Source organism: Castor canadensis, chromosome 2 (genome assembly GCF_047511655.1).
Source record: "Castor canadensis chromosome 2, mCasCan1.hap1v2, whole genome shotgun sequence".
In the NCBI taxonomy this organism is placed as follows: domain Eukaryota; kingdom Metazoa; phylum Chordata; class Mammalia; order Rodentia; family Castoridae; genus Castor; species Castor canadensis.
Window position 1 is genome coordinate 191,543,585 of NC_133387.1, and position 451,307 is coordinate 191,994,891.

At 37.8% G+C, this 451,307-nt stretch overlaps 1 protein-coding gene and 3 pseudogenes across 3 annotated transcripts; 1 reads left to right on the top strand and 3 right to left on the bottom strand.

Annotated features, from left to right (window-relative positions):
* Positions 1–61,889: 61,889 nt before the first annotated feature.
* Positions 61,890–403,212, bottom strand: Ddx10 (DEAD-box helicase 10). Of its 3 annotated transcripts, none has more exons than XM_074066768.1 (18): positions 402,904–403,212; positions 395,159–395,219; positions 393,828–393,958; positions 392,649–392,807; positions 391,411–391,531; positions 389,925–390,114; positions 383,277–383,403; positions 379,767–379,929; positions 374,268–374,352; positions 366,160–366,261; positions 357,590–357,677; positions 354,524–354,612; positions 351,225–351,693; positions 258,380–258,499; positions 255,981–256,142; positions 243,861–243,917; positions 170,101–170,243; positions 61,890–61,999 (listed from the first exon to the last, which is right to left on the bottom strand). In XM_074066768.1, exons 1-18 carry the CDS (start codon positions 403,087–403,089, stop codon positions 61,966–61,968), a joined length of 2,487 nt encoding a protein of 828 aa, XP_073922869.1. In that variant the 5' UTR covers positions 403,090–403,212; the 3' UTR covers positions 61,890–61,965. The 3 variants fall into 3 exon arrangements, with proteins under 3 accessions (XP_073922869.1, XP_073922868.1, XP_073922870.1); XM_074066767.1 differs by lacking the exon at positions 61,890–61,999 and adding an exon at positions 137,261–138,047; XM_074066769.1 differs by lacking the exons at positions 61,890–61,999; positions 383,277–383,403; positions 389,925–390,114; positions 391,411–391,531 and adding an exon at positions 137,261–138,047.
* Positions 403,213–403,496: 284 nt separating this feature from the next.
* LOC109690898 (glyceraldehyde-3-phosphate dehydrogenase-like) lies at positions 403,497–425,103 on the top strand (annotated as a pseudogene).
* Positions 425,104–427,921: 2,818 nt separating this feature from the next.
* LOC109690892 (NADH-ubiquinone oxidoreductase chain 4-like) lies at positions 427,922–430,710 on the bottom strand (annotated as a pseudogene).
* A 7,562-nt stretch (positions 430,711–438,272) lies between these two features.
* Positions 438,273–438,551, bottom strand: LOC109690929 (large ribosomal subunit protein eL43-like; annotated as a pseudogene).
* Between the last annotated feature and the right edge of the window lie 12,756 nt (positions 438,552–451,307).

Sequence of the window (451,307 nt, forward strand, 5' to 3'; positions counted from 1 at the left end):
TCAACAATAGACTCCTTAGGCCTGGAATTAATCATTCACAGCTGGAAACCTCACACACACATTAGTGAGCTCAGACTGGGACTTAGCTCTCTTGGTAGACTTGGATGAAAAGGACAGGACAGAAGAGTTAAAAAAAATTGTTATCGGGTCTCCACCTGTTTCAAGGTAAGCCTTCACTGAGACTCAAACACTCTTTTGAAGCTTTCAACCCTCTCTCAGCCTTCCCTGCAATACTACAACAAGCTGTGACCTTATTGTTCAAGGTCAACTTCAGGACCACTTATCTGGGGATCTGCTAAGCCTCAAGAAGCCCCTGCTCACCCACAGCTCCATCTGTATAGAAACCCTCACCTTCCTGTGTGAAAATATCCTCTGGTCTGCAGACAAAGCTGCCGTAATCTGCAGTGACCTGAGATCATTTTCCCATGTGTCTCACTCATTAAGCACATTAAAACCACCTAAAAGTTTAGGCCTATTAGAAGCCAGCTACACAGCTGCCAAAACTAGCCACACAGCAAAATACAGGTCACTGCAGAATGCCAAGGGAAAAAGTCCACATGGCCTCCGGTTGATAATCCTTAATCATGACAGCCATCAGCCCAGGCTTTGCCACTTATTTTGATCCCCAAATTCTATACTTTATCTTCTTTTCCAAGGTCCCCAGATCATGTACCAGTGTTGGTGTTTAGGGGAATCAATAAATTGTCTCTTGTTTTTTTTTTAATTAGTCAAATTCAGAATTGACAGACAGAGATTAATATATTATCTTTATCACTGATAAAGCTGTTTGCAGAAGGTGTCTCAGGTTACTGCCATGGGGGTGCCCTAATATTAATCTTGAATTAAGCTGAAATAATTTCAGAGGCTGGAGAGTTAAGCTTACGTGTGACTGAATGGCAGAGGAAGCATGGGGCTCCAGTCACTGTACCACTTCCCATTCCCTCAAAAGGAGTGAGTGAGAGACAGAAAGAGGCCAGGAGTCCTACTCTAGGTAATCTGTCCATGTGGAAATAGAGGGAATGTTCTGTCCCAGCACCCTCTGCCTTCATTCCTCAGGTATTGCAAACACTTACCAGTCCTAACTCCACATCACCACTTTGCAGTTTCTGCACCCACTAGGCAGAGAACCTCACTAACACAGCTCATCTCATTCATCTCTGCTTGGACAAATCCTCACTCCTTGTCAGACTATGGGCTCTCACCCTTGACTCAGGTGCTTACTCCTGGACTAATGAGCTGTGGCAAAGGGGAAGGGCAGCTGAGGGTCACTGGGACTGGGACTGGGACTATGGGAGGGGCACCAGCCAGACCTTTCCATCACAGGTTTCCAGGCAACCTAACTTCTGCAGGGTGAATGACTCTGCACCGCCTGCTCCTGCCTCTACTCTTGAAGTGCCTAAACATGTCCCTTGGGCCACATGAAGTCAGCTCCTCCCTGGTCTTATGGGCTTTATGATCTTTCTCCTAAATAAAGATTTCTAACTCCTTCTTCCTCAGTAGTCAGTTCTCCTATCTCGAGTGCTACTGTGGAGTTAGGTTTGGTCCCCATCCTCCACTGGAGACCATGGCAACCAACACAATCATTGCTCCTTGTCCCTGAAAACCCCTACTCTAGACCACATCTATGCCATCTTATTCAGAATTCATCAGAGAATTCACGAATCTTTCAGATTCCCAGCACAGGATCACTATCCACCTAAATTTACATAAAAATATGTTGACATAAACATTTAAATAAAAAAGTAATTTTTGTTCCCAAGCATTTGAAAACAAAAATCTTCAGGGGCAAGTAAAATCTAAAGACTGACCCTTCTAAATTGGTAAGCCCATGTCCTGGCTGCTGGAAGGCCAAGGAAGACAGGGAGCCCAAGGAAGACAGGGAGCCCAAAGGAGCCATCTGGACCACTTAAGAATAATATGGTTAAAGTCACATTTATACAGCAATTAACCTCCTCTCAGAGGCCTGCCCGACAGTTAGGTTCTACCAGGCAAACTTTTCCAGTCACAGCCAAGCAATAAACCTGGAAGAATAAATTACAAGGAAAAAACAAAAACCTAATGAAAACATGTTGCCTCTGCTGAAAACGGTCAAGTCGGTCAATACTGAGCTTGAATATCAAGAGGAGCATACTGATCATCTGCCTAGAGAGTCCACCTTTTTTCACTCCTGCCACATTTTGGAACCATCCTGTAGACACTGCCTCATGACCCTAGACGCAGAGGAATGCAGTTCTCTCATTAGAGAAAGCCAAGGCAGGGAGAGAAGTGAGGAGGTGAAGCATTTCTGTGAGAATGCTCGGTATGCAAAACCCTTAAAGCAATAAGAACGGCATCCTAGGCACCGTCAGCCCAATGAAGGGCAGAGAGACCTCTGGGCCTAGTTTAGTCACATGCCAGAACTCTGGGGCTGGGAAGTAGGGCAAATGGTTATTTTGTTCCTCGGTGTTGACAACTTTGGGTCACCCAGAGCCCATAGCAATGTAATAATAGGTCTCCTACACCTCAGAGCCAAACACAGAAATTAGTCTGCAGCCATCCCAGGGCTCTCATACCTCCACAGAGGCTCAGAGCCCAGGTCTTCAAGTGTGGTCCTCCCAGGAGCAGCACTGACACCACCCGGGATTCTGACATGCCATTCCAAGCCCGTTGAATCAGAATCCACACTCTAACAAGACCCCTGGACACTAGCTTTCACAGCAAAGCTTGAGGCTGACAGAGAGATGTGGGCGAAGGAGGGAAAAGGACAAAGAAAAAAGCAGACACTCCAAAGTATCTGTGAAAGATAAAATCACACAGCTTTTCAATAAGTTCAAACTTAGCCTGCAGAGGAGGCCTGGTGGGAACATAAAACTTGCTTTTGATCAGATACTGTATCTGAACAATCCATCTTTGATTCAAAGTATTCCCAAGGCTTTGTGTGAATTTGATAATCTGGGATTTCTAGGCAGAGACCAAAATACTCTGCTGCATTCTAGGAAACTGTCCCAAATAGGAGCAAGTGAAAAATTGGCAACTCTGAGAAAAGTGATGATCAGAACAAACTAGAATCATTTCTGTCCTAAGGATGCTGCTTGGGCCACCTTCATTTCACCACCTCAGGCTGTTCCCCCAGCTCCTCCACTGTCTCTGCGGACCCTGAGTGGGTGCCCAAGCCCTGATTCCTTCCTGGCAGCTGAGGCCCACACAAAGCACCTCCTCCAGTGATTGCGTCAATCAGTCCTAATCAAGAAGGCTTTCCCTTCCCTGTGGCTCCTCACAATTCAATTTCGTTATAAAGATGTTTCTCACAAAGAACGAGACAACTTTTAGAAGAACTTCCTGATCATTAGCTTGTTTAAGTTTTAGAGTCAGTGCACAGTTTTAAGAAGGCTGACCAAATCAAGAGTCTCCCAAAAAAGAAAAGTCCAGGACCCTCTGCTGAATTCTATCAGAGCTTTAAAGAGCTAACACCAACTGTCCTTAAACTTTTCCATGAAATAGGAAGGGAAGGAACACTGCCTAACTCATTCTATGAAGCCAATATTACACTCATCCCAAAACCAGACAAAGACACATCCAAAAAAGGAGAATTATAGGCCAATCTCCTTAATGAACATTGATTCAAAAATCTTTAATAAAATAATGGCAAACCAAATCCAACAACATATCAGAAAGATCATTCACCGTGACAAAGTCAGCTTCATCCCAGGGATGCAGGGGTGGTTCAACATATGCAAATCTATAAATGTAATACAGCACATCAATAGAAGCAAAGACAAAAACCACTTGATCATCTCAAGATATGCAGAAAAAGCCTTTGATAAGATTCAACAATAAAAGAATAGAAGGAATGTACCTCAACATTGTAAAGGCTATATATGACAGACCTATTGCCAACATCAGACTTAATGCAGAAAAACTGAAACCATTTCCCCTAAAATCAGGAACAAGACAAGGATGCCCACTCTCCCCACTCCTATTCAACGTAGTCCTTGAATTCCTATTCAGAGCAATTAGGCAAGAAGAAATACAAGGAATACAAATAGGTAAAGAAACTGTCCAAATATCCCTATTTGCAGACAACATGATCCTATACCTCAAAGACCCAAAAACTCCTAGATACCATAAACAGCTTCAGTAATGTGGCAGGATACAAAATCAACTTACAAAAATCAGTAGCCTTTCTATATACCAAGAATGAACAAATTGAGAAGGAATGTAGGAGAATAATTGCATTTACAATAGCCTCAAAAAAAACCCCCAAATTCCTAGGAGTAAACTTAACAAAGGATGTAAATGACCTCTACAAGGAGAACTACAAACCTCTGAAGAAAGAGATCAAGGAAGACTACAGAATGTAGAAAGATCTCCTATGCTTGTAGATTGGCAGAATCAACACAGTAAAAATGGCTATACTCCAAAAGCAATCAACATGTTCAACACAATTCCCATCAAAATCCCAATTTTACTTATCACAGAGATTGAAAAATCTACCGTAAAGTTTACTTGGAAACACAAGAGACCGCGAACAGCCAAGGCAATACTTAGCAAAAAGAGCAATGCTGGAGGTATCACAATATCTGACTTCAAACTATATTACAAAGCAATAGCAATAAAACAGCATGGTACTGTCACAAAAACAGACATGAAGACCAGTGGAACAGAATAGAGAACCTGAATATGAATCCACACAGCTATGCTCACCTTATTTTTGACAAAGATGCCAAAAACATACAATGGAGAAAAGACAGCCTCTTCAACACATGTTGCTGGGAAAAGTGGTTATCTGCTTGCAGATAACTGAAACAATATCCATGTTTATCACCCTGTACTAGTATCAACTCAAAGTGGATTAAGGACCTTAATATCAGACCCAAAACTCTGAAGTTAGTACAGGAAAGATCAGGGAATATTCTGGAAGCAATAGGTACAGGCAAGGAGTTCCTCAATAGAACCCCAGCAGCTCAGCAACTAAGAGAAAGGATGGACAAATGGAACTACATAAAATTAAAAAGCTTCTGCACAACAAAAGAAATGGTCTCTAAACTAAAGAGACCACCCGGGTCTTTAACTGAGGCTCGCCATCTGCGGCTATCTTGGAGTCCTCTCCAGGTGTGTCCTGGGTCCGGGATGCTCAGGCGGTTTTTCCACATCCGATTCCTCCCTGTGAATTGCGGGATGCAGGGGGAACCTTGGGGAGGACGCGAACACCCGAAAGGTTTGACAGAAACTGCCTCCACCAACTGGACTCATGGCAAAAGGTGTCCAGTGTCCTTCCTGTGGGTCTGCCTGGGTCCGGCAAATCGCGGGTGACAGAGACTGTGGCAAAACCGCCTGCACATACTGAAGGACAAGCATGGAGGGAATTCCAGGATGGCGGCAGATGGCTAGTTTCAGTTAAAGATGGGACCAAGATCAAAACCCGCCCCTTTCTCTCTGTATCTTTGCCTGATTGGGCACTCCTCATGCAGTGCCTCCAATTGGATATGTCTTGAGGCCCTGAGTGACGTTAGATCTCACCAATCCAGTTGCATAGCTGAGAGAGGTCACAATGACAAGTCCTAGGGGGCAGCTTCAGGAAGGAGGACGTAGCTTCATTATAGAACAGGTGTTAAGTAACCTCGTATTGAAGGTGATAGCGGGATATGAATTATGGGAGGCTATCATGTTATGAGCTGAAGTGTGTCCCCTCTGAAAATTTTATGTTGATTTTCCAACACATAGTGTTAATGGCTAAAATCTCAGGAGAAACCATTCCATCCAAAATCTTGATGTTCCAAATTATGAGGAAAATCAATTTATATTTTAATTGACAGCCCACAGAAGCTCATATGGTGATTTAGGAGACACATTGGATTTTCTCTGCCGCAATTATACGATATAGTTGAATGACATCAAATTTCTCTAGCATTGAAAGGCTGTTATCCTTTAAGAAACATTTCTTATTGGAATTTTCCTTCTCCCTTGGACTATGAACATGAATGAGGCCACAGCTGCTGATGGGGCTAGAGTAATGTGTTCTGTTCAATGACATGCTGTTAACAAATGAGTGTCATAGTTTGGTACCAGGCTTTTATGTAACCATTGCTCTTCCTTGTGGAAAAAAGAAACTCTCTGTGCTCAATTAGAGAGATTCCAAGATGGCGACTAGAGGGAGGAAGCAGAAAGCATGCTTCGTAAAGTAAAATCTTGGAGAGACACTGGAGACACACCTTACAGGAAAAACCACCGAGAAGAGGCAAAACTTTGACTCCTCCACACCCCCAGCCCACGTATAGCATCCCCACTCCATGTTAAATGGAGAAACCAGGAGGGCTCCCATGCCGCCAGATGCCAACGCCCAGACTGCTTGGGAGGACCCAAACCACCAGAACTACACCTGCATGCTGAAAAACTTACTGAAACTGTATTGCATTTGAACTTGGGACACTTTGTGGTGTTTTGATTTTTTTGGGTTTTTCCCCCTTTGATGAGACAATGACAGAACTACTTCTGAGACACCATCTCCAGGATTGGAGGCTGAGGGACCAACACCAAAATTATTAAGACTGAAACTTTATTGCATTTGAACTTGGAGATTTTTTTTCAATCCTCTCTGTCTCTCTAATGCCTGCTTAGCTCACTGTTAACCAGTGAGCTACAATATCTATCCCTGCTTATATCTTTAGAGCTTTTTGTTTGTTTTGGTTTTTTTTACTTGTTTGTTTTTCCCTTTTTCTTTACCTTCTTTGCTTTCCCTCTCCTCTCACCCTTCCATTCTAAATATCACCATTATTATTATTACAAGCTAGAAAATACTTAATTGCACACAGTACAGGACAATAACAATTCAAATGGCAATGATGGAAAAAACAGGGAAACCAGTTTCCCCACAGCAAAAAATTAGTACAGGAACCAGAGGGAAATGAAGAAAACAGATACTCAGATCCAGACCCCAACAAAATGAAGATAAACCATGCCAAAGAACCCAATGAAGTCCACAAGAATAATCTGAAAGAAATCCTACAAGTAATCAATGAGAATTTTATACAGATGATACTGGATATGGTCAACCAAAATGCAAAGGACTATTCCCATACAGATGCAAGAGGCCTCCAGAATACCAAATAGAGCAGACCAAAATAGAACTACCCCACAGTATATTATCATTAAAACAACAAATACAGAGATCTGAGAAAGAATATTGAAGGCTGTAAGAGAGAAAAAACAAATAACATACAAAGGTAAACCCGTCAAAATCACAGCAGATTCTCAACAGAAACAAAAGCAAGAAGAGCATGGGGTGAGATCTTCCAGGCACTGAGTGAAAATAACTTCAACCCTAGGATACTCTACCCAGCAAAACTATCATTCAAAATAGATGGAGCAATAAAAGTCTTCCATGATAAGCAGATACTAAAACATGTGACCACAAAGCCACCACTACAAAAGATTCTTCAAGGGATTCTGCATGCAGAAAGTGAAACCCAAAATAACCATGAAAGGGCAGGCAGCACCAAACTACAGGAAAAGAAAAAGCAAGAAAGTAGAGAGTAACCTCAACTTAGGTACACACAATCAAACCTTCAAACAACTAAGACAACTAAATGGCAGGAATCACCACATACCTATCAGTACTAATGCTTAACGTTAACGGACTTAATTCACCCATCAAAAGGCACCATTTGATGAAATGGATTAAAAAGGAAGACCAAACAATTTGTTGCTTACAGGAGACCCATCTCACCAACAGAAATAAGCATAGGCTTAGGATGAAAGGCTGGAAGAAGATATACCAAGCCAATGGCCTCCAAAAACAAGCAGGAGTAGCAATACTTATCTCTGACAAAGTAGACTTCAAACCTACATTGATCAAACAAGATAAAGGAGATTCCATACTAATAAAAGGGGAAATAGACCAAAGGAAATAACAATTATCAACCTATATGCACCCAATGTCAATGCACCCAACTTCATCAAACATACCCTGAAAGACCTAAAAGCATATATAAACACCAACACAGTGGTCGTTGGAGACTTTAACACCCCATTATCATCAATAGATAGGTCAACCAAACAAAAAAACCAATAAAGAAATCCTAAATCTAAAACATACCATAACTCTGGTTTCTCTTCAAATTACATAAATCTTTCACCTTTTAAAATATACGATAGATCAAATGGACCTACTTGATGTCTACAGAACATTTCATCCAACTTCTACACAATATACATTCTTCTCAGCAGCCCACAGAACCTTCTCCAAAACAGATCATATCCTAAGGCACAAAGCAAGCCTCAGCAAATCTAAGAAAAAAGAAATTATACCATGCATTCTATCTGATCACAATGCAATAAAACTAGAACTCAACAAAAATAAAGACAAAAAACATGCAAACAGCTGGAAACTGAATAACTTATTGCTTAATGAACAGTGGCAACTGATGAAATAAAAGAGGAAATTAAAACGTTCCTGGAAGTCAATGAAAATGAAAACACAACCTACCAAAACCTATAACACAGCAAAGGCAGTCCTGAGAGGAAAGTTTATAGCCATGAGTGCATATATTAAAAAGACTGAAAGATCCCAAATCAATGACCTAATGATACATCTCAAAGTTCTAGAAAAACAAGAACAAGCAAATCACAAAAAAAAAACAGAAGGAGAGAAATAATAAAAATAAGAGCAGAAATCAAAGAAATAGAAAGCAAAAAAAAACATACAAAGAATTAATGAAAGAAAAAGTTGGTTCTTTGAAAAAATAAACAAGATCGACAGACCCCTGGCAAACCTGACTAAAATGAGGAGAGAAAAAACCCAAATTAGTATAATCAGGAATGCAAAAGGGGAGATAACGACAAACAGCGTGGAAGTCCAGGAAATCAGAGACTAGTTCGAGAACCTATATTCAAATAAATTCAAAAATCTTAAAGAAATGGACAGGTTTCTATATACATATGATCATCCAAAACTGAACCAAGAGGATATTAATCACCTGAATAGATCTATAACACAAAATGAAATTGAAGCAGCAATCAAGAGTCTCCCCAAAAAGAAAAGTCCAGGACCTGATGGATTTCTCTGTTGAATTCTACCAGACTTTTAAAAAAGAACTGATACCAACCCTCCTTAAACTGTTCCACGAAATAGAAAGGGAAGGAAAACTCCCTAACACTTTTTATGAAGGCAGTATTACACTTATCCCAAAACCAGGCAAAGACACCTCCAAAAAGGAGAACTATAGGCCAATGAACATTGATGAACATTAATGAACATTGATGCAAAAATCCTCAATAAAATAATGGCAAACCGAATTCAACAACACATCGAAAAGATAATTCACACGACCAAGTAGGCTTCATTCCAGGAATGCAGGGGTGGTTCAACATACGCAAATCAATAAACATAATAAACCACATTAACAGAAGCAAAGACAAAAACCACTTGATCATCTCAATAAATGCAGAAAAAGTCTTTGATAAGATCCAACACCATTTCATGAAAAAAGCTCTAAGAAAACTAGGAATAGAAGGAAAGTACCTCAACATTATAAAAGCTATATATGACAAACCTACAGCCAGCATTATACTTAATGGAGAAAAACTGAAACCATTCCCTCTAAAATCAGGAACTAGACAAGGATGCCCACTATCTCCACTCCTATTCAACATAGTACTGGAATTCCTAGCCAGGGCAATTAGGCAAGAAGAAGGAATAAAAGGAATACAAATAGGTAAAAACACTGCCAAAATATCCCTATTTGCAGAAGATATGATCCTATACCTTAAAGACCCAAAAAAACTCTACTCAGAAGCTCCTAGACACCATCAATAGCTATAGCAAGGCAGCAGGATATAAAATCAACATAAAAAATCATTAGCATTTCTATACACTAATAATGAACAAACAGAGAAAGAATATAGGAAAACAATTCCATTTACAATACCCTCAAACAAAATCAAATACCTAGATGTAAACTTAACAAAGGATGTGAATGACCTCTACAAGGAAAACTATGAACTCCTGAAGAAAGAGATTGAGGAAGACTACAGAAAGTGGAGAGATCTCCCATGCTCACGGATTGGTAGAATCAACATAGTAAAAATGTCTATACTCTCAAAGTAATCTACATGTTTAATGCAATTGCCTTCAAAATCCCAATGACATTCATTAAAGAGATTGAAAAATCTACCGTTAAATTTATCTGGAAACGCAAGAGGCCACGCATAGCCAAGGCAATACTCAATCCAAAGAACAATGCTGCAGGTATCATGATACCTGACTTCAAACTATATTACAAAGCAATAACGATAAAAACAGCATGGTACTGGCACAAAAACAGACATGAAGACCAGTGGAACAGAATAAAGGAGCCAGATATGAAGCCACACAACTATAACCAACTTGTCTTTGACAAAGGCGCTAAAAATATACGATGGAGAAATAGCAGCCTCTTCAACAAAAACTGCTGGGAAAACTGGTTAGCAGTCTGCAAAAAACTGAAACTAGATCCATGTTTACCACCCTATACCAATATTAACTCCAAATGGATCAAGGATCCTAATATCAGATCCCAAACTTAAAGATGGTACAGGAAAGAGTAGGAAATACTCTGGAATTAATAGGTATAGGCAAGAACTTTCTCAGTGGAACCCCAGCAGCTCAGCAACTAAGAGATAGCATAGATAAATGGGACTTCATAAAACTAAAAAGCTTCTGTTCATCAAAAGAAATGGTCTCTAAACTTAAGAGAACACCCACAGAGTGGAATAAAATATTTACCAGCTGTGTAGCTGGTTTGTCTGATGTGACACAGACAAAGGACTAATAACCAGAATATATAGGGAACTCAAAAAGCTAAGTTCTCCCAAAATTAATGAACCAATAAAGAAATGGGCAAGTGAACTAAACAGAACTTTCTCAAAAGAAGAAATTCAAATGGCCAGAAAACACATGAAAAAATGCTCACCATCTCTAGCAATAAAGGAAATGCAAATTAAAACCACATTAAGATTGCACCTCACCCCTGTTATAATAGCCATCATCAGCAACACCATGAACAACAGGTGGCAAGGATGCGGGGAAAAAGGACCCTCTTACACTGCTGGTGGGAATGTAAACTAGTACAACCACTCTGGAAAAAAAATTTGGAGGCTACTTAAAAAGCTAAACATTGATCTACCATTTGATCCAGCAATACCACTCTTGGGGATATACCCAAAAGACTGTGACACAGGTTACTCCAGAGGCACCTGCACACCCATGTTTATTGCAGCTCTATTCACAATAGCCAAGTTATGGAAACAGCTAAGATGCCGCACCACTGCCCAATGGATTAGGAAAAATGTGGTATTTATACACAATGGAATTTTATGCAGCCATGAAGAACAAAATGTTATCATTGGCAGATAAAATTGGAGATCATCATCCGGAGCAAGGTTAGCCAGGCTAGAAGACCTAAAATCTTATGTTCTCTCTCATATGCGGACATTAGATCAAGGGCAAACACAACAAGGGGATTGGACTTTGATCACATGATAAAGCGAGAGCACACAAGGGAGGTATGAGGATAGGTAAGACACCCAAAAAACTAGATAGTATTTGTTGCCCTCAACACAGAGAAACTAAAGCAGATGCTTTAAAGCAACTGAGGCCAATAGGAGAAGAGGACCAGGAACTAGAGAAAAGGTTAGTTCGAGAAGAATTAATTTAGAATGTAACACACATGTACAGGAAAGTAATGGGAGTCAACTCCCTGTATAGCTATCCTTATCTCAACTAGCAAAAACCTTTGGTCCTTCCTATTATTGCTTATACTCTCTCTTCAAGAAAATTAGAGATAAGGGCAAAAGTTTTTTTTCTGCTGGGTAGGGAGGGGTAACAGGGGTAAGGGACAGAGCGGGGTTGGCGGGGGAAGGGAGAGTGCACGGGTAAGGGGGGAGAAATGACCCAAATATTGTATGCACATATGAATAAAATAAAATAATTTTTTTAAATAGTTAAAAAAAAAAAATAAATAAAGAGACCACCCACAGAGTGGGAGAAAATATTTGCCAGCTACACATCAGACATAGGACTGATAACCAGAATATAGGGAGCTCAAAAAACTAAATTCTCCCAACATTAATGAACCAATAAAGAAATGGGCAAGTGAACTAAACAGAACTTTCTCAAAAGAAGAAATTCAAATGGCCAAAAAAACACATGAAAAAATGCTCACCATCTCTGGCCATAAAGGAAATGCAAATCAAAACCACACTAAGATTCCACCTCACTCCTGTTAGAATAGCTATCATCAAAAACACCAACAACAACAAATGTTGGCGAGAATGCAGGGGAAAAAGGAACCCTCATACACTGCTGGTGGGAATGTAAGCTGGTACAATCACTTTGGAAAACAATATGGAGGCTTCTTTAAAAACTAAACACAGATCTGCCATATGATCCAGCAATCCCACTCCTAGCAATATGCCCAAAGGAATGTGACTCAGGTTACTCCAGAGGCACCTGCACACCCATGTTTACTGCAGCACTATTCACAATAGCCAAGTTATGGAAACAGCCAAGATGCCCCACCACTGACAAATAGATCAAGAAAATGTGGTATTTATACACAATGGAATTTTTCTCAGCCACAAAGAAGAATGAAATTTTGTCATTCGCAAGTAAATGGATGAAACTGGAGAACATCATCTTAAGCGAAGTTAGCCAGGCTCAGAAGGCCAAAAATCGCATGTTCTCCCTCATATGTGGACTGTAAACCTAAAACAAATGCAGTAATATTATTGGACATGGGTCACACGCTAAGGGGAGAACACATACAGGAGGAATAGGAAAAGGTAGGAAACCCAAAACTTGAAAGTATTTGATGTGCCCACTGCAGAGGAGCTAATATAGTAATTTTAAACTGACAGAGGTCACTATGGGAAAGTGACTGGGAAGTAGTGAAGAGGTCTGGTACAGATGAACGAGTTCAGGTTGTAATAAACAAGTGCATGGAAGCAATGCAGGAATCTCTCTGTACATCTATCTTTATCTTAAGCTAGCAAAATCGCTGTCTTTCTTATTATCTCATATGTTTTCTTTTCAACAAAATTGGAGAAGAGGGCAGTACAGGTTCTTCCTGGAAGCGAGGGGGGTCAAGGGGAGGAGGAGGCAGTGGGGAGAGATGGCCCAAACAATGTATGCACATATGAATAAATGAATAAACAATAAAGAAAGAAGGTTGACCAGTGTATTTCTTTGACCTCTTCTATCCAAGACAACTCCTGATACCCTCACGTTAACATGAACCAGGGAAGTCGTGGCTAACCACCATGCTGGGTAAGGATTCTGGGCAGCACTGCATAGAACCCGAGTCTCCAAAGGTAAGTGAGAAGGTTGAGGATGTCTGGATGCAGTTAAACCCATAAAGCCTGGGGTGGTCACATAGCACAAGGCAGCTCGCATTCAGATTCATGTTCGCCCCTCTTCACTTTGCCCAGCCAGATCATCATATGGCATAGTCCTGTCCCAAGGTGGAGAAGGGTCACCACTAGCCTGGAACTGGAAGATAGGCCTGTCCTGCGCAAAGACACTAGGAGGACACAGGTTCCTTGGAAGGCAGAGCTACACGTGGTTTTGTCTGTTTGTTTGTTTTTGGTTTTTCTCCCTGCAGGATTTTTGTATTTTATATGAGAAATACAAGTTATTTTTACATCAGATTTAAAACAGAGTGACTTAAAAATGCACAGGCATTTAATCTGTAACTAGAAGTGATCCTATTTTCCATCACTTCTCAGCTTTGTAACTTTAGGGAAATCATTTAACTTTTCAAAGCTTCAGCTTTCTCAATTTACAATTATTATTTTAGTAATTGCTGCCTTCTCAACTTCACAGATGTTTCATGAGGCTCAAATAAGATCATGAATACTTAGTCCTATTGCTCAAAATTTCTAAGGCCAAAAAAAAAAGAAAGAAAGAAAAAAAATTGGCATGGCTTTAGATAGCCTGCTGACAGTCTGGGTGTCTCTTCTGAGACCCAGCCTGGTTAACTGTAAAAGAGACAAGAACAGCATTGTGGGGCAGAAAAAGCAAACAGATCTAAGGAAACCTAATTCTAGCCATCACGAGTATGACTTTGGATAAATAACTTTACCTTTCTGACCCTCAGTGTCTTTGTCTATAACACAGGGACAATGTTTGTGTAGCATGGTTGCATGCATATTACTTGCCTGGCCATTTGGTGGCAGCTATCCCTCCTGCTGTTGGAAGTAGGAAGGTAATCATATATTCTTTTATGATTTTTAATTTTACGGATTAGTGGGTTTCACTACAACATCTTCCTGTTTGCCTATAATGCACTTCAATTCTATTCACCGCCCCCCATCATAATTTCTTGCCCCTCCTTCCTCTCACTGGTCCCCCTTCTCCCCAACTGATCCCTTTCTCCTTTCATGTCTTCTTTAAAATTTAGATTCTGCATATGAAGGAAAATGTGATATTTGTCTTTCTGACTCTGGCTCTAGTTTCAGTCATTTTCCGGCAAATAGTATAATTTCATTATTCTTTATGACTGAATAATCCTCCATTGTGTATGTGTGTCTGGTGATGGGCACATAGGCTGATTAATGGCTTGGCTATTGTGAATAGTGCTGCAGTAAACATGGGTGTGCAAGTTTCTCTATCGTATGCTGACTGAATCCTTTGGTTATATTCCCAGGAGCGGCATAACAGGATCATATGGCAGTTCTGTTTTTAGTGACCTGAGGAGCCGCCTTCCTGATTTCCACAGTGGCTGAACTAATTTATATTTCCATCAATAGTATATAAAGTTTCCTTTCTTCTTTCCCCCTTTCTCTCCCCTGCAACCTTCACCCCCACAACACATCCTCGCCAGAATTTGCTGGTGTTTGTTTTCTTGATAATAGCCACTCTGACTGAAGTGAGTTGGACCTTCACTGTTTTGATTTGCATTTCCCTGGTGGCTAAGGATTTTGAACTCTTTTTCATGTAGTTATTGGCCATTTATATTTCTTTTGGGAACATTCTTTCAATTCACTTGCCCATTTATTGGTTGAGTTACTTGTGCTTTGGGGCTTTAGTTTTTTGAGTTCTTTATATATTCTGGACATCAGTCCTTTGTGAGATGAATAACTAGCAAAGATTTTTTTTTCCCTCACTCTGTTGGCTGTCTCTTCATTCTGATGATTATGTCCTTTGCTGTGCAGAAGATTTTTAATTTGATGAAATCCCATTTGTCAATTCTTGCTCTTATTTCCTGAGCTATTCGTATCCTATTCAGAAAGTCATTGCTTATACCTGTATCTTCAAATATTTCCCCTATGTTTTTCTGTAGTAGTTTCAATATTTCAGGTCTTACATTAAGGACTTTGATCCATTTTGGATTGATATTTGTACAGAATAAGAGATAGGGATTTAATTTCAGTCTTCTACTTATGGATAGCCAGTTTTCCCAACACCTTGTTAAAGAGACTATTTTTTCTCCAACATAGGTTTTTAGCATCTTTGTCAAAATTCAGATAACTGTAGCTATGTGGGCTTATTTCTAGGTTTTCTCTTCTATTCCGTTGGTCAACATGTCTGTTTTTGGGCCAGTGCCATGCTGTTTTTGTTACTATAGCTCTGTAGCATAATTTAAAGTCAGGTATTTGAAAGACTGTATAACTCTAATTTGCCTTGGATTAAACTGAGTTTTCTCCATCAAGCATGCACTGGTTGAAGGAAAGGTGGAGTGCTGCTTACAACTCCTGCCTGGCTGGTTAACTGAGATCTATGACATGAGATCATTTTCTTGACCCTCAGAACTCAAATGAAGGGACTCCAAAAAATGCAAGTTGAATACAAGACTCCACTGCTCTCTAGATGCCTATCGACCATAGGTGGTAAAAGAGGCATAAGATGGTAGACATAGTTGTTGCAATTGACAGTAAATACAACAGAGCGACTAAAGAGGAATTATTGGCACCAAAATTATTGATGGCCATAGTGACAAAGGCTACAAAAAGTGGCAGAACACAGCCCCCATGAGTCACCTGCCCACCACTGCAATGCTCTGCACTTCAGCCTGCCATCTCGAGAGACTGAGCCACCAGGCCCAGATGCCACGGCTGAGAGAGTGACATGCCTGCCCAAGTGGAGTTGACTGAAGAAGAGCCTAGGGCTTTTCCAGAGAGGACTTGGGGTTCAGCACTCTCCTTTTGATGGCAGCTAGTACTTGGGATGGTGTAGAAAGCCAAGAAAATCCTGATCATGAAACCATACTGTGTGAGCTGCTGAATCAAACTCATGAGTCTGAATCAGACTCCAGAGACAAAGACTTAGCTTGTTGGTTGTTAGGCTTTCAATATGAGATGTCCCCCAAAAGCACATGTGCTGAAGACTTGGTCCCCAGCTGGTGGTGCTTTTGAGAGGTGACTGGGTTATAAAGATCTTAACCTCATCAACAGATTAACCCATTGATGAGTTCATGACTGAACAGTTTATTAGGAAGAGGGGCCTAGCTCAAGGAAGTAGGTTATAGGAGTGTCCTTTGAAGAGTACATCTTCAAGAGTACATCTTCTCTGGTCTGTCTGTCTGTCTGTCTCTCTCTCTCTCTCTCTCCTGTCTGCCATGAGGTAAGCAGCCTTCCTCTACCCTGTCCTTCTGTCATGATGTTTCTGCTTTTCCACCAGCCTACAAGCAATGGAGCCTAATGACTATGGACTGAAGTCTCTGCAACCAAGAGCCAAAATAAACCTTCCTTCTTTTAAGTTTATTTTCTCAGGTATTCTGTTCTCCTGACGAAAAGCAAGTACCATGATTATTAAAGATCATCAAAGACAGGAACAAAGTTTTTCCTTTGAAAAACTTTTTCTCCTATTCTCCCCACACACATAAGAAGAAGTGTTTCCATAATTTGAATTATAGACATAAAATCACATTGCAACTGCAAGGTACAATGCAAATCTGAGATGGTTTTATTGCTGTTGTGATAACAAATGGTACTCTAAAGACCTCTTCCCAGTATACAAAGGACAAAACATTTTTAGAGGCACAAAATACCTGGGTACACATCCTAATGAATAAAATGCCAGTTACTATCCTGGCTTTTTTCTGATCTTTAGGGATTTCATAATCTTTTCAGGCATTTCAGTAAAGCCAAGGAACCACACTCTTTTTTAAGCTAATTGCCTAGAAAAAGCATTCCTTCCTCTCTTCTTGTATCCAGAACAAAAGTGTCTGCCTGCCTAGATCAGGCAGTCCTAAATATGAACCACTACAGGCAAAATAAAGATTAATCTGACTCCATCATCCTTTCTACTCTGATTCCAGACCACAACCCCTGTGCTCAAGGTCTGGTATTTACTGGGCTCTCACCTTTCTGTGTATGTCATGAGTATCAGTGGTCATCTGATGTTAGCTACCTCAAATCCTACAGGCTCCTCTGACTGTGCAAATAACTTGAATTTTCACAATAATAGGGTGGCCACCATTGTTTTCAGCTCTTTGAGGAGACAGAATAATAAGAAACAACAAATAAGAGAGTTGTCAGTCAGTAAGCCACTCATTTGTTCATTCTCTGAGCACCTCCTTTGTATAAGGCCGTAAGAATAAAAAGACAGGGAAGACATAAACCCAGTCTCAAATTTCCTGTCAACCTGGATGGTGGGCACTGCCATCTTATTTCCAAGGAAATTTTTTTTTAAACTGGCTGCATAGCCAATAAAAATCACCACCAAAATCAAGGGTTGGCTAAAGATGACAAAATCATTTAAACAAGATGCTAACACCTTGTTCTTGCAATGAAATTCACAGAGTCAGGGCAGGCCAGAAATAGACGGTCAGTTAACACATACCTGGGAAAGGAAAACTCAAAAGTATAAACATGAGAGTCACGATCCATGAGCAAAACTTGAGAGTGCCATGCAAATGTGACATGGTTTTATTGCTGTTACTATGCCTAATGATGAGAGCCCCCAAGCCCCAGAGGCAACAGAACTCACAAAGAGGCTTTTTGCTCATGGCAGTCCTTTCTACCTAAGACATGCGACCTTTTCTACTAAGTCCACCAGGCTTACCCCTACTCATCCCCTTTTTTTTTTTTTTTTTTTGGTGGAACTAGGGTTTGAACTCATGGCTTTGTGCTTGCAAAGCAAGCACTCTACCACTTTAGCAACACTTCCAATCCATTTTGTTCTGGTTATTTTGGAGATGGGGTTCTGACGAACTATTTGCCCAGGCTGGCCTTGAACCACAATCCTCCCAATCTCAGCTTCCCAAGTAGCTAGGATTACAGGTGTGAGCCACCAGTACTGGCACCCCTTTTCATTCTTTAAAATCAATCTAGGTTTCACATTCACCAGGAAGCTAATCTTCACCATCACCACTCATTCCAGACAGAGTTTGGTGTCCCTTCACGTTGTAATTTGTAGTGCTTTTTTTGTATCACTAACTCCACAAATTGGTATATACTTATTGCTTGCTTCTCTTCCTCACCATACCATGAGCTGCTGGAGGGAAAGGAGTTTTGCCTTATTTATTATTTACCACAGTGCCTGTTACATTTAGCATGTACATGCAGAAGGAGTGAGGAAAGCAAAGGAGGGAGACAGCCTAGTACATTCTTCAGAAGCCTGGGAGCTCAACCCTTACACAAACCCTTTCACTGAACTTACACAGGGACTTTGTAAATAAAAACATGCAGTAAATATCCCTTGTCCTTTAGGTCAAGGGCAGAACAACAGTGCAGTGTCAGTCAAGTCTCTCCCTCAGCTAGGGAGACAAGCCGTGAACAGTTTGCAAGCTTTCCTTGCCTTCCGTGCTGTGGGGGATTTGGCTATGGGGCTCTTAATGACATCAAGCTGAATCACAGAGTTTCATCCTGTCAAAACGCATTGGAAATCTTTCCTGGGTGATTTATCATGGAAATGCACATGGCAGGAAAGGGGAAGGGGAATTAGAGGCAGCAAAGAAAGCCAGTCTCAGCTTGCAGCTCTGGGCTGGCAAGATGCCCACAGTGGCCGCAGCAGCTGGTGGACAAGGCTGGGCTGACACACGGATTGATGGGCTCCCATGAGAAGGCCATCTCCCCAAAATAAATAATCATCACCACCGGGACAGGCCACTCCAAGAAATGTGTTAACACAGAACAGCCACAGCCAGTAAATCCTGGACAAATATGGTAGGGTAAGAGAATTGGATTAATTTGCAGCTGCTGGTGGTGCCTGCCAAATGAGTTAAAATATGAAGTGGCTTCGATTTGCTCCCAAAAGTCAATATCAGCAACATCCCTAATTTAAAGCTAAGGTGTCCACAGTTAACTCAAACTTCTGCTACAGAGTGGCTTAGGTAGAAGAACATAAATAACCAGAAATTTGAGAATATTGCTCAGATCCTCAACATATCTGTAAATATTGTGCCTCCTTTCTCTTGTACTTCTCTCCCAGCTGGAGGGGTTAATCTCAGGATTTTGTGTAGATGTTTTGTGTAGATGACTTTGTTTATTTTTATGGTGGCATATGTGCCAGGATAGCATGGGCCTACTTCTTGTTAAAAGCAGCATTAACAAATGTGGGCTCAAACACAGAGATGTTGTCATTTGTCAATGTTGCTTGGAAAAGAGGTGCCAGCTTGTGCTATGGGGCCCTTGAGGGCAGAGACTCATTGTTCCAAGGCTGAGAGCCTGTTCTTTGCCAGGCAGGATGCTGAAAGCAAAGAATACAAATAGAGAAGGCAATGGCACCCTTCTCCCAGACCCCTAGAATCTAATAGGAGAGACAGAGCTAGAGAGAGAAAGCCAAAAGAAAAAGCCTTTGTGCTAGTGTGTGACGCCTTCAAACAGGTTAGCCCAGAGTGTTCTGAGGACAGAAAATGCCTGAGCAGCTTCTTGGAAGAGATGTTTTACCTCACAAGCTTTGCCTGGATTGCCCAAAAGAGCTCCCCTCAGAAACCCAACGGTGTGTGTCTGTTGCTTTGATATAACAACATTTGACACCCTGAAAGGCTTTCTTTTCCTATTTCTTGTTTTTCCACATTTTCCCCCTGAATATGTGGAATTTTTTGTACAGCCACTGTGTGGGGAGTTTGAAAGTTCACAATTAGGGAAGGGGCATCAGAAGGAACGAAGTGGGAGGGTTTGAATTTGCCAAGATTAGAATAATGGTGCCTATTTTTAAAGTTTATTTTTAATAACAATAACAAAAGAAAATGATCCAAATAGCCATGGTATAGCTGTTAGGCTTCTAAATTTTATAGCAAACAAACAAAGGAAATAATGTAAGAATTATGAAAAAAAAAAAAAACACCAGAACCTCATTGGTGAGTCATACTGTCCATTCTTTATGACTGCTGTAACAAAGAACCACAAACTGGATGACTTAGAACACAGATAGTTCTGGACTCTAGAAGTCAGAGATCAAGTCACAGGGTGGTGCCTATTTTGGAGGTTCTGAGGAAGAACCTGTTTCGTAACTGTCTCTAAGCTTCTGTGGTTGTGGACAACCACTGGCACTCCTTGGGTTGTAGCTGCTTTGCTCCTATCTCTGCCTCTGGCTTCACATAGCGTTCTCCCATGTGTGTCTCTGGGTTCAAATTTTCCTCATCTTATAAGGGCACCAATCAAAGAATTAGGGTCTATTCTATTCCATTTTTCCTTGTTACATATTCAAATAGCCCATGTCCAAATAAGGTCTCATTTATAGGTACTGAGGATTAGGACTTCAGTATATCTTTGGGGGGCATTGGACGTGGTGGTGCACATCTATAATCCCAGTTACTTGGGAGGTAGTGGAGGCAGAGAAGAATCAATAATTCAAGCCCAGCCCAGGCAAAGTTATTGTTTGCCCTATCTGTAAAACAAACTAAAAGCAAAAAAAAAAAAGGTTCAGGGTTTGGCTTAAATGGTAGAGAGTTTGCCTAGTAAGTGCAATGCCTTGAGTTCAAGCCCCAGGACCATAAAACAATAACAACAACAACAAAAACCCAAAATGTATCTTTTGCGGATACACAATCAACCCATACCAAATACCCACTAACCCCACTTACTTTTCAGCCAGTAATCATTTACCAAAGATTAGTTCCTCAAAACTCCTACCAGTGAAATGTGACAAAGGCAAAAGGTAACAAAACCAGGAAGTATTCTCACCAGCTACTCCCTTTATCTCACCTCCTATCCCAAATACTTTCTGAGGAGCTCTCACACCAGTGAAGAACCTATGTTTCTGGCTGCTAACACAGAGGAGACATTTCTTTACTGACCTTTTGGCTGAAGGAATGTGTTGAAATCCAATATTGTCCACTCTAAAATGGATGTACCTGTGTGTATTCGTGTGACTTAGGCTTGAACGTCATAAATCTGAACTGGCTCTGTTGTGGTTTCTTTATTTGCACTCCCATTTTTGTTTTTTCTATAGAAACTTGACATTCTAGAACACTGACTATTCTGAACAAAATGTCCCCTTCTTATTCAGTACCACATTTCGTTAGATACAAGGTGAATGAAGTGCTAAAGTAATATATAATTTGCTTTTAACAAATGGCAGAGGAGTAAAAGAGCAATGATGTTTTATAAAGGAAAGACTAATTACAGTGGGAACCAAACATAGCACAGATCCAATTTTAAACTTTCATAACAGAAAATGTCACTAACACATCTGGGTGGGTTTTTTTCCTTGTTCTTAATATTAGCTTGAAATAATGACAGTTGGGGAAACTTACATTTGTACTAAAGTTATCCCAAAGTTTGATTTATAGTCAGTCATCTTCTCTGTGGCAGCAGCTTGAGGAAGAGTCAGTAGTGAGAAGTTTGGCAGATTTTGCCCTTGAGGTTAAGATATTAAACAAAACTGAAAACTAATCTATCTCCAGATGGAAGTGTGTTACTTAAAGTTGAATGTTTGGGAGACAATCTTATAAAATGTTTCTCTTTAGAAATGATTTTATTAGAGTAATTTAAAATGTAGAAAATTGTATGGTGTTTTTATAGTTGCACAAGAGCTCTAGTCTAATTCTCCCCTGCTCTTTGGAGCTAACTTGGTATATACTTCACTTATTATCTCTATATGTAGATCTGTAGGTAGAATATTCACTGTGCACATAGGTCACAGTATATTCACGGGAGGATTGCCTCTTCAAACCTTGAAACTATAAAATTCTTTTAATAGTTCACAGAGCTGGCCTAGGAAGGAGGAGTCAGTTGTAATCTTTGGGTACTGCAGCTATCCATTCATTCCCTTAACCACCCAACAAATATTTATTGGATATCTGTGACACACAGACACTCGTGTCCATTGTTGTGAGTTTGACAGTAACAACCAAAAGAGGTCTCTATTCTCTGAGATCTTATTTTAAAAGGGGGAGGGGAGAGAAACACAAAATTCTACTTTGGGCAGCATGGTAGACTATACCAAACCTATAATTAAAAAGTAGCCTCCCACTTAAAAAGCTAGACATTGATCTACCATTTGATCCAGCAATACCACTCTTGGGGATATACCCAAAAGACTGTGACACAGGTTACTCCAGAGGCACCTGCACACCCATGTTTATTGTGGCACTATTCACAATATCCAAGTTATGGAAACAGCCAAGATGCCCCACTACTGACGAATGGATTAAGAAAATGTGGTATCTATACACAATGGAATTCTATGCAGCCATGAAGAAGAATGAAATGTTATCATTCGCTGGTAAATGGATGGAATTGGAGAACATCATTCTGAGTGAGGTTAGCCTGGCCCAAAAGACCAAAAATCGTATGTTCTCCCTCATATGTGGACATTAGATCAAGGGCAAACACAACAAGGGGATTGGACTTTGAGCACATGATAAAAGCGAGAGCACACAAGGGAGGGGTGAGGATAGGTAAGACACCTAAAAAATTAGTTAGCATTTGTTGCCCTTAACACAGAGAAACTAAAGCAGATACCTTAAAAGCAACTGAGGCCAATAGGAGAAGGGGACCAGGAACTAGAGAAAAGATTAGATCAAAAAGAATTAACCTAGAAGGTAACACCCACGCACAGGAAATCAATGTGAGTCAATGCCCTGTATAGCTATCCTTATCTCAACCAGCAAAAACACTTGTTCCTTCCTATTATGGCTTATGCTCTCTCTACAACAAAATTAGAAACAAGGGCAAAATAGTTTCTGCTGGGTATTGAGGGGGTAAGGGGGAGAGGGAGGGGGCGGAGTGGGTGGTAAGGGAGGGGGTGGGGGCAGGGAGGGAGAAATGACCCAAGCCTTGTATGCACATATGAATAAAAAAAAAAAGCAGCCTCCCAACACAATCTAAGTAGCCACGGTATAAACAACAAAAACAAGCTTTGACACATATTGTTGATCTCTAGGAAAGCAAGAGAATTCTTATGGCAGGAGGGAACATAGGATTAAGCCAGAGAGTGGACTGTAACAGACAGAAAATTGGTTCCTGGGAGGCAAGCACCCAAGACAAAGAGCCTGAGAGTTCTGAAATCATCAAAAAGGCAGTGGAAAGCTAGGCACCAATGGTCCGTGCCTGTGATCCTACTTACCTGGGAGGCTGATACTGGGAGGATTAAGTTTCCAGGCCAGCCTGGACAAATAGCTCATGAGACCCCACTTCAAACAACAGCTATGTGCCTGCCATCCTAGCAACAGGAAGATCTTGATTCAGGCTGGCCTGAGCAAAAGTAAGACCCTAGCTCCAAAATTACCAGAGCAAAAAGGGCTGCAGGCATGGTTCAAGCAATAAAGTACCCGCCTAGCAAGCGTGAAGACCTGAGTTCAAACCCCAGTACAGAAAAAAAAAAAAAAAGGTAACAAGATACTAATCCTTTTCAGAGATTCTAACTGGAATCTGTAAACTTTTAAGGTATTTGTGAGAGAATTCTATGGATGTGAATAGAAAAAAAAAATCACATCTTTATTTTCATATATCTCTAATTAAAAATTTCATTTAATTGAAAAATGTAAACATGTCACAGTAGTTCTTGTCTGTCTTTGCTTTCAGAAGAAATTGTAGCTACTTTGTATCCTGTTACAGTGTTGCAGATGCAGATATCTTGAAATGGTGTGTACACTTATTATTACTGTTTTTCAATTATGGTAGTCATTGCACAAATCAGTAACTTACTATTTAATGCATGGATAAGGAAGCATGTATGTTAGTATATTGCATATTTGGTTTTTAGTATTTTGATAACTATACTTCAATATGCAGTAATCATGACAATTTTTAATCCTGTGTGCTTTATTTTATGCATTCAAAAATAGTGAGAAGGGTGCCTTTGCTCCACTAGATTGCCAGAGAAATCCAGACTTCAGCATTACTGAAAGAGCTAGAAAAAAAATTGTCTTCCAATAAAGTAAGCTTGTAAGAATCTCTCTCTCACTCACTCTTTCTCTTTCTCTCTCTCTCGCTCTCTCTTTTTCTGCTATAGCTATGGCAGAAAAAAATAAAATAATATTACCATTGATGATAGCCGCCCCTTAAGAATTTATAATCTACAGTGATAGGTCTGTTCACTTATGGGTACAGTGAGAGAAACCCTATTCCAGAAAATAAATGAAAGTGTGTCCTCACTGGTTTCTCTCTGGTTGGATTCATCCAAAAGTAGTCCCTAAGGCTTCTCGCAGACTCTGTTTAAAAAATAATGAGTTCCAAAATATGAATTTTAAGCAAATGAAAAATTATATACCATGAGCAAGTCGGAGGGAAAAAAGTTTTAGCATTGCCACCCCCCAGGATTTCAGATTCTTCACAATACAAAGTAACTGTACAAAATGTTTAAAGAAATTAAAAATGGAACTGAAACATGAACAAGAAGGGCTGGGGATGTAGCTCAGGTGGGAGAGTGTTTGCCTAGCATGCATGAAGCCCAAGTTTGATCCCCAATACTGCAAAAAACAAAAAAAATGAACAAAAGAAACTACCAGAAATGATCACTTTGTAGGAGAAAAAATGGAATTTTTAGATATTAAAAATGTAACTTGAAATTTAAAACTTTATACACAGGTACAGAATGGACTTAAAGTCTAAAATCAGATTTTGAATCTAATTAAACACAGGTGTAAAGATAATTATTATATTGGAAAATATTTCTAAATTCATGAGTCAAAGAAAAAATTATTAAAATAAAATACACTTAAAATTAAACAATACATATGTGGAATGCTAAAGTGAAAATTTGAGGAAATCTATAATTTCACATGCTTAGAGGAGAAAAGATACACTAAACATTTTAAAGTTGAATATTTAACTTAGAAAAAATGTAAAACCAGACAATTTTTCTAGAAGAGACTTTCTAATAACTAATAAACATATGTCCTAGTTTTTTAGTACAGAATGTCAGAGAAACTCAGGTTCTTCAAAAAAGTATCTTTCTGATAAATAGCCATGTCCTAAAAGAAAGACAATGAGAAAAAGCCAAAGAAAGTAAAGAAAAATAAAGAATGAATGTAAGAACAGAAATGAACACTGTACAAAACAAACAGATATAAATTAAATATTGAGTACCAACAAATTAAAAAGACGTACTAGAGACTACTCTCAAAATGTCAGATCTCTAGTTAGACTAATCAAGTAAAAAAGGAATGAAAGCATAAATATGTTATTACATCAAAAATGAAAAGGACTGAATGGAATGGCTTTAAATGCCACTGACAGATTCCTGGGGAGAAAGCAATTTACCATAAGTGACTCATGAAGAAACAGAAAGCCTGGATAGTTCTAAAATCATTAAAGAAATTCAATTAGTAAAGATTTTCCCACAAAATAAGTATGAGGTGATAGGTACATTAATTACCTTGATTTAATCACTCCATAATGTATAAACAGATCAAAATATCACTGTGTATTTGATAAATATATATAATTATTTATCAATTAAAGATAAAAACATCTTCCACAAAGAAAGAAGAAATGGGTAATATCAATTTTTTTCTTGGCAGTACTGGGGTTTGAACTCTGAACTCAGGGCCTTGTGCTTGCTAGATAGGCACTCTACCACTTGAGACTTATTTTTGTGTTGTGCCAGTCTTATTTTTGTGTTGGGTATTTTCAAGATAGGGTCTCACAAACTATTTGCCTGGGCTGGCTTCAAACTGTGATCCTCCTGACTTCTGCCTCCTGAGTAGCTAGGATTACAGGCATGAGGCACTGATGCTTGGAGATATTATCAGTTTTTTAAAAAATCAATTTATCTTCTGAGAAATAAAATCAAGAAATATTCTCAACTCTTGTATAAGAATACATAATCTTGGTACCAAAATCAGAAGAAGAAAGTACAAGAAATGAAAAGGTAGATCAATCTCTGATCTAAAAATACAAAAACACTACAAACCAAATCCAACAATGTATATAAGATGACAGTCTGAGTACATTGCAGGAATGCAAGCTTGATCTAACATCTAACATCTAATTCCAATTCCCCCCATTAGCAAATTAGAAGAGAAAAAAATCCTCATCTCAATAGATGACAAAAAATCATTCAAAGAAATTTAATACAGAAATTTAATATAGAAAGTATGGCAGTTTTACTAATCTGCTAAAGAACACCTACCAAAAAATATAAAGAAAAGATTTTAAAGGAAGAAACACTAAGAAAACCACAGTTTCACCTCTTACTACAATAAGAAAATTAAGTCATTGAGATGGCATAGAGTGAAAGTTTGTCAAATAAAATTCACAAGAATCAGAGATCTTACATAGTATCAAACTTTATTTATAATTCAAAGGAGAAAAGTGACCACCCAAAACCAGGAAAATCATGGAGAAGCTATACTGCTGTCACACTTCCCCAGTCCTCCTGCTCTGCCCAACACCACTCCTGCTCTGACCGCTTGAAAGTAACAGCAACTGATCCTCTGTTGTGATGAACGGCGCCACTTCAAAATGAGTGTGGAAGAACACGGTCAGGTAGAAATTCTCACGTCGGCTCAGAGCATTCAGCAAACCCCTGAAACCATGAGTCCACACCAGGAAGCCCCATGTGGATGCCTGGGGGGCGAGCAGGGATGTCCCTTGAGCAAGGACACTCACCCGCATACCTAATTTAGCATATAGCTCAATAAACAAATGCTGTGCCTTCTATGCCCACTCAGCACATATTTACTGAACACTGGGAGTCAACAGAAGTTAGGTCTTCATGGAGCTGTGTAGCCGGTCTCATTAACCTGTGCTCGCCCATCCCAGTGGTAGTTTTCAGTGGTATTACCCAAGTGCTGTTAGACATGATCCAGGAGTGATTAGCTGCTTAGTTTCCTTTTTGCAGAACAGCCATTCAGTATTCACTCAAGCACTAATGCTTTTTAAAACCAAATGGGAACTGTATTGAGTAAAATAGTCTTAATGGTGTTAGGAATAGTTTGCTGTTCAAAGCAATGTTTGAGATGCATTCAAAACAAATCATTGACAGAATACCACTTGTACTTATTTTTTAAAAAATGACTTTCTTTTATCCTTTCCCTTCAAAGTAATGGTAATACGTTTGAAAATAAAACCAGAGATAAGAAATGATGAGGTGACTAATATGACTCAAAAGAGGACGTCTACTTGCTACCAGAAGACTGATGGGAAAAGAAGCTTTTTATCAGTCCTTGGATTTACTGCAAATTGAACTCGTGTGAACATGAAGCCTCCTACAGAGGATGCCTTTGTAAGAAAGATGATGTTATTGACCACTGATCAAAAGTTGTGATAGTGAATTTTAAACTTTAAGAAGCTTTCTCTCATTACTAAAGGTATGTGTACCATGTCTTCACTCAAGCAAGACCCCATTTGATTTGGGGCCCAGAAATGGAGAAGAGAACTAAGAACCTAGCCAGTAAGTGGAAGATAGGGTAGAAGATATTGTCAATAAATTACAACCACAGTTAGACAGAGCTGGTTGAGAGCCATCATCAAAGGTCAAGCTCAGAGCTCAGAACACAAATATAGCCAGAAAGGGAAACAAATTGAAGGTGGGATATGCCAGAAACAAAACTGGAGCTCAAAGCACAGATAATTTTCATCAGTTCAGAGATTTGTGAAGAACAGTTACTTTGTGGCTTGAAGGTTTAGAATTCTAATCCTGAAATAAACCTCCATTCCTTTTAAAGAGATGGGCTCAAAGCTGAAATTTGCCAGAAAAACGAAACTGACAGTGTATAAAACAATGACGTGAGACACGGTGGAACCAGCCAATGTGGCACGGAATAGTGTCAAGGTGTCCTATTGTATGTGCAACCCTTGGCTTCATCTACATGATGAGAGAAACACCTGAACAAACAAGCCTTCTCTGGAGCCCAGTTCATCCACCATTATTAGAGTTATTCAGAAAATAAAGTAAAAATAAAGCAAGTGAGGGCTATTCTGGTTATAGGCAACAAAGACTCAATTCAAAATACTTTTGGCCAAAAAAAAAGAAGAAGGAGGAGGGAGAAGCAAAAAAAAGAAAGTAACTGGGACGTGTGTTCTCATGGAACCTAGACCAGGACTATTTGGAACTTAATAATCACTCAATGTGAGGCCACATGACCATCAGGATTCCTTCCACTCATGCTCTTCTTCCTTCTCTCTCAGTGTGGAGAAAAGCACGGTCAACTCCAGCTCCCCCGCCACGCACACACTTGTAGATCTTATAGCTGCAGTCCTCAGAGACTGACTTGTTACCTTCCCTTATCCTAGCCAAACTGTATCGCCCAGGTTCAGTCAGACTCTCAATCTTGGGCCAGTCAACTGTAGCCATGGTGGCAGGCTCCTTTGATGGAGAATAAATCAGGTGTTCAACTTTGTACTAATCAACTCCTGGCAAAGGGGTGAGATCATGAAAGAAAATAGCCATGGAATCACAGAAAGAAAGAGCTGGGAGTTGCCATTCCCAGAAGAAGCAGATATTGAACAAAAATAGTAAGTATCCACCACTGAAGGAAATTAGTTACACATTGCACATATTACAATACTGGACTAGTAGTTCAATATTTGATTGCTGTTGTAGGAAGCAGTGAGGGAAACAAAGTCACCAAGACCACTTTGCAGGAAACAGGGATTTTATGATGCTAGCAGACTCAGGGGAGATAGTTTCTCAAACCCCTGAGCCCCGATCAGTGTCAGGAGATGGGTTATACACTCTCTGGGAGGGTTATGAAACCAGGGGGGTTTTACAGTATACAGGAAAACAAGTTGATCACAGAATTTGTCCCCCACCCCCCTACAGAATGTGGTTACAGTTACAGAAAACATTATAGGGCTAGCTGGAGGCGTGCAATATTGCAGAGCTAGCAGAAAGCTGCTTGCAGACTCAAAGTGGGGAAACCAAGGTAAATTCCAGACATACAGTAAATCCCAGAAAAATAGCCAAGTTGGCTCCAACATTATGGCCAGAACAAACAATCAGCTCCTAGACAAATATCTCAAATCTGAATTTCTCTAGCTCTGGTTCTCATCTCTACAGCTTAACAAATCAAGTTTGTTCAAGCTCACTCACTTACAAACTTTGGCTAAAATCCAGTGTCACCAATCTGAGACCATACGTCCCGTGAATCTCATTTTGTCTGTGGTCTGTGGTCTTCCATGCTAACAATTAGCTCCCAGATGCAATTCAAAGGGCCATTTCCACTCTGGTCATGTTACCATGGGGACTGCCTTATGGTTCTTTGTAGGAACTAACTGTAATGCTTTTACTAATGGCCCATGGCCTTGACTCTTGGGATACTAGAAGCATTAGGCAATGAAGGCAGTTTTTACTTGAAATTCCTCTTCTGCCTCAGGAGCTTAAATATAAGTGAAGAAGGGGAAGGGAGGCACACAGGAGAAGAGAGTGTACTCATTCCACTAGAAAAGAGCTTTCTACTGGCCCTGATATTCTATCGGTGTAGCTTAGATGTTTCCATAAATTTGAGAAAAGTAGGAGACACCATAAGGTCATAGTGGGAAAGAAAAGAAAACAGTAAGAGGTATTGGTTGGAGAACCCAAAATTTCAGTTAGATAAGAAGAATGCATTCAAGAGGTTAATTTACAACTTGGTAACTATAGCTAACAGCAATGTAATGTGTTCTTAAAAATCACTCAGGATCCTTACCACAAAAAATAAGTATACAATGCATTAATTAGCCCAATCTTGCAATTCCACAATGTATAACAATTCAAAACATCCATGTTGTACATAATAAATATACAATTTTATTTGTCAATTAAAATTTAACTTTAAAAAAGCTAAAGAAAGTCCACTAGGCTGTGAGTCAGGACACTAGGATCTGTGAGTGCTTTCTCTGAATTCATACAATGTATTAAACCACCCTGGGGCCTGTTTCCTCATCAATAAATTGAAGGGCTTGACTCAAAATGGGGTTTTTTTCCAAATCTCCCTCAGTATTTTAATTATTCTTTCTGCCCTCTTGCAAAATAACTTCTTCCCTACATGGACCATGGTCAGTAAGACTTGTCAGACAAAAGACTGAAAAATATAGCAAGACTGAAAATAAAACACAGCCACAAGACCAGAGGCAAGAGGGGCCCAGAAGCCAAATCTATAGATAAAGTAATGAGTCTGAAGCCGGACAAGCAGTCAGCCCCCAGAGCCCTGAGGTTCAACGAGCAGTGCAGATACTCAATGAGAGGACATCATGACCCGGGTATGAAGGAAGACATCAAGGAATTACAAAGCAAGAAACTATATCTGAGCCATACAGCACATGAGGATATATTTATTCCAAGTCAGAAAATAATGAGTCAAAAGCCAATGAGGTTAGAAAGTTGAGAGACATGAAAAAGAAAATCAAATCCCCAAAACTTCTCTAAAATACTTCAGCTACATGTCTCAGGCCAGGCCTGTCACAGGTCACAGTAGAAGCTGTAGCAAATGTCTGATGGAAATAGCAGTTTGGGACTGGGAATGTAGCTGAGTAGAGGAGCGCTTGCCTCGCATGTTCAAAGCCCTGTGTTCAATGCCAAGTACTGTGAGAAAAAGGAAATATCAGTTTCCTTTCCTTATAGGGATTTCTAGAATCTAAATGAACAATGAAAGAAAAAAAAGGCCCTATAAGGTCAATTCAGAACCCAAGAATTTAAAGGAACAGGAAATCTCTGGGTGAGATATAGATCCTGGGGCTCATCTTGCATCTTTTGTTGTCCTTGGGGTCCCCACTTTGAGTCTGCAAGCAGGCAGAGCTCTGTTTTCTCAGAGTTTGGGGTTTGGAGATGAGAGTCTACTCATTACTTCAGCAGGCATTTACTGAGTACCCATGGTAGGCCAAATGTCATTCTAGGAATTTAACATAAAGTCATACTGATTGCTCCTTAAAAATTCAGGGCCAGGCATGATGGCGATGCCTACAATCTCAGCTACTTGGGAGGTGGAGATAAGAGGATTGAGGTTCAAGGATGGTCCTTGCAAAAGCATGAAGTCCTATCAGAAAAACAAAACTAAAAGCAAAATGACTGGGGACATCGCTCAAGTAGTAAAAAATGTGAGGCCCTGAGTTCAATTCCCAGTACTGCACTGCCAAAACCCCAGATGTTTTGAGGTTAATTTTTTGGTTCTATCCAAGTTCCTGATGCTAAATAAACCAAAGAGATTTTTGTACAGTTCTAGGGACTATAACCTGCTAACCTGCTTTGGGCCAAGTCTAAGTCACAAAAACATTCAAGCTCTCAGCTTCTTTTCCTCTTTTGTCAAGTGAACTTAATCTTTCTCCCCTTGCATCTCTCAAAGGATACTGGAAGGAGTCAGTGAACTAATACCTGTGAAATCACTTTGAAATATGGTCTCACTGGTGACAAGCCAGCATATAGCAAGATGGAGATTTCATTGAAATCAGGGCTTCTGATTCAGCCTGGCTTCCCTCAGCCATTTCTGTGTCAATCAGCTGTCACTGTGCCTTCTCCTCAAACTATGTGAATTTTAAAAGCCAGCACAAAGCTCATCTGGAATTCACATACCCAAGCTTCAACAGACAAGGACATTCTGAAATTGGAAATACAGGAAGATGGCAGGTGGTACTGCTCTCTGTGAAAAATGAGCATTATAGAAACAGCCTCGCTTCTCCCAAAGATGCCTGAGGTTTGTGGGTGATTTGTAATGCTTTCACTGAAAAGCCCTCATCCTCATGAACACATTTTGAAGATAGAAATCAATCTTACAATATAACAGGGCGAAAAAAATCTGTTAGGAAAAATGAAGAGGAGAAAAACCACCTAATTCTAGAATCCTTTCTGCTAAATAAATGGGTTTCAGAGGGGAGAGGCTGTATCCATATTTTTCCCTCACGCTTGCCATTTACTGAGAAGCTGCAAGAGAGAGGTAAGATTGAAGAGAGAAACAGTCAGCCAGCCTCGCCAGCCTTTCCATCTCAATAATTTAGGCTGAATGCTGGCAGAGAAAAAAAATCTTTGTCAGCTCACTTCAGTGACCTGTTCACGCCCTCCTTGGCATTTTGCAGCAGGTTAGTGTTTGCCTCCACTGGACAAATAAGTAAAACCCTCACAGAATGATGCACAGCTACGCACACGAGGCACTAATACAGCAAGAATGGCTGCCACTGTTCTCTTGGGGTACTCACGACCTTTCAATGAAGCTAGCAACACACAGAGGTTTAATTTAATCCCCAAACCCAGCTGAATTCTGCATCTCACACCCTCAGACCCTGGAGAGTACTGTCACTACGAGGTTCTCCAAAGCCCACAGCTGAAAACCATCATAGAACATATTGCAGGAAGAATCCAGCTACCTTCAGGTTGAGGTAAGAATTCAGGAAGGGGTTCTAGATAATGCCAGCAAGGCGGAGGCAAGGAGACACACGGTGTATTCGGGAGAGGGATGAGGCATTTCCATGAAGAAAAGCCCAAAGAGGATGTCCACCAGTGTGTTTATACACTGGGAAGTCATCTTACTCTTCTTTCTAGAATGGCCATAGCCTCTTTCTGAAACTCTCCAGACTTTCAGAAAAGTTGCTAAAACTATCTGAAGAACAGTTCTTATTCTGAAAGAGAAGTGTTGATGGCCACAGCAGGGCCACCTTCCTCCCTATCTCCTCCCACCCAAACACACAGCTCATCTCCCATCCCACTCCAGAGGCATCTGTGGGCAGGGGACGTGACTCAGTGGTACAGCACTTGCCTAGCACGTCTGAGGCCCTGGGTTCAATCTGCAGCACTGCAACAACAGCTAGGACTCGTGTGGCCAAACATCGTGCATTCTTTTGTATCCTTCCACCCCTTTCTAGATCTTAGGAACTTCTCTTCTGAAAAAAAGACTCAATCTTTTCTCAGAAAAAGATTCTGAAAAGATCTTTCTGGAAGAAAGAAATCCTGAGAGCCACAGTGGGTCAGTAATTCTTTAGATCGGAGAGCAGGTGGCTGGGAATGCCAGAGACATCTGGCCTGGAAGAAGCTTACTTGGCTGTCTTCCCATGATACACCTGCAGGACTTAAAAGCTCAAGATGGAGCCTTGCTGGGGAGTTGCCTGGCATTTTACAATTATTTATCCCATAGTTAGCAAATATTTTTGAACAAGTCCAAAAGCCAAGAAAAAAAAAATGGGAGAATCAAGATGACTGAATGAGGAAAAAATAAATATAAATACTCTCCAGGAGCTAGTGAGGGAAGATGTTGCATTCAATCAGGATTGTGGTAAAGGGATTAAGTGGAGAGAATCAGTCCAAAGGCTTAATGTAGAAGATAATAAAAGTAGAGTAAGATCCAGGTTTGAATTTCTGCTATCATTGATGGCAAAAGGTAGTAACTCTTAACCCTAGTCCAAAGTCTTTATGTTCTTAGGCTCAAATGCAGCAGGTTGAAGCCAACTTGCCCAGAAAAAAGAACACAGGCCTTGAACCTTGTTCCAAACCCCATCTTCATGCACAGTAATTTGCTCTGTCTCCAAGTCTGTTCATTTTCTTTGCTGTCGATGTCATTGGCCCTATTTGAAGGACCAGGATGCTGAATCATTGAGGCAAATTTGTATAAATCTCCTAGCACAATGCGTAGCACACATTAATTCTCTTCCACATTTATGACACTAATTTGGGGGACTACATGTAGGGAAGGCAGATAAAGCTGCTGATGGTTAATAAAAGGTGTACTGAACTAAAAATTATCCTTGCTGTCATACCAACTAGCTCTGTATCTTAGCAAGTTACCTCTTTTCCCATTATAAGTAAATGGATTAGGTAGCCTCTGAGCTGTCATCTTGCAAAAGGGGAATTTAGATCCAAGGATGGGAATAGATGAAGGTGCTAGAACAAAAGTGCTGCCAGGCACTGGTAGCTCACACCTATAATCCTAGCTACATGGGAGGCTGAGATCAAGAGGCTCACAGTTCCAGACCAGCCCAGGCAAATAGTTTGTGAGACCCCCATCTCCAAAATAACCGAAGCAAAATGGACTGGAGGTATGGCTCAAGAGGTGTGTGCCTGCTTTGCAAGCACAAAATCCTGACTTCAAACTCCACTCCTACCTCCATGTCTCCCCCGCCAAAAGAAGAAAGTGCTGTATCTAGGGTAAAGAGAGACCTCAGCTTTGGATCCAAAATGACTGAATGGGGTTGAAAAGGCTGACCATCTTAGGTCCTAAAGATTCTGAGATCAAACAGAACAACCTTGTATTATACCCAAAGTCTGTTGGAGGATGCAGAGGGAGAGTAGGAGAAAAGAGACAGGCCCCCTCCTCTGAGATCATGGCTACACATTTCAGATTGAAGAGCCTCCTCCCATCCAAGATGGACTTAAAAGCACTGAGCCACTCTGATGCTAAATGGCTAGTCCAGACCACATTCTATATTGGGGTACCTTAATGTTCCCCACGTGTAGTAGATAGGCCGGTTAGGAGCACTAGAGAAGAAAAGTAAAAAGTAGCAGCCAGTTCTGGAGGTATAGGCCTCCCACCCACCTTCAACATACACACAAAACCATTTCTACTCCCCCCCATGTCTAGACAGGAATCCAGGGCCCCATTTAAAATGTTAGGTGTCCTCTCTTCTCCATCAACTAGCCTAAACCTCATAGAAAACAGCAGAATCTCTTTTAGGGTCAATGGAGGAGACTAGAGCAACAAACAGAGGTATGGAAAGATGGGCCTATATGGCTGAAGATGTCACAGCCTTTTTTCCCCAAGTGCCTGAACCTCAAGAACAGACATCCTACAAAGAAAACACATTTAACACCATGCCATAAAACTTGAGAGGGAAGTGACTTTCCATACACTTTGCACCTCTCCACATATAAATGCACAAAACACCTACCCATTAACCAACAGAAATATCACACTGGGACTACTTCAAAATAGTATCTGAAAAGTCATAAAGTGTTTTAAAAAATAGTCCACAAGAGACTAATTCTTACAAGTAAGTCATCCTTAGTAATGATCTACCTCTCTAAAATACCTGCAGGCCCAGCAACCTCTCCAGAGCCTCTACATAAAGTGCACCAACATTGCTTCAATCTCTCCCAAGCCCCAGCCCGTTCCATTCTGTACAGATACGCTCTGTCTTCATTTCCACTGCATCCATGTGCATCCGACTGCTTTTCCAGTTGTTACTCAATCTCAGATGAGTCAATATAATTGTACCTTCCACCCAGAATCTCTTGAGGACCTGTATCTTTGCCTATCTTAGCATTAGCTGATTCTATTTCCATTGTGTGTTGACTCATCTGTCTTCTCCATGAACTATGAGCTCCTTCAGAACAGAGGTTATTTCTCTAGCTCTTAGAACAATGTTGGCATGTAGAAGTTCTCAATAAATCTTTGTTGAAGGAATGAATAAATGAGTGAGTGAGTGACTATAGACCAGATCAATCATTAGGACATAAAGAACTACTCAGTTCTATGGAGGAAAAAAAAAAAAACCTGGTGAGAGAGAAGAGGAAATACCCAAACTTGAAAAATTATCCATAGTGTACATAACAACCCAGCTAGGCAACTGTAGGGCCAGAGATTGCTGTTGTTGAATCAACAATGTCAGAGGACAAAGGAAAAACTAACAAGGCCAAATCAGCTATTCTTTGAAACCACCATTTACAGAGCAAGTATAGATATACCTATATTAAGTCAGGAAAAAAAAAAAGGTTGCAAGGTGTTTCTTACAGCCACTTTCTTACAGCTGAAGAAACTAAGAGGCTTACATGTCAAGTGAATAGTAAGGTTGGTATTGGAAGTTGGTCCTGTTTATGTCAGAATCCACACTTTTTTTTTTTCACTCTGCCTCATTGCTTCTCAAATGTTCATAGAGTTTGGTATCTGTTTCCACATTCTGGGGAACAAGATGTTGGCTAGGAAGCTAGGCACCCCTGAAGTCATGACATTTGACATGGAGTTGTAGCCCTGACACAATAAGCAGATGCACAGGCATTCAGACCCATTATCTGAAAAGGGCTCACCTTGCCAAAGGTCATTTTGCCTTTGAAAACAGCTTCAAAGAAAAGAACAAGGCTCAGAAAAGGGAATGTGAGGGAGAAAGAAAAGAGCAGAGGTGTCAAGAAAAGCTCCTCCAGAAAGATGATTGATGAAACAAAGGTGAGATATGAACACATCACAGAGTATACCCAGTCACTCACTGAAAATGGGTCTCCAAAAGCAGGGCATTCTTTAACTGTCATTATTCATAGGGACATAAATCAGCAACAGGCCCCGCTCATTCGTCAGCACATTATCTGCTGCCTTCAAAGACAAAGGTAGTGAGAGTCAAGAGAAAGGCACAGAGAAAATTAAAATGTATCCAATTCCCAGTCAAATGCAAATGCAATGGGCCAAGGCCAAAGAATATTCTTGGACTGGATAGCATTCACTACCCTAAATTTAGCCAACTAGTGAGCTTTTTTTAAGGAGCATCTTATTCAACCTTTTGCAAGCCAGAGATATACCTCCTAATGCACAGCTTGCTTCCCCTCTGCAACTGAACACTCTGTCTTTGGCTTTGTCATCGTGGATAAAGCAATGCCAACAAAAGCTCTGCTGTTATCACCTAGCTCTGCGTGTCCAAGCAGTGCTTGGATGAGATTCTTAAAGGGCACTGCCAAAAGGCCTCCTGTTCCCAGTAGGCCAGCCCATTCCCTTCATCCTTCCCATAACTGCAACCTTATCCTAGTCCTTCTTGTCTCAGGTATATGTTTGCAATAATCTCTCTAGCTCCAGAAATTGCATTTAAGATGAGAAAACTTTAGGGAGCATTTGCATACTATTAACAAAAATTATCTATGCAGATTCTAACATTACTTGCTTCATTTGATCCTTATGACGAGTGTAGAGACTGAGAATCAGCAAGGAAGGTTGGAAAGCATGAGGCTTTGGAGTCAGAACTGGATGGAAAGTCTCACTCTCACCCAGACACATGTCATTTGCTTCATATGAAAAATCAGGAGTAAGAGATCTCTCTTTGCTCAATAAATGGAAACAAACATTATTCTTGGGTGGGCATTGATTCTTGGAATTTTTAGAATTAGAAGAACCAAGAGATATCTTTGGAACCAGAGAAAACAGATACTCTTGGAGACCAAAATGATCAAATGAAACTTCTGTCACACCTGGAGAAGGCAGAGTGAGGAGCCCACAGAGGCCAACAAAGGGAATGAGGAGAGGAGAGCAGGAGGACATACAGTGCCATCCAAATGACTGAGGGCAGTGACACAGCATAATGGGTCACCTTGTGGTCACTTCTGAGCTCCTCCGCACTACATTCCAGAACTTCCAACCCTGACTCATGTTTTAGCACAATAATTTTCCCTGATGTATGGAGAAAAGCAACAGAGTAAAAGCAGTAACCACATATTTGAAAATACCTATCATCATCATTATATATGCAAAGCCTTTAACACAGCCTGATGCACAGCAGTGCTCACAAATGTTAGTTTCCTCTCTCAGGGACTGAGGTCCTCTGCAAGATGAATTATGCACTAGTGAGAGCCCCCCTCACCATCCCCTAAAAATCTGGTCTTTCTTGTTAACTTCCCTTTCAACCAAGGTTTCCTAAACCCAGGATAGCCAATCTGCTAGCCTGCCTTCCTCAAACTAGCCTTCTCCTCCTAACAATCTCTCTAACTTCCTAATCAGGTCCTAATCCAGATTCCCACCTTCCTTTCCACTCCACACTTGCTTTCTTTGCTTCAGACTTCTCAGTCTCAACCATTATCCCGCTAGCCAAAGAAAGCCCCTGCCAGTCCCAACTTAGGTTTTCCTGACTCCACATCTGCAACCTCTTCCTATATTCATTGCTGCTTCTTGTAAGTCTTATCTCACTTACTCTGACCACCTGAGCCCACCCCACAGAGCCATCTCAGTCCAGCTACCTCTTGGCCTTTCATTGGCTTTACTCTTCTCTTTCAGGCTCTGCTCTGCCTCTGCTTTCCCGAGACATCTGAGATTGCTCTATGCCCTGGGGTTTTCTCACACCCACTGCTGACACACATACCTTACGTCTTTCCTCCAGCCTCCTTACTTAGTTCTGGCTCAGAGACTTCTTAAAAGGCCGTCAGTGTCAAGCCTGCCTCCCACAACCAATCTAAATGTCTCACCCGGTCCCAGTTACCACCCCAAATCTAATACTATCCTGTTCTTCTGTGCCTTTATTCTGGCCTCTCTTCCTGCTCACCCTACATCTGATCTCTTTGTCCCAGATGCTTGTTCTGATGCTGTATTCTGAGGATAAAAATTTTGCTATATCTCAGTTCTCCCTGGTATTATCTGACCTGTACTTTATACATTATACCTAGCATTAAATACAGAATACAAAATAACTCCAAACAGAGATCCCTGTTAGACCAAAATGGATTTAAAGTAAATAAAGTATAGAATCAACTTACAGTAAATAAATTTGTTATCTAAAAGAGTACAAACTCTATGAGATTAAGAGGCTTGTTTTATTTATCACTATATCCTCAGCTCTTAAATCAAGTTTGGACATGTTTAAAAAGTTCCAAATAAGCGTTTGTAAAATGAGTGAATGAATGAATACTAGGTTCAGGAGAATTAAGCTAAAAGCAATGATTAGAAACAAATCATTTTTACAATTTATACCCCAATTAAAGAGGTAAGACTCCTCAATATACTTGTTACAGTCATATGTCATAGATTATTTCAAAGACATTTCTGTGATTTTAGCACCTTGGGACAATGCATTTATTCTTCAGTGTCTGCTCTTATCACAAACTTTAAGATTTTTTTTGCTTGATGAAAATGTCACTTGAATTGTGAAATTTTGTTCAACATGACAGATAGAACAAGTCCAACCCTGATCTTAACTTCCCCACTAAGAACATCATGACTTGGCCTGTGAACTTAAGGGCAAAATAGGATGGACTTGGAGTAAGACCATATTTCTTTGAAAATGATGCTCTAAGAAAGAGGGTTTGGGTGCTGGTCAGACCTGAGTTTTCATATAAAACATGGCTGCCTCTACTTGTTAGAGCCAATGGGCACAGCTGCTACTTCTGTTACATACCTTCCCCTAAAGCCTTCTTCCTCACAACGTGGGGCAGAAATCTCGGTGCTGCTATTGATTGACTTTCATTTAAGTTCAGAGCTCGGATAATGAGATGAACAGGCCTAAACAATGACAAAGATGACCCAGTCTGCATAAACACTGTTAGAGACAAGAGTAGTACACTGTGGACTGTTCCACTTCTTTTTAGTTTCTATTACTACTTCCATTTTCTCCCCAAAAGATTAACAAAAATAGATTTATTTTAGCCTGGTCTAGTGGGAGACCTGAGTGCATTTCTTTAATAGGTCATATTATCATAATTTAAATTAATGTTCTTTCTTGGGTTTTAATATGACCATTTTTATCCCTGATGATCTTTGCAGTAACTTTTAAAAGGCTGAAATTTAGGGTTTAGAAATCCTGGAGGAAAAGAGGTGCTAAGTTTGATTAATTTTATATCACGCTTGTAGGTGTATGACATTCTTCACTTTTATTTCAGCCAAGAAAGGCACCAAAATTACAGCTGTTACCACCACTCATTAGACACGCTTGGTCTTGGAATCCCTTCAGGGCTTAGAAGGAACTTTCCTTTATAAAAGTATCTAAACAATAATTATACAAAGCAGTTTCCACCAACAGAACTTTTCATCAGTATAGCATATAAAAATAGCTAGCATATCATAATAATATAAGTCACTCCAGGCACAAAAGCTTGGTGAGCAAGGGACCTGGGAGCACATCTCTCCTCTATTTCTCCTTATCTGTCCCAGTCTATTTGCATCCATATCATAAGCTGTGACCAGACTTAATTTGAGGTTTGAGTCTGCCTTAACTTGCTGCCTATGAATTGAAGAGTACCAAATAGTGGCCTTCCCACTTGGCTCAAAATGTATGAATAAAAGAATTGTAATTTAGGAAGCCACCTAGTGTAATAACCTTCTAGAGACTCAAATCCACTTTACAATTCCCTCCACATTAAGGAGGCTTGTATACAAAACTCCAGTCAAAGATACCTAATTCCTTAGAAACGATAATTAATTTAACAACCAGTTAAATGAAGCCAAATCCAAATGGCTTCCCCAAGGTCACAGTTTAAAGATATGGAACTCATAAACACCAGGATACCCTGAGTTAGGAACAGCTGAGTCTTCACTGAAGCCCAAAAGTGTTATCCTTCATGATTAAGGAAATGATCCCTGACTTAAGTCCAGCCCCCAGACAGGAAGCAGAAATGAATCAGGAATCCCAGCAGTATGGGAGGTTTATAGAAGAGAGGGGAAAGTGCTAAAGCCAGGACGTGAATACGTGGTTAGGCAGATTGCTCCTGAGTGGCAGGAAACAAGATGGTGTCTAAGTTGGGAGAACAAAGATAGGAAGAACAGGAAGCAGGCCAGATGGCAGAGATCTGTGCCAACCATTCTGCAGCTCCAGGATGGATATCTGAGGTGAAATGGATTTCATCCCGAATCAAATTCTCAACTAATTTATTGAACCCGCCTTGTGAAATGCTTCCTTCATTTTGTATTTCCTTCCTTTCTTTTTTCTTTTGTTTTTTTTTTACATCTGTCAATCCTGTCTGTATCCTAAATATCCTTTAACATTGGATGCTAGCTTTCACCCAATATATTGCTGTACCCTAAATCTAATCTCCGAGAAAAGAGACAGACAAGCTTAAAGGGAGTATTCTATTATGCCTGCCCACTCTATTTCATGTTTTTCAAAGACAGCTAAATAAACTTGTACAGCCTTTTATTTCCTAAACAAGAGCCACCAATGATGCAAGCAGAATGTGCTCATTCTATACGTCAGTCAACTGCTCCTTCAGTGTTGTGGAAATGAGCCTCAAGACTCAGAAGAAATAGGAAAGAAAAGATTCTTGACAGAGAGAACTTCCCTTAAATATCAGTATTGGGCAATGCAGTACTTTCAAATATCTTCCAACTATTGATGCAAGAAAAGAATTTCTGCATAATCCTAAATTATAAAAGAGGTAAGTGTATGGGTGCTTTGGTTGAAGTGGCGCTCAGAAACCTATAACTTTACAGAGCTTGTCTCCCCCTCACCACCTTCACTCCGTTTCTTCCCTAGTGGCTGCTTCGGAGGCAGATCTGTAGAATTCCTGGGCTACATAAAATATGAATTGAAAACTGCTGGATAGTAACTAAATGTACAGGATTCAGAATCAAGAAATCCTAATTCCAAATCCCAGTCCATCCATTTAGCCCCTGTGAGAACTTGCATCACATAGCCTAGCCTTCTATCCCTCATGTACAAAATGCAGATGATAACAGCATCCTGAGTGGCTGATGAAGTTTACATAGGTAATACTTGCAGAATGCTTTGCATTGCCTGGTCTATACTAAGAATTCAATAAACTCCGGATATTATTATTTTTAAATGACATATTCTAAAGAATCATATTAGGGCTTTTATTTTTCTAATTTTTATTTTATTTTTAATTAGCATATATTAATCATACAAGGGATCTCATTGTGATAATTGCATACATGCATTGAACACTCTCACCCCCTCAGTTTTATTCTTGTTCCGTCTCCTTCTCCCCCTTTTCCAAACAGTGTTTGGTGGATTTCATTATGCTGTCTTCACCAAGTTTTTAAATAGTAGAGGCAAGAATTTTTAACTGTTACCCTGAAAATCTTTTAGAATATTGTTTGCTAAATTCTGTTCAGTAGAACGTTACTGCCATGAAACACTTCATGAAGATCAAGTTTTGTGGTCAAATCTCTTCAGAAAATGTCGTGTCTAATACAACCTCCCAGAGATTCACAACGCATAATGAAGACCAAGTGTCTCAGAGCCAAGCTCATTCTCCACGTGATGAAACCTCACCTCAGAAAGATCACTCTTGCTTGGAGTGGAGAATGGAACAGAGCAGGCAGGACTTATGGCAGAGACACTACTTCAGAGGACAGTTATCCAGGGGAGAGATGATAGTGGCCTGAATGAGATGGAGTAAAGAAAAATGACTAGATTTCAGAGAGAGCAGGACAGAGTCAGCAATGGAACCCAGGCACCAATGACACCATCTAAGAGGCAGTTGAATGCATGAGTTAATATATAAATATAATGTCTGAAGCATGCTTATTCAAAACACTATTATTGAAAACTCTTTGGCATGGTTCTATATTACTTTATTATAATAATTTTATGATTAATGCAAAGCACTCTCTTCCTCTTTCTCTTTCACTCTCCCTCCCTCTCTCTCTCCCTCTTTTTCTCTCCCTCTCTCTCTCTCTCTTTCTCTGTTTCTGTCTCTCACCCCATCATATCATGCATGAAAGGAAATACAACCAACTCTAATTTATAGTTGAGGATAAGCCAGAGAGAGAGAGGTTAAATCACTTTGAAATCAATACTCAAGTGCAGGTATTTTAATATTAAATTCCACATGTGGTATGATTATAAATTTAATACACACTAAAGCTCTCAGGTACAGATCTAATCTTTCTAATACCTACCCACTTTCTAGGGAGAGGAAATAAAAAAGGAGAGACATTAACTATTGGTTCTATTTGGTTAAGACTTAGCCCATCTAGATAATTCAGATAGTTCTTTAAAGAAAGCTCTGTCTATGGGGAAAAGAAGATCTCATTAGCCATACCACTCCTCCAACATCATACCTCATTGCACGGAATGGAGCAAGCTGTTCACAGGAATTTTTGATTCGGAGGAGGTTAGCATGCTCTGACTCTACTGGACCCTGGAGTGATGTCTCTTGTCCACCTTCAGATGGGTGTCATTTTCTTTCTGCTTGGCAAGAACCCTGTACCGACCTGGCTAAGTGGGGAATCATCTCAGCACTCTCTGATATTAGAGAACCACATGGATCTGACCATACCTCCTGCTGACCTTGGCCTGGGAAATACACTATGCAACCTTTGCTCAAAGCCACACAACCCCCTAAGTGAGCCACTACGTGGATAAATGCCCTATCTGGATTCTCAGCAAAGTCTGAGACTTGTCTTTAACAACGGGGACTTTAGGAGGACTTAGGGAAACAAAAACTTCAGACCTTCTCAACCTGACCATACAGCCACAGCAAGTCTTCTTCGGTTTGGCAACACCCTCAGTTATTGTAAACCAACCTCATGAAGGAGTTCCAAAAAGAAGCCCGAGAACCTTCTCCCTCTGTGTTGCTTTTGCTTCTCTATAACTTCCCCCTTTCTGGGCTGAAGCTTGGAAAAGAGAGAAATGGGAACATACAGTTCTTAATCCTCTTTCCTCTTCTACCTCTTCCCTCTATCCTCTAATATGCCTGGAATGGAAGATGTGCTTTCACATCTTCAGTATGCACACTTTCAGTATGCATCAGAGCCACCCAGAAAGCCTGTTTAAAAGAATAGATGACTGTGTCTTACCCTTGAACTAAGTTTGGGGTGGAACTAAGGATTTGCATTTCAAGTTTCCAAGTGATATTGATCCTGCTCATCTGGGGAAGCAATGCTGTAAGTCATTCTTCTTCCCAACCTTGTCCCATTGCAAGCAAATGGACTTTTTTTTCTACATGTTGAAAGCACATATATTATGATATTAATTCTCTCTTGAACAAGGGTGGTTTTTCCACATATTAGAACTATAGGATATGAATCCTACAATCTCATCCCTTGATTTGTTGACTAGAAAATCCCTTATCATACTAAAATACCTGGTGGCCAAGACAATTATCTTACCACCTTCTATTTTGTGTGTCCAAAACTGTACATTTTCCTTGTATTCTTTGCATTTTCTTTGTATTTCTTCTGTAGAATTACAAACATATTTGCAGGCAGATCAATATGCTTAGCTGAGTAAGGAGAAAGCCACAAACTCAGAAAGGGGAAAAAACACATGAAAATGATCTCAAAAACATATCCCATTCAATGTATTTTTTTGCCAGACTATGGAAAGATTTTTCTTTCCAAACAAATAGATTTTTCTCCCTTCAGTTAGCAACATACGCAAGGTGCCTCCTCTCTTGAAATAGAACCCAGTATTTAATTGCAGGCTCCTTTTTGATTATTTGTTTTAGCTGCTTTTTCCAGATAATTGTCCCTCTTAATCAACCCTTTTAATCAAGTCATTCTTGATTTCTTGTTCCTTTTCCTGTTTATTAGAAGACAAACATTTTTTTCAGATGCAGAATCTAGATCTTACAAAAAAAGGTTCTGAAAATAAAAGAGAAAAGGGGGACTAACTGAAGGAGAATCAGGAAGTTGGAAGAGGGAGAAGAAAAAGTGGTGGGGAGAATATGATCCAAGTACATTACACGCATTATGAAAATGTCATAATAAAACCCACCAAAAATTACAAGGTGCCTGTGCTTCTCATAAACATATAGAAAAATTTTAAACTCACCTCCTCTCAGACATCCTGAAGGGAAGAAAGGGGAGGGGCTGTGTGCGAGTTCAGTTTCATGAGAAAGTAGTAGGGCCCTACCTAGAATTAGGGGTTATCAAGGATAAAGGAGACACCTTGTTCTGAAGTGGAAGGATGCAGAAACAGAAGAGGGTGCTTGAGGACCAGCTGTGTCTCCATGGTTAAAGCATGGCAACAGGGAGAGTGCGCAACCACAAAACTGGGATGGTTTGAGGGCTTCTTCATTCCCAATATGTGTTCCCACTCCCAACATCATAGAAAATGCTGCTCTCAAGTTAGCCTTTTGTCTCCAGATGTGCCTTGTAGATCTTCCTTTTGTCAACCATCCTTTTATGCCACCTATAGAACAAGAACATTTTCATAGGACAAAGACGGAAAGAAAAATGCAGCTCATGAGTGCTACCCATAATGAGTGAGGCAGGTTTGGGGTCCTCCAAAGCCCAAAGACAGTCTTATCCTGTGACAATAGGGAATAGCTAGAACTAAAACCCCCAAAAGAGCTGAAACAGGTAAGGTGGCCTTGCCATTGGTGAAGCTCAGAGCCTTCTAAAACTGTAGCATCTCAGGGCCGCAGCGCTGCACCCAATGCCATCTGTGGCTCTTGACCCTGCAGATGTGCAGTGCAAAGCCTGGAGCCATGTGCAACAGTCCACACCCTGTGGAGGTCAAAGTAAGTCAGTTCAAGGAGCAGAAATAGAGTGCTCCCAGCTGCAACCTCTCTTGTTCTGTATTGAATGAACCCCCCCCCCACCCCAGGAAAATACTGAATCCTAAGAATTGCCAAGTTGGACAAAGACAGACATGTTTTTCTTTAAAGGCCTTAATTTATGACATTAACTGCCAGAACTGTACACAGCCTTCAGGCTTTACAAGGAGAAAAATATCCAGCCTTCAACTGCACCCTTGTTTACCTTAAGGTTTTAAAGAGAAGCAAAGGAAGGACCAAATACCAGCACACACACCAAATTTTTCCTTTGAATCCTAGAAAGGAACTCCATCAGAGGTAACCAATCTATCCCAATATGTGCCGAGTCAGTGTCCTCCTTGGAAGGGTCTTGCAGCTTCCCCCTCTCCCCCCAGAGGGCACTGCACTCCTATCCAGCACCTGGGTGTCATGCTGTGCTCTGCCTTGGCTATTTACTCTCCACGGATGACTACCTGTGATCTTTTTGTTCAAAACCAGTGCAGCAAAATGTCATTAGAAGTTATAGGATGCCAGCTGTGTCAACAGGTAAATTTTAAACTAGCATAAAGGAGCCAGGTGACCTCAGACAAGTCACTACTCTGGGCTTCAGGTTGTTCACCTGAAGAGTTAGGGATCAGGTTAGATTCTTGGTGCTCGCTGAGAAGCCTTCCTGCTCTGACAGACACGCTAAGCAAGGTTCTCTGTAGTTCTTTCAGCACCTTTCCCATGATAAGCTATACAAAATCTACCATTGCTCTTATTTGATAGAGACAAGAGGCTTTGTAGAGAGAGGCAATCCTGGGCAGATCAGACACCAGCTTCTCACACAGTCTCCTTTACAGTTCCTTTAGAAAAACCATATTCAGCATTCTTTACTAAACAGCAAGCTTCAAACTACCTGTGAAGAGTTAAACAAATTTACTGTCCCTCAGTCAGTGAGGATCTTTGGAGCTGAAGCAATTTTCTCTTCCCCTTTTTTATGCTCAGTGAGATGTCACTCTGTCTTTTCCCCAAAGGACAGGCAAGCAAAAGGCAGAAGCCTCTTCTCCCTTCACTTAAGTCCACACAGCATTGTGGCAACCCCTCCACCCTTCATGTTCAAACAAGAGTTAACAAGGCTCTAGGCTCCTTAACCAGCTACCCGTAGCTTGCCAAATAGAAAATGGACAAAGGCACAGAAGAAATTGTGCTTTCGGACTGTGAGAGGCCAGGATGGACAATGGGAAGCCCTTAAAGGTGTCTCAGACTCTACCTTTCAAATTTTCCATTCCTTTTGGGAAGAACTGGAGCTGGTCCAGGGAGACATCTGCTCTTCTCATCCTCCTTCTTAGGCTCCTGTTTTCCCAGAAGTTGCTGAGGATGCTGTAGGAGGTGCATCCCTGTGCCTTCTTTTCTTCTGACAGTATCATCCCAAATTATTGTTCTAGTCTCTACATATAGGAATGTTCACAGCAGCTCTGTGAAGGAGGTGCCACTGTTAACCCCACTTACAGGTGATGAAACTTGAAGTCAGAGTGATCAACTTACCTGATGTCACACAGTCAGTAAACATATGTGGAATTTGTCTTAGTCTATTTGTGCTGCTTTAACAAAATACCTGATACTCTGTAACTTATAAAGAAGAGAAATCTATTTCTTACAGTTTTGAAGACTGGGAAGTCAAAGATCAAGACACCTGCAGGTTTGGTTTTCTGATGGGGGGGGGGTGTTTCTGCTTCCAACCTGGCACCTTGGGCTCCTTAAGAAAAACAGAAAGCACTCAGGAAATTTCCATTTCTACCTCTGTGTCAGGAACTGGGGGGCAAAGACTCCCAGTTTTACCATAACCCCCAGGAAACACAGTCAGGCATTGAAACCCTGTTACCTGCCATCAGATATCCCTGACAGGAACTACCTGCCTGGATTTCTATGAAGGTTTCCTGGCTCCTCATCACTGTATTCTGCATACTTGTCTGGGCAGCCTGTCTGCCTACCTGGAAACTTTCTTCCTGCTAGGTTGTGTCTGCTGGACTAGTGTTTCCCCAGATCCTACAGCCAGCTGTGCCCCTGTCCCTATCCCATCCCAAGCTTGCCTCACTCCCGGGAACTAGTCTTATCCCAGGACTCTGTTAACGGTGTCCTGTGCTACCAGATCCCCAATGGGACTTACTCAAAGACATCTGACTAACAATCATGGGCATAGCAAGCCACAGGCTTCTGTATTGAAGAGGTTAGAGAAAGAATCAGGTCAACATGAATCATAGGGAAAAAAGCTATAGAGTATTAGATTTGGGAATATTACTATCCAGTATTATTAGAACACCTATCTGGCCGTGCTAGCTAGGGCTGTATCAGCAGTTCCATTATAAATCTTATTTTCAAGGGTTTATGACTTACTATAAAAATTCAATCGAAGCTGAAAAGCAACATACTAAGTTTGCAGGGCAGAAAGCAGTTTGATTCAAAGAAAAGATGAAAAGTCAAGAAGGAACAAATAGGAAAGAGAAAAAAGAGGACAGCTAGAAAGTGTCCCTGCTTTTATGCCCTTATGTGTTACATATGATTTTGTGCTTAAGTTTGTGTCCCATGTGGAAAAAGGCCCTTAGGGATACAGAGGCCAGATGCATTTGGCTCCTTAATGTGTTTTCCAGTTGGGAAAGCTGTGGTAGCAGCACATGTGCAGCCTTTTTCTATGAGGTCCTATAGGGAGCAATGCCCTCTTTCCCCCACAGACTGTATATTCATGGAAATTCTCAAGAGACACACATTGAATCTTTGCTGGTTTGGCAAAAGGCAGGTGTATGTGTCTAGTTAACTGGGCTAAAGAATGGCCAAATAGTTGGTAAAGCATGATTTGTAGGTGTGTCTGTGAGGGTGCTTCTGGAAGAGGTTAGTATCTGAATAAGGAGACCAAGTAAAGAAGTTCCAAACTCACCCACGTGGGCAGGCAACCTGCCAGTGAGTTCACTCTCTCTTCTTAGCTGGAAATTCCATCTTCTCTTGTTCTTGGACATCAGAGCTCCAGGATGCCATTCGCCCTACCCTCTACCATTCTCAGCCTTTACCTCAGATTGAGAGCTGTACTGTCAGCTCCCGTGTTCTCAGGCTTTCAGACACAGACTGAATTATTCCTCTGGACTTCATGGTTCTCTACTTTACACTGATGGCATATCTTGGGATTTCTCAGACTTCACAGTGGTATAAGCCAATTCTCATAATAATTCCATTCATAGGTAGATTAGATAGATAGATATAATGTAGATACAATAAATAGATATATCTCATTACATATATGCAGTGGGAATAAGTACATATATAGGACTAGTTATGATATGGGATATTTATCATGATGTGGAATATGTATCTCCATTCTTTGGTCTATTTCTCTGGAGAAGCCTAACTAATAAACAGGTAGAAGATAATTCAGTTATTTTATACTTTCTGACAAAAAAAAAGGTAAATTATGACCCAATTACTCCTCTCTCTCTCTATCTCAACTTGGAGTTACATCACTAACCATTTATCCAATATAATTTCATTATAAAGTGACCCAACAGATTTTTGCCTCTTTTGCTAGCGTTGTCCCTAACCCATACATTTCAAGGAGCAGATGTTTCTTTTAGTTCAGAACTATCATCTTCCAAATGTTGGAAGTACATGTTCGGGACACACAATTCATCGAAGCCCACTATGCACTGCTTGAGGATGGATTTTTGCCCCCAGTTTTCAATAATAAGTCTTAGGGAAGTAAGGAGAAGATAACTTCCCAGACTTACTCCTTGGGAAGGAGCCCCAGGATGGCAATGCAGTTGGAAGGAGGACACGGAGCTTGTCTGAAGCTAGGATCACATAGTAAGCCATCATCCTGCTGCTGAGATCACCTGGTTACTTGTGCTCCCTTAAGGAAACCACGTGGGGGACAATAATGCCTCTCCCATCCTTGTTGCTATCACAAAGGGAGGGTGTGTATTTGGGAGGGTGATCCATCTGAAATTCATGGCTTGATTTGAAGACAAAAGGTTGAATGGAAGGGATATGGAGTTTAATTTAGTTGTGTAAGAATCAATGCTGTGCCTGCCAATTGTTTTTAGACATACTTTCTCATAAACCTTAAAAAGACTCATGATATAGGTACACATATCCATGTCCATTGAAACAATGAAGAAATTAAGACCAATTAAGTCACCCAAAATTAAACCACAATGTGACAGAAGCAAGATTGGATCCACACCTAATAAGCTTCTCTGGTTGTCTTTAAAAAAAAAAAAGAGAAAATTTCACCATGTCTGTGATTGTGTATATCAGTGGTCATATTGTGAACCCTGAAGGGTAAGTGCTCCCCCTTTTAAAGGAAGTTTAGATGATTAAGTATTGTCTCTCAGTTCCAACCCTCTCTGCTGTACTCTGCTGTGTGATGCTGGACCTGGGACCTCACAAACTACACTTCTGTTTTGCTGGCCCCTGTCCTGTTTGACTCTGCCAACAGGAGGTGCTAGAGGAGACTGGAAGGCTGAAGGAGGAGCCTTCTGCCTCTTTCCTGTTTACTCCCTGTTCCTGCAACAGTTGTTTCTTTCCAGGTTCAAATGTTTCCCATGCTCCCAGAACTAGCATTTTTGGTCAATGCATTCCCTCTGGGACAGGAGCACCAGTCAGCTATCTGGAGCCTCTTCTCCTAAATCCTAGATTGTAATAAGTCTACCTTCTTACCTTTGTGCCTCAGTTGTACAGGTACAGGTTGACTATCCCATATCCGAAATGCTTGAGACCAGAGTGTTTCAGAGTTCATATTTTTTGCAATTTTGGAATTTTTGCACATACATGAAAAACCTTGGAGCCAGGGCAGGGGAGGGGCACCCAAATCTAACCAAAAAATTCATTGTGTTTCATGTATACTTGCTATACATAGCCTGAAGGTAATTTTACCAACTATCATTAGAGTGCCTGCATTTTACTACTTATCACATAAATTCAGGTGTGGAATTTACCACTGGAGGAGTCATGCTGGTGCTCAAAAAGTTTCTGATTTTAAGCTGGGCATAGTGATAACACACCTGTAATCCTAGCACTGAGGACCACAAGTTCAAGGCCAGCCTAGAACTACCTCGCCCCTCTCAAAAACGAAAATAGTTTCAGATTTTAAAGCATTTCAGAATTCAGATTAGAGATGCTCAACCCATAGTAGCTTCTTCCCAGAGCTGCTCTTCTCTCATCACTTCAGTGCCCCTTTCACCTTTAAATATCTAAGTACCCACTAAACAGATTCCTCTGGTTCAATTCTCTCTCAGAATAACTGGTGTGGTTTATTTTCCTGAAGACACCCTGACTGACACAAAGTCCTTTGAAGGAAGCATCTTTAACCTCTTTGTGAAGTTTGATTTTCCTTACTGTCTGAAAATTATTTTCCATACTGTGTCATATTACAAATTAACCTATTTTGTCTCTAGAACTTACTTATTGTGTGACTTGGTGCCTGGTAACTTAATTTTCTTTTAAAGTTCAACTTGTCATCTCTAATACTGGTGTATTAATATCTTCCCTGTCATGTGACTGTAGGACTGGATGAAATAATCTATGTAGAAACATCGAGCACCATTGCTGGTGCACAGAGATGCTTGCAGTAAACATTTTTGTCTGCTCAGAGTCCTTGTATTTGAGGAATCTCCTCCCCGATTCCATAGCAATCCTACTCTAGCCCTATTTTTTGAAAAGTTGGACCTTTAGCTCCAGGTAGGCACATGGCTTGAACATGTCTAGTCAGAGTAGTTCATCAGCCTGGCCACAGAGGTTTGTGCAGTGATAGACCTGTGCTCCAAGTCGGCCCAGTCAGAATGGCATAACAGATGCCATGACAGTTCCTAGGATTATGGAAAATTATGCTATTTCCTTCTCTGATCGTTAAAGTGTAAAGTCATACAAGCCCATGAGTTCAGGGACCATCCTTCCCACTATAAAGGTGACCAACTAGTCCCAGTTTGCTTAGGACTTTCCAGGTTTAAATATAAAAGTCCTGCATTCTGAGAAGCCAAACAGTCCTCGGTAAACTCAGATGGGTGGTCACCCTTCAGTCATGTGACAGCTTATGAGAAAATGTAGCCCCTACCAAAGAAAGCAGGCATTTCTTCAAAGAAGATAGACAAATAGCCAAGAAACACATGAAAAGATGGAGCATCATTTATTATTAGGTAAATGCAAATCAAAACCACAGAAAGCAACCACTTCCCACCAAATAGTAAGGCAATAATTAAAAGGAAAAGATAGATAATATGTGTTGATTAAGAATGTGAAGAAATTTGGACCCTCATATCCCATTGCTGGGAGGATTGGAAATGGCACAGCCACTGTGAAAAACATGTCAGCAGTTTCTGAAAAGCTAAACAGAATTACCATATGGTCTTCCAATTCCATTTCTAGATATGCCCAAAAGAATAAACAAATTGTATTCCATACACACAACGAAATATTATTCAGCCCTAAAAAAGAACAAGGCACAGATATACATGTTACAATGTGGAGGAACATCCAAAACTTTATGCCAAGTGAAAAAAGCCGTACACAAAGATCACCTAATGTATGATTCAACTTACATGAAATATCCAGAGAAGATACATCTATAGTGACAGACTGGTGGTTTCCAGGGGCCGGGGGAAGGGAAGAATATGAAGAAACTGCTTAAGAAATGAAGGGGATTGGGGGGGGGAGGAATCCGAGATGGTGGCTAGCGGGAGGAAGCAGAAAGCGACCCTCCTATAGTGAAACCTTGGATAGACGCTGAAGACACACTTTGCAGGCAAAATCACTGAGAAGAGGCAAAACTTTGACCCCTCCACACCTCCAGCCAGCACAGAGCATCTCCACTTCACGATAAACGGAGAAACAAGGAGGCCCCCGGGCCACCAGTCGCACGCGCCCAGACGGCTTGGGAAGACGCGGACCAGGTGAGCTTTGCGGTACTGCGGTTCCCCCACAGACAAGCCTGGGCCAGAGCAGCATAGCCCCCTGGACAGACTGACCTCCACCCGGGGAAAAAGAGAAACTGAGTAATAAGAAGACACGCGGGAAAGAGGGTGGGGCGCACTGAGCACCGAAGATTGGGGGAAGGGAATCCTTCCCGGGACTGTAAATAAACAAGCCGGGCGGCCGGAGAGGCTCTGGCGGGAGCGGGGCGCACACCCAGCAACCAGGAGCAGGAAAGCTTGTGAGAGTGGAGGAGGGAGGAAAACTCCACAGGAGAGGGGGGAAGACCAACCTCCCACATGAACTGTAAATAAGCACGCAGGCCTGACAACATGGGTGCAGTGTCACCTTCCCCAGTGCTTGGAAAGGGGAAAGCTTGTAGCAGAGGCTCCTGCACAGGAGAACTCTGAGCAAACAAAGCCTTTGGGGCCAGGTGAGTGCTAAGCTCACCCCAGAGATCTGCATAAATAACACCTCCAGCAACAGCAGGCTGACAGCAGCAGGCAGGCAAGCCACAGCTGCAGATTCCATTCTCAGAATTGTCTCCAGATTCTTTTTTTTTTCTCTTTTTCTCCCTACCTAAGATGAGAGAACAACCGAATTACACCTGCATGCTGAAAAACTTACTGAAACTGTACTGCATTTGAACTTGGGACACTTGGTGGGTTTTTTGTGCGTGTGTGTGGGTAGTTTTGTTCTACTTTATGCGTCCCCTTTCATGAGAAAACTACAGAACAACATCTGAGGCACCATCTCCAGGATTGGAGACTGAGATGGACACCCAAATTATTAAGACTGAAACTTCATTGTATTTGAACTTGGAGGTTTTTTGGGTTTTTTTTTTTAATTTTCTATTTTTCATTTTATTTTATTTTATTTACATATATATTTTTTCATTTACTTATTTTTAATTTTTATTCTTATCTTTATTTTTTTATTTTTTATTTCCAATCCTCTCTCTGTCTCTCTAATACCTGTTCAGCTTACTGTTGATTAGTACACTAATGCTCCCTGTTTATACCTTTGAAACTTTCTTCTCTGATTCCTTGTTCTGTTTTCTCCTTCTTGTCTGTTTATTTGTTTTTCCATTTTCTTTAACTTCTTGCTTTCCATCTTTGCTCACCCTTCCATTCTAAATATCACCATTGTTATTATTACAAGCTAGAAAATACTTGATTGCACAGAGTACAGGGACAGTAACAACACCAAAGACAATGACGAGAAGACAGAAAAAACAGGGAAACCAGTTTCCGCACAGCAAAAAATTAGTACAGGAACCAGAGGGAAATGAAGAAAACAGATACTCAGATCCAGACTCCAACAAAATGAAGATAAACTATGCCAAAGGACCCAATGAAGCCCACAAGAATAATCTAAAAGAAGAAATACTACAGGTAATCAATGAGAATTTTATAGAGATGGTACTGGAAAGGGTCAACCAAAAAGTACAGGAGACACTCAAGAAATTCCAAGACAACAAAAATAGAGATTTTGAAAAAGCAAAAGAAGAAATAAAGGAAACCATAGAAGCACTGTATAAACACCAAAGTGAAACAAAGAACATGATGAATAAACAGATAAATGAACTCAGGACAAAAATAGACAACATAGAAGAGGAAATTAATTACCCAGGATATGGAAAACCTCAGAAAAAAGAATGAAACAGAACTGCAAAACAAAATGGAAGGCCAATCCAGCAGAATAGAACAAACAGAAGACAGAAAATCAGAACTTGAAGATGAAATGGTAATTAAAGGAAAAACTGAAGAACTATTATTTAAACAACTCAAGACCTGTGCAAAGAAAATGCAAGAACCCACCAACTCCATCAAAAGACCAAAGTTGAGAATCATGGGCATCGAAGAAGGAGAAGAGGTGCAAGTGAAGGGAATGTGTAATATATTCAACAAAATACTAATTGAAAAGTTCCCAAATCTAGAGAAAGATATTCCCATACAGATAGATGCAAGAGGCCTCCAGGACACCAAACAGACCACATCAAAATAGAACTACCCCATGACATATCATCATTAAAACAACAAGTTCAGAAACTAGGGAAAGAATATTGAAGGCTGTAAGAGAGAAAAAACAAGTAACATACAAAGGTAAACCCATCAAAATCACAGCAGACTTCTCAACAGAAACATTAAAAGCAAGAAGAGCGTGGGGTGAGATCTTCCGGGCACTGAATGAAAATAACTTCAACCCCAGGATACTCTACCCAGCAAAACTATCATTCAAAATAGATGGAGCAATAAAAGTCTTCCATGATAAGCAGAAACGAAAACAATATGTGACCACAAAGACACCACTACAAAGGATTCCTCAACGGATTCTGCACACAGAAAGTGAAACCCAACTTAACCATGAAAAGACAGGCAGCACCAAACCGCAGGAAAAAAAAAAGCAAGACAGTAGAGAGTAACCTCAACTTAGGTACACACAATCACACCTTCAAACAAGTAAGATAATTAAATGACAGGAATCACCACATACCTATCAGTACTAACGCTTAATGTTAATGGACTCAATTCACCCATCAAAAGGCACCGGTTGATGAAATGGATTAAAAAAGAAGATCCAACAATTTGTTGCTTACAGGAGACTCATCTCACAGACAGAAATAAGCATAGGCTTAGGATGAAAGGCTGGAAGAAGATTTACCAAGCCAATGGCCCCCGAAAACAGGCAGGAGCAGCAATACTTATCTCTGACAAAGTAGACTTCAAACCTACATTGATCAAATGAGATAAAGAAGGACATTCCATACTAATAAAAGGGGAAATAGACCAAAAGGAAATAATAATCATCAATCTGTACGCACCCAATGTCAACGCACCCAATTTCATCAAACATACCCTGAAAGACCTAAAAGCATATATAAACGCCAACACAGTGGTTGTGGGAGACTTTAACACACCATTATCATCAATAGATAGGTCATCGAAACAAAAACTCAATAAAGAAATCCAAGATCTAAAATATGCAATAGATCAAATGGACCTAGTTGATGTCTACAGAACATTTCATCCAACCTCTACACAATATACATTCTTCTCAGCGGCCCATGGAACCTTCTCCAAAATAGATCATATCCTAGGGCACAAAGCAAGCCTCAGCAAATATAAGAAAATAGAAATAATACCGTGCATACTATCTGACCACAATGCAGTAAAAGTAGAACTCAACAACAAAAGTAAAGACAAAAAACATGCAAACAGCTGGAAACTAAATGACTCATTACTTAATGAAGAATGGATCATCGATGCAATAAAAGAGGAAATTAAAAAGTTCCTGGAAGTCAATGAAAATGAAAACACAACCTACCAGAACCTATGGGACACAGCTAAGGCAGTCTTGAGAGGAAAGTTTATAGCCATGAGTGCATATATTAAAAACATTGAAAGATCCCAAATCAATGACCTAATGATACATCTCAAACTCCTAGAAAAACAAGAACAAGCAAATCCCAAAACAAATAGAAGGAGAGAAATAATAAAAATAAGAGCTGAAATCAACGAAATAGAAACCAAAAAAACCATACAAAGAATTAATGAAACAAAAAGTTGGTTCTTTGAAAAAATAAACAAGATCGATAGACCCCTGGCAAACCTGACTAAAATGAGGAGAGAAAAAACCCAAATGAGTAGAATCAGGAATGCAAAAGGGGAGATAACAACAAACACCATGGAAGTCCAGGAAATCATCAGAGACTACTTTGAGAACCTACATTCAAATAAATTTGAAAATCTAAAAGAAATGGACAGATTTCTAGATACATATTATCGTCCAAAACTGAACCAAGAGGAAATTAATCACCTGAATAGACCTATAACACAAAATGAAATTGAAGCAGCAATCAAGAGTCTCCCCAAAAAGAAAAGTCCAGGACCTGATGGATTCTCTGCTGAATTCTATCAGACCTTTAAAGAAGAACTGATACCAACCCTCCTTAAACTGTTCCATGAAATAGAAAGGGAAGGAAAACTGCCAAACACATTTTATGAAGCCAGTATTACACTTATCCAAAAACCAGGCAAAGACACCTCCAAAAAGGAGGACTATAGGCCAATCTCCTTAATGAACATTGATGCAGAAATCCTCAACAAAATAATGGCAAATCGAATTCAGCAACACATCAAAAAGATTATTCACCATGACCAAGTAGGCTTCATCCCAGGGATGCAGGGGTGGTTCAACATACGAAAATCAATAAACATAATAAACCACATTAACAGAAGCAAAGACAAAGACCACTTGATCATCTCAATAGATGCAGAAAAAGCCTTTGATAAGATCCAACATCATTTCATGATAAAAGCTCTAAGAAAACTAGGAATAGAAGGAAAGTTCCTCAACATTATAAAAGCTATATATGACAAACCTACAGCCAGCATTATACTTAACAGAGAAAAATTAAAACCATTCCCTCTAAAATCAGGAACGAGACAAGGATGCCCACTATCTCCACTCCTATTCAACATAGTACTGGAATTCCTAGCCAGAGCAATTAGGCAAGAAGAAGGAATAAAAGGAATACAAATAGGTAAAGAAACTGTCAAAATATCCCTATTTGCAGACGACATGATCCTATACCTTAAAGACCCAAAAAACTCTACTCAGAAGCTTCTAGACATCATCAATAGCTATAGCAAGGTAGCAGGATATAAAATCAACATAGAAAAATCATTAGCATTTCTATACACTAACAGTGATCAAATGGAAAAAGAATGTATGAAAACAATTCCATTTACAATAGCCTCAAAAAAAATCAAATACCTAGGTGTAAATCTAACAAAAGATGTGAAAGACCTCTACAAGGAAAACTATACACTTCTGAAGAAAGAGATTGAGGAAGACTACAGAAAGTGGAGAGATCTCCCATGCTCATGGATTGGTAGAATCAACATAGTAAAAATGTTGAGACTCCCCAAAGTAATCTACATGTTTAATGCAATTCCCATCAAAATTCCAATGACATTCATTAAAGAGATTGAAAAATCTACTGTGAAATTTATATGGAAACACAAGAGGCCACGAATAGCCAAGGCAATACTCAGTCAAAAGAACAATGCAGGAGGTATCACAATACCTGACTTCAAACTATATTACAAAGCAATAACAATAAAAGCAGCATGGTACTGGCACAAAAACAGACATGAAGACCAGTGGAACAGAACAGAGGATCCAGATATGAAGCCACACAACTATAAGCAACTTATCTTTGACAAAGGAGCTAAAAATATACGATGGAGAAATAGCAGCCTCTTCAACAAAAACTGCTGGGAAAACTGGTTAGCAATCTGCAAAAAGCTGAAACTAGATCCATGTATATCACCCTATACCAAGGTTAACTCAAAATGGATCAAGGATCTTAATATCAGACCCCAAACTCTTAAGTTGATACAAGAAAGAGTAGGAAATACTCTGGAGTTAGTAGGTATAGGTAAGAATTTTCTCAATGGAACCCCAACAGCACAGCAACTAAGAGATAGCATAGATAAATGGGACCTCATAAAACTAAAAAGCTTCTGTTCATCAAAAGAAATGGTCTCTAAACTGAAGAGAACACCCACAGAATGGGAGAAAATATTTGCCAACTATACATCAGACAAAGGACTGATAACCAGAATATACAGGGAACTTAAAAAACTAAATTCTCCCAAAACTAATGAACCAATAAAGAAATGGGCATGTGAACTAAACAGAACTTTCTCAAAAGAAGAAATTCAAATGGCCAGAAAACACATGAAAAAATGCTCACCATCTCTAGCAATAAAGGAAATGCAAATTAAAACCACGCTAAGATTCCACCTCACCCGTTAGAATAGCCATCATCAGCAACACCACCACCAACAGGTGTTGGCGAGGATGTGGGGAAAAAGGAACCCTCCTACACTGTTGGTGGGAATGTAAACTAGTACAACCACTCTGGAAAAAAATTTGGAGGCTACTTAAAAAGCTGGACATCGATCTATCATTTGATCCAGCAATACCACTCTTGGGGATATACCCAAAAGACTGTTACTTCAGAGACACCTGCACACCCATGTTTATTGCAGCGCTATTCACAATAGCCAAGTTATGGAAACAGCCAAGATGCCCCACCACTGAGGAATGGATTAAGAAAATGTGGTATCTATACACAATGGAATTTTATGCAGCCATGAAGAAGAACGAAATGTTATCATTCGCTGGTAAATGGATGGAATTGGAGAACATCATCCTGAGTGAGGTTAGCCTGGCCCAAAAGACCAAAAATCGTATGTTCTCCCTCATATGTGGACATTAGATCAAGGACAAACACAACAAGGGGATTGAACTTTGATCATAAGATAAAAGCGTGTGCACTCAAGGGAGATACGAGGATACGTAAGACACCTAAAAAATTAGCTAGCATTTGTTGCTCTTAACGCAGAGAAACTAAAGGGGACCAGGAACTAGAGAAAAGGTGAGATCAAGAAGAATTAACCTAGAAGGTAACACACACGCACAGGAAATCAATGAGAGTCAATGCCCTGTATAGCTATCCTTATCTCAACCAGCAAAAACCCTGTTCCTTCCTATTATTGCTTATACTCTCTCTTCAACAAAATTAGAGATAAGGGCAAAATAGTTTCTGCTGTGTATCGAGGGGGTCGGGGGTAGAGGGAGTGGGTGGATTGGATGGTAAGGGAGGGGTTGGGGGCAGGGGGGAGAAATGACCCAAGTATTGTATGCACATATGAATAATAAAAAAATTAAAATTTTAAAAATAAATAAATAAATAATAAAAAAGAGAGAAAATACAAAAGAGACAATAAAACTCATAGCAATGTCACTACCAGTTAACAGCAGAAATGTCTCTTTCCAATGTACTTGTGCACTTTTTAAGCATTTTTTCTTACACTGGGAGTAAATGTTTTATAATCTTTAAAAAAAAAGAAATGAAGGGGTTTGCTTTGAAGTGATGAAAATGTTTTGGAACTTGGTAAGAAATAGTGGTTGCACACATTATAACTATATTAAGTGCCACTGACTAGTTCACTAAAAATGATTAATTATATATTATATGAGTTTTATGTCAATAAATTACAGAAGGAAGGAAGGCAGGAAGGAAGGAAGGAAGGCAGGAAGGAAGGGAGGAAGGAAAGAAGGGAAGGGGGAGAATGAAGAAAAGAAGGTAGGAAGGAAGGGGGGTGCAAGAGACAGAGAGAGAAGAATCTGATCTTAACAACATGACTAACCACTTGAGGACCTGGATCAAGCCATACCTAAAGTTGTTGGCCAATTATCTTTTCAGGTGAATGAATGAATGAATGAATGATGAATAAATAAATAAATAAATTCTTTTTCCTTTTTTTTTTTTTAACTTGAGTAAGTTTGGGTTGGGTTTCTTTCCTTTTCAACCAAGAACTCTAGACAATATCACCTTCAATTATTGATAAATAAATTTGAAGCCAGGAGCCATAGAAACTTTACTTTCAATCTGTTCTGGCTTCAGTAGAAATAGACCTTCGCTTACCACTGGCCTACCACTAGAACAATGTGCATGGAGTAGAAAATCCCTAGGCATCCTTCAGCTGTCTTATTCAAGCATTGCTCCAAAAGTCCTTTTTGACTGGTACTGTTAGGTTGCAGCTAGCCATGAGTGATGGATGAGACAGGGTAGCTAGATGAGGAGATAGGAAATTATATTGTCTTAATAAAAAGAGCCAGACTCAGACATCGACACCAGACAGTAGAAACTAGAAAGCCAGAGCAGCTAGTACCCACTCTCACCTCCTTTTAGATGTAAGTTACAAGAACAAGGAGACTTGAGGCTGCATCTGTCTCCTCCGTGAGATGCTAACAAGCTGCAATGCTCCATGGACAGGTAGAGGGGCAAAAAGAATGAAAGGTGTGTCTAGAAAAGAGGTGAAGTCCTAAAGCACACCTAGTCCCTGTGATTTAAATGGGCCTGACTGACATCTCCCTATTTTAGCCTTCATCTTAACCACCCAGATCCAATATCCCTCAGCTCAGAAAAATATAAGACCAGAGACGAGGACCAAGGACTGCCGTTTCCTCCAGGAAAGGGGCAGGAAATGTTGCTCCCTTTTCCCCCCGTTTCTCCCCATTTTTATCCTGTTATACTAAATTCCTTTCCTAATAAACTTTACTATTAGTTTTACTATATTTTCATGTCATGCCTGAATTCTCTCATAGGGCACAAGGACAGAGGTATACAAAAGCACTAAACCTTCTGGTAACCTTTTCTGCATATGACGAGCACGTAATATTTCGTAAAATTTCTTGAGATGTCAAAGATGTGAGATATGGCATTCTCCCCTCTTATCAACAAAAGAAATGGCCCATGTGTGTCCCCAAAAGACGCTCTGCCGTCACATCTGATAGTGAGGAGATTCGGAATGAATCCTCCTGCACGTCAGATGTCCCACTCCTCCTTCATAACCACCTTGGTGTGTCTTATGTGTTAATAGCGTTGGTTAATCACATTTTAATGTTGTAGGCTGAGGTTCATTGTTAGTATGTAATTGAATGGCTCTAAGTGGAAGGAGCTAATTGCCTCTATGAAAATTTGATGTGATTTTGTCAGATGTCCATTTGGATATCAGGAGACCCCTACAGCTGATGGGTTTCATGTGTTTGCTAATTTTCTACAAGAGATTGGATTTTATTAATTTTCCTTGGCCTCAATGTCTAGTTTCACTACACAGAGAAATGCCCGGGTAACAGAAACCCCTCCAAATGGGTGGAGTCCTCGGATATGCTACAATGAAAGGAACTGGTAAAACGCTGAGAACAGCAATAGTAACAGCAACAATCACCAGGACAGGTCAAATAAGAACCTCTTACTTTTTTTACTATAAAAATGTTTATTAGGAGATATTCCTTACATGGAGGGCAGGGGGTCATAGTGACAATTCCAATTAGGCTTCTATTGTTCATTGGTTAGGTCATCCCCATCCCATCCTGTCTCCCCCTCAGTCTCCTTCCCACCCCACTTAAAGAATTGCAAGAGAACCTCTTATTTTAACATTTGGTCTCAGGTTTTGCATCTCTAAAAGGAATTTGAGGGGGTTTAATTTCTATAGTCCTTCTCAGGACCAAAATTTTATGTTCTACAAACCATAATGAGTTTGGTTGCTTTTAAATGCTGTCGCCCTTTACTTAAAAGAAAAATCATTATACCCATTTCCCAGTTGTATACATTGGAGTATCAGCTCAAGGTGTGAGAGCCCACAATAAAAGCAAGATTTTTCACAAGCCAAATAGCACTCTATTCATGCATTTATTCAGTCATTCAGACCATATATACCAGGGTTACTTTTGTGGGGAATACTCCAGAATGTTTTTCCAGAGCCTCCATATTGGAGATATAAAAATCTGGAAGAGCATTCCAGAACCTCAAAGGTACCAGAAATAAATTTTTGGAATAATAAAACAAATATTATATACAAAAACCTATACTGATCAAAATTAATAATAAATCATTGTGACTGGGTGTGGTGGTACACACCTATAATCTCAGTTACTTGGAAGGTGGGGATAAAAGAATCATGGTTTCGGGCCAAACCAGGCAAAATGTTAAGTGAGTTCCTACCTCAGAAACAATCCAGGTGTGAAGGCCACACCTGCGGTCCCAGGTTCTCAGGTGGTGGAGGTAGGAGGATCACAGTCTAAGCACAGTAGGGGTAAGTCGCCAGATCATACCTGAAAAAGAAACTAAAGATAGAGTGACTGGGGCATGGCTCCAGTGTCAGAGCATCGCAGAACAAGGCACTAGGTTCGACCTCCAGTACCAAAAAACAAATAAACAAACTAATGATTAATTTCAAAAACCATACGAAGATTCACAGTGTATCTTCTTAGATAATAAGTAGAATCACACATTTACAAGACACTTTTCTCGGGCCAGAGTTTAATGACCTCCGAAGCTCAAAGACCTGAGAGGAGACCTGTTCATTTCACAGTCAGCACCCTGTGGAAATAACAGGAGGATAGAAAGGCAGAAGTAGTGAATTTTGTATTTCTTAGTTGGTGACATAGTGGAGCTGAATGTAGAACAATATTAAGGGGACACCGATCAATAGTGGATGCTAAGCCATCACTGGAAATTTAATGAGATGGGGAAAAATGTATTTCTAAGAACTATTTTCAGGGTGCTTGCCTATGTGGCTGAAAGAAATATTTTGAAAAGCCATTTGTAATTGGAATGGCCCCTCACCTCTTCAAGTAACACAGATGGGCACAAGAAAGGCAACTAGGTTTGTACAGTGATTTCTCTCTCCTAAATTGAGCACACTTTGGAGCTGATAGGAATTATCAGAGCAGTAAGGAGAAGCTGAGCTCTTCAAGCTACATCCTTTCCTCATGAGCGAGACCCTTGGCCTCTGAGAAGCAAATGTTGAAAGCGTATCACATTGATAGGGCAACAAATTCTTGCACATTCCTGGGATGCACCCATGGTTCAGCCCAGCCCTCCCCCGCACTCCTCCTGGCTCTGAGGAAACAGAGCATAACAGAGAAGGAATCAAATCCTACAAAATTTTATCCCAGGCAGGCAAAGAAACCTCTTCTGCCTCCCATTCCCAGCTAGTTCTGTGACTGCTCACACACCAGAAAGAGAACTAAAGGTGTATGAACTCCATGAGAACAAAACGTTTTTATCATAAACCCTGGATTATGATAAACAGGTCCTAGAGTTAGAACCTTCCTCATTAACGTGAAAAGTTATGTATTAAAACACAATTTACTAAGTTTTAACATCCAGCTTAAGTTTAAACATCAAACTGCTAAAAAGCAAAATGAAAGTGAGAAATCTGAACAATGGGGCATCTCCTCTCTTCCCACCACTGTACTGGGAATTCAGAAATGAAAGAGCACAGCCTTCCCTACACGTCCCTGGAAAGTGCTTTCAGTGGATTTGCTGCTCCTTGGTAATTAAAAAAGTGAACGCAACTGGCTTGCTGTGACAGCTCTGGACCTCCCCAGGTCTATCTTTTTCTCTATATGTAGTGCTTTTCTAGAATGTACCAGAAACTCCCCAGGTCAGAGATTCATTTGTTCAATAAACATGTAACATGATGTAACTGGATAGTACAGCAGGTGCTGGAGATACAAGGATGGATAAGATGAAGCACTTGCCCTTGGGGAGCTCCATCCAAGGCAAGAACAACCTATGTGTTGTGATGAAGGTAGCCAGCAAGGTCGGCAGGGAGAGGAGACAAAACTTGAATAGCTTGATCCCATTCAATGGTGATATTGAACTACATTATACTAAATCCGCTGTGTTCCTTATTTCCTTCATCATCTCAGCCACCCTATTAAGTATTAATAACTCCATTTTATGAGTAATGATATGGAGAAATGTTTAACTTTTTGTTAATAGCAGCTGGTCAGAGAATTCTTCTGTAAGGAGAAAGCAAACTTTGATGAAAAGCATTTGGATAAGCCCATTCATCCAAGTCAAGAAACTCTGCCTCTAAGGCAAATGTACTGCACTGGGCACTAGACTTCCTTCAGAGGGGCACAGAGAGCTGGTTTGCATAACAGAGAGGCAAAATGCTAGATGTCAAGAAAATGGGGAAGAACAGGGTGAAGGCAGCATAGCTCTTCAGGGGGAAAGTGTCCATAGAAGAGCAGAATTCCTGGTGAAGGAGTCAAGTAAGGAAGGAGCACAGAAGAAAAAGCCAGACTGATGGAGATTTTCCTAGAAAAATGCTGCTGGCTGTGAGAGCACCTCTTCCTGTGACCCCACAGATGCTCCATAAACCTGACGTGAAATCAGTGAAGAGCCTGAGATGACCAAGTACTGGAAAAGATTCTGAACACACTGAGGGCAAGGGATGGAGTCTGTTTTGGAATTTAAAGGGGGAGGATGGGATGAACACAGATTAAGCTAAAAGCCAAGGCTCTGCTCCCTTCCGAGGTACAAAAATGTCAAGAGGCCAGAGAACTGTTTCTGCTTCTCCAGGATATGGTGTGAAGGGACACGGTCTCCAGTCTCATGGTTAAGGGCCACTCTTGCTGGGAGAATATGGAGGAGATCCAAATGTCCAACTTCCTGTAAATGAAAGATTTGGGAATTCGAAGGCTGAGATTATAGGAACAGGTGATACGAGCAAAGGATCCTTAGAAAGGCAATATTTCTGGGACCTTGTAAAAAGAAATAAGAAAAAATGAAGGTTCATGATCCCAGCACACTGCATCTTTGTGCAGCAGAAATGCAGAAGTAAATCTCATGGAAAAGTAGAAAAATGGGCTGAGAACCTGAGAGGAGATGGAAACTGGAATTTGGGGTGGGGAGTGAGAAGTTATTTAGCAGTAGAGAAAGAATTACAAGAACCTGTTCTGCACAATATCTTGAATGATATATTTTATAAAATCGGTAGGGACAAGTTTTACTTCCAGGAAAAGATGTGAATTTGTGGTTAAAAGAAGAGGAAACTTTAAGATTGGTTGTACATTTTGATGGGATTCAGTGTGCTATTCCATCCATGCACAGAGCCTTCATGATAACATCCAACCACCCTTCATCCACTCTCATGTCCCTCTTCTGCCTGGCACACTTCCCAGTCCCTGGTGATCACTATTCTACTTTTAGGCCAACCATTTTTTTTGTTTGTTTCCACATATGAGAGACAACATATTTGTGGTACTATTCACAATAGCTAAAATATGGAATCAGCCTAGGTGCCCATCAACAGATGACTCTATAAAAAAATGTGGCATGAGATCAACAGGGAACTCAATTCTTCCCTAGAAAGAGGTTACATGTGACTTTCATACTGAGAAATGGGCTTAGAGAAATTTACACAGTTACCCTGAAAGAAGCTCTCCTGTCTGTTACATTGAGGCATGAAGAAAAGAAATGTGCCATTACCACTGAACTCGTCCCACCTCTGGCCTCTGCTGTGGTGAACCTTACCCTGGGTGCTCAGACCACTCTTGTGTTCATTCCTCTGTAATTATCAGGGCTGCACCAGGGTAAATTTTTTCTCATGCAGATGAAGATGCCTTCCCAGGTTTTTGTAACATAAATCCTGCAGTCTCTTTGAATGTGACCTTTCCACTCCAGAAGGATTTTTATTAATTTGCAACTCAAGCAATGGTCTCTAGGCCCTATATTGCAATTAAGAGCATCAACTGTGTAATTTCAGAACTGCTCTTTAGTGTTCCTGAAACTTCAATATTGAAATGATAGTTCATTTAACTCAAAGAGAACAAAAGCTGCTTCAGCCACACCATACTGAGTGATGGTCCAGCTCACCAGAGAACTAAAACTCCAAGTGTGAGTTCTTAAAGCAGTAACTGACAGTCATGAAATACTTGAATTACTTTATACTCTGTGGTGAAGAAACTCTCCTAGTGAATCTGAAGGGAGGAGGGGGAAGCAGAGATTATAAGTAATGCATTATGCAGGTTCATTCTAGAATATGAATAGCTTTAGAAATCATTACTATGACATATGCTCCAAACCAAGACTTTGCCATTGAATAACGTAATTATCATTCATTAATCTCTTCGAGAATTATGAAAATGTGTTTATGATCAGGATCCCAAGTATGTGCAGCCATAATTATAAGGATAAATTTGTCATTGCAAATAAGCAGATAATCTTCCTGTGTAATGAGCCTCTCTTTTCAAAATGCATTGTGGGAATCTCAAGCAAATGATGCTCCAAACACCATTTGTTACTTCTAAGCTTATTCAATGTGATTAAGCTTAAAAAAAAATAAAATACCTCTTTCACCTCATGCTTTTCCTCTCTTCCTTTGAACTTTTTACTCATGAATTTATTTCAAGCAATTCTGATAATACTGAGTAGAGATCTCAGAGTTTATTTCCCCCCGTCTTCCTTGATACAATTAATGATGACATACAGTCTTCCTGTGGCACACCATAAAAGCAGACAGTATATCCAGGCAGCAGAAAGAAACAAGGACTTTGCACCAAACAATGGTTTGAATTCCTATTTTATCATTTCCTGCAGAAACATTATTTAATCTTTCACAGTCACAGGCTCCTCATCTGTAAAATAGGACTAGAGCAGTTTGAATGATACCATGTTGCTCAACAATAGGAAAACCACCCATTCCAGGTCTTTACACCACTATGTCTCCTGAAGGGTGACAAGGATCAGCAAACATAGAATGCACCTGCCTCCAGCCCCACCTTCACCACCTTGGCTTCTGGCATGGCAAGGACCATAGAAAGGATGGAGGAAGTCTTTAGTTCATACCTAATTCATTTAAATTCTTAGAGCACTCAGAGTCTGGATACTCAGTTTTTACATCATGGGTTAATTGCTTTGTATTTTTCCACTGGGATTAAAGCTGAATTGTGTCTTATGCTGTTTAATAAAAAAAAAATACCTAACATCCCATCAGCAAATTCAACCTATAAACATTTTTGTATATACAGTGTTTCCTTCAGTTTAAATTGTAAATTAGTTGTATTCTTAGGGACATTGGTCTTTCTGTTTTATTGGAAGCCAAAAGTACTGACTTGAATGGAGCAGACATTTTCACCTTTTCCAGCAAAGATCTGGACTGGTAGACTTTCCAGAAGTATAGGCAACTCTGTTTCTATCTTCTTGTCCTAGCAGTCCTGAAAGTAATGGGTTTAACCATGTGGTTGAAACAAGCTCACCACCAATAATAAAAGGTAGAAAAAAGAAATGAAATCCAAGGAGCTTACTTTTAAGAACACAACAGTAAACTACATACAGCACTCATCTTCACAGATCATTGAGCCAACACTTAGTCAATGGCCACATGTAGCTGCAAGGGAATCTCGAAAAGGGAATATCTAGCTATGGTAGGTAGAGAGAAAAGGGAGACCGAGTGTTCGGGGGATTCATTACAAAGAGAAGAAAGGAAGAATAGATTCTAGGGGCAATAACACTTCTTGCCAGTTGCCACATTCTAAATCAGAGGATTTCATATAAAATCCTGAATCATTGGCTTCTTTTTAAAACAGAAGTATTTGATGATACAGGGTTCAAATTCCAATGAAAGAACAATTAGATGGCCTTGAATGTCAACTGTTTCTTTTTAAAGAGAATATGCAATTTAAAATTTTCTATAGACCCATCAGGCTCTTATATCCTGTTACATTTTGTCTCCATTATTCATCCACATCATCTGTCTAGTCCCCATGGGCATCTGAGTTTGCTGTAATGCATCTAGCAAGGTGCTGGCCACCACCTATTGTGCACTCACTGTGTACCAAGCGCTTTTCCTACATTGTCCTATTTTATTATTCTCACAGCAATTTTGCAAGGTAACTTACTTTACTCTGTAGTATAGCTGAGTAAACTAAAACTCAGAGGGGTTGAAAAGACTGCTAAGAGTGTCTAGAAAGACACAAAAAATGCAAACTCTTTGCTTGTTTGTATTTTTTGGCTTACTCAAATATCCATGCTGGGAAGTGGGTGAGAGGGTACACAGAGAGAATATTTTGGCAGGTTTCAATTTAACCATTTTCTTTGGTGAAGCAATTTTCTTCTTTCTTGCCTGTAGCCTCTTTAATACTGAATCTTCTGACAAAAAAAAAAAAAAAACACTTTTAGGTAATTCAAGTTATTAAAGGAGCACACCTTAATATTCTTATACAGAGTGATTTTGAATCACATTGGGGAAGAAGTCATAGGGAAATTCTTACCCCCAAAAGGTCCTAGGGTTTCCACTGAGGGTCAGATTGAGCACCCATCCCCAGCAGTGCCAAATGCACCTTTCACTGTTCTCTCTGCTCCCTTTTCTCTCCTAGCATCCCCTCTTCTATTCGCACCCTGGAGCTATTTCCCTCCCTTCTAGGCCAATCCAAATCCACTCTCTTCCATGAAGTCTTTCTCAACCATAGTGGGCTCCTCCCTTGGCTACCCTCAGCCCTTAGGACTTCAGATTTCACTGCTGACTCTTGGCAACATGTCAATCCTCTAATTTCCCAAAGCAGACAATAAGTATGCAATACAGTTCAGTACCCAACACAGAAAACCCTCAATAAATCCATGGAGACTGACTACTATTATCATATTAGATATTTCTCATTTTTTAAGTCAAATGAAAAACCTTGCATTCTTGGTTTAACACTTTCTGCTTATATCCTTGAAACTTATCGAGTCTGTTATCTCTAATAACTTCACAGTAACCAGTAGTGGTAGAAATAGTGTAAAAGGAGTAAAGAAAAATTTGCCTGGGAATTCAAAGATCAAGTCTTTTGCCTTGGCTCTCTTCCTTTCATTCATTCAACTCATTCATTCATTTTATGAACTTTATTGGACAGGTACTATGTGCCAGGTCTTGAAATGGGCACTAGAAAGGACACAAGAAAACAACAATTACAAGCCAAGGAAGGCTTTGTCAGAAGACTAGAGCACAGACAAGGAATGTCAAAATCAAGCTATATGAAAGAGACTCTCCTCTTCTGTACCTTAGTGTTCTCACATGGCAAGATAGAAATAATTGTTCTACCCTTGCCAGTCTTTATGCAATCAAATGAAGCAAAGTATTGGATTTGTAAGATATCATTATGGAAATTTTCAGTTTTGTTCTCCCACTAGTCTTGACAACCTTCATTAATCTTCGTAGTTCTTACTCTTGTTTACCAAAAAAGTGATTCATAGCTATGTAAAAATTAGTGATAAAGTTAATTAGAATCCAGATTTTTTTAACTCTTATTTTTAAAGCAATTGCTCACTGTTTAACATGAAAGATCACTTTAAATGAGAGAGCAAATACTCAATAGCAATAGACTAAGAAAACAAATATGTACAGAGAACATCCATTTCTTTTTAGATAATGAGTTTGAGATAAAAGCACTTTTAGTCTGGAAGATGGAAGACCAGTTGGCAGTCATGACTCCATCCATTGTGGGTGACTTCTCACAGGGTTGTGCATATCATGGAGATCACAGTGGCAAGAGAGAGCTTGTAATTGTGGAAGGAGGAACACTGACTCTATATCAGGACTTTGGTGAGCATGTACTTTCCACATATGTTTACAAGCATTCCTCACAATATTTCAACGAGGTATATTCATGATTCTCCTCATTTTGCAGAAGAGAAAACTTGTTAGCTTGGGTAGAGAAAACTCTCTTCAAACTCATATCATCAGTGTTAGAATCATCTTCCCCACCACCCCCTTTGTGTGTGCGGGGGAGAGGGGAGAGGTAAGTATTCAAAGTAAAACTTCCACTAATTTTCTTCTCAAAATGTAGAACAGGAAAACAACCCAAAAAAATGTAGTAGACGCTTTCTTCTACTACACTGCAAGCACCCAGCATGTCAGAGCACAATTCTGCAAGAATGGCAAGTAATCAGCACAATAGCAGACATTTCGGGAAAACAGAGCACAGTCCTGCCTCCTGCTATTCGTGACTGGCTCAGAGGAAAACAGAAAGACATGGGGCTCTTGGGTGCCAATCATGTATTGTTGAAAATTGGAAGCTAACACTGACATTCACTCAAAACCCAAAACGACCATGAGTCAGTTCTGACAAGCATAACAAACCCTAGCTACCTACTTTAAGAAACTTTTTAATTTAAAAAAAATTATCATTTAAATCAAAATTGGGTGCTACTAATTGTTCTGTGACTCACTCAAAGAGTGTTTTAGTCATTTTTTAAAAATTTTACTTATTTTTATTTAGTAAACTAAGAATCTTGATTCTACCATAGTTAGAAGCTTGATGTGGAAGGGAAATAAAGAATAATGGAGGAGACAGAAAGGAGATAGATACCTCAGTTCTAATCCTCCCTTTTAAAGTAGAAAAGTCAAACATTTAACAAAGCCACCAAGTTAACAGTCTGACTTGTCTTTTGTGTAATGAAAAGAACCCATGAAGCATTTCCCACTGGGACTATTGAGAGATACCAATCACTCCCCTTTTGTGCAGCGGCTAATCCCTTCCATGCTTGCTCACATTGTAGAGGTCATGTGTTCATGGTAGGCAGCCCTGTCTCCCAAGAGATGCCAAGCCATCCATACTGATACATGGAGCTATGCAGTGTTCCCCTCATCAGTCTTAAACTCTAGAGGACATTGAGGCCTCCAACCTTACTCTTTCCTCAAGAACTGTTGTCTCAATCAACAGACATTCACTGAACAACTACCTCAGGCCAACTACTCTTAATTCAAAGTCTATCTCATCTGTCCAGGAATTTATAGGTTACTGAGACAAAATCATGAAACAAAAAAAATAGAGGTAAGCACATGCAACCATAGGGAAAAAAGAGAGAGAGAGAAGGCAACACCAACCAAATTGTAAGAAATGGTGACAAGGGAAAGTCTAGATAAACTTCTCCAACTAAGATGAGTGATTTGAACCAGGTTACAAAGAATAAGCAAGAATTTTCCATGTATCTGGGACTCTCTCTGGATAGCTGTCCTTATCTCAAACTAGCAAAAATGCTATGTCTTTCTTATTATTGCTTATGTCTTCTCTTCAACAAAGTTGGGGGGAAAAGCAAGGGGTGGGGGGAGAGGGAGGGGGCAGGGGGGAGAAATGACCCAAACAATGTACACACATATGAATAAATAAATAAAAATAAACAAATAAATAAAAGCATATAATCATAGGACAAAAAAGAAAAAAGAATTTTCCATATATTTGTGTTCCTTGCTCACTTATAACATCCCTGAGATAGGACCACATTTTGTTCAAAACTATATTTCCAACAACTGCCATTTTGTCTGAGACATTTACTGAAGGAAGAATGGAAGGAAGGGAGGGATTTATTTTACAGCCATGAAAAGGATATGTATAGCAGACATCCACATAATGGCTCAGTCTCCGTTCTCTGGAATCTGTCCATCTTGCCCATAGGATGGTATTAACATGACAGTATAGTGCAACTACCTGGCCCTTGGACATGGCTGATTGGTTGAAGAATGGGTTGTTGACATGAAATGGACCAGAGTGCCATTTGGGAATTTATGATTGGAACCTAAAAAGACAGTCTTAGCCCCTCTGAATAGTTGAGTATAACTTATAAACTGAGGAGCTGTGGAAGTCAATATCTCCTACCATGTGAACAAGAAGGGAAGGAAGCAAATTCACAAAGAGCAAAGAATGAAGTATGTATGCAGAGATGAGAAATAAGGAGATATGAGACAGCCTGAATTGCTACTGTCTCTCAGGCCCTAGTTCTTGATGCCCAGTTACATTCCTGGAAGACTTTGGGTTCTCCTTATCTCCTCATTTTGCTTTCCAATAAATTTTCTCCATCTCATTTAAGCCAGCTTTACTTGTTTTCTGATATTTGGAACCAAAATCATTTTATCCAATGACAGTGAGGGTTGGAGTAAAGGAGATTCCAGATAAAAGTTGAAAAGCCTTGAGGTCTTTAAAAGCTTGGTCATTTGATGACTGGGCAGAAGGAGTGTGGTCCTCTATTAGCGTAGTTAAAGGAATAGGGTCTTGAGATGTCAGAAATCCCAAGGAAATAAATGGACCTGGCATGCTGAAAACAGATCCATCTTCCTCTGAAAGTTCCTACATTTGGCATGTGCCTTGGAACTAAACAGTCTGAGAGGGTGGTCAAGTTTTATCAAGCAAAGAAGTATAAATTAAAATCCCTCAGAGAACTGCATGGCATAGACTTTGGGAATTAATGAAGTTGAAAAACTTGTGAGGATAAGCAGGAACAGAGAATGGAAATCAGCACTAAAGAAAGATTCAAATATTATTTTTGGTGTATGTACACCATTTTTATTCTTTTACAATGAGATGCAATGATGACAGGCCCAGGAATACCTAAAGTCGGCCTTTGGAGGACATTCTGTGATCCATAGGATCACAATGTCTATGTGCATACTGATTAGAATTTGCCTACTCTAGAATTTGCTCCTCCATTCTCCACACAAATGTTAATGTCTACCATGCCCTTTTCCTTCTCAATCGTGTTGGAAGTCATTTAAGTGGCTCTTGATACATTTTTAGCCCTTAGTCTGCTATTAGGCAGATTTTCATGTATCAAAGTACAGGAAAACATATGCCTTAATGCTTATTATCATTACAAATAGCATCACAATATGAGCCTTCTCATAGCAAAGGATTGGACTTCAAGTTTCCTTTAACTTGCCTACTTCCCCAGCACAATTAAAATATGATGTGATTTTTCCCAAACAGCGTTTATATTCACCCTCCCAGGAAAACAATTACCGTTATGTGATGGGTTTGACCTATATTGAACTTAAGATCTTTGGCAAAAGAAATTTCAAATCACAGCTCTGGGAAGTTATCAAGGAAGCCAAGAGCCAAAGTTGCCTTTGGCTGCATCAACACAGGAGATGTGAATCAAGGAAGTCCCTCTTGGTTTTAATAATTTACTACTTGGTGTTATCTATGACCATGTGACCACAGGCTTGGGTATTGAGCATGCACTCAACAGCATCCCAGGCACATAAATAAACTATCTTCTGCTCTCAGTCCAGGAGGCAGTTATTGATCTAGCCTGTGATCTTTCCCTACCTGACTTTCTGAGCATTTCTAAAATGCTCAAGTATGTCTTTTTTTCTCTGACCAATAAAAAATCACTAACATCTTATAAAAGATGAATTCTGACAGAGAAACATTAGCATTTGCTAAGATTTAAAAAAATACAAAAACCACTGCCCTAGTTTCATAGCCTAGAAGCTAAGAGACAGAAAGAAAAAGCCACAATCCTTTTGCCACCATGGCCATCTTGCTTCATTAAGAATCAGACCTCAAATAACAGCTCTAGGACCTTGATCAACCAAACATGAGACCATTTGGTTTCTGTGGATCCAACGGAAGGAAGAGATGCTGTGGAACAGAAGTTCTTGCTGCACACTCAGTTGCCCATTTTGGATACAAAACTGAAAAATCTAGACATTATTCCTAGCTCTTCCTGGCTATGTGACCTCAGAAAAGTCCCATTGTTTGTTAGGACTTTGACATCTGTAATGGTCAGTGACCAATGATTGGCCACCCAACAGGTATTTCCAATCCTGTTCTCCTTTGATTTTCTCTGACCAAAGTAGTGACAAATGCTGAATTATCTCTTTTCTAATTTTCTTTGGGTCAGAGTTCTATGAGATGTATGGTAAAGTCAGTTGGAGGGATTCTGAATCAGGTTTCACCCTTAAAAAATAGAGACACAAAGGGAAACCACTCCCTCACTACTCCAGATAAACCCTTGATTCCTCCTCTAGACCTTTTCATAAAAGTTGTGATGTTTGGACATTGCCATACAGAGACATGGCAGAGAAGAAAGACAAGAAGAACTGACAACATGTTTACAGAGGTATCACTTAGTCAATGAACTAACCTAGACTACAACCTCCTCCATACTTCTCATTAAGTAAACAACATATTCCTTATGATATAAGACTTGGGTAGTAAGTTTTCTGTTACTTGCAACTAAAGCATCCCAACTGATACGTGCATCTATAAAATGTGAGGGTCAGACAAAAGTTACTATAGTTCTTTTCAGACATAAAAATTTTGAGTTAGTTTTTATGTCTATTCTGAGCACTCGCAAAATCTTTTCTCTTGCCTGGCTTTTTCATAATGAGTAAGTGTAGCCTTTTTAAAAAGGTGTTTCTTAAAAATGGTAATTTTTAAAAATTGGGTTGCTTTTCCTACAAGAAGGTAGAGCCACTGCCTCACCAATGGCAGAGTATGACTTTGGCAAAGCAGTGAGCCTGCATTTGCACAGAGCATCCATATGCCCAGGTGACAACCTACATTGATAAAGTGATGAATTAACACAGGAGACTGGCCCATGGCAACAGCAAAGTGGGCAAATGTCTAATGGATGACCTGAGGAACATTGATAAAAGTCTCCTGTGTCTTTTCCAACCTATCTATCCCCAGGAATTTCCACCAGATATGAAACATTTCTGTTGCCAAAATCTTCCTGATACACACTGAAAAACTGTCACATAAGTGTGAGAACTTTCAAGCCCTGAGGAGATGGAAAGCAGAGCAGATGGATTTTTGGAAATCATAATAGGATCACAGACTTTGTAGCTATCAGGTTGTGTTTAAGTCCTTGTTCTACCACTTAACACCTGTGTATCTTGAAAAGTCATTGGAATCCTCCAAGAATTACTTATAAAATGTCCTGTCCTGGCTCTTTTTTCTTCAAGGCTAGTATGTATGGAACAAGGCTTTAGTAAGTGTAAAGTGTTGTATAAATATGAGAAGTTATAATGCTTAATTGATGAGGAATAGGTGAAGCACAGAGGACAGCCACAGGGCACACGGGAACCTGGGGTCTGAGAAGACACTGCAAGGCAAACAACCTCTGCTTAATGAGTCAGTCTCAGGCAGGTCTTTCCTGGATTGGGTTTTTTCTATGTCCAGTCATGGAGCTTATTCAAGGTTAAAAGCAATCTCTGACTGAAGCAGCCCCTTCCCTCAAACTCAGTAACAGTCCACCTAAATAGCCATAGGTGTTGGAAACACCCACAGCTCCAGGATTCTTTCTCCTCATGCCTTGTTTGGACTTTTCCAAAGGGCACTAAGAACACTGTACTCTCATCTATCCTGAGATCTATAAGAGAGCCTGAGCTGTGCAGCTAAGTGCAATGGAGAAGAGCCAGGCACAAGTCTGTAAACATTGAATGTTTGTTAGAAGTTCAACACAGGTACAAATCAGCCATCACTGTCCATGTTCTGCTGCTGTAACAGAATATATGTTCCTGGATAATTTATAAAGAACAGAGATGTGTTTGACTGTGGAGGCTAGGAAGTACAAGATCCAGGGGTACACCTGGAGAAAGCCTTCATGCTTCATCATCCTATGGCAGAAGGCAGGAGGGAATGAGTAAATGAGCAAGAGAGGGACAAGTTTGCTTTTATAATAAATCCATTCTCACAATAACTAATGCACCCCATGATATTATCAATCTACTCATAAGACCAGAGCCATGATGATCTGATCAGATTTTATTAGGCCCTCCTTCCCAACACTGTTAAGCTGGGAATTAAGTCTCCACAAGTAAGCTTTTTAAGCCAGAGCACTAGTAACGTGCCACTATCTTAGCCACCAACTCTTTCAGAGTTTCACCTGCCATATGGACCAAATATGCCTATTCTGTTTATCTCTCAGGAACACCGTGAAGTTAATGTGAGATGATGAGGGGAAAGGTGACTTGAATACTGGAAAGTAATGCACAAATGTAAGATTTCTCAGGACAGTGTGCAGTCATGGCGAAGACAATGGGGTATGAAGGCAGACACATCCAAATGTGCCGAAGCTCTGTCATCTCCAACTGTATGATTCTGAGAAGTTGCTCTCCAAATACTAAGTCATTTTCTATCTTTAAAATAGGACCCCTAACACTTGCCAAATAGACTTAGTAATTAAATCAAATCACAGATTCTGGCCACTCGTTAAGCAAGCACATAATAAATGTTGGTAGTAGTATGCTTGTTGCTATATTTTTTACTTTTAATTCTATTTCCTAGTCAGATACCACAAGTGAGAAATTATCAGTACATGCCACCTCCCAACCTTTCCTGAGCTTTCACTCCAAAAAAAGTCACACAGTCTCTGAAGGCTATATTGAGACTCACAGCTGAGATGTGAGGATGAGTCCAAAACTGTACCATTGGTAAGACCAGCATCCATAAGCCTCTTCCTGACCACCACTACCTGTTCAGATTCTTGGTTGAGTGAGGTCTGACTGCAAAGTCCTGAGCTGTAATGTAGAATGTAGCCTGCCAACAGCATTGCTCCCACTAGTGTCCTAGCCATAGAGGTGCCACCATGGTACTGTGGCAGCCTGGTATAGGCACCTGGAGAGCTCCTCCACGACAACCCCAACTTGCTGATTCCACAACCCCCAAAGGAGCTTGGTATCTCCCTCCTGAAAACTTAGGCTCAGCTTCCACACAGGAAACCAGCTCTGTAGCCTCACCCAGTCTTGGCCCTACAGGATGTTGCTTCTGATCAGAAAGGCAAAAGCTATGTGCTCCCCTATCCACTGCTGTTCCACTGTAGAGGTAAAATGCTTAGTTCAGCCAAACTTTCTCTGGATACCCATAACCCCAGGTAAATGTCCTGATCTTTGGAATAAACACATTCTTTTTTTTTCATGTAATTTATTATCTGTCTTTCCTACTAGACTGTGAACTGGAACACAAGAACCCTTCTATATTCATTTTCATATTTCTAGGTACTGGTACTTGCCCACACCCCCCAAAAAGCTACTAGTGCTAATTTATTTCAACAGCTAAATGCTAAATTGACAAGTCCTTAAGTACTTGACAAGCATTTTTGGAGTGTGTCAAAATCAGGAAGATCCAACAGACTGTCCCTAAGACCCTGTCAGTTACTATGCCTCTCTCACCCAGCTGGGGTCTCTCATACAGGGAAAGAGTAGAAAAGCAAGTAAATAGGCAAAGAAAACCTCAGTGAAGCCATCCTGTCAATCATATTAATATTATAAGCTCCCTGCATTCAACTGGCAAAACTATCCTAGAATAATCACTTTCCACCATCCAATGCTGACCTCTGAGCTGTGAGGGCTATTGGAAACCAAGGCCACCACCTGTCATAGCATCTGGCCCCAACTGGGTCCTCACAAAAGCCAAGTCAGCCTTGAATATTTTAGTGAGAAGGTTCTTCTCCAGGACCACTCTTCCCAGCCTTCCTCAGTCTTCTGAAACCCCCAGGACATTGTCTTTTATTTCACTAAGAAAATAGAAGCCAATGAGAACTCTCAACTTCCTGCCAATGTACTAATGTTCCTTCTTATATGCACATTTCCTCTTCCTCCTCTCCACTTACAAGTAAGGAATCCCTCACCCCATCTAAGAATAATTATTACACCAAGTTCTAACTCAAGGGCTCTACTATCTGTAGCATTCTTGAAAGGTTCACTCTTTTCCAATGCATCCTTTCCAGGGGCATATGGTCTCCTCAAGTCTCTTTCATAGCAAAAAAATAAATAACAATAAAGACAAACCAACAAAATTCTTCATTCACTTTGGTATTTCCCCAAACAGGTTCAAAACTAGTCCACACAAAACCTGTACATGGATGTTTATAGCAGCTTTATTTATAATTTCTAAAACTTGGAAAAACCTAAAATGTCTTCCAGTAGCTGAACAGATCAGTAAACTGTGGCATGTCCAGACAATAGAATATCATTCTGTGCTAGAAATAAGTGGACTATGAAATAAGATGTGGAGGCACCTTAAATGTGTTATACATATTACTGTATAATATATACTATATTATTAAATCAATCTGAAAAGGCTACATGCTATATGGTTCCAACTATATGGCATTCTAGAGAAAAGCAAAGGTGTAGATACAAGAAAAAGTTCAGTGGTTTCCGGGATTGGGATCCATGAGGCAGTGGAACACAGAGCATTTTAGGGCAGCAAAACTATTCTGTATGATACTGTAAACATGGATACATTCATCCAAATACACTGAATGTATGACACCAAAGGTGAAACCTAATGTAAACTATAGACTTTGGGTTTTATAAAGATGTGCCAATGTAGGTTCATAAACTGTGACAAATGTACCACTCTGGTGGGGGATGTTGATAACAGGAGAGGCTGTACATGTCAGGGATTGGGATGTAATTAGATCTCTATGTACTTTTCACTCAATTTTGCTATAAACCTGAAACTGTTCTAAAAAATGAAGCCCATTTAAACCAGATAAAAGCACATTTTTTAAATCCTCATCCAACTCTCAGTTCCAATTACCAGATAAGCAGGCATTAAAATAATTACAAATTTTGACAAGTTACATTATAAAGGAATAAAAAATAAGAGGACCAGACAACATAGATATAATATGCTCATGCATGTGCCTTCCAATTGCCTGGGTCCATCCTTCACTGTAAACAAACTTTTAATGAACTGTCACAGCTTAGGCTTCAGTGGGATTCATCAGTCTGAACCAGTATCTTCAGCCATATTACCTTCTGTCCCTACCAAGAGTGAGTTCCCGGTCATTAAAAAAAGATCAAATCCTGGAACTCATAATATAATCTGAATTTAGTAGATATTCTCTTAACTAAACTGTATTGGATTGATTGAGCCAACACATTCTAGCCCTTCTATGAAAAAGACTACAGCCCAAAGCAGGCATTATGGCTAAGTTAGTAACACAGTCTCAATTAACGACACTTCTACCGGCTGAATCATGTGATTATGTCTTAAACAAAACATATGCAACTATTTACCTTTTATAATTTATATTATATATAATTGCATAATATACAAATATATAACATTCTTGCATATATGCTTATATACTTGTATATTATAAACTAAGTACATATGAATAGGAAGACATTAATTTCCAAAACTAAGTAAAATGCTTCAAAAAGACTTCACAAAATTGAGTCATTAAAAATGGCTGGTGAACTTGGTATGAATGTGAATTTTCTCTTGGGAAAGAGCATATTTTAAAACTCTAGAAGTGTTCTATACTCAGAATGACTCCAAGTGTTAAATTCTCACTCCATTTTATAAAAGCTGAAATTGGAAACCACAGGTAATGCACTGAGTGTGGTTATGCAAGAAGGCTAGTGCTGAGTTCCAGAATGGAGCAACCATACTCAAAGGCTTTGGTTTTGTGTCAAAAGATCAGCAAATAAATGCATATGTATGGATTTTCAGTTAAAGTAACACATCTAGGAAAACAGTGAATCATGTTTTATGCCTCCTCATATCAATCACCTTATCAATTAACCAATCATCTGCCAACCCTGATTACATAGGATTGAAGGGCTTTTAGTATATAGTGCTAGATCCTGCCAGCCACAGCCTCCCTCAGATAATACCACCACTTTCTCCAAATATCGACAATGAGACCAAGACGGCCCTCATAGTTATAGCTGGGTCTTCAGTTATGCTACAGTATGTAAGCTATGCCAATTATGACATCAAATAGATATCTCATAAATGATTGGCAGAAAAATGAATTCACAAATAACAGAATAAAGATTTGGAGGTTCTTCCAAACTGTATCACATCTGGTCCCCTATCATTAGCCTAAACTACCTCACTTAAATGTTAGTGTCATCTTTCTAAAAAAAAAAAATCCATTAGAGAAAAAAAATAATTGAACTCATCCTCTTTTTGGAGATATAGTGATCTATTTCTCATCTAATCCAAGTATCTATTCTAAAACATAAGTCTTTCCTTCTTCTTTGCTCTAAAAGATAGATACTGCTTATTGCTGAATCTACTTTTGTTTCTCCAAATCTTTCTAAGTTGCTCTTTCAACAAACACTCAAAAAGCCTTCATGGCTACCTAAAATTCCATTGTGTATAATACCACATTTTCATGATCCATTCATCAGTGGTGGGGCATCTTGGCTGTTTCCATAACTTGGCTATTGTGAATAGTGCTGCAATAAACATGGGTGTGCAGGTGCCTCTGGAGTAACCTGTGTCACAGTCTTTTGGGTATATCCCCAAGAGTAGTATTGCTGGATCAAATGGTAGATCAATGTTTAGCTTTTTAATGGAATTTTATGCAGCCATGAAGAAGAACGAAATGTTATCATTCGCTGGTAAATGGATGGAATTGGAGAACATCATCCTGAGTGAGGTTAGCCTGGCCCAAAAGACCAAAAATCGGATGTTCTCCCTCATATGCGGACATTAGATCAAGGGCAAACACAACAAGAGGATTGAACTTTGAGCACATGATAAAAGCGAGAGCACACAAGGGAGGGGTGAGGATAGGTAAGACACCTAAAAAGTTAGCTAGCATTTGTTGCCCTCAATGCAGAGAAACTAAAGCAGATACCTTAAAGCAACTGAGGCCAATAGGAAAAGGGGACCAGGAACTAGAGAAAAGGTGAGATCAAAAAGAATTAACCTAGAAGGTAACACCCATGCACAGGAAATTAATGTGAGTCAACTCCCTGTATAGCTATCCTTATCTCAACCAGCAAAAACCCTTGTTCCTTCCTATTATTGCTTATACTCTCTCTTCAACAAAATTAGAGATAAGGGCAAAATAGTTTCTGCCGGGTATAGAGGGGGTGGGGGGAGAGAGGGAGAGGGCGGAGTGGGTGGTAAGGGAGGGGGTGGGGGCAGGGGGGAGAAATGACCCAAGCATTGTATGCACATATGAATAAAAAAAAATCCTCAGATGCCAACAGTATGCCAGGTCCAGTGGTAGTTGCTGGGAACACAGTAGAAAACAAGACAGACAAAATCCCATCTTCCAAAATACTCTAGTTACAAAAGTATTTTTTTTTTAAAGATAAGACACTTTTAGGTTCTAGAATAACTCATACATAGTCAAGGCCAAGTCTAGGGTGAAGTAAGAAAAGCACCCAGGGCGTGAAATGTAAGGATGTATTGCCTTCAGGTTCCCACGCTGGCAACTTTCATTGCACACCTCAGTCACTGGGGTCCTCGTTCCTCCTCCTGACCCTGTTGAGTTTTGTGTGTGAAAACTTCCCAGTTCTTCTCCAGAATCAATTCATTCATAGCCACTGAAAATCTCTGGGCCTTTTTAGCCAAACATGTCTGCTATATTTTGACAGTTTGCACCTGGGAATAGATCATAAGGATTTGTTTAACCATAAATATTTCAGTCCTACTACTCTTCAGTGAGAAAGAAATCAGTGTATTTTACTTTTTCACTGAGAAATTAGTGAGCAAACTTGAAAATAACAATAACTGTTTCTTACCCTGAGGTTTATGTAGACAGGCTTCAGCAAGTACAAAAGTTTAACAGGTGTGAGTTGAAAGATGCTGGGGAAAATTTCCTACTGAGAAAAGGTACTGGGAGACAGGATAAAGCAGAAGTAAGGATGTTAGTAGGGAAGGGCTGAGTTCAATTTCAAGTTCTGACATTTGCTAGCTGGATTCAAAACATGACTAAGGTATAATCCCTACTATCAGGAGGAGGCAGACAACCAATAGATGACAGCACTGTGAGACAAACACAGTGACGGTGGTCTTCGATCTCACACAGAGGAAGAAGGACTGAGGGGAAGAAGAAAAGGGGAATACTATGGTCTGGATGTTTGCTTCAGCCTCAAATTACTATGCTGAACCCTAACCCACATGGTGACGGTGTTAGGGGGTGGGGTCCTTCGGAGGTTGATAACTTAATTATTGGGATTAGTGATCTCATAAAGGAGACCTCAAAGTGATAGCTATGTCTTCCACCATGTGATGACACACAAGAACGTGCCATTTACAAACCAGAAGTAGACCTTCACCAGAGGCTAATCTGTCAGTGTTTTGATCTTGGACTTCCCAGCCTCCAGAACTGCAAGAAACAAAATTCTAATGTTTCTAAGTTACCCAGTTTATGGTATTTTTGTTTAGAAGCTAGAATGTACTTAGGACAGGAAGACTCAAGAAAGAAGGGGTACCTGAACTGAGTTGTAAAGCAAAATTCGAAATTAACCACAGGTAAAAGAGAAAGAGAAGAGCGATTGAGGCATGATGGACCTAGAACTGAGCCAAGTTCCTTCAGACTGAAAGACAAAAAGGTGGGGTTAGCTGATGGGAATTTAATATGTAGATATAAAGGTAAGATACACAAGGAGATGAGAAACCATCTACCTCAGGATAATAAAATCTCATTTGGCACCTTCAAAAGTCAACACAATTCTTAGCACTCAGTTATCCTGGGTTCTGTTAGACCTGGATCCATTACCTGATATTCTATGACCCATCACACACCTGTTCTTTCTTGTTTCCAGTCACTGTTCTCTTTTTCACTTCTTTTTCTCTGGTTTCTGCTTATTCCTGATGTTTCCTGCTGCTGAGCTTCTGCCTACCAACTTTTCCATATATGTCCTAACTTCTTCCCTTCTGACTATCTGCTGATTTTTCTGTTCATTGCACTTGAACTCACCAAGAGAGGGAATTTGATGTCTAGGCCCCACCCAGCATAGAGCAGCCATGCTGAGCAGAGCTCTGATGCTAGTTTCCTGTGGGTCAGTGGGTGGTTTTGTGTCAGATGCTCATTCCTGGTTGAGTTATCTACATACACAGAGCAGTGAGGTCACTCAGTTCAAAGCACACATAAATGCTTTGTTCGGACGAATCTCCTCTGGTGCCCCAAAGCAAAAGTACTGCGGTAGGAAAGCAGCTCTGCTTAGAACTGCAAGTTGCTTGGCCAGGTGGGAAAGTAATGTCAGAGCAGGAAATGTCTAGGATGACATTGACCCAGGCCCTGGGGTGTTTTCTGTTCAAGTTTGAGATGCAACAGGAATTAATCTTGGTCTACATGTTTAGATACAGAAGAAATCCAATACTGAGGCCCTCTTCAACATGGTGGCATAAAACTCCATCTCAGCTGATTTCAGTTGGGTTATCTTTCAGGGTTGTGTAAAGATCCCAGGGTTTTCTACAGGACCAGTGCATCAAGGAGACTCCCCTTGGACTCTGGTCATTCATCCACTCAGAGAACCCCTGAAATGCCACTGCCTCCCCTGCTTCTGGCTACATGAAGGACACAGGAACCTTTACCAAGTCTGGAACTATCTGAGCTCTGATCAAATATCCTCTAGGACACTAAGTAGTCATTTGCCTACGAAGCAGAGGGAAACCCTGGGGGAAGAGGCAGGAACTAAAAGTAAATCTCTGCTTTCTTTTTGCTAAAGGCAGGGCCTGATGTCTGGTCACCCAGCCAGAAAAGTAGCCCATCTCCAGAGTGCATACTCACTGCCTTCCTAAACACAGGCAGGCTTATGATGGGGGGCCAGTCTGTCCCATTACAGAATGCATTTATGAACCAGCCGGGGTAAAGATAACAAAGCACAATATAATACCGTAAAAGGAGGAAGTTAGGGGTGAGAGCTGGGTATTCAGAAGGAAATATAAGCAATGACAGGGCAAAGAACATCACTTTCCCAGGAAGGCTGCGCGCTGTGACCGAGATGAGATCCAACACTGACAGATATGAGATGAGAAAAGAGGAGTGGCCAGCTGGAGGGAGGCAGAAGGAATCAAGGCAGGACTGCATCTTCCAGGACTGATTTAGCAGAAAAGGAGATAGGAGTATTTCAATGGGGACTTTAGAACAAACAGAAAATCAGATGGAAGTACACTGTGTGTGTGTACATATGAAGACAGAATAATGATACCCACCAAACACTGTTTGAAGGAGGGGGAAGAGAGAGAGAATGGGAATATAATGGAGGGGGTCAACTGTAAGCATGTATGGAGTTATCACAATGAAATTCCCTTGCATTATTAATGTATGATAAACCAAAAATAAAAAAGAAAGAAAGAGCAAATCAGATCCCTGGCTAAACAGTTGCAGAAGAAAAGCTGTATCCAGAATATATTTTCCCTTTAAGGAAAAGAAAATTATGCAGAGATACAGAGAAAAGTCTTGCAGAAACAGGACATCAGCAGGTCACCGTCACCATAGCCTGTCCCCTTCCACACTGGGAAGGCCATGTCTGAAGGAAACAGGTCCAAGAACCTGCGGGGGGATGGTGCTTCTGCTTTCAGTTGCTGTGTGGTCTCCAGCCAAGTACTTAACGTCTCAGAGCCTCAGTGTCCTTCTCTGGAGAATGGGAGGTGAGAAGAATGGCCTCTCATGGTTTCTGGAGTCATGATCATCCTCTACACAACAAGCCTGCTACATATCATATGCTTCCAAATATATGACATTCTAGAAAAGGTAAAACTATGGAGACAGAAAAAAGAAAATGAGAAGTAGAGCACTGAGAAGTCTCAGGACAGTGAAAATATTCTATATGCTACCATAACAGTGGATGCGTTATTATTCATTTGTTCAAACCCATAGAATGTGTAACCCCAAGAGTGAACCCACTTATAAATTATGGACTCAGGGGAATAATGATGTATCAATATGGATTCATCAGTTATAACATATGCACAGCTCTGGTAGGGAATTTTGATAATGGAGGAGGCTATGCACATAAGTGCATAGGAAAAGAAATTCTGTATAAAATCTTATACCTTCAGCTCAATTTTGCTATGAACCTGCCCAAAAAATAAAGTGTCTTAATTAAGAAATAAAGTCTATTAAAAAGGAGGACAAAGTTAGTGTTAATAAACTCATTAGAGATGTTAGCACATGACACTCTACGTGCATACATTCATGCCTGACAGTCTCGGGGCTCTTCACTATGGCCTCATTCCAATATGGCAGAGCACTTAGGTTATAGTCACTATTCTGTGCTTCTGCTTATGGCTCTCCCAAGGTCACACAGCCTCCTGGCTGGTTTACGTAGAAGAAACAGCTCTCAAGGACTCTGAGGTCTTAGGAACTCAGGCACCTGCTCCTTCCACCGTGGTGTGTTTGCAGGTTGCCTAGAGATGGATTTCATCAACACCAAGCCTCATGCTCACCAAATGCCTCCCTCCACAATCTCTCCAAGAGTTGCCAGGATGTGCTGGCCCTTCTTTCGCTAATACGCCATGCCATCCTGCCTCCCAAGCCCTGCTACTGACATCTGCCTCAGAGACCACAGACCCCTCCCTCCTGTTCCCTCTGCCTGTGTTCAAAAATATGTTCAGATGGGCCAGCCTCCATCCCACTCATCAACCCACAGGTTTCTGCCCTCAGCTCTTCAGAGCCATCATTCTGTTACAAATTCGGTTACGGAAAAGCAATAATGAACCATCATTATTGAACATTAATGAAGCAAGCTACTTGCAAAGTAGACAATTCCCTCCATTGCTATTGATGCCACTTACTTAGCATTTGTTCTGTTGCCTCTCCCTACTTGCTACCTTTCCATTTGCACGTGACTCATTTTCTTTACTAAATTATAATTTCCAGGAGGAAAGTGCCACAGGTGCAGGAGTTGTGTACCTTTCCTATTGAGTCATGCCATGTCTTAGCTCCAGAGCAGGCTAGAAATAAAAAAGGCAAGGGATAAATCAAAAGAAATATTTCCGGTAAAAACAACAGATACATGTCACATAGATATAGATATAGATGTAGATAGATATAGATTGACAGGTAGATAGATCATAGGTAAAGATTATTTTAATCCCAAAGAAAATAAGTGAATAAAAATGATCAATGAACATGAATAGGCATCTTGCAAAAAGAAGTGTTCAAGCACATGATATATATAATTTTAAAACTATGTAAACTTACTAGCAATCAGATAAATGAAAACCAAACATAATATTTAAAATAGCATATGTCTGTAAAATACATGAATTGATCAAAAATGAAATAAAATATAAACAGCTCATATTTATTGAATGTTTGCTCTGAACCAGGTTTTTACCTGAATTCATTCTTTCAGTTCCCACAATAAGTCTGTGAGAAGTTACCATCATTATTCCCTATGCTTTACACAAAAGGGAGCAAGACACAGAGAGGCTAAGCAACGTACCCAAAGTAGAACAGGACTGTGCTCAAGATAGAATTTTAACTCACATTTTGGGACTCCAAAACCATGCTTTTGACCATTTTCTCTTCTGTCTCTTTCAGAATAGATAAACATCTAAACATTTATTGAATGTTTTCTGTGTACTAATGACAGAGCCAAGTATTGTATATAAATTCTCTTATATGAACTTTACAATAGCCTTAGAAAGAATTTAGTTTTCTTTAGTTAACAGAGTAAGAAACCTAATTAAATTAACAACTAATAAATGCTAGAAGTTGGTTGGTTTACACAAAATCCTACACCAAATTGTTGGCAAGAATTTGGAAAATGGGTACATTTATATAATGCTGATGTAAAAGTTAAACGGTGTAACCATTCTGGGAGGTGAATTGACAAATGCCATTAGATTATTTTAATAGTTTACCAAAGACTAATAAACTTTTTTGAGCATATAGTTTCCTTCAGAAATCACTATGTACAGAGAATCTCTTATAAAGGTACTTAGTTTATATTATTTATAATTATAATTGGGACTAGAGAAATAGCTAACAGTACCCTTAAGAAAGAATACAATGAAGCCATTAAAAATGATGCTTTAGACTATCTTCACAAGATGAAAAAATGTTAATGATATGTTGCAAAGAGAGAAAAGGTAGATCAGCCAACAGCAAGTGGAAGAGATTTCTAGTCTCTCTTCTCACTTCGCACACATAAGTGATTCTGGAGCAGAGCAGACATTTGGTTGCAGCACTTGAAAGCTAGTCTTAGGGTGTTTATGACACATTATTAGGTTGTGTTAAAGGCTGGCACTTCTCTGAGGCAATCAGATAAAAAGCATTCAAAGCCTCAGATGTGCTATTTTGAGAAAGAGATTAAAGAAGCTGGAGGGAATGTTGGTCCCTATCCTTATCTTGGAGTTCACTGACAGGACTCACTGACTTGAAATCATTAGAGAGCTGCAGGACACGGGCTGTGGGATCCTAACTGCAGGTGAAGTGACAGTGTGGCCCTGAGAGATGGCCAAATAGACTGGCACAGGACACCTCTTGGCAGGTGCACTCTGCTACAGCATCATACCCTCCATCCACAGGGCCACAGGCTAGGCCACAGATGTGCCTTGGGACCCATGTGCTGGGCTGGCTGTGACAAGGATGGAGGCCTAAGCCAAATTGAGCCAGCTGGTTTTGCCCAGGTAGGCTAGCTTTCAAGTACTGCAGCCAAAGGTCTGTTATGCTCCAGAATCAGAACAAAGGAAGAAGGATGAGTCTGGGGCTTCTGTAGGGTTTAAAGAGATATTTGAGTGGGGCTCAGGTGTGTGTGTGTGTGTGTGTGTGTGTGTGTGTGTGTGTGTGCAGTGAGATGAGAGACTAGAAATGTCTTCCATCTCACCAGCATAGTTTTCCACGTTGGAAGCCTATTAAAAAGATATTTTGGTCCATGAAATAAAATAGCAATGTTTGCATAAAAATGCAAACAGGGTAGAAATTAGATTCCTATCTCTCCAGGCCTACCTGATATCAAGCTCAGACACATTAAGAAAATGCTGTGTGGGATCTTGTTTTAATTGGATTTTCTAATCTTCCATATATTCTAATGAGTTTGGGGGGAAAGACTGCAGAGTTGAGGATACAGCCTCTATCGAGATGGTCCAAGAGCTTTCTTCTCTTTGGGTTGCTGTGTTGGGGAATAAAAGTAAGGAGGGATTTAGTGTATCCATCACCTAGAGAATTTCCTGGCCTTTAGGCTCCAGGCAGCACCTGTCCACGCCTTTTGTTCCAGTCTCCATGGAGCCATGAGTTACAAAAGAAAGCTCAAAGGCCTTCAGCAAAGTGTCTCTCTGAGAGCTCATTGTAGTCTACTTTGTCATATTTGATCATGAATTAACAAGGATCTACACATCTAGCAGTGGTCAGAGGTCAGTGGCTGAAGACCAGAAGGGCAAATGGCTCTGCTGACCATTAGGCACCCAACAGAGGGCACATCCCTGACCCACAGCCCAGACTAGACGGACAGGGATGCCTGGCTTTTAACTATACTGTCTAGGAAAACAAGAGTGGGCAGAGCACTGGCCACCTCTGACCATCTGTTCTAGATTGCTAGGGCTACCATAAAAAGTGCCACAGACTGGGTGGCTTAAACAACTGAAATTTATTTTCTTCCAATACTGGAAACTGAAAGTCCAAGATGTTGGCAGGGTTAATTTCTCTGAAGCCTGTCTCTTCAGCTGGTAGATAGCTTCCTTCTTGCTGCCACCAGTCATATTGGGCTAGGTCCTACCCTCATGACCTCATTTCAACTTAATTACCTCTTTAACACCCTATCTACATGTTTGCATTTTTAAAAATTCATTCCTTCTCTTTAATATCTTTATAATATTTGGCCTTTCAGGTTGGCTTCAAAAATAACTAATTTCTTTTCTGTTCATGCCTGTTTTTTGTTTGATACTCTTGACATTTTCTTTTCCTGATGATCTTGGACAATGCCTTTGTTTTAATAAAAATTTGTTGTGTCATGAAAGAAAAACCCTATCTACAGATACGAGTCACATTCTGAGGTACTGGGGACTCAAATCTGAACATACGAATCTGAGGGTGGGATAAAGGGGTATCATTAGGTGCTTATATGAAGCCTGATGGCTAAGAACAATGGTTTAGATATTGATAAGGAACCACATCCTACACTGCTGACATTAATAAAATGACTTGTGACCTACAGCAAGGTCTTGCTAACCCAAAAGCCCCCATAGCCTATAGAAAACAATAGGCCCATTCTGACCACCCAAGGTCAACCACTTCCCCACCTCACATGTAGGATGACTTGATGATGCACAGCCCATTCTCCAGAAGTTAGTGACATATTACCAAAGTTTTCCAGGGTTGACCACCCCGTTTCCACAGACCCCAACGAAGCTTGAGGTCTTGGACACCTCCAGCAGAGCACTCGTTCTGAGCCTGCCCACTCTCCTGTTTGAAGAGTGCACTTTTGCTCTGCTTTCACTTTGCTTTGCATTAATAATCCTGCACCTGCTTAAGTCTTCCCTGTGCCTGCCACTGAATTCTTTCTCCAATGAGATAAGAACTTTCTGGCCCCCTGAACCTGGTGACCCAAATACAGTGACAGGAAGACAATTCAACCTGTGTTTTAGAGACTTTTCACCACTGTGACAAATATCTGAGAGAAACAACTTAAGGGAGAGAGATTTATTTTCATTCACGGATTCAATGGTTTCAGTCCGTGGTTGGCTGAATTATTTTTGTAGGGCTATAGTGAAGCAGAACATCATGGCAGAAGGGTGCAGAGGAGCAAAGCTGCTCACCTCATGGCAGTGGGAATTGTAGAGAAAGGGTAAGGGCTCAGGGACAAGATACCCTTTAAAGGCACACTCCCAGTGACCTAGGCCCCACCACCTAAGTTTTCACTCTCCCCCCACCAAAAAAAAAAAAAAAAAAGCAGCACCAGCTGAAGACCAAACCTTTAACACATGACCTTATGGAAGACATTACATCTTTAAACCATAACAGTCCATAAAACCATCAAAGAAACAGAATGGGGATGTGCATACCTCCTCCAAGTCTCTCTGGCCCCACTGGGGGATCCGACCAACACTGTTTCTACTGCACGTCCAGACACAAGCCGAGGATCTTTAGAGAAGTTACTTGTCCTCTCTGAGTCACAGCTGCTCAGATACAAAATGAGAAGATGATGAACACCTAAGCCTAAGACACAGAACTACCGTAACAGTGAAATGGGTTAACACATACAAAGGGCTCACCTGATGCAAAGCAAACGCTTGGTAAACTTTAGTGACTGTCATCATTGACGGAGCCATCAGGCATCCTAGTCAGTCACCTCTTGGATCTACATAAAAAGCACTGCTGAAAATGTGCCCAGTGGACACTAACAAGGTTACCCTTGAACCCACAGTGAGTCTAAACGTAACCTGCCAGTTATGAGTTTGAGAAAAAACATCCATCCACTTTCCAGCAGCTTCTTCAGCCAGCTTACTCTTTCAACTGAAGCTCCTAAATAGTGATGTGGTCTACTTTTATTGAATTAATTTATATCCATTTGTAAATCTCTTTGTACAGGTTGAATTTATAGGCAAATTCAAGGAATTTCTCCCTTTGTTTTTCTTCTTCTCGCTGAAGACCAGAAGGAAAGGCTTGAACCAATCCTGAGGAGATAAAAGTCTTCAAGTAACTCTCTTTTTCCAAGCCTATTTAGCCTTGCCCACAGCTAATCCACTTGCTTGTCAAAGGAAACCCTGGATCTGCTGGAGTGCATGACAAGGAAGAAGGTACAAAGGCAAGCCACATTTTTTGCTCTAACAAACGCACTGATTGTCACCTGAGAGTGCTGGACTTCCAGCTTTACAGAAACTATACCAGAGTCAATGAAATCCTTCACTTCCATCTCAGAAGTGAAGTGTCTGCCGCTGCCATTAATGGAATTTATACATATAAATTGCAGAGAGTGGTGAGAGCACCGACTGAAACCCACAAACACCACCCACATAGAGGGAGTTCCTTCACTTACAGGGACAAGCCTCACTACGCATGCACACAGGCACCCACTTACTCATTTAACACCAGTCCCTATGCTTGTTCTCCCAGCCTCTGTCAATATATTAGCTGTTGAACAGCCTCCTAAAACATAATTCATCACTGCAGAAAGTTTTATTGGACAGCACTATCTTAGAGAATATTATTTAAAAGAGTTGGTAGCTTTTTACATGCTCCCTGGGCCTTGCACACACTGCTTCCCACCATCTTGTACCTTTGTTGGCTAGCTCTTGCATGAGGGAATCAGCTTAAACTCCCTGTTCACCTTGTCTGACCTCCAGGTCCCCCTTGCAGCTCCTGGTGTGCCCTTCTGTAGCAGTCATCTGCATGCAGTTACCAGTTTGGCTGTCTGTGTCCTCCACTAGACAGTGAGCTCCGGAAGGTCTGGATCTGTAGCTTGTTTGTGGTCATTTGTCACAGTCAGCTCAGACAGAACTAACCATATACCTGGTATACAGAAATCATGCAAATGAATATATATGAAATGAATGTTTGGATGAATAAGGAGCCATCTGCTTGCTTATCACATAAGTGCAGTTAAAGATTTACAGAAGTTAGGTGGCCCACTCACATTCCCACAAATGATGGGTATTATTCATATTCGGGCATTTCTTTCTCCCTATCATTTAAAATTCAAACAAATAGGAATGATAAACCCCAAGCTCAAGGAAATGTTTATCACAGAGGTAAAGACAGGGTCCTGGCATAGAGGAAGAACACATACATAGCAGAAACTACATTTTTAATGTTATAGTTTTTAAACTAGGTATTGAATTTATGGTGTTTAACTTATTAATATGTTTTAAACATGTATTAAATATTTTAAGCATCAAATATTATAGAATACAAAATAATTTTTCAGATGGAGTTATATTAGTTGTCAATGACAACTTCATTTCAACTGCTCGGTGTTTCAGTTCACAAACATTTCAGCAGCTATTTTTTCTTTCAAGTGGAGAACAAAAGGTGCTACCTTGAAGTGTAAAGCAGCATTCTAGAGAACACTACTAGGTGAAAGAAAATGGATGTCAATCTCTATGACAGACCCTTTTGTCATCTTTAAGAGACTGTCTCCCCCACTGTAGCCCAAGTGGTCACGATGAGTCTTCAGACAGCCAGTGCAACATCTCTTGCCTAAAAGCACAACTCCTATCGGCTCAATATGGTTGCAAGGTGTGCTTTCCTCTGAGAAAGCAACAAAAGGCAGCATGGGGAGCTAAGGTGTGGGATTGCCAGTCCCCTCAGCTCAGTGCAATCTGTTTGGTGCCTGCTGTGTGCTGACATTGTACTGGGCACAAGGGTACTTAGTGATAACTAAGACAAAAACACACGGCTGCTGCCCAAGGTTCTCACTTTCTTGTGTGGAGAGGCAAGCAAGTAAACCTTACAGCAAGGTGTCAAAAAAGCAGGAACAACCCAGATAGAAAACTGAATTCTAAGTTGTGAAGAGAGGGGATGGTCAATTAGAAAACGCTTCCAAAGGTGGAGAGAAACATTTCCCAGAGGTGAGATATGTGCAAAGGTATAAGATATGAATGTAGTGTTACTAAGTGATGTACTAAGATGCCTTTAATTTCTAGACTGCCCCCAAATCCCATTATATAAATTATTCATATTATATATATGTATTTGCTATACATACATATACATATATTTTTACTAGATATATATTTATTTACCATATATATATATATACCCACTCATCCTTAATTGTGGGCCCCTGGTGTTGCTGGAACTAAGGATGTATAGGTTATATTTAGAATTATTTAAAATTTGCTTTTTAAGAGTTAATGCCTAATTATATTTGACTGGGATCATTCTTAAAAATTATTTTATAGCAGCCGGGTACCTATGGCTCCTAGCTACTCAGGAGGCAGAGATCAGGATTGTGATGTAAACCCAGCCTGTGCAAATAGTTTGTGAGACCCTATGTTGAAAATACTCAGCACAAAAAACGGTTGGCAGAGTGGTTCAAACAGTAGAGCACCTGTCTAGTAAGAGTGAGGCTCTGAGTTCAAACCCCAGTACCACCAAAAAATAAAAATTAAAAATTATTTTACATCTCCTGAGCACTCTACAAATTAAAAAAAAAAAAAGCTAACTCAGAACCATTGAGTAAAGCAACTCAAAAGTTGGAAAGGTTTTCAGTAAAGAGATTTTTAAAAATTCAGGTATTAGACATTTTCTAGAATGAAATCATTGGCTCTCTCCAGTACAGAAGGAGGTGGTGCAAGACCTTTACTGTGTGTGGCCTTTCTTGCCCAAGCCTCCTCCATAGACCTAATCATTCTTGTTTCCATGTGTCTTTTCACAGAACTAAAGAGCTTGTCCTGCCACAGAGACACAAGGCATTGCCTCACCAACCCAGAGCGATAAAGCTTTTTAAATTACTCAGTAGGCTGTGAGCAGATTAAGAACTGATTGTCTGGGTTCCCAGTCTTTCCTAAGAGAAGACGGCCAACTGCAATTACTTGATTCCCCTTTCAAATGACTGATTCTTTTCCACTTTCTTTTGGGGCTCTCCCATTTCCATTCTGGGTAGCAAGCCCTGCTGGCAGAGATGGTAATTAGGTGTGATTTAAGTGCTGCATAATTTGTACTATGCTACAAAATGCTGATGCAAAATCAAGGGAGTTTGGTCAAGAGGAAAATTTATTTTGGAAGAGAAGAGGAGAGGGGGGAACAGGTAGCACTAAGCCATCTGCTTCAGAATGGATAATTAGGATTCTGGTTTTGCTCACAACATTTTTAGAAAAAGCATTTGCAAGGGTTGCTGAAAAGTAGCATCAGTTCTGAGAAGGAAGTAGGAAGAGATGCAAAGGCTGAGCAGGCCAAGGGCTCCCGATGAATCCAGGGCCAGGTCGGCCTCACAAAAGAGAACTCTCTCAAAAGAAATGGTCACAAGGAAGTCCTGCAAATAGAAAATAGCCAGCAAGTAGACAGGATGACCCCAACTCTGATATGTTGTTTCTTTGATCCATTGATATTCTGCCATGCTATTTATCTCCAGATAGCAGAACAGCATGGGAAGAACTATGGACCAAGATGTTTTGAGAACGTGAAACTTTTCTTCCTTCTCAGTATCTAGATTCTGACCTGGTAGCAATTTCTTAATGTCTCTACCCCTCTAAAGACAAAGAATTTGTGCATGTGACTCCTCAGGGTTAGATATCCCAGGAGAAAGAGATAAGTTTTTAAAGGTCTTAAGAAAATGAAGGCAGAAAGGAAGGAAGGAAGGAAAGGAGGGAGGGAAGGAGGAAGGAAGTGGGGGGAGAAAAAAGCACATGGAAGAGTATACTGTTGGGTTCTAACATTTGAAGGCACTGATATCTGAACATTCATCATGAATTTGGATCAATAAGGACAAGAGATGGTTTCTCTAAAATTCCAATTCAGAAGTATTTGTGCTATGTGATTTTCAATAAATACTGTACACTTACAATTTAATGCTTCAGTTTGAATAGTTTCTGTAATGTGAACTAAATTACTCAATTTATTGCAATATTTGCCAGCATCTATTATAATCACTATCATTACCTTCATCTGTCTATTAAAGGACAATTTCTGCTTCATGTCATTATCTTACACTGAAATAACACAACACAAATTAGAAATTACTACAGACGAATTAGAGCTCCCTCCCAGAATCTGTTTCTTGTGTAAAAACTTCAGCGATAGATTCCAAGTTTGCTTAGAAGATGTTAAACTTAACTAATGCATAACCTGGTAGGAAATGAAATGTAATTGATAATATTCAGTAGAATAAAATCTTATTTTTTTTTTATTATTCATATGTGCATACAAGGCTTGGGTCATTTCTCCCCCCTGCCCCCACCCCCTCCCTTACTACCCACTCCCCACCCCCTCTCTCCCCCCCACCCCCTCAATACCCATCAGAAACTATTTTGCCCTTATTTCTAATTTTGTTGTAGAGAGAGTATAAGCTATAATAGGAAGGAACAGGGTTTTTGCTGGTTGAGATAAGGATAGCTATACAGGGCATTGACTCACATTGATTTCCTGTGCGTGGGTGTTACCTTCTAGGTTAATTCTTTTTGATCTAACCTTTTCTCTAGTTCGTGGTCCCCTTTTCCTATTGGCCTCAGTTGCTTTTAAGGTATCTGCTTTAGTTTCTCTGCGTTAAGGGCAACAAATGCTAGCTAATTTTTTAGATGTCTTACTTATCCTCACCCCTTCCTTGTGTGCTAAAGCTTTTATCATGTGCTCAAAGTCCAATCCCATTGTTGTGTTTGCCCTTGATCTAATGTCCACATATGAGGGAGAACATACGATTTTTGGTCTTTTGGGCCAGGCTAACCTCACTCAGAATGATGTTCTCCAATTCCATCCATTTACCAGCGAATGATAACATTTAATAAAATCTTATTAATTCAGACTTCATTAATGTGAGTTTTACCACGTTCACGTTCACTGTAACTACAAAACCATAGTTCTCTAGAAAATTATTACAAATTCTGCTGTACCAAGAAGCTTCCCAGTACCATCTTAAAGAGTCTTAATCATTTTAGCTGGTGGTGTGGCTCAAGTGGTAGAGCACCTGCCCCAGCAAGTGTGAGGCCCTGAGTTCAAACTCCAGCATTGTCCCCACACACACACCTTAAGTATTCTAGTACTTCAATTTTTTTTTTTGTTTAATACTGTGAATTATTCTCTACCGTAAGAGCATAAGAGCCCTGCTTACCTTTTTTGGGGGACAATTGAACATAATATTTGATTTACTCTGTCCTATACATCTGGCAAAATATGCCATAATACTAAAGTCGATCTTCTTCCACAACTTGAAAATGCTCATAAGAGGTCACAAAGAAGGGCTAAGCATAATTGTACACACTACTTAGGAGTCAGAGACAGGGAGGTTCATGATTCAAGTTAATCCTGTGCAAAAATTAGTGAGACACCCCCCTCAACCAATAAGTCATGCATCATAATATGTAGTTGTAATCTCTGCTACGTGAGAGGCATAGGTAGAACTGTGGTCTGAGGCCAAACTGGGCAAAATGAAACCTATCCAAAAAATAATTAAAGCAAAAAGGGCTGGGGTACATGGTTCAAATGTTACCTAGCAAGCATAAGACCCTGAGTTCAAACTCTAGTACCACCAAAAATATCGTTCACAAAAAAAGGTCAATTGAATGAAAAAATACAGTGTCCTATGTGGTGCTTATTCTTTGTGTAAATTCCCAGAAGCCCAAAGGGGAGATGAGTGAGTGAGAGGGCTCAAGGACAAACTCCTATTCCCCACCCACCAAAGAAATATTTAATCCCACATCATCAAATTTAAAAATCCAGGCCATTTCTTTAAGAAACCTAACCTGGCTCCTGAGGCAAGGCATCTATGTGTCACTGACACCCTAAGATCTCAAGGTCATTGTTTCCTGAAGCCATTCAAGACAGCAGGGAACAAAGGCCTGTGCCCCCATTTAGTTCATTTCTGGTCCTTTCCTCCAACAGATTTATTCTACTGGCTTGGGCTTATTGGTCAGTTACCAAAAGAAAAAGACCACATTATGCAGGCAAGACTGCCTCCAGAAGAAGGAAACTACCTTACTTGTGTTGAGACTAATGACAAACTGATGATCCCTGAGCTCCTACCAACAATAGTCTTCAAGTTCTAGTTCAATCTGTACCTAATTCAATTGGAATTTGTAAGTAATGATATTTTTCCAGATGGAGGAGCAAACAGAAGTGATGTTTGTAGAGGTCAACCCATGGAGTCCTTGGGAGGCTGGACACTGGAACAGAGCCACAGCACCCTCTGACTGCACTGAAAACACAGTCTTCAAGGTAAAGAAAGGCGTTTGGCCAATGTGCTCATAGTACAGTGTCAAGAAATGGGAAGAGCACAGGCCCACCATGAAAGCCAGGTGCTGGTCTGGCTAAACTTTTAACTAGCTGAGGCCCAGGGGCCAGCACAACCTCTCTGAACATTTTGTCCAGTGCACCTATGAACAAAATGAAGGCAATGAGCAATGTGGTTGCTAGGTCCTTCCACCTCCAGGACTCTGTGATGTTAATGAAATGCCCACTCATTAGCACCAGGGAGAAAATAATGCTGTTTTTTAAGCTATGAACTATACTCCTCAGAGTGGCACAATTTACCCTCAATCTTTGAAATAACCAAACTCAACATTAAAAAAAAGGTTTGTCAGGAAAAAAATTGAAATTTAATCTATTAACATAATTGCTTCCCATAATCCAAACTCAAAATGGGTTGTTTTCAGTTCATTATGAGTACATTTTGAGAAATCTTTCATAAGCAACAATTTGTCGCTCTCCTGAGAAATCCTAGTGGCTCACATTTCTGTTCTGGATGAGCAATTAGCATTCCTCTCAGTAGAAACAGGAGCAATGACTTGAGGCCATGAGTAATCAAGGGGTCCATCTTCATTTCCCTGAGTATTAAAGACAAAGACCCAGGGGTTTGGGCAAAGCTAAAAAACAGCAGAGGAGACGTTGATTGTGTTTTTTGAATTCCAATTTCATTTTCAAGTGCAGAAAGTACCCAGAAGCAAACTCTGCACAGCAACCTCCAGCAAGAGTCCTTAATTACTTCTTTCCCAGGTTCCTTCAAACATTAGTAATCTGGAGGCCAATTCCAAAAAACTGGCCGGAAATCACTCCGAATCATTTTCTAATCATTTACTTGAGAAGTAGGCAAAGCTTATGCTGCCTAACATGACTGCCTGAAAAAATTACTCAACAGAATGGGGCATGAAGTTCCCCTGGATCAATGAGACTTCAGAAGCAGCAATAGCACTAATATCTTGTTTCCCTTGAGACTTACATGGCACGGTTCTCTCTGCTTCCTTGTCCTGTACACATAGATGGAGTGATAATTTCCTTCTAAGTTCTGGAAGGGTCAAACATAAAACAGTCTGCCTTATTACTTCCATTATTGCAAATACAGTTGCCAGAATTTGTGTTCCAGTTTGTAGCCTGAAAAGTTGGATATCCTGAGGACTGGACCACTGTAATTTGTTCTCTGTGCTCTATCACACTCTGACTCCTTTTTTCCAGGTTGGTACCAATCAAATAGTCTTGGTATTTCTTCAAATAAAATTTACAGTTCCCCAAACTCTAAGTTAGTTTTGATGAAAAGATTCTTTCAAATCCAAATCAAAAACACTCCAAAATGTAAGCATTTATTTTGTCTCCAGGAGTCAGTTCTGGGGTGTCAATTACTAGTATAGAAGTAAACGTAAATAAATGCCCTGTCTAGCAATACAGTGTGGGGACAGTGGGAGTAATGTCAGACAAAGAACAGGCAAGAAAAGAGTGATGCAGTTTATCTTGGATGGAAGGAATTTTTTAAAAGCCTTTCAAGTTTTTTGTTTTTTGGATTTTTTTTTTTTTATAAAACATTAACTTTGGAACAAGATCACCAATAAGGGAGAAAATACAGCCACAGTCTGTGATGACACCATACTTGGAAGAAATCAAGCAAGAAATTCACCTCGAGGGAACCCAGTGCCCTCCTCGGGCAGATGGGGTGTGCTGAACACCTGCAGGAAGATGTCTAAGTGGTGCCTGTTCAGGCATCTCCCTGTCACTGCCTCCTCCCCAGAGGCTGAAGAGCAATTTCACAGCTGTAAATGCTGCCACCTCAGACTTCTGGCAAGTCCAGAAGTCCAGTGTCCTATAGAACGTTGGTCCAATTCACTGTCAGTGGAATGGAAACCACTTGACCTCTCTCCAGGACTTCCCTGCTTTCCAGTAGCCCCCACCCACCCCTCCTGTGACCGCTGGTACAGGCAGGAGGCCATTACTGAAAAGACAGCTGAGTCTCCCTGACTTACTGAGGCCACATCTCACACTAGTGAGCAGTAATTGCAGCAAGAATAAGAGAGACAGGAGATGGATTCTGTGAATAAACAGAAAGCTGCTCTGGAACTCCAAAGCCCTTAGAATAAAGACAGCAGGTTTCCCCTAATTCACCAAGAAAACCTTGGCCGTATAGAAGAAGTATTTGGCACTTGAGCATACAACTGTTTAGTGTCTAGGCTCTTTCAAATTAAATTTAATGTTAGCCCTGGAAGAACTCGGGAGCGTGAGTATACTCTTATCCAGGGCATGGCAGAAGAAGAACTTTCTAGTGCTTTTTAGCTTTTGTAAGCAACATTTTCAGACCCACCTAATCAGTGCCTTATTCTGAACCAATACAGAGTCCTCTGGAGTGCTAGTCTAGCCTTATTTCTAGCTACATATTACATACCATATGGTATACTCCATTCCATCTTTAGTTTTAAATCTGATCCTAGACCAGCATATGGCTTTGGTTTAAGCGACTTCTCTTCTTGCATGTGGTGGAAACCACTAACAATGTGGCCAGGCATGAAGCTGTTAGCCTGGGCAGCATTGATTCAGCCTTCTAGTTGTGCTGGAAGATCATCTGGGAGCCCCACCTCCCCACCTTTTCTTCTTTCCTTGTTCCTATTTTAAAATTTCCTTAGAGATATCTACACAATTGTAACTAAATGCACAAATGTCGTTGTTTTGTTTTCTTCCCTGCTCCTATTCTCCCCTATGGTTTCACCCACATCATGGCCTCTTTCCCCAAACAGGAATCTTCTGGAAACAACCTCACATGTGTCCTTCCATGGTTTCCTCTGTGTTCCTGCAATATAAACCCAGACATATTTACATAAACATATACATGTATGCATAAGAGATATAGAGGTGTTTGTTTTATTATAAAGGCACGCTATTTTAAGCAGTCTTCTCACTATGAACCACCTCATGGAAATTCCCCCAGCTCAAGCAGTGGACTTACAGACTGGCTTTATTTTACTTTTAATGTCTGTATATGGTATCATGATGTGAGCTGGGCACTGGTGGCTCATGCCTATAACCCTAGTTACTTGGGAAGCTGAAAATGGTGTGGATGAAAATCACTCCTTTCCTTAGAAATATTCACTTTGTTTCCCATGGATAAATCTGTATTAGGGTTGTACACAGAAATAGAACCAATAGGATGTGTGTATATATAGAGAGAAAGAGGTTTATTATAAAGTATTGGCTTAAACAATTTAGAGACTGAGAAATCCCAAGATCTAAAGTGAGCAAGCAGACACTGTGGGATAAGTTCTAGCTGAAAAGCTAGAAGACTCAAGACCCCACAAGAACCAAGAAAACACTGATGCCCCAGCTCAGGCCAGTCAGGCAAGAATTCCTCCTTTTTGCTCTACTCAGACTTCAGCTGGTTGGATGGGGCATTCCCACATTAGGGAGGGCAATTTGCTTTATTCAGTCTACTCATTCAAACACACACCCCCCCAAAACTACTCTCCCCAAAATACTCTCAAGACATGCCCAGAATAATGTTTGACCAAATATCTGGGCACCCAGCCAAGTTGACCCATAAAATTACTCTCCCAACATCTCTGCATATTAATATATTTATTCTTAGAGGATAAGGTCTGTCTTAGTCTGTCCACGCCACTAAGTAAAATTCCATAAACTGGGTAACTTGTAACAGAAACTTACTTCTCATCACCCCATTCATTATCCAGCAAGAGCCAACTCTAACTGAAAGATAGCACCTTTTTTTTTTCATTTTTCTTTTATTATTCATATGTGCATACAAGGCTTGGTTCATTTCTCCCCCCTGCCCCCACCCCCTCCCTTACCACCCACTCCGCCCCCTCCCTCTCCCCCCCCAATACCCAGCAGAAACTATTTTGCCCTTATTTCTAATTTTGTTGTAGAGAGAGTATAAGCAACAATAGGAAGGAACAAGGGTTTTTGCTGGTTGAGATAAGGATAGCTATACAGGGCATTGACTCACATTGATTTCCTGTGCGTGGGTGTTACCTTCTAGGTTAATTCTTTTTGATCTAACCTTTTCTCTAGTACCTGTTCCCCTTTTCCTATTGGCCTCAGTTGCTTTAAGGTATCTGCTTTAGTTTCTCTGCGTTAAGGGCAACAAATGCTAGCTAGTTCTTTAGGTGTCTTACCTATCCTCACCCCTCCCTTGTGTGCTCTCGCTTTTAGCATGTGCTCATAGTCCAATCCCCTTGTTGTGTTTGCCCTTGATCTAATGTCCACATATGAGGGAGAACATACGATTTTTGGTCTTTTGGGCCAGGCTAACCTCACTCAGAATGATGTTCTCCAATTCCATCCATTTACCAGCGAATGATAACATTTCGTTCTTCTTCATGGCTGCATAGAATTCCATTGTGTATAGATACCACATTTTCTTAATCCATTCGTCTGTGCTGGGGCATCTTGGCTGTTTCCATAACTTGGCTATTGTGAACAGTGCCGCAATAAACATGGATGTGCAGGTGCCTCTGGAGTAACAGTCTTTTGGGTATATCCCCAAGAGTGGTATTGCTGGATCAAATGGTAGATCGATGTCCAGCTTTTTAAGTAGCCTCCAAATTTTTTTCCAGAGTGGTTGTACTAGTCTACATTCCCGCCAACAGTGTAAGAGGGTTCCTTTTTCCCCGCATCCTCGCCAACACCTGTTGGTGGTGGTGTTGCTGATGATGGCTATTCTAACAGGGGTGAGGTGGAATCTTAGCGTGGTTTTAATTTGCATTTCCTTTATTGCTAGAGATGGTGAGCATTTTTTCATGTGTTTTCTGGCCATTTGAATTTCTTCTTTTGAGAAAGTTCTGTTTAGTTCACGTGCCCATTTCTTTATTGGTTCATTAGTTTTGGGAGAATTTAGTTTTTTAAGTTCCCTGTATATTCTGGTTATCAGTCCTTTGTCTGATGTATAGTTGGCAAATATTTTCTCCCACTCTGTGGGTGTTCTCTTCAGTTTAGAGACCATTTCTTTTGATGAACAGAAGCTTTTTAGTTTTATGAGGTCCCATTTATCTATGCTAAGACAGCACCTTTTAATTGTGTCCTCACATGGTAGAAAGGGCAAGGCAGCTCTTAGGACCTCTGTTGTGACAGCATTCATGAAAACTCCATCTTCAAGACCTCAAAACCTAATCATGTCCCAAAAGGTGGCAGCTAATAATAGAACAACAATGGTGATTAGGTTGCAATGTATGAATGTAGGAGGACACACTTACTCAGACCATGGTAGTCTTAGAAATGGGATGACTGAACAGAAAGGGATGGGCCATATTGACGTTAATGATTTTTAACAACTTGCTTTTCACAAAGACTGTCACAATTTACATTTTTGCCAGCATCATCTAAGAGGAGTCTTCTCCCTATCTCTACCAGCAATGGACGCTACTGCTCTTTTAAGTCTGGCCCTTACCAAAAGTCTCATTGCTAACCCAAATTGGATTCTCTGAAAATACAAGTGGCTTTTAACATCTTTTCATAAAGTTTTGGCCACCTGGAGTTGTTCTTCAAATAGTCTCTATAGATTATTTGCTTGTTTTTTTTCTGCTGGGTAGTTTATCCCTTTTTGACAATTTGTATGAATTATTTGTATGTTATTAAATATATGGCTATTAATTCTTCTATGGGTTTTTTCTATCACTATCATGTACTTTGTTTGATCTGATGATTTTTTTTTTCTTTTATAGCTTTAGGTTTCTAGCTTGGTTAGTAATATCTCCCCTGCCAACATATTGTACAAGTTAAATTCCAATTTTTACAAGATTTGTATTATTGTATACATATGAAAAGGACCTTAATTGGCTTTCATCCAAATGAAAACCAAGGAATCTCAAGACCACACTACAAAATCCAGCCTTTTCCTGCTGGAACACATTAAATTCTCCCGTAAGCAAAGCTGTATTTCTGGATTGTCTGTTCTGTTCCATCATTGTCTGTCTTTCCCAGCACCCACAGAATATTGATATTATCTCACAATCTTAAAAATTGGTCATAATATCTGGGGAGGGAAATCTTCCAAATATATGGTAATACTATTTCCTCTAATTTCTGTTAGGGAAGCCTTGGTCTCTCCTCTGTTCTCCACAGAGTTTCCCTGGGGCTGGCTACAGCTTTGTCTTTCAGGACCTACAAAGAACAAGATTCTTTACTCAATATTGTTTTTTCTCCTCTTTATCTTATTCTTGGTCTAGTTCATTTGCTGTTTGTTTTGATTTCTTTTCAAGTATTTTGCTGAGACAGTGAATGTGAGCGAAATAATCTTTGAAGGTGTAAACCTTCAAAGAACTTTTATTTTTCTCACTCTGACAGATGAATATCTTGACCGGGCATAGGACTCTGGTGTATTTCCTATAGATTTTGTTACTAATCTTCTAGCTTCTACAAGGTAACTTATTCTTCCTGCCTAAAATCTTGCAAGATGATCTCTTTAGTCTTAGAGTTTAAGATTTTTTTTTTAACTATAATATATCAAGCTTCATTTTTTCATCAATTGGATCTGGAACTTGAATAGTCCCTTCAATATACAGAAAAAAAAGCTTTCTAGAAAATTTTCTTCTATTCTATGTTTAATTATTGATCCTTCTTCAGCTGTTCACTTTTATCTTTCTGTAAATCCTACCAGTTAGGTTATCTCCCAGTCCTACTATCCCAATAAGAATGAGTCTCTCTCTCTCTTTCGCTCTCTGTCTCTCTCTCTCTCTCTCCTTCCCTCCCTGTCTCCATGATTCTTTCTCCTTGTGATTTTGCTTTTTGAAATCCAACACACCAAATTGTGTCTCAGTAGTCAATATTAACTCTTTCAGTTACATCTACCAAATTGAGGACATTTTTTTCCTTTATTAAATCTTCTGGTAATGCATTTAAATCTCTTCAGGTTTCTTATTAATTTTTGCCCATTTCCTCTAGCACCTCCATTGTGCTGAGATTGTGTTCTCTTCGTTCTGACTCATCTTTCTCTCTCTAACTGCATGTTCTTTTTCCCTTCTGGTTCAATGGGGTCATGGCTGATTGTTGGGGGATGGAAAGAATCTCTTCTTTCAAGGACTGGTAGCACAAAGGCAGACAGGTTTTGAGTCCTACAGAGGCCTCAGAAGAAAAGTGACTGGCCTTCCATCAGCCTCCAAAGGGAGAGGCTCTCGATCTACTCCTATGGCTCTTTCTTAACCCCTTAGGCACCTGAAGGACCAGAGGTGCCCATGATCTGATTTCATTCTCCTTGTCTGAGATACTGAGACCTCTCTGGACCAATCCTTTTGTAGGATCAGCTCCTTTCCAATTCCCACAGAACTCTGATGGCTGTCTTACCAAATCTGCATCTAGTTCTGAATCTTCTCCTTCTACAAAGTCTCCTGTCCCACCTGACCCCCATGCTCATCAGCTGCAGCTGCTAGTTAGTCTTGGAGATGGAGATAAATTAGAACTGGGGGTGTGATGAAATTAGCTTGCCAATTAATAAAACACCAAAACCTAATAACCTACTTTGCAAGTCTCTCTCCTCCCCTCAGCCTAGTTCCAACACATTGATGTCTACTATACAGGCCTGTTTAAATCCAATTTAAGAAACACTTTAAATGATAGTTCGTTTCATTTCTACAAGGCTTGTCCTGGTTCTATGGAGGCCCTCGGCATGCTGGTCAAATCTATGTATGTCATTGTGTTGATTAAACACAGGAAACTGGGCTGTGAAGGTAGATCAGATGGAGAGATGTTTTCTCTCAGGTCCTACTTGGTCTTCATTTAACTCTGTGGTAATGACAAGAAAACTAAATATTATACAGCAATAATCCTTGTGTGAGCACTAAGTCAGGAAGTAAAGAAAATATCCCTGGCTCATGCTCTAATAAAGCCAAGCTATTGAAAAGATGGAAAATTTATAGCAAATTCCCTCTGAGATGCCTAATGACAATTTGTGCTTCTGTGTTTCCTTCTGCTGATGATTGAAGTATGTTTTGTGCAGCCCAAAGCTGCCCCTGAATCTCAGCCTAGCTCAATTAAAATCAAGCACAGAAGAAAAAATCATGTTACAAAGGTATTTGAGCTGCCTCTGTGGGCTGCAAAAAACAAGCATAAATGGGCCAGTGCCAGGTACAGGTCTGTGTACTGTAATGGAAAAGAAAGCTCGGGACTAGGATTCCGCCCAGGTTTCCTCATCTGAGGGGTGGAGGCTAAAATGCTTACTTTACAGAACTGTTAGAAAGTTAAAGAAAATGGGCTGGGCATAGTGGTACATGCCTGTAATCTCAGCTTCCCAGGAGGTAGAGATTCGGAGGATTGTGATCTGAGATCAGCCCAAGCAAAAACTTAGTGAGACCTCCATCTCAATAAATAAGCTGGGAATGTGGCATGTGCCTATTATCCCAGCTAAACAGGAGGCAGAGGTAGTAGGAGGATCACACACAGTTCAGGCTGGCCCTGGACAAAAGTATGAAACTTTATCTGAAAAATAACTAAAACCAAAGAGGGCTGGGGCATGGCTCAAATGGTAAGAGTGCTTGTCTAGTAGGCAAGAGCTCTGAGTTTAAACCCCAGGTATCACCAAAAGAGAAAAGAAGGAGGGATGGAGAGAGGGAGGGAGGAAGGGAGGGAGGGAGGAAGGAAGGAAGGAAGGAAAGGCCTCCGTTTCCAGGCCCAGGCTCCTGCTCCTTTCAATTCTGGCAAGTTTCAGAAGACACATTTCTTCACACCTCTGTCTATTTTTACAGTCCCTATTAGCAACAAGAGGCATCCGAGAGATTAAGCCAGTGCTACCATTAACAGCCTCTCGTTGATTTATGTCAGCGCAAACAGAAAGAGCATCTTACGGGTGTAGTTAACTGGATACATTAACTGTGCAATAAAAGCTATGACTGTATTCATATGCAATAAACTTAAATCAATCCTGGCTCTTAAAAATAGGTAAGAATAAAAGAACTTAACAGGTTCAAATATGAACGCAAGCTTTTTTTTTTCCCCTCTGCTTTTGTTTGCTTATTTGTTTGTCTTTCCTCACAAGGGCCCTCTCTCTCTCTCTCTGTCTCTCTCTGTCTCTCTCTGTCTCGCTCTCTCTCTCTCCTTCTTTTGGCAGAGAAATAAGATTTTTCTTTACTAGAACACTCAGGCCATTGTAGGATATGTTAGCCTTGACTGATTGCCCTCCCAGTCATCAGAGGAAATGACCTTACCTCTAAAACTCAAAAAGTAATTGAGAAATTCTGGAATCATTACTAATCCCATCATCTCGAAATCCTGGGCGGTGTCAGAGACTGCCTTCCTTCTAGGGTCAGAGATACTTGGGTTCTAGCCATATTCTTCCACCTGAACTAACTTCTCGAAGAATTTCTTCAGCCTCTTTGAGCTTCTGTTTCCTTGGCTCTGTAACACATCACTGAGGATTATACCAAGTAAGATCATTCTTTTAACAAGTACCTATCCCAGTACCCAACAACAGCAAGGACCCAAGAATGTAACATTAGTTTTTGCTAATAAAACTCCATTTACTTCTATCTTAAAATGCCACCTTTTCTTCAAAGAAAAGAAAATGCTGATGTAAATGAATTTGGAATGTTATATCTGGAGACTGTGACTCAGATGGGTGGTTCCCAAACCTGGCTACTCATCGAATTTTCTGATGATCTTGGGATGCAGATGGCTCATCCCTATTGAATCAGAGCCTCCTGAGGATGGAGGGGGTCATAGCCAGAAGCTGTATCTATTAAAAGAATCCCAGGTGCTCTCAATGGGCTGTTGTGTGCAGGAACCACTGACCTAGACAGTCAGGGCTGCAGAAAAATTAGTCCCATGACATAAAAAGCAAGAGAGAAAGTAAATTAATTTCAATTTCATTATAAGTATGTCTTTAAGTTTCCTTGAAAAACTATTTTAGAGAATGCTTTGTATGTGCAGCTAAATGTAATAAGTATAAACATGTGAAAGAACAATATTTACAGAAGAAAATCACCATGACAGCCAGCAAAGTTACACATTGCCATAAGTGAGTGATGTATGATAGAAAAATGAACCAAAACCATTCTTTAGTTTTTATAGTTGGTTAAATTTCAGTAAAGTCTCCTGAGGGCACTACAAACTGTTTCCTGATGATGTGACCCCCCAAAAAACCTATTAAAATTGTGTAATATGTCAAGAGAGGGTGGTGTGGGAAGTGCATATGAATGCAAGCTTCCTTCAGTCTCCTGTGTAGACTGTCCACCCAACAGCCCAAGGCAAAAACCTGAGAACACCTCTGACTCTCCTTTTCCCCTCACCTGTCCCACCCATGCAGTGACAAATGCATCTTGTCAAGTTCACTGTATAACCATCTTTCCTGTTATCTCCCTGCACCTGACCACCACTAGCCCAAGAGAACCTATCATTTCCCCATCGTAGCTATTCCAGGGTCCTTGCCATACAAGGTTCTACTTGGGACCAGGGGCCTATATCAAGGAAGGGCACCAGAACTCAGGGATGCTAAAGCTGAGCAAGGCACGGATGAGACCAGCAGATACAACGTCTTTTGGCCCAATTTGTGGCCTCACAGAGAGATCCATTGAGAGCCTGCTGGAGAGCTTTGGGCCTTTTTGTTGAACAAGTCAAATGAAGGGAATGCCACCATCCCCAGGGTCAAGGCCTCTGTCCAGAAGCCCCCAAAATTTTTATCACCATAATAAAGAAACATACTATAGTGTAATGTAATATAGCAGGCAAGATCAGGGTCAGAGCAGGGATGGGTTTGAACCCCACAAACTGCCATGTTACATTAAACAAATTATTTAATCTCTCTGAACTTCAGATTCCCCATTGAAAATGAGAATAATAATGCCTATTCTATAGGGCTCCTCTGGGAATTAGAAATATTTAGAAGTACCTAACAGAGAAGATGAAGGTAAGGGAGTATAGGGGATGGGCTTCATATACATATACAAAATAGAATGATGAAACCCCTTGCAATTGGTTTAAGTGGGGTGGGGAGGGGTTTGTGTGTGGTGGGGGAGATGATGGGGGTGATCTAACCAATATACACTGTAAGGATATTCAGAATTGTCACAATGAATCCCTCCCTGTACAACAACGAATATTTTCTAGTAAAAATGGGGGAAAATAAATAGCACACATGCAAAAAAGAATGCCTAACACATAGGAATCACTTGATAAGTTCTAGCTAATACTTTCATCAATAACTAGATGTGTTTTATATATATATATAAGAAAGAAACTACATATATTTCTATATATTAGAAAGAAACTAAACAGACTTATTCAAAAGATCGATTCCTTAGGGTTACATCACTCTCATTTGGACTGCCAATAGTTGGTGAATTTCTCCACAGCTTAAAAGTCTTTATGTATTTCTTTAATGACATGGCCTGAATCCAATAAAATTTTGATGGCGTAGAGCATAGGGAAGGTGAAGGGTAAGCGTGGAAAATAGAGGGGATGAGTGGGAAATACATTTAAAAATGACAAGGCTTTGAGGTCAGAACAAAAGAGCTTTCATTTTCTTTTCTTTTTTTGCTTAATGAATACTCCTAAGTCAGGCCACAGTGTCCCCATCCACCCAGTGTGAACCAAGTGGGTAAGTGCTTTGGAATGACCTTGTTGGGATCTCTATTGAACACGCCCTGTCCACTTAGTGCCTAATGCAGCGCTCAGTGCAGACAGATGCTTATAAATTACTTTTAAATGAGCATTTTACAGATGACCTCTCTCCTCTCTCTGTAAGCCATCTTGAAACCAAGATGACAATGATGGTGACGTATGCAGTAGACTTGTTATAACACTATTTGCTCTACCGAGGCTCCATCCTGAAGACTTTCCAAAGAGATGTGGTTATTAAAATACCTAAAGTATGTATTTAAAGATGTTCTCACCAAAAAGAAAGGTGGGATGTATCGATTTAAAAAAATGAAAAATGTCTTGCTGTACCTTCGTCTCTCAGAAGTTAAAAGGACACAGTGGACTAAGGAGAGGAAGCAGGTCACATTTTACAACTTTTCTATGCATGACAGAGGGACAGGGAAAAGAGTCCAATTCCCCAATTCATTTAAAAGCCTCCTGTTGTTAAATCAAGTCCCCTAAACACCCAGTCATGATGAAGATGGAGATACTGACACTAGACACACAGTTCTTTATTCTTTTAGTGTGAATTAAATGTCTGAATGTGCCAGGCACTCTGCTACACAACACGAATACAGTTGTGAAAAATTCCAACCTGAACTTGCCCTCTTGGAGCTCCCAGTCCAGTAGGGGAGGAAAACAGGAGTCACATCCAGGTACAAACAACAGATGCTTTTTGGTCTCACCTTACATCCTCTGTGCAACCCTTTACCCTGGCAGCTCCCCCAGTGTTTCCTGACAGTTGCTTGTCACGTCTCTCGATTTGCATCCTGGAGATTCTGTGCAAGCTCTGTGTGAGGCACTGGCCTGATCCACTGGGCTCTCTCTCACATTAGTCTTCATTCTGGAAGAGCGATGGTGGTGATGCTCCTGGGGTGTTGATAACGCAGGTCAGGAGCCGATGAGTCCCTGTTGGGTACATCTGTACAGCCTACTAAGGAGGTGAATTGTGACCCCCAACAAGATAATCCCCGGTACCTGAGAGTGTGACTTTAGTTGGAAATAGAGCCGTTTAAGATGCGGTCATTAGGGTGGGTCCTAATCCAGTATGACTGGTGCCCTTATAAAAAGGGGAAATTTGGAGAAAGACACACACATAAGGACAACATCACACGAAGGCAGAGATCAGAGGTCAGGGATGTCTGTGCACTATGGAACTCCGAGGACTGCCAGCAAACCACCAGACATATGAAACAGACTCAGAAGGAGCCAGCCCAGCCAACACCTTGATGCTGGACTTCCAGAACTGTAAGACAGTAAATATCTATTCTTTCAGCTACCCTGCTTGCAGTGCTGGTTACAGCAGGCCTAGGTCCCAGGGAGGTGGGGCCTCAGTTTCCCTCAGTGGGGAGCAGCTTGATGATCCATTGAGGCTTCACCTTAATCCTTGTTTCAGTTTTCCCAACAACCTTCTTTTTCTCCTTTAGTCCCTCAAAGGAAGTCCCCTAAATAAAATTCCTACACTGACCCCTTGCATCAGACTCTGCTTTCTGATGGGGAACTCAGGCCATGGCTCCCAGATTTGACGGCGTTGGTCATCAGCCTAGGTCCCTGGATGTCTAAGTGCAGGGAAGTGATGGTCCCATGGGGTTGAAATAACTTGATGTGGGGGATTGATTTATTAGTTATACAACAGCCTACTCTGAGTCACTCAGGGAACTTCTAAAAGCCTGGCGCTGACAGGCACATCCTCTCTAGCACAGGGTGACATGGTCAGGAGAAATGACAAGGTACTGGGCAAGATGTCCTCAGTAACTCTCAACAGTGCTTGTTTCCATGTTCGCCTCAACACACACGTTCTTTACTACCACTGGTAGATTGAGTATGGGCGCTCAACTTACAATGCGGTTATGTCTTGATAAACCCATCGTAAGTAAAAATAGTGTAAGTCAAAAATACACTTGACATACTTAACTTTCGGAACATCACAGCTTAGCAAAGCAGTACAACCTAGAGTATCCTGCTCCCCTTGTGACCATGTCACTACCACTGCCACCCAGCATCAGAGCATCGTATCGCTACCACTTACCTGGAAAAAAGATAAAATTTTTAAAAATTGACAATACTAAGATTTGAACTCAGGCCTTGCACAGCACTCTATCACTTGAGCCTCACCCTCAACTCTTTTTGCATTTAGTTATTTTTCAGATAGGTTCTCAGGCTTTTTGCCTAGAGCTGGCCTCAGACTATGATCTTCCTACCTAGACTTCCCATGTAGCTGGGATTACAGTTGTGCACAGCAACTCTGGGTTTGTTGTTGAAATAGGAGTCTGGCTAATTTTTTTCCAGAGCTGGACCCAAACTGTGATCTTCCTGATCTCTGCCTCCTGAGTAGCTAGGATTACAGGCATAAACCACTGTGCCCAACACTAAAGATAAAAATTTTGAACTTAAAGTACTCTTCTTATTGAATGTGTATTAATTTTACCCCATCTACAGTCAACAAATTCTAAGTCAAACTATTGTAAGTTGGAGGACATTTATGTTAAGGTAGAGTTCTTCTTTCACCCCCCCACCTCCGATTTTCCTTCCTGGAAGATCCCACATGTACCTCACTTCCTCACCCTACGTCACTCCTGTCCACCTCTTCCTCCCAGGACAGGAGCTACTGGGTTAGTTGAGCACAGTTGCATAACTTCTGTAGCTACTTTCCTAAGAGAATATTCCAGAAGAAATGAAAGAAAATCCTGTATATACTTTAAAAGTTACTATTGAAAATTATTATATTATCATAACCCTTATCTGCTTGACTACTCCTGGACTAGACCGTAAGCCTCTGGGTCTTATCACAGAACCTCATTGTCAGGCAGTCCCAGGTCCCTGGCTAGGGATACCTTCCTTGCTTTGCATGCATAGGAGCACAGTAAATATTTAAAAATGTATTCTCCTCACCTTTACAGATCATATCCCCTAGTTCTCCTCCCTTTCTCTTCAAGTATCATCCAAATATGGTAGTAAAAGAGCAAATTCAGCAGTTTCCAGAGATAACTTTTTTATACTTCTGTAGATGACTGGTTTTAATGCTGCAGTGTGGGTAAGCTGGGGGAGAGCCCACAGGAACTCCTTCTGCCCTGGCCTTACCTCTGGCCAGGAGCACAAGCAGCTTGGGGTACTCTCTCCTCTCCCCAGCCCACCTGGGCACACATTATAGTCAAAGGGCACCTGTCCATCTGGAAGCCAAGGACTTGACAAGGAAACCAGAAAAAACAAAGACAATCTCTTTCCACAAATCTTCCCACCTGCAGAAGGACTGTGATGACACTCCTATTTTTAACATGGAATAATCACATCAGGTGCTAGGTGAGGGGACGAGGGTGAGGGCTGGAAGGCCCAAAAGTTCTACACACACACTTGCTCTGCCTCTCTGCTGTAGATACCCTTCAAAACAAACTTGGTGCTGGTTGCATTTAAAAGTCATAAAGTGTGTGAGAGAGGCTGACAGTACAGAATACTAAATACTATAAACAATTTAAGTTTGCTTAGGATTTGTGTGCGCCTGTAAATATTTGGGCAAGGTTTGGATAGCATGGTCATGGAGGGATGGAGGAATGGGTAAGGTAAGCCAGCCCTACATTTCACTACTGGAGCGCAGTGAGTGCTGTCAATACTGTTTAGAAACGAGTCTCCAGGAGAAGTGGGTCTACCCAGTTTCCAGCATCTTAGAAAGCTTCAAGTCTCCCTGGTGACATCAGGAAAACAAACTAGGCAGAGAAAGGGGTGATGTAGGGGCTGGTTAAACTGTGAAGGTCCCAATGCAGAAGAAAATGGAACAGAGTCTAGCTCAATGCAACTCACCCAAAATAAACCAATCACAGTTATACTTACCAGCACCAAGAATTTACTGGGCCTTCCCACACCTGTGTGTGTGGAAAAGTTCATCCCCGTGTAAACTGCATGGGAACACCACTAGTCAGGAAACTCCTCATTTGGATCCTGTATTAGTCAGCTTTCCATCACTGTGACAAAATACCTGAGATGACCAACTTGACAAGAGAAAAGGTTTGTTTTGACTCATGGTTTCAGACCACAGGCTGCTGGCCTGGCCCTGTTGCTTTTGGCCTTGTGGCAAGGTAAACCAACATGGCAGAGCTTATGGTAGAGGGAAGTGCTCGTTTAAAGGTGGTTGGGAAGTAACAGAGAAAAGTCTCAACACTCCCTTTGAGGACAAGCCCCCAGCCCAGTGACCTAACTTTCTCTTGCTAGACCCTACTTCTTAAAGGTTCTAGCACCTTCCAAAAGCACCACAGGCCAGGGATCAGATCATATGAACTTTTGGGGGAGGGGCACTTATCCAAACTACAGCAGATTCAAAGCCAGAGGTGCTTTCTATCTGATGATGTTGCATGTGTCTCAGATTTAATCACTTTTGAGAAATACCACACAACTTCTGCTCTAAACCTCTTGTCTATTAAAGAATAAATAATTCAATAAATCATTATCCCCTATGACTTAAAAGAATTTTATGGAACCTATCAATTCAAGCATTAACATGCCGTTGAATGAAGACTGCTCTGAACTCATGGGTCCACGGACAGATACGAACATCTGGATTGATTTATTTCACTAACAAAGGGGCCAGTATGTTGATTTTTATGGCACTCATCATGAGGTGACTCTTACTGGTTCTGAAAATGTCTGTATACATTTAGTCACGGGGTTTTCTCTCAACTGTCACTGGGAGACTTTTTCCCTCTGAAGATTTGACATTTCAACACTTGTATCCACCTCTGATGTACAGCGGTGGGCCTGGGAATGCAAAGCCGTCATAGTGGCAGGAATGAGATGCTTCCAGGAGTGCAGCAATCTCAGGCAATGCTTGAAAGGCTCTGGAAACCTGCAGGCAGAATAAGCATTCACTGTCCACCCTGCGACCACAGAGAAAACACATGGCTTCCTGCCCTCACCCCCATTTCCTCAGTACTCTCTTCACCTGCGCTCTTCTGAGTTAGGTAGGTGTCTGAATGACAAGAGTCCCTGGGAGGCAGCAGGCAGGGACAGAGTGGGACAGAAATCTGAGGGCTTGATGCCTTACTAAGCCAGGCAGCAGTATCACAGCACTGGAGTCCTTCCAAGAGCAAAAATAGGTGAACAGAGGTCGGAGCCCTCCCTTTAATAAACAAATTAAAAAAGCCTCCAAAAAAAAATCACCTTGCAGTATTGAGTTAGCCCTTGGGAAAATTCTTAAAGTAATATAGGACATCACCAACCAAGAACTAATATTCCTTAAGTCAGGAGCACCTGCTCAGGGACAGCAGCTGACTCCATTACATCAGCAGGCTCTTTGCATCTATTTGTCCTAGGGTGGAAAGGCAACTCAAGGAAAGTCTCTCTGAGGCCTGTGCAGACCTTACTGTCCTGCAAAGGGGCATCTGTGTTGTTGGGGAGCCCACAGGGGCCATCCTGATGTGTGTCTGTCATGGACACCTTGCAGGACTCAGGGAATCAGGTATAAGCAGGGCTCATTGTTCAAAGGGGATACAACAGTGGAAAGGCCTAGCGTGGGAAACAAGCAGGAGACAACCTAAGTAGAGAGGGGGTTCAGAATTGTCAGGCAAACTGGAGCCCAGAAGAAGCAGGCTCTAAAAGGAGGTGTCCTAACCAAGAAGCCCTGAAAGGACTGTGACAGAGGAACAGGGGGTGGGGGGGAGCTTCAGTCAATACTTGGAAATTACCTAGTGTTGTCCTGTGAAGTTTAAAACCTCAGCTTCCCACTCTGTCCCACCCTCCACCAGAGCTCCTAGTCCTGTTGCTTAGTGCACTGACAGCCAGCTAGTGACACTTCTCTGAAGCCAGCCACCCGGCTTGTTTCACATGGCTCATTATAAAGTTTGCAGGTCTAAAAGGTGTGTATCTCACACCTTTATTATTTATTATTAGTGTGATAACTAATAACATTTACAATACTCTTAATGGTAAATGTCACCTAACTAATTGATTCTTACACAATGCTTTTGTTGATTTTCTCTCGTCATTTAATCGATTGAGGAACTCTTGGAGGACCACCACCTCCTAGAGGGACCATTCAGAAAGGGAGCAAGCAGCTATTAGGTGACACAGACACCTCCCAGGAGAAGATGGCGCTTAGAGGTTCCAACTACCCATATTGACACATTCAACCGACAGTACAGTAAGGCAGGCTCATAGTCCTATAAGTGGGTCACAGAGCAGGGCCAGTGGTCTCCTGCAGAAAGGCCTCCACATGAAGGCTGAGGAACAGGAAGAGACCTTGGAGGTAGGTGAAACCAGAACCCTGCACACTACTGATGCATGTATCCACTGAGTACTTACTGAGTCTCTAACATGCACCAGGCCTCAGGACTTCAGTGCAGAACAAACCCCACCATTACGGAGCTTACAAGGCAGGGAGGCACAGGTGTTACTCCGATAACAATTAATTACAGTATAATAGGGACTCCATGGGGGAAATAAAAAGTGCCAAGGGCACACAGTGGGACTTGACCTGCTCTGAATTAAAGACAACTGAGAAGGGAAAATCCTACGATATTTTGCCAGATGTGCTTTACCAGTTCCAAGTATGGGTTTTTTTGCTTGCTTGTTTGTTTGTTTTCAGTACCAGAGATTAAACTCAGAGTTTTACATCTACCCAGTGAGTGCTCTACCACTTGGGCCAGTCCTTTTGCTTTTTTTAGTCTGCTTTTTCCATTAGGGTCTTCTACTTTTGCCTGGGCTGGCATCAGATGCAATCCTCCTTCCAAGTAGCTGGGACAATAGGCCTATGCCACCACACCGGGCTTGTTTTTGAGATAAGTTCTCGATAACTTTTGCCTGAGCTGCCCTTGAACCCTTGAACCATGATCCTCCTAGCTCCACTCCCTGAGTACCTGGGATTATAGGTGTGCGTCACCACGCTGTTTCAAAGAATGTCTTTACCTTGCAAAGTCAAGCCAAACAACCTGTATTTGTGAGTGTGTGTGTGTCTGTGTGTGTCTATCTGTCTCTGTGTGTGTGTTTTCAGGGAGCATATGATATTTACTCCTCCACCCTCAGGTTTTCATAAAAGAAGAAATTTCTGCAAACACTTCCACCACTCAAGTCCTAAATTGGTGCTCTAGTTTGGATCTTAAATGTCCCTCAACAGCCCAAGTGTTAAAGGCTTGGCTGCCAGCCCCTGGCACTACTGGGAGGTGGTGAAACCTTTAGGAGGTGGGACCTGCTTGGAGGAAGGTAGGCCATTGGGTGTGCCCTTGAAAGGGGTATTGGGACCCAGGCCATTTCCTGTCTTTCTCTTTTGCATCCCAACTGACATGAGTGATGGTGCCTCCTCCACTGTGTGCTCCTGCCCTGGTGAACCATGCTGCTATATGAACAAAGCAACAGGACCTCTGAAACTGCAAGCCAAAGTAAACATTTCTGCCTTATAAGTCAAGTACTTCAGGTATTTTGTCACAGTGACAGAAGGCTGACTAACACATACTTGATCTTTCTCTATATTTTACTTACTCCTTCCCAGAAAGGATTATCTGATTAGTGAAAGTGGTAAGAGACTGAAAACCACTGGGCCTGTTTGCAGGAGGCAGATCCACACCTGCATGAAGTTATGGCTGACCTGGGATCAGGGTGCTCTCCTTGGGCCCCTAGCCTTACTTTGTTAAGCACAACTGGAGAATGCCCTCCCTCTAGTCTTTGTGCTCCGGTCTCTCTATCCAGGGCTGGGTGAGTGTTCCAATTATCTACTGCTGAGTAACAAACTATTCCAAAAGTTAATGGCCTAAAGTAACAGTTATTTAATAAGATATCACAATTCTGAAGGTCAGGAATTTGGGTGAGCTCAATTGGGAAGTGAGGTGGAGCTGGGTCTGGGGGGTCCCAGACAGCTTCACTCCTATGCGGTACCACGATGGGATGGCTGGAAGGCTAGGCTCAGATGGGTGCCTCTTCCTCTCCACAGTCCCAGTGCTCACTGTGTAGTTTCTACAGCAGAGGAGATGGTTTTCTCACAATCCACAGGGCTCTCAGAGTAAGTGATTCAAAAGACCAGGAAAAGAAGCAGTTAGGGGACAGTACAGTGTTATCTGCCCATATTTTATTGGTTAAAACAGCTAATCCCACATGACTCAAGAGTAGAGGACACAGATTCTATGTGTAACAGGGAGGAAAGTCAAAGGATTTGTAGCCATCTTTATCTGCCATAATGGGAGAGTCTGATTTCAAGGTGGGGCAAAACACAAAAATAAAAAAGTCCCATTTGGCCTCAAGTCTACACAGGACTGAAGAGTCCTCATTTTGGTAAGCAGAGGTGATCTTTGGGTCCCTGCTTGGCTCAGTTCTTATATTTATATTCTATAAGACAGTACCATGAAGCATAAAAGAGATGACTGCCCCCAGTTAGAGAAGCTAAGAGTCCTAAGAAACCAGAGCAGGCTAATAGGGTGAGAACCCCAGAGAACACTTCCAGTTTCTTCTAAACTCTTTCTCACTGCCAGCATGAAACTCAGACTTGGTGTGCTCAGCAGTTGCTATCCTGGGGCCTGTGGGGCCTGTGGGGCCTGTGGAGAAAGACTCCAAATAAATGTTTTGGAGTTCTTCCCAGACCCTTGCATTTGAAATGGGCCTGTAGGACCTGGAGGTGTCAGTTCATGGGATCCAGCAGCTGCAGCCTCTGTGCATTGCTTGGCAAGTTCCAACTTTTCTGGAGCAAACAATCTTGCAGCAGGCCTGGTGCACAGACCCGGGGACACCGTGCCATCTGAATCACCAATGGTTCCTCCCAAACACCTAGACCCAAGATCTGCATGAATGTTTAATCTACCTCATCCCCAATTTGAAATCCTCCTCACCATGGCCATAAGTTTGACAGCATGCGTGTGGGGTGCTGGTTGGAGAAGAAGCTGTAAGTCCTAGAAGGTCTAGGACATCATTCCCCAGCCCAAGTCCACTGACAACAGTAATGGTAACAATGACATTCCTCTAAATGTTTAAGTATCAACTCATCTGTAAAGCAGTCCCATGAAGTGGGACTACTGTTAATTGCATATAGCAGATAGGCAATTAATCTGAGAAAATCTAAGAAATCTGAGACAAGCAATTGAATTACTTGTTTATGGTTGTCCAGAGAGTAAGCGGTAGAGCAGGGGCTTAAAACCCAGAGTCCAAGCCTTTAACCATGCTGTCTCAGCCCAGTTAACCTCAAACACCTGGCTGTGGACTGCACTTCCTCAGAATCAGCAATGAGGGTTCAGGATCTTGGCTTCTGGTTTTGCTTCTTCCCTGGTATGTTGTTTTCCCAAGGATACTGCAAAAAAAGTAGGTGTCTTACAATAGCAGAAATGTATCCTCTCATAGTTCTGGAACACAGAAGTCCAGAATCAAGCTATTAGCACAGCCATATGCTCTCTGAGGGCCCCAGACGAGGATCCTCCCTGCCCCACACTGGCTTATGGTTGTTGCCAACATTCTTGGGCCTCCTTGGCTTTTAAATGCATCACTCCAATCTCTGTCTCTACCTTCGTGACCATTTCCCTGTGTACCTAAGTCTCTGTGTCTCTTTTTCTCTTCTCATAAGGAAACAAGTCATTGAATTTAGACTCTACCCTACTCTAGTATGACCCCATCTGAACTGAGGACATCTGAAAAAGCCCATAAAAGGTCACAGTCAGGATCAGAATAGTCATGAAATTGGGAGGGTGGGGAAATGACAGACAAGTCAAATTAGTATATTTGGGGCCAAAAAATGGGGCTGCTCCACTGCAAAGAGGCAACGACTTCTTAATTTGGACTCATCAACTCTATCTTCTCTAGAGCTTCACGGATGCCCCTATCCCCCCTCTCCTTAGCTTGCCCAGCTTTCTCTAAACTCCTTCAGAACTCGTACTCATTCTCACCATGGTTACAACTCCAGCATCTAACTGGCACTTGTAGGTTTTGCTTATTTAACGACATTTCCCAATGGTGGGGCACTGTTCCATGTTTCCTCCCTCTCGTGACACAGTGCACAGCCTATCTCCACATAGCTCTCAGAATGGCCTTTCTAAAGCAGAGTATGAATGTGTCATTTTCTAAATGATAAAGTCTTTCCCAATCCTTCCTCCCTTCAAGGAGCTTAGCATGGCGCTCTGTCTCCTTGACAATGTGGAATAGCCCTGGGCCTGAAAGTGTAGGCTCTGGAGTCACACTGCCTTGGCTCAAAATCCCAGGTCTGCCACATTCAAGCTGTGATTATCACAATAAGTGTAAACTGCTAAGTGTGGGTGATTTATTATTATTGCTGTTGCTTTCCAACCTAGATTCACAATGCACATTAGCTTCTCCCTGTTTATTGCCAAAACACTCCAGGATTTTTCAAGTTTATGTTAATCCCTTCTCTGGAATGCCCATTTCCTGCCTTTTTTTTTGACTGGGAGCCCCAATTTCTTTTTGAGGGTTTGGCTCTAATGCACTCTTTCAATGATGCCATTTCCTGCCTGGCCGAGGCAAATTGTTTTCTCATCTGTTCTCTGACAGACCTTGAGCTTTTGATTTTCCAGATTTATCATCCACCCCAATGTCTCCCCTAAGTGCCTGGCACATCAGGAAGTTGTCAAAAAAATTCACTAAGTGGATGTACAAAAAACTGAATATTAGACCTTTCTGTTCCATCTTTTGTCCTCCTCTCTCTTACCCCTACAGATTCACCTTGACCTTCAGTCCACTCACTTATCCACAACCCCTCTGGGCTACGTTTATAAATAGGAAATGATGTCTGCATACAAATATATCCCAGAGGCCAAGAATGCTCTGAAGACAGGTCAGACACACTCATTTTTACTCCTACTGAAGTATCTGATTCCTATGTACTTAGCTTTTTCAGCATCTAAACAGGGTTCTCCCTCAAGGCCAGAAAACGCTTCACTCACCTTGAACGTTCTTCATGGAATGTTTCTCTTCCTGGGCTGCTAGCCCTTCCCCAGGATAGCTCCCACCTACCTCTAAAGTGCTTCATTTGAAATAATTACACCATGCCCAAACAACCCATAGGCTTTCTTAAGCCATTTAACACTGCATCCAGTGAGGCGGACAGATTCAGACCTTCTCCTCAGGGTCTGTTACTGTGTCAGAAAGATGTTATGGCTTAAGCAGTCACATGCCTTATAGGTAATTATGGAAATAATACAGCATGATGTTAACTGGTGGAGAGAAAATAGGAATCTCCCTGTGAGGAACTGAAGTTCATTCAAAGATCTTGAAGAATAAGGAGGAGTTATCCAAGAATTGTTCTAAGTGCAGAAAACAGAACGTGCAAAGGGCCTAAGGTGGGAGAGATAGTTTATTCATACTCAAAAGGTGGTATCAGCTGGGGATATAGTTCAGCAGTAGAATACTTACTTGCCTAGCATGAGGCCCTGGGTTCCATCCCCAGTGTGGCAATAGGAAAATGAAAGTAGATATAAGCAGAGAAGCTGGAGAATGGTATAGCAATATGGTTGTTGAAGTAGGCAGGGGCCATATTGCAAAAGTTATTGTCACTTGAAGTGAAGGACTTAAACCTCATCCAAAGAACAAAGAAAAGCCTCTGCAGGGCTCTAAGAAGAGGTGTGTCAATCTGGTTTTAGAGGAGTCCTCTGGTTGTGGAGTGGACTTGCTGCATATACTGACCCCTTCTCCCTCCCTTCTGTCCAACTTCCCTGACCAGGGAACTCCCCACCTCTGCTTCCTACATAGTCATCCAGTTGTTCTTCCAACACCACCAACAATTGTTATCAAGCCTCTTGCTTTTTACAAATAGTCACTAGGCAGCTTGGTTTTCTTTTCTCCCTCAGGGAGAAAAAGTCATAAAACACAGACAGGAAAGAAGAAAAGAAAAATGATTTGTAATCTCATCAAACAATGTGATTACTTAAGGGTTCAGTCTTTATTATTGCAGGTGAGCCCTCTTAACGCATCAATACCATGAATATCTTTTCATGCCAAGAGTATCTGGGAGGGGGCTGGGTTAGGTCAATGGTAGGTATTTGTTTAGCATGCATGAGGCCCTGGGTTAGAGTCCCCCGGCACCACAACAAACAAACAAATGAGCAAACAACAATGAAAAAACCTGAAATGTATTTTTACAACAGAATTTTTCATGGATGGACAGTAATCTATTGAATCTGTCATAATTTACTCATGACTCAACTTTGGAAATTTATGCTGTTGTCAGTTTGTTGTTATAAGTGAAGGATGAAACGAAGACAATTCCATATCTTTCATTATTTCTTTAGTAAAAATTGCTGAAAGCAGAATTTCTGAGTGAAGGAGACACATTATTCCCAGCTTTTGATATAAATCACCAAGTTATTCTCAAGAAATGGCAAGCCAATGTAAGCACACTGGTTTTCTAATTATTGCTACACTATAATGTAGTATTTGAAATTATTACCTAATTATCAATATGCAATATGCGTATTTAAAAAACAAACACCTCAAAAACCACAAGGCCTTGGTCCTCACTGCACTTGAAGCCTGAGGGGCCTTTGCCAGCCTCCCTCCTCCCAGGTGTCTGGGCAGAGATTCCACTAACACAGCTGCTGTCCCTGATCTGGAGTAAAGCTGTATAAGGCAAGAAAAACCCATAATTCCTGTTTTTTTTTTTAGGCAGCTTCTTGAGACTCTCTCAATAGAGCTAATTTCCATTTTCTGAGAACTCAATAACCCTCTCCAAAACAGAGAAAGCCAAACCAGAATACAAGCTCCTTTGGGGATTCCAATCAGCTCTCTGCAAAAACTTAATGGCTGGGTAGAAGCAAAGTCTTAAGCAGCTTTTCCTCTCACCTCACAGCTACCCAGGCATTTGTCTCCCATGGAGTGGTGAGACATCATGTCAGCCAAGCACAGGGGTTCCCCTTGGTGATGTCCTTTGTTGCCTTTTCTTTGTTCTAAGGTTGTCCCACAGTCAGAAAGTTGGATCAAAGCAACTCTATCCAATTCTTCTAATGCTATGGACTGTCCTTATTTAGTGAACTTCACTGAAGATTTTGTTCACGTTTGTTCTTTACACAGCATAAGCTGCAATCATTCTGAAACCCAGGAATCAGTTTTGAATACTTAGTTTGCTCTTGGCCTCTTATCCTTCTTCTCCTAGTCCTTTTATGAAGGACCTACAGATTCCTAATATCCCATATACACTCCAGAAGATATCCTCAGGAATTTGAGATGGTGGTTATTTGGGAGGTGGTGAAAGGAATGCATACAACATACCCCACCCCCAGCTTCATGTCCCTGCTTCCAGGTCAAAGGCACTCAGCCACCTTCTTCCTCATGGGCCCACAGGTCCACGAGAGAGACCATCGCAGTGAGTCTGCAGTGGCAGGGCTGCTTCTGGACAACTTCAGACACCTCAGTACTGAGGAAGGTGCTAATGTATTCAGCTGGGGACACGGGTGACTGAAAAGAGGCCTGCAGCTAAGAGAACATTGCTGGCATCAGGGGAGCACAGATGTTATCCTGGGGCAGCGATTATAGTACTTTTACATTGGAAGGGGAAAACGTGATTCTTAAAGCATGGGACTTTAAGTAAGACACTACTGTTGAAAACAAAACGGACCACTGTCACATCTTTCTAACTTGCAACCTGTGTGAGCTGCTCGTTGCTCACAGTCCCAGTTTATGTGTGTCTTGCTGTGGCTACTCTAGTCTCTGTCCCACTCTACAAACTTCTGGCTTTGCAACCACCCTCAGCTCCGTATCCTAAACCTCTTTGCAAGAGACCGTTATTGATATAGTTCATTTTGTCTCTTGTATCGGTCAAGCTGGATTTTACAGGCCTTGGGGTGCGTCTTGCCCTGGGCTGGTCAGCTGGGGCCAAAAAGTGTGAGGGAGACGTCCTTGTAAAGCCTCCCTATAAATAAGAAGTAGGAGGGTTTTCTTTACTTTCAAAGAACTGGTGGTACCAGAAAGGCCTTAGTATATATGGATTACATTCTAACAGGGAGGAGAGGAAATGAAATGTGAATAACCCAGTCCATGCTGAAGCCAGAAGCACCATTATACAAGTTCTGTTTGTCAGATGTACCAGGCTCAAGAAAAAAGAGGTGAAGATGAGTTTATTGAAACAAAGACTTTTCTGTTGAGAAATATGCCTCAAGTCTTCGAAACATTCAGAATGCCTGAATATTTCCACATGGAATTGCCTGTTCATCTGAAAAGCCAGGAAACAGGAGCAGGCTCCCACAGGGAACTTCCAGACACAAAGAGAGCCATCCTGTCACCTGTCCAGTGTTGTCTTCCAGAACACTCAGAGGCATGTGCCTGGAAGGAGGCTGGATCTGAACATGACTCATCTGGTGAGTGGGTTGGTGAGGTTTTTGGTGCAGGCAGCAGACCTTGGCCTGGCAGGCTGTTGTCCCCGTGGGAATGCTCACTCTCAGATAGGCAACATGAACACCAGTTCACCTCCTTCTCCTCAGGCCATGCAGCTTCCCGTTCTGCAGATGGCTGGGCTGAGCTGGCCTGGCCTTGCACTTGGGGAGCAGGGGCTGACTGCTAAGGTTTAGGAGCCAAGCAGGAATTGGGGCTCAAAGTCCTTCCTGATGAGCCAGACTACCCACTAACTGCCTCAGCACACAGAGGGAGGCCAGGCTGCACATAGTTCTGAGGTCCAAGGCACAGGGCCAGGTAGCTGTCCTGTCCTCGTAGACACCATGAGGCCATCTTCCCACCAAACAGGGCACAGTTGGGTATGGTCCATGGCATCACCAAGGAGGGCACACTGTCTTCCCAGGCTGGGGACCCTGACTCTCTGCCATTAAAGCCTTCCAGGGTGGACCAAGGCTTGCGAGCATAGCCCTCAGGGTCTTACAGACCAGCACCCTGTCCCAGTGTGGTCAACTACTGGCAGCTCAGCCAAATGCACCTGATCTTCAGCTGGGGCAGTGACAAACTGAAGAGGCTCAGCTTTGGAACTGGATAGTCTAGGTTTAAATCCTGGCTCAAAGTAATGTGGAAATGAGTCACTTAACCTCTAACCCTATTCCCTTATCCATAGACTTGGGAAAAAAAGACTATACTCTCCTCTCAGAACGGTTGCCTGGACAAGAGATAACAGATGCAGCAGTTGGGCTGATGAAGGATGAGTAGCCCTCACTCATCATTCATCCATTCAAACACAACCATAGCAGGTACTTTCTATATATCAAGCACTGGGCTAGGTGCTAGAATATGAAGAAATCAGACAAGGGAACACTTATTTACACAACAGCACATATAAATAAGCATGAGTACTGTGCAAATACACAGACTCCCAACTTAGGCTGGAAGAGGAATTCCAGGAAAGCTGCACTGAGGTATCAGCAGTGAGCCAGAAAAAGAGGATGAGTGAGTGAAAGGAGTGTTCTAGGTAAAGAAGCTGCATGTTCCAAAGCTCAGAGAATAACAGTCTCCAGTTTAGAGACCACAAGGCCACAAGCTGCCTAACCCCATGGGAGCCAGCTGTTCGTTTTCGTGAAGCTGAAGGTCACAGGTGCATGTATGTATATGATTTCTGCTATAAACACACATGTGATGTCATTCAGTTTAAATGCTTCCAAGCTGCTCCTCGCAGAGGTTGTGCTTGCTGACAGTGAACATCTGTGGCCTTAAAGGAATCCAGTACCGGTGATGGGGAGGCAGTTTCAAATTTAATAACATTTTTACACACTGGAGATAATCTCTGTTCAGCTCTGAGGCCTTCAGTACCATACTAATTTGCACATGGCAGAAACACTTGGGTTCGTTTTTACCCAGAGCAGGAGATAAACATAGAGATGAGGATGGAAATTCTAATTGGATAAAGTAGTTCAACTGAAGGAGAAAATAAAAATAAAAACCTTACACACTACCCAGCCTAACATGTTGCTGAGCGAAGCATCCAGCCAGAGCAAGCAGCCTGTCAGTCAGGGTAACCAGCAGGCTGACTTTTCAGTGACTCATCTTTCTTTGCAAGGTAGGGTGAAGACCAAAGGTTAAGAGACGTGTTTTAATTTAATAAACCATCAGCAGCAAATACATGTTTTCCAGTTTGGTGTCTTTGGCCTCCCTGTATAAATTCTTCTACATTAAGATCTAGCACATCTCTAATTAAAATCTAAATTGCATTTGAGACCTTCACATCCAAAGAATGCAATTCTGTTTGGCAAAGACCGAGCCCACTGAATTGTGAGTTAATACTTGAAAATGCTTTAACTCATCCCTCCCCAAAATGCATCATTTTCCATTTTCACCTGGGTGCCAGTAAGTGACCTTGCTATGATGATAATTAAGTCTCCTTTCTACTCCCAGCAGATATAACTGGCACTTCATAAAAATAGTCAGACATCTTCAAATGAGTCATCCCATCAGCAGGATAACAATAGCTTAGAAATACACTGGATTTTCAGACATAGCTCTTACATTTTAGGGAATGGGAAGAAAAAAGATGCACCACATAGCCAATTAAGTCTACATATAGAATACCAACTGCAGAGTGCCAGTGTCCAGCCTGGCAATTCTCAGCCCTGCATGCACATTAAAACCACCAGGCTATTAAAGTACACTAAGGAGATGGAACAACCAAAAGCAAGAAATTTAAAAAATTATTCAGAATTATCCAGAACTTTTCATCAATTATAGTTGATACAATTTGAGTTAAGATCCATACATTGGTGAATACTATTGTATTAGTATTAATATCTTGGCTTTGATAAGTACACTGTGGTTATATAAGATGTTACCATTCGGGAAAGCTGGGGTAAGGACCTACAGGTCTGTTTTATACTATTCTGCATCTTTTTTGAAGTCTGAAATTATTTCAAAATGAAAAGTTTTAAGAGCTAGGAAAGGCGGGATGAAGGGGGCAGAAATGTCCCAAACATTGTATGCATATATGAATAAAAGAAATTAAAAAAAGAGATAGGAAAAAAAATCATCCAGGTAGTCTATAAAGAATACTAATGACTTAGCCCCATCTCGAAGCTAATAATTCAAATCTCTGGGGCTCAGGATTTTTAAAGCCCCTATGGTGACAGAGCCACTGCTGCAGGGCCATAGGAGTAGGGGAACTGATTCAGATCCCATTTTTCCCAATTTTATCACATCCTGCTGTGTGACTTCAGGCAGGTCATTTAACCTCTTCGGTTTTGGTCCATTTGCTGTAGCTAAAACTCAATACCAATAAAGAATAAAAGTTTATTTGGCTCATAGTTTTGAAGGTCCACAGTCCAGGGCCTACTTGCTGGGAAGACTCTACACAGTCCAGAGGCAGTGTGTGGCATTGTATGATGGGGCAGGGGGTGGGGTTACATTAATCCATCTATTAATCCATAAATGGATTATTCCATTCACAAGGTCAGAGCAATCAAACCCCAGTCACCTCTTAAGGTCCCACCTAGTCCCAACTCTTAATACCTCACAATGGGGATTAAATTTCAATTGAGTTTTGGTGGAGACTTTTAAACCATAACACACACTATTCCCAGTGCCCTCACCTGGAGATATTTAGCTGTACCTAAGGATATTACTAATGTGACAGCAAAGAGTGAAGAAAGAACATATTAGAGAGTCTCAAGAGCTGTAGAAATGTGTAAGGGTGTCATTTCCTCTGAGCAGCTCGAGCATTTAAAAGCCCAGGTGACCTTCAGCACACAATGACCAGTAGCTGATCAACTAGCAAGGGTGTCTAAAGGTCTGTGAGTGAGCACTCCATTACAACCAGGGCTTCCTTTCCTTCAACCACCTCAGCTCAGCTTTGCCCTGCATCTCTACAGTGACAGCCACATCCATCCATGGACCACAAGCATCAGATCCCGCTGCCTAGGTTCATCCTCTCTACACTGACTTCTCACCTAAACGGTCATCTCTTAATATACTACTTCCTATTGGTCCTTGCCCCTACCCTCATCTGCACTGGGAACCCTGGAGGGCTTGTGAATACCACCCAGAAATGCTCATGGCAGCAGTAAGCCTAATAGCCAAAAAGTGGTTAAATGTCCAACAATTCACGAACAGGTCATAAGCTGTGGTAGATCCAAATAATGCAATGTTACATAGACACAAAAAGGAATGAAATACTAATACATGCTACCACATGGACGAACCTTGAAAACATTATGCTCAATGAAAGAGGCCAGACACAAAAGGTTCTTACTGTATGTCTTCATAATATGAAAAGTGCAGAAAAGCCAAATCTATAGAGACAGGAAGTAGATTCATGACTGTGTGTGGCTGGAGGGAATGGGGAATAGGAGGTAATAGCTGAAGGATATAGGATTTATTTTGGAAGTGATGAAAATGTTTTAAAATCTATTCACCTATCTGTGAATATACTAAAAACCACTTAATTGTATACTGTTAAGTGGGTGGATTATACTATATGTGAATTGCATTTCAATAAATTTGCCAAAAAATTTTAAAGTGTATAGAGTTCTCAAAAAAATACACATGTGACTGGGCCAGATGTATCTCAGTATTTCTGGGATGAGGCCTGGGAATCTATATTCCTAACAAGTTTTCAGATGATACTGATGTTACTGGGGCCTGGGACCCCACATTGTGAACCAGCAATCTACCAAATTCTTAGTCTGACTGCCGTATAAAATTCAGGATGGTGGTATTTCCAAGATGGCAACTAGAGGGAGGAAGCAGAAAGTGTGCTACCTAAAGTAAAATCTCGGAGAGACACTGGAGATATGCCTGGCAGGAAAAAACACTGAGAAGAGGCAAAACTCCAACTCCTTCACACCCCCAGCCCGTGCATAGCATCCCCACTCCATGGTAATGGAGAAACCAGGAGGGCTCCCACTCCACCAGACGCCAGCTCCTACCCTGCCTGGGAGAAGCAGACCACCAGGCGAGCTAAGCGGCACGCAGTAGTCCCACAGACAACCCTGGGCCAGATCAGCATAGCCCCTGGACAGACTGACCTCCACCAAGGGAAAAAAGAGAAAAAAACAAACTGAATAATAAACAAGCAGCTGAAAAAAAAAAAAAGACACACAGCAAAGAGGATGGGGCACCCTGAACTCCAGAGAGTAGGGGAGGGGCAATCCCTCATGAGAGCTGTAAATAAACAAGCCGGCTGGAGAAGGCAGGAGTGGCCGGACCACCCCACCCCACCCCCCGCCCCACCCCAGCAACCTTGGAGGGGGAAAGCTTGTAACAGTGGCTGTCCTGAGGAAAGCTCCACGGGAGGGTGGGGAAGGTCACTCCCTACACGAACTGTAAATAATAATAAAAAAAAGACACCAACTGCAAAAGGCAGATAGGGCTGTATACTGGAGAGAACAAAAGGGACATGCATCCAGGAGAACTCTAAATTAACAAAGCCTGCAGCAGCTGATGACTGACAGTAGGAGGGAGGTGAGCCGCAGCCTCACATAGATATTCACAAAGCTGTCTCCAGACTGCCTTTTTTCTTTTTCTCTTCCTTTGATGAGACCACACCACCAGATGCTGAATGACTGAAACTGTATTGCATTTGAACTTGGGATATTTTGTGTGTTTTTGGTTTTTCCCCTTTGATGAGAAAGCAACAGAACTACTTCACAGACACTGAGGAGTCTTCAGGACTGGAGGCTGAAGGACTAACACCAAAATTATTGAGACTGAAACTTGATTGCATTTGAACTTGGGGTTTTATTATTATTATTATTATCCTCTGTCTCTCTAATGCCTGTTTAGCTTACTTATCTCTCCCTCTTTATTTCTTTGGCTCTTTTTTTTATTTTGTTTGGTTGGGGTTTTTTTGTTTGTTTTGTTTTTTTCCCCTTTTTCTTTATCTTCTTTGCTTTCCCTCTCCTCTCACCCTTCCATTCTAGATATCACCATTGTTATTATTACAATCTAGACAATAATGAATTACACACAGTACAGGAACAGTAACAAAGCAAGGGCAATGATGGGAAGATGGAAAAAAGAGGGAAACCATTTGCCCCCAATAATAAAGAAGTAAGGAACCAGAGGGAAATGAAGAAATCAGATACCCAGATCCACACTCCAACAAAACGAAGATAATCTATGCCAAAGAAACCAATAAGCAATCTACATGTTTAATGCAATTCCCATAAAAATCCCAATGACATTCATCAAAGAGATTGAAAAATCTACAGTTAAGTTTATATGGAAACACAAGAGGCCATGAATACCCAAGGCACTACTCAGTAAAAAGAACAATGCTGGAGGTATCACAATATCCAACTTTAAACTACATCACAAAGTAATAGCAATAAAAACAGCATGGTACTGACACAAAAACAGACATGAGGACCAGTGGAACAGAATAGAGAACCAGATATGAAGCCACACAGCTATAACCAACTTGTCTTTGACAAAGGCACTAAAAATATACGATGGAGAAAAAGCAGACTCTTCAACAAAAACTGCTGGGAAAACTGGTTAGCAGTCTGCAAAAAACTGAAACTAGATCCATGTATATCACCCTATACCAATATTAACTCAAAATGGATCAAGGATCTTAATATCAGACCCCAAACTCTAAAGTTGGTACAGGAAAGAGTAGAAAATACTTTGGAACTAATAGGTATAGGCAAAGACTTTTTCAATGGAACATCAGCAGCTCAGCAACTAAGAGATAGCATAGATAAATGGGACTTCATAAAGCTAAAAAGCTTCTGCTCAACAAAAGAAATGCTCTCTAAACTGAAGAGAACACCCACAGAGTGGGAGAAAATATTTGCCAGCTACACATCAGACAAAGGACTGAAAACCAGAATATATAAGGAACTCAGAAAATGAAATTCTCCCAAAATTAATGAACCAATAAAGAAATGGGCAAGTGAACTAAACAGAACTTTCTCAAAAGAAGAAATTCAAATGGCCAAAAACACATGAAAAAATGCTCACCATCTCTAGCAATAAAGGAAATGCAAATTAAAACCACACTAAGATTCCACCTCACCCCTGTTAGAATAGCCATCATCAGCAACACCACCAACAACAGGTGTTGGCAAAGATGCAGGGAAAAAGGAACTCTTACACACTGCTGGCGGGAATGCAAACTAGTACAACCACTCTGGAAAAAAATTTGGAGGCTTCTTAAAAATCTAAACATAGATCTACCATATGATCCAGCAATACCACTCTTGGGGATATATCCAAAAGAATGTGACACAGGTTACTCCAGAGGCACCTGCACACCCATATTTATTGCAGCACTATTCACAATAGCCAAGTTATGGAAACAGCCAAGATACCCCACTACTGATGAATGGATTAAGAAAACGTGGTATTTATACACAATGGAATTTTATGCAGCCATGAAGAAGAATGAAATCTTATCATTCGCAAGTAAATGGATGGAATTGGAGAACATCATTCTGAGTGAGGTTAGCCTGGCCCAAAAGACCAAAAATCGTATGTTCTCCCTCATATGTGGACATTAGATCAACGGCAAACACAACAAGGGGATTGGACTTTGATCACATGATAAAGGGAGAGAACACTTGGGAGGTATGAGGATAGGTAAGACACCCAAAAATCTAGATAGCATCTGTTGCCCTCAATGCAGAGAAACTAATGCAGATACTTTAAAGTGACAGAGGCCAATAGGAGAAGGGAACCAGGAACTAGAGAAAAGGTTAGTTGGAGAAGAATTAATTTAGAAGGTAACACACATGCACAGGAAAGCAATGCAAGTCAACTCTCTGTATAGCTATCCTTATCTCAACTAGTAAAAACCCTTGTTCCTTCCTATTATTGCTTATACTCTCTCTTCAACAAAATTAGAAATAAGGGCAAAATAGTTTCTGTCTGGTAGTGAGGGCGTGGGGGGGAGAGGGTGGGTACAGGGGAGTAAAGGAGAGGGTGGAGGAAGGGGGGAGAAATGACCCAAACATTGTATGCACATATGAGTAAAAGAAAATAAATAAATAAATAAAATAAAATTCAGGATGGCTCTGTTCATGTCCACTGGGTCTCTGGAGATCTGGAATACTGTTTTTGTTTTTATTTTATGTTGGGGGAGCGGTGACATTCAGCATGTGGAAGTGAAGTCTTCTGATGTATTTGTTGTAAGGGCTGCAGACACTCAATGCAAGACACACCTTAAACCCAGGCATGACATTGGAAGTGACTTTGTCACGGAATTGGTAAGTAAAAATGCTTTATGACATTTGATATGACTGACTTGGACATGAAAAACAGCTAAGAGTCCTCTCCAAATGTATGCAGCCTTCATCTTAGACTATAATTTGAAATTAACTTATTCTACAATTGAAAGTGCTTCATTAGCTATCTGGAATCAAAATCCTTAATACAGTTATAATATGCATAACTGTTACCCACAATTTCCCATATTCTGAAGAAAGCCATAATGGATGTGTACACAAATTTATTTGGAAGAACATTCATCATAAATGTGTTCAAAAGCAAAAATTTAGAAATCACTTAAACGTTCAATCATAAAAGAATAAATAAAATATGATGCATCTGTTGCACATCACTTTCTAAATAAGCTTTTTGTTTCAGAGCCACTTTAGACTTACTAGAATCATTATGAAGCTAGTACAGAGAGTTCGTGTATATCCCCTATCTAGTTTCCCCTGTTACTAACTTGGTTCATTAGTATGATACATTTGTCACAATTAATGAATCAATACTGATAAATCATTAACTAAACTCCATGCTTTACTCAGATTTCCTTCCCTTTTACCTGCAGTTCTCTTTGTGTTTCAGGATTACACAAAGGATGCTACATTACATTTTGTGACTTGTCTGACTTAATTTTCTTTGCTTTCGGTGATCTTGCAAATCTTGAGTACTGGTCAGGTGTTTTGGATTTGTCTGCTAGACTTCCCATGATTAAACTGGGGTTACGTATGTTTGAGAAGACCACTGAGGAAAAGTGCAATTTGCATCACATCAGAAAGGGCCACATATATGCATGGCTTACCACCATTAACACTGACCTGGATCACATGGCAGTTACCTTTTGCCAGGTTTTTGCACTATAAAGTTACTCTCATCTAGGCTCTTTTTTTCTATTGTACTTTTTGGAAGAAAGTCACCATGCACAGCTCACAATTCAAGAATGAAGGTGCATCTACATGAATTATTTGAATTCTTCTGTGTAAGAGATTTGCCTCTTTTCCCTTACTTATTTAGTTACCTATTTATATCAGCACAGACTCATGGATGCTTATTTGATAACGTTAGGTCATAATTCAATACTCCTTTATTTACTTGTCAAATTCCTTCAGCTTTGGCCCCTGGGAACTTTTTCAGTTGGCTCTCATACATCTTTGGCATACTCCCACTTTTTGGGGTGTCTGTGTTTTCTAGCACTTTTTTTCTGGCATGCTAAGATAGTCCAGGCTAATATATTTTTACCATAGTCCTAGAATCAGTCAATTCTCCAAGGAACCGTGATTCTTTTCATTTGAGAATGATAATTAGAAACCAGTATCTGGGTCTGAGTACTAAGTGTGTTCATAGCTACTGGGGGGTGTGGAGAGGAACTGTGTAATCAAATTTTAATACACAATAAAATTATGTTGTAATGTCTACCAAACAGTAAGAAAAAGAGTAGTTTGCAAAACAGTGTGATTCCACAGATTCTTCCACATATATGGCTGTACACCAAAATACAATCAGGTGTTGCTTAATAGAGCAGGTATGTCCTGAGAAATGCATCATTAGGGGATTCTGTCACTGTGTGAACATCACAGAGTATACGTCCCGTAAGCCCAGATGGAAAGGCTTACTATACACCTAGGCACATACTGTCATATATGTGGTCCACGATCGACTGAAACATCTTCATTCAGCTTATGACTAGACTAACAATGGCTGTCTTTGGACATTCGATGATGGGTGACTTTTCTTTGTTTTTGTAACACTACACAATTTTAAAGTTTCTATCGCAAACATATGTTAATTAAAATACAAAAACAAAATAGGCTTGGGAAACTTCCCCGCATGACTGACCAAGGTCACGGATCTATCTATTGAGTTGGAAACAGAAGAGTCTACTCCAGTCTTGCTCCCACAGCACTGGACCAAGTACATGGCAATCCTAAGGGTATAACTGAGGGCAGCTTGGGGAGCAGGCACGCACTGAAGGACGTGCTATTTAGGGCTAAGGGCTTGGCTCAAGTGGCACAGTGCTCCCTGAATTCAAACCTCAATACCACCAAAACCAAACAAACACAAAAAACGAGGTGGTATTTTGCTCTGAATAAGTAGTTGGATTAAGACCTGGACAGCATGTATCACTGAAAAGACTGTAGTGCAATCCCTCCTCCCCAAATGTATCAGTCTGTTTTTTGTAACTATAAACAAATGCCGAGGTGGAGGAGCTTTCTAAATAAAAGCTTACAGTTCTCAGAGTTCAAGGACATGGCACTGGAATCGTTTTGGCTCTGGAAGAAAACACAGTGGATGATATCACAAAGATGGGAGTGTGTGCAGGAACAAGAGATCGTATCATCATACAGTAGGCCAGAAAGCAATTCAGGGGTCGGGCTCTCATGAAAGCTTGCTCTTTGGAGAAGTAACTCAGTCTTGTTAACTACTCAAATCCAGTCCATGGGCACACCCCAGTGACACAATAGCCTCCCATGAGGTCCCATTTCTTAAAGGTCTTGCCACACTGAGGACCACACCTCCAACATATAAACCCTTGCTGAAAAAACATTCAAACCATGGCACCAAATAAATGAATGATATAAAACAGTACTAAATTCTAAACACAAGATTGAGATGACTGTTGAAATAAACATATTTTTCTAGATTCTTTTAAATTGCAAAATGCTAGAGATAGCCATTGAGCCCAAATCTGTCTGCTACTCATGCTCCTTTGACTCCTACAGAATGCAAGACCTGTGAGCAGTATCTTCCACCCACAAAGAAAAGCTTGGATCAGCAAGGCCTCAGGTAGTCAGACCCAGGAAGGCAGCACTGCTGCTGTAGTCTGCATGTTTGCATCCCCTTCCACAATCCCTTATAAAAGGTGACAGATGGATGGTGCCATGAATGAGGAACAAATCTTCTTTACTAGACACCGAATAAGCTAGCACCTTTATCTTTGATTTCTCAGTCTTCTCAGACTGAGAAACCTGTAGGCAAAAGGTTTGTTTATAAATTACCCAGTCTAAGGCATTTTGTTATAGTAGCCTAAGCTGAGTTAGGCAACTACTCTTTGAGATAGGTGGAAATAGTCCAATTTTCTGCGGAACTCAGATAAGAGGTCTCAAAAGGTGCTTTTCAAGGTATTCATACCCATAGGCTTTGTCTTAATGCAAAGAATAATGGAACCATTTCATTAATTTTATAAGCTAAAATCATACTAGATATTACTCTCACCTATAATATCAGATAAAATAAACTAATATACCCCTATGTTAGACAGAAAGCAAGTACTCTTGTTATTGATTGACTGGTAATGTATCAAGTGAGGTCTCTTGTAGGAGTTTATGCAGAAGTTGGTTTAATTTGTATATTTGTTTTTTGTTTTTATGTTCATACATGAATGTTTATGGCAGCTGTATTCATAATAGTCCCAACCTGGAAACATCTCAAATGTCTATAGAAAAATGGATAAATAAATTGTGGAAAGTTCTCTATTGCTACGTAACAAACTACAACAAACTCGGAGGCTTGCATGATGACATTTCTCACAATTTTGTGGACTTGATGTGTTCAACCGGTACTTGATGTGGCTACACTGGTTTGGGAATTTGGCTGGGCCTGGATCATTTAAGATGGCTTCTTTTCCATGCTTAGCATCTCAGTTGGGGTGGCTGGAATGGATAGTAGCCACCTGAGTCTCTCCCCATGTTCAAAAGTTGCTGGATCTCAAGAGCAGTATTGAGGTCTTTTCCAGTTCTACACTCAACTCTATTTTATAAGTTCAACTTTTTTCTTCCAATACAAACACCTGACTTAGCTATTAGAAAATGAGCTGTCATGCATAAATTTTAGTGTGAATGAGTAAAAGTTTCTTTCCTACCAGGGCTATATGCCTTTTAAAGGAAAACCTCAGTAACACAATTGGATGTATAATTGGTGAGATACATATATTCATCCACCTAGGATTTGTTGAGTGTTTCCTATGTGCCATTTACTAGGAGCTGGGACATGACAATGATCAAGAAGACACTCTTTGGACTCTACTTTACTTGGCAGGGTAGGAGAGGAGGGGAACAATGGAGACAAACAAAAGCAATGTCAGATGGGGTAAGTGCAGATGGGGTAAGGAAAGAAAAAGGACAGAGAATGATGAGGTGATTAAGAAGTTGCTGTTTAGGACTGGTGGAGTGGCTCAAGTGGTAGAGCACCTGCCTAGCAAGTGTGAGGCCTTAAGTTCAAACCCCAGAATTGCAAAACAGCAACAAGAACAACAAAGACAAAAGAAGTTGCTTCTTGTCAGAGAAAGCTCCTTACAAGGTGGTATGGCTATCCCAAGAAATCTAGGAAGATGCAACAACAGAGTCCAGTGTAACAGAAAAGGACTGAGTGAAGAGAAAATAGAATCTGAGGTCAGAGGTAACATAAAATGAGAAAAGGCACTAGATTTTATTTGGAGTGAGATAGGGTGTCATTAATTATGAGGTGTCACATGATCCAATTTGTGATTTAAAAGGGTTATTTGGCTGCTTGTGGGGAAGGAAGGAAGAAGCAATGAGAGCAGAATAGAGTGGAAATGGTGAAAAGTTGGCTTTTGGAGGTATTTCAAAAGAAGAACTAAGCGGATTTGCTAGTGGACTAGATGTGAAATGCGTGAGAGATAAATAAAGAATATCTTTAAGGCTTTTGTCCTGAGAAAACAAAGCAATGGTAATGATAAAGGGATGAAAATGAAAAAAGAGTATGTGTGGAATAAGATTTGAGGGAAAACCAAGTTCATCTTGGAACATCCTAATTTTGAGATACTTATTAGGTATCTAGGTCAAACCGTTAAGGACAGATGGATGTGAGTCAGGAATGCAGAGTAGTTGGGATAGAGACATAAACTTGAGTTATCAATGTGTAGATGGTTCTTATGCCATCAGACTGGAAGAGATGGCTCAGGAAGAAATGTAAATAGAAAAGCCCAATGGTTGAGCCCTGAAAGCCCCTAATGTTCAGAAGTCAAAAGCAAGAGGAACAACCAGTAGAGAAGTAGTCAGTGTTTCAAGAAGTTGAGATTGTAATACATATATATGTGGAATTGTCACAATGAAACACCCTGTATAGCTATTTTAAACAAACAAAAATGCCGTTTTTCAAAAACAGAGATCAGGAAGATAAAACAGGTCCTGCCTGGGGGTTGGAACTAGTGGATTGTTTGGGGTGGTAAGAATGGGATGGTGCCTAGGTCATGATTGGATTTGGGTTCAGGTTTTAGCACACATTCTAGAATGTAAAAATGGTCTTTTGTTCTTTTTAGCCTCTCACCATCTTGCCTCCCTTTGTATCCTCAAGACCCTCCTCATCAAATTTAGAACATTCCAGAATTTTTGTCTTCAAGCCTCTTGGAGACAAGAACTATCTGGTCAGTTGGGATCACAGAGATGTACTCAGTCATCCCTAACCATAATTCACTATTCTCCACAAGCTGCCACAGGTCTCATGAGCTGCAGGGTCCCTTACCATTTTATTCTTCCTACATTTGTTTTACTTTCTACTTTCAGTTTTGCCTAACTCATAATTTGAGCTTCGTTTTTACCCATCATTACGCTCCCTGGTCTATCTCATAATCTTCTTGCCTTGCTCACTACCTAAACTTCCGTTTCTGAAAATAAGAATGTTGTTTCTCCAATTTGTTCTACTGGAGCAGAGCTTTTTGTACCAGTGTCCTTCATAAGTTAAAATAAAGGATTAGGTGTCAATTCCTGATTCAGCAGGAACTAGGTAATATGATCTAAAACATATCTGCCTAGTTTATCTGATCAGTAGCCGGGGCTGTGGAAGAAAATCATACCATGAGTACATGTCTAGTTAAAATGGTCTTAAAAGGTCTGAGACAGGGTTTCCAGTCTTGGTTGCAGGTTCTTTTCTCCTTTACCCACAACACCAACGACCAAGAGCATCTGCATCCTGATAGTCTCAGAGATGACTTTTCATGTTCAGGGTATTTCAAATGTTGTATAACAAAATTAATTACATTTAATTAAACATCCATTTTTTATAGCCCCCAAACAAATCTAAATGCCATGTGAAGCTTATGAGATGGCAGATCTCCAAAGGCTTTCACTGCCGGGTGTATCTATCAGATATTTATGTAATTTCAGAGATCATTTTACACCAGTGAGCATGACAAATGGCCTCTTGGCTCAGTGAAGTAGCAAGAATTAGTCTCTGGGTCCTAGGCTACACAACTACACTTATGTCTTCCCTCTTTCCTGCACCCCAGCAATAGCTCCCTCACTTAAACAACCATCTTCATCTTTCCATCTTCTCTTTTCATGGTACAATAGAATTGTGAATTTGCTTTTTATCCACCTGCCCCTCTTCCACTATATAGGAGCAGGGAAGGGAACTATTTGTATTCCTCACAAGTACAGGGTCTGGCATATGAAAGTTTGAATTTATTAACACTTTTTGAACAAATGATGGCTCTTTCATTGATTATAAGCTGCTCTCACATTGTATGTTAGGCATTACCGTGACATCCCTAAGTTTCAGTAGGTTTCCTATCCCACAGATTTGAGAGGTGACTGTGGGGCCTAAGTCTGCTTTACCTCTCTTCTAACCTTGGGCCCAGACTGAAGGAGTGTAGAATTGCTGATAGAAAACACCTCTTATAACCACCACCAAATTTCATGGGCTAAAAGCAGGTCATATGGACAAGCTCAACATCAGTGGGGTGTTAACACTATACTTCTCCAAGGGAGGGAGGGAGCTGGAATGAATACTGAACAAAATACAATCTACTATGCATTATTACCTGAGTTTTCCATTAGGACTACTTCGATATTTTTACTGGTTTTCACATCAGCAAACTAGGACTGGAGGAGTGGCTCAACTGGTAGAGTACCTGTCTAGCAAGTGTGAGGCCCTGAGTTAAATCCTAGTACCTCCAAAGGAAAAAAAAATTCACCCCCCCAAATCAGCAAACCAAAACCTTAATAGTTAAGATCCACTATTTCAGAAATAGAATACAATTCAAACTAGTTTATGAACCAAAAGCCTTGTAATATATTTACTCAGTGTTTCCATGTAGGGAGTAAAATGCCTGTATTTCTTTTGTGTCTGGAAAAACAACTAAAACAGAACAAAATTTAGTGATAAACCTTCAGTTTACATATTCTTGCAAATTTATGATCTTTGAAAGTATTTTTTTTTAGGTGAGATGGAATTTTAGTGTAGTTTTGATTTGCATTTCTTTTTTTTTTTTCTTTTATTATTCATATGTGCATACAAGGCTTGGTTCATTTCAATACTTTGAAAGTATTGAAAGCCAAAAGACTCTAAAAGAAACTCTAATTAAAAAATTTTCTCAGGTAGATATACCACAAATTCCTTTCCCATCTATTTACCCCCTCCCTCCCATTATTGTCATTTCAATTAATATCATGTCCATCATTCTATCTTCTAGATATAGAGGTGACAGAGCAGTATGCTACAATAGGTCTTTAAAAACTCTCTTGGTTTATTACTGTCTGCTCATTAATTCACTAAGCCAATAATAGGGTAAGCTTTATTTTTGAGCAGGGTAGCTTAATAATATGAAAGATTCCCTGTTTCAGGAACTGGCTATGCATTTTTATCTCAGGAACCCTCTCTTAAGGGCACTTTCATATCACTGGACACAATACTTTGTTTTATAGGAAATATGTTTATTACTTATCATCTCAATTCAAAACTAGTCCTCCTTTCTCAATGCTGGTCCATCATATTCTGCCTCTTTGGAGACATGACATACACATCAAAATTCTGAGTCATTTTAACAGTAACACTGAAACTTCTGCATTATAACCAAGACAGGAATTTCCAACAATGAAACAAGGGCCCTGGAACTTGCCAGTAAAACAAAGGAAACAGGGGATGGGAATGTAACTCAATGGTAGAGCACTTGCCTAGCAAATGCAAGGCCCTGGGTTCAATCTCCAGCACTGCAAAAACAAAACAAAGGAAGCATCTCCAATGACAAGGGGTAGGAACTCATAGATAAATTCTAACACAGCACATGCTACAGAACAAGATCAAGAAGTTGTATAACCCAACCTTACTGAGTTTATTTCTTGATGGTTCAGAAGATAACCTGTGAAAGGGGCTCAGAGATACAATAGCTCCTGTCTGGAGAGCGTGTCCTTTTGGGAATGGGACACATGTTATGTAAGTGCCCCAAAGTTAATTGTTTACAACTTCTTGTTCACATAATGATGTCCAGAGGTATCAAGAAGCACACAGGCACAGAGAGTTACTTAGTTTTGACTTTTGAGGAGATGCAACACCAGCTCTTCGTCTTCTGCTAAAGATAGGCCTGTATCCAAAGGTTTCAAGGTTTCCCACTTGGCCTTCTTTCTACAATGACTTCTTGGTCCCACATCTTCTGCTTCACTATTGTTCCTTTTCCTCATTCCTTGCTTCTTCTTGGTATCACTGGTGGGAACAAATCCAATGATTTACTTTATGAATAAACTCATTAGTATGAAATCAAGCACTTTAAATGGATAAAATTACAGAACAGATATTTGGTAAAGTGATACTATCTGAGAAGGAATGAACCACAACATCAGGACACATGTGTCATTCCTAGGTATCTTCCATCACTGGATGGGAACAGAGGACCCGTCATGTATCAGGCATGTGCAGAATACTGTGTATACACTGTCCCATACAATCCTTATGATAATCTTAGAAAGCATGAGGTATGTTATCCATAATTTGAAGACACTGAGAGGTCCCTTAACTATGTCTGACTCCAGTCTGTGATTGTTCTGACACATCAAACCATTTCTAGATCATCCTTTAGATAATAGGTTGTAGGGTTACAGATCAAATACCAAGTACTAACTTACTCACTCTAATATACATTGCATTGAGTTGTGATAAGCAATAAAGTAGAGCCTGAAATGCTAAGTTACAGATGACTTAAGACAACAAATAAATGGTATACATAAAAATTGGTATCTAAACTGCATATATAGGGGTTTTTTTTTAGGTACTGGAGCTTGAATTCAGGGCCTCATGCTTGCTAGGAAGATGCTCTATGACTTGAAGCATGACCCCAGCCCTTAAAACGCATATAATGTCTTAAGAAACCAAATATTATTGCAGTATTCTGCATATACCCAGGACATAGAACATACAAATAAAGCTATTTTCAGAAGGGGGAAGAAAATCACTTGATATACTAAAAAAGACAAAGAAAAGCAACATTTTCAAAACATTTCAAGATAACACACTCAAGAAGATTCAACTGGAAGGCATGGTGGCCAAGTTCTCCAGCAATATCTCCACCCCTTCCCACACTCCAAATAGAATAGCCAAACTATAAGCATAGGTGCTAAAAAAAAATCAGTTTCTACCATTTCAAAATAGCTCATTATAATGAACAGATTTTTATAAGCCTCACAGAAATCACAAAGCAAAAAACCTTTAACTGACAAATCTAAAATATAAGCAAGGACCAAAACACACAACTAGAGTAATCCACTTAACAACCAAGAAAGACTATAAAGAGGGAGGGAAGAAAGACAAAAAGGGAAAGGAGGGAGAGAGCACAGAGGGAGGGAGGGAGAGGGGAAGGAAAGGAAAGGAAAGGGAAACAGAAAGGGAAAGGGACAGAAGAAGGAAAGAAGGGAGGGAGGAAACAAGTTATATAATGGATATACTAAGGCTTCAGCTATCAATAATTACCTTGAGGATTGGGCATGGTGGTGCACACCTGTAATCACAGCTGTTTTTGAGAAGCAGTGATCAGAATGATTGTGGTTTGAAGTTAATCGTGGGCAAAAAAGTTAGTGAGATGCCCATCTCAAACAAGCTGAGCATGGTGGTACACACCTGTAATCCCATGTATGCAGGGAGGCATAGGTAGGAGGATCATGGTCTGAGGTTGGCCCTGGGCAAAAAAGCAAGACCATAGCTGAAAAAATAACTAAAGCAAAAAAGCACTGGGGCCATGGCTCAAGCAGTACAGTGCCTGCATAACAAGCATGAGGCTCTGAATTCACATCCCAGTACCATCAAACAATAATAAAAGTAACATCAACAATAATAATAATAATGATAACTACCTTGGGTATAAATGGGCTGATTTTCCTAATTAAAAGACCATGAATGATTGAGTGGATTTTAAAAAGAATCCAATTATATGTTGAATACAAGAAATTTACTTCATTTCTAAGGACACACATTAACTAAAAAAAGGGATAGAAAAAGATATTCTGTACAAGTAGAACACAAAAGAAACAGAAATAGCCATGTTAGTATTGATAAAATAGAGCTGAAGTCAAAAAACAGTAAAAAGAGACAAAGAAGGTCATCATATAGTGACAAAGAGGAAAATTAGCAAGAGGAGACTCTGGAACTTTAAAACCCCACTTACAGCAGTGGACAGATTATCCAGATGGAAAGCCAAGAAAGAAACATCCATTAATTAATTTTTTTTGGCACTGGTATTTGAACATGGGGCTGCACACTTGCTGGGAAGGTGCTCTTACCACATGAGCCACTCCACCAGCCCCACAGTTAAATTGTACTCTGGACCAAACTGACTCTATAGAACATTACAGCCAAGACAGATCATATGATATGCCACAAGTTAAATCTCAATAAATATTAAAATTTGAAATGTCAAATATCTTTTTGACCATAATACAATAAAGCTAGATCAATAAGAAAAACTTCAGAAACTATACAAATATATGAAAATTAAACAACTTACTTTTGAACAGCCAATGGGTCAAGGAGGAAGTAAAAAATATTTCTTCAAATAAATGAAAACAGAGGCACAAAATACAAAAACCAAAGGAATATAATAAAAGCAGTACTAAGAGGGAAGTTTATAGCAATCCATACATTAAAAAGAAACAGACTTCAAATAAACAATTTATCTTGTAGTGCAAGAAACTGGATGCCAGGTGTCTGTGGCTCACACCTGTAATCCCAGCTACTCAACAGGCAGAGATCAGAAGGATTGTGATTCCAGGCCAGCCCAGGTAAAACAGTTTGCAATACCCTACTCAAGAAAACCCAACACACAAAAAAAAGGGCTGGAGGAGTGGCTCTAGTGACAGACTGCCTGCTTGGCAAGCATGAGGCCCTGAGTTCAAACCCCAATACCACCAAAATAAAGAAGAAGAAGAAAAAAAAACAAAAGAAAATGAAAAAACAAGAATAAGCCAATCCAAAAATTCACATAAGGAAAGAGATAAAGATTAGAGCAGAAAATAAATGAAATGGAAACTAGAAAAATACAGAAAGTCAATGATACAAAGAGGTGATTCTTCTGGAAGGTAAACCAATCAGACAAACCCTTAGCTAGACTAAGAAAAGATTCAAAACTCAAAGATCAAAACCATTACAACTGACACCACAGAAATAACAAAATCATTATAGATTATTATGAACAACTATATGCCAACAAATTTGAAAATCTAGAAGAAATGGACAAGTCACCAAATACGTACATCATACCAAGACCAAATCATGAAGTAATTAGAAAACCTGAATAAACTAATAACAAGGAATAGGAGTGAATCAGTAACAAAAAAGCTTCCCATCAAAGAAAAGCCCACGATCAGATGGCTTACTGTTGAATTCTATGACACACTTAAAGAATTAATACCAATTTTCTTTAAATTATTCAAAATATAGAAGAGGAAGAAGGAGGAATTCACATGTTCTACAAAGCAAAAAACTACAGGCCCTATCTTTGACAAACACAGATGAAAAAAATCCTTAACAAAATAGTAACAAACTGAATGCAACAGCACATTAAAAAGGTTATTCACCATAATCAGGCGCAATTCATCTTAGGATGCAAAGATGGTTCTATATCCACAATTTAATTAATGTGCTATGTCAACATGGTACATCAACAAAATGAAGGACAAAAACTCTATGGTCATCTCAATTGATGCAGAAAAGGCATTTGATAAAATTCAATATCCCTTCATGATAAAAAAAAAAACACTGAACAAATTAGGCATAAAAGTATAAAAAGACATATAATAAGACAACAGCTGACATTATATGGAATGTGGGAAAAGCTGAACGCTTTCTCTCTAAAACCTGGAGTAAGACAAGGATGCCTATACTATAATCCCTTTAACATAGTGCTGGAAGTACTATTGCATCGTATGGTGATTATAAATTATGTACTATACATGTCAAAAGAAAGGGTTCTGAAAGTTTTACCACAAAGAAATTATAAATAAGGAAGTAAATGTTTAACATGAGCTAAACATTTTGTAATTTATACATTTCAAACATTCCATGGTACCCCCGCCAATATGCACGATTCTTATGTTTCTGTGTATCAGTTAAAAAGAAAGAAAAAGAAAAAAAGATGCCCCAATTATTGGATACAAGATTAAAACAATGGTAGCAATGGTAGTAGCATCCCTGTATTCAGGGCTTTATAAAGGACATTATTTATCTGCATGAAAATCCTGGGTGGTTAGGGAACATTAGACTCATTCCACAATGAGGTTAAAAGAGGTTAAGAGAGGAACAGGGCATGGGGCCCATGCCTCTAACTCCAGTACTCAGGAGGCTGAGGTAGGAGGATCATGAGTTCAAGGGCAAACTGGACTGCACAGTGAGACCCTATCTCAAAAAAATCAAAAGGGCTGGGTATGTGGCTCAGTAGAGGTGGGGAAGACTGATTAATGACAGGACCCAGGTTGTGTACACGGCAGTCAAACCCAGCTATGTGTGCTTCTGAATTCAGCCATGGTGCAGGCTACTGAAAATAATTAGAGCTGATGTGCTTCAATCAAGGCAGTAACTGAAAGTAGCAGCTGCAGATAAAGCACTGGGTTGGCATCAACACACTCAGACCGCTAACATTTCTGAAGCTGAGTTTTCTTTCTAAACATGAAGATATATTTTGTTACAATTCTTTTTTTTTTTTTCAGGTATTAGGGTTTGAATTTAGGACTTCATGCTCAAGTGTAGCCCAGGCTGGCCTCAAACTCATGATTCTCCTGCTTCATCTTCTTCGCCTCATTTATTACCAGCACTTGCCATATAATTTACTTAAGAGTTGTGAGAATTAAATGCAATCATATAAATGAGAACATATAGTACTGCTTAGCATGTTAGTTTACTTTCTGCCTACTCCTTTTCAAATACTCACACCAACTGTATATAGTACGCAACAAAAAAGTCACAGAAATACTGCATTATATTCTAAGTATATGAGGTATCTGAAAAGAAAACAAAAATTGCTCAAGTTCTGATGGACTCCATTACTGTTTAGAAGATAGTCTGGATATCAAAGTGAATGTACCAAATCAGCATATCCATGTGCAACCAGCTGGAAGCAAAACTATAGATAATTCCCCTATTTTACTCCCCCAAATGCCCAGTGCTCTGACTCAGCCACTTTCTTTCACAACTGGAAGACAAAATAAATGACACCATGAGGTTATTTAAAGACTTGAAAGGGTGCCTGGAGAGATGAACATGAAAGAGTTCTCTATAATGAGAATTCAGTCAGCAAAGAATTAAATTCTTACTGAAAATGAACCTTGAAAAAAGGTATTGAGTTCTAATCTTCTTATGAGTATGGTCAATTCTATACCATTTTCACTGGGCTGTTGAACCATAATTTATTTGGTATAAGATAACACTGATTTTTGCCCTGCCTGTACATCAAGTTGAGTGCAGCTTAGAAGGTCATAGGAGAGAACCTAATTCTAGTAAAGCATCTTTTGTTAATATGCTTGTGTACATTATATTTTCTGCAGGAAATAGGTGGTTCAGATAGAAAATAAGCAAAATGGGAAATTAAGGCAGCCCGAATATTTTTACAATTAATAGCTTTATTGCTTTGTAGATCAGCTGAAATTACTGAAAAACATTTTATGCTACTTGCTGTAGTAAATGAGGGATGATCTATATAACAAATTAATTATCAGATAATAGGATAGGTATTCTACAGGCAATTCATCATAAAGGGGATAATGTAATGAACCTAGAAAACAGTAAGCAGAAAAGCCATGATCTGTTCTCTTCAGAAAAGGCCTCTTTCTGATGGCGTGGTGCTAGAAGCCCTCCATTTTCCTCATAAGGTGCTGTATTAGGCAGAGGGTTCTGACCTTCATCTAATTAGTATTCACTGGGAGCTACTTCATGATCAGTTAACAGGCAAGAGTTGGTCCTTAAGTTATTTTCTGCAAGTTCTGGGGCGGGGGGTTGCACTCTTGCAGCTTGCAATCAAGAATTCTATTAGGTGTCCCATGGCTGCACATTATTGGTGCTATTTGTTTACCAGACAGACAAAGGAACATTTTTGAAAATAATGGTCCACTGAAAGAATGAAATGCAATTCTAGTCCAAAACAGGGCAACAACTTTGAGCTCCCTTCATGAAGTGAGTGTACCCTACTAAACTGAAGGAGGGGAGGCAGCCCATAGTTTTGACTGATAACTAGGTAGTAGCCTGCATGGTGAGGCAGAATCTTTGGGCCTGAGTTCTACATTCTATCTTTCTATCAGTACTTCCATGGGATGTAAAGTGCATAACTTGCCCTACATTTTTTTAAATATATGTGGCAAGTATCGGAAAAGACCCTATTACTGCTCAACACTAAAAGAGAACAACATACTGGTTGATAAAGCACATCTTATAAATGCCAAAACAAAACTCAGCCCAGAACACTAAAAGCCCTCCTACTGCAGGAAAAACAAAACACCAAAGCAAAAGAAATCAGAGCTTCTAATCTTTCAATATCTAAATCTTAAGGAGACTTAATTAGCAATGTTATTTAAAGAGCTGACCATACAGTGAGGTACAAGGAAAAAATATCAACAGGTAATAAATAATTTGAACTAATGAGAGAGAGAAATTCAATGACTTTGAAATTTCAGTGAAAACAGATATATAAAAGCTGTCATTTTCTCAAGGCAAACATCTGAATCAACTATTCATTGCTAATAATTAAGGCAAAAGATAATGGTGGGAAGTGAATTCAATTTTAAAGTCTTAGTATACTAAGAACTGATTTTTAAATGGAATATAGCTTTATGTTTTAAATTCTCCTAGAAACTGAACTGACTTTTCAATAGTTTTGACTTCCTAGTTTCAACATTTTAATTTTTCAGACACCTGTAATTACCTACTTTCCCACAATAAGAGTGCCATCTGTGTTGAAATTCATGAACAAAAGACAGGGAGGAGATTTGAGTCTATACTATGGTGTCAGCATTCCCACCACTGCCCCACTGGAAATATGAACCTCTTGCCAGCTGAGTCTTGCCTAGCCCTCCAAGACCCTTCTCCAATTCCTCATTTACCAGGAAAGGTATCTAATCTGCCTATTAGTACATTATCTTTCCCCTCAGAATCCCGATGTCTTGAATTGTTTATTACTTATTTTGCACCTAGCACTTCTATTTTCTGATACTAATGTGATTTTTCTCACCTGTTTGCAATTTAACAGCACCTTTCAAAAGTTTTAAAGGAAGCATGCCCAACAATTTCTCTTCTGGGAATTTTTCTCAAGGAAGTAATAATCAGGGATATGTTTAAAGATTTGGTATGAAGGATATTCAAGAGAAAGCTATTTTTAATTTCAAACAGTTGGACACCCCAATGATCAATCATTAAGGGTTCATTAAATAAGATGTAAAATTAGAGATGAGATAGTATAAAGCTAATAAAAATGCTGCAGAAATCTCTTTGTGAACAGTGAGAAGAAACCAATAGTAGGACTAGGTGCACGGCTCAAGTGGTAGAGTGCTTGCCAAACATGGATGAGGCCCTGGGTTTACCCTCCAGTGCTGAAAAACAACAACAAAAAATTGCATTTTTTTTGAAATTGCTGCATGCATGTTTGTATACAAAAAGGTATGGGAGATTATTTTTAAATGTTCTTTTTGCTAATACAAGCATCTTCTGATTTTTCTGTAACCATCCTGAATTACTCTTTGCAATAAAAGAAAATTAAATTGGAAGTTCTGGGTAGGTAGGTGTATGTTAATCATTCCCTGTAATTCCACAAAGCTCAAAAGCATTCCGAGTAGGAATGCTACAAAATCTTTGCTCCTATTGACGATCTTATCTCTAAATTAGGGTCCTCTGGTTGATAGGAATATGAGGAAAGGTGAGACTTGATAGGTCAGGATATCTGGGTTATTTTCAGCCTTAGGAAAAAAATCTGCAATTATGTGTTACAGACTAAGTTGTGGAATTTCTTTGCTTTGTCTAGAATCATCTCAACTTTGAAAATGCTTAGCATATCAAATGCTTAAACTAGAAATTACATGTCTTTCTTAGCTAAAAAATGTAAAACATTAAGTATTGACTTTCTCAAAGACAAAAAAAATCCCTCAGAACATGGGAGCATCAGGGTGAAAATAAAGTTCTCTGTGATAAGGTTGGAAGTCATCGTTCTAGACTCAAGAACTCTGCTTCATGGTATATGAAAAATTTGCGGGAGTTGCTGATGGTTCTGTCTCACACATTGGGCTTCTTAGAAGCCCACTCAGTAATAGTTTAAATGCCCACGCTCCTCTTCAGAAAAAAAAAATTAAGAACCAGTTTTCTTAAATAAAAATTCATGTTGAAATATCACTTATTAAACCTTAATGTTTCCTGAACAGGATTGTTCTTTCCAGCCAATTATATGTATACTTAGAGAAGCACTCACTGTAGAACACAGCTTGGTTTTTGTCATCTCCATAAAAATTTCACTGATGCCTAGAAAGTATAGTTAGTATAATCATTAAGGAATTTCATGATCTGGTATATGCCTGCCCTGTGACCTATCCTGAATTATGCCCCCTTAACACACACACACCCCCTACTATTTTGGGGGTTTACTTTTTTATGTTCTCAAATTCTTCTGTTTCCAGTTAGAATTTTTTTTCAAACCATCTAAAGCCACCCTATTCTTCAGCTCTCATTGAAATGTCACCTCCTCAAAGATTCCACCTTATTCATACCTGTGACTCTCCTATGGCACTTATTCTGTATGTCATCATAGTTATTCTGTATTCATTTATCTCTTCCTTGTGCCTACATAGCTGTTAGAGTTTTGAAATCTGGGATTCTTTATCCTCTTCACATCTCTGAAGATGACCTGAATAAAGCAATCACTCAAGAAAGATCTGCTCATCTGAATAGTAGAAAGCATGTCTGTTGGAGTTGTACCAAGTCTCAAGAATGACTAATACTGCAATGAAGAAACCAACATTTCAATGGATTTTGCTTCTCTTTTGACTTCAATTTAGTTAGAGAGGAGAGCTTTGTATGTGGGAGCAACCCAGAGTGCTCAGCCTGGCCTGTGGGTATACATGTTTCTGCCTGTTGATTTGTCCTGTGTTTAACATCAAAAATTACCACAGTGTTCTAAATCTTGGCTTTCCATATGTTTTTGAAAATTATACAACTGGTTAAATTATAGCTGAACTCGGTAACTTTTTTTTTCTTCAAATGCATGGATTCTGAATTAGCAACCACTTGATAGACAGTTAAGATTTTACCAGTATTGCAGCTTCCATATGCGATATAACCAGCAATCATTTAAAAATTTAAATACTTACAGGTGGGACTACCACCTTACAATTTTGGCTTCCCAATTTCCTCTACCTCTGTCCATCACTTAAGTGTTGATTATTCCATGTTCCTTCTTCCTTGGCCCTCTAACTATATTTTTCCTGAGTATTCCTGCGTAAACCAATATTTTGACAATCTTCAATCATGTTACTGACTTAAAATATGCATCTTTAATCTAGAGTTCTTTGCTGCAACTGATGAATGTGCTGATCTGGTGATCATATACCCATACCTTAAATTAAACGTGTTTCTAAGTACTATGTGTTTTCCCAAAATCTGTTCTTCCTACAGTATTTCCCTTTTTGGTGAATAGTACCATACCCTCCAAAACCCTAGAAGTCATCCTTGAACCACCTCCTTCTTCTCAACCTTAATATTTTCTTTACTTTAATATTTACTTTTAATATTTTCTCAACCTTAACTGTTTCTTTACTCATCTCTCTCAAATCCATGTGAGCTTTCCCAGGGCCTCTGCATCTATCCTTAGTTTCTTCTTCTTCAATCATTCCCCTCCTTTACCTACCAACTCTGAGAAGCTTTCCTTGACCATCTAGTCTGGCTTAAGTGCTGTCTTAAGTGTTGCCTTAGCACTGTGAATATCTCCATTTTACACCACCTGAAATGCTACACTGAGATTGTCTATTTGCCTCCTGCCTTTTCCATTAGGTTGTAAGTTCCCCAAGGATAACAGCATTATCTTGTTTCTCTTTATAGTCACATAGCCTTGGTACCCAGAGACACAATTAATGTTCTTGAATACATGAATAAATTTACTGGGCTTATTAATTTCTAGGTAGGTATTTAAGAGCAATCACCTATGAATGCATAGGAGTGACAGGGATCTACTGCTTTTTTAAAACACAGTTAACACTCCTTCCAAGATGTTTTTGTTTCAACTAGGCCCTTCAGAGAAACTTATAAAGCACCAGACAAAATCACCAGGTTACTCCAATTCTCCATTCAGAGGCCATCCCATCTACCATGTTTTGAACATTGTATATCTTCTAACTGAGCATGCTTGAGGAATGTACCTGCCTTCCTACATGTAACAATGAGATTTTCATACACGAATATATGTTTCCCTAACATAAGATCCTTGGGGAGGCACTGCTTTGAGAATTATCTACAGTGTGTTCCTTACTTGCTGCAAGTAGTAAACCTTTCTTTACTCTTTTATCTCCTGGAGTTCTTCTATGCTTTGCACTCACCAACGGGTAAAGCCATTGTGTTTGGTTACAGGCTGAGCTTCTAATATTGCTAAGTATCTAACTCTCCAGTCCACTCTGTCTTACTGGTCAGATAAAATGATCTCTAACTAACACCATATTCTTATCTTTCTACATCAGTGATTCATTTTAAACCAGTATATAGGTGAACTTATATTTTAATTTTATTAGCATATATTAATTGAACAAAGGGTTTTCATTATATTTCCATACATGCATATATACTCGATCAAAATCATCCCCTCTTACTCTTTCATATCCCCCCTGCTCCTCCTTTTAAACAATTTGTCATCAGTTTCAACGTTCTGTTTTTATTTTATTTATTCACTCACTCATTCATTCATTCATTCATTTTGCAGTACTGGGGTCTGAACTCAGGGCCTACACCTCAAGCCACTCCACCAGCCCTTTTCTGTGATGGGCTTTTCAAGACATGGTCTCATGAGCTATTTTCTCAGGCTTGCTTTGAACCACGAGTCTTCTGATCTCTCCTCCTGAGTAGCTAGTATTACCACTGTGAGCCAAAGGTGCCCAGATTATTTTTATTTTTTGTAACTGTTTTATTTCCTCAAATTGGAAATTTCAATAAATAAAAAACTTGAAGTCACTGTCATTTCTATTTTATTTTTAAAATTTTTAGTAGTAGTAGTAGTTAGATAGACAGACAGACAGTTGTAATAGGGGGTTTCATTGTGACATATCCATATATGTTTACAATGTATCTTGGTTAGGTTCACCCCCACCATCACTCTCCCTTATCCTCCTCCCCGCTACTTAAAATGATTTCAACATGTTTCATTGTTCTATTCTCATGTAAGTATATAAAGTACATATTTACCCTCTTTTACCCACTCCAGTCACCCTCACCCTCCCTCTAGAACCCAACGCTAACAGAACCTGTTTTGCAATCTTGTCTTTCGTTTTGAAGGGTATATTGATTGTTCAAAGGGGTTTCGCTATGGTATTTCATCTGTGAATTGTCTGTGAAGTGTCAACAAATTACTATGACTCCAAGACAAAAGCAAGAGTGGAAATCTCTCTTCATTATTCACTGGACTTCAGACTGAAGAGTAGTTTGCTGCCAGCAGGTGCAATATCCAAACAAAGAGTAAAATATATGAATGCTTATTAAGAATATTAAAGAAAGTAGAAATTACCTTCCTGTTTGTCAAAAGAGGAAATATTAACCAACATAGGAAACACCCCCCAAAAAATGTTTGATTCTTAATTTTATCTTTCTTTTCAGGAGAAAAATCTTTGACTGAAAAAGATAAAATAAGCACTGGTATCCAGGAGAAAAAAAAAATTAAGCGACTAGAAATTATATGAAGCCCCCAGCAGCTCTAAATAAGCTAAGTCCCTGCCTCATGAAAATTAGATAATGGGTGCTTAAAGAATGTGGAAACTGTCATATTCATTTGGTGATACAGCAGAGAATGGTAGAGGCAAAAAGTGGCTCCCATTTTCAAAAAAAAAGGAGGGGAGGAAGGTAAATGTTGCAAAGTACATAAAGCTTTCAACAAGATACTAGAATGGATTATCAATTTACTACCCAGCCCTTCCCCACACAAGTGGCTTTCATTGGCTCCTAATAAAAACTCCTATCAATAAAAACTCCTATCAAACTACTCTCACTACTTTCTTTGAGAAGGTTATTGAAATGGAAGAGTAGGAAAGTAAGTGTTTCTACACTTCAGCAACACATGACACACAATAACCATCTGGATAAAATTCAAACGGGAGATGGAACCTAATAAAATTAGGGTGATTAAGAAGGGCCTTTCGTTTCCTAAGGGTATCCTTAAGGCATTTTGTAGCATTTAGTCCATCACGATTGTATCTTATTATAATCCCCTATCAGTTCAACTCAGTATATTTGTAAGATACTATAACCATAAAAATTTTATATGTAACTTCCCTGGAATGTATGTATTTTATGATGTTAAGAGTATCTCCTTTATCCCCTTCCCTGTTTAATGTTGAAATGGATGTGCCTTTAAAAAAATTAAATACATCTTTATGAAAACTCTAGTATGAAGGAAAGAAAGTGGCTTTGGAGTCACACCTCATGTGAACCCTAGGAACTGCATAAAACTTAGCAAAACTACTTAACTTCACAAAATGTTTATTTAATTTGTAAACTACAATTAATACCTATTCATGGAAGGACAAAATAAGTAATATATACACACAATAGAAGCATTATAAATGTCTTTTATGGCCTTTTCAATTTCCCATGGTGAGAAAAGTATTACTTTTCTGATAATGTTATCTGGATGATTCTGGCCTTTATGATATAAAGTGAAGGCCTTTTAACTTAAGGCCTCTTGTATTCCAAAAGCTTTTATGTTTGTTACATATTTTGAAAAATACAAAATACTTTTTTGTTGAATATAACAGATGAGATTAAGACTAGTAGCCAAAACCCTTTTAACACATTAGGCTCTTGAGCCAGAGTAGTCCAAGAACAAAACTATAAATCCTAAACCATAACCCATGCTTTGGTTGCTGAGCCCAGGGATATGGAACCACAAATAGAGAAAACTCTTGGGGATCTGAAACAGTCAGGAAGGGATTTGAGGAGGGTTAGGATCTTGTAGGACAGAAGTTCTAGAAGAGGAGAGACATTCTGGGTCTTTGTAGTGAAGATCCTTCACAAACAACACCACCCTTTGATGCCTTTATTAAAATTAAGTAAAACTTTTCACTTTCAGAGATTAGGGAAACAGTTCCTCAAAAGCAGCCATTTCTACAAGGAAAGACTGTACAAAGCTAGAATTTCATGTGTGGCAGAAGAGGATTTTACCCAGTATATAACCAAAATAAAGGAAAACAAACCATATGATCACATTCTATTGAATTTTAACAGTTAAAACTGTTTTTCTTCAACTATATAAATTCTTATATAACTGCTACAATCTGAAACAATGACAACACAAGATGCGAGTAAGGCTGCGTGACTCAACAAATATTTTTACTCATTCCCAGGAATGCAAAATGGTATAGTTTGACATTTTCTTTAAAAACTAAATCTATGTATGGACTCTACAGATTACTTTGGATTGTGCAGACATCTTAATGCTATTAATTATTCTAGTGCATAAATATAGGATATATCTCCATTCAAAAAGAAAAAGAAGCTAATATACTCTTCCCATGTGATCCAGCAACTATGCCCCTTGGTATTTATGCAAAGGAGTTGGTAACTTATTACCACACAAAGATCTGCATATGGATATACAGCAGCTTTATTCATAATTGCCAAAAGTTAGAAGCAACCTAGATGTCGTTCAATAGATGAATGGATAAACAAACTGTGACACATTCATATAACACAGTATTATTCAGTGGTAAAAAGAAATGAGTTATCAAGTCACAAAATGATATGGAAGAACCCTGAAAGCATATTGCTAAGTGAAAGAAGCCAGTTTGGAAAAGTTACAGAATGTGATTCCAACTATATGACATTCTAGAAAGCAGAAAACTATGGACACAATAAGACAACCACACCACCACCACCACCGCCATCAGTGGTTGGCAGGGGTTAACGGAAGGATGACGGGTGAAACACAGGGCATTTTTAAAGTAATAAAACCATTCTGTATGATACTATAAAGATGGATACATACATTTGTCCAAATCCACAGGACATGCAACACAAAGTGATGCAGACTTTAGTAAATAACATAACAACACTGGCTCATCAATTATAACAAATTCACCACACTCATACAAGATATGAGTAAAGGGAAATTACAGGAGTGATGAGGAGGAATATGAGAACTCTGTACTTTCACTTAATTTTATTATGAAAATAAAAATTGCTTTAAAATTAAAATTGCTTTTTAATTAATGAATTAAAACTCCTTGTACAATGCAGAAGAGCTAATACGCCATCCAACATATTAAAACTTAAATTATCTAGGCAGAAAAATACATTAGTTTTTTTTCTTCTCCTCACCAAAGAAATACATGCTACTTTCCAGTCTTCATTTTGGGTCCTGAGACCACCTCACCTTTACTTTCTTGTCTGCATGTGCCTCATGCTGGCATACTTCTAATGAGGCGCAACAATGAACTAGAAGAGCCACTGTTATACTCATCACTTTCTAGTTCTGTCACTGTCAGAATAGAAAAATGGGTGGAAGGGTGATGGGATGAAAAGAAGCTAAGTATCTCCTCTGGCAGGCATGTACATAATCATATGGTAATGATTATGCTATTAGGATACATACATAAACTGTAATAACTTCAAAACTATACTATTCATATTTAGACCACCAGGATGACTTCTTTTTTTAAGACAGGGTTTCACTATGTAGTTCAGGTTGGCCTCAAATTCCTGATTCAAGTTCTCCCAAGTGTGCAAAAAATTCTTTACTTAAACAAAAGGCTTCCAATAATTCTTCAGATTTCATCTCAAAGAGCCCTCTTTTCTTTATCTCATCTAAAGTGAATTCTTCTGATTCTGCCTTCATCAAAATTATTGTTTTCTGAGACACCCATCACCACCTCTTTCCTACTTTCTGTTTACTTTATGGTCTGTCTGCCTCCCATAGTGGAAGTTCTATGAAGACTCTCCCCTTGCTCTCATACTGGCACACAGTGTATTACATGACATTCATCATTCACTTCAACCCAGGCAGCAGACTGTTCTGAATATATGGGGCCTGTCATTTTATCTATCTAGGGCTTAATGAATGCTTTTGAAGAAGAAGATAATGAAAAGAAGACATCCCACAGAGCATTAAATTTTATTCTTATCAAGGTATATACTCATGTCAAAACTCCTTCTACCAGTTTCACTTTTAGTAATTAAAATGATTACTATATTAATGACCCTATTCTGTCATACCTGGCTTTCTTTTTCCTCTTATTAAATCTTCACAATAATCTTGTAATTAAGAATTATGTTCACTTGATTTACTTAGAAAACTGAGATTAAGCACTTGCTCAGGGTCCATAATTTGTAAAAGAAATCAAGAGTTAAACTCACATATGTCTGACACTGAAACCCATGATTTTTCTTACATGGTCAAATCTGTTCTAAACCAGACTTAATTTTTAAAAAGTCGTACTTCTTTCATGTTGTCAAGTTTATAATACTGTACACGGATATTCCAAACTACATGCAGTGATGCATGTGGGCAAGGCATTCAGTAATTTCTTGGTTCACAGAATCTCATGTAATTCATACCTTACATGTGCTAGAGCAGCTATTTTTAAAATACAGATGCCTCTCAGATCATCCTGTAGAACCAGACATTGTTTAAAGTCCTATGTATTATAATGAAAGGCTAAAGGAGACTCAGTCCCTGATATATTTTTCAACAGAGAGTGAATTCCTAGGCCTTATCCCATTTGCATTTTTTTATTCCCTTGTGGTTCTTAGAATGTTTTAGTCTTTAGACTTACAAGAATGGAAAGGGATGGGACAAATGATATGTTACAACAAGAACAACAAAATAATCATTGAAATATACATGAATAGAATCACTGATCGCTGTTAAGCAGCATACTTTAAATCAATGATGTGTGAATTAAACTAAAAAAAAAAACAGATTATAATGTCCTCTGAAACCTGGAAATCATACTTGTGGACTTTAAGGATTATACAGATGAAGCCTTAAGAATATTTCAAGTGCTATGTGATAAAATGGCCAAGAAGAAAAAAGATCTGCTGGGAAAACCTGTCAACTTCTACTGCCTACAGTCATTTATAGAAATAGAATGCACTGAACACTAAATTTCCAAGGACACTAGGGCAAGTGCTTCCAATAATTAAGTTATAAAACAGCAAGTGAACCACAGTGGGTTCTTGATTTTGGAAACGAGACTGTGCAGCCAACTGTCATGCTGCCTCTATTAGAGTTCTTAACTTGAGCAGGGCTGGAATTCATCATAAATAGAGGATCATCATCACTAAACAACCTACTCAGACATCTAACAAAACCAGGACAAGGTAATGCTTAAAGAAAGCACACCTTCTTTAGTATAATGTCTGTACAGATTTTAAACCTCCTGATTTTTCTTTCCTTTGCATTTTGAAATGCAAAGTAAACAAATCAGGTAAAACTGCAGACTGACTTAGCCAGAAAGCTGAGAGTGAGTAGGTATCTAGAGGTAAAGAACAACAAATACTTCCTTACACAGACACCCCTGGTGTCCTTTTACAACATGCTGCTAATCTGGCTGTGGAAAGAACAAGTTCAGCATCCAAGTGCCCAGTTAAGGCTCCTATTTATATAAAACTCTCCTTGTATTCATATCAATAAATGTAGCCTGGACACTTCCCTACATGATTTAAAGCTAACAATAAATGAGATTGTGATCATTTAAATTTTTCACAGGAACCTTTATGCCTATCTTTAAGTACTGGTATTTTGATAATCAAATATACTGTGCTAAACACTTTTCCCCTTATAAATTTTAATTTACAAGACCATGGCAACAGTCTTAATGGAGAATAATTACTGCAGTACAATACATAAAATCTAATGTTTCCTTCTTATGATGAAAGGCTACCATGTATAGGATTAATAGTGAAAAGGATCACATTCTTAATTTCTCTTTTCTAGCTGCTCAGAACTAAAAATAGACTTGTAAAAACAATTTAGTTGAAGAAAAGACTGGCTCAGAATTTATTATAAACATAACTGCAAGAAAATAGGAAAGAATATCCTCTTAGATCAGAATTCTAATAATCAGAAATGATTAGGGATGGTGAGAAGGAAAGAGAAGACAGCAAACTGCATGTCTCACTACTACTCCCTTTATATACTTCCTTCTATAAAATGTGCACACATCATTTGGGAATGGGCAAAAATCTTTCAATTTTTTTTTTGTTTTTGGCTCATAAACCCACTTGAAAATTTGATGAGAAGTCAGGATCCCTCTTTCCAGAAAGATGCATGGGAATGTTCTATGACATATGTATGACCATCTCATCATTTTGTATGCAATTTCAAGATATTTGAGATTCCTGTGCAACTCATCTACAGAGTTCAGATTAAGAATTCCTGCTCTGCAGCAATTTAAAACATGTATTTAAACATGTTTTAAACATCCTCCAAGTTGAGTTTGGACTACACATTTTTCTCACTACCAATCTCCACGAAGAACATTTTGTGCTCCCTAGAAACACATGAGCTTCTCACTCAAACTACTTTCACTGATTAGTTTTCAATATTCAAGATTATCACCAACCCAAGCATGTCCCCAGTTATCCGGCAAAATTAAGTTTTACAGTTTAGTCTTACTCTTCATTAGTCCTTCAAATGACTTAAGAGAGAAAACTCAATCTTCAACAAAATTCCTCATTAAATTAGTTATAATGATAAAAACAAAATAAAACCAAATAACAAGAACCAAAAACCTAATCATGGATACAATCTAAAATTCTAAAAAGCAAGGTTGGTAAGGAAATTACATTGTAACTAAGTGACAGAATGTATGTTATACAGTCATCATACATGAATGCTTTCTATATGAAGCAACGACACTGATGACAATAAAATAATGGGTGACTAAATAACGGAGGGGAAAGTGCAAGTGAAAACTGAGACCACAGGAAAGGTCAAGAGGGTTGTTTCCTAAGACCCCAGTTTCTCATATTAGGTCTTCTCCATTCTAACCCCCACCCCAGAAAAGAACACTTTTCTTCCACAATGCACTGTAACCCTTCCCTAAAAGTCCCAAGACAAATATCACCTTTCCCCATCCCAATCAGTTGCCTGTATGTGCACGCACACCGCACACACATACACACACACACACAAACACTCACTCAAAAAGCAGTTGCTACACAAAACTAACTGTAGAGATGCAACAGAACTCACAACTAGGAAAAACCAGAGATTAAAAGTAGTCCACCTACTTCATGTGTGAGATAATATACAAAGTAGGTAAGTTTACTCAAAAACAAAACTAGCATGGAACAGAATTTTTAAGTACAAAACACAAAACTCCAAACAAAAAGAGAACAGACAAAAAATCTTAATCAATCTTTTGATTAGGAGCCAGGTAAAAAGAACAGCTAATTTTTGTCTGAAGTACAGCAGTTTACTCTATACAGACTAAGGGATCACTCTACATGCAAGTTATCTGTATAGAAGCCACATCTAACAACAACAGCATCAGTATAAATTATGCAACCTGGGACAATCTATCAAACAGCTCACCACATAACAATTCATTATAAAGGAATATGATGTAGTCAAAGGCTAATGTTTGCAAAACAAACATTGAAGCTAGGTCATCACTTTTTTCTTTTTCTATTTTGGTTTGAAAAGGTTACGATTATAAATACTAAAAACTTAATATGACTGACTAATTGCCTTTGGGGTAATAAATCAGGGGAGTCTGGAAAACACAGCTGTTTCTTTTTCACCATATTCAATACTTTGTAAGTTTTCATACCATGAGCAATTCACATGAAGATGGCCATAAATCAAACGTAATAAATGCTACTATATATACAAAATTTAAATCTTAAGTGCTCATAGCCAAAATCTCTTAATTTGTGTTCACTTACTAAAATGAACAATCTTATTGAAAGAACACTTCAACTGGAGTATGGATACCTGTGTTTCACTTTGAAGGCCACACCTTTTAAAAAGACAATTTATCTTCCCATTTGGTTCAGACTGAATTTATTTCAGGTGTAGCTTAGATGCTGCTCCCTTGAGGTCATACTGTCTGGCAAAATTGTGTATTTAGCTATCACCTCTGCTGAACTAAAAGGTCTGTGAAAGTAGGAAAGCTTCCTTCCTTGTTTAATGTTTATGCTATGTACCTGTACTTAATATGGCTAGCACATAAGAGTCACAAGAACATACTTAGATGAAAGAATGTAAGGAGAAAAATGACAACCAGTCAGAGATAAACAGATTGAATAAGCTTTCTTGTTTTTGCACTTTTAATTGTTTTGTTTTTTTGAGTCAAGGTTTCATTACATAGCCCAGGCTGGCCTCCAACTCTTGATCCTCCTACCTCAGCCTCTCAAGTGCTGGGATTACAGGTATGCACAACCATACCCAGTTCCCAAGTGATCATTTTTAATTCCTAAGTAAGAATAATGTGGTGTAAATAATGCAGAAGGTTCTTACTCCAGTTCCTGGTACCACATATAGAAGTTCTTAAAAGTATTTTTTTAATCAATGGCCAATAAATGCATGAAGAAGTGTTAATTTTCTTAGCTATAAAAGAAGTGCAACTCAAAAGTACACTAAGATTTCATCTCACTACAGTCAGAATAGCCATCTTCAAGAGCAAAACCAAAACCAAATGCTGGTGAGGATGCAGTGAAACAGGAACCCTTATACACTGTTGGTGGGAATGCAAATTAGTACAACCATTATGGAAAGTAGTATGGAGATTCCTCAAAAAAACCTAAAAATAGAACTGCCATATAATCTAGTGATACCACCTCCTGGGCATATATCCAAAGAAATGTAAGTCAGGATACAATAGAGACACTTGCATATCCATGCTTATTGCAGTGCAGTTCAAAAGAGCCAAGCTATGGAAGCAACCCAGATGCCCTACAACTGATGAATGGATCAAGAAAATGTAGTATATACACACAGTGGAGTTTTACTCAGTCATAATGAAGAATGACACCGTGTGGTTTGAAGGTAAATGGATGATATTAGAGGACATCATATTAAGTGAAAAAGACAGATAAAGGCTGCATGTTTTATTTCATATGTGGAAAATTGATGCAAAAGATAAACATATACACAAAAACAAATGTGATCATATATAAACATATATATATAGAAAATGTTTGTAATAGCAGAATTACACTAAGGAACTTGGGGAAGGAGAGAAAGAAAATGAGAATGATAGAGCACCAACAATATCATAATACATAACATCTGTGAAGATAGAGGACATAAGGATATGTATTGAAAGCTGTTGAAAAATGGGAGTTGGGAGGGAAGGGGTAAGGGCAATGGAAGGGGATGAACTGACCAAAGTAAAGTACACTCACAATGGGGATACATCAAGAAACCCCTTTGAATATTGACTTAGAAATTAATAACGAAAAACAAGACTGTAAAATAGGTACAGTGGCAGGGGGATACTTGTGGGAGGGGAAGAGGGTAAATGAAGAAGATTAATAAAGGGTTAACTCTCTAGGGTCTCAGAAGTCTCAAGCAGAGACCCCCCACACTGCCTAAGTAACCTCTGATGTAACAAAAGGCAGCTGCCTGAGATCACAAGGACACTTTTCGTCTTATGGATTCCTGACTGCTTGCAAGGTGCAGCTGTCTGAAATCACAAGGACAGTTCCCTTTGTTGCTCCCTGGCAGCCTACCCCATAAAAGCTCCTCACCCCTAGCCCCCAGCATGGCTTGCATCTCAGCCTGTCAAGTGTGCAGAACATCTTTCACCACCGTGTAATAAAGCATGGTCTGGTCTGTAGAGATCTCAGTCACTTTTTCTTCTCTGTGTCCTCTTTTCTAACATTTGGTGCCAAAACCCAGGAGGAGGGTTCCCGGTTCATTAGCCTGGGTCTTACTTCCCTCCCTCTTCTGGTGCTCTCTGTCTTTCTCTCTCTCTCTCATCTTCTTTCCTTTCTCTCCCTTGCTTTCATTCCCTTATCACTCAACACTACACAGTGGATCTCAGTCACCCCCCAAGCTCACTAAGACTAAACAGTGGCCAGTAAGCGACCCAGAGGTTTTACATCTCTCTCTGCCTTACTGTCACATGAGTGAGGAAGGCTTCCCAAAGGAGGCCATATTGGATTGACTAAGTACCCTCTGCTATCGTCTGTCTCTCTCTCTTTTTCTCTCCCAAACAGGACAGCTGAGACCTCCAGGCCAGCAACCTTTGCCATTTGTTTCTCTACACCCAACATTGGCCACTAATTAGGGGAGACACGAGGTAAGGATTTAGCTTTGCTCTTGGAGGCATGCCAAAAGCAATGCCTCTTTTCAGGAACTCTTTGCCTCTTGGTCCCAGGGACCCCCTTGGGTAGCTTGAAGCCAAGAACACTCGCTTAACCTCTCCAAGGACTCCTTGTCTGGACGATGAGGCAACCAAGGACACCCTCTTGCCGAGTCCACAGGCCCTTTCCTCTTCCTGTTCTCCTTCTCTACATGGGGTCAAATCAATCTATTCCTAAAGACAATCCTCTTTTTTGCCTTCTAAAAAACCTTGGGGCCCTCAGTTTAACACCGGACCTCAAACACAAAAATCTCACACACCTTTGTGCCCAAATTTGGCTTCAATATCCACAGGACAATAGCAATCATTGGCCCAAATACAGCACTTTTGACCTCACCATCCTCCAGGACATGAACTCGTTTCTTCAATGAAATGGCAAAGGGTCAGAGGTCCCCTACCTACAGGCCTTCTTTCTTCTCCATTCTTGCCCTTCTCTCTGCTCCAACTGGCCTACCAATCAACTCCTTCTCTCCACTCTGTTTCCCTCTCCTCAAAAACGACCATTGTTGGAGCCAACAGTGGGACTGTGCCTGTGTGAGTTGGTATCTGGCCTCGAGATACCAACTCACACAGGCACAGTCCCACTGCTGGCTCCAACAGACCCCTATTCAGGCTCCCTCACCCCAGACCTCCTTTAATGATCCTCCTCTTGATTCAGACACACATGACCCTGCAGATGAATGCCCCCCCATATAAGGCACCCTGACTGCACCCCCCCTTTGCCTCCTTCTCCCTCCCTGGCCTCTTCCCCATCCTTACGCCCCTACCATTCCTTTCCAGCCCATCAAGACTAGTTCTCACCCCAGTCCCATGCCTTACTCTTCTCTTACCCAGTCTTGCACACAGGCAGCTCACATGTTCCCTCTCCGTGAGGTGGCGGGGGCTGAGGGTACCATTTGGGTTCATGTTCCCTTTTCTTTGAGCGACACGTCTCAGACAGAAAATCGCCTGGGATGTTTCTCTGAAAATCCCACCAGATTCCGCAATGATTCCCTCTGCATAACTCAGGCCTATCACTTAACCTGGGATGACCTATATTATATTCTCACTTCCACCCTATCCCCAGATGAGCACAACCGTATTTGGCAATCTGCCCAGGAACATGCCGATCAGCTACATGGACAAAATCCTAGCCTCCACCCAGCAGCTGACAACACTATTCCCTCTGCTGAACCAGACTGGACATACCAACCTGGGGATGCTGGCACAATTCATATTAACCATATGATCTCTTGTCTCCTTGAGGGGATGAAAAATAGTGCTCACACTATGACAATAAAAGAGAGGTCACCCAGAGACCAGAAGGGAATCCGGCTCTCATCCTAGCACATCTCATGGATCCCATCACTAATGGATGGCAGATCTTAATTCCCCAGCTGGCACTCTTTTTCTCCATGTTCAATTTATAGGCCAGTCAGCCCCAGATATTTGAAAAAAACTAAGGCAATTAGAACAGGGACCCAAGACCCCTCAACAGGAACTTCTAAATGTGGCATTTCAAATGTTCAATAATAGAGATGAAGAACATAAAAAAGAAAAGGAAAAACACCTCAAAGTTAAATACCAACTTCTGGCACCAGCTCTACAGCCCCACGTGTACCCAGAAAAAACGGCCTCAAGCTCTACCCCTGACTGTCACTCCACCAGCACTCCTCCCGTAAACTGCTTCCAGTATGGCAACCTGGGACACTGCGCCAAGGGCTGCCCAAACCCCAGACCTTCCTCCAACCCATGCCCTTCTTGTGGCCACTGGGGACACTGGAAAATGGATTGCCCCAGGGTCGGAACCCCTGGCCCGCGGTGGTCCCTACTGCCCCAGAAACCCTGTATCATCAATTGTTGGAAAGAGGAGGCCCCTCCAACAAACATCGTGGAGTCCAGGGAACCCTGGGTAACAGGGATAGTGGCAGGCCAACAGAGAAACTTTGTGGCTGACACCAGAGCTACTCTCCCTCCTCATCTGTTAGTCAGGACCCTCAGAACAAAACCACGCATCTGTAATGGTAATCTCTTGGACCAATAGCTTTCCCCAGCAGACACCAAAAGTCCTCTGTTCATTTGGCCAGGTTACTCTCATCCATTCTTTTCTCATAATGCCTCAATGTCTGATCCCTCTCTTGGAACAAGACATACTCCACAAACTAGGAGCCTCTCTTCATATTCCTCCACTTAACTCAACCACCATTCTTCTCCTCCAAAAAATCCCAGCAGCCCCTCTACTCCTAAGCTTCTGGGTTTCCTCTTATTCCTGAACTTCCTCAAATTGACTCCTGGGTCTGGGACACCCAACACCCTCAAATAGCCCATCACCACAAACCTCTCCTCATAACTCTTAAGGACCCCACAAATCACCTCCTCCATCTTCCAGGAGGTAGCCAAATACCTCCAAATTACATAGAAATTCCATATTCCTTACCACTCACAATCCTCAGGCAAGGTCGAGTATACCAACCAGACCTAAAACACACCTTCACTAAACTGGGTCTTGAGATCCACCAGGATTGGGTTAAGCTCCTTCCTTTGGCCCTGCTCAAACTCTGAGCCCTCCCACAAAAACCCCTCAACCTTAACCCCTTTGAGCTCCTATAAGGGCATTCTTTCCTACTTCCAGGTCTCCCAACATTGTCACCATCCTCCCTCCCTTGCCCCCTCCACCTTCCTCTTCTCACCTGTCTTCAAAATATCCTCTGGAAGTATGTTGACTCCCTCCTCCCAGCTCCCCATCCTGCTAATAACTCCCCCACTCAGGTGGGGGATCAAGGATATATCTCCCCTCCACACATGGTATCCTCCTCATCCCTCTCTCCAAAATGGACAGAACCCTTTTAAGGTCATTCTGACTACCTCCACAGCAGCCAAGCTCCAGGGACATCCTTCCATATATCCAGGCTCAAATTCCAAACTCCTTTTCATTCCACCCCTAGGGGACCCACTTCTGTGAGGATATCCCACGTACCTCCTATCCGAGAAAAAGAAGAAATCCCAAACCCATAAATGACCTCCCTCCAACAGTTTTGTGAATTCCTAACCTTGCTCCTATCAGATCTTCCCTCCAACAGTTTTGTGAATTCCTAACCTTGCTCCTATCAGATCTTCATCAGTTCTATACGCCAGACCTCTGCCTAACTGTCTCATAGACCATCAATCTTGTTGATGACCTATGGCTCCTTGGAACTTTTGCCAGCATTTCCCCAGACCAAATTGAGTTTTCTTCCTTTTGCCTCTGCCTCTTACTCTTTGCCTATCACCCACCACAATGCTTATAATTCTCTTGCTTCACTTATTCCTTACTGCAGGATATCCCACCTACATCCCATCCAAGAAAAGGAAGAAGCCCCAGGACTACCCCGAACTGCCTCCTGATCTGTCCACATTAGAAACATAACTTATGTTTTCTCTCCACCTCTTTTTGTGGGCTGTTTACATTCTTGTTCCCCTTATCTTGAGTGTTGGTTTGTGGGCTACCTCTCCCCGAGTGGACAGAGATTGGCCTTAAGTGGTGGATCTTATCCTGTGTGCCCTGTTTCTTATGCTCCACTTATTCTTATAATCTGTGCCTTACTCTACTGTGTAACAATGCAGTCCTACCCTCCCTGTAAATGCCACATATTATCACCTCCCCTCTTGGAATTTTCAAAATCAACTTAATCAATGTGTCAAACAAGGACCCACTTTCTGCCTCCACAAGGGACAAACTTACATAATGGGGCCATACTGAGACTTCTGTTATATATATTATCCAGCCATACCTCCTGGAGACATAGTTCTGGCCCCTGTCCCTCTTCCTACCATCCCCTCTCCTCCAGCGACAATTGCATCTCTTGATAATCTAATTCCAGTCCCTGTAGACCCACCACTGCCACCATGTTCCTGCATCTCTGCCTATCGCTACATGCCACAAAGATGTTAAGAAACAGAAAAAGTCTTTTCCTGTTATACAAATGAAAGAAAATGTTCATTTGGAAACTTAACAGCTAATAGCTATTGGGGTTATGCAGATCCAGTTTGCCCTAGGATGACAGGCCCTGTCTTCTGGGAATCTAATCCAAACAACATGCTTAAAAGCCCTCCTTGACACAATAGGACTTATGACTTAGAACCCTGGATATACAAACTACTTGATTCCACCCATCATCTCCTAAAGGATACAACCCCTTCTTTAGCTGAAGACTGTTGGCTATGTCTTTCTCCAATCTTCTCACATGTATTGGCTACCCACATAAGCTTTAATCTTAATTCATCCTATAAAAATTCACCCCCCAACATGTGGTTGGGGTGACACTCACCCATCCAGCCCCTCATTGCTTCCAAAGCCCATGGAGACAAGATCAGTAGGAAACATTCCTAAAGAGCTATGTGATAAAACAACTCCAGTGATTGCTCTGTTCACCTCATTCTGGAACTTTTTTGTTTGCAGAACCACACCTTATGCTTGCCTGCCTCCCTAGTGGAAAGGGATCTGCACTCAGGCCTTCCTGACTCTGCAAGTCAGTTATCCCTAACAACCAACCTCTCCCTATTTTCTTAGCAGCCTACACGTGATCAAAGAGAGCTATCCAAATTACTCCCTTGCTAGCAGCCATGGGGATCACACCTGGAATGCATACAGGCATTGGAGACATCTCCTCATTGATCTATACCTATCAAAAGTTGTCAACAGAGTTTAACAATGACCTCAAACAGGTCTCACAGTCTACAGTGGCCTTACAGGATGAGGTAGATTCACTCGCCTCCATGGTACTCCAAAGTAGACGTGTACTGGAACTGTTAACCACTGAAAAGGATGGAACATGCCTTTTCCTAAATGAAGAATGTTGCTTATATACTAACAAATCTGGGGTGGTCAGAAACATGGCCCAGGCCATTACAAAAGAGCACTTTACAAAAAGGAGACAAGAGCAAGCAAATTCATGGTCCTTCTGTAACAACAAATGGAGCTGGGCTCCTTGAACATTATCTTTGGCCAGCCCCCCTTTTATGCTACTCCTCCTACTCCTATTCAGGCCTTGCATAATAAATGCTCTAAGTTTATATCTCAACAGGTACAAAAAAAAATTTCAGTTCCTCGTGTATTAACCTTTGCCAACACAAGAACCTAGACTCAGGCTAACACTTAAGATAAACAACCCTCCACCTCTTTGATGACTGGTTTCTTCAAGAAAACGCCACAACACAAGAACAGTTCAGGACCCTACCACTATTACAAGCTATTCACCCCAGGATAACCACACCGCCCCTTCTCAGCACAAACTAGCCAGTTGAAACCACAGTACCCCCTTTCTTTATACCCCTTCAGGGTCTAAAATAAAGGGTTAACTCTCCAGGGTCTCAGAAGTCCCAAGCAGAGACCCCTACGCTGCCTAAGTAACCTCTGATGTAACAAAAGTCAGCTGCCTGAGATCACAAGGACACTTCCCCTTATAGCTTCCTGACTGCTTGCAAGGTGCAGCTGCCTGAGATCACAAGGACACTTCCCTTTATCACTCTCTGGCTGCCTATCCCATAAAAGCTCCTCACCCCTAGCCCCCGGAGCAGCTTAAATCTCAGCCTGTTGAGAGTGCAGGACGCCCCTCATCACTGCGAAATAAACCGTGGTCTGGTCTGTAGCGATCTCAGTCTCTTTTTCTTCTCTGTGTCCTCTTTTCTAACAACTTAGGTGAGGGAATATGGATGACAGACTTCAAATATTTATATGAAATAGAACAAACAAACCTCTTGCAATTGCTTTAAGTGGGGTGGGATTGGGGGTGAGGGGAAGAGATGGTGAGGCCAACTTAACCAATGTACAATGTAAGCCTATTCAGAATTGTCACAATGAATACCCACGTACAACAAATATATCCTAATTTTTAAAAAGAAAAAAACTGATTAAAAATATAAAATAAAAAGGAGGCTGGCATGCTCCAGCTTCAAACTTTAGTGCAAATTTTTTTAATCATTCAAGAAATATAACTACATTATATGGATTATTTGAAATAAAAAATCATTTATGAGCCCAAAAGGAACTACAAAAATTAGAGTTCTTCTTTCCCCAAAAGATAAAAAAAGTCTCAAACTACACTGGAGAGAAGATCTACCATAATTCTGGGTAGTTTTTAGCAGACTAATGAATTGCAAAATGTCACAAAATCCACTAAAACAAAGGGCTAGGTTTCTTACTAAATTGTCTTGTTTCTATTTTAGCATTAATATTAATAAAAACAAATCCTAACATCTATGAATCCCACCTATTCTAATTCCACAATCCAAAGGAGGAAAGAGAGGAAAAATCCACAGAGTGAAACAGCTTAGACCAGTGTTTCGGATAGATAAAGATGAGAAAAGAAGTAGAGAACAAAGCAAGCTTTCCCTTCTACACCAACTATGAAAAAGCACACACCAAAACCTATGGTCTCAGATGTAGTTTAGATATCTGGCCCCAACTACTTCTGTAGTGTGGGGAGGTCACCCCCTCCTCCACCCCCATTTCACAACTGTTTCTGAGGATAAACTGAGCTGTTCATGGCAGCATTCTTAAAGCTCCTTAAAGGGAACTCAAAGTTCATTGTCATTGGGACCATATAATAAGCAAGAGATGTGTTTTTTGGCATGCCAACTGAAAGAAGCTGAATCTTACATATTAGCATCCCTTCAGAACCTCAGTGCTACAGACAGCAATTCTGATAATTCCACAGAGGGTTAAGAGTGGTTTAAATTCCACTGCAGCTTGCAGTTAGTTAGATGAGAAGGAGGGCAGAAGTATGAACTTTTAAAATCCTGTCAGACCTCCCTGATGAGGAGCTACTGACCCCACATTCAGTTAATCTCCACTAAATCTGGCTTTCTGCTGACTATTTCCTACTGTGAAAAGTGTCTTTCCATGTACAAAGACAAAAGTGTTAACTCATTCTGAATATTTATAAGCATCAATAGAGAAGAAAAATGGAATACCTAAAGGAAAAGAAAAAAAAAAAAAACTAGCTCCTGCTAGTTAGTTCAGGACTATTGGCTATTTTCTAGTTGATGTGACTAATCCCAAAAGAATAAATTTATCTTTGAAAACACTAAATTTATATCTAGAATAACCTGGAAGAGAGATAATGACAGCAACACTGGCTGGAGTGCAAGCTGTTGATACAATTACTGAGTAGAGGCTACAAAAAGCACAGTACATAAACCTGTAACATGCCCTGGGCAGGGATACTCTGAAGCTGGTATCACATTTATGAGTAGCAAAGAAAAGAAGATGTAACAAACTGGATCACTACAGAAAACCTGTACTAAAATTATTACTGTAAATAATAGTGGCTGCAGCAATTACTACTGTTAAAATTCTACTATATATACCCTTTTGAATACTTTCTTTTTTAATACAAAACATGTAGACCACAATTTGTAGCTTCAAATCTAGGAATAACAAAAGCAAATTTCACTTGCTTCATAGAGGCTGTGTTGAGAAGGACTGCTTAGGCTAAATGGCAAGTAGTATAGGCAAAGCTTGTCCTGTGTGAGGGACAGGGGACTTGAAGCACCAGTAACATGCATCTGCCAGCCAGAATGGTTCTCAAATGTGAGCAGTTTTGCTACCCCAAGGGACAACTTGGGGTGTGTGTGTGTGTATAGTGGCATGGTGGGGTGGGGTGGAGAGGAAGGATTCGCTAATCTTGGTGACCAGGGATGATCCTAAACAGCCTATATCCTTTCCCTGTCCCAAACAGCATTTTCTGGGTCAGAATATCACTAATCCTAAAGGTGGCAAAGCATCTATACTATAGTTAGTACATAGACCCAGTCAAGTAACATTAAATTTGTTTTCAGGCAGTTTTCCTGACCTATCTCTCCAGTCACAGCAGTGTTATATGATCAGTGCAACAGAACTAGAATAAAAATCAGTTTGATATTACACAGATCTGTCCCAAACTCAGACTGTGATCAAAAGTATTATCCTTAAAGCTTTGGTTTCCTCATCTATAAGAAGAGAAGGTTGGACTAGATAATCTGTTTTCACAGAGCAAAAAACAAAATTTCCAGGAAACCTTTAAATATACTAAAGGAATGAAATCTTCATGTTAGTGATAAAAACCCTTGTTATATTCCCTCCAACAAAAGAATATTTCTTTAGCTTGAGATAAATTGAGAAATTTCAATATGGTAATGCAGAGTTACTAAGTGTGTCTGAAATTATTATTATTATTATTATTATTATTATTATTATTTTGCAGTACTCGGGCTTAAACTCAGGGTCTTCACCTGGAGCCACTCCACCAGCCCTATTTTTGTGAAGGGTTTTTCGGAACAGGGTCTCGTGAACTATTTGCTCAGGCTGGCTTTGAACTGTGATCCTCCTGATCTCCGTCTCCTGAGTAGCTAGGTTTACAGGTGTGAGCCACCAGCGCCCAGCTTAAAATTGTTTTTATATTTGTATAATGCTTAACTGTTTTCCATCCATGCCCTCATCTTTGCATTAAGATGCTTTGTGTCTCCCCTCACTCATCACCATTACACTATCTACTCTTTGCTTCTTCCAACCATGGATATTGTCATCTTTTACATCATTCAAACTGTTAGGACCAATTACACATAATTGTACTTTTCTAACCCTATAAATCTCACTATCAATCGGTTAATAAATTCAAGTGTTTCAGGGCCTTCTCTGTGCCTGTAACATCAAGACTGGAAGTGGGAATAGAAGCTGGAACTATAAGGGTTGATAAAAAGAGAAATATATAAAGACAGAATTTCTAGCTACAAAACATCTGCAAGCTAATTAAGAGGATGAGTTTTGTGAAGCTATTAGAGAAATAGTTACATTAATTATGTCTACTAGGCAAATGTCAAATGAGGGTAAGAAATGACAGAAATATGAAATGGAATGTCTGCAGTACAAAGATGAAGGACAACCCAGAACTACCATAAAAATATTAAGAAAATCCTCACATGATTTAGCTGTAGATGGATTGCTGACATCCTACCAATGGCCTCAAAGGCCGGTTCTATCTTTTAAAGGTATGTTAGACAGATATGCAAAGTACAGCTGTAGAAAAAAATGGTAAAAATCAACTAATATTCCCTCTGGAGAGTCAATACACAGAAAAATCTGGAAGTTAATAATTTAAAGTCATATGTTAGGTAAAATCACATCAATCAAAAAAGAGATTCCACAAAGCATCCTAACAGAAGTATGTTTATATAGGAAATAAGGAGCAGCAAACTGGATGATCCTGATAGTTCATCTAGGTCTCAGGCATGTGGATCAAGAACCTCTCTGAAGCAGAGTGTGTATATTTACTTTTACAAGTCAGTTTCTAAAAATTAGGAATATGGTCTGAACATGTATCTTTTCACTCTAATAGCACAATCATTTGTATTTTTTTCTAAATGCTAAGAAAATTGTTATTCATTTTGCCTTCTCCAGTAGTAAAGCTATAATGTCCACTATCTAGCATTTGAAAATACTATAAAGCTAATATATTCACTATTTAGTTGTCCAATAGCAAGTACCTCAAGTTTCTGGCATCACCTGGTAAGACATTTTAGGTAAGTTAAGTTTCTGTATTATCAAATAATAATTGTTTTTTTAAAAATTTAACTTTTTAATTAATTTGGGGGTAGTAAGCTTTGAACTCAGGGCCTCACGCTTGCTAGGCAGGTGCTCTACCACTTGAGTCACACCCCCAGTACTTTTTGTGTAGCTATTTCTCAGGGTCTAGTGTTTTACCCAAGCAGTACTGAAATGCAATCCTACCATATAGCTAGTATGAGAGGCACATGCTATTACTTCCAGCTTACTGGTTGAGATGAGCTCTCCCTAACTTTTTGTGCCCAGGCTGGCCTCAAACTGTGATCCTCCTATTCTCTGCTTCCCAAGTAGAAGGGATTACAGGCATGAGCCACCATGCCTGGTCCTAATTCTATGTTTAAATGAGCACAAGATTTAAATGAAGAATAACTCAATGTCTTCCTACAGCTCTCTACTTTAGCTCTCTATTGCTTATTTCTGCAACTCCAACTCCCTGGCTCATACCTGAGAGGTTCTATCAAGCTTCATCTTCTCTTCAAGCACACTAACTTTATCTGTCATTAATACCTAACTTCTGCTCAATGACTTAGAGGGGCCATGAAGTTTAACATCCTCTACTTTTAAGTGAATACAAGCTTACTGTAATCTAACACACAGTACTCTGGAAAAAACGCTTAGCATTTATTTTTAGCATAATGGCAAATACACAATAGACAGCAAACAGACAAGCTTTAAACTGAAAGAATATGTCATGAGCTATTTATACAGAAGTTTTCCATTGTTTTAACAATATTTTTAAAAAGTATGTGAAAATATAACTTTCCCTTTTTAAAATTCAGAAATGATTTTTTAACAACTCTTAATCTACTGATAGTGAGTGAAAATTAAATCCTACCTGTTTGTATTCTCTAACTCACTGAATACTTAAGCAAAAAGGACTCAGAAAGAGAAGAGGAAAAAAATGAACAACATAAGGAAATGATAATTCATGTATCACAGTTATATCTATTAACATGGATTACAGAAATAATTTTAAAATGTACCTAAAGTGATCACAGAACATGAAATATATGTAGAATGACATATAGGCAAAATAAGAAATAGTGGCAGGATTTTCTTAGGATATTAAGGTTAAAAAAAATTCTCTTGGAATAGTAGTTGCAATAGCATCTTTAGGATTCATTAAAAGACGACTCATGTATATTAAGTATGTACTTAATAATACAAATGGGAAACATACCTCATCTTATTTTCCATATCTTCACTATCTGATTCATCAGAGCTTCTATACTTATCTGGATCTGGAAGTGTACTTGGATCAAATCCATCATCATCATCATCATCATCACTCCAATCCAGAAAGGCTTCTTCTTCATCTCTAGCCTAAGAAAACATAAGGAAAATTATGATTTAAAAAGTCAGGTGATGAATAATCAGGTTTTACTACAGATTCCAATAGATTCCCCTCTAGCTGACATCCTCACATTTAGAAGGCTTCTATTCTGGTGAAGGCCTCTATGTGACTTTTAGAAATACAACCATTTGCTAGGAGAAAAAAATTTCCTATCATTACAAAACTAAAACAAAGTAAGATATGATTGAGAAAGTAAATCTCTATTAAATCCCTTAAACTCAATACAGGGAAAAATTGTTGGTTCTATTATTTTTAGATAAATCAATAATGAAAGACATAAAACATAAAATTCTTTTAGTCCTTCTGTCCACACACACACAATTTCAAAATTCCCAAAAATATTAGTTGAGAATATCAAAGACAAGAAGCAAGAACATAGTAACACTTACCTGATTTTAGACTATAGTTTAAATCTGTAAAAAAAAAAAAAATCCTAAAAAAAACAAGCTTATTTATAGTGAGAGATATTCTAAATTCAAATACAAGTGCAAAGTCACAAAGAACACTGGAAAAGGGAGGAAAGCAGAAAAGAAAGGAAAAGGCAGTAATGGATGGGGTGGAAGGGTGCATGGAAGAAGTTAGGATCTAACCAGTTTCATCCAAGTAGGTGGTGAGCTACGTTTGATTCCTATTCTTTGGTATTTTATTTCTGTCAAAGAACAAAGTAACGCAAGAGTAAACATAAATATTTATGTTATAAATATCATTTATACCAAATTTATTTCTGGTAGATTAGTTTTGCTACCTAGCAGATGAACTCAAGCATTGCTTACATGCATTTAACAAAAAAATTGTAAGTAGGACTGCAATAAAAATATCTAGACAAGCTTCTCTCAGTTACCATCTTTATAATTCTGCTTCAGACCAAGTGAGACAGACTTTAATGATTCAAATGATTCTCTTTCCCAGAAACTGAATCACAACCCAGAATAGCATAGTAGCACAGGCAACTATCTACGTCTTCTACTGCTTTTTAACAGCTCTCTCTTGATAACTTCTAACCATAACAAGAGGAGGAAGAAGTAAAGAAGGTAAGAATTAGTCACCACTGGAAAACAAACAAACAAAAAAAAAACCTATAGCTTTCCAGATAAATCTTGGTAACAATAAAATGTCTAGACACAAATATCAGACAAGGAAGGGAGAGAAGGTTGCCATTAGAAGAAACAAGATGCATGCTTACAGCATATACTATATCACTTGCTTACTTGAAAATAAAGATATCAACAAAAATTGAGTGTTATCATATACTCAAGACCACTAATCTCCAAGGCTACAAAATATTTCCCATTTTCCAGTCTGCTGCTTCTAAACAAATGTGCTGTCTGAAGGTGGAGGAGCAGACTCCAAGTAGTTCTCAAACTCTCAGGACACCTTTATACTTAAAGAGAACTGAAGATTCCAAAGAACTTTTGTCAATATGAAGACTCCCTACTGATATTTACTTATTAGAAATTAAAACCAAGAATTAAAAAATACATAATTTATTGATTCATCTAATAGTAAACTCAGTACATGTTAACATAAAAAGTATATTTTGTTGAGAAAAATAGCTGTTCTTTCCAAAACTAAAGAATTGCTTTATACTTTTCTAAAACTCAAATGTCTGACTTAAAAGAAAGACTGCTGAAATCTCAAATCTGCTCTTCATTCAATCCATTGCAGTATGTTGTTCTGGTTGAAGTGTATCAGGAAGATCTGGCCTCTCACATAGGTAGATGGGAAAGGAGTTACAGTACAGTCTTATGTAAGTGTAATCATTTTTGATACCACAACAAACTGTGATGAGCAGTAATTTCTTAAGAGTAGTTATAATATGCAATCTGAAAGTATGTGAGTAGAATCTTTGTATTCTTCTTATATGGCTCACTTTGTACTTTGAATAAATAATTTACCAGTGAACAGTTTTGTAATATCATGCATTGGTGCTTGGAAAAGTCTGGGTAGAATTATGCAGATTCAAAAGATGTCAATCTCCAAGTGTTGTATTTCATTACATTATATAATCTTTTAAAAAAATGTATTGGGTAGTACCACCAACGTCATCAGAAAAGTCTTTTAAGTATTGGGAAACTTTTGGTGGTTATAAGTTTTCCAAAACCAAATAATATATTGGTGAATATAAATTTTCCAAAAAATCTTTTTTTCTAAAAAGCTCAAATTATAACATCAGTAACAAATACTTCAGTTGTTTTCTTTAAAACATAAGCAGCAAGTACTACTTTCCTCTACTTTAAAATTTTTTCTGTTTATCTGAACAGTGAGACTATGATGTATCAGAAAATGTTTTGTGTTCATCTATCTAGGATGAACAGAAGATCCTATCTAGCAGGATCAGAAGATCCTAAATCTATAAATTAATGTTATGCATTAAATTTGGTAAGTGTTTAGCCATTATTTCTGCAAATGTTTTCATGTCTCTTTCCTACCTCTAATTTTAGGATCGCATGTATATGTATATTGGATTACTTCATATGTCTTTTGGGTTCTATTTGTTTTTCTTCAATGTTTTTGCTGTTATTTTAACAGACTTATTCGTACCAGATCTTCAGGCCTGTTACTCTTTTCTCCTGATATTCCCAAACTGCTTTTGAGCCCATTAAGCACATTTATTTCAGTAGTTATACTTTTCAACCCTAAGATTTCAAAGATTTTAAAAATAATTTTCATTACTCTAATGAGATTACCTATTTATTTATGTATTTATTCATTGATAGCTTATTTTCCTTTAGTTCTTTATTTCATTCTGAGCTAAGAGTCAGTTTCTATTGATTACCTTTTTCACAGCTATGGATTACACTTCCCTGTTAAATTGCATGTCTAATACTTACGGAGACAATAAGACACTATAAATAATATACTATAGAAACATTAGATTGTGTCTTGTATTCAAAGGATTACGCGTTTGTGTCTTCATAAGACAGTGAACTTGCCTGGATTCAAACTACAAATTAATCCATGGTATGCAAATACTGCTTATCTCTGTTTTGTTCTTATGGCTTCCAAACACTTTTTACGTCATCCTTTCAAGTAGAAAGTGTCATTTAACTATATTAACACCTAATACTATTTATTATGATCCTTTGGCATTACTTATGAAACAAGTTACCTTCATGAAATAAATACAATTCAATAAAATAAGAGAAATTATAAGGTGGTACATGTGGTATAAATACCTCACTTGATGTTCCAATGTAAATGTTTATCTATTTGTAGGAAAATATGAATCAGAATAAACATTTACTGTCAAATAGTTACTATTTGGCTTTGTGTTATGACTGTCTCCTAATAGACAATATTCAGGCCTTGCTATTTCCTGACCTGTTAGATGACTGCACAACTGATGGTCTGTGTGCATTATATTCAACTCATGATAATGACAAATGAACTTAATGTGGCAACCATTCTTTTCAGAAATGTAATTTCAGACTGCTAATAGTGTAGTGAGTTAGAACAAGACATTCTGATATTGATCTTTTTTGTCTTTTGGTCCATTCTTTGAACAGTTAGAAAAATCTAACTATAAAATGTATAATTTATTATGAAAAGCTTACAGTGACTCTAATTAATACCCTTATTTAAACACATACCCACAATGTAAAACATAAACAAAAGTCATAAAGTGGAAAGAGGATTATCATAATGAAAACATTCTAGAGTAAAGTATGCTTTTCTTTCTAGCAAGGTCTAATTTAGATGTATGCTCTTTCTAGCAATATACAATAGCAGATGATAACTGTTGAAACCATTCCAGGAATGAGGGGAAGGGAGGATAAAGGAGAATGGTGGAGGGGGTGAATTCGAGTTATGATATACTTGACATAAGAACTTTTGAAAATGCCACAATGTACCAATACCCAGCATGACAATTTAAAAAAAAAAAAGCCCATTTCATTTCTAGCTACTCTGTCATTTCATCAGATTCTGAATATGCTGGTACTTTGATCTTGGACTTCTAGTCCCCAGAACTTTGATCAACACATTTCTGTTGTTAATTCTTTTTTGAGGGAGGGAGGGGGCAGTACTGGGGTTTGAACTCAGGACCTCACATTTGTTAGGCAGCCAATCTACCATATGAGCCACTCCATCATCCCTATTTCTGTTGTTTATAAACTACCTACTAGTACAAAATATTTTGTGAAAGCAGCCCAAAGAGATTAAGATAGAAATGACTTCATTCAACAAATATTTATTAAACATCTATTATATTAACCAGACACACTTCTAAGTTCTGGGGATACAGAAGCGAACAGGATAATTCCCTGCTCTGATAATACAATGAGCTGTTCTAGAATAGCTACCTACATAAACATTGAAGGCCAGGTTCTGTTACTTTGGGGAGCAGCCAAAGAAGACCGAATCCACTGCATGGACCCTGCAAAATGACTAACATTTGATAGCAGTCTTCAACTAATGGACTACCTAACATGTGACTGAGTGATTATGGATTCTGGTTGTCAAAATGTCTTCCTCTTCAGGTATTTCCAGATTGGAAGCTGCAAGTGCTCTTTACTCTACCCTTGTGCCATCATACATACCCACACTCCTCTGTTAAGATACTGAGGAGGAAAGAAAAGTTGTTTACCCACATAAAGAGATCAGAGACACCTTTATGAACCGGCTGTTTCAGAAATATACTTTCAGAACTTCTGAAGAAACTATTTCACCTAAAATAGGAATGAGTTTTCCAAGAATAGTTATTAGGAAGTCTCATTTATAAGTAGGGCAGATGAAAATATCTACAAAAGAAATGTTACCTGGCTGGTTTCTATTTTGTTTTTTAATTTTGATTTTGATGATACAATGAAGTAGCATTCTCTGACTACACATTCACAAAGTGCTCTGACATATATTATCATACTTTATCTTCAAGCCTTCCAAAGTAGAACAGAAAAGACTTATTGTTCCCATTTTAAATATTAAAAAACTGATTCAGATGACTAGATTACTTAACCAAAGGCATACAAACCTGGACATAAGCTAGGTTTTCTACAACTTTACCTTGAATCTTAAATTTTACCATTAAAGGCTTCCATGTACCATTTGTACTGAATTTTTTCAGTATCAAGCACACTTTATAAGCTTCATAAAATATACAGGTGCTTTCTTTGTTACTTTCTATGTTTCCATCTCCACTTTCATTACACTTGTCTCTAAACTCTCTATTTTCTCTTTCTAGGATATCACATCAGCTGCCTAATGGGTCTCCCTGTAAACATTCTTCTCTTTCTAATCACCCCAATTCTGTGTTGTGAGTAAAAATTCTGTAGAGTTTATCATTGCTTACATTATATTTTCTTTCAGTTCTGGCATAAGTCAAGCCTCTTTGCACCTCAAGTTTTGCACATGCTCCTTCCCGACTGGAGCATCCTTTTGCTGCCCCTTGCTTGTTGTGGTGCTTTCTTACACCAAGTATATGGTATCTCTTCCACAGTATCTCTTCAATATCCCAAGGCCAAATGGGTGCCCAACAATTTAACTCAATTCTGACACTAAATACTGAGTTAGCAGATCCAACAGGTCAAAAGCCAATACTACCATCACTTCAAACACCAGGTGCAAATGGAATCCCCAAGCTACGTGCACTTCTGCTGAACAGATTACAAATTCAGACCACTCCCTTCTCAGATTCCCTAATTCTTTAGAACTACTCACAGAATTTAACAAAGTGCTTTACTTATGCACTTACTGGCAGAGCGCCTCGCTTCCTGTACCACTAAAAACAAAACAAAAAAAAAAAACCTAAGACATGGGGTACGGTTGGGACACAGAGCTTCCAATCCCTCTCTGGGTGGGTCATATTCCTATCACAGGAATGTGTTTTCCAATACAGAAGTTCTCTGAATTGTGATGTTCCAGAGTTTTATTTATAAAGCAATCTTCAGCTGCCCCTCTACCTCTTGGAAGATGGAGAAAATAGAGCTCAAAGTTCTCATCCTCAAATCAAGTGTTTGGTTTCTCTGGTTAGGAGCTCTCATCCTAAAGTGATCCAAGGACAGCACCCTGAATCACTTCATTAGCATAAATTCGAGAATGCTGATTAGGGGCTCCTTTTGAGTAACAAAAGACACTTCCACTGCTCAGGAAACTCCAAGGATTTGAAGGGAGCTCCGTGCCAGGGAGCTGGGACAAAAACTAAGTTCCAGAGCTTCACTTAGAGTGAATTTACTATTTATAGAATGTCTGTATTCCTTATTAGGCAGAAAGTCCCATGAGATACAGGCCATGCCCAGTTATACCTCATAGCTGTAGTAAATTAAAAACTCAGCACCAGGCTCTCAACAAATGTGAAAATGTTAAAGTGCAACACATATTATTAATAACCAAATTGTTATCATGCATTATAACTGTTAAAATGTTTATTGGTCAAATGTAACACCTCACAAAAATAAACACTTTATTTTCTGATTAAATAAATATTTAGACATTGTTACTTTAAATACTACTTATTATTAAATAATGAGAAAGTAAATATTCATTATTATTGGTAAAGATTTAACGCTAATTAATCTAAAAATCTCACTAATTTAGAAGACCATAAAATTTTTATTGGTAATTATCAGCCACTTAACTGTCTTAGATTTCTCAACTATAAAATAAAAATAATTTGTAAGTTATATTAGTAAGAAGCTTATAAAGATTCTAATTAATTGTAGATACTTAGAATATATACAATGAGCATCTTAGGAAAAATTGGTAATCAATAAAGAAAACAAATGTGTGATAATCCTAAAAAGTAATAAACTGTGTTTTAAAATTCCCTCTATAGGATATCATAAAACTTATTTAAGAATCTGTACACACACTGAGGACTTACTCATGCACAAAGAATTTAGTTATTTATATGCATATGGACTTAAAGATAATGATTTTTTTAAATGCCTGACTCCTACAATAATAAAATGTATAGACTTTAAGCACTCTTTCAGTTTGAATTAATAATCATTTCCCAAGTGCTTAGTATATTTACCATGAAGTATACAAAAACGAGTTAAGTATCCTTCCTTTGAAAAGTTTTTCAAATATTCCTTTGGAAGACAAAGCAGGGAAGCTGAGTAAGACTCCTAATGTTAAGTCCACAAGTTACTAGAATAGACTAGTATTTCTATTGCAGTATTTAATGAAAAAACAGAACTTGAAAACTCCATTTTCTCCCCAATGGAAAGTCTAAATTACACTCTCCTCAATAAATTTGTTATCTTGGATGTTTCTAACACATGTAGTAATCTGGGATGAAAAACAGTATTTCAAATCCTGCAGTGAGAACACAGTGAAGAATTCATATTAGTTTGCCCATATGGTATCACATCAAACTATCCTCAATCACATCAATGGCATGAAATGACTTTACTCTTGTCATAGCTGTGTTTTGGTGGTACAATCTAAAATAGTTTACATAGCAGACTCCCCTTATCCACACATTGTTACCTATGGTCAACTGCAGTCCAAAAATATTAGACATTCCAGAAATAATTCATTAAATTTTAAACTATACACTTCTCTGAATAGAGTAATGACATCTCACACCACCCTGTTTCATTATGCCCAGGATAGGAATCATATCTTTGTCCCGCGTATCCACATTACATATGTGACCCACCCAGTGTCATTTAGTAGCCCTTTCAATTATTAGATCCATTAGTATCAAAGTGTTTGTGTTCAGGTAATCCATTTTTTACTTAATGACCCCAAAGGGCAAGAGTAGTGATGCTGGCAATTCCCATATGCTAAAGAGAAGCCACAAGTGCTTCCTTTAAGTGAGAAGGTCAAAGTACAGTGTGATTTGAGGAGAGCAGAGGGAAGAAGGAAAGAGGGAGAGAGAGAGAGGTCACATTCACTTATCTATTGCTACATTATATTGTTAAAAGTATTCTATCTTATTACTATTGTTGTTAATCTCTTACTGTGCATAATTTTAAAATTAAACCTTATCACAGGTATGTACATGGTATATACAAGGGTTCAGTATTAACGATGGTTTTCGGCATCCACCAGGGTCTAACTTCTCATCAAACAAGCTATTTTAATAGTGAAAGTCAAAAACATGATAGAACAATGAGGGTCACACTTAATTCACATGTTGGTTAAAATTACTCAGCACTACCACTTAAGAATGTGTGTGTAAATGGAAAACTCCTAGTGTTAAATTCCTAGACAGATCTGAAGAGCAGTTTCAGAATCTACAGCCCTGAAAAGCAACTACAAGACGATCCTTGTTCATATTTACAGTTACTTCTACTTGTGCTGGTATCTACTGCCAAGATTGTATGTATCTGTTTCACCAACTCAAAGCCTTTGCAGGTCCCTGGTTCACTGAATTATAAAAGCTCTTTCCAGTGAAGTTGGAACTCTGATAATGGAGAACCATGAGGAAATGAGGTTTGTGAGAACTGACAGAACTCTTTTGAGACCCATTTGTGATTCATGTAGATGCTATCAAACCCAGCATGGTAAAACCTGCTTGCTTTTTAATATCTTTTGTTTCTGTCATTTTGATTTCCATAGTAGTAGCTGACTATATCAAGCCAAGCTACACATAAAAGCTTATCTTGAACCTGGAGCCTCTCTGGGAGCCCATAGCACTCCATACATAATTCATCCGGAGCACTTACACAGCACAACTGTAGGTCATATTCTTTTGTCCCTCAGTGAACTGTATGTTCCATGAAGACAGACAGAGCCCCACAGTGGTCAAGAGCCAGAATCAGTCAATCTGGTAAATCCCAGTTCTCTCACTTCCTATTTGGGTGGCCTTGAACAAGAAAGATTCGTAATCTTCCTAATATTCACCTTCTTCACTTGTAAAATGGAGATAATAACGGCATCAGCTTCACAGGGTTACTGTGAGGATGAAATGACATAATACAATAAAGCACATAGCAAAGTACTTGGCATATAGTAACCACTAAAGACATGCTAGGTAATAAAACTTTATTTCTATTCCCTCGGAACTTGGCAAGCTACATAATGACAATTATCTGATACAAACATAAATGGAACAGAAAGAGCAAAAACACTTCATTTCCTAGAGACCCCAGTGCTAGATTTTCTTAAAATTTTTCCTGAATAATTTGTGTTTGTTAGTGATTATTAGAAAGAAAATAAATTGGAATGTCTACAGAGAATTACCATTACTACCATTCTGTATACCAATATATCATACATAAGATAACTTTATAACATTAGAAACTTATTTTTTGGTTAATTAATAACACTTTAAATTCTTCTCATATTGTATGAATTAAAGGCAAAATGTCAAATTTTAACACTTTGAAATTTCATGAGGAAAATTCCCAAAATTTATAAAACTAGTTCAGATCCTAACAAAGAATGGGCAGATTGTGAAGGAATGAAGAAAGTTTGAGAGAAGAGTAAAAGCATTCAAAACATTTTTTCTTGAGCTGGGCATGATGGCTCATGCCTATAATTCTAGCTACTTAAGAGGCTAAAATCTGAAGGATCACAGTTTGAGGTCAGTCAGGGCAAAAAAAGTTCACAAGACCCCATCTCAACCAATAAAAACTGGGCATGATGGTGTGCACCTGTCATCCCTGCTAGGCAGAAAGTATAAATAGGCCAACTTGGGAATAAATGTGAGATCCTATTTTTAAAAGAGTCTAAATCTAAAAGGGCTAAGGATGCTGTCCCAAATGGCAGTGGAAAGTACAAGGCCCGAGTTCAAACTGTAGCACTACCAGAACAAAAACTCATCACGACAATCAAACATTTCGCTCTTAATAAAACATTTTTTAACTTTAAAATAAAAATTCTCATTGCTTTAGGTAGTCAACCATCCTCAGTAAAGGGAGAATGATTTTTGAGATTTACCCAAGCTACAAATTCCAGATATAAAGTAACTTAGAGCATACACTGATTTTTTTCTGACTTCTCAGCAAAAATGTTAGTGATATTAATAGTACTTACTGAAAATGAGCATTTATTTAACACAAGTGTACAGATGAATAAATATAACCGACTGATAGTGCTGAGAAATTACTGTTCCTACACCTTAATATTAAAATTTATTATACTGTAATACTAATTAAAATATGCCTGAATGTCATTTGTTACTATCTCATAGAACTTTATCTCATAATGGTGGTATTGGGTTACATTGTTGTACTAATTTATATACTTGGCTCTTTGGCATTTGGCTAGACTGTATGTATTTGGTATACCTCTAATATGTACTTGGCTGAATTGCACTTGAAAGCCCTCATCTTTTATTAAGGATTCTAGACTCTACAATCATGGAAACATCTCTGTCCTTCCTAACATCCACCATCAATACATAAAACTGAATAGCAAATGAGAGAAAGGGAACACATTTCAGTTCTGGCTACCTGGCCATAGGAATATGAGAAGAAATGCTGAATGTTGGTGAATGATAAAAGTACATCCAAAGGGAATAAGTAGGAGATTCAGGCAGAGATCAGTTGATTACAGAATTAGTCCCTTGAAGCTAGTAATTCTTACCCAAATTTCAGAACTTTTTTTTCTAAAGGGTCCAAAACAATGAGAGCATCTGATAAAAAGACCATAAAGATGTGATATAAAAAAATACATGCAGTGAATACAGTTAAGAATAGGAAGCAAAGGGCTAGCATGTAAATATTTAAAGCCTCAAAGAACAAACTGTAAATTTGAAAGGATCTTCAGAATTCAGAATATTCATTTAACAAATGTTTAATACACACTATGGTCTGAGCATTGCTATAAAAGAGGAAGGTAATTTGAAACACAGCTTCGCTAGTGAAGGACTCTGATTCCGCATTTTAACCTTAAGACTTAGAACAAAATGAAATTTCTCCTAATACTGCTGTACATAAAATTCATTATTCTTTTTAAATTGCTTCTTTACTTGCTTACTTTGTTCACTTGGTGAACATCTCACCAAACCCTCCAGGATAAGGACAACATTACAATTTTATAATAAGCTATTAAATAATGATGCATTCCTTTATGAACCATCTTTGTTTTTCACCACCTTCCTTGTAGAAGAAAGATACACTAGATAAGATGGTAAACAAATTAAAAATCTCAAGCTCAGTTTACTACTCTTTTCACAATACTGCACACACTAATCAAGCACTGCCTTGATTGCTACCTCACCAGCAGCTAGTTGTATGTTCTTCAATTAACTAAGGAAACTTCCACTTATTCATCATGTGAACAATGACATCTATCCTCCAAGGTTGTTCTAAGTACTGTTTGATGAACTTGTCCTTCTTAAGGATCCTTCCGCTTTTTCTAAATGTAATTCTAACATGAGCACAGACATGAATTTAAATTTCCTCAAAAAGCACTATATTCACATTAGAAAAAAATACAAAATATTATTCATAAAAGAATTTAAAATAAAGACATAATTGTCACACAGAGTAAAAGTACGAATGTCAAAATAAACCATGTATTGAAGGAAGGTAAATAGAAGTATACTTTGTAAAGCCAGGCCCTAAATAGGTCAATGACTGGAATATTACAATGAAAAGGATTGGTATATGCAACAACATGGATGGATCCCATATTCATCTTGGAAAATGGACAGAAAACAGGTCATATTCCCAGGAAATGAGGCTGGTGGTATAGCAGAGAGAAGGATCAGAAGAAAATAAACAGGCTTGAGTTCTGATAAAGTAGCAGGGAGGAAGGGATGGCATAGCAGAGAGATAAAACCTAAAGAATTCAAAGGTGAAGAAGATCACATAGCACTAGGAATAGAAGAGCACTAAAACACTAGGGTGAAGTAGCCTATAGAGTTGCATGTAACCATATATGGGTTAAACCTTGTTTTTGTTTTTTAATTTTATTGCCGCTATAACCTGCTTGTAAGGTACATAAGGTGTCACCCCTTTGTTCTTGGGGCTCAGCCTTTAGACACAAGTCCGCTGGGTCTGTATGGACACAATAAAACGTTGCTTCCTGCTAAATTGCCTCAGTGTCCCGTATCTCAGCTATCAACTTTCCACAACAGTGGGAGGCGGGACAGGACAGTTTTAAGATGATGGAATTACTCCGTATTTTCAATTGTGAATACCTGACTCTGCATTTGTCAAAACCTACAGAAATGAGTTACAAACAGTCAATGTAAGTTTAAAAATAATGGGTTCCAAATAAAATTTTAATGACATTTAAAAGTATTCAAAATGAACTAGTAGATTATAAAGAACACACTATAAGGCTGGTTGACACCTGGAATCCTAGCTACTCTGGAGGCAGAAATCAGGAAGGTCATAGTTTGAGGCCAGCCCAGACAAAAAGGTTTGTGAAACCCCATGTCAACCAATAAAAAGCTAGGTGTGGTGGTGCACACCTGTCATCCCAGCTATGCAGACAGCATAAATAGGAGGATCACAGCTCAGGTTGGCCCAGGCATAAATGTTGAGACACTACTGGAAAAATAACTACAGGCAAAAAGGGCTTGGAGTTATGACTCAAGTGGTGGAGCATCTGCATAGTAAGTGCAAGGCCTTGAGGCTGTAAGTTCAAAAGCCCCAGTACCACCAAACAACAACAACAAAAACTGAAGAACATGTATGTAGGAAACTGGGTGGTAAGACTGGATCACTGGGTATTTCTCCCCCTTTTTACCAACCTAACAGCATCTTACAATAAATAATTTTTTGAAATCAAAGAGATAAAAACTTGCTTAAACTCTAAAGAAATCTGCAAGTTCTCATCTTCATTATAACAGAAGCAGGGGGAGTTTAACAGTTTTCAAACTGAGGTTTCTGGAAGCCATGAAACTAAAGAAACAACAGGGAAAACATATAGTAAGAATACACAAGCACGTATTTTAAGGGACAGGAGACTTTCAATAATTCACAGGTAGCTTCCCACTACTGTTTGGTACAACTAAACTTCTTTGGGCCAAACTGATAATAAGAGTACTTTTTCAAATTACACAGTTCTGAGCTTTGAGAAGGTCACTCATCCCAGACAGCCTTGAACATGATTTAGATTCAACTGCCGAGTGACACATGCCAATCTCTCTCCCTCAATTGTTTCAGGCTGTCAAGAAGCAGAAAAACAGAGAACAGAAGCCATAAAAGCAATATTTTTAAGAGCAAGAGTTGCTAACATTTCAAAAATTCACAAAATGGCCAGGGAATGAGTAGAATCGTGCATCTTTCTGACTCATGGCTATGTTTTCAATCTTGGTCAAAACCGTTCTATCCCAGAGGAAGAAGAAAAAGCATTAAGAAGTCAGTTGAGGCTTAGCTTCAGAGCAATAAAACACTAACAAGATGGAATATCCATGTTTGGTTTGCCGTATTCTTTATGATTTGTTCTACTAATTCATTATCATTTCTCCAAGTGGGAACCCAAGTCTAATCTCTTTAAGTGTGCTACTGGAAAACTACTCTTTGCACAAACAAAAACTGGGTCGTGGTTTGCTAACATAAAAAAATAGCAATTTTAAAACAAGAAATGAATTAAGGTATTGAAAAATGCGTATGAATGAATCCAATAGAAAGTAAAAATCCATTTAACCATGTGCATACAAAAAGGGAGAAATGACAAATACCAGGAAAACATTCCTATAAATGTAAAAATCATAAACCATGAAAACATACCTTCTTAGGATATATGTCATTTTGTTATTAGTAAATGAAATATCACTGAATAAATATTTTAAAACAAAAGAATTTTTTCTTTAAGCATTTTGTAGATGGGCCTCACTTCTGCTAGTCAATCATTTGTTACAGAGTAAGAGAAAAACTAGAGAAGACATGAAGAGGAAGAGATAGCACCTTCATGTCAGCTCAAACACTCAAGCAAAGACTCAAAACATTCATGAACACTTTTCTGTTTTCAAATCCCATCATTACTAAAGATGTGTAAAGAGATTGTATCTGCTTAAAGTTAGAAGCAGTTGACTTTTCAATGAGACACACACACAGAGAACAACTTTTTAGCTTAAAAAGAGATATTACATCCTCAGAAAATATTAATATTTCTGTTATATGTTTCAGACTTGAAAACTGAGTCTTACATAGGGTAAGCAACTTTCTCAGTGACATATTTTAGGTGATAAAAATCAGAAAGAAATCTAGCTAGATCTAACACCAAAATCTAAGTTCTTTCTATTATATCATAAAGATCAAATTTAAAAATGACAGTGAACATAATCTTATCTCTGTTATTTGTTCTGGGAATCTGCTTAGGAGGTGTTTCAAAGCCAACTTTTGTTGTAGCTCAAACATAGTTAGAACAGGCATAAAGTTGTATGCCCTGTTTACTGTAACAGCAACAAAGCCTCCTCTGGTGACAAGCATTATTATACACCTTAAACTCCTGATTTATGTTGCTATTTAGAAATATTTTGTGGTGTTAATGATCATGGATATAGCTCTGTGTGTCCAATAAGCTCCAGTATATTCTGTGTTAAAAGACACTGGACTCCTGATACTAGACAGATACTAGACAAACAATCCCATGACAACAGGTCATGTGAATAACAAACAGAGCATAAGTGGAAGATGATAACAGACATCATCATCTCTAAGAAGATCTGATGATATATCTGAGTAGCACCTTCATGAAGAACAACACAGTCCTTTCATTTATGTATTAAGTCTGGGTGTGGTGGCTCAAGCCTATAATCCTAGCTACCTGGGAGGCAGAGATTGGGAGGATCATGTTTTAAGGGCAGCCTGGGGGGGGGGGGACAGTGTGAGGGAGGAGTCTGTAAGACCCCACTTTTAGGTGACACTTGGTACATGCCTGTCAACCCAGCTCACAGAAAAGCACAAATATTTAGGAGTGTGGTCCAAGACAGCCCAGACATAAAGCGAGGGAGACCCTATCAAAAAAAATAACCAATGCAAAAAAGGCCGGCAGAGTAGATCAAGTGTAGAACACCTGTCCAGCAAGTAAAAGACCCTCTAAGTTCAGTTCCCAGTACGAGTAACAAAGAAATGAATGAATAAATAAACAAAAAGGTATTTATGTATATAATTATAAAGTTATAAATATAAAGCTATTTAAAATTGCTACTTCTTAAAATGCGACATACAGTTTTGCTCAATTTTTTTCAGAATCCAGCATCATATTACCTACCATGTTTTAAGTCATTTAAAATACAATTCCGTAACGATTTTTCATTACCCTAGATATTAATCCTTACAGACAGGTCATAAAATATTTTGGTTATTCCTAATGACACATTTGTCCCTTTCAGATGTTTTGGCTGACTGGCCTATTTTCCCTCTTGCTTATAATTCTGATAGGATCACACAGGAAAAATTTCTTATATATTAGATGCTTATGCACAAGTAAAATATTTAAGACTGCAGCATATTTATGAGTTTACAGTTTGTTCAAAGCAAAGGAATACTTTCTGAAGTCTTTATTTGTAGGTACATTCAAGCACAACTCCAGAACACTAACAAAATTGAAAAATCTGTACTTTAAGATGCCAAATGAATTATCTCAGATATACATGAACTAATATGTTGTTTACAGCTTTAGCCTTGGGAAAAATTCTATAATGAAAAGCTAGTTACACATATGAAAGCTAAATTTTAAAGCAGATGGATGTCTTCTGACATAAATCTCAGAAAGAAGCACATGCTTGGTTCTTAGTTGGTCCAGGAATCTAAAACCATAATTAGTTTCTGCATTAAATTTATGCCACAAATACTTAGGGAGTGCTTAGTATGTACAATGTACACATGGTAAGTGACTCTGCAGAATAAAAATTTTTAAAAAAGTCTGATCCATGTTCTAAAAGTGTTTCCAGACTAATAGAGTCCATAATGTAGGGTCATAAGTAATTCTAATACAAGGAAGAGAATGATAAATGTTCTACAGAAGAAACTACATACATAAAGTGAAATGAAAGTTTAGCCAATGGAAGGTTAGATGCGGCCCTGGAACCTGGACAGCAATGGTGGCAGATATTAACGCAAGCTTCATGCAAGAGATGTCATTTAAGTTATAGATGGTTAGGGTAAGCAGGAATTGGGACACTCAGAGGTCACCAAAAAAAGTGCATTTTGATTGATGGCATAACATAAGCAAAGACATGGGACATGAATTATATAGGCACCTATAAGGCCAATGCTAGAAGCATAACTAGAAAAGGTACCTCCCCTTTCTTCAAGCAGACACAGTCCCTTGCCAGATTGCACAGCTTGGGAAGCAGAATATCTGCTTGATTTTAGCTCCTACTTATTCCCTTAATCAGGCACTTTTCTATTAACAACCTGATACCCCCATGGGACAAACCTGGGCATGCATGGGAAGTAATACCAGAGTGGCAGTAGTTACCAAGAGACTTTTATTAAATCCTGACTCTATCACTCCAGCTGCATAATTTGCAGTAAATCACAACCTTACAAAAGAGTTTCACTATCTGAGAGTTGATATGGTATTAATAACTAACTTAGTGAGTCAATATACTAATGGGGAAATAAATATAAATTTCCCTGTACAAAGACTGGCCAATGTACATACTCAATAGATGACAGGAGAAGTAGTTTGTTTTAGCAGAAGGGAAGCAGAAAACTGTAAATAATTCTAGAAAGATGGGTTGGTCCTGGAATCCTGAGCTAACACATCTTCAAATTTTCAAAGAATCAAAATATCTATATTAGGTAGTCATTGTTTTAAGCAGATAAACGTGAAGCTTAAGATTACAAAGTAATTCCAATATTGCTGTTCATGCTGATATTGGTGTAGTCACCAACTGCCATAGGAAAGAAGTTTATTTTATACCAACACTAAGTCCTTTTCTAGTTTTTCTTTCTTTTTTATTTTGTGTATGATACTGGAGTTTGAACTCAGGGTTTTGCACTTGCCCGGCAGGTGATCTACCACTTGAGTCAGGCCTCCAGACCTTATTTTCATTTTCTTCTTATGAAATGAGGATGGTTATATATGTTCTTAGCCATTCTTCATGAGAAAATATAAAGAGGTAGCAATACTATATATATCCTTATTTTTCTGTTCATTTGGAAATGGAAAAGTATGGACACCACTATATCCAATACTCTGTAATTACCGCTATAATTGGTTTTAAAATCCATGTAAAGTTGTCATAAATTTCAGTCCAAAATTACAAATAACGTGAAGAAAATGTCTATTTGAAAAGTCAAAATAATCTATAACCTAACACAGGGAAAGGGGGAAAACAAATTAAAATATGCTTCAGAGTAACACTGCAGAGAAAGGAATGAATAGACTGTAAATTTCTGAGGATTAAAAACTGAACTGAAAAAGAAGATACCCTGGCATAGGAATTTTCAGCTGAAGTTTTGAACTCTGCTGCACATTCAAAATACACTTGAGAATATGATGATTTCTGGTGCTTTGCTTTAAGGTATTAATACACATACATGCACAATTACAACAGAATTATTCCTTCAGCACTTCCCACACACTTTATTTTCAAAAGCATTGTGTTTCATGAACAAAATACTCATTATCTTACTATCGACTAGGGTATACTCCAACACCACATCATGTTTGAATGGAACTGTTACTAAAGCCATATGCATGCATTTTGATAGCTCCAATGAACATTACTCATTCACTTAGGCACCGGATTGACTTGATCTTGTTACTTACTTGCACTTGTAGCAAGTAATACCTTTTTAGCCACATCACGTAGACCAACTCTGTTAACTTTCTGGCAGCCACTGCTGTAATGACATATATGTTATAATTGTGAGGGAAGATGAATTCTTTTTGGTGGTACTGGGGTTTGAACTCAGGACTTCATGCTTGCTAGGGAGGGGCTCTACCGTCTGAGCCACACCTCTAGCCCAATATGAATTTTTGAGAGGTATAATTAGGCAGTACACACTTGAAGGAGTCCAACTGGAGAACCACTGTCATAAGAACTGTGATTCTCAAATATGAATGGTCCACGTCCATAGTGAGCCAAGACTTATCACTGACTTATTCAAAAAGGAGGAGGGAGAAGAGAAAATATAGGTACCAAGGGCCCTCCAAGAACCCACTCCCTTCAACTAGGTCCCACCTCCTAAGTTTCATCATCCTCCAACAGCCCATCAAATTATAAACCCTCATTGGATTAAACCACTGATGAGTCAGAACCTCCATAATCACCTCAGAACATTGCTGCAATGGGGACAATGCCTTCAACACATGAACCTTTGAAGGGATTTCTGATCTAAATCATAACACCAGAGGACTAGAATGAGGGGCAAAAAGAAGTTTGTCCAAGTTGTAAGATTTCAGTTTTGCAAGATGAAAACATACTAGCAATCTGCTGCCTAACATGTAGTTGACACTAACATGCTGTACATTTAAAAATGAAGATGGTAAATTTATGGGCATTGTACCACAACCAAAAAAACCTGTATCTCATACCCTTATTTTCCAGATTCCAAACAAACACACAAGCAAGCAAGCAAACATAAGAAGACTTGGGGAGTTTCTGCAAATTTCCTGAACTCACAGAACGAGTTAGTGGCAAAACTAACTAGTTTCTCAGCCATCCAGCTAGTCAGGCAATGGTACTCTCACTAAAGGATTACATGCGCACAAAATACCTGGCAAGAGATAGCACTCTAAAATTGCCTTTCCTCAGTGAGAAAAAAGTAAGTAAAGACATCAGGACATCAAACTGGTTTGTTCTAAGTATGTATCAGTTATAGAACAGATATGATTTCTTAAACAGAACTCAGTGATAATTCTGGTGAAGACCACGTATATGTTGCTTTAACAATAAACTTCAGACTTTGCTTTCTACCATAGTACCAGTGACATAATTTCCAACTCTGTAACATACATAGATTAATGTCTTAGACTAAGAAAGACAAGTGGCTAGAGAGCTACCAATGTATATATTATTAATACAGTAACACACCACAGGGAGTGTGCTTGAATCAACTCTTCCCAACAAGTCCAGTGCTAAAGCAGCTGAAACATATTTTGGCAGGAAGAAAAAAAATTAAAAATGAAAGACTACTGCTTTACAAATCATCCGTTCTAAAACCCACCAAGGGACTTCAGAGAGCTCTGAAGCTGGATTCACCAGTGTGTTTGCTCACTGATTTTGCCTTCTAAATTACAGGTGTGGTCATTGTCAGTACTTTTTAGAACATACAAATAACTAACAAGAACTGCTCTATAAACATTCTTCTTAGTAGCTATACTTATTGATACAAGGTAAGATGAATAATATAACCACAGCAGCAAGATCTACTAAAGTCACTTCCAATTAACTTGCACGTTAACAACGTGAATTACTTCTCTGAATGATTAAGTTTGGGAGGTATAATGTATACAAACATTCCAGTCCTGCTCAGCAACTGGTGAACTGTTCCTAAGAGAAATTTGATATAGCTTTCTTTTTCTCATAAATAGTTTATTTCAAGCCACAAAGCTATTACCACAAAGGAAGAAAGTGATCTGATATTCTGGACAGTAGGCTGGTAATTTTTGGTCTATCTGGAAGCATTTTATTGAATTGTTTGAAAACAAGACAGGTAGAATAGAAGTATCTACATAGTTGGTATATGAGCATCTAATCTGTTAAAATGGGACTTTGATCTTTCTTCTGGCTATTACCTCTGTATTGATCAGAACTACTGGACTCTGGGTGAAAATTCTAATCTCTTGAAATATTTTTGGTCATAATTACTAAAGGCTGGGGCTATGCAATATTAAGTACCCCTGTATTATTATTCACGGTTTATAAAAAGAAATCTTAAGATAGAAAGTGCTAATTTTTAGATGTAGAATTCAATACTAACATATTACTGAAATATAGAAATATAACTCTTAGAGACAAATTTTGGTCCAACTGCCCTACAACATGTAATGACAACAAAAATAGTGAATCTTTACCATATGTTGCTTTGTTTCTTAACACTATTCAAATTTGGGGAAAAGAGTACTTAAGACTAATGAAAACTTTTCTGACTTGATTGAGTTTATATTCCAAGGAGACTTAGGTATAATACAATGGAACCAGTAACAACTCAGAAAAAAAAAATTATGCCATTCACTGGAAGGTGGATTTAATACTGCAGAAAGTTTCCTAGAGTATAACATTAGTTTAAGAGAACTCATACCTTTCAAAACAGCTAATTCTACTATCCAAGCCTTTCCAGTATGTACTCTTTAATTATCATGCCAAAGCTTGCTTCTATAATTAGAGTAGATATTTCAAACCTGGTTGAACTTGAATTATAAGTTGCATAAAATTCCATCTTTTTCTTATTTTGAAAATGTCCAAAGAAGTCATGATCTGAAATATAGGCCAGAATATAAATGCCAACTGCAAATCCAATTTTCTACAATGTTTCTACCTAGGGTAAGTGAGAAATTTCCATTAAGGAAATAAAAAAGACAAAGCAACCACCCTTTACATTCTTTATAGCAGCAAATGAAAGGGCCTTTCTTCCTCAAAAATAGGAATGAATTATAAATTTCCCCCAAGTTCCCTTAAAATTTCAAATGAAATTTCAAATTTGAAATGCTTTAACTACAGGGATATAATGAAAAGGTATTTTACAAAAAATGTATAAAATATGCTATGAACAAACACCATTTTCTAACATGTTTTGCATTTTGAATCCTATTAACTTTGCTATTCAGTCATAATGTTTTCTTAAATATTCTCCATTATTCATTTTAGGCTTATATTTTCAAATTTAATTGATCTGATCAGCACATTAAAATTAGAAAACCCATGACTGTCAGCATGTAATAAACAATGGCTTGTAATCAGAAAAAAAGACTGATAACTCTCATTTAAGATAATATAAATGCAATTTTTAGGATCTTCATCTTAAGTGTATCATACTCTAGAAAGGATGAAAACTTCAGTTAGTCCAGATTTCAACCTTATTACCACCTTCATCTTAAAGACAACAAGAATCCATCAAGATCTCTCCATTTCATTTACTATTTCCTGTTAGTCTTTTTGCAGATTTATAAAACGTCTCAGTGCCAACCTAACACCTCCACTGCTAAACCATGACATGGTTCTATGACATGAACCATAGAAATGTATCATTCTCATGTTCTTGATTATAACCTTTCCTTTTTTTAAAGTAAGAAATCAATTAACTCATAATTTTGATACAAAATTATTAGTTTTCATGAAATTTACTTGTACAATCAAAACTAAGTGCTATTTCATTTATAAATGGGTTTGAATCAAGGTATAATTAAGATAAATGTTGCCTAGCAAGTGTGAGGCCCTGAGTTCAAAAAAAAAAAAAGATAAATGTCCACTCAGCAAGACAAAGGCAAAAACATGTTTTTTTTTTTAAATACAGGAGCAATGTATTTTGAAATGCACCTATAAATCATAGCTAACTCACCCATTGCATACATTTACATAGAATTCTATTTCTGTTTGAAAAAAATAGCTAATCTTACATATCAATCTCTTTAATACTCCATGTAGCAATCAATGTCCCCCTGAAAAGGGACTGACAAAAACAATTTCCATATGTCATTCTGGTGTTGGACAAAGATTAAATATAGATAGCCATATGTAATTATCTAGAGCTAAATGGTTGAAACTATGATCTCTATATGTTTGAAAGACAATTTATTTTGTGCAGTTTTCCAAAAGAATAATCAGCTGTTTTCCAAAAGAGTAAGAATAACCAATAAATAAACTGCTATGTAGAATTTAAGTACAAAGACCAGGCAGGTATAACACATCAAAAACCTGTATCAAAAATAAAAACAATGAAATTAAAGATACAAATTTAAAGATAATATCTAGCACATCAATAACTGCTTAATGAATAAATAAATGAATGAAAATGTGTTACAATTTCACAGATAAGGAAATAATGGGCTTAGAGAACTTCAAATATATATAGTAGTTGAGCTAAACCAAATCTTTCGATTTTAATATAAAATTCTTTTAAATAAAAAATTATTTCCATAAAATATAATTTTACCAAATCTCTTACAAAACCAGCACAACTGAATCGATAAATTTATAAAAATCTTCAAGTAAGTCATAAGCCATCGTTGTACTAAAAAGTTACTACAAAAGTTTATGATCTCTCATGCAGACATCATCTTTCTCATTTTTATTTCAGCAAATATTTATTGATCATCTACTATATGTCAGTTTTGAGAATGAAAAGATTTCTATATAGTAAAGCACCTGTTAGCAGAGTTACAATATAAGCATATACCTACATACAAAAGGAATTTAAGAGGACAGTGAAAACTTCACAGGAGAAATTTGGAATAGTCTTAAGGACAAGGTAGAATTTACAAAATAAAGGGCAAAGATAGACAAGAAAGAACAAGGAAGTTTAATACAGCAACTAAGTTTGAAGTACAGAAGAATAGGGTTGGGGGTTGGCTCAAGTGGTAGGAAGAAGGAAGAGGAGAAAATAATAATACATTTGACAGTAATTACACTTTTGTCATCTTTGTGGACCTTTGTGATGATAAACACTACATTTTTAAATGACTATTTTTTCTTGTTCTAATAACACCTGCATGTATTTTCAAGGCATAGTATGCTTCAGTGGACATGTTTTGGGCCTCATAAGGTTCATTCCCAAGCCACAGTATGAAAATAAGGTAAAAAGTAATGATATTATAATAGGAACTGATTCACAACTGTACTTTAAGGCAAGAAAGTATAGACTTAGAACCCTTCTGAGAGAAGTCTACTTCTTCTTGGGAGAGTGGCTAAGCTATCCAAATAGCCATAGATCACCAGAGAAAGTTCACAGTGGAAGGCCCCAGTTATTAAAGGAATATATTGTTTCTTCATAATGCTTTTTGTACATACTGAACAGACACTTATCTGCCAGCCCTTCCTGATTTCACTGCTACAATATAATCACAACTATGTGGATATTTCTGTGAAGGATTCAGAAAGAGAGTGGAACATGACCGTTTGAAGGCCTGGAAGAGAGTTACTGAGGAGAAGAATAAAGAAAGACACCAAAGCAAAGATTTCTCAAAATGCTTAAAGTCTTCTTGAGAATGTTGGCCTAAAACAAATTTGTGCCACCACAAAAGATGTGTAATGAAGTTAAAATGCTGAATGGTGAAGATAACAGTTATGAATAAAAGAAGTAGTTCCCAAAGGGCTAGAACAAGTAGAGTGAAGACTTCATGAAAGGTGGGAAATGACTGGGATGCACTTTGGATGCAAGATGGTATACTGGAAGATAGAAAAACAAATACACAGAAATGCCCTAAACATAGAAGAGTAGGAAAAAAGGCTACACTAGAACAATAAGCAGAGGAGTGACTTTTTTTTTAAAAGGAAAAAATGGCATTTAAAAACCTGAATTGAGCAGTAAGCACCATGTTGAAGCAATTTAAAACAAAATAAAAACAGAAATTGACATGGGTGCTGTAGTACTATAAGTAAATATGGACACTCAGGGGACTGTGAGAGCAAGACAGCAGCTCTGAAATAGCTAAAGAATTTGCATCATGTTATAGCTAGATCCCATTCAGCTGCACCTGTCTTTCCCAAGAAGCTATTTGTAGCAGAAGAATCTCTCTCAGCTATAGTTTGTCATAGTGAGCTGGGTTCCTGAACTAATGGCCTACTTTTAGGCTATAATCTAAGTGCAGAATGTAGGCACTATATTGTCTTTATTCTTTTTTATTATTACAATACATTATGATTATCTAAGACATTCCATGCTAAACTACATTTATTGTTATAGGAGATACAGTAAAATTACTACTTAAAATAGCAGTGAAATTCTCAAGAAAGCCCTTCATTTAAGGAAAGCCATGCACCTACATTTTAACAAACACCTCAGACCTATTAATTTATTCTGTATTATCTGATCCTGTGTCAGGTTCTATGTATTTTTATCTTTATAAGGATACTGAATTACCTGTTTTTAGAAATTTCTGATACAAAAGAAATAAAATTGCTATTCTTTAACCTAATTATTGAAAACTCCTATTTATTGAAGAATTGGTATGTTATGCACTGAATTTTCTCTATAATACTTCCAAGTATCAGAAAAATCATTTATATTCATGATGTGGGTATTCAAACCAAATTTCTAAGCAAAAACATTTCCTCATTCTCATGATTCCCTTTATTTTTTCATTTTTGACTTTGCTCAAATTGTGAGTCTACTCTTTAAATGCTGGTTTACTTATCTCATAGAAACCCTAAACACACATAGGTAAAGGGCTATTTTCACTACATAACCGTTTCAAGGTTTCTCTACATATTGCTACAATTCATGTTTTAATGTGAGCTACAGAATTTAGCATTTTTGTATAGTCATCTGTGCTTTGGCTAAAGTTTTATAATCTAACAGTACTTCTAAGGTTACAAATAACACAAATCTCCATTATTTAAATTCAACTAATCAGCATCTGTAATTAGGAAAAAATTTGCAAATAAAGAAAGTAATATGTATTATGTGCTACTACAGATTTGGCTTTATTCCCTTGCCTTCTGACCTCTTAAATTATGTGATCATAGAAGTTGAAGAAGATAAGCTGGAAATACTGTAAGATCCTGAAATAAGAATTTTGACAGCTATTTAGTTAGTACAGTTGACAAGCCACATTTTTTACTATGCTGACTCTCAATTCTCAAATAATGCTATTTGATAGGCCTTTATTTCTATTTTACAGACAAGGAAATTAGGATGCAGATCTTAAATGTCTTGGCCTAATACCATGTTGCTAGTAAACAGCAGGGTCTGGACTAAAATCAGATTTTCCAGCTGCAAACTTGATGCTCTTATCACTACTTTATACAATTCATATTATAGAAAATTAGACTCCAACCATGGAGATAAACAACAAGAAGGCCTAGTGGTTAGTTTTGTTTTGTTTTTAAGGGGGTGAATGGGATCTGATCAATCCTGTCAGACATGTTAACATGTATATCCCATTTCTACTCTATTACCCATCACTAATACAATTCTTTAAGTCAATTTCACCAAATTAGCAAAGAAAGCAGGAATTTTGTAGCATAAACCCTAATCAAGAATAAACATATGGCTTTGTAGACTGTCAGGAATCTGTAAGGTTAGGCAGGCTATACACAGAAGTGGTCAAAGCATATAATATTATCAACTACACGTGTCCACAGGAAGCAAAATGACAAATGAACTTTACAGTCAGAAGACAGTACATTTTACCCACTCAGATCCATCACTGGTTTTTGTTCATAGAAAAGAAAGGAGTTCCAGAGCCTTTTTGACCAAATAATTACTATTCTAAAAGGTTAGAGCTATACACATTGAACATGTGTAAATATGAAGATAACTGCAAGTTATCTGCAAGTATGTACACGTTAGCAATAAATGATGTTCGAATTTAACAGTACTGTCACCCCTTTCTTGAATTGGACATTTCATACAGATAGGTGTATTTTTAATGGCTTAGTGCCTGTGGAGAAATAATAGTGGTTATCTTTATTTTCATTCTAATCATTATTCCTCTGCTGACAGTACTGTTTACAAGTGACTGACAGGGTCATTAAAATCCAGGAGTGATCTAATCTTAAAAATAAGTTTATATGCATTAAGAACACTATCTCAAACAAAGCAAAACCTATTTCCTCTTATGAGAAAATTAAAACTTAGAAACAGAAAAGCATAATATATCTTTTCTTTCCTTTTGTTTTTTTATGGTGGTACTGGGGTTTGCACTCAGGGCCTAACACTTGCCAAGCAGGTGCTCTACCACTTGAGCCACTTTGCCTGCCCTAATATATTTCTAATCAGTGTTTTCTAGGTGACTATGATTTTTCAAGTTAGATGTGGGTTTCTTCTAGGGAATTCACTAGTGATCTGTTCAGAGCCTAACAAACCTAACGTATTTTTTTTTTCCTCAGAAAAAAGATCACTGATAACTACAAAAAAACAAAAATAAGAACAACACTTTCCTAAGCAACTTATCTGCTGCATAAAGGCAAATATGAAAGAAAATAATTTAAGGAAATATTTAGACACTTTTCTGTTTTGGAAGAAGTAGTTAATTCTAGAGATCATTTAATTTGGTGATTACTAGTCTCAAATATTTTATCAAATAAAGCAAAAAAAAAAATCTCATTCAGAAGCTTAAAGTTACCGGGGCGGGGAGGGGGGGGGGGTGGTGCAGAGGGGACCTAACTTGCCATTTCTCCTTGAAAATAAAAGAATTTTAATTTGTAGGTATTTCCAAACTACAACACATGGAAGTAACTAATTCAGTTCCTAAAGTTTTTAGGCAACATTCTATTTTCTAGGAGACAAAAGTTCAGTTGAGGAAAAAAGAGGAGGATGTGATTATGTGTAGCTGAGAAGACAAAAAAAAGTTTCATTAAGCTGAAAGAGTGGTAATAAAAGAGGCAACCTTCAAACGTGGCATGTACATTTTCATCTGATGAAATTAATTTTATGTGACTAGTGAAATAATGTTTTCTGGAAAACGACAGCAAAACATGAACACACTTTCAAAGATCAATTTAATCATTTGGTAGTTAAAAACAACTAAAAATTGCTTTTTTGATCTATCTTGGACAAACATCTTTCTTCAGTGCTATCTGGTAACTGTAATTTGTTTCACTCCAAATAAATAGAAACTGTTTTGTTGCTGGCATCTTATGCCAAAAATTTCACTCATATTTGTAGATATCAAAGAAATTAAAGTAATACTATAGATAGCATACAAATGAGGATGGATTTTTCATGGAAAAATTCAATCAGCCTTTCAGAAGAAATCTAGATTTTAAGAAGGTAGAAAGAGGCCTTATATTTTCTATCCTTCCAAAAGCTGGTAAGAAAGAAGTAATTTTCAAGAATTTTCACATGATTTTTTAATACGATTCATCATCATAACAGAAGACAGACTTTAGAACTAAACCTTTTCCATTTGATCCCTGGCTCTGCTATTCTTTTAGGCAATTTGCCTACGCTACTCAAATTGATCTTTTCACCTGTCCAACAGAGGGATTTAACCACTTACTTTTTTGGAGTTTTGAGAATTAAGTATCTTTCACAGGGCCTGGTATGACATTAATAAATGCTAGTTTCCATCTACAAAAGCAAAGAAGTGGTTTGCATGGGTATTTGAAGAACATGAACAGTATGCCCCTCCTTATCCCTGACCAAAATAAACCAATAAAAACCTGGTATTACACATGGCTAATTTCTTTTTTCTTGGTGGCACTGGGGATTGAACTCAGGGCCTCATACTTGCTAGGTAGGCGCTCTACTACTTGAGCCACTCCTCCAGCCCTTTCTAGGATTACAGGCATGAGCAATTGGAACCCAGTGCACATGAATAATTTTAGTTCACTTAAAGCCATTCCTGCCATTGTGTCTTCCCTTGAATTTCACCTTCTTCCTGTAACTTGTCAAAATTTTAATTTTCCTGTAAGATTCCTCTCCTTCTTGGATTATGATTCCCTAATCTATGTGTAGCAGAAGATTTTCTACCCCACAATTACTCTTTGTTGTTGTTATTGCTTTGTTTTGTTTTATTTTGATTTTTTGAGAAAAGGTCTTGCTAAGCAGCCCATGCTGGCTGTGAACGTGCCTCAGTCTCCTGAGTGCTGGCATAACAGGTGTGTGCCACCATGTCTAGCTTGAGTGATTTATCTTAATATGTCTGATTATTCAAAATTTTGGCCCCTGTGGTTGCCTTTGGGAGCAATGTATTGTTAGCAATGTATGTGTGATAGTGGTTACATTCCTAGTTTTTTCCATGCTGTTTTAACTCAATTCGAATGTATTTAATGTTACTACTTACAAAGCTAGCCATGTCATAGGAAGGAGATACTGAGTGAGCTATTAAAACTGGGGGAAAGAATGGTGTTGAAATCATAAAATGCCTAAGCTCTAAGATTAAATATACTCACTTTTGCAACAAAAAGCAACAGAAGGTATCAGGAGGAGAATGAGAAGATTCGAGTTTGATAAGACAACTGACAATGACATGCAGGATTAGGATGGGGTTCATCAAGATAGAATGAAGGTCATTTCAAATATTGGTGTTAGTTATGAACACATGAAGAAACCAAAAACAACAAAAAAAAGAACCAAGTGACAAAGAATATTAAACCAGAGCAGTGGAGATGAGAATCTTTGTAAATATGGAATTTGGACATAAAAAGGGAAAGAGGGAAGGAACAGTGAAGGATGGACACCAGGTTTTATACAAAATCACAATGGAAAAATGACCTAGAGAGGAAGATAATTAATTATACTATAAACATGCTTAATGTACAAGCTCATCAAAGTCTTTGTGTGTAGAAGTTGGGGAGAACAGTTGAACGAAAGACGGAAAGCATATTCTAAGACCTGGGAATCATCTACAAAGACATGATAACTCAAATTACAGGAGCTAATAAAACTGAAAAAGAAAAAAAATGCACCCTAAGCAGTATAAAAGTGTGAAGAAAGATTTGGTTCTTAAATTGAAAAAAGAAAACAAAAAAATTAAGACATCTGAACCAATCAGATCAGTAATTCTGAGCAAGGTACAGTTAGGGAAATTGAGGGCAGAGGATTTCACAGACAAGAATGCAAGTAAGTATAAAAGCTGAGGCGTGAGCCAGGGCTGTAATTTCTGAGTTACAGAGAAGGACAGAAAGGGCAGACTGAAGGGAGTGAAGGAAGACAGAAAAGAATCACATCAAGGATGAGAAAAGCCTATGAATAAGCAGCTACTTTGGTAGCATTCAATACTTACATGGAAAAAGGGAGAGGTAGACGGGAATGCAACAATGAGAAAGATCAGAAACCCTGTAGCTTCACTAGCTTTGGGTTACTTCCTTTTATCACCAATTTTAGTGATAAATTGTACACTCGCATTAGTTTTACTACAGATGACACCTCTGATGTTTGGTCACTTTGATAATGATGGCTTAAGTTGTTTTTGAGGAACATGAAGGCTGTGTCTCTCCATCTCCAGCCAGTTGAAACCACAGACCTTTCACTTGGGTCTGCAGAGGTTATCTGATAGGTGATCTTTTGACGTCAGAGGGCTGAAGTCTTTACCTTCATTTCATGCTAACAATGCCATTTTCTGAACATATATCCTATGAAAAGTCATGAAGTTTTACTACAAAGTACTGACCATTAATTTAGTTCTGTTTTCTCTGCCTCCAGTAACATTAACCCACACCTGAGATCACTGTGTTGTGTGTCCTTCGGAAGGAGGATTTGAGATCTAGGGCTCCTACCTCCTCATAATTGGAGCTTCAGTAATAAACTGTGTTGCCAAGCTCTTTTCAGGGACTGGAAAACTGTCCTTATTCCTAACAGATTTGGAGAAACTGCATTCTAGGAGGAGGGGCCGTCAAGTATAAAGTCCTAGAGGTAAAATGAGCTTGATATGCTCAAGGAATTTCCAGGGTCTAAGACATATCATTGAGTGAGTTGTAACAGAGACTTCGAGGCTACTTTTGCTAAAACCAGTAACTCTTCACTTGGGCCTGCAGATATCTGGCAGGTGACTATAAACAAGGTAAAATTTGGCATCTCTGCCTCCATATTGTACTTGTCTTCTTTGCTTTCTTAAACTCTTGAGTTAGACTCCTGCTCAACTGTACATAGACACATTAATCATTTAAGGAGTATTTACCTGAAACTGGTCATCCTTCCCCCTCAAGGCTTATATCACAATCAACAGACTATCAGTGACCAATTTTTACAATGTCTAGTTCTACATCATGGGAACTGTTCCTAAGCCTGAAGGAAGACCCAGTCATTGTCCTAACTCCATCTTGCCTTTTTGATTTCTTGTTTCTCTGAATCATTCTCTCCTGTAGTCATCCTGCATTACAGGAACAAGAGGTCTGACAGATATCACATGACAAGAGTTGAAACTATCCCACAGGCGGTGGAGACATTCTTATCCTTTACAGGGCTCTGCGTGACCATTCTGAGCTAATTATCAATCAGATCATATTTTGACCAAGACTGTTTGACTACACATGCTTCCCCTCTGTACCTCCACTTATAATTCTACCCCTCTATATAATCCTAGAGCACTCTCAAGATCCTGAAGGTAGGAATAAGAGCACTGTCCCTGTTTCTACCCAGTATGGCCACATTGAATAAACTCTTTCCTACTTCACCATCACCTTTTTTCCAGATACCCAAGCTAAAATATTAAGGAGGTAGTTAAACCCATTAACCAGGAGCTCAGGAGAGCGGTCACAGCCACAGATATAAATTCAGGATTCATCAACATTGGAAAGGTATCTGAAGCACTGAGAATGGATGAGGCGGCTGGGGGCAAGTGAAGATAGCAAAGAAAAGACATCTAAAGACTAAGCCCAGAAGCATTCCAACAACTAGAAGTCTAAAGGTAGAAAAGAAGTTCAGAAGGGTGACAGAGAAGAGTTTCCAGGAAAATAAATGGGAAATCAGGACAACTTAATATCTTAATTGTTTAGTGAAGAAAGGTTTGAAGGAGAGAATGAACAAATGTTTCAAGAGCTGAGAGGTCCAGTAAGATGAAGGCTGAGAACTGACCACATAATTTGATAAACTGGAAGTTGCTGTTGATTATAAAAGAATAGTTTCTGTGAAGTGGAAATATAAAGTACCCTGAAGAGATGAGGAGGTAATAAAAACACAGAAGACTGTGGCATTTTACTATAAAGGCAAATTAATAAACATGACAAACTAAGGAAGAAACTGCAGGCTAAAGGAAGGGATTTTTTACCCCTAATAAGGGAGATAGTGTCCTGAATAGTAATAAGGATCTAGTAAAGTGGAAGAAATTGGCAATACAAAAGAGATATGAGATAATTCAGGAACAAAGTCTTGAGTAGAAGCAAGGGGCCAGCATCTAGCAACCAAGTAGAGAGGCTAGTCTTGGACTAGAATTGAGACAATCATTCATGGTAACAGATACAAAGACACAGAAGAATAAAGCATTGTGATACAACATAAAATATCTTGGATTACTACTATTTTCTCAGTAGTAATGAGATATTCTTTCAGTGAGTGATTTTTTGCATGTCTTTAAGGGTAATGTAGTTGTATGGTCTACTGAAAGAAGGATCAGCCAGTGAGTTCTAGATCTGATTCTGCTAGCTTATCATTTAACCACCACCAATCATACGTATTATAAAACTGCAGTTCCACTATTTGCCTTGTGGCATGTGTCCATAAGTGCTAAAATTATTTAGAAACAGTAATAAGTGTTGTAAAACACACCATGATATTATGTGAGTTCTAGAAAATTTACATGAGAGTACTAAGGAACCCATGGGTAGCATCTTTACATTCTGAATGTTGTTTTAAAATGGAGACCTTAATATTAGAAATTCACAGAATCACTGACTCCTTAACATGGAAGGCAGTGTATTCAAGTATTCAAATCATGAGTTTTAAAGGCAGGTGGTGGGGTGGTTGGGCATTGTTTGAATACCAGCTCTGCCACTCACTTTGAGGCAGATTATCTCCATTAGACTTTAATTTCTTTATCTCTAAATGGGGTGCAGCGATAGCAGAACATGCCTCATGCAGGTGCACGTTTCTGCAAGGGATCAATAAATGTTAGCAATTGCGGTTGTTATCAAAGATAATTTCATGCAATCTCCTTTTAAAAGTACAAAGGAGGTCAAAAAATTGTGTAAATGGTGGTGGGGGCGGGGGGGAGACTTTGATTATCCCCAAGTTCACTGTCACAGAGTCCTCTACAGCAATGCAACATCTCATGCACATTTATTTCTTCAGTGTTTTCTGACTACACCCTTTATGATAAAGCAACCCAGAATAATATGTGATTTCCATATATTGCTACAGGGGTGAAAACTACAAAATTATTTGCTTATGGTACCTTCCAAGTCTATTTCTTCTCTAAAAGAAAAAGCACGTATCATACCAGAAATTTCACTGTATTGTAGATCAGTATGAATAGGGAGAAAAGTTTAATTTTCCTGTGAAATCATAATTACTAATATTTTGAGGGAAGACGTGAACTATGATTCCTGCTCTTATGAGTCACATAGGTAATAAGAAAGGGGAAACATATCTTTCATTGTCTTTGGCATTCCAACCAAACATGAGTAGCTATCTACTAAGCCATAACTCTAGTTTTGATTGATACTAGTTCAAAGTATCCTTGAGCAGAGACAGCATGTCAGGGGAAAGAAAAGTAATACAACATAGCCACTCATGCTCTTTAAGATCGATGTTCAAGGATTTTAACGGTAACTGTTATTTGAAATGGTAAGAAAGGAAAAGAGGAATGAATCCAGAAAGACATTATGGAATCTAGAATTTTAAATATGACACCAACATTTTAAAAATAAATAAGCAAATGTTGAAGACCAATGGATTTTAGATGATTTGCTGAAAGTCTTATTATTGGCCCAGAAAAAGCAAGAAGAATGGCCCCAAATACTTTCCTATAAAAATAATTCTGTATAATATTATCTAAACACATTTTTATGTAATTTCGTAAACTATTTACAGGAATAGAAATCCAGCCTCTCATCCATCAATGAAAAGCAATAATTTTTACTAAATATACAATGATTTTTAAATTATTTTAAATTACCTTCTCATCTACACAATCGAGGATTAACTGCTTATACTGCAAATGTCACTATGAAATTATTATGATAATTTCATGGAGTTTTAAAAAGTGTTTCTTCAAACTGTGAGAACAAACCTAAGTCTTCGTTAGTCAGACTGCTAAGCTTGCTTTGCCCCACCTGCCACAGATGAGGTGCTGCTCATTCTTTTCCAACCACTGCCCTCACACTGAGAGCAGTCTTTTAAAATAAGCACAAAAATGTGGATGTTTCTGCTAGTTCTCAGATATGGAAGGGGAGGGGGCAAATTCTGCGCAAACACCACTTCATGGAGGATTATATAGAAAAGCAAAACAGAAACTTCAGAATATTCTTCAAAAGTTGGGCTATGGGATATTTATTTTCTTTTCTATGCTATGCTATGCTATGCTATGCTATGCTATGCTATGCTATGCTATGCTATGCTATGCTATACTATGCTATTCTGCTCTGCTCTGCTCTACTCTACTCTACTCTACTCTACTCTAGTGATGTTGAGGATCAAACCTAGGACCACACCAAGCAAGCGCTCTACCACTGAGCTATACCTCCAGCTCTCGACTGATTATTTAATTTAACTTATAGAGGGTGGGCTGCCTTTGTAATTTTGTTTTTCCATCCACAATTCAAAACTACTTCATGGTGAACAACCCTGATACTTCTCATTTCTTTGTCAGAAAGTAAACACACTTGAAACTATATATATATATGAAAATTCAACTACTCTTCTAATGGTTTGATCTTGAAGGATATTCTTTCTTAAGATAAAACAGTATTTGGGAACTCTACATAGATTTGATTTCACTATCCAAGATGTAACTCTGCTGAAAAAGAAAAAGAAGGGAAGGGAGAAGAAAGGTGAGAAGGGGAAGCAAACTTGTTTTTAAAGGTTTATTTTCCTAGGCAGATTGTTTTACCTCAAATATCAGGCTTGTTGTTATAATCACACTGTGTTTATTTCAACTTTAACTTATATCTAAGGCTTCCAAATCACCAAATTGGTCCATACGAAAAACTTGCACAACGATGATTATTCTGTCGCAATACTTTAAAAGCATGTTTAGGGGAAGGGAACACTAGCCTTAAACTACTAGTTTGCAACTATTCACAGAGCTTTCTAGAGGATAAATAATGAACCTTTTTTGATTCTGCAAAATTTTGAGCACACAATGTGTGTGGTACGTTGAAAGTTTAAAGAGTTCTTCAAAAGTGGCTAAGCAGCTAATGTGTATGATTTAGTTAAGAGAAAGCAAAAAGGTACAAAAGAGTCCATCTATAAATATAGGGATAGTGATAAAAATAAAATTTTGCTTTTTGTTCCAGGTCACTCAATGGAGGAAACAATATAAAAAATAAAGAAAAACTGAAGGTCCATTATTATAAATAATAGCACAGAAGACAGTTCCTCCTAGAAATGTAGTTTGGGAATAGCTTTGATTAACAGCTTTAAAAAACTGCTTTTACATCTGTCTGGAGTCTAGGCCAAATGATCCCAGGTTATGTTGCTTTCCTGTTTAAAACTCTTCAGATTTCCCTGTTAACTGCCACTCAATCCTGGAGCATGACATTACTCCCTTCTGTCATAATGTGTGTTTTTATGCTCATAACAACCCCCACAACTTATTTCATAATCCAGCTAAAATGAAAATGTCATTTGAGTCTATCTGCTATCATTCTTACCAGATTATACAGTGACAATCTGCTTATATGTAGGATTTTACATAAGAGAAAGAGCCTTTTAAATTGATATGTAATTAATTCTCATATATCCAAGCCCTAATGCAATGCAGTTACTGACCAAATTTTGTGTTTCTCCCAGAACTCCAATCTTCATGCTCTAACCCACAATATAACTGTATTTGGAGACAAGAGTCTATAAAGAGATAATGAAGTGATAACGTTAAGGCCCCAATCTAAGAGGATTGGTATTCTTTTTTTTTTCTTTTTCATTTTTCTTTTATTATTCATATGTGCATACAAGGCTTGGGTCATTTCTCCCCACTGCCCCCACCCCTCCCTTACCACCCACTCCGCCCCCTCCCTCTCCCCCACCTCAATACCCAGCAGAACCTATTTTGCCCTTATTTCTAATTTTGTTGTAGAGAGAGTATAAGCAATAATAGGAAGGAACAAGGGTTTGTGCTGGTTGAGATAAGGATAGCTATACAGGGCATTGACTCACATTGTTTTCCTGTGCGTGGGTGTTACCTTCTAGGTTAATTCTTTTTGATCTAACCTTTTCTCTAGTACCTGTTCCCCTTTTCCTATTGGCCTCAGTTGCTTTAAGGTATCTGCTTTAGTTTCTCTGAGTTAAGGGCAACAAATGCTAGCTAGTTTTTTAGGTGTCTTACCTATCCTCACCCCTCCCTTGTGTGCTCTCGCTATTATCATGTGCTCATAGTCCAATCCCCTTGTTGTGTTTGCCCTTGATCTAATGTCCACATATGAGGGAGAACATACGATTTTTGGTTTTTTGAGCCAGGCTAACCTCACTCAGAATGATGTTCTCCAATTCCATCCATTACCAGCGAATGATAACATTTCATTCTTCTTCATAGCTGCATAAAATTCCATTGTGTATAGATACCACATTTTCTTAATCCATTCGTCAGTGGTGGGGCATCTTGGCTGTTTCCATAACTTGGCTATTGTGAATAGTGCCGCAATAAACATGGATGTGCAGGTGCCTCTGGAGTAACAGTCTTTTAGATATATCCCCAAGAGTGGTATTGCTGGATCAAATGATAGATCGATGTCCAGCTTTTTAAGTAGCCTCCAAATTTTTTTCCAGAGTGGTTGTACTAGTCTACATTCCCACCAACAGTGTAGGAGGGTTCCTTTTTCCCCGCATCCTCGCCAACACCTGTTGTTGGTGGTGTTGCTGATGATGGCTATTCTAACAGGGGTGAGGTGGAATCTTAGTGTGGTTTTAATTTGCATTTCCTTTATTGCTAGAGATGGTGAGCATTTTCTCATGTGTTTTCTGGCCATCTGAATTTCTTCTTTTGAGAAAGTTCTGTTTAGTTCACTTGCCCATTTCTTTATTGGTTCATTAGTTTTGGGAGAATTTAGGTTTTTAAGTTCCCTATATATTCTGGTTATCAGTCCTTTGATGTATAGTTGGCAAATATTTTCTCCCACTCTGTGGGTGTTCTCTTCAGTTTAGAGACCATTTCTTTTAATGAACAGAAGCTTTTTAGTTTTATGAGGTCCCATTTATCTATGCTATCTCTTAGTTGCCGTACTGCTGGGGTTTCATTGAGAAAGTTCTTACCTATACCTACTAACTCCAGAGTATGTCCTACTCTTTCTTGTATCAACTTTAGAGTTTGGGGTCTGATATTAAGATCCTTGATCCATTTTGAGTTAATCTTGGTATAGGGTGATATACATGGATCTAGTTTCAGTTTTTTGCAGACTGCTAACCAGTTTTCCCAGCAGTTTTTGTTGAAGAGGCTGCTATTTCTCCATCGTATATTTTTAGCTCCTTTGTCAAAGATAAGTTGCTTATAGTTGTGTGGCTTCATATCTGGATCCTCTATTCTGTTCCACTGGTCTTCATGTCTGTTTTTGTGCCAGTACCATGCTGTTTTTATTGTTATTGCTTTGTAATATAGTTTGAAGTCAGGTATTGTGATACCTCCTGCATTGTTCTTTTGACTGAGTATTGCCTTGGCTATTCGTGGCCTCTTGTGTTTCCATATAAATTTCACAGATTTTTCAATCTCTTTAATGAATGTCATTGGAATTTTGATGGGAATTGCATTAAACATGTAGATTACTTTGGGGAGTATCGACATTTTTACTATGTTGATTCTACCAATCCATGAGCATGGGAGATCTCTCCACTTTCTATAGTCTTCCTCAATCTCTTTCTTCAGAAGTGTATAGTTTTCCTTGTAGAGGTCTTTCACATCTTTTGTTAGGTTTACACCTAGGTATTTGATTTTGTTTGAGGCTATTGTAAATGGAATTGTTTTCATACATTCTTTTCCCATTTGCTCATTGTTAGTGTATAGAAATGCTAATGATTTTTCTATGTTGATTTTATATCCTGCTACCTTGCTATAGCTATTGATGTTGTCTAGAAGCTTCTGAGTAGAGTTTTTTGGGTCTTTAAGGTATAGGATCATGTCATTTGCAAATAGGGATATTTTGACAGTTTCTTTACCTATTTGTATTCCTTTTATTTCTTCTTCTTGCCTAATTGCCCTGGCTAGGAATTCCAGTATTATGTTGAATAGGAGTGGATATAGTGGGCATCCTTGTCTGGTTCTTGATTTTAGAGGGAATGGTTTTAATTTTTCTCCGTTAAGTATAATGCTGGCTGTAGGTTTGTCATATATAGCTTTTATAATGTTGAGGTACTTTCCTTCTATTCCTAGTTTTCTTAGAGCTTTTATCATGAAATGATGTTGGATCTTATCAAAGGCTTTTTCTGCATCTACTGAGATGACCAAGTGGTTTTTGTCTTTGCTTCTGTTAATGTGGTTTATTACGTTTCTTGATTTTCGTATGTTGAACCACCCCTGCATCCCTGGGATGAAGCCTACTTGGTCGTGGTGAATAATCTTTTTGATGTGTTGCTGAATTCGGTTTGCCATTATTTTATTGAGGATTTTTGCATCAATGTTCATTAAGGAGATTGGCCTATAGTTCTCCTTTTTGGAGGTGTCTTTGCCTGGTTTTGGGATAAGTGTAATACTGGCTTCATAAAATGTGTTTGGCAGTTTTCCTTCCCTTTCTATTTTGTGGAACAGTTTAAGGAGGGTTGGTATCAGTTCTTCTTTAAAGGTCTGATAGAATTCAGCAGAGAATCCATCAGTTCCTGGACTTTTCTTTTTGGGGAGAATCTTGATTGCTGCTTCAATTTCATTTTGTGTTATAGGTCTATTCAGGTGATTAATTTCCTCTTGATTCAGTTTTGGATGATCATATGTATCTAGAAATCTGTCCATTTCTTTTAGATTTTCAAATTTATTTGAATATAGGTTCTCAAAGTAGTCTCTCATGATTTCCTGGACTTCCATGGTGTTTGTTGTTATCTCCCCTTTTGCATTCCTAATTCTACTAATTTGGGTTTTTTTCTCTCCTCATTTTAGTCAGGTTTGCCAGGGGGTATATCGATCTTGTTTATTTTTTCAAAGAACCAACTTTTTGTTTCATTAATTCTTTGTATGGTTTTTTTGGTTTCTATTTCATTGATTTCAGCTCTTATTTTTATTATTTCTCTCCTTCTATTTGTTTTGGGATTTGCTTGTTCTTGTTTTTCTAGGAGTTTGAGATGTATCATTAGGTCATTAATTTGGGATCTTTCAAGCTTTTTAATATATGCACTCATGGCTATAAACTTTCCTCTCAAGACTGCCTTAGCTGTGTCCCATAGGTTCCGGTAGGTTGTGTTTTAATTTTCATTGACTTCCAGGAACTTTTTAATTTCCTCTTTAATTGCATCGATGATCCATTCTTCATTAAGTAATGAGTTATTTAGTTTCCAGCTGTTTGCATGTTTTTTGTCTTTACTTTTGTTGTTGAGTTCTACTTTTACTGCATTGTGGTCAGATAGTATGCACGGTATTATTTCTATTTTCTTATATTTGCTGAGGCTTGCTTTGTACCCTAGGATATGATCTATTTTGGAGAAGGTTCCATGGGACGCTGAGAAGAATGTATATTGTGTAGAGGTTGGATGAAATGTTCTGTAGACATCTACTAGGTCCACTTGATCTATTGCATATCTTAGATCTTGGATTTCTTTATTGAGTTTTTGTTTGGATGACCTGTCTATTGATGATAATGGGGTGTTAAAGTCTCCCACAACCACTGTGTTGGTGTTTATATATGCTTTTAGGTCTTTCAGGGTATGTTTGATGAAATTGGGTGCGTTGACATTGGGTGCGTACAGATTGATGATTATTATTTCCTTTTGGTCTATTTCCCCTTTTATTAGTATGGAATGTCCTTCTTTATCTCGTTTGATCAATGTAGGTTTGAAGTCTACTTTGTCAGAGATAAGTATTGCTACTCCTGCTTGTTTTCGGGGGCCATTGGCTTGGTAAATCTTCTTTCAGCCTTTCATCCTAAGCATATGCTTATTTCTGTCGGTGAGATGAGTCTCCTGTAAGCAACAAATTGTTGGATCTTCTTTTTTAATCCATTTTGTCAAACGGTGTCTTTTGATAGGTGAATTAAGTCCATTAACGTTAAGCATTAGTACTGATAGGTATGTGGTGATTCCTGCCATTTAGTTGTCTTAGTTGTTTGAAGGTGTGATTGTGTGTACCTAAGTTGAGGTTACTCTCTACTGTCTTGCTTTTTCTTTTCCTGTGGTTTGGTGCTGCCTGCCTTTTCATGGTTAAGTTGGGTGTCACTTTGTGTGTGCAGGATCCCTTGCAGAATCTTTTGTAATGGTGGCTTTGTGGTCACATATTGTTTTAGTTTCTGCTTATCATGGAAGACTTTTATTGCTCCATCTATTTTGAATGATAGCTTTGCTGGGTAGAGTATCCTGGGGTTGAAGTTATTTTCATTCAGTGCACGGAAGATCTCACCCCACGCTCTTCTTGCTTTTAATGTTTCTGTTGAGAAGTCTGCTGTGATTTTGATGGGTTTACCTTTGTATGTTACTTGTTTTTTCTCTCTTGCAGCCTTCAATATTCTTTCCTTAGTTTCTGAACTTGTTGTTTTAATGATGATATGTCGTGGAGTAGTTCTATTTTGATGTGGACTGTTTGGTGTCCTGGAGGCCTCTTGCATCTGTATGGGTATATCTTTCTCTAGATTTGGGAAATTTTCCGTTATTATTTTGTTGAGTATATTACGCATTCCCTTCGCTTGCACCTCTTCTCCTCCTTCGATGCCCATGATTCTCAAGTTTGATCTTTTGATGGAGTCAGTGAGTTCTTGCATTTTCTTTTCACAGGTCTTGAGTTGTTTAATTAATAGTTCTTCAGTTTTTCCTTTAATTACCATTTCATCTTCAAGTTCTGAGATTCTGTCTTCTGTTTGTTCTATTCTGCTGGATTGGCCTTCCGTTTTGTTTTGCAGTTCTGTTTCATTCTTTTTTCTGAGGTTTTCCATATCCTGGCTGTTTTCTTCTTTATTGTTGTCTATTTTTGTCCTGAGTTCATTTATACATTTATTCATTGTGTTCTCTCTTTCACTTTGGTGTTTATACAGTGCTTCTATGGTTTCCTTTATTTCTTCTTTTGCTTTTACAAATTCTCTATTTTTATTGTCTTGGAATTTCTTGAGTGTCTCCTGTACCTTTTGGTTGACCCTATCCAGTATCATCTCTATAAAATTCTCATTGAGTACTTGTAGTATGTCTTCTTTTAAATTATTCTTGTGGGCTTCATTGAGTCCTTTGGCATAGTTTATCTTCATTTTGTTGGAGTCTGGATCTGAGTTTCTGTTCTCTTCATTCCCCTCTGGTTCCTGTACTAATTTTTTACTGTGGGGAAACTGGTTTCCCTGTTTTTTCTGTCTTCCCGTCATTGTCCTTGGTATTGTTACTGTCCCTGTACTGTGTGTAATTAAGTATTTTCTAGCTTGTAATAATAACAATGGTAATATTTAGAATGGAAGAGTGAGCTGAGATGGAAAGCAAGAAGTTAAAGAAAAGGGGAAAACAAATATACAGACAAGAGGGAGAAAGCAGAACAAGGTATCAGACAAGAGAGTTTCAAAGGTATAAACAGGGAGTGTTAGTGTACTAATCGACAGTAAGCTGAACAGACATTAGAGAGACAGAGAGAGGATTGAAAATCAGATAAAAAAATAAATAAATAAAAATAAAAATAAAAATAAATAAAAAATAAGTAAATGAAAGTAATATCTATATATAAAAATGAATTAAAATAAAATGGAAAATAGAAATTTAAAAAAAACACCAAAAAACTTCCAAGTTTATATGCAATGCAGTTTCAGTCTTAATAATTTGGGTGTCCATCTCAATCTCCAGTCCTGGAGTTGGTGCCTCAGATGTTGTTCTGTAGTTGTCTCATCAAAGGGGATGCATAAAGTAGAACAAAACTACACACTCACTCACACACACACACACACAAAAGCCCCACCAAGTGTCCCCAGTTCAAATGCAATACAGTTTCACTAAGTTTTTCGGCTTGCAGGTGTAATTCGGTTGTTCTCTCATCAAAGGTAGGGAGAAAAAGAAAAAAAAGCGTCTGGAGACAGTTCTGAGAGTGGTATCTGCAACTGTGGCTTGCCTGCCTGCTGCTCTCAGCCTGTAGCTGGTAGCGTTATTTATGCAGATCTCTGGGGTGAGCTAGCACTAACCTCGTCCCACAGGCTTTGTTTGTTCAGAGTTCTCCTGTGCGGGGGCCTCTGCTACAGGCTTTCCCCTTTCCAAGCCCTGGGAAAGGTGACACTGCCCCCACATTGTCAGGCCTGTGTGTTTATCTACAATTCATGTGGGAGGTGGGTCTTCCCCCCTCTCCTCTGAAGTTTTCCTCCCACTGTCACTTTCAGAAGCTCTCCTGCTCCTGCTTACTGGGCGGTGCTGCTGCTCCTGCCGGCCGCCATGTCTGTTTACAGTTCACGTGGGAAGTGGGTCTTCCCTCCTCTCACAAGCTTCCCCACTCCTGGTTGCTGGGCACGCGCCCCACTCCCGCCACAGGCTCTCCGGCCCGCCCGGCTTGTTTATTTACAGTCCTGGGAAGGATTCCCTTCCACCGATCTTCAGCACTCAGGGAGCCCCACCCTCTTTAAAGCGTGTCTTAACTGTTCTTATTGCTTATTACTCAGGTTCTCTTTTTTTCCCGGGTGGGGGTAAGTCTGTCCAGGGGGCTATGCTGCTCTGGCCAAGGCTTGTCTGTGGGGGTACTGTGGTACCGCGAAGCTCACCAGGTCCGCGTCTTCCCAAGCCATATGGACGCCGGCCACTGGCACCCGGGGGGCCCTCCTCGTTTCTCCGTTTAACGTGAAGTGGAGATTCTCTGCGCCGGCTTGACATGTGGAGCGGTCAAAGCTATGCCTTTTCTTGGTGATTATGCCTGCAAAGTGTGTCTCCAGTGTCTCTCCAAGATTTCACTATAGGAGGGTCGCTTTCTGCTTCCTACCTCTAGCTGCCATCTTGGAATTCCATCGGATTGGTATTCTTATAACAGAAGGAAAATTCTTTTTTTCTCTCTCTCTTTCTCTCCCTCCCTCTCCCTCTCCCCTCTCCCCTCTTCCTCCCTCTCCCTCCCTCCCCCCACTTCTCTCTCTCTCTCCTCCTCTCTCTCTCTCTCTCTCTGGATATATTATGAAGGTGGCGATCTTTAAGTAAAGAAGAACTAGTCTCTCAGGACTAGTTCATCAGAAACTAGTCCTGAGAGAACCTTCCTCTTGGACTTCTAGCTCCAGAACAGTGAGGTACATACACATTGTTGTCATTTAAGACAACAGGTCTGTGGTTGATAGCCTGAGTGATTACTGCAAATGACAAGAAAGTACTTTTGTCAATAGATTGTTATTCAAAGCTAATCTTAAGAAATTCCCTAGTTAGGAGATTGCCTTCAATTACTACCACATGGTTTTTGAACATCATGTCTTCAAGTTGAAAAAGTATGCAATTATACCTGTAAAACCTGGTCTTGGCAAGTATAAACAGCAGAACATTTTGACATGGCCATCTTGAAATAAGGGATAGTCTGACAAGGTCAATTTGAAGTAGCCATGTCAGAATGACCCCATTAAAATGCAAAATCAACTCTCTCATTAGCAAGAATTACTCTATTCCTGTCACTTATCCACAGCTTGTGAGAGTGGTTAAGTTAGGGATAGAGATACTTATTATCATAATGTGGTACTAAGAAAAGATTAAAATAATGCAGTCTTCTTGATACTTCAGCACTGTCCCTATATCAAAACAGCCATGCAAATGTTATATAATCATGTGTTACTAAAAGCTACTTCAATTTTTTTTCCATGAACTTTTCTTTTTTAACCAGTAAGAGCAATTCATAAGGTATAATTTCAGGGAAGTTTTATTACTGTTCATGAATGTGCTTCCATCACAGGCATTCAGAAAAAGATCTAGTGCATACACAAAATTGTATCTAAACAGGAAGTTACCTATTTGTCATTGAAAGAATGCAGCTAACCAATGAATGTCAATGTGGTGTTTTTTCGGGGTTTTTTTTGGGTGGGGAGAGTAACTGTAAATTGAACTCACAGTATTGCACTTGCTACGCAAATTGAATGACAATATTAAGACTTCACTTTCTGTAAATAAAGATTTATTGAAGTACTATCCCCCACGTTCATATACCTAGTAATTTGGAAAACTGTGATTTAAATAAAAGTGTTTGTCTCTTATATCCAAGTTCATTACACAAAAAAATAAAGGCTTTAGAAACCAAATGACAAAGACAGGCATTTAGCACAATAGTTCAAGCTATGATAAACCTACAAAGTACCCAAGATAGAGAATTCAATGATAACCTATCAAATGAAGACCCTCATCAGCAGAAACTACAGTGAAACATTACAGAAAGTTTTGTCATAAGGAGCTAAAAATATACGATGGAGAAATAGCAGCCTCTTCAACAAAAACTGCTGGGAAAACTGGTTAGCAGTCTGCAAAAAACTGAAACTAGATCCATGTATATCACCCTATACCAAGATTAACTCAAAATGGATCAAGGATCTTAATATCAGACCCCAAACTCTAAAGTTGATACAAGAAAGAGTAGGAAATACTCTGGAGTTAGTAGGTATAGGTAAGAACTTTCTCAACGAAACCCCAGCAGCACAGCAACTAAGAGATAGCATAGATACATGGGACCTCATAAAACTAAAAAGCTTCTGTTCATCAAAAGAAATGGTCTCTAAACTGAAGAGAACACCCACAGAGTGGGAGAAAATATTTGCCAACTATACATCAAAGGACTGATAACCAGAATATATAGGGAACTTAAAAACCTAAATTCTCCCAAAACTAATGAACCAATAAAGAAATGGGCAAGTGAACTAAACAGAACTTTCTCAAACGAGGAAATTCAAATGGCCAGAAAACACATGAAAAAATGCTCACCATCTCTAGCAATAAAGGAAATGCAAATTAAAACCACACTAAGATTCCACCTCACCCCTGTTAGAATAGCCATCATCAGCAACACCACCAACAACAGGTGTTGGCGAGGATGCGGGGAAAAAGGAACCCTCTTACACTGTTCGTGGGGATGTAGACTAGTACAACCACTCTGGAAAAAAATTTGGAGGCTATTTAAAAAGCTAAACAGTGATCTACCATTTGCTCCAGCAATACCACTCTTGGGGATATACCCAAAAGACTTTGACACAGTTTACTCCAGAGGCACCTGCACATCCATGTTTATTGCGGCACTATTCACAATAGCCAAGTTATGGAAACAGCCAAGATGCCCCACCACTGCCAAATGGATTAAGAAAATGTGGTATCTATACACAATGGAATTTTATGCAGCCATGAAGAAGAAAGAAATGTTATCATTCGCAGGTAAATGGATGGAATTGGAGAACATCATTCTGAGTGAGGTTAGCCTGGCTCAAAAGACCAAAAATCATATGTTCCCCCTCATATGTGGACATTAGATCAAGGGCAAACACAACAATGGGATTAGACTATGAGCACATGATAAAAGCGAGAGCACACAAGGAAGGGGTGAGGATAGGTAAGACACCTAAAAAATTAGCTAGCATTTGTTGCCCTTAACGCACTGAAACTAAAGCAGATACCTTAAAGCAACTGAGGCCAATAGGAAAAGGGGACCAGGAACTAGAGAAAAGGTTAGATCAAAAAGAATTAACCTAGAAGGTAACACCCATGCACTGGAATTCAATGGGAGTCAATACCCTGTATAGCTATCCTTATCTCAACCAGCAAAAACCCTTGTCCCTTCCTTATTATTGCTTATACTCTCTCTACAACAAAATTAGAAATAAGGGCAAAATAGTTTCTGCTGGGTATTGATGGGGGGAGAGGGAGGGGGTGGAGTGGGTGGTAAGGGAGGGGGTGGGGGCAGGGGGGAGAAATGAACCAAGCCTTGTATGCACATATGAATAATAAAAGAAAAAGAAACCAAAAAAAAAAAAAAAGTTTTGTCGTAAGACTCAACGGACTACTGGGGGTAAAGAGGGATGATTTTTTAGTAATCATTTTTCATTTCAAAAGGAAAATTGGATTGTGTTTTAGGGAAAGAAAGCAAGAAAAGAGAGAACCAATATAATACTTTATTTCAATAATATTATTGGCTGGCCAACAGAAAGGGTGAAAAAGGACACAAAAACTTTCTGCACCATATCAAGAGGGCAATATACATCTATAAAGACAAATTTTCACATGTAATCTAAAATTCACTGAGGAAATTAATCCTTTGTTTCAGTATATCTCAGCTTACTTGGCTATTCTTCCAAGAAGAAGCAAATAAATAAAAAAGAAGAAAGAGTATTTTTGGTCTAATCCACCTATTTTAGTTTTTTTTTCAAAAATCTTCTCCATATTTGGAGATGGGAAAGTTATTATGTTATTGCTACCAAAAAATTTTAAAAAGTTTTGTCCTCCATATAAATCCAGTATGCTTAATTTTTGAGTAATACAGAGGTTCAAAAAACAATAAAATCTGCTATTTTGTCTTGAAAATTGTCTTAACACAAGCAGGGAGAAAAAAATCCTTCCTTTAACTATCTTCCTTGTTCTAAAATAAGGAATGGATGAAGGGAAAAGGAAATCATGAAGGTACAAACAGAAGGAAGATAAGGAAAAACAAACATTAGTCTCATTCAGATGTGCCTTAATAAGCTTTCTTTTTAAAAAATATTTTAGTGTATTTTTAATTTATTTTTATTTATTATTCATTTATTCACATGTGCATACATTGTTTTGGTCATTTCTCCCCCCTGCCCCCCTCAGCCATACTCTCCCACCCCCGCTTCTAGGCAGAACCTATTCTGCCCTTAGCTCTAATTTTGTTGAAGAGAAGACATAAGCATAATAAGGAAGACAAAGGATTTTTGCTAGCTGAGTTAAGGATAGGTATACAGAAAGATTCTTAGCATTGCTTTCATGTACAAATGTGTTACAACCCAAGTTTATTCATCTCTAACTGATCTTTACACTGGTTCTTGTTCCTCTTCTCATGTTAACTTCAGTCACTTTAAGGTTTCTGTATCAGTCCCTCTGGAGTGGGGAGATCTTTCTGTCCTTTTAATATATGCACTCATGGCTATAAACTTTCCTCTAAGGACTGCCTTTGCTGTGTCCCATAGGTTCTGGTAGGTTGTGTTTTCATTTTCCTTAGTTTCCAGGAAACTTTTAATTTTCTTTTTTATTTCATCAATGACCCGTTGATCATTGAGCAATGTGTTGTTCAGCTTCCAACTGTTTGCATGTTTTTTACTGCTGTTTTTGTTGCTGATTTCTAGTTTTAACACATTGTGGTCAGACAGAATGCATGGGATTATTTCTATTTTCTTGTATTTGCTGAGACTTGCTTTGTGCCCTAAGATATGATCAATTTTGGAGAAGGTTCTATGGGCTACTGAGAGGAATGTATATTGTGCAGAAGTGGGATGAAATATTCTGTAGACATCAGCTAGGTCCATTTGATATATGGTGTTATTTAGTTCTAGGATTTCTTTATTGATTTTTTTTTGATGACCTATCTATTGGTGATAGGGGGGTATTAAGATCTCCCACTACCACTGTGTCAGAATTTATGTATGTTTTTAGATCCTTCAGAGTATGTTTGATGAACCTGGGTGCACTGACGTTGGATGCATATAGGTTGATAACTGTTATTTCCTTTTGGTGTTATTTCCTTTTATTAGTATGGAATGTCCTTCTTTATCTCGTTTGACCAATGTAAGTTTGAAGTCTTCTTTGTCCAAGATAAGTATTGCTACCCCTGCCTGTTTTCGGGGACCATTGGCTTGGTAAATCTTTTCCAGCCTTTCACTCTCAGCCAGTGCTTGTTTCTGTCGATGAGGTGGGTCTCCTGTTGGCAGCAGGTTGTTGGATCCTCCTTTTTAATCCAGTTTGCCAAATGGTGTCTTTTGATGGGGAAATTAAGTCTGTTATCATTCAGTGTTAGTACTGATAGGTATGTGGTGATTCCTGTCATTTAGTTGTCTTTGTTGTTTAAGGGTTTGATTGTGTAGCTGAATCAATGTTACTCTCTACTTTCTTGCCTTTTCTTCTCCTGTGGTTTGGTACTGCCTGCCCTTTCATGGTTATGTTGGGTTTCATTTTCTGTGTGCAGAATTCCTTGGAGAATCTTTTGTAGTGGTGGCTTAGTGGTCATATATTGTTTTAGTTTCTGCTTATCATGGAAGACTTTTATTGCTCCATCTATTTTGAATGGTAGTTTTGCTGGGTAGAGTATCCTAGGATTGAAGGTATTTTCATTCAGTGCTCAGAAGACCTCACTCCATGCTCTTCTTGCTTTTAATGTTTCTGTTGAGAAATCTGCTGTAGTTTTGAGGGTTTACCTCTGTATGTTGTTTGTTTTTTCTCTCTTACAGCCATCAATATTCTTTCTCTATTCTCTGTGCTTGTTGTTTTAATGATAATATGTTGTGGGGTAGTTCTATTTTGATCAGGTCTGTTTGGAGTTCTGGAGGCTTCCTGTACCTGTACGGGCATAGTTTTCTCTAGATTTCGGAAATTTTCTGTTGTTGAATATATTACACATTCTTTTTGCTTGCACCTCTTCTCCTTTTTCAATGCCCATGATTCTCAGGTTTGGTCTTTTAATGGAGTCAGTGAGTTCTTGCATATTCTTTTCACAGGTCTTAAGTTGTTTGACTAATAGTTCTTCAGTTTTTTTCCTTTAATTGCCATTTCATCTTCAAGTTCTGAGATTCTGTCTTCTGTTTGTTCTATTCTGCTGGAATGGCCTTCCATTTTGTTTTGTATTTCTGTTTCATTCTTTTTTCTAAGGTTTTCCATATCGTGGGTCACTTCCTCTTTAATATTGTCAATTTTCGTCCTTAATTCATTCATCTCTCTGTTTATGGTGCTCTCTGTTTCAGTTTGGTGTTTATTTAGCGTTCCTATGATTGCATTTATTTATTTCTGTGTGTCCTCATATTCTTTATTTTTGTTGTCTTGGAATTTCTTGAGTGCCTCCTGTACAGTTTGGTTGACCATGTCTAGTAACATCTCTATGAAGTTCTCATTAAATACTTGCAGGATTTCTTCTTTCAGATTGTTCTTGTGGGCTTCATTGGGTTCCTTGGTATAGTTTATCTTTGTTTTTTTGGAGTCTGGATCTGGGTATCCATTTTCTTCATTTCGCTCTGAATCCTGTACTAATTTATTTGGGAGGGGTGAATGGTTCCCACCCCTTTTTCATCTTCCCGTATTTCCATTAGGTAATCTTTCTGTCCCTGGACTATGTGTAATTTAGTATTAGCTGAGTTACAATATTAATACTAACAAAATCAAGAAAGGAGAAAAAACAAAAAGAAAAAAAAAAGAGAGAGAGAAAAATGGGAGAGATGGTGGACAATCAAACAGCAAACCAGACAACCAAACCCTTAAAGAAAGGCAAAAATTAAAAAATAAAAAATCACCGGTTCTGGAACAGCAGAATTACAGTCTTAGTTGTTCTGATGTTACTCCTTTAGCATCCAGTCCTTTCTGTGCCTTTTAGGCAGGTTTGGAGCCCTCCTGTGGCGGACTGCCGTGCGGGGGCCTGGTGGAGCAGGTATCCAGCAAGCCTGCAGAGCTGGGGCCTGAGGGGAACCAAAGGGCAGGGATCCAGCTGGCCCCCACGAAGCTGGGGCAGGGCAGTGACCACTGGGCAAAGGACCCAATGGAGCATGGATCTGGTGGTCCCACACAGAGCTGGGGCCCAGAGGGGCCAAGGGGTGGGGATCCCGGCAGGGCATGGATCCAGAGGTTCCATGTGGGGCCCAGCGGGGCCAGAGGTGCAGGGATCCCTGCAGTCCCTCATGGAGCTGTGGCCTCTGGGGGCCTGAGGGGCTGGGTGCACGGCGGGGCGGGGATCCGGCAGTCCCACAGGAACTGGGGCCCGGTAGGGCCCAACGGGCAGGGATCCCGGTGGAGCTGGGGCCTGGCAGGCCAGGGAGCCCAGCGGAGCACAGGCTCTACAGGCCTATGGGGTGAGGACTTGGTGGGCCAGCTATTCTTTCAGTAGTTCATGGCGTGGAGAAGCTTTCCTTGATCTAGCAGTTTGGCGTGCCAAAGTTTCGGCTCTCCCTAGTGCTTTACCTCAGCTAAGCATGTCTCCAGCATCTCAGCAAGGTCCCTAATTCACAGAGTTCATGCAGTCTGCAGCTGTGTCCAATTCGCCATCTTGGATCCTAAGCTTTCATAATATAAATTTATTTTCCTTGTTTAACTTCAAATGATCAGATAAACTCTGCCAAATTGGTAAAACTATAACAAATGGAAACTATGCTTTTCTGTTTCTCAATTATCAAAACAAATTTCTATGAAACAGGGAGGTATACAAGAATCTTCCACAGGATTTCTATATATAGTAAAGTCTATGTCAATCCATGAAACATGGTAAATTTACCTGCAGAGGCACCTCCACCACTTTCCAAGTCTGCCAGTGTATAGTCAATGGCCCTTAGTTATAAGTTATTAGCTATCTAACAAAGCTTTCTTTGTACAAGTGTTTTAGAAAGTCAGTAAGGTTCTTTATAGAAATTATCCTGTAACAATATGCTTCAAATTGTGATGAAACTTGGATATAACAGAACATTTCTGAAATCTCATGAAGTTATTAAAATGAGATTCCACCTGTGTTGTATATAATCAAAAGCATTATATAAATTTTAAAAGCTATAAATATACATATCCTACTAGACTTTTTACTTTCCCAGGATAATGTCTAGACCATGAAAAAGAGACAAATGGTGCTGATGACTTTCAAAGAATCATAAAAACAAAGCAACCACATAAATTATTTATATTTAATTTCGTACCATGCTTTAGTCTGAGAACATTCTTCTAAAAAGTTAAAATACAGCATATAGAAACAAATACAAAAGCAACAGCCACCCACAAGTAGCCACTTACATTTCTCACAATGGGGCAGTATATTTCAGAGTCGTGGAGAAAAGCAAATAACAAATGTGTCAAAGTTCTGAATTTCTCATTTTGATAATTTGTGAAGACAACAGGACAAGTTTGGGGCTTCTGTTCTCTATGCTTACAGCTATTTCTTCAAAGAACCAAAGAAATGATGAAGTATTGGGAGCCCAACTGAACTAACCATTATCAAACCAAGAATCCCCTTAAAAGAGCATTTTAGACTCTGTTATTTAGTTTGGGGGAGGGGGTACTGGCTTTTGAACTCAGGGCCTTGTACTTTACTTGCTTGGCAAACACTCTACTACTTGAGCCATGCTCTTTGCCACACTTTTGACTTTTATTTGGGCACAACTAGTGGTGATAGCAAGATAATGCTAATGAAATCCTTCCAAAAAAACTTTAATGAAATCTGCCATGTTTTAACATCTGTGTTCTGGTCACTGATATGACTTCTATAATAATCAAGAAAAACATACAATATTTTTCTTCTGAAGAAGTACAGTATGAAAGGGGACTAATCTCTGGAGAAGCTCTTAGTTGCAAGGGTTAGACAGGTACGGCACAAATGTCATCTCACTTGTTTTTCCCTAACTCTAGAGTTTGAGTACCAATAGCTCCATACTAAAGATGAAAATAAGGAGGATGAATATGTTGTAAATAATGTATACACATGTATGTGTAAATGCAAAAATGATACTTGTTGAAACTGTTCTAGAAGTCAGAGGTGGGGGAGTGAAAGACAGAAGTGGAGGGGGTGAATTTAAGTAGGATATATTTGATACATTGTAAGAACCTCTGTAAATGCTACAATGTATATGACTCAGCACAACAACAACAATAATAATAATAAAAAGGATGAAAACACTTAGGTTCAGATAATTAAGAAACTTGTTAGCAAATGAATGAGTTTTAAGTCAGGTTAATATGACTCTAAAGTCAAAGTTGTTTTCCCTTCCTAAGCATTTTCTGAGCCAAGTCAAATAACCACAGTTCCTCTGGAACCATTCCTCATGTCTCATGGCTCCTAAGTTCTCTCACCATTTTGTCCACTGGTGGGTATAGAGGAGAAAAGGGTTTGGGGTTTGTACAACTTTAGACAAGCTGCTTAACCTCTGACCTTCAGGGTCCTTACTTGACAATGAAAAATAACAACTGTCGGGTATAACATGATGACAACATGATGGTACCTGTAAAGGACTTAAAAAGAGTAAAAATAAAGACAGCCTCCAAAGAATCAAATCACTTAAATCAGCATAAAATGGATCACAAACACTTAATTATGCCTATTTGGTATTGTTACAGTTTGGATCTGGAGTGTACCCCAAAGTTTCATGTGTTAAAGATTTGGTTGCCAGCATATGGTGCAATTGGGAGGTGGTGAAAACATCAGGAGGTAGGGCGTGGTAGAAGAAAGTTAGGTTAATGGGGTGTGCCCTTGCAGAGGACACTGGGATACTGGTCTCCTCCTCCTTTCTGTCTCCTTCCCAGCTTCTCCTGTGTCACACCACCCCCCACAATGTACTGTGCTACCACAGAACCAAATAGGGCCAACAAAAATGGACTGAAATCTCTGAAACCATGAGCCACAGTATACCTTCCCTTCCATAAGTTGATTTTCTCAGGTAGTTGGTACAGTGACTAACACAAAGGTCACTGAGTAAATTATTAGATTATTGCATCTATGACGCGCTGGCTTGGGAAAGAACAGCTAAATGGTAGAGTACCTGCCTAGCATGAACGAGGCCCTGCGTTAAATCCCGAGCATTATAAAAACAAAAAACAACTTATCATGTATTATGACTGGATTTTGCCAACAAGAAATTGTTGGATACTACTAATCTTTTAAGATTCAAACTAATATTTAGCCTTTCAGATGCTCTGTGTCCCTCATATGCAAAACTGGGAGAACAGTACATCATGGATTTACCCTTGGCCAAAGGTACATACTGGCTTTAGCTGTGCTAATTCAAGTTTCCTGAGCTAATAAGATATAAGAAAATAAACAATAAAACCCATAAATACCTCCCAGAAATTCAACATTTGGCCTCTCTAGTCTCATTGTCCACCTCCAATTCCTACTAACACAACAGTAATCCTCAGCTACCTTACTACAAAGAGAAGTAAGAAGCTAACCAACAGGATAAGAACATGTTAAAGTGCTTCATTCAAGAACTCAGAGCCAATGTTACCTTAGTCACAGGTGCAGTTAGCTCTACATTCTCCTTGTAGAAATAGAGACCTTATTTTTCTAACTGTTCCCCTGGACACCTGGGCCATTTATTCTGAATGAACACCTCAATGTCACAGGAACCACTCTGCATCTGTGCACTTAGCACATCAGTAGCTGTGAGAGACATTCAGATGAGAGTTTCAAAACTGGAACAACAAATCTCTTGCTGAGAGACCCTTCTGAGTTTACAACCCCTGAAACTGTTCTTCCATAATGAAAGGAAAAGAGCCACTGGGAGTTCTAAAAATGGAATTAGAAGTACCCACAATCTTTCAAAAGCTTGTGACCCATCAGGCCCCTCTGGTTTCTACTAGGATCTGCACTTTGAAATCATGACTCATTAAGTTCTCAGCAGAGACAAAGGTCTAAGATACAAGAAGTCTAATTTCAAAAACACATACATTAGAACTTTAGAAATAACTCAGTAAGACTGACATAAGAGAGACAGTCTTTTCCTTTAAAACAGAATTAAAATGTCATACAAGGTAATGATGTCACAGAAACTATATGTCCTTTCTTGGTTTATAGATATTTCTCAAAATAAGCAAAACTACTTGCCTAAAAACTTCTTCATAGCAAAAAAAAAAAAATGACATCTTACTCATTCTTATCCTTTAGTTGTGGTAATAAATAGCATGATAGTTACATGACAATGGTAAACCTTTGCCTCACTGAATCTTCCAAATGGTGCTGTGAAATAGGCACTATTATTACATCCATTTTAGAAGTGAAAAAACAAGGTTTTTCACACCTGTAATGCTAGCTATTCAGGAGGCAGAGATCAGGAGGATTGCAGTTCGAGGCCAGCTCAGGCAAACAGTTCAAGAGACCCTATCTCAAAAACACCCATCACCAAAAAAAGGGCTGGCAGAGTGGCTCAATGTGCAGGCCCTGATTTCAAACCCCAGTTCAAAAAGAAAGAATTCAAATCTAGACAGTTTGACTCCAGAGCCAGTCCTGTTTTCCACTGTTATCTGAGGCACCTAACAAAGGAACTCAGCTGAAGTACTGCTTAACACTTCATTAATTCAAGCCCCACTGCTCTGACACTAATAGTTAAAAAATGTCTGGCTAAAACTAACTTCTTCGACATCAAACAAAGTTGGATTTGTCAGGATGTTTGGAAGGTTTAGCTACTAAAGAGATACTTAAGCACCTTCAAACATTTCAGAGTACCTACTCTCAATGCAGCTGTCAGGCTAACAGCTCTCTGCTAGATAACATGCTGTTTGCCTCCTCTGATTACTCTCAAAGTAAATATCAACAAAATTATGGGCTTTTGGAATCTGAGAAGGCCTTGGAATCTATCTCATTCAAAATCCCAGTAGGGAAAGAAATCCCCTGCTCCAATGAGAATGGCATCTGAAAGTGGAGAGCACACAGCGCACCTCCCTCAAAAGGAAGCTCATTCTATTTCTCTCCAGTTCTAATTGTCATCAACTTCTTCCGCTTAACTTTTTATCTTTATCACATATAGCATTTCTCTACAATAAATCCTGTTGCCTTGGGTGAATCACTGATTTCACTGTACATCTAGTGGCTGAAAATGCTCTAAAATTACTTTTTTTCTTGCATTTGTGAAATCACTATCATGGAAAGCAATATCCCTTCTGACCCTCAGCTATCTTGCAGATTAAATATAATATATCCTCCTTCAGGTTGAGTCCGCACACCTGCTATAGGTAGCTGAGACCTAACAGAAACAAAACCTTTCAAGATATGTGAATGAAACAAGTGCATGTACTGCTCGATCTGGTTTCATTTAGTATCTAGAAGGATTAAAGACTAATAGTGAATTTACTTTGGATTGGTGCTGCACATTTTGTTTTAATAAAAGTATAAGGACAGCTAAACTTTCCTACAAGGTAGCTTTGTTTCTTGAACAAAACATTTAAGGGATGTTCTAGGTCAAACAAAATGTGCAGGGCCTTAAGTTTGAGTTCTTTCTTTATGGCCAACCAATCATTTAACTTCCTTTGGAAGAGATTTTATGAAAGGAACTCAAGATTTTTTATAAAAGAAAAAGAGAAAAGATGAGTCAGAGCACAAAAGAATTTGTCAAAGAGAAAATGTTCCTTGGAACACCCAAGACAATGCCCTAAGACAAAAACAATCACAGACTAGGAGAAAAACTAATCTGCAAACTGTTTTGAACCTCTATAAAGGGGATTTCAGTCAACAGAGGAAAAAAATTAAAAAGCCACACCTCTCCGAACTATCAGTCATTACAAGTCTGGAGATCTAAAGCTGACAGCAAAAAGGAAGAAAGAAAAGAAATAACTTTTCTTCCCATGGGGACTGAGACAGCATACTCATTCTTGATAAATATCACTCTACTCAGAAACTAGGTGTCAATTTTTCCTCAAATTTGACCTTCAGACAGTGAAGATATCCTTGTCTACCTTTTTAAAAGCATACAAACAGCTCGACTTTCCATTATTAAAAAAAACATAGTACTTAGTCCAAACTTAAGTATGTCCAAACTTGAATAACCATAATGATTATTGGTAATACAAAATGACAATGCTAAACCTTCTGCTAACCTTCCATGAAAGTTAAGAACTGTGTAAGTACTAAAGATCATTTCACTACAAATTATGCCCATGATGTTTATACTAGCAACATTCATCAACAGATTTCATTTTAGGCCTCCTTCTGAGCTGTGGCTCCTGTTATCAAATCATAGCACAGCCATTTAAAAAGGACAATTTCTAACTAGCAAAAACTCTTGTTCCTTCCTATTATTGCTTATATTCTCTCATCAACAAAATCAGAGATAAGGGCAAAATAGTTTCTGCCAGGTATCGAGGGGGTGGGCGGGAGAGGGGGAGGGGGTGAGGGCAGGGGGGAGAAATGACCCAAGCATTGTATGCACATATGAATAATAAATAAATAAATAAATAAAAAGGACAATTTCTAGTTTTCAGAAGCGCTTATAGCATGGAACCAGAAGGGAAGAGAGGGGTAGGAGAGCAAGAATGAATGGAGAGTGACTACAAAGGAAAAAGAAATGGGAAGGAGGGACACGATAGAAATTAGCATTTGTTTTTTCTTTTAAGAAAACATACTGCATTTGCACAAAAAGAGAAATATTGTCAAGTATTTCATCAAATTCACACACCTGTGCACATGTACACAAGTGCCACAAAAACTTAGAAGTGCTAAGAAAAACACAATGATTATGGTGCCAGAAATAATAGAAGTCAGCTGAGAAGCTAAGACACTGAAGCAAAATGGGATCATATTTTTACTGTCAAAACAAGTTTGTTCTGCAAACCAAAGTTGTCTAAACACAGGAAGAATATTATGTCAAAAGTGTCCCTGGTTCTGTGTAACTAAAAATACTTTTTATATGCTACACTTCCATTCTTCTGCCCCTACACTAACTTATATAAGTGCTAATTTTAAGGGAACAAAGAATGACAATTTGCTTTGCTCTGAGTCAAACAGTGAAGAAACTGCTTGTTTTTATTGTTTTTATGACACAATGATCAAGGATATTCAATGCAAATAACCACTTAGTGGAAAATCAATTATATAAAAGTAAGTTGACTTTGACTATAATTAGTGATTAACCTCTTTTATTCATTTGTGATTTACCTTGTTGGTATAACAATTACATCAGTGCTTGGTGTACATAGGGAACGTTTGATAATGTGAGTTTCAAAGGAACACATAATACAAAAAAGGAATCAAAATAATTGCAGAATAGTTAACTTATAGTGCAAATTCAGAATATCACAATGGATGCCATTTTTTAATAAATTGCTACTAGCACTGCAAGCATTTGTGAAATTAAGTTTCTTAGTACTTCATGAAAACTCCTTTACACATAGCATCCACCCTACCACAGCTCGTTTTCTTTTTAATTTATAGGAAGACTGATTTGAAATGAGTGAAGATGCATGGATATGGGAGAAGGAAAGCTGGAACTTTATTCTAAATTCTAGAACAGTGGAGGAAAAGAGTATTTTCTTAGTATTAATGTGATCAGTAAAGAGTATGCTGGAAAGAGAAGGAAATGGATGAAATAAAGAAAGGCATTATATCATAATTTATATTTCTACCAATAGAAGCTCACATGTTCTAGACTTCCAAGCTACCAGAAAAAACTTCAAGATGGCCTTTCCTGTAGCTTAAGATAAAGGAATTCTTGAGTTACATAATCTTTAAGTTATCTTTGTTTATATGCCCTAGATTTGCCCAGGACCAGTTGTCTGGTGTAATTACTCATTGCTTCCCCCTTTTACTCTCCAAAGGGCTCTATATTTATATGGTGCTTTATATGGTCACCCTAAATAATAGAATCAGCCATAGTGTATAACATCTTTTTGTGGAAAAAAAAAATTGCTCCATTTACATAAGTAGACATTGCCTTCTAAGGAGTTATTCCTACCTGGGCCCAGCATTACTGTTTTCTATCCTCCTCCCACCCCAGCCATCTTGTTTTGTTTTATTGTTCTATCTCCAAAGTGAATCTGAAACATACCCAAAGTTATTGTGCCTTCTAATAAACAGCATGCTATAATCCTGCAATATCAATGCTCTAAAAATGTCACAGTGAAAGCAAGTTGACTACATTTAACAGGTATGCTTCATTCCCTCCAATACTGAATGCCTACTATTTATTGGGAATCAGTCTAGTGAAAACAGCAGTGAACATGTCTGCTCATGAGGTTCCCATCCTAGTGGGAAGAAGTCAGGCAGCCACAATCTAGTGCATAGTTATATACAACTAATAAGGGTAAGTAATAAGGAGAAATATATTATCAAGGCAAGATGTAGGGTAGGAGGTAGGAGGAAGATGCATCAGATGATCACTACACTTCACTACTAAAGCGACATTTTAGCAGAAATCTAAAAGGAGTAAAGAAGCCAATCACATAACTATCCGGGGACATACCAAGGCCAAAGGCCAGAATTTGCTTGGTGTATTTGAGGAATAATCAGACAGCTTGAAGTTAAGTGAGTTAATTGGTAGAACAATGGGAAATAAAATCAGAGAGGGACTGTTTCGTGCACGTAGGACTTTGTAGCTTATATGAAGAAGCCCTGGGAGGGCTGGATTCTGAGCATATGAATAATATAATGTGACTTACTTTAAAAATTCATACTAGCTGCTGTATCAACAACAACGGAAGGGAGTGCATTAAAAATAAGATTATTATTAGACTAGAAGATTCTTACAATTAATAATCCATGTTAGAGATAATGGTGACTTAGATCAAAGTGATAGTAATAAAGGTACTTAAAAATGCAAGGATTCTAGATCTATTTTTAATAGTTTGGTTTTTAAATATTTTAGATTTATAATAAATTTGCAAAGACAGTACAGAGTTACTATATGCACCTAAGCAGGTTTTTTCTATTGCTAGTATTTTACATATATTTATCACAACTAAGAAAGCAACCTAGCATATCATTAACTAAACTCTAGACTTTAATTGAACTATGCCAAATTTTCTAGGTCTATTTTAAGGTAAAATCAACAGCAATTACTGACAAACTGTGGTAAAACACAAAAATGAGAGAAGTCAAAAGTATCTCTTAGATTTCTCCTGAGCAACTCTAAGAATGGAGGTATCATTTCCTGGAATGAGGAAAACCACAAAAAGTACATATCTGGTGGACAAAAATCTGAGGTTTGAATTTGGATATATTGAGATTCCCACTAAAAATCCTAGGGAGATATCCAATAGGCAGTCAGCAATATGAAAATGAAATTCAAAGAAAACTAGGCAGTTGGCTATGTGAAAATGGAATTCAAAGAATTCTGGACTGTACTTAATAGTTTGAGATTTTTAAAATACAATTACAAGAATTGGACACTCCACCATGTGTAAACATGTAGATGCTGAAAATGACTCCTAGGTTTCTAGGTAAGGGAAAACATAATAAATAATAATAAAAGATCTTCAATTTCAGACTTCTAACAGATATCCACATTTTACCAAAAGTCCCTATAATGAAGGTAAAATCTCAAGTACCAAAATGTCAGTGCATTTTTTTTTTTAAGGAGTTTGACTTGGGTTTGAGCTCAGGGCTTTGTACTTGCAAATTATTTTGCTCTGGTTATTTTGGAGATGGGGGTCTTGAGAACTACTGGCTCAGGCTGACCTCAAACTGTGACCTTTCTGATCTCAGCCTCTCAAGGAGCTAGGATTATAAGTGTGAGCCACCAGTGCCCAGCAAGTGAAAATCTTTTTGACAACTTAACACACTTTTCAGAAAACATTATTTTATTTTTTAATTATTTTACTGTTCTGGTGGTACTGAGATTTGAACTCACACTTGATAGGCAGGCACTCTATGGGTTGAGCCACACCTTCAGCCCAGAAAGCATTATTGAAAAACAAAATTATCTATCAAACTTTTCTTGGTAAAAGAGTATTATTTTGACAAACTCACAGATCAGAAAAGCACAAAACTTGAAATTTTAAAAGTTTACTTATATACAAATATATTTAACCAGTCACTTCTTATATTTCAGACTAATATTAATGATCCATTTAAAATCCATTTAAATTCACATTGAATGACTTTCACAACAGTAAGAAACCTACCAATATAAAATGTTAATGAAAGTTTATCAATGAAGATACAGAATAATCTATACCAAATAGGAAGACTCAGGCACATATGCACCAAAACACACTTGATCAAAATCCTACTGGTATGTCTTATTCTAAGAGATATTGTTGTGAAGTTTAAATATCAGTATTTTCAGATTTGAACATTAAAAATGAAAGATGCTTTCTCAATTCACTGTTCCTTCTTTCGTAACTAAAAACCTACATGACAGAAAAGTAGTCAGTAAGCACTGTGGACCCAGTGTATACAAAGCTACAATACCTAGAAAATTAGGAGTTTCCTATTACCTTGAGTCCCAAGCTACTATGCATAGTAAAAGGCCTTTAGAAGTCAAACTTTATACAGAGGGCTGTCAGAAGACAAAGTATAACTTAGTATTTCTTGATGTCTGAGGGGAAAGACTGCAATCATCAGTATTGTAACACAGTGTTGACATTTGGTTATGAGACTTTGGGGGTCTCTAAGTTTCTGTGCCACTGTGCTTTTAAATCATGATGTCTGCTTTCCTAATAAATTCCTTATACATTTTTCTTACTGCCAGTTACTTTGGCTGATAAGGGACTAGCCTATAACAGACTATCTGTTCTAATTTGCTATTTATCCTTCCTAACTTTACAACCCACAACATCATGTTGGCTAGGACTGTGACTGAATGAAAATAAATGTGCATGGTCACTGGCTTAGCAAGAGGCAGCTGGTGAGTGCTTGGTGTACATGTGTTGGAACTTCTAAACATTAACTGGCCATGGCTATTTGTTCACTTGTAGGTTCTCGACTATAGTAGTAAATTTTCAAAACAGTGAGGCAGTAACATCATGGATCATAAAGTTGATCATACTCAACTTTATAAATTACTGGCTTTAATTTATATTGAAATCTCCCATGGTGAAGTGTCAAATGAAGTTTTGGCTTTTTCTTTAAGGTTTAAACTTTCTACTCAACTTACTCCACAAGTGCATATGCAAAACTACTTAAACATGAGCTATATGCACATGCTTCTATTTCTTCTTCTCAACTGTTCAGTATTTACTTTCCTATGAATAAGGCTCAATCTACTTGTTATAATAATTATTACTATAATGTTCAAGGCCCTCCATTTCAACATGTGCTGATCTACTTTAAGTATGTTTATCCTCCAGAAAGAAAATCCTGTGTGTAGTAACTTGAGACTTAGTGCTCCCTTTTGTTGATGCCAATTTGGCTCATTCAATCTCACTTATTGCCTCTCACAGTTTTCATACATTGTACTTCTTATATACTTCTTTCATTAGATTGCTAGTTCCTCAAGAGCAGGTTAATTCTATATTAGTATTACGAAGACTTTCATATAGTAAATGCTCAACAAATATGTGTAAAGTAAACAAAGAATCCTTCTAGGATCATCCTACCATTTCTGCTATTCCTACTCAAAGTCTAAGTGCATCCCCCACCCTCTTCTGAATTAGACCAACTCTTGGGATTCAAGATCCTGTACGACTCGCCAACTTCTCCAACTCTGTCTGCTGTTATTCTTCATGCACACCACTAAAAACTCATAAGACTCTCCCGAATATTATGGTTTTTAAAAGCCCAAAAAGGCCAGTCAGATGCTTTATAATGGCTACAGCTTTGTTCTATATTCTAACCACTGGTGAAGACAGAATAAACAACACACTTGCAAATGTTACATGGGAATGTTAGGAAGAACAGAAAAATGACAGACAATATGCGACTGGCTCCTGAATAAAAAGGAGTTAGAATTGTAGACCTGAAAGGGATGCTGCAGAATAGCTACTGTAGTACACGAATGTCACAGTAATTATAAGATTTGCTCAAGGCCACACAGTGATCTGTTGCGAGGACAAAGAACAGAAATGAGGCTCTCATGCCTTAGACACTCTAGGTAGCACTAGTTCCTCATAATCCACCAGGACTACTTTCTCCTATATCGCCACTCACAGGACTCTATCCTTCCACCAATACTGAACATGTGACTTTGATTTGGGCACGGACTTCACTTTTAAAAACCAATCAAACTACTGACAAATGGATTAAGAAAATGTGGTATCTATACACAATGGAATTTTATGCAGCCATGAAGAACGAAATGTTATCATTCGCAGGTAAATGGATGGAATTGGAGAACATCATTCTGAGTGAGGTTAGCCTGGCCCAAAACACCAAAAATCGTATGTTCTCCCTCATATGTGGACATTAGATCAAGGGCAAACACAACAAAGGGATTGGACTTTGAGCACATGATAAAAGCGAGAGCACACAAGGGAGGTGTGAGGATAGGTAAAACACCTAAAAAACTAGATAGCATTTGTTGCCCTTAACGCAGAGAAACTAAAGCAGATACCTTAAAGCAACTGAGGCCAATAGGAGAAGGGGACCAGGAACTAGAGAAAAGGTTAGATCAAAAAGAATTAACCTAGAAGGTAACACACATGTACAGGAAATCAATGTGAGTCAACTCCCTGTATAGCTATCCTTATCTCAACTAGCAAAAACCCTTATTCCTTCCTATTATTGCTTATACTCTCTCTTCAACAGAATTAGAGATAAGGGCAAAACAGTTTCTGCCGGGTATCAAGGGGGTAGGGGGGAGAGGGAGGGGGCAAAGGGGGAGAAGGAGGGGGTGGGGGCAGGGGGAAGAAATGACCCAAACATTGTATGCATAAATAAATAATAAATAAATAAAAGAAAATAATCTTTTAATTGAAATATGACACACATTCAGAAAACTACATAAATCAGTAACTTGGTGAATTTCCACAAACAATACACCCATATAACTAGAAACCAGACTAAGAAATCAAAAAACTCTCAAAGCCCCTCATCCTCAATAGCCTTCTCAGTAATAATTCTTTCTTCTCCAAAAGATAATCTTCTACCCTGACTTAACCTCAAACACTAGTTTTGCTTTTCTTAAAAAATTACAAATAGAATACTATTCAATTTACTATTTTGTCTGGCTTCTTTTGTTTAATATTATGTGAAATGTGTCCTTGTTACCTTATATAGAAATAAGTCTTTCATAGATAGACAATATTTCATTATGTGACTATGCCATGATTTAGCAACCCTCCAATTTGGGTTATTCTCAGTGTTTAGCAATCGTATATAGTATTCATATATGAATAGCTTTTGGTGTAGACAAATATGCATTTCTCTTGAGTAGGCAACAGGAAGTCTGGACACAGAGTAGACACACATTCAGCTTAGAGATACTGCCAAACGTTTCTCCAAAGTGTTTGCATTAATAAGGAAATATAAAGCTCAGAGAATTCAAGTGAGTTTGGACAGTGACTTAGAAAAACTACAGATAAACTCAGGGATTCACACTACTATTCCCTTGGAATATTCAGGATAATGCTCAAGGCAATCCAAGTGAGAAAATTTATTGAACTAAACATATGAAGGACAGAAAACAGATAAACATCTAAATAAGGCCAAAAGACCTCTACATATGGGGTCATAAGACACTGGGTCTCTCAGGGTTTACCTCCCTACTAATCTGGTATATGACCTAAGCCAAGTCACTTAGCTTGGCTTCTGTGCTGAAGCATTTTCAATTTTTGGATGACTATAATGCTTATATTTATCTCATAAATGTATTGCTCAACTAGGATAATCTTGATGAAAATGCTTGGAAAGGATAAAACACTCTACATGATGTTACAGAACATCAACACCAACATACTGTACAAATGATGAATTCAAGAGTACTTATCAAGTAAATAAATCTTTGAATCCTAGAATATATGAATAATAAAGACTCAGACAGAGAAAAAAATCTTTCTGCATAAAAAATTACAGACACCTGGCAATATCTTTCCTAAAGCAAGAAAATACAGCAAATATGAATCATTTAATGTTGAAGATAATAACAACAGTAATAAGATTATCTAAATGGAGCTTCATAGTTACAAAACATTTTCATCTATAATTCCTTAGAGGACAAAAAAAAAAAAGATGTCAGCAAGAAAAACAAACTCTTCTCAGTGACATTTTAGGACAAATTCTACATACGAGTTTATGGTGCTCTTCAACAGAAGTCTTTATGGCTTAAAAGGAGTGGGTAATAAAGCTTTGTTACTCCATAACCCACACATAACACAGCAGAGAGTACATGTTTATCCCCAAAAAAGCTTTCCTTAGCCACAAAAAGTATTGCCAGTAACACAAGAGTTAGTGGTGGATACCATAAACACTTGAAAATTAAGAATCAGTATTCGTCTCTATCACCCATCTTCAAAATCAAGTATAGCTCTTAGGAATCAGTAAAAAACTTATGTCCATTCTACTTTTTCTGTTTTCTATCTGTTTGTAATTTTAATTTTCCCTCAACTCTTTCCTTCTTCTCCTCCTTCAAAGGAGATAGAGCCCTCCTTTGAAGAGAAAGTGAAATGTTCATCCTCCCCCTCTCTTTTCTTTCTCCCTATGATGAACTGTCTTAGAGTCTAACTATTAGAAGTATGGCTGCTTCTATTTACATGTCATATGGCAGTGTTTTTATCTTTTCTGCTATGAAAAGACGTTTACCATCAAACTATTTATAAGATGATAATTTTACATTTGGTATATGCCATTTAAGAAAATATACGACAAAAAGAAACTAAGTTTAACAACAGAAACAAATTCATATTTTGTTTATCTTAACAGCCTGTACCTACTTTGAAGCAGTGACAGTGTATATGTATGGATAGATAATTTGTTCACTGTATAGTCAGTGTTTGGCAATTCTAAGAATTTCAGAAATTTCTATTAATTTGAAGGACCCACAGAGATTCTTCTACCATACTGAGAATTAATTACTAAAATCAAGTCTTATGGTAATTCTCCAGCCCTCCACTTCCTCATATAAATGAAGGAATTCTGAATGATCAGGCAAAATCTTAATGAGTAAAGGATTTACATATACTTTTTAAAATTTGTTGATCTGTCTATAACCCCCTCCCCATCAATAGGTGATTGTGTCCTTGTATAAAGATCAGAGCATACTTATACTAACTTAGATGGTCAATCGATGTGACCTCTTGATGCAATCATGAGATGCAGTAAACATGTGAATATATGAGGCTGCTGTTTTGCAGTAGGTTTTACTGCAAAGAATAAGCAATGCATTTCAAAATAATGACAAAATGTACAGTATAGTAAATACAGAAACTCCTATCATCATTCATTGTCATTAACAAGTATATAGATGTTTATGTATGTATATGTTACATAAAATTGTATGTGATAAAACTTTTATATGATTAGCAACAACAGACTTATTTACACCCACACCATCACAAGCACGTAACATGATGCACTACCATATTAATGATAGCTACAATGCCATTAGGGGATAGGAATTTTTCTTATGAAACTACTGTCGGGTATGTAGTCTGTTGCCAACCAAAATATTGTTATCTCATAAATGGCCACACATAAATAATCTCAACTTATCTCTAATCTGAGGCAACCCAAATAAGCTATGACTAAGTATACAGGGCATCCTGGGCGTTGACTATCTCTGTTTTGGTTCATTTACTGAAGTGAACCTAAATGATTGCTCAAGTGAGCAGGATTTATCACACTATAATACTAATGCAAGTAATATTTATAACATATACAAACGGATACACATACAGCATTTTTGCTGTAGACCACCTTTCAAAAATGTGGTCTATTTCCTCCTAATTTTATCTGGGTCAGGACATTTTATTTTCCAACATTCTCTAAGAAGTAGTATAAGAAACACCAACCGAAATACTAATTATTAAAATTCTGACTTGTTTTTTGAAAAATTTCTTCATGTTGTCAGAATTAAAGGCTTGCCTAGGACAGATTTAAGATCACCCTTAACCCGCATTGCAAAGCCATTAATGGTGAGAGTCACATGGTACAGACAGACTTAGATTTGAATCTTAACTCATTCATATTCTGACTACATTTGAATAAAGTTGCAATAATTCATTCAAGCAACCCATATTTTATGCATCAAATGCATATTACTATGACACTGCCAGAGATTTTATCAGGATTCTCTTTTTTGATCAGTCAACAAATATTTATGAGCAGACAGCTGGATGATAGATTCAAGCCACAGCTTGTATGGTATTTTATTCAAAGTCATCAGGGAAAATGAAAAGGAACATGATCAACTTATCCTACACTACCCCCTACATAGCCCATAAAGTACAATACATATTGTTTTGAGGATTCAACTATACTGACGCTTGAAAACCTTCAAGTTAGATAAAAAGGAAAGGGGAAGACAAACAAAACCAATATTCATATGTTCAGGAAAATGTATCCTTTAAGAATTTTTTAAATTCTTAATTGATAGGCTATAGGTCAAGTATTCTAAAGTGCTCCTGATTGCCTACAGAGTATACTATATTCTGTTTTAATATTAAGGATCAATAACCTTAATATAAGTTCATGGATTTAACAGAAGATGAAGGAAAAGGAGACAGCAACTTAGAAAGGACTGGGTGTGTTAGATACATCCTCAGACAGAAATTGAAATCCATAGCTACAACTCTATGTCCTTTAGAGTCCTAACAGCTGGATCTCAAGAAGTCTTCAATCAGCCCAGCATTAACATATTAACTTAAAGAATGAAAGTATTTCTATTTAATTGATTCAGCTAATAAGTATTTAGGAGAGCATTCACCATGTGGCAGCTATGGAAAAAGAAAAAAGGAAAAAAAAAAAAAACACCTCAGTTCCTATCCTCATAAACTTAACAGTCTAATGATGAGAAGCAATCACTAAGTAATGTCAGAAAAATGTCTGAATAGAGTGGTGTGGAAAGGAAAAACTCCTAAATTTGCCTGAAAGAGGCAGGAAAGACATTAAAGAGAAAATTCTGTGAGGAGGTAGAAACAATGAAGATAACATCCTAGGCAGATGGAAAATTTATATAAAACTCAAAAAGTATACAACAATATGGCATGTTTAATTGATCTTCATGGGCCTGAAATAATAAAAATGTTTTGCAATACTTCATTCATAAAAAAAAAAAAAAAAAAAAAACTAGATTCCTGGGATTATAGGAGGTTTTACTGTAACTAATAGTAAAGTAACATTATTCTATATCTGCCAATAATTATGCAACTAACTCTTCTGTTTCCTAATGTACTCACTCAGGGAACTAACTACAGATAAAAAAGAGAAGTTTCAGGAGAAAAAAATCTATTTACTTGCAATTTCTGTTTCAGTTTTTAGGACTCTTGAAAGTGAATATGCTTGAGTGGCTGCATGATTCAGAGTCAAGCTGTCATATTCACCTGAAGTACATTTGAGCCCTGCTCTCCCATGAGCTAGCTGTACAATCCTGGGAAAGTTACTTAAATTTCCTAAGTCTCAATTTCCTCATCAACAAAATGAAAGTAGTAATGGTGGTGACCTCCCAGTGCTGTTTCTGAGGATAAAAGCAATTATGCCTGAAAATCCTATCATCATTACTATAGTCTGATTATTTGTGTCCCCCAAAATTCATATATTGAAATTCTAATCCCCAACATAACAATATTAGAAGAGTCTTTGGGAGCTGATTACATCATAAAGGCTGAGCCCTTTTATATGGTATTAGTGTCCTTGTAAAAGGCTGAGGAAGCTACTATCATCTTGCCTTTTCTGCCACATAATAGTGAGAAGATGGCCTGCAGAGATCAGAAAAGCATGCACTTGGCAGACATCAAATCTGCTGGAGCTGCACTCTTGAACTTTCCAAGATCCCCCAGTATTGTGAGAAATAAATTTCTGCTGTTTAAGTCACCCAGCTCTACAATTTTGTTGATATATCCTGAGCAAAGACTGTAACAGTAATTGTAACCTGGTAAACAGATGATAAAAGACAGCACCTACTACTTACACTGGCCATGGAAGGTATCCCCTAACTAATGTTGCTACCACAATTCCTATGTGTTCTACAGAGAAGAGGGTTATACACATTGTTAAATCTTTTGGTAAATTTAACACTGACGCTATTGAAACTTTCAATATTACTTGCACTCAATATTAGTCTTTAATTAGTGTTGAGATTGTGACAGTAGTATTAATTTCTTATGCTTTGTATGTGATTATGATCCTATAAGTAAAATAAATCTAGTAAACTGTAAACCACATATAGTGCTCTTTAGCATTTACTACATTGTTACTAGGAAGGTATAAGGCAGGATAAAAAGTATACATATCAGCATCAAGGGACCCAAGTTCTAATCCAGTTTTGCTGTCCTTTAATTGAAGGACACTAGAAGAAAAATCTACTCACCAAGGGTTTCACGTGCTTATCGAATAAATGATAATATATAATACAAATGTTTTCTCTTTAAAAGTCTGGGCTCTAGAGGGAGGAGGGAATGGGGAATTATTATTTAATGGTACATAATTTCTATTTGGAATGAAGAGAGGGTTCTAAAAATGGATAATGATGGTAGTTGCACAGCAGTATGAATGTATTCAATGAAGCTAACAGTGCACTTAAGATAATTAAAATGGTGGACTTTATGTTATGTATTTCACTACAATCAAAAAAATTTTTCAAGTGTCAAAGTCTGTGCTCCACATTCCTTCATGCCATTCATTTATTCATTCACGCACTCAATCGTTTGTTCAAATACTTTCTAAGTGCGTACTATGCACTATGACAGGTGATAGAGATTCAAAGAAAAACAAGACAGAGTTGAACAAGACAGGCAGACATATATCCAAGTAAGTGCTATAAACTGTGAGAGACCCTCTATACAAGGGACCTAGAAGGAGTTACAAAAGCAAAAGACCATAATATGTGAGAAGATCAAAAAAAAGAAAGAAAGAAATCTTCATCAGTTCTTTTAGCTGAATCTTTAAAAGAACAGCAGATATGCATTATGAAAATGATAACATGACCACATTCTCCCCTGGCCCAAAGTTAACTTTAAATGACAACGACTAGAGAAGGACAATTCTTAAAACAAAGGCTGGTGGCCCATACCAGTAATTGTACTCAATTCAATTTGTGCCTTTCATAGCTCAGACTACACGAGAATCTGACAAATAAAATCATGATTTAGAATGACTAAAAACTATATCCTTCATTTTACACATTCTAAGAAGAGGCCTGGAAAGGTAACAGACACACTCCAGGGCACACAGCAACTTGAAGACATAGAGCCTGTTTTCTAGATCTCAAATTAAGAGTTCTCTCTTTATGCAACATATTTCTGATTAGTAACTTCCTATGAAGAATTCCATGTACAACGGATGAGGTTTAAGAAAAAGGGGAGAAAAATTACCTAAATAACACGGGGCAAAAAACAATCAGTGAACATACATGCATATACTAGTTCTGCCACCAAAGACACTAGGGGTGTTGGGCAATCATTCACTTACTTTCAGCCTTAATTTATTTGGATACTTTTGAAATATTAAGTACAGCCAAGCACGTAGGAGGTAGAGATCAGGAGGATCACAGTTCAAAGCCAGTCGCAGGCAAATAGTTCTCAAGACCCTATCTTGAAAATACCCATCATAAAACAGAGCTGGCTGAATGACTGAAGTAGTAGAGCACCTGTCTAGCAAGTATGAGGCCCTGAGCTCAAATATCAGTACTGCCAAAAAAAAATGTTAAGTTCATATGTATCCATTTTTATGAAGTAAAAGTCTCTCTGGAAGCTCAGTATGTACGCTGTGGGTGGAGGGGAAGAGGAATAAGAAAAGGGAGGAGGAGCAGAAAAACCAAGAAGCAGCAGCAGCTACTTTGGTTGCAGACCTCTTGCCTTCTGGAGGCGGGGAGTGACGGGACCCAGTTTACCTCCACAGAATCCTGAAGTCAATGTAATATTTAGAATGATTAGACTACACCGGTGAATGCCACACTCACTCTAGAATTATGTGGATCAGGAAAAGTTTAAAAATATTTTTAAAGACTAATGTGATATTTTTCATTCTGATAAGTAACAGTGACTTTTTTAATGGCGACACTGGGGTTTGAACTGTGAGCCTCACACTTGCTAGGCAGGCAGTCTACTCAAGTAATAACGACGTTTTAAAAGTTATTTCATAACTGTAAGGATATTCTAGCATTAAAAAAATAGGAAAGCAAAACATCAAAATGAACAAATTTAGCTTTCCTATATGTTTTTGTCACTGGTATGTCAAGAGATAAAGTCATTAAAGACCAGTAAATTAGGAATTACATCCAAAGCATCTCTCAGAACTATTCAAATTTTCAATTTATACAACTTCTACTTTAGACCTCCCATTCTGAGAGAACTGACTTCAAAACTACTGTTCTATTAGTACCAAGATCACCTTATACATCCAAGAAACTATTTCCTAAGACTACTATTGTTAAATAAATAAAATAGCCCAACAATAAAAACCAGAAAAACTTTAAAAAGTGAAAATTTACAATGTCTATAAACTTCAATCACTAAATGTAAGAATCATTTTGGATTGTCATACAACTTTCCCCATACCTAAAAACTAACAACTATAAGCATCCCATATACCATAATCAAGGCAACTTTTAGTTTTCCAATGTTTAACTGTCTCTGAGCTGGTCCTTACTCTTTGCTCTATCATAGTCAGTGTTCAATTTCATCAACATCATACTTTTGTTGAATAAATCCTATTTTCTTTTCAAAATTCTGAAGATCTATTTCCCCAGGTTTCAACACTGTTGTTCCTTTCTTTACATTTCTGCAAAATCCTTCCAGTCACCAGAGATTAGTGCAAGTACTTCTGAACATCAAAGCAACAGGAAATCTAGCTAGATAATGAGATAAAGCTGCATTTCAAGGATTATGTAACCTCTCTGAACTCAAAAAACAGTGTGATCAATTGACCACTGCTACAGCTATTTTTTCAGATCTCTTTTTAAAATCTCTAAGTTATAAGACAATATGACATTTTGTTAGCTAAAGCAAAAGCAATTCTATTATGCAATTCAAACATTTCTTTGCTAAAGAATGTTCTGATACCCAAAATACACGTATCTCCCAAGCCACTATGGGCATCTAAGAAACCTTTGTAAAACTTGCACCTTCATGTTTCTTTTTCATTTCTTTTTTTTTCCCATTTATACCTGTTTTATTTTCTTCTTTTCCATTTCTGACATTGCAAATAACATATTCTAAGCAGATCTTTGATACACCTTTTAGAAAATGCTGCATCAAGTTCCACAGAGGTCCATTTTAACTTTATTTTACCCTACTCGTATCTTAAAGCAATTTTTCTAGACATACTCTCAATATGGCAAGGAAGAAATAACCAATAATCAATTCTGAAACTGAAAACTCACATTATCATTAACGATTCACTGTTCTGGGAAATAAAGATAATTCCAATAACTTTCATTAAGACACTTGCTCCAGAGAAACTAAAGCAGATACCTTAAAAGCAACTGAGGCCAAAAGGAGAAGGGGACCAGGAACTAGAGAAAAGGTGAGATCAAAAAGAATTAACCTAGAAGGTAACACACATGCACAGGAAATTAATGTGAGTCAACTCCCTGTAGAGCTATCCTTATCTCAACCAGCAAAAACCCTTGTTCCTTCCTATTATTGCTTATACTCTCTCTTCAACAAAATTAGAGATAAGGGCAAAATAGTTTCTGCCGGGTATCAAGGGGGTGGGGGGGGAGAGGGAGGGGGCAGAGTGGGTGGTAAGGGAGGGGGTGGGGGCAGGGGGGAGAAATGACCCAAGCATTGTATGCACATATGAATAATAAAACAATAAAAATTTAAATAAATAAATAAATAGACACTTGCTCCAAATTTTAAAAAATAATGTGTCCTCTATCTTCCTCTTATGTAATAACATGATATTTGCTGCATGATTCAGGAAACAAGGTAGAAAGTCAGTTAAGTGAGGACTCCCCTTTTCACATTTTCAGTTTCTATATGCTGATTCTTTAAAAACAGCTGTAGACAGGTAAGATCATACTTTCTGCCATGCTAAGGCTACAAATACAACTTTCTTTTGCCATTAAAATATCATATTGGCTATCTTCTAGGTTCAGGGATCAAAGAAATGCTCTAAGTTGAGTCTAACCAAAGCGCTTCATAAGACAACATCCTCAAGCCACAAAATGATGTTTACATGGGAATTAAAGAGAAAATGTTTCCTCTAAAATTAAGTCACATCAGTCATTCAAAGTACAGACACTGTAGGGAAAACTGATGATACGCATCACACATTTCTTCTTAGATGTGACAGAACTTTGGGCCATTAACCCTTACAAAGTGCCTCCAAACAGTATCTTCTGGGTCTGTTTCAGGAGGCACCTGGGGCACCTGAACTGCCATGAGGGCCTTCAACTCCCATCATTACCCTTTGAAAAGAAGCTGGGTACAGAAAGGTGGGTGAAGCCAATACCTTGGGATCTGTCAGTAAGTCCAAATCTGTTACTGCTGCCAGCTCTCAGTTCTTAAGGAATATTTGAGCACTGGCTATAAAGTGGTCATACGGCCCTCATGTAATAACACTCCTACTAAAGGGCTCCCATGTCTGAACATTATTCAGCGTAATAATAAAACATAGCCTCTGTCTACTTAATGCTCTACACTGAACAGCAAAGTCACATCATCTACAGAGCTGCTTCATTTTATTCCCAGTACAATTCTTAGTGGTTATACAAAAATGAGACTTTGACAAAAAAAGTCCTTCTCCTTTCCTGGGTGTCAGAAAACAAACACACAGGACAAATACGGGAGAGAAAGATAGAGGAGAAAAGAGTCGTGGATCAAGGAGCTCATATTAAAGATCACCACCAATGGAAAACCCTAATACCAATGGTCTCCAGTTATATTATTTCCACAGATGATGTAGTATTAAAACTATGCACACACACACACATGCGTGTACACACACACGCAAGCATGCACATGTGCACACAGACGCACCCCGATTTATAGGGGAATAAAAATATCATAAACAGGGGAATAAAAGCAGGCTCAAGGGTGAGAGCAATTTCTCATACAGCTCAAACCATTATGAAAGACCAGGCATACAGCATCAACAAGTATAAAGATTAGATAGATAGACAGACAGAAAGATGAGCCAACCACAATGAGTAGTCTTCCCCTGGAATCGTAGGGAAATTGGCTCCAGGACCTACCATGTATACCAAAATCTGAAAATGCCCAAGTTTTATCAAATGTATTATAACCTATGCACATGTTCTCATATACATTTTTTTCACAGAGCATGCTAGACAGGCACCACGGAGCTGCATTCTTAGCCCTCTCCCATACACTTTATAATTATTTCCAGAATACTTATACCCAATACAATGCGCATTCTATGTTAATTGTTATACTATAGTTTAACAAAAAAAAAAAAGAAAAAAAAAATCTGCCCATTTCACTACATACATAATCACCATAGGCCTAACTATACTTTTGATATGTGGTTGATTGAATTTGTGCAGATTCAGAGGGTTGACTATACATACAAACATGCACAAATACAAGCAGGTGCTGGTGGTTCACACCCATAATCCTAGCTACTTGAGAGGCAAAGATCGGGAGGACTGAGGCCAGCCCAGACAAAAAGTTCATGAGACCCATAGCTAGGTGTAGCAGTGCATGTCTTCCCATCTACATGGGAAGCAAAGATAGAAGGATCAAGGTTTCAAGCCCAGCTCAGGCAAAAGTTTGCAAGATCCGATCTCAATGGGAAAAAACTGGGCGTCATCCCAGCTATAGCAGGAAGCATAAAATAGAAGGATCACAGTCTTACAAACACTGGGCAAAAAGTGAAACTTCACTTCCAAAATAATCAGAGAAAAAAAGGACAGGGGGCATAGTTCAACTAGTAGAGCACCTGCATAGCAAGTACAAACACCTTAGCTCAAACCCAGTAACAACAACAACAACAACAAAAAGACAAAAAAGAAGAAACAAACAAAAAAAAGGTACAAAAATACATACAAAGTAAATACAGTGACAAGACCTTCTTTTGGTTCTAGATTATACTTTTCATTTCAGTGTTATATCCAGAAATAAGAGCTTCTTGAGTGAAACAAAATAGTGTTGTTTTTATGCTAAATATGACACTTTCATTAAGGATTTTCTTCTTAAAATTTTCCCACTGCAGCCCCTAAGATCTGATTTCCCTGCCATGGCAGTTTACCCCTGCATTTTAAAAGGACATAAGGAAGACACCACCTGCTTCAGCAGTCAAGGTGCACACACAGGCACCTTTGAGCCAGAGATATTTATGGCTGAATATAAGCAGTCTTCTCAGTCTTACAGTAAATAGTAAGTGCTTCCCACTTCATAACTATAGCATGAGGTATCATCTGTGACTTGCTTTCTCAGTGCTATGACCAGCATGAGAAGAAATGATGAAGAACAGTAGGGTTATCCAAGAGAGGCAGGTCTTTGCTAACTGCCAGGAAGAAATCAAGGCTAGTGAGGAACAGCATGAGAAATGACATACATTACTTGGCCCTGGTTCTAGGAAATCACTGATACCGAATGTCCTCAGAATGCAGAGGCTGAATCCTTCTGTATCAAGCACACGAGATAAAAATCATGGCTGCACGCAGACGATGTCTCTAGCTATGTATGTGTATGTACACACACACACACACACACACACACACACACACACACAGACTTCAGGAAAACTGCATGTATATATTTGCTAAACAACTGTTTGCAGAGTATTAGTTAGGGCAGAAGATACACAGTTCTTTCACCAAGATTCTAGCAGCTGAACTGAAGCAAGCAATGCTCTCCGAGTTACCTATTTGTATAGTTGGGTTTAAATAGGCCATACATGTGAAGATGATACAAAAGAAAATCCTGCTGGGCCTGGCCCACACAGTCAATTGTCTTATGTATTTATTTTGTTTTTGCAGTGCTAAGGATTGAACCCAGGGCCTTGCACATGTTATGCAAGCACTCTAGCTCTGAGCTACACCCCAAGCCCATGTCTTCTGTATTTAACAGGCATAACATATAATGGGAAAAGGTGATGAAGGGGAGTAGGGCAAAGCCCAATGAACAAATTATCTTAACTGTTTATCACCCTATATACAGAGGAAATAAATAAGAAAGTAAATAGGCCACAAGGACTTAAATCCAATTGGAATGTTCTGATACATACACAAACACAAATACATATTGAAAAGATGGAAATTTAAATTGTATTTAAACAATATAAGCCTTGTCCCTATTAAAATATAAATCACTTTTTGTCAAACACTTTAATACAGCTGCCAACAAACAAACAAACAAAAAAAAAGGTATATATACAAATTTTACCTTTGCTTGTCTCTTACTGGTTTCTCTTCTGGCTTCCCTTTCCTTCAGCCGTTTCTCCTACAGGAAGAAAGAGAAAATGAGCAACATATAAACATTTATGAGGTGTAAAGTAGACTACACATTCATTATTTTTACTTTCTTTGGCAGTACTGGGTTTGAACTCAGGGCTTCATACATGCTGGGCAGGGGCTCGACCACTTAAGCCACATGTCCATCACTACTTTTACTTTTTAAAGCTCACTGATAACTAATACTTGACATTCATTGTTCAGTAAATATTTGTAAGATGCTTACTATTTCTTCATATTTATTGAGTATATGTCAGAAATGGAATCAAGTCCCAATTCTACAATTTACTAGCTGTGCATGTTTGATCTACTTATTCTTTGTAACACAACCAAAAAGGGAAATAGTGGGAACACACATTGCACAACATTAATATAAAATTACATAACTATATGGAAACCAAAATATCTGCTACATGACTGATACATACTCAGTGTCAACTATTAGAACAAAAGGAAATAGAAGAAAAAATTGCAATCATGCCTATTTCCTTTGTCTGAAACAAAATTTACAAGATACAAAGTCTCATCTGTTCTTTGGAAAGTATGGATGTTTTCTCAAAAAAAAAAAAAAAAGAAAAACAATTAAAGATCATTCTTATAAACCATTTACTTTATTAAATTGCTTTATAATTCCTTCATTAGTTTTCCACTCAGAAGAAAATAGGTAAAAAGGGATTTTAGTCAGGGTCTTGCTATGCAGCCTAGATTGCCCTCAAAAACACAATCCTTCTGCCTTCAGCCTCCCCAATACTGGGATTACAGGGCTGTACCACCACACCTCTTAACACTACTAATATTTTTAAAATAAGAAATAAGTTCAATATTAAATTTTTTTAAACACCCATCTGAAGTTTTAAAAAATGTGGTTTTAAAATTGTAAAAAAACCAGAAAACTATCTCCCTCAATAAGAATAGTAGTATTAACAAAAAGGCTATTTTGATTCCTAAATCCCTATATAACGACTTATACATTTTGTTTATTTTAATGAATGACTAGGTCAATGTAAAAAAGTGAGTAGTCCCAGAGGCACCTGCACACCCATGTTTATTGCAGCACTATTCACAATAGCCAAGTTATGGAAACAGCCAAGATGCCCCACTACTGATGAATGGATCAAGAAAATGTGGTATCTATACACAGTGGAATTTTCTGCAGCCATGAAGAAGAACAAAATGTTATCATTCACTGGTAAATGGATGGAATTGGAGAACATCATTCTGAGTGAGGTTAGCCTGGCCCAAAAGACCAAAAATCGTATGTTCTCCTTCATATGTGGACATTAGATCAAGGGCAAACACAACGAGGTTATTGAACTTTGATCACAAAATAAAAGTGAGTGCACACGAGGGAGATATGAGGATAGGTAAGACACCTAAAAAATAAGTTAGCATTTGTTGCCCTTAACGCAGAGAAACTAAAGCAGATACCTTAAAAGCAACTGAGGCCAATAGGAGAAAGGGACCAGGAACTAGAGAAAAGGTTAGATCAAAAAGAATTAACCTAGAAGGTAACACACATGCACAGGAAATTAATGTGAGTCAACTCCCTGTATAGCTATCCTTATCTCAACTAGCAAAAACCCTTGTTCCTTCCTATTATTCCTTATACTCTCTCTTCAACAAAATTAGAGATAAGGGCAAAATAGTTTCTGCTGGGTATCAAGGGGGTGAGGGGGAGAGGGAGGAGGTGGGGTGGGTGGTAAGGGAGGGGGTGGGAGAAGAGGGGAGAAATGACCCAAGCCTTGTATGCACATATGAGTAATTTAAAAATTTTTTTTAAAAAGTGAGTAGTCAGCACATACAGTTTTCTTCTCCTGGAGTAAGATGACAACACAATCACCATTCACCATTTCATTAAACTAAGAGAGTTAACAAGGGTACTACACTGGGCAGTCTTTTCGTCTCCACTGTGCTTTACACGCACACACACACAAACTTTGTTCAAGTACCAATCCTAATCCATACTCTGATGACAAAATCTACATATATATATAGACTCTTTTGTGATTAAGAAAGCATAAATGTTTAACACCTCAAAGGGAGTTAAATACTAATTAATACAAAGAGAAGGGAGTCCACAGAGTCTGCAGATTCAGTTTATATTTCTTCAGTTTGCACAGTAGGAAATAAAAATTCTAACAGGCATATGTCATGTCCCTAATACCTAATGCTAAATTATTCTGTTTCTGTGATCATTTTTCTTTTTCAACTTTGGAGAACACACTAGTTTCCACACAAAACATACAGGGATGCTGTACAATTACACAAGGACATTCTAAAAATTAACTTGGAAGTTCCAGAAACTAGGTCAGAGGAAGGAAAAAGAAAGATGAAGGAACAAAAATTATGAAAGGTTTTGATTTGCTTATTGTCAAAAAGCTTATGTAGTTACCTAGAGACTGATGTCAAAGCTGGGTCTTTTGTGTCAAATCTACTGGCTTTCCCAATATATTCTAATAAAAACAAAACTGTTAGTGTTTCAGATTAAGAATTACTATCCATGACTCTAATAACAGAAGAAAGTAACACACAGTATTATTTTAGCAGGCAGCCAATTAATGTGATCGTTATTATCAAACTCTATGCTTGAGTGGGGCATGATGGGACACACCTGCTATGTCACTACTCAGCTGAGACAGGAAGATGATGAGTTGGAGGCCAGTCTGGGCTACACAGAGAGAACCTGTTTCAAGAAACAATAACAAAACTGGTTCTCCAATGAGATTATGAAGAATGCTCTGCTGTTAAAACAGCCTCAATGTGTCCTTAATTTGTAGAACAAAATAAATGGCAGTTTCAAAACAATTTGTCCCCAAATTTTTCTTTAAGCTGACACCACAATTACTGATTCTTTGAACATTAGCAGACTATAAAATACATGGTAAGTCAAAATTACGTTGAAGAAAAAAATTGAAATAACTAATCTTAATTTTTCTTTGTTAAAGCTGGCTTTAGCTTTCGGAGGCATGTTTTATAATTTTAATAGGAGAATTTAATCCTACATATGGACCTCCCCCTAAAAAGCTTTCTTTCTTTAGATACTAAAGTTAAACATAACAGTATTTATTTTGTTATTCTACAATGATCAAAATGACTTTCAAGTTTTAAAACGTAGCTACATACATTAAACTACAGAGTAATAAAACTATGCTTTCACAAAAATGTATTTGCCCATTAGCATATTATTATTGCTACTGTTATTTCTTGCCAAAAATAAAGTTCAACAATGTACAAGGCATTGCACCTATCAAATTGCTTTTGTCTCTTTTTCTAAATCTGTGTGTAACAGAACTTGTAAGATACCATGTCCCCATTTTATATGAAAAAACAGAAAATGAAAGTAATTAAGTCACTCGAGTGATGTCATATACATATTGAGAGATTGGGACTAACCTCGGTCTGTGGAGCCAGTGTCAACTCCAGAACACTACTATATTCCACACTCTGCCATTAGGACATATTCAAAAATAGTACTTCTATCTTATCAATATGTTTTAGATGAACGGTAGTATTTCATTTATTACTAATAATACTCTACTACCATGTAAGTCTTTTCATCTTAATGGCATTTTTGCCTCCTGGCGGCATTTTATGGACTTTAATTTTTGCCAGTCTCCTGTGTAGAAGAAACTGACCACATTAAACAGTCACACAATTTTTTGTTGTAAATATTCAGTAACTGGCCTTCTCCCAACACATTAGAGTGTATGAAAATGGCTCTTCAAAGTTGCAAAGAATAACCTTGATATGTTCACATCAGGAAAATCCTTTCCACACGAGTATACAATCTCTATTCTGGGGCATTGAGCCAGCCATCTTAATCATAGCAGGAAAAAAATACACTGTCAATCTTCTACTGTTACTGAATCCCAATGGTAATTCATTATAGTAACTAAGGGATATTTTAAATTTCAGGTTTAAATTAGCAATCAGAATTCACATGTGCATGCAAATGCAATAGTGTTTACTTTGACATTTTGTGCCACCAGTCTCAAATGGGTAAGGGAAATCCAAAGACTTTTGCAATATGATGCAAGCACGGCCAGGACACGAAAGGGGAGTACACAAGGACAACTATCTTGTGCTGGGAACAGTGGCTGACATTTTTAATCCCAGCTACTTGGGAGGTGGACATCAGAAGGATCAAGATTCAAGCCCAAACCAGGCAAAAGGTTACTGAGACCTGCTATCAACCTGTAAGCCAGAAGTGAGGACAGATGGACACACACACAACTCCCTCTGTGATGCCAGTAGGTGGGAGGAATGCAGTCTGAAGCTGGCCTGGGAAAAAATGAGATCCTATTCAACAAATAACTAAAGCAAAAAGAACTGGAGGTGTAGCTCAAGTGTTGGGCATCTGCCTTGGAAGTTCCAGGCCCTGAATTCAAACACCAGTACTGCGGGGGAGGAGGATAGAGGGACAAAAAAAAAAAAAGAGAACCATCTTTCAATACTGGACAAAAGGAAAATAATTAGTACTATGTCTTAAAAGAGACAAGAATAAACAGAAGATTTTAAAGAGCAGAAAAACAGGAAGTAGAATTACAGATTTGGGAAATAGGGAGGATGCATCTTTTTATCTTTGCTGAGATTAGAAAAAACTATTCAAAGATTTGTTTATGATTGTACAAAGAAAGATAGATGGTTAGAGTACAGTAACTTCAGGGAAAAACAAATTCGAATTTTACTACATTCAATAACTGAGGTTTCCTCTCCCTTTTAATTTTATGTAGCTCAAATATTTTAAATCCTTTATTTTCCTATTTCTGAGGGGACACTGATACCAAAAGCTATTTTTATGCCACTCAAAAAGGCAAAATTTTATCATTAGTTCTGCCACGCTAAAAATGATTAAGTATAAGGAGAGCATGAAATTCAATAATGAAAATCAAATTCACAAGGGGGAAGGAATCAGAAAATTGTATTTCAAAGAACAAAATACTCCCTTTATTATACTTCTTTTGGCTTCTCATATACTGTAGATCTCTACCTTCCAGAAAAGAAAGCACCATGAAATATGAATTTTATCAGCAGTCAGGACAATGTATTTCAACCTTTTCATTCTCTGGTGATACTCAGAAATTTGTTGATTTGGAAATATAATTCATTTTTCAAGAGGTAATGGAAGTGTAACCCACTAGAATGCGTCTCAGGCAACTTTGCTAGTTTAGTAGAGTCCCCAGCTATCACACAAGAAAGGAGGGGACATCTATCTGCACTTCAGTATTACACATCTCTTTTTCAGCGAAGAAACCTGGCTCAATCAAAGTGCATAAAAGAAAATAGTTTCTGCTGGGTATTGAGGGGGTGGAAGGGAGAGGGAGGGGGCGGAGTGGATGGTAAGGGAGGGGGTGGGGGTAGGGGGGAGAAATGACCCAAGTCTTGTATGCACATATGAATAATAAAACAATAAAAAATAAAAAAATAGTATATAGTAAGAAAGATTGTGTACATAGCCTGTGAATACATGGAGCTGAATCTGACTTAAAATTAATTGTATTACAGGGTCATTTAGCATCTCAATGTGTATTAAAGTTATAATTTGAATCTTATTGTTAAAATAAGTAAGCAAGTGCTGGGGATATAGCTCAGTGGTAGAACACTTATCTAGCACATGCAAGACCTTTGGTTCAACCCCCAGCACCACAAAATAAACAAATAAATTTCATACACAAAAAAAAAGTGCATAAAAGAATGACTATGAGGATTTTAAAGATACTCTTGCTCTCCAAGAACAAAATCCCAGTAAACTTAAAACTCTCCTCAGGAACTCAGAACACAAGTCTTTGGTCTGTTGCCTCTTCTACAGAGCTTCATTTGAACAACATAAAAAAGAAGTCTTCCATATATGAATCTAAAACAACTTTAACAAGAATATTAAGACAGGGTAAAGAAAGTCAAACTGGCATGGAAACATTTCATCACTCATTAATTCCCTCAAACTATTTACCAAGTTGCATGTGCCAGGCCACATGGTGGGTTCTGGGTATTTATCAATGGGCAGAACAGACAGTTGAGCCAATGTGATCATGGCATTTTGTGAATCAATCCTGCCAGATTTGATTCCATTATCATCAAACTCTTCCTTCTGCTCCTCAACCCCAATCTCCAACTATTCTCCATCAGTCTAACCATCAACCTACCTCTCAAACCCTATGTGGTATGATTTTTTTTTAAATCCATGAAACAAAAAATAAAATGGAAAATACCAGCCACTCATAGGCTGACAAGCCTTTGGTAAATAAACTAGGAGAAGAAAGGGGTGAACAGAAGAGGATCTTTCTCTTCTTCTATAAACACACATTCTTCGTAATTTCCATTTTAGAGAGTTATATAACAAATGCTTATTTCCTACACCTCATGTCATTTTTGACCTCAGTAAAATTCCTCTAACTCTGCAAGCTGGCTCACAGTCTAAGATATTTCCTTAGATTTTTAAATGGTAAGAGCTACTGAAAAATAAATGTGGTACTAGTATGTATAAAGTTATGCAATGAACATTCAGGGAAAAGTAGTATTAGTGTGGGGTCCCAAACTATACAATGCTCATTTTACCCTTAAAATAATTTGAGACCAATAAACCTTGTTTTGGAAATAAAAATAATTTATATTATTTGTCACTATTCCTTCTTCAAAATCCTATATTCCTATTATCACCATCTACCTTTTTATTTACTGCTTACCATTGTAAGGCAATGGTTGATGGTTTGAGACAGGCAGACACACAGATGAAGAGTTCAAAACATGAAGTTCACAGAGTAACAAAGACCTAAGTAACATGTAGACACATTACTTTGACCATTCTAGGTTTTACAGTTTTATAATCTGTAAAATGAGTCTAGCTCACTTATTTCAGAAGTTAACTGTTGGCATGCAATATGATAGTGTATGTAAAACACTTACTGTTAATAAGCCACTATTAACTAGCCACTCCTTGTTACTGTTGATACTCTTACCATTACTATTCCTAAGATTTCTGATTATAGTCTCCCTCTTTTTTGACCTATCATATCAGTTTAAAGTTAAGCCACCTGGATTACATGCCAAATTAATTTTGTATCAACAACAACAAAACAAAACAGATTTTCTAAAATATTCCTTTAAATCTTCCTAGCTTTCTAATGTTCATGCTGGTGTAAGTGGAACATGGAGACATGCTATACCATTTTTGTAAGCAGTTCAGAGCCATCTTGATATGATTATCCAATGTGGATAAAACTTTCAAAGCAAACTTCAAGGGAAGGAGAGAACTTCATATAAGATTGTTTCTCTCCATGCTCAGCTGTTGATAGCAGAAATTACCGTAAATACAAGGAATCTTGCAGAGCTAAGAATGATGACATACCACAGAGCAAATTTCAGTCAATTAAAGTAAAAACCGTTCAAAAATGTGATGAGCCATGTTTCAAAAGACTGAATTATCAGAAAGCATACTGCTTCTGTGCAAGAGAAGTGTTTTGTCTTTATAACTTAGCAATGTTTCTTCTGTAAAAATTATTTTTTACTATATTTTTATTTCTCATAAACAGTTTCAAGAAGTTTGGCAAAGAAAATAAAAGTAAGCACAACAACCTATAAATACCAAGCAAGCGGAAGACTGTGAGTCTCAGAAAGCAATGGTGCTTAAAGGTACCAATGAAAACCCATAAAAAAATAAATAAAGCTGCTATGTGACCTACTATAGTTACAGAAGGCCCTGAAGTCCAGAGTGAGTACCTATGAATTCTTGTATATGGGCAGCTGAGTGCTACTCCCACTGATACTGTCATAGTTTTTTCCAGTATAAACCAGTTAAAAACCTCTACAATGTTTATATCCAAAGATTTGAAATCAGTATAAAGCTATGTCTTCATTTACATGTTCACTGCAACATTACCCACAAAATGCCAAGACATGAAAACACCAAAGTATCCATCAGTGAACAAATGGATTTTTCTTCCCCCAGTACTGGGTATGAACTCAGGCTCTCTTAACTTGCTAGGCAAACTCCTTCACTTGAACCAACTCCAAAGACCTCTTGCTTTTTAGTGTGATTTCAATCAGGGTCTCATGCTTTTACCCAGACTGGACTTGGACACAATTCTCCTACCTCTGCCTCCTAAGTAGCTGGGATTAAAGGCATGTTCCTGGCTCTGACAAGTGAATTTTTAAAATGTGGCATATACACAAACTGGACTATTATTCCACCTTTAAAAAGTGGGAGAGTCTGTCATTTTTGGCAATATGGATGAACCCAGACGACATCATGCTAAGTGAAATAAGCCAAGCACAGAAAGACAAATAACATCATTCATGTGAAATCTACAAAAAGTCAAATTCATAGAAATGCAGACTAGAATGAATGGATGTTGCTAAAGAAAACAAAATTTCAATGAGATGGGAAAAATAAATTCTAGGGATCTAATGCACAACATGGTGACTACAGTTAAAAATGATATACTATATATTCAAAGAATCCAAAATAGAGAATTTTAAATGTTCATAACACAAAGAAGGATATGTTTTGTAGTTCATTTGATCATGCTACAATATATACATGTAACAAAACATCATATTCCACCTTCAAATAGTTATTTGCTTCAAAATACAAATTAAAGTAAGTTTTAATAGGTGTTTAGTTTGTTTGTTTTTGTGGTAGTGAGGTGTAAATTCAGAGCCCAAACGTGCTAGGCACTCTACCACATGAGCCACTCCACCAGCCCATGTTTTAAGAATTTTAAATGGAAAAAACATGTTTATTCCTCATTTTTCTAAGTCTTCTTACATGAGGATAAATAACTCAGTCACAGTAGAAATCACAGTGTTTCCAGAATTTGGTAGATGAAAGTACAAATCAAGGGCAGGTATGTTAGTATGGAGAAAAAATAAGTGGAGGAAAGTGACAACCTGAGTCCTACAATGCAAAGACTGAGACACGTCCAAAACCGTAGTATCAGGCTATTAATTTTTAAAAGAGCAAGTACTACTGTCACACTGAATCATTTCGACTGAATTTACCTACATGTTAAGTATCTTATCCTTTTAATTCAAAAGTATCTTTCTGAAATATTTTTAACATGCTCGGAAAAAATTTTGCAACTTCTGAAATCCAAGCTTGATAAACATTTTTAAAATGTATGTCAAATACAGAAGCATGGGATCAGTTTCATGCAGTATCTTCTTTCCCGTGCAAAATATATTCAGGCACATCATTTATTCAAAATTTTGTGTCAAAAATTTCTCCACCTTTTTCTGTCTTCATGAATTAAAACTTATTCTAAGACCCTAGAATTAATATTTTCAAAATTCTTTGGGGACATTTTAATTCTTCTCAGTACTATGAATGGCAGCCTCCAAGGGAGACATAATTACATGTGCCCAAAGCAAAATGTTATGCTAGAAGAACTACAATTGTCATTACAGCAATATACTCAATCAGGAAAGAAATAGTTAGTCAACAATGTGTTAAAGTAAAGCAATTAATTAGAACAAAATAATCTTTACAGGAATAAAATTTTGGTATTTGCTGGGAAATAAATAAAGATGTTATTATCAAGCAAAGCAAGTAACCAGATTTGTAAAGGGGGAACAATTACAAATCTGAAGTCCCTCCACCTCAGGGTGGAGGTATGAAAGAAAGGTAAGGTTAAGTATATGCACAAACAAGGATTCTCCATAAAATGTTTTCATCATCTTGATTTTGAAACAATGTGAACATATCATTCCAAAAAATTAACAGATGCAGATTTTGTGCAGTGCCCACAGCTGGCTATGATTTCAGTAGATTTTTCCTAAGGAAATATTTAAATACTCTACCTTCACATACTAGACTGCAATGCAGGACAATTAGCCCATTTGAAATTAACTTTCGACAAATTTTGGAAATAATATTCTACAACCTAAATATAGTAATAACTTCTACACATGGGACAAAAGAGAATGCAAGGAAGAGGAAAGGGAAATAATTAATCTTATTTTATCTAAATTCTTCATATTTCTTTTGCTGCTGACCACAACTTAGATATAATGAAGGGCACAATAGTCTTATGATGCTCAACTTTCCCCTGAATAAACACTATAAGTAAACTGTAAACTGAGACATGACAAGCTACAGACACTTAGTATCTTCAAAGATTTTAACACCTGATTAATGTCAATTTTCAATTGAAGCACTAAAGCAACACCAGAAACATTCATTTCTCTCAGTAACATAATCATCCAACAATTACAACCAGTGTATTTCAGATTAATTTGTTCTCCACATTTCTACAATATTGTTTGCAACATTCTTTTTCATACTGGAAGCTATCTTCAATACATACTTTTTTTATTCCCACCAAATGCTACTGTGACTGCCTTTTGGCCTTTTAGCTAAGATTAGTTGTACCAAATGCTAACGTAGAACTGTACCAAATCCTAAAGAAGTGAGAATTATTGTTCTCCTTTAAAAAATCAAAGTTATCATAAATGGTGTAAGGTCAAAGAGGAGTAAAAAACTACAAGAATCATTTTTTAACAGGCTATAAAAATGTTCACATTCAAAACCTTCAAACATTCTTTGGTTGGGCTAGTTGGGTGTTTTTTGGCAGCACTGGGATTTTGAACTCATCAAGTCTTGTGCTTGCCAGGTTACCACTCCACCACTTGACCCAAACCGCTATTCCTTTAATTGCTTTTTAGTTAATTTTCATATAGGGTCGCCTGCTCTTGGGCCAAGCCAACCTCGTGGATTCTTCTAACTCAGCCTCTCTAATAGCTGGGATTTCAGAGATGCCTGGCCTTTAAAAGGTTCATAACACAGAAACGACTATTACAGTAGTGATTCTCCAGTTATGATATTATGCTACCTTGAAATCACTAATTGTCTCAGAGCTGCAGAAAGTTATTTAAGAATGCAAATCTGCTGGGTGCCAGTGGTTCACATCTACAATCCTAGCTAATTAGGAGGCTAAGACTGGGAGAATTGTGGTTAAAGGGCCAGCCCAGACAAATAGTTTGAGAGACCCCTCACCTCCAAAATAACCAAAGAAAAATGGACTGGAGGTGTGGCTCAAGCAATAAGAGTGCCTGGTTTGCAAGGGCAAAGCCCTGAGTTCAAATCACAGCCCCACCAAAAAAAAAGTAAGTCTGTTTCATTTCATTAACTGACTCACTAATTTAGTGAAATGTCCACTTTTAGGGGATTATATAGAATTATAGAAGAATATTGCAGGTAACCCCAACCAAGGATAATAGAAAACTGCAGAGTTTAAAGTCACCAGGAAACATGCCTGTTTATATAGAAGCATTGTCTCTTAAAAGATTTCTACTTTTTTCAAATGGGAACTTAATTTTGTATTTATTATCAAGTAATTGAAATGGAAGGAAATTTAGCTACTAAACTGAATCTGGAAATACCATGGCACTTCAATGGGTGAGTGATGAAACAAATCTCAGCATGGCCACTCAATGGAATACCACCCAGTACTAAAAGGAACAAAGTGTTGATACAACAACTTGAGTAAATCTCCAGAAAATAATGGTGAATGAAAAAAGTCCATCCCAAAAAGCTACATATTATAGTTTCATATATAAAATATTCTAATGATGAAATTATACAAATGGAGACCATAAAATCTCTTTGTATTACTTCCTACAGTTACATGTGAAACCAGAACTATCTCAAAATAAAAATGTCAATATACAAATGTCAATAATACAGTTGAGCATCATTAACTGGTTTCATTCTGATGCAAGCATCACAGAATGGACTTACACACACTAAGACAGCTACCACATCACTACACAATATAATCTTTAATCATTGCTTAAATCATTACTATAAAGTACATGACTATAATTTAAAAACACAATAATTTTATTTGAGTCGCCTCAGACCAAAAGCAGATATAGGTGGCACTCTCAGAAACAAGTCAACAGTACAAAGACTCTCTCAGCAGAAGGGACAAAATAATAAAACAGCCACAGAAAAAATGATGGCAAGAACAATTGAAAAATGCAATATAATTATTAATAGCTAATTAATATTCACATATATTTAGTTTACTCTACTAATTCAAGATAGAAAGCTTACCCGATGCTTTGCCTTGATTCTCTTCCTGTATTCTTCTTTATCATATCTGTCTTCTTCCTGAAGTCTTTCCTTTGCTTTATCTAAGTTGATACCACCAGCATCATCTTCTTCCTCCATATCCTTTGATATAGATTTCTGCATTTGTGGCCACTGCTGAACTAACTACAGACAGGAAAAAGCAAGAGGGTGTGTGGTGGAAAAGAGGGAACATCCACAGAAACTATTTCCTCTTGTGTTATCATTTTAAATGGTGCATTTACTTACTTTCCATCTTACATCCTATATTTCTTAAGCTTTCTCACAAATTTCATAAGTATAGTGAGCAAGCCAAAGAAAAGACAATCACAGTCAGGGTAAAGTAATTCAGCTACAACCCAGTAAGAACATAATTAAAGGCCCATTTCACAAAATTAGAGAAGGTAAGCTGCAGAACAGATATACTTCCCAATGGTGTTCTTAACATCCTATCCTTCAAAACACTCAGCTCAAAATAATCTGCACAGAGCAGGACCTTCACAGAGTAAGACTAGTGTACAACTACTTGTGTGTGCCTCTAACATATTCCATCAAACTGTGTGGGTTTACTTTCCTGTTTCTCTTATTAGAACTAATTACTTAGAGGGAAGTTGTATGTCTTGCTCGTTTATCGTCAGGGTTCAAAAATAGTGTATGGCACATAGTAAACAAGGGCTCAAAACCGATCAATGAATCATGTATCAGTCAATAAAAATTTAAAAACTAAATGTAAAGGGGAATGTTAATTTGGGATTCAAGGGGTGCTGAAATCCACAATATTCTACATGTATTGGGCTAAAGGAATGGCTCAAGTGGCAGAGTGCCTGCCTGGCAAGCACACGGCCCTGAATTCAAACCCTAGTACCAACCAAAGGAAAAAAAAAAAAAAGATTCTACATATGTAATTTATGGAAAGAAACTCGATAATAGGCAGACAGGTCACTGAAATGACAGTCAGCACACCTGGCTGCATATCCTGCTTCTTTCACTAGCCTACTGTCTAATACTGAGTAAATTCTGGACACCTGTATCCTTTTCTAAAAAAAAGAGGTAACTCAGTAATTTCTAGGTCCAACATTATAAAAATATAAAACTCTTTAGAACAGTTTAGATAAAAACAATTCTCTTACTTTATCTGATAACTGGTTACCAGAAGAATTTAAATTGGCACCATGGTGTTTAAAGTCTGCTAATTAATCTGCAGGCAAATGGAAATTGGAGGCATACACCTCACAGATGTTAATACATTCTTGCCTCTCCTCTCACTCTTGTAGCCAGCACAACCATTCTTCAAGGTGAGATTGCTACAATACCAACTTTTGGCAACCAATGGGAGTGACAGATACTATTGCATAATAAGCCATGCTAGCAGTCATTGAGCCTAAAGCAGCTATGAGAGGGATCACTTCTTGGAAGAAGAATGGTATCCACTGCTCAGAATCCTCATCTGGTTTGTATGACGGAGAGGGGGGAAGAAAGTGTACCATCTGTGGTCTGAACAAATAGCAGAAATTCCTTTAGAATTTCCAATCAGAAGTTTTAGTGTTACTCATATCCACAAACAGCTATTAGCAATAAGCATGCATGAAGCATTTTATTAATCAGAAAGTTTGCAATCATCTTCTGGCTAATTTCACAGGGAGCATCAGATGCAATATGACTATATTCTAGTGGAACTTGCTTCTCAGTTGTTCACTTCTCTTTAGAACTTTATTATGAAGATTTGTTACCTATCATTTACAGTAGCTTCCACTTCCAGCAACTTTGAAGCACACCCTGTATTTTGTTATTTTCCATCTCATTCATATACCCCAAAATAATATCCAAATCTTTGTTAACATCAAAGAAAGTTTAAAAAAGGAAGTATACAACATTGTATACAGAATGGTTAAGCAGCTTCAGAGATAATGAAGTATGTGATATATCAGTCAATATAAAAGTTCTAGTTTTACTGGAGTAATAGATGATTCATTCAACAAATTGTTCTGAGAGTTTAGCACATGCGAGATATTGTTCTAGAAGCTGGGGATACACTAGTTAACAAAATATCCACTGGCAAATAAGTATGTTAGTATTCCTGTGACTTGCTCCCAGAGAATATGGTGATGAATGTCTTGATGAGAAAAATCTTATCTATAAAAACAGATTTAGAAAGCGCAAAACCACTTCTGTCAGCATCACCAACAAATATCTCAGTTTACTGCCAGTAAAAAATCCTTGTGCATAGCTGTAGAGCTGATGAAATGCCTACAGGAATAGCAAAAGGAATTGCCACATGTGCTGTAGAGAAATATTTTGTCAATAATGAATCACCTGTCAGCAGCGGAGTCAACCTTCTTAATACCTAGACTGTTCTCAGAAATGAAGTGTTTACAAAACCTTACCTCCCCTTCATCAGTAAATGTTATTTTCTTATTCACTTTAAAATTTCTCTTCATTACTTTTTTTGCTTCTGCAACTTTGGTTAATTTTTTCTTGACACTGGATTTAGAAGATTCTTTCTTCTGCATGAGAATAAATTAAAAAAACATGATTAAGGAAATATTTTATATTAATTTAACTCTGGCAATACAGAATCAAAACTGAGTTCATTACTATTGTCATTGGAAATGAGAAGCAACAAAAACACTGCCTAGAAATTAAGATATTATATTAAATAATGATGCCCTCAATGCTAAAAGGGTTCAAATGTGAATATGATGGGTATTAGGCACAAATAACCTTTCATTTTCTTCTACTGCTAGAACTCTGCTATCTAAAAATGTTGAAGCAGAAGAACTAAATAATAATGAAACAAGCAGACATAAGATAAAGCTGTTTCCCAAGTAAAATATGAAACATTTTTAAATTTCCAAGGGCAAACGTAAATCTCTAGACTAGGAAAATGAACACTAGCAAAGCAAAATGACAATGAGTTGTTTGCAACTCAACATTCTTCTACCAATTACAACAATCTACTATGCAAACACTGGAAAACATCCTGTGACAGTTAAGCTGTCCAAAGGCAGGATGGAGTAACAGTACATACCAGGATACACTGATCAGGACCTATCTACTGCCCTAACACCACCACAGAAAGAAATGAAAAATTTAAAATCAGTGCTTACTTATGCCAAGTGAGGCACTAAGGTGGGAGTGAAAGCGATCATAGCATACCCTGCTTTGATGGTGGAGTAATAAGAAGTAACTCGTTTCACAAGAATTATGGAATTATTTGAACTACTTGTACTATTGGTAGTACTACTACCCTAGTGAAGCTTACATTCAATGAACAGACAGAATGAAGAGAAGATTTTGGTACAGTAGCTAAGAAAATGACTATGCAGATAAACTCTACTACTTACGAGCTCTGTGACATAAGTTACACATTCTCTGTATGTTAAGTATAATAATAGGACCTACCTTACAGGGTTCTTAGAGAATTAAGTAATAAATGTAAAATGTGCAAAACCGTGGTCAATAAACTTTAAACACCACCATTATAGACACTTAATTGTGCCTGATAAGATCATGCCAAGTGAATATAGAGTTTATTTCACAAAATACCACACTATGAGCTTCCTAGTCTTCAATTCTGTACCATAAAGAACCACCAAGGGAAAGTAAGAAAGAGGGACTGATCTAGAAAATAATTATTCAGAAGTTCTCGGAAGATGCACATTGGTTAAAACCATTATATATGGTAATAAGTATGCACTAAAAACAATTTATTTAATAAGTAAATGATGAATAAATACATAAAAGCTAAAAAATAAAACACCCTAAAACTGAAAACAACCAACTTACTATAATAGAGGTTTGTGACAATTAATATTGTATTGTGTTGTATTGTTAGATAATGATCATGGTTATGAAAATCAGCAAGTATATCTGCAATATTATGATTAAAGTAGAATAAGGTTGTTTTGACACCAAAAATAGTTCTGTTTTGTACGTATTACTAACACTGTCTTTGCACTTCTCATTCTTAACATGTGAAAGCAAAAGCCAACTTGTACTTTGTAAGCTACTAGCATCTTCAATTCATATAAACCTTATGAGAAAACTTCCCTATATAGGACACTAAAATGTCAGAGACACTGAAATTAACATTCTACAGTTTGTCTACCTCGCAAAACTTCTATGAAAAGAGATTATATTTTAGATTTTCTTCTTCCTATAAGACACCCATCTCCTCTCCCCACCTCCTGTGGCTTCATAAATACTATCAACTGGTGACATAAAGGCCTAACTTCATATACCTAAACCTCATAATTTGCTCTCCACCACTTTGCTCTAAGACATATTACGTGTGTGTGTGTGTGTGTGTGTGTGTGTGTGTGTGTCTTCTTCAGTAAATATTCCCATCCTTATTTTCTTAATCTCACTTCAGAGAATAATTGAGTAAACTGGATGTAATTAAAACCCCTAAATTGAAAGAGACAAGAATGGCAAAATGCGTGTTAACCTAAATAAGTTGCTACCTAAAAAGCCCCTAAGAGCATAGGAGAAAAAAAGACAGTTCTCCTACATCCCATTTTCCTCATGAAGGCTTATCAGAGACCACCACCAACACTAACATACGGATTTGTAACTTTATTACAGACTCCTACCTGATCTTCTTTGTTTTATGGTTAGGTCAACTTTTATGGATCCTGGATAGCCTGATCTTGTCGTCAGATCTCACCAAATGATAAAAGGGAATGAAGATCAAACAGTGCCAACTAAGAAAATCATTATAATGTAAAACTAGTAAGCTAGAAATATTGGGAAATGACATGAACAACCTTTCTGGGGTGATAGTAATACTCTCTATTTTCGAAAGAGTTTGGCTTACAAAGGTATGTTCTTTTCTCAAAACTCACCAAATGTACACATTTCAGATTTGGCCATTTCACAGTACAGTATTGAAATTTCTACCTCAAAAAATATACTATAAAAAATATTGAGCTCCAATTAATGTCAGGAAGCTGAAGCATATGGGGAAAATATAATGAGGTTGGTTACTTATTCTGAAATGTGTTCAATAAAAAAGATGAATGGACAGATGGATAGAAGTATGATTACAGAAATAGCAGAAAAGATTAATTGTAGAATTTTGGAGTTAGGTATCTTGGTGTTCAAACGTATACTTCTTACAGCTTTTCTGAATGTTTGACAATCTTTCTAATAAAATACAATAGAGGAGATTCTAAGATAGCGGCTAGAGAGAGGAAGCAGAAAGTGTGCCTCCTAAAGTAAAATATTGGAGCGACGCTGGAGATACACCTTACAAGAAAAACCACCGAGAAGAGGCAAAACTTTGAAACCTCCACACCTCCAGCCTGCACAGATCATCTCCACTTCACATTAAATGGAGAAACCAGGAGGGCTCCCGCGCCACCACCAGACGCCGGCACCTAGAGGGCTTGGGAAGGCACAGACCACAAGGTGAGCTAAGCAGCACACAGTACTCCCACAGACAACCCTGGGCCTGATCAGCATAGCCCCTTGCACAGACTGACCCCCCACCCAAGGAGAAAAAGAGAAACTGAGTAATAAGCAATAACAACAAAAAAGACCCACGGCAAAGAGGGTGGGCGCCTTGAGCGCCAAAGATGAGGAGGGGAATCCCACACAGAACTGTAAATAAACAAGCCGGGCTGGAGTGGCACCAGACGCCCAGCAATCAGGAGCGGGAAAGCTTGTAAGAGCAGCAGAGGGAGGAAAACTCCACAGGAGAGGGGGAAGACCCACTTCCCACATGAGCCCGGCCTGAGAAAGCGGGAGCAGTGTCACCTCCCCCATTGTGCTTAGAAAGAGGAAAGCTTGTAGTAGTGGCTCTAACACAGGAGAACTCTGAGAAAACAAACCCTACGTGGCCAGGTGAGTGCTAACCTCACCCCAGAGATCTGCATAAATAACGCCTCCAGCAACAGCAGGCTGACAGCAGCAGGCAGATGAGCCAAAGCCACAGATAGACATTCACAGAACTGTCTCCAGACTAGTTTTTTTTTTTTCTCTCTGTCTCTCCCTACCTTTGATGAGACAACAACCGAACTACACCTGCATGCTGAAAAACTTACTGAAACTGTATTGTATTTGAACTTGGGACACCTTGTGGGGTTTTTTTGTTTTGTGCGGCTTTGTTTTATTTTATTTTACCCCTTTGAAGAGACAACCACACAACTACTTCTGAGGCACCATCTCCAGGACTGGAGGCTGATGGACGAACACCAAAATTATTAAGACTGAAACTTTATTGCATTTGAACTTGGAGATTTTTTTTATATTTTTTTCATTTATTTATTTTTTATTCTTATTTCTTCTTTTTTATTTTCAATCCTCTCTGAGTCTCTCTAATGCCCTTTCAGCTTGGGATGATTAGTACACTGTCTCTCCCTGTTTATATCTTTGAAACTTTTTTGGTTTCTTTGTTTTGCTTTTTGCTATTTGTTTATTTGTTTTTCCCTTTTCCTTTAACTTCTTTGCTTTCCATCTCCTCTTACCCTTCCATTATAAGTATCACTAGTGCTATTATTACAAGCCAGAAAATACTTACTTGCACACAGTACAGGGACAATAACAACACCAAGGGCGATGACAGGAAGACAGAAAAAACAGGGAAGCCAGTCTTCCCACAGCAAAAAATTACTACAGGAACCAGAGGGAAATGAAGAAAACAGATACTCACATCCAGACTCCAACAAAATGAAGATAAACTATGCCAAAGAACCCAATGAAGCCCACAAAAATAACCTAAAAGAAGACATACTACAGGTACTCAATGAGAATTTTATAGAGAAGATGCAGGATATGGTCAACCAAAATGTACAAGAGACACTCAAAAAATTCCAAGACAACAAAAATGGAGAATTTGAAAAAGCAAAAGAAGAAATAAGGGAAACCATAGAAGCACTGTATAAACACCAAAGTGAAAAAGAGATCACGATTAATAAAGAGACAAATGAACCGAGGACAAAAAATAGACAACATTAAGGAGGAAACCAAACAGGATATGAAAAACCTCAGAAAAAAGAAAACAGAATTGCAGAACAAAACGGAAGGCCAATCCAGCAGAATAGAACAAACAGAAGACAGAATCTAAGAACTCGAAGATTAAATGGTAATTAAAGGAAATAACTGAAGAACTATTGAACAACTCAAGAGCTGTGAAAAGAAAATGCAAGTACTCACCGACTCCATCAAAAGAACAAACGTGAAAATCATGGGCATCGAAGAAGGAGAAGAGGTGCAAGCGAAGGGAATGCGTAATATATTCAACAAAATAATAACGGAAAATTTCCCAAATCTAGAGAAAGATATACCCATACAGATGCAAGAGGCCTCCAGGACACCAAACAGACCAGATCAAAATAGAACTACCCCACAACATATCATCATTAAAATAACAAGTTCAGAAACTAAGGAAAGAATATTGAAGGCTATAAGAGAGAAAAAAACAAGTAACATACAAAGGTAAACCCATCAAAATCACAGCAGACTTCTCAACAGAAACATTAAAAGCAAGAAGAGCATGGGGTGAGATCTTCCGGGCACTGAATGAAAATAACTTCAACCCCAGGATACTCTACCCATCAAAACTATCATTCAAAATAGATGGAGCAATAAAAGTCTTCCATGATAAGCAGAAACTAAAACAATATGTGACCACAAAGACACCACTACAAAGGATTCTTCAAGGGATTCTGCACACAGAAAGTGAAACCCAACATAACCATGAAAAGGCAGGCAGCACCAAACCACAGGAAAAGAAAAAGCAAGACAGTAGAGAGTAACCTCAACTTAGGTACACACAATCAAACCTTCAAACAACTAAGACAACTAAATGACAGGAATCACACCTATCACTACTAATGCTTAATGTTAATGGACTTCATTCACCCATCAAAAGGCACCACTTGACGAAATGGATTAAAAAGGAAGATCCAACAATTTCTTGCTTACAGGAGACCCATCTCACTGACAGAAATAAGCGTAGGCTAAGGATGAAAGGCTGGAAGAAGATTTACCAAGCCAATACCCCTGAAAACAGGCAGGAGTAGCAATATTTATCTCTGACAAAGTAGACTTCAAAACTACATTGATCAAACGAGATAAAGAAGGACATTCCATACTAATAAAAGGGGAAATAGACCAAATGGGAATAATAGTCACCAACCTGTATGCACCCAATGTCAACGCACCCAATTTCATCAAACATACCCTGAAAGACCTAAAAGCACATATAAATGCAAACACAGTGGTTGTGGGAGACTTTAACACCCCATTATCTTCACTACATAGGTCATCCAAACAAAAGCTCAATAAAGAAATCCTAGATCTAAAATATGCAATAGATCAAGTGGACCTAGTAGATGTCTACAGAACATTTCATCCAACTTCTACACAATATAAATTCTTCTCAGCAGCCCATGGAACCTTCTCCAAAATAGATCATATTCTAGGGCAGAAAGCAAGTCTCAGCAAATATAAGAAAATAGAAATTATACCGTGCATACTATCTGATCACAATGCAGTAAAAGTAGATCTCAACAACAAAAGTAAAGACAAAAAACATGCAAACAGCTGGAAACTAAATAACTCATTACTTAATGAAGAATGGATCATTGAGGAAATAAAAGAGGAAAATCCCAAAAGAAATAGAAGGAGAGAAATAATAAAAATAAGAGATGAAATCAACAAAATAGAAACCAAAAAAACCATACAAAGAATTAAATGAAACAAAAAGTTGGTTCTTTGAAAAAATAAACAAAATCGATAGACCCCTGGCAAACCTAACTAAAATGAGGAGAGAAAAAACCCAAATTAGTAGAATTAAGAATGCAAAAGGGGAGATAACAACAAACACCATGGAAGTCCAGGAAATCATCAGAGACAACTTTGAGAACCTATATTCAAATAAATTTGAAAATCTTAAAGAAATGGACAGATTTCTAGATATATATGATCGTCCAAAACTGAACCAAGAGGAAATTAATCACCTGAATAGACCTATAACACAAAATGAAATTGAAGCAGCAATCAAGAGTCTCCCCAAAAAGAAAAGTCCAGGACCTGATGGATTCTCTGCTGAATTCTATCAGACCTTTAAAGAAGAACTGAGACCAACCCTCCTTAAACTGTTCCACAAAATAGAAAGGAAAGGAAAACTGCCAAACACATTTTATGAAGCCAGTATTAGACTTATCCCAAAACCAGGCAAAGACACCTCCAAAAAGGAGAACTGTAGGCCAATCTCCTTAATGAACAATGACACAAAAATCCTCAACAAAATGGCAAACCGAATTCAACAAGACATCAAAAAGATTATTCACCATGACCACGAAGGCTTCATCCCAGGGATGCAGGGGTGGTTCAACATACGAAAATCAATAAACGTAATAAACCACATTAACAGAAGCAAAGACAAAAACCACTTGGTCAATAGATGCAGAAAAAGCCTTTGATAAGATCCAACATCATTTCATGATAAAAACTCTAAGAAAACTAGGAATAGAAGGAAAGTACCTCAACATTATAAAAGCTATATATGACAAACCTACAGCCAGCATTATACTTAACGGAGAAAAACTGAAACCATTCCCTCTAAAATCAGGAACCAGACAAGGATGCCCACTATCTCCACTCCTATTCAACATAATACTGGAATTCCTAGCCAGAGCAATTAGGCAAGAAGAAGGAATAAAAGGAATACAAATAGGTAAAGAAACTGTCAAAATATCCCTATTTGCAGGCAACATGATCCTATACCTTAAAGACCCAAAAAACTCTACTCAGAAGCTTCTAGACATCATCAATAGCTATAGCAAGGTAGCAGCACATAAAATCAACATAGAAAAATCATTAGCATTTCTATACACTAACAATGAGCAAACGGAAAAAGAATGTATGAAACCAATTCCATTTACAATAGCCTCAAACAAAATCAAATACCTAGGTGTAAACCTAACAAAAGATGTGAAAGACCTCTACAAGGAAAACTATATACTTCTGAAGAAAGAGATTGAGGAAGACTATAGAAAGTGGAGAGATCTCCCATGCTCATGGATTGGTAGAATCAACATAGTAAAAATGTTGATACTCCCCAAAGTAATCTACATGTTTAATGCAATTCCCATCAAAATTCCAATGACATTCATTAAAGAGATTGAAAAATCTACTGTGAAATTTATATGGAAACACAAGAGGTCACGAATAGCCAAGGCAATACTCAGTCAAAAGAACAATGCAGGGGGTATCACAATACCTGACTTCAAACTATATTACAAAGCAATAACAATAAAAACAGCATGGTACTGGCACAAAAACAGACATGAAGACCAGTGGAACAGAATAGAGGACCCAGATATGAAGCCACAAAACTATAACCAAGTTTCTTTGACAAAGGAGCTAAAAATATACGATGGAGAAATAGCAGCCTCTTCAACAAAAACTGCTGGGAAAACTGGTTAGCAGTCTGCAAAAAACTGAAACTAGATCCATGTATATCACCCTATACCAAGATTAACTCAAAATGGATCAAGGATCTTAATATCAGACCACAAACTCTAAAGTTGATACAGGAAAGAGTAGGAAATACTCTGGAGTTAGTAGGTATAGGTAAGAACTCTCTCAACGAAACCCCAGCAGCACAGCAACTAAGAGACAGCATAGATAAATGGCACATCATAAAACTAAAAAGCTTCTGTTCATCAAAAGAAATGGTCTCTAAACTGAGAGAACACCCACAGAGTGGGAGAAAATATTTGCCAACTATACATCAGACAAAGGACTGATAACCAGAATATATAGAGAACTTAAAAAACTAAATTCTCCCAAAACTAATGAACCAATAAAGAAATGGGCAAGTGAATTAAACAGAACTTTCTCAAAAGAAGAAATTCAAATGGCCAGAAAACACAGGAAAAAATGCTAACCATATCTAGCAATAAAGGAAATGCAAATTAAAACCATGCTAAGATTCCACCTCACCCCTGTTAGAATAGCCATCATCAGCAATACCACCAACAACAGGTGTTGGCGAGGATGCGGGGAAAAAGGAACCCTCTTACACTGTTGGTGGGAATGTAAACTAGTACAACCACTCTGGAAAAAAATTTGGAGGCTACTTAAAAAACTAGACATTGATCTACCATTTGATCCAGCAATACCACTCTTGGGGATATACCCAAAGAATGTGACACAGGTTACTCCAGAGGCACCTGCACACCCATGTTTATTGCAGCACTATTCACAATAGCCAAGTTATGGAAACAGCCAAGATGTCCCACCACTGACAAATGGATTAAGAAAATGTGGTATCTATACACAATGGAATTTTATGCAGCCATGAAGAAGAACGAAATGTTATCATTCGCTGGTAAATGGATGGAATTGGAGAATATCATTCTGAGTGAGGTTAGCCTGGCCCAAAAGACCAAAAATCGTAAGTTCTCCCTCATATGTGGACATTAGATCAAGGGCAAACACAACAAGGGGATTGGACTTTGAGCACATGATAAAAGCGAGAGCACACAAGGGAGGGGTGAGGATAGGTAAGACACCTAAAAAATTAGCTAGCATTTGTTGCCCTTAACGCAGAGAAACTAAAGCAGATATCTTAAAAGCAACTGAGGCCAATAGGAGAAGGGGACCAGGAACTAGAGAAAAGGTGAGATCAAAAAGAATTAACCTAGAAGGTAACACACATGCACAGGAAATCGATGTGAGTCAATGCTCTGTATAGCTATACTTATCTCGACCAACAAAAACCCTTGTTCCTTCCTATTATTGCTTATACTCTCTCTACAACAAAATTAGAAATAAGGGCAAAATAGTTTCTGCTGGGTATTGAGGGGGTAGGGGGGAGAGGGAGGGGGCGGAGTGGGTGGTAAGGGAGGGGGTGGGGACAGGGGGGAGAAATGACCCAAGCCTTGTATGCACATATGAATAATAAAAGAAAAAAAAATATTCTTCAAAGTTGCATTTCATGTCCTGTTCAGCAAACTCAGCTTCCCTCCCAAGAAATGCTATAACCTTGCAGAGACTCACTTTTCAAATGTATTTTTTAAAAAGATGCTAAAAAGGCTTCCTCCTGCAATGCCTTGTTTATACATATTCATACACATGCATTTATCTATCTAGCATAAGTTTCTAAAAGTGAAAGTGCTCAAATGGTATGGCATTTAAATTTTGAAAGATATTTCCAAATAGCCCTCAAAGAGGTTATACAAATATGTATTACAACCAAAACCTATTCCAGCAAAGTACAGAGTAGGCGGCTTTATATCTGCCAGTCAAGTAGGAGAAAAAATAATCAGGGGAAGTTTTAAGTTGCGTTTGTGTCAATTTCTGATGGAACATCTAGTCAAAAGCATTATTTTCCATGTATGATCTGTATCCTATGCTAGTATTTCAACAAACCCCTGATGTTTTATTTACCAATTTGCACAATCCCTTCATTTGTTAAATATGATTCAATATTTCTCTCAATTCATCACTTATATTTAGACTTTTGCCACATATGGTTAATTATCATTTTTGCATTTTGCTTTTCTCTAGAAATTTTAATTTTTATGCATTCGAGCTTATTATTTTCTAAAAAAAATTGTTGTTTATGCTATACTTTTTAAATAGTATTCCAACTAAAAGTCTCTTAATTTTCACTTTTAACATATAGTTTTTACTGTTTTTCTTTAATAGTCTTAACAATAGCTCTTAGACTTAGAGAACATGTCCATTAATACTTTATTTCTATTCATTAAGGCATGAAAAATATAAAATGTCTATTGAAGGCAGGAGTTATGCTATGGCTACAGGAGTTAAGTTCAAACATATTTATGTTATTGGTACAAGAATAAAATTTTTAGCAGCCAAAAAGTATAATGAAAAATCTGAAGACATTCATAAAATACCAAAATGCAATGTTTGTTTCTATTTGTACTTCTCCACATGTATGCTTAGCGCCTTATAAACTAAAAAGCTAAAATGAAAATATAAGGTATGAAATTCATAAAGCACCAAATGATCCTCAAGGCTCTGTGACAGCCGTGGAAGTTGTTTCAAGTAACTTGGAAGATAAAAGAATCACCATCACCAGTCACAAAAACAACATGGCTCAAATCACAGGGGTCATGTGAGTTAACACTGGCTATAAGATCCAAATATAATCAATAAAAAGCAAAACATTGGTATTTTAAGAAATCACATTATGCTTCATTACATTTCCTTAAAGTGGTTCCTATATGTGCCACTAACTAAGTAATTTATAATGAGAACTACTTAAAAGTGAAAAAAATAAAGAACTCAAGCAGGTGGTGATCTTAGAGATTATCTGTTGTAGGCTAAGCCACTCGTGTTAAAGACAAGGGCATTTCTTATTTTTTATTAGCAGCATATTATAGCTGTAGGTACACTGTGACATTTATGCAAATTCTTACAATGTATCTTAATTAGATTCACTCCCCCCCTTTCATCTTTCTCCTTTATCCTTCCTCCTTCTTAGAACAATTTCAACAGGTTTCATGGGTCTATCTTCATACATAAATATAAAACACTTCCATCATATTCATCTTCCTTCACCCTTTCCTTATCCTTCCCCCCAACCCACTGGTACCCATTCCCAGTCAGGACTTGTTTTACCTCCCTGTCCTTCATTTTTTTTTTAAAGAAAAACATTTGTGTTAGTTTATGGTAGTTACAAGGGGTTCCTTTGTGATATGTCCATAAATTCATGTATCATACTCCAAATTGGTTCATCAGCAAGGACATTTCTTAACATTGATAAGCATGGTCTCTCAAAAGTGCAAACACACTTTTCTACAGATATTTGCACTGGTCATATAGGTATTTAGTTAACAGGGTCAGGAAGACTGACTACAGAGGGAAGGCAATAAGGTGGTCAAGAATATTTTTTTAAAAACTTGAGGCAGAAACTATTGCAAGCAATATGACACTAAAAGACACTTCTCTTGCAGGAATATCTAAATCATCTCCATCCCTACTACCTTCCTTCCCAATAATACCACTGACTCAGGAAGAAGGTATCAGAATTTTCTTGGACAAAAATGGAATAGTATCAATATAACAATGAATAATATTTAATCACAGATTTAACTGATAAGTCCAGAATTAGTTCAAGCACATGTAAGAAAAATAAAAGTACTTGTCAGCCTGTTAGTGTAGACTAAAGCAGAATTTCCATAAACTTATTCATGCTAGCTACCTAGTGAACAACAAATTTTAATGTATACAGAAACATGCATATGTGTGTACACTCTAAATTAAAATAAACAGCATGTATGATTTAAAGCTTTTGCAGAAGACTGTAATAATATAACTAAGATATATACTAAACTTAAACTGGGTTTGGTAGCTGGTTAGCTAGCCATTTTTTGACAGGATGTCGTAAGACACATAAGAGGTGTTGGAGCCATCATCTCAGACCCCCAAAAATGAAGCAATCATTAATACTCGTTATCCATGATTTCCATGCTTGACATTTTTCTATAATGTCAGACGTGAAATCATAAGACTTACATAGATTGTATCTTTTCTTTTTGTTTTTATTTTTTAGGTGGGGAGGCCAGTACTAGGATTTGAACTAGTCCTTGTTAGACAGGAGCTCTACCACTTGAACCACTTCCCTACTCTTTTTTTAGCATTAGCTGTTTTTTGAATAGAGTCTGACATTCATGCCAGAACCAGCCTGGACTGTGGTCCTATCTAAGTGGGACCATAGGAGCATATCACCACACCCAGCATTTTATTGGTTGAGGTAGAGGTTTTCGAAAACTTTTTGTCCAGCTGGCCTCGAACCAAGAATTACAGGCCTGACCCACTGCGCCTGGCTTAGACTATATCTTAATTGAACAAAAAAACAAGTATCACTACCACATCCAAACCATGATCACAAAGATTATATGCAGTAAAGTTTCCAAGCTCCACTTTGGAGTTAACAAATGTTAGCTAAAAAGAAAGTACCAACTGAAACCGAAGGCCAGCCTATATATACTATGTTTTAACAAAATGTGCTATGTTGATGTCCAATGATTCGAAATTGGATATTCTTAAAAATATAACATTTGCTAATCAGTGTCCAAAATCCTTTAACTGAAAGTCATACTTCACCATGCATGAGATTATACACACTGGGGAGAAACCGTATCATTGTAATCTATACATATCGATATATATATAAAACATCTGCAATAGTATGCTAACCAAATAATGGTGTTAAATACAGAACTAAGAAGGACAAAAGGATCCTCCAAAATCACTTAGAAAAACATTACCACACAACTGCCAGTGAGTGTACATGTGAACGTGTGCCCACCCAACACACACACACACATGCCCTGAGCAGTTAAGAGAAATTTTTAAGATTACACAGGCAGTACCAACAGTCAGAGTCAGAACTCCAGATCCTTCAAAAACTGAGCCTGTGTTCTTGCCCTAATACCACACATATTAGCAGTATTTGAGATGGAAACATCTCAAGACAAGATCATGCCCTGAGAATTTTACTTTTCCTAAACAATACTGAGAGACCTCATATAATGAAATATTAAGAGCTGATCAGAAGTGGATGTTATCTTTAAAAGGAAAGGAATCCTTCAAGCAATTAATTTAAATTCTTTTCTTTTTTCACGGGACCATAGATATGACTCTTATCTGTAATTTTATTTCTCTAAAAAGCACAGTATTTCTTAGGAGAAAATGAAAAGAATTATCTCCCTCACTGCTCTACTACATTTTTCCCTCATAAATATATGGTGAGCCTGCAGCAATTAATATAACTTCCATCTGTGTCCCTTAGCACTTAATATTTTTAAAAGCTTGACAGTCATTGGAAGCTGTAGATAGATGTGTGCTCACTAGTTTGTTTTTCTACCTTAAACTAGTTTCTGCTAGTTTGTTAGTTACACTAACAAAAAAATCGTAATTCCGAAAGAATTTAAATGAAATTTTACTAGCCCCCAAATTCTATATTGCCAGTCAATTCCTTAAAAAAAAAAAAAAAAAGAAAGAAGTCTCCTGCCTACTATCCCATATAAACTAAAAAATTTAGAAGCTGTCAATATACTTGAAAATCTCCCAAGATTTAACACTGGGTATCTTTTGAGACTTCTTATCACTTCCTAACCTCAGCCCTTTATTTCTTACAGTATTTGTATTTTTAAGAGCTTTTTCTACTTATCCTCTTAGATACTCAACTCTCTGTTGTACTTACCTTGCAATTGCTAGAGCAAGCACTCATACTGCATCTAACAAATCAGTAATTACTGTGACGCTGAGTTGAGCCTGGGCTGATTAAGATCAATTTTCTATGAAAATACTTAAAATCTCAAAAATACATTCTACTTTTACCTATTCCCATGTCAATTTGCTTAAAAAGCACAGAAATAAACCTTCACTGACAATTTATTAAGGGCTGTACCATTTTACTTTGAAATCTTAAAAACTCTTCAGACAGAATGTATCTTCAATCAAGGCCCTACTTTGGCCTACACAGAAAACTGTAGCTTCATTGACAATTATTTGTTGAGAAAAATGAATTCACTGACTATGAACAATAAGGTGTGAGGTGAATGACACACTATCTGAAAATGATGGCAGGTTGCCCAGACAGTGAGTTTATATAACAGAATAATCACTCTGCCATGCTCTTCTCCCAGCAGGACATGCTAGAACTATGCTCAGCTTTGGAAAGGACTACAGCTTTCTCCCTCAACAAGGAAACCCAAACTTCCACAGCCCCAACTTCCCACATACAAAACAAATTTCTCAGATAACTAAAGGAATCTGCAACCATAATGTCTAGTTCCCAAGTAGTTTGTGTTGCTGATTATGCACTGCTCACAGTGATCTACCACATGTTCTATAAGAAGGGGGAATGATAGGGAAGTGGAATGAAAATCTATGTTGTATGCAACAGAATGCTCAAATCCTGGAATCTCTTCTTTTCCCAATAAAGCTTACTCTTTAACCCACATCATATGACACTGTGCAATTTGTATTAAGCCCTGATATATGAGAAGTGCCAACTGGAACACTACTTAGTTGTTAAACCAAGGATTACTAAACTATATAGAATAGTAGTTGACTACAGATGCCATTTGTCAGTCAAACACTTAGCTAGATATTTTTTATTTCATTTACTCCTCCCACCTATTCTTTTGAGGTACTGACTGAATCTTACACGAGTAAGCAATTATTCAGCTAAAAGAGACAGGCAAGCTCTAAATTAGCATCTCCTAAATTCCAAAATTCGTACCCTCAAACACTGAAGCTGGCACTCTTTTCTTTAGTACATAATTCCACTGAGTAAAATTCACAGAGGCAACACTGCTTATTGGAACATTTAGTCTATTTCTCAAATGTGGAAGCCAATAATCTCCCTTAGATATAGGAATAAGGTATCTACTTCTACTTGAACAAATTCTTCAACAAAGAATTCACTATAAAAAGAAAACATGCTGGGCTGGGACATTTATTCCTGTTTTTTTTTGTATATCTTTAAATGAATTACATCAATAGAAAACAGGAAAATTATTCTTTCTACTAAAAAGTAATAATACATGTCATCTCCAAAAAAAAATAGGCAATTGATGTTAACCAAAAATCCTAATCTAAATATTTTTTCCAAGATCCAGTATTACATTTCAACAGTCTATTCTGGTACCAAACCCAAAGACTAATCGAATTTTCCTCTGTCAGTCTAGGAAAACGGCAATAGTAATAGACAGAAGTGAAATAAAGTTGGGGAAAAAAACAGTAAAGGTATTAAGAGTTCAGTGACAAGTTTCCAGGACAACTATGAGCCAAAAGACAGCATATACAGAACAAAGTAGACAGGGAAAGGGATAGCTGTGCAGAGTTAAGACAGTTACAGTGATAAAAGAAAACACTGAAAATACAAATCACAAGAAAGGAAGGGACAAGGGAGAAGAAAAGCTCTGTGAAAACAGACTCCTCTCATGATTAGTGACGTGCTATAAAAACTTTGCACCATCCAGTCAAATCGTATTTCCCAAACTGTCAAGTCTAGACCAGGAAACTAAATTAAACCACCATTGGGAAACTTCAAGAAATTCTTAAACAGGTATAACAGAATACAAAATAATTACCATCTACCTCACAAATGTATTCTCTATTGTAAAGTTTGAGATACAAAACTAGAAGTGCTAAGTTCAAAAAAAAAAAATCACATACAAGAAAATCTTTGGTACTTAGTGAGGTCACTTCCAAGTTAATATGCCATCACTGACAGTACTGTTTACAACATATTCTGGACTATTTCTTTACCAAGTACTTCAATATTTAAACCACACAATAACTTGACTTCTTAATAAATGAAAACATTAATAACTTGCTGATTCTAATAAAAGATTTATTTCAAATGAATTTTATTCCAAACACAAAATGTTTATCTAAGTAAACAGGGTGAACTGAAAAGGAATTCTATTAGAATGGAACTGATTCTCCACTTAATATGTTATATTAAGATCTGGAGTTATAATAATATGTAACTCATAATTTACCTCATTAATTCTAAATCAATGAAGACAGATGTCAAACTTTATAATAAAAACCACAAACTACTGCAGAGTAACTTGATTAAAATACTGTTATCAGCTATTTGAATATCTTCAGGAAATCTCATTACACTAAAGGGACACTCTATGTTTAATTTTCAACCTGCTTTGGAAAGAGGTACCTACCTACTTTTAGGAATACTACATCTCACTGTCTGGCACTTAGAAAAGAGCTGCACCTCTCTTGCATACATGTTGGTGTGGGAGTAGACGGACAAGAAAAAGAAGAAATATGAATGTGAGTAATGCATGTGACTGTATCAGAGTTGCCTTTCCTGAGCTTTGTCGTGGCATCATCCCTCCAGTTTACTTTGAAGATGAGTACTAAAGGCTGCTATATAAAATTTATTATTTTATGTTTTGTAGACCAGGTAAACTGCTAGTTAAAGCTATGCTTCCCTGGAGCAAAACAAAATTGTCTCCTTACAGACAAGGTGGTATTTCTCTTCATTTTGGTGGTCAAGAGTTCACAGTCAAATTCCTGAACCATATGTAAGGATGTAAAACCTTACATGACCTGCATTTTCAATTGCCTGCCAATCACTTCTACCTTTTATTTTGAATGCCCTGGTGTTTTCTACTTTAATAGAAAATAATAAATGTACTTTAAGCTATTTCAAGTTCACTTTGGAATTAGGAGAAATAAAATATTAATTTAAAAGGAATCTCAGTCATTTATTCAACAGACAGTATATACTATACCCCATGTATTAGTCAGCTTTCTACTACTGTCCAAATACTTGAGATTAATCAAGTTAAAAGGAGAAAAGGTTCATTACGTCTCACAGTTTTGAAGGTTTCAGTCCATAACCAAATGGTCTTCTTGCTTTGGGCCTGTGTTAAGGCAGCAAATAATGGCAGAAGCAAAATTGCATGCCTCATGGTGGCCAGGATGCAAAGAGCATAAGGAAAACACTGGCGTGCCACAATTTTCTTGAAGGCAGTCCCCAGTAACCTCCCACTAGGTCCCACTACCTTCCAGTAGTGCCATAGGCTAGGAAGTAACCTTGAACACATAGGACTTTAAGGGTCACCTGTCCAAACTACAGCATCACAAGCACCATCCTAGGCACTGGAGATACAATGGAGTTTGCATTCTAGTAAGAACACAAACACATATGATGAAGATGTCAAGGAGCTTTAAGTGCTAGACACAAATGACAAATAGTAAGTGGCTACAGAGTGAACAGTATGAATCAGGTTTGGATAGTTATGAAAAGCCTCTTTGAAGAACAGGCACGTGAGTAAAAATATGAAAGACATGAAAAAGGAAGCCCTGCAATTATCTACACAGAGTTAAAGGTATAAGTGAGCAGTAAGTACAAAGTCCCATAAATGGAAATGAATTTGTTCTTTACAAGAAACAAAAAATATTCAGAATGACTAAGCAAAACCAGGGTAAAGCATAGTAAGACAAGTCACAGAGTCTAGATTAGGTAAGGCCTTTAAAAGCATGGTAAAGAGACAGACATGCCAGGCACTAGTGGCTCACACCTATAATCCTGGCTATTTGGGAGGTTGAGATAGGGAAGACTGTGGTGTGAGGCCAGCCAGACAAATAGTTCACAAAACCAAAATGCATGGGAGGAGTGACTCAATCAGTAGAGTGTCCACTTTGCAAGCACACTGAGTACAAACCCCCGTCTTGCCAAAAAAAATAAATAAATAAAACAAAAAAGACCTGGGCATGTTAGTACATGCCTGTAACCACAGAAGCAGAAGAACCACATGTTCAAGAACAGCTTGAGCTATATAGCAAGGCCCTGTCTCCAATGAATCAATGAATCAATGTGAACAGTTGTACTTCACCCAGTATATTGCACAGAATACAAATTTAGAGCAAGATAAATAACATGATCTCATTTTTTTAAGCTGGATAATAGACTGTATAGGATCAAGGAAGGGGGAACTAATCAGAAGTTATTCTATTGCTCTACCTGCAAGAAGACAGAAGGATTGAATTAGGGTGATAAGTGAAGAATATGGTAGAGTCTGGATTTATTTTGAAGGTAGAATAAATAAGATTTCCTAAAGGGATAGAGGTAGGAGGTGAAAGTAAAGAAGATTCAGAGACAGCTCAGAGGTTCTTGATCTGTGATTGAATGAATGCTATAAAACATCCATGAGATATTAAATGGCAACTTAAAAGGAGCTAGGGAAGCTGAAAGGGGAGATAACAACAAACACCATGGAAGTCCAGGAAATCATCAGAGACTACTTCGAGAACCTATATTCAAATAAATTTGAAAATCTTAAAGAAATGGACAGATTTCTAGATACATATGATCGTCCAAAACTGAACCAAGAGGAAATTAATCACGTGAATAGACCTATAACACAAAATGAAATTGAAGCAGCAATCAAGAGTCTCCCCAAAAAGAAAAGTCCAGGACCTGATGGATTCTCTGCTGAATTCTATCAGACCTTTAAAGAAGAACTGATACCAACCCTCCTTAAACTGTTCCACAAAATAGAAAGGGAAGGAAAACTGCCAAACACATTTTATGAAGCCAGTATTACACTTATCCCAAAGACAGGCAAAGACACCTCCAAAAAGGAGAACTATATGCCAATCTCCTTAATGAACAATGACACAAAAATCCTCAACAAAATGGCAAACCGAATTCAACAAGACATCAAAAAGATTATTCACCATGACCACGAAGGCTTCATCCCAGGGATGCAGGGGTGGTTCAACATACGAAAATCAATAAACGTAATAAACCACATTAACAGAAGCAAAGACAAAAACCACTTGGTCATCTCAATAGATGCAGAAAAAGCCTTTGATAAGATCCAAAACCATTTCATGATAAAAGCTCTAAGAAAACTAGGAATAGAAGGAAAGTACCTCAACATTATAAAAGCTATATATGACAAACCTACAGCCAGCATTATACTTAACGGAGAAAAACTGAAACCATTCCCTCTAAAATCAGGAACCAGACAAGGATGCCCACTATCTCCACTCCTATTCAACACAGTACTGGAATTCCTAGCCAGAGCAATTAGGCAAGAAGAAGGAATAAAAGGAATACAAATAGGTAAAGAAACTGTCAAAATATCCCTATTTGCAGACAACATGATCCTATACCTTAAAGACCCAAAAAACTCTACTCAGAAGCTTCCAGACATCATCAATAGCTATAGCAAGGTAGCAGCACATAAAATCAACATAGAAAAATCATTAGCATTTCTATACACTAACAATGAGCAAACGGAAAAAGAATGTATGAAACCAATTCCATTTACAATAGCCTCAAACAAAATCAAATACCTAGGTGTAAACCTAACAAAAGATGTGAAAGACCTCTACAAGGAAAACTATACACTTCTGAAGAAAGAGACTGAGGAAGACTATAGAAAGTGGCGAGATCTCCCATGCTCATGGATTGGTAGAATCAACATAGTAAAAATGTCAATACTCCCCAAAGTAATCTACATGTTTAATGCAATTCCCATCAAAATTCCAATGACATTCACTCATTCTGAGTGAGGTTAGCCTGGCCCAAAAGACCAAAAATCGTAAGTTCTCCCTCATATGTGGACATTAGATCAAGGGCAAACACAACAAGGGGATTGGACTTTGAGCACATGATAAAAGCGAGAGCACACAAGGGAGGGGTGAGGATAGGTAAGACACCTAAAAAACTAGCTAGCATTTGTTGCCCTTAATGCAGAGAAACTAAAGCAGATACCTTAAAGCAACTGAGGCCAATAGGAAAAGGGGAACAGGTACTAGAGAAAAGGTTAGATCAAAAAGAATTAACCTAGAAGGTAACACCCACGCACAGGAAATCAATGTGAGTCAATGCCCTGTATAGCTATCCTTATCTCAACCAGCACAAACCCTTGTTCCTTCCTATTATTGCTTATACTCTCTCTACAACAAAATTAGAAATAAGGGCAAAATAGGTTCTGCTGGGTATTGGGCGGGGGGGAGAGGGAGGGGGCGGAGTGGGTGGTAAGGGAGGGGGTGGGGGCAGGGGGGAGAAATGACCCAAGCCTTGTATGCACATATGAATAATAAAAGAAAAATGAAGAAAAAAAAAACACTTTATTCTTACATCAAATAAATATCAAATTTCCCTAAAATAAAAAAAAACTAATCAAAATAAACTGAGGTTTATTTGCTGAGAAAAAGATTAAAATAGCAAAGGATAAAATTCCTATTTATCCTTCTAGACTAGCTCTAACTAATGTCAATTAAGTAACTCCAGGTATCTTTTTCTCATCATCCCTACAATCTGGGTAAGATACCCTCATCTATCTCTCTGTCTCCCGAGACTATGTTATTGATCTGTCATTTTTTGAGGATTTCTAATTCACTAGATTATTTGATCAATGACCTTTAGTTTAGTAAACTATGGGTATTTAGAAAAAGTTAGTTGTCTCATTTATTCTTATAACAAATTCATTGATGCACTGGAAACCTTCCTCCAATGGTCATTAACTTAGTATTTTGCAAGGCATTATTTTTCTCTTTATACTGTCATTTCACAAATTTATGAAAGACTTTCTGTACTATTAGTCAAGATTTTAAGCTCAAAATTTTGTGAGTCAGCAAATATGAGTATTAGTATTTATACATGCTACATTTTATTATGTTCAGTGTCTTATTGTAATTTCCAATGCATTAGAAAGTTACAGATCACGTGATGATGATCTTCATCCCAAATTATTGGAAATTAAAGCTGAGAACGAATTCCCTACACCTGGGGCTTATTAAATTGCAAGGATGTATAATAATAGTCTAATTTGACCTAAATAAAAAAATCAACACTGCATATTTCATTAGTTAAAAATGAACAACTGAAATGTTTCTAAGCAGGAATTTAAAAAGAAAAGCTCATACTGGAGGTTAGCCAACCAAATCTTTACATAAAACATAAAATTAAAAATCAGACAAAGCCATGTTTCATTTATAATACAAAGATCAAGCTACTATGACTTCTTCTTTTTCTTGGAGGGGGGGTGGTGAAAAACGGGTTTGAATCCAGGTCTTTGTGCTTGCAAAGCAGGCACTCTACTGCTTGAACTACATCTATAGTCCAAGCTACTATCCCATCTATATAGCTTAAAAACTCACATTCTTTCTGGTATATACATTTATATATCATCCTGTACCTCCTGATGAGGCTTCCAGGGGAAGAGAATTTATGATAAGTGTCTAGAAGAAGGGTAGAGGAAGAGATTTTGTTAAACTTACAAGAAATCATCTAAGAAATATATGTAAATTACAGTATCGATGGACAGATTCCTAATGACAAAAGACCTTCCAAAGTAAGACATTAACAAGTTATTGTGAAAACAAATACTGAATCCTAAAATTCTAAATACACTGGAATTAAACTGTCCAATCATTTTATACCCAATCTCTAAGCCAATAATATTAAATTCTAAGCTTTTTAAGTTAAATATAATAAGTTTACTCCTTTTGCCCTCATCTTCATGCTGTGATGGAGAGAATGACATATCAGTTTATTATGTTCAGATTCAAATTAATAAGAAAAAGCAACAAAGTTAACTGAGGCCAAAAAGAACCTCATCACTTAAAAAATCAGAATGATTCATGATCTCAAACTGATTTACAACTATGAAAGCAATTAGCCCATTTTACAGATATACATCTAGATTTTCTGAAAACCTTTTGCAATATTAAATGCCTATTTCCCAGGAAACTTTGAATCATTAATGGAATTCATTGATTCTAAAACTCTAGCTGATATACAAATAATGATACCTTATCTACTTTATTTTAAAATACCTTCAGGAATCATGAGCGCACGCGCACACACACACACACACACACAAAAATGACTAAGCATAGAACTATACATATCCTAACTGCAAGCACTTGGGAGTTCTGTGTGTGTGTGTGTGTGTGTGTGTGTGTGTGTGTGTGAGTGTGTGTGTGTGTGCACATACTTCCCCTTGACCTCATAGTAAATGAGATATATTTTCCCTAAACTAGACTTTTTACTTTCTACAATTTTGCCTTTTCTTTAAAAAAAAAAAAAGTGAATCATCTTAAAACCTTCCCTGCGTGAAACTTGAGTATGTGTGCTGAATGGATGGCTGGGTAGATGAGTGGATCTTTTCCAAATGTAGCCTGCTGCTTCTGCAACTAATGCATTGTCATGGCAATATTAAAAAGCATTTAAGATTAAGTGAATACCGTAAAGAGAAAATGTGACTTTGATTTGGGCACGGACTTCACTTTTAAAAACCAATCAAACTACTGACAAATGGATTAAGAAAATGTGGTATTTATACACAATGGAATTTTATGCAGCCATGAAGAACAAAATGTTATCATTCGCTGGTAAATGGATGGAATTGGAGAACATCATCTGAGTGAGGTTAGCCTGGCCCAAAAGACCAAAAATCCTATGTTCTCCCTCATATGAGGACATTAGATCAAGAGCAAACACAACAAGGGGATTGGACTTTGATCACATGATAAAGCGAGAGCACACAAGGGAGGGGTGAGGATAGGTAAGACACCTAAAAAATTAGCTAGCATTTGTTGCCCTTAACGCAGAGAAACTAAAGCAGATACCTTAAAAGCAACTGAGGCCAATAGGAGAAGGGGACGAGGAACTAGAGAAAAGGTTAGTTCAAGAAGAATTAACTTAGAAGGTAACACACATGTACAGGAAACCAATGCGAGTCAACTCCCTGTACAGCTATCCTTATCTCAACTAGCAAAAACCCTTGTTCCTTCCTATTATTGCTTATACTCTCTCTTCAACAAAATTAGAGATATGAGCAGAATAGTTTCTGCCTGGTAGCAAGGGGTAAGGGGAGGTAAGGAGGGGGTAAGGGCGGGGGTGGGAGAAAGGGGGGAGAAATGACCCAAATATTGTATGCACATATGAATAAAATAAAAATTAAAAAAATAAATTTAAAAAAACAATCAAAACTTGGATAGACTCATGATGGCTAAAAATTAATAAAGAGAAATAAAGTTGAAGATCAATAAAAATGAAAAATAAATTCGTAATTTTTTCCAAATTTTAGGAAACACAGAAAATGAGTAATGCCATAATGAACTGAAAGTACTAACACCTGGGAGGTCAATAGTAATTAGTACAATTAATGGTTGCTTACAACTGCTATTCTAAAAGCAAATGATTTTAAATGATCCCTTCAACAAAGTAATACCTGTCCCAACCACTAGTTAATGTGTGTCCTTTTTTCTACCTGGTTTCTGTAAAGAATTTAGTATTAACCCATAAACACTACCTCAGCAGTGGTTTAATAAAAATCTAAGTCCAAGTGGCCTAGATTTCTATCATGGAGAAATCAATGTTCTTTAGACAGTTTGATGTACAATCTAAAAATAAACCTACTTAAATTATTTTTCTGTCTAAATGAGGAGTAGGAGAATTTTTTAAATTACTTATATACTGGAAAAAGTTAAAATGAAGACTATCTTCCTCACAGAAAAATTATTCTAGCCTACCTTCTAATGGGTTCCTGAGTTTTATTACTGGATGTGTAATAGGCCCAACAAGGTAATAGGATTCTATGAAGATATCTCTAAGGCAAAGTGAAACACAGCTTTATTTTCCTTTTCCTTTATGGAAATGACCAAATAATGGTAGCATCACAGAACTCTAGAAGCAAAACCAGGAAATTTGAAGCATATGAAGCTGTCTAAAGGACCTTAAAGCCAACATTCTTTCTGGTTCCTCTGGTTGCCCAAACCATACCTAAGCACCATAGAAGTGGATATTGTTCTAATATAAATAAAAGTATACATAAATAAAATCTACTGTCAGGCATTATGTGAATAAAACATTAATCCTGATATATTAAGTATTTTAGAGGTGAAATACACATAATGCATTTCATGTTCATCCTCCATCTATGTGCATTCTATCAAAATTCACTAAAAATTATGAATATGCACATTCCCATCATAGAAGCATTTCTACTGTTACTATTCTCTTTCCCCTTCCTATTCAAAGATTTAAAGATTTTTTTTTTTTTTCTTCTCAGACAAGCGCCAAAGGCTCATGCCTGTAATCCTGGTTACTGGAGGCTGAGAGAGGAAAGATCATAGTTCAAGGCCAGCCCGGGCAAATAGTTTGCAAGATCCCATCTACAAAACAACCAGAGCAAACATGATTGGAAGTGTGGCTCAAGCAGTAGAGTGCCTTCCCTAACAAGCATATTCACCTAAATGACTAAAACACATGTCAAGCTTACCTGATTTGAAAAAAAAAAAAAAATAGAGCTCATTACCTCATCCACTATAGTTTTTCTGATCACTACATAGTATACTTTTATTTAACAAACATTTATTAGACATCTACTACATATCAGACATTGTCACCACAAACAGCCAATTTGTTTTCTAGAATTGTGTGTGTGGTGGAGATTGAACACCAGGCCTTGTACATGCTAAGCATGTGATCTACCACTGATCTGCACCCTTAGTCAAAAATCATTCTTGATTCCTCTCTTTCTCTAATCTCCTAGATCTAATTCATTACAAAATCCCATCATTCCTACCTTAAAAATCTATCTCTACTACATTCACAACAACTACTACCCCATTTTAAGCCAGTTCTTACCTGGACCTGGTACATCTGTTTCCCTGCTCTTTCCAACAGCAGCCAGAGCAAACTTACCAAAACATTATCATTAATCTGTTAAGAACTGTTCAATAACATCCCAAAACAGTTAGAATAAAACATAAACCCCTTATTAAAGCTGTTTTAAATCCCTACATAATCCATTCATTGTGTATCACCCAGCCTCTTTGTATACCACTCTTCAGTGCCTGCACTTTGGCTTCAGTTGCTAAATCATGTCAATTTTTTTTTCCCTACCTTGAGGCTTTCACACAGTTTTTCCTCTGCCTAGACTTCTCAGTTCCTTCTCAATCTTCCAACTTCAGATCCAATGTCCTCTCACGTTCGGTCTTTGCTGGTCACCAAATTTAAAGCATCCTCTCCACCCCAGTTTCTATGACAGCCCTACTTATTTCTTTAACAGTGCTCATTATACTGTAATTTACCTTATTACTTGTTTACTATTTCTATGTCTGCCTCTGACATCCAGCTACCTGATTACTACTGTATGATTTATTGTCATTTTCTGGCATTGAAGCAGGGAGTCTGGCATAATTAGAGCTCAATGCAGTTCAGTAACTGAACAAATGCATGGATAGCCTAGGCACTGAACTCTAGAGTTTCTTATGTAAATACCACCCTCTCCATGTCTTTATCAGAAGTACTTTCAGGGGAAAAGTATTTATTGTAAGTCCCACTTTTTGTATTTATCCTGTCCTTCTTAATGAAAGCATTTTTATAATGTGTAGAGAATTTTTTTTAAATATTATTATTTATTCTAGAAACTTAACATTTAAAAAAACCTAGTAATCAAGTTTTTCATTCTTTCATTATTATATAAGTACATACATGTCCCCAAAATGAAAGTAAATTAAAAATGTCTATTTCAGAAATGTCTTAAATTAAGCACTGGCCAATTATTGCTCATATTTGCATCACGCTACAGAAGCAAGACAGAGAAATTTGATGTCTCTGATTTTAAACTATATCCAAAATTAAAGCTCATTTCTCTAAGTCATTAAATTCATGATATCAAGTCAACAGTATAACATAGAGCGTAGAATTAAGTAGGAGAAAAGAAATGAAAATATTCAATGGAAGGAAAGCTCATTACCCTCACAAACTAAAGTTTTTTTAAAAAGAAAAAAACTGCTATTCTGAAATCTAAAAATAGAAGACAATGCTGCTAAAAAGATGTAAATAAAAAGATAATTATTTTTTATCTGTGCCAAAACTATTTTAATGAGATTTTTATTCAAGCTAACTAGAAATTCATCTTTGATGTTTATACCTTACTGCTACTTTCAACAAAAGCAAGTAAAACAAGTTAAAAGTTTCAAGAAAATCTTAATGAGTATAATTTAGGGAAAAGGGAGTTCCGGCTTCCACTTGTGCATCTATCTCATAAGATGGTAGACATAGTGTGTATAAAGTCAAATCAAAATGATGGTCAATATATTAAGATGCTACCTCTCTTCCATTAGAATGGCTATCATCAAGAACACAAAACAACAAACGTTGGCAATGATGTTGGAGAAAAGGAACCCTCATATACTGTTGGTGAGAATATAAATTAGTACAACCACAATGGAAAACAGTATGGAGGCTCCTCAAACAACTAAAACTAGAACAACCATAGGATCCAAAAATACCACTCCTAGGATGCATCTGAAGGAATGTAACTTAAGTCAGGTTACAATAAAGACACCTTTCACACCCATGTTTACTGCAGCATTATTCACATTAACCTGCTGGAATCACTGTAAGAAGAGGACTAAAGTAGAAAGAAGAATGGACAGGATGAACCAATTTGGGATACAACGCATATATACATTGAAATGTCATAATGAAACTGTCTAGATATCTAAAACAAACAAAAATGTCTTTTTTCAAAAGTAAATGACAGGAAGGTAAAACAGGTCCTGTTTGGGGGTTAGTACCAGAGGGAGGGGAGGATATAAGGAAAGGGTACAAGAGAGTGAAAATGGTACAAACATTATTTACTCATATATAAAAATGTAAAAATGAGACCTACTGAAACTACTGTAAGAATGGGGCAGGGAGGGAGTTAAAGGTAAATGGGGGGGGGTGAATTTAACTGAGATATATTGTAAATACTTTTGTAAACATCACAATGTACCTCCAGTACAACAATAATGATAATTTTAAAAATGAGCAAACAAAAAAAAATCAAGCAAGAAGAAGAAAAAAATGATGCCAAAGTTAAACACATTGTTTAACCTATTCCTGGCATGAAAATAATATATAAACAATAAAATTTAATGCCCTTAATCAATCAATGTTTATTACATCCTGCCTGTGATGCCCCCAATGATCCTGCCTCTCTGTGATAATGCCTCTATGAAATCCCCTCACCTTCAGTGTGGGCAGGACTCAAAACTTTGTTCTTATCAATAAAATATCTCAACAGTGACTGGATGTCACTTTCATCGTTGGGCTGCAGATGGAAGCTACAGAATCCCTTTGCAGGCTTAATGATGTAAGCAGCCCTACTAGAGTAACCCGCATGCCAAGAAAATACAGATGGTATCTAGGAGCTACGGGTGGTGTCTGAAGTCAGTTCAGGCTGCTACAACAAAACTACTACACACTGAGTGGCTTAAACAACAAAAACTAATTTCTCACAATTCTGAAGACTAAGAAGTCCAAGACCAGTCAATTTGCTTCCTGGTGAGAACCTTCTTCCTGATTTGCAGATAGTTGCTTTATTGCAGAGAGATGTATCTCTCACATTATCTTCTTAAAAGAGCACGAATCTCATTTGTGAGGGCTCCACCTTCATGACCTAATTGTCTCCCAAAGGCCCCATCTCCTAATACTATCACACTAGAGATTAAGACTCTATCTTATCAATGTAGGGAGGAAAAAGTTAGTCCACAACAGATGGCCTCCCACCAACAAGAAGCCAGGCACCTGGTCACACTGCTGCCAGAAAACCCCACATTCTGCAACAGTCCAGTCACAGATAAGAAAGCAAACCAGCCAACACTTCACTGCAGTGCTGTGAGACCAGGGGCAGAATAAGTCCCAACTAAGCAGGTTCAATTTCTGACCACAAAAAGCATGAGAAATTAAATGTGCTGTTTTAAGCAGCTATGTTTGTGGTAAGTTTTTTCTTTTTTACACAACAGAAAACTGATGAATTGCCTTACAACTGCTCTCTAGTTCTGATTGCATTTTTATTTTTTTGATGCACTTGGATTAACATAATATGCAATGCCCTCAATAAATGATTATTGAATTAGCCAAGAGAACCAGATCTTTCTGGTCCACTCACATTTTAATCCTAAAATAGCAAAACAAGCAAAAATAAAAACATGAACACTAGAAACTGCCTTTGAAGCAGCAAAAGTGCCATGTTCTACAAAGGATGAAAAGATGTAGACCCAAAAGTGAGAAAAAGTCAAAGGGACAGAATTATTTCATATTACTCTTCACAAGATGGTAAAAACACTCCAGAAGCAACTAGTAAAAATTTTCATTGCTAAAACATGAGCATTTGCTTTATTTCCCAGATCTCCTTACCTAGAGATTACTTTTTATGAAAAGATTTTTAAAAATCAAGTTTTCTGCTAAAATACATGAAATTTATTCATAAAAAATTTTAAAATAAGGGTTGGTAGAGTGGCTCAAGCAGTAGAATGCCTGCCTAGCAAGTGTGAGGCTCTGGGTTTAAACCCCAGTACTTCATGCATATAATCCTACCCACTTGTGACATACACATGAGGAGAATTGCATTTCAAGGCCAGCCTGGGTAAAAAGTTTATGAGATCCCATCTCAGCCAACAAACTGGGCATGGTGGTACATGTCTGTCGTCCCAGCTACACAGGCAGCATAAATAGGAGGATCATGGTCCAGGCTGGCCCAAGCATAAATGCAATACCCTATCTGAAAAATAACTAAAGCAAAAGGGCTGGAGGCACGGCTCAAGTGGTGCAGCACCAGCCTACCAAGCTCAAGGTCCCAAGTTCAAATCCCAGTACTTCTTCAGCACCTTCTCCCAAGTAAAATGACAACATAAACTATATGTTAAGTGTAGGTAGTGAACTCAAAAGGTAACATAGACTTATAATGCAAAATATAACAAGGAGAACAGCAATGATAACAATAAAGATTTTTGAAGTTTGCAAGGTTCTAAAATATTGCTCCTGGGAAATAGTATTCATCCAGTGGAGATAATCCTGAGTAACAAAGGTAGCAGAAAACTCCCAATACTGAAACAAGTCAGATATATTGAAAGAATACTGGTGGCAAATAACATTTATTTGAAAGCCAAAGAAAAGAGTCAAAGGAAAAAAATGTTGTAGGAGACAGCAAGTGTCTATACTCAAGTATCAGGTTCATAGAATAAATTTAAATTTGACTATTCTTTCTGGGAACTATCTTGGTTGTTTTAACTATGTTAGAGTTGAACAACGCTAGGTGTGGACATTAGTGTTCTATGCTGCTTCTGAATGATGTTAACAAGGAGTAGGAGTAGATTTTCACTAAAGTGCTATAATGTGTGTATCCTTCTGTACAAAGTAAACAACTCTAGGAACTTTTTCATTTTAATTTCAGCAGTTTGTTTGTTTTAGATAATTAAGTCCCATAAAGACTAAAGTTAAAGAAAATTACAAAGAACAGCAACATATTATAAGCGTGACAAAATCAGGCTCAAGAGAAATGGCACATCCCTGATAACTTGCTACTATATCATAACCATAGATTTTTATAGAAGAAATCAGATGAGTCAGCAGAAAAGACTAATAAAAGTTTAAAAGACTGCTTTGAAATAAAAACCAAATACCTGACATCTTTTGAGTCATAGTATTGTTGGATTTAGTACATTTTACCTACACATATGCACGTCTGAGTTTTCTGAGTAGTGTTGGGTTTCAACTGATCAGCTAGATCGGGACAACCTACCTCTCACCCCTCACCACACACACACACACACACACACACACACACACACACACGCACGCACGCACAGATTCTATCTTGTCTTTGACGACAAAGCAAACTTACTGGAATAGTGCACGTTCAGAATACATTCTTTTTAAAGCTTCCCAATGCTTCCTTTTTAATAACTATCTGTAAATAATAAGATCAACAAGATGTCAATTCTGTTCATTATGGCAACACAGGCTTAGGAACAGAATCTGGATTTTGTTTTTTTTGCATATATGATTTTATTTTATTTTTTTTTCAGGCTTGTGTCTTTTTTTTTTTCATTTTTCTTTTATTATTCATATGTGCATACAAGGATTGGTTCATTTCTCCCCACTGCCCCCACCCCCTCCCTTACCACCCACTCAGCCCCCTCCCTCTCCCCCCTCCTCAATACCCAGCAGAAACTATTTTGCCCTTATTTCTGGAATTTAATTCTAACTTTGTTATTTACTAGTTGTGCATTTTTAATTTAACATGGTGTATAGTGCACATACTCAAAAGAATTTTTATGATGAAGAGGGGAAGGAACTACTGTTTTGGGGGATTTATTGCATTACGGGGAAGAAAACAGAAACTGACTTAATACCGTATCAAACACAAAAACCGGTGTGACCACACACTTGTGTATTTGCATTTATGTTCTTAACTGATTTTCAAAACAGAAATTATTAAGAAATTAGAGCTTTAAGAGGTGAGGAAAACAGAATATAGTGTATTTAGGATTCACAGGTCTTCTGACATCTCATCTAGCTGAGTTTTCTGTATACACATCAACCTACTTCCAATCTTGAAATAGCTTAACAATTTTACAAGTTCAGACACTTTGAAAGCATGTTTCTAAAACACTTAGATACATTTAGCTCAAACTTTAAGGGAGGCAGAAAAGACAAGCCAACAGAACACAAACCTACTTACTAAATCTATGGCAGTTTACAAAATATGTAATGTCTCTCCACAGGGTAGGCAAGCAAGTAAAGGCGAAGAGAAATTATTGTTTTACCCTAATGTTGTTGGAAAACTATGATCTAGTTAAATATTTTCATAACAAAACTGAAAACAATTACACTCTAGCGTTCAAAACACCCATTCTGACATCCAAGTGTAAACTAAGAACTACAAGGTCTCTTTGCAGTCAAGATGCACTGTCATAAACCCTCATCAGTCTGACAACATGGGAACTGGTATGTGAGCATAGTTACTGGTGCTGTCAACTCAAAGGATTATCTTTTCTGAACCTCGGCATATACTTAACAAAAAAATGTATCAAACAGCAAGGAATAAACATTTCTATCTTTACATACTAGACAGCTAGCGATGCAAAAAGAAAGGGAGCAAATTCCTTTATCACCTTGATAAGAAACCAATGAACTAATTAAACTCTCAAAGGATAAGAATAATAATGCATAATAAAATCATCAACTGAATGAGAAATACATAACCATAAATACTAGAAAAGCAACATTTATTCAAAATTAGTCACATGCATAATTTCACAGAATTCTCCCTGTGGCTGCCCATTAATTAACAAGAATTTGGCTTATTGTAAAGCTGGCAATAAATGTTCCAAATACCCCTATCATTAAGTGGTCACTAGGTGCTTTAGCTCTAGCTAGGTAGGCAAAGCAGCCACACAGGTAACAAGGAAGAAGATAAATGCAAAAATAAGCTGGAAAATACAGTCACACTGAGAAAATAAAGCTGAACTACTCATAAGAAGTCAATATAATCCTCATCAACATCCATATACATATTCTACTAATACTTATTGAATATCTTCTCTGTATCAGGTATGTGCTCGGTCCTGCAATATGAGAAGACAGACATTGTCTCTGTTCTCCAAATGTTCTCCAGCCTAGTAAGAAGGTGAATATACAAATAATTACAATGTGTCTAATGTCCTAGAGCCTTGCATGTGATATCTGTGCAAGGGACAAAGAAGGAAATGGATGTAGACTAGCCCTTTCTCAACAGGGGTTCCCCACAAGGAAATTAATCCCTAATACCCTAAAGTATCCACTAAGTGTACTGCATTAACTTCTCTCTTATGCATCTAGAATATTAATATTCATGTACCACCCTTGGGGAGATCCAGAAAACAGTCACTCAAATCTTTGAGCTCACTCAGACAAATCTCAGGGTTCCCAATGAGGAACCCTGGCAAAAGACAAAGGTTTCAATCAACTAGTAAGACTTCAGCTGACACAGAAATAAAGTGGGGATTGGTATGGGGGAGTGGGGTGGCAGGGGTTGATGGATATTTGTTAGGAAAAGGAAATGGTAGATGCCACATTTGGAAAACTCTCAGGCAGGAATGCAAGGCAAGTAAAAGAACAGAAGAGAATGAACTGAACCTTGATAACACAGAAGATGAAAAATTTAGTCTTGCATCAGATTGTAAAGTACTTGATACAGCATGCTGAGGATCTGGAATTCACACACATGAAAACATAGGAGAATACTTTGGAGATGGCAGTGATCAGATTTCTCGTAAAGACTTTCTTTGGATAGTTCCAGTTCACAAAGGCAAAAACCTAATCTTTTCAGGATACTATCATATCTACCACTCAGTAAACAGTACAAATCTGCACCTAAACCCATTTTTTACATTTAAAAGTTTTCGTTGTGTATCAAGAAAAATAAACTTTCTCATTCATATTTCTATCAACAATTAACAGAAGTCCAAAAAAATAAATTATTTTTCAGATTATCTGGGTTCTCAGGAATCAAAAGAGACATTTACATTAGTTTTAACAACAAACACAGACATTACCAAGACTGTAAGGAAAAGATGATTCCTAAGGAAGTAGATACAGATTTTGAATCTGCAAAGTTAAAACTTCAGAAGGCCTGGTACCTTTCTCTCCTGACCCTACCTAAAACTATAGAATTCTTCTCAAAATCTAATATTCTAACATCTTAAACCTTCTTCCCATAAGAAAACCTGATCCTAAAAGGAAATCTGATATTTAACCTTAGAGTGCATTATGTTAAGTCTAACAGGCAAGTCACAAAAATACAAAAATACTGTTTGATTCTCCCTATATAACATATCTAGAGTAGCAAATTCATAAAAATAGAAAGAACAGTGGCAGTCACAGAGCTGAGGGAAGGTGAAAATGAGTAAGTGTTTTTTAATGGGTATAGAGTTTTAGTTTTGCAAATGAAGGTTTTGGAGATGGGCTGTAAAACAATATGAACATACTTATGCTACTAAACCATATTTAGAAACAGTTAACATGGCAAATTTTATATGTTTTACTAAAATTAAAAATCTAAAATTAAAACTAAAGGAGAGACCACAAAAATTCACTGAGATTGAAATGGTGAATAATTCAGAATGTAGTCCCTGTCTCAGTAAGATAAAACCAAAAGAACACTTATTAAAGCCTAGAGTTGAGAGTCTTTTATTCTGTAAGCCTTGGATGTTTGAGGACACAAAACAATGACACAACTAAAAATGCTGAGTTAGATAGATTTATATAACAGCAATATGTTAAAGTTGATGGGAGTGAGAGCATACCCTACCAGTCCAGTAAAGAAGTTTTAGAAAATTTGAAAGAAGTAAGAGAACATGAGGATGAATTCATGCAGAAGTTAAGGTTTTTAGCATAGGTAAGAGGAAGGATGCAGCTTGCATTCTACTCCCTTGGGGTCATTATATGAAATGGCTGAACAAGCAAATAAAAGAGACAATAAGCTATAAAAGGTACAGAATGAGGCCCTTTCTATTGCTTCAGGCTCAAGGTCATTTATCAGGAATCAAAGATTGTTTTATTTATTTATGCCTTTATTCACTTGAAAAAAATGTGAAAAGGTCAGCAAATAACTACTTGCTGTTGGCCAATTACAATAGGAGTATTTACATGCAGGAATTTTACCTGCTATGATGAAGATATACTTCTCCTTACAATTGTATAATAGATGCAACTCTAAAAGGTTTTATAAATAAAACTGTAGAAACTCTAGTCACATGTTCAATATTCTAGGAAAACCCTATTTACTAAGTAGAGCTCTGTCTCCTAGAGTGGGTCTTTTTGCAACAGAAATCATTTATCTGTTTTTACATCTTAGTATATATTCACTCTCATTCATCTCTATTGCAGCCTAGGAAAAGGCTTGAAGTGAGGTTCAAAGAAAGCTCTAAATGGGCTGGCGGAGTGGGTCAAGCATTAAGAGTGCCTGCCTAACCTGCATACCCATGTTTATTGCAGCGCTATTCACAAAAACCAAGTTATGGAAACAGTCAAGATGCCCCACTCCTGACAAATTAAGAAAATGTGATATCTATAACAATGGAATTTTACTCAGCTATGAAGAATGAAATCTTACCATTCACAAGTAAATAAATGGAACTGGAGAACATCATGCTGAGCAAGGTTAGCCAGGCTCAGAAGACCAAAAATCAAATGTTCTCCCTCATATGTGGACTTTAGATCTAGGACAAATACAGCAATGTGGTTGGACTTGGGTCACATGATAAGGGGAAAGCAAATATGGGAGGTAAGAGGATAGGTAAGAAACCCAAAACAGGAAAGTGTTTGATGTCCCCACTCCAGAGGAACTAATACAGAAACCTTAAAGTGACACAGGTCAATATGAGAAGGAGATCAGGAACTAGTCAAAAGGTCAGTTAGAGATGAATCAACTTGGGTTGTAACACATTTGCATATGGAAGCAATGCTAGGACTCTCTCTGAATAGCTTCCCTTATCACAACTAATAAAAATGCTTTGTCTTTCTTATTATTGCTTATGTTTTCTCTTCAACAAAATCAGAGATAAGGGCAGAACAGGTTCTGCCTGGAAGCAAAGGACTGTGGGGGGAAAGGGGAGAGGGTGTGGGTCAGGGAGAAGAAATGGCCCAAACAATGTATGCACATGTGAAATGAATTTAAAAAAAAAAGAATGCCTGCCTAGCAAGTGTTAGGCTCTGTGTTCAAACCCCAGGGCTAACAAAAAAAAAAAAAAAACACAAAAAACAAAAAAGCTCTAAATGAGATTAAAGGGACTATCTCATTTGTGCTGCTGATGCTATAACAATGTATCACTGACTGGCAATTCAAAAAAAGAAAGACTTATTTTCTCACAGTTCTGGAGAATGGCAAATCCAAAATGGAGGCTCCAGCACCATGAGAGTGCCTTCTGATAGCATAGTGACACAGTGGAAGGCATCACATGATTGCAAAGGGGGCTGAACTCAACCTTTTATTAGAAATCCATGCCCTTAGAAAGATATCAGTACATTCATAAAGGTGGTGACCCATAACCCAATCACCTATTAGAGGTCCTACCTCACAATAGTTCTGTGTTGCAGATCAAGTCTCTAAAACATGAACTTTAAACATATCCAAACCATGTTAGGTAGTAAAATAACCCTCTTCTTTCACACACCAAAAGAAAATGAGAACCAAATCACAAAGCATAGTAGCAAGAATGTGAATCATAATGAAATGTAAACATTTATACTTTATTATAGAAATAATTTTTTCATAAAAATGGCAAGATTTGCCAATAACAAAATGAAAAGTCTTGCTATCCTTTTGTAACTTATTATCAAATTATATATGAAATAGTTGCAAAAATAAATCAACTTATTATACCAAATTCCCAGATCTTCATCTGCTGCTGAATCCAATTTAATTTGACACTCTGAAATAAACAAAGATGGGGAAAAAAAGTCTTTGTTCCAAAAAGCTTACTGTCTGCTTGGAAGTAAAAGGAGAAAACACAAGTATACCATCAGTCAGAACAGAACGAATGTACACCAAAAAGGTCTTAAGGAACAAGGTCTTTAAATTGTCACCAAAGTTCAAAACAAATAAAAGTACAGAGGGAATCAATAAACCCCAAACTAGCTCTTTGACAGATTGATAAGCCTTATCTCCTGAATCAGGAAAAGAAAACAACTACTATCCATAGTCTCACAAATGAGAGGCACTATAATACAGATTACATGGACATTAAAATATTAAGGAAGTATTACTAACAACTTTATGTCAACAAATTAATTAACCTAGATGGACTGAACAAATTTCTTGACAAGTACTATCTGTTGAAGATCATTCAAGAAGAAATGGATAACCTGAGTGGGTCCATATTTATGAAATAAAATGAAAGTGTAGTTTAAAAACCTCCCACAAAGAAAATTTCTGGACCCAGAAAGTTTCACCAGCAAGTACTAGCAACATTTAAGAAATAACACTGCTACAAGTAACTCATGTAAAACAGAAGAAAGAGAACACACAATGAGTTAACTATTACCTTCATACCAAAACCAAACAGACATTACAAAAAGATGGCGGGGTGGGGTAGACCATATACTAACAGGTCTCATTCTTAAAATATTTGCAAACTGAACCAAGTAATGTATGGAAAGAATCATGGTAATGAGGACTATACCCAAGGAAAACAAAGTAGGTTCAATAATCAGAATATAATTAACAACTTTACAGACAACTTCCTCCCTTTAAAAAAAAAAGCAGAAAAACATGTGACAAAATTCAATTCAAATTTTAAAATAAAGAATATTGAGACACAGAATTTCCTCAACTTAATAAAGGACATCTGTAAATTTCTCTAAAGGTAACAGCTAACACAATTCTGATGACGGAGTACACTATCAGAAAAAAGGCTGTATTCAACATTGTACTAGAGTTCTTGGTATAGTAAGTGAAGAAAAAGAAAAGGCATACAGATTGATAAAATGAAGAAAACCATCCTTATCCAAAGATTATATAATTGTCAATGCTCCTAGACCCTTAAGCAAGGCTTTGGCTGTAATGCTTATTTTTAATGCTCTAATCCTGCTGCTATATTACATCCTTTTCCTACAATAAAACGTAGCACTATAAGCATTGTTACTTTGGGTTCTTTTAGTGTTCTTTGGTAATTTAGCAGCCACTATTAGTGCAAGAAATAAATTTAACAAGACCTGTACAAGATGAATATGAAAGCAACTAAGCACTGCTTAAAAATAAGTAATAATGTGTTAAGAGGCCTGACTAAATTAATATGTAAGATCAGAAAACTGAATATTTATTTTCAAGATGTTATTGTTGACAAATTAATTAACAGATTAAATTCCAAACAAAATTCTAGCAGTATTTCCATAGTGATTAAAAGGTTACAAAATCTATACTGAAATGCAAAGGATCTAGAATAGCCAGAATTGTAAAAACAAGCACAAAAGCTGGAGGACTTTTGGTATAATACTGACATAGGGAGACATATAATCAAGGGAACAGCATATATACATTCCAGAAATATATCCATATGAATACAGCCAAGTGATTTCCAACAAAGATACCAGTATTATTCAAAAAAGGTAGAACAGTCTTTTCAATAAATGTTTCTGAAACAATCTGATACCCATATAGAGACAAACGAACTTTGAAACAACCCCAATACACAAACACTGACTAAAAATGGTACTTATGCCTGAAGTAAGAGCTAAAATACATAAAGCTTCTAGAAGAAAATACAGGAGAAAAATCTTTTTGACCTTGTGGAGGCAAAGTTTAAGAAAAAAAAAGATAAAATACCAAAGTTTTGAACTACAAAACAAAAAATTGGTAAGACTGGACTTAGATCAAAATTTAAAACTGTGCTTCAAAGGTCACCTCAAGAAAGTAAAATGACAACATGGAAGAAGAGAAAAAAATTTTACAAGCTATATAATAACTTGAGAAATTTATATCCCAAATATTTAAACTAAAACTGTATAATTTAAAAAGATAAACAACTCAATTTCTTTTAAAGGGCAGAAAATTTAAAAAGACAATTCACCAAAGATGATACACAAATGGCAAAAACACAAAGAATGTCATCACCATTAATCACTGGGATACCCAAATTAAAACAACTATGTAGTAAGCCTTTACACACACTACAATGACTAACTTTTTTTTAAGGCAATACCAAGAGCTAGCAAGAAATGCAGGGCAACTGGAACTATAATGCAAAATGAAATAGTCACAACCACTTTGAAAAATAGTTTGGCAGGTTCTTAAAAATTTAAAAACTACCATATAACTCAGCAATCTCTATTAAGCATTTATTCAAGAGAAATGAAAACCTATGTCCACAAAAACAATGTTCAGGCCATGTTTATTTGTACTAGCCAAGACCTAGTATAGAAAGAAGGTTTCTGCTCTGGAAAAGTCACAACCATAGTGACAGTAAGATTAGGTGCCAGAGGCAGAAGGTGGTGATGCTTACAACATGCTTGGTGGAAAATTTATCATTGATGAAATGTTCAAAATTTAAATGTAGCAGTATGAAAAAGCCACAAATATCTATCAAAATTCAGCAAACTACATACTTAAAATTGGTGATTAAATCTGATTTTCTGAAAAGCCTCTTTAAGTACAAATCATTTTTTTCCCTAATTTTCCAATTTAGGCTAGAGTTGGCAAGAATGGTTCAATTCTTCTCCATGTTGTTGTACCAGCTGTGGCAGCTTGACTGGAGGCTTGAAGAGCCCTCTTCTTAGGTCACTTGCCTGACAGGTAAGCTGGTGCTGGCTACCAACTGGGAACTTAGCAGGAACCACAGGTTGAGATCTCAGGGGGCCTTCTCTTACAGCATGGTGGCATTTGCCAACCCAAGATATACAAGCAGAGTGGTATCACTTTTATGACACAGTCTAGAAATTCACATTAGAATCTTATTCCATCAGAGTCATAAGCCTGTCCAGAATTTAGTAGAGAAACCTAGATCCCACCTGTTTATGGGACGAATATTAACATAATATTAGCAGAATGTCTAGGAAGGAGATATTTTCTGACTATATTAGACAAATAAAGCCTCCACACTGGATTTTTACTGTGTACAAGAATGGAAGCCACAAGTGGTACAGTGCCTGTCTAGAAAGTGTGAGGCCCTGAGTTCAAACCCTAGCACCGCCAAAATAATTTAAAAAGTCATATACATCTTGGATTAATGAAGTGAGACGTTTCTCAAAGTCTTCATGAACATCAAGGAAATGGCTCAGGAAACAGAGGGACTGTTATCAGGGCAATTAGGAATTGGTAGAAGTGGTTTGTCATGATAAAGGCATCAAAACTTCTTGTGGAATAGACTACATGAATTTCTTTAATACCTATTTAAGAAGTCCAATCAATGATTAATAACCATCCAAAACAGAAAGCACTAGAACTAGACGAACTCACTGTTGAATTATTTTTTTGTTGGTTGAAACAGGCTCTCATAGCCAAGGCTGGCCTCAAACGCATGATCCTCCTTGTCTCCACCCGCTGAGTGCTGAGATTACAGGCATGGACCACCATACCTGGTTCACTGTAATTCTACCAGTCATTTAAGGAAGAAACTATGACACTAACTACAATTTCCACCAGAAGACAAGAGCAGAGGGAATGCTTTCTAACTCGTTCTAGGAGGTCAGCATTGCCCTAAAACCAAAACCAGAGACACTACAAGGTATAAAATGTATATTTAATATTATTATTCATAATAATTAACATATATTACTCCTAATAATTTAGTATATTTGATGCAAAAATCCTCAAAATATTAACAAATCTATCAACATAATAAGAATTATACACCAAGATCAAATGGAATTGTAATTAATTCTTATAATTTTATGCTGCTTTTGGCATCCATTGTGAATATAAACTCAATTTTTTTTTTGGTGGTTCTGGGGCTTGAACTAAGGGCTTCACACTTGCTAGTCAGGTGCTCTACCACGTAAGCCACTTCATCAGCCCTTTTTTTGTACTGGGTATTTTCAAGACAGGGTCTCATGAACTGTTTGCCCAGGGCTGGCTTTGAACAATGATCCTCTTCATCTCTGCCTCCTGAGTATTTAGGATAACGGGCATGAGCCAACAGTGCCCAGCTATAAACTTAATTTTCCCATGCCAAAGAGCAGGGCTTAGTCACATTTGACAGCTTCGAGTTCTCTATTCTGTCTCCTTTCCTCAATGTGCCTGCTACAACTACCTCCAGATGACTAGTTCCCTATAGGATGGCTGGATATAACAGCTGCACTGTACGAGTAGGCCACAGTAACACCTCTCAGTCACAGAATGGCTCTAGGAACCGGTGTCTTCTTGTCTACCCCCACCAATTAGATCTTCCACAGGAAGCCCACCCAGGCAATGATCTGGATCCCAGGAAGTTCCTGGGCTCTCTGTATCTTGCTCTTTCTATTGAAGGCTGAATGTATGTCTCAGATGGCTCCCTTCTTCCCATTATTCCTATGAGGCATGCTGTTCTCTTCTGCCTGCAAATAATAAAAACTGCTTCTGCTAAAAAAAAAAAAAAGAATGGGAGCCATTAGGAAAATGAGAAAATAATATGTTTTAGGATGTTAATTCCAGGGGCCCTACTGGGAATAGAATACAACAGAGACAGATGGGAAAACGTGTGTGCCTATTAAGCTATTAAGGTAGTATTTCAAGAGTCAAAAACAAAAGAGACCCTGAAGTGGATCTGACAGCTGAAGTGAGCCAGACAAGTCTGCCAGACTCTGAGCAGAAGTGAAATGCCTTGGTAATCAGGGGATGCATCTGAGTAAATTTACAGAGTTTCCTCTGGAAAAATGGTGCCACTAAGCAAGACAAAGTTCAAAAAGGCCAATAAATTCTATTTTTTGGCATATGATAAGTGAAGGCAGAATTCATTTGAAAACAGAAAACAAAAGAGGACAAAGCCACAACAAACAGCACATTTTTACAATACCTGTATAGAAGGGAATAAATTGTGATTAATCAAGAGTTGGCTATATTCCTCCTGAAGTAAAGGTGATAGAGATCCCTACATTTACCTTAAAGATTGATACCGGCACACAAAATAACTGAAAAGTGTGCTCTAATACTCCTGCTCCCTTCCTGGCCAATATATCTTCTTTGCAGCTTATTAAGCTAACAAAACTACCTACCAGGAGATTTGTCTTTAAAGTGAAAGTAGGAATCATTTATTATAACTCTTTCTTTAAGTGATAATAGTGAGGAACATACACGAATTCAAAGCCTGCATGAACTTTTCTAAAACTTCATAGGAGAACAGATACCACTGGTTGAATTCTTCTCCCTTATTTCTTATTAAAAGAACTCCTGGTTTCTTCAGTTATCAAAATGCCCATATGCTTCTGGGGACCTGAGTTTATAATCCCCTTGGTTATTTTTAATCGATGTAATTCAGTGTTCTCAATCCTTGCCAGTTTGTACTACACAGAATCATTGAGGAACTTTTAAAACCATTGTGTGCCTTACCTCCCCCACTATTCTGATTTACTTCTTTTTGAGTTATGGTGCTTTTTAGTCATGAGAGGACAAATCTGAGGACAGAAGCCACTCAATGATTAAGGCTGTCAGACCAGAAAGACAGATAAAACCTAGATCTAGACAATACTGAATTAATCAACCCTTAAACTACCTTTCATCTAGATTTTTTTGTTATGTAAATAACAAATTTTCTATCCTTTATATGCCACCTCTCCTTATGTTTTTCTGCTACTCGTAGTGAAAAGTATCCTACACATTATACCTGGCAATATAGCTTTCAGAACAGAAATTTGGTTTTAATAAACAAGAAGCTGACTTCAGTCATTTTCTAACAAAGGAGATGCCAATTTCATATGAGTCAACCAAGAATGATGCCATTTTACTACATATGAAAATATATTTTCTCACCGCTTATGAACTATATCTAACAGTGAGTATGTGGACAGGCAGGCACGTGTACATCCAACTGACTCTTCAGAGTTTCTTCTTTGAATGCTATAGTAGTATATCCAACAATACCATCTTGTACAAACATCGTTCACATGTGTTTGAAGAGCTACCTCCCAGATACACCTATAAAACTAACTTGAAATAAAACATTCTCAAAAACAAAAGTGAAACAAATGGATGATATGTTCTTCATTGTCCTGTTCATCAATTTTAAATATAGTGTAGTAAAAATCTGACAATGCTCAAAAGTCCTTTCTATAAAATGGCATAGTATTTGCACATAACCTATGTACATCCTGCCATATATTTTATGGTAGGATTACTTACAACACCAAAAGCAAAGTAAACACAATGCAAATAGCTGCTATACTTTATTATTTAGGAAACAATGACAAGGAATAAAATCTGTGTATGTTCAGTACAGGGGCAATTTTTAAAAATAATTTTGTTCCATGTTGGCTGAATATCCAGATGTAGAACCTGCAGATATGGAGGGACAACTGATCTAAACATTCCAAAACCAACTGCCACCAATCCTGTACTGCTAGGGAATACTATTCAACTTTGGCTCTGATTTTAGGTACAACATGTGCAGAAAGCACCTGATTTAAAGGATTATGCCCCCAAAGTTTAACTCTAAGTCAATTGTTTAGAACTTCCTTCATTTTGGTCTCAAATGCAGACAGCTTATTATCAACTGCTCACTTCCCCCACGACATCCCATACCCTGAAGTTGACATCTCTCAAATCTCTACAAAGAGGTCTTCAAGGGTTCTTTTCCTTAGACTGTTACTATGTTCACATCTCCCAGTTCTTACATTCAGGGTAAGGCAATGTACATGTACTCCCTCTCCTGCCAGCTCCACACACTACTACCAACCCTTCTACCTTTCACAGCCAACTTTCTTAAATTGTGGTCTATTCATTCTCTTACATTCACTTATCAATCCACTTCAATATGACTTTCCACCTCCAAAACTTGATTATAGTTCAGGGAAAGGTCACCAACTATTGTCTCATTCCCAAAACCAATGACCTCTTTTAAGCCTCTATACTTCTTTCTTGTTAAGTTTTAAGCTTCCTTTAAAGACAAACCCTATGCAAGGCACTTGATGTAAAAATCTGATTAAAACAGTCTTTTACCTTTGAAAAGCCCAGTATCCAACAGGAGAAATAGTGAAAGAAAAAATAATCTTTGTGGGCCTCATACACACTAAGCACTCAGTCTAACCACTAAGCTACACCTCCAGCTCCCAATTTATTTATTTACTTTTACTTATGTTTGCCAGGCTTGACTTGAGCTCCTATTCCCAAGTACTTCTCCTACCTTAGTCTCCCAAGAAGCTGGAACCCTATGAATTATTCTAATGTTGGGGTAAATCAAGGACCAATAACTACAGATGATAAAGAAATCATAGAGCCTACCCCTGTAAGTCATCTCAAAAGGATTTCATTTGATGTGAAATCAGGAGAACAGGATAATTTTAACTTTTAGAGCCCTGATTCAGCAGCCAACATGTAAATGCTACACTCTATTCTTTCATCTATTACTTCAGCCAGCATATCCTGTACTCCACTATTCATAGTTCTCTATCTTTTTCAATATTCAAACAGAAGATCTACTTACACAAATAACTTAATTATAAATGGGGATTTTACTTTTGGAAAGCAAGATGGCAAAACAAATCAACTGCGATGGCTGTCATCTTCCTCTCCTTATCTACCATTAAGTGTTTCTGTTTCTCTGCTAGTGTTTTCTATAAACAATACTTCATCCTAAAACAACTGAAAAGAATAGATTTTCTTACGTAACATTTTCTCACATAAAAACAAAACAAGGCTAACCCAGGTTAACTTGCCACAACCTCTCATAGCTCCTAAGTGATCTAAATAGAAGGTGAACTATTGTGTCTCACTTCCTCTAATTCCTCTTAGCCTAGGAATTCTGCAAATTTACCCCAAATAAACAAATCAATATAACTGAAAGGCAAGTTCTCAAAGATACCTGCAGTTTTTTTACAGCAAAACTCAGAGACAACCAAATTGCTAACATTTGAAGAGTACACCAAAATATTATACAATTTACATGAAGACCATATAATTTTTAAATGAAAGAGGAACCCCAAAGTTGGTGTGAACAGCTCTAGTCATAACAAGAATTTGGCCCACTGATGACAATTACAAACTCAACATGAAATGTATGAAACAACTTTTTCTTTTTTTTTTTTTTGGGTGGGACTAAGTATTGAACTCAGGGCTTCAGGTTTGCAAAGCAGGATCTCTACCACCTCTGGTCCATTTTCCTCTTGTTACTTTGGAAATGGGTCTCATGAACTATTTGCCAGGACTGGCTTCAAACTGCAATTCTTCAGATTTCAGCCTTCCAAGTAGCATGGATTACAGATGTGAGCTACCAGTGCATAAGACAACTATTTGAAGGAGTATAAAACAAGCAAAATGAGGCAGAAACTGGAAATGAATCTCAAGAAAGAAGGAAATCACGCTGCAGGAAATCTTTGCTGTGTTAGTTTCTGCTGCAGTGTAACAAATTATCACAACCCAGCCACAAAAATAACACCCACTTAGCTCAGAATTCTGTTAAATTAGAAATCTGGCACACAGTAGCTAAATTCTCTCTGCTCAAGGTTATGAGGATCTAAAAATCAAGCTGTCAGCTGGGCAAAATCATCATCTGGAAGCTCTGAAGAAAAATTCACCTCCAAGATCCTTTTGGTTGGTAGCAAGATTTAGTTCCTTACAGTTGTTGGACTACTGCCCCATTTCCTCACTGGCTGACAACCAGAGACTTTCCTCAGTTTCTTAACACTTCCTTCTCACATGGATACTTCCACCTGTAAACCAGCAATGGTTTGTCAAATACGTGCTTCAAATTTGAGTTCTTCTGCCACCAACCAGAGAAACTCCTCTGATTTTAAAGTTTCTTGTGTGAATAGTTAGGCCCACCAAAATAATCTCCCTACCTTAATGTCAACTAATTATTACACATCATCATTGGAGTGACATCATATTCACAAGTGCCATGAATTAGGCCAGTAGCTATTTCTAGAATTCTCCCTACCAGACATCCTTACATGGCTTTTTCCCATAAAGATACTCATAATCAGCTCAGTATGGATGTTAGCACAAAAAAAGCAGAAAAGCAACATCCAACAGTCTGAGGGGTCAGAATGTGCAACATGGGCCCACAGAACCTAGAAATTAAGAAGAATAGTCTCCAGCTGGGGACATGGCTCAAGCAGTAAAGTGCCTGCCTAGTAAATGTAAGACCCTGAGTTCAAACCCCAGTACTGAGAGAGAGAGAGAGAGAACGAGAAAAAAAGAGAGAGAGAGAGAAAAGAAGGTGGCTCAAAGATCTGTGCATTATTTTCCTCAAATGCTTAGCTAATAGCTGGAATCAATAAGTGAGTGGCAAAGCTCCAAGGAGCTCAGGCAAATGCAGAGATTGCAGTTGCTACTCAATGAAAAGAAGATAACATTTAAGAGTTTGAGCCCCACCCAATTAGAAAACCTTTGAAGACTCCTTGGCCTTTCCACTAAAATGCTTAAAATTTCTTAATTTAAGGAATATGTCACAGAACTAATGGTGAAACCAAAACAGACCTGTCTTAATAAGACTGAAAATATAGCTTTTATAAGTTTCAGGTTGTCTAACAGTAACTTAATCACCTGTTAGAACAACACACACCTCAAAGATAAAACCCAGTCTTCATAACACACTGCATCTAAAGCAATAAAAATTATTAGAAATGGAAAATATGTCTCATAGTCAAGAGAAAATGATTAATACACAAATCCACGAATAGCGGAGATACTGAAGTTAATAAATAAGATGTTTCTAAATCAAATATGCAGAACAGCCTATAGGAAAAGATAGATTTAGTGGGTTAAAAGATGGGTATTTCAAAAGATACTGAAATACTGAAGGGAAAAAACAATGGAAAAATGGAAATCCTAAATTTTAAAAACAAGTTCTAAAGTGAAATCAGAATTACAGAGAATTGACCAGAAATTGGACACAATAAGAAAAAAGAACCAACGATGATAGGCAAATGTAAGTTACCTGAAGTGTCCTACAACTACCTAGCATTAAGTGGACAACTATCTAGGAATCAAAACTGACTAAAAGGCAAAAGAAAAAAACCTGAGTGTCCCTATGTCCACCAAATAAGCTAAACTCAAAATTTAAAACTTTTGCACAAAATTTCTCCAGACGCCCCTGGATCCTGTGATGAATTCTACTAACCATTTGAGGACAAGATAACAATCTTACACAAAGCACATCCAACACTTCTTATAGCCCTAAAATCAAAATCTGCCGAGGACATTATTTAAAAAGTATACACCATTATCACTTATGACAATAGAAGCAAAAATTCTTAACCAAGTATTATCAAATTGAATCAGAAAATTATCAAAAAGGTTAACAAAGAATGGCCAATTTGAGTCTAGCACAGTACCTCACTGGGGGGAGGGAGGAATTCTTTGTCATCTTAATAGATGTATAAAAATTACTTGACTAAATTATGTCCCTTCATAATTAAAAAAAGAAGGCACTCAGCAAAGTAGGACTATTAAGGAACTTCCTCAATTTGATGAAAGACAACTTCGTGAGGAAACAAAAATTTGGTTAACTTTCTAGCTATCTCCTTGGCAACTTGATGAAAGTTGTATATCTATTAATTTTAGGCTTATAAAAAATGACCCCTGATTTGTGGACTGCAGCTGGACTTAGTCCAGCTGATATGAAATATATATTTGGAATTGCACAAGGGGTAGTGTCTCCTAAAAGGGAGGAGGTGCATGAAGCTTCTAAGCCACAATGTACCACCCCAAGATGCCTACCCATTTAATATGGATCTTGTCTCCTTGTACCTAAACTCTCACCTAGGAGCCATATTAGCCCATGGAATATAGCAATGCTCCCACAGAAGAGTTATTCCTGAGACTACCCTGAAGCAAAGCATAGTAATCATAGTCTTCCACACCCCAATGCTTAGGTGAACCTAAGACCCTTGAGTAGACGAAATGGGATTTTTAAAAATCTACATTCTGCCAGGTGCCAATGGCTCATGATTCAAGGATAGTCCAGACAAAAAGTTCACAAGACCATATTTCAACCAATAACTGGGCATGTCATGCGCCTGTCATCCAGCTACACAGTTCAAGACTAGCCTGGGGAAAAAGTTGACAAGACCCTCATCTCAATGGAAAAGGTTATGTGTAGCACACACCTGTTATCTGCCAGCCTAGCCCAGGGAAAAAGCAAGACCGTATCTCAAAACTAACCAGAGAAAATAGGGCTGGAGGTGTGGCTCAAGTGGCAGAGTGCCTGAGTTCAAACTCCAATACCACCAAAAAAAAAAAAAAAAAAAAAAAACCCACCAAAAATCTATATTCTGCATGATACTTAAGAATGAAAAATTAAGTGCTTTTCCCCTGAAGACTGGAAAGAGAGCAAGAATGTCTATTACTACCTCATTCAACATTATATTGAATGCTTTAATTATTGCAATATGCAGACAAATACAATGCAAACACATTAGACAGAAAACAAAAGGGTCAGGCACAGTAGCACTTGCCTTAATTCCAGCTGCTCAGGAAGCAGAGACCAGGAGAATCACGTTTCAAGGTCAGCCCAGGCAAATAATCAGCAAGACCCCATCTGAATAAATAGGCCAGGTGTGGTGATTCAGGTCTGGAATTTGAGCTACATGAAAGGCATAGGAAGGACTGCCCAAAGCTGGCCCAGGCAGAACTCCTGAGACTTCATCTGAAAAATAACCTAAAGTAAAAAGGGCTGGAGGTGTGGCTCAAACAGGAGAGTGCTTCCCTAGCAAGCTCAAGGCCCCAAGTTCAAACTCCAGGACAGAACTCCACCCCCAAAAAAGACATCATTGCTCCTTGAATTGATCAAAACAGTTCACTTAAGAATCCCAATATTTTTTTTGTGAAAACTGAGAAATACAATCTAAAATGTGTATACAAGTTCAAAAGATTTACCACAGGTAAAACAAAATTGAAGAAGAGTATAGTTGAAGAGCTTATGTTACCTGCTTCTAAGAGTTCCTATAAAACTAGTAATAGTAATTAAGTCAGTGCATGCTACCAACAATTCAGATAAATATAGATCAAAGCAGAAGAGAAAGTTCAAAAATGGGCCTACTACTTAGATGAACTGAATTTAGGCAGAAGCCAAAGTTACACTATTCAAGGAAGAAGAGTCTGGTGAAGAAATGATCTATAAAATATATTTCATGGAAATAAATCTATTTCAATAACTACCTCACATTCTAATAAAGAAATTCATCCTAATAGAGTAAAGAAAAAAAAAATACTATCCCAGTGATACCTTTCTATAGGCAAAGTCTTCACAGGATACAAAGACACCAAAGGTACACACAGCAAAATGACAAACTGAACTCCAAAGTTAAAATTTTCTTATTTCAAAAAATACCACTAAGAAAATGGATTTAACCAGATTCTTTTGCAAAAGATACAGGAATAACTCAAAAGATATTTAACATAACTAGTCATCAGGAAATGCAAATTAAATTCATAACACGACTTAACCAGAATGGCTACATTTGTAAGACTGATAATACACAATTTTGGAAAGTATTTATTGCCAAAGTATAATAATATAGCCTCTTTAAAACACTATCAATTTTGTTTAAAGCAGAATTTCTCAACCTTGGCATTACTGGTATTTTGAATCGTATTATTCTTTGTTAAGAAGAGTTTCCTGTGCACTCTTCTTAACTGCTCACTGTTAAGTTAGTTAGTCAGGAGTCCCCCTGAGCTCTAGCCACCCTCACCAGTTTAGATTACTAAAGATGTTCCCACACACTGCCATATTTCCCTGGGGGAAAAGGGGGGTGCTAACTCATACACAGATGAGAACCACAGACGCTTTAAGTTAAGCATGCATATACCCAGCAATTCAATTCTTGGGTATTTACTCAACAGACATATAAACATATGTCCATAAGAGATATATGCAAGAATGACCAGTGTTTTATATGTACTACTCAAAAAATAGAAGTAATCCAAATATCCATGTACAAGTGGACAAACTGCTATATAGTCACACAACAGAATAAAGCATAGTTTGTGCTTTAATAGTTTATATTATGGAAAGATTTAAGAGATGGTGAGTATGCTGTGTCAAACTGTTCCCTAGTATCACTGGAAGGTGAAGTTAGGCATCCAGGTCCCCTCTCCTGGCAAGTGAAAATCAAATACTGGTCACCGTTAAGAGTCACTACCTCTTTTGATGATCAGTATGTAAGTTAGCACATTAAAAATAAAATAACTAATATGTCTAATAACATGAATTTTAAAATTATGTTGAACAAAAGAGGCCAGACATAAAGGAGTGCTTGCTGAATGATTATATTTATGAAGTTCTTCAGCAGGCCAAGCTAAACTGTGGTAAATGAAATCCTAGTGTGGTTGTTTGGAGGGCAGGGGACAAGAAATGACACAAAAGAACTTGCTTAAAATCTGTGCCTCTATGGCATGCAAATTATGCCTCAAAATATCAGAACAATTATAATATACCACAACTGCAAACACAGAACTATATGTTAAGAAAATAGAGCAAAAATAAGTAATTCTGAAGTCACAATAATTTTTTGATGTAACTGTTAGATACTTAAATTTTAATTAGTATCTAGAGAGAGAAGTGAAAACAACCCATTACTTGCTACCACCTGCTTCAGGAACAAACCAAGATAGCAAAGTAGTGCTCTGAAATGTTCCAACTAACTGATTCAGTGCATAAATTTTCATTACTTGACCTAAATACCAAGTATAAATTCCTCTTACTCTTTTCAAGGACCTGGTCACAAATTTCTGAATTAAACAGACAGCATCTCACTCAATTGTTTGCCTTTTATTTGCTTATACATTCACTCAATTGTGAAGTGAACTATGTGCTTCTTTTGTGAAGGTCAGTTTCATAGATCCATCTGCCAATATCACCTATCACATTTAAAAGCCAGTTTGCAAAACAAAATCAATTTATGATATTTATCAATATTTACTGATATTGATATTTCAGTTTAATTTCCTGTGACAACTCACCCTCATATGCTTCCTTCATTTCAATAACCCTCATATGCTTCCTTCATTTCAGTAACGACCTAAAGGCAGCTTTCACATTTATTTCATTTCTTTCAAAATTGGATGCACTTGGCAATACCAACCACTTAAATGACCCAATGTTTAATTCTGAATAGGTTTTGAAAATGTTCTCTGTCACTCACAAAGTTATTTGGTACTGAGTCTTCGCAGTACAAGTGCAGACTGATAAGAAAAGTTCTAATCACCAAAGGGCTATATGCTACTGGCCATCCAGTCATATAATCTGATATTTTTTCTGGCTTTATCAGATTAGTTATCTGTCATCAAAAGAGGTAGTGATCTCAACAGTGAGCAGTATTTGATTTTTCACTGGTGAGGAGGACTGGATGCCCAATGCATCCTCAAAGAAAACCAGTATGAAACAGCAAGTGTAGCAACCTCATTTTTCTCTTAATACAAACTATAAAACAAGGCACAAAAAAAAACTTATTGTTTGGGAGAAACAGAGAACACGGTGTAAGAAGGGTTATAGGGAATATATGTTTGGAGGAGGACAAAACAATGTTTAACTTGGAATAGTTTTCAGAAAGTAAAGAGAAAGTTAACAGGAAAAGTATAATTCAAGGTGGAGGGCTAAATCAAGGGAGGTATTTCCACTTAGATCTTTCAAGAAGGTTGAGGAATTCCACTCTGCTTCCTCCAGCAAGGAATACATTTAAAACATACAAGAAATAATTTAAGTATAAACCCTCAAGGAACAAAAGAGCAGATGACGGTAAATAGCAGATATTAACAAAATGGTATGTTGTGTTAAGTAGATTAACAATGGTAAATAACTCCACAGTGTGAAAAAAAAATTACAACCTGAATGCTGGCACAGGGCAATGCCCACAAGATCCAGCGTAGTGACACTACCAACAAACAAATGATTCTTTCGTCAATCTACTCACTGATTGTATACCGAATACAGCATCAAATTAATTACTCCATACTTTCTACTAAAAATAACACAACAGCCTGATTTCTCTTTCTGATTGTCAACCAGTCCCAAGCTAATGCGGGAAAAAAAGAACCAGGTACAGTAGTCTCTCCTTATCTTTGGGGGATATAGTCAAAGACTCGTAAACAGAGAAGTCTTTGAAAGCACAGAGAGTAATGAGCACTATATTTTTCCTATACATATATACCTGTGATTGTTTCATTTATAAATTAGGCACAGAAAGAAAATAATAGAATAATATGCAACAATAAGAGTTATTTAAAACTTACGAATTATTTCTAGAATTTTGAATTTAGTATCTGTGGACCATAGTTGACCACAGGTTAAGTGAAAACAGAAAGTGTAACTACAAGTGGGGGAACTACTTTCCTTATTTTCTCACACAGTAATGGTTTCATAACTTTTATTGTGATAGTTTTTCATGAGAACTTTACTCCATTTACCCAGTAAGTATTTATGTGTGCAGCCTTGTAGCTCTGGAACATTCCCCAGCCCAGCATCCTGTGTGTGTGTCTCTGAGAACTAGTGCTTGTTAAACATAAGCAAAATATGCTTTTTTTTTTCCCCTCTGGGCCCAATTCTCATCCTTGTATCAACACCTGCAGAGCTGGATTCCCTTCTCAACATGATAGCACATCTCAAAATGATTCAGTGAGAATGTAATTTTTTAAACATTAGTAAGTTTATACTACAACCACTCTGGAAAAAAATTTGCAGGCTACTTAAAAAGCTAAACATTGATCTACCATTTGATCCAGCAATACCACTCTTGGGGATTTACCCAAAAGACTGTGACACAGGTTACTCCAGAGGCACCTGCACATCCATGTTTATTGCAACACTATTTACAATAGCCAAGTTATGGAAACAGCCAAGATGCCCCACCACTGATGAACGGATCAAGAAAATGTGGTATCTATACACAATAGAATTTTATGCAGCCATGAAGAAGAACAAACTGTTATCATTCACTGGTAAATGGATAGAATTGGAGAACATCATTCTGAGTGAGGTTAGCCTGGCCCAAAAGACCAAAAATCCTATGTTCTCCCTCATATGAGGACATTAGATCAAGGGCAAACACAACAAGGGGATTGGACTTTGAGCACATGATAAAAGCGAGAGCACACAAGGGAGGGGAGAGGATAGGTAAGACACCTAAAAAATTAGCTAGCATTTGTTGCCCTTAACGCAGAGAAACTAAAGCAGATACCTTAAAAGCAACTAAGGCCACTAGGAAAGGGGGACCAGGAACTAGAGAAAAGGTTAGATCAAGAAGAATTAACCTAGAAGGTAACATACATGCACAGGAAATTAATGTGAGTCAACTCCCTGTATAGCTATCCTTATCTCAACCAGCAAAAACACTCGTTCCTTCCTATTATTGCTTATACTCTCTCTTCAACAAAATTAGAGATAAGGGCAAAATAGTTTCTGCCTGGTAGTTAGGGCGTGGGGGGGAGAGGGTGGGTACAGGGGAATAAAGGAGAGGGTGGAGGAAGGGGGGAGAAATGACCCAAGCCTTGTATGCACATATGAATAATAAAACAATTAAAAAAAATAAACATTAGTAAGTTTAAAGTTCCTTTTTTATAAGCAACTAACTATAAAGATAAAAACTAAATACACCTTTCCCATATTTTGTCCTCCTCAGTTTGACTATAAAGTAATGCTAACCCTTCAAAATGTATGAAAATCAATACCTGTATAGTAAGTATAATTCTGCAATAGCAGGACTAGATTCCCAGAAAAAGGACAGTTACATAGCTCAGTGGCCCACAAACAATTAAGTGAAATATGTGTGTGAGTGTGTGTGTGTGTGTATGTGTGTACATGTGTGCATACATTCATGTATGCATACAAGGTGGGAAACACAGAGAAAGAGAAAGGGCTCATGAACCTCCTAGACATAATTTTGTGAGAGAAATGAACCAAAAATAGAAGTTAAAATTAATAGGTTATTAAGGAGACAACCATGGTTGTTAAGGGGCATAGGTAGATGGGTAGACCTCACCAAAAAAAAAATAATACCACCAGTAAATGCTGCTACTTGGGTAGGTAAATCTCTAAGTGGCATTGCCAATTACCTTGAGTGAGAAGAAAAGATTAAAGTTGGGCTGAATTTTTGCCATGTGCAAGTAGAAGAAGTACTCTTTTATATTCAGATCTCTCACTTGAATGATGAGACATCATTCTTAACCTGCTCAATCATGTAAGAATTGTAAGGTTCAAAATACTAACAAGTTCTAATTCAACAAATACCATATATACAGAGTACTCTGCTATACTTTATATCTGAGTTGGCAGTGAAAAAGAACAGTACCCAAAAAAGTCTCAAAGAAAATTCTATCTCAGTTCTGCAACTAGGTCAGGTTCCCTTAGCCACTGGTTTTCAAAATGTGGTCCACAGACATCAACATCAAATACACTTTGAAGAAGGGTATTTGCAAGATTTGCAAGGTCAAAACTATGTTCACAATAATACTGGTATTTTACCATGTTGATATTTTCAGTTGTAGAAGTAACAGTAGATGAAACTGTTGATACCTTAGCACAAATCAAGACACTAACAACACACTGTACTCAGATATTCTTCCCCTTCATCTTAAAACAAGAGACTCTAATTTCACTTAAAAATGACTTTCATAAACCATTAAAATGGATCTCATCAAGTCTTAACTCTTTAGTACAAATGTATTAGTTCTCTGAGGGTGCCATAAGAAATTAGCTAAACTTCGTGGTTTTTCAACTGACATTTATTCTCTTAAAAGTTCTGAAGGCCAGAAGTCCAAAATCAAGTTGTTAAGACAGACACACTCCCAATGGCTTCAAGGGGAGAATCCATTCCTTCTCTCTTTCAGTTTTTGCTACCTTCAGTCATTCCTTGATTTGTAGCCATATAACACCAATCTCTGCCTCCATGATCACCATTGCCTCTTCCACTTTTCTATGTCTTCTATTCTTGGTGCCTCCTTCTATTCTCCCTAGTCAGAACACTTGTCCTTTAATGTAGAGCCTATGTGGATAATTCAAAATGATCTCTTCATCTCAAGATATTTAACTAAAATCTTTAAATGCCCTTGTTCTAAATAGTATTTGCAATTTAGGATTAGAATGTGGACATATCTTTTAAGTGCCTATTATTCAGCTCACTATGAGCATTTTTAATAATGTGTGACCAAATGGCAAGTATGCAAAAAGCTCTTCTGCCACACGGTGAAGTATAATACCTATATTGAGGAAAAGCCCTCATGAAATCGAGCTACAAATTAAACTAGTCTCTGCATGGGTACCATTTTTACTTCAAAGAACTAAAAGGGAAATTATAGTAGCAAGAAAACAAAAGAAGCTCTGAAAGCAGATGGTGCTGTCTAGAAGAGCCTTGATGTTGCTAAGGTATGGCACTTACAGCCAAGCCTTGATACTCCCCTGCTCAACAGAACACAACATCAGACAAGGCTACTACCACCATGATGGAGCAAGTCAAAAAAAAAAAAAAAAAGACATCAACAAGATTAAAACCACAAATGTGACCAAACATCCTTCTTTCCTAGCTAACAAGAGTAACTACTTCTTTGTCAATTAAAGCTTTTGTCTCCATTGATTCCTTCCTAAATTATAATAAAGGAACCACCCAAACTGTCCCACAGCATCTAGTCCAAAGCAAATTCTCCATAAAATCATATAATATAAGCTTAAGTCTATAACAAGTCCTTTCTAGAAAATTTTTACTGAGATTTCCCACAGTGCTTTATAATGTGTAATCTCCTTCTCCATCAAAAGTAATTCACTTGTTCAACTACAGGTGTGTTCCCAGTAGTCTTGCATAGAAGCCACCAGCAATGGTTTGTCAGCCTTGGACATCTGCAGGTATTTGTCAAAAACGCACAAAGTGAGTATGTTATTTCAAAGAAAACACATAACAGAATTCTTTTACCAATGTTAAAATTTGAGCTTTTAATAGAAAATTAGAGCCAAGCAATGAGGTGCATGCCTATAATCCCAGCACTTGTGAGGTGGATGCAGGAGGATCACAAGTTCCAGATCAGTGTGGACTACACAATCAGACTGTGTACTGTATATCAAAGGGCCATCCTGTCCCTCACTTTGGAACCAAAGATAGATATATGGACGTAGGATTCTATAATGATTCCCTAAAGAAACAACCTTAATATCATTAGCCAAAGCAGAAGCTAACTGAAGGGTGTTTCAAACAGCATGAGCAAAAGCCAAAATCATAAAACAGCATGGTCTCTGTGGGAAAACTAAAAACAGTTTCAAACTTGTAGTTCTGAAATGCTAGCACATGATGCACATCTCTCTGCATTCACTTCTAAAAACTAAAAGGAGACAGCCTATCTCCACTGTAGGTGAAAATGCTGACAGTGAATCTCAGTGAGGTAATCTAATTTTTCCCACCTTTCTCTCCTCAGTTCATCAATGCCTCATACTCTAATGTTATCAGGTATCAGACACCTTGATATATTTGCCTGAATTGGAAAGCAGACAGGGTTTTATTGTTTTGACCCCAAAGGAACATGGAATCTGACTTCAACTTTATTGGATAAAATCAATCTCCTTAGTTCATATGTACTTTTACATTGCCTTTTCTCAGGATACATCACAGTATAAAACAAATAACCATGACACTGACTTTCAATAAGCAGTAAAATAATTCCACAGATGAATTATTTATTAGCAGCTGAAATCATATGTAGGTGCCAAAGGCACATCCTGAGGTCCATATTGTTTTTATTGCTGATACTGCTCTCTTTGACCCTCCACTATCACAGCTGAAATAACTGATGCCCCAACAATAACCTATGACATCAGTTAGCACCTATTACTAAATAATGGGCTGTCAAAGTAAGTTTTCCATGCCCTTTAAGTTAACCTGAAGCTTATAATCAATAAGCCACTCAAGTCCTGAAGGGTGTATTCCAGCCTAGTCAACCCTATGTAACTGTATTCATTTATTCTTTCACTCAGTGAGTGTTAACTACGTTGCATGCACTGCAGTAGAGCATAATTCATGAAAACAAATGTTCCTGCCCAATAACAACAACATGCACCTCCATGTCTTATTTATCTGAAGAACCATGATATTCATTATGGTACCACTTTGTCCATATTGTTTTAAAATTCTCAGGACCACAAATAAGACTCATACACAAGTTACAATAACACAAATCCAAATAGGTGCAATGGGAAAACAAACACATTTTACATAGTACATGCTGCATAACATAAATTAACACCATTACAATTACAAAAACTTACAATTACTAAAAAATAGTTAGCTTTGGATAGTTTTCAAGCCAGAGTCTCTAATGTCATGAATATAAACAGCTACTTTTAAATAGGTGAACACGGGTCTGGGAATGTAGCTCAGTGGTAGAGTGCTTGCTTATCATAAGCAAAGTTCTGGGTTTGATCCCCAACATCCTACCACACAAAAAAGGTGAATATGTACTTCAATGAAGTAAAGAATTATTTTTTAAATTCTATGCTACTTGATTCTCTTGACAGGAAAGAAACAAAAATACAGAGGAGAAGGAAGAATTGGGAGTAAGTAATATTGGCAACATGAAATAAAATGAGTTATATTATCATATATTAATTTAATTCTTCCTGAGGAAAATGGTCCAGGGATTTGTGAGAGATATACTGGCAAACAAAATAGCTCCATTCTTCTCAGCTTGTTATGGTGAAGAAGAAAGAAGGTACAAAAAACAATGGAAACAAAAATAAAATATAATTAGAATTACAAATGTAGAATACTATAGATTTCATGGAGAGAACACCCAATTCAAAATCAATTTTTAAAGTAATATAGTGTCAAATGTAAATGAGGTTTTGCTAAAGTTAGTAATACAATTATGTGGATCACCTTGTTAATTTTATAGGCACCAATGAGTCAATATTTCAACACATAAATGGCAAACTTTAAATTTCCTTAAAACATGTCCAACTTTAACAAGATTCTTTATAATAACCTCTAATGTCACATCATTTAATATCTTCTCCTTTCACTATATAATATACAAAATATACAGTGGGCAATCAAATCACTGAATCTCAGCTATGACTTAATAAAAATTGCATTATTTGGATGCAGACCAAAAATCATTTTATGGTGCTCACATGATAAAAAGGACATGAACAAATGTCAAACGTCATGGTTAGCAATGTATTTTGCAATGCAGAAGTAAACTGACATGTGTTAAAAACAAAATAACTCTTGGATCTAATATGAGGTTGTCAAGTTTCTCAAACTGCAGTCAAAATATTTTATTTCATTCCAGCAGCTAAAGTGAAACTGAGGTTACAAATATATTTCTGAGCTAAATTTAAAGACAGAGCACATAGTTTACTTTGAAAACTAATAGCATCTTGTCATCTGATCCTAAGTAACGTTTCTGAAAGAGCTGTAAGCAGTCTTCGAAAACTTCAGTATATCAAACTTGAATGTCAAAAGTTTTATCCCTATTCAAATACAGTATATGAAACTTGAATGGTAACATTTTTATCCCTATTCAAAAAACTAATTTTATATAGGTTTAAGAATTCAAGGGGGGAAAGGGGACAGACAGGAATTTAACATAAACTAAAGCAGCTTACTTTTTAAATTCATCCCCATTACCACTGTTGTGACACTTCCATTCATTTTAAGCAAATAACAGCTTGTTGTATTTGTGTCCTCAGAGTTCAGGATGCCAACTCGCCTTGGGGAATTAGCAAAGTATTACTATTATAGATTCCTTTGCCTCTCTTTCAGGTCTGTGAAAGAAATTTTGCTCCTTCAGTAAATTACTTAATTTGAAATAAAGTATATTATTTAATTTGAAATAAAAGAATCAATGAGAGCATGGAGCAACAGTAAGATAAAGAAAAGAGAATGCATATTACATGGTCACTTTATGACTAGATTCTTTGAGGCATAATTACAGACTTAAAGATATTCTGATTACATAAAGAAAAGAAAACCTGCAAAGTCTATTGTCAACATTGTAAGGAATGCTCAAAATTAATGTTAGTGCTCTAAAGCAGGAAAGGAGCATTCACTGTTAACCAAATAGACAAGTGCTCTCCACAAGAACACAAGAAAACTACCGTATGACATCAAGGTAGAAATGCCTATCAGCTTTACATATATGAAAAGTTTGAAACTACTAATCTAGATATGTTTTGATTTTCCCCTATCTTTAATTAGGGTCATTTACTTAGCTCCAACAAGATCTGCCTTGCATATCCAGTGAGACCAGTGTAAAGTGTTTTGAGAACTTCTATCACAGGGCCTTCAGTTTACTACCAAGCAAGCTCCCCTTAATCTGATAACCTCTATCTTAGTAGGTTATGCTCTGCTTTCAGGAACTTCTCCCCAGGTCTTTAATCTTTGTGCTCTAGATTTTAAGCCTGTGCTCCTGATCTGCATTGATAATATCTAATTCCCATAATATCAGCCATACCAGGAAAGGAAAAAGATGTGTTATCCCGTAATCCCCTTGTGCTTTATTTTCCCAAGCAAAGTATGAGCCACATTGCTGACTTGACAGCAGAAACCATCCTAAATGGTTTTATAACATGAGCAGTGACCATCCACTTTCTCTAGATTTCTTACCTGAATAGGGGCTGTTACTGTACTTCTACCTTGGTAGTACACATTCTGTTTTGTCAGGGTTACACTTGAGCACTTCATTCAAAAACTAAATAGAACTAAAAACTAAATAGCCAAATAGAACTATATATATTAAGAATACCCCAAAGCATCTGAATTTTACAGAAAGGGAGGGAGCTAGCCCAACCTCCCTTTTAATAACAGAAATTAAAAGCTTAGCCAGGCATGGTGGCCCAGGCCTTGTAATGCCAGCTACTAGGAAGGTAGACATGTGGTGGATTCTTGGTCCAAGGCCAGTCCTAGGCAAAAAAAAAAAAGGTCAGACTCTATCGGAAAAACAACCTAAAGCAAAAAACAGCTGGAGGCATGGCTCAAGTGACAGGGTACTTACTGCCTAGCGAACATGAGGCTCTGAGTTAAAAACACCAGTACCACCACAACTTTTTTAAGAAGAAAGAAAAGTTTAGAAACTTAGCTGGCAATTTAATCAAAGTCTAACAAACAGTTTCTGGACTCTCACCTATCAGCTGCTTACATTTTTGGAAGTACTGCTTTAGAATGAAACATACACTAGTTTGAGGATTCCTGGCTTCTTCACCTTGCTAATAAAAATGCTCTGAGTACTTTCAAAGGCAAACCTTGGGACATATCTGATGTATCCCTAAGATTTGTTAATCTAGCAATCGTATTCAGAAAATGAAACGAGGTAAATTTTTTTAAGTGAGTAACTCACACTGGGTCCTAGAATTGTTCATTCCTTTTTCCCCACCCTGTGCCATTCACATCTATTTTATAAGTTCTAGAATTTTGCCAAAGATCAAAGCTACCTTGTCAGCTTTCACTGCCAGAATCTACCTCTATGGATTATTTTTTAAAATCCATTCATTTTAATGTCTTCTTTTCTAATTTTTAGCACTTCTTCAGAAATCTCCGAATATTATCCAGTGACTATGAACATTTCTACAATTCTCTCTAGAATCAAACATATAATTCTATGATGTTAAAATTAACTCTTCATTGTTTTAGGTAGAGGAATGAAGAGACAAGCAGATGGTATTAAGGAGAGGGGGAAATTAAAAGAAATCCATGACTCATATCTAGAAAACTAAACTCCTAGAATAATGTGTCAATCCAAATGTTCAAAGTTTAGTTCACCTGAAATAGGTAAACTATTTACAATTTAATATAAGAATCCCTGAGAATGAATAATTGTCATTCTGACATATTTGAGAATTTTTAATAGGAAAATCATAAAGACTCACTGTTCACTGGAATAACTTCTTGCAAGGGTTATGGAAGAATAAAATGCCCACACACTTCATACTGGTAAAGTCACCTGGATACATTATTAACATTGGTTTTTATTAGGTGCTAGGTAAAAACTTTTATTACCATAGCACTTACAATAGAAATCAACAGGGAAATTTTTTAATTCACAGAATGTCCCTTTCTGCAACTTTGGATGAATATATCTAAAGCTTAAAATAAAGTCAAGCTGTTTCTATCTAGCAGAAGTTTTATTATTTCCCCTTTAATAAAGTGACTATGGCAAAATCATGAGAGATTTGGAACAAGAAGGTAAAAAAAGTTTACCTCTGATTAACATCTGGAAAGCTGTAATATTAATGTTCTTAACATTAAAAGATACAGTAAATGAATCAGATTGAGTAAGTGAACTTTTATCTTTTTATTTGGGACAGCCAAATGCACTGTTGGCTATGATTTGATCAGAATTTTTTAGTAAATATATGTAGGCCTTCATTTTGTAAGTAATTTAAGAAAGTTTAGGACAGCAGTTCAATCCAAAAGAAGGATTATTGCTCTAATCCAACTGCCACAATTGAGCATGAGAAGTCCCAGTGGACAATAAACATCAATCATGTTCACTTTTAACATGAGTAGTAACTCAAAACTTTCATTTTTCATAAATTACTACAGAAAACACTATACAAATGTACCTATTGAATTATTAACCTTATTTCCATTCATAGCACATCTCTCATGGCTTCTGTCTTGCACATCTACAATACACTTCCACCTAACATATATTGCAGGAAATGTGAAAATACAAATTTCCATGCTACTAACAAGTTTCACTTCTTACAAGATACTTCTTCCATGTGACAGCACTTTCTTATTCTTTTCCAAATGAAAGAAGTCAAAAGATTAGGGGGAAATAGAAACATGAGTAGGACTGCTGGAATATCTTACAAGAAAAATAGGTCTGAATTTATACCTTATCTCCATAATAAATGGTCCATGTTTTACTGAGCTCCCCAGCTAACAAAGGAGCTCAAATCAATAATCACTAAGAACACCATACAACAGGGCCATAATGTCACCAAGTCAGATTTAATAACACTAATCAAGAAGAAATTTTACTAGGAATTTTAAGTCCAAAAAGGTCCTTAGGAGTTTAACATTTAGAAAGGTCAGAATCAAAGAGAACCACAAGTATGACTTCAGTTCTAATATAGTTACTGCAAAATAAACTCACACCACAAACAAAGGAAAGCAGTTGCCTCTAGACTACTATTCTGCAAAACGAAAGAGAAAGAAAGAATTACGTAATAAAATTATTTTCATAACATAACTAAAATGGTCAGTCTTCACGAACACTGCTTTGAGTAATGAAAGTTGAAGAAAAATCTGCTGGCTCACTGGATCTCATTCTTGATGGATGCTCAGACTGTTGCCATGTTATGAAAAGACAAAGCAGAAAACCAACCAGGTCCTTTGAGATCTTATGACACTATATAATAAAAGGTATGTGAAATAATGAGAGTTTGAGAGTTTGAAAATTGTTTTCATACAAGGAATAAACCTGTGTTTGTATCATTTGTTTAAACACAGGCTGTGGCAAGTACTACATATGAGTTAGGTTTGTTACACAGCTAGAATTCCAACAACACATGTTTAGTGACAAAATTATTTTGTTTATTCAATCTTCTATTCTCAAAACTTTTCACAAAATTTAGGGCAATAGCTCTGCCCATTAGAGAAAGACTACAAAGCAATGGCAAAATTCAAACTTAGAACTCCTTTCAAAGAAAAGCATAAACAGTTTTTCTGATCCTGAATTATAGGCTTCTACTTTTAAAGATCATTGATCTATAAATTAATGAAATTCAAACACAGTAAGATAACTACCTTTCTTATTACAGGAGTTCAATCCAAATATTTAAAATAAACAATGCTGTGGCTTAGTACAAACACAGCATAAATCAAATCCCAATATAATCTTGCATTTGAACAAATGAAGACATAATCTGCCATTCCAACTAGGCAGGAAGCAGGGATGGAGAGATTACAGTCCAGGATGGCTGAGGCATAATTATGAGACCTTATTCAAAGAACCTACAGCAAAAAAGGGCTGGGAATGCGGCACAAGCAGTAGGGCACCTACCTTATGGTAAGCACAAGGCCCTGAGTTCAAAGCCTAGAACCACCAAAAACAAAAAAGAGAAATCATAATTTCATTTACATGTACTACATTTAAAAAACACACTATCAAGGAATTACTCACAAACTGATACTGTGAATAAAAGCTTATCACATTATCAAGGAAATTATTCCTAAACTGCTCAAATGAGCTTACTACCTATAATTTTAAAACACTGATGTGAAACAGTCTCACATGAATGAGTAAGAAAGCATGCAGGAGTTTAAATAAGTTTGGGGTTTTTTTTAATATTTTAAATATAGTAATTATTTTAAAATATCAAAAGAAGGGGGTTTTTTTTAGTATTTTCATATCCTTCCCTGTCTTTCTCTTTGTTTCACATGTATATCAGCAATTTCTAAAAATATATCAAGACTGCTTCTTTCACAGACAAAATCAACAATGGAATGAAGTAACAATAGGGTAGTAAAAACATATTCCACATACAAAAAAAAAAGTCTCCTATAGCATGGATGGATAGATCTATAGCATGGATGCCTATGAAATTCCCTACTTTTCCTGGTTATTTTATAATACTACATATGCCTAATTAAGCGTGATACCTAAGGGAGTCAGCATCCTAGAACAAGACTTATTACTATGTCATATCTGAGCTATTGGACTAAAGGAATTCATAGAAAATCTAGGTCATGAGCTATCACTTATGAAGAAAAATGGTGCAGAGTAACGGGACTCAAAAGCAAATTCTGCCTATGTTAGCATTTGCCAAGTGTGGAACCTTCAAATTACTGAGAAATATATCATCTCAGGTCTACTCTAACTTTTTAATTTTTGCACTTGCATTTCAATAGCATTGTAAAACCTTTTATTTACATTGTAGATCAAGTGGATTATTACCCTATAGCTAGTTCAGCACCTGAGTTGGTGCACTAACTAATAACACACACTGTCCTAAGATAAACATCACACCTGGAGCTTTGTGAGCAAAAAATCACACAGGTTCAAGTGGAGAAAGAGCCCTGAGTTCTATACAACCCACCTGGGTACCAGCATGCCAGAGAGAAAAGCTATCCATCCATCCCTTGAAATGCTATCTACTTAAAGTGTAGTAGTTTTTAGGTTTGTTATTTTGTTGGCTTTATGGTATATGAGAACTTTAAGTATAAAGAACCTAAACATAATTTTATATTCACTTATACCTTAATCAAATAATTTAAGAAAATAACAAATTTAAACAGTCTGGTACAAGTGAGTTAATTAGTGAATTATTCATTTATAATTGCTTTTTAAACCATACGATACCAATATCCAGTGATAAAGAACCCAGAACTGAAAGGATTGTATGAAAATACCGTAATGGCACTACTAGAGACACTGCGTTCATTTATAAGAGGCACATGCCAAGCACTATTTCCTTTCAGCTAAAGTAACAGCAGCTTAGAGACATAATTGTGATTTAACCAGATAAAAGAATGAGACTTTATGTTCAGGCCCTATGGCAGGTCACCCCTAAAAAAGTGGCCCCCAAACAAGTCCACATGCTATTCCCCACATACTGTGAATGGTACATGATGAAGTGGAAGGAAAGCTTCTCATCAGCTAACCTTAAAGTGAGACTGAGGCAGTCTAGGTTAGGGAAAGCCTCCGACTGATCCCCTTCTTGGCTGAAGGGCGCCTCTCCCTAGCCCACAGGTGAGAGGAGCCAGGTGATGATGTAATGTCTCCCAAACTCCAAGTTCAAGGTGGTATAAAAACAACCAAGAGACGCTAGCACTTCTTCCCTTACTTCATCTGGAAGAATGAGTGACTCCCCTTCTCTCTCAATAAAGTTATTCTACCTCACCCCATCCACATGTTCTGCTTGGATTCTTTCACTTGGAATGCAAGGACCAAAATCTTTTGAGAACAGATTGCTGATAACATTTGTGGCAACACCAGCCAGGAGCAACCAAGGAGTGAGCTCCCAGTATGCTATCTCTGCTAATCCTTTGTATTTCAATCCATCTTTCTCTATCCTCTGGTTCCACTCCTCACCACACCTCAGAACCAAACACCACTCATGGCTTGGGTGTTATGGGGCCCTCACAGTGGGGCATCCACCCAATGCTCAGGACTTGTTCAGAGCCCCAGTGCAGATGGGCCACACCCTGACTGGAAGGACACAACATTCAGCCACAGGACTCTGAAGCTCCCACGAGCACCCCAAGGCACAGGTTTTGTGCCCAAGTTCCCTGGTCCTACCCCCGGGGGAGAGGGGAGAGCACATTAAAGCTAGCTGCCCCTTCCCTAAACTTATCCACCCTAACCCTTAATTCCCTCCCCCATCATTTCCTTCACTGTGCTGTGAGAGATTGTACTCCAAGGTTTCTAACCCCCCATGTGGGCAGGGACAATGAAGAATGTCCCCGCCTTTTCAGCTGGGTTTCTCCACACACACTCCCACACCATCTTTCTATTCTCTCTCCCCCTAACCAGCAGTTTTAAGACAACAACACCTTAATCAGCCCATCCTGCCACAGGCTTTTTATTAAAACAAAAAAAGAAAACTGGCTCCAGAGGGGCAGGAGCCATGTGGTCAGGGAGCAAATAAACAGCTACCTTCTGGTTGAGAGACTTGAGTGCCCCTTGCACTTACCCTACAGGCATTTACACCTGTCAGGGCCTTACTGCCCCATTCCAAATGCCACCAACACCAGGAGATGGGCATGCACACACAGGCTCCTGGCCAGCTTCCTGGGGCAGGTACAGGCAGCGTTGTTTCCCCCGGCCCACCCCTCAGGCACAGGACCTCTGAAACTCCCACCATCAACCAGCAGGACCTCCGGGGTCCTGTGCCACAAACTGCCACTCGGTACTACATGCAACACAGGCCCCAGACCTGCTTCTCAGCATGGGTTGGAAGCTCCAACTTGATAGTCACACTCTATCCCAACTTTTCTTGCCCCCATGGCCTACAGGGGTCCCAAAAATGCTCACTCCAAGGCCACATTCCCTTGTCCCAAGGCTAACAAGGATTTGTCTGCCTATCTTAGCCAAAGATTCTAAATTCCATTCAAAGATAAAATCTAAATTAACATATATGTTACATCTGTGTAGCTGTGCCGTTAATTATTGCTGCCTTTGAATTTTAAATGTATTTAAATTCTATTAAGTATGTTTTCTAAAATTAAAAACAGTGCCATTCAATTAAGGATTTAACACTGGTCACCCATAAAGTATATCCGTAATAAAAAACCATTGTAACTTATTTAAAATTCATTTACACTAAAGGCGAAATTTAAAGGAGAAAATTATTCTATTAATAAAATGTCATCTTTTATACTTAATAGCATTAATTAATGCCATCCATCATAATTATTATTCTAAAATGTGATATCCAATAAACATTTAAAAACATTCTAACTTGAACTGTTCTCTGCTGATAAAATTACGCTTACTTACAATGAAGAGGTTAGAAGAATGGATTCTTATGTGTATTTTAAACAGGCAATTTAATTAGAGGTTTTATTCTTAACAATTATTTTTGTTTTAAAATTAATAAAACTTTGTTCTCTGTAGCTCAATGTAGTATGTCAGATCTAAACCTGTTTAAGGTCATTTCCAAATTGTAGATTTATAATCTACAATTTCTACTGAGTCTGGATTCCTGGCTTTCTAGGTAATAAAAAAAAAAGCTCCTTTATAAGGACATCCAAAATCTAATTATGAACAACTACAGTAAACTGAACAATAACAAAGCCCCTCAAAGCTTAGAGGTTTACTGCCATTTGCCCTAGCCCTAGCAATCCTGAATTTAAATAAGCCTTTAAAACTAAAAGTCAGGACATTATATTCAAAGAAAAAAGTTCTACAACCAATGAACAATTCTCCAAAACTATCAAGTGATGTCACATCCAAATGAGGCTAACAAAACTTTTACATCCCATCGTAGTATGCTTCAATTATTTGGTCTTTTCAACTAAGATGATTAACTCATATGGACACCTGTCTCTCAGAGACAATGTCTTTATTCCTATAACAGATTGCTATTTTGAGCCTGTACGTTGCATGTAACATGTCTTTGTGTTCCATTTGAGAAATCCTTTGAAAAGAGCATGTGTTCACAAAAAATGCTACCACCATGATGAAGCACCATGTGTTCAACACCATCTTGCCATCCTCTAGGAAAAGTACAACTAACTTGTGGCTAAAATTCTCCAGATTAATACAGTTTTTATACATGTTGATTTTACTGCATTGGTATGCTAAGGATTGGACGAAGGGTGGAGTGTACTGGAGATTTGTTGTAAACTACTTAGGAATCTAGCTGACTCATCTACTAAAGATAATGACAAAGAAATGGTTTGTTTAATAAGAGTGCACTCTAAATTAATGTGATTGCTTTATGTGCCATTGTGTGTGTTTTGTGTTTAAGTCTTGGCCTCCTACCAATTGTGGCCACGTAATTTTTACTTTTTTGAACTCATTATGCATGCTTATATTCTTTGGTGATGCCTAAATCAAAACATTTGTCTGTGTGCATGCTTAGTGTCTTTAGGAAGGTTCTCAACCTGCTTATAAAGTTAATGTGCACAACTATCTCAAGTTATCTAAAGTTCTAATCCCAATCATGCCTATTCTCTGCCTTAGGAAAAAAAATTATAAATAATCTCAATCTGTTTCATTCTATCAGAAGTGTAATTTACATTTAACTCTTTTATAATTAGGTTTATTGACCCATGTGCTCTCGTAGATTGCTATTATTAAAAGATAACTTAATTTTTTTCCTAAGTCTTTAAAGGTATAAGGTTGCTAAGAGTTTTATTTAAGTAAACAAGATACAGTAGATGTGTACTGCAATTTACTAAAATATAATTGTACTTTTCTTACTCTAAGACTAGCCAAAACCCTAGTGGGCATCACAATCCATTAAGAAAGAAAGCACAGATATATATTCTGAACTATTACTAGAATACTATTTTAGTTACTTTAGTCAGGCTGCACCAAAGGGGAACTCTAAAAGAAGCCAATAAGAAATCTGCAGAAAAACATTCACAGTTCTACTGATCTTCAGCTAGAATCATAGACCTATAAAGATGTTACAGGAAAAACTTACTACTCTATACTATGTAAACCAGAGATCAAGTAAAGTCTATAATATTTTAAATATACAAAAAAATCCAACTATATGCAGCAAGCTAAATAAATGCTAAATAAATAGCTCACTGAAGTAAATTAACGAGTAAAAATATAGGACCAATTTAAATTTATCTCTGATCTATTCAGTGGCTTTATTCTCAAGACAAGTATAAATTTAAAATTCATTATTCTCCCAATCTGGTTAAATTGGTAAAGAATGCCTCTGATCTCAGTGAGTTTGATATCCAGATATATGTGGTACCATATGTGTACTAGTAAATCCTCTTCTACGTAAGAATCACCCAGGATTCTATAAAGCAGTTTAATGAACGACTTCAGGGTAAATTTCCCTACATCTATGTATGAAAAATAACCAACACAAATCACATTCAATAAAACTTACTGCAAGCAGGGTGCCAGTGGCTCAGGCCTACAATCCTAGCTACTTGGGAGACTGAGATTCAGATGATCAAGGTTCAAGGCTGGCCAGGGCAAACAGTTCACAAAACCCCATCTCCAAAACAATTAGAGCAAAAGTAACTGGAGATGTGGCTCAGGTGGTAGAGTACCTGCTTTGCAAGCACAAAGGCCTGAGTTCAAACCTGAGTCCACACAAAAAAAGCTATTGCATAAAGGAAATGCAAATTAAAACCATGCTAAGATTCCACCTCACCCCTGTTAGAATGGCCATCATCAGCAACACCACCACCAACAGGTGTTGGCGAGGATGCGGGGAAAAAGGAACCCTCTTACACTGCTGGTGGGAATGTAAACTAGTACAACCACTCTGGAAAAAAATTTGGAGGCTACTTAAAAAGCTGGACATCAATCTACCATTTGATCCAGCAATACCACTCTTGGGGATATACCCAAAAGACTGTGACACAGGTTACTCCAGAGGCACCTGCACACCCATGTTTATTGCAGCACTATTCACAATAGCCAAGTTATGGAAACAGCCAAGATGTCCCACCACTGATGAACGGATTAAGAAAATGTGGTATCTATACACAATGGAATTTTATGCAGCCATGAAGAAGAACGAAATGTTATCATTCGCTGGTAAATGGATGGAATTGGAGAACATCATTCTGAGTGAGGTTAGCCTGGCTCAAAAAACCAAAAATCGTATGTTCTCCCTCATATGTGGACATTAGATCAAGGGCAAACACAACAACGGGATTGGACTTTGAGCACATGATAAAAGCGAGAGCACACAAGGGAGGGGTGAGGATAGGTAAGACACCTAAAAAACTAGCTAGCATTTGTTGCCCTTAACGCAGAGAAACTAAAGCAGATACCTTAAAGCAACTGAGGCCAATAGGAAAAGGGGAACAGGTACTAGAGAAAAGGTTAGATCAAAAAGAATTAACCTAGAAGGTAACACCCACACACAGGAAATCAATGTGAGTCAACGCCCTGTATAGCTATCCTTACCTCAACCAGCAAAAACCCTTGTTCCTTCCTATTATTGCTTATACTCTCTCTACAACAAAATTAGAAGTAAGGGCAAAATAGTTTCTGCTGGGTATTGAGGGGGGGGGAGAGGGAGGGGGCGGAGTGGGTAGTAAGGGAGGGGGTGGGGGCAGTGGGGAGAAATGAACCAAGCCTTATATGCACATATGAATAATAAAAGAAAAATGAAAAAAAAAAAAAAGAATTAACCTAGAAGGTAACACACATGCACAGGAAATCAATGAGAGTCAACTCCCTGTATAGCTATCCTTATCTCAACCAGCAAAAACCCTTGTTCCTTCCTATTCTTGCTTATACTCTCTCTACAACAAAATTAGAAATAAGGACAAAATAGTTTCTGCTGGGTATTGAGGGAGTGGGCGGGAGAGGGAGGGGGCGGAGTGGGTGGTAAGGTAGGGGGTGGGGGCAGGGGGGAGAAATGACCCAAGCCTTGTATGCACATATGAATAATAAAATTTAAAAAAAAACAAAAAAAGCTTAATGCAAACGCACATTCCTGTGTTAAAACAAACATCTTTAAAAAACAAAACTCTAGGTACACTAACAAAATCAGTGAAGCCAGAGGCTCAGTGAGGGAAGAGTCAACTTCTCATTCCTTTATGCATGGTCTTGGGCTACAATAGTCCCTTTTACCTTTTTCTTTACTTCAGATATCAAAGGAAAACAATCTAAAGTAAAAGCAGTCAGTATTTACTTGTCAGGTACTATCATATACTAGATTATTATTTAACTCCCAGAATAACCCTTCCAGCTTTGACTATTATTAGGTCTGCTTTGCAAAGTAAAGAGTAGTAGTATTTCCCAAGTCACACAGTTCATAACCTGGCTGAGGCAAGATCTGAACTCTTCAAGCTTTACTCCAGAGCCAATACTCCAGTACTGTACCTACTATACTGTCTCATAAAAGTAAGTTTCTCTATGTAATGACCTAAGAAGTCATCTAACTGGGAAAGAGAAAAAACTACTCATAAAACATTTATAAGCACAGCTGGCTCATATTATCAGCAAATTCTTTTTCTTATGTAAAGGGCCAGGTAGTCAACATTTTAGGATTTATGGCACAAAAGTTCTTTGTCCCAACTATTCAATCCATTGTTGTAGTCTGAAAGCAACCACAAACAAATAAACTCTGTTCTAATGAAACTATTTAGACAGTAAAACTTCATGTACAAACACAGCCAACAGGAAGATTTGTCTAGGGGCTATAGTTTGCTGACCCCATGCTAGCTCATAAACAGAGAGATATATTAATAGTTTGAGTATATACTCTAAAAGTCATGATTCCTATGTAAATTACAGAAAATCACCATGCAGTTATAAGACATAACTTCAACGACTTTCTTCAGAGGCAAATGCATTTATTTACAGAAAGGATTTGTATTTTTATTACATTATCAAAAGATACTGTTTTAGTGGCAAGAGCAGGTTTTCTCTGTAGCTTTCAAGGATACCTCTGAGCTTTTCTGAATCCCTAAGGAAGGCAGCACCTCAGCCCAGAACAGGCGTACAAAACCACAGCAGTTTGCACCAGGACTGCTACACAGCCTGCATTTGTTCCTGTCCCACATTTATTCCCCATCAACAGCACCTGTGCAGTCAGAGCAGGTGCCTATAATTTTCAGCCAACAAATTCAGAATTCCTGGAACAGTGAAAGCACAAACAAAAAAGTTCATTTGATTTACTGTATACAAATTAAAACAGATGTATCCATGCAAAATTCAACCTTTTCTGATGCTATGACTTCTCAAATTTTAACTGTTCTCCTGGTTGCCCATCCAATTAGGTAAAAGGGATAAGACAGGGAATAAGATTTGCTGATTGCTATCATCAATTTCCCAAGCTAACTGAAGTTATGGACAAGAAAATGTAATGTTCTTTGATCTTCTTCTAACTTATAATTCAATATGCAATATTGTTTGAATTACTACCCTGTCTCTCAGATTGCCAATGCTGCCATTCTCATTTTCACTCTTATCCTTCTGCTATCTGTTTTATTGCTAAGTGTTTTTAACATCTACACCTTTTAGTAGGAACACTTTAAATAAGGACCCAGGCTGGGAGTGTGGCTCAATGGTGGAGCACGAGCTCTGAGTTCAATCCACAACACAAAAAATGGGGGTGGTGGAAGCACCCAAATACATTCTTATTTATAATAAAGTGTATGGATATGGGCATAAAAAATCAAATATATAAAGTAAATGTGAAGGATTCAATGAAAACATGCCCATGTTCTATTTTATTTCTATACCTCAGTGGGTAAAGCACATTCCATTTGTACACTAGATTAGGGCAACAGGTTCTAAATTTATAAATACCAAAATAGACTTTATATGTACTACACTCAAACATATTAACGTATTTAGCATTAAGAATACTGATGAGGCAAAGAGCCATTCCACTTGGACAAACCATACCAGAGAAGGCAATCAGAAAAGAACATATTAAAGCAAGGCTTTTAAAGTCTGTACTGCATCTTGGAAAGAATGAAGGAACTAGTGATATGATCCACTCTACACAGAAGAGTGACATCAAATCTAAACAGAAAACAGGCCCACTATAGAGTCCATTACTTCACTGAAACGTAAATCAGCATCAAAAGTATCTGTGTTACATATGCACACGAAAGCAATACGAGGAATCTCCCTGAATAGCTATCCTTATCTCAACTAGCAAAAAACCCTTTGTCCTTATTATTGTTTACATTCTCTCTTCAACAAAATTAAAGATAAAGGCAAAACAATTTCTGCCTGGAAGCGAGGGGGTTGGGAGGGGAGGTGTGGGAAAAGGGAGGGGGCCGGGGATAGGTGGGAGAAATGACCCAAACATTGTATGCATATATGAATAAACAAGAAAAAAAAAGTATCTGTGTTAGAAACAAACTCTTTAATGAATGACATGTCAACATTAAATGCAAAAGACAAATTGAAAACAATGTCTTGGACTGACTCTGTATTTAGAGGGAAGAGACAGACAGCAAATGTGATATATATCAATGTTCTTTTAGACAAAAAGACAAAATATCCTACAGTTAGTACTTTATATTCCTAAAACATCAAGAAAGCCTAACCTGGGAATGTAAGCAAGTCTGTAATCCCAGTACTCAAGAGGGTGACACAGGAGGATTTCAAATTCGAGGCCAACCTGGGATACATAGCGAGACCCTGGACAGAGAAGAGGAGAAAAGAAGAGAGAGAAAATTTTTAAAGTTTTAAATTTACTGATCTAAATACTATTGTAAAGTGAATACCATGTGGCTCACTGAATAGCAAGTTAAAAATTAAACTCATATAATAACTCATTCATATAAAACTTGACTAAAAATTGTGAGATTGATTCCAAGAGAATACTTTTGCTTATCTGTCATTATGTGCAATACTTCCTGATGTGCAATTTTTCCTGGTAGTTTTCACTACAACATAGGAACTATACATCTTAAATGTTTACTTTTACTTCCTATTTCATTCTGACCCAGAACTCTGTAGGAATTAATGAATAGAGAATCTTTCCATTCATGATATATAATAACTATAACCAGTGCTTGTGGTGGAAACACAGCTCAATGGCAGAGTGCTTGCCTTGCATACATAGAAGACCTGGGGGTTCAATCCCCACCTACAACATCGACAAAAATGTAGCTAATAAGAGCCTTACAAAGGAGAAATTGCTGGTGATATGGGAGTGCCTTTAACTTCATAAAGCAGTCTAAGGGCTAGCAAAATGGCTCAAGCGGTAAGAGCACCTGCCTAGCAAGCCTAAGACCCTGAGTTCAAACCCCAGTAGAGCCAAAAAAATTTTTTAAATAAAGTCATCTAAGCACAATACAGTCATTCCTGGTTTTCTGGAGGGAACTGGCTCTAGGATGTCCCAGGATACCAAAATCCATGAGGCTTAAGTCCCTTATACTAAACGGCATGGTATTTGTATATAACCTATATGCATGTCCTTCCAAATACTTTAAGCCTAGATGACTTATAATCCTAATACAATGCAAATGCTTTATAAATACTTATACTGTATTATTCAGGGAATACTAAAAAGAAAAAAGCCTGTACATGTTCAGTATGGTGGAATTCTTTAAGTATGTTTAATCCATGGTCAGCTGAATCCATGCATACAAAACCCATGGACAGGGGTCATATATGTACACAACATGTACATTGGAACAAATGACTAGTAAGATTATTTTTATGTTTGTGAACATGCTATAGTTTAAAATGTTTCTGTTATACAACAATATGACAATAAAAAAAATTTTTAAAGACAGTTTTGTTATTTCTTTTAACCTAAAAATAAGCATACCTCAAATTATAAAATAATTGTCCTAAACAGTCTTTATCCAACCAAAGACAAGCATTCAAGAAATTATGTAAATTTTAAAGCATTAAGTGCTTTAATGAGCACTTGGTCCTCAGTCATGCTGTTAGTCCATCTGTAGAAAACAATGACACACATTTGATTTATACAAGTTATTACACATTATAAAGTTCTGTCTTTGGAACTAAAAACTGCTAATAGTTACTGGTAATAAGCACATTTCCATAAGATAAAGAGCTATACATTTCTAGTATTATAACTTGATTAGCATAACTAACTAAGCATTTATTTAGCATTTACTATGTTCCAAGCCTCAAGAAATAAAAATGGAATTCTAATGGCATTCACTACCAAGGAATGGCTCAAAAATCTAGCATTGAAAAAATGGCATGTGTTTAAAAAATAACACTTAGTCTCCTGAGTAATATAAAAATCTAAGGTATTACTGCTCACAATGATAAAAAAAAAAGTTTGGCTATGTTTACACTTTAGTATTCACAGAACACTGTTTTCTAATTTTCTACCCACTCTATTTTTAAAGTATATGTATATTAATATGACAAACAGAAACCATTTCAAGTACATATTACAAACTTTCTTTACTGTGATGATTCCCCAATAAATGACTATTGCATGGCATGTGATAAATCCAATCAGGCTGTCAGGTCAGTAGGACAAAATTCCCACTGATTCATGACATTCGTCAGCTATCTACACAGAACCAACATTCATCAGTATACTAAGACGGATCCATAATAGTGATAAAAGACATGTATCACTGGTTATCAGATAAAATGAGACTGGATGTTGTTGCAGTAGGTGGGGACAGCTATGAATTTAATCAAGGCTCTACATGAATTACTTGGTGAGCCACTGCCTCCCAATTCATTCCAATAAAAAATGAACTGAATGCAGAAAGATGGAAGCAACCCAAAAACACTGCACATGCTGAGTACTAAGAGACCTCCGCTGATTTTCTCTATTGGGTTAAGTTTGCATCAAAAGCAAGAGGCAACATGCTAAACCTCAAATTAAACTTGAACACCCTCCACAAATAGATTTCTAACACTTCCACATAAAAAACAGTTGCTTCAGTGAAACTACTATGACCATCCTCAAAACAAAACTTCAAGATGTAGGTTCCTTGTTCTTACCATCTTTCCCATTCTTCACAATCTATTAAACTCTGCCTTTGTAAAATCTTCCCTCTCCACTCACACTGTGAAAAAGGAAGCTCTAGAAACTAAAATTAACTTTACCATGTGTTAAGACTACCAAATAGGGTGAAAAGAACTAAATTCAATTTAGAATAAAATATTTCTAATTCACATCCTAGCACAAAACTGCCTATGTACTGGTTTCTTAATCTCTTTACATCTTGCACTGTTGTTTTAAGATATAGAGATTTCCCTAATAATATTTTGAATTTCCAAGAAAGAAAGTACTTTGTTTTTCGTTTTGTTTTGTTTTAGGGGAAGGGTTGTATTGGGGTTTGAACCCAAGACTTCACACTTGCTGGGCAGGCATTGTACCACTTGGGCCTCCAGCCCAAGAAAGGACTTTCTATCTTGTCATGTTACATTCCTATTACCTCTAGCATTGTGCTCTGATTAAATGAATGAGCAGAAGAGTTTGATACATTCACTGCCTAGTATAAATCCCAATATTTATAAATATGTAAATAAACCTCTCATAGGTCATGTTATTAACATAAAAAATTAAAGGGCTGGGGAAAGAATTAGTGTAGGACATTGAAAGCATAGCAATAAATTATAAAGCAAGAGATTTTTACATTGTCTAAGATATTGCATTATAATCAAAGAAAATTTTCAACAAGTTTAGAATCAAAGATTAAAAAGTAGAAGAGTCCATCTACTTTACTTCCTTTTATAACTAAAGTTCTTAATCTATAGTCAATATACAATAAAAGTGTGGGTTCCATAAATGTGGTATCAAGTACATTAGACCCCCTCCCTTATCCATGGGAATTTGTTCCAATTCTCCCAATGGATGCCTGAAACCACAGTTAGTACCAAATCGTGTGTGTGTGTGTGTGTGTGTGTGTGTGTGTGTGTGCGTGCGCGCGCGCGCGCGCATGTGCGTGTATGTCTGGGTGTATGTGTGATAGCTGACTTAAATTTAAGATTCAGTTTCCAAATATAATAATAGGAAATGGCAGATCTGAGTCTTATGTTTTCTACTAAAAGATATTGAACACATACAACCCTGTTCTAAATTTTAATTCGTAAGTTAGACACAGGTAAAAATAATAATAAAACGTAAATATAAACTTAATGAAATTACTAGCAACAACAGTAATTTTGTACTCTAGGACTACTCCTAAGTAAATTAAGGGCACCTGAATACAAGCACTGTGATACTACTGTAGCCAATGTGATAACTAAGACAGTTACTAAGTGACTAATGGGCAGAGAGCATATACAATGATGAATACAATACACCTGAAAAGCAATGATCCATACCCCATACAGGACATAGTTGGGTGACATAAGCTTTTATCAGATTTCTCAGAATGACATATAATTTAAAACATAAAACTTCGTGCAATTTTCTTTTTAATATTTTCGGACTGCAGTTGACCTCATGTAATTGAAACTCTGGAAGGCAAAACCATGGACAAAGAGTTACTACTGTAATCCAATCCCTTTTATGCATTTTGAAACAATACTCTGAGAAGGGGCCTACAGGCATTACCACACTGCCAAAAGGATGAGTCCTAGGGAAAAGGGAGTGATTGTGATGGTCAAAGAGAGAAAGTGATTTAGGAACTCAAGGATAATAGGGAAACTGATTTATAGCATGATTGTGTTAGTAGCTCAGTATCTTTTAGTAAGTTAGTAGAAAACTTAATACTCACATCTGCTATTTTCTATTATTATATTTAGAAATTTAATTTTAAATTTAAGTCAGCACTATGACTTTCAGTCTGTACCACACCTGCTTACAGTTCCAAATGAAAGATAAACCAAGCTGTCAGTGGGTACTATAGCATCATTCATTGCTAAAAATACTGACACAAAAGATCTTTGAGGTTAACTTTTCTGAATGTTTTCAAAAGAAGAAAACAATGGCACTCTAAAAACTAAATTCTTAAATGGAATTTTCAAAATAGAATCTTCATATGGCTTCTCATTTCCAGCAACTACAATTTTCAAAGCCACAGCTGTACTTTATACAGATTTTACAATTTAATTTTAGCCTCAATCATAACTAGACTCTAATCAGTCTTTTAAAAACTTACAAGGCCAAGACAAAAATCATTTTATATTGTATTTATAGGATTGTCCATCATATTAAGCAAAGTGCTAAAAAACTTCATATAAAATTTCAGTCAGGCAAGGGGCATGGCTCAAGTGGTAGAGGGCTTACATAGCAAGCCCAAAGACCTGAGTTCAAATCCCAGTAACACCACCCAAAAAAAGAAAATTCAGTAAAATACAGTTCTTATACATATATATTTTACCTAATTTTCTTACCAACTAACAAAAAACTTTACAACATAAGTATAAATTACTATAATAATAATTATTGCAAGTAACAGTACTTTTGCTTAAATCATCAAAATTAAACACCTAGTTTAAATGCTGTACTCTTTTTTATTATTGTTGTTGTTTTGAAGGTACTGGGGGTTGAACTCAGAGCCTTGCACTTGCTAGGCAGATACTATGTTCCCTGAGTCACCCCTCCAGCCTGCTGTGCTTTAATTATTTTCACCTAGGGTCTCAATTTTTTTACCCAGACCAGCCTAGACAGCAACCCGGGATGACAAGCATGCGCCACCACACCCAGTTTTTTTGTTGAGACTGGGTCTAACTTTTTGCAAGGCTGGCCTCAAACACGATCCTCCCATCCCAAGTAGCTGGAATTAAGAGGCGTGAGTCACTACACAATGCCCAGCAAAATGCTATACTCTTTAAATGATGAGATACTTAGTTTTGATGTGACTTTTCACGACAAATAACTCGATTTCATTAACAAAATTTTGCACATTAAATGTGATTTGTCGAGTTTAATTTATAATGCATTGCTGTATGTACTGACATTTAACAGAAAAATGTTATAGCAGTGACACCTCCAAAAACTGAGTGAAAGCCAAGCAATTAAAGGAAGTATTTAATAGGAAACTTACAGAATTTCCCTTTCTAGCATAGTCTTTGACTTTTAAATATAAAAAAGACTTTAAATTTTGACTTGATAAAACAGGCAGTCTGCTCAGCAGCCAGCTCACTTAAATAGTGAGGTGAGTATGGCAATAGTCATACCTTAGCAAAAGACTTCCATCAATAACAGCTGTAAACACCTATTTGAGAGAATTATAACACTCTGTAACAAGTCATTTCACAAACTATGCACAAATGATAGGTTTTTATTTCCAGTACCATTCCAGTCTTCAAAAATATCTAGACATGAATCTCAGTATTCCATATGCAACCAACTCTGGTCCTCAGTATTACTACCTCACTATTAAACAATAAGTACCTTTGTCAATATAAGGAGTAAGAAGCCAAAAATAGGTAATCAGCAAAGACATTATCTTTAGACTTGATTTCCCAATATTTGATGTCTTTCTAGGCATCCTAAGGATTTGTACTTTAATTTGGATGTAATCAGATTACTAACCATTTCTTAGTTCAGACCTTTTAAATATTTTCAAATTTATTGTATGACCCAGTATGCAGTGCATTTAAGTATACCAGATGAACCAAAGAATGACTATCCTTCAACTATTGCATATGGTATTCTAAAATATCAACTAGACTAAGATGGTTGATATTGCTGTCTTGCTCCTTGATGCCTTTAAATCTACTGATTTTTCAATCTAGTTTCTCTATTGTTTGCTGACAAAATTAAGTTTAACTCTTCTATAATTATTTAGAGCTTTCCTTTCTCTGACTCTCTCTGTACCAGATGTTTCCCCTCATTCTCTGATAGTCTGCCTCCATCTCTCATGTCCTCAAACCAGAAAACACTGCACACTTCCAGAGGAATTTGTCCCCCAGCCTGTGACCGTGGCCCATCCTTAGGACAAGGCTGTTAACACAGAAAATCTGCCCTGTGCCAGTCTTCTTGCAAGTTCTGATTCTCCTCTAACGGCTTACTTTTGCTCATTCTAAAGTACTCAGGTTTTGTATTTTGTCTTATTTGCAGGAGGTTTAATCTATTAGTTCATTCCACCACATCAGAAGCCCCTATGCAAATTTTTCTTCAATCTTACAATGTATATATGTGTTGGTCTCTCTAAGTATAACACTGAACAGAGTATGCCCAGAAAGACCAGAATCCACAGGTTTGATAAAGATAATATAAACTAGAACAATTCCGTGAATCAGTAATTTAGGGTCATAATATATTCAACAAAAGGAAGATTATTAATACTACTGATTAACTGTTTAAGATTATTTTGATAACTATGTTGGAAGATGAATTTCAGAAAGGAAATCAAACAGGCACCAATGGCTCATGCCTGTAATCCTACTTACATTAGAGGGTGAAATCAGGAGGACCACAGGTCAAGGACAGCCCAGGCAAGTTCACCATCTCAAACAATAGCTGGTATGTGGCTCTTCATCCCACGCTACACGGGAGGCTGAGATCAGGAGGAGAGCAGTTCTATGCCAGCCCAGGCAAAAAACTTTTGAGACCCCACCTCAAAGGTAAGAAGCTGGGTGTGGTAGCATGTGCCTGTCATCTCAGCAATGCCAGGAAGATATTGGTCCAGGCTGGCCTGGGCCAAAAGCAAGATCTCATCTTCAAAATAGCCAGAGCAAAAAGGGCTAGCAGAGTGGCTCAAGCAGTAGAATGCTTGCCTAGCAAGTGTGTAGCTCTGAGTTCAAAGCCCAATACTGCTGGGGCACTGGGGTGGGGGGGCGGGGAGTGGAGAAAGAGAGAGAGAGAGAGAGAGATTGGTTGGGACAGACTAAGTAAAGAATAGTAGGCATGAAGAGAATGGTGATGTGGACAGAAAAATAAGTAAGCAAATAAGTTCCATAGAAATTGAAAGGAGTATCAAAGGAGAGACCACAGACATTTTGCCTCCATATTCCTTGATCTGAAAATATGGCATTCTTTCCACATTTCTTATATTTGTTGCTCTCACCTAACTCTACTCTCCAAAAATGAGAAATTAAATTCCTCCACCCCATGCTAAAAGTGGACCTCACTAATCACTGCCCTCTGAAGTTTATCATTTTAATACAGAGATCCAGGTATTACAAGTTAGCACATCAATCAGCACATAAGTTAGCACGTAACAGGAAAACCATCTGCTATCTCTCACTTAAACACTGACCAAACAAATACACCTTAAATGATCTTATATAAACAAAAATTTATGTGACCCCTATGCAAGCTCAAATTAATATTCTGGGCCTCTAACCTAGCACAACCCATCTATCAAATTCAACTTCTTTACATATATATTCACATCTACATCCAGTTCCACTTCACAACATGACACATTTCTATCTTTAAGCCTTTGTTTATGCTATGTCCTTGATTAAAAGGCCTTAACTACAATTGCTAGCAAAGTTCTTTCTTCAAATTCTTCCTTGAAGACTCAATTCAAGTCATATCATCACAGCCCTTTGCATTATCTCCCTCTAAACACTTCTTTAACAAACCTAAGCTAACAGGCATTATCTATTAATAATTATACTCTCTATAGTTAACCAAACTTACATATATATAGATATATATATGTTATGTATATGTGTGTGTGTAAGGGACTTCACACATAATCAGAGAAATGTCAACCAAAACCACAATGACAAACGCAACACATGATGTGCTTAGAAAACACTGTGCTAAGTTGCAAATCACAAAAGACCGTTTATGATTCCATTTATGTAAGCTACCCAGAATAAATAAATCTACTGGGACAGAAAATGGATTTATAGTTACTTATGGCTGGAGGGAAAGAATGATAAGACATGAGAATTTAAAAGGTTTTTTTCTAGACATGATTGAAAACATTCTAAAATACTGGTGAAATCTAGACAACTGAGTAGACCAAACAACCCTAATGAATTATACACTTTCAATGGGTAAGCTGCATGGTATGTCAATTGTACCTCAACAAAGTTATTACCAAGGGGCCAGGCATGTCAGTACACGTCTATAATCCTAGCTATGTGGAAGGTGGAGATGAGAGGACTGTGGTTTGAGGCCAATATAGGGAAAAAAGTTAGTGAAGCTGGAAGCCAGTGGCTCACACATATAATCCCAGCTACTCAGGAGGCAAAGAACAGGAAGAATGAGGTTCAAGGCCAGCTGGGCAAATAGCTTAGGAGACCCTACTGCAAAAATACCAAATACAGAAAAGGGCTGGTAGAGTGGCTCAAGTGGCAGAGCACCTGCCTGGCCAGTGTGGGGCCCTGAGTTAAAACTCCAATACTACCAGAAATAATGATAATAATAAAGGTGGTGACACCCTATCTCAAAAAACAAGGCAGGCATGGTGGCACATGTAATCTCAGCTAAATAAGAGGCAGAGGTAGGAAGATCATGACCCAGGCTGGCCCAGGGCAAAAACACAGAACCTATCTGAAACATAAACTAAAGAAAAATGGCTGGAGGTGTGGCTCAAGTGTTAGGCCAATTGTCTAGCAAGTGCAAGGCCTGAGTTCAAACTCCAATACTACAAAAAATAAATAAATTTTAAGTAGTCCAGCAAGGTCTTTCAACCTGAGAAAGCCAGAGACATAATCATTTCTTGGCACCTGCCAAGGCTTCACATTTCACCCAATGTGTACAACTGAGTAATATGCAAGCCACTGAAATAATGCTTCCCAACTATGAGAAGACTCTTTCCCTCAACTTCTGATCTAAGAAATTCCTAGAAAAGTGCATGAAGCCATTCATGATAATGATATTGATGAGAATGAATTTTAATAGGTGTAATCGGAAAAGGCTTATAAATCAATTTTCTTCTTTATTCTACTAAATTCACATTCAGCAAGAACACATAAACCTAGCACAGATGTGAACATATAGGCCTACCAAAACAATTCTTTATTTCTGGTTAATAACTTGATGATTTTGATTACTAAACTTATTCAAATGTCTCAAAAGGAATAGCACAGTATTATCTACAAGTGTTTAGATTGTATCTCCCAGCTTCTGAATTCTAAAGACAATAGGACTCAAGTACCAGTACATGTGTTTGAGCGCTTGCACTGGTGTTGCGATATAGGCAGCTTGCCTCCACTTGCCTTCGCCAAGGTTAAACCAAGCTAAAGAAGTACACAACTACAGGAAGAAGACCTGCTTGATCTTCTGGCAGTAGTGATTGATACATACACCCTTTACCTTAGCCCTACTCAAACCCATACACACACTGAGGCCCAAAATTAGGATTTAACAACTTTACAGTGAAGTCACTCTAAAATCACTTATGATTCAATACAACAAGTTACTTTTCCACTGAATCTTCTCAATCATCGTTAGAAGGTGATTAAACAAATTCCACTTTTTTTGGAGAACACAGAGAACCACATAAAGAAAATGAGTCCTAGTGGTCAAACTAACCTCTATGAAAAGAAAGGGATAGCAAAGATGTTACATGTAGGAATGGTTTCACACAGAATACTATGAATTTGACCCAGTTTTTCAAAACTAATATAGGGTCCTACATAGATTAACTGATTCAGTGAAAAAACCTTCATGTTACCAGTACATTTTTCAATTGGATAGTACAGTCTCAAATTTGGGAAATTGTAATACAAAGATAAAAGATCAATCAGATTTGAATTTAAGTTTCTATTAATGTATTCATTTACTCATTTCATTCAACAGCTACTGAGCACCTACTATAATGGCAGATAACCCTGACAACATAATATGAAAATTAATAACATCACCCAGATACAGTGGTACATACCTGTAGTCCTAACAGTTGGGAGACCGAAGCAGGAGAATCACAAGTTTGAGGTCAGCGTGGGCCACATACCAAGTTCAGGGCCGGCTTGGGCTACATAGCAAAACTCTGTCTCAAAGAAAATTAATAATAGCTACTCCTTGTATTCATCAAGGCATGCAGTATTATGGGGAAAATAAGCAAGTAAGACAGTATGATGGTGCATTCAGGATGTGGTGTATTGTGATAGCAGCAAGCACATGTTATTCAGGGAACCTTCAAGTACCTGACTTAGTCTCAGAAAAGCTAACTACCCACTATTTAAGGGCCTTATCAAACAAAAATAGCTTTCACAACATTTAAGAATCTGTGTCTTTCTGGAATCCATACTAGACACTTAAACTATATGAATTTTTCTATTTTCTAACTTGGGAGAAGCATAATAAAACAGAAATAGCTCTGACTTCCTGTTGCTACTTAACATTTAACATTGGGAGACCTCTGCTAGAGTCATCCATTGACCTCTCATGTTTCTGTACATCTTTTGTTGGTTACTCTTCTAGACTTTTTCCAAAGATGTCGATACAGCATCAAACCTTAAAAGATGCAAATTATCTGCCTTGAAGGCAGCAGACAGGTCTGTTTCCTAACCAGGATAACAGAAATAAGGTCTCTCTTGGGGTGAAATTGGGGCAAGATTGCTGGAAGGCTTCTCACAAGACTAGGGCTTTCCTAGGCTTAGGATGCCTCAAATGTGATGCAAACCCACTCTGTAGGCAAAACCAACCTTAATCCACTTCTGCATGTCCCCTATGGAGTCTGAGAGGCAGGGGAACTGCTCAACAACATATACAAAAATGTGGCAGGCTAACTTGTGAATCTGCAAGTAGGGGAGAATCTCAGACTCTTTACAGTTCTTAAAACCTAGAAATAATTTGTTTCTCTTCAGTAAAGATAAGAAAGGCCAAGTATACCTATGCTTTCTGCCATTAAACAGTGCTGGTTAGTGAGAGAGAAGCAAGGAAAGAAAAAAGAAGTAACCATTATAAATCTGAACTGCTAAGCTGATGCTAGCAGAACCCACTGGACATTAGACAGGTAGGCTACTAAATTCTGATAGTATAGTTAGATATAGCAGTATATTCTTGTGTTTTTATATATAGTATATTCTTACATTCTTATATACTTCTCTCTTTTTTGTGAAAGGGTGAAAGTATATCAGAAGATTTGGGTTGGGAGTAAAGATAAGACAGCCTAAGAGAAATTTACCTATTTTGATTTGCAAAGTCTTAATTATCAAGACATCAGCAAGTAAGAAGGCAATTCAGATAGATCAAAAGATGCAAAGATGCAAAGAAAATACAATAGTGCTGAACCAAACCACAGGTGAGAACATTATTTAGCAAGTTCTTGCTAAGTGTTTTTGGATGTGCAACCATTTCCTACAAACATTCTGAAATTAATGCACCTTCCAAAATTAGTATCACAGCAAGGAAGAAAACATTCTTCTGCTCTGCTGCTTCCCAAGACAAAAAAAAAAAAAAACAGTAGATATGAAAATGTATGCAGGTGGAAGAATTACTCTGTGATCACCCAAAAGATGTAACAGGAAATGTGCCATTTTAATTTAGAAGACAAACTTGAGTAAGTTATTATTTGCAGACAAGTCTTATATGATTGCCACTGCAAAATCAATTCACTGAGTCTAGCAATGTGAGGGGTCAGGAGGGAACAGGTCAATAGGAAGGAAAATCACACCAAGACCAATCATCCCTGAAAAAAATGGCTTCATATCCTTTATGTGCTTTAAGCAGAATTACAGTAAATGATTTTTCTCTCATGCATGCCTACTTCTTAGCAATTTCTTCATATATTCCAGGGATAGTACCCAGTTTACCAAGACACTTACTTCTGAAGCTTAATTTATGCACAATTAAGAATCTCCATGTTGACTTTATTAGAACGATATCAAAATAGCACTATTTTCAATCATTTATTATGCCAAATAAAACCCAGCAGATTCTCTGCCCAATAGTATATTAAAAATGTCTGTCACCTCTATTCTAATAACCAGCAAGCAAGGCTAAAACAAAAGAAAGAAAACCAAAACAACAACAGTTTTCTGGGGGGAAATGCCCAAAGACACAATAATGCTTTGAGGAGAAGAGCTTCATACCTATGATACTAAAGATGAAGTATGTCAACAAATGTCTTAAAGGAAAACGATTCCATGCTACAAATAAGCATTAAATGTAGATCAGGTGAAAGATATTGCACAGAATGCATAAACACAAAGCATTACCTAGTCTCATCGACAGTTACCTTCCCTCATACTTCACTGTATAGTCAATGTTCCTACTAGAAGCCTACATATTAATTCTCACCTTCCCTTGTTCTGTTGGGCAGAGAGGTTAATGAATACTGTATAGACACATAACCTGTCTTAGTCTATTTGGTTCAGCTTATAACAAAGTACCTGAGACTAGGTAATTTATAGAACTGAAATATATTTTCCACAGTTCCAGAGGTTGGCAAATCCAACATGTAGGTGCTACCATCTGGTGAGGTATCTTGAGACATCCTCACATGGCAACAGGACAAAACAACACTATGTCCTCTCATGTCAGAAAAGTGGAAGGGCAAGCTAGAGCCAAAGATCAAGCTGGCAGGCCAATATGTGAAACCTCTTTCATGAGTTTCAATTCCAATCACAAGGAAGGAATTCAAATGGCCTAATCAGTTCTTCAAGGCCTCGTATTATCACACTGGCAACACCAGAACATGAAAGGACACATCCATACCACAGCAAAGCCCACTACCCAAGGGAGCCAAAGAACCTTCAGATCCCAACTGTGGTTGTAATCACCTGCAGGGGCAAAGCCCATTCATGAATGATAGCACCAAAGCATGGCAAGGGTGATGGAGAAATTAAAAAAGTTTTCTAAGCGACAAACCAGAGCTTCACTCACTAAACATAATTTATAATGTTACAAATACCCAAACATACACATTCAAATACCCCACCATACTGTATTTTATTATGACCATATAAAAAGATTTAAAATAAAGTATGCACAATCTTTCTTCTATTGAAAGACAAAACCCAATAATATTAGACAGAAAACTCTACAGCAAAATAATAATGACTTTCATTTAATAACTCCACATGAAAAAAAGATTAAACTATTTTTAATTCTATTTATAAACAACTGATTAATTTCTACAGGGCACTATACTTGTCTAGTTATGGTTTAATTACACCATCAAATTATGAACTCTCCTTAATTCATTCCACGGTATCAGGTGCTCTACAAAATGCAGCATGTACATTGTGATTCAGTTGGCATTTAGCTGTGGTTGTGAACTAGACTTGTGGTGTCAGTGCAGGGCTAATCACTTTTCAGGTCAATGACAGACACCAAAAATATAAAAAATACTCCATGAACTATGCTATAATGATAAAAGTCTGCTTCTTGATGTTATAATTTAAATAAATGGAAATGTTACCTTTTCATGCCTGTCCAAAGACATCAACATACTCATTCTACATTCTAAGTGTGTGCACACAATAAGTAGCCCAAAATTATTTACACCAATTCCACCGATATTATTCAGTTACAGAAACCAAACTACACACAAATGATGATAGCCAACAGGACAGAAAAAGAATTCGTGACTTGTTATAGCAGACTGGTTTAATTACCAACTTTACCACTATGACCTTGGGGAAAGTCACTTAAAAGCCTTCTTCCTACCAGGCAGCAGTGGCTCACTCCTGTCATCCTAACTACTCAGGAGGATCATAGTTCAAAGCCAGCCCAGGCAAACAGTTCACGAAACCCTATCTCAAAAAAACCCATCACAAAAAAGGGCTGGTGGAGTGAATGACTCAAGGTGAGGGCCCTGAGTTCAAACCCCAGTACTGAAAAAAGAAAAAACCTTCCTCTGTGGAATTTTAGGTATCATCATCTATTTTTCCTATCACAGGATATATGAGAACTTATGTGGGCATGGTGGTGCATGCTGAGTGAGTGAGCAGAGAAGTTTGAGGCCAGACTAAACAATGAGATCTCATTTCAAAAAGTAAAAAGTTAAAAATGTGAGTACTTAAAAGGAAAGATTCATTTATGGTTAAACATCAATAAATATTGCTATGGTATCAGGGATATGATTATTAGACAAATTCCATGTAATCTATAATCCAATGTGTTTCTAGTGGCCCCACGCCTCAATTTACAAATTTTCTACCTTTCCCAGGGAGACAAAAAAGGAAGAAAAAGACAATCAAGATAAAGAGGATAGACTATAAGTAATGAAACCAATTCTCCGGTGTGTTTGGCATGGTGTCTATAAAAATAATTCTAAAACATGAGCAACAAAAATATTAAACAAAGGCAGCAGTGTCTGAGAAAGTGCTTATTAGTCTCCCACAGGGAATATACTTATTTGTATGTGTAAATGACATTATTTCCCATTCTGTGCATGGTTTCTTTGGTCTCTCTTTACCACAAAGTCTAAAAAAAGCTAAACATTGATCTACCATATGATCCAGCAATACCACTCTTGGGGATATACCCAAAAGACTGTGACACAGGTTACTCCAGAGGCACCTGCACACCCATGTTTATTGCGGCACTATTCACAATAGCCAAGTTATGGAAACAGCCAAGATGCATCACTAGTGATGAATGGATTAAGAAAATGTGGTAGCTATACACAATGGAACTTTATGCAGCCATGAAGAAGAAGAAATGTTATCATTCACTGGTAAATGGATGGAATTGGAGAAATCATTCTGAGTGAGGTTAGCCTGGCCCAAAAGACCAAAAATCGTATGTTCTCCCTCATATGTGGACATTAGATCAAGGGCAAACACAACAAAGGGATTGGACTTTGAGCACATGATAAAAGCGAGAGCACATGAGGGAGGTATGAGGATAGGTAAGACACCCAAAAAACTAGATAGCATTTGTTGCCCTCAACGCAGAGAAACTAAAGCAGATACTTTAAAGCAACTGAAGCCAATAGGAGAAGGGGACCAGGAACTAGAGAAAAGGTTAGTTCGAGAAGAATTAACTTAGAAGGTAACACACATGTACAGGAAATTAATGTGAGTCAACTCCCTGTATAGCTATCCTTATCTCAACTAGCAAAAACCCTTGTTCCTTCCTATTATTGCTTATACTCTCTCTTCAACAAAATTAGAGATAAGAGCATAGTTTCTGCCTGGTAGCAAGGGGTAAGGGGGGATAAGGGAGGGAGAGGGGTGGTAAAGGAGGGGTGGGGGAAGGGGGCAGAAATGACCCAAACATTGTATGCACATATGAATACAACAAAATTTTTTTTAATGGGCAGTAAAAAGACAAAATAACCTCCAGTGAATGATGGCTATAATATTGTAATAAAATATAAAAGGCAACAACAAAATCTAAAATGCAAAGATGACTGACATTGTAGGTACTGAATCAAATTCAAATCTCTCACCTTTAAAAGATGGTGAAGAATCAAAAGGATATTAACACGAATGCAAAGAAGTATTGACTTTAAATATTCAAAGACAGATTAACAGGTGAAGTTGAAAAGATTAGGTGAAGCAAACCAAAAAAACAAGAAAGAAAAAAGCAGCCTATTTCTATTTCAGCTGAAGAGTCAACAACTTCAATTCTATTGTTTTGTTAGTCCTAGACAATATGCAGAAACAGAAAAAAGTTCTTTGATCAGCATTTCAAAATCCTATGAACTACTCGGATATGTTCCCCACATCTGACAAATATTTCAAAGTTATTATAGCAAAAAAATCATGCAGATATTTTAAAAATCTTTAATGGTATAATGTAAACACAGTAAAAAAGAATTTTACACCATTACAATTATATGCAATCAATTACCTCCTAAATTACCAAATCTGGACAGGCACAACTGTCATTTTGACCCAGTAAATTACTTAAGTTCATGCTTATACAGAGTTCAACACTACCTTTACAATAACTACAAATCAATCAAGTAAACCTTACACAGCTTCAAGATATAGATTTTTTAAGAATAAGCCCTATAAATCAATTCTATGAATGTTATAGCAAATAAAAATATCAAAATTAATTTTCTCCATGAAACATTTGTGAAATTCAGAACCCACCAAGAAGGTTGGACGTAAGAAACTTGTTTGACTGCAGCAGATAGCAAAAAATAAATTATATATACACACACACACACACACACACACACACACACACACACACACACACAATGACTCTAATGTTTGAGAACACCTTGCTAGTCAGCAGGAAAGATGAAAGAGACTATTTATCATTGGGGGTAGGGGGGTGTTGGGGGGACATGGGAGAAAAACACACAGAGAAAATGTAAAAAAGTAGAGCTAGGGGCATGGCTCAAGTGATAAAGCATCTGCCTAGGTCCTGAATTCAAACTCCAGTACCACCAAAAATAAAATAATAATACATACATACGTATACACACATACACATATACCACCAAAAATAAAATAATACATACATATGTATACACACATACACACAGACACATATGTATGTACACAATATACACCCAGACTGAGAGAGAAATCCTAACTAGTGATTGGTATTCATTAATATTAGAATCAAAGAAAGAACTTCAGATATTAAGATATTTCTCACTACTTGATCCAAAACAGAAACACCATGTTAGTATCAGTGACGGTTTGTATAAATTGACACTGACGTTAAAAAAAAAGTGGGACAATGACTTCTCTGTAACATGATTTGGCAAAATAAAGCACAAGCTTTTCAAACATGTCATATTCCCATTTAGGTCATTACAGAAAGAAAACTACAAAGCAATTTTCCTCATGACAATAGAAACAAAGATCACTAACAAAATATCTATTAGCAGACGGAATCCTGCATATAGAAAAAGGAAAACAAGTCATACCTAATTGAGGTTTTTCAAGGAATTTAAAGAGGTTCAAGATTAGGAAAAAAATAAGTTAATGCATCCTATTAACAGACTAAGGCTTACCACATGATCACTTTAATAGTTGCAGAAAAAGCATGTGACAAAATTCACCATCCATTTATGATTTTTAAAAGAAAAACACTAAATGAGCTAGGAATGGATTGGAATTTTTCCCAATCTGATAAAGTTATCTGTGGGGTCATGGGGGACAAAAAACTGGCAGCTAATAACAGATGTAATGGTCAAAGAATGAATGCTTCCCCTTCTCTAAGTTCAAGAGTAACATGGATATGTACTTTTACCACTGCTATTTTAGCGATCCTAATCAGTATAATCAGACAAGAAAATGAAATAAAAGGCACACAGATGGTGATAAAGAAAGTAATTTAGGTGTTTGCAAATAAAGATGGCTTAGTCAGCTACAGAGAAGAAATCAAGTCAACAGAACAAAAACAGGTCAGTTTAGAATTGGTATACAAAAACAAATTATATTTCTATACACTGGCAACAAAGAACTGGAAATGGAAACTTTAAATGTACACATTTATGGTACACATTTATTATAGCATCAAAAAATTTCAATATTCTAAGAGATAAATCCAACAAAATATGTGTACGGTATGTGTGCTTAAAGTTACAAAACAATACCACAAGGCATTACAGACCTAAATAAATGAAAAGATCTGTCATATTCATGTGATTAAAAGATCCCATGTTAAGATATCAATTGTCTACAAATAGATTTATAAATTCAACATAACATCAATGAAGATGCCAGGAGGCTTTTTGTACAAATTGACTAGTTGATTCAAAAGGTCATGAAAACCTAGTAATCCAAAAATAGCCAAAAGTTTTTTTTGTTTTTTTGTGTTTTTTTTTGTTCGGGGAGGCAGAGATACAGAATTAGAACACTTATTTAAGATCTACTATATGGCTACTATAATCAAGACAGGCGTTACTGATGAAAGGATAGATAGAGCAAAACTGACCTCACAATGAAACCCACACATATATATAGTAAACTGACTTTCAAGAGTCAAGGTAATTCAGTGGAAACAGCATATTCTCAATGAATAGTACTAGATCAAATGAATATACATATACAAAAAAAAGTGAACCCTGACCTTTACCTAGAATCATATACAATTAGGTTGAAGTAGATACTAGTCCAAGTATAAATACTAAAACTGTAAAACTTCCAAAAGAAAACACAGTAGAAAATCTTCATAACCTTGAATTAACCACAGACTTACCAGACATGAGACATTTATAAATTACAAAAGAAAAGGTAATTAAATTCTTCAACATTTATTGTTTGTGCTCTTTGCAAGACACAAGTGAAAACAAGTCATAGATAGGGAGAAAATACTAGTGAAACACCATCTATTAAGGGATATACATCGAGAATATACAAAGAACTCTTAAAACTCAACAAGACAAGCAATACAATATTTTAAAAGAAAAGCAGAAGATTTGAACAGCCATTTCACCAAAGAAGATATATAGATGGCAAAAAAAGAAGCACATGCAAAGATGTCTACCATTAGGAAACTAGGAAAATGCCTACATACCTACTAGAATAGCTGAAATTTAAAGACTAGAAATGTTATGTGCTGTTGAATTTTGAAGAATCAAACTCCCACATATTGATAGGAGGAACACAAACTGAAAGAGCCCACTGGAAATCAACTAGGGAGTTTCTTCAAGTTAAACATACACTTAGCCTTCATTGCACTGGTAGATACAACACCCTACAGAAATGAAAAAGAAAAGTAATTTTCACAAAAAAAAAAAAAACTAGGTACAGGCAGACATGTTGGCAAACACCTACAATCTCCCAGCACTTGAAAGAGTGAGGCAGGACTGAAAGTTTGAGGCCAGCCTGGACAATATACAAAAGTCTTGCATAAAGAAAGAAAGAAAGGAAGAAATAAAACAAACTTAGGTAATATACAAAAGCCTTGCTTTAATAAATAAATAGATAAATAAAACTTAGGTACATTCAAATGATGAAATAGTACTCAACAATTAAAAAGAATAAACTACTGATACATGTAGGAACAGTATAGTAAGTGAAAGAAGTGAAAGAAGCCAGACACAAGATGCTACATACTGCATGATTTTCTTTTTTGTCCATACTGTGGAGTGAACCCAGGGCCTCATGCATGCTATGCAAGTGCCCTAGCCATCTTTGTTCTGCCCCCAGCCATTATGACCTCAAACTCACTTATCAGTGTTAGGGAGTTCACTCCACCTCCCAAGTAGCTGAGATTACACAGGTATGCACCACTACACGCTATGATTCTATTTGTACATCTTTCTGAAAAATGCAAAACCAGAAAGACAGAAGTAAAATCAGTGGTTATCAGGGACTGAGGGTGAGGTGAAGTAATTGACACAAAAAGGATGAGGGACTATTTTATCATGATGAACTGCCCTACTCCTGAGGTAATGATTACATAATGACATATTTGTCAAACTCAAATTGTATACTTTAAAAAATTAAATTTTACTTTATATCAGTTATCTAAATTAGCCTTTTTAGAAAAAAGCAAAATTCTATTTTGTTATATGCATTTTTTTCAAATGCCAGATGAGCTACAAATACTCAAAACATGCTCTAGTAATAATGTGAACAACTGGGCTGGCAGAGTAGCTCAAGTGGTAGACCATCTGCCTAGCAAGTAAAAGGCCCTGAGTTCAAACCCTACTGCTGCCAAAAAAGTTAAATGGGTGCCAGTAGCTCACACCTGTAATCCTAGGAGATTACAGGAGGCAGAGATCAGGAGGATCGCAGTCCAAAGCCAGCCTGGGCAAATAGTTCGAGAAATCCTATTTTGAAAAAACCCATCACAAAAAAAAGGCTGGTGGAGTGGCTTAAAGTGTAGGTCCTGAGTTCAAACCCAGTACCACAAAAAATAATAGTAACAATGTGAACAATTCACATGTTATAACAAAATTATATTATTCCTTCACAATCTTAACTCTAGCTTATTCCTTTAATTATACTCATATTTCCCAAGAGATATACAAAATAATTTTAACTACCATGTGTCAGACTTTTGTCACAGAGACAAAATACTTGAGCAACACAACTTAAGGAAGGAGAGATATATGTTGCCTTACAGTTTCAATCATGGCCAGGGAGGATGTGGTAAAGAAGAGCAGCTCACCACATGGCAGCCAAGAAGCAGAGAGACAGAATTCCTCATTAGCCAGCTTTCTCCCTTTACCCCTTTTATTCAATCCAGGGCTTCAGACTATGGGATGTGCCATCCACACTCAGCACAGGTCTTCCCCTTTACTTAATCCTCTCTGTAAACATCTTCATAGGCACACTCAGAGGAGTGCTTTACTAAATCTCCTAGGTGTCTCTCACTCCAATAAAGCTAATAATCAAGATCAACCAGCCTACTGACTAAATAACTTAAAACAAAATTAACTTCTTCTTATTATTTCACTTATTTTAAAGGAGACTTCACTGCAGACTTAAAGTGGCTTCATTTGAAGCAGAATGAGACAGGACAGGATTGTACCACAGACTTTTCTCTCTCACCTGTATGAGATATAATAGCTCCTATTGCACAGAATAGGTCAAGGACCAAATGATACACTTTCAGAAAATGCCTCCACACGTAACACGGTAAGTGCTCAATAAGCATGTTCTGCTAGTGTTTTCATCTTTACTTAAAGAAACTTTTCTAAGTTTCATTGTTCCAAAATCTAATGTATTTCCTGATGTAAGTCAGGATATTTAATAAATATACTGTATAAAGAATAAGTGACAAGCTGCATTTTTCACTCAATTCTTTCAAGAGATAATTAAGAATAAAGGGATACAATGTAAGAAAAAGAATAAGGGAAGGGAAACAGAAATACATTTACTGTACATCTATAGGTATACTAAGAAACAGGTGCTTTATCTGAGTTATCTCTCTTATTTCTCCTAGAAGACATCTATAGAAAAAGAATCTATATAAAACTTTTAAATAACCCTTCATAAGTGGTCTTTAAAAAGAAGTATTCAGGGCCAGAGGCATGGCTCAAGCAGTAAAGTGCTGCTGAGTAAGCATGAAGCCCTGAGTTCAAACACCAGTGCTGCCAAAAAAAAAAGTGTTCAATTTCTATTTAAAATACTGGCTTGCTCACAATGCAAATATCTCATTAAAAGTAAATTTCATGTTTAGGATGGTTTAAGTAATTATAATTAATTACAACAACTTAATCCATCAAAGCAATATGTTAAGACTCACAATAAACAATCCTCACACCATAAACAATGAACCTCACTGTCCCCCTTCATTTCATAATCATGACTCTGCTTACTTTCAAAACTTAACACAAGTAAGCAAATAAGATTATAGTTGACAACCTCTAATAGTTCCTGAAGTTATAGAAAATGTAAAAATTCTTCAGCATTTATATTGCTTAAATATACAGAGGGGAAAGACTTCACTGCAAGATAGTCATTCTAAGTTTCTATTGGTCCTTATTTTTCATGAGCTCCCCAAAGGCAACTAGCACACAGTAAGAAAACATATCAGAAGACCCTCCATTAGATGTAAACTTACCTGTACTGCTTTATTCTCAAGATCCAATCCAAACACATCACGCCGCTTCACTGTAAGGAAATCAGCATCAGCTCCATCGTCTTCATCATCATCTCTGTCCAAAAGCTGCACAGGAACCTCCTTAACTTTCTGTGTTTCATTAGTGTTGGTGACAGATTCAGTCTGAGACCATCTTTCTTTACCCAGTTTCTCTTCCATTTCTTCATCCTCCTCCTCTTCTTCTTGTTCTTCATCACTAATACCATTATTCAGTCTGTACTCTGTCTCTTCTGCTCTTTTCCCACCTTTCTGCAGGATGGACATTTTCTCACTGAAATAGGCTCTAAACTCTTCCACTTCATCATTGGTGAGGGAGGGAGCCCTGGGCTTAGTTACTTCATTGGCTTGGCTTTTTACCAATTCTTTGGTAGGCTGTTTCTCCATTTTCTGAAGAAATCTTATTCTTGGTGCCACAGCAAGACCAAGAGACCTTAAAAAGCAGACAAATGAAAATAATTGTCTCATTACACTGATGGTATGTTTATGGTACTATGGAACAGTTTCTCAAGAGCAGAGATTTATCTTTAAAGCTTTTCTTAAAGAAAATATTCCCAAAACACATGAATACAAACAGCTTAGATGATTGCAAAAGCAAGCCAAAATGTACTAAATACCTTTCCAAAAACATTTTAGAAACCTGGCTTTACTTCAAGAGTTAATATGGTATAAAAAAAAAGAGCTCTGAAATAGAAACAAGATGATCACAGTTCAAGTACTAGACCCAGTTTCTACTTCAACTCTCAGCCTCAGCTTCTTCACAACATATAATAATAATACCTGCCAAGTCTAACGCAAAGTTGTTTTGAAGATCCAATTAACTAATTATATGAAAGTATTCTGTAAAATGTAAGCTACTAAATCAAATGAGAAGACATGGTCATGAAAAGGACAAAATCCAGTTCTCTGCAAAGAATAAACTAGAGCTTATTCTTCCCTTCTTCTGAAAAAAAAAAAAAGACACAATCATTGCTATAAATATGAGTTTTTATATTTAGATCAAAAAAAATAAACTCTTATTTTCTTCATCTAAGATGAAGACTCAATTTAAGATCAGGTGTTCCCTGCTAGAATCAAAGCTAACAGCTTTCACTAAATTCCCACTGGTAGATTAGAAATATAACCTTAAAGAAAGGACTGCTTTAGTAAACAGCTAATGTCATAGTATGGATCCACTGCTCTCTTCGTGTATAACATGATTTATATCAGAAACTGAGAGATGTAGTATTGAAAAGCACAAACTCAGAAACAAAACTGTGAGGATCAAATTCTGGCCCTGTCACTTCCTAGCTGTATGATCTCAGGAATGTTATTTAATCTCCCTAGACCTGTGTTTTCCTATTTGCAAAATAGGATAGAATGCCTACTTCAGTCAGGCATGGTAATACATGCTTGCAATTCCATCATTCAAGAGGCTGAATTAAGGAGAATCGTGAATTTGAGGCCATCTGGAATTACAGAGTAAAACCCCCCCAACCTCCCCCAAAAAATGACAAAATAAAAAAAGAACGCCTACCTCATAGTGTTATTATACACAGGTAGTTCCAGATATAATGCTGTTAAAGTAAACAGGCAAGAACTGACAACTTGCTGTCATCATTATTACTGTCATTGAAATAGGGGTGAGGATAAACAACTCGTAACCATCAAAGGTTTTCTCTTAATAGGTAGGACTTACATTTACGTTTTCTTGGCTACAAAAACTTTTGAGAGTTCCTTGAAGATAAGAGTATATAAATACATGTATAGTTTTAACACTGACCTACAATATTAAGCACTCAAAATGTTTCCTTAGTAAATGATTTAAGACCTTTATTAGTATAGTACTGGCACAAAAACAGATAAGAAGACCAGTGAAACAGAATACAGGACCTGGATACGAATCCACACACAGCTATGCCCACCTTATTTTTGACAAAAGCGCCAAAAACATACAATGAAGAAAAGATAGCCTCTTCAACAAATGTTGCTGGGAAAAGTGGTTATTCATCTTCAAAAAACTGAAACTAGATCCATGTTTTTCACCCTATACTAGTATGAACTCAAAATGGATCAAGTACCATAATATCAGACCCGAAACTCTGAAGTTAGTTCAGGAAAGAGAAAGGAGTACTATGGAAGTAATAGGTATAGGCAAGGACTTCCTCAGCAGAACCCCAGCAGCTCAGCAACTAAGAGAAAGAATGGACAAATGGGACTACATAAAATCTAAAAAGCTTCTGCACAACAAAAGAAATGGTCTCTAAACTGAAGAGACCATCCACAGAGTGGGAGAAAATATTTGCCAGCTATACATCTGGTAACTAGAATATACAGGGAACTTAAAAAACTAAATTCTCCCAAAATCAATGAACCAATAAAAAAAATGGGCAACTGAACTAAATAGAACTTTCTCAAAACAAGAAATTCAAATGGCCAAAAACACATGAAAAAATGCTCACCATCTCTAGCCATAAAGGAAATGCAAATTAAAACCACACTAAGATTCCACCTCACCCCTATTCGAATAGCCATCATCAAAAACACCAACAACAGGTGTTGGCGAGGATGTGGGGGAAAAGGAACCCTTGTACACTGCTGGTGGGCATGCAAGCTAGTGCAACCACTCAGGATGCTGATCTCCAATTCCATCCATTTACCAGCGAATGATAACATTTCGTTCTTCTTCATGGCTGCATAAAATTCCATTGTGTATAGATACCACATTTTCTTGATCCATTTGTCAGTAGTTGGGCCTCTTGGCTGTTTGCATAACTTGGCTATTGTGAATAGTGCTGCAATAAACATGGGTGTGCAGGTGCCTCTGGAGTAACCTGTGTCACAGTCTTTTGGGTATATCCCTAAGAGAGGTATTGCTGGATCATATGGTAGATCAATGTTTAGCTTTTTAAGTAGCCTCCAAATTTTTTTTCAGAGTGGTGTACTAGTTTATATTCCCACCAACAGTGTAAGAGGGTTCTTTTTTCCCCCGCATCCTCGCCAACACCTGTTGTTGGTGATGTTGCTAATGATGGCTATTCTAACAGGGATGAGGTGGAATCTTAGTGTGGTTTTAATTTGCATTTCCTTTATTGCTAAAGATGGTGAGCATTTTTTCATGTGTTTTTTGGCCATCTGAATTTCTTCTTTTGAGAAAGTTCTCTTTAACAGATTTTTTTAAGGTAAAACTGAATGGTTTAAACTATGACCCTCAGAGAACCAGGCTGGGAATAAATTCCCTAACTTTGAAGATTCACTATTACAACTACATTATGAATACTTACCGTGCATATTCAGGAATAGGTAACTTGCTCACATCAAATACTTCTTTATCCTTCATAAGATATACTGAACGTATGTAGGAGACAAAACACTACAACATAAAAGATTGAAAAGCACAATATAGATGAAAAATGAAGCTAGAACAAAATACAAAAGTAAGCAAAGGGATAAATTCAACAGCAATGAAAAAAACACAAAATAGGTCAGCATATCTCCATTCTGCACATATACACAAAAGAAAATTTAACTTGTACAACTGTAATACTAGAAAAGAATATGCATTTGGTTTCATCAAACCAACTCAACACAGAACATTGCCTTCCACAAAAGCTATGCTAGAAGTTAATATTTAACTACAATAAGGTACAACCAGGAAAAACAAGACATTGTAGACAGATAGGGGATCTATGTTGAACTTCATATCTAATACCTGAGCAAATTTCTTCTTTTTCTAAATGGCCACTTTCTCATCTATTGAAAAGACAGTAATTACACCTTGTGTTATGGCAACGAAAAAAGTGATATAACTAGTATATCTTCTGAAATACAGTTAAGTGCCAATACCTAGTTCTTGATTATATTAGTACAATAATCAAAAGATAGTTAATTTCAACAAAATAAAATTTTACTATAGTAAGTGAAATTAGATTATGACCAGAAAAAAAAAAGTTTACTAAAGCTTTACCTTTTTTACTATAATTTCAAATAACTTACTATCAATCTGGAAATTTTTTCTTCCATTTTTGCTTAAAAAGAAAACATGGGCTGGGCGTGGCTCAGCACCTTACCCAGCCCTGAGTCCAAACCCTAGTACTGAAAAAAAAACTATATTCATGCCAAAGTTTTATAAACCAGAAAATAACCAGGATTCTGATCCTGTCAGTTTGTGAAATAAAGTTAATGAAATACATCTAAGCAAATATTTTCATTTTAAAAATAAGTTTTGAAAAGAGTTATTTAGTTCTTTCTGTTTCTTCATGCTTTCTTTTAGCTCTACACTAATCTTTTTTATCCAACTTATTTCTAAACCATTTTCTTTGTCTCCATAGGATGACAAACAATCAATGGCACCAATTCAAGGGTATTTTTCCCCTATGTCCATCCACAAGAAGTCACCCCAGGTACTTACTATTTTTGTTATATCCAGATTATAATCAAAAGCTAGAAAATCACTTCTATGAAACTAGGTAGCCTGCTGCTAAACCATGCATGACACACAATAAATCACATCATTTATTTTAACGCACTATTCTATAATCTTTGTTCTGGAAGACTCATTTGATGTAGGCACAAACCAGTGAAACAATCATCCTTCAAACGTTTCTTATTTCCTAACTGATCACTAAATGACCTTCTAATCATAAAATGTGTCACATTATCAGAATTCATGTACTTTTTAAAATTTCTGTGCTATTCTCTAAGGTTCTAAGTGAAGACTTTTAACTCCTAACTTGAAGAACTGTTGCTAGAAAAAACATGCACACAAATACCTGTATTCTCAATACTAAGAAAAAAAAAAGGAAAATCATTAATTTGTTCAAAGATCCTTTTCACTGGATTGCAGGTGAAGCAAGTTTATAGAAGTCCAACTTTTCATAGCTCAGTATTTGGTTCTCTCATAGTTTGGAATTTAGCGGGGAAGGATCAGGGGACAGTTTTACCAACAGAAATTTATTTTCTCATGGTTTGGGAGATTAAAAAGTCAAAATCAAGGTGTTGGCAGGTTTGTTTCCTCTGAAGGCTCCAGAGGAAGATGCTTCCTTGCCTTTTCCAAGCTTCTGGGGTTATTCTTTGGCTAGGACTGCCATTTAAAAAAAAAAAAAAAAAATAGCTAGATGACCCTAGCCCATTTTTAAAATTTTCTTAAGCTATCATTTACTCATCTGTAAAGTCAAATCAATACCATCTACCTTATAAGTTAGAAACATTCACACTGTGCATGTAAAAACAGTCACTTCATAAGTGCCTGGCATATAGTAATCAAATTCCTCTAGTCTTTTGTCATGTTATTTTAAGCACAGCAGTGGTAATTTGCTAAAATATAAAATTGAGCATGGAACAGAAACGGTGATTTTTAAATAAAATTTACTTCTCTGCTGAGACTGTCCATTTATTTTTAAAACTGTAAAATAAAAGCCTTGTCTAAGTGAATGTTTTTCTGCCTGGGCTACTCCCACAACTTGGTGCCCTTACCCTTCATCTACCTGCTGAAATAGAATCTAGCCTCTGAATCCCTAACTCCCTAGCTCACTGTTGTTGTGTGATAGGAGAAGCAAAGTCCTTGTCACTACAATACAAGGTAGGTGAAAATACAGTGCTTCATAACAGGGAGTCATCTGTTAATTCAAAAACTATACATTGAATAGACTGGAAAGCACAATGCAAAAGCATTTCACATCTTCCTTTTCCAAAGAATCAACAGCTAGACACTATTAGCTAAAAAAGTAAGTTTCATTGACATCTCTTACCTCAAAATTAAAGAAATGCATATGTTAATTAGTTTGACTTAGCCATTCCAGAATGCATATACATTTCAAAACATCATGTACAATATGACATAATAGATATAATTTGTCAATTTAGCAAATAAAGAATCTTTTTTTTGACTTTTAAGTCCAGGAAAACAATTTGAAACAATGTACCACAGAATAAAATTTACAGAATAAAACCTCATTCCTGAAGGTAACTTGAAAAGTGTTCTATGTCTTCTAGAAATTTAACCTAGTAAGAAAATACTAATCTCACAAAGTAAAATCAGGACTTACTGCAACTTTACTGAATAAAAAATTAAGCTATCAAATATACTAGTTATCAGATGATTAGACATCTAGAAAGCATTCTAAAGATTTTCTGTGTGTCTCTGGTAAGAGTATATACAGGTTACTATTAAAAAAAAAACAAAACCTTTTTGAAATTGTAAGGAATAATCTAGACTTACATAAAACTTATACTGCTTGAATATTTAAGGCATGACCATGCAACAAAGAAGTAGAAAATGATTAAATTTAACTTCATTATGTATTATAGTCTTTAAAACGGGGTGGGGGGGGAGGTCAATTCAAACTTACCCTTTGAGCTCTTTCTTTTAAATCTTGGTCTTGCGCTAAAAAGGATTCCAATTTTTTCTGGACATCTATGAGTTTTTCTGGATTGATTCTTTTTAACAACAAAATAAAAGACAATGGTTAAACTATGAAATCTCAATTTTAGAAACTATAAACATAATGTATCATTTTTCTATTTACTTAAGTATTATTTTTTAATACTTAACATTATTTCTCATCTATGACCCAAATTAGACTAAAATTTACACTAGACCTAAATCTGACTCTCCTGCATATTATGAATAACACAGGAAGAAAGAAATGACAAGACAGTTTCTCTGAACACCCTATGCTGAGTGAATGAAGGATACCTGGATTAACACCACAATTAGCACTGATTACGTCTTAACTCTATAAAGCTTTAAGATAGCCTTCCATAAGAGACAGCTTAATGAAATAGGATAATAAAATTTCTTGCCATTTTTATAAATATTTCCATTTTCAATCAAATATAATAAAATCAATTTCAAATAATAAACAGATAGTCAAGAAATGTAAACATTGATTTACCATTTAGAAATTAGGGATACTGTAACAGAAGCATTACTTAAAACTTTGCCCAGGTAGGCTTTAGGAAACAATGACATTCTTACAAGGGTCTGCATTTCATAAGACATTCCACTTGTTTCCCTGATTTTAGACTGAAATACTTTGTTCCTCCAAATCCAAAGTGGTGATGGGTGGTGGTGGATGAAGTTGTTTTTCCTTTTATTTATTATAGAAAATTTCAAAATATACAAAGATTTTAAAAGAACTCAGCCTCAAAAATTCAACTTATGACCAATTTATCTCTTTTACATCCTCAACCAGTCCTCCCCTACCTAACCACATCCATATTACTTTTAGGCAAATCAAGCCAGGACTTTGCAATGACCTCAATACAAGTTAGATGCTGATGGATTCTACAAAAGCTCAATCTACACATCCTCAATGAGATTACATCATGATCCCTTGAAATGAACAAATAACCCACAAAATAATTTCATTCAGAAGGTTTCATTCTTTTAACCCTCAATGGTTCTTTACATTAATAAGTTCTCCTGTGAGTTCCACTAGTATTCTAAAAATTTGTATAAACAAAACATTTAAAAAAAAATTCAGACTTCCAATTTCTAGTACCACCACTCCACCTTAACAAGTATACAGCTAAACACACCGAAAAACTAACTCAAAGTGGATTTGTTAGAAGCATAAGACCATAGAGCAAACTGCAGTCCTCCAGATAGGAGAAACAGAGACATAAACTGACAAAGTAATGGCTTAGTGGAACAGACTCATGAGTGGAAACCACTGCGGGAACCAATGCCTGGGGAGAAAAGCATGACCAACATCATGCCCAGATAGTAAGAAAAAGTTCAAGGCATACTAAAAGACAAAACAGAGCAAACATCCTACCTAATCAGAGTGGATATGCTGAAATTAGACTGGAAATTTAAAACACTAAGTAACATGTTAAGCACCTCTTCCTGCGAAAGAGAGAGAGGAGATTAATACCCTTAAAAAGAAGGCGGGACAACAGGAAAGATGCCTAACAGCATGTCAGGATACCACCATCAAGGGTCAAAGGTATAAGTATTCATTTGAGAGTCCCAGGGTACCCTGTTGACACAAGGCCACCTTGGGAACTATTTTCCAAGAATTAATTTTTCCATTTTCAACCATCAAAGCACTGAAAGGCTGCTGCAGCCATGGTTCAAGCAGCCCAGGTACAGCTCTGGTCAGCAGCAGACCTTAGTATTATCCACTTGATGCTGGTTTCTTGAAGGTGCGATAGAGACGCCAGAAAGGTAGCAATGCAAAAAAATTGAGTATCTACTTTGAATACCTACTGAAGCCTCAGGCATCAAGCATAGTTGTCCCAGAAGAACGGCCATTTATGTCCAATACAGTGGCCATGTGAGATGCAGTTGTCAAGGCCTCAGAGTCAGGCTTACCCAAGCCTTTTGGAGTTTACTTTATACCATAACATGAACTAGCCATCAGACACAGGGCTATAGGATTAATGTTTGCCCTGCTAGGTTTCAGTGTTGCTTTGGTCTGACCCTTTCTCTTCCCCTAGTCCTCTCATTTAGCACAGGGATTTTACCCAGTACCATTTTATCTTGGAAGTATTTAACTTGTTGTTCCTGCCTCATCATTGCTGGCAACAAGGATCAAGCAACTCTGGACTTAAACCTTTGAACCAAAACAAATCTTTCCTCCTCCTCAGTTGATTATCTCAGGTATTATGTCATAGCTATGGCAAGCTGACTAACACATCAAAATTATTCATAACCTTTCAGGAGCAGCTTGGAAACTAAAGTACACTGAAGATTCCAAAGATAGCAGAAGCTTTCATACAGGGAAAGAACAAATCACCAACCTAGAACTCTATATCCTATAAAATTAGCCTTCAAAAGAAAAGGAGAAAAATACTTTTTTGAACAAACAAAAACTAAGCAAATTTATGTCGAATAGAGCTGTTGTGAAAGACATGTTAAAAAGTTCTTTAGAAAGAAGAAAACTAATGAATAAGTAATGATAAAACGTTTTTCTTTTTGAATTCAGGGATTTATACCTTACTAGACAAGCACTCTACTACTTGAGCCACTCTACCAGTCCCTAGTTTTCTTAATCAAACAGGTAAGTCTTATCAAAGTAGCAACAATATGTTTGATTACATTTTTACGTATACTGTGTGTGTGCATGTGCTTATATATAAGTGAATGAATGACAGGGAGGGAGGAATTAAGATTTTAAGATGTTCACATTACTTGCAAAGTGGTATTAGTGTTATTTGGAAGAAGGTTTAGATTACTTACAAATGTGTATTTCTGAAACTCAGGGCAAGCACTAATAAAAAACTTCAAATATAACTCATACCTTAAGGAGAGAATATGGAACCAAATGCTCAAAACCACAAAAAAGTAGACAAAGACAAAAACAGGAATAAAGAACAAGAGCAACAAGTGGAAAACAGTAACAAATATTGTAGATATTAACCAACTATATCAATAATCACTATGAGGATCAAGTGTAGTATACCAGTTAAAAGACACTGCAAAAGTGGATCAAACCCAAAAAGCCAATTTTATGTTGTCTATTACATGTAAAGACACTCAAAAGTAAATGGTTAGAGGTCTGGAAGTATAGTTCAGTAATATAGCATGTGCAAATCCATGGGGTTTGGTCTCCAGCACCACCAAAAAAAAAAAAAAGGTAAATGTTGAAGAAAAATATACCCTAACACTAACAAAAGGAAAACTGAAGTAGATAATCACTTCTTAACTTCCAACACAAAGGATTTTAAAACAAGGAACATTATCAAGGATAAATGGCATAGCATGATTGTCCAAGAAGACATGATAAGCCTTAACATGTTTACACATTCCCTAGCAACAAAGAAAACCACGTGAAACTAAACTGATACAATAGCAAGAAGAAAGGAGGCTACAACACCCCTCAATCTGAAATAAATCCAGCAGGCAAAGTCAGTAAGGACAGAGATGAACTCAACAGCCCCATCAATCAACTGGATATAATGGACATCTATACATGACTTTATTTACCACAAAATACACATCTTCACGCACATGTGGAACATTCACCAAGACTGAACATAATCACAGTCATTAAACATACCTCAAAAAATTGAACATAAATCATACAGTGTCTGCTCTAGATCACAAACTAGAAATTAGAAACAGAAAGATAACCAGAAAATCCCAAAATACGTGATTTAAAAAAAAAAAAACACTTTTAAATAACACAAAGGTCAAAGAAGGAATCTCAAAAGAATTATTTTTTAATGTTTTCAACTGAATCAAAATGAAAGTACAACTTACTAAAATTTGTGGAAAGCAGCAAAAACTGCTTAGGGGGAATTTCATAGCACTGCATGTATATAATAATAAATGGCTAAAAACATTCTGTTGCTTACTCAACAAACTTGAAAAAGAGAAGATTGAGTCCAAAGTATTTTAAAAAATGAATGAAAGAGCAGAAATAAACGGAACTGAAAAAAAGGAAAGCAATACAGGAAGGGGGGGTAATCAATGAAATCAAGAAGCTGGTTCTTTGATAAAGTTTTGAGACTTTCTGCTTGTTTGATTTTTAAGAAGAAAACTACACCACAATAAGCCTCTGACCAGAAGGAGGAAAAAAAGGCATAAATTATTATTAGAAATGAAAGAGGACCTTTACCATTTCATACACTTAAAAGGATAATAAAGGAACACCATAAATTAGTCTATATCCACAAATTTGATAACCCAGATGAAACGGATATATTCCTTGAAAGATACAATCTTCCAAAACTCTACACAAGCAGCATTCTGAATAGGCTTAAAACTATTAAAGAAATTGAATCGATAATCTTCCAAAACAGAAAGTGCCAAACCCACACATGGTCACTAAAACTCTACCAAACACTTAAAGAATGAATTCTATCAATTCTCTGTCATTCTCTTTCACAATATAAAATCAGAGGGAATGCTTCCTAACTCATTCCATGAGGCTCTAATATCCCTAATATCCAAAAACATGCAAACACATAATGGGAGGTGGGAGGGAATTACAGACCAGTATCTCTCGAAAACACAGATGCAAAAATTCTCATAAATTAGCAAAGACAATCCAATGGATAAAAATAATTTTGTATCACAACAAAGTAGAATTTATCCTAGATATGCAAGTCTGGTTCAACATTCAAACAAAAAAAGGTCAATGTAATTCATCACATCAACAAGCTTAGAAAGAAAAAAATTACATGATCATATTAATAGATTCAAAAAGTATTTGACAAAATCCGACACCAATTTGTAATTTTTTAAAAGTCACCAAACTAGGAATAAAGGAGAACTGCTTTAAACATGGTAAAGAGTATCTATATAAAAAAAAAAAAAAAACCTACAACTAACATCATCCTTAATATAAATGAGAAACTGGAAACTTTCCCACTAAGATCAAGAGCAAGGCAGAGATGCCCCCCTCACCACTGCTTATCAACATCTTACTTAAGGTCCTAATGCAGAAAGGAAGTCAAAGGCATACTAATTAGGAAAGAACAAACTGTACTGTTTTCAAATGGCAATGATCCACACAGAAAATCCAAAAGAATGGATAAAAATGTTCTTGCAACTAATAACAATTATGAAAATGTCTCAGAATTCAAAGTTAATGTACGAAAGCCTATAGTTTTCCTATTTTCATCAGTGAATAAGTGGAAATCAAAATTAATACAGTACCATTTACATAAGCACCAGAAAAAAATGAAATAAAGTATGAATCTAACAAAGTATGTATGAGATCTCGATGAAGAAAACCATAAAACTCTCATGAAAGAACTCAAATAATAACTAAATCAATGGAGAACTAGTCCATGATGAGGGAGATTCAATATTGTCTAGGTATTAGTTCTCCCACATAACCTACAGATACAATGTAATCCCAATCAAAAGCCCATCAAGTTATTTTGTGGGTATCAATGAAGTAATTCTAAAGTGTGTATGGAAAAAAGACCTTTCACAATAACTAACTCAATATGGATTATAGATGTAAATGTAAAACACAAAAGTATAAAATTCCTAGAACAGAACATATGAGAAAATCTAGATGGCCTTGGGTATGTATGGCAGTGACTTTGGAAACAACAAAGGCCTACATTCATGAAAGAATTCATCAACTAGACTTTATTAAAACTAGGAACACTGAGTGAGGCATTCTTTCTCTCTCTCTCTCTCCCTACCCCCAGCCCTTTCCTGCCCACCATAAATGAGCTGCTCAGCTCTCCTATACCCTCCTTATGATGATGGACTGAAACAATAAGCCAAAATAAATATTATTTTTCCTTTTAAGCTGGATCTCTCAGGTGTTAGTCACAGCAACAAAAACCTAACTAAACCAGAAAATTGGTACCAGAAGTAGGGTGGGTTGCTATGACTACCTTATAATATGGTTCAGAGCCTTTGGAATTGGATGGTGGAAAGAATTTGGAAAAGTGTGGAGATGCAGGCTAGAGAAAACCTAAACTCCTATAAAGAGAAAACCTAAAATGCTATAAGTAGAGCTTAAGGGGTGATTCTGATATGGAATACCAGAATACCGAATGTAGATGACAGGAATGCAGACAGAAAAGACTGCTCCTGGGGTTTCAGATGGAAACAAGGACTCTGGAAGAAACTGGACTGAAGCCATTCATCTATGTTGCGGCAAAGAACTTATCTACAGTCTGTCAATACCCTAAGACTTTGTGGGAGGCTCAGTTTAAAGGTGATGGACTAAAAACAAAAATTTCAGAAAGTGAGAGAGAAAAAAAATTAGGAACATCTGCTCTATGAAAGACAATGTGAAGAGTATTGTGAAGGCAGCTATAGAATGGAAAAAGTATTTGCAAAAGACACCTGATAGAAAGACTGCCATCCAATAAAGGAAATGCAAACTAAAACCACACTAAGATTCCACCTCACCCCTGTTAGAATAGCCATCGTTAGCAACATCATCAACAACAGGTGTTGGCAAGGATGCAGGGAAAAAGGAACCCTCTTACACTGTTGGTGGGAATGTAAACTAGTACAACCACTCTGGAAAAAAATTTGGAGGCTACTTAAAAAGCTAAACATTGATCTACCATTTAACCCAGTAATAACACTCTTGAGGATACCCAAAAGACTGTGACACAGGTTACTCCAGAGGCACCTGCACACCCACGTTTATTGCAGCACTATTCACAATAGCCAAGTTATGGAAACAGCCAAGATGCCCCACCACTGACGAATGGATCAAGAAAATGTGGTATTTATACACAATGGAATTTTATGCAGCCATGAAGAAGAACAAAATGTTATCATTCGCTGGTAAATGGATGGAATTGGAGAACATCATTCTGAGTGAGGTTAGCCTGGCCCAAAAGACCAAAGATCGTATGTTCTCCCTCATATGCGGACATTAGATCAAGGGCAAACACAACAAGGGGATTGGATTTTGATCACAAGATAAAAGCGAGTGCACACAAGGAAGATATGAGAATAGGTAAGACACCTAAAAAATTAGCTAGCATTTGTTGCCCTCAATGCAGAGAAACTAAAGCAGATACCTTAAAGGCAACTGAGGCCAACAGGAGAAGGGGACCAGGAACTAGAGAAAAGGTTAGATCAAAAAGAATTAACCTAGAAGGTAACACACACGCACAGGAAATTAATGTGATTCAACTCCCTGTGTAGCTATCCTTATCTCAACTAGCAAAAACCCTTGTTCCTTCCTATTATTGCTTATACTCTCTCTTCAACAAAATTAGAGATAAGGGCAAAATAGTTTCTGCTGGGTATTGAGGGGGTGGGGGAGAGAGGGAGGAGGTAGGGTGGGTGGTAAGGGAGGGGGTGGGGGTAGGGGGGAAAAATGACCCAAGCCTTGTATGCACATATGAATAATTAAAAAAAAAAAAAAAAAAGACTGCTATCCAAAAATATACAAAGAACTCCTAAAATTCAAGACAAACAGCCCAATTTAAAAATTGGGCCAAAGACCTTAATAGACATCTCCCCTCAAAAAATAAACAGTAAGTAAATGAAATTGCATATGAAAAGATACTCCAAATCCCGTGTAATCAGGAAAATGCAAATGAGAACAATGAGATACCACTACACACATATTAGATGGCCAAAATGTGAAATACTCACAACCCAAAATGCTGACAAAGACGTGGTCCAAGAGGAATTCTCATTCATTGTTAATAGGTATGCAAATGGTACAGCTCTCTTCAGAAGGCAATTTTACATTTTCTTACAAAACCCAACATATTCTCACCAAACAATCCAGCTACCATGCTCCTTACTATTTACTCAAAGGAGCTAAAAAATTATGTGTACACAAAAAAACCTGTACATGGATGTTTATTCATAACTGCAAAAACTGGAAGACATACTATAGTATATAGTATATCAAGATGTATATTCATCAATAGTAGATGAATGGATAAAACAAACTGTTACATCCAGACAATGGAACATTACTCAGCACTAAAAAGAAATGAGCTGTCAAGACATGAAAAGACCTGGAGAAAGTTTAAATGCATATTACTAAGTGAACAAAGCCAATCAGGAAACGCTATGACACCAACTATATGACATTTTGGAAAAGGCAAAACTATGCAGACATTAAAAAGAACAGTGGTTACCAGAGGTTAGCGGATAGAGCATATTATTACACATTTGAACAAACCTAAAGAATATACAACAACAAGAGAAATCCTTGTGTAAACTACAGACTCTGGGTGATATTCATGTGTCAATGTAGGTTCAAAAACTGTAACAAATGCACCAATCTGTTAGAGGATATGATATTGGGGGAGGCTATGTATGTGTGTGTGGGCAGGGAATATATGGGAACTCTCTGTGAACCTAAGTCTTCTAAAAAATAAACAAAGTCTCTTTTCTCTAAATTACAAACTAGACAGCTGAATGGATTAGGGAAGGAAGGAAACAAGCTAGGCAATAACCAATTTAATGACTTCATGCCCTCACTCTCCTAACAATAACATAAAAATCTGTAGCTCTTACTTGATTTCCTTCACAGGCACTTTCTTCAGGAGAAGCTGCTGTATCATCCTTTGTTCTTCTGAGGGAAGCAAAATTAATAAAGCTTCACCACCCTCTTTGTACCTAAAGAAAGAAAAAGAAAACACTAATATCAACATAATCTGAAAAAAACCTTCCTGAACACACACTCACACAAAAAAAAACCATAATCTGCAGTTTACATTTTAACAGTATGAGGAGTATATAATATGGAATCAAGTTCATCTATTATTCAAACTTGACACAAAAAAGTATTTGTCACATGCAAGTCCTAATTCCATAAAATAGAAACAACCTAAATTACCTAACAATGCATACCAAATTAAATGATTACACAAACACGTGGCATTGTCTGGTATAGGGATTAAATAGCAGACTCTCAAGGAGATTGCTTGAGCTTGACTTAGTAGCTCAATGACCCTGTGCAAATTACTATTCTACTCTGTGTCTTAATGTCTCATCTGTAAAATGGGTAACAACATCTTCCTTACAATGTTGATGAAAATGTTAAATGAGTTGATATTTAGGAGTAATCCCTGAATGCTATTTCTCTTAAGATAAATATAGATAGATAGATAGAGATATATGTAAATATCTATATATATAAAAGAAACACCAGCTTTTAATCTGGGTCAAAAGAAAACTAGGGATCTACCAAATTTCCATCACTAGTTATAATTCCTAATTACTTTAAGGAAATACTTCAATAGAAGAGCTAGCTCCTAAGAAAGAAACCCAATTAAATGTTTTTTGTAGCTGTTGTTCTTGACTTAGTCTTACTATGTAGCCCAGGCCTTGAACTCACAATGTAGCACAGGATGGTATCAAGCTCAATATCCTCCTGCCTCAGCCTTCTGAGTGCTTAGCTTACAGGAGTGTACCATCACACCCAGCACTAAAGGTTATCTCTTAAACAGGTCCCTACCCATATAGCAAGGAGACAATTTTTCACTCAATCCATTAGAGAATTATAATAAAATTAATTATTTAATAAATGTAGCACCCTAATATATTAATGAAACTAATTCATATTCCTGGGAATTGTTACTAAAACCTCTGAAATAAAACTGCTCAGAATCCTAAGTATAAAGAAAAGGATCTCTGTTCAGGTACAACACTTGCCTCCAACCATGTTAACTTCTCTTCCCTCACAAAAAAAAAATAAAAATAAAAATCTTATTTCATGCCACACCTTCAGAAATTTGTGCTGATATGGGCCATAAGGCTTCCTGTAATTGCTGAAGCTTCCTGTGCTATTTGCATGCAGTTTACAGATAGTATAGTATCAATTAGTGGTGTAGAAGCAGTAAAACCAAATCAAATGAGGTATTTGGGGAATTATTTCTAAATACTCAAAAGAAAACATCTTAAAGCACTCTAAGATTCATGATATAAAATATGTGGAGTGTATTTTTATAACTAACCAAATAAACTGTTTACTAAGAAATAATACATCAGGCATAAATTGAACACAAAGATATAAAAAATGAAAATTCCTGTCTTCAGTGATTTATCACTCAAGTTGACTAGGAAAGAAAAAAACACACAAGCAAGAGATTCAGGAGAATAGTCACAGAATGTTAAGTAAGTCAGTGCCAAAGGACAGCACAGATAACAAAAGCTGAAGTTTCACACAGGTCTTGACAATAGACAGAAATGAAAAACCTAAGGTATTCCAAAAGAGAATAGCATGACTAAATGAGTAGGAACCAAACAATACAAAGCTAACTTAGTAAAATAAGAACTAAATTAAGAGAAGGTCCAAAGTTAGAATACACAAATGGTCAGCAGAAAGGACTACTAAAAAAAGGTACATTAAAGCCTACTTTTAGAAGACATTGTATGACCCTATATTCAGTAACACTATCTTGCAGTACAATTTTATCATTGAAAACTGAAGGGGGAAACTGGCTTTAACGTCTTACTGAGAAATGGCAATTGTACTTTATTTTGAAGACTCAAGGACAATTTTTACTTTAAATGTTATCATTAGAATTCAACCCATACATAAGATAAAACTCCAATAATAAGAAAAAGTATATAACCATCCTTGTATGCAACAGGTTCACAAAAATAGGAAGTAAAACACATCATAATGTTAAGTTTTCTTCTAGTTAACTCATTTATCATAAAATTTTAAGGCCACTATATGCCAGACACTGAAATACTAAGAAAAATTCTAAGCTTAAGTTTACTTAAGCCTGGGTACTTAAGTAAACTGAGCAATCTTAGATATACTTTATGTTAAAGTCTCTGGAAAGAGACTATGTAAAGAAAACCTCTTTCACAAGGTTACTCTATGGGCTAAATGAGCCCACTCATTTATTCACTTAACAAATATTTATTGCGTTTGGAAATAAATGTGCTTATCCATAACCTATCCATTCCCTGTGTAGTACAGAGGTTAAGGGACAGGATAGGTCGAATCTCATGGAAATACTAACAGACCCGTGGCAACCAAGCACGGTATTTGCTAGCATGACTCCTCATCTGTGAGACGCTTTTGATAGGACACACCAGGGTTGTCACAACCTGGACTCGAGGTACATTTCTCTGGTGAGCTTTGTGAACAAGCATACAAATGGACAATCTTTTTAAGTGATATCTCACACACACTTTGTATTTTCTGTGTTTACCTGGCCCAGAGCACCCTCAAATGTGCCAAGAAATGACCCAGGTATTGGATTTTTTATTTCACCTACACCTTGGGACTGCTTTTATCCTAGAAATTATTAAATCTTGACTTTGAATGTGGGAGGCAGCTTCTAAGACACTTGCCAGTAATCTGTACCTCTGAGCATTCACACTCTTTTATACACACACACACACACACACAAAGAGAGAGAGAGAGAGAGAGAGAGAGAAAAGAGCTGACGTGTGTAACTACTAGGATACTGCAGATAAGATGGAGTGTGAGTTCCATGTCTAGGTCATAAAAGACATTGCTGCTTCCAACTTTCTCTCCTTTACCCTTTCATTTGCTCTCTGTGACAAAGTAAGTTGCCACATCATCAGATGTTCTTTGAAGAAAGCAACAGGAGAAGAAACTAAGAGATACCTCTAACCAACAGCTAGGAAGGAAAAGTATCTGCAAACATCCATAAGAGTGAGCTTGCAACTGAATCTACCCCACTTTAGCTGCAAAGTACCATTGTAACACCTTGACAGTGTCCTTGTGATAAAATAAGAGGTAAAGAACCCACCTGAGCCAAACCTGGATTCCTGACCCATCGAAACTGAGATAAATGATTACTAGTGTAAGCCATTAAGCCAGGGGGCAATTTGTTACACTGTAGTAATTAGTATATTGTGTAAAATCTGGTCTATGAGTCTGATTTGTTAACTTCAATATCTACTATATGCCAGGTCCTCTTCTAAGTACTTAGGGTACATCAATAAATAGACAAACATTTCTGCCTTTATAGGGCTTATAATCTAGTAATGAGAAAGGGAAACAAGAAAAAGAAAAACAAGTAAATGCTCTAGTATATCTGAACATGCCAAATGCAATAGGAAAAAAGAGCAGGGTGTGGAGGAGTGAAATCAGAAGGCTACCAAGGTAAGTATGTGGATACTTGGGGAAAGCACTGAAACAGAAACAGCTAATATAAAGGCCCTATGGCAAGAGCATGCCTATCACGTATAAGAAATAGCAAGATCAGTGTGGAGATGACCTTGGGAACATGAGAAACAGGCAAAATGGGAGAGAGGTGAATGTATAGGCCTAGAGGTCACTGTCACTCTAACTGGGAAGCCATCAAGAGTGGTAGGATTTCACTTGTTTTTGAAAAGATATCTGGACCTGATGTATTAAGTAGACAATAGGAGAGACAAGAGTGGGAGAAGTGCCTGGGAAACAGTAGACTAAAAATTATCAGCCCCTAATCTACATCTCTACAGTTAAACAGGCTGCACTCTACCCCAGGTCCTTACTGCTTCAGATACCAAAGATTTACTTTGTCCTTTTATTAAGTCTAGATTCTAGATGTCAACAGCTGAAAGAAGGTGGCACATAAGGAAGCATTAGCTTCCTTCTAGGGGGAACAGACTATAAAGAAAGCACCTTCACAAATCTCAGCTAAAGGACTGAAAGAAATGAGGAATTTCAATAGCAAAAACCGTTCCAATCTTATATCTAAGAAATTCACAGTAAGTTTAACTTAATGCTCATGGAAAATTTATCTTCACTCGTTTCAATTTATACACCAATTCAAGACCATTTAAAAAATTCTCACTGATTCCTTACAGTACAGAATCTCCTAAAAATCATGAACCCTTCCCAAATCAGGACTCTTTACTAGTTTACAGCTTTTCTGTTAAGGCAAACATGCAAGGCAAAGGTTTGGCCTCTGCTGCCCCCTAGTGGAATCACAGTCTACTACCTAAATTACTCAAAATTTTCAGCAGCTGTAAAATGCAGCAGACAAATAAGGTTAAGTCAGAATATTGCTGAGATCTTATCTCTTAGTACTTTGGAGAAGAAAATAGTTATCTATAAACTCCCAAATAAAGGATGTATCTGATGTGTATCTCCTTCCCATTCCCAAGTCTTTTCTATTATCAATGGCACATTTATAACAAATAAAAGAGCTTGTTTTTTTTTTTGAATACCAAAAACTACAAGACCTAAAGAGAATTGCTTTTAATTGTCAGAATTACATTATGAAACTATATTCCTATCTCTTGCCTCACTGATCTGAAAAAGAGATCATTTTGTTAAATGGTTACGGGAAATTTACCAATTGCCATAGATCTAGACAGATGAATCAATTAAAACAGAATGACAGCCAGGCCTAGTGGCACATGTCTGTAATCCCAGCACTGGGAGGGTGAGGGAGAAGAAGTGTAAGTTTGAAGCCGGCTTGGGTTACACAGTAAAATGCTGTCTTAAAAAAAACAAAAAGCACTTGAATACAAGTACCTGAATCACCTTGTGTTTTTATTTAGCTAAAACACAGGAGGGTGGAGGAACAAGTTCTCTCAACCATAGCTCCTTTGCTAAAGAATTCAGTTTTCTATATTCATCTATTATAGTTCAATTCCAAAGTAAACACTATCTGGCAACCTAGTTTTAATTACAGCCTAACAGGATTTTAATTAGTTTCAAATTTTAATTTAGCCTTTATTCAATTCAATCATTCAGTCTCATGGCCCACCAAACTTTCTAATTTTCTCTAAGCCCCTTAATGGCAACTTTAAACTGCCTGAAAAAAAATAAATAAACATTGTATGTGCTAACCTTTTCACTGACTATACATCTAAAACAGTCGATTCAGAATGTATTGATTATAAAGGGTCAGAAATGTACTTCAGAAATTAATGACTATTAGAAATTATATTAAAACAGTCTTTAAAAATTAGTATTTCCTTTTCAGACATGGCATTGTACTATTGCTCTAAGTTTTCTTCATCTTCACAGTCATCAACACACAATTTAATGCTCACCACAGCATGTTCAACTACATTACATTTCCAGAAACTCCTCCAGAACCTACAACCCTGAGATATTTTGCCTTCTTGGGCCTTTTCCTGATACACTATAATGTCCATTAATTTCATATAAGGAGATTTTTAAATACTGCTAAACATACTGTGTGAAGGAAATCAGTCTGCCCTGTCCATGACCACATATAAAAGGGTTGTAAGAATCCTCTGGTCTAACATATTTGTCAGATACAAAATCCAACCTTGCCTATCCAAAGACAAACAGAACCACAAAATGTGTGGTCCTGCAGATTTGTGTCAATACATATATAAATTTACACATACTAAATGCTTACTGAGAGAAATTAAACCATGGGGGGAAAGATTTGTTCCAGCACCCACCACTAATGATTTCTTAGAAGATTTCACTCTGAACAATAGTCCAAATATATACTAAACACATTAAGAGATCAGTGAGATACCAGGCATCTTCTTAAAATGGAAAGCAGAACCATTTTTCATAAATCTCATGAGAAAATAAATTTCTAAAGAATAGTGTGAGCGCTAAGATTCCACCTCACCCCTGTTAGAATAGCCATCATCAGCAACACCACCAACAACAGGTGTTGGCGAGGATGCGGGGAAAAAGGAACCCTCTTACACTGTTGGTGGGAATGTAGACTAGTACAACCACTCTGGAAAAAAATTTGGAGGCTACTTAAAAAGCTGGACATCAATCTATCATTTGATCCAGCAATACCACTCTTGGGGATATACCCAAAAGACTGTTACTCCAGAGGCACCTGCACATCCATGTTTATTGCGGCACTATTCACAATAGCCAAGTTATGGAAACAGCCAAGATGCCCCACCACTGACGAATGGATTAAGAAAATGTGGTATCTATACACAATGGAATTTTATGCAGCCATGAAGAAGAACGAAATGTTATCATTCGCTGGTAAATGGATGGAATTGGAGAACATCATTCTGAGTGAGGTTAGCCTGGCTCAAAAAACCAAAAATCGTATGTTCTCCCTCATATGTGGACATTAGATCAAGGGCAAACACAACAAGGGGATTGGACTATGAGCACATGATAAAAGCGAGAGCACACAAGGGAAGGGTGAGGATAGGTAAGACACCTAAAAAACTAGCTAGCATTTGTTGCCCTTAACGCAGAGAAACTAAAGCAGATACCTTAAAGCAACTGAGGCCAATAGGAAAAGGGGAACAGGTACTAGAGAAAAGGTTAGATCAAAAAGAATTAACCTAGAAGGTAACACCCACGCACAGGAAATCAATGTGAGTCAATGCCCTGTATAGCTATCCTTATCTCAACCAGCAAAAACCCTTTTTCCTTCCTATTACTGCTTATACTCTCTCTACAACAAAATTAGAAATAAGGGCAAAATAGTTTCTGCTGGGTATTGGGGGGGGAGGGAGGGGGCGGAGTGGGTGGTAAGGGAGGGGGTGGGGGCAGTGGGGAGAAATGAACCAAGCCTTGTATGCACATATGAATAATAAAAGAAAAATGAAAAAAATAAAAAATAAAAAAATAAAGAATAGTGTGAGTACACAATGACATTTTACACAGAACACAGTCCCAACTCTCAATACATGTTCAAAATATGTTATTAATTTCCATTGAAAGACTTACTTTTGGGGATAAAAGCATGACTCAAGAGGCAGAGTACCTGCCTAGCAAGCACAAGACCCTGAGTTGAAACCCCACTACTGCCAGGAAAAAAACAGACAAAAAAAGACTTACTTTTGAACTGTCTAGTACACAAAACTCTATTTTAAAAATAGTCCTTTACTGCTGTACTATTATTTCCACTCTTTTATGGTGCTCAAAAGGAACATATCAGAGTATATTTTGATGGGGTAAATACAAATCAAAAAATATTTAGACACTCAAACATTTGACAAAAATTACTAAATAGGGAAAGAAGAGCTCCACTTCTTGCTAGGCTATAGAAGAACATGAAAAACCTTCACTTTAGCTCAAACAAATAAATGTCACCACATACAAAAAAACGTATTTTTTTCCCTGGGAAGGAAACCCCAAACGGACTTCCTAGATAAGCAATAGAGAATATTTTCATACCTGAAGTGGGCACAAGGTGGGGGAGGGGGAGGTCAAGCCTGCCAGAGTGGTAGTCTTTGCTTAGATAATCCCTATAAAAGCCTTAAAAGTTCAAGGCTTGAAATCTGAAGCAATTGCTAGTCCAGTTAGACCAACTCCAAAATCCATACTAGCACAAATCAGTTTTGATGACAAGGAAAATGAGAAGAAAATTTAAAACTGAAGAAATAGTTCATCTGTGGCTAATCAGAATTAAATGTAACTTTATTATGATTAATATTTAGGTTATTTACAATTCTTAGCTATTATAAATATCAGCATCACAAACATCTTTACTGAAATTTTATTCATCTCCTATTTTCTTAAGATAAATTTCTGGATACAGAATTATTAAATCAAAAGGAAATACTGAGGCTTTTGATAAGTATTACTACATGCTATCCAGAGAGCTGTTAACCGTTACAATTCTACCAAATTAAAAAAAAAAAAAAAAAAAAAAGACAGCATTTACTTACCTAATTCCTCCTTTGTTTATCTCCAGTTAAATGAAAGCAAAAAGATGGGCCAGCACACCTACCTGGCAGTTCTACCTGCTCTGTGAATATAAGTGTTGGCATCTTCTGGACAATCAAATTGAAGAACCCAATTCACAGCTGGAAAATCTATACAGAAGTAATGGCAAGAAAGAAATCAGTTCGAGATCTGCTCTGCTACACAGTTTTTATTTCACAATATTGCTTACCAAGACTTTCCATCACATGAAACTTAAGAGCTATCAACTGTGAACTTAATTGAAAGTAGTAACTGCATGAATCAAGAAATGCTAAACATTTCTGTACTTGGTCAAAGTGAACTAAAATTAATGAGTGTCTGAATGTGAAGATTTCTTCACATCTGACACAGAACAGACAGACAAATAATAAAATACCCTGATGTTTGATAACCTAAAAGAACACTCGTCACAGGTCCCAGTGAACTATAAAATGGGTTTCTGAATTTAAGTGAAGGTTTACTTTTCCTGCTAGTCCTACCTCCAGGTGAATTAGTGAAGTCTTTCTAGGTCCTTTTCCTTGCTTCCTAGCAATAATTGTTCCCTATATATTTAAGGCTATAGCAACCTTCACTCCTTTCCAGAGAATTCTGTTCTTAACTTCTTAAGAGAACTACCTCTAGTCATTATGGGTTTTGCTGTGGATTTCAGATCAATCACCATCACGAAAAAGGGCTGAGCACAAAAAAGATGAAAGGATGTAGGTATTGGCTCCTGCCTGTAATACTAGCTGCTCAAGCACTGACGCTCAGGAGGATCATGGTTTGAGGACAGCAAGAGCAAAAAGTTAACAAAAAAACTGGGCATGGTGGTACATATCTGTAATTCCAGCTACATGGGAGGCATAGATAGGAAGTTCATGGTCCCAGGCTTGCCCAGGCAAAAAGCAATACCCTACCCAAATAAATAACTAAACCCAAAAGGGCTGGGGATTTGGTTCAAGTGGTAGAGCACCTGCCTAGCAAGTGAGAAGCCCTGAATTCAAACAACAGTACCACCAAAAAGAAAAAGAAGAAAATTGTGTTGGAAGACAGTTATAGTTTTGACTCTTATAAATATCAATAAATCAAAAAAATCTACTCAAAAGGGTAGAATTTCAATATGGGAGAAAGTCAAGAAAAAAATAATTGAGAAGAATTCTTGCTCAGGACCTCAGAAGTCAGGACATGTAGCAGGGCTGTAAGTAGGTTGAAAATAGCACTTGGAACTCAGATCCCCTCCCTGTTCTGTACAGCTGGGTCCAACAGTCTTATGCTGGAGAAAGGCTTCAGAGCCCAGGAAAGCAGATACTCCAGAAGGCAGGAGCACCAGAGCCAATGGAAAACAGGTACACTGAGGGAAAGTTTGCATGCTGCCTGGGAGGTCTGATGCTGAATTCCTTGCTAGGCTTCCTCAGAGCCAGCAGCAAGCTTAATTCTCATCACAATCAGGTTCTCCCCTCTGGAGAGATTAAAAGTACAAAAAGAACATTTTGAGCCCTTCACAAAATGATCAACTTTGTCCAAATCCCCTCACACTGACAGCCACTAGTTAACAAACTTCAAAAAGGCTTTTGGTGCCTTACTAATAAGTATAAAAAGACATCCAATTGCAGACAACTGAGTCTCAAACATGAAAGACAAATGATAAACAGCAGAAACAGAAACAATGGCAAGAAGAGAATCTAAAAAAAAAAATTCTTGCCTTTGCAAAAAGAACACTGTACCTATCAAACACCAAGAGGATGAAAAGAGATCTTAGAACTTTAAAACTTTAAGTTTTAACAAATCATCCAGAAAGAAAAAGAGAAAGATGGATAATGGGAGAGAAAAAACAAGAAAATCAGAAGATCAAAGACATCAAATAGTCTTATGAAAAGAGTATACAAGAGGAGGAAGAGATTTTGAAACAAGACAGTAAATAACTGAGAATAACCAAGACAGGGTATAAGAATCTAAGTACCCTAACTCTTTCGGAAGGAAGCAATCAGTACATAGTTAAAACATACTGAAGTAACCAAAACACAAAGAAGCAATTCAAAGGTAATCCTCCTATAACCTGTGACTCTATTACACTGCTCAATATGTTAAGTATCCAAGTTTAATTAAGATTAAATACAATTAAGTTCAACCTTTCCTCAGTTCTATCAGCCACAATTCACCTGCTCAACAAAGATATACTGCTGGACAGTGCAGCCAGAACATTTCAACAATCACAGAAAATTCTATGGAAATGCCAGTCTAGACTGAAAAACTACAGTGAATGCTTGCACAAGTGGGACCTCATAAAGTGTCAGTACAATGTGAACAAATAGAAAATTATATAAGAATATCCAGAAAAAGAGAAGAGTTACCAAAAAGGAATAAGGCAAATATCTTCCACAGAAAACTGATTATAGAAAGACAATGGAAAATATCTACAAAACTCTGAAAGAAAACTATTTCAACCTAGCAATCTATTCTTGTTCCCATTATCACTCAAAATAGGCTATTATCAAACACAGAAGGACATGAAGTTTAACTACCATACACTCTTAGGAAATTATGAGAGAACAGATTTTTTTTTTTAAAAACCCAAGAGAAAGATAGGTCTCTGGAAAGATACATTTCAACTTGTAACAAAATCGCAAGTACTACTGAAACTATGATAGTTTGTTGCTTATATTCATAATGCTAAACCTCAGTTAAATGCCAGTGAGAATACAGAATGTTTTCCCCATCCCCATTTAGCAGTTCACAGACCTGCTAAATTCCACCATAAAGCTCTGTGAATCAGAGGTTAAGAACCCTTAACTAAAAGGAAAGAAAGACAACATACAATAGAGAAACCTGCACACACCCATGTGTACTACCACTAGTCAGAAAAGCCAAGTTATAAAGTCAGCCTAGGTACCCATGAACAGATAAGTGAATAGAGAAAATATGGTATGTGTATATGATGGAGTATTATTCAGCCATAAAAAATCAAATGATGACATTTGTAGGAAAATGGATAGAACTACAGATCATGTCAAGCAAAATAAGCCAGATAAATACCACATTTTCTCTCACAGGCAGAATCTAGATCTTACAAAAAAACAAAGAGACAAACATAAATGGAGGACTATTTGCAGGGAAACAATCTCATCAGTATACCAACTCCACTCCTTCAACAGTAAACAATCGCTACAGAGCCACTGGGGAACCAGTGAGAGGAAGAGGGAAAAGGGCAGAAGGGAGTATGATCAAAGTACTTTGTAGTACATGTGAAAAGGTTACAATGAAAACCATACAAAAGTTTATAACAAAAGTTTAAAGGGATTGGGAGAAGGGGAATAAGAAAGAGTAAGAAAGGGGATAAATATGATCAAAGTACATTACATGAGCACATAGAAATACCACAATGAAACCCCTCACTTTGTTTAATTCATATATGCCAATAAAAAAATAAAGTTAAATAAGTAAAAAAAAAAAAGTAACACCCCAAATATGTAAGAGTAACTATGTCTGGTAGAGGGAAAGGAATAAAACAAGACAGAGAAAGGACACAGAAGGAACTACATTAGAGCTGGAGGCATGGCTGAAGTACCACCAAAAGAAGAAAAAAAACCCTGCCTAGATTAACTGATTTCTTTAACAAAATCAAAGAAAACATAACTAAATATTACTGTCTTTTCACTGGAAATAGATGCAGTACGTGTGGTTTTTTTTCTTTCAAATTGTAATTTTTTTTTTTTAAACAAGTAAGAATCTTTTTTTTTTTTTTTTCTGGCACTGGGGTTTGAACTCAGGACATCATGCCTGCCAGGCAGGCACTCCTACTGCTTGAGCCACTCTGCCAGCCCTGTTTTAAGATGGGTTTCTGAGATAGGTTCTCACAAACTATTTGCCTGGAACTGACTTTGAACCACAATTCTGCTGATCTCTGACCCTTGGCCAGCTAGGATTACATGCATGAGTCCTGGGCACCTGGCAATGAATAGGAATCTTAAAAAGAATAAACTTTACTTTAAAATGTGCATTAGATCAAGAGCAAACACAACAAGGGGATTGGACTTTGATCACATAATAAAGCAAGAGCACACAAGGGAGGTATGAGGATCAGTAAGACACCCAAAAAACTAGATAGCATTTGTTGCCCTCAATGCAGAGAAACTAATGCAGATACTTTAAAGCAACAGAGGCCAATAGGAGAAGGGGACCAGGAACTAGAGAAAAGGTTAGTTCGAGAAGAATTAATTTAGAAGGTAACACAATGTACAGAAAAGCAATGCAAGTCAATTCCCTGTATAGCTATCCTTATCTCAACTAGCAAAATCCCTTGGTCCTTCCTATTATTGCTTATACTCTCTCTACAACAAAATTAGAGATAAGGGCAAAATAGTTTCTGCCTGGTAGTGAGGGGGTGGGGGGGAGAGGGAGAGGGTGAGAGGGTAAGGGAGGGGGTGGGACGAAAGGGGGAGAAATGACTCAAACATTGTATGCACATATGAATAAAAGAAAAAAATGTTAGGCAGGTGTCCAACTGTCAACCAACAATAAAAGAATTTCAAAAATGTGCATTTGTTGTTGCCAGGGGAGTAGCTCAAGTGGTAGAGCACTTAAGCACAAGGCTTTAAGTTCAATCTCCAATACTACAAGAAATAAAATATGCTTTTGTTGACCTGAACTACTAAACATCAGATCTAAACAGAAAAAGGCACAATCAAAATGTTTCAAAATTATATAATTAAAGAATGGTGGGGATTAGGGATGAGAGTTGTAGGGCTGAGAAAAAATTTTAAAAGCTTTAAAATATGCATGCATAGATAGCTACTGTCTCCAATCACACACTGAAGAAGTGGTATGGTGTTCTGAGATATGTTTTAGAATAACCTAAAAGGGAAAGGAGGACAAGGAGGATCATGAAAAAGATAATTAAAGTGGAGTAATATGTATATGATAGTACATTGGACCTATTGTTTGTGTTTGCTTAAAATTTGACATAATAAACAAATACAATAAAGCAAGGTGATCATAAAGAATTCAAGATATTCTCATCTCTTGTTCCAATCTCTAAACTAGTTCTCTTTCCTAATTATTTCTATCTTTATCCTACCCCCCAAGGCCACAAGCTACATTTTAATACAGCAGCTTTTTAAAAATAAAATTTGAATACATTTAATGTAGTGGTTTTAAATTACAGATTAGAATGATTGGCAAAAAGTTGGACTTCTCTGAAATTTCTTATTAAATAAATTACAATTTCAACATGTTTCCAGTTTTCAATGCAAGAATTTTTCATGCTTTAAACCTCTAATACTCCTTTGATGATTCTACAGGATCATCAAGATTCTGAAAGGCAATTATCATGAAACAAAAGAACACAAAAGTTGCAGATATTACAGCATGTTTCACTGATACGTTCCTAATGTTAGTCAACTGTTAACAATTTGCTAATTTCTCTCTTGCAAGAGAAAAGACAGCCCAATTACTTGAGTCTATTATTTTCCAAAAAAAAAAAATACACCCTATTAAGTAAATTATGTTTCCCACAATCACAGAAATTTCAGCCCAAAAGTTTGCTTACCCAGCCCCCTGGCTGCAATATCAGTAGCAAAGAGTACTGCAGCTCTCTTGCGGACAAACTCATTGTAGACTTCCATTCTTCTCATCTGCTGTTGTCGGCCATGAAGAGCAAGGATAGAAATACCAGGACGGAGCCTGCAGAACACTCTGTACAAGTACTGCACCTGATGTGAACAGAAGGATAAGCTTGGTGCCTCTGGATGACAGCAATAAGGCTTACAAGATGAGCAACAAAAATGTGTTAAGATACACAAATTTCACCAATTGAAAGTTTTTCAATATGGAGTAGAAATGTACTCTGGAGTAATAATCTTCAAACATTTTTATTCATATACTCCTAAAAGAATTTTGAAAAAAGAAAAATGTTCTTAATTTTTAAGTTGGTATCTGAAATCTCTTCATATTCAAATAGCTGCAATAATATAATTTCTCTAAAACTGACATTCTAAAATAAACACTTTTCTCTTACAAATAGCAGGTATTTGATATCCACAAACCAAGTGAAAAATACATGAAGAAACTCCTCTTTAACAGAAAGTTTTATTTCCTTTCCTTCTTTAATTCTCATTTCTATTTCCTGACCCCACAGAACTGCATATTAAAATTATTTTATTGACCATTATAAATCATAAATTTCTACAACAAAATGTTGTCGGTGTGTGTGTGTGTGTGTGTGTGTGTGTGTGTGTGTGTGTGTGTAGATACTGGAGTTTGAACTCAGGGCCTCACACTTGATAGGCAGACACTCTTACCACTTGAGCCACTCCACGAGGAAAATGCTGTCAGTTTTATCTTTCATTTTCTGCATCTTTACACTATATTCTCTTCTCAGACTGAGAAATTATTAGCTCAGAACTGACCAAAGCAACAAATATTAGGATTTAATAACTGTTAGACATAAATTTTACTGTAAATACATCTCCATGTACAACCCTAGAAGGAGCTAACAAATGTTTTCATTTCTCATTAATATGTAAATGGATACTATGGACTGCCAGACAGAGGGAAAGTTCAGCATCATTTCTAACCTTGGTATTAAGAGTATCTGTTTGAACTTCTATTAAATATGCCAAAAGTCACAAGGAAAGATGACCAGAATGGGAAACCACCTAAATTGCACAATGACTTGTTACCCAATCATAAGAGTCACTCACTTTCTCAACAGCAATACTATAATGCCAGGGATGGTCTCTGATTCCGAGACAATGTACCAGTAAGATCAGGTATAAATGGACTCATGCCTCTTTATTATAAAGGTATTGAAAGGGCTACCATAAAGGGGCACATGAGAAAGCAGAATCTGCAGACCACCAATGTAAACTCAGGCAAATCAGTCTCAGGACATTAGTCTTGGAAAAAGTACATAAGGACATTCAGCAAGTATAAATCTCAAATTTGAGATGCCTTCTAGACACAATTGGAAATATCCAGTAGTCAAGGGGATGCACATCTGGAGCTTAGGAAAGAAGTCAGGGCTTCAGATGTGAACTTGACAATTGTCAGCATATGGATGAAAATCATTAGGTTACCAATAAAGAAAGCATAGAAGGAAAGAAAAAGGCAGAGTAGTCAGAGTCACTTCAAATTGCAGTAGTCAAAATAGGAAAACTCAGCAAAGGTAGTTAAAACAGGGAATTCAGAAAGCAAAGTGAAGGAGAACAGGTTAACAAGCATTGAGATTAATGAGGCACAAAGGTATAAAGAAGTGTTTCAAGAGAGAGGAAATGTTCAGCTATACCTAGTGTTTCTGAAAGGTCAAATAAGATAAGGACTATTAAGTGACCACTGACTCTAGAAAGCTGCATCTCCCCAGGACTGACTCAGTGAAGAACTAATGAGAGAACAGGAGGTAAGAAAGTGATTTGGGCTAGTAGAGGGAAAGTCTAGAGAGACTGCTGTGAAGAGCAATAGAAAAAGCAGGGACTGGAAAGGGATGTGGGGCTCACTTTTTATTCTTAAATAAGGGCAGTATTTCAAAATGGTAGGGAGAAAAAAAGTAGGAAAGAAAGGGGATATGTGCATTAGCAAAGGCCTTGTGTGGATCAGGACAGGGACTAGAGCACACACAAGAGTTGGTCATAGTGAAGGTCAATCTTGATTAACAACTTGATTGGACGGAGAAGTGCCTAGGAAACTAACAAAGCACACTTCTGGGTATGTCTGTAACAGTGAGATGATTAACTAAGGGGGGGAAGACCCTCCCTGAACATGGGTGACACCATCCCACAAGCTATAAGTCTGGACTGAATACAAAGAGGGAAGGAGAGAAAGCCCACAGTGCAGTCTCTCTCTTTTTCTCTCTCTGCTTCTTGGCCACCATGATATGACTGCTTTGCATGCCACACCTTCTCCTCCATGAGACTGAGCCCTGTGAAACTATGAACTATAATAAATAATTCCCAAACTATGAGCTATGATAAATTCCTCCCTTAAATTGTTTATGTCAGATATTCTGTCATGAAAGTCTAACACAGTCATAAACACAATCAAGAACAATTGTCTACTGTGGCAAGAACAAAAGCAAACTATTAGAAAGTGGAAACTTTATATATAACTCTGAAAATGATTCCTAGTCTATAGATACTAAAACCAACTCTTTCCATTAAGATAGGTAAAAATTTTGAAAATGTGAAAGAGGTCCAAAGAAGATCTAGCCATTCTCTACATGATAAAATGACAGGGCTCAGTAGACAATAGAAAAAGACCACCGCTTACCTTCCACACGCTAGAGGGAAACTCACCTGCATACTTATCATGGTAAGCTACTATAAAACCTATAAATCTAAAATTTACCTACTATATGCCTACATGTCATCAGGAATCTGAAATATAGAGGAAAATGGTATATAAATCAACTACAGGCCCTTCTCCTTAAGGGACAAAACCAAGTTTTCTTATGCATCTCTGAATCTCCTATTTCCAGCACACAGCTAGAACTCATAAAGAGTTTATTAGCTAAATAAAAATATAAGCAAAACATTACAAAGGGATAGAAAAGAGAACGACTCATTCTGAAAAGAGTGAGAAAAGGACTTCCAAGTAACATGTGAGCTTACCTTAAAAAAAAAAAGAAAAACATATTTATCAAAAATTAGTGTGAGGGGTGCAGGGAGAATATTCCAAACAGAAATCAGCATAAAGAAAGACACCAGGCATGGAAAAAGAGGCGTATTCAGTCCCATAGTCATGAAGAAGAGGGATGCATCATGTTATGATGGTCTCTGCTTAACCTAGCTGACAACTGTGACAACTGTACTTTCTACCAGTATTTACTGGAGGCTGCTATGTTTCTGGTATTATTAGCACCTAACATAGTACTGAAGAAATACAGTTTCTACCTTCATGGAACTTAAAAGTCTTATTCTCAGATTCTTTTTCAAAGAAACCACAGGATTCTTTTTACCTACATATCCCTCACCTAGCAATATGTCTCATATCTAACTGAAATGTGATCACTAAAAGGAGATGATTCAACATGAGTAAGTTCAAAAAATAAACAAACAATGGGTACCTCTTTGCAACTGGAGAAAAATACAATACTCTTCTTCTTCAGGTGGCTTCTCAAAAAGGAATACAGCACACTAATTTTTTGGTGCAGCTCACAAACTATGTAGTTCTGTTCCAATGTAGCAGGCGTGCTTGTAGAATCAAGAGAAAAAATATTTTTAAGAAGTCACAATGAAACTTTTGAAATCCACACTTCTTTAAAAAAGGAAATTTTAATAGTGGAACATCTCTCAAATTTCTTTCTCTTTCCTCTCTCTCACCCCCACCTGCCTAGCAAGCAAAAAGCCCTGAGTTCAAACCCCAGTACTTAAAAAATAAATAAATAAAAGATTTATGCCATTATTTATAAAACAAAAAATGAAAGTCAACACTAACACCTATCATGAGGGAACTCACAGAATTAACTAATGGGCACACATACAATTAAGTATCATGCAACTGTAAAAGAGGAAATGAGGAATTTATCCACATATGGCTGTGTCTGGAACCTATTAGTAGGTAAATAATCAAATAGCAGAATAGGACATAATTTGGTACTTATATCAGGGTGGAGATATACATTATATATGCATACACAAGCATAGCCAGATCCATCTGTGTTTATATTAAGAAAAAAATGCAGACAAACCAAAATAAATGTCAATTGATTTTAGATATAACAAAGTCATAATCTATAAATGGAAATGCTAATAAGCAAGACTTCATTAAAATTTTTAATTTTCTTATTATTACAAATGCTGTCAAGACAGTAAGAAGGGAAATAGAAAAAAGTCTGCAAACAACACATCTGATAAAGGACTGTTCTCTAAAATATACAAAAACACAAATGCACCAATTAAAAAAAAAGGCCAAAGACCTTAATAGACACCTCTGCAAAGGTGATACTTAAGATTGTATTATACTGCATGCAAATTTAGAACAATGATATACCACTATACAGTTAGAAGAATGGCCAGAATCTAGATTTTGTTGAGGACAGGAAGCAGTGGGAACTCATTCATTGCTGGTAGAAATATAAAAATGGTGCAATCACTTTTGAAGACAGTTTGGCAATGTTCTAACAAAATCAAACACGTTCCTGCCATCTAGTCCAGCAACCATGCTCCCTGGTATTTACTCAAAGAAGTTGAAAACCTACATCCACACAAAAACCTGCACACATTATAGCAGCTTTATTTATAACCTGAAAGCAATCCTATAGTAGGTGAATTGATAAAACATTATATCTAAACTGGAATATTATTCAGCACTAAAAAGAAATGAGCTCTCAGGACTAGGGCTATAACTCAGTGGTAGAGTACCTGTCTGCCATGCACAAGGCCCTGAGTTCCAACCCCAGCACCACCAAAAAAGAAATGAGCTCTCAAGCCATGCAAACTTGCAAGAAACTTAAATGCATACTACAAGTGAAAGAAACAAAATGTGAAAAGGCTATTGTATGATTCCAACTATAAGATGTTCTAGAAAAACTATGAAGATAAGAAAAATTAGTGATTGCCAGGAGTTAAGGGAGAGAAAAGGATGAACAGCAGAGTACAGAGGATTTCAGTGAAAATATTGTAAAATATCCTAGTGGATACATGCTATTATAAATTCTAAGCCCACAGAATACCTGATGGTATTGAACCCTGAGACTGAACCCTGTGTTAGTCAGCTTTCTACTACTGTGACAAAATACCTGAGATAACCAACTTAAAAGAAGGAAATATTTATTTTGCCTTATGGTTTCAGTCTACAATCACTTGGCCCCATTGCTTCCAGGCCTGTGGCAAGGCAGTGTATCAAGACAGAACTGTGGCAAAGGAAAGCCGCTCACCTCAATGGCAGCTAAAAAGCAAAGAGAAAAGGAAGAAAGGGCTAAGGTCCCAATATACCCTTTAAGGCCACGCCCTTCATGACCTATTTCCTCCAACTAGGCACCACCCCTAAAATTTCTACCACCTCCCAATACATGAACTTCAACATATGAGCCTTTAGGGAACATTCCAGATTCAAGCCACAAAAAACCCTAATGTAAACTATGGACTTCAGGTGACAAGGATGCAGCAAGGTATTTCATCACCTCTACCAAATGTGTCACTCTAATGGGAGTTGTTGATAATCTGGGAAGCTGTGCATATGTGGGGAGCAGGAGATATATGGGAATTCTCTGTACCTTCCTCTCAATTTTGCTGTGAATCTACAACTGCACAACAAAGTGTTTAAAAATAAATAGATCACATCCCCAGAGGAATACTGTAAGAGTGAATTGAAGTTTTATAAAAATAAATCAAAAATAAAACAACTGAGCCCAAATACGTATCAAATTGATGGCTTACTGACACAAAAATTATTTAAAGGTACTTTGTTATAATTTTTGCAAAATACCTAAAGAAAAAAATACAAAGTAAGCTCAAGTTTTTCTAAGTAATCAGAGCATTAATAATACAGTTATTATCCTCAAACTACTTTAGATATAATGATTGATAAATAAGTAGAAGTCTTCGGGAATGAAGATGTTTGGCATAGGAAAGACACATGCCAAAAAAAAATAATAATAATAAGGCTGAGTGAAAACCTTATGTCCTAAATTTAATTTATAAGCAGCAGCATGAACTCACAATGTACTTGCCCTTTAAAAAGTGTGTACAGGACTGGTGAAGTGGCTCAAGCAGCTATGAGTGCCTGCCTTCCAAGTGTGAGGCCCTGAGTTCAAGCCCCAATGCATCCAAAAAAAAAAGTGTGTCCAAGCAGGGGGCACCGTGCCTCATGCCTATAAACTCCCTCACTACTGAGGAGGCTGAGATCAGGAGGATTAGCCACCCCAGACAAAAAGTTCATGAGCCCCATCTCTACAGAAAATGCTGGGAATAGTGGTGTACACCTGCCATTCAGCTACAATGGAAAAGTATAAATAGGATTGTGGACTGGCCCAGACAAAAAGCAAGAGCCTATCCCAAAAATAAGTTAAGTAAAATGGGCTGATTGTGTAGATCAAGTGGAAGAGCACCTGCCTAGCAAGCATAAAGTTCAGTATCCCCAGTACTGAGGGAAAAAAAGGCCTGTCCACTGAAAACTCTAAACATTTAAACATGACCATCCCAACAGAACTTAGACCATGATATGCTAAAAACATATGCTGGTAAAAGGATTTTATGAGAGCTAGAAACATGTAACTTGCCATAGAGCTAACCAAGATGTGTCTAAAGAACCTAGAAAGCAACTTGAAGCATTTCCTTCTAGCTAAGACTGAGGCAACTCAAGAGAAAGTATTAAATATAATCATTTCTAGTGGGTGAAGGATGTAAAAACTGTTTAAGCCCATCAGTTAAATATCATTAACTCATCACTGAGTCACCATTAATCATGAAATCTGAGTTCATTATGATATCAAAAAAGACTACTCATCTTCAGAAAATGCTAGGGAACCAACTCAGTCTAAAAGCTGACAAAGATAATATAGCACATACTCTAGAATTCTCAATTTCCTATAAGAACTATGCCTCAAGCTAGTCACAAAGTTTATAGGACAGCAATATGATATAAATAAATAAATAAAATAAGATTGAACAAAGCTTCACAGTCCAATGTGGTAGCCAGCAGACACTATGTGATTGTGAGCATCTGACATAAGGCTAGTGCAATTTAGAAACTTATTTTCTAATTTTAAAACGTTACTTAATTTAAGTTCAAGAACTGATCACTGATGCAATTCAGTTACTGGAAAGCTTTTAACTATGGTTTGGACTAACTTAAGTGTGTAAATCTAATTTTTCAACTATGAATTTTTTGGAAATCTAAATAGAGGTCAAGAATCGAGATGTGCTAACAAATGTAGAATTACTGGTATCAAAGACATAGTACTACAGAAAAAAGGTAAACTGTCTCATTAATAATTTTATGTTGCTGGACACCAGCAGCTTACAGATGTGAGCTATAATCCTAGCTATTTGGGAGGCTGAGATCAGGAGGACTGTGATTCAAGGTCAGTCCAGGCAAACAGTTCATGAGACCCCATCTCCAAAATAAGCAGAGCAAAATGGCTCAAGTGATAAGAGTACTGGCTTTGAAAGCACAAAGCTCTGAGTTCAAATCCCAGACCCACCAAAAAAATTTATTTTTATTACAGCATTTGGGAGGCTCAGGCAGGAGGACTACAAATTCCAAGCCAGCCTAGGCTACATAATGAGACCCTGAGTCAAAACATATTTTTGTTTTTTATATATGTTAGATGAACTGAAATGTACTATAATAAACTCCATCAGTTTCTTTTTAATTTTTAAGTGTGGCTACTAGAAAATTTAAAGGTACACATATGTCTCACATTTGTGGCTTGCATTACATTTCTATTGGACTACTCTGGACAGTAGGCCCAGAAAGAGTCCCACACAGATTACCTGATTTATAATAAAGGTGATACAGCAAGTATGGTGGGGAAAGGGTGCTCTTTGTCTTTTCAATAAATTTGACTGAGTGACCAGGAAAAAAAAAAAAGAAGAACTGAGCATATTTTGCAGTCTCCCAGTGCTGCACAGCTCAGCCTGCCACATGGAGAGGCCCTGTTAAATACCCCAGTCTTCTATTCAGACCCACAGAAGGACTATGCCCCATAAGTCAGAGCTATATCCCTCTTCTAGAAGAGCACCAAAATCTAACTGCCAAGCTACAGCTACAGCAACTCAAGGTAACCTACCCTTACAGCACCAGCCTGCTGGAATAAGGATAGGTAACAGACCACATTAACTGTTTTGGTTAAAAACCAGAGTGTCAGAGAAAATCTCACCCAAAACCTTACATTCGAGGAAAAGGAATTATCAGATGACTTTATTAGAAATAATGGACTTTAGATTACAATAAAAAGGTATCTTTGAAGAGAAAAAAATACTACCAAGATGGCCTTCAAAATACCGATGAAATAAAAAGGTTTTCAGAAAACTCAAAACAGAATTTCACTAATAAACTATAAAGAAACTCTTTAAGCCAAAGAAAAATTGTCAAATGATCAAAATACAAGAAGAACACTTAGATTAACACCAAATAAATATTGATGTTTGATGCTTTGAACAGTAATAACAGAGGATTACAGGGCTTTAAAACGTGTATAATTAAAACAGGTGGCAAGAAATACACGTTAGGAAGCAAACAGACTTAACAATATGCCGGTGACTCAATAAATCTAAAAATGGAAAGGCATAAACAACATAGCAAATAAAAGGATGGGAAAAGACTCACCACTAAAATACTCTAACCAAAAGAAAGTTGGGTTGACTAATATCAAACTACACATTATAAGGCAAAAAGTATTAATAAATACAAAGAGGAACATTTTTAACGAGTAGTGTTTCAGATTAACAGGAACTGTAATACTAAATTTGTATGTAACTAATAACAAGCTCACAAGCGTATCTCAAATTTGAAATTTTCCTACTTTATCACAGAATCCAGTTTATAGTCACTAGAAAACATAGCTACAGACAACTATTTTCTCTTTAAAATAAAATCATCAGAAGCACCATTTGTCCACATACAGCAATGTAAAGAAAAAAACACACTGGTACATGTTTTCATAAATATATTGTAATGTACAATTTCAGAGAATCTAAACTTTCTTAAATTTAATTTTCAGATCCTTCACAATTTGAGAATTGTGAATAATCAATAATGCCTCAAAATAATCTTGACTATAATCTTTCATGGTCTATTAACTGAAACTGATGTTATTAAAGAAGAAAACTCCATAGTGACATTAGAAAAATTCCCACCACCTGATTTCTTATCCTGTGTCAGGTGAATCTGGAATTAGAGTCCTGCAGCCCTTCTTATACAACCCACAACTGTGTATGGTGTCGCTCCACATCTGCCTTCTAGAATTTTTTTCTGAAAGCTACATTTTTATAAGTGATGAAACTGTGTCAAAAAGAATTTGTAATATAAAATCAAAGTCTTTGCCAAGTTTTTCTAAAGTCTTATGATCTAACCAACTCTACAGAAATTAGGGATGGGGACAAGTAATTCTAATTCATCAATCAGACTAACCTAAACAGTCTTTACACTGTCAAGTTAGTTCTAACCAATTTTAACAGCTTAAAGAGACCAATGTTTCCTCAATCAAAGGAAGAAATTATACTTCAAGGATTTTCTTGCTGTTCCATTCCCAAACTCAGGTAACCAAAGCTACCAGGCTTTGGTTTATACAAACTAAAACTTTGTATAAAATTATACAAACTTTATCCAGGATCACCTGGAATCAGAGTTTAGCTTCATGATCTCTTTTAATCTTAAATCTTTTCAACAAGGTCAGTGTAGAACTTAAAACCTCTATTGTCTACTTTTAAGAACTTTCAGAAGGGAAACTGTTTCAAATAGTTCACTGTCCAAATCTATTTCTTTTTAGGGTAACATTTCTCAACAAGAAGAAATGAAAGTTTTAAGATATAAACAATGTTAGAGTTGAATCCATATTAACATGTTCACAGACTCTAACTCATGTTTGTTCACTGGAAGACATTTCTTCAGGAAGTCAATTATGTCCACATTCTGTAATGACTCACACCAGACATACGTGTGTGTATGTATGTATGTATATACAAAGTATTTTATTCCCTGCAAAATGTAAAGATAGAATAGCAAATTCTTAAATTAAAATAACTTTTTTTGTTGAAAAAGTCCATACCTGTATTTTGCTTTTTCATGAACCCAGACATACTCAGGGTTTTTCAAACTCAAGCGAGCAAGGTCCTTTACAGATTTGGTTTGTGTGGCTGAGAAAAGTAAAGTCTGACGTTTCTTAGGAAGATTTTCAATAATAGCATTCATGGTATCAGCAAAGCCCATATCCAAGATTCTATCTGCTTCATCAAGAACTAAAAAAGGAAAATGCAAGTTGGACTATAATATTTCAAACATACACTAAGCTAAATGCAACGTATTACCCTGAAGTGGTTCTAAAGCAGAAAAAGATATGAAATGGGCTGGGAATGTAGATCAGAGTAAAGCAACTTGCCTAGCATGAGTGAGACCCTGGGTTCCAATCCCAGAACCACAAAAAAGTGAGAAAAAAACATTAGTGGAAAAAAACTGATGAAATCTGAATAAAGTCTAGAGTTTAGTTTACTCAGCAGAGCAATGTTAATTTAATTTTTGACAAAGGTATCATAATTATATAAGAGCTTAACCTGGCCCAAAAGACCAAAAATTGTATGTTCTCCCTCATATGTGGACATTAGATCAAGGGCAAACACAACAAGGGGATTGGACTTTGAGCACATGATAAAAGCGAGAGCACACAGGGAGGTGTGAGGATAAGTAGACATCTAAAAAATTAGCTAGCATTTGTTGCCCTTAATGCAGAGAAACTAAAGTAGATACCTTAAAAGCAACTGAGGCCAATAGGAAAAGGGGACCAGGAACTAGAGAGAAGGTTAGATCAAAAAGAATTAACCTAGAAGGTAACACACACGCACAGGAAATCAATGTGAGTCAACTCCCTGTATAGCTATCCTTATCTCAACTAGAAAAACCCTTGTTCCTTCCTATTATTGCTTATACTCTCTCTTCAACAAAATTAGAGATAAGGGCAAAATAGTTTCTGCTGGGTATTGAGGGGGTAAGGGGGAGAGGGAGGGGGCGGAATGGGTGATAAGGGAGGGGGTGGGGGCAGGGGGGAGAAATGACCCAAGCATTGTATGCACATATGAATAATAAAACAATAAAAAATAATAATAATAATTATATAAGAGCTTAAAACTAGGAGATACTGGATGAAAAGCATATTGGAACTCTCTCACTGCTGCTTGAGTCCAGAAAATAAAAGGTTGACTTAAATACACAATAGGTAACATCACTGTGCAAAAAAGAAAACATTCATTAAAAAAATGACAATCTGACCTTTCAAGTTACTAGAAGAGGATACTTAAAAGCAAAAAAATTTTTGTCAATATCTAATACTAAAATGCCTAATTTCATATGTAAAAGTACATTCTTCTCTTTCAATTTAAAAAAAAAGGAGGGGGGGCCTACTTTCTACTCTGAGCTAAGCCCAAGATAATAAAAAAAAAAAATACAAATGATTTCTCAGATTCAGATTGTTTTCCACTATTAAATCTTATAAGAGCTCTCTGCTTAGTGACCTCTTCTTCACTAGAAATCCTAAGACTCACCTAACATTTGAAGATTGGTGGCATGGAAACATATTGTTTCATCCATGTGCTGAAGAAGCCGACCTGGTGTGCAAACAAGTATATTTATGTTGTTGATCCTCTCAGCTTCATGTTTCAGATCCTGAAAACAGTTGTTCCTTTAATTACACATACATGTCTCAAAGAAGCCTGTGTCACAAAACTGTAAAAGCCATCTGAATGTAGCATTTCATACTAGCCATTCAGATACTCTTAGAAATAAAAACAACTTCTTCCCTTCCATTTCTGTAACTTGTCCACATTTCTGGGCTAAATAAAATTCTCAGTGAAGACCTACAATATTCTAGAGTCTTCATCACACCCAGCATTTTCAGGACAAGATAAACTATCAAATGAATGATCGAGACTTGATTTCCTATTAAGTCTGCTAGAACTAACTTAAAAACAATTACTGGAGTTCAAGTGGTAGCACAGCTGCTTTGCAACCATGAAGCCTTGAGTTCAAACCCCAGTCCCGCCAAAAAAAATAAAAAAACAATTAAATTACTCCCATTCTTTAAGTCAGGATCCAGGGGCACTGAACAGGATCTCCACACCGCTACCACATTTTGTGAACTGGAAAAAAGACCTGAGTGCTGTTTTAGAGATTCTCTCCTTGAGAAAAGAACAGTGGGATATTGTTAAATGTTAGAGCCAAGGGACAGGTACACGAGTATATGATGGTTTATGATGCCATTTTCTTCTTTTCTGTATATTTGCATAGAAATTCAAGAACTATTTATCCTCAAGTCTAGAGGAGACCCTAGCAAATCAAGCACTGCAGGTGAACTCTAAGGTAAAACAAAAGTTGAGGAGGTTTTGCCATGACCTAAAATTAACATTCCTCAAAATGGTCTACCTTCCTTTCTTCTCCTGCTGTCATAGCAATGTTCTGAATGATTTAGACCCTGAGGAAGACACTTATTAAAATGTACTAGGTCCACATAATGAATGTCCCTTCTTAAAGCACATTAACAAGTAGGCTTACTCCAACTGGCTTGCACATCTGACGCAGAGCCTCATCTATGCAAAGACCCTGAAGAATATGGGCTTTCCAGACAGCAAAACTAACAAGCAGACTCCAGATGCCAGCAACCACACCAAGGTGACACCACCCCATAAGCCCCCATCCAGGAGGCCAGTCCACCTCCTCCCTGTCAACTGCCATAGGAGTCCTACTTGGGTTCCTAAAGAAGGACAGACAAGGACAAAGGACAAACCTTCCCACCAATGATGAGACCAGCTGAAAATTCGTGATTCTTTCCTACTTTTCGGAGAACCTCAAAGGTCTGATATGCCAGTTCCCTTGTAGGTGATATTATCAGAACCCCCAGGCCATCAGTTGAGGTCCATTGCAGTCGGTATAAGGCTTCCAACACCTTGAAGACAAGAAGAAACTTGTGTCCAATCACTGCTTAGAAAAGTCAGCTTTTTGACCTGAGTCTCAACCCTGTCCCTCCAAATCAAAGCAGAAGACATACAACTCACAAGTTTTACTCAGTCTGAAAGAGACTGTTTCTTCCACCTACCAGAAGCATCCACTCCCAATTCAGAGGAAAGGGAAAAGAAGCCTCATGGTAACTCATCTGATGCCAGAGCCATGCAATCAGGAGACTGGCTATCAGAGAAAGGTATGTGTAACCCACTGGCAATTAAAATAAAGTTAAGAAAAATTATCACATTCTGAACAGGAACCACGTTACAATAAACTTTCATCTGGGTAGCTGCCCTAGTTATACAGTGACTGAGTTCCCTAGTTTTAGAAAGATACTGCTTTAAGGAAAAAAAAAAGAAAAGAAAAGAAAAAACATGCTAGGATTTAAGAGAAAATGGTTTTGTAGTACTTGAAACCAATTGTTTTGTAGGAATCATATTAGTAGATCAACCATGAAAATGAGGTATAAGTAAATTCCTAAGCAACTCTATTCTACTGTTATATAAAGAACAGTTATCAATGTTCAGAAAATTCTCAACAACACTCCATAAAGTAAACAAGTTAAAGCTTTGTCCTTAACACACCTGTTAAGCCACTGGAAGGCCTGTAAGTGTGAAAGCAGAGACTACTTTGCCCACAGTCCCACTGTACAGAACCATTCTGAACCACCACAGTGGAACACCTGATCCTTCAGGAATGCAATGGTTTGTCAAGACACATGCATTCATTCATTCAATTAAGTCAGTGAGTACCTGCCATGGGCAAGGCACTGTGCTAGGAGCTGGGGAATATGGAGAATATGGTGGGAAACAAGACAGCTATGGCTCCTGTCTGACAAAGCTTCATTCTAGCCAATGAAATTCAACATGAAAATAATTCTTTACATAATTATTTGCTTCCCTGTAGGCACAGAACATTATAAAACTGTATAAAAGAGGATCTGACCAAATACAAATATACTTACTGGAACAAGGAAAGCCAAAGTCTTGCCAGATCCAGTTTTAGCAGCTCCAAGTACATCTTTACCTTGCAAAGCCAATCCAATGGTCTGCTTCTGTATCTCAGTTAGCAAGCGATACTGGGCTTCTTGCAAACCTGGCAGCGTAGAGGGAAGAATGATACTTCAGAAAAAACTTACAGGTATTTCAAGCTAAACTGTGTGCTCCTTTGTCACAAATTGCTGGCTAGGGGGTCTTTTACTCTATCTGGATACAAACTACAGATAGGTAAGGGAAGCTCCCTTAGTGCTGACAGCCTTGTTCCAGAGGCTCACTGGCTGGGCTTCCAAACCCCAAGGCTTTAGGCTCTAAACCATTAGAACCAGAGGCTTATAGCTCTAAGCTTTCAAGGCTGGAAGCTTATTACTCTAGGTACCCAAGGCAGAGGCTTATTGCCCAGGGCTTAGAGTACCAACATGGATGAACCTAGAGGGAAACAGCCAAGCACAGAAAGACAAATACCACATGACCTCACTTACATAAGCAATCCAAAATGCCAAACTCACAGAAGCAAAGGATAGAATGGTGACTACCAGAAGTTGGGGGCTGTGAGGGGATTGGGGAGATGTTGCTCAAAAGATGTGAAATTTCCAGTGAGACAAGTAAGTTCAAGAGACCTACTGAAAAATCACAATGACTGTAACTATAATATAGTGTATGCTTAAAAATTGCTGATACCAGATCTTAAGTCTTGTTATGAAATAGGAAAAAATAAGTGAATAAGGTAAAACTTATGTTAATTAGCTTGATTTAGCCATTCCACAATGTAGACATATTTCAAATCATGTTATATACAGTAAATATATAGTTTTTATCCAAAAAAAGGCAGCAAGAAGGAGGCCATCTGCAAGGCAAGAATAGACAGACTGTTCCTTTATGAACCTGAGAGGGAAACAAGTCTACCAGCATCCTGATTTTGGACTTGTAGCCTCCTAACTGGGGAAAATTTTCTACTGCTTAAGCCACCCAGTCTAGTATTTTGTTATGGCAGCCCTAATGAACTAATACAATGTATGACATATTTTTGATTGCTCTCTTGCTTGTTTTAACTAACACAATTAGGTTTTGTTCTAATTACTCAAAAGCTCCTGAAATCTTTTTAACTAATATTCTTTAACCAATCAAGAATGAGAGTAACAATTGTTAAAACTCAGTGTTTTATAGGTATTCCTGACACTGAAATTGTTTGTCAAAATAACATTTTTCAGGTCAACCTCTCTCTAAGCCATCTCCTTTCTGGGGGGGAAAAAGTCATCAATAAATCCAATAACTTATCCTAAGATGACCATCTACCTACCTTTCAATGTCTTTTTAGACAAAGGGAAATCTGAAAATCTTGTAATTTCATTTACATTTATCTGGAAAAAAATAAAAGGAAGCAAGGTCAGATAAGACAAAATAATCTATTGGACAATTCATTAATTTCACAATAAGACCATGTTTTTCTCTACATTGTGCTGCCTAGATCACCCTTGCGCTACATCATTACATTCAACCATCACTTGTAAATAAGAGCCATCATTCTTCTAAAATGAAACATATTTCAAGGAGGTTGTTATCAATTTATATTTTATGTAAGTTTTAACCATCCCAACCACTCAAAAAAATTCAAAACATACATCTTTCATGTAAGTAAAAGAAAGTCATCACTACCTTGATTGTAGGAGGAAAATTTACTTCAATCATCCTTCAAGGGCTTTCAGTTTAAGAAGGCCATGATGAGGATACTTCTATTTACACCCATGAAAGATTGAAAGAAACTAGAGAAATATATGTTGAGAGCACACACATTTCAAAGCTTTACTCATACAAAAGTGGCATATGAAACCTAACCTGATTACTGTTTCATTTGGAGTATAGTGAAGGAGGAGCATTATTTCAAAATAATTGGATGTGTTTAGATCATGTTTTGAAGTCACAATAACATATTATCCTTTAACTTTATGTTATTCAAATGTTCATTACTGCCATTCTCCATTAGCATAAATCCAATTTCCTGAACTTCATTTTAGATACTCAGAATCGTTTCATTACAGATGTTGAATTCAGGAATTACTGCTCAGATATGGGAATATGCTGCCAAATTATTCATAACTCACAAAAGGGGAAAGCTGCATTTGTAAGGTTCGTTTATTTAAATTACACTCTAGGTAATAAAGGGATTTACAATCTACACAATCATTTTTCCCACAATTCTTAACACAGCGCAGGCATGATTACTCTCCATCCTTAAATAAAGGAAAGAACAAATATTAAAACACTGTCTTAATCCATACAAGTTATTCCAAGTTTCATCGGAGAGAAAGCAGACTCAGCATTAAAGAATCATTTATTCTGGAGAACATGATTCTGAGTGAGGTCAGCCTGGCCCAAAAGACCAAAAATCGTATGTTCTCCCTCATATGTGGACATTAGATCAAGGGCAAACACAACAAGTGGATTGGACTTTGATCACATGATAAATCGAGAGCACACAAGGGAGGTATGAGGATAGGTAAGACACCTCAAAAACTAGATAACATTTGTTGCCCTCAACACAGAGAAACTAAAGCAGATACTTTAGAGCAACTGGGGCCAACAGGAGAAGGGGACGAGGAACTAGAGAAAGGTTAGTTCAAGAAGAATTAATTTAGAAGGTAACACACATGTACAGGAAACCAATGCGTGTCAACTTCCTGTATAGCTATCCTTATCTCAACTAGTAAAAACCCTTGGTCCTTCCTATTATTGATTATACTCTCTCTTCAACAAAATTAGAGATAAGGGCAGAATAGTTTCTGCCTGGTAGCGAGGGGTAAGGGGAAGTAAGGCGGGGGTAAGGGAAGGGGTGGGGGAAAGGGGGGAGAAATGACCCAAACATTGCATGGACATATGAATAAAATAAAAATTCCCAGCGAGGAACCTCAGTTGACAATATTCCAAGCAGGACATTAAGATGACACCCTCCTTTGCACAGTGGTGCCATCAGCTACCCAGTCATTTTCACAAGGAATGGAATGCCTGCCCACAGGAGGAAGGAGACCGGCTGCCTGGTCTGCAGTCCACCAGACAGGGCACAGGCGAGGATGGCCCGTCATTCTACAGTCTGTTAACCTCCTAGAAGGAGAATCAGAAAGAACATACCTGTGCCAACACACCACTGTCACCACTGCAATACAGAACTATATGCCATAACCTTCAAAGAGGTCACAGAGGAAGAAAAGGAAGTTTTGATTTTGCTGATGCCCTGGAACAGAGGTCTGCAGGCTATGGCCTACAGGTCGAATCCAGCTTGCTACCCGGTATTTGTAAGTAAAGTTTCCCTGAAGCACAGCTCCAGCTAGTCATGTAGCTGGGACAGACTGAATGCCCCACAAAGCCTGATACGTCACAGAAAAGTATGCCAACCCCTACTCTAGAAGATTCTCAGTTGTATTTCAAGGAATACTTGAAGCTACAGAAGATGACCACAGTTCCTACACACAAAATACCACCCTTTGCCCCTCCCTTTATTCCTTTCTTAGAAATAACCACCCCTATACCCCAACTGCACAATCCTCAAACTCCCTAAAAGAAATCTCCTTCTGAATCCAGATAACAGGTAGTTTAGGGATGGTTCTTATTAAAGATTTCCACACTGGTGGAAAAGTTGGCGAACAGTGGCAAGCATCACTCAAATGCCCTCTTCTACACCTCACAACATCAGTAACACCTGTTTCTTACAGAAGTGAATAGTATCTGAAACAAAAAGGATAAAAACTCCTTATATGTTCCACTTATCACAATCAAGAGAAGAAAAGCCATCTACCTCCAATCACACCAGACCAATTTTTAAAAAAAGATTAGAATGCAGTTTCTACATAGCACAGCTGATATGCCAAGGGTGAGTCTGTCAGAAATAGTGAGAACAGTTACTGAACTAAAGCAAATAGTTCAACATTTCTCAGTAAGCCTCAAATCCCAGTTCTCTCTCATCTCACACATACACACCTATGTGATGCCCTTAGAAATACACCCTCAGATGGCCTGCTTCAGGGAGCATAGTAGAGTTGACTGACAGCGCTAGCTGTCTCCCTATGATCCACCACTGAAAAGGCCTTCTTCACCTGGGTTACTCCCAGTTAATGGCTGAGCTCAACAGCAGTCTCCCTACCCATGGCTTTGCCTATCCACAGTCCAAAATATTACACTGAAAACTCCAAAAACAACAAATTCATAGGTTTTAAGTTACTTTTATTAGAGCAATACAGTTCTACCTATTCCATTTTATTGCTGTTACTCTCTTACTATGCCTCATCTATAAGTTAAGCTTTATCACAGGTATGTATGTATAGGAAAAGACAATATATTTAGGGTTTCATACTATCCAGTTTCAGGCATTCACTGGGGTCTGGAATGTATCCCCTGCAGATAATGGGGTCTGTCAGACTACTGCAGGCTCATTCCTACAGGTTGGGTTGGTGTAGGAGTTCCTCTAATGGGTGTTAGAAGGAAAATTCTTCAGACCAAAAAAATCTGATACCATTTATTTGATCAAAACAAAAACAGTTTGTGATCTGGGTAGCTCCCAGAACCACACAGGTCTGAGAACTCCAACAAGTGGAACAGCCACCCTTTACAGGAAGATATAAGTGAGCCATAGAAAACAACTAAATTGGGTACATCTAGTAAACCAATTAGTTACACTTAGCTAATTAACCGTACAACCTAACTAGTTAACCGGCTACAGAGCCTTACAACTAGTCAAACCTGTTACGATGATTAAACTCTACCATACTTTGATGTGTTGAGACCAGCGCAGGGATTCAGTCCAAAGCCACAGCTTCCTAAATTTTACACCCTCAACTTTGGAAGGAGGATTCTCCATCGTGCTGACCAAAGCCTTCTTAACATTGACCTGCAGTCTGAGATTCTGCCCACCCACTTTTCCTTCACCCTTCAGAGACATTTTCTCCCAACAAATCTCCAACTCACCCAACCCAACTTGGCATCTGCTTCTCAGAGGACAAGACACCTGGACTATACCCACGTCTCCCACAAGGTCTTTCAGCCTCCAGGCCCCTACAACTCAAATGAATCCTCTAAGTGTGAGCCAGAGACTCCCCAATGCTTCCAGGGAAAGGGTCTTGAGCATGGCCTCCTCTATAAATGAAATGTTCACTAGCTGTCTCAAATCATCACATAGTGGCTTAACACAACAGGTTATTACCTTACAGTTCTGGAGGTCAGAAGTCCCAAATGGGCTTCTCTTCCCTTAAATTAAGGTATTGGCAAGGCTGCATCCTTTCTGCTGATGCTGGAGGGGAGTCCCTTGCCTTGTCTTTTCCATTTTCCTTGGCTATGGCCCCTTTCTCTTTTTCCTTTTTTGAGCAGAGGTCTCACTCTCTCACTATGTTGCCCAGACTGGACTCAAACATTTTAAGCCACTGAAGAGTACTTTAGACTCACCTTGATAATCACCATCCTTTAAGATACACCGCTGAGCAATCTTCAATTACCCCTTGCTATGCAACATGGTCACAGGGTCTAGGAACTGGGATGAGGCCATTTTAGGAGGTCATTTTTCTTCCTACCATAATCTCCACAACCACTCACAGTCTATCTTCAACCCTCTTCTCCAGCCCAGTTTAAAGCCAATTGAAGGACACATGAGACATTTCAAGGAGTGTTTCCTCCCTCAAGAACACCACATGTTTTCATGTCGCCTGTATTTCCTCATGCTGTTCCCTCCACCTAGAAAGTCCTTGCCAGTCTTTTCCATCTGGTGAACTCATTATTAAAGAACAGCTCCACTCATAGCCACTATAAATGGCTGCACACAGTGGCATCAGGTAAGGCTCAGGTGTGGGGGCCAAAATCCAGCCCATATTCAGCTAACCAAGCCAGGCCTGCAGCCACAACCACCAGGAAGACAGCAGCAGACCCAGAGGAAATGAGCTCTTCCTAGCACACCTGGCCAGGAACAGTGACATACGGAATATAATTCACTCTATCTTTTCCTCCAATTATACCAGCCCCTAACTGTACGATACTGAGTTACATATTACCTTTTGCAAGCTCTTTAAGTCCAAACCCCAGTACCAACCAAAACAAACAAACAAAAGAACTATGCTGGAGAGATAGAATGGAAGCTGCTCCTTCAACTTAGAGAAAACACTGGAACTTAAACAGCTGTTCAATACATACGATGTAATAAAGTGTAGTAGTTTGGAGCACTGGTATCAGACCTGGACTATCAGACCTAGACCTCCTTTTTGACTTACTAGCTGTTTAACATTGCTGTGCCTTCAGGTTTCTCACCTGTACAATGGGAACAATATCTTAGATTGGTTGTTCTGAAGATATAGTAAGTCAACATGCATAAAAGTTTGATAAATGTTAGCAATTATTAAGTGACCAAAAAGAATGAATCAATGCTGCCAAGCAGAGCAAAGCTATCTAGAAAAGGTGTGGTCTTATACCCAGCAGGATCTAAACACTGAGCATCTACTCAAGGAGGATAAGCACAATGCTACCAGTCTCTGGGGAGAGCAAAGATGAGTAAAAACAGTCACTGGCTTATAATGGTTCAATTACAATCTTTCAAGTTTTATGATGATGCAAAAGCAATACACATTCGGTAGAAACTATACTTTAAACTCAGAATTTTGATTTTCCCAGTAAAATATTCTCTTGATATGCTGGGTACTGGCAACAAACCACAGTTCCCACTCAGCCCCGAGATTATGAATGTAAACAACAGACAATCTACAGAGAACTATGTTGCTAAGCCATAACATTTGGTACATGTGTTAAATGTTATGTTCCACTTACAATATTCTCAACTTACACGTTTATGGAAACACAGCCCATCTCAAGAAGTCAAGGAGCATTTGCAAATCATTGGTTTCTGACCTTGAGAGATTCATGGTGCAGTGGGGGGGTTTACAAAGAAGTTTTTTAAAAAGCTAATCATCACGGCCAGGTGGCAAATACTATAATAATGGTATATTCAAAATGCTAATGATGCAACAATCTGGAAGGTCATGAAGAGAAGTTTGAACTAAATGCTGAAGGACAAGTATGTGTGCTAGAGTGGAGTTAGGAATATGCTCTTAGCAAGTATCAGGACAAAAAACATGGCCAATTCACTAAACTACAAGTGGTTCCTTCACATACGGCCATTATATACCACTTGCTTTACATACATTATCTCATTTGAGCCTTATAAACTCTCTCAGTGGTTAATAATTTGTTCATTGAATGTGAAAACTAGGCTCAGAAATGTTGAAAAGATAAACTGAGTGAGATTTAAACCAGATCTACCTGACCAGTAATAACAAACTCTTTCACTACACTGGAATACGTTGACAAACTAAAGTGTTTGACAATTTTCCTGAGAGTAACTGTGAGCCAATGAGGGGTTTTAATCAAGAGTAAAATGACTGGACTTTTCCTCTTCTTGAGAAAGGGAAAAAAAAAAGATTTTAGCAAAAGCAGTATGGAAAATACATTCGAGGAGTGTAACACAAGTCAACGCCAATCAGCCACCTGTTTCACTCATTAAAGTTTTACTAGAATACAACAGCCATTCCTTTAAGTATTTCTATGGCAGCTTTTGTGTTACAGGGAGAAAACTGAGTAGCTCCACATAAACTCAGATCAGTTCTGGGTAAAATACAAAGAGTCACTGGTCCATAGGAATAAATTAAGCAAGGACTGAGGCTAAGAAATTCTACTCACAGTCCAAAACAAAATCCAAAAGTAATTAGCTTTATAATGGCTTGTTAAAGACTGTGTATACAACAATAATAACATAACAGCTAATATATGGAATATTTCTATGTGATGGCATTGTGCAAATGCTTTCCATGCATTATCTAACTAACTCCACAACTTAAAAGGTAGGTACTATTATCATGCCTTTTAAAGACAAGAAAAAGGAAGCTAACAGAGTAGGCAACTTGCCCAAAATCACACAAATGGTGAGCAAGAGCCAGGATCAAATCATCATCTGAACTTGAAAACCCAAACTCTTAAACTGAGCTCTACCTAACCTTAGTTTTGATCTCAGTGACAATGAAAAGAAGGCTTTACCAGGACGACAAGTGATGACTTTGATTCCAGAAATATTCCACCTGTTAAGTCCCTGACTATACTACACCAGAAAGGGGGCAGTCACTGAGTGGCTTAGAACATACATGGGATTTACAGGGGATGGGAAGGAGAGGAACTGACATTCCTAAGGAACCCTAATGCAGGGAAAGAGGTCGGCAGGTGAAAATGAAAACTACAAGGACCCTCATCTGGGAACATCAGCTACATTGGGGGAATGACAAGCAACAGAAACCGACCTGCAGCCCAGCTTTTCTACATCAAGTCTTGAGTGGGAACATGAAGCAAAGAAAGAAAATGTAACTGGCACAGGACAGGGGATGGACGATGTTGTTGAGGGATGCAGTCTGGCTTAATGAACAAAAACAAAGGCTTTACTTAGAAAGACACGGGTCTAGGTTCCAATTCCACACCACCTAGCAGACGTGAGAGCCTGGGGGAAGTTTCTTACCCCCTCCAAACCTCAGTTTTCTCCTCTGTAAACTGGGTATGGTAAGATGCACACCTCACAAGAGGTCAAAGAAGTCGTGTAAAGCACATGGGAAGTACCTGAAAAGGTTACGTGCCGTTATTTCCATCCTTTTCCCTAAGTATCACAGTACGTATTTCCCAAGCACAAGTACATCGTCATACGACCCCAGTACGTTATTTCTATTACTGTCACTATTCTTACTCCTCCATTGCTGTAATCATTACAACAGGAGTCCCCCCGCCCTGAGGTACCCCCGCATTTCTATCACTCTCTCGAACACAGGGAAGAGCAGGAGTCCTGGGTGGTGACACCCGGCAGACCACCCGAGAGACCTCAACAGGACCCCCGGCGGCATCTCGCACCCCGCTTCCTTCCCCAACCCCGAGGACTAACAGAAGGGTGAGGCCCAGGCCAGGTCCCCAGCGACAGGTCCGCCCCTCCCCCTCCCCAAAAACCCCCGCCACGGTGACCCCCGCCCGTCCCCGCCCTCGCCTCACCTTCCCGTAGTTCTGTATAAGGCGACTGATATTCTCGCGCTCGACCTGCCATTCGGGCTTCTTCAGCTGCTTCCTCAACTGCTTCTTTTGGTTCTGCCTGTGGCTGTGTTTTTTCTTCCAACGGTTAAAACTCCTCACCGGGTCGGGTCGGGCCCCCGGACCCAGAGAGTCTGCAGTTTTGCCCATTGTGGCGGTAACCACAACTCAAATATCGCCCCAAACGCTACGAACCTAAGGCCAAGCTGAGGTACCAGTCTGCGGAGAACGAACCAGCGTGGGGAAGGTGCGCAAGGGCGCATGCGCAAACACAGGAGCCCCCGCCCCTGAGCTTTTGATGCCCCGGCACGCACCGATGACGAAGAGGAAAGTGCGGGCGATGATTGGTGCTTTGGCTTCCGCAGGGCGGAGCGCTCTGGAGAAACCGAAGCAGAGAGGTCTGGGGAACTGGAGGGGCTGAGCGGCTTCTGAAGCACGCCGGTTCTTTAATAGAACGCATGCGCGCTGGCTGCTGCTACTCTGGTGACGTCACACTACTTATCATTCAAGGGCTGTTGCGCTCGGACTCTGGCTTCAGCTTGGCCGAGCGTTCGCGAATGCGTGCGTACGCTTTACAATCTGTGAGTTACAATTGCGGTCCTGGTTTTGCATATTTTGGCCCAGGAAACTGGAAAGTTTGTCCAAAATCAAATAGATAATGACTTATTTCGGCCCACGGCAGTGTACCTCCTTAGGAATAAAAATGGGTATCTTTTTTCTTTTCTTTTTTTTCTTTTCTTTTTTTTCTTTTTGGCGGTACTGGGTTTGAACTGAGGGCCTTTCGCTTGCAAAAACAGATATTCCTTAAACTTCCTCTGGGCTGGCGGGGTGGCTCAAATGGTAGGGCGCCTGCCTAGCAAGCAAGAGGCCCTGAGTTCAAACCCCAGTACACACACAGACACACAGACACACACACACACACACACACACACGAAAAAAGTAGAAAATAGACTTTCTCTGCCTCTCCTGGTTTTCCCTTTCCTCGGCCCCCTCGGATTCCAGCCTCAGCAACCAGGTAACTGAAGCACAGTATAACTGAATTTACCTTAAAAGATTATTGTAAAACAAAATGAGCTGGCGCCAGTGCTCAGCTACTTGAGAAAATGAGATTGGGAGGGTCCGGTTCAAAGTCACCCCAGGCAAATAGTGTGAGACTCCATCTCCAAAATAACCAGAGAAAAATGGACTGGAAGAGTGGTTCAAACAGTAGAGCACCTGCTTTACAAGTGAGAAGCCCTGAGTTCAAACTCTAGTCCTACCAAATTAAAAAAAAATTTTAAACAAAGAAAAATGATTACTAAAAGTAAGAAACTAAGAAAAGGCAAGTTGACCATTTAAGTGACTTTGATTTCCATGAATTGGGTGTTGTGGCATTTTTTACCTAAAGCCTCCACACAAGACACTGGGTGACACTGGGAATTGGAGAGCCAGGTTCGATGTAGAGTAAATCCTTAAATTTCCTTTCTGACACCACATCCTCAGATAACTATCCCAGCCCCGTGCCTATCCAGGGAACTGGAGGTGAGTAATTGAGAGAGGGAGGGAGGACAGGTGAACCAGAGAATCTCCACATTTGGGTACAGCAGATGTAGGTGAGAGTTACCGCTCAATAAGGGGAGAGTATATAAAAGAATATGTACATCCTCTGAAAATTAAAAATAAAACAACCATACATTTCTGCTTCTAGAAATATACCCAAAAGAATTGAGAGCAGAATCTTCAAAGGTATTTGAACACTAGTGCTCATACCAGCACTATTTAGTGTTCATCAACAAATGCAGGGGTAAACTTGGCATGTAAGCAAAAGGGGCCATTCCTCAGACTTAAAAAGGAGGGAGATTCTGACACACTCTATGACATGCGTAGACCTGGAGAACATCAGGCTGAGTGAAATAAGCAGTTTGCAAAAGGACAAGTACTGTATGATTTCACTTGTATGAAATACCAGAGTTGTTGAAATTATAGAGAAAGAACAGTGGTTGGTTGCCAGGGCTAAGTGCAAGGGAGAATGGAAACTGTGTTTGGTTTTGCAAGATGAAAAGAGGACTGGAGACTGATTGCAGAACAATGTGAATGTACTTAATTATACACTAAAAAATAAACAGTAGGTTTTATGCTATGTATTTTAACGTATGTGTGTGCATATATATATATATATATATCATATATGTGTACATGCAAACACACAAGGCCCTCAGATATATCTGACTAACCTCCTAAAACTGAAGCACTCAGGCATATATGCACCCCAGCTGTAATCGTAGCTACTTGGGAGGCAGAGATCAGGAGGATCACAGTTCAAAACCAGCCTTGGACAAATAGTTTACAAGACTCTATCTTGAAAATACCCAACAAAAAACAGGGCTGGCAGAGTTGCTCAGGTGGTAGAGCACCTGCCTAGCAAGCATGAGGACATGAATTTAAACCCCAGTACCACCAAAAAAAAAAAAAAAGAGAATTGGAAGATTCATTTCTAAGGATAATGAATGCCCAAGAGAAAGACCTCAATATAGTGACATTTAGGCACCTGCAAAGCATGGCAATCAACACTTCTTCCTGGTGCTTTAGTGAAACTTACTAGTTAATAAGCCTTCTAGTCACTCATTTCTAATCAGATTTACTCTTAAATATGAAAAATCACCAAAGAGCACCAAATTTTTGAGGACATACTTTAAAGGTATCAAACCCAACTCAAAAGATCTTTTTCCCTCTTTATATTTTGTTTTCTATTCTGTGTTTATAAATTGTTTATTAAGCATGTATACTGGAGGGAAGTGGTCCAAATAATGTATACACATGTAAGTAAATGCAAAAACGATAAAAATAAATAAATAAATAAAAATTTTAAAAAGCATGTATATCAAATAATTCCACTATTACATCATCTGAGCAGCATCTAGATTGAGCTGTGGAAATACAGTAGCTCCCTTATCCATCATTTCACTGTCTGTGGTTTTGGTTGCCCAGTCAATGGTCTTCAATCTTTAAATATATATATATATATATATATATATATATATATATATATATATATATATATATAACTTTATTCAGTATATTGTTGTAATTGTTCTATGTTATTATTAGTTATTGTTATTATCCTCTTACTGTGCCTAATCTATGCATTGAAGTTTATCATAGGTGTGCACATCTAAGGCAAAGCATAATGTATATATGATTTAGAATACTCTGTGGTTTTAGGCATCCCTTGGGGCTCTTGGGATAGATACAGTGAGCATAAGGGGAAACTTCTGTATTGGGTTTTAGAAATCCACAAATCTAGTAGTAATTGTTACATATTCTGTCTAGGATCTATAGAAATTGTAACTAAACTAATTGAACAATGTTTAACACTCTTGCCTTACTCAAGTGATCAAATGGCTTCGTTCCATGTGACAGTGTTAACTGCTTGGTTTTCTATTTCATCCTCTAAAGATAATCTCTACTCCACAGCACCAATAGCTGTTTGTATTACAGTTTTCAAGTCAGGTTTCAACTTTGAATAACTAACACTTGGCTGATATGTTTCCTGGACTCTAACAATATGTTTTAAACACTGGTCTTTTCACCCATTTGCTTCTTTAATAAACACAGAATCCTCCAAAGATCAATAAAATAACCAGAATCTAGTGACTTTCAGCTATTGAAAGAGTATATAAAAAGTTTTTCAAAAACTTCAACCTGTGCTTTCTTTTTCAGAAAAATTTTAGATTTAATCTTTGTACAGTTTCCAGGAAGAATGACACATAATTACACATAAATGTGAATGGGAAAAGGGTCCCTGTTAATCACCACATACCTGTCAGTACTAACACTTAGTGTTAACGGACTTAATTCAACCATCAAAAGGCACCGGTTGACGAAATGGATTAAAAAAGAAGATCCAACAATGTGTTGCTTGCAGGAGACCCATCTCACCAACAGAAATAAACATAGGCTTAGGATGAAAGGCTGGAAGAAGATTTACCAAGCCAGTGGCCCCTGAAAAGAGTCAAGAGTAGCAATACTTATCTCAGACAAAGTAGACTTCAAACCTACATTGATCAAACGAGATAAAGAAGGACATCCCATACTAATAAAAGGGGAAATAGACGAAAAGGAAATAATAATTATCAACCTATATGCACCCAATGTCAACACACCCAATTTCATCAAACATACCCTGAAAGACCTAAAAGCATATATTAACTCCAACACAGTGGTTGTGGGAGACTTTAACACCCCGTTATCATCAATAGATAGGTCATCCAAACAAAAAATAAAGAAATTCAAGGTCTAAAATATACAATAGATCAAATGGACCTACTTAATGTCTACGGAACATTTCATCAAACTTCTACACAATACACATTCTTCTCAGCAGCCCATGGAACCTTCTCCAAAATAGATCATATCCTAGGGCACAAAGCAAGCCTCAGAAAATAAAAGAAAATAAAAATTATACCATGCATACTATCTGATCACAAGGCAATAAAACTAGAACTCAACAACAAAAGTAAAGACAAAAAACATGCAAACAGCTGGAAACTGAATAACTCATTGCTTAATGAACAATGGATCATTGAAATAAAAGAGGAAATTAAAAAGTTCCTGGAAGTCAATGAAAATTAAAACAAAACCTACCGGAACTTACGGGACACAGCAAAGGCAGTCCTGAGAGGAAAGTTTATGTCGTGAGTGCACATATTAAAAAGACTGAAAGATCCCAAATCAATGACCTAATGATACATCTCAAACTCCTAGAAAAACAAGAACAAGCAAATCCCAAAACAAATAGAAAGAGAGAAAAAATAAAAATAAGAGCTGAAATCAACGAAATAGAAACCATAAAAACCATACAAAGAGTTAATGAAACAAAAAGTTGGTTCTTTGAAAAAAATAAACAAGATCGATAGACCCCTGGCAAACCTGACTAAAATGAGTATAGAAAAAACCCAAATTAGTAGAATCAGGAATGCAAAAGGGGAGATAACAACAAACACCATGGAAGTCCAGGAAATCACCAGAGAGTACTTCGAGAACCTATATTCAAATAAATTAGAAAATCTTAAAGAAATGGACAGATTTCTAGGTACATATGATCGTCCAAAACTGAACCAAGAGGAAATTAATCACCTGAATAGATCTATAACACAAAATGAAATTGAAGCAGCAATCAAGAGTCTCCCCAAAAAGAAAAGTCCAGGACCTGATGGATTCTCTGCTGAATTCTATCAGACCTTTAAAGAAGAACTGATACCAACCCTCCTTAAACTGTTCCACAAAATAGAAAGGGAAGGAAAACTGCCTAACACATTTTATGAAGCCAGTATTACACTTATCCCAAAACCAGGCAAAGACACCTCCAAAAAGGAGAACTATAGGCCAATCTCCTTAATGAACATTGATGCAAAAATCCTCAACAAAATAATGGCAAACCGAATTCAACAACACATCAAAAAGATTATTCACCACGACCAAGTAGGCTTCATCCCAGGAAAGCAGGGGTGGTTCAACATATGAAAATCAATAAACGTAATAAACCACATTAAGAGAAGCAAAAACAAAAACCACTTGATCATCTCAATAGATGCAGAAAAAGCCTTTGATAAGATCCAACACCATTTCATGATAAAAGCTCTAAGAAAACTAGGAATAGAAGGAAAGTACCTCAACATTATAAAAGCTATATATGACAAACCTACAGCCAGCATTATACTTAATGGAGAAAAACTGAAACCATTCCCTCTAAAATCAGGAACCAGACAAGGATGCCCACTACCTCCACTCCTATTCAACATAGTACTGGAATTCCTAGCCAGAGCAATTAGGCAAGAAGAAGGAATAAAAGGAATACAAATAGGCAAAGAAACTGTCAAAATATCCCTATTTGCAGATGACATGATCCCATACCTTAAAGACCCAAAAAACTCTACTCAGAAGCTTCTAGACATCATCAATAGCTATAGCAAGGTAGCAGGATATAAAATCAACATAGAAAAATCATTCGCATTTCTATACACTAATAATGAGCAAACGGAAAAAGAATATATGAAAACAATTCAATTTACAATAGCCTCAAAAAAAATCAAATACCTAGGTGTAAACCTAACAAAAGATGTGAATGACCTCTACAAGGAAAACTATAATCTTCTGAAGAAAGAGACTGAGGAAGACTATAGAATGTGGAGAGATCTCCCATGCTCATGGATTGGTAGAATCAACATAGTAAAAATGTCTATACTCTCAAAAGTAATCTACATGTTTAATGCAATTCCCATCAAAATCCCAATGACATTCATGAAAGAGACTGAAAAATCTACTGTTAAATTTATATGGAAACACAAGAGGCCATGAGTAGCCAAGGCAATACTCAGTCAAAAGAACAATGCTGGAGGTATCACAATACCTGACTTCAAACTATATTACAAAGCAATAACAATAAAAACAGCATGGTACTGGCACAAAAACAGACATGAAGACCAGTGGAACAGAATAGAGGACCCAGATATGACACCACACAACTATAACCAACTTGTCTTTGACAAAGGCACTAAAAATATACGATGGAGAAATAGCAGCCTTTTCAACAAAAACTGCTGGGAAAACTGGTTAGCAGTCTGCAAAAAACCGAAACTAGATCCATGTATATCACCCTATACCAAGATTAACTCAAAATGGATCAAGGATCTTAATATCAGACCCCAAACTCTAAAGTTGATACAGGAAAGAGTAGGAAATACTCTGGAGTTAGTAGGTTTAGGTAAGAACTTTCTCAACGGAACCCCAGCAGCACAGCAACTAAGAGATAGCATAGATAAATGGGACCTCATAAAACTAAAAAGCTTCTGTTCATCAAAAGAAATGGTCTCTAAACTGAAGAGAACACCCACAGAGTGGGAGAAAATATTTGCCAGCTACACATCAGACAAAGGACTGATAACCAGAATATATAGGGAACTCAAAAACCTAAATTCTCCCAAAACTAATGAACCAATAAAGAAATGGGCAAGTGAACTAAACAGAACTTTCTCAAAAGAAGAAATTCAAATGGCCAAAAAACACATGAAAAAATGCTCACCATCTCTAGCAATAAAGGAAATGCAAATTAAAACCACACTGAGATTCCACCTCACCCATGTTAGAATAGCCATCATCAGCAACACCACCAACAACAGGTGTTGGCGAGGATGCGGGGAAAAAGGAACCCTCTTACACTGTTGGTGGGAATGTAGACTAGTACAACCACTCTGGAAAAAAATTTGGAGGCTACTTAAAAAGCTGGACATCGATCTACCATTTGATCCAGCAATACCACTCTTGGGGATATACCCAAAAGACTGTTACTCCAGAGGCACCTGCACATCCATGTTTATTGCGGCACTATTCACAATAGCCAAGTTATGGAAACAGCCAAGATGCCCCAGCACTGACGAATGGATTAAGAAAATGTGGTATCTATACACAATGGAATTTTATGCAGCCATGAAGAAGAACGAAATGTTATCATTCGCTGGTAAATGGATGGAATTGGAGAACATCATTCTGAGTGAGGTTAGCCTGGCTCAAAAGACCAAAAATCGTATGTTCTCCCTCATATGTGGACATTAGATCAAGGGCAAACACAACAAGGGGATTGGACTATGAGCACATGATAAAAGCGAGAGCACACAAGGAAGGGGTGAGGATAGGTAAGACACCTAAAAAACTAGCTAGCATTTGTTGCCCTTAATGCAGAGAAACTAAAGCAGATACCTTAAAGCAACTGAGGCCAATAGGAAAAGGAGACCAGGAACTAGAGAAAAGGTTAGATTAAAAAGAATTAACCTAGAAGGTAACACCCACGCACAGGAAATCAATGTGAGTCAATGCCCTGTATAGCTATCCTTATCTCAACCAGCAAAACCCCTTGTCCCTTCCTATTATTGCTTATACTCTCTCTACAACAAAATTAGAGATAAGGGCAAAATAGTTTCTGCTGGGTATTGAGAGGGGGAGCGGGAGGGGGTGGGGTCAGGGGGGAGAAATAAACCAAGCCTTGTATGCACATATGAATAATAAAAGAAAAATGAAAAAAAAAAAAAACTGAACCAAGAGGAAATTAATCACCTGAATAGATCTATAACACAAAATGAAATTGAAGCAGCAATCAAGAGTCTCCCCAAAAAGAAAAGTCCAGGACCTGATGGATTCTCTGCTGAATTCTATCAGACCTTTAAAGAAGAACTGATACCAACCCTCCTTAAACTGTTCCACAAAATAGAAAGGGAAGGAAAACTGCCTAACACATTTTATGAAGCCAGTATTACACTTATCCCAAAACCAGGCAAAGACACCTCCAAAAAGGAGAACTATAGGCCAATCTCCTTAATGAACATTGATGCAAAAATCCTCAACAAAATAATGGCAAACCGAATTCAACAACACATCAAAAAGATTATTCACCACGACCAAGTAGGCTTCATCCCAGGAAAGCAGGGGTGGTTCAACATATGAAAATCAATAAACGTAATAAACCACATTAAGAGAAGCAAAAACAAAAACCACTTGATCATCTCAATAGATGCAGAAAAAGCCTTTGATAAGATCCAACACCATTTCATGATAAAAGCTCTAAGAAAACTAGGAATAGAAGGAAAGTACCTCAACATTATAAAAGCTATATATGACAAACCTACAGCCAGCATTATACTTAATGGAGAAAAACTGAAACCATTCCCTCTAAAATCAGGAACCAGACAAGGATGCCCACTACCTCCACTCCTATTCAACATAGTACTGGAAATCCTAGCCAGAGCAATTAGGCAAGAAGAAGGAATAAAAGGAATACAAATAGGCAAAGAAACTGTCAAAATATCCCTATTTGCAGATGACATGATCCCATACCTTAAAGACCCAAAAAAACTCTACTCAGAAGCTTCTAGACATCATCAATAGCTATAGCAAGGTAGCAGGATATAAAATCAACATAGAAAAATCATTCGCATTTCTATACACTAATAATGAGCAAACGGAAAAAGAATATATGAAAACAATTCAATTTACAATAGCCTCAAAAAAAATCAAATACCTAGGTGTAAACCTAACAAAAGATGTGAATGACCTCTACAAGGAAAACTATAATCTTCTGAAGAAAGAGACTGAGGAAGACTATAGAATGTGGAGAGATCTCCCATGCTCATGGATTGGTAGAATCAACATAGTAAAAATGTCTATACTCTCAAAAGTAATCTACATGTTTAATGCAATTCCCATCAAAATCCCAATGACATTCATGAAAGAGACTGAAAAATCTACTGTTAAATTTATATGGAAACACAAGAGGCCATGAGTAGCCAAGGCAATACTCAGTCAAAAGAACAATGCTGGAGGTATCACAATACCTGACTTCAAACTATATTACAAAGCAATAACAATAAAAACAGCATGGTACTGGCACAAAAACAGACATGAAGACCAGTGGAACAGAATAGAGGACCCAGATATGACACCACACAACTATAACCAACTTGTCTTTGACAAAGGCACTAAAAATATACGATGGAGAAATAGCAGCCTTTTCAACAAAAACTGCTGGGAAAACTGGTTAGCAGTCTGCAAAAAACCGAAACTAGATCCATGTATATCACCCTATACCAAGATTAACTCAAAATGGATCAAGGATCTTAATATCAGACCCCAAACTCTAAAGTTGATACAGGAAAGAGTAGGAAATACTCTGGAGTTAGTAGGTTTAGGTAAGAACTTTCTCAACGGAACCCCAGCAGCACAGCAACTAAGAGATAGCATAGATAAATGGGACCTCATAAAACTAAAAAGCTTCTGTTCATCAAAAGAAATGGTCTCTAAACTGAAGAGAACACCCACAGAGTGGGAGAAAATATTTGCCAGCTACACATCAGACAAAGGACTGATAACCAGAATATATAGGGAACTCAAAAACCTAAATTCTCCCAAAACTAATGAACCAATAAAGAAATGGGCAAGTGAACTAAACAGAACTTTCTCAAAAGAAGAAATTCAAATGGCCAAAAAACACATGAAAAAATGCTCACCATCTCTAGCAATAAAGGAAATGCAAATTAAAACCACACTGAGATTCCACCTCACCCATGTTAGAATAGCCATCATTAGCAACACCACCAACAACAGGTGTTGGCAAGGATGTGGAGAAAAAGGAACCCTCTTACAGTGTTGGTGGGAATGTAAACTAGTACAACCACTCTGGAAAAAAATTTGGAGGCTACTTAAAAAGCTAAACATTGATCTACCATGTGATCCAGCAATACCACTCTTGGGGATATACCCAAAAGACTGTGACACAGGTTACTCCAGAGGCACCTGCACACCCATGTTTATTGCGGCACTATTCACAATAGCCAAGTTATGGAAACAGCCAAGATGCCCCACCACTGATGAACGGATTAAGAAAATGTGGTATCTATACACAATGGAATTTTATGCAGCCATGAAGAAGAACAAAATGTGATCATTCGCTGGTAAATGGATGGAATTGGAGAACATCATTCTGAGTGAGGTTAGCCTGGCCCAAAAGACCAAAAATCATATGTTCTCCCTTATGCGGACATTAGATCAACGGCAAACACAACAAGGAGATTGAACTTTCATCACAAGATAAAAGCAAGTGCACACAAGGGAGATATGAGGATAGGTAAGACACCTAAAAAATTAGCTAGCATTTGTTGCCCTCAATGCAGAGAAACTAAAAAACAGCAACTGAGGCCAATAGGAGAAGGGGACCAGGAACTAGAGAAAAGGTTAGATTGAAAAGATTAACCTAGAAGGTAACACACACGCACAGGAAATTAATGTGAGTCAACTCCCTGTGTAGCTATCCTTATCTCAATTAGCAAAAACCCTTGTTCCTTCCTATTATTGCTTATACTCTCTCTTCAACAAAATTAGAGATAAGGGCAAAATAGTTTCTGCCGGGTATCGAGAGGGTAGGGGGAGAGGGAGGGGGTGGAATGGGTGGTAAGGGAGGGGGTGGGGGCAGCGGGGAGAAATGACCCAAGCCTTGTATGCACATATGAATAATAAACAAACACACACACATACACCCACGCACACACACACACAAAGGGTTCCTGTTGAAACTATTTGTTGAATGGGGGAGGGTAAAGAAGAATGGTGGGGGGGTGAATTCAAGTATGATTCACTTGAAAAAAGGAAAGAAAATTCCCTCCCCCCCCAAAAGAAAAGAATGACACATAATTTAATTCATGTTACCTGGACATGTATTTGAGTTGAGAGAATATAAGACAAATATTTATTCAATCCTTTTCTTTCAAATTTTTTGTAACCAGCGGCTTCTTGATTACCAGTATGAGCCACCAAGGCTGGCCTTTTCTTTCAATTTTTATTTCAATTCATCTATATGGTTGACATGGAGGTAAAAAGTTAATTCCCATCTGCTCTCAGTTCTGTGACCTGGTGACTAGAATTTTTCTGCTGTTTTTCCAGTGTTCCCTGTATTTGCTTTGAAAAATACATTCAGTTATCCCACTAATGTTATTTCATTTTCCTCTGTCTATAGTGGCTTCCTATTTATTTTCTGATTCTAATAATTTTAAGATATTCTTCTGATGTCTGTTAGGAAATTGCATAATTGTTTTAACTCAAATTTTGTAATAATGTCAAGCAATGCATATGAACAAAGCTGTCAAATTTTAACAATTATTCACTGTGAACCATCTTGAAAATCATTTCTTTTGGAGATGATGTAAGACTACTTAATTGCTGTAGCTGATATGTTTGGCCTCAGTTCTGTCACAGAAATTTATATAAAATTTTATGTAATATATATATCATGTCTTCTTTTGCTATTCTGTCTGGTGTTTTTATATTTTTGATAATGGATTTTTAAATTTTTTAATTTAGGCCTGGGTATGTGGCTCAAGTGGTAGAGTGTCTAGCAATCACAAGGCCCTGAGTTCAAACTCCAGTACTGACCCAAAAAATGCACATTTAGAACAGCGTGTTCAGAAGTTAACTACATAGTAATATCTTTACGTGATGACCTTAGACTTGTTTTTCTTTGGGTCAGGAACACCCACTGACTCCTACTTACTATGCGTTTGAAAATCAGTGAGTTTATTCTATTTTATCTTTCATTTCTCTTCCCATTATTTAAAGTTGTGTTATGTATGCATTGTCAGACCATATAGATTTACATCCTATTCTTCCAGGCATATTCCACTTTGCTTAGACCTAGAACTAAAATTACATTTAATTAATGCTTATTGTTGTCTTTCTGCTAGAATTGTCAAAATCAAAATCATCTCTTAGTTAGAAGAACTTATACGTACAATACTTTCTAAGTTGTTGCATGTTTCAAAATGTTTTCAATAGTCTCTTTTCTTTCTTATTTATTTATTTATTTATTTTTGTGGACCGGGAATTGAACTCAGGACCCCATGCCAAGCTCTCAACAGCTTTAGCCATGCCCCAAGTCCTTTCACTTTTAGCTTATTTTTCAGATAGGGCCTCCAATTTTTGCCTGAGCAGCTCTGGGCCCAATCCTCCTACCTCTGCCTCCTTAGTAGGTAGAACCACAGGCATCCACCACTAAATCCAGCTCTATAGCCTCAATTCTTAAAGGATAGTTAACTGTGTATAAAGTCTTTGGTTCTTAATTTTTCCCCTTGATTTTCTTTAAAGGGTTGCTCCACTGTTACCTTGAATAATATGTTAGTGCTAAGATGTCTGATGCCAACCTGATTTCTTTCTTCTGAAATGACCTTCTATTGTTTTGAATAGAGAATCAGAAGATTTTTTTCCTTTTTTAGAGAAACAAATCTAATAGTTTTACTAAGTTATATTTTCAGATTAACTGTTTGCAGGTCAATTTTCCCTGGCTCCCAGTGGACCTCTTCCATATCAGTTCTTTGTTTATGTTTTCCTGTCCTCTACATTATAACTGCCTTTCTACATTGATTGAGTTAAGTAATATTAATTTTCAGACAGTCCCATAGGATTTGAATAATTTGGCCTAACAGCTAAAAAGTAAACCAATCCACATCCTTTTGTCATGCAGAAATGGCAAATAGCTTTTTGTAAATCAATTCAACTATATATTTTATGTTCCACTATAAAAAGAAACTAATGTAATACAACAAAGCAGGTGTTTATTTAATAATAAAATCTCCCTTTGTTCCTTTACACCTTGTCAATGTACTCCTTCTGAGGTCTAATAACACCTCTGTGGAATTAGAAGTTGCAGCTTAGGTGGGCTCTGTCTCCTTTACTCATACCCTGTAAACCCTGCAGACCTAACATGTACTGCCTTGATTCCAGAATGCAACTTCTCTAAAATTTTCAACAAGAAGCATATGTTTACCTCATTGGTCAGTACAGGTAAACTAGAAGGCCAGGAGGTTCAAACCTGCTGAAATCATTATGCTTCTAACTGCTGGCAAGAGTCACAAATCAATTTCTTTATCCATGCATGCCTTGTTCATTCGTTTATCTAATTTGTGTTCATTCATTTATCTAAGTGTCTTGAAGTCAGTTTGAAGTCAGCCCAAGGCAAATAGTTGGTGAGATCTTATTTCAAAAAAAATCCCAATACAAAACAGGACTGTCAGAGTGGCTCAAGTACTAGAGCATCTTCCTAGCAAGTGTGAGTTCACTTTTAAGGTACTTTTTAAGGTACTGAGTTCAGTACCTTAAAAAAAATGAAGAAGAAATTGTTCTTGCCTCAAGGAGTTTATAGTTTCACGTGACAATCTAAATTAGCTGGGTAAGAATCACATAGGAAGCTTTTTAAAAATAGCACTGTCTAAACCTTATCCCGAAACAGTCTAATTCTATAAATATAAATTGTAATCAGCCAGCTGATCTATAGATTGCTTTTTAGGGACCTCTGGTCTAATAGGTTGTAATAATTCAAGCTGATTATAATTAAGTAACTTGAATCAGTTTAAGTCTACTGTTACTAAAATTAAACCATAACAGAACTCTGAAATATTAACACATGAAAGGAAAACAGTATGCCTTTAATTCACATAAGCCACAGATAGCAATAATATCCCTCACAAAACTATCTCCATTCATCAGTGTGATAAGAAAAATTACTGTGTGTCTTACACGTCAGGAGTATGATATTGAGGTCTACTTGTAAGAATTCTTGAAAACTCATACCCTAATCATTTGTCTGAAACAAACTAAACTTCTGCCACTATTTTCATTTAGTGAGAAGCTGATATTTCCAGGTAATTTTAGTTCGTGATGGACCAGCAGGTGGCAGTCTAGGATTAAGGACTGTGTTTCCCTTGGGGACAGACTGAATTTAGCCTGAGTTTTTACCACAAGTAGCTGGTTTACTGGTCAGTTATCTACCTTGTTATAACACTAAGCCTTTTGGATATGCTTTATAATTAGTGCTCTAATTCTCTGGAATTTTTTTGAATTATTTTCCCACATTTCTTTTTAATTAATAGTGATTGCTAACATTTATTGAGCACTTGGTTGGTGCCATGCATTACAGTTTATTATGTACATTATCTCTAAACTCATGCATCTCTTTGATAAAACAAGATAGGAAAGTTTAAATTATATGTTCTGGTCACCAACCCAAATAACTGATATTGCTGGTATTCTGTCCCAGTTTGTGGTAACTACAAAATATATGATTTCGGTCTGTTTTGTCACTAAAAGCCTCCATCTGTTCTGTTCTAGGAAGAATTTAGATCTTCATAAGTAGCAGCGTATCTTTGATTGGAGCCACTCTTATTATTTCTAATGTAAGACAGGATTTTTTTTTTTCCTGGAGGTACAGGGACTTAAACTCAGGGCTTTGCACTTGCTAGGCAGATGCTCTACACTTGAGCCACACCCCAGCCCTTTTTGCTTTAATTATTTTTCAGATAGGGTCTCATGCTTTTGCGCAGGGATGGCCTTAGACTCCCACCTCTGCCTCCCACGTTGCTGGGATTATAGCCATGAACTATCATGCCTGGCCCCCAAATTTGGTTATTTGAGATGACATTGAATTTCATTGTCTTCTAGTTTTGTACAATTTCCGTACATGTCCACTTCTTTTATAAGCTAAGTAAGAACTATTTATCAGGAGATTTCCATTTCCGTTCTGACATATAAAGAGTGTGGACAATGGTAGTCAAAGAATAAGCTATACAAATTGAAAACCAGGGATTATACTTGGATCCATAAAAAATCTTATGTTTTCAGGGCAAACTGCCACCTGAAATCTGGAAAGAAATGCAAAACTAGAGACTCACAACTGAAATCTGCCTACCAGGAACAGAAACTGTTGGAACCATAAACTGGTAGAAATACTTCCGTGGTCATTTTGATGAATTGCTGGAGACTAAGCATAGACTATCATGAAAGTGTGAGCCCATCCCATCAGGTCCTCAAGACAAAGATGTGAGAGAGAAGCCCTTCTGGGTCTGGCAGTGATGGGGGTGCCAAGTAATTACTATAAAATATGCCCAAAGCCTTGTGTGTGAGACAAAGCTTACTTGCTAGTGGAAACAAATTTACTGTAGTCTTGTGACAGTCATGTTAAAAGCAAATTCCTCTCACACTAGCACCGTCTAGTCTTCCTGTCTCATCAAAGGTAAAAAAAGGCTATATAAGAAGAAATATTTGTGAATGTCACAGGCCAAAGATCTAGACTCAATAAATGATGGTGATTAGACTGGATTTTAATACAGTTTAAACTGGATTATAGACTTACCCCTCACCCGTTACCACTCCAGAAAGGTTCCAGAATTATATTAGTGAATAATAACTGAAAAGCTGCAAGACACATTCTCTTTAAGGAGGAGAATTTAGGGAAGCCCAAAATCAGGAGACAATATCAAGAGCACTAAGGAATTAGAAGTCTCTGCCACATTTAGCTATAACAAACATCAAACAAAGTTTGACTCCTGGCCAGATTAACATAAATCCTTACACACTTTGACTCCCATTACCCAATAGAACATGTCCAACTTTTGACAAGAATTATATGTCTGAAGAGACAAGCATCAGAAGCAGACTCAGATGTGAAAAGGATGTTGGGATTATTAGAGAATTTGAAATAACTGATGAATGTATTTAAAAGCTCTAATGGGAAAAGTAAACAACATGCAAGAACAGGTGAGTAATACAAGTAGAAAGATGAACATTTTAGAAAGAATCTAAAGGAAATGGTGCTAAAAAAATTTAAATGCTAAGACAGAAATAAAGAATGCCTTTGATCGATTTACCTGTAACTTGGCACAATCAAGGAAAGAAACATTAAAGATGGAGCAATAAGCTCCAACCTGGGCTAAATGGAGAAAAAAAGATAGAAAATCACAAAAGAAAATACAAGAATTGTTGAACAATTCAAAAAGACCTAAACACACTTAATTGGAATACCAGAATGAGAAGAAAGAGAATGGTACAAAAGTAATATTTGAAATAATAAAAGCTGTGAAATTTCCAAAATTAATAGCAGATACCAAACCAAACCACAGATCCAGGAAGCCCAGAGGACACCAAGCAGAACAAGTTTGAAAAATGAACTAAGCAATAAATAAACTACATGTAAGTAAATGATATTCATACATCTGAAAACCAAAGAGAAAGAGAAAATCTTGAAAGAAGAGAGAGGGAAAAATAAAGACACTTGACATGTAGCTGAACAAGGATAAGAATTAGATTCACATTAGCAACTTTGTAAACAAGAAGACCATGAAGTGAAATATTTAAAACCTTGAAATTAAAATATATACAAAATCTCTAAACACTCAATGCAAAGAAAACAAACAGCTCAGTTTAAAAAATGGACAAGTGATACGCCCAGACACCTCATGGAAGAAGACAAATTGATGGCAAAAAATATAAAAAGATGCTTATGATTACTTATCATTAAGTAATTACAAATTAAAACAATGAGATACCACTGCACATCTACTAAAATGGCCAAAATCCAGAACAGTGGCATACCAATTGCCAATGAGGATGGGCAGCAATAGGGACTCTCATTCATTGTTACTACAGCTGCAAAATGGTGCACTCATTTAAAAAGACAGTTTCTAACAAAAGTATACATACTCTTACCATGCAATCCAGCAATCACAGTCCTTGCTAGTACCCGATTTACTTGAAAGCTTATGTCTATGAAAACACCTACACACAAATGGTCACAGTAGTCTTCTTTGTAATTCCCATGAAGTGGAAGCAAGCAAGGTATCTTTCAATAGGTGAGCATATAAACTATGGTACATCCATAAAATAGAATATTATTCAACCAGAAAAACAATAAATGAACTGTCAAGCCAAAGCACGAATAAATCTTAAATGCATATTGCTTAGTAAAAGAAGATAGCCTGTAAAGTCTGCAAAGATCCACGTATATTATGTTGTAGAAAAGCTGAAACCATAGAGACAGTAAATAAGTAAATAGATCAATAGTTGTCCTGGGTTTGGAATCCAGATGGTTGAGGAGGTAAAATAATAAAAGCATAGGAGCTGAGAGTGTAGCTCAGTGGTACAGCACTTGGCTAGCATGTATAGGGCTCTGAGTTTGAGCCCAGCACCACAAAAAAAAAGATAAAGCACAGGAACTTTTTCAGTGTTGTAAAACTATTCTGTCTGATACAGTAATGTTGAATACATGATGTTAACATTTGCCAAAACTCATAGAAGCTTACAGCACAAGAAATAAACCTCAAAATATACAAATTTTTCAAGCCATTTAGAAGGTAGAGGGATCCCAGTAGAATGCAGAATGTGACAAGAGAATCTAAATGTATTACAAATACATGAAATAGGAGGGAGAGGTTCTACCTTAGTGACTATGAAAATGAGTGAAATCAGTAAGACTGAAGGCAAAAGGAAATATACATAAGTTCTGCACTTTAGTTGATAAAATTGTTCCCCAGAGGGGTACCGGTTAACATTCTGAACCACTATGCATGTGTAATGGAATTGAACAGTTACATCAAACTGTAGTGGATCACGGGAGCCAGGTTTCTGGTGTGGTGGAAGGCACAGATAAGTAAAGGGAGAATGATCCAATGATGATGACTTATAGTTAGAGGCACTGGTCTATTATTTTATATAAATATATATGATTGCATATGGAAATATTTATAGATATGGCACAGACATGGGTCTGTATTGGACATCTATCCCCTTTCTTTGTCAGCTGAAATAGCCTAGAGGCAATGGCACTTCAGTAGCAACGAATATACCTAGATTTTTCTTTTCAATACAATTTTCTAATAAAGGAAACAGTGCTCCTTGTTATAGTTTGAATCTGAAATGTCCTGCAAAGGCTAGTGTGTTGAAGGCTTGGTCCCCAATGCAGTAATGTTCAAAAATGGGCTTTGTGGAAGTGATTGGATCATGAGGACTATGACCTCACCAATGGACTTAATCCATATAGCCCTTGAGGACTATATCTTGTCCCCAAACCCTAGTACTCTCATATTTCTATGTCTCTTTCCCTCTATCTCCTCTCCTTTCCTCCCTCTCCCAGTCTCCCTCCTTCTCCTTACTGGTTACTACCTACCATGAGCAGCCTCCTCTGCCACAAGCACTACCTCACCTTAGACCCAAAGCAATGGAGCCAGCCAATCTTGGACCTAACATTTCCTCCTTTAAATTGTTTTTCTCGGGAATTGATCACAGAAATGGATAGCTGACTAACACACTTATTTTGGGAGTAGGACAGGAAATAGCCAGGATGACCCTGTAGCATCTTCTAGAATCAGAAAGCAAATCCTCAAAATGCAGCACAAAACCTCACAGTGACTGGGAAAATTAAAGGGGAAAAGTCAGCTAAAGAGCCCCAGTAGCTAAAGCTGGGAAAATGTGAGCTACAAAATTAAGTAGTAGATAGTAATCCAAATTATTTTTTTAAAAAACTGTGATGTAAATAAGTAGGGGGGAATAGTCAAGTCTCCATGCAAAAGAATTTTAAATAGTTTGTGTAGATCTCTTTTAGGAGGTAGGACATAATTTTTCATTCCCTAAGTCTGGGCTGTGTATAGTTCCTTTCTTCAAAAAAACATTTAACAGGTACCTCAAAACTGAAGGTGATTAAAAACAAGGAAAGTCTGAGTCACTGTTAAAGGTAAGAGGAATTTAGGGAGACATGTCAACTAAATAGAATCAAGGATGAAGAGTACTGATTCATTAGGAGAAAGAGTCACCTTGAGAGAGAACGACATCTAAAAACTCTCATAGTTCAAAACTTGGCACCAAGTTTTTTCTGGTTATTAATTTCTCTCTCTCTCTCTCTCTCTCTCTCTCTCTCTCTCTCTCTCTCTCTCTCTCTCTCTCTCTCTTTCTCTCATCTCTGCAGTTCTGGGTTTGAACACTGGGTATAGTGCTTGCCAGGCAGACACTCTACCATTTGAGCCTGAGCCATTCCCCAAACGCTTTGTGCTTTAGCTATTTTAAAAATAGGGTCTCGTGTTTATGCCTGGGCCGTCCTGGACCTCAATCCTCATATTTACACTTCCTGCTTAGCTGGGATGACAAGCATGCACCAATATGCCCAGTTTTTATTGGTCAAGATGGAGATACATTGACTTTTTGTCCAGCTATCCTCAAACTATGATCCTCCCATCCTCCCAATCTCCACCTCCCAAGTAGCTAGGATTACAAGCATGAGTCACTTGACCTAGCCTAGTATTTCTGGTTACTGACCTGAAATCTCTATCTTGAGCTAGATTCCTGTTCAGAGAGCCTTGGACAAGAGACTAACGGATATTGGGGACTACAATATTTGCAATAGCCTTACATAGGACCATAAGATAGAGATTCTGGTTGAAGTGTATTATCAAAAAATAAAAACACATATGCTAGAGTGTTTCTCAAAAAGATATTTTCCAAAATTCTGGACTCTTGCCACAAGTTGTGCTAAACTATATACAGAATGTCATCCATCCAGTTTTATAGCCTCTGTCACCAAAAGGCACAGTAGAAAAGAATAGAAAAAGAATTGGCTTTTGCCACTAGAATCTATATCCAAGATGCTTGTGTTCCTGGAAGAGAACGCCTTCAGGAAGTGCTAAGAGCTCGCCTGTCATGCTTTCTTGGGCATTAGCAACTCATATGATTTCATCTAACAGATAACCTGAATTTGAGTTCTGCCTCTTTTGTTCAATGTTTCCAGGACCTTGGCTAAGTACATATTTAAGGCACATAGGAAGCATAGAATCTGTCTGTTTGTTCCTGTCTGTCTGCCTGATTTCCTTCTTTTCTCCCTAATTTCCTTACCATATTATGTTATGGTTTGAATATGAAATGTCCCCCACAGGATCATGTGTTGAATGCTTGGTCCTAGCTGGTGGCCATCTTTTGGGAAGTGGTGGAAAATTGAGGTGGTGGGGCCTAGCTGGAGGAAGTAGGTCACTAGGGCCTGCCTTTGAAGGGTATCATGTCCCTTCCTGTCCTCCCTGCTTGCTGGCATGAAGTGAGTAGTTTCTGCCACATATTCCTGCCACCAGGATATTCTGACTCACCTCAGGCCCAAAGCAATGGATCCAGTCAACCTTAGACTGAAATCTCTGAAACTGTGAGCCAAAATAAATCTTTCCTCCTTTTAAATTGTTTGTTTCAGGTATTTGTCACAGTGACCAAAAACAAACTAACACACATTAGCTAAAATTTAGAATAGGGGTGAGGTATCAGACGTCCTTACCGAGATTAACACTAACTAATTCTATCAAAAGGTTATAAATTGGGATAAACAAATTTTTGAAAATTGTCTAGAAATTCAATGCACAATATAAAATATTGCTTCCATGTAAGAATATTTACCTTTATAAACAATTGGTTCATTAACAAACTTTTGGAGCAAAATCCTTGGAAAATTAGGATACCATCTTTAATAAATTGATAATTTAGCACATTAAATGTCACTGCGGAACTCCTGGAGCTTGTTACAAATCGAAAACACAGCTAAATTAACAACAAATGTAGTAGCTCAATGAATGCAAATTTATAATGACTTCTTAGTCCCACATTTTATTTAATATTTTATCAAGTGAAAAATAATAAACATTCTCAAATGTTTAATTAATTGTTAGGCTATTTGGAGTGATGTACATTTAGAATAGCAAATGAAGAGAAAGCTTTTCACTAAGTAACTTAGATAGACACATTATTCCCAAAACAATGGTAAATCGTGATGGAAAGCACTTCTTGCTTGGTTATCAATATGTATGTGCAACGCTTCTTCTAGAACCATTTAGCGAGTGGAGAATCCCCCAGTACAAACAGAAATCATTCATGGTAAAAACAAGCCAAATTGTTTGTGCTTGGGGGCCAGCATCTCCTGTGTCGATCTGGAAGCAGAAAATAGTTTCAAAATCCTATCTAGCATGGAATAAAAAGAAATCCTTAGCAGTAGTAGAATATGTGGTTAATGCTATATTTGAAATTCTATTTGTACTTTATATTATGTTCAAATTCTATCTTGAATCAAATAAAGTCTAGCAACTCTACCATCAAAAATACAATACACTCTCTGCTCCTCCCCTTTTTGACAGACAGCCACATCTCATGCAATTCCAGTCGCATCCCTGAGACGCAGTGGTGCAGATTGGAGTGAGCACATTTGGCTATATTGGGCACCTGGTCACCAGGGCTGCTTTCAACTCTGGCAAAGTGAATATTGTATCCATCAATGATACATTGATTGTCCTTTCATTGACCTCAACTCATGGTCTACATGTTCCAGTATGATTCCACCCCTGGCAAATTCAATGGCACAGTGAAGACTGAGAATGGGAAACTTGTCATCAATGGGAAGGTCATCTCCGTCTTTCAGAAGAGAGATCCCGCCAGCATCAAATCGGGTGATATTGGTGCTGAGTACATTGTGGACTCCGCGGGTGTCTTCACTATTATGGAGAAGGCTGGGGTTCACTTGAAGGGTGGAGCCAAAAGGGTCATAATCTCTGCCCCTTCTGCTGATGCCCCCATGTTTGAGATGAGTGTGAACTATGAGAAGTACGCCAACTCTCTGAAGATCATCAGCAATACCTTCGGCACCATCAACTGCTTAGCCCCCTGGCCAAAGTCATCCATGACAACTTTGGCATCGTGCAGGGGCTCATGACCACAGTCCACACCATCACTACCACTTAGAAGACTGTGGCAGCCCCACTTCTAAACTGTTTCTGTATATTTGCCTATTCTGCACATTTCATATAAGTGACACAGTGTGTGGCCTTTTGTGACTGGCTTCTTTCACTCAATATGTTCAGATTCATCCAGGCTATAGCATGTATCATCAATGACTTCATTAGTTTTTCTACTTCATTGTTAAGAAAATGCTGCTATTAACATTCAAGTACAAGTTTTCAAATGGGTATGTTTCTATTTCTCTTACATTTGTGCTTAGCATCACAAGTTCTGGAGACAAATTGAATACAGTCATTCTCCAGCTTAAAGCTCTCCTGTTACACTTACCAGAGAATCCAAACTCTATCAAAACTTTCAGTATCTTCTTCTTCTCACATTAGCTAATCTCCAAGGTTGTCCTGTATGTCTCCCTTCTCACAGCACACTACCACAGTCTCTCATTCCTTCAAACATGCCAAACTTGTTCTTACCATTTTACTTCTGTATTTGTTCTTCATTCTTGCTCTTCCCCAAATCTTCAATTGGCTCACTTGTTCTGCTCAGACTTCAGCTCAAAAGTTGCTTCCTCAACCAGCCTTCCCCAAACTCTGCATCTAATACTGTTTAATTATTCTTGCATAACCATTTAATAGAATTGTGCAATATGTAGCCTTTTATGACTGTCTTCTTAATGTTTCAGTCATCACAAGTTTTCTTTCACTCTTTCTTTCTCCTTCCTTCCTTTTTGTAGCAATACTAGGATTTGAACTCAGGGCCTACATGCTTGCTAAGCAGGTGCTCTACCACTTGAGCTACTCCTCCAGCCCTTTTAGTTTTAGTTATTTTTCAAATAAGGTCTCACATTTTTGCCTTGGAGCAAGTTACCCCTTCTGTGTAGCTGGGATTAGAGGTGTGCCCCACAACCCTCAGCTCAAATTATCATTCTTACAGGTTTTCTGTTTATCTTCCAAGCTCCTTGTGAAATCCCAGAAGATTTTTTTCCGCTTGTTTGCTTTTTTTCTTTTTTTTACCATTCTATTCCCAAAGCCTGTCTCAGAATCTATCCACTGTTTGCTTGTAAATGGATAAGCTGTCTTGACATTCACATGGCATCTTTAAGAGGTTGTATAATGTTCGTTATCTTTTCCTGTGTTCATCTTTCTTTCAAAATATTATTTTAAGCTTGAGTTAGTTCTTTTAAACCTCTTAGCACCTCATTGCCAAGCAGAGTGGCATTCTACTAGATTGGATCCAATGTATGGGATTGCTGAGAGTAGGTTGGTAATTACTGTGGCACCTCAAAATGATATTTGTCCTCATGGGAGAACGTATCCTATAAAGGCAGTGGCTATAACTGTGAATAGTAACATAATACCAATGTTTCATGTTTCTATGAAGATGTAGGATCCATAGTAGATCCCTCATCCTACGTGAAGAAATAGGCAAATAAAGAATATGGAAGCTCCATTGGCATGGAGGTATTGGATAATTCAACCGTAGTTTACGTCTCGGCAGATATGTGTGACTGAAGAGAATGCTGTAGTGGTATCTGATGTGTAGTGTATTGCTAGAAATAATTCTGTTGCGATTTGTAGAATTAAGCAGATTCCTAGTAGGGAACCGAAGTTTCATCATGCTGAGATATTGGATGGCGTTGGGAGGTCAATGAATGAGTGTTTAATGATTTTTATTAATGGATGTGTTTTTTGGATGTTTGTCATTAAAGGTTTCTGTAGTTGAATTACAACGATGATTTTTCATGTCATTAGTCTTGGTTTGAGTCCATGAGGAAATTATGACATATTCTATGTATTTATTGAGTGTTGTGTTTGTGTTGGGTTTTGTAGGGTTTTCTTCTAAGCTTTCCCCTATTTATGGTGGCTTTGGGTTGGTTGTTAGTGGTGGGGTTGGTTGTGGATTGATTTTAAATTTTGGTGCTTCTTTTTTGGACTTAATGGTGTTTTTAGTTTATTTAGGTGGAATGATAGCAGTATTTGGTTATACCGCGGCGATGGCTATTGAAGATTATCCTGAGACGTGGGGTTCTAATGTGGTTATTTGGGGTGCTTTAATGCTAGGTTTGTTTGTGGAGTAGGTTTTTTTGGTTTTATTAGTGAAGAATAATGAGGTGGATGTGTTTGGGGGGTGTTTATAATACAAGTGATTGGGTTATTTATAGTGGTGAGAGGGTGGAATATGTTAATAAAGATGTCATAGGTGTTGCAGCTGTTTATAGTTATGGAAGTTGGTTGATGGTGTTGGCTGGTTGATCTTTATTTGTAAGTATTTTTATTGTTCTTGAGGTTACTCGTGGTAATTAGGTAAGAATTGTTAGTGCTAAGGCTATAGATAGTAAGAAGGATAGGAAGTATAACTTGATTATTCCTTTTTGGTTAGATACGGTGATAGAGGCTTTAATTTGTATGTTGGCTATTAATTTGGGTGTGGTTTTTTCTATTCAAATTATGTCTAAAAGGGGTGATGCTGCTTTTTGGCTGAGTGTTATTGTGTTTTTGGATGAGGTGTGGTATATAATGGTTGGGAAGAATCCAAGTATAGTAGAAAATGATTTGGTGTTGGAGTTTAGGTTTAGTTTTAGGTTGTAGGTTATGTTGTTGAGTTCTATTGTGATAGTGAATCCTAGGATAGTGACTCCTAAGGCTATTAGTTTTAGGTATAGTGGTATGGTGAGTATGGGGTTATTTTGGGGGGTAATGTTATTTGAGGTAATAAATCCAGCGAAAATGCTTCCTACGAGTAATTGTTTAATAGAGTTTATAAGTTGTGGGTTGTTTTCATGGATGTTGATGTGTGGGTAGAATCGGGGTTGTCCTAGGAGGGCAAAGAAGATGATTTGTGTGCTGTATACAGCTGTAAGGGAGGTTGCAACAAGTGTAATTAGTAGGGCTCAGGCGTTGGTGTACCACGTGTTGGCGGATTGGATGATAAGGTCTTTGGAGTAAAATCCTGTTAGGAAAGGTATGCCTGTGAGTGCTAGGCTTCCTACTGTCAGAGAGGAAGTTGTGAATGTTGTATCTTTGGCTAATCCACCTATTTTGCAGATGTCTTGCTCATCGTTGAGGCTATGGATGATGGATCCTGAGCATATGAATAGTATCGCTTTGAAGAATGCATGATTGCAGATGTGGAGAAATGATAGGTAGGGTTGGTTAATTCCAAGGGTGACTATCATTAGGCCTAATTGACTGGAAGTTGAGAATGTGATGATTTTTTTGATGTCGTTCTGCGTTAGGGCACAGATTGCTGTGAAGAGAGTTGTGATAGCTCCTAGGCATAGTATGGTTGATATAATTGGTTGATTAGATTCTAGGAGGGGGTGAAATTGGATTAGAAGGAAGATTCCTGCTATGACTGTTGTGCTTGAGTGAAGTAGGGCTGATACTGGTGTTGGACCTTCTATGGCTGAGGGGAATCATGGGTGGAGTCCGAATTGGGCTGATTTTCCAGTGGCAGCTAGTAGTAGGCCTAGCAGGGAGATTGTTGTTATTTTAGGGTCTATGAATAGTTGTTGTAGGTCCCATGAGTTGGAGTAAATTAAAAATCATGCTATTGATAGGATGAATCCAATATCCCCGATTCGGTTGTATAGGATTGCTTATAGTGCGGAGGTGTTGGCGTCGGTGCGTCCGTACCATCATCCGATGAGGAGAAACGATATGACACCCACTCCTTCTCACCTGATGAAGAGTTGGAATAGGTTGTTTGCTGTGACTAGGATTAGTATGGTGATGAGAAAAAATAGTAGATATTTGAGGAATTGGTTGATGTTGGGATCAGAGTGTATATATCATAGGGAGAATTCTATGATTGATCATGTTATGAATAGGGCTATTGGCACGAATAGTAGTGAGAAATAGTCTAGTTTGAAGCTAAGTGAGAGTTTTGTGGTATGGACGGTGAGCCAATGTCAGTTGGATACGATGGTTTCATTACCTAGGTGGAGGAATATGATTATGGGGATTATGCTAGTGATGAATGCTAGCTTAACTAAGGTTTTAATATATTCAGGGTAATTTTTATTTTTGTAAAAGTCTGTTAGGGATATTAGGATGGGGTATATGAGGATAATGAATATTATGATTATGGGTGAAGTTAATATGTTTATTACTTTTATTTGGAGCTGCACCAATTTTTTGGCTCCTAAAACCAATGGATAGCTACCATCCTTTAAAAGTAAGAAAGCCATATTTTTAGGTATGGTGGCATGAGTTAGCAGCTCTTGTGTATGTTCTTGGTAAATAAGAAAATTTTGTTTTCTGATTCTAGAGTCACAATCTAGTGTTTTTGTTAAACTATATTTACAGAATATTGTGCCGAGAATGATTTTTGGATTTAAAGATAGTAGGAGTAGGGGGAGTAGGTGGAGGAGGACTGAGGAGTTTTCTCGTGTGAATGATGGGTGAATGTTATTTATGTGATAGGTTTACCTCCTTGAGTAGTGGTTAATATGTATAGGGTGTATAAGGCTGTTATGAGTGTATTGGCTCCTATAAGGAGGATGGTGAAATTAGATCATGAGAATGAGGAGGTGATGATTATTAGTTCTCCAATTAGATTAATTGTTGGGGGCAGTGCGAGGTTGGTTAGGCTTGCTATAAGCCATCATAGGGCTATTAATGGGAATATTGTTTGTAAGCCTCGAGTCAGGAGTATGGTTTGGCTATGTACTCGTTCATAGTTTGTGTTTGCTAGGCAGAATAGGACTGATGAGGTTAAACCATGGGCTTCTATCAGTGCTGTAGCTCCTGTAAAGCTTCATGGGGACTGGATTAAGATGGCGACAATTACCAATGCTATGTGACTGACTGATGAGTATGCAATTAGGGATTTTAGGTCTGTCTGTCCTAAACAAATTGAGCTGGTCATTACTATGCCCCATAGTGAGAGTAGTATAAATGGGTATATTATGTGGTTTGTGACGGGTGATAGGAGGATGGTAACTCGTATTATACCTTATCAGCCTAGTTTCAGTAGAACAGCTGCCAGTACTATGGAGCCGGCAATGGGTGCCTCAACATGGGCTTTAGGTAGTGATAGGTGTAGTCCGTATTATGGTATTTTAACTATAAATGCTATTATGCATGCTAGTCAGAGTAGGTCATTTGATCACGATAGGTTTAGTTGCTCTGAGTAGTTGTTGAGGATGTGAAGGTTTAGGGATCCTAGCGAGTTTTGTAGGTAAATTAATGCAACTAGAAGGGGTAGGGATCCAATTAGTGTGTAAAATAGGAAGTATAGGCCTGCATTAAATCGTTCTGTTTGGTTTCCTCATCGTGTAATGATAATTAGTGTAGGAATTAGTGTGGCTTCAAATAAGATGTAAAATAAGATTAGTTCTGTGGACGTAAATGTTATAATTAATAGAACTTGTAGTAGTACTAGTATGGTGATACACATTTTTTGTCGTTCTACTGGCTCTTTGTTCATGTGTTGTTGGCTAGCTATAATTATTAGTGGCAATAGTCAGGCCGTTAGAATTAAGAGGGGGGTGGAGAGGGAGTCTGAGGAGAATAATAGTGAGAGGTTAAGGCTGTTTTCGTTTGATTGGTTTAGGGGAAGTAAGCATAGTATGCTGATTAGCAGACTGTAGGCAGTGGAGTTAATTCAGATTATGTTGTTCTCTGAGAATCATGTTATAGGAATGAGTATGATTGTGGGTAAAATAATTTTTAGCATTGTAAGAGGTTTAGGTTTTGTACACAGTGTGTTCTGTATGAGTTTGATATTATAACTAGTAGAGCCAGTCCTACTGCGGCTTCACAGGCTGTGAAGACTAGGATGATAATGGGGAATATAAATGATACGGTGATGTTGAAGTTCAGGGTGATTAGGGTTGCGGTGATAAAAATTGATAATATTATACCCTCTAGGCATAGGAGTGAGGATATTAAGTGTGATCGATAGATTAGTGCTCCTAATAGGGATGCTGGGAAGGCTAGGAAGAGGTTAATTAGGATAGGGGACATTTTGTTGCTTATGAGTAGTTCATAATCTAATGAGTCGAAATCATTTGCTTTGTGTTAAACTAAGCACCATATTCATTTCATTCTAATCCTTTTTGAGACCATTGGTAGGCTAGTCCTAATGATAGGATGATGATTAGGGCTAATGCTATGAGGACAACTGGGTAGAGGTGGTTTGTTTGTAATGCTCAGGGAGGGGAAGAAGTATGGCAATCTCAAGGTCAAATAAGAGGAAGGCAATTGCGATGAAGAAGAATTTTATTGAGAATGGGAGTCGTGCTGAGCCTATGGGGTCAAATCCGCATTCATAGGGGTTTGATTTTTCATTGTAGATGTTGATTTGTGGAATTCAGAATGCGATAGTGATTAAGAGGGTTGCTAGGAGGGAGGAATTTAGGGTTAATGCAATGATTAGGTTGATTGCTCTTTTTTGGGTTTATACCAAATCTAGCTGATTGGAAGTCAGCTATACTGATTAATACTAAGAGAGCATGAGCCTCATCAATAGATGGAGACGTACAGGAACAGTCAGACCACATCAACAAAATGTCAACATCGGGCTGCGGCCTCGAAGCCGAAATGATGCTTTGATATAAAATGGAATTGTAGTTGTCAGTTAGGCATGCTAGTAGGAATGTGGAGCCGATAATTACATGTAGGCCGTGAAATCCTGTTGCTATGAAGAAAGTTGAGCCATAAATGCCGTCGGAGATTGTGAATGAAGTTTCAAAATATTCCAAGGCTTGTAAGAGGATGAAGTAGATGCCTAGTAGAATAGTGATTGATGGTGCTTGGATTATGTTTTCTTGGTTTCCTTCCATTAGACTGTGGTGCACTCAGGTAATGGATACACCTGATGAGAGAAGAACCGATGTGTTGAGAAGAGGGACATCAAGGGGGTTTAGTGGGTTAATGCCGGTGGGTGGTCAGCAACCTCCTAGTTCTGGGGTTGGTGCAAGGCTTGAGTGGTAAAAGGCTCAGAAAAATCCAGCAAAGAAAAATACTTCTGAAACAATGAACAGTACTACTCCATATCGCAGTCCTTTTTGAACAACTGAGGTATGGTGGCCTTGGATTGTGCCTGCTCGTACTACATCCCGTCACCATTGATATATGGTTAGTGAGTTGGTGAGCAGTCCTAGTATTAAAAGGAATGTAGAGTTAAAGTGAAATCATATTGCTAAGCCTGATGTTATTAGGAGGGTGGATAATGCTCCTGTTAGTGGTCATGGACTTGGGTTGACTATGTGATAAGTGTGAACTTGGTGGGTCATTATGTGTTGTCATGGAGATAAAGGCTAACTAGGAGTGTAAATACATAGGCTTGGATTAGGGCTACCGCAAATTCAAGAATTGTGAGGAGAACTAGGATAATAAATGTCATGAAAGCTGTGGTTGGGTTGATAGTTAGTAGTGCTAGTGTAGCTCCACTGATTAGGTGGATTAATAGGTGGCCTGCTGTGATGTTAGCTGTTAATCGAATGGCTAGCACTATCGGTTGAATAAATAGGCTAATGGTTTCGATAATGACTAGTATTGGGATTAAGGGGATCGGGGTTCCTTGTGGTAAGAAGTGGGCTAGGGATGATTTCATTTTATGGCGGAAGCCTAGGATCACAGTTCCTGCTCAGAGTGGGATAGCCATTCCTAGATTTATCGATAGTTGAGTTGTTGGGGTGAAGGAGTATGGAAAAAGTCTGAGTAGGTTAGTTGATCCAATGAAGATAATAAGTGAAATTAGTATTAAAGATCAGGTGCGTCCTTTGGAGTTGTGCATTGTTATTATTTGTTTAGTGATTAGTTTGATTACTCACTGTTGGATGGAAGCTAGTCGGTTATTGATTAATCAGTTTGGAGCTGGGAGTATAATACTTGGGAAGAGGATTACTAAGGTGACAATAGGAAGTCCTATTATAGTAGGGGTAATGAAAGAGGTAAATAGATTTTCGTTCATTTTTCTTCTCAAGGGTTGTTTTGTTTTATAGATTGAATATTTTTGGGTGTGGGGTTAGGTGAAAAGTTGAATGTTTTTACTTTTAACTGAAAGATAATAAACAGGGTGAGAATTATGGAGGTAATTGTAAATCATGTGGATGTGTCGAGTTGTGTCATATCATTATGGAGGGCTAGCTCTCTGTTTTCAACTTAAAAGGTTAACACTGCAGCAGCTTCATAATGTACTTATAGTATAGATAGGGATCAGTTTTCAAAGTATTTGAGTGGGACTATTTCTAATACAATTGGTATAAAGCTGTGGTTTGAGCTGCAGATTTCGGAGATTGGCCGTAGTAAAGTCCTGGTCGTGTGGAGGTGAGGGTTGCTTGGTTAAGGCGCCCTGGGATGACATCTGTTTTTAGGCCTAATGATGGGATGGATCATGAGTGTAGTACGTCTTCAGATGAAATTAATATTCGGATGAGTACTTTTATGGGCAGTACGACTCGATTATCAACTTCAAGGAGTCGGAGCTCTCTTGGCTTTAGTTCTGATGTTGGAATCATGTAAGAGTCGAATGTTAGGTCTTCATAGTTGGTATATTCATAGCTTCAATATCATTGATGTCCTATGGTTTTTACTGTTAGTACTGGATTGTTAATTTCATCTATTATATATAGGATTTGTAGGGATGGAAGAGCGATTATAATGAGAATAATTGCTGGGAGGATTGTTCAGATTGTCTCTACTTCTTGGGCATCTATTGTGTTGGTGTGTGTTAATTTAGTAGTAAGCATAAGTGGGAGGCGAGAATTCTACCATTGAACCACCAATGCCCCACCAAGTAGTAAGCATAAGTGAAATGATATAGAGTACCAGAGAGCTAATAAGGTAGACAATTATTAGTGTGTGGTCATGGATGTTTAGTAATTCTTCTATGATGGGTGATGTTGCATCTTGTAGGCCTAGTTGGAGGGGGTGAGCCATGAAGATATACGGGAGATTAGCCTGTAATTTAACTTTGACAAAGTTATGTAATTGTTTTACTAATATCTTATGTAGAGAAAGACATATAGGATATGGAGCTAGCTTGAAACTAGTTCTAGGGGGTTCAATTCCTTCCTTTCTTAGTGAGTTTTTACATATGTAGGCTCTTTGAACATGTGGTACAGTGGTGGACATCCGTGGAGTCACTCTAGGTTTGTTGTTGTAAGTTCAACTACTCCTACTTCTCATTTTGAGGCAAATGCTTCTCTTATTATGAAGACTATAATAATTACTGCAGTTAGGGAAATGAAAGAGCCTATCAATGATACTATATTTCATGCTGTGTAGGCATCTGGGTAATCAGAATAGCATCGTGGTATGCCAGATAGGCCGAGGAAGTGTTGAGGAAAGAAGGTTAGGTTTACTCCTACAAATATAATGGTAAAATGAATTTTTGCTCATGTTTGATCTAGCATATAGCCTGAGAATAGTGGGAATCAGTGCACAAACCCTCCCATGATTGTGAATACTGCTCCTATTGATAAAACATAGTGGAAATGGGCTACTACATAGTATGTGTTGTGCAGTATGATATCTAGTGATGAGTTGGATAGAACAATATCTGTGAGGCCACCTACTGTGGAAAGGAAGATAAAGCCTAGGGCTCAGAGTAGGGCTGGTGATCATTTGATATTACCTCTGTGAAGCATAGCTAGTCATCTGAATACTTTTACTTCTGTGGAGATGGCAATGATTATAGCGGCAGAAGTGAAGTAGACTTGGGTATCAACATCTATTCCGACGGTAAACATATGGTGTGCTCATACCATGAATCCCAGGAAGCCAATAGACATCACAGCTTGTACTATCCCTATATACCCAAATGGCTCCTTTTTACCAGAGTAATAGGTAACGATGTGGGAGATTATGCCGAAGCCTGGGAGAATTAGGATATATTCTTCAGGGTGACCAAAAAATCAGAATAGGTGTTGATAGAGGATGGGGTCTCCTCCTCCTGCAGGGTCAAAAAAGGTAGTGTTTAGATTCCAGTCAGTTAAAAGTATTGTAATGCTAGCCACTAGGACAGGGAGAGAGAGTAGTAAGAGGACTGCAGTGACCAGGACCGATCATACAAATAATGGTGTTTGGTATTGTGACATTGCAGGGGGCTTTATATTAATAATTGTTGTGATGAAATTAATAGCGCCAAGGATTGAGGACACACCAGCTAAGTGAAGGGAAAAAATGGTGAGATCCACTGATGCTCCTGCATGGGCTAAATTACCTGCTAATGGAGGGTATACAGTTCATCCAGTTCCCTGCTCCAGCTTCTACTATTGAGGAGGCCAGTAAAAGGAGGAAAGCTGGTGGGAGGAGTCAAAAGCTTATATTATATATTCGGGGAAATGCTATATCAGGGGCTCCAATTATTAGTGGTACTAATCAATTGCCAAACCCGCCGATAAGGATTGGCATCACTATGAAAAAGATTATTACAAAAGCATGGGCTGTGATGATGACATTATAGATTTGGTCATCTCCTAACAGGGTCCCTGGTTGTCCTAATTCTGCGCGAATTAATAAGCTCAGGGCAGTTCCTACTATTCCTGCTCAGGCCCCAAATATTAAGTACAGGGTGCCGATGGCTTTGTGGTTTGTTGAGAATAGTTAATGGTTGACGAACATAGGTAAAATGGCTGAGCAAGCATTAGACTGTAAATCTAAAGACAGTGGTTGAGTCCTCTTTTTACCAGTCTTCGAGGTGATGGATCACGTTGAATTGCAAATTCAGAAGAGCAGCTTCAATTCTGCCGGGGCCTCTCCTGCCTTTTTTTCTTAGACGGCAGGAGAGGTAGATTGAAGCCAGTTGTTTAGGGTATTTAGCTGTTAACTAAAATTTCATGGGTTTGAACCCCATCAATCTAGTGAGGACTTAGCTTAGTAAAAGTGCTTGATTTGCGTTCATGAGATGTAGAGTGATATCCTGCAGTCCTTATTACAGGAATTAAGTTTATTTAACTTGCTTAGGGCTTTGAAGGCTCTTGGTCTATTTAACCTAAATTCCTAGTTTAGGGTAAATATGATAGGTGTTAGGGGTAGGGTTATAGTTGTAACAATGAAAAGTGGGGGCAAAAGAATTGAGGGTTTGTTGTTGGGGTGTCATCATTTTATTTTTGTAGCATTTGTGGTTGGAAATAGGGTTAGGGTTGTTGAGTAGATTAATCGTATATAGAAGTAGAGGTTTAGTAGGGCTAGTATGGCTATAATTGTGGGTGTCAGGATTAGATCATTTTTTGTTAGCTCATTAATAATGATTCATTTTGGTAGAAATCCTGTTAGTGGTGGGAGTCCTCCAAGTGATAAGAATGAGATGAGTAGTATTAGGGTAACTACTGGGGCCATATTTCAGGAGTGGGCTAGGGTTAGTGTGTTGGTGTTTGAGTTGTGGTTGATTATTGTGAACATGGTAATAGTTAGTAGGATATAGATGATTAGGTTTAGTATGAAGTCTATGGATGGCTATTATTCATCCTATATGGGTGATTGATGAATAGGCTATGATTTTGCATAGTTGTGTTTGGTTCAGTCCTCCTCAGCCCCCTACTATGATTGATAGTAGAGCTATTGATATAATGAGTTGGTGGTTGATTGATGGTGTTAGTTGATATAGGATGGAGATTGGGGCTAGTTTTTGTCATGATAGTAGTAGTATCCCAGATATGAGAGTAGTTCCTTAGGTGACTTCTGGTACTCATAGATGAAATGGGGCTAGTCCGAGTTTTATAGTTAATGCTATTAGGGTTATGAAGGATGTAATGGGGTTTTGTATATAGGTGATTGATCATTGGCCTGAATCTAGTAGGTTGATCACAATTGCTATTAGTAGTAGCATAGATGCTGTGGCTTGCGTTATGAAATATTTGGTTGCTGCTTCTATGGATCGTGGGTTTCCTTTGTTGACTAGTAGTGGGATGAATGCTAATATATTAATTTGTAGGCCTGCTCATATTATTAGCCAGTGGGAGCTTATTATTGTAATTATTGTTCCTATAATTATAGTGGGTAAGATAATTAATTTGGCAGTGGGGTTGATTAGTACGGGAAGGATATAAACCAACATTTTTGGGGTATGGGCCCGATAGCTTAATTTAGCTAACCTTACTTTAGAGTTGGGTGTGATATGGTAGCGCAAAGAATTTTGAGTTCTTAGGATTAGGTTCAATTCCTGTAGCTCTAGAAATAAGAGGGCTTAAACCTCTATATTTTACTCTATCAAAGTAACTCTTGTCAGACATATTTCTATATTTGTAGGGGGATGCTTGATATGGCAATGAGGAGGGATACATGTAGTATGCAGGCGGCCAAAGTAAGTGGGAGGAAGTTTTTTCATAGTAGATGCATAAATTGGTCATTTCGGAATTGGGGATAGGATGCTTGGATTCATAGAAATAGTACGGTGAGGCAAAGGGTTTTTGATGGTGAAGTTGATTATGTATATAAATTCATTTATTGTAGGTTTCTTATGATTTCAGCACATAGTAGTTGTTTCTTCATGTAAAGAGCAATGATTAGATTGTGGAGTTTTAGTGTATTTTATTGATTTAATACCTATTTTGTGTAAATAATGCTAATAATCAGGATTAGGAAATCTGTTCAGTTTTTTACTGCATTTATTAATGCACTTTAATTGTACATATAAATGTGTTTCGCTGTGACATTTCCAAACATGCATATTTTGTGCTTTGGCCAAACCCAATCACCCAACTAACTTCTCATACCGTCCCCTCTCCCCACCTCACTTGCTCTTCCCTGGCAGTCCTTCTACTGTTCAGGTCACCTTTTAAAAGGTTATTTTCTAGTTTCCGCATATGAGAGAAAACATGGATACATACATCTGGGTTATCTAACTTCACATGATGATCTTTTTCCATCCATTTTCTTATATAGGATGTGATATCATTCTACTTTATTGCTAAACAATAACTCTGTTGTGTAGCGATATCATAGTTGGTGTTTTGGTTTTGTATTTTTACAAATCCATCTATTCATAGGCATCTATGCTGATTCCATAGCTGGACTATTGTGAGTAGTACACAGTAAACAAAGGTATGCAGGTGTCTCTTATGCATGCTGACTTTGTTTCCATCAGATACACGTCTAGGTGTAGCTGGATCATATGGTAGTCATATTTTTTTTTGAGGAGCCTCCATAATGTTTTCCATAGTGATTGTATTGATTGACATTCCCACCAATGATGTATAAGGGTTCCTCTTTCCTCACATTTGCTTTGTTGTTGTTATGTAAATTAACCCATTTTATTGTAGGCTAGGGATGTCTCAAATGGTAGAGCTTCTACTGGTCTTTTAATTCCTTCAGTCTTCTGATGGCAGACTTGATTGTGATTGCTGAAGTGGTGGTGTAGATCCAGGCACCACCAGCCACTGTTTTCATGCAGAAACCACAGTGCCATATTCCCACAGCCCTTCTCTTCATCTTGGTTTTGTCACAGAAGGAGCAGGTGTACTTGGCATGCTGGCTGATTTCAGTTTTCTTCACCATTTTCCAGAGGTAGGAACCATAGCGGGCCCCCTATTTACCAACAATCCCAACCTTCTTGATGTGCTTGGCCATATCACTGCAACCTAAGCCCAAGCCAGAGAGCTTTCCTCACATTCTTGTCAGCATTTGTTAATAGTATTGTTCTGGTTTTTGATAATAGCCATTCTTGTTGGGTTGAGATAGAATCTCAGTGTAGTTTTGATTTGTATTTCTCTGATTGGGGTATTCTTGAATCTAAGGAAAGATTAATAGGGGAAGTAGAGTCTTTTGACTTAACTTACTTTTGTTATTATATTTAAAATTAAACCCTGGGCTAGGGATATAGCCCAGTAATAGAATGCATGCATGTATGAGGCCTTGGGTTCAATCCCAAGCATGCGTGCACACACACACACACACACACACACAAACCCTTGACTTATATGAGGCTCATTAACACAATGAATGATATAAATCATACCTACATCCTACATTTCTGTGATATATTTCAAATATCTGAGTAGGCACACTAGGGAAACCAGTGAAAAGTGGTAAACTGGTTAACAACAGTTGACTATTACAAGCATCAAGTCTCAGCTTTCATCATTATTTTATTATGATGAAAGCATTCAGTAAAAATGACATTGTCCCAAGTAGTTTATAGTCTTTCCTTTATTGTCAATATTAGATCAAATAATCTTGGAAATTACTATGACATACAAAATATCACAAAGTGTTTTATTTTAAATGAATGAAAAGTTGAGGGTAATATTGAAATAAGCTAGTTTTTGCCCAGTCTTGGGGTTGTTGAATTTGGCTATTAAATTTGGCTCAGTGCCATTTGGAGGATTCCCGGAATCAGACAAGTCACCACTCAAAAGTGATAAGGTATTGACTAGACCATTATAAACACCATCTCAGTTATCTGTGTAAGCATAGGGACTACTTGCTCATTATGCATAATTCAGTTCCCTTCATGTGTAACTTCTACAATGCATATTTTCAGTCATATTTTATGAGAAATAAAATATGTCACTTTCAGTTTTACATTCCATTAAGGTGGACATTTTAGATATTTATTTGAACAATAAAGACTATTATATACTATGTACAATATAAAATGTACGTATTAGTTGAGTGCCAAAAACCTGTATTGCTATTTGCAATCTTATTAAAGTTTATAGTTGACCAAGGTAAGTGATTATAACTAACCAAATGCTGCAGTACCTCCTTCTGTTTCTGGAACAAAAGCAATGAAATTTGTTTACACTGGCTATCAGGACTGGTAACTGAAATTGTAAAAATAGGTGACTATGACCCTTTAAAGGACTGATTGAAAAAAATGACACATCGATGATTAGATGTAGCAAGGTCACTGTGGTCAAGAATCCTTATCTCCAACATTTTCTGCAGGTAGATAATGGAGTGGGAGGAAATGAAAACCAGTCTTATCCATCAATGCAAGTTGAACTAAGCAAGCTCCTTCCTGTATTTGGCAATAATCTGAGCAATAATGCCAATAGGACGTACGAGAGAACTATGTGATGGTTGGTATAAGAGAGGTACCTGAGGACTGGGTTTATAGCTCAATTGTAGAGCACTTGTCTAGCATGCTCAAAGCCCTGGGTGTGATCCCCAGTATAACAACAAAAGAAGAGAGAGAGAGAGAGAGAGAGAATCCAATAAACAAACTATTGCCTGGTTTCTTCAGGAATTTTCAGTGGATCTGGAATTGTTGCCCATCAGTATTCAATTCATATGCCTTTTCCTGGCAATACAACCTAAAAACAGATTTAGAGCTGTCAATGACTGTGTTAGCAGTGGAGGAAAGGAGTACAGGAAAAATGGCTTACAAAGAGTTTCTGCTATAACTTGACAAGTTGTATAGATAAAAGTAGGTATGAACCAAGTTCCTGTGGACATCTGAGCAGTAAAAAACACAGATGATGAGCAATGGTGGTTGTTTGAAGTATAGTTTATTCTATGTGAGGTTTCAATACTGGATTCAAATTCACTGAACTTTAATTGTAACAGCTGTAGAAGAATGCAATGGGTAAGGTTGGGGATAAAAAAGCTTTCTGCCAACACAGATAGAATGAAGTGCTAGAAAAAAAAATACAAATGAGAGACTGTAAAGCAGGAGTGATGGGTAAAAGGAAAACAGAACAGGAAGTCATACCAGAAAGGAAGGAGAAAAACTAAAGTTCCGGTCAACTCAAACCACAAGATAAGTAAAATGGAATGATTTCAGCACTTTGACTTGCTGGAAGGTGAGGAATAAATGGAGAGAGAATTTATTTTTGTTGCATATGTTGTTAACTGGAAAAAATATCAATTCAATAAAATTATTACCAAGTTAATTGTAAAATATGTGAATTTAAATCAATATTTGTAAGATATTAAATAGCCTCGTGGCATTACTGTCTCCAGAAAATCCCATATGACTTTTCTGGTGGTTGGAACAGTCTGAACCATGTTATGTTAACTAACATAATGGTTAATGTTAGTTAACATTAGAGGAAGGTAGATGAAGGGATATATGGGACCCCTGTACTACTTTCACAAATTTTCCATAAATCTAAAAAAAATTTTAAATTAAGTAAAATGTATACCATGATGATAGTCTTATAAAATTTGTGGGTGTTTTGATTTTTGTAATGTAGTAGTTTTTTATTTTTATTTATTTATTTATTTTCATGGTACTGGGTTTGAACTCAGGGCCTACACCTTGAGCTACTCCACCAGCCTTATTTTGTGATGGGTTTGTTTGAGATAGGGTCTTGTGAACTATTTGGCCAGGCTGGCTTCAAACCATGATCCTCCTGATCACTGCCTCTTGAGTAGCTAGGATTCCAGGTGTCAGCCACTGGCATCCAGCATAAAATTTCTAAACCTATTTACCTATGCTTCCAGCTATCCTCTATTTGCATATGTGGATGGAGAGATGCTTAAAATAATGGTTACTAATGCCAACATTTTTTATTATTGCATAGCAGAATTTTAAATTTATTGATTTTTCTTTGTACTTTTCTTCATTGCTTAGTATTTAGTATTATTTCAGGTCAACAATAACAAAAATAGCATGTACTCAGCACATATAGCTAACATATCATAGATAATGTATATGTAAAATATGACATATGATATGTGTAAACATATGTGTACATACACATAAACACATAATGCACATATCAGAGATGTAGAAGTCTGAATTTTACCATTTGTACTATGAAATCAGGAGTCTGCTTCTCTCATAAATATCCAATTTTTTGCACTTCCCAGGAATCACCAGTTAAACTCTTTTAGCTGTATCTTTTTGTATTTGTGTACATAATTCTCTTCTATAAACATGCTTATGCTGCTACTTTTGGATTTTCAGTTTGAGATGTTATCTTTCAACTTCCATCTATAGCAAATAAGCATTTAAATATTTTAAAGTGCTTCTCTTTCAGCCACACAAACACCTCCGTGAATATCGTGCATTATTATGACCATGTAAATATATTCCACTAAGCCATAAGTGTTACTTTCCTGGCATAACTTCCTCTCCCTTGGAGTTAATAATGTTATTTGTCTTCTTACTTTTCCGTGGTCCTATCACTAGTGTGTCCCCAAACTCTTCGCCAGGAATCTAAGGCATCTCTATGCAGTCAGAAACATAAGGCACTGTCATTTCCATGTTTCTTAGAGCTCACCTGGGGTCCCTCTGTCCTTGTCCCCCCACCCTGCCCTGCCTTGCCCTCTTCTAGACTGATTGCTCTCTAAGCTTGTCCCAGAGCAATCATCCTGTGGTCCTCCTGTACCATAAACCTGGGGTAGCCCCGTCTTCTTCCCTGTGATGCATCTCCTTTCTGTTTTCTGCATCTTTTTTCTTGGTTTACTCCCTTGTTTCGAACTCTTCTGAAGCTTCTTAGAAAGGGTAAAAATGTTGAGATCTTGTTTGCCTGAAAAGTCTTCATTACCTCTCATCTTATTTTAGGCTATGCAGCTAAGAATAGAATTTTGGGTTGGAAATCACTTTCCCCCTCGTGCTTTTGAGAAATATAATACCATTCTGTTCCCCATTCTTTATAGATGGTGTGTTTGTATCTCTCCTTTCTTACTTTTTTTGGTGGAGGAACAGTACTGGAGTCTGAACTCAGTTTCATGCTTTTGAGGCAGTTGCTCTACCACTCGAACCATGCCCCAATCCCTACTTACTTATTTTCAACTTATCATCAAATGGGTAAACTTTCACAATACCCTGCCTTCATGTAGATCTATTTCAACAGTTGCAGTAATCACCTTTAGGCAAGAAACTTGTCTTTTGTTTAGAGAATATTTTTTAATGTTGTTCCTTTGATAATTTCCTCACCATTTTATCTGTTTTCCAATTTCCCGTGTTTGTCAATTTGTTCTGTTTTATGGACAATTTCTTCAACTTGATCTTTCAACCCTTTATTGAATTTATTTTATATATCATTTTCCCAAGATTTCATTCCTTTTGTTTTTTATAACTATTACTTTTTATAGCCTCTTATTTCTACTTTTTGGATGCACTTCTTAATATTTGTGTGTGCCCCCCCTTGGGGGGGGCAAAATTCCACTATATAGTCCAGCTGGCCTTGAACTCACTATTCTCCTGCCTCAGATTCCCACCTGCTGGGATTAGAAGTATGAACCACCATACCCAGCTGCATTTCCTAAATTTTCAATAAGAATTTTACATACAAACATATGCAAATGTGTATGTATACACACAACAGCTGTTTTCTCCTCCTTCATTGCCCCTTTTAACTGCATTTCCCTTTTTGCTCTATGATAAGATTTCTGTCTTTCTGGTTTAGGATTTTCTCAAATCCAAAATGTTGGCGGTCTTTAGCCATTTCTTCCTTTTTAAGAATAAGACATCAAACACCTGATTGGACTCTGAGCTTGAGCTGCGCTTGTAACTGGTAGGCTTTTCTCTAGGGAGGTTAGTCAACAGACACCATTGATGCTTTGCATGGGAGAGTTCTCTGTTGTGGGGCTGTCCTGTGCACTGTAGCATGTTTAGCAGCATCCTGGCCTCTATTCATTAGATGATAGCTTCATTCTCCCTCCAGCTGAGACATTGTGAGATATCTCTTAGTGGGAGAAGATAAAGTCACCCCTGTTGAGAACCACTGCTTTAGAGGGATCTGGCTAAGATTTTGCTGGGGCTCCAACCAAGTATCTGTAATTTACCTCTTTTTCATGAGGTCATCAGCTTCCACTGCAAGAAGTCATCCACTCTCTTGCCTGGAGACTACCAACTGGCTGCTAGCATCCTCAGAGAGAACTGGTAGTCTTACCATCAGTATGTGGATTTACACTGGTTCCCCACTACCATTTTCATTTAGCCCCTAACCCTGGCTTCAGCTGTGCCTGTGGCATAAGTGCAGAGTGTCTATGGCTTCTGTTTTTGGAGACCATTGTAAATTCATTTTTCTTTCAAGATGGGTAAAACCATCAGGCATGCACCACCATAACGGTCAGATTGCTGAACTGTTGATACTATTTCTTCTTCTTCTTCTTCTCCTTCTTCTTCTTCTTCTTCTTCTTCTTCTTCTTCTTCTTCTTCTTCTTCTTCTTCTTCTTCTTCTTCCTCCTCCTCCTCCTCCTCCTCCTCCTCCTCCTCCTCCTCCTTCTTCTGGTAGTACTAGAGTTTGAACTCAGGGCATCACACTTGCTAGGCAAGCACACCACTTGAGCCACATCCCTTAGCCCTTTCTGCCTTAGTTTATTGTTTAGAGTCTCACACTTTTGCCAAGGGCCAGCCTTGGACCACGATCCTCCTATCTCCACCTACCAAGTAGCTGAGATTACAGACATGCACCACTATACCCGGCTCCAATTGCTTCTTACTTAAGGTTTTCAACTAATCTTGTTTTTAGCCTTACCTGAACTCTGATTTTAGGGCTGCCCAGCACTTCCTATTCCAAAACTTTTTGCAGTTTTGCAATGTGAAGCAACTTATTTCTTGGCTTCCCTTACTTCTAAGATTTTACATTTCTTGGTTGTGCTAAGTCAACTTAGCCTAGCAAATTTGCTTTCTAGCTTCCCAAGTTTTCTTTGTCCTTGTGGATTTTTGTCATGTTAAATTCTTTTCTATAATTTTAAGGGTGATTTTAGGAGAAGGTAAAGGCAAAAGCATGTGTTCAATCCACTTTTTAATAAGAACTCTACTACTAGACATTTTAAACAAGGCTTTGTGACATTTTTTGTGAAAACAAGTCTTATGAAGGCAATCAAGTTATTTAGTTAAACAGAAAAAAATCCTTTAACATTCCTGTAATCCTCTCAGAATTAAGCTGATTTTCAGCATGCCATAGAAGATCTGTGAACTAGTCCTCTCTCTACTTTACCTCATCTACCACCTAAACAGAGCTACTGGGATCTTTCTGGTCACCTGTGGTACAGGGCTGTTGCTAGAACCAATGCTGCTGTGATCCCTAATGTCTCTCTGCCTACTTGTCTTCCTTTTCGTAAGACAGGGCCATGAATTGAATGTGTTTTATCAGGTCAGGCCATGTTGTGAAAAGTGACCTTTTTACAAAAAGTTCTGTGGAAACACTAACATATTACCAACTCAGCAGCCTACTTTCTAAAACTTACCAAGCATAGCAGTATTTCCAGCTCTGCATATCGACAGAAGCATTTCATTCCTCACTGGGGGTTGAGTTGAGTTGCCAATTCCCCACCCACCATAGCAAAACACAAGTGACTTAGTGAGCGAAGACAAAGGGCAGAGCAGCCTGAAACCATGGAATGCTAAATGCCCTTCAAGTTTCAATGTGTCCCTGTCTGCTTTATGAAGGCAGAGATGTGGAAAACATTTCAAATGAAGCGAAAGGAACCAGTCTGCACAATAAATAACAGCTGCCCAATTCTGAAAGGGTTAAAGTTACCATTCGTGCATACAATAACTTCACTACTGCTTAAGCACTGGCATTTGCAGCATGACTGAACAGGAAGGACCTGGAAACCAGCTTTCCATGGGCCTACCTGCCAATATAAATGCTGCACCCAGAAAGCACACTAGACAGCATTGTGTTGATTTTTGGAGAAGTTTACTTTTAACAATAATGCCAATCACACCATGACACATCCCCAACATGCCAGCCCCGCCTCAAATGGAACACTTTTCTGACAAAACAATGACCATATGTAAGCCTTTTGACTGGGACCAGCCTAGAACCATAATGAAAATGAGCCTGCTGCTGAGAACAGAGTGAACAACTATGAGCAAAGAGGCCACATGTTGTTGAACAGATCTTTCAAGTTGGTGGCCTTGAACCCATAGATGTAGGGTTTTTAATTTTCCTGCTTTCATTTTAATGAAATTGAATTAATCCAATAGAATTAATATAAACATTACAGGGATAACATTTTTAAAAGACATTTTTAGGGGCTGTTTCGGGGGGGTTGAACAACTCATGGCCTTGCACTTGCTAGGCACACACTACCACTTGAGGCACATCCCCAACCCCTTTTGCCTTGGCCTGCCTGAATAGTAATCCTTCTATTTATTCTTCCCCTATAGCTGGAATGGCAAGCATGAACCATGATACTCAGCTTCTGTTGGTTGAAATGGGGGTCTCACAAACTTTTTGCCCTCGTTGGCCTCAAACCATAATCCCCTTGATTTCCATCTCCCAACAGTTAGGATTAAAAGCATGCAGCACTGCATCTGGTTTAAACAGGTCATTTCTTAGTCTCTTCATTAACTGTGTTCCCAGGACCTTATTAAAGTTTATACTAAGCCTGGTGGTGCCCCAGGGAAGAAGGTACAAGTTAGAAGGAAATCCCATGGAAGGAAGAAAATAGAAAGCAACAAATCACAAGAAACTGTGATAGAATTGCAAATTGACAGTTTTGAAACTTTTATTCCATTGACTCTGAACGTGATAATTTCTGATGAAAAGCCCATTGTTACTTTAACTAATGTCCCCTGCCAGTGGTGGTTTTAATTTTTTTTAAGTGTTCCATAATTCTTTATTCTGAAGAAAGTTTAAATAGTTAAATATTATTCTTTCTTTTGAAAATTCTTGTTAGATAAGTGGTGATATTCCCCTTTCCTCTATCTCTTATACTGTCATATTTTCCATTTCTCAAATTTCTAGAACTCATATTCCATATATATATTCTGTGTGTGTGTGTATATATATATATATATATATATATATATATATATATATATATGTATATATAGCCTTAGATGGATCTTTCAGATCATGAATTTTTTATTTAGAAAATTAAGTTTTTTAATTTCAGTTGTGTTTTGCGGTTTTTATTTTTATAGATTTTGTTTTTTGAAGTCAGCCTTTGATCGTACCTTGTTTTCCTATGGTTTCTATTCTTTCTTACCTCAGTTACTTTAAGCATACTTAAAGATACAATAAGTTGAAGCTCTTGGGAGAAAGTATATAAACCTGTGGTTTGTTGAAGCTGATCTCTGCCCCACACAGTGGATTATTTACTCAAATATTTTGTGATTTTCAATATTTGAGGTTAACTTCAAGGGGGATCATTTTTTTCTGTCCAGGCTTGGCTTTGGAAGTACCCTCCAAAGTAGTTTATTTGATTTTTTTTTTTTTTTTTTTTTGCTTCTTCTAAGCTACTGAGTTGTTTTACATTAATTTTTTACTTTGGAGAGGGTATGTTCCTGGACCCTATGGGAAGTTCCAAATCTACCCATCAGACTTCACATCTGTATATGATGCAAATTGGGTTTTGTTTTGTTTTTTTAATTTTGGGGGAAACGGGTTTGAATTTAGGGTTTCACTTCAGGGTTGCAAAGCAGGTGCTCACAAAGAAGACACGCTGCCACTTGAGCCACACTTCTGTCCATTTTGCTCTGGTTATTTTGGAGATTGGGGGGTCTCATGAACTATTTGCCAGGGCTCCCCTCAAACTGTGATTCTTAAGATCTCAGCCTCCAAGTAGCTAGGATTATAGGTGAGAAGCACCAGAGTTGTTTTCATTTTTGTTTTTCCCTTTAAAAGACCAAAGCCTTGACAAGTTTTCTTTGAGTCTCCCTGAGCCAAAGGAGAGTTTTCTTGGTAATTCTTTTACACAGAAACATCCCTTTCTATGTCCCTTGCACAGGTTAAAAACTTATGCCCCTAAATATTATTAATTTCTAAGTCAAGAATTACCTCTGCCCATGAGAGCTACTTCAGAGTTGTTGACTCTAAAGTACAAGTACAAGTTTTGTACTTACCATGTGGCTTTAGAATTTTTTTCATCTGTCACTAGGAGTTACATACAATTGTAGTGCACTTCTATATAGTTATATTGCATCCACCATTTTAGGGTTTGAAAGAGAGGATTTCTGTGTTAACTTAGTCCTCATGTTATTAGAACTAGGTGTTTAGCAATGAATTCTTGAGTTTTTTGGCAATTACTTCTGGCTGCTTTTAAGTTAACATGTTCTAATATTAATATGACAGTTATATGTGATCAAAGTAGTACTTACACTTAATTTTTTAACCAAAGTCAAACTTCATTTTTGCAATGATAATACAAAAATTATCCTTGTGGGGGGAAAGACTTTGGTTTCATAGAAAATTCAATCCATTGAGATTTTCATTTGCTTATATGAAAAGTACATTTCATGCAGTAGAGTCATGAGCCTCTTTGACTGACTGAGGCCAATAAAGGGGAAAAAACCACAAGAAGAAAATACAATACACAAATGATGAGTTCAATCCAAGTTGAGGATTAATGTATAAGTGAATGAAAGTTTTACGGATAGTGCAAACAGAGACGGGTGATGGGAGAGTTGAACTGACTCATCGCAGAGCAAATACTATAAAGACATCACAAATGAACAGATGTGTTACATAAATTCCATCTTTGTGCATGGAAGCTTTCAATGGTTTATGTGTAGTAGTAAATAAGCTATGGAGAAATTTCTTAAAATCTTTTTATTCATTTGTGTTGCATTGAGGAATACACTATTAAAACTGAATGTTTCATTAAAGTAATGTTTTGGTGATTTTTCTTCTAAAAACATGGCTCATTGTTTTCATTCAACATATTATATATGCTGATCAATTGAGTTTTGGGGGTTTTTTAATGTAATTTTAATTTTTTTTAAATTGTTGCTCATATAGTTTAATGAAGCTCATGAATCAGAGGTTTTTCCTAATCTTATGTTTCTATACATTTAAGTAACATTTAAATAAAGACAATTTATCATTAAAGACACGTGTGAGAAACAATGATTATAAGATTCTAGAGTAGAAGACAGAATCCACACTGGACTTCATATTAGATTGAACCATATGAAATTATCTTTTGACTTGTTTTCTCAGTTTTATCCACAAAACTGCAATAGCTACATAACCTTACATATAAAATTTATCCTCTTTAATTTATCATTTCTCATGTATAAAATAGAGGCAATTGTTCTGATCTGCCACAAAATAGTTATTTGTATATTAGATTAGGATTTCTTTCGTATATCTATGGATCAAGTCATTCCCCACCACCACCACTTATATGTTCCAAGGAGTGAGTCTTTTAAAATCAGACAATTGCTCCATTTCCACTGGGTGAGTAGAGGTGTCCTGGAATCTCCAACCACTACCCAAGAGAAAAAAAAGAGAACTAACTGAAAGAATCTTCCCCAAAAGAATGGAGACTCCAGTTCCTCCTACTTCATGACAAATCTCAAAGATGGCCTAGCCATGTTTGGGAATTTCTGTTCCCGTTTTTTTACCCAGTGCTGGACTAAGAGCTTCTACCACTGCCAAAAAGCCATTCTAGTGCAAGCCAAGATACTATCAGTATTCAAAATGCAGGAAGAGCAAAACAGATACTATGTATAAAGTGTCTGAAGAGCCACACCACTTTGTCAAAATCCATATACTAGTTTGGGTTGGAGAGAGTAAAGCTCACATTTTTGCACTGTAAGTCTTATCAGACCAAATAAAATTTAATAACAATGACTATTAAGCAACTGATCTATTTGTAGGATTTTATACTATAGACAAAAGGAAGCCCATTAATCTATGTACAATAGAAAACTGAAGTGGATAGATGAACAAGAAATTATCAGATAACATTCCTAAAGAGTTGAAACAAGTTGCAATTTTTTCTTTTTTAATTTTTGGTGGGACTGGGGTTTGAACTTAGAGTTTCACACTTGCAAAGCAGGCACTCTACTGCTTGATCCACATATTCAGTCCATCTTACTCTTGTTATTATGTGGGAGATGGAGTCTCTCAAACTATTTGCCAGGACTGCCCTCAAACTGTGATCCTCTTAATCTCAGTCTCCCAAGTAGCTAGGATTACAGACATGAGCCACTGGTGCCTGGCTCAAACTGCAAAACTTTAGAGTAAAAAATTCATATATTTCCATATATGTATAGCTATAAAAGATCTGTACATAAATATGTTGGTATATATGTAAAGTGCATATAGCCTTTGACTAAAACAGACAGACACAAAGAAAATGGTTGCAGACACACACTGGAAAGAACAAGAATTAGCTCATGATCCTAAAGAATCAGGAATTGTCAAATGAGGTTGGCCAGTCATTTTGTACAAAATCAGTGTACATTGATATGAGTGACCAAGGTGATACTAGATTCAATCTAAAGTGCCGGGTATGAGGATGATAATTAAAAAAATCTTAAATACTAGCCTCAGGCAGCCATGAGTCTTAGATAGTATGAAACAAGATCTCACCAGGGGCTGCAATAAGCATGAGTCACATTTATTACAAGAAGATAACTACTGTTTGTGATGTCACCAATTTTGTTTACATGGGGGAGGAAGAGGAAGTAGAGGGAAGAATGCCATGCTAATTTTGAAATTCAAGTATTTTACAAGATTTCTATATTTGATCCTGGATAAAATTTGAGTTGTAAGGGGTGAAATTATCAGCTTCCCCAGAAACTCCAGTGAAAACCTGAGGAGATATTCCGCAGGCAAGGAACTATGAGATGTGAGTCTTTTCCATTCAGGATTTGTGTGTTTCAGGTGCTAAAAATATTCTTCTAAAAACACTCTAAGAAAACAGTGTTTGGATAGAAATATTTCTTAATGTTATGAGCATCATTCCTTCTAAAAAGTGGATTATAAATTTCACAATTGAGAATGTGGACACACAAAACCTACTTCACACACACACACACACACACACACACACACACACACACACACACACCCTACTTCTAATCCCTAAACAAATACCTCATCATTTTGACTAGTCAAGTACATCTAAATTTTTAAAATAATTCTCTTGTGATTTTTTAGTTTATTGTTAATTCTAACAAATATATACATTCAGAGATGAAGCAGTCTGCTTGTGCCACAGAAATTTACGAGTGATGAAGAAAGAGATAGGGTGGCAAGGAATTTGCAATGATTCTCCCAGAGGCTAGACCCATACGTTCAGTCACACCCTTAGGCATCCTGCTTACATGGCTCGGGCAACTGCTGATTCAGTTTGCCCAGAGTTCTGCCATAAATTCATTAACTCTTCATTAATCAGAAACAATCCTAAGGCACTTCCAACCAGGTCTAGAACTTCTCTGGTGTACATCTGGTGTTCACAGGAAATATACAAAGGAGACAGAAAAAAGGTCTTGCCTCATCTGCATGTCTCATGCCTGCAGCAGCATCTGCACCTCACAGGCTAACCAAGCAATCTTCAACAGGTAGAGCTTCCACCTCTTTCTCATGCACCAAATGATCCCTGCACCAGTCCATAGTTACCCACACCTCCCTCTTCTTTTCCTCTTCCCTCCACTTCCTCTGTACTCAAATATGATGTTCTATTAACAAAGAATACCATTAGCGTTGAGAAGGAGGATATTGGACGAGAAGATAAAAA

Bases quoted from the DNA above. Each gene is read 5' to 3' on its own strand.
- Ddx10 (XM_074066767.1), bottom strand. From the start codon at position 403,089: ATGGGCAAAACTGCAGACTCTCTGGGTCCGGGGGCCCGACCCGACCCG. The intron at 392,808-393,827 runs GTAAGTATATTT...CTTGTCTTCAAG, and splicing joins CTTTGGCTTTCCTTGTTCCA to GTGTTGGAAGCCTTATACCG. The intron at 374,353-379,766 runs GTAAGCAAACTT...ACTTCTGTATAG, and splicing joins TATTGCAGCCAGGGGGCTGG to ATTTTCCAGCTGTGAATTGG.